General features: G+C 45.2%; 3 protein-coding genes, 2 long non-coding RNA genes, 1 other non-coding gene and 1 pseudogene across 12 annotated transcripts; 5 read left to right on the forward strand and 2 right to left on the reverse strand.

Annotated features, from left to right (window-relative positions):
* Positions 1-3,545: 3,545 nt before the first annotated feature.
* Positions 3,546-18,198, forward strand: LOC136320685 (uncharacterized). Its single transcript, XR_010728357.1, has 3 exons — positions 3,546-3,802; positions 13,678-13,842; positions 17,287-18,198. It is a non-coding gene; the product is annotated as an uncharacterized lncRNA (long non-coding RNA).
* Positions 18,199-49,820: 31,622 nt separating this feature from the next.
* Positions 49,821-90,253, reverse strand: LOC136319652 (uncharacterized). Its single transcript, XM_066252803.1, has 5 exons — positions 90,228-90,253; positions 88,961-89,151; positions 83,365-83,402; positions 81,776-81,966; positions 49,821-51,000 (listed from the first exon to the last, which is right to left on the reverse strand). The coding sequence occupies exons 1-5, from the start codon at positions 90,251-90,253 to the stop codon at positions 49,821-49,823; spliced, it is 1,626 nt and encodes a 541-aa protein (XP_066108900.1).
* MICAL2 (microtubule associated monooxygenase, calponin and LIM domain containing 2) lies at positions 81,982-303,632 on the forward strand. 6 transcript variants are annotated; one of them, XM_066250979.1, is made up of 37 exons: positions 81,982-82,176; positions 108,810-108,880; positions 130,932-131,263; positions 172,635-172,842; positions 176,369-176,485; positions 178,078-178,179; positions 180,961-181,116; positions 185,007-185,107; positions 189,443-189,700; positions 191,524-191,639; positions 192,426-192,552; positions 193,984-194,074; positions 195,107-195,254; positions 196,681-196,880; positions 197,263-197,369; positions 206,173-206,244; positions 210,202-210,351; positions 211,829-211,951; positions 213,119-213,337; positions 213,558-213,659; positions 214,864-214,986; positions 222,695-222,802; positions 223,891-224,077; positions 225,388-225,476; positions 226,714-226,822; positions 237,599-237,779; positions 239,294-239,475; positions 239,540-239,542; positions 245,565-245,639; positions 250,497-250,651; positions 251,877-253,176; positions 268,097-268,203; positions 273,330-273,422; positions 276,539-276,632; positions 293,183-293,282; positions 296,200-296,273; positions 299,295-303,632. In XM_066250979.1, exons 3-37 carry the CDS (start codon positions 131,000-131,002, stop codon positions 299,477-299,479), a joined length of 5,826 nt encoding a protein of 1,941 aa, XP_066107076.1. In that variant the 5' UTR covers positions 81,982-82,176; positions 108,810-108,880; positions 130,932-130,999; the 3' UTR covers positions 299,480-303,632. The 6 variants fall into 6 exon arrangements, with proteins under 6 accessions (XP_066107076.1, XP_066107071.1, XP_066107072.1 ...); XM_066250974.1 differs by lacking the exons at positions 211,829-211,951; positions 213,119-213,337; positions 213,558-213,659; positions 214,864-214,986; positions 239,540-239,542 and having other exon boundaries at positions 237,596-237,779; positions 293,180-293,282; XM_066250975.1 differs by lacking the exons at positions 211,829-211,951; positions 213,119-213,337; positions 213,558-213,659; ... (1 more) ...; positions 222,695-222,802; positions 239,540-239,542 and having other exon boundaries at positions 237,596-237,779; positions 293,180-293,282.
* Positions 289,019-316,827, reverse strand: LOC136318529 (uncharacterized). The gene is made up of 4 exons (XR_010728081.1): positions 316,782-316,827; positions 316,492-316,637; positions 293,589-293,804; positions 289,019-289,675 (listed from the first exon to the last, which is right to left on the reverse strand). It is a non-coding gene; the product is annotated as an uncharacterized lncRNA (long non-coding RNA).
* Positions 316,828-319,910: 3,083 nt separating this feature from the next.
* PARVA (parvin alpha) lies at positions 319,911-505,396 on the forward strand. 2 transcript variants are annotated; one of them, XM_066250992.1, is made up of 13 exons: positions 319,911-320,210; positions 440,889-440,978; positions 441,060-441,130; positions 442,541-442,643; positions 469,901-470,041; positions 474,495-474,610; positions 478,445-478,503; positions 481,254-481,273; positions 482,813-482,874; positions 483,612-483,680; positions 487,111-487,212; positions 487,965-488,037; positions 501,150-505,396. In XM_066250992.1, exons 1-13 carry the CDS (start codon positions 319,964-319,966, stop codon positions 501,224-501,226), a joined length of 1,230 nt encoding a protein of 409 aa, XP_066107089.1. In that variant the 5' UTR covers positions 319,911-319,963; the 3' UTR covers positions 501,227-505,396. The 2 variants fall into 2 exon arrangements, with proteins under 2 accessions (XP_066107089.1, XP_066107090.1); XM_066250993.1 differs by lacking the exon at positions 319,911-320,210 and adding an exon at positions 415,513-415,666.
* A 22,260-nt stretch (positions 505,397-527,656) lies between these two features.
* On the forward strand, positions 527,657-527,776 carry LOC136321450 (U2 spliceosomal RNA; annotated as a pseudogene).
* Positions 527,777-541,694: 13,918 nt separating this feature from the next.
* On the forward strand, positions 541,695-541,798 carry LOC136321662 (U6 spliceosomal RNA). Its single transcript, XR_010728805.1, has one exon. It is a non-coding gene; the product is annotated as a U6 spliceosomal RNA (small nuclear RNA).
* Positions 541,799-576,716: the final 34,918 nt, after the last annotated feature.

A 576,716-nucleotide genomic window follows, 5' to 3' on the forward strand; every position in this document is an offset into this window, starting at 1 on the left:
GACGAAATCCCAGCCCCTCAGTCTGGCGTCAAGGCCCGTCAAAAGCTGACCTTTATCTGTCTGCCATGGTTGACAGCGTACTCCAGCCAAGAAAACCCACTAGTAGCTCCCGGAATAGGGCAGGAGAATGTCAGCCAGCCTGTCGAGGGCGGCATAGCCGGGCTGCCTGGGTGAGTCCTAGCTCTGCTCTTTAGGACCTCATCTGTTCCTCCAAGTTACCAGATCTGTCTGAGCTCCAGGGAGCCCAAATGTAAAATGGAGGCTAGAGTGGTAAGGGGACCTCATAGTTAACAAGCAGAACGTGTGTGGGAAGTGTGCGGCACGCGTGGGTTATAAGTGTTAACTTCATAATGGGAACAGAACTGTCTTAATCACAGCAGTCTCTCCATCACCTAGAATAGGTGGCTCTATTTTATTTTTTGAAAAAACGATTTTAAAACTATGTGAGTATCTGGAACAGGGATTACTCATATATATTTTATTGAATAAATATGTGTTTTATATGCCAAACCTCCTTCTATTTCTTTCTATTACCCTTTTGGTCAGGACAGTGCCCCAGCACCTTGTGCTTCCCCATTGCGGCCCTGATTTACATGGTCTATCTGGTGGCCCATTTCCCCCAGAGACCAGGAGCTCCTGGGAGGCAGGGACTGACTTGCTCACTTTTGTGTTGCCAGGGCTGGAGCCATAATACACACTTGGTCCCTGAGAAACAGATGGACTGGTCATTATAACAATAGCTATTGCTATATCAATATAGCAACACCATTACTGAGCACTCACCATGTGCCAGAAACAGGTATAACTCATTTAGTTCTTAACCTCTGAGGCTGGTACTACTACTTCTATTCCCGTTTTGCAAATAAGGACGCTTTCCGAAGTCACAGCTAGTAAGTGGTTGAACTGGCATTCGAACCTAGGACTCTGGCTCCAGAGTCTTCACCCTTCACAAACTCCTCTGCTATAAGCCTAGCTGGGAGGAACTGCATATAAAGATGTTGACTGCAACTCTGTGCATAAATAGCAAAAATGTGAAAACCACTTATTAGTGTTTTTCAGGAGGAAAATGGGTAAACTGGGATTCCTACAAACAATGGAATACAGCAATTACAGTAATGAACAATATTTCTAGGCAGCAACATGGGAAAATCTCAAAGAACCATAATGTGGGATGGAAAAGGAAATTTGCATAATGATATGTACAGAAATTACTTGTGCATATTTTTAAAACACAGAACAGCAGCACATATTGTTTATGGATGCTACAAATGTAGTGAAGATTACAGAAACGGGCAGGCTGCTCTGAAGTGGAAAGCAAAGAAAGAGATGAGGACCATCTTCAGTTGTATTCATAACATTTTATTTCTCTTTAAGAGAAAGTGTGGAGCTCTGACGCAAAAGTGTCCAAATATTCACATCTATTTAATCATCATAGTTGATTAATTGCATGTGGGTTTATGGGTGTGTCTGTTGTATTATTTCTGGTGTATTTAAAACAGTCTGTAAATACACTGAAACAAACAACAAAAAGCGAAAGGCAAGTTTCCCTCTCCCCACTCATAAAACAAGACAAAACCTCTTATGGCCAAACAGATTTTTTTTTTTTATGTCTGTTCTCGACAGACAGAAATACTCACCTCCCAGAGGCCCAGCAGTGGCCCCATTACTGTGAGGTGAGAGGCAGGAGTGGAAGGGTCCACACAAGGCCCAGGTGGAGGGGCATTTCTTTTCATAAAAGGCCCTCTGTCTGTTTGAATGGTGGATGGGAGTACCAGGCAGCTAGAGACGATTAATGGCTCAGGGCAGCAGATAAGGCTTATCTGTTCCCTCCCCAGGGAAGGGAGCAGTACACAAACAAGAAAACCTCAGCTACCCACAACTTACAGGCACTTAGTCAGCATAGGTGACTACTGTGCATGGATTTTTTAAACATTTTAATCATTCACAATAATTAATTGGATCAGTGGAGGGTTGATTACACATTTCTCTCTTTTTCTTTCCCTTCCATCTTCAATAGATTGGACTAAACATAACATGGGAAAAAATGTTGATTTGGGAAAAGTCAACTCAGAGATAACTCTGCTGCATGCCTATTTATTTAGTATCTGTTTTTCCTGCCAGAATGCAAGCCATGTGAGATTGCACGGGGAGGGGGGTGGGGGGGTGGGGGGTGGGTGCTTGCTGCCGCAGCCACAGCCAGTCCAACCAGGGCCTGCAGAAAGGAAGCATTCAATAAGGAGATGCCAAATGAATGAGAGGCCTGCTAGGGGCAGGGATCCTGGCCCGCAGGAATCTACGGTATATGAAAAAAGTAGACAAGTAAGCAGAAGATGCCAGGGACAGTAAGATGAAGGAAAAGACAGAGAGAAACTGGTGCTAAAGGAAAGAAGGGTGAAGAAGTACAAATTGCCAGTTATAAAAATAGTTACAAGAATATCAAGTACAGCATAGGGAATAGAGTAAATAATATTGTAAAAGTTATGTATGGTGTCAGGCGAGTACTAGACTTACTGGGGTGATTATTTCATAAGGTATACGGATGTCTAATCACTACGTTGTACACCTGAAACTAATATAATATTATATGTCAACTGTACATGAAAAAATAAATTTAGTGCCCTGGCCAGTGGCACAGTGGATAGAGTGTCATGTCAGAGCACCAAGGTAGCTGGTTCAATCCTGAGAGAGCTGATTCAAGCCCTGGTCCAATGAACTCTGCTGGGAGTGTGGGATCATGTAGGATCCGCAGGGATGACCTACCTCTCAATCTACATCTACTTTGATTGGACTAGATATTGGATTCTTTCTTGACCCATCAGATTCTTTTTGGACTTTGAGACTAGTGACACCAAAAGTGAATGTGGAGAGATAAGTCAGAGAGGGAGGGAATGAGGGGGAGTGACATTTAAGGACTGAAACTCCATGTGCCTGAGGGAGAGTGATAGGGAGGAAGAGAGTAGCTGCTTCGTTGCATGATGTCATTCTGGTTCTTGTGAATCTGAGACCCAGCTGCACCATCTGTCCAGACTCTGGGAGATGTTTTTGGATTCTTCCCTTTGTGTTTGAGCTAGGTTTAGTAACTTTGTTCCTGGCTACCCAACTGTCTGGGGTGGGGCTGCCCAGAGCTTACCCAGGCAGTCCTTGCCAGGAAGGTTTGCATTACAGAAGATTACTACCTCCCTCTGAGACCCATGGATTAGAAACAGAGGGCTGCCAGGTCTTGTGGACAGGAGAAATGCCAGGCAAGGCCCTCCTTCCCTTGGTTAGGGGACCCCTGACCCACAGTGCCAGCCACTAATTTCACTGAGCCTGCCTAGGTCTTGCCTGGAACTTGTAATTGTTCTGATGAAACTGGTGCCAAGATTTTTCTGAATGGAAACTCCATCTGGCTTTGGAAAGAGTGTTCACGTGGATTCAGGGTTTCCATGAGTAACAGCCACTGAATATCCAAAACATACATTTCCTTTGCCAAGTTTCCGTGGGTGAGTGGATAAAAGCGACCCAGAGGACCATATTCCTGACCATCCCCCTTGGAATGCAGCACAGGAGGGATGAGCCCTGATCCTGGCTGTCTTGGGGGTTTTGTTGTTGTTGTTTTTAGCAGGTGGATTCATGCTCTGTACTGTATATTCCTGCATGCATGTCTGAAGTGGAGAAGGATGACTAAGGAGCAAGAGAATTTTGGTGGAATCAGTGCCCAAAGAAGAAAAGCAAAGAATTGATATTGTTAGGCAAACTATGGAGGAAGAATGTCTAGAAATTGTTTCTACCCAATTCTCTCCATTGCTTGGGGGACAGACAGGTATGTTTTTCTCCTCCCTGGAGCAATTTTCAATGGTGAGTACATAACAGAATCATCTGTGAAGCTTGCTAAACAATGCAGATGCCTGGGTATTTTGGGGACATGCTGACTCACTAAGTATGAGGTGGGGCCCCTCAAGCTATATGTTGGAATGGTCCCTGATAAACATTTTGTTATCATCAGGCCTCAACAAAAAGCTCCCCTCGCCTGACCTGTGGTGACGCAGTGGATAAAGCGTCGACCTGGAAAGGCTGGGGTCGCTGGTTCAAAATCCTGGGCTTGCCTGGTCAAGGCACATATGGGAGTTGATGCTTCCAGCTCCTCCCCCTTCTCTCTCTCTCTGTCTCTCTCTCCTCTCTCTCTCTCTCTTCTCTAAAAAAAAAAACAAAACCCCAATAAATAAATAAATAAATAAATAAATCTCCCCTCCCTCCATCAGCCTTTCCTTCCACCTGTGGAGCAGTGTGGTCAGGCCAGCAGGGCTTGTTTTCCCACAGATGTGGTTGGAAGCTGCTGGAGCAGTGGAAAGGGGGCTGGGCTTGGAGCTAGATAGTCCTGAGTTCAGGTGGCTCTGATCCTAACTACCATAACCTGAATATCCCAGGGTTCTCTAGATCAGTGGTCCCCAAACTTTTTTGGGCTACGAACCGGTTTAATGTCAGAAAATATTTTCACGGACCAGCCTTTAGGGTGGGACGGATAAATGTATCACGTGACCAAGACAAGTCTCAAGAGTGAGTCTTAGACGGATGTAACAGAGGGAATCTGGTCATTTTTTCAAAATAAAACATCGCTGGGCTTGCCTGGTCAAGGCACATATGGGAGTTGATGTTTCCAGCTCCTCCCCCCTTCTCTCTCTGTCTCTCTCTTTCCTCTCTCTCCCTCTCTGTCTCTCTCTCCCTCTCTCTCTCCTCTCTAAAAATGAATAAATATAATTTTAAAATAATTAAAAAAATAAAACATCGTTCAGACTTAAATATAAATAAAATGGAAATAACGTAAGTTATTTATTCTTTCTCTGCAGTAAGAAAGAATGAGCTACTTATTCAAATGACAGCAGAGATGCATCTCAAATGCACTATTCTAAATAAAGGAAGCCAGACTAAGAAGACTATATACTGATTCCATTTATAGGAAATTCTAGAAAAGGCAAAACTGTAGGGACTGCAAACAGATCATTGGTTGCTAGAGGCTGGGATTGGGGGAAGGGGGTTGACTGTAAAGGTGTACAGGAACATTTGGGAGATTCTATACCTTAACTGCAGTGGTAGGTAGAAGAGGTAATATACATTTGTTAAAACTTGCAGAAATGGGCCCTGGCCGGTTGGCTCAGTGTTGGAGCGTCGGCCTGGCGTGCAGGAGTCCCGGGTTCGATTCCTGGCCAGGGCACACAGGAGAGGCGCCCATCTGCTTCTCCACCCCTCCCCCTCTCCTTCCTCTCTGTCTCTCTTTTCCCCTCCCTCAGCTGAGGCTCCATTGGAGCAAAGTTGGCCCGGGCGCTGGGGATGGCTCCATGGCCTCTGCCTCAGGCGCTAAAGTGGCTCTGGTCACAACAGAGCAACACCCCAGATGGGCAGAGCATTGCCCCCTGGTAGGTGTGCCGGGTGGATCCCGGTTGGGCGCATGCAGGAGTCTGTCTGACTGCCTCCCCATTTCCAGCTTCAGAAAAATACAAAAAACCAAAACAAACAAACAAAAAAACTTGCAGAAATGTACACTAAAAAACTAAATTTAATGTACATAAGTAATTTACACCCAAATCCAAAGACAATGGGATAAAAAAAGAGGCAACATAGTTTGCCCAAGGTCAGAGCCAGGGATTCCTGTAGGTGTGTTGAACTTCTCGATCCAGACTTTGAATTGTTCTGCAATATGGCTGCTCACCACCTCACAAAGCCCCACAGGTGAAGGGGGCATTTCTCAGGTAGCAGGTTGCTGTCTGTGGTCAGGGATGTCAGACAAAGAAGCCAGTGCTAAGGACACCATGGTGTGGAGAAAAGAACTGTATTGTAGTCATGGTTTTGCTACCTTCCAGATGTCTTGGATAAGCTAATTTATATCTTTAAACCCTAGTTTATCATTTGAAAAATTTTTTTTTTTTGTATTTTTCTGAAGTTGGAAACGGGGAGGCAGTCAGACAGACTCCTGCATGCGCCCGACCAGATCCACCTGGCATGCCCACCAGGGGGCGATGCTCTGCCCATCTGGGGCATCGCTCTGCCACAATCAGAGCCATTCTAGCGCCTGAGGCAGAGGCCATGGAGCCAGCCTCAGCACCCGGGCCAACTTTGCTCCAATGGAGCCTTGGCTGCAGGAGGGGAAAAGAGAGACAGAGAGGAAGGAGAGGGGGAGGGGTGGAGAAGCAGATGGGCGCTTCTCTTGTGTGCCCTGGCCTGGAATCAAACCCGGGACTCCTGCACTCCAGGCCGACACTCTACCACTGAGCTAACTGGCCAGGGCCGAAAAATAATTTCTCCTTTATTAAAAGAGAGAAATAAAAGCCAATTTTAAGAAACAAAGTCTTCAGCCTGACTTGTGATAGCATAGTAGATGGAGCATCGACCTGGAATGCTGGGGCTGCTGGAACAAAATCCTGGGCTTGCTGGGTCCAGGCACAGATGAGAAGCAGCTACTAGAGGTTGATGCTTCCCGCTGATCTTTCCCTCACTTTCTCTCTCTCTCTCTCAAATCAATAAATAAAATAGCCTGGCCTGTGGGGCCCAGTGGATAAAGCGCTGACCTGGAATACTAAGGTCGCTGGTTCGAAACCCTGGGTGTGCCTGGTCAAGGCACATATGGGAGTTGATGCTTCCTGATTCCCCCTCTCTCTTTCTCTCTCTCCTCTCTCTCTAAAAATAATACATAAAATATAAAAAAAAACCACATTAAAGAAAAGAAAAAAACAAATTTTTATTGTCACGTACCATTGTCATTGTCAAGGTCGGGGCCCTGGAGCAGCCCCAGCCCTGCTTTACTCTCCAGCCAGGTGACTGGGACAAGTCTCTCCACTTCTCTGAGCCCCACTTCCTTCATGTATAAAAGAAGGACAAGAACTGCCTCTTCCTCATGGGACTTTTGTGAGTGTTACAAGAAAGATTTCATTAAGCCCCTCAGTAAGGTGCCTGGCCTGTGAGTGTTAGCTAATAAGAGATTATCATCCTCAGCATCATTACCAGGCCTGGCCGACAAAGCTCTTGCAAAGTGAGCAGAAAACAGAGCTCCCTTTGTATCCGTGTGCTCAGCTGGAGCTCCAGGGAAAGCGTAGTGAGAACAGTGTCCCCGGTAATTCGGCTCAGACCACGGAGCGTTATGGAGGAAGGGTTACAGAGCGTCTTGGAGCAGACAGCTCTTTTCTGCTTACGCAGGCAAACCTTTTATCTGTTTTGGCGCGCAGCGTCGCCAAGATGGCTGGGTCAGAAGAAGTTCACATAATAAACACGCTCCTGTCCAACGCACTTGGGTTCCATTGCTGAGGCTCTCACATTTTAGGCTTCTTTCCTTTTATCTCTCAGGGCCTGCACATTCCTTTCTGCAACATGATTTCCATCCAGCCCTCTGATGAACTGTGGGCGAGATTCAAAAGAAAGCCTTGCTCAAAGCCCCACTGATAACGCGGGAAAGACTTCTAGGATTGAAGTGATTTGGATAGGAACTGCTAAAACTGTGTCTTATCTTTATTCCTCTGGCGGTGCCTTCTTGATCTGAAGCAGCCACTTGGTGTGGGTCTGCTTAGTATCTTTGTAAGACGATAGTCCTTTGCTAGTTTGATTATGCTGCTTTGAAAAATTCACCCTGAGGCTGGTCCTGAGGCTGGCCAACACTGACAGACAGCGTGACCAGTGCCCATTGTCTTTTCAACCAGGGGCTCTCAAACATTAGCCAGTATTAGAATCGCCTCAGGACAGGGGGTGCAGGTGTTAAACACAGGCTCCTAGGCTTTGCATCTCTGACAATTTCCTAGAGGAAAAAAATTTCCTAGGTGATGCCAATACTATCTGTTCAGAAACCAAATCTTTAAAACTTCTCTTCTTTTCTTTTTCATTTAGAAATTAAATTTAATGAGGTGACATTGGCCCCCAGAGCACATAGGTTTCAGGTAAACATCTCTATAGCATTTGAATTGTTCATTGCATTGTGTGCCCACCACCCAAATTCAAATCATTGTTTGTCCACTGTATATTTGGCCCTCTTTACTTTCCTTCTCCCCCTCCATCTGATAACCACTTCACTTTTTTCTATGTCCAGTTTTATATTCCACCTATGTGTAAAATCATATACTTCTTAGCTTTTTCTGACTTACTTATTTCACTTAGCATAATATTCTCAAGGCCCATTTATGTTGTCATAAATGGCAATATATCATCATTTCTTATGGCTAAGGGGTATTCCATTATATATATATATATATATATATATATATATATATATATATATATATATATATATATCTCACATCTTCTTTATCCAATCTTCTACCGAGGGACACTTTGGTTATTTTTATGTTTTGGCCACCATAAATAATGCTGTGGTGGACATAGGGTGCATATGTCTCTGCATACAAATGTTTTTGAGTTTTTTGGGTAGATACCTTGTAGAGGGATTGCTGGGTCATAAAGTAGCTCTATTCTTAGTTTTTTGAGGAACTGCCATATTGACGTCCATAGTGATTGTACTAGTTTATATTCCCACCAGCAGTGAATGAGGGTTCCTTTTTCTCCACAGCCTCTCCAACACTTGTTATTACCTGTCTTGTTGATAACAGCCAATCTAACAGGTGTGAAGTAGTATCTCATTGTAGTTTTGATTTACATTTCCCTAATAGCTAGTGAAGGTGAGTTTTTTCCTATATCTACTTGTTGTTTGTATGCCGTCATGTGAGAAGTGTCTATTCAGGTTCTCTCTCCATCCTTTAATTGGATTGTTTGCTTGTTAGTTGTTGAGCTTTGTGAGTTCTTCACATATTTTGGATATTAACCTCTTGTTGGAGCTGTTGTTTGTGAATATCAACTCCCATTTGGGTGGCTTCCTTTTTGTTTTGTTGTCAGTTTGTTTTGCTCTGCAGAAGCTTTTTAGATTGATATAGTCCCATTCATTTATTTTTGTCTTTACTTAACTTGCCTTTGGGATCAAATTTATAAAATGTTCTCTATGACCAAGGTCCATGAGTTTAGTACCTATGTTTTCTTCTATGTTATTTGTTTTTCAAATCTTATATTTAGGTCTTTGATCCATTTTGAATTAATTTTTGTGCGTGGGGACAAACTGTAGTCAAGTTTCATTCTTTTGCATGTGGCTTTACAATTTTCCCAGCACCATTTATTGAAGAAGCTTTCTTTCCTCCATTGTGTGTTTTTGGCTCCTTTGTCAAAGATTATTTGCCCATGTGTGGTTTTATTTCTGGGTTCTCAATTCTGTTTCATTGGTATATATTGATATATATCTGTTTTTCTGCCAATACCATGCTGTTTTGATTATCATGGCTCTGTAATATAATTTGAAGTCAGTCAGTGTGATACCTCCATCTTCAAAGAACCTCTATTATTGATAATTGAGGAAGACACCAAACTTCACCAGTGATCAGAAGGTGCTGATGGAGTTGCTGATAGCATCCCAGCCCAAGTGAAAGAGATTAAGACTATGGATAAAATTGAGAGGAAAATTGAAATGTTTTCCAAATTTTATGCTAGCAGTTACCATCAAACATTTCCAATTGGGTTTAAATGATAGAACCAAGAGTCTTTTGTCTTATGAGTGCTTATGCACTTCATACTCCATTGCTACTTCAGCCCAAGGTTGCTGGCTTGAGTCCAAGGTTGCTGGCTTAAGCAAGGGATCACTGGCTTGGCTGAAACCCCATGGTCAAGGCACATATGAGAAAGCAATTAATGAACAACTATGGTGCCACAATGAAGAATTGGTGCTTCTCATCTCTCTCCCTTCCTGTCTGTCTGTCCCTATCTGTCCCTCTCACTAAAAAAAAGGAAGAAAGAAAAGAAAAGGAGAAATAAAAAAAACAAAATAAATTTTAAAATAAAATAAAAATAAAAGAGAAAACCGCAAAAGAAGAACAAAAACAATAATAAGCAAAACAACAACAAAAAAGAACCAAAAAAAGAATGCAAATGAAAAAAAAAGAGGCTTTGCTATCATTTTCCAGTAGGTGTCGCTGTCTTACAAGTTTTAGCTCTGTGAAATCCCCAGGCTGACCTCCACTGAGAAGCCACTGACTGATGATGGAGGCAGGCTACAGTCACAATGATGGTGGGGCATGCTGTGAGATTTACAGCTTTAGCAATGGCAATATCAGGCCTGGCCTTTGGGTACTCCTCCCTGTGCCTCAACAGACCAGAGGACTAGACACAGAGCAACTCCATTCTTCAGGGCAAGAGCGGTCCTGTAGAGCTAGCTGTGGGGTCTGTCTCTGCCATTCTTTGTACCCATGAGGGGAGGGAGACGGGATCTAGAAGGCTGGGATCTGCACTTTGTATTTTTGTGTCTCTGTCTGAGTGCCAGCTGGCAGACCATGGGAACACTAGCTGTGACCCCATGTTTTGCCACTTTGCTTCAGTATCTCTCCAAATTCCCTCAAACCTTTCTGCTCCTCCCAGCAGAAGACCCAGTCACTCCAAGTTTCTCTCTTCTCCAAAGCTGACCACCACAAGTGAGTCTTATCTTCCATCCCTCCTCCCACCCGCTTTTTTTTACCCTTCCCACCTTTAGTTGATTTGGTGCACAGCTCTTTTCAGGCAAGACTGCGAGCCCAACTGGGTTTCTTCATTGAGTTATAGCTGTTCGACTTGTTGAAATTTCAAGAGGAGAGATCAAGGGTGTCTCTCATGCCACCATTACTCTAATCCAAATATAATTTTTCTAATAGTGAAATTTAAATTTAAAAACACAGGTAAGCCTGACCAGGTGGTGGCGCAGTGGATAGAGCGTCAGACTGGGATGCGGAAGGACCCAGGTTCGAGACCCCGAGGTCACCAGCTTGAGCGCAGGCTCATCTGGCTTGAGCAAAGAGCTCACCAGCTTGGACCCAAGGTCGCTGGCTCCAGCAGGGGGTTACTCGGTCTGCTGAAGGTCCGCGGTCAAGGCACATGTGAGAAAGCAATTAATGAACAACTAAGAAGTCGCAACGCGCAACGAGAAACTGATGATTGATGCTTCTCATCTCTCTCTGTTCCTGTCTGTCTGTCCCTGTCTATCTCTGCCTCTGTAAAAAAAAAAAACAAAAAAAAAAAACACAAAAAAACAACACAGGTAAATAAAATTTAATAATGTTGGCCCTGGCTGGTTGGCTCAGCGGTAGAGCATTGGCCCTCCGTGTGGAGGTTCCAGGTTCTATTCCCAGTCAGGGCACATAGGAGAGGTGACCCTCTGCTTCACCATCCCCCCCCCCCTCTTCTTCCCTCTCCTGTAGCTATGGCTTGAATTGTTTGAGCAAGTTGGCCTGGGGCACTGAGGATGACACCATGGCCCCTCCTCAGGAGCTAAAATGACTCAGTTGCTGAGCAATGGAGCAGCAGCCCCAGATGGGCAGAGCATCACCAGGTAGGGGGCTTGCTGGGTGGATCCCAGTTGAAGCACATGCAGGAGTCCATCTCTCTGCCTCCTTGCCTGTCACTTAATATTTTTTTTGTGTGTGTGGCAGAGACAAAGAGAGTCAGAGAGAGGGACAGATAGGGACAGACAGACAGGAAGGGAGAAAAATGAGAAACATCAATTCTTTGTTGTGGTTCCTTAGTTGTTCATTGATTGATTTCTCATATGTGCCTTGACTGGGGGGCTACAGCAGACCGAGTAACCCCTTGCTCAAGCCAATGACCTTGGGCTCAAGCTGGTGAGCTTTGCTCAAACCAGATGAACCCGTGCTCAAGCTGGCGACCTCGGGGTTTTGAACCTGGTCCTCTGCATCCCAGTCCGACACTTTATCCACTGTACCACTGCCTGGTCAGGCAAAATATTTTTTTAAAATAATGTAGCTTATTTAACCTAATGAACCCAAAATACTATTATTGTAATATACAATCAATATGGGATAGACAAAAGTAGGTTTACGGTTGTTCATATGGAAGACAATACAATAATTAATAAATATATAATAACACAAGAAAAACTATTTCTCATACAACTATAAACCTACTTTTGTCTACACCTGTATAAAACTCATTAATGTGATATTTAATATTCTTTTTTTCATACTATGTCTTCAAAATCTGATGTGTGTTTTGTGCTTTCAGCACATCTCAGTTTGAACTGATATTTCTAGAGCCCTATAGCCACATGCAGCTGGTGGCTGCTGTATTGGGTAACAGAGTCATATACAGCCACAAAAATGATCTGTCAGCAATTGTCTTAAGGCTTACTTCTGTATGACATAAAAACATCTGTATATCTTTTGGCACAGTAATTCCAATTTCCAAGATTTATTCTTCAGAAAAAAGGTGTATGAATAAATATGTAAGTATGTTCACTGTAGATGTGTTTCTACTGATGGAAGATTCAGGGTTCTGAGGTCAAAATGCCTGAGTTTAAATTCTGGCTCTCCCACTTTATAGCTGCAAGAGTAAATTATTAAACCCTTATCCTCCATTTCCTCATCTACAATAGATCCTACAACACTGGGCTGTTTACAAAGATGAAATGAAAGTATCCACATGTAGTGCTTCTTCTAGTTACTGGCCCATTCATAGGTGGTGCTCAATGAATCTTAGCTATCATTACCAACAAAGAAAAAATGTGACAATAGAAATCTCCAGCAATAGGAAAATGATTTACTGAATTATGGTACCTTCATATGGTTTCAGCTACCTGAGAGCAGGGACCATGTCTTACTCTGTCTTCCACAACACCCAGAATGGTGCCTGGTACATGATCAGCACCCAGGAAGTATTTGAAGGATGAGTGGCATGGGAACTCTTTAGAATGAATGAAGCTGCACACCATGTGTTAGTATGGAATGATTGTAGGAAAACATGTACAACAGGATCCCACTTTTGTATGGGGGAAAAGATGCCTTATGTGTATAAAGAGGATGTGTTCAATTATACAACCATGAGGAAAAGATGGACAGCACGTCAGACAGTGAGTGGTTCTGAGTGGGGAGTTTGATAATAGTTATTTTTGTTGTAGATCACTTTGTATTGTGTTTATGTGCTGGTCTTGTTCCATCTATCTGGTGAGCTCCATGGCTTGTCTTACTCATCCCCATCTCCCTACTGACCTAGCACTTGTTCTTGGGTGGGTTAGGGTTTAGCAAATTGTTGCTGGACTGAATTGCAAATAATTGCTTCCCCTGTCTCCACCTACACAATGAATCAGTAGTTGTTGAAGATCACACAGCTCCTTTTAAATGTTCTCATTTTAGATCTAAGTCCTGAAATATCATTAAATATGCTCTCTGACTTGTCTAATCTATACCCCTCTGTACCTAATGCACAGTGAGCCTTAGTAGGTAGGTAGAATATATTAACTAAATGATTTGAACAATAAAAATGTGGCAGGAGCCCTGGCCGGTTGGCTCAGCGGTAGAGCGTCGGCCTAGCGTGCGGAGGACCCGGGGTTCAATTCCGGGCCAGGGCACACGGGAGAGGCGCCCATTTGCTTCTCCACCCCTCCGCCGCGCTTTCCTCTCTGTCTCTCTCTTCCCCTCCCGCAGCCAAGGCTCCATTGGAGCAAAGATGGCCCGGGCGCTGGGGATGGCTCTGTGGCCTCTGCCTCAGGCGCTAGAATGGCTCTGGTCGCAACATGGCAACACCCAGGATGGGCAGAGCATCGCCCCCTGGTGGGCAGAGCATCGCCCCTGGTGGGCGTGCCGGGTGGATCCCGGTCGGGCGCATGCGGGAGTCTGTCTGACTGTCTCTCCCTGTTTCCAGCTTCAGAAAAATGAAAAAAAAAAAAAAATGCGGCAGGAGCCCAGCTCTGTATGAAGCTGCCTTCTCCCAGAGGGTCCTGTTCAGAGTGACAGGAGTGAACAACCAACAAATCCCTGTGCTGGGAGCTTTCCTCCTCCCAAGACCTCTCTCACGGCTTTCTGTCAGGTGGGTTATGGAAATGGTATTAACGTGCAGAATATTAATTTCTTGTCTCGGGAACTACATATATCTATTGACGTGTCTAAGTCATGTTTATTTAACCATTCAATGAACACGTGGAGGCATACAATGTGCCAGCTAATATGCCGTGCCCTGGAAATAGGAAAATGAGGAAGGCAGGGTCCTGTTCTTAAGGAGCAGAATCTCTTGTTCTTGCTTTTGTTTTCTGTCAGCTTGAGAACCAAGACCCAACAGCCTCCTCATTGAAAAAAAAATTTTTTTCCCCTGTCACTTCTCAGTCTTTTGGCTGATCAAGTGTAGGAAAGAAGAAAGAAAGAAAAAGAAAGAAAGAAAGAAAGAAAGAAAGAAAGAAAGAAAGAAAGAAAGAAAGAAAGAAAGAAAGAAAGAAACCCTGACCAGGCGGTGGCGCAGTGGATAGAGCATCAGACTGGGATGCCAAGGACCCAGGTTCGAATCCCTGAGGTCACCAGCTTGAACGTGGGCTCATCTGGTTTGAGCAAAAGCTCACCAGCTTGGACCCAAGGTCGCTGGCTCGAGCAAGGGGTTACTCGGTCTGCTGAAGGCCCACGGTCAAGGCACATATGAGAAAGCAATCAACGAACAACTAAGGTGTCACAATGCGCAATGAAAAACTAATGATTGATGCTTCTCATCTCTCCATTCCTGTCTGTCTGTCCCTGTCTATCCCTTTCTCTGACTCTCTCTCTATCTCTGTTAAAAGAAAAATAAGTTTTGTCTTTTTTAAATTTAAAAAAAATTTTTTATCGTCAAGCCTGGAATAAATCAACTCCAGACTGCTGTGTAGAGTTGTCACAGGAGTCCTGGGTGCTAGTCTTTTACTTTATTTTTTAGTTGACATTCACTATGGTCAAGAGCAAGTCCAGTCACCTCTTTGTGCCTTGGTTTTCTCCTCAGAGCCCTGGGTTATCTACTCACCCTTCCTAACTCTCAGGGGCTTTGTGAGGGTCATGCAGGACAAGGGAGGCTAAATGAGCTGGAAATAAAAGGAGCTGGGTGGCTGTGTCATGCATTACTGTCCTTCTGCCCTGGGTTGTCACTATAATCTGCTGAGAGGCTGGATGTAAGTCAGAGAAAATAGATATTGTTTTCATATTTTCAGTGGAAACACCTGCCTTTGGATATTAGATTGAAAATGAAAGCATTTAGAAGTATCTGTGTGATTTGGAATAGCTCGTTGCTCCTGTCTGAGTCTCAGTTTCCCCTTCTATGAAATAAGGCAGAGGGACTAGACTGATGAATTTCAAGATACATTCCAGAAAATTATCCACTGGGAAGAGAGTTCTATCCTCACATCTGCAACTGAAGTATCCATAATAAAAATATTTTTTTGTTTTAAATATTTGGCTTCAGTGTAAGTTTTTCTTTTCTTTTGGATAAGAATTAGTGGAGCTAAAACCAAAAAGGGAAATAAAACTCCATGCTAAATAATCTGCAATGTCTTTCTGGCTCGAATAGTCATAATCACACACACGTGGACCCGTGTGCTATTTGCTTAACATGTGTACATTCCTTTTGTATGTGTGTATTAGGTGTGCATGAGGGCTTCTGGAGACAGGATTCCTTTGTAGAGGTGACTTGGCCATGAGTTTGTAGCCTGCTTGACTTATTTTAATGTGTGCATTCAGAGGTGACCTATTTACATAGCACTTGTTGAATTACTTGCAGAATTCCTGAGTCTGAATAGCCTTTAGCTACTGAACAGTTGGTCCAGGGCAGGGGTCCCCAAACTTTTTACACAGGGGGCCAGTTCACTGTCCCTCAGACCGTTGGAGGGCCGGACTATAAAAAAAAAGCTATGAACAAATCCCTATGCACACTGCACATATCTTATTTTAATGTAAAAAAACCCAAAATGGGAACAAATACAGTATTTAAAATAAAGAACAAGTAAATTTAAATCAACAAACTGACCAGTATTTCTCTGGGAACTATGCTCCTCTCACTGACCACCAATGAAAGAGGTGCCCCTTCTGGAAGTGCGGCGGGGTCCGGATAAATGGCCTCGGGGCCGCATGCGGCCCGCCGGCCATAGTTTGGGGACCCCTGGTCCAGGGGAAACTTCTTCCAAATGCTGGAATTATGTACTTGAGATGCAGGTGTGACGACAGGAGGTTGCTGGAGAGTGGAGGGTTGTGGAAACAGCACCACCTTGTGGTGTCCGTGGTCACTTACCTGAGCAGGGCCTGGTTGGTCCCGAAGTTAAGGGGTGGTTCTTAAAGGGTTACACTCCTGGGACTAGGGATTCTGAGTTTGCTGGAAAGGCGCTTTATGAGGCCATCACTGGGGTTTGAGGTCAGGTCCCTGCTTGGCATCAGGTCCCGCTGCCTGACTTGGGAGTCCTTCTCTGACAGCTGCCACGCCGCTGAAGGCTGTGAAGGCTGCCAGGGCAGGTGCGTGCTTGCGGGGAAGGGCGCTGTCCCTGGTGTCAGGGCCCAGCCTCAAAGGAGATGGGACAGGTTTCACAACCACAGTGGCTGAGGCCAAGTGGAAAGACTGTTGATCAGGAAATACATAGAGAGAGTGTGAGAGGAGGCATCTTCTTGTCCAGAAACTCAGAATTGTGCAAGACTGGTCCGCCCACCTCAACCTCACCCTGACCCCAGTCAGGGCCTGGAATGAACCCCCCTGCTGGGCCCCTCTCTCTCCGCCCTCCCACCCCCAGCACAGAGTCGCTGGGAGGATAACCAAGGTGTAAGGGTAAACTTAGCTCAGGAAAAGAGACTTGGCACAGGGAAGTCCTCAAAGGCTCCCATGTCCACTCCAACCCTGTTCCAGTCTGTGGACCTGACATCGGGTGACAACAGTGAAGCTGGCCCAGCCGGTGTGGGAACTCACAGCCGGCGCAGCGCGGCCGGGTTCAAATACAACACGAGCCACTGGCACGAACCGCTCATGTAGTGTAAACTGTTCTAGTAGCCACTCTACAAGAAGTAAAAGAAACAAGTGAAATTAATTTTAGTATCTTTTATTAAACCCCATCTATCCAATATCTTGTCATTTCAACATGTAATTAAAGTAGAAATCAGTAGTAAGATGTTTTATATTCTTTCTTTCTGTACTAAGACTGTGGAATTGTGTATCTGGCACTGCAGCACGCCCCCTCCAAGGAGACCTGGGGAGACTTGTCTGTCACGGCGTCACCAATATTCCCCATGGCTCAGGGCCCTTTGTTACCAAATGTGGGTCTTGTCGTCCCTTTCTATAAAACCTGGGGCTGGACTGCTGACCTCTGGCATTTCTTCCTGGAGCGTGTTACTGCCATGAAATGCGGCCCTCCCCTGCCCGGCCCTGCCTTCCTCAGGGGCTGGTAAGAGGCTCAGCTGAGGGTAGCCTGTAGGAGCTCACTGACACCCAGGGAGTGCTTTTGAATCGATGTCTGTTGACTAGTGACCTACCTTTCCATCCCAGCTTCCTGAGGATTGCCAGGAGCCATCCTGACTGACTTACCAGAAGATTCCAGCCCCGACGATGCCTGCCAGTGTCTGCCGGTGCCCCTGACGTGGCAGCTCCCAGAAAAGAACTTCTCAACTCATTCAGGGGGCTCTTCCCTCTTTCCTGGGCCTGGGAATCCCCTGGGAAGAAACCCGAGGTGAGCCCCTCTGACTTCCAGAGCTGGACAGGGCTCCAGGCTCCCCTCCTCCGCCCCAGCGGCCGACAGAGGCTTCCCTGGGTGCTGTGGAGAAATCGTGTGCTGCTGAAGTCTGGACAAGAGACTCAGACCCCATAGGCCTCTGTGGTTCAGCGAGGCTTCTAACCCTCCATGAAGGCCCCTCACCCCCTGCTCCCCCACGGAGGGAACTGGGGACTCAGCCGGGGGCCCATTCTCCCTCTGCAGGCACCTGGAGCCTGGCTGGACAGCCGCTGGCCCACACACCTCCTGGGCAGGGGCCATTTCCCAGAGCACAGGCCCCTCCATACCTCGCACTCTCCCTGCACTTCCAGACCCAGACTGGTGAGGCGGGGGTTGATGGAGACTATCAGTCAACCCTGCACGTACCGACTAGGAAACAGAGGCCCAGAGAGGAGTGTCGTCAGGACAGGGAGCTAGTCAGTGGCAGAGTCTCTCGCCTCCATTCTGGGGTTCCCCCCTCACCTCTGTGCACCCCACTCAGTATCAAACCGTACAGCGCTGAGGCTCTGCACCCGTCCACTGCATTTGCTGGTCAGTTAGATCCATCATGGGTAGTCCTGGCAAAACCACTCAACTCAGAAGCCCCCAGGGGTCTGACCCTGGGGGTCTGCTGGATGGGGTGGGGATTGCAGAAAACAAGGCCCTGGGTGAGCTGGACTTTGCTGCCCCTTCCGCACCATAGTGGCTTCACCTCCCCCCCCCCCCCCCCCCCCGCGGGTCTATCCTCTGCTCCCTGGCACCCTGAGCCACTTCACTTCCCCAGTGGACTACCCTCTTTCTCTTTCTCACCTCCAGGGCTTAACCCTCAGGCTGCTCCCTCCTCTGACAACTCTCTGTCCTCTCCCGATGTGTGCCCAACTCCTCCCACCCTTGGAGACCAGCCAGACATCACCCCTCTTCCTATAGTCACCCCATTACAGCCACCACCAAGCATGTTTCCGGTTTCTCCCCGTATATCCAGAGCCTGGCAGTTTAATGATGGAGGTATGACTGAACTCCTGGATTCTGGAATGTTCTTATTCCAGACTCACCCAGTGCTTGAGCTGCCTCCCTTTGGACTTCCCCAGTGCTGTTGTCCTCACTCATTTCCCTCCCATCACAGAGTGCCTGTTTCCTGCAGGAAGGGAGCTGACTGTTGTACCCCAGTTGGGCCTCGGCAGCCAGCTAGGCATTCTTTTTCTGCCCAGCCAGGTGGGGCCTGGGAGGTCTGAGAGCCCTATGGGTCAGCAGCGTCCAGTCCTTACTTCTTCCTGGCAATTTTGTACGCACTGGCATTCTGCAAGGCTCCCAGCAGGTGGCGCCAAAGCGCTGCCAGGAAGAATGGCCTGGTGGGAGCCTAAATCCCTCCATCTCTGGCTGCCTGGGCTCCCTTCTCACCGGGCCAGAGACCGCCTTGGGTTCTATTGCTGTGACGGGAGAACTGCTTTCTAACAAGTATAGGGCTGAAGACTCCTTGACAGTGAAGGTCAGGAAGGCTCTGTTCATGACTGCTGCCCTGTGCTCAGTGAGGCTGAGTCACTCTTCGGTCCCCTGCTCTGTTCGGGGTCTGGCACTGTGTGTGCAATGGAGGGATAGGCTGCCACGTAAGGACTGACAGGCCCTGCACACTTCCCGTGCTGGGATTTCAGTGTCCGGGGCTTAGGGGCTAGAGCTGGCAGGGAACTTGGCTCTCATTAAGCACTGGTGTGCCTGGCATAATGGATTACCGTTTATTATAACATTGACCCCCCAGGGTGGCAGAATGAGGCCAGGAGGGCAGGACGCCTTGAGCCGGTTGCCCCACTAACAAGCAGCCTCATTCATTGTGTAATTATTATTTTTCATATTTTCTTAGCATGAACATGATTGGGAGACAGTTATCCAGGGCTATACTGTCTGATGTGGTAGCCACTAGCCACAGGTGACTATTTAAATTCAAATTATTAAAATAAAAAGAACATTTAAAGCACAGGTCATTAGTTACACTAGCCTCATTTCAGGTGGCTTCCACACTCAGAGGTCGCACGTGGCTAGGGGCTGCCAGATTGGATAGCACAGAAATGGACATTTCCATCACTGCAGGAAAGGTAGTAGCACAGCACTGACCTAGTGCTGAGTTCACCTTCTGGATACAGTATGCTTTAGAATTTCAGAAGTCTCTTGACTCTCTAGCACACTACCTTCTGCTGATATGGTTTTTGCAACATAATAAAGAAGTACACTAGGCCCTGGCCAGTTAGCTTAGTGGTAGAGCGTCGGCCTGGCGTGCAGAAGTCCCGGGTTCGATTCCCGGCCAGGGCACACAGGAGAAGCGCCCATCTGCTTCTCCACCCCTCTCCCTCTCCTTCCTCTCTGTCTCTCTCTTCCTCTCCTGCAGCCAAGGCTCCATTGGAGCAAAGATGGCCCGGGCGCTGGGGATGGCTCCTCGGCCTCTGCCCCAGGCACTAGAGTGGCTCTGGTTGCAACAGAGCGACGCCCCAGAGGGGCAGAGCATCGCCCCCTGGTGGGCAGAGCATCGCCCCCTGGTGGGCGTGCCGGATGGATCCCAGTCGGGCGCATGTGGGAGTTTGTCTGACTGTCTCTCTCCGTTTCCAGCTTCAGAAAAATACAAAAATAAATAAAAATAAAGAGGTACACTAGACCTGGGATTAAACCCTGACCTTGCCATTTACTAGTGTAGCAGCCTGGGGGGAAGTCACTTCACCTCTCTCTGCCTCCATTTTCTCATCTATGAAATGGGGACAGTATTGCCCAGCTCCCACAGTCGCCGGGAGGATTAAATGAGGTAGGGCAGAGAGTCACCGAACACAGTGCTTGGCACGCAGTCTCATGGCCCGACCGCCTCCACCCTGATTTTGTCTTCTTGCATCCACTCATCCATAAGCCCTTATCACTGGTTTACGCTGTGTCCAACCTGTGTCGGGTTCCACAGCTTATTCAAAGAGAGCGCAGGGCTTGACTCTTACCTAGAAGGAGATTGCAATCTAGGTGGGAGGGTGAGATAAGAGCTATGAAGCAACCTGAAAACAACTCTTAGGTAATACCCAGGGCAGTGTGTCATCAGGTGATACAGGGCCCCACGGATAAGGCATTTGGTGGGGTGGGAGGTTTATCTGAGAATGCCTGGTGGGGGGAGGGGTGGGAATAGACCTGGTCTGCAAGGCAGCAGAGGGCGTGGGCAGGCAGACTCCGAGGGGGAGTGGGGAATGGTATGGCGGGGGAGTACAGGAGCAAAGCCAGACTCGGAGGTTGGTAAGGAAGGGAGGGGCCGCAGCCAATGCACAGTGAGGGGCAGCCCCGCTATGTTCTCCTGGAGAAACCAGAGGGCTTGCTAAGAAAGTCTCTCAGCTCTCAGGAGGCAGGCAGACTTGCATGAGTTTGATGAAGCAGGTGGTACCCAGACATGTGGGGCCTCGAGCTGAGGTCCTGAAGTCACAGTGGCCTCAGCAAGATGTGAGCTCAAGTTGCTGAAGCCCAGCCTGGTAACCAGAACTGATCCTCAATTGGTCTGTAAACAAGTCCACGTCTAGTGGTCTGGGCAGTGGCGGGCAGCGGCAGGAAACAGGATGGAGGAGATGCAGTTGCCGCATGTCTGAACCCAGCACCTGACTCATGTGAGAAGAAGAATGGGATGAAGGCTGAGGCAGAGGGCAGTGAGGAGCGGAGGAAAGTGTCTACAGAGAGGACTGGATGTGCAGAATCATCAGGCAGAAACACCCGCAAGGGCACGTGCCTGTACACACACATATACACGCAAGTACACATGTATAACCCTCCCAGTTTACATATGCATGCTAATCATAGCCAGGGACCCTTAAGGAAATATGCACATGAACAGGCACGCACACATGCAGGCACATATCAACACACATGTATATTACACACGTTCTTCCCCCGCCCAGCCCATCCTTCTAGGGCCGGAGCTGGGGCTGCTGTTGGGTTTATAGCAAAGCAGCCAGGAAGCATCTGTCCTGCCTGGGCCCCCGGTGCGTTTCTGCTGGAAGCTTCTTCAGGCTTTACTTGTAAAGATTATTTATTTTGGAAAGCAACTTCTCTGTTTTCAAATAAAAAGTTGGGACATGTGGTATTGGATTTCCCTGACCTGACACTGACCTAGAAAAATGTGCTGCAGGGACAGAAAGTGCGATGGCCCACTGTGCTGGCAGACACCGGCGTTTCCCTCTTCTTGGCTTTGATCCCAACAGTGAAGATACAACTGAGAGGGGACAGTGTGGCCTCCCTGCCGGAGCAGCACTTTCCCTGTAGAGCTGGGGGAAGCTGAGGCCCGTTCGTGGGAGCCTCCTGAGGGCCTTGAAGAGCAGGCTGGCAGGGGAAGTCCAGCAGCTGGGCAGGGGGCTCTGGAGGACGGCCTGTCACAGGGAACAGTGACAGGGACCAGCATGCAGAGAGCAAGCAGACGCAGCACTTGCAAAGCATGGCTGGGGCCCAGCTACCAGGGTTCCCAGAGCTGTCATCAAGGAAATGGGCAATGCAACTTCAGCTCTGGATGAGGTCTGAGGCAGGGTCCTGTCCCCTGCAGGAAGACAGGCTTTCAGAAGGCGCAGCTGCCCGGCCCAGCTGTAGGTGAAGGTCGTGGTCTGCTGCAGGCCTGCCGGGGGCCTGGGCACTAGCTGATGGAGAAGGAGCAGGCCCAGAAAGCAGGGTCTGAGATGAGAGCCTGCCTCACTATGGGAACTTGAGCACCTGTGGTCTCCCTGGGGGCACTGGCTCTCAGTCTGATTGGTATCGTTGGAGACTCAAGAAGCAACATGCAATCCATTGCCTCAACCCTGAGCCACAGAGTGCCTCAGCTAAATGTATGACCTAATTCAGTGCCTAAGATCAGGGTTCACATCCTGACCACCTTCCCCTCGGCCTCTCACGAGGATGGAATGGGATCAGAATTCTGACATGCTGGCAAGAGCAGGTGACACGGTGCTCACTCAATCTGAGACAGAGCCCAGAGTCACCAGTCGCCAGCTGTGCAGCCTGGACAGGCTGCTCCTCCATGCCTTCATTTCTTCGTCTGTACAACGTATATAATTACAAAATTAAACTCACTCACAAAACTGATGGAGATTCAATGAGTTAATAATATGTGTAAAGCACTTTAAACAGTTCCTGGCACTTAATGAGCACTATCACTGTTTACTATAACATTAAATATCCTCCTTAATGATGTATTCATTCATTCAGTAAGTATATATTGAAGGCCTACTATGTGCCAGACACTGGGAATACAGCAGCAAACAAGATACAATGGACAGAATAATGGACCCCTACCACCACCACCACCAAAGGCGTCTAATCTGCAGAATCAGCGGATGTGCTGTGCTCCACGGCCAGGGGGAATTAAGATTGCTCATCGGCTGACCAGAAGATAGGGAGATTATCTTGGATTACCTGGTGGCTCAAGGAAATCAGGAGGGCCCTGCTTAGCAGAAGAGAGAGGCAGGAGAGGCAGAGTCAGAGAGGACACGTGGTGATGAAGTAGAGGGCCGGTGAGGCAGGGGCTGGTTTGGGAGGAAAGGATCCAGGAGCCCAGGAATAACTAAGGTCAGCCTGTGGGAGCTGGAGAAGGCAAGGCCACGACATCTCCCCCGAGCTTACAGGAGGAATGCTGCCCTGCCCTTGACTTCCGCCCAGTAAACTTCTGACCGGCAGAACTGTAGGATAACACATCTGTGTTGTTTTAAGCCACTAAATTTGCAGGAATTTGTTGTAGCAGCAAGAAAATTCTAATGTAAGCCCTTCCTCCTGGGGCTCACATTCATATCGGGGGAGATAGAAAGGAAGGAAATAAGTGATATAATGGAGTGTGGGGTGGGTATCACCTTTCTTTCCCGTGGGTGGGGAGCGGGGCTGCTGAGCACAGGTGAGCAGCGTGGAGCAAGGGGCAGGACAGTGTGGCTGGAGCGTGTCGGCTGCTGGCCCCCCAGCCATGGCACCGCCACTTCTCACGGCCCTCTGGGTGCACGTGGCAGAAAGGCAGGGCTGCTCTGTCCCAGTGCTCCCAGGCTCTGGTCTGAGGCACAGCTAAGGCTCATGGGCTGGGGAGTGGGCGGTACGCAGGGTCTGGCCAGGAGTGGGTGGGGCCTGCTGCCAGGAGACTGGGGCGATTAGCATGTTCCCCGAAGCCTGCTGGTGGGGAGCAGAGGAGAACATGTCATCTGTCAGAGACAGTCAGGAGTGAAAGCCAAGGCCAGGTGGCTGCCACGGTGAGAATCTTTCTGGGTTGCTGTAGTTACCAGCTCTTGATTGAGCATAATAAGGAGCACCAAGATCCTCCCGTCAGGAGGCCATAAAACACTACGGGGACTTGGCTTTCATCTTCCTTGGCTGCTTACAAAGCCTCCCTCTTTCATCTTTAGGGCCTTTAATTGGCAGGTCTGAGCCAAGAGAGCTACCTGATGGCTGAGGCCTGGGTTGGACTCGGCCTCCCAGCCCCTCCCTGCTCAAGTCACCGAAGTCTCTGCTCCGTCCTTGGGCTTACACTGAGCAGCTCCAGAGGTCTGAGGAGCTGCGCATCACCAGGTGGGCTCCACCCTGGGGACGCAGCTCATGTGCTGGAGTGAATGATGCCTTGCCGCTCCGCTCTCGTTCAGGAATTCAGGCTGTGCACTGCTCAAAGGTACACCACAGGAGCACCATCCGTGTGGGAGACAGACACTAATTTATACTAACTTATGTGAGAGCGCCCTGGATGGCACAGAGACTGCGTTTCCAGATAAGTAGCAGAGAGCCGTTGTGACCTCAGTTCACACTGGCACTCTGGCCTGGGCACAAACTCTCTGCACACACGTGTGCGTCCTGCCCCGCCTGTACTCCAGCTGCCCACTTTGATCTTGCCTCCCGACGTCCTTTATGCCTGGTTCCCAGCCCCCTGAGACTGAACCTGCCGCGGCTGCCTCACCGGGGTGTGTGTGTGTGTGTGTGTGTGTGTGTGTGTGTGTAGGACGGAGAGTGGCACTCAGAGTGTGTGCTACTGGCTACGAGTGTGCCCCTGTGGTGTGCATTCCTGTGCCTCACCTTTCCAACACAATCTTTAATAATATGTGTCTTAGTCTGAGTTTCCCCAAAATTAACAAAAACGTTGAATCAAGTAGTTCGTTTGCAGGGTGATCCCAGGAAATGCTGATGGAGAAAGAAGGAAATGAGAAAGGGAAGGGGAGAAAGCTTATCCAGCAAGTTACCTCTGCAGGTAACTGGAGCTTAACTTCACCAGGGGTTCTGGGAAAGAGTGTACCAAGGGGCAAGAGAGCTGGGGTATTTACCCACCGCCCCATCTGTCATTGGCTGCGGCTGCTCCTAGGGCGTGGGCTTCCCAACACTTCCTGTCTGTCTTGCACGTGCAGGCGGAACAGGCTCCGGTGGCCCGAGGAAGCCCCGAGCGAGCGAGTCCCAGAGGAAGCCCCGAGCGAGCGAGTCCCAGAGGAAGCCCCGAGCGAGCGAGTCCCGGAGGCTGGCACTGAAGCTGGGCTGGAGTGCGCAGAAATGGTAAATGTTGCGGGATGCAGTAGGGCACCGATAGAATCTGTTACAGACGCTATTGTCCTTTAACAATTGTCTCAATCTTGTCCTTTTCTTTAACAATTGAACCTACAGGGGACAAACTGATCCAGAAGTTGTTCATTTCAGAATGACTTCCTACGTGATTGCCCATCTTGGTCACAGTTTAACGATCTCTCCATTAACATAGCTACATTTCTATTTTCAATCTTCCTTCCTTCCTTCCTTCCTTCCTTCCTTCCTTCCTTCCTTCCTTCCTTCCTTCCTCCCTCCCTCCCTCCCTCCCTCCCTCCCTCCCTTCCTTCCTTCCTTCCCTTTACTTTCTTTCCATTCTTTCCTTTCTTTCTTTCTTTGTATTTTTCTGAAGCTGGAAACGGGGAGAGACAGTCAGACTCCCGCATGCGCCCGACCGGGATCCACCCGGCACGCCTACCAGGGGTGATGCTCTGCCCACCAGGGGGCGATGCTCTGCCCCTCTGGGGCGTCGCTCTGCCGCAACCAGAGCCACTCTAGCGCCTGGGGCAGAGGCCAAGGAGCCATCCCCAGCGCCCGGGCCATCTTTGCTCCAATGGAGCCTTGGCTGCGGGAGGGGAAGAGAGAGACAGAGGAAGGAGAGGGGGAGGGGTGGAGAAGCAGATGGGCGCTTCTCCTGTGTGCCCTGGCCGGGAATCGAACCCAGGACTTCTGCACGCCAGGCCGACGATCTACCACTTCTTTTTTTCTTTTTATAAAATAGTAAGGAACAAATACAAATCCAAGTAAGTGCACAAAGAATGACCACAATGGTCAACACTTAAAAACACACACTAGGGACCCAGTTTACTTCTTCCCCACAGCAATGGCATGTGGTAGATATCGTTGCTGTTATTGCTACTTTACAGTTGAGAAATGGAGGCCGGGAGAGGTGAGGTAATTTGCTTGAGGACGCACAGCGAAGCAGTCTTGCTGCAGAGTGCATGCTCCTCATCAGTCTGGCTGCCGTGCCCACCTGACTTCTAGAAATGGCCCCTCAGCTGCCTGGTGAGAGCTTGAACAAGGCATATGTCAGGGAGCTGAGGGGGACTCAGTATTCATGTGCAAAAATGTAGATTTTTCACATTTAAATATATCAACACCGGTGTGGTACAAAATAATTTATGGCTGGGCAGGTTGAAATTTTGATCTAGTAACTGAGTTGGGCTAGAAACGCACATTGCACAATTCCCACTGTTTGAAATGAGTATTATTTTAAGACCCATCTCACTGAATGAGAGAAATTAATCCCGGTCAGTGCAGGGGCTGCCCTGAGCCTTTCTCTGGTGTTTAGTGCCAGACATCTGGGGACAGGGGTTGAGGCGGTAGGAGGGTGTCTACACTGAGAAGGCCTCCTTGCCATTCGTCACTGGGTAACTTGTATACACGGTCGATGAAGGAGACACCAATGGCCCTGGCCAGATAGCTTGGTTAGTGTTGCCCTGAATTATAGAGGCGGCCAGTTTGATCCCCTCCCAGGGCACATAAAGGAACAGATCACTGTTTCTGTCTTTTTTGCTCTCTCTCTCTCTAAAACCAATAAAATAATAATAATAATAATAATAATAATAATAATAAAAGAAACATCCAAACCCGAAGAGAAGTTTTATAAGGGTTTATCTGAGTCCAATTGATGGCATTTATCTGAGGCATTATCTCTCTAAAACCAATAAAATAATAATAATAATAATAATAATAATAAAAGAAACATCCAAACCTGAAGAGAAGTTTTATAAGGGTTTATCTGAGTCCAATTGATGGCATTTATCTGAGGCATTATCTCTTTAAAACCAATAAAATAATAATAATAATAATAATAATAAAAGAAACATCCAAACCTGAAGAGAAGTTTTATAAGGGTTTATCTGAGTCCAATTGATGGCATTTATCTGAGGCATTATCTCTCTAAAACCAATAAAATAATAATAATAATAATAATAAAAGAAACATCCAAACCTGAAAAGAAGTTTTATAAGGGTTTATCTGAGTCCAACCTTGCTGGGGAGCAAGGTTTCAAATGATTTGGAGAATAATAGTTTTTAGTGTCTTTTATGCATTAAAAATTAATAAGGGGATGTAAGGAAATTTACCCAAAGGTATGAGAAAGCAAGGCGGGGCTTGGATTATAGGAAAGTTAAGATGATGTGCTCTCTGGAGGGTGGGTACATCTTAGAAAGAGGGGTCTGAAAGGGGTCATTTCAAAGATGAACACAAATGATGGCTAGGGCTTGTTAAGGCAAAGGTAAGTCTTTTACTGAAGAAGTCATAGGCCTGGGACTGACTACCCACCATGACCTGCCCAGGTAGCAATTTCTGATCATTAGCCTTTGGGTCTGTTGGCAGTAATGCCATGTCCTTTCAGGGGCAGGAGCATCACCTTAATGCCCCTTGCCATGCTGACTGCAAAGGCCCAGTTTCCTTCTGCTTTCTGAGCTCAATCCCTAGCTACTTGTGACCAATGTCATGCTTCGCACCCAGTCTCCCCCCCACCCCACCCCAGGGACTCTGTCTGGGAGGGGGTGGGGAGGCGAGAAAGTAGTGCAGTAGCCCCTGCTCAAGACACCAACTCAGCTCTTATCCTAGCCCCTCTATTTCTCCTCCTCTTCCACCAAAGAAGTCTTATTTTTTGCTTTCAAGGATGAGAAAAATAGCTCTGCCTAACAACTGCATACCTTCTAAGCTGATGTGTAATCCATCCCAGATTCCTTTCTCTCCCACCGTCCTGACTGTGTCCTGGTGCATGACCACCACCCTGAGACTCAGTGGTGTAAAGCACACATTGTATTCTGGTCTAGGGTTGCCAGATAAAGTGCGATGGCTATTTTACCTGTAAATTATGTAGATATATTATCGTTAAATGTTAGAAAATTTGAAAATTTATCTTTAAGTACTGTACAGATAACATTAATTTCAGTGAAATATGAATTTTACATTAATCAGTGGAGAATATTTTAGTTTAAGTCTATCCCATGCAATATTTAGGACCTACTTATACTAAAGAATTATTTTTTATTTATTTATTTTTATTTTTTATTTTTTTTCATTTTTCTGAAGCTGGAAACGGGGAGAGACAGTCAGACAGACTCCCACATGCGCCCTACCGGGATCCACCCGGCACGCCCACCAGGGGCGACGCTCTGCCCACCAGGGGGCGATGCTCTGCCCATCCTGGGCGTCGCCATGTTGCGACCAGAGCCACTCTAGCGCCTGAGGTAGAGGCCACAGAGCCATCCCCAGCGCCCGGGCCATCTTTGCTCCAATGGAGCCTTGGCTGCGGGAGGGGAAGAGAGAGACAGAGAGGAAAGCGCGGCAGAGGGGTGGAGAAGCAAATGGGCGCTTCTCCTGTGTGCCCTGGCCGGGAATCGAACCCGGGTCCTCCGCACGCTAGGCCGACGCTCTACCGCTGAGCCAACCGGCCAGGTACTAAAGAATTATTCATCATCAATCTGAAATTCAAATTTAACAGGACGTCCTGTAATTTTATTTGCTTAAATCTAGCTACCCTACTTTGGGCACTGTTTTGAGGGTTGGGCATTGGGTGGAAGGGCACCCTCCCACATGGCTCTTCATGCACGTGTCTGGTGCCTGGGTGCTCGTGGCCTCACTCTCTTCATATGAAGTTGAGTCCTCCAGGCTTTTCTGCGCAGTTAAGGAGTCTCACAGAATGACAGCCTTAGGTAGTCAAGCTCCTTACACGGAGGCTCTGGGACCTGGGTCTGAGAACAGGGATTGGAAGTTGCCAGTCTCTTAAGTTTTGGGCCTGGCGACTGGTACAACATCCTTTACATCTTACTTTTCTGGTTAAGCAATCACAAAATCCACCTGTTTTCAACAGGTGGGGACATAGACCCCATGTCTTAATAGGAGCAGTGACAAAGAATTAATTTGTAGTCATCTTTTATGTATCACACACCCTGAGAAGGAGTAGATGTGCTGTCATCCCAAAGCCTGAAATCATCTGTGTTTCTCTTACGTCATTCCTGGCTTGAGGCAATGATAACAGCTCAGTTCAGCTGCTGTCTGATTGGGGGACGAGTCCTAGACAAAGAGGACAAGCTTAGAGAAACCTCGGTTAATATTTTACAATGTTATTCTGCTCTGCAAACAAAAATTGGTAGGGTTGAATAATATATAATGAATCAGACAGATACAGTAGTCCTCCCTTACCCTGATTTTGCTTTCTTCAGTTGCAGTCACTGGCGGTCAACCAAAGTCTAAAAGTATTAAATGGAAAATTCCAGAAATAAACAATTCATAAGTTAAAAATATTTTTTTTTACTTACTGATTTTAGAGAGAAACACATATTTGTTGTTCCACTTATTTATGCATTTATTGATTGATTCTTTTTTTAAAAAATTATTGATTTTAGAAAGCAAGGGAGAGAGAAAGAGAGACATCCATCTGTTTCTGTATGTGACCTGACCAGGAATCAAACCCCACTGGCGAATGGGGACCATGCTCTGACCGACTAAGCTACCCCAGGGCCAGCAATTCATACATTTTATATTTTCTGCTGTTCTGAAGGCCGTGATAAAATCTCGTGAGTCCTGCTCCCTCTGGCCCAGGTTGTAAAAAATATGCTCCTCCTGGCACTTAGTAGCCATCTTGATTATCAGGTCAAGTGTTGCAGTACCGCCCTGCTTGTGTTCAAGTAATTTTTTTATTTACTAATTGATCTCAAGGCACAAGAGTAGTGATGCTGGCAACTCAGATATGCCAAAGAGAAGGTCAAGTACTTGTTATGTATTGTCAGAGGTTAATAGCAGCCTAAGGCTACGTCCCAGTGCCTCCACCATTCAGTCACCTCACTTCATCTCACCATGTAACATGGTGTCATCATATCACCTCATCACAAGAAGGAGAAGTACAGCCCTGGCTGGTTTGCACAGTGGTAGAGCGTCGGCCTGGCGTGCAGGAGTCCTGGGTTTGATTCCCGGCCAGGGCACACAGGAGAAGTGCCCATCTGCTTCTCCACCCCTCCCCCTCTCCCTCCTCTCTGTCTCTCTCTTCCCCTCCCGCAGCCAAGGCTCCATTGGAGCAAAGATGGCCCAAGCGCTGAGGATGGCTCTATGGCCTCTGCCTCAGGCGCTAGAATGGTTCTGGTTGCAACAGAGTGATGCCCCAGAGGGGCAGAGCATCGCCCCCTGGTGGGCATGCCGGGTGGATCCCGGTCGGGTGCATGCGGGAGTCTGTCTGACTGCCTCCCCGTTTCCAACTTCAGAAAAATACAAAAAAAAGGAGAAGTACAGTACAATAAAGTATTTTGAGAGAGAGGCCATATTCACATAATTTTTATTACAATATATTGTTCTAATTACTTTATTTTATTACTAGTTATTGTTCATCTCTTACCTTGCCTAATTTATTAAACTTTATCACAGGTATGTACATATAGGAAAAGATATAACATATAGGGTTTGATACTAGCTGTGGCTTCAGACATCCACTGAGGGTCTTGGGGCAGATCCTCTGAAGATAAGGGGGGATTGCTGTATTCATAAAATGATGAGTGTAAAAATTAGTTTAAAAAATATGTTTACAGTATGATGTTTTAAAAACATTATACATATTGGGTAGCTATATGAAAAAATATTAGTGGTGTTTTATCTCTAAAAGGTGTGAATCTGATAATTTTGATCTTTCCGCTTGTGTGTGTTTTTGATATTTTATAAAATGCATGTGCCACTTTTTTTAAAGAAAAAAAGAGATTGTCCTAAAACAAAACAAGAATCCACTCTCCTCTGAATTATTAACCAGTTTGCTCTTTGTACAAATTCTGCTGAGCATCTAGCATGTATCAGTACTGTTCTAGTCACTGGAGAGTCTGCTACAAGTAAGACAGATAAGGTCTTCCCTAGAGCCTTTGCAGAGGGCATGTCCCTGCCAACACTTTGAGACTTCTTGCCTCCAGAACTTGAGAGAATACATTTCTGTTGTTTTCAGTGACTCAGGTTGTGATAACTTGTCACAGCAACCCTGGGAAGCTAGCTAATACAACTCCTTTATTCCTTGAATTTTGTTAACCAACGTGACAGATTTCCACTTTGGAAATGAGCAACCTAATTGTCCCTATGTTACAGATAAGAAACTGAGATTCTAGAAAGATCAGTAACTTGCCCTAGACTCCACAGAGCATGGCTAATGAGGAAGGAAGTGCCTTGCATTAGGTCACACCCTATCCCTGCATCTCTGACAGGCTGATGAGTCCAAGCTGGGATGAATGGGGCTCAGGCAGCTGTTTGCAGATGTACTCACTGCTGTTTATATCTGCAGCTGCCACCAGGCCCTCTGTATCAGTGCTGAGGCCACAACGTGATCCTCACTGAGAAACCTCAGCGCCCCCCCCCCCACTGGGGCAGGAGGGACTGTCACTGCTTTTCTTTCCTAAAACAATTTCCCCCCAGATTTTAAAATGAATTACTTGCTTTTTGGGAAATAAATCAGAAAAGATAATTAAGAACAAAGAAGAAAACAGAAATTACTTTTATAATCACCAATAGTTTACTATTTGTAAATGTCCAAAAGAAAAAAAAAAGCCCTATATTTATTTTAAAAATTAAAAAAAAAATTTAATGAGGTGACATTGATCAATAAGAGTACATAGGTTTCAGGTAAACATCTCTATAGCATTCAAACTGTTGATTATGTTGTATATCCATCACCCAAAGTCAAACTGTTTCCTGTCACTGTATATTTGTCTCTCTTTAAGCCCCTCTCTCCCCAACCCCCTCTCCCTGGTAACCACTTCACTTTTATCTATGTCCACAAGTCTCAGTTTTATATCCCATCTATATGTGAAATCATATAGTTCTGCATCTGGTTATGCTATATACAAAAATTAGGGGATCAGGGAATGTGCAGATACTCCAGTACTTTCAGCCTTTATAATAGCGCATTTTCACCAATGAAATAAAAGTTGGCTTTGCATCTCATTTGCATAATCAAACAATTTTCTTTGACTTGTTTGCTTTTCTGATGTTCTTGTTTAATAAAAAAATCAAATGCTTTTTTTATTGCTTCATATTTATTTTGAAATATCCCCTAATTTTTGTAAGCAGTATATATAGACATACATTCACAGAACAAATGTAACTAGGTTTAGAAATGAACACTAATATATAAACTCTTTTTACTTTTGGGGAAAGCTGGCCATAGGAACAACTTTGTACTCTATCCTCAGCACTTACCCAGGTCATTAAAAAATTCTTTGTCAATACCATTTTTATGGCTGCATACTATTTTATCAAGTGGATCACCACTTAATAATCATTTGTTATCTATTACTAAGCATTCTAGTTGTTTCTACTTATTCATTAACTTTAAAAAAAACTCTGTTTCAAACATACTTGCCACAAGTCTGCGTACATTTCTGATTATGCCCTTGGCATGAAATTATTGGGTCCAAGGTTATGAACATAAATTTTTTATAGCTTTCTTGAGCTATAATTTATATAGCATAAAGTTTACCCATTGTAAGTATATAATTTTGTGATTTTAATAAGTTTATATCATTATGCAACCATCCCCACACCCAGTTTTAGGACATTTTTGTCACTCCAACACACATCCTCGTGTTTATTTGTTGCCAGACTCACTCTCACTCTAGCCCCAGACCACTACTGATCTGCTTTCTGTCTCTGTAAAATGTCCTTTCCTGGACATTTAAGCAGAATCAGATACTCTGTGTTCTTTTCTGTGTGGCTTCTTTCAACTGTCATACTGTTTTGTGGTCCAGTGCTGTTGTAGCATGGATCAGACTTCGTTCTTTTTCATGGCTGAGGAGTATCTCATTATGTGGATACGCCATATTTTGTTTATCCATCCATCTGTCCATGGAAATTTGGATTGTTTCCAGTTGTTGCCTATTGAGAACAATTCTGCTATGAATATTTGCCTACAAATCTTTGTGTGGACATGTTTTCATTTCTGGAGTGGGTCATCTGGTACATTTATATTTAAGTTTTTAAGAAGCCACCAAACTGTCTTCCAAGGTGGCCGCACCATTTTACATTCACACCAGCAGTGTATAAAAGATTCCCTTATTTTTTTTTACATCCTCACCAACACCTGACCTTTTGATTATAGCCATTCCAATAGGTATGTATTGGTATCTCTTTGTGGTTTGAATTCACCTTTTCCTAATAACTAATGATGTTGATTATCTTTTCATGTGCTCATTAGCTATTTGGGTATTTTTAGAGAAATGTCTATTCAAATCTTTTGCTTATTTTTTAATTGGGTTGTTTATCTTACTGTTCTTTTTTTTTTAATCTTCCTGTTCTTTGCAGATTCTGAAAACAAGTCCTTTATCAGGTATGATTTGCAAATCTTGTCTGCCTGGAAAAATATATGTTTTTTTCATTTTTAAAAAATGATGTTTGTTAAAAGGCAAAGGTTTTTTTTTTTAACTTTGATAACATCCAAACTATCTCTTTTGGATCACCTTTTTTTTTGTGAGTTATCTAAGAAATCTCTGCCTAACATAGGGTTATAAATGTTTGCTCCTTTGTTTTCCTTTAGGAGTTGTTTTGAACATAATTTTGAAATGATGTTTATTTGGTATTACTAAGGTGACCAATCGTCCTCCTTTAGGGAGGACAGTCTTTCTTTTGTAAGTTCCGTCCTCCCTCAAGAAGTGTCCTCCTACGAGTCCTCCTTTTTGATATTGGAAGACCAATCTGTAAATGTCCGTATTCGATCGATGCAGAGTCGATCCATTGAGTGTGATGTGACATATTTGTATCTAAATGAGTACTTTTTTCTTACAATTATTATTAAAAATTAATAGGCATGTAAGCCTAATTATAATACAAAATATTACAAATGTTTTTATTATGCATTTATTATATTATAGTGTATTATTGTTGCAATGAATAAAATGTTTATCTTATTTACAATATTGTTTTCTTCAATTTATTTTTGTCCTCCTTTTCATTGTAAAAAAGTTGGTTACCTTAGTATTATTCATTTTGAATATAATTCATGGTGATATACTACAATTAGGAAATATAAATGAGCAAAAAGAAGAAAACCCTGGGCCCTGGCCGGTTGGCTCAGCGGTAGAGTGTCGGCCTGGCGTGCAGGGGACCCGGATTCGATTCCCGGCCAGGGCACATAGGAGAAGCGCCCATTTGCTTCTCCACCCCCCCCTCCTTCCTCTCTGTCTCTCTCTTCCCCTCCCGCAGCCAAGGCTCCATTGGAGCAAAGATGGCCCGGGCGCTGGGGATGGCTCCTTGGCCTCTGCCCCAGGCGCTAGAGTGGCTCTGGTCGCGGCAGAGCAACACCCCGGAGGGGCAGAGCGTCGCCCCCTGGTGGGCAGAGCGTCGCCCCTGGTGGGCGTGCCGGGTGGATCCCGGTCGGGCACATGCGGGAGTCTGTCTGACTGTCTCTCCCCGTTTCCAGCTTCAGAAAAATACAAAAAAAAAAAAAAAAAAAAAGAAGAAGAAGAAAACCCTGATTACTCATATAATCCTGCTACCCCGAGATAAACCTCAGTTAATGTTTGGTTACATAGGTCTGTGTAGATTGTCTATTGCTGCCTTATGCATCATTCTTAAAACAAACAGCTTAAAACAACACACACTTATTATCTCAGAGTCTCTGTGGATCAGGAATCTGGGAGCGTTTCTGTAGCACTCCAGTCCACTGGGAACTACTAGTGTCGCGTGGAAAAAATCTACTCAAGACACAAACTGATGTCAAGAGGAAGAGGGGGAGACCTGCCAAGGGAGACAAAGAAGACCTCCTGAATCTCCTTCTCCCTTAGCTTTTATTGATCAGAAGCAACACAGAGGTAACAGGATTTCAAGGGAGGTAGGCCAGGTGATAAGAGGAAAGAATGACTAATGGCCATTTTGCTGACATGGAGAAAGGGCTAAGTTGGTCAGTACATTCCTTTTCTTTTGCTAATTAGCAAGCACAAAGGAAGGGGCAATCTAGAACCTCTAGGCTAATTTTCTAAAGCCCGTTCACATGCATTCCTTTGTGTTGGCACAAAGGTCACTCACTGACACAACTTTTTTTTTTTTTTTTTTTTTTTTTCCTGAAGCTGGAAACAGGGAGAGACAGTCAGACAGACTCCCGCATGCGCCCGACTGGGATCCACCCAGTACGCCCACCAGGGGCGATGCTCTGCTCACCAGGGGGCGATGCTCTGCCCCTCTGGGGCGTCGCTCTGTCGTGACCAGAGCCACTCAGCGCCTGGGGTGGAGGCCAAGGAGCCATCCCCAGCGCCCGGGCCATCTTTGCTCCAATGGAGCCTTGGCTGCAGGAGGGGAAGAGAGAGACAGAGAGGAAGGAGGGGGTGGGGGTGGAGAAGCAAATGGGCGCTTCTCCTATGTGCCCTGGCCAGGAATCGAACCTGGATCCCCCACACGCCAGGCCGACGCTCTACCGCTGAGCCAACCGGCCAGGGCCTCACACAGCTTTTTGGTGTTTGCATCCAAGAGACATTCACTCAGGGCTTTTAACTAAAGTTCCCCAATCTAAGTCATAGAGGGTTCAAGGTTAGATGGGTGATTAACTACACATTTCTCTGGGTGCCTTGTCTCAGGATCACTCGCAAGACTGGGATCAAGGTGTTCGTGGGGCACCAGTGACCTCAGGGCTCGACTGAGAGAGAATGCATTTCTAAGTTCACTCCTGTGACTACTGGCAGACCTCAGGTCCTTACTGGCTGTTGATAAGTGTTGGGCAGATAAAGTTATTTTTTCTCACTCTTATTGTTAAAGATGGCACTGCCCCTCGCTCAGGTGATAATATTAATGCCCTTCTTGCTTGGGAAGGGGCATGGTTGTGCTAATATGTGTTGGGGGAGGGCTTTTGCACCAAAATGTTTTAAAAATAGGAGCTAGGAGGCCATTTTGGAGAGAGTGGCCACACTCTTGTCGGGAGGAGCATCCCAGACTGGAGCAGGGCAGGGAAGCCACGTGGAGGAGGCAGCCAAAATGGTGGAATGGGGGCCCTGGCCGGTTGGCTCAGCAGTAGAGCGTTGGCTTGGCGTGCAGGGGACCCAGGTTCGATTCCCAGCCAGGGCACATAGGAGAAGCGCCCATTTGCTTCTCCACCCCCCCCTTCCTCTCTGTCTCTCTCTTCCCCTCCCGCAGCCAAGGCTCCATTGGAGCAAGGATGGCCCGGGCGCTGGGGATGGCTCCTTGGCCTCTGCCCCAGGCGCTAGAGTGGCTCTGGTCGAGGCAGAGCGACGCCCCGGAGGGGCAGAGCATCGCCCCCTGGTGGGCAGAGCATTGCCCCTGGTGGGCGTGCCGGGTGGATCCCAGTCGGGCGCATGCGGGAGTCTGTCTGACTGTCTCTCCCCGTTTCCAGCTTCAGAAAAATACAAAAAAACAAAACAAAATGGTGGAATGGGAAGGAAAAGCCAGTTTGTGGAGGAGAAGGAGATGGGGAACTGTAAAGACAGTAGCCACAGCCACCATCACAGCCGCCTGGCCAGTGCAGGTTCGCATTTGATTCAGAAGAACCGTAATGAAACAACGGAGCCAAGAACTGGTGGGCCATTACCTTTTAATCCTAGCTTGCATCCAGTGAGCAAGAAATACACACAGTGAGAAAACACTTCCCTTTCCATTCAGGGCTGCCAAAGCCACTGACTTATCTGAGTTTCCTAGAATCAAAGGTTTCTACCTCAGCAGCCTTATTCACCTCTGTTCCCCATCTCCTTCTCTCTGCACAAACTCTGCACAAACTGGCTTCTCCTTCAGCATTCCACCATCTTGGCTGCTTCTCCTCTCCTCCATGTGGCCTTTCTCTGCTCTCTTCTCTAATGCTAATCTCAGGAACCGAGAGAGCAAGCACCTGGTCTGCCCCACTTTATAGTGTAGAAATCAAAACCTTTAATCCAATATACAAACAAGGAAGTCTCTGATACAAAGTCACTTATCTGAGGCATAATGGGATCCTTCATGAGAGTGCACCACCCCATATCATGCAATCAGTCAAGAGTTTGGGGAAAAGCTTAGTCTTAAACTAAGCCTTAGGCCAGCGGTTCTCAACCTGTGGGTCGTGACCCCGGCGGGGGTCGAATGACCAAAACACAGGGGTCGCCTAAAGCCATAGGAAAATACATATTAGGCTATAACCACCCTGCCTGCTTACAGCCTGTCTCCCACACCCAATGCAAACTATAAGCGAGCAAACATATATTGTTGGGCAGATAAAATATATTATGTTCACTTTGTTAAAGATTGCGCTGCCCATGTGGAAGCCCGTCACCCAGGGGATGATATTAGTTGCCCTTCTTGCTTGGGATGGGCATGATTGTATTGTGTGTTGGAGGAGGGCATTTGTGCCAAAAGGTTTTAGGAGGAGAAGAGGGATTATGTTCTAGGAGGAAAGAAGAGAGGAGAGCAGATAAAGGCCACGTGGAGGAGAGGAGAGGCAGCCAAGATGGCAGAATGCTGAAGGAGAAGCCAGTTTGTGCAGAGAGAAAGAGATGGGGAACAGAGGTGAATGAGACTGGTGAGGTTAGAAACTTTTGATTCTAGGAAACTCGGATAAGTCAGTGGCTTTGGCAGCCCTGAATGGAAAGGGAAGTGTTTTCTCACTGTGTGTATTTCTTGCTCACCAGGTGCAAGCTAGGATTAGAAGGTAATGGCCCACCAGTTCTTGGCTCCATTGTTTCATTTCTGTCTGTCTGAATCTAATGCAAACCTGAATGGGCCAGGCTCCTGTGATGGTGGCCGTGGCTATTGGCTTTACATATATCATATTTAAAAACTTATTTGACCAACAGGAACAGAGGTGAATAAGGCTGGTGAAGTAGAAGCCTTTGATTCTAGGAAACTCAGATGAGTCAGTGGCTTTGTGAGCGCTGAATGAGTGGGTTTTGGAGCCCTGTATGTACTTTTACTTGGTTGCTGAGTACGAGTCTAGAATGAAGGAAAGTGGACCACCAGTTTTCGCTCTGTTGATTCCTTACTGTCTGTCTGAATCAAACCTGAACCTGCATTGGCCAGGCAGCTTTGATGGCAGCCGCGAATATTGGCTATACAGTAGGGGACATCAGTTTCTTGCCACCGGGGTCTCTCTTTGGGGAAGTTTGCAACATGGCTGCTTGTTTTCCTGAGAGCGAGAAGCGAGAGGGTACCCACACAGAAGCCAATCTTTTTGTAACCTAGTCTTGGAAGTGACAGCCTATCATTTTGTGCCCTGTTCTAGTCATAGAGGTGAGTCACTAGGTCCAGCTCACCCTCAAGGGGAGGGCATTACACAGGGTATGAATTCTAGGAGGCGGGGACCCTTGGGGACCAGCTTAGAAGGCTGCCACAATGTCCTTATTTATTTTCTGTTTTTCTTAATGAATTAGGTGATGAACCTTGACCTGTGGAATATAGAGGTACAGGGGCCCCTTTCTAGATTCTAGATCTTACTGGGTCAGAATCTCCATGGGTGGCAACGACATCTCTCTGCAAGTATAGCTTTTACACACTCCACAGGTCATTCTAACAGGAGCCAGAGTTGAGAGTCAAGGGCAAGTATAAACATAAGTGGATATTTCCTCACATGGATTACAACTGTGCTTAAAAGTATATTTTCCCCTCAAATAGTCTCAAACTCAAACATGACCTCAGTTCCCAGTGTGGGGCTGCCATTTCTGTCCCTCTGCTCCAACGGGAGACGTGTTTGAGAGTCACCTTGCAGGCAGAGCCCCAGCACCTGGGTCTGGAAATCACTGCCTTCATTTCTGGGGGCTTTGGAGGAGCCAAGCAGGTGCTGGCAGCTGCTGGCCCTCGGGCTTGGCTCCGGAGCAGCAGCTCTGACATCAATCCATCAGTCAGAGGACACTTTTAGCTGCAAGCCTGCTGGCGTGGAGACTTTATGAGACCAGGAATCCCTGGCTGTGAAATTGCTGGCATTTCATGATGTGAGAGAAGATTTACAAGCTCCACACGGTGTTAGGCTCTAAACCCAGGTCCAGCAGTTGCACAATCAAGCATGTGAGGCAGGCAGAATGCAAGGAGGTGGCAGGTAGGAGACAAGGGAAGCTACTGTCTCACTGTGCCTGGGACCCCTGGCCCCAGCCATGCACCCACAGGGGGCTTGGTTCAAGGTGTCTTCAGCTAATGTCCACCATCTAGGAAGAAGTCACCCCACAGTCATCAGTGAATGAATTGGTGAGTAGTAGTATGTGAGATTGTAGACTTAGAGTGGAAGGGCCTTCAGAGGCCCCTACCTGATGTTCCCTTAACACCTTCCTTGCTAAGAGGCCATTCTGCTTCTGCTTGATATTTGCCCCTACTTCCCAATCCAAAGGAGACACCTGGCATTCACTCTCCCATAACCTTATTTAATTTATTTTTTGCATAACCCTATCTCTACTGAATATATATTTTATGCATTATTTTTTCTTTTTCAATTTTTGTGGTTTTACCTTTCTCACTAAAATAAAGGCTCCCCGACCGCAGGAACCTTGCCTGTTTGGCATTCAAATCATTGCTGGACCTCAATTCATTATGTTGGCAGAATAAATGAATGAATAAATGGATGTTCGGATACTTCCAGAGGTGGGGGACTCACCACCTGACAGGCCAGCCCATCCTTTGTCTGGGTGGCTCTTGACTATTGGCTCATTTTCAGGTGGCTGCCATCTGCCTCCATGTGGCCTTCTTCCATGTCCTCACTTACAGGGACCCTCTGACACAAGCCCATGCCTCTTCCCCAGTGCAGCCATCCAGAGATTTGATAACAGCAACCACCCACACGCTTTCCAGGTGAATGTCACCATTTCTCTCGGCTGTCTCTCATATATTAGTGCCATCCTAATCCTCCTCCTCCAAAGGACTGGCGTGGGCCACTGTCCCTCAATAAGTCAGGTGAACTCTTTTGACACCCTTAGCAAATCTTGGCAGTTTTCAGATTTTGAGACCCTCTTCCCTCAGCAGACATGTAGCTCGTTTCTTCATGCTCAGAGCTTTTAGGCAGAAAAAGAGTCAGTGGATTTCACTGAGAATTGATATTTTTAACTAGTTTTCACTCTATTCCTTTGCCCCAAATTTCCAGTGAACAGCAGCCAGAGGTAGAGGCTCCTGGATTTGGGGGACCGAATATCTACTGACCCTACCCCACCCCTCCATAATTCTTAGGGCCCGGGTGATGGGTGTGGGGCTGAAGGCAGAGTGCCTTGTGTGGTCCCACCTAGCAGAGGAGATGGGGACCATCCCTCTCCCCTTCGAGGGCAGTGCTCGCCTGAGGGAGGGCTGGGGAAACGGAGTCTCATCCCAGGGGATGCTACCAGGGTCTGAGATGAAGGGGATGCAGCATCTGAAAAAAGAGGTACAGTGTTCTTATTATTCTCATAATTTAATCTCTAGATCAAAGTTCAACACTCTTTTCCTGCCTGGTGGGGAGAGAAAGTGAAGTGTGCAGGTACTGTGGGGAGGAGGTTCACAAAGGCTGGGAAGCTGGCTGGGGCTCTGCACCTGCTCCGCTCCCCCAAGCTTGGGGTGCCCTCACCACACTGATGCACCCCTGGGCACATCGGCCCTGACTGCCCCTCTGCCCGCTGGCAGCAATGGCCCTTTTGGCCCCGGGTGTAGGACCTCAAGTGTCCAACAGGAATGATCCCTGCTCTGCCTCCTTGTCGGGGTGCTCTGTGGAGCACCCGGGGAACCAACAGTGCCCAGGTGCGGAGGGCTGGTGGCTGCCTTGGGGCACCTGGATCACATCAGCCACTGCTCTGGCCCGAGTCCCAGGTAACCCCTATTCCCAAAGATGGGCCTGAGGCCTGAACAGGTAGGTTTGGAGGTGAAGTATATGAACTTTATGGATTCTATTTTGCAGATGAAAAGGAGGGATGGAATGGATAAAGATCAATGAAATCCACTGGTGGATAATAATTTCATGCATTCCTTTATCCATTTACTCAGTTAAAACATTTCTGGGTTCGCGGTCACCAGACCCTGTGCTGGCTCCTCCCTCATCCTTCCCAGTTCCGTCAGCTCCACCTTCTCTCTAGGAAATTCTAAATAAAATAGTCAACAATAAAAATTAAATGCCTAGGAGAAGGCGATAGTGTATAAATGCTATTTAATTAAAAAAAATTTTAAACAATTATAAAGTCCCCAAATCAGTGTTTTGTAGAAAAGCCCACATTCTTACCGATGTCTAGTCTACTAGGATGCTTCCAAGCCCTTTCTCACTCAAGTCTGTGCATTCAGTATTATTCTGAAGATGATCATGGCTTGACATATTTTATAGGGAAGAGTTGAGAGAAAAAGGGTTTGGGTAACAACTTGACTAAAGAGAAAAACAATTTTTTTTTCATTGGTGAAACCCTGCTTGGGCTGCTGAGACTCAGGTAACTAACTACCTATGTCACTTAGAAAGAAAAGGTGGCCCTGACTGGTAGCTCAGTGGATAGAGCGTTGTCCCAGTGTGCGGAGGTACTGGGTTCAATTCCCAGTCAGGGCACACATGAAAAGTGAACATTTGCTTGCTTCTCTTTCCCTCCCTCTCCTCTTCTCTCTCTCTTTGCTCCTCTTGCAGCCAGTGGCTGGATTGATTTGAACATCGGCCCAGGCGCTGAGGATAGTTCAGCTGACTAGAACATAGGGCCCCAAATGGGGGTTGCTGGGTGGATCCCAGTCAAAGTGCATGCAGGATTCTGTCTCTCTATCTCCCCTCCTCTCACTTAAAAAAAAAAAGAAAGAAAGAAAAGGTGACATACAATCACATAGTGTCACAAACACACAACAACCAAAAACTTACAAAACTGGTTGTTTGGGGTCTTCTGGTCACCAGCGTCTGCTGTCCCAGGGAGGAGGAGCCCCATTCTGTGTGGGTGACCAGGTGAGTCTGTGAGATGTGTGCTTTGGCAGGTGGACCACTAAGTTTGGGGAGTGGATGAGAGCGCTTTCTACCACCAGTCAACCCCCTGAAATCCAGAACTCTGAGCACTGCTGCCCAGGGGTTTGGGAAATGTTCACTACCACTGCTACTATTAAAACCACAGAACCATCACTTTATCAGCCCTCACTAGCTTCTGAGTGCTGGTTTAGACACACGCCTCTAGGTGCCTCAGTCTCCCCACTTCCCACGGGCAGTTACACAGAGATTAATCCTGGGAAGCTTATAGCAGCCACTGTTGTGGAAACAGTAGTGGTTCAGAGTGTTCTGTGGGACCTCAAGCTGTTCCAAGATGGTCCGTGTCACCTGTGAAATCTGAGGCCCCGAAGTCAACAGGGATGGGAGCACACTGTGCCCGCCACCCCGGTGCCTGCGGTGAGTGCCATCGGTGCACGTCCTGTACCCTGGCTTTGCAGCTCCTGGGAACATTTATAGCTTTAATGTGGTGCTGGGGGCAACAGTACCTCCCTCCTCTGGTCTATTTCAGTCAGCGAGTCAGGAGGAGGAAGATGGGCAGCGAGGTGCGAACAGGCTGAAGCACAGCTGGCGTGCTCTCGGCAGGTGTCTGAGCACATGGACTGTGGCTCTGGCAGCGCGCACTGGAATGCCAGCTCTGCACAAATGGCCAGTGCTCCTGGGGCTGGCTTCCAATGTTGCTAAGTCTCCATCCCCCCATCTCTGGGCTGGAGAGTAAATGTACCTCCACAGTTCAGCTAGGTTCAGCTGAACTGTATGTAAAGGGCAGAGCACAGTGCTTGCCTGCTTGCTGACTACACTTTCAGGACCTTCTACCTCTTTTAATGCCAGAGGGAACAGGGACTCCTCAGGGCTCACCTTCCACCCAATCCTGATGAGGCAGCAGTCCGATCTCCCATAATGCACCACAGGTGAGATGCTGATTACTACCTAAAAGGAACGGGTCTGGGTTCCAGGTTCTCCTCAGCTCTCTCTCCATGTTTGGATGGGACTCTCAGCTCTTGCTGTAGCCAGGCATCCTATCATCTACATGTGGGATCCTTCAGTCATTTGACCAGAAAGAACCATTTTGGAAAAGAGGTTACATGTTTTCTTCCTTTTTTATTTATTTATTTATTTATTTATTTATTTATTTATTTATTTATTTACAGAGACAGAGAGAGAGTCAGAGAGAGGAACAGACAGACAGGAAAGGAGAGAGTTGAGAAGCATCAATCATTAGTTTTTTGTTGGGACACCTTAGTTGTTCATTGATGGCTTTCTCATATGTGCCTTGACCGTGGGCGACAGAGTAACCCCTTGCTCGAGCCAGCGACCTAGGGTCCAAGCTGGTGAGCTTTGCTCAAACCAGATGAGCCTGCGCTCAAGCTGGCGACCTTAGGTTCTCGAACCGGGGTCCTCCGCATCCCAGTCCGATGCTCTATCCACTGTATCACCATCTGGTCAGGTGAGGTTACATGTTTTCAAGGGTGCAGGATCTTTCTGATCACCCTTCCTCTGGCCCCTCACTGTGCACACACACACACACACACACACACACACACACACACACGCCCTAGCCCACACACATGCACACATTCCCTTGTTTCTTGGCCCATGAAACTCCTAACTCCAGTCATTGACCACTGAGCTCATATTCTGTTGTTCTTGTTTGCCTGGTTTTCATTTTGTCTTGCAAGTTTCTGGGTAAATTGTCTTTGATCCTTTTGAAAGTAAATAATGTGTAAATACGTACATCTGTTTGTGTAGAAGCTCTTGAAAACATTAACTTGTGTTGCCCAGTTAACTAGATTTTAACAAGATTTTTCTGGGCATTTCTGTTTATTGAGTTTCTGGAAATTACAGTGGGTTAAAATATACTTGTTACCATTTGCAGTTATTTATCCGTGTTAACCAGCAATATTGTGCAAACAGTCAAAACAAAACACAAAAACAAGTTGGAGAAAGTGGGCTGCCTGCGGCTGAGGATCACAATCCCTGATTTCGATTGTGTGTGTGTTTATCAAGTAACCTCCTCAGCCACATAACGCCTACGTCACAGATTAACTCATTATTATAAGTAAACTTTATATGGACTTGTAAAGCCATTAGCCACGGCCACCATCACAGCCGCCTGGTCAGTGCAGGTTCCCATTGGATTCGGACAGACAGTAATGAAACAATGGAGCCAAAAACTGGTGAGCCATCACCTTTAATCCTAGCTTGCACCCGGCAGGCAAGAAATACACACAGTGGGAAAACACTTCCCTTTCCATTCAGGGCTCCCAGAGCCACTGACTTATCCAAGTTTCCTAGAATCAAAGGTATCTACTCACCAGCCTTATACACCTCTGTTTCTCATCTCCTTCTCTCTGCACAAATTCTACACAAACTGGCTTCTCCTTCAGCACTCCGCCATCTTGGCTATTTCTCCTTTATTCCACGTGGCCTTTCTCTGCTCTCCTCTAGCATGGGCTTCGCCTAGAACATAATCACTCTTCTCCTGGAACAATGTGATCTTTCTTCCTTTTAAAACCTTTTGGTCTGAAAGCCCTCTCCCAACACATATTAACAATATCATGCCCATCCCAAGCAAGAAGAGCAACTAATATTATCATGTGGGTGACTGGCTTCCACGTGGGCAGTGCCATCTTTAACAAAGTGAGCATAATATATTTTATCTGCCCAACAGGACTTATATAATTGTATGGCCAGTAGTCATGGCCATTGCAGCCATTCACATGCAGGTTCCCATTGGATTCAGACAGATGGTAAAGAAACAGCAGAGCCAAAAAATAGTGGGCCATTCCTTTATTCTAGCCTCGCATTGGCCGGTGAGTAAACACACACAGGGCTCTAAAACCCTGACACATTCTCCGGTTCCACAACCAGGAGAATCTTCTCCGGTTTTTCTTTCTTTTTTTTTTTTTTTTTTTGTATTTTTCTGAAGCTGGAAACGGGGAGAGACAGTCAGACAGACTCCCGCATGCACCCGACCAGAATCCACCCGGCACGCCCACCAGGGGCGAAGCTCTGCCTACCAGGGGGTGATGCTCTGCCCCTCCAGGGCGTCGCTCTGCCGCGACCAGAGCCACTCTAGCACCTGGGGCAGAGGCCAAGGAGCCATCCCCAGCGCCCGGGCCATCTTTGCTCCACCAATGGAGCCTCAGCTGCTGGAGGGGAAGAGAGAGACAGAGAGGAAGGAGGGGGGAGGGTGTGGTGAAGCAAATGGGCGCTTCTCCTATGTGCCCTGGCCGGGAATCGAACCCGGGTCCCCCACACGCCAGGCCGACGCTCTACTGCTGAGCCAACTGGCCAGGGCCTCTTCTCTGGTTTTTCCTAGAACCAAAGGCCCCCATCAGTTTCAGTCACCTCTGGTTCCCCATCTGCACACCTTCTTCCTTCTCCTCTCTGCACAAACTGGCCTCTCCTTCAGCACCCTGCCATCTTGGCTGCTTCTCCTCAGCACACTTTATTTCCTCTGCTCACTCTCCAAAAATGGCTTTCTTCTTCTTTCTCCTTCTTCTTCTCTTTTTAAAACTTTTTGGAGTGAAAACCCCTCCTCCAGTAAACATTAGCATAACAATGGCCCTTCCCAAGCAGAAAGGTAATTAGCAATTTCAGACTAGTGCCGTTTTTAATAATACAAGTGAGCAAACTGAAAAAACACAAATTTTATAAACTCATTTGCCCAACAATAATTGAATACCATATACAATTTATGAAATACATTTTTACAAATTTTTTAAAAGTACATTTCCATGTGTATTATCAGTGTAGGCTAACTGTTCTAACAAACAACCCTCAGATATCAATGTCTTAATTTATGTCAAAACACAATGTGAATTTGCAGGGAGCCCATCTCCACTGTCATTCAGGGGCCCGGACTTGTTCACCCCTGTTGCTCCACCTTCTTCTGGGTCCTGGAGTTCTTTTCACTCATCACATGGACGGGGACAGTGTGTGTGTGTGTGTGTGTGTGTGTGTGTGTGTGTGTGTGTGTGTGTGTGTGTGTGTAGTGAGAGAAGATGAATACTGGCAAGAAGCAGCCATTTCTGCTGCAAGTATATAACCTCACCCTCGTGTGAGCTTGATCAAAGAGCTCCTAGCAGGCAGAATGATGGCCTCCCAAAGATGTACATCTTGATCCTCAGAACCTGTGATTATGTCCCTTACAGGCATAAAGGACTTTGAAGATGTGATTTAAAATCTTGAGTTGGAGACATGCTCTCGGATAATCTGGGTGGATGCTGTGTGATCACAAGAGTCCTTATAAGTAGAAGAAGGAGGCAGGCGGGTTGGAGAGAGAGGTTTGTTGGTGCTACTCTGGTGGCTTTGAAGATAGAGGAAGGGACTGTGAGACAAGGGATGCTGGCAGCTTCTAGAAGCTGGAGAAGTAAGGGGCGGGGTTCTCTCCCAGGGCCTCCAGAAGGGAGGCAGCCCTGTGGATACCTCAATTTTATCCCTGTGAAATGTTTCAGGTTTCCAAGCTCCAGGACTATAAGATAATTTATGGTGATTTAAGATGCTAGGTCTGTAGCAATTTGTTACAGAGCCATAGGAAACAAAAGAAGAACTCATTTTACTTTGTGTCCCTACTGTTTGCCTGACCCATAGTAGGTTCACATAGTAGGTGCATTTTCACATGGAGTTTGAAGCAAAACAAACCTGTGAAGCAGGAACTAAAGTCATCAAGGAAGGTGGGGCTGCTTCCTAAAGGTTGGGATAGTATTGTCATGGAGCCAAGGTTAGAAGGGGACTGAACTTCCAAGAGGAAGGAGCCTTGGGAGGGGGTGGCCTGGAAGCATTCCTGTTCCTCTCCTTGTCTCTCTTTGAGTCCAGTATGTGGGGAATGAAGTGGTTCCTCATGAAGATGTGCTGGTGTAGCAGGAGCCCAGCATCCATTCTGGGGAGGAAGCTGAGGACCACAGGAGTAGAAGGCTTACTAAGGAAGTGGGTGGAAAGGCTAGTGGTTAAGAGTTTGAGCTGGCAGTTGGACGGCTGGGGTTCAAAGGCTGATCTCACTCCCCTTCCTGTTATCTAGCTGTGTAACCTTGGGTGTGGTATTACTATTGCTGCATAATAAACCATCCCAAAACTTAGTGTTGTAGAACAACCATTGTATTATGCTCATGCATTTTGTTGATAGGACAAGGCACAGCAGAGAACAATTTATCTCTGATCTGTGATTTCTGGGCCTTTGGGTTGGGAGGGGGATATTCAAAGGCTGGAATGACTCAACAGCTAGGGACTAGAATCATCTTGCGTTTGATGTGGGCTGGCTGTCAGCTGGGCCTTCAGCTGGAGTTGTCAGCTTTTATATCCACATATAGGTAGCATGGCAACCTTTTGTGAACACTTAGGGCTTCAAAGGCAAGTGCCCCAGCTCATAAAGTTGAGCTGGTCACTTGTTTTATGACCTGGCCTCAGGAGTCATGTACTGTCTCTTCTATTGCATTCTATTCATTTACATTCAAATCATAAACCTACCAGATCCAGGAGGGGAACTAGATTCTATCTCTTGGTGGGGAGTGGCAAGGTTCTAATAGATACACCAGATACTGTTGTAGCCACCTTTGAAAAATATAATTGGCAATTTCATTGCTTTCTCTGAGATGTGGTTTCTTTGGCAGGAAGGCAGTGGTGATAACTATAGTGTTCTCATCTGGGTTAATGTATCTAAAAAAAGCCTTTGGCACAATGCCTGGCATGTGATATCGTGAGTACTCCTAAGAGAGCAGAGACCAGGTCTGTTCTTTCTCATGATTGTATCAGTGCCTTGCACAGTGCCTGGCACATGAATGAGCCTGAGAGGGTTGTGCCAGAATGGGGGTTGCCAATCAGTATAGCAGGTAGTTATTGCCGTGTAACAAACCACCCCCAATTAGGAGCTTAAAACAATAGCCACTTTATTTGCTTGTGGTTCTGTGGGTCAGTAATTCAGGCTGTGCTCAGCTCAGTGGATCTTCTGCTGGTCTCACTTGGGATCATTCATGTGGCTGCAGTTATAGGCAGTTGACTAAGATTGAATGTTCCAAGATGGCTTTACTCACACACCGTCAGTTAATGCTGACTGTCAGCTGGAGTGCCTCTGTTCTCCTCCATGTGGCCTTTGTAGCAGCCTAGCTCAGACCCATTTCCATCAAGGTCTTAGGGTTCCAACTGCAGCCGAAAGAGCAAACCCGAATCAAAAGTGCTTCTGAAGCTTCTGGAGTCAGAAGGCTAGGGTTTGCTAATTCCCATTGTCCAGCACAGGTCACATGGCCAAGCCTGAAGGGATGACGAAATGAATTTCCACCTCTTGATGGGAGGAGTAGCATAGTCACATTGCAAAGTACACAGGTTAGAAGGAATTATGGCAGGCATCCTGGCAAACCATCTCTAACAGTCAATGCTGAGATGCAGGAAAGAGGTTGGGAGGAGGCTGAAGGCCCGACTAACATGAGGGAGGTGGTGGGGAGAAGTGCTGGGCATAGGTGACAGTCGATCCAGACATGGAGGACCCTGGTGTTAGCGAGGAGGCTTGACTTCACTGTCAGCCTTAAGCCGCAGGGAAGTACATCATCTCAGATGACAGAGCATGCCAGGACTGGGCACGCTCCAGCATGGCTGAAATGGCCACTCGATGGGGTCACCTGTCTCGGGCCTTTTCTACCCAATCTCTACCCTCCTCAGTGAGGGCTTTCCCCTTTAGGCTCAGCACGGTGACCATAGTAATCTCCAAAGTCACATCCCGGCGTGTGTAGAGGGAAAAGTGGAAGCCTTTCTCAGAGTCCAGCTTAGCAGTCTTCCTGTTACAGCTCCTTCACCAGGATTGGGCCGAGAGGGTGGGACCCCATGGTTGGCTGTATTAGTTTCCTGGGATTGCCATTCAAATGACCACACATGAAGTAGCTTAAAGCAACAGAGGTTGCTTGTCTCACAAGAGGCTGGAAGTTCGAAATCAAGGTGTAGGCAGGGCCATGGTGCCTTTAAAACCTGTAGGGGAGTCCTTCCTTGTCTCTTCCTAGCTTCTGATGTTTTGCCCCAAATCATTGCTGTTCCTTGGCCTGAAGCTGCATCCTGCTCATCCTCTGTCTTCACATCCTTGTCCCTCTGTGCATGTCTGTTAATCCAAATTTCTTTTTTTTTTTTATAAAGTGCATCACTCATATTGGATTAGGCCTACTTTAATAGCCTCATTTTAGCTTGATTTTTCTGTAAAGATCTTATCTTCAAATAAACTCACATTCTGAGGCTTTAGGGGTTAGGACCTCAGCATAGCTTTTTGGGGGGACTATACCCATGATGTTGCCTAGAAGACTATCTGAAGTGGAACTGAGGTTGGAGGTAAACCACAGTGGGCCCTACAGCCCTTGAAAAAATGGATGAGAGAATGAATGACAGTGGTATGCGGGGCTTCACGTGAAGTCAAGTGATAGCATCGTGGTGAGGTTGGCGCTTAATCTGATCCTCACTGAGGATTGGTGGGCACTTCTGCCTTGTGCTCATCACAGATTGTTGATCACAGCTATGATTTATCTCTTGCTGTATCTGTAGTCAGGAACACAACCCCTCAAGGAGAATAAGTGTTATTTCTCTGGGAAATTTTGACAAACCACATTATGACTTGGTTTCCAAGAATGCATCATGGTGAAAAAGTCTAGCCTGTTATATAGACAAACAGCAAGTACCCACAAGCACCTCCCTTGTACACACAAACCATCATCACCAGGGCAACCTCGGAACAGCAGCCAGCTGCCTAGCAACCTCGTCTCTCTGTGGGTGAGACAATTGGGTTTCCCTGGAGGAGCAAAGGGCACTCCTGCAGACTCTGCTCGCAAAGCTCCCTAAAGTTGCCTTGTTTCAGAATAGGTCTGGTTTTCCCCTATCCCCAAACATATCACACACTTCTTAGGAGCCAAACTTGAAGTTTATACCCACCACTGAAAGTTCTGAGTAACATCAGATGCCCGGTTAGGGGCTGCTGGCCTTGTAGAGTAGGCACTAGTCTGGTTACCTTGCTCTTTTGAGAGGTGGGGGACTGGATGGAGGTGGGGGACTGGATGGAGGTGGAGGACTGGATGGAGATGGGGGACTGGATGGAGATGGGGGACTGGATGGAGGTGGGGGACTGGATGGAGGTGGGGGACTGGATGGAGGTGGGGGACTGGATGGAGGTGGAGGACTGGATGGAGGTGGGGGACTGGATGGAGATGGGGGACTGGATGGAGGTGGGGGACTGGATGGAGATGGGGGACTGGATGGAGATGGGGGACTGGATGGAGGTGGGGGACTGGATGGAGATGGGGGACTGGATGGAGGTGGAGGACTGGATGGAGATGGGGGACTGGATGGAGATGGGGGACTGGATGGAGGTGGGGGACTGGATGGAGATGGGGGACTGGATGGAGGTGGGGGACTGGATGGAGGTGGGGGACTGGATGGAGGTGGGGGACTGGATGGAGGTGGGGGACTGGATGGAGGTGGGGGACTGGATGGAGGTGGAGGACTGGATGGAGGTGGGGGACTGGATGGAGGTGGGGGACTGGATGGAGGTGGGGGACTGGATGGAGGTGGGGGACTGGATGGAGGTGGGGGACTGGATGGAGGTGGGGGACTGGATGGAGGTGGGGGACTGGATGGAGATGGGGGACTGGATGGAGATGGGGGACTGGATGGAGGTGGGGGACTGGATGGAGGTGGGGGACTGGATGGAGATGGGGGACTGGATGGAGGTGGAGGACTGGATGGAGGTGGGGGACTGGATGGAGGTGGGGGACTGGATGGAGGTGGAGGACTGGATGGAGATGGGGGACTGGATGGAGATGGGGGACTGGATGGAGGTGGGGGACTGGATGGAGGTGGGGGACTGGATGGAGATGGGGGACTGGATGGAGGTGGGGGACTGGATGGAGATGGGGGACTGGATGGAGATGGAGGACTGGATGGAGGTGGGGGACTGGATGGAGGTGGGGGACTGGATGGAGGTGGAGGACTGGATGGAGGTGGGGGACTGGATGGAGGTGGGGGACTGGATGGAGGTGGAGGACTGGATGGAGGTGGGGGACTGGATGGAGGTGGGGGACTGGATGGAGATGGGGGACTGGATGGAGATGGAGGACTGGATGGAGGTGGGGGACTGGATGGAGGTGGGGGACTGGATGGAGGTGGAGGACTGGATGGAGGTGGGGGACTGGATGGAGGTGGGGGACTGGATGATATTAAGCCTTCAGAGTGCCCCTGAGTGAGTCTAAAACTAAAACTAAAAACTCCCCTCACAGTCTATTAATTAGAAATTCATGCCAGTTTATATATTTAAAATATGCATCTATGTCCACAGAGAGCTACCTGTAGCAATAAATCACTTTTTATTGTAATTTTTTCCCCTTATTAAGAAAGGCTAGTCTTTTGAATAACAGAAAGGGGAGATGATGGAGACAGAAATTAATTTGTAGCCTGGACACTTTGAAGAGGTCAGACTTCTATGAAAATGGGTGTTTGAGGGCTGCTAAGTGCAGAGAGAGGGGCACAGGAATGCAAGAAGGTGCCAGAGCCATTTTCATCCTGCCCAAAATGGGACACCGGAGGCCATTGTCTTTCTGCCCCGGGTTGGTTGCCTTTCCCTTTGGAAAAGAGCAATGTCTCTTTCCCTGGGAGCACTGCTTGCCCTTGGCTTCGAGCCCTCTCCTCGGTGAAGGTTGTCACCATCCACCCAGGCCCCCCTAGACACCTCTCATGTCTTTAGTCCCTGTCAATAAATAGGTCATGACTATTCTAATTCCTCAATATTGCTTGAATTTTCCCCTTTCTCCCAATCTCTGTGACCCATGTAAGTTCAGACTTCGCACTCCTTCCTGTCCCCATCCCTCTGCCCCTAATGCACCCTCCACCCTGCCCAAGATGGTCTTGTTGACCTGCTCATCTGATCACACTATTCCTGTGAGGACACCTGTTTGCTCCTACAAATCTATTTCTATCCTGCTCTTGGCCCTGGGGGTGACCATGCCAATGGCCTCCCTTGGATTCTGGTCTCTGGTTGGTTTTAGCCAATGAAAGGCATTGGCAGAAGGTCAGAAGGGGAGGAGAGTGAGGTTGGGGGTCTTCACACCCTGGCTCTCTCACTGTGGAGTCATCCCAGCCAAAGGCCACAGCTCCTTGCAAGATGACCTTTGCATGACTCACAGCAACTGCTCCTCTCCCTCTCCCTCCCCCCTTCCTGCCTAACAGCCCTGGTGTTGCAGTCCCAGGTGTAGCACTATACCTTGCAGTTTTACTACATGCTGCTCAGACCTTACTCAGGAGCTATTTCATTTAACACTCCTTCAATTATCCTCTTCTGAGTGTGCCATCTCTTCCTGCTGGGTCCCTGAATGGTTCAGTTCTCCTACTCAAAACCCTTAGACTTTCACAGCCTTTAAAATAAAGTCCAAATTGATGATCTTGGTATTCAAGGGCTTTCGTTATTTAGCCACATTTACCTCCCCAGCCTGTTTTTTGACACTGGCCTTCACTTACTCTAGAATCAAATGATAAGGAGCCATTTACCCTTAGAGCCCATTATTTCTTATGCCTGAGTTGCCTCTCTCTCTTTCTCAGCCTCAGAAGAACTTGGCTATCTTTTAAGGCCCAATACTAGGTAGGGTACTAAAGGTCTGCCACAGTGCCTAGTATGTGACAAACTTTCCGTAATTGTATAAGGAATAAATAGTGAGAATTTTTGAGAACCTTGCCCCTTTCTTCCAGGTCCAATATTAGGCAAAAGCATGTTATGGACACACGTGACTTAATGGTTATGGAAATGGATTTCATATTCACGTAAACCACAGGCACTATTCAGTCTTCTTCCCTAAGTTTTGGGGACAGATGGCAAGGGGAAAGTGAGGAGGCTTTTGAACACAAATTAAGAACAGGGTTGTATTACCCTGATCAAAGCTTGGGAAGAATGAGGGCATCCTCCTCAGCAGGCTGTCTCTGATGATCCCTGGATGAATCACCATGGAAAAATAGAGAGACGATGTTCTAGGCACCAGACATGTACTCAGTAGAAAACTCTGTCCTTTTAGGGCATTCTCATTCAGTAAATATTCTCCTGCTGCGAGCCTCCTGGGAACGGTGAGGGCGGGGTTGAAGGAGCAGGGCAGGGTCAGCATCGGAGCCTACTGGGGAGGCAGCCCGCAGCCAGGTAGCTGCGTTCATGTCATCTGGAGCCCAGGCAGGGAGGCCTGCTAGGGAGGAGGCCAGAGAGCCGGCAATGCTCTGGGTCTCCCCCCATTTAGGTGGGGCAGCTAACAGAGCCACTCTCCAATTCTCCTTTAGTCTGGGCCTGGCTGCTGAAGAAAAAATTTTGTATAATGTGTATAAGAAAGTCTGACTAGTGGGTCCCTGTGGGAAGGAAGTGTGTGTGTGTGTGGGGGGGGGGTGAGGCTAAGGCAGAGCATTTAGCTTTGTCACTTTATAGCTTTCTGTAATGAATAACAGGCGGAGGTGTTATTTTTTAAAAATGCCAAAGAAGTTATCTCATCAGTGGGATTTTAGGCCAATTGGATTTTACATTTTTTTGTTTGTTAAAAAAATAAGTAAATTTCATTAAATATCAGTGTAGCTACTGTTCCTCTAAGGTTTCCAAGACAGTTCTGAGTTAAAACACAGCGTATCCTGTCCCTTTGCCCTTGTACACTATAGAAATGCCCCAGAAATCCTGACTGGGTTGGAACCCGGATTTCCTTATCTGCCTGGAGATGGTGCCAGATCACAAGTCAGACCTCAGTTTCCAGTTTCTAGTAAAGAAAATATACTCAACATTTTTAGATCCAGTAAGAATGTTCATCTTTTTCCTTTCCTCTCTGAGAGTACCCTCCCAAATGGATTATTTTTTCCAGGACTCTGAGAATACAAAAATGCCCTTACCGTGTTGTGCCAGCCTGCCAATCCGCACACTTAGGAGAGTGGTGTACAAGGCCCTGGGAACATCTCGGGTGCCCACTGTACCAGACACGGGGGATCACTTCCTGTTGGTCCTCACTGAGAGATCCTCACTGATTCCCATTCCTGTTCCAGAATTTGATCTTTTCTATGGCCCTTCATCTTACCACTTCTTAGCAACTACCAACTCTCCTAAAGAGGCAAGATGGTCCGTGGATGACATTGTTCCAGCTTCTGGATCAAGCTTCTCCTGAAGGCAGGTTTATCCTTATATTTTGTTACAAGCCAGTAAATTCCGCTTTTTGTTTAAGAGAAGTCAAGCTCCCCTCCCCAACCCCCGTGCAATATATAGATTAATAAGTGATATGTGACAGGCTGTGCTGAAGGCAGACATAGGCCTGTCCCAGTCCCTGGGCTTAGTGGGGATCTTATTATCTCCTCTTCCCTGTTGGTTCCAGGAGTCATCACGCCCCAGACCCCAGCCATGACAGTTCCATTCTGCCACCCGCCCTGCTCAAGCCTCTGACCTGTATCATCTCCTCTGACTCCCTGTATTACGGGTGGGGTCCCACTCTCCCTTAGATGTCAACTAACCTTTAGATAAGAATTGCTCATCGTGTCCTTGACTAGGTTATTCTGGGAGCCACAGTGAAGTGAGCCTGAGCTTGCGGAGTCATGGGCTCACTATGGGGAGTGAGGCAGTGGCTGACGGGGCCCATCAGTGAGACCGAGAAAGACACAAAAGTGCACATGGATTGATTTCTCAACAGGAGTGCTTCCTCCTGAGCTATTTGTGTGGGACCAGCCGCTCTGAACCTGCGGTCTCCTTTCCCACAACTGTGCACCAGGAAGAAAGAGCAGGAGGCAGTGCAACCACGTGGAAGCCATTTGTTTTTATTTAGTAAGGCGAAGACAGGCGTATCCTATGGCCCAGCAATTCCAGGTCCAGGAATACACCTTGGAGCAATGCGTGCATATTTGCACAGGGATATACATACAAGAACGCTCATTGCAGTATCTCTCATAATACTCAAAAGCTGGAAACAACCCAGGTGTATCCGTTGAAGTGTGGATAAGTAAACATGGCATATCCACACAGTGGAATACTATACAGCTATGAAAAAGAATACACTGTAGCCACACGTGACAACTGGAGGATCTCATACACATAACTGAGCAAAAGAAGCCAGACGTGCAAAACCCCAAAACACTTTATTCCTATAAGAACTCAAAACAAGCAAAATAAAACTATTTTCTTTAGGGATACAAACTTAGGTGGTAAAAGTAAAAGCAAAGGGAGTAGATACAATAAAAGTCTAAAGGAGAGTGAGAGTATGATTAGGTGGGGACATGCTGGGTGTTTCAGTGTTGACAGTATTTCATTTCTTTTTTTTTTTTTAATTTTTTTAATTTTTATTTTATTTATTCATTTTAGAGAGGAGAGAGAGAGAGGAGAGAGAGACGGGGGAGGAGCTGGAAGCATCAACTCCCATATGTGCCTTGACCGGGCAAGCTCAGGGTTTCGAACCGGCGACCTCAGCATTTCCAGGTCGATGCTTTATCCACTGCGCCACCACAGGTCAGGAACAGTATTTCATTTCTTGATACGAGTGGTGAGGACACAGGCATTTGTTTTGTGCTTATTTATTAAAACATATACTGTTCTATGGACTTTTCTGTCTCTGTGTTAATTTTCTTTATTCACAAAATGGAAGAGAGAGGGGGCATCATTTTAATAGGAACTTGGATGAGGGTCTCACTCTCTGATGCTCTCTGCTTCAGAATGTAGCACACGGTCCCAGGGGAGAGATGTCCCTACTTGGTCCTCGTGTCCCTGTCCTGCTCCCGATCACCCATCCCTTGGGAATCGGGGTCAAGGTCCAGTGCTGGCAGAAGCACCCTTATCCTTGACTAAGCCTGACTCAGCTGTCACCAATGGCGTCTTCTGGGCTCCTGTACTCCCAAAGATGTAATCGAGCAGGCTCTGTGGGGAGACAGCCTGTAATAAATTTCCTAGGATGGAAACAGAATGCAAATAAAAATAGTCGTGCCAGATTGCGGGTGTGCATCACAGCTCAGGGTGTGCTCCGACATGCCTGGGCCTGGGCCAGAGCCTGGCATGAGCATCCCATGTCCAGCCCCATCCTCATCCTCCTCTGCTGCTCAGGGCACAGGGTACATGCTATGCTCTCAGCTAGACAGGAGGGCTGTGTGCAGGTCAGACACCCTCTCACCAAAACTACTTCTGAGCATTTGGAGTGTTTGTTTCCACAGCACTTGGCGGGCAGGCAGCCTGGCATAAATCAGATGCCCAGTGACCCAGTGGTACCACGTGGTCCTTTGCACTGTGATGCTGGGACTGAGAAGGCTAGTTTCCCCGAGGAGAACCCAGAGTGAGCTGTCTCTGCAGCCCTCGGGAACTTTGTTTAGAGCACACAAATCTCTGCATTTGGGGCTTGGGGAGTGATGAGGATACTGTTGGAAAGATCTTGGTCCCTGGGATGCTGGCCCCCTGACAACTTGCTATGCAAACAGAAGCCTGGACTTCCCTCTGCCTTTCCCTCCTTTGTCCCCAGCAAGGTGGAGTCAGAAACCTTGCACTCAGGGCTTCACCAGGGATTCGTGGAAGTTGATCAAAGCAGTCAGGGTGGCCAGGGGCTGCCAGGAGATTTTGGTGGACTGCTAAAGATGTCCAGCAATAGATCCCTTGATACATTTATCCCAATCCTGGGTGTGCGTTTTAGGCAAGGGAACCACAGGTAAAAAGGCACAGAAGGTAAAAGAAATGAAGGACTTGGTTACGCCCCCTTTGCCCATTCACCTGCTTGAAGTCTCTTTTTTCTCCCCTTGGCCTCAGGGGTCACTGCTTCCTGGGCCCATGGATACAAAAGCTCAGCTCAGATCAGGGGCCCTCAGTTCAGATGAAGCTCGTAAGTTCCTGGGGTCAAATAGTCTTGGTGAGACATGAGCTTGGAAAAGGCTCAGAGCAGCCTGGGTGGACTGCAGAGAAAGGGAGGTATATAGAGACTGGCAGGAGGAAGAGTCAGAAGGAGCACCTATCACTGACTTCAAACAGAAGCCTGTTTGTGGTGCAATGAAATCACCGTATATGGTTCGGGAGGAAATTCTCTGTAAGGAGCTGCATGCAAATAGGTCACCAAGTAATGGCAAAAATATGCGGGCAAACGGAGGTGCCTGTGCAGTTTCTGTGTCTCCAGGGGCTAAGTAAACTCCAGGAAGCCATAAGGTCTCAGGAGGACAGAGGACAAGGGATGTTCCCTCCACCTCTCTGCCCAGCCTCCTGCCTCCTGCTTGTCCCCTGCGTACCAGGACCCCCCCACCCCCGAGTCTGACCAGCATCCCTGTTCCCTGTTGCTAAGATCAGGCAGAAATTCGGAGATTGCTTGAGACACTTTCTGGTGACTAACACAGTACTTGAACAGGAAATAGACTGGAAAAAGCTTAGGAGGAGCTATAAATAGCCCATGTCCTGAAAAACGAACTTGGAAAGAAATGGAATTAACACACTGCAAGGAGAACAAGAAGATCACAGGCTCCAAGCAAGAGCATCCATTCCTCCTCAGAAGTGAGCTGTTCTTCCAGATGCGGCGGCTCCATCTGCCCTTGTAGGAGTCAACTCTACCATGTGTGCCCTGCTCCACCCAGGGGTTGACCAGCCAGCTCAGCTACCTGCCAGTATTATAGTATCATGCCCTGAATTGTCTGTGGTTCTGGGGATCAGGTCTTGTAGAGATTGTGTGAGGGTGTGTGTGTGTGTGTGTGTGTGTGTGTCTCACTGAGGCTCAAGGATCAAGGACTATGAATGGTCTTATTGGGACAAGTAGAGAACTGAAAAGGCCTTAAAATATCCCTTTGCTTGCCTCAGTTTCTCCCTACCCATCAGGTGAACAGCAATCTCCCATGTTGAACCCAGTGAAGGGAAAGTAAGACAGGAGAGCTAGCCTTGGATTGAAAGGTGGGTCAGCAGACTGGGTTCTAACACCAGCCAAGAACTCCTATGCTGAGAAACTTGGAGTAGACACTCGTTGGACTAAGACTGCTTCATTTCTATAAGATGGAGAGGTTGAGATAGTTCAGCGGAGTTTAACTCGTTTTCTTTTCTTTTTTCAAAGCTGCATAACATTTCTCGAAAGGAAATCACAAGAGAGAGCAGATCCGCCCTGGGTTAAGATGGGCATCTCACACACTGTCCCCTCTCCTCCTGGTGGCCGTTGAGAAGCCAGCGCAGACGTGCAGGGCCTCGCAGAGCACCCTTTGAAAACCACTAGACTAGAGTGGGCTGGCCGTTCAAAAGCCCTTCCTTGTGGTCCCTTTACTCCTTACCTCCATGTACAGGCTGGAAAGTTAAAATAATGACGAGTAACATTGAACAATGAAATCGAACTGAAGACATCGGTCGGAACAGAAGAAGGATTTAAAGCTCAGGAGCCCCAGCTGACTTCTTAATATCCTCATTAGAGACTGGAATAGACTAATTGCAAAAACAGCCACACTTCTCCACCCCTCCCAGCATCCACACCCTCTGTGAGGTGACTTTGTAGCTCCTCCCGTCAAGAGAAGGAATACATGGCCCCACCCTTTGAATAAACACTGGCCTTGAGATTGGCTTTGAACAATACATAGTGGAAGCGATAGTGTGCCATTTCCCAGCTTAGGACTTGAGAAGCCTGTGTCTTCTACTCTGTCTCTTAACTGCTTGCTGCTGCTTGGCGAATAGCCTGGGTCAGCCTACTGGGGAATGAGAGATCACACAGAGAGGTCTGAGCTGTGCCAGAAAAGGCCACCCCAGACCAGCCAGGTCCTAGCCAACTGACTGCAGACACATAAGCAACTACACTCATGGGAAATAGTTTATGGGTAATAGTTTGCATTTTGGGGTAGTCTATTTCTGTTCCTGCTATCTGTTGCTGAGTAACAACCACCCCAAAGTTAGTGGCTTAAAACAATTTATTAGGTATATACAAATTTATTATGGTCTCCCATGGTTCTGTGCATTGATTCGTCTCAGCTGGGCAATTCTCACTTGGAGTCTTTTATATGATTATAGTCAGATGTCAGCTGGGGCTGCAGTCATCTGAAGTTTCAACTAGACTAGGTGTCTGGGATTGTTCATTCAGATGGCTGTTGCTTAATGCTGACTGTCCTCGTGGGGCCCACTGGAGCCACTGACTGCACATGACCTTTCCGTGTGGCTTAGCTTCTCATAATGACCTCTGGGTTCCACAGAGGTCAGAAGAGGAACAACAGGGACAAGTAAGGGCTATGCTAGCTCTGGTATGACATCACCTCCTCCATATTTTATTGGTTGGAATAGTCAGAGCATCCTCCCAGATCCAAGAGGGTAAAGAAACAGATACTACCTCTTGGTGGAGAAATGGCAAAATCACATTTCAAAAGAGAATGTAGGATAGGAGATACTGTTGGGACCATCTTCGGGAAATAATCTACCCCAGTAGCACAGCATTGTGGTGGCAAAGGGCAACAGACAAACATTTTTGTTTCCCACAATCCCTCCTTTCCTGCAGCCCCGCTTTCTGTTTGTCCTCTCTGGTTCCTCATGGAATCGCACTGGGATTGGCAACGGAGCAAGCGGAGAGGAAGGCCTGCAGGGCCCTGCTGGGGGCCGCTCACTCCTCGGGCTCGGTGGGAAACATGGCTGCGACTGAGCAGTGACCGCAGCCTGCTGAGGGCCTGGAGGGAGGGAGTGGCCCGCTGGTGCGTGCCACCCTCTGGGCCTCGGTTTCCTTTTCTTCATTCTTCTCAGGGCTCTTCAGTGTGGGAAGGAGGAAAGGCAATTGTTTACTTTCAGACGGGAAAGGATAGAGTCAACTCCAGTCAAGTGCTTTGTCAATATCAGCTGCTGTGGGGGGTAAAATCGGATGATTAAGAGGTTCAAGTTGAGATTCTCACTTCATTATTCACAGAGTGACTGGAAGGTGTCAGTCTCTGCTCATCCCAGCCAGGCCTACCTGCAGCTCAGATCTTGAACTGTCCTGTTTAGCTCTGCCCGGGCCCATGACCCTGTAGAGGGGAACCAGGCCTGACTGACCCACAGTGGGCTGGCCCACAGGCCTGACTGCACAGACGAGATCTGTGCAGCGGGAGAGGGAGGACTTAGTGCTGTGCTCACGACCCGAGTGCTCCTGAGGAAGCCCTCTCTTTGGGCTCCTGCCCACCCTCCCACTCCAGCCTCTGCCCAGCCCGCTCAGAGTGACTGTGTTTCCGCTGCAGTTCTCACAGGTTTCCCAGTGGACAGGGAGTCCTCTGGACCCCATCTGGCTGGAATTCTAAGGTATTGCTAACTTCTCCCGTCTTTCCTCCTGTGAGCTAGATCCTGTTCCTTAATCTAACATGACTTCCTCTTTCAAGTGGGAAGTTTCAAACAGGAAGTCTCTCCAGAAGCAAGATGTTGCTGCCCACCTGAGGACAAGGCTCCTTGGCAAGTGCCAGAGACTCTTCCTGTCAGAGCCCTGCCTGCCTGCCCAGGAGCCCTTGCCAGACCTACAGCCGGTCAGCACCGCTGAGAGCCCTGGTCCCAGCTGCTCCTGTCCCAGCAGGCCTGGTAGCTGAGCCCAGCGGGTCATGACAGGAAGCGTGTGGATACCTCCCACGCTGACTTGGGTTTTGGCTTGCTTTTGCACCAACAACCTGTCTGCCCTATTTCCTATTAAGGGGGGAACTGGACTGGTTTTTAATTAAGCCCATATCCCAGAGAGCCTCGAGGGAGAGATGGTTTTGGAGAACTCCTTCAGCAGCCATCAGAGAAGGGAGGAGTTCGGGAGAGCTGGGAGCAGGAAAGAGGGAGGTGAAAGTGAGGTCAGAAGTCCAGAGCGGTTCCTTCCTGGCTGAGGTAATGCCCTAGCAATGTGACCTATGTAATGGGTAGCTCACCTGCACATCTGCACTCACAGGAGTGCCAGCCCCTCCTGTGGCCTCCCCAGGCCCACAGCTAAGCCCTCTGCACATACACACCCATCCCATCCTTCTACCGAGAGTTGGGGATGATCTTTGAACATCATGCAAATCAAGCAAAAGGAAATTATATCCACTGTAATACCCGCATACAATAAAATATTTGAACAGAGAAAAGAAAATTTCCAGAGTTCCACTCCTAGAGATAAATAGTTTTTATATTCTGGAGTTATTATTATTTTTAATGTTTAGCCAAATTATACTCTTCTGATCATCTCTCTGGTGCCCCGTTTGGTCCTTAGCTGAGCCCCTTCTCCCAGGCTACAGAGGTCATGAGGTTGCTATGGCTTTTCTGTTCCCATCATAAGGAGTAGGGCTATCTCAGTCATTAGGCTCAGGATTCTTCCCTACACCCACGAGACCTCAAGGAACTGGGCCTCCCCCTTCAGAGAGGATCCTCATCTGGAAAAGCTCAACCTCCTTCTCTCCTTCTTCCAAGGGACAGATGATAGCATTGCAAGACTGCTGTAATGGCATTTCTAGACTAACAGGGCCCTAGGATGTGACCCTGGGAAGGGAAGGAGGAAGCCTGGAGCCTTCAACTCCACTGGTCCTCTCTCCACTCTCAAACTCCCCCTTCCCATCTCTTTCTGCCATTGCCTCTCCCTGCCCCTCTGTCTCCTCTCTCCCTTTTCTTCCCTTCCTCCCTACTCTCCTTCCTCCATAACGAGCAGAAGTGGGTATTAGCACTAGACCTGAATTCCACAGTCACAGGTAGATAGACCTTTGCTCACAATTTGATCATTGACTGACTGTGTGACCTTGATTGGACAACTCACTTTAGATCCCTGAACTTTTATTTCTCATCTCAAAATGGAGACAATAATGCCACTGTTATGAGGACAAAATGGGTTCATACCTTTTAAGCACTTAACCCAGTGCCCAGCACATGATAGATACTTAATGAATGTTAGCTGATTCTTTCTTTTTTTTTTGTATTTTTCTGAAGCTGGAAACGGGGAGACAGTCAGACAGACTCCCACATGCGCCCAACTGGGATCCACCTGGCACGCCCACCAGGGGGCGATGCTCTGCCCATCCGGGGCGTCGCTCTGTTGCGACCAGAGCCACTCTAGAGCCTGGGGCAGAGGCCAAGTAGCCATCCCCAGCACCCGGGCCATCTTTTGCTCCAATGGAGCCGTGGCTACGGGAGGGGAAGAGAGAGACAGAGAGGAAAGAGAGGGGGAGGGGTGGAGAAGCAGATGGGTGCTTCTCCTGTGTGCCCTGGCTGGAAATCGAACCTGGGACTTCCACACGCCAGGCCGATGCTCTACCACTGAGCCAACTGGCCAGGGCCGATGTTAGCTGATTCTAATCTGCACCAGGTAAGCATCTACTGTGTGCCCAATGCAAAGGTCCAGAAGGGAGTAAGGCAGAGATCCTTAAGCCTCTCTTGTAATCTTTTCATAGTGTATGGTAATGATTTGTTTCCATAAAAGGTGTAGGAATCATAAAGAACTCCCATTGCCAGGCACCCGAGGACCAGATTTCAAGGGCTTCTGTACACTTAGAAACAGTAGCTTGGTGGCTGGAACGAAACCAAATTCAAGTCCTGCAGCAAAGAGTGTCTCCAGTCTACCCAACTTACTGGTTTGCCTATAATCCGCCATTCCTCCAGGGGGAAGCAACCTCTAAGATAGGAGGTTACATGGCTGACATGCCTGCACTTTTGTTTATGGAAGACAGCAAGCTCAGAGCCCTGCTCAGGCCTCTGAAGTCCCTCAGAGACACCAATGTAGAGTCCCAGCAAATGCCAGTCTGCTCGGAGAGTTTTGGTTTGGTTTTACTCTGCACGCCATGGTTGGGAAGGCAGCTGAGAGCCCTGGCTGGGAGGACCTGTTTCAGTGGACTTGCAGTACCTGCCTCAGTGGGGTTAGGGGGCGGGAGCTTGTTTGCCATCCTCAGATTAGCCAAACTTTGGGATTCAGTTTAAATAGCCTGCTTTCATTTCCTGCTGGCTTGGCTCTGCTCACATCTGGTTAGCTTTCTCAGAGGCTCCTTACTCTTCCATTGGGGGTTGATTCCCTTAGGAATGATGTTCCGGGGTTCATTGTCATGTCCGATACAAAAGGCAGCCTGAATAGATGAAGAGCTTTACCTGGCTTATGGACTGGGAGATTCAGTACCGTAAAGATGAGAATTGCTCTCAAATAAAAATATAATTTAAAAAATGCCTACCAAAATCTCAATAAGGATTTTCCTAGACCTTTGCAAGCTGATTCTAAAATGTATAGGGAAGAGAGAAGGCCAAAGAATGGCTTAAATGATTTTAAAGGACAAGGATGGGAGACTGACCTTGGCAGCTATTAGGACCTACTGTGGAGCCATTGATATGAAGGAGTTAGTGCAGGAATAGGCAAATAGACCAATGGGAAAGAACAGAGGGCCTAGAAATAGAGCAACATGTATCTGAATACCTGATAAAGGACAGAATGACATTAATAAAGATAGACCATTTAGTAAACAGTGTTGGGTTTTAATCATCCATGTGGAGGAGTTAAAATTCAAGGTGGAACACACACAAAAACAGAATGTGAAGACATTTTGAAGAGAATGTAAGTGTAAGAGACTATATTTGTGATAGTGGGTTAGGAAAATACTTTTTAAAGAGAGAATAACAATAACAGCAAAGTTACAAACATTTGCCTAAGTTACAATGAAAACTTTTGTTCAAAACAAGACACAATAAGCCAAATAAGATGACTATCACAGTCTATACAGAGAATATTTAAAGAAATCCTATCATCAGTAAAAAAAAAAAAAGGTTAACCAGAAGAATATAGAACAAAGAGTATGAGTTGAAATTCACAAACACATGACACCCAAACATCCAATAACTATAAGAAGCTTTTCCTCCATCATAATTAGGAAAATGCAAATTAAAATCACAATGGGAGATCACTTTATCCCAATCTGATTGGCAAGACATTTAAAGTCTGACAATACCAACTTTGGATGGCAGCGCTACATGCTGGGTAAACAGCACTGAGGAGAGTAAGTTGGTAGAATTGCTTTGGAGAGCAATGTGCTATTAGCTAGTGAAGTTGAAAATGAATATTCCCTAAGATTCAGAAATACCAACTATAAATATATAAGAAAAGCTCTCTTACATGTATAAAGGGGAAATATACAAGTATGTTTTTGTCAAATCAATTATAATAGCAAAAAAAAAAAAAAAAAGAAAGGAAGAAATGTCTGTCAACAGGGGAATGAGCAAATAAAATGTGGCATATTCACTTAATGGAATGCTATTCAACAGTCAAAACAAATTAACATAGTCTCATGATTAAATCTCAAACATCAACATGGGTAAATCTCAAAAACATGTTATGGGGAAAACAAAATTGTGACTCATGCATATGAATCTATATCAAGATAATATGTTTTAAAAGATGAAAAATAGTACAAAACATTGTTTAGTAATGTATGCCTATGCAGTAAAAGTGTAAAAACATACACCAATCTGATAAATATTAAATTCATAAGGAAAGAGAATGAATGCCTTTGGGGTACAAAGCATGCATTACCTGTAATATGTCTTCTAAAAAGAAAAAGAAAAATGTATGAAGCAAGTATGGCAGAATGACAAGATTCATTACACTGTATGGTGGTTACATGAGTGTTTGGTGTTGAATACGTTGTTTCCTTTTGTTTAATATTAAAAGAAATACCAAAACCTAGGTCCCTGGTCCCTGGGATTCCTCCAAATGCATGAGCACGTCTTGGGAAAGCAAAGAGCAGATATGTTTTTGTCCTTATATTTATATCCAGCAGTTTTCCCAGAGATTGTGCCTTTCAACACACTTCTCACCCATGACATTAAATGACTTCTCAATCATCGATTCAGCATCAGCTAAGTACCATGCACTGAAGAAACCAAATAATTAAGGTCTGTCCTTCCCTAGTACAGGTGCTTGTACTGTATGAGCAGAGACAGACAAGTAAATGATCTTATTCTGATTAACGCTACAACTAAAGTGTGTTTCAAGATACTGTCTGTGCGATAACAGAGTGGGAGCGAGCAATTCATTCCGCCAAGGCTGGGGACAGACAGAGCAAGGGGTGGGGCCTTGAAGGCTGAATAGGAGTTTGGAAGACATTGAGGGGAGTATAGCAGGAGTACAGAAAACAAGGCACGGGGGTGCCTGTTGTGTTAGGGATGAATATGAAGAGTAGCATCAGGTTGGACTCATGCTTCAGAAAGATCCTCTTGAAAGTGGTAGGAAAAAATGAACAGTCAGGGAAACCGATTGGGAAGCCATTGAAAATGTTTCAATGAGAGGTGATGAAATCTGAACTAAAACACAGTGATTTGGGTTATTGTTTCCCTGCAAAGCTACAAATTAACTGAGGGTAGGGGGCATGATTTAACCGGGTTTTGTCGATCTCTGTGGACTCATAGCACCTACAGCTGTACCCTGCATCTGCTAGGAGCTCAGTGCATGCAGGGCAAGGGGAGGAAGGGATGAAGGGAGCAGGCAGGTCCTGGGCTCGCTCCCTCCTTCCACAGATAAGAACTGATAGCAGGAGTGGGAGAGTGATATCTTTAAGAAAGTCCTTAGTTGGATGCTTATTGTCTCTCAAACAGCAAGGAGCTTTGTAAATCCCTCTGCTAACAAGTTTATAAGCACATAGGTGTTTAAAGACAAAGCCTGGACAGGTAAATTTCATGACAATGAGTCCTATTATAAAACTGCAGTCTGCGTAAGGAACTGCCTTCTCTTCCCCTTAGGCAGAAAGAGTTCCTTTAAAACAGACCAAATTCTCTGAGATGAATAATACAAAACAATAGCCCTTCACCTGGTCTCAGTCCAAATAACAGACTATTCAGATGGCTCTGAAAACACCTGCTTGTATGCTGTTGGCATTGTGGGCAGGGCCAGCCCAGCATGACTGAGAACTTTACAAGTCTTTTTTGTTCTGCCACTGTGAAGTAATTGGCTCTCCACCCCAACATAGTAAACTTCCAGCCACCTGAATAAAATTCACCTAAATTAACAGATCTCATAAAAAGTAAAACAATCTTCAAAGTGCCTGTCCAGGTGGTGGCGCAGTGGATAGAGCGTCGGACTGGGATGCGGAGGACACAGGTTCAAGACCCTGAGGTCTCAAGTTTGAATGTGGCCTCATCTGGCTTGAGTAAAAGCTCACCAGCTTGGACCCAAGGTTGTTGGCTCGAGCAAGGGGTTACTCGGTCTGCTGAAGGCCCATGATCAAGGCACATATGAGAAAGCAATCAATGACCAACTAAGGTGTCAAAACGAAAAACTGATGATTGATGCTTCTCATCTCTCTCCGTTCCTGTCTGTCCCTATCTATCCCTCTCTCTGACTCTCTGTCCCTGTATATAAAAAACAACAACAATAAAAATAAACAAACAAAAAACCCAAAGTGCAGACAGGTGTGAATACTTCTGTACCCACCCTCCCTGTGATTCCTCTAGGTCTCGAGAGGGACTGGTCCCCCTCTGGTCCATGGCTCCATCTACCACATCTGGCTCTGTCGGGTGTTGAATTGGTCCCTCTTGACACTTGAGTGGCTCTCTCCCACCTGGCTCTCTTCCTGGCTCTCTGCACAAGGCTTTCAGCCTAAAAATGACAACACCAGAAACCACCCTCTATTCTGCCTCTTCCCACTGTGTGTCCCCTTCCAGTCATATGAGACTTCGCAAGGAGTCATCTATACTCATTGTCTGCCCCACCTCACCTCCTGTTCATCTCTTAGCCAACCCCAGGGTTCTATGCTTAATATTCACCTGGGAAAGAGGAAGGAAGGAAGGAAGGAAGGAAGGAAGGAAGGAAGGAAGGAAGGAAGGAAGGAGCTGATTTTTTTTGCTTATTATATACCAAGCTTATTATATACCAATGTTTCAAAAAATGTGCACGTGGTAACTTGTGAAATCCAGACATAAATGTGATGTAAGTGCTATTGTTATTTACATTTTATAGATGAGTAAAAGAGGCACTGAGCAGTTGAATTCTGCCTGGGTCACACTGAACCAAGATTTGGGCAAAGGCACTGTGGAAAAGCAGCTATTTTGGGCTTGCTCGCTGGTTTACCAGCTGCAAGCACTTTGCCTTATTCGTGTGTGAGCATGTAGCAGTGCCACATGTGTATGTCCTATGTGAGACTATGAACACTTGTGCTCAGGGAGATTGCAAATGGCAGCTGCATGCCCGCCACTGTGAGGGGCCATTTTTACTGTTCCTTTGCCTGAGAAGCAGTTTTCCCCTGCCTGTGTGCTTATCCGCGTTGTGAGACCCTATTAAACGGAATGGCCCAGCACTTTCCGGATCTGCAGTTTCTCTACCATCTGCCCAAATCCAATGTGAAACTGCCGGGCCTCGGCCACCAGCATTACAGGCACTGTCTCTAGAGCCTGGACATTCTTATACTTCGTACTCAGTACAAGGTGCCTTGAAAGAAAAAAAAATGCAAGAAGATGGCATAGCCTTGTCCCATTCATTCAATCATTCATTCACTTGTTCATTATTTAACACTTACTGATGGCTTATCATAAGCAAGGCAGAGGGCTAAAGACATGAATCTGCCATTAAGATGCTCAGAGTTCCAAGAGGGAGGCAGGACAGCAATATGGTATGAGAAGAGCTCTTGGAAGTTAGTGGGCGGGGAGCTGGGGCAGCACAGAGCTTGGTTGGCTTCACGTAGTGATTCTCTATGCATTGGACTCACCTGAAGTCTTTAGATACTACTGATGCCTGTGCCCCACCCCCAGCTGTTATGATTTAATTGGCACTGGGAGTTTTTTAAAATTCATTTTAGAGAGAGGGGAGAAAGAGAGAGAGAGAGAGAGAGAGAGAGAGAGAGAGAGGTGGGGGAGAGAAGCAGGAAGCATCAACTCGTAGTTGCTTTCCGTATGTGCCTTGAATGGGCAAGCCCAGGGTTTTGAACCGGCGACCTCAGCATTCCAGGTCGATGCTTTATCCACTGTGCCACCACAGGTCAGGCAGCACTGGGAGTTTTTTTTTTTTTTTAATTTTTATTTATTTATTCGTTTTAGAGAGGAGAGAGAGTTAGAATGAGAGAGAGGGGTGGGGGGAGGAGCAGGAAGCATCAACTTCCATATATGCCTTGACCAGGCAAGCCCAGGGTTTTGAACCAGTGACCTCAGTGTTCCAGGTCAACGCTTTATCCACTGCGCCACCACAGGTCAGGCAGCACTGGGAGTTTTAAAAGCTCCTCAGGTGATTCTAATGTTTGGCTAAATTTGGGGAACACTGGCTTACTTAGTAGGGAGTTTAGTTTGCAAGTAACACAAAACCTAACTGACACTTTTTTTTTAAAATAAATTTTTATTAATGGTAATGGGATGACATTAATAAATCAGGGTACATATATTCAAAGAAAACATGTCTAGGTTATTTTGTCATTAAATTATGTTGCGTACCCCTCGCCCAAAGTCAGATTGTCCTCCGCCACCCTCTATCTAGTTCTCTGTGTCCCTCCCCCTCCCCCTAACTCTCTCCCTCCCTCCCTCCCATGTCCTCCCTCCCCTCACCCCTGGTAACCACCACACTCTTGTCCATGTCTCTTAGTCTCATTTTTATGTTCCACCAATGTATGGAATCATGTAGTTCTTGTTTTTTTCTGATTTACTTATTTCACTCCTTATAATGTTATCAAGATCCCACCATTTTGCTGTAAATGATCTGATGTCATCATTTCTTATGGCTGAGTAGTATTCCATAGTGTATATGTGCCACATCTTCTTTATCCAGTCTTCTATTGAAGGGCTTTTTGGTTGTTTCCATGTCTTGGCTACTGTGAACAGTGCTGCAATGAACATGGGGCTACATGTGTCTTCACGTATCAATGTTTCTGAGGTTTTGGGGTATATACCCAGTAGAGGGATTGCTGGGTCATAAGGTCTAACTGACACTTTTAAGCAAAAAAAAAAAAAAGTATCCAGGAAGAAATGTATTTTTGGGTAGGGTTTGACCTAGGTCTCAAAAGATGCCACCAGGGTGAGGTTTTCTTCATTTCCAGGGGAAACCCCAAATAAAAGCCCAGCGTTGTGTTTCACTGGCTCTGACTTTGGCCTGAACCAACTACAGAGGCCAGAAAGGTGGAGGCTGGCCCAACTGTCCTATGTCCCACCTCTAGGGCCAGGAATTGGAGGCCTCTTTGCCTAAAGCCCATGGTGGAGAGTGGAGGCTTCGTGACAAGGCCTTGTGTGCCTGTGCGCTGAGGGTGAGGGCTTAGCCAGGGCCCCGGGGGTAAAAATGAGGAGTTTATCTATTTTCTAGGAGATGGAGAATGACATGACTACTTTGGTATTTTAAGAACATAACTCTGACAGTTACAGAAAGGACAGATGTGACTAAAAAGTTAACGTCATTATATTGTTGAGAGAAGAGATGTTGGGACCCTGAAATAAGAAAGTGCCAACGAGGATGGATAAGATGGAGAGAATGCAAGTGACGTTTCTGAATTTGATTGACAGGATTTGTTACCCAGTTGGGAAAGAAAGTTTAGAAATGCAGAGGAACCATAGATGGCTAGGAAATTCCTGATTTGGGAAATTTGGTTGTTGGTATACCCTCAGTGAGATTAGGAGTATAGACCGTTAAATGGGTTTTATTGTTATTAAATTTTTTTTAACTTATTGATTTTAGAGAAAGGAAGGGAGAGAGAGGGACGAAGAGAGGACAGGAACACCGGTCTGTTCCCGTAGGTGCCCTGACTGGGGATCAAACCGGCAAGCTCTGCGTTTTGGGATGACGCTTGAACCAACCGAGTTATCGAGCCAGGGATAAATGGGTTTCAGACAGTTCAGTTTGGACATGTTGAAGTTGAGGTGTCTTGAGGACCTCCAGGAGTCCCATGGGCAGATGCACATTTGAATCTGGAATTCAGGAAAGAGCTGGAAGTCACCAATGTCTGTCTAGGAGCTGAAGCAGGGGAAGGGATGTGACCACCCAAGGAGAGATGTGGAGGGAGAAGGACATGAGGAGCACTTACCAGCACCAGAGACTGAAGTGGAGCACCCACAGAGATAGGACAAGTGGCTTTGGAATCAAAGGAAAGAGGATTTTAAGAAGGGGGATTGGTCACGCATCATGTGGTACAAAGTAGTTAAGGAGGATGAAGACTGGCAATGGAACATGGGTTTGACAACTGGGAGGCCCCTGCTACCCTAACAAGAACCAGGTATAGGGTTTAGGGTGAGTGAACATACAGGATACAAACAGATCAAGCATGGATCCATCACTCTTCAACAAGTTTGATGAGGCAATCAATGGCCAGAAGCTCAGTTGGTTAGAGTGTCCTCCCGACATGCCAAGGCTGCAGGTGTAACCCTTGGTCAGGACACAAAGAATCAAACAGTTATGGGCATGAATCGATAGAAAAACAATTGATGTTTTCCTCTCTCTCTCTCTCTCTCTCTCTCCACACACACACACACACACACACACACACACACACACACACACACAGTGTGTCTGTAAAGTCATGATGCACTTTTGACCGGTCACAGGAAAGCAACAAAAGATGATAGAAATGTGAAATCTGCACCAAATAAAAGGAAAACCCTCCCAGTTTCTGTAGGCATGTGAGCATGTGCAGATGATGACATAACACCATGTATACAGCGGAGCAGCCCACGGCCATGCCAGTCGAGATGTGCATGGTACAGAGGAGAGTTCAGTACGTTCTGTGGCTCGCTAAATTCGAATCCATGACCAAAGTGCAACGTGAATATCGGCGCATTTATAACAAAGCACCACCACATAGGAATAACATTACTCGGTGGGATAAGCAGTTGAAGGAAACCGGCAGTTTGGTGGAGAAACCCGTTCTGGTAGGCCATCAGTCAGTGATGAGTCTGTAGAGGCTATACGGGATAGCTACCTAAGGAGCCCTAAAAAATCTGTGCGTGAGCCCACATTGAACTGCACTGAATAGATATGAAACTGGGAGAGTTTTCCTTTTATTTGGTGCAGATTTCACATTTCTATCGTGCTTTCCTGTGACCGGTCAAAAATGCACCATGACTTTACGGACACACTGTACAAATATATCTATATCATCTATATCTATATCTATATCTATATCTATATCTATATAGATAGATATAGATATAGATATATATATATCTTTCCTTCCCTTCCTTTCTCTCTAAAAATTGATTTTAGAGAGAGAGGAAGGGAGAGAAAGAGAGGGACTCATGAACTTGCTGTTCCGTCCACCCATCCATTCATTGCCTGACTCCTGCTTGTGCCCTGACTGGGACTGACCCTGCAACCCTGGTGCCTCAGGACACACTCAACCCAACTGAGGTAACTGGGCAGGAAGTAGTTTCTTTTGTTTTTATTTGTTTCCTTTTTAAAGTTTGATTTGGTTTGTTTGATGAGAGACATTTGACCAAACTGTCAGGGGAAAACTAAAAGAAGAAAGACTGAAGGGGAAGTGATTTTCCAAGGAAGTCGAAAGCAGATTAGTGGTTGCCAGCTGGGTGGGGGTGGGGGGTGGAGGGCGACCTGATGTGATGGGAGTGGGGTTTCCTTCTGGGAGAATAAAAAATGTCCTGGAAACAGTGGTGTCAGCTGCACAACATTGTGAATTTACTAAATGCTACCAAGTTTTATACTTTGAAATGGTTGAAATGATGAAACTTTTATGTTTATTTCACCACACAGACACACAAGCACAGGATTTTATCTACAATGCTTATAGGGTTTTATGTGGATCATATCATTTTATCCTCAAAACAAACTTATAATAACTTTATAATTTTATTAGTGACAGTTACACAAGCGAAAGCAGGTTCAGAGAGACTAATTTATCTCACACAGCTAGATTTGAGATTCCAACCCAAGCTGATTTAACTGCAAAGCCCAAGCTCTTAAGCCCTCTCTCACATTGCTTCTATAGCCTCTTGACCTCGTAGGCGCATATATTGATAATGTGAAAAGATCCATATTCACCAAGGTACTGATCCTCCAAATCTCAGGGTGATGAAATTATATTTCTTATATTCTTCTTTTTGATTGGGTGTAGCTTTAATTAAAACAGGATAAAGCCTATTTTCAACATGCAGAAGAAGAAAAATTTTAGAGGTATAGCCCTTTCCGAAGGAGACGTTCTGGTGTGTCAGAAACCAGTAGAGAGGATGTGAACCTTCACAGGTGAGTGCGGAATGGGGAAGGAGCATGAACTTAGAACCTAATCTGAAAGGGAGTTCCAGTCTTCATTTCATGGAAAAGAGGAGAGAGGGTCCTTTGGCAGGAAGAGCAGGCATGATGTCCTGAAGCCAGGAGGGATGGGGGAGAAACAAGGAGGGACAGGCTGGACCCAGTGGGGTGATGCCTCATGGCACCTCTTTCCTGGGTCTCCCTCGGCCCCTCTCCTGGCTTCCTCTCCTCCTCCTCTGCCCTGAGTGAATCATGCACCATAAATTTACTTTGCTGCATGCTGTCCACAGGGAAGCCACAGCCTTGTTCCAAGATGCTTCCCTTGGTCCTCAGGGAAATAGAAAACCTCGAGGGCTGACCTCTCAGGCATTCTTAGAAGGCCACTGTGGCCATGCTTTCCTGCTTTGTCCTGGGATCCTGTGACTATTGGGCACAAACCCAGAGCTGCCCTCACTCAATCGCTTCTTTGATTTTCTCCCAGTTGGACTGACAGGGATTGTTGGCCAGTGGGAGGGTACTGAGCACTGAACTGTGCAGAGAAACAACTATTGCATTTCTTTCTGCCAGAAGTCCGATTTCTTTCAGACATGCCTGTACTGAGAGGGGTCGGTCCTGTGCAGTTAGGACATGGCCTCTACTATTGAATAGTTTGCCTAATGTGTGACTTGCCCCATGACTGTAGGTCTACAATTTATCCCCTCGACAGTGTTTTTACATCTTTGAGATATCTCTGATATCTCTTTTTTGCCACGTCCTTGGCATCTTACACATCAAACTGATTTGTCTCAGAGTCTTTCCTATTTCTAATAAGTATATATCACATTTTCAGTACTTTTATATTAATGAGTTATGTGCTTCTGATAAGTATCAGAGTGACTAAGTGACAAGAGCTTAAGCACAAGAGGGAGACAGAGGAGGCTTTGAATCCTAATTCTGCCAGTTCCTAGGACATGGTATTTAACCTCCCTGATCTTTGGTTTCTTCAAGTGTGGTGGTTAATTATATGTGTCAACTTGACCAGGCCACAGGGTGGCCAGATATTTGGTTCAACATTATTTCCACGGGTGCCTATGATGGTGTTTCTTGATGGGATTACCCATTTGAAGCTGTAGACTGGGCAAAGCAGATGGCCCTCCCCAGGGTAAAGCAGTTGGCTCTCCCCTGGTGGGTGGGAATCACCCAATCCTTTGAGTGGTTGAATAGGACAAAAAGGCAGAAGGGAGAATTCACATTCTCAGCCTGACTGCTATAGTGAACATTGGTCTTCCCCTTCCCTTGGAGTAGGGCTCATAGCATTGGCTCCCCCAGTTCTTAGGCCTTCAGACTTGGACTAGAACTACATCACCAGCTTTCCTGGGTCTCAAGCTTACAGATGGCAGATTGTAGAATTTCTCAGCCTCTATAATTACATGAGTTAATTTCTCATAATAAATATCTATGTATCAGCGTTGGCCAGTTGGCTCAGTGGTAGAGCGTTGGCCCAGCCTTTGGAAGTACTGGGTTTGATTCCCAGTCAGGGCACACAGAAGATGCAACCACATGCTTCTCAACCCCTCCCCCTCCTCTCCCTCTCTCTCCTCCTCCTGCAGCCATGGCTCGAATGATTCAAGCAAGTTAGCACCAGGTGCTGAGGATGGCTCTATGGCCTTGCCTTAGGTGCTAAAATAGCTTGGTTGCTGAGCAACAGAGCAGTGGCCTCACATGGGCAGAGCATCAGCCCCAGATGAGGGTTGCCGGGTGGATCCTGGTCAAGGCGTATAAGGGAGTCTGACTCTCTCTGCCTCCCTGCCTTCCACTTTAAAAAAAGAAATATATGTATGTATATATGTATGTATGTATGTATATAAATGTGTATGAATTATCTATCATCTATCTATCTATCTATCTATCTATCTATCTATCTATCTATCTATCTATCTGTTATATCTATCTTGTATTGGTTCTGCTTCTCCATAGAAGCCTAACTAATACACCAAGTATAAAAGGGGATTAATGATTTTAATCAGTAATCCTCAGAAGTAGTCCAGTGTGGGTGTTGTGAATATTTGTAAGGTAATATATGGGCTTATTACAGGCACATGGGAAGTAGCCATTTTATTTACCTACTGTATCAGTTAAGGTTTGATCAGGAAAGCAGGACCATTCGGGGGTATGGAGTAAGAGATTATTATAGGAATTAGATTCACACAATTGTGGGAGCTGGTGAAGAGGTCTGCAGAAAACTGTTGCCTGAACTTGGGTTGGTCAGCAGGGTTGGTAGGCAAGAAAACTATTTGAATGTGAAGTGGGAGAAATGAAGAGCAAAGTGGAACTTAGACTACCTGTATCCCCTTAGGAGAAGCTGGAATTGGTGTCTATTTCTTACTACCTCCACCCCTGTCAACCAGTGACTCTTAGAAGCAACTTGTACCTTTCCCAAATTGGTGCACACACACTGGCCCTGGACTCATAGGAGCGGAAGGAGGACTACCTGCATTTGCTGCAGGAGGCTGTGTCTATGCCTGGCTATTGCTCCACGCCAACAACACACAGGCATAACAGCAGTACCCGGGGCCTGCAATGACCTTCCAAGTGCACAGCCTGCTGTCACTTCTACCTTCCTAATCTCATGCAAATGTCCCTTGTGACCAGTCCTAACTTGGAAGCATCCAGGAAAGGCAGTTCTGGGAAACCCAGTTCTAGCTTAGTAAATTGCTACAATACATTATACTCACAGATGTGGGAGGAAAGCAACTAATCTTTAATCCTGGCCAATAATAAGCCTTCTTGTATGTTATCTCATACTCTCGTGTCACAAAATAAGGGCTATTATCTCCCTCACTGGCTTTCTCAGAGTCACCCCATTATGGAGAGCAGAAGTTGAACCCAGGTTGTTGGAGTCTGGATGCTTTCCACAAGAACTCAACCTGTGAAGGTGATGTGGGCTCTTCTACACGGGGGCTCCAGCTCCCTCATGGGAATGGTCTGAGTGCTCCTGCAAACCCCTCAGTTGACAACGGGAAAATGACCCCTTCTGAATGGGTTAGAGGCTGGGCTGCCCTGGGTCATCTCTTGCCATCTAAGCTGCATCCAAGGGAAAGATTTGAAGAGAAAGGCAGTTGGGCAGGAATTTAACCTTAGTTGAAAGGTATTTACCCCCTACAAAATGCACAGAACTTAAGAGAAAAGCTTAACAGGGGGTGGCATGTTGGTGGGGTGAAAGTGGGAAGTTGACAACAGGAGATGAGGTCATTATAACATAACTTCTGAGAGGGAAAAATCATAAATTCTTTCTTTGATTTTATGTGGGACCAAACCTAAAGCTATGGTCTAGGCTCATGTGAGAAACAGTGGGTGGTGGTACAAACACCTTGCTAAGTAGATTGTTTTTTAAGTAGATTTCTCTCTTTTTCTTCCAGCAAACATTTACTGACACCCCGCACGTGCTGGGTGCTATTGAATCAACATACATCAAATACCACCTGTTGCTCATTTTGAGGTCAAGGAGCTCAGGTGAGCTAACCTCACTGTTTTAGGATGGGTCCCCCAAGAAACAGACTCGGAGATAAAAATTTGGTTGCAAGCAGCTTATTTGGGACGTAATCTCAGGAAATGCCAGTATGGGACTGGGGAATTGTGACAGGGAGTGACTGGAGGGACACCAAGAGTTATGGTAATGAGCAGGTTAGTGCCATGGGTACCAGGGGCTCAGTCCTGCTGGGGAGCTCTGGGACAGAGAGAGAGAGATTGCACACACCTCCACGATACCCCACCAGCGTGGCAAGACATTTAGGGTATGTATTCACCAACTCTTGCCCACCCTATTTGAATGTTGCTCCAGTGGTGTTACACCCCCAATATTCTGGCCCTGTGCATGTCCACCCTTGCTGCTGAAGCTAGAGAAACCCTCACACAGAGAGGCGCAAGTGCCTGCAACAGAAAGCCAGCGGCACATATGGAAACCAGCAGCACCTGCTATTCCCACCCTACATATAGCGTGTCTCTCTCCTCCTCCCTTCTTAACCATACGCAGCTTTCATTCAGGCATCCAACTTTCTGCCATGCAGAGAAGGTGGGGAAGCTGAGCCCAGCCCCAGTGCTTGGTGGAGGCCCTGACGGGCATGGCCAACCTGCACATTCCAGTCCTTTGGCTGTGGCAGGGGTTCCAGTGGGCATTGGACCCAATCCATTCAGAGTGGATCTCAGGACTCCTGCTTGGAATGCTGGGTCCAAAATGTTCTCTTTTGGATAAGGTAGCTGGTGGCAACAAGAGCTCTTAGCACTGACTATGATGAGGAAAACCTGCCTGACGACAAAGCCAACACAGAGGAAGGCAGAGCCAAGGGGACTGCGAAGAAAGGCAAATGGACTTTACTTCTAGACACTTTTGTCATAGGAGTCTCTTTCTCTTCTATTAGAGTCAAGTTTCCTCCACTGCACGTGGGACACATTTATTGGAAGCCCTGACTTCAGTGGAAAGAGAGAGCTTCTCTCAAAAGCATACCTATGTGCTGAGCCTGAAGAAGACATCTGCTTGGACCGTATGAATGTCTGTTGGACCAACCACCCCTGGGGCTACATGGTTGGCCAGCCCTGGGGGTGATGCCCAGTCTTGTAGCGAGGAGGGTGTAAAGATCACAGGTTCAGGAGTCAGCCAGATTCCCCCTGCTGTATGCTGGTTCCTAGGAGACCCTGGGCAAGTGACTTCACTTCTCCAAGACCCCATTTTCTTATTACTAAGGTTTGGGTGGTAAAAGTATTCACCCCCAAACATGGCCGAGATATATACTCACAAGTTTAGTGGTGGGAGTGGTCATGGCCGTGACCAGGAGTTGCTCAAACGATGCCTCTTATGGACTCTAGTTCTCTGTACCCTTATTAATATCAGCCCCCCAATTTTATTTTTTTCAAAACCCTTATATACCATTCACTATGTACCAGGCACTGTTCTATGCGCATATGTCCCTCTTACTATTTCCCTATCACAGGTGAGGAACCTGCTGTCCAGAGAAGTTAAGTCATTTACCTAAAGTTACCCAGTAAGTGGCAGAGTTGGGATTCAAATTCAGGCATCTTGACTTCAGAATCTGTGCTACTAATTACTCAGTTATGATGTCTCTTAGAACAGTGGTCCCCAACCTTTTTTGGGCCATGGACCGGTTTAATGTCAGAAAATATTTTCACGGACCGGCCTTTAGGGTGACCGAGACAAGCGTCAAGACTGAGTCTTAGACAGATGTAACAGAGGGAATCTGGTCATTTTTTAAAAATAAAACATCGTTCAGACTTAAATATAAATAAAATTGAAATAATGTAAGTTATTTATTCTTCCTCTGTGGACCGGGTACCAAATGGCCCACGAACTGGTACCGGTCCGTGGCCTGGGGGTTGGGGACCACTGTCTTAGAATAACTGCACTGTACATATTTGTGGGGTGGATATGTAATGAGTGGACAGACAGATGAGCTTGAGTGAGTTCCCTCCACAGGCAAAGAATAGTATCCTTGTCCTTGCCCCTAGCCAGCTGCTCTGTGGAGGGCTCAGGAGCTTCCTCCCTAGCTCCATTTAATTACAGCTGTGTGTTCTAGACTGGGCTTCAGGTTTGCATGAACAAAAGTCTGCCTGCACTGCAGGCATGGCCTAGCTTGCCATTAGGGTGCAGGGGTTTTTGTGGCATTGTTTAGTCTCTTATTCTCTAGAACTATTCCCCGTGATTTCATAGTTGGCTTTGAGTGTGTGTGTGCGTCTCACCAGGCTATTTGGGGCTGGGGCTAGAGTACTTTCATGCTCCTGTGTCTCTTCCTCTCTCTTGCATACACACTCTGTCTTTGTTCTGGTTGGCACACCGCCTCCTGCCGGTAACCTCAGCCCTTCAGTACTAACTTTCCCATCATTGCTGCCAACGTGCACACATTCCTCAAAGTGCAGTGGTGCTTCTGAGGGTATTACTGATTTTGACAAGTGCTGTTTCTTTCTCAAACTGCCTCTGAAAAATCCACTATAAATGTGGTAGTCCTAATAAGTTCCTAGTGACCCTGAACACTTTTCTGTCTTAATCATTGAAAAGCGGTGCATTCTGAGGCCTATCGGGATGATATCGGGCTGGAATGAGGCCCCAGGGATCTTGCTTCTCATATATTCCGGAGGCTGTTTTCAGGAGGTACAAATGTTTCTACTTTCTGGCTTAGGAAGTCCTTCTTCAAAAATAGTTTTCACAGTGGCCTGAGGCCAATCAGCCTTTTCTCATCATTTAACAAAGTCACTGGACTCCATAGAAGCAGCTGGTGAGAACCACACTCACCATTTTACCCCTTCCTAGAACATTTGCCCATAAGGAAGAGGTCCAAGGGCGTGGACCCTTTTCTATTTGGAGGGGTTGAGGCACAGGTGGAACTCTTTCCCCTGCCATTCAAACGCTAGGAGAAGGACCCTGGCTTCTCTACAGAACATCCTACACATCGAGGATCCACTTTGTTCAACTTTTACCTTTCTTCAAGCAAAACTTTTGGACTAGAAAAAAAAAAAAAAAAGCCAGACCCGAGCCCAGGCCAGTTGGCTCAGTGGTAGAGCGTCAGCCTGGCGTGTAGGAGTCACGGGTTCAATTCCAGGCCAGGGCACACAGGAGAAGCACCCATCTGCTTCTCTACCCCTTCCCCTCTCCTTCCTTTCTGTATCTCTCTTCCCCTCCCGCAGCCAGGGCTCCATTGGAGCAAAGTTGGCCTGGGCACTGAGGATGGCTCCATGGCCTCTGCCTCAGGTGCTAGAGTGGCTCTGGTTGCAACAGAGCAGCACACCAGATGGGCAGAGCATCACCCCCTGGTGGGCATGCTGGGTGGATCCCAGTAGGGCGCATGTGGGAGTCTGTCTGACTGCCTCCCTGTTTCCAGCTTCGGAAAAATACAAAAAAAAAAAAAAAAAAAAAAAAAAAGCCAGACCTAACATCGCCGCAACCCACTCAGAACACCATCAGGGGATAAGCAGTGATGGTGGAGACCGCCACCCAGAGTTCTTTCATGGGGAGGAACGTGTTGTGTTGTTTATACCCAGTGCTTCCAGTCTGAGATGGAGATATTTTTAGGAATGAATCTGGGCCTTCCCTCTGATGCTAATGCGGCATCTGCATCTCCCAGACAACCTTCACAAGCACACATTCCCCATCCGAGAGGAGTGGGCTGGGGAAGAGATTGTTATTAAATATAGAATACTGAGTCGCTGAGTTTGCCCGGCACGCTAAAAGTGGGGCAGGGGCACTGGAAACCTGGAGCCCATTCCTGTACTCTCTGGTGCTCAGAAGTGCCTTCCTGTCGCTGGGGCTCCATTTATTTCTTTATTTCTTTAATCTATTAAGTAAGGAACTTAGATATTTTCTCTAAGGTCTGCTCTAACATTGCATAATTTTTTCTCTGAAGATCTTAGTCGTATAAACTCCCAGACACAGTCAGAGTCTAGCAGAATATCCCATGGCCACTACTTTGTCCAGAGAAAAGGGAGCTGTGACCTCCTGTCCCCATTCCTTTCCACCACTCCCCCCACCCCCAGGGGGATGGCCAGTGTGGCTTGTGTGTGGTGGCGAGGGGCTGGGACCATTGGCTCAAGCGGTCCCAAGGCTTATCTCTCTCCATGCAGGTAGCCCCCATTACATCCCAGTTTGCCCTACATCTAAGGAAAAGCTCACCCCTCAGCCCTGAGATCCACCTACCAAGGCCTTTCTTACCTGAGCCCCTGAGTTAAAAATGTTGGGAGTGGCATAGGGGGAGGAGGCAGTAGTCCTAGGAACCCAATGATAAATTTTAGTTTTTGAGCTATTAGGACTTCTGTGCTGAGCAATGCTATCTCTATAAAACTTGGTTAGCCCAGAGTGTCCTTGAAGGAGTCTTAGATTTGTTTAATTTGGATAACATTGTGCTATAGATAAGGTGATGGAGATGATAAAAAAATGAAAGTAATAAAAAATACAGCTCCCATAGCATCATGTACTCCTGATAATTTATCAGCTGCACTATAAATTTCACAAACATAGGAACCACAGCTAGCTCACAGTAGCATTTGTGCAATGAATGAATGACCTGTATTCATCTCCATCACCAGTATGGGTATCTCAGGCCCAAGCCAGAAGCAAAAGGCTTTGAATGTATTGAGGCCTTGTGCTGGGGGCAGAGGTAACACTTTTCTGATGCTTCTCTGTCTGGACTTTCCTATACTACTCTGTAAAAAAGGCAGGGCCACGTTGGTCTCATCTCCTGACTCTGACAGGGCCCAGGCCTGAACTCAGAAAAATTTTGAGGCAGGTTAGGCCCAGAGAGGGTCCTTCACAAATAGACCTGGTCTATCCAGCACTCTAGCAGTATGGGCTGGGCTGTAGAGGCCCCCTTGCACAGTGGTTAGACATGCAGATTCTGGAATCAGATAGTTCTGGGCTCAAATTCAGACGCTGATACGTAGTAACCACGTGACCTTGACAAGTTACTTTACCTCACTGGGTCTCAGTTTCCACATCTGTAAAAGGGGATGATAATGAGAATGCATGCTCTACAGAGCCATTGTCAGGATTAAATGAGATAATGATCAGAGACAGTCCATCAGTCCAACAGTCCATCAACTGGCATCACTGGCAAGATCCCACAGAATTGAAAGCTGCCCCCTGCGAGTAACTGCTGGCACAGTCTTGTCAACTAAGCAGGGGCGGTTTTTACTGAAAGCTCACCTGCAGGAAGTTCACTGAACCCTGAAGATGCTAAGAGAGCTTCCAGGTAGGACAATCCCTCTGAAAACCCAAAAGTTCTGGAATAGAATCCCTTGGTAAAGAATAGAGAAAAAACATAAGCCCAAGGTTTGATAGGGGCAAACTGCTCTGTTTGTACTTACCTGGCAAGGGAACATAGTCTTTCCAGAGGATGGTCTGGTGCTGTGGAAATCACAGCAGCCTGGAGTCACAATACTGTTTTCTCATTGCCCAAGTCTGCCTGTTCTCTCCACTGTATCAACTCGGAACATTTATTGATGCCTATGTTGGACCAAGCCTGTGATGGGCCCTGGGTTTTAGAGGTAAGACATGACACCCACCTATGGGATCCTTGTTTTATGATCACTGCAAGGTGTTGGCAGTGTCTATAGTTTGCAAAGCTGCTTCACACCCTCACTAGGTCCCGCATGATTTACACTGTATTTTCTGTGAATGGAGCTCCTGAAGCTGTGGGAGTATGGGCAAACCTGGAAGGGGCAGAGCAGAGATTAAGGTAGCCATTTGACAACCAGGAGAAGAGGGTTCTTCGGTAGGTAATATAGGTGGTCTGCACCAGTGGTCCCCAAGCCCCGGGCCGCGGACCGGTACCGGTCTGTGGGCCATTTGGTACCGGTCCGCAGAGAAATAAAGAACTTACATTATTTCTGTTTTATTTATATTTAGGTCTGAACGATGTTTTATTTTTAAAAAATGACCAGATTCCCTCTGTTACATCTGTCTAAGACTCACTCTTGACGCTTGTCTCGGTCACGTGATACATTTATCCGTCCCACCCTAAAGGCCAGTCTGTGAAAATATTTTCTGACATTAAACCGGTCCGTGGCCCAAAAAAGGTTGGGGACCACTGGTCTGCACCACTCCCTCTTGTCACACCATCTTCATCCTAAGCAAAGGCTGTCCAGGTGAGGGGAATTGCCTGTCGGATGGCAAGGCGTGTTCGCTGAAGCCCAGAGTGGGTCAAGAAGAACAAGGAAGGAAGGAGGCCCACAGCCGTTATTGGGAGTGCTATGCTGCTTCCCCAAGTCCAAAGCGGGTGGATGGGGCTTGCTTTCCAGCTGCCTCGGAGCATGCGGCCCAGCCCTGGCCCCTCCCTTGACAGAATACCAACACCTGGGTTTTCATCTCGCAGCACCACTACGGCCCGCCCACATCGGCCCTCCCCACTGGTCTCAAACCTGCTCAGGTCAGGGTGAGAGCGCCGGCGGCTCCCAGGGCTCGGCCCAGCAGCAGCCCACGTGCGCCCGCTGCAGCCGCGGTGACAGCTGGCCCCAGTGGGGCGGAGCCCGCGGGGAACAGGGGTGGGCTCCGCGCCGTGCTGCCATTGGTCGGGGCCCTCGGGCCGCGGGCGGGGCTGCTCCTGGCTGCCCTGTCATTGGCCGCACCGTCAATTGGGGAGTCTCCGGGGCCCCGTTGGCCTCGCGGCGCAGAACTGCGGGCGCTTGCCGGGCTAAGCCTGTGCGGAGCCGTCTCGCTCCCTCCTAGCTCCGCAGGCGGCCTGCGAGCTCTGACCGCTGCTCCCACGGCCCGAGGCGAAGTCAGGAGCTGGCCCGAGGCTCAGTGGCCAGCGCGGCTCTCGGTAAGGCGGGACGGCGCAGGGCTCCCTGGTGGGCGGGCGGACAGGCGCGGCTGGAGACCGTGCCAGCGCAGCCTGGACTCTGAGCCCTAGCCGGCGCCCGGAGAGTCAGGTGCGGGCGCAGCATCTCCTGCCTCAAACCCACCGGGAGCCCGGCGAGCAGGTGGCGCTGCCCGGGAGGCGGAGGCTTCCCCGTTCTGTCTCTGAACGATTTAGAACGAAATAAAAGCTGCCCATCCGTGAACCGAACTATCTCTTAATCTTGCCCGCCAACACCCAACCTGGCAATTCTAAGCCTAGGAAATCCCCAGACGTCAACGCGGAGTGGGCGCAATGCGCCAGCGGCACCCCCTGCCGCCGGCGCGGAAGATTATCCCCAAACTTTGCTTCCCATGGTTTGGGCTCCGCGCCTTTCACGTTCTCTCCTAGCTATTAATGCCCCTACTTCCCCTCCCTCCTTAACAACAGGAAGTTGAGTTGGGCCAAATGTTAGTGGCCTGGCCGTCTGCGGGCTAGGACCGGGTCTGTGTCTGTGTCTGGGGCCGGGGCCGTGGCGCTGGCTGAAGGGGCCGCGACACTTGTCCACTTGGCGCCGCGCGCCCCCCTCAGCCCGCGTTCACCGCAGGCCCGGGAGCACTCCTGCCGGGGCGACCGCGGCGCCCACCTTGCCGTTGCCCGATCGGCCCTAGGGAGAAGTAGAGTCTTGCCTGCAGCCTCTGCCGCCGCCGCTGACCTGGCTTTCAGGCTGGAGCAGGTGGGGTTAACTTTATCCTAGGCTACCCTCGCGGCAGAGCTGGGAACGGCTTTTGCTGGATGGGGAAGAGGCGTGTTGAAACCAGAGTTAACGTGCGCCTCCTTCCACATTGTTTATTCCGAAGCCTGGGTTCTTGAAGCCAAAAAGCTTTTATTTGGAAGTGTGTTGCGTCAGGCTCTGCGGGAAGGGACTTCAGCAGCGCGGGGACCCTCTTGCTGTCTTGACTGTTCACTACACTCTTCAGCGGGCTAGGTGAAGGGTGAGGTCACTAACCGGCCCCCTTCTGGGTAGGTCCTGCGGGAATAAAGCCAGTGGTGGGTTGGCCCTCCGATATTTGCATGCCCGGGTGTCCTGGCACCTTCACCAGCTCTGTTCCTGTTCCCTTCCTAGGGGAAGTGGACCCAACAGGTGGGCCTCAATTCCCCAGAGCAGCTCACCTGGTGCTCTGGAGACTGCACTTGCACTAAGAACTCCCCTGCAGGCAGAGAGAAGACAGATTTATTAAGTGCCTGCTGGGGAATAAGGCCTGCCTTGTGGTACTTTTGCAGTCGACTTCATCGTTACTCTCCCAAAACTCAGAGTTGTGCCTCGGGAAACAGACTCGAGTAGGGCTCGTGCCTATGGTCGGTCACACAGTAAGTGGCTGAACCAGGATGTAAACGCCGCTTAGGTTTGCCAGAGCCAAGACCAATGCTCTTCTCTAACCTGACCAGGCGGTGGCGCAGTGGATGGAGCGTCAGACTGGGATACGGAGGGCCCAGGTTCGAGACCCCAAGGTCGCCAGCTTGAGCGCAGGCTCATCTGGTTTGAGCAAAAGCTCGCCAGCTTGGCCCCAAAGTCGCTGGCTTGAGCAAGGGGGTTACTTGGTCTGCTGTGGCCCCGCGGTCACGGCACATGTGAGAGAGCAGTCAATGAACAACGAAGGTGTCGCAAGAAAAAAAACTAATGATTGATGCTTCTCATCTCTCTCCATTCTTGTCTGTTCTATCCCTCTCTCTGACTCTCACTCTGTCTCTGTAAAAGGAAAAGGAAAAAGAAAAGAAAAGAAAAAAAAAAAGACCAATGCTCTTCTCGTTGCCCCGTGGCTGTGGAAAATGGTGTGCCCTGCCGCATGATCAGAGCCTCTGAAAAGATTCTGTCCAAAGATTCCGGAGATGCTTCTTTGGTACAGTACTCAAACTGACCCAGGTTATCCAGATTGCTCAACTTGCAGACCCCTTACCCACGCTGCCCTCCAGTCAAGGGTGATGGCTGGTATTTGTCAAGCTGTGATGGGAAGGGTTTGATTGGCTGCTGGTGTTTGGGTGCTGTTTGGGGGCGAAGCTTGCCTATGCCATGGACTTGGTCTCACTTCACACTTCTGGTCTAAGAGAACTGTGTTAGCTGTTGCCTCTACCTTAGGACTGATTCTAATTTTGTTTTTACTTTTTTTGGGGGTGGGGCAGGTGTTGGAGTACACCAATTATGGTTATAAGGTGATTGAGTTACAGTTTGGGCATATCGTCATAAAAAGTGACATCACTTTTATTCCTAAGTCCTGTCTTTGGGGCCAGGGCTCTGGCTTTCTGCTTATCCTCCTCTTCTAAAAGAAAGTCATGATTAGCTTACTACCAACCAGTTACACTTTATTTATTTATTTACATCTCCAGGGAGGGACCTGAGACTAAGAATATATATGTGTCTGTGTGTGTGTCTCTGCGGATATGTGTGTTAGGGGTGGCAACTTTGTGAAAGGCTTTTTTAAAATTTATTTTTAAATTACAGTTGACATACAGTATTATATTAGTTTCAGGTGAACAACATAGTGATTAGACATTTATATACAGTATGAAGGGATCACCCTCATAAGTCTAGTACCCACCTGACATCATACATAACTATTACAATATCATCAATTATATTTCTTTTGTTGTACTTTACATCCCTGTGACTATTTTAATAACCCAACCGCTTATACTTTGGCACAAATCAGTGCAAAGATTAAGGCTGGTTGTAGCTGTGGTTACTGGAAGCCCATTCCCTGCAGCTGCAAGGAGCAGAGGAACAGGTACTGGTAATCCTTCTCTGCCTAGGATTGGGGTGTGTCTCTATTCTTTCTGCCATGTCTACACCCCCATCTGGGTGTGCCTCCCAGTAATGACCCTGCCCCTTCTACTCCCTACTACTGAAGGGTAAAGGTCCTGCCATCTTGGTGGAGAGCCTTGACTCTGCAGGGAGTGGTAGGGAATGGGTGTAAGAAAATTTGGTCTTAATATTGCTAATCTTTGAACTCTCCCTGGACCAAGGGTTTCCAGTGTTTAAAGAGCCAAGAAATCGCCTGACTTGTGGTGGCGCAGTGGATAAAGCATCGACCTGGTACACTGAGGTCGCTGGTCCGAAATCCTGGGCTTGCCTGGTCAAGGCACATATGGGAGTTGATGCTTCCTGCTCCTCCTCCTCCCCTTTTCTCCCTCTCTCCCCCTTTCTCTCCTTCTCTCTACCTGTTTCCCTCACCTCTCTAAAATGAATAAGTAAAATTTTAAAAAATTTTAAAAATAAAGAACCAAGAAATGGAATACAGTTCATCATGCTGGGAAACAGGAAAACTTTGTGGCCGTCCTCTGAACTCTAGAGATTAGGGTGTGCGGCTCCCCTGCTGTGCTGACTATTCCCCATCATGTATTGAATAGTCAGTCCTCACTTAATGATGCTGACAGGTTCTGTGACTTTAAGTGAAGTAATATATAATGAAACCAATTTACCATAGGCTAATTGATATAAGCAACAGTTAAGTTCCTAAGTCATCTCATCAGTGTTACAACGAAAAGGCTTTGAATGAAACAACATTATTCAAGGACCTGCTGTAATTATTTGTGAATGTCTTCCCATCCCACTAGGAAATGTCATTTAAAATATTCATAAACTTGGTGGGTTTATTTTCTGGTTCTCACAGATTCTCTTTGTTCTGTATTCCCTCAGCTTTTATGCCTGTCTTTATTAAGATATCTACCACGATGTATTATAATCCTCTATTTAAAAATGTCATGATATTTTCAAACAGAAAAATAGAGAGAATAGTATAATGAGCCCCATATACTTATTATTCAGCTTCAGCAGTCATCAAGATTTCAGGATTATGCCAAGCTGGCTGACTGGTGCTCTCTCTGTCCCTCCCCCTCCTTCTCCCTCCCTTTCCTCCTCTCCCCTCTCCATCCCTCCCTTCTCCCCCTCACCCCCTCTCCTTTTTTCTTCCCTCTGTTCTTTCTTCCTGAGGTATTTCACAGCAAATCTGATATGTCATTTTGCCTCTAAATAATCTAGTATATATCAGTTTAAGAAAAAAAAAGACCTCTTTTATGCCACATTGCCATTACTGCATATAACAGAATCAACAGTAATTCTTTGGTCTCATCTGCCCATATTCAAATGTCCTTGATTGTTTGAATCAGAATCCAGACAAAGTCTGTATGTTGCATTTGGTTGCTAGTCTCCTTATGCCTATTTTAATCTGGGCCTGCACCCGCCCTCTTCACCCACCTCTTAGCCAGCTATTACTGTCTGTTTTGAGTGCCCCTCTCCCCTACTGGGCAGCAAACCCCTGGAAAGTGGAGTTGGCTTAGGCGGGCTGGATCACCAGCGCCATGTCTGGGGTTGGGCGGAGGCTCCCAGAGCATCTGTCCAGTTGTGTCCTAGCCATTCAGGAAATGCATTTTGAATGAATGAACCCTTCGTGGCTTTGTGTAACTGCCTGTGCCTGTGTTTAGATAAGAGATTTTTTAAAAAAAGATGACATGCTTGTGTGTGGACTTTCCTCAGCAAACGTCAGTCTGTAAACATCCTGAAATAATAGAAGTATTTGCTGTGCTCACCCGAGCTGCTCTGGTTTGTGGTGGCGAGCCCAGACGCCACATTTATGGCCTGATCAGCACTGGCCTCCCCAGATCACGTGTGGGGCTGATGGGGACCGAGGTCATTTCTTTTTTTTTGTATTTTTCTGAAGCTGGAAACGGGGGAGATACAGTCAGACAGACTCCCGCATGCGCCCGACCGGGATCCACCCGGCAGGCCCACCAGGGGTGATGCTCTGCCCACCAGGGGGCGATGCTCTGCCCCTCTGGGGCGTCACTCTGCCGCAACCAGAGCCACTCTAGCGCCTGGGGCAGAGGCCAAGGAGCCATCCCCAGTGCCCGGGCCATCTTTGCTCCAATGGAGCCTTGGCTGCGGGAGAGGAAGGGAGAGACAGAGAGGAAGGAGGGGGAGGAATGGAGAAGCAAATGGGCGCTTCTCCTATGTGCCCTGACCGGGAATCGAACCCGGGTCCCCCGCACACCAGGCCGACGCTCTACCACTGAGCCAATCGGCCAGGGCCAAACTGAGGTCATTTCTGCCCAAGCTTTGAATCCTGACTTACTCAGCCTCAGGAATGACCACGTTATGATCCTGACACCTGGCATTTAGTCTGCGAGGAGAACGCTGTGCGCCTCTCTGTTTGTCCTCTCTCTGGACAGAGCTTCTTCCCTTGTGCCTTCAGAAGGAGCCTTCTGTAACCTGCCCCACACCTAGGCGAGTTGTGAAGCCTTTCTCAAACCATCATGCATCTGCCAATGAACACTTGACCTTTCAGTGTCTTGGCTGATTTTGTGGTGAAGAGAGAGTATCCCCGCTGGCACTTTTGTGGGAGTCCTGATGAAGGAGACCAGAGGCTCAAGAGGGGTGGAGAAGGCGCTTCCTCCCGTTGACAGTGAGCTCCATACCTGAGTCTCTGCTCAATCTCCTTGTGGTACGGGGCACTGATAGACCTCTTCTGACCCACCCAGCAAGGACCCTGCTCTGAAAACAGCCCTCAAATGAGGAGGTTCTTTTTCCTCTCTTCCTCCTCCTCTTCATTATTTTCCTTAACCGTAGACAGTCTTTTCTACTGGGCAAAAATATAACATCCCTTTCTCTCTGGATGACAGGGCTAGATAGAGTTGATGCTTTTCCTTTATCTTTTACTTCTCAGTATTCTCCCAAATTTTTTATAGTAAAAATGTTTATCTAACAGAAAATCAGCATACATTTTTTTCTCTTAAAGAGAACTTCCTTCAACCGATTTGGAGCGGTAGACGAAATTATACACGCACTCGGTACAGCTGATACGTGTGGGTAAGGTCACAGAGACGTTGGAGTTTTTATATTTATTTATTTTCGGATAGTACTTTAAAGAACATACCCAGACTTCCTACAAGTTAGAAAAGAAAGCAAGCTGGGGTTAAGAGATGGGAAGCTATGATACTGTATAGCCTCACCCTCTCTCCCATTTTAATGCCTCCCCTTCCTTCCTAGGACTTGCATTTTATTTTTCCAACATGCATTGTTCTAACATTGGGCCCCTGATTTTGACTTTTATTATTACTATTATTATTGTTCAGGGAGGCTGACCTATCAGGGGAAGACAGTATGACAGACTGTGTTAAGACAAGGCGTCAGGGCAAGGCTGCAGGCTCTGACGCCCTGTCTTCTCGGGAATGCGCCTGATAGCCAGGCACTCTGGTCAGCTCGCTTTGGGGGGCCCTGAGCCCTCCCTCCACCGTTCTCTGTTTTCTACCCTGCACCCCTCCAGAGGTAGAAAACATAGCTGGTCTGCGCTGATAAGGCTCTTCCTTTCTGAAACACCGTTCAGTCTCAGAAACTCGGAGCTGGTGGGGGTGATAGGAGAGGTGGGCCTCTGGTTACAAACAAACCTTCGTTGCAGGATTGCGCCACCACGGAGTCTGGTTTTTGAAATGCTTTCTTTCTCTGTCAGCTATTGAGGAAGCGTCTAGCCCTGTGCCCCAAATGAAGACCTTTATGTAACTGTCAGGTATGGTTTCATTTCTTAAATGCAATTGCTCTGCACCCATCCATGCATCTTAATATTATTACAGTTCATCATAGAAAAACCTGCCCGTCTCCATGGCAGCGGCAGGGAGTGCTGTGTGTGGATGCTACGGATGTTCTAAGGGTTGGGATTTTTAGTGTGTTCTTTATTCGCCCTTGCGTTTCCCTCCCCTGAGAGTTGGGGTAATTTCCCACCCTCAATCCGCTTCTCCCTGGGGCTGTCCAGCACTTGCATTTCTTCCAAGGCTTGGTCATATTTCTCTGTGAGAAACCCAAAGCTAAAGGCGGGCCCAGAAACAGGGCTTCGCTTCCTGCTGGTTTGGGGCTCAGGTTTTCCTCCCTCCTGGGCAGTGGGGGCCGTCCAGGGCACCTGCCCTTTCTGTTGGCTGCAAGACGAGGGCGGCAAGGAGCTGGACGGCAGCCCCCAGGCCCTGAGCTGCCAGAGCGGCCACAACAGCAGGTTTATGGGACATTTTCAGGCCTGAGCTCCTGATATACCTAGTCCAGAGCCCAGCCATTTTGGAGTAGGAATCTAGGGACATCCCATTCTGGCCTTGCCACTGCGGTGTCAGTGTACTAAGATATGAAAACAACTTCTTTGCTCTCATGACTCTAAATGTCTGGCCCTGGCTACTGAGTACTGACTGTATCTGGTGAAGATGTGCAGGATTTGAGAGCTTAGCCTCTGCTGGGGGCCAGGAGATGAGATGTAGGGGAAGATAAAGAAGTGCCTGGAAAAAAGTTAGCTGGACTTTTGGTCACTAAGGAGAGTTGCTCCCTGGAGAGGAGTGGAGCCAGGGTCTGCTGACCCCTGCGCTGGACAGCTGTTTATCCCAGGGAAGCTAATGAGTGTGAGCTGCAGTGTGTAGAGTTCATGGCTGCTTAAGGGCAGGATGCTGGCACTCCAGCATCAGGACAGCTGGGCTTTTGCACAGGTTGGTGCAAAAGTGATGAGTTAGGAGCTCCCTGCTTGGAGGAGGGAGGAATCTGATAGCCAGATGAAAGGGGAAACAGAGGCACAAGCAGGGGTCTGGAAGGCCTCTTTCCAGACCCTCAGGGAGAGGATTCAGTCATTCTCTTTTCTCTGGGAATGTCCTGTGAGGCTCCTGCTATCAGATGGGGCCTCAGGGGTGATGGGGTCCATGCTGGAAGAGCTCTCGGCCGTCAGCCTGGAGGTGTAGCACAGTCCTGTTGTGAAGGAAGGAAGAGGCTCTGGATGAAGTCTCAGGCTTCCTTTTAATTCCAGGCTTGCGACGCAGGACCCACAAGTTTCTGCTTGGTCCGGGTTTTCATCTCCAGCCTGGGTGGATCTGTTACCTTGTATCTGACATTTTGGACTCTCTTAAAAATGACTCACCCACCCACACACCTACATAAATGCATGGTATGTGCCCCTCCACATACACACAGATGCATGTACTGTGCTCACCCCCATACACATGCATAGAAGCATGGTACTCACCCCCGACACAGTAGCGTGGTCCTCATCCCCGTACACAACACATGGATGCATGTAAAATAAGCACAAAGGGAATTCAGTGAAAAGTAAATCTTCTTCTTCCTCCGTTCTCCAGTCTTCAGCTCTCTTCCCCAGTGGTTTCTGCTGTCCCCGAGCCCCTGTGGATCCTTCCAGAGTCTAGGCGTATCTTTGTGCCTGCGTCCCCCTTTGCTCCTCTTCATGCCTCTTAGGAAGCAATCAGGATGTGACACCACAGCGCCCAGAGGGTGGCTGAGAATCAGAATCAGTAGTTACTTGAATTAGCCGAAGCTCAACTATTACCCTACTTTGTCACCCTTCTCTTAAATATCTTTGTGTTAGATTTGTGGGTATATTGAGTAACAGGCAATGTGCTGAGAGAGACCTGGATTCAAATCCTGGCCATGTTGCTTTGGGCAAGACAATGAACCTAGTATTTCAGGCTGTGAAGAGGCAGTATTTACTACACCTACCTCAAGGGCTGGAGATGAAATTAACGTACTTGTGAAGTACCCTGTATAGGCAGGCACTCCACAATGTCAGGTGTTTTTTTTTTTCTACTTCTGAAGAGTGACCCATTTTCAGAATGAATGACATTGGCATGGAGTCCTCTGGATGGCTTCCTGGAAACCTTCTCAGTGGGTCCTGCGCTTTTATTCCTTTGCAGAAGGCAGCCTGTTCTCCAATTCCTGCCAAGTCGAACTCTCCCCCATTACCTCCTTCAGAGTGTGGGGAGCCCCCATCCTTCCCTTCTCCTCCGTCCCTCGGCCCTCTCCCCTCCCATCCCCATTGGTGAGCAGGAGGCTGCTGGCCGCCTGCAGAGGACTTGGGGCTGTTTAGGCTGTCTCTGGGTGTTTATGTTGTAACAGTTTCAGACGCTCCTAGCAGATGTCTGTTTAATGCTGAAACTTCATCTTTATCTTCAGCCTGAAAGAAGAGAAGCTGTTTTTTAAAAATCTTTCATTGGCATGACCACACAATACAGCCTAGATTGCCTCCAAGTGTCATTCTTTATCCCTCTTGCTCTCTACCCATTTTGAAAGCCTTCGGATCCAAACGGAGAGACCTTATATGTCCTGCTTTTAGGGCAGCACTTAAATTTGGCAGGCAGCTGTGATCTCTTAAAAAGGTAGGTCAGAGAAGCAAAGGCAACCAGCTGACTAGTTTTTTTTTTTGTTTTTTTTTTTATGGGCTGGGACAGATGGTGTGAATGAGAGTAGCATTTCTGTGTCCATAGAAACCAGTACCTTCCCCCACTTCTGCCCCTGCCTTCTACCTGTGGTGGGAGAGACCACCGTCTGCATGCTGCCTGCTGATTGGCTGGGAGATCTTTGGTGGTTCCTTTCCCTTTGGACTCAGGGAGGCTTAAGGTAAGGAGGGAGGGGAACTAGAGTACTTTCAAATGATACTGACCTCCTGGGAGGCAGGAAGAGGTGGCAGCCATGATTCACACTCTTGAGATGTCAGCTAGGAAGGACCCATTGGGATCATCTAGATCTCACTCTTGCCACCTTGCTTTACCTTTGGGGAAACTGAGGCTTGATACTGAGCAGAGGACTGGGAGGTGCAGTTTCTTGGTTTCTTGCTCAAGGTCCTCCAGCCAGGTCTGAGTCAAGTCTGTGTTCCGTCCACCATTTCTGCCAGGCTGTGGAGCTGCGATCTGCTTCCAGCTGCTCTGCTAGCAGTTGGCCTTCCCTTTTGAAGGACAGAGTCCCTCACCCCCCATCTGCTCTCCCATTCTTTGAATTTAGGATGTGCTCACTTGTAGCACTGATTTGTACAATCACTTGGTGCAAAATCTTTACTTATCAAAAATACTTCCCCAGAGCCTTGGGGTCTAAAATTCCTACCTTTGTTTTCAGCCCTTGTCTCCAGAAGGCGTGTGTGTGTGTGTGTGTGTGTGTGTCTATAATTCAACTGGGAAGGATGGCAGTGTATCTCTGATTAGCTGTCAGCTGAGAGCTGCACCTTGAGAGAATGGGGGATGATCATCTGGGAAGAGGTGGAGGAGGGCATCTGAAAGATTGTAAATGGGGTGCTATCAGGGCAGGCATGGAGCACTGGCCAAGGCTCCGTAGCTAACAATGCACAGCAGTTTTGATGCTGGGGACACTGCCATGGATGACAGCAATGGAGATCACCTAACTCACTGAGGGAGGTACATTAGATAAGCTCACTAATGCCTGCACATCAAGACAGAGAATGGAATGTGCTTTGGAGAGTTGTACACTGTGGGGAACCAAGGGGGACTTTCTGGAGGAGGTGGCACTTGGTCATTGAGAAGGAACATAGAAAATAGGCAGGATTTCCAGAGGCTGAGATGTAGGAAAGAGAAGGTATGTCTGGGGGTGCCACATGGTGGAAATGTGAGGGCTGCTTAGGGAACCTAGAGAAGCCGAGGCTGGAATCAGGCCGGCCCTGAGTGCTAGGGATGGGGACACGACCCTCACCCAACAGGTAGTGGGAAGCCATTGGAGAGGGATGGTCAGAGCTATCCTTCAGGCAGATCGGCCTGTGGAGGAGTCAGCGGTGAGGGATCTGTCAGGAGGTCTGCACGGCCCTCCATGCTTTGGATGTGTACACTGACCAGGCGGAAGCTGTTTGTCAGGACCAAGAGTGTGAGTGGAGTGGGGAATGGGGGAGGGGAGCGGTTGAGGCTGGGCCACATAAGGCCTGGTCTGTGTCCTGGTTTTGCCCCACAGCCTTCTGTGAAGGGTGTCAGCCTGGGCAGTCCTGTCTTTCCGTTTAGGAGAACAGACCATTTTGGAACTCCTCAGTTAGGGTCTTAGAATATGAGACATCTGTCACTTTCTGTACCACCAAGTGTGCCTGCTCTGAGCTTTGGCAGCCCTGTCCTCTGTGGTTGTTTACTGCCCCACTTTCCATCCTCGGGCTGCAGGCTGAGCCCTGTGTGCTGATCATTCCCCCTCAAGGTCAATTTCGGAGGAATGAATAGGGAGTCAGGTGCTGAGCCCTTGTGGGGGTGGTTACCCCTGGATCAAGAGCAGATGTTACCTCGCCCCCCCCAAAAGCCTGACCAGGCAGTGGTGCAGTGGATAGAGCGTTGGCCTGGAACACAGAGGACCCAGGTTCGAAGCCCCGAGATCTCCAGCTTGAGTGCAGGCTCATCTGGCTTGAGTGCAGGCTCACCAGCTTTAGTGTGGGTTGCTATCTTGAGCATGGGATTATAGACATGACTCCATGGTCGCTGGCTTGAACAAGGGGTCCCTGGGTTGGCTGGACCCTCCCCCCCAGTCAAGGAACATATGAGAAAGCAATCAACGAATAACTAAGGTGCCTTAACTATGAGTTAATGCTTCTCACTTTTCCCGCTTTGTCTGTCTATCCCTGTCTGTCCTGTCCTTCCATCTCTCTCTCTTTAAATAAATAAATAAATAGCTAGCTAGCAAGCAGGTGTTACCTGCCTGCATGTGGATGAGACCCTCACCAAAGCTGCAACGGAGCAGAAACAGAGGTGACCCCTCCTTCTTTGTTATAATTGGTGATGCCCCAAGCACTGTGGGCCACGACCTGGAATGACTGATTCTCCCTTCTGTGGACTCATAAGCACCTGAACATCTCCGAAGGTGGGTCCTGCGCTGGGTCTCTGGTGTACGCTTTGAGTTTGCTTCCCCAGTAGAAGGAGGCTTGAGCATGCTGGTGGACCAGGGCTGGACTCGATGTCACCAGGCAGCTGGAACACTTTGAGTTTGCTTCCCCAGTAGAAGGAGGCTTGAGCATGCTGGTGGACCAGGGCTGGACTCGATGCCACCAGGCAGCTGGCACACTTTGGGGGAGGGGGAGTTGACTGTATCCCAGCCTTTTCCCTAGGCCTGTGGACATTCTGGCCATGGAAAGGGGACAAAAGCTGAGCTCAGCTTTCGTGTGCACCCATGTTAACCTGGCAGGTGGGAGGCATGGCAACCTAGTATGCCTGTGGCTTTGACATTTGAGCAGGGCTGCTGGCACCTGTTTTCTGCTATAGATGTCTCGGAAACACCCTTGCTTTCTCTGATGGAATAAATTGCTCCTGCAAATGTCATGAGTGTAGTGCCTGTGGGAGCTACTGATGGAGTCTGGGCAGGGTACTGAACAGCTTTCCTTTTTCTTTGTTCTCTTAGAATCAGTCCTAGCAAAATGAGACGAAGTTGGTTTATTGATTGATTTATCAATCGATCACACCATTCATTCTGCCAGTCAAGACTTCTGGAGTTTTTTTTATTTGAAGCATGTTGATATAGACTGATTAGGGCTTTCAAAGTGACTATAAAAGCTCGGGCAAGACATCTACTTTCTGTAAGCCTCAAGTTCCTCTTCTGTGAGATGGGAGTGATCCTCTTTATCTCTCAGGGTGGCTGTGAGGATTAAATGGGGGCAATTTGCATAGCATTCTGGACTCAGTGCTTGGCACATAGGTAGCCTCTCCCCCTCTAGCCTTTCCCTGAATTGACCCCCAGGAGGCTTAGAGCACAGATGTGGGCAGGGTACCCATTGGCCTCAAGCCTCCCATTCGGCACTGTTTCCTAAATGGGTTTTAACCTTAACTAGTGACTTTTAAGAGAATGGCTCAGTCAAAGCCCCTCTATGTGCAACAAAGAAAACAGGGTGCCTTTCTCTTCATGAGAGGTCTTTTCAGTCAGACCTTGGAACACAGAGCAGTTCCAGCTGGGTCTGCCCATTGGAGGCGACCCATTCCGTCTCTGGATGGCTCCTTCTGTCACCTCCCTGTTGGCTCCCATGGCTTCTGGTATTTGTTTCCAGTTCTGCCACCTTGAAGTCATAGAGGATGAGTCTAATCTCTTTTATCTCTTTTCCACATGACAGCTCTTCAGATACTGTTTTTAAAAATTGAATCTGATGCCATCAATTAGAAGATGTATCATTATTTTATTTGTAAGAAAGAAAAACACTTCCATCCAATTCAACTGTGGAACCATACCTTGCTTAAAATTTTTATTTTATATTTACTGAAAAAATTCTTCTAGGGTTTAGACATATGTTTTCTTTCCATATCACTTCTGCACATCCATAACAAGGAAAATAAATTGGTTATGGTATTTTAAAACCTTTTTCACTTTCAGAATCCAAGTCTTTTTTTTTTTGAGAGAGAGACAGAGACAGAGACAGGAAGAGAGAGATAAACATCAACTCATAGTTGCGTCACTTTAGTTGTTCATTGATTGCTTCTCATACGTGCCTTGATGGGGGGAGTGGGGGGATCAAGGCAAGCCAGTGACTCCTTTCTCAAGCCAGTGACTTTGGTCTCAAGTCAGCGGCCTTGGGATTATGTCAATGATCCCACACTCAAGCTGGTGAGCCTGTGCTCAAGCCAGCAACCTCAGGGATTTGAACCTGGGACCTCAGCGCTCTATCTACTGTGCCACCACTGATCAGGCCAGAATCCAAGTCTTCCAATCACTGTTTAACTCAGAGTCACCAATGTGATTTTATTTTTATATATATTATTTTATTCTGGTAATATAATCATATCTTTCTTAATCTCTATTGTCTCTGGATTTATTTTTTCTAACTTCTGATCTCATTCTGTAAGTTTTGATGATGCTGTTTTCTTGACTTCTATCAGAAGATTTCAAGGGAGGTTTTTAGGTCAACAACTTGGACTCACATTCCTTCTTTAAATGGTCCTTAAATATTTTAGCTCCTGAAAGGGTAGCAGTTGTCTAGATATGTCAACAGTCAGATTTCCGTATGACAATGAAAATGAGGCAGTGGCAGCTGTGCCAGGGCTGCATCCTGGCCGGGAGAGACGGAGAGATTCCAGGGGGTTAGGAGGTCTATTCTGCCTTCAGACATTTTACAGTCGAAAAACGTTGTATCTTCTAGTGAGTGAAATATGTTATTCAAAGACAGTCCTTTTTTTCTCTGCTGCATCTTCTTCCAGATTAACAGTTTATCATGCAGGCTCAGGTCTTTCTGCCTTCCCTGAGTTCCTTTCTGAACAGACTCCAGTTTGTCCAGAGTCTGATGGAGTGAGGACAATGACTGAGTCATATATGGCATTTGTGGTGTGACCACAGCAAGGAAAGGAGCTATCACCTCCCTAGTTCAGGTCATTCTACTCCTCTTAATGCAGCTGAAGATTACACCAGCTTTTCTGGCAGCTATAACACACCATTTTTGCTGACATTCTTGCTGACGAGGTCTTTTTAACATATGGTGTTAATAATCTGCCTCTCCCCTGGCCTAGAAATGTGTGTGGTTTTAGAATTTAAATGCAGGTTCTGGCAGTAGAGCGTCGGCCCGGCGTGTGGAAGTCCCGTGTTCGATTCCCGTCAGGGCACACAGGAGAAGTGACCATTTGCTTCTTCACTCCTCCCCCTCCTCCCTCTCTTTCTCTTTTTCTCTCTCTCTCTCCCCTTCCCTCTCCTGCAGCCATGGCTTGTTTTGAGCATGTTGGCCCTAGGCGCTGGTGGGATCTCAGACGTTAAAAATAACCTAATTGCCAGCAGCCCCAGATGGGCAGAGCATTGGCCACAGACGGGGGTTGCGGGTAGATCCCTGTCGGGCACATACAGGAGTCTGTGTCTGTATCCTCCATACTCTCACTTGAAAAAAAAAAAAAAAAAGAATGTAAATGCAGAGCCACTCTTTTGTTCCCATCTGATTCAGAACAATCATTTCTGTTAAATTTCAACTTGTTAATTTCAGTGCAATATTCCCATTCTGTTGAGCTCTCTCAGGATGCTGTTGAAATGTGCCTTCCATAGCATCATCCAAATCACTGATAAAATGCTTATCAGGAGAGAGGCCTCCCCTTCGGTGACATGATCTTTAATCGGCTCACTCTGGGAAAGCACTCCGACTGCTTTCAGGGGTCCCGGGCTGCCCACAGAGATGCAGTGGGCAGTTCAGTGGTCTCATCAGCAAGAGTTTCCACTCCTCTGACACAGGGGACTTGAAGTTGTTGAAAGGATCTCAATATTCTGTTTTAAGAATCAAGCTCCTCCCCCATCTCAGCTTCTAGTCTCATCTCAGTGTTGGACCTTTACTTGTCAGTCTAAAAATAGCTCTTTTTGACAGTGGCCAGGATGCGCAGTGTGGGAGCTGAGGCTCAATTTCCCAGGACCCTTTATGCCTCTGGACCACTTGACTCAAGACAACCTCCCACCTCCAAACCTTCCTGTCCCCTGGGGCATGTTGTGCAGCCTCAGCTGGTCCCTGGCCTGCTTCCTCGGGCTGACGCTCTGGGATGAGCCTGTGTCACTGTCTCAGGGGCTTCTTTGGTTAGACATCCTTCTCTTGGGGATGAGGCAGGCTATATATATATATATATAGAGAGAGAGAGAGAGAGAGAGAGAGAGAGAAAGGGAGGGAGAGAGAGAAAGGAAGAGAGATGAGAAGCATCAACTAATAGTTGCTTTATTTTAATTGTTCATTGACTGCTTCTCATAATGTGCTTGACTGGGGGGCTCAAGTCAAGCCAGTGACCCCTTGCTCAAGCCAGTGACTTTTGGGCTGAAGCCAGCAACCTTGGTATCATGTTGATGATCTTGCACTCAAGCCAGAAACCCTGCACTCAAGTGGGTGAGCCTGAGCTCAAGCTGACAAGCTCAGGGTTTCAAACCTGGGACCTCAGCATTTCAGGTTGATGCCCTATCCACTGTGCTACCCCCGGTCAGGGAGGCTAGGTTTTTAAACGGGGCTTTCCTGTGCAACCACACGTCTATTCTGTACCACTGATAGAACAGTTGCAGTGAGCCAAGGCTGGGATAAGGGCTTTGTAAATATAACTTATTTAATTATTGTGTCACCCCATGAGGTATATATTGTCATTATTCCCACTTATTGATAAGGGAATTAAAGCTCAGAGGGTTTAACTGACTTGCTCAAAATTTCATGTCTGGAAGAGGGAAAGGCTGAGTTAGAATCTACTCAGCTCATCCTTGAGTTCAGTTTTCAACCATTATGGTGAGTTGCCCACTTCCTAAAAGACCCTCCTCCTCCTCCTCTTGCCTTCCCTTCCATCTCCCTGCTGCTCACACCTCCCATTCCCCTCCCAACTGCATAGCTAGAGTTGCATTTCAGAGAGTCTGAATCATTTACTTCCTTAATCTCACATCCCAGAGCCCTTCTATTCTCCCAGCCTGGGCACCAACTTCCCCTTCTTGGTCTCACAAATTTCAGAGGAAATGATTGCTTTTCCTCTGCAGTTCCTGTGTCCTCCTGGCCATTCGGCCATTGCTGTGGGAATTCGGTGAGTTGTTCTGTTTCTAGAGGTGCTTCTTCTCTCTTCTGAAAGATGAAGTGCTCAGGGAGGCCAGGCAGAGCTTGTATAGCCAGTGGGGCTTCTGCAGCTGTCAGGGTGGTCCATTCCCCCCCCCCCCCCTCCCAACCACCAGAGCTCCTCTCCGATCGGCCCGGGATCGGGTCAGCAGCAGACCAGTGGTATTCACACTGACTTTTTACCTTTATGCCTCAGTTCTCTCTTCACACGTGTTCTCTGGAATTATTCCCCTCCCTTTGTTTCATGGGCCTGCCACACAGACACACCTCTTTTCTTGTCATGTAGACACTCCATCTCCCTCTCCGTTCCAAGTCCATTTCTTTAGAAGACAAAAGCAGGCCTCAGAGAAAGGTGCATATGTAAAGGAAAGCATGCATATTTGTATCTGTGTGTATGTACATAAACAGCATCAAGGACGAGACACAAGCAACTGATACCAGTGGTAACCTGGTTCAGAGTGGGGACAGATTGGGTAGCCAGGGCCAAGACAGGAGGGGCATATTTCCTGTGCACTTCTGTGCTTTATAATTTTTGAACCCAGCGAATGTATTTCCTATTCAAAATTTTAAAAAGCGTAGATAATCTGGGAGTCCTGATTGGCGCACGGTGGAAAGAGTATGACTCACCTAGTTGCGTCACCGCTCTGCCTCCTGCTGCCACGTGGACCTCAGTTCTCAGTTGTGAACAGGGCCAGTCCCAGCCACTGACCTGGCGGTGGGGACACAGGAGACCTCCGCTAGCCTCCGTGGGACTGCACACGTGGGGGGTCTGCCGTGAACAGGGTTTCCTCTCTCTTCCCTGACTCATCTCTCTGGAGCTCAGAAGTAACTTGAGATTTTACTACCTTTGGTGGTAATCTCACTTTACTTAGAGCTGGTATACCTAAAACTTACACCATGGGTTTTTTTTACTCTCTGTTGAACTCCAGCATTTAAGGAAATTAAAACACTGGATGTCTGGGTCTGCCCAGAACAACTTTGTACTGTACTTTCTTTTCCAGACCTGTGGGACCTGACAGGTTATTCAATTCCCAGTCTACCCAGCACAGGGCAGTGCCGCTAGAATGGCTCTAACAGCCTTTGAAAACACAAGCTCATGACTGGGTTTGTGGTTAACCAAGATCAGAGCAGGCCCCAAAGAAAAAATTCAGGGCATTGGGAAAAGCCAGTCCAGGTATCTACAATTGAGGAAGTGACCTGATTTAGAAGGTGGCTTGTTTACTTTGGGCAGTTAATTGAGAAGCATACATTGAGCACCTCCTGTGTGCTCTAGGCCCGGTGCTATGGAGATGACAATATGGCTAAGACCCAGTCTTTCCCCCCAAAGTGTTCACACTATACTTGGGTAAATAAGACACATGTATTAAAAAAAAAAAAAAGTAACAGATTTTAGTAACAGTTCAGCTCAGTCATAGAAAGCGTCACAAGTTAGTTCATGACTAATTCCCATATTACTCGTGGGGCTGAAGAGGACCTGGAAATCTTCCTGGTGAATGAAGAGGGGGGGGGGAGGAGGAGTAGAAGGGTGCATTTGATCTGAATCTGGAAGGGTAGTTGAAGGGCAGATGGATATGTAGGAGGAAGCAGGGATCATCTCTAGGTTGAAAGTGGATAGAAGGAGCTGAGGCTGGGCAGATGACTTTCAGACTTGTCTGCCCAGCCTTCATTATGACATTGAAGGACAGCCTTCAATATGACGAAGCAAGTGAGAAAGAGAGAAAGAGAGAGAGAAAGTTCAGGACAGATTTGGGAGGATAAGGGCCCAGGGTCTCATGGGGAACTCTTGTTGAAACCCCTAGCGTGGACGGGCAGGAGAGGTTTGGCCTCCAGACAGTTTAATCTGGGCATCTCCAGCCTGTCCTCTAGATATGTCCTCAGGGGCAGAGAGGGAGGCCAGAGGCATGCCAGCCCTTCCCCCATGGTTGTTCTGTTTGGACATTTCCTTCTCAGGCATTTTAAATGCCTACTCATTCATTCATTCATTCGGCAGGTATTTATGGTTCTTACTGTGTGCCAGAACCTGTTCTAGGTGCTGTGGTTACAGCAGGGCAAAAGAAAACCAGAATTAAGTAATTTGCCCACAGACTGGCCAGTGGAAGGTAACGAAACAGGTACCCCCGTGTCCACCCAGGAAGCAGGGGTATGGGGGCTCAGATCGACCATCTTGCCAAAGTCTTCTCTTCATTTCCTCTTTGTCCTCCTTCTGCAGAAGGTTGGGAGGAGCCCATGTGACCCACAGACCTTTATACAGTTCTGCTTTTATCCTCCTCCCTCCTCCAGGTCCTACTACTTCCAAAAAAGGCACATGATGGTGGGCTTGAACTGAGCCAGTGATCAGAGTTGCTTAAATCATCTCCACTCACATTTTCCCTTCTCTGTGGGTCTGAGGCCTAGACTGGGACTCTGTGCTCTGAGCTGGGTGGGCAGTGGAGACAGAACATACAGCTTTATGCATTTGGAGCAGTGCCTGAACACAGTGGTACGCCGGGGAAACCTGCAGTTGGAGCTGGAGGAGGCTAGCATCCACACCTCCCCCAGCAGGACGGGCAGGTGCTAGGGGTGGGGCCCAGAACCATGTCCAGGGTGCAGGGAGCTGCTGGAGGCCAAAGCAGAGATGCGGGTTGAGGGTGCAGAGACTGCAGGGTGCAGGGACAGACACTTCCTCTCCAGGAGGCAAACGGGCAAATGATCCTTCCGCTAAGGCTGCAGAACCAGCATTGATCCCCACTTATCCAACTCCAGAGTAGTTCCTTAAATAGAAGGATCTTCTGTGTGGTTCAGCCCAACAGGAGGTCACTGAGGAAGTACCTGTAGTGTCCCAGCAGGTGGGAGGATATGGAGTCCTGTGAGACAGGGACCTGGCTATGAGGAGCTTATGTTCTAAGGCCTCATTTTTAACCCCCGCCCCCCCCCACCGAACCTTGAATGCCAGGGCGATGGTGGTGATACTATGTGCACAGGACAGCATGGAGATCCCTGGCATCCCAGAGCTTGGGCTAGAATGTGGGCCTGGCATGTCAGCACAGCAGTGCACACTAGAAGCTGGCAGAAACCTCTGCTCATCCAGTTGGGTTCTTGGACCTTTACAGTCATGGTTCTCGGTTTCCTCCATGGTTACTGTATAACCACATGAGCAGACACAGTAGTGTCTCTGGGTGTGGGCAAGAAAGCTCCCACGACAGTGGCTCACTCAGGCCAGTGCCCCTTCTCTCCTCCTCCAGCCTGGCCTGGCTCTGCTGCCATTCTTTGCCCACTTGCCTGGGCCATCCACTTCTTTCTTTGTTTTGTTTTGTTTTTTCAGTGTGCAGTGCTTTCCTTTTCTTTAGCCTTTATCCAGCGTTACCCTGTCAGACTGAGAGTCAGCCCTTCCTGCTTCCTAAACTCTCAGCCCCAGCCCCCCTCTTCTCTCCATATGCCTCCAGGTGGAGAGCCAGCAGCCCCTGGCTCAGCATTTACCTGTTATGTAACATGTTTTGAGCACCTACCAGGCAACAGGCCGTAGAGCAGAGACCAGCACCGTGGAGTCTGACGGGCTGGGGTGTCCTTTCTAGCTCTGACTTTGGCTAGGCGCTTTGATTTCTCTGAGTCTCAGTTGCCTCCCTTGACCTGGAGGGCTGCCTCCCTCCTCTACCTCTCAGGGAGGTCGTAAGAACCTGCTGAAATCATCCACGCAGTGCACTCAGCACGCAGTTCCTAGCTCAGAGTAAACTGCTAAATGCCAGTCGTGATTATTCTTTGACGTGTATTGTCTTATTTAATCCACAGCCTGGCTTTATAAGGTAGACATCATCCCCCAAAGGGGAGCGGATGAGCCTCAGTGCTGCTGACACGACTCATCCAAGGTGTCTGGGCGGTGGAGGCAGTGAGGCTGGTCGTCCCGCCCAGGTGCTGGCCGGCCGGCCCGAGGCCACACGCTCCTCGCTGCCTCTGCTGCCGGGACCAGGCCTCTGTTCCCCAGGCCTCTTGGTGTTCTCCCCAGTCCTAGTCAGGGCACTCAGCAGATGCTTAGTGAATGATCCTTCCTGGCTGGTTTAAGGGTAAATGGGTCAGCAGGGGGGCAGGAAATGGGACCCCTTGAGCGTCCTGTCCCCTTTCAGATTTCAAGCTGAGCCAGCTTGCGCAGGGTCCCCGCCAGCGCACGCATACTGCTCCAACGCCGGGCAGTGCCCGACGGCAGGGCTCCCGCCGTCGCTTCGCACTCAGCCAGGGAGCGTGACAGCAAATCCTGCCCTGCGGGGAAACCAGCCAGTTCCTTTTTATTTCTTTATTTATTTTTAAACAGCAGAGCATAAAGTTATAAAAAAGAAAAGAGAGGGAAATACCTGTCTGGATAATCCCGGGTGACGGGGCAGCCTTGGCCTGAACCCAGTTGCTGGGAAACAAAGAGAAAAGCCGCTAGCTGGCAGGCAGGCTCCGGGCAGTGTGTGGCATTGTTGTGCCCCCGAGGGCGGAATGGGGGGCGGTGTCAATGGGAGAGGCCTCTTTGGAATGGCTGACTGAACTCCCTGTGCCTTGCACAGGTGCAGCCCACAGGTGCAGCCCGCAGGTGCAGCCCACAGGTGCAGCCCACAGGTGCAGCCCGCAGGTGCGTGCCAAGGGTGGCTGCTCTCCACATGATTGCTGTCAGGGTGGCTTGCACATCATTTCAGATCATGGTTTCCAATTTTCCTCCAGCAAATGCTGGAAGCTGTCACTTTCTCCTCTGGCTGACCCTCCTTTTGTACCAGCTGAGGGTTGTGTCTGCAGTGTCCTGCAGACCTTGGTGTGGCCCCCGGGGACGTGTGGAAGAAGATGGCTGTGTACATGCATTCCTGTGTCCCCATGGCTAATGTTGCAGGAGAAGGCAAGGCAATCAGTGTGGCTGGTTGTTTTGTTACCAGGTCAGAGGTTCGTTTCTGTTTGTTTCTCTCAAACCCTTTAAAACACATCTGAAGGGAGAGCTCCTTCTCTTGGAGGAAATTAAGAGGGTGCTGTTAGAAGGCCTTGAGGTACAGGAATAGACTATCTTTGGGGTGGCCCAAAAGGTGGGGAGAAAATGAGGCAAAGCAAAGCAAAGATAATAGTGTTTGGCACAATGCTATGTGTCAGGCATTGTAGTTGTACCTGTTAAGTCAGAATCTTTTGGTAAAGCTGCCAAGAAAAACAAAACAAACAAATAAGAAGAAACACCCACCACCCCAAGAAAAATCTCTCCATGGGATTCTGATGGGCCTAACCAGTTAAGGCCCGTGGATAAATGCCATTGCATCACACTGAGCCTCTTGAAGATTAAAATAACCAATGTGCAGAGAAAGAAACATGCCCAAGGAGGGACTGTGGGTGTCCACAGTGCTGCCAGTCCCGTCCGCCCCTGAAGGCAGCCGCTCTCCTCTGCAACCTGTCCCAGGTGGTGGGAAGGCCTGCCGTGAATGAGGGGGCAGCAGCATGTCCCTGTCTCCCCTGAGCACAGTGAGTGGCAGCAGGCATGCCTGTGTGAGGAGGAGGCCTCAAGCTCAGGGACCAGAGTATGCTGAGAAGGCAGCATGACAAGCAGACCAGGTATTGGGCTCTGAGCCTCAGTTTCTCAACTGGAAAATGAGCTGGATGAGCATCTAGCTCCCAGGGCTGTGCTGAAGGTGAGATGAGACAGTATCAGTGAAAGAGTCTGACACACGTTTAAGGGCTCAGACAAGGTAATTTCTCTTCCCTTCCCTACGCTCCTTCCATGGGATTTCCCCCTGTGCCACCGTGAACTCAATGAATATCAGCTCTGGTCTCCTCTCTCCCCTCCCCCTTTCCTAATCCTCCGGGCAGGGGCACCCACACCTGAGGCTGGCTTCGAGCCAGGGATCGTGGGACTGGGGTGCTCACCTTCACTTCAGTCTGTAGAGGTGCCTGCTGCACGCGTGTGCTTGTCCCTGGCTGCCTGGGTCGCACAGAGTGTGCGGCTGGCATTTTCCTAGGTGGGGTTTATGATGAGAGAGCAGCCAGTCATCGAGTGCTGTTGTTGGTCAGGACTCTCTTGATTTCAAGTGACAGGAACCCAACTTGAATAAGCTTAAGCAAAAATGGAATGCCATGGAATGTTCTAAAGGAGGCTCACAGACTCAAAGGAGGCGCTGCAGAATTTAGCCCCAGGAAGAGGACAGGGGACCTCGGCATCCCCGCAGCAGTGTCCTCTGCTCCGTGGCCCTTTGTAGCAGGCGGCTCCACCGCCCTTCCCCTACCCCACAAGGACTAGGGCTTTCCTGTGGTTTATCACATTGGAACTTTCCCCAGCTTGGAGCACATGCACACCCTCTGTACCCACGAATGTGGCCCAGAAGGAAAGAGGCTATGATGAACCTCTCTTGAGTCCCATGCCCGCCTCTTTGGGGAGTAGAAGATGGCATGAAATCTGTTATCAGAACAAAGGGAGAAGGATAGTAACACTATTAATAAGTGAAAATACTACTAACTTTTATTGAGGGCTTACTTTGTGCCAGACAGTATTCTAAGCTCTTTACCTGTAAATAATTAATCTCATTTTTACAATCAACCCTATTTTACATACCAGGAAGATGAAGCACAGAGCAGTTAAGTAATTTGTCCAAGGCCACATAACAGCTTGTAGGAGGCCTGGGATTGAACCCAGTCAGAGGACTCCAGATGTACTCTTAACCACCCACTCTGATGCAGACAATAAGAACAGATGTCAGCTCCAAGCACATACCCTGAATGACACACTGGGCTGTGTCCTTTGGAGCATTATGCCATTTCATCTTCAGAACAGCCCTATGGAGTAGGCACTAACCTTATCCCTACTACTAGATAAGAAACTGAGGCCTGACCTGCGGGGGCGCAGTGGATAAAGCTTTGTCCTGGAACGCTGAGGTTGCTTGTTTGAAACCCTGGGCTTGCCCGGTCAAGGAACGTAAGAGAAGGAACTACTACGAGTTGCTGCTTCCCTCTTCTCTTCCTCTTTCTCTCTCTCATCTCTTTAAAATAAATAAAATCTTAAAAAAAAAAAAGTTGAGGCTCATGTAGATTATGTAACTTGCCCAGGGGTCACCTGACTTATTTAAAGTGACAAAGCTGGGATAGGAAACCAGGTTTGCCTGATTCCAGGGCCTGAGCTCAGGACCACTCCAGTGGTAGCTTTTGCACTCAGACCCCCGGTGCCTGGGATGAAGAGCAGACCTGGTGCAGCATCTGCACCTTCATCCTCTGTCTGGGCTTGTGGTGTGGAGATGCCTGCCTGGTGCATGCTGCTGAGGGGCCGGCATGGTGGTTATGAGCTGGCATTGTTAACTTGCACCAAAAAGTCCTGCATAAGCCTTCAGTGTCCCTAAACTCTGAATTTCTTTCTTTTTTTTTTTTTTTTTGACAGTGACAGAGGGAGAGTCAGAGACAGATAGGGACAAACAGACAGGAAGGGAGAGAGATGAGAAGAATCAATTCTTTGTTGCGGCACCTTAGTTGTTCATTGATTGCTTTCTCATATGTGCCTTGATAGGGAGGCTCCAGCAGAGCAAGTGACACCTTGCTCAAGCCAGTGACCTTGAGCTCAAGTTAGTGACCTTGGGCTTCAAGCCAATGACCTTTGGGCTCAAGCCAGCGACCATTGGGTAATGTCTATGATCCCACACTCAAGCCAGCAACTCCAGGCTCAAGCTGGTTGAGCCCGTGCTCTAGCTGGCAACCTCTGGGTTTTGAATCTGGGTCCTCTGCTTCCCAGTCTGACGCTCTATACACTGTGCCACTGCCTGGTCAGGCTAAGCTCTAAATTTCTTCATTCCCTCATTCACCAAATATTGATGGAGTGCCTAGTAGGTGCCAGACTCTGTTCCAAGCTCTTGAGGTCCTTTAGAGAAGACCTCAGCTGTATAGAGCTAGGCTTGGAAAACAGCAGAGAGGAAGGTCCCTGAATTGCTCTTACAGTCCTCGACATTCGTGAGGCCACTCAAGCTCCCAGGAAACCTTTCCTGCACCACCTAAGTCAGGCCTACAGGGGCCTGGAGACCTCTTGCTCCTTTGTTTGGGACTGTCTTGATGGCATGCCCAAGAGGAGGCTTGTTTATTCTGATTGATGACAAAATAAAACATTGTGTCCGGGAGTGAGCACAGACATTGACTCAGGCCAACTCCACTGTGAATCGCAGGCCTTTGACAAATTACTTAACTGCTCTGTGCTTCATCTTCCTGGTAGGTAAAATAGGGTTGATTGTAAAGATGAGATTAATTATTTACAGGTAAAGAGCTTAGAATACTGTCTGGCACAAAGTAAGCCCTCAATAAAAGTTAGTAGTATTCTCACTTATTAATAGTGTTAGTATCCTTCTCCCTCTGTGCTGATGACAGGTTTCATGGCTGTGGTCAGTGCTGACTGAGTCTCTAGGTAAGGAGGCACCTGACGGTACTGTGCCTCAGTTCCCCCTCTGTGACTGCCTGACTCAGTGGTTGCTGGGCCATAAATAGCACATGCTAACCACCTATCATGTGGATTAATTCCCCTCCTTTCTTCAAAGGACTTACTTGCTTTGTAGATGTCTCTAAAAGCCAGGGTCCATGGAGAGGGGCAGCTAGAAGGGGTTCTTGGTGAGGAAATTACCAATTAGGTCAAGCTTCTCATTTTATAGATGAGGAAACAGAGGCTCCTCCAGGGGAGGGATGGTACTGGGCTCGAGGACCTTCTGGGTTAGTGGAATTAAAGGAAGCTCAAAGCACTTGGCTGTTGGTCAGAGAGAGGGTACAAGTTGGTACTTGGAGTGGCTAGATCAGTGTGCACAGGCCTGAGTGGGAACCTGACTGGGGACAGCCTTTGCAGGCCGGTCCAGCAGTGCCCACCTGCACCCAGCATGCAGACAACCCAAGTAGGACCTCAGAGGGCCCGCACTGCCCTGCTGCCAGTCTCAGCAACGTGCCTGGGTGGGCAGGGGCTTCTGTTCCGGAGATCTAGGGAGCTTGGGGAGGTCCCCAGTTCTCAAGCCTCCTGAGACCAGTGGTAGAAACCCTTGCCAGGATGCCCATCTTCCCCACCCACTGTACTCAGAAGCTTCCCTTGAGAAGCAGGGGGCAGATAAGTAGAGCTCTCAGCCTCTCTGACTTCTGGCTTCAGACGACTGCACAGAGCCTGCAGCTCAGGCTGATGGAATGTGGCCAAGGCGGGCCAGCCTGTTTGTTAACTGCCATCGGCTGGGGAGGTGTGGCTTGATAATGATGATGATGACAGAGAGGATGGCAGCATCTGCCCACGTGGCTGCCCTTGAAGCCTGCCCGCCACTCACTGGGTGTGCAGGCCCATCACAACAGCACAGGTGCACCTATCACCTGGTGGTGGGAGAGACGAGGAGCATGGGTCAGCCAGACCCGGGCTTCAGTACTGCCATGCTATGGGACTTTCTGCTCTCCAAGCCTGTCCCTGTCCCTGTCCCTGAGGAGCCACTGAGACAAAGCAGGCCTAGTCTCTAACAGTGCTCGTTCCGTGCACGGCCAGTGCTCAGTAAGTAGTAGCTTCTCTCCCATGAGTAGGCTGAGAGTTCTGCACAGTGAGATCCAGCCTCCAGGCTCTACATGCAGATCTTTGTCTTGGAATACTTGTGCGCTTCTGTGACCTCGTGGGCCTTCTGCCCTGCGGAACAAGAGTGTGTGCATCCACACAGTGTTGCAGATCTCAGATTGCACATCTGTCTTGGCGTTTGTCTTCTCAAGGCTACCTCTTTTCTGACAAATTTAGAAGTGTGAAAGTCATTCCTTAGAAATGCCCAGTAACTCTGGGCTCCATTTTCCACTCAGGGGCAGAGGCGTTTTCTGCAGAAGCAGTAGAGGTAACCAAATCATTTGGGTGGTCGGCGGAAGCTGGCGTAATAGTTTAGGCAACTCAGGCACGGATCAGATGGCCCACTTTTATAACTTCCAGTTTAGCCCTGTGGCTTTCCACCTTCGGGACTGGGACACATTTCACATTGGTGACTTGTTATGAGGTATTTACATCAGCTTGATTCACTTGAATCATGTCCGAAGCTTAGAAATTCTGGCGTTTCCTGTTTCTTCTAAAGTGCCTAATAAAGCATGTGTTTTCCAGACCCATCCGACCTTCTGGGCAAGCCTTTGTGTAGAGGTGTGGTAAGGCTTTCGGGTGCCCAGACAGTGGCAGGCGGTAGGATTTGTTTGACCATCTCACAATTCCTTTCTTCACATGGAGCGCTGAGAGCACAGAGAAATTCTCTGTCCCTTTCCTCCTGCTGGGTAAAGTGTTACTAAGGGGCAAAGTGCACAAGCCTGTGGTCCCTCTTGTCAGGGAGAAGATAGGAGGCTGTGGTGTGAGATAAAGTAACATTCATTGTCGGACTCTTGTTTTTAAAGGAACATGGCAATCGGGGCGCGGCTGGTCCTGGAAGGAAGCTACGTTAGTCACCACGATGCCTAAGAATCAGGTAAGTCACAGTGGTGGATCCCTTTTATTGAGTCTTTGGGTAGCCCTTGGGGAGCTGGCTTCAGGCTTTGGTAAGTGTCGGGGCACTTGCACTCATTCCACAAGCCCCGTAGAATGTTTTATTATACAATACATTTTTAAATAAAATATGTATTTCTGATGGCTTTAGGCGACCCCTGTGGTTTGGTCATTCAACAGCCCCCGGGGTCGCGACCCACAGGTTGAGAACCGCTGGAGCCTAGTGAAAGTTCTCTGTCTTTGCTTCCACCTGTGCCCAGCACCCTCACGTTGCAGGGGAGGGGGAGACAGGGATAGGGACTGAGATGTGTTTGGCGACAGGAAAGGCCTGTCTAACTCAGTGGTCTTTGGGAGGGTGGGAGCTCTGCCCCCTCTTTCCCTCAGTAAGACCAGCAGCCCAGCTGTCCTGACTCTGGTCCCAGCTCTGGTGATGCTTCAGTCTCCTGCTGGCCCCGAGTGCAGCCGAGGCAAGAATCTGGCTGGGCAGCTTCTGTAGGGAGTGCCTGCAGAACACTGTGGACCATTTGTCCAAGATCTGGAAATGTGATTGCAGCATCTTCCTCTGCTTGGGTTTCATTCTGAGGAGAACAAGCCTGGTTACATCTTTATGTGGGTTCAGCAGGTCCGTGGGGTCTTAGGGTCTAGAGAGCTAAGGTATAGGCACAGAAATCAATAATGACGTATTTTTTGCATAGTCACCCACTGTTCTCTCGGGCTCCATTCGGTCCCTGTTCTGTCCTCTACAATGCGGCCAGAGACCTTTCTCGAAGACCTGTCTGCCCAGCACTCCGCTGCTGGCCTCCAAGGACTCCTCCAGTCAGACCTCAGCCTCAGGTTCCAGGCTTATTTTCTGCCTCCCCTCTTTATCTGCTTTGGCTCCAGTCCACCAGCTCCTGGAACAGATAGATCTGTGCATCTGGGACATGCTGTTCCCTCTGAGAAGCTTCCCTCCCTCCCTCAGGCAACGCTGGTGTCTGTTCTCCTCTATACTCCCATAGCGATTGGCTTAGACCTTAGGTACCAAACACGTGTCCTCCAACCTTCCTGCCTGAGCTGAGCAGCCCCAGCCAGGTGGTACGGTTCTGGGCGTGTGTGGCAGGGGTCAACAGATGTTTGCTGACTCCAGGAGTTCAAAGCCTGAGGTGTCTTCAGGGCTACAGCTGACAAAGTTCTATCCTAGTGTATCGTGGGAGCCTCACACCCTGGGGTGGTCACATCATTCTCGTTTACTTTGTAGGCATGGGGACTGAGGTCTGGGCAGCCAGCAAACTGGCTCCAGGCTGTAGCCTAATAAGGACCAGGACCCACATCTCCTGTGGTCCAAGCTAGTCTGGTTTCTGTAATACCAAATTTCATAATTAGAGAGAACCCAAGAGATAATTTAGAGCAAGCCTCTTATTACTGGATAGGGAAACTGAGGACTGGCCTGAAGATACTTTCTCAAGATTACATAACTAACTGGTGCCAAACGGAGAATTGGAATGTAGGCGCTGGACTTCTAGGCTAGCATCCTTTCCACTTCTCCTCCTCCTCTGCCTCCCTTCCAAATGCAGCCATCAGAGAGCGTTTTGGGACCATCATTCTGCATTGACAGAAAGGTGGAGGACTGAATGAGCACCCTGCATAGTGCTGGCCGTGTGCTCCAGGAGTCTGCCTGGAGATGTGAGACCAGGGCAGCCTCTTGGTGGAAGGAGGAAGGAGAGAACAGGGTGAGGATGAGGGGTACCTGCCCAGAGTATGTAGTTGCTTAAGGGCTGAGATGGGACACAGCTCAGGGCTCCTCTTTATAATTTCAGTGTTCTTTCAACTCAGGGTCCAACCCAAGAGGTTGGAGCCTGTGGTGACCTCAGGGGAGGGACAGCAGTGAGCATGTCTGGGCATTTAGAGGCTGGCCTGGTGGGCACCGAGGAGCCATGGGGAGAGGAGTCCATGTTGGGAATCCTGACCAGCAGAATAAGAAGGGGTTGACTGGACCAAGGGGAGGACTGCTCTAATAATTCTGATTCTTAGTGTCTGAGCAAAGAGATACTGCTTAGCTAGTCTGCGGTGGCCTGAGCATCCTCCTGTCCCCTGGAGAAACACCGAGTGCAGACACGTCCACAGAGGAGGGTCGGGCAACGGCCAGTGAACCCCATCATGGTCTGAAGTGTGTGTGGGGGGTGAAGTGTGTGCATTTCTGGATGACTTGTCCCTGTAGGGCTCAAGCGACCACACTTCTGCTTGGTCTCCCCCCTGCCACAGGGCTCAAGCGACTAGACCTCCACTTGACCTCTCTCCCCCTTTGAATTTGGGGGTTCTCCTGGGCCATTTGCTCAGCCCAGGTTTGATCCAGGTCAGGCAGGTGCTGGCTGCTCTTTCCGCTTTTATTCTGCCTCTTCTCGGGCTTGCAGACTGCAGGGCCGATCGCAGGTTCCCTCCCAACTGGCAGGTCCAAACATACAATTTGCCCAAATTATAGAGAATGGGATGTTTCCCTAATAGGTACCTTGGGTTATTTTTCAAAACATGACCAGGCTCTAAACTTCTAGGGCAGGGAAAGTGTGTAGTGTTATATTATTATTTGTTTACACTTTAGGTTTATGTTGCAATTTACATTTGTAAAGATCATTTCAACTCCTAATAAGGCAGGTAGATTGACTCCCATTTCACAGGAGGGAGACTTGACTTAAGCTGCCAGGGTGAGGTAGATGCCTCAGGGCTGAAGATGGGACCCAGCTCAGGTCTCCTGTTTATAAATTCAGTTCTCTTCCTACTTTGCTGTGCTCCAACCCTGTGGAAATCCCTGGAGGGTGTAGGACATAAGAGCAGCTCAATAAATATTTGTTAAATGAGTGAACTTTGGCTTTTCTTTTTCTTTACTTTTTTTTTCTTTTGGCCACACTTAACCATAAATGGATCTGCTTTGGCAGCAAGGGAACACTACACCGTGAAGTATTTGAATTTCTTGCCACGATAAGGAACTGGTGAGTTCTCTTCTCACCCAGCCTCACCTCCCGGAACTGGGTCATGCACACTAAATAATTAATTCCTTGAACCTTTTACTCAGAGCTTTCTGCTCCTGATGCTGAGATGATCCGTCCAGCGCTGATCTTTGAAAGGTCCCTGGCAGTGGCAGATCCTATTGCTTGTTGTCATAAACCTTCAGATGACCCATCTAGCTGCCCACAGTGGATACTCCTGGCGCAGTCAGGTCAGACTCCCACTGGGTTAATTCAATGCACTCCGCTGCTCTTCCCCACCAGCCTCTTCCAGATGGAGGGAGCAGATCATGAAGGTCATCTTAGATATTTAGGGGTTTGTAGGAATAGGAAGACCTACATCTCCCTTCTCACTGACCTCTGAACTCCCCAAGGTTTTGTGGCGAGGGCTGGAGAAAGAACAAGTGGACCATGCCAGGTGGGGCAGGAATACATGGAGTAGGGGAGGAGGCAGTTATCAAAATATCTGCTGGGCCTGCTCTTTCCCTAAGTGACACTTGGGTCATGTTGCTTAGAATCTGCAGGGGATCCAGCTGGCCTCATTAGAGCAGCCTAATTAGATTCTTGAGGTCAGGAGGAAAGTGGAAAAAGGAGTCGGCAGAGACACATGGTCTAGTGCCGGCTGTTCACAGACTAGCCACACGGCCTTGGGACAGTCACAGAATTTTACCTGCCCTCAGATTTGTTATTAAGAACATAATGGGGTAAGGAGGATTGTGGCATCTTAAAGGAGCCTCTTAGACATCTGTGGTCTGTCCTCATGATCAGCTCGGTCTTCTTCAGGTCGCCTCTTCTTCACGTGGCTGGAGCTTGCTTCTGGAAGCACTTTTCTCCTGGCCTCGGTAGCTTGGCCACCTCTGCCCTGCTCCACCCCCAGATAGACCAGCACACAGACTAGAGCTGCCTTTGCAGCCTTAGTCTCCCACCGAGCAGCACAGGGAAAAGCCTAATGTTTTGATAGAGTGTTGGGGACCTACAAGGTATGGGTTGGTATAGGAAGGGAGTGGGAAAAACCTCTGAGTGGAAGGAAGGCAGCCCAGTGATTAGGGGTTGTTGGTATTGATGTGTGAATGTTCAAACCTGTAGAGAATCATTATAAAAATGTATTCAAGCCTGACCAGGTGGTGGCTCAGTGGATAGAGCATCAGACTGGGATGTGGAGGATCCAAGTTCGAGACCCCGAGGTCGCCAGCTTGAGTGCAGGCTCATCTGGTTTGAGCAAAGCTCACCAGCTTGGACCCAAGGTCGCTGGCTTGAGCAAGGGGTTACTCGGTCTGCTGAAGGCCTGCGGTCAAGGCACATATGAGAAAGCAATCAATGAACAACTAAGGTGTTTCAACGGAAAACTGATGATTGATGCTTCCCGTCTCTCTCCGTTCCTGTCTGTCTGTCCCTGTCTATCCCTCTCTCTGACTTTCTCTGTCTCTGTAAAAAAAAAAAAAAAAAAAAAATGTATTTGAGCCAAATACGAGATATGCCTGGAAGCAAGACCTCAACAGACTGAGATAAATGCTTCCAGGAAATGACAGTTTGCAAAAACTTTTATGCATTTGGAACTGAGGAGGGAACATAAGCAGATTACATAGAGGTGGGAGAAAGGTGCGGGGGTGTTGGGTTACTAAAGAGTTAAGAAAGATTATGTGCTCTCTTGAGGGTGATTATGTTTTAGGAGGGGTCTGAAAAGAGGCATTTCACGAGTGTTGTAACTCTGATGCACAGAAACAATGGATAGGGCTTGCTCAAGACAAAGAGAAGCCTTTTGCTAAAGAAGTTATATGCCTGGGGCTGGCTACCCATCATGACCTGCTCAGTTAGGAATTTGTAATTGGTCACCCTGTGAGGTTACTTCAGGGAGGGCCCCTTTTTCATCCACATTGGGATATGCATGCTCTTCATGCCCCAAGGTCCCTGGACTCTGCCGAGTGGCTTGACCAGAGGGTACTAGATAAGTTCTTAGGAATATGGCCCCAAGTTTATCCTCTTCTTCCCTGGCCAGGCTTTGTACGCGGGGTGACCAGACACTCCGGAACAATAAATATCAGAGTGTTGGTAGAAGGCTGCTCTGTGGGAGCTAAAAGATGTCCCACATAGACAGCTAACCCAGAAAGGGAAGGAGTTGAGGAAGGTAGGTCTGTCTCCAAGACTTATGACCTTGAGCATGCAAGCTGGGAAGAACTTACAGATCATCTCATCCAACTCTCCATTTAATGGGCGGAGACACTGAGGTCAGGGCATGACTTAACCAAGCCATAAAGGAAGCTCGTGGTGGAACTGGGATGGCAGGGAAGTCTCCTGATTCCCAGGTGGGAAGAATTATAAACATACGAAGTGGTTCTTTCCCTTGCTTCACGTTGCCTCCTGACGTGAGTTCAGCTACCACACCTTCCACTCCTCTCTTTGACCCTGAGCTTGATTGTCTTAGGTGCGAGTCGGGCCCCAATGGCTCCCACCTCCTTGTTTATGGAGACCTAATAAAAGTTGGGTGCAACCTCAGAGAGAGGTGAGGCTTCTCCTGGGCAGGCTGTTTGGTTTGTACTTAGTGACCTAACACTGCTGAGTCAGCATTATTCTGTTTTATGATATGGTTTAGGGTTAAAGAGTAATTCAAGACCAAAAATGCAGGATCTGATGGCCCAGCCTCAGCGGCAGTGGCCTCTTGTGGGTTTGTCATTCAGATAAAAACCACCTTGGTTGCTAAGCAGGTCTCGTTCTGAGACTCCCAAGCTAAGGGCATACATTGTGTGCAGCTGCTGGCCCTGTCCCTTGCTCTGAGAGGGTTAGAGGCTGGCCATCCCATCACGGCTTTGGTGGCAGGCGAACCAGACAGAAGCCACTCACTTTTTCCAATAGGACTCCATTTGGCTCAGCATTTCCTGCTGAGCTCAAAGAAATGGATCTTGAGCTCTTTCCACTGGGTAGCCACTGGGGTTGCATATTTTACCTTGTTTGTTCCTCACTGTAGCCCTGTGAGAGGTAGGCATGGCTCTTTATTATATTGAAGAGAAAACTGGGGCAGATACAGGTTAAATAACTTGTCCGTGGCCCAGAAGATACAGGGTGCCTGACTCCAAAACCTTTTCTCATTCCACAGAGAAGAGAGGGCTGGGGTCTAGTGGCCCGGGCACTGATTGAGTCAGGAAGCATTTGTTACTGGACTTTCATGTGCCAGGCCCTGGGCTTGGCTGCAGGGATGCAAAGGTGAATAAGATCTAGTCCTTTTATTCCCAGGAACTTGTGGCCCTGGTGGCAGGATAGATGTGTACAAGGTCATAGTCACTCCTCTAAGCATTGTCATGAAGAGACACATCCAATGTTCTGGAAGCACTGGGAAGAGTGCCTCGCACAGGGAACATGGCACACGCAGGTGCTGCACGTGCTGCAGGACGTGGGTATTGGAGGACGAATAGCAGGTTGCTAAGCAGAGAAGGCTGCCGAGGGTTTTCCAAGTAAAAGGTGTGGAGGTCTGAAAGGGCTTGATTTGGTATTTGGAAGTAGTGAGTTATGTGCTTGTTTTCCTTGCAGCATTCGGTTGAGAGATAAGCTGGCGTGGGAGGAAGGGGTTTGGAATCTGACAAAGTCCTTCTAAAATGCTAATTATGTGCGAGTCTTTGGAAGAAGCATCAGTTGAGACCAGCCAAGATTCTCCAGAGAGAATTCTCCAGACACCTAATGTACCTTTCCCCATAAGAAGGTGGGTGGGCCTCATTTTCAGACAGGTTGTGTTCATTTTCGACTTTGTGTGATTCATGAACCAGTGGAAGTGTTTATTGATGGGGCGAAGGCATCAGAGCGGGACAGACCATGTTGCCAGTTCATATTTAAAATGTCTCAGATTCCTCTTGCCAAATAAGCTGATAGCAAACACCCTGGTGAGTTCATGCGCAGACTGTCTCTCCAGGGAGGGCTTTGCGTTCCAGACAGGGTCACAATAATTCTGTAGAAGCTGGAGCTGTGGGGTGGGAAGGCTACTTAAAAATAAAGACCCATGAAAAGATATAGCTGTTTTATTTATTTATTTATTTATTTATTTATTTATTTATTCATTTTAGAGGAGAGAGAGAGAGAGAGAGAGAGAGAGAGAGAGAAGGGAGGGAGCAGGAAGCATCAATTCCCATACATACCTTGACCGGGCAAGCCCAGGGTTTCGAACCGGCGACCTCCACTGTGCCACCACACGTCAGGCGATATAGCTGTTTTTAAAGATGATATTTGCCAGGCAGAAGTATCTAGGAACTAGATTATTTGCTGTAAGGGTGAACCAGGATCTTTAAAAATATCAGCTCTTCCAAGTGTGAAGAGAGCCCTCCAGAAACTCTTGTCTCTCTCCTGCTTAATGAGTTCCTTGCTGGGGGCTGTCCTAGGAAATCAGTTTTGGAAGCTGCGCTTTGATCCTGACTGGCCCTTCCCGGAGAGGAGGGGAACTGAGGACTGGAGAGTGACTTAAAGTCGAAGGCTTCTTGGTCTCATACCACAGTCCATCTCTTGTAGCCCTTGGTTTCCTTTCCTTACGAGGAAAGGGAGAATCCTTTTTGGGACAGCTGCTGCTTATTTTATGAATGCGTTTTTCAGAACATAAACCCAAACACCAAGAGGGGAGTCCAGCATCTTCATTTAGCCGACACAAATGTATTGCATGGAGATGGCGGGAGATTGCCTCCCTAACCGTTACAGAAAACTCACCAGCTTGGCCACAGCAGTCCTCTCCCCTGGGGCTGCTTGTTTTGGAGGTTCAGGTCAGTGAGGGGCATTTTGACCCACTGAATGGGGCAATGGTCAAGGCATCACTGGTCCTGGAGTGCTTGTCCAAGCATCTCCAAGCTCACAGGAACATGGCCTTTGAATGCGGCCTGGAGAGCTGGGCATCCTTCTCCTTAGACCTCTGCTGCCCTCCCTCCCCCAACAGGCCCGCAGTGCCTGCAGGGCCAGCCTCACGGCCATTTCCAACGGTCTAGTGTTCCAGGACTGTCAGACCCCCAGCTTGTATGCCTAGTCCTGGAATGTGAAGTGCAACCTGTCAAGCCAACAATCTCCTCAGAAGTGTGTTCAGCAGTTGAGTGTATTTTAGGGACTGGTTCTCCCATGTCTTATCAGTGAGGCCTTTCTGTATTTACTGTCTGGAATCTTAATTGGTGTCATAGAGCTTTTTGGAAAATAGTTCCAGGCGACTTCAGTTCTTCTGTGCAGTGAGAAAGTGGCTCAAACTGTCCTTCTCTTTCTCTTCTGCTCAGACCTCTGAACTACCCCCAGATGCCAGCATATTTGACATGGGCAGAGATCTCCTGGGTGGGCCCCAGTGCCGTGAAGGCAGCTTTCTCAGAGCTATCTTACCCTGTTGGTCTCCGGCCAACTCACTCCTGAGTTGAATCTGAGACCATGAAGCTGTGTTCATTTAGGACATTGCCTGGCACGTGGTGATCAGTATCTATAGGATGAATAAATGAACAAATAAATAACCAGCAAGCAAATCCTCCTGTTTTCCAGCAGAAGCAAAACAGATGTGAACAGGTGTCAGGGTGGGCTGCCAGCGTGCAGTGCAGGATCCGGCACGTACTCCAGGAAAGACCCCTGTGGGCCTTGGTGCACAGGAAGTCACAGGTCTCCTATCTGCTAAGCTGGGCCTGCAGGGAGGGCCAGACTTTGATCCATATCCAGAAATTCTCCTCCCCAAGACCGAGTCCTGTTTGGGGGGCTTAAAACAAACAACAATACCATCAGCAAACTGATGGCAATGTGGCCCCAGTTCTGCTGCTTACCCTGGCTTGCCCTGCCTGCCCACACTTGGCTGAATGTTCCATGCTCGGACATGCCTCCTAAGACCTTCCTGATGCATGTTCTTGCTTTGCCATGCTGCTTCTCTGCAGAATTGGGGATTTTATATTGAAATCATAGATACTGGCTTCCCAGGTATGTTGACACACCGATGGGCTTTGAACATGAGGCTTTCCTGACTCAGGCAGGGATCACCTGCCCATGCAGGTGCACATACCTGCTTATAAAGGCTGAATGCAGTTTATAGGCCCTTGTGAGGAGGCTGGGATGAGGGGCGTGGCTGGCTGGACTGCTGGCTGGGTGGGTGGATGGCTCAATGGAAAGAATGGATAAGCATCTTCCCTTCTGCCGGGAGCACCCCCCACACAGAGGCCCACTGATGGCTGAGATCCAGGGAGCCATTATTGACATAGCTAATAACATTAATGACAATATAAACAACAAAGCCTATATAATTGTATATTAGGAAATTAAAGGTCTGTAAGTCAAAGGATAAATTTGCAAGTCTTATAAATGAACTCTAAACATGGTGCAATGTAAGCTGTTTCGTTCCTCCTGAAATAGATTTTTACCAATAAATAGTCATTTATTCAACCAACTGGTACTACCTACTAGGAGCACACTCTACACTAGCCCTGAAACTGTCAAGATAAAAACCAATAGATAGCTTGTTAATGGATGAATTAGTCAAAAAGAAATGTAGTACAAAAAGTTGAATTATTTGTATCTTAAACATTGATTGAACACCACTGCTCACCCAGAACTGAGCTGAGTACTCTGGGAAATAGAAAAGACACTGGGCTTTTTCTTAAGTTTACATATTAGTTGTCCAGATGAGACTGATGCAGAAAAAATGATTGGGTTCAACGACGTGCCAGATAGTGTGATCTATGCCCTGTCCCCATGTAATAAATCTCTGCCCCCTCCCCCAGATGACAGACAATCCCTCAGAAGCTGAGGAGACAGTTTATTCACTTGGTGTCTATACTGCATTGCAAGATCCTGGGTCCAGTATAGATCCTCAGTAAAAGCAATGAATGGAATTGAATGTGATTAGTAATTTCCAACTGTAGCTGGGCCACAGAATTCCCTGGGAAATTAAAAACAAAACAACAAAAAACATTTCCCCCTTGGCCCTCAGGCTGCAGAAATCCTGCTGGGAGTGGGCCCAGGAAACTGTTATTTTGGACACTTCCTGGTGACTCTTCTATAAAGACAAATTTGGTTACCTCTGGCATAGATTACAGGAGTTAGACGAATGTATGGGGAAAGAAGGTCAGTAAGGGATAAAGAAGCTTTGTGCCTGGAAGCTACACTCATTCCTTGAGAGCTAGGTCTGGTGCCACTTCTCTGATTGGCTCTTTAGGTTGTCAGTCATACCATCTTCCGCCTCTGTGCCCACACATCTGGGTACCCACCCTTCATGCAGTGCTTATCAAAAATTGTTAGTTTGAATTTGATTCCTTGAATAGATTGTGATGCTCACAAGAGAGACTGCACATAGTAGGTCTTCAATTATGAGGCCTGACTGCTTCAGGGGATGAGTAAGATTTGAGTGTGGTGGGAGGAGGAAGGCAGAGACTGGATGTGGAACAGGGAATAAGTAGCCCTAGGGGGATCGCGAATACCTTGGGGAATCAGAGGAAGTGGGGGCTGCATGGGGAGGGCTGAAGAGCCCAGTAAGGGCGTCTGGACTTCCGTTGTGGGGTGTGAGGAGCGCCGAGGGCTTTGTGAGCGGGTGGAGGTGGTGCCTGAGAGTTGGGGAGGGGAAGACAGGAAGTGGAGACTGGTTAGGAGGCTCCTGCGGAAATTCTGCTGGTGGTTAGAGACGAAGGGCAGCCACAATTCAAGCCACCACCTAACCTGAATTTTGTGCTGTTCCTGATTACATTTTACCCACAAGCACAGTTACGGAGCATCCACCATGGCTAGAGGCACAAGTGCCAGGCTCTGGGACATGCACCTCTGACATGAGAGAGCTCACAGTCTGGTGAGGCAGATAGACCCATAAACGGATCAATGCAATAGTATGTGTGAAACCATCATTGGTAGAGCACGGGGTGGGAAAGTGAGGGCAAAGTGGGGCTTCAAAGAAGAACAGCGCAGCCAAGAGTACTGCCTGGCCAGGCGTCCTCGTACTTCATCCTCACATAGCCCATTAGGGTCAGAACAGCCCATTATTATCCCCATTTTATGGATGAGGAAACTGAGGTTCAAAGAGGTTAGGTAACTTGTCCAGGCCCACATGCCTAGTAAGTGGCAGGTCAGGTTTGCAGCCAGTCTGCCTGACTCCAGAAGCCAAACGGGGACCCCTGAAACTGCTGCCTCTGATGTTTCATGTCTAAAGCTGACTGGGATTTCACCCTGTGCACAGACTCTGGCTGGACATTCTAGACAGAGGGACCAGCATAAGCAAAGGCACAGGGAGGGAGGCGTGGAAGAGTTGGGTTTACCAGGGAACTGTGGCTGGCTCGGTAAGTCTAGAGTGGGCAGGGTCGGCGGAGTGGGCAGAGGGTAGGCTGGAGAGGAGGGAAGGGGGACTCATGGTGGCTTTTGCTTGCTTTACTGAGATGTTGGGCTCCACCCTGAAGGCTGTCAGGGAGCCGTTGAAGGATTTGAAACAGGAATGGAACCTGGCTAAGTGTGCATGTTTGTTATCAAGATCTCTCTGGCTGCCACATGAGGAATGGGCGGTGGGCTGGAGGGAGGTGATCTGGAAGCAGGAAGGGCATTTAGGAAAGTTGGAGAGTTCCAGGTAGAGCAAGAAGGAAGGACGGGGTGGGGGGCAGTGGAAGGGGTAACTGAGGAGGCAGGACTTGGTGACGGGCAGGCTCTGTGAGATGGGGAAGGGGCCAGAGAAAGTGACTCCAAGGTTTGGCTTGAAAGTCAGGATGCAGGTGGTGCTGTTCCCTGAGAGTGTGGGTGTGGGAGCGGGACAGGTGGGAGAAAGGTGAATCTGACTGTGTATGAGGTGTATAAGCGAGTCCATGGACTATGTAACTGGCAGTTGATGTAAGAGCCTGGAATGCTGCGGGGAGATTGACATTAGGGATAGCTTGTGGGTCGTCAGGACTTAGATTCTGGTTGAACAGTAGGAGTGTTCGGGTTCTGCAGAGTGAGAGGAGGGTGAAGATCAGGACCTTGGGATACAGCAAAAGTTCAGGGGCAGGTAGCGAGAGACAAGTTTGTGAAGGCTGACAATGGGCAGAGACCAGCACAAGATAAGGTCCTGTAAGTGATGACTGGATTTAGAAAGAGTTGGTGGTGACCTTGGGCACGATGCCTGGGATGGGCTGTGTGTGTGAGTGGAAATGAGATTGTGGTGGAGTGAAGGGGTGAGTGGACGTGAGGCTGGGCGTTGGCAGACCAGACTCCTCTGTTGGGAACCCAGGCTGTGAGGAAGAGGAGGGAGACTGCCATTTTGTTTCTCCAGTAAAAGCGAATGTGGCTCTCACTGTCATTGAACTTGTGCACTGTTTTAAAGAATGACTTCACATTGGTAAATTTACAAATCGGAAAAGGAAAAAAAAAATCTTCTCAAGCAATGAATCCCTTTTATTTTAATTGAAAAAATGTGGTCACTTGATACAATTCTTTAAGATGGGGGTGTGTGTGGGGGTTTTGGAAGACAGGTTCCATGAGACATGGCTGGGCTGGGTGGGAGCTCCGTCCCCAGGTTCATTGCTCTTGGGCCATCCCTGGCTCCTGGGTGCGGTGCTGTGTGCAGAGAACACGGGCGCCATTGAGAAATCCTTTTCAAATTCACTTTGCCATGACGCCTGTCCCTGCTTCCCAGAATCCCACTCCATCCTCCAGAAAGATTACTAGGGTTCAAGTCCCTGAGGCCTAATTTCACTAAGTCAGGAGATGTAGCGCCAGGCTGATACAAAGGCTTACCTGGGGAGTGACTTTAAGGGCGTGCTGGGCGGAGACTTGGAGGAAATAAGCTTTTCAGCTGTCCGACGTCCGCATAAGGTAGACCAAGGAGAGGGTGAGCCACTCTTGCCATCTATGTGATAACGCACCAATTTCTTCCCTGGCTTAGCTTGGGAAATCTCAGGACGGTGGGAATTGTCCTCCAGGCAGTGTGCCGGAACGACACTTAATGACACATCTGGGAGCCTGGCAGGAGAGGTGCCTTCTTTTAATTCTCACAGGACTCTATTGTTTATGACTTGCTCAGGGAGTGCTCGGTGACTCAGAAATGCATGTTCTTTCCATCACATGGGCTTCCAGGGACTCAACTGAGGATGCAGGGAGTTACTGAAACCCAGGAAATGCCCTGGCCTACCCCATTCGTCTCTTTCTCCTGTCTCATTCCATTTTCCAATAGGGAAGGAATGTGCTTTTCCAACATAGGCTATGTATGTGTAATATGAGGTGCTGAAGTACAGAGATGGGCAAGTTTATTTCTGGGAGGGTCAAGAGACTTTTCCTGGATATCGAGGTCCTAATAGAAGGGAAGATATAACATGACGAAACTGGTTGGTTGGGGTGTTAATTCCTGTGTGATCAACCTTCTTCTTGGAGGGAGTGCTTTCTGACACAGGCCAAATTTGACATGCCCACTGTGCTATCGTTTACCTACTCTACTAGTTAATAGGAGGCTTCCTGCCTACCAGATAAACCCTTGATTCTCAGTGACTCCACATACATTTAAGTTTATTTCTTACATGTGTGAAGTTCAAATGTTCCTGGTCATAAGGAGCTTTCCTCCAAGTGGGCATCCAGGGGTCTTGGCTCCTTTCTCCTCGTGGCTTTGCCATCTTCAGTGTGTGGTTTCAAGGCAGAAGTGGGAGGAGCATAGAGAGTCACCAGAGGAGGTTCTTACGGGTTGGTCCTAGAAGTCGTGTAAGCCGCTTCTGCTTAGATCGCATTACCTAGAACCTGGTCATGCGGGATCACACAGCTGCACAGAAGTACCCAGGAGGAAAGGGCAATGCGTTAGGTGATTAGCTGTCCATCCCACCAAAGCTCAAAAGTCACCTCTCAACTGAGCGTTATTGGCATATTTAATATCCACTGTCCTCATCTGATATTGTGTTGAGATCTCATTAGCCCAGATCCTAGCATTTTGAGTTTGCTGAAAGAAAGATAGGGGAGTGTCATGAATTAAAGGGTCTAGGCCACAGACCAAGTCCCAGATGTTGGCGTGTGAGGGAGTCCTTGTATACCTCCATCCACTTGACGGGAGAGCAGGAGGATGGGTCTGATAGTTTAAGATGTGGCCTCTACACTCTAGCTATAGGCCCTCAACACACAGGTTCTCCACTTCTGGCCATGTGACCTTGGGCAAGTTGCTAACTTTTCTAATGCTTTGAAAAATGAGGATAATAATGATATATAACAATGCCTTGGTTTGCTACAATGATTAACTTATTTAATACAGATATAGCTTTTAAACATTGCTTGAGACTTCACAGATGCTCATTAAATGTCGGTGGTGATTATGCTCCCCAGGATGGAACATTCATTCATTTATTTAGCACGTACTATATATACAGAGTGCCTTGTGATAGGAACCAGGAGTCAGGAAGTAAAAAAATTAATTTCAACACAGAACTCATAATAGAGCTAAGTACAGAATACTTTCTGTGTCCATGAATTTACTTATTCTGGGTACCTCCCACCACTAGCTTTGAGATAGGCTGGCCTCTGGAAATGTGAATTCAGAGTTTATAGTCTTCCTAGGTATCCAGCGTGTAATCAAGGTGATTTGGGGAACATGCAGATTGGGTTGTATGCAGGTTTCTTTCTTGTGGGTTCACTGCCACAGGGTCTTGGCATACAACTGAGATTGGGCCACCAGCATGGCTCCCTGGATAGGGGTCTGCCATGCTGAACTTGAGGGCCTGTAGTCCAGAGAGCAGAGCAGCTGCGGAGGCCTCCTCTCTGACCTGCTAGAATGTAAGTCAGTCATTAAGTTAGTCCTTGGCAGGGCTCTTGCAGAATGGCCTTTTCTTCTCTGCAGAAAAGTAGCACTGCTGGTGGGTGGGGCTACATGGCCAAGCGCTCATCAGGCCTGAGGAAAAGACAGGTGCCCACCTCCTGTTGCCGAGGCCCTCAGCTTAGTCAGGAAGAGAAGACCTGTGGACTTGGACTGTGTCTGTAGGAGAGGGTATAAAAGTTACACATGCTTTTGGTAAAAGATTAGGGAAATGCAGAAAGGCATAAAGCTAAAAATAAAAATCATCTGAAATACCATTTCCTACACATAACCACTGCTCATGTTTGGCTTGTTTCGTTCTCCTATAGATGTTAATTTATGGAGTTGCAGCATATTGAGAACCTGAAATTGTATCCTGCTTTTCACTCTGCATTAGGGCTGAAGCATTTCCCCACAGATCAAATGTCTTTACAAATATTATTTTTATAGAATGCTTAGTACTTGGTTGTTTGGTTGCACTGTAACTCAGGTAACCACGCTCTGATCCTGACTTATATAGACTCCAGGAGCCTGAGAGAACTTCAGAGACTGCAGAGCTGAGCCCATTTTTAAGTTGACCCAGCGCCTGCAGGGCAAGCAGGCGTATTATTTTTATCGACATGGTTCATATAGATCAGCGATTAAGAGTGTGGATTTTGAAGTGAGATGGAACTGGGTTCGTGTCACAGCATCCCCACTCGCTACCCGTGGGATATCGAGGAGGTTACTAACCTCTGTCAGTGTCTTTCCTTCTGTCACGCAAGGATGGTTACATGAGATCATGGATGTAAGTGGTCCGGGACGGGGTCCGGCCCACCGAGCAGCTGAGCAGTGCCGCTGTTGGTGTCCTCATGAGGGCGGTGAGAGGGGCAAGCTCAGTCTTCCATGCCCAGGCCAGAGTTCTGCCACCTCAGAGGCTTTGGTTCGCCTAAAAGTTTCTTGAGAGGCTTAGAGGTGCATGTGGAAATGTGGAGCACTGGCTAGAAATCCTTACGGAAAACTTTAAAATGTGTGTGCACACAGGCATACACATATACACATGCGCACATGCACATATATATGCATGCATATATGTGCAAACATACACATGTGTACACACACATACCTTTATAAGTGCATTCATATATATGCACACAGGCACATGTATATAATGCATGCATGTACACACTGCATACAGACATGCATATATACACATGCATATTCACATATACCTATATACACACACGTGTGTACCCACACACATAATAGGAACCACAGATGGCAAACTTATGCTTGCATTAAAGAGAGGCGAGATGGACAAGTTCTGGAATAACTTTTTTTTAAATTCTCAATGCCTTTCTTATAGACTAGAAGCAGAAAGGGGGGAGAGGGGAGACAGAGAACTACCCCATGAATTTGTTGGGAGGACGCCTTAAGATAATGCGGGTGAAAGAGCCTGGCCTGCTGTGGGCCTCTGACGGTGCTGGCCTCCTTCCGGGCCTGTGACTGGTCAGCATAAAGGTCTCTGCCTCATTGCAGGGGTGTGGGGGGTCATCTTGAGATCTGTTGCTGGGAGTGATTCCACAAGGAGGTGGGTGGAGCTGAGGGAATGAGAAAGTAGGAGGTCACTTTAAGCCAGACCAGTAGAGTCAACTCTACTGAGAGTGTGAGGAGAGGGCTGGGCTGCAAGCGCAAGGGCCAGATGACCTTGGGCTCTCAGCGGAAAAGCAGCATAGAAGGCCAGCGGACCTGGAGCCTCTTTCCTGAGTTCCCTACCCTGGGGCAGTGTAGACAGGACAGTGGGCCAGCCCTTGCTGCAGCCTGGGAACTGGTCAGGGCTTTCCTCAGCCTTTCCTAGCAGGGTCCCGAACGGCATTTGTTAGATGATTCAGCACGTCTGCGTTCAGTGCACATGGAAGGGCTTTGACTTCCTCTGGGTGATCTCGGGCTAAAAGCAGGAACAGAGAACTGTGGGGAGACAGGATTGATCTTCCTGAGGCTCTCTGCTGGTCGGAGGAGGCCGGGGGAGGGGGCAGGCTGCCCTGGGAGGCCGTGTGCTCTCCATCTGCTAGGTGACCAAGGGAAGGAGGGTGTGCCTGACTGCAGGGAGATTACAGGGCGGACAGGGAGCTCTTTCATTCCCTTCCCAACCCTGGAGTTACCCCTTTCGGTTCAGGTTGGTTGCCACATGCGCTCGTAGATGGAAAGCTGGCCTTCCTGGGCAGGCTGAGAAGATGGCATCTTCAGGCATCACCTGTAAACCGGGCAGGTGTTCTGCCCATGTTGGGATCTGTGATGCAGCCTGTGTGGCAGGCGTTTCCCGCTGCCAAAGCTCTGACTAGCTCCTGCTTTATCTTGGGCATTGGCTCGAGGTAGCCACAACTGGAGGTCTTCTGTGTGCAAGGCGCAGAGCCGGAGTTGTTAGTCCTTCCAGCCACTCTGTGAGTGCATGGGGGTGAACACCCCGATTTCATTGCTAAGGAAGCTGGCCCTGGCTAGTGGGCTCTTGGTGAGGTGAACCTGGGAGATGGTAAGTTGGAATGGGGAGCTTGGTAGTGTCAGTAGCAAGAGGGTTAGGTTTCCAGATTGCATTTACCTTGAAACGTATCTTATCTGTGAGCCTTGAGGGTGGGGTTGGGGCTGAATTTTTCTCCTGAGACAAATTGCTGCTTTGTGCCAGGGTTCTGCCCAGTGTCCCTCCAGCTCTGCTTAGTTTTGATAGGACTTTGCCATTTTCCCACCACCTGATCACACTGTTGATGCCCTGTGACAGGTGGGGAGGCTCAGGGAAGGCAGAAGGTGTGACAGTTCTAAATGTTTGAGTGCACTGGAAATTCTTGGGCCACAGCCTCGTTCTCTAATGTGAGGGGTGCTCAGGGATTCTACATAAACCTGGAACTTGTCTCCCGGATGCCATGGGCCGAGCCCATTCCCAGTGTTGCTGCTGGCAATTTGAGGTCTCGAGTTTTCATTGCAGCAGCCAGAGGCAAGGAAGGGGAATTGCTTTGTGACTCATGAAGTCACATAGGCAGAACCACAAATAAGGGACTTCAGTTGGCAAGGGCAAATTGCTTCAAGGCTATTCTTGGAAACTGAAGCATTACATCTTGTTTATTCCCAGAAAATGCAGGAACCTTTCATATTTTTGGGTAGCCGGTTTTATTTATATTTTATATCGAACTCCAAAAGGGCAGCAGCTGGGTGGTGGTTGACAAGAAAGACTTTAACAAGAGCTATTACTCAAGACCCTGATTTAGCTAATCCCTGACCTTCTGCTTTTGGGGATGGAGAGAGGGTAGCCACCAAAAGTATTACAACTGCAGTTTCTGGAAGAAAGAGCTTGAAGCTCAGACTCAGATTTACAGTCGTTCTAAATCAGCCTTTGTATCTCATTAATAAAATCACCTTATACCATGTATGTTTTTAGTTCATTACTGAAATTGCCTTGTTTGAGGCTCCCCCCTGTACATATGGAGAACTTAAAACTCAGAAGTTAAGTGAGGTGTCCAAGGAGACAGAGATAGGAAGTATATTTGAACCCACATCTTCTGAATTGAAAGCCCACGGTCTCTAGTTGTTTTTTTGTGTTTGTTTAAAAAATTTTTTTTAATGTTTATTTTACTGATTTTAGAGAGAGAGGAAAGGAGAGAGACAGACAGACAGAGACGACAGGAACATTGATCTGTTCCTGCATGGGCCAAGTACCTAATTCCTTGACCTGGGAAACTAGTCCCTGTGGTTGTCAATTATGTTCCTTTTTCTCTTCCTTTTTTGTTTGATAAAGTTTGGACCGTTTAAAGAATAGTAATGAGTGCTGATTATCATGTAGCCAACGGAATATACCACCTCCGTGGTCTAATTTAATCCTTACAAACCTATGAAGGGAGTATTATTATCCCCATTTTACAGATGAGAAAATAGGCTGAGAGAGATTAGATAAGACAGCTAGTGAGTGCCTGTGACCAAGTTCACACCTAAGCTTGGCAGACTGAATATTCTGATGTTCTTCTGCAAGCAACATTCCCTGCATGGGTATTAGAGTCATTTTTAAGGTCTTTGACTTAAATTGGGAATTTGATTTTAAAGGTTAAGATGAAAACAAACAATAAACAAAACAAAACAAAAACAAGAAACAAAAAGAAAACCGAATCCTGGTCTGTGGGGGTGCAGTAGATAGAGTGTCGACCTGGAATGCTGAGGTTGCCAGTTCGAAACCCAGGCTTGCCCAGTCAAGGCACATATGACAAGCAAGCAATGAACAACTAAGGTGAAGCAACTATAAGTTGATACTTCTCATTTCCACCCCCTACCCCATAAAAATCAATCAATAAAATCTTAAAAAGTGAAAAAGGAAAAGAAAAAGAAAGGTTAGACTAGACAAGTCTGAGCCTGGTGGCACGGGCTGTGGGGTCCAGTTCAAGGCAGCCCCGTCTTCCCCAGTCTGGCCCTCTCCCTCCACCTCCCTTATCTCTCTCTGGATAAGAGCTAGTTCCTGGAGCTCCCACACCCACCCAGAACCCTCAGCAACACCTTTGGCTCTTTCCACTGGAGGCCCAAGATTGAGTTGTGCATTATTGTTTTGGGGGGAGGAGAGGAGGCAGCTGGGGTTGGGAGGAGACAGGTTCTTCCAGTTTGTAAATGATTCTCTGGCAGTCAGGTCTGGCTTGATACCTCGGAACAAGTCACCATTTTAGATGAGGAGGAGTTGGCAGCTTGGAGAGTTGCTTTACAAAATGATTTTTCGAGCTGGTGCATTCCTCAGATGCCCTGTGTGATGGGTGCCGAATACATTTTCACATCTGCTCAGTGCCCCCCAGAGCCAGGCTCTGCTGTCACACGTGTACCTCACCCTTCACGGCAACCCCGCAAGGTGCAGATGGTTACCTTCTCTTACAAAAGGATTAACTGAGGCTCAGTAGTTCTGTGGCTTGTGTGAGGCCATATGGACAGCGAGGGGCCAAGCTGAGCTTTGGATTCGGGCTTTCATGCCCCAAAGCCTGTGGTTTTCTCTGTACCACCTGCCCATCCTCAGAAAAGACTGCGGGATACCAGTCAAATTGTCAATTAGTCACTGCATCCTGTGCTCAGTGCTGGGCAGAGAAGTGGTTCCAAAGATAAAGACTGAGGGTTATTAATACTCTCTGAACAGCAAACGAGTCTGCTCTGTTTATGCGCTCTGGGTGGCAAGTGTTGGATGGGGGGAAAGTTGAAGCACAGTAGGAGGCGGTGTTTATATGAACGATGCCAGAGTGAGCATTGTGGACCTTCCACAAGCCGGGGGAGCGTCTGTGAAGGGCTCCACGTCTCACCGGTGCCGGGCAGGCTTAGAGCCAGCTCTCTCAGTTGGTTGGATTTGTTGAGTTGCAGGGGCCAGCGCAGGCAGGTGAGTTCTCATGGAGGACGGAGGCTCTGCCTGGATCAGGGAATGTGCTGTTCTCCTTTCAGCCAAACGTGCTACAGGCACGTTGGGAGCTCTTGGGGGAAGGAGAGAACAGAGGGTGGGGTCCTCTTCTGTTGCTGGTATACCCTCACCTGTCAGTATGTGGGTGTCCAGTGTCTGGACAGTGTGTCTGTCCCCAGCAGGCTGCTCCTTACAGGTAGTGCTCAGCACGGCTACCGTGCAAGATTCACAGGTGCTTGCACGGGGATTTCTCCCCACTGCTTTCCTCACTGTCACCTGGGCAGCCCCTTAGCTGCCTGCTTCCCCAGGCCACCCTCTCCTGCTCATCTTCCCAGAGACTTATCTTAGCTGCTGTTTCGTCCCCTGCACCCCATGGCCCACTGGGGAAGCCAGTCCCCTCCACGATCTGCTGTGGGCACCCCTACCACATCGTGTCATGAGTCCTGAACTCCCATAGTGTTGAACTTGCTGTCATTCTGCAGCTGTACGGGCTCTTCCCAGACTCACACCTTTGTATGGTCTCTCCTTAGACTGATGACGCCCACTCCCCAGTTTCCTAGTGAAATCTACTTTGTTCCTGAAATTGTCACATTTTGGCATTTTCCTCTGCTGGCTCCTCCTGCTCTGGCCTTGCATAGCCACCTGCTCTGTTGGCCACCTCCTGCTCTGGGCTTCACCTTCTATAAGCGCTTGCCCATTGTCTTGTAACCAACTCTTCATGTGCCTGTTTCCCTTGCTACGCCCCATTTCTGTACCCCCAGCACCTAGGTTGATGCCTGGCTCTCACTAAGACACTAGTAATTGTTGTTGAATGAATGAGTAAAGGTTTCAGGAAGAAGATAGACACTGGTCTCTCTCTCTGCTTTTAGTATTGTAAAGCCAGCCCACAAACCAAATGCACCCATAATGGTGCTCCCATCTGGAGAGTGGGAAGCTGCCCAGCCTGAGGGACTCGTCACTGTGTTCGCTGTCCTCCTCCTGCCAGGCCTGTGTCTGCGGGATGTCAGTGTGCTGTATCCTCTCAGTTACAGACCCTCCCATCCCCAATCTCTCCTGAGAGCTGGGCCAGCCCCAGCTCCATGCTTGTCTTGTTGTACTAGCTTTGGATTCTGGGAAAACAGCTAGTGCTTTGGAAAATCAGCTCGAATTTATTTTTGTTCCTTTGAAACTTAAATGGCTTTCCCCCCAAAAATGCCCGAGGTTAGAGTGGTGCAGAGAGAAAGGACCATGGCCAAAACCCAGGCAAGCTATTTCTGTGATGTGAATGAACGCCCATCACGTTTTTCCTTCCATCAGCCTAAGCACTTGTTCCAAAGAGCTCACGGCTCGGTCTTACGAAGCACAGGCTCCTCTTGTCCCACCTGTCTCTGTCTTTCTCTGATGGAGGTGGAGGCTGTGGAATAAGGGGAAGTTTTGAAAAGTTGCTATTTGTTCTCTGTAGAGGGGCAAGACTTGCCCTCTGGTTGCCAACAAAAAAACACGTAAAGATTGACATCTAATGATAGGTGAGATGCTCATATAACCTGGGAGGAATGTGCTTGGAGGTTTGTTGTGGTTTTTTGGGGGGTTTTTTTTGTCTGTGTGCTAATGTCATGTGGCTAGGTTACAGTATATTAGTTAACCCATTTGCAGCAAGAATTTTAGGTTTTTAATGGTGTTAAATCTAGAGTGCTTTTCTGCTTTTTTCCCTTTTACTAGTTACTATTTCTAGAACCATCTGGCTCACAGAAAAATTGAGAAGGGAATGTTGACCTCAGCTAGGGTGTCGCTTTGAGCTGTCTGTGCTTCCGGTCTGCAGTGAGAGGCGTGGAGAGGAAGGGATCGCAGAGCAAGGTAGCACTACCGGGTTAGATGGCACGATCGGTCATTTCCTATAGATTATTTATGTTTAGTACTTAATATTTAGTATCGTAAAGGGATTTTATTTGCTCTCTCACTGCCCACCCTTGGAGCTGACCTCTGCCTTCACCTGTCATTGCAGGTGTGACGTTTCTTCATGGTGTCTCCTTCCCTTGTCTCCACACCACTGCTCCACGTGGCTCCTAAAACATGGGGGAAAATGAGGATGAGAAGCAGACCCAGGCCGGCCAGGTGTTTGAGAACTTCATCCAGGCCTCCACATGCAAAGGCACCCTCCAGGCCTTCAACATCCTCACCCGACAACTGGACCTAGACCCTCTGGACCACCGAAACTTTTATTGCAAGCTCAAATCCAAAGTGACGAGCTGGAAGGCCAAAGCCCTGTGGTACAAATTGGACAAGCGTGGCTCCCACAAAGAATATAAGCGAGGGAAGTCATGTATGAGCACCAAGGTAAGGGAGCCTGCGTGTGACCTTTCTTACCCTTGCGAGACATGTGGGTTGACTTGTTGAGAGGGTAGGAAGCTGTTGCCATTTTGACCTTCTAAGGTTCTTAATGTGTGTGTGTGTGTGTGTGTTTTATTGCCTTGCTCAGTTGACGGTTTTCTTTGTCTGTATATACATGCACAGCTTATCTTGATTGGGAGTTTCCATCTTATTGTGGTGGCTTTAGCAACTCTTCTTGTGCCCTTTCCAAGGCAGAGAAATTAAAGGCATGCTTGGCATTATCTTGCTTCAATTTCTACTGCCACGACTATTAATAGTAGCTAGTACTTATTGAGCAACTTCCGGGTGCCAGGCACTTGATGTTCATGGTTTCTTTGAACGCCCACCATAGTCCATTGGGCCATTTTAGAGATATGGAAACTGAAAAATCAATGATCTTGCCCCAAGGTCACACAGTTAGAAGGCAACCTTGGTCTAATTCTGAGGGAGGGGGGGGCCCTACATTCCATGGAGAGGCACAATTAGGGTTGTGTTCCCTTGGGAGCAAACAGTTTAGAAAGATGCCCTGACTTTAACTGGCTAAGAAATAGATCTTTGGTCCTTACTGCCTTTTCTTCCCTCTGTCTCTTCTTTCTCAACCTCTGCATTCCCTGCCTCCTTACCTCCTTTCCCAGGATGCGTTTCCGTGCTCAGGATCATGCTGTGGTTAACCCTTCACAGGCTGAATACTCCCCCCACTGTTTGGCCATATGGAGCATCTGTGAATGTGGGGCTGAACAGCATGTCCCATCTCAGATGGGTGGGCTATGCAAGGCCCACCACTGAATAGATAGCTGGGAGTCAAGATTTCCTGGATGGGCTTTGGGGGCTGCCCACCCTAGCCTACTGGTCCAGACTGGATGTTTAGGTTAAAAGTGAGCACGCTGTGTTTAGATCTCATAGGAGATAGCTCAGCCAGAGCCCTTGGAATTCTAGTCGGTGCCAATCCCAAACAAGAGGATTGAACTCTCCATGGCGATCAGGGCTGTTGTGTGTTTGTTTTGCTGTTGAGTCTACCGTGGGATATAGCTGTCTTCCCTTACCCCAGGAAGACAGCTGCCAAGCTCTCTGAGGCAGGGACGCACAACTGTACAAGGCTCGGGAAGAGCATTGCATCCGGGTGAAACAGACCAATGGCTTCAGCTCAGGGTGACCTAGCCACAAGCTTCAGCCTCACACAGAGGAGATGGACGTGTTAAACAAAAGGAAGGGGGGAAAGGAGTGGGGCCAGCATCCTAGGTGCCATCTCCGCCCAGCACCTCCTAGCTGTTGCAATTTCATGGTTCAAGTTCACTGGGAAGTTCTTAGAAGTGCGGGAAGCTTTTAGCTTTAAAAGCATTAACCTTCTCAGTAATTACATATGGTAGTTTTCTTTTAAAAAGGTGCCACAGAAGTCAGGTGGCTGGACTGCAAGGTGTTTTCCAGGCAAGGTTCTTAGAGGTCTTATTTTATTAGGAAATGCAGGAGGGGGAAGTCTCTTGGCAATCTGAAGACAGACCTGCAGAGGGAGTCAGCCAGCAGAGGGATCAGTGGAGGCCTGACTACCATGTAAATGGCCTTCTTTTAAAAATCACTAGCCAGTGGCCCTAGCCGGTTGGCTCAGTGGTAGAGCGTCGGCCTGGTGTGCAGAAGTCCCGGGTTCGATTCCCGGCCAGGGCACACAGGAGAAGCACCCATATGCTTCTCCAACCCCCTCCTCCTTCCTCTCTGTCTCTCTCTTCCCCTCCCGCAGCCGAGGCTCCATTGGAGCAAAGATGGCCCGGACACTGGGGATGGCTCCTTGGCCTCTGCCCCAGGCGCTAGAGTGGCTCTGGTCCTGACAGAGCGACACCCCGGAGGGGCAGAGCATCGCCCCCTGGTGGGCGTGCCAGGTGGATCCCGGTCGGGTACATGTGGGAGTCTGTCTGACTGTCTCTCCCCGTTTCCAGCTTCAGAAAAAAAAAAAAAAAAATCACTAGCCAGTTGCTTTGCCTGTCTGGCCAGCCCCTATTTTATAAGCTTTGATGGCTTGAAATAGGAGAGTCCTCACGCCCTGTGGTTGGCAGGTCACCACTGGTGCCTGAGAGGCAAAGGGGAGAACTAACATCTTTAGTGAGTGATGCTGAGTAAGAGTGATCCTTGCCCAGGAATTTTTATGTTTTTCTTAGGAGGAGGAATAAAGACATTTCATTTCTTTTTTTTTCTTTTACTTAGAGGAGGTAGAGAGACAGACTCATGCATGCGCCCTGACTGGGATCTACCCAGCAACACCCCTACAGGGTGATGCTCTGCCCATCTGGGGCCGCTGCTCCATTGCTTAGCACTTGAGGCAAACTATTTCAGCACTTGAGGCAAGGCCATGGAGCCGTCCTCGGTGTCCAAGGCCAACTTGCTCAAATCGAGCCATGGCTGCAGGAGGAGAAGAGAGAATGAGAGAGAGAGGGAGGGAGGGAGGGAGGGAGGGAGGGAGAGAGAGAGAGAGAGAGAGAGAGAGAGAGAGAGAGAAATGAGAGGGGGAGGGGTGAAGAAGCAGATGGTCATTTCTCCTGTGTTCCCTGACCAGTAATCAAACCCAGGACTTCCACATGCCGGGCCAATGCTCTACCGTTGAGCCAACTGGCTAGGCCTACAAAGACATTTCAAATGTGTGGTAGACCATCTCATAAAAACTACCTGGAAAGTAAAAATGCATTTGAATATGGATTCTAAGGACAGTTGTGACTGTGTGAGGCCACTTGAGCTGCATATTTCAGAAACCCAACTCAGGCTACCCTAAAGAAAACAGGGAAATCAGTCGTTTGTATAAACAGGAAGGTCCAGACACTCAAAGCCTTTCCATCCTCTCTCTTTCCATCTATCTCTTAGATGTTTTGCTTTGTTTTGGCTCCATTCCTCCATCCTGCAAACAGATTTTTTTTTTTCTATGTTGGTAGCCTCTAGCTCGTATCTTTTAGCTCTGTGACACAAAAGGCTGAAAAAATATCTCAGGGAAGGATCCCTATAGGCTCACCTCTGGGCCATTTATTTTGGCTAAAGCCAGGGGAGCTGCTACTGTCTTTGGCAGCCCTTTCAAGCATCACATGATTGACATGAAGGAGGAGCAGGTCCCCAAGGACATGAGGTGAGAGATGGATAAACAACAGGTGTCCTCTACAGTGACGGGTTATTAGCAGTCCGGTTATGGTAGAGGCCCTTTCCATATTGGGTTCACGTGGATGTTAGCGCTCAGCTCTGAGAGCTGGGCACTTACACTCCTTGTGAGTCAAGCAAACCACAGAACACAGTCCTCTTGCTCTTCCAACATGAACAGATTTGGACTTGCTTACACCCCTCATTTAGATATACTTTGGTGTAGTCAATTATGCTGAGCATTAGCCAAACAAGAAATGCCGGATATTAGCATGCATGTGGCTGGTCATTAATGCTAAGCCATGGGACACAGGTGTGTCAGGTCCCAGGCATATAGCCAAGCTCCTGGTAAGCCACGGGTAGGATGAGAATGAACGAAATTCAGCAAGAACTCCCACCTTTCACTGGTGTGCACACATGTCAGTACCATCTGGAGTGGATCTAGGCTTCAGGATTTCATTAGCATTTACCAACCCCTGCTAATGCCAGGAACTATGCTGCTCCCTTCATGCCAGCAGAGAGAGAGAGAGAGAGAGAGAGAGAGAGTGTGTGTGTGTGTGTGTGTTGCTGGTGATGGTGATGGTGAAGGCAGATTTGTGACCAGGATCTGTTTGGAGAAGAAGGCTCTGGTACAGGTGTCAAAGACAGGGAGAAGGACCTGCAAGGCCACTAGAGCAGTGGCTTAGATGCCTGCTGCATAATCTAACTTGGGATCATTGTTTATTATTGATTATTATTTATGAGGGTTTTGTCAGTCACTTGATAATTCTTTCCTTGGGTGTGATCTGTTTGGATATGAACCAAGGGTATGAACCTTGGAATGAACCAAGGATCAGGGCAAATTAACTTCTTTCAGGACTGCTCTTGGCTCTGTATTAGATTAGTGCCTGAATCAAATGCCGCCTCCAGTTGTGTAATGTTCCTGGGGAAAACAACCCAGGAGAAAATGCAACTTAGCATGGAAATTACCATAACCGTAAAACCATGGCATCTGGTTGTTTATTTCACATGCACCTGTGATGCTAGAAGGAAAAGAGAATGTTGTGTAGAGTCCCTGGTATTTGACAGGTGACATACAGGACCCAGCAAGCTAAAGTTATTTGTCTGAAGCTTGTGGGTGACATTGACAGGACTTGGGCTCTACTTATGGGCTTGCTCATTTATTCTTTTTTTCATATATTTATTATGTATTTCCCTTGCCCTGCACATTAGTAGGTATTTGACAGGGGAGATGGTTTAGAAGGTTAACAAGAAGTGGTTCTTACTTGAACCTTCTATAGAGGAGACAGAAATATCATTATTTCTGTATTTATTCACTTAAACATTTGTGAGGTGAATAGTTACTGAGCAGTTACTATGTGCTAGCTCCTTATCTAGGAATCCACCAGCCACTTAATATCTATGTGGCCTTGGGCATCTTACTTTAATCTCTCCTAGTTTTTCAAATGCTATGAGCCAAAAAGACCTAAGTCTGATGATCTGTTGAGTGGTCAAACTAGGAACACTGATTTTGGTGCTAAACAAGATTTAATTGCAAACAGATTAGAATTGATTTTCTTTTTTGCTTAAAAATTGATTTCTGATAGCAATTCCAAAAAATAAAAATTTGAACATGTTTTTAGCAGTAGCAGCATTTGAACTCACTTAGATCTCTGATCTTCAGTAGGATTCTCTATAAAATGAGGTACTTTCTTCACAGAGTGACTGTGAAGATGAAATGCAGTTATTTTTGTCAAGTGTTTAGAATGCGGCCTAGTACACATGTTTTGCTATTATTATCATGAGTATCCTAAGTGCTGTGAGAGGGGTATGTATACTGTTCTGCAGGAGTGTGTGACTGAGGGAGTCTGAAAATGCTTCCTGGAAGAGGAGGTGTGATCTGGGGCTTGACAGATGAGTAGGAGTTTGCTAAGGGAAGAGCTAGAAGGAACACAAGGCAGAGAGATACAATCTAGGCAGAGTGTGTTGCTCACATACTGGGAATGAAGGTGTATGTGGGGAGAGGTGAGCTGGTGAGAGCCAGAGAGAGCAGAGTGGGTGGACGGCAGGAGACCAGAGACAAAGGCCTCCTGGGGTCAGGCTGCGAAGACAGGGTCCTGCAGTCAAACAGAGGACATGGAGGACCATTGAGGACGAGCCCTGATTCCCAATCCAGGGTTTTTTCCACAGCCTCCCTGTGGTGGCTCATTCATCAGAGGTAACCAGTTCAGGAGAAGGCATTTGAGCATCACTACCATACAAACGGGAGTACAGGAAGTGAGTCATGGACTCTTGTCACCAGCAGAAGTGGGGCTAGCCTATAGAATGAAGACTCTTTGGTCAACTTGTGGAAAGTAAATGTCTATATTTTGTGAGCATCCAGCAGGGTCACCCCACACATTTTGTTCCTGAACGTGACCTTTGTCCTTTTTTGCCTCTGCAGTGGCTCCTCGGTGGGGGATAATGCATGCAGCCCACCTCCTGCATGGTTCCTGAGCTACAGGGGGAGGCAGGCAGGGAGGGTGGGAGATTGGGAGCGGTGAAGCTGGGAGCAAAAGGCTGCTACCTCTTGGCCCTGATAAGCCTATCTGACATTCCAGAACTCTGAAATCACCCACCACAGCCCCCGAAGGCAGGCTCTGCAGCACTGATGGGGCCCTATCTAGTACCACTTTGCCTAATATGGACACTTGCAAATAGAGCAGAAGATGGTCTCCAGGGTGTGACATTCTGTTCCCATTGAACAACAAGCTTAGATGAACTCTGCATTTGTCCACTTACCTGATAATGGACTCCTGGCACTGCTACGTTAGAATGGTCAAGCCTAGATGACCAGTTGGGTTGTGTGAATTACTACAATGGTCATCACAACTCCGCAGGGAGTGTGTGGGTTTGCATGAATGCGTGCACTGGGTACTATATTTGAACTTGAGTAAATTGAATACTTCACAATATTAAACTCAGTTGAAAAAACTCTTTTTTGGCTGTCTTCATGAGAAATGGTTAATCTGGGTTCACTGTGGTTCATTTTATAAATAGATTTGTAAATAAAGGCCCCTTTGTCTTTTTAAGAAAAAAATAATTTATTTTCTTTAGTTAAAAAAGAAATGCTTGCTCATAGAAAAATAATTTAAGCAGGACAAGAAAATATACTGTGAAAAGAAATGTCTTGTCTCCAGGTCCCCTCCCTAGGGGAAACCACTGTCCCATATCCTGTGTGCCTTTCTTGAAAGTCTCTGCTTGTGTGTGTGTGTGTGTGTGTGTGTGTCTGTGTCCATTTGTGCATGCATGTGGACGTGTGCATCCCCCTTTCTTTTTGATAATTTTTACACATATTTATTGTATATCTTGCTTTTTGTCATTCAAAAATATATGTTAGCCTGACCTGTGGTGGTGCAGTGAATAGAGTGTTGACCTGGAATGCTGAGGTTGCTGGTTTGAAACCCCGGGCTTGCCCGGTCAAGGCACATAGGGGAGTTGATGCTTCCTGCTCCTCGCCCCTTTCTCTCTCTTTCTCTTCCCTCTCTGAAATAAATAAAATTTATAAAATGGCTAAAAAATATGTTAGAGATTGTCATATCAGTACATGGGACACCAATCCTTTGATTACTTACACGGATTTTTAGGGCTTCCTGTTTCATGGCTAGATTACAATTTATTTAACTGCTTAGGTTTTGCCAGTCTATTGCTGTTTTAAACAGAGCTGTGCATACTTCCTCATACGTGCTTTGTATAGATGTGAAACCATCGCTATGAGATAAATACTGAGAATTTCAACATCATAGGTATGTGCATTGCATTTACAATATCACAGGCATGGTCAAATTCGGCCCCCAGAAATGCTTCCTGTGGACACTCCCACCAAGAGTTGTGGAGAATGCTAAGAAGAGTCCTTTAAAGGGGAGCTACCATGCCGGATATTGGCTACTTGGCTTTTCCTTGGCCTTGCTGAGGAGGCAATGGGATGGACACCCTCTGAGTCCTAGAGTCTGGGCTGGTGGTCCTTGAACAGAGCCACTGAGTGATCGCAGTCACCAGAATTTCATTGCTGTTACCACCCAACATTTGCATAGTACTTTATAGTCGAAAAAGATAGTTGCGTATACATGGTTTCATTCAGAAGTCTGCTTTATCAGTGAAGGTGAATGGTCTTTAAAATAAGAACAAATACAGATGTATACTTTCCTCTTCACAATTGTATCAAAGAATGGGAGATTTTAAAGCCCTAGCCCAGGGAGGACCTATACTGTTTGGGCTGAACAGGGACCCCTTTCTGGCTTAGCTAACTTGTTCTCTTGATGATTGAGTGTAGTAAATATCACACCTCCTCCAGGGAGTCTTTCCTGACCTCTCCTCTACTTCCCCCTTCTTTATCCCATCCCTCGTCTGGGTTTGGTGCCCTGTGTGGGCTTCCAGGCTCTGGTCCTTCCAGATGTCCTCAAAATCATTGATTGCTTTTTTTTTTTTTTTTTTGTCTCTTTTACACTCACATCCTAAGGATAGAGACAATGTCTGGCTCATTCATGGATCTCAAGCACCCAGCACAGGGGTTGGCACAGGGAAACTACTCAGGGACTGGGTTAGTGAACTCTGTAGCAGCTCAAGATGCTTTTTCTGGAGCTGTACAAATAGTGTACTATATGACATCGGTAGTTCTTCTTTCTGGAGCTCTGCTGGGTAAGTCCTGTCTTTCCAAGCTTTGATAGTGGGTTTGCAGAAGGCAGCAGCACTAGCCAATTCCTTTATTTCCTTGTTTAAGCATCTGTCCAAATTTGCATCAGCCCATTGCTTCCTGAGCCTCCTTTCCCTGTGGTGTGGGGATGATGACCACAGCCTTGTCTGGGCCTGGACGAGCATCTGGCTACTTGTGGTGTTTACAAGGGGAAAGGGGAATCAGCCAATAGGCCTGGAGGCTGAAGGGCTGGGTCTTCTTTTTCTTGGAGAAAAAACGAAAACTCTCTTGTAGTTTCTGGCCCACCCAGGGTTGCACAAAGCCTTAGGGAATCTCTGGCTAAAATTATCCAAATAAATGTGTACCACGGGGCAGGGCAAAAGGAAACCATGAAGCCGGTCCATGCTTTGCTTCCCAGACTGGGAGGAACCCCTGGCTGCCCTCTTTCCTGCTCATCAGAGATTATTGCTTTGCTTTGCTTTTTTTTTTTTAAATAATAAAAAAAAATATTTTAGAGATCAGTGTATTCCATGGGCAGGGAATTTTCCACTTAGTGTGAATAGATCTGTCTACCTCCTACTCAGCTGGGTGGGGCATCAAGCTGAGTTCAGCCTCCAGCCGAGAGGGCAGGTCCAGGGAGGGTCCCTGGGCGGCCTAGCCCTTAGTGTGTTCTCTCTGAGTCAGTACGGACGGCACTCGGCTGCAAGTAACTGACCCTGACTGCAGGGACTTCAGGAAATAGGGGCTTATTTTTAAGCCAGACACCAGGAGACAGGTGGTGGCCAAAGCACTTCAGTGGCTATCTTCTTTGTGACTCTCTAGGTCAGCGTCGTCCAATAGGAATGTAGTGCAAGCCACATATATGTAACTTAAGATCTTCTAGCAAAGTCACATTTGAAAAGTACAAAGAAATGGTGAAATATATTTTAATAATATATTTTATTTAACCTAATATACCCACAATACTATCATTTTAACATATAGTCAACATAAAAATGATTGAGATAGTTTGTGTTTTTATTTTTATTTTTTTGTACTAAGTCTCTGAAATTCTGGGTGTGTTTTACAGCTCATCTCACTTTAGACGAGCCACACTTCAAATGCTCAGTCACACGGGACTAGTGGCTTTCGAACTGCATAGTGCAGCTCTAGGCTTTCCCTTCTACTTGTCACTTTGTTGTCACAAGATGATAGTCTTCTTCTTTTATTTTATTTTTTAAATTAAAGGTATTGGGGTGACACTGGTTAATAGGATCATATAGGTTCCAAGTGTATATTTCTATGATACACAGTCTGTACGTTGCATTATGTGCCCACCACCCGAAGTCAAACCACTTCCCATCATCAGATATTTGACCCCTTTTGCCCCCCATTCTCCTGCCCCCTTTTCGTCTTTTAAAACAGCTATCACATCTGCTTTAGAGGCAGGAAGAAGATAGGAGGGGCTGCTCCAGCTGACACATCGCCTTACCACGTGGGCAAGAGTGTCCCCAGGAACTTCACTGAAATACAAGTCCGTGGGGGCAGGACTTTTTGCCTATATAGTTTTTGCTGATTCCCCAGTCCCTAGGATAATGTCTGATGCATATTTGTCAAAGGTTGAGTTGTTAAAAGCAAATGCTTAGAAGGTGTTTGTGGTGTAAGGTATTCATTAACAATCAACACCTGTGAGAGGAGTGATTATGGGGGGGCAGGGAAGCAGGACTGGACAGAAGCAGTGAAACTGTACAAGAGAGCAGATGACTGCAGGCTCAAGTAACTGGGTACTTTGTACTTAGCCTTTCTTTGTAAGAGACAATGGTGGGAGGCCTAACAAACTTCAGGTAACAAAGGATGGTTAGCTCTGAGCTGTCTATAGAACATATTTAACATATATCCCAATAAATCTATTGTATTACATAACATATAGTTATAGAAGTATATGCTTTAAGGGGAGTAATTGTAAATATAGTATTTCCACGTACTATTGGATGTATTGCATATAAAATTATATTACAACAAAAACTTTTCCCCTTAAACTTCTGTGCAGCTTCTTGGAAAGAAAATCCAAGTATGTTCTAACTTCAGAGCCCGCTCCGAACTTCACCTGTTTGTGTGTGTGCTGCTGCCAGCTGGCACACCCCCCCCCCCCCTGTGTCTGGAGAGCTTTAATTAGAGAGATAAATACAGGGGAGCAAGCCATCACCAAAGGTTTGTCCACGGGGGTTCCGCAGTGGATGATTTTATTCTTGGGTACTTTCCCCAGGGAGAGCTGTCTGACTCTGAGGACCACACCTGGGTAGTTCCTTTAGGTTCAAGTCTGAAGAACAGGCCAGGGAAGTCTTTTCCCCTTCCCCCAAGGACCCACCTGCTGACCTTTATGACAGCAGTTTATTGCTCTCTCTAGCTTTAAGAAAGTGAGCTCTTCTTTTATTTTTTTCATTTCTGATATCATTTATTTTCTATTGTTGTAAAGTATATATAATATAAAATTTGCCATTTAAATTTTTTTTTACTTTTTAGTAAATCTATTGTGATGACATTGGTTAATAAAATGATAGAGGTTTCAAGTGTTCTATAAGACATCATCTGTATATTGCATTGTGTGCTCACCACCCCAAATCAAGTCTCTGCCATCAGAATTCCTCCTCCCTTTACTCTCTTCTACCCCTCCTTCCCTCTGGTAGTCACCACACTGTTGTCATATCTGTGAGGTTTACTTTCACTTTTTTTGCTTTATCCCTTCACCTTTTTCACTCAGTCCCAACAGCTGTCGGTCTGTTCTCTGTATCAATGAATGTTTCTATTTTGTTTGTTAGTTTATTTTGTTTATTAGATTCCACATATGAGTGAAATCACATGGCACTAGTTTTTCTCTGCCTGGCTTATTTCACTTAGCATAATACTCTCCAGGTCCACCCATGCTGTCTCAAAAGGTAAGATTTCCTTCTTTTTATGGCTGAGTAGTATTCTATTGTGTGAATGTACCACAGCAGGTAAGTGGATAAGAGAGCAGCCCAAGTGCCCATCTTTTTCTTTCTTTAAATTTGTATTGAAGTGACATTGGTTAATAAAATTACTAATAGGTTTCAAGTGTACAATTCTACATCATCTGTATATTTTCTTGTGTTCACCACCCGAAGTCGCCATTTACCCCTGTTTCTCCGCTTCTAGCTGCCCCCAGCCTCCTTTCCCTCCGGTAATCATCATACCACTCACTGTCTGTGTCTATGAGTTTGGTTTTTGTTTTTGCTTAATCTTTTCTCCTTTTTCACCCTGTTCCCCCAATGCCCCTCCTTCTGACAGGTATTAGTTTGCTCTCTGCATTCATGAGTCTGTTTCTGTTTTGTTAGTTTATTTTGTTAATTATATTCCACATATGAGTGAAATCATATGGTATTTGTCTTTTCTGACTGGCTTATTTCAGTTAGCAGACTCCTCGCCAGGTCCATCCATGCTGTCGCAAAGGTTTCCTTATATTTTTTACAGCCGATTAGTATTCCATTGTGTAGATACACTGCGGCTTCTTTATCCACTCATCTACTGATGAGTACTTGGGCTGCTTCCAAATCTTGGCTATTGTAAATAATGCTGCAGTGAAGATAGTGGTGCATATATTCTTTCTAATTAGTGTTTTGGAATTTTTTTGTGTATATTTCCAGAAGTGGAATCACTGGGTCCACTTACTCTCATTTTTTTTTTTTTTTTTTTAGTGAGAGAGACAGAGACAGGGACACACAAAGGGACAGACAGGGACAGACAGGCAGGAAGGGAAAAAGATGAGAAGCATCAATTCTTCATTGTGGCACCTTATTTGTTCATTGATTGCTTTCTCATATGTGCCTTGATGGGGGGCTCCAGCTGAGCCAGTGACCCCTTGTTCAAGCCAGCAACCTTGGACTCAAGCTATTGACCTTGGGCTTCAAGCCAATGACCTTTGGGCTCAAGCCAGCGACCATGGGGTCATGTCTATGATTCCACGATCAAGGCAGTGACCCCACGCTTGAGCAGGTGAGCGCACGCTCAAGCTGGAGACCTCAGGGATTTGAACCTGGTTCCTCTGCATCCCAGGCCAATGCCCTATCCACTGTGTCACCACCTGGTCAGGCAACTTATGCTCATATTTTAAATTGCCATCACTAAATTAAATTTTTCACAATTATTAATTCATTAGAAAATCGTTTTAAGTGTCTATTACATGCTGGACACCAGAGATATAACAGTGAAAAAAACATCCACAAAATTCCTGCCCTCTTGGAGTTTATGTACTTCGCAGTGAGAGACAGACAATAAACATGTGTGGTCTGAGTGGGCACACGTGTGTGTCGTGGAAAGTGCTAGGGAGAAAATAGAGCAAGGCGAGGGAGTCGTGGGCACCCGGGGCAGAGGGGGGTTGCTGTTATACTGCACGTGCTGGAAGGGTTTCTGTGAGACGGTGATGTTGGGGCAGCGACCTGAAGGAAGCGAGGACGCAAGTGTGTGGCTCTAGTGGGAGGATGAGCCTGAACCGAGGAGACAGCAGCAGGCTCCGAGACGCTGACAGGCACGTGGGCTCAGTGTGTTCTCGGAACACAAGGAACCGCTGGCTGGGGGGGAAGGGGGTGGAGGGGAGCCAGGCTGTGGTGGGAAGAGATGGGTCCAGGAAGGGAGTTTGAGGGGCCCAGGGCTCCGGGGCTGTGGGCCTGGAAGCCGTGGGAGGGACTTGTACTCTGAAAGAGATACGAAGTGCAGCAGGCTTTGAAGCCAGGAGTCACATGCTCTGACTCCCTCATGGGAGGAATTGTGAAATCTCAGAGGTGGAAAAAGTCAAGGTAGACTGGAGTCTCTCCCCTCTGTAAACAACAACCATCTCAGGCCTAAGGAATTTACTGCACCCTGTGCCTGCCCTGTCTCAGGGGACCTGCCGGCTCTTCCCTCACAGACCAGCAGACTGGCAACAGGCGGGAACCGGCTTCGCTGCCTGGCTGAGGGCAGAGCTAAACGTGCTGAGTTGGTCTTCTTGGAAGGAAGAATTCTCCAGAACACCCATAGCCCTCAATGCTATCCAAGAAGGAGTATTTTGTATTCCCTCATTCACTCACTCATTTAGTGACTGCTGCCTGCCAGTTCTCTGTGGGCACCAGAGAGAAGGGTGAACAGCAGAGAAGGTCTCTATACTCACGGAGCTTTCTTCCCATAGAGTCGGCAGAGAACAGAAGCACACAGAAATAACTGTCATGACATCCCAAGAGGACACTGTTGTAGATGTTGTGACAGAGAGAACTGGGGGAGGGGAGTTGATTCTAGAAAGGGTGTCAGGAGGTGATGTTTACACTGAGACCTATAGATAAGAGACAACCAGCCAGCAAACAGCTGGTTGTTGAAAAAGGACCTCAAGTGCAAAGGCCCTGAGGTGACAAAGCAGCCAGGCAGCCTAGGGAGCTGGAGTGAAGTGAGCTAAGGGAAAAGTGTTATAAGATAAGGTGGGGCCTGACTGGACGGTAGTGCAGTGGATAGAGCATCAGACTAGGATGCGGAGGACCCAGGTTCGAAACCCCGAGGTTGCTGGCTTGAGCACGGGCTCATCATCTTGAGTGCGGGCTCACCAGCTTGAGTACAAGGTCTCTGGCTTGAGCATGGGATCATAGATGTGACCTCATGGTAGCTGGCTTGAGCCCAAAGGTTGCTAGCTTGAGCAAGGGGTCACTCACTTTGCTGGAGCCCCCCTAGTTAAGGCACATATGAGAAAGCAATCAATGAACAACTGAGGTGCCCCAATGAAGAATTGATGCTTCTTATCTCCCTTCCTGCCTGTGTGTTCCTATTTGTCCCTCTCTCTGACTCTCTCTTTATCTCTGTCAAAAAAAACCACACAAAACAATGAGGTGGGGTGAGGGGCTGACAGAAGGCAGATTACTGAAGGGCCTCACATGCGTCTGTTGTATCAAGTTCATGCTTTATTTTAACAACTCTTTGAATCGCAGCTCCACTACTAAGTAGTGTGGCCTTGCCTCTTGGAGCCTCTGTTTCCTTATCTATGAAATGGGAGTAGTAATAATAATAAGAAGTTATTACCTCAAAGGGCTGGGGTGAAGTTTATACATGAAATGCCCATCAAGCTTGTAAAGTCCCAGTAGCTGTTCATTACCTCGTTCTCCTTCCTGAAACTATCCTATTAGCTTTGTGACACAACATTTTGGACCCATGAAGATAACCCTCTGCGTGTGTATCTCAGGCTCTTACCTCCCTCTTGTGCCCCATGAGCCCACCCTTAGGTACCTTGTGGACATCTTCAGGACGTCCCTTGGGCACCTTTAAACCATAGTCACCATCTCCTTTCTGAAATCTGATTCTCTTCCTCTGTTTTTCCAAGTCCTGAAGCCTCAAAGCTCTGCAGGCATCCTGGTCTCCCCCTGCTCTCCAGCCCACATCTAATCAGCAGTCAGGTCCTGCTGCAGCTTACTTTGCAATTCTATTCGTATCCATCCCCTCTTCTCCATCCCCACTGCCCCCATTTGGGTGGAAGCAGTGCTCTCTGACCCACACGACCAGTTGCCAGTCTGTGAGCTCTTCTTTTGCCTTTCCTGCCCTCCAGCCCAGCTGCCAACCCCAGCAGAGTGACCCTTCCAAGCACAGATCCAAATGTGGCTCTTGGTCCAAATTCCTGGCTCCCAGCACCTGGGCCAAGTTACACCTCCACGTTCAGCCTGGCCCAGTGCACTGCCTGAACTGCCTTCTCCCGTCTCACCAGCCCTGTGTTCCAGGGTGCCCTTCCCACATGCCCTACACTAGCCACAGTCCCTCCCTGATTGACCTCAGCCTCTTCTCCTCCCTCCCTGCCTTGCTCTGCTCAGAGGCCCCCCACTCCTGTGGCTCCAGCAGCTCCCACCTCCTACCTTCACCCCATAGTCCCTCCCTGATTGACCTCAGCCTCTTCTCCTCCCTCCCTGCCTTGCTCTGCTTGGAGGCCCTCCACTCCTGTGGCTCCAGCAGCTCCCGCCTCCTACCTTCACCCCCACAGTCCTTCCAAGGGCCACACCTGGGAGTTTGCCCCTCCCCCCAGAACTGCTCTTCCTAAATTCTCATTTGGAAGGCTCCTCTCTAACCACAACCCTAAGCTGCTGCTTCTGTTACTGTGTCACTCTCTCAAAACCTGCTGCCAACCGAGACTTTCCTCCCCAGCCAGCTCCTCCCTTACCCCACCCGAAGCCTGTGTTCTGTGTGGGCCTGGGCGGTGGTCTCAGTGGCTTGTCAGGGTCCCGCCTTCCTGAGGAGGTCTGACTCGAACCCTTGTGCTGACCTCAAAGGCTGCCTGCCCCTGTTGGAGAAAGTCGCAGAATTCAATAGGGCGGCTTCAGAACCAAGTTCTGATGGCTGAATGCTGGACATCTTGGTGCTGCCAGGACAGCCCTTCTGTTTGCCTCTTGCTGCCATCCTTTGCCCTCTGCCCTTCTGCCCTCCCGCCCCTCCTTGGAAGTAGCCACCCTACTTCTCATGAGAACCAATATCGTCAGCACAGTTTCTTCTTTCCTTCTCGACCAGATTCCTGGGGAAGATCATCTCTGTGCTGCTTGCTCCCATGGCTTCATCCCCCCCTCCCAGCCCATGGTAACCTGGCTTTATTCTCACCACACCAGCCGAGACGCTCTCGGTGGTCTCTGGGGGCCTTGGAGTGAGCCCAGACCATGACTTCCTTTGCATCCTCATCTACTTGGTCGCTTTCAGACACTGGACTGGAAAGTCACCATCTCCTTGAAATCATTCTCCTTAGAGAGGCGCAGAGGGGTAGGCAGGAGCCCTGGCTCTGGCGGGGAGGGGAGAAGGTGGGTATGCTCCTTTACGAGGAGGAACGAGGACCGAGGACCAGCAAACCTGAGGATTAATGAACACCTGTGACCTCCCCCAGTGTTTTCACAGTTTCTTGGCAGGAAGGTTTTCCATAAAGAGCAGGTCATCAGCCTCTCTGCTGAGGCAGCTGAGCTTGGCGACAGGTGTGGGTGGCATGGATTTATGATCCCTTCTGGTATGGCAGGAGCCTCGTATTTTTTCCCTTCAGATTTACTCCGGGGCTCCAGATCACATTGAACGACTTGACCATTGATTAGAAGTTGCTTCACATGCTATAAAGCTTTTTTGCTTACAGAGCAGTTTTGCATTCAGTACCTCGTTTGCCCCTCACCATGACTCTGTGAGGTGAAAGGCTGGCGTTATCATCCCCACTGTACAGATGAGGAGACTGAGGACTCGCCTGGAATTTCAGGCAGTAAAATTCAGGAATTTCAGGGGATAGAGGGGAAGAATGTAAGAATGTTTAAAATCAGGGGTCTGAAATTTTAGTGCTCAGGTGACTGACCTTTGTTTGAGGACTTCAGTGTAGACAGTGACTCTCAGAGCTGAAATGCATTGTACCTCCACCCACATGATGTTTTCAACACTTGGTATTGGGGGTTAAGGATATGGGGTCAGTGGCAGGGGCTCAGACATTATTTTTACCTTTGTTTTTAAAAGAAATACTGCCTGAAATATTAAGGTGGATAACAGCATTACTTCATATTTATGATTTTAGAACTTCATGTTTGAGTATTTGCCTATTGGAGGTTCTTAGTTAAGGTCTTGGCACTGTGAAGCTCCCTTTGCTGGATGCAGGAGTTTGACACTTTGCGTCAGGTGTGGCATTTGCAGACCTATATAAGCTTCAGCATCTCATTTATTTTGTTTTGTTTACACAGATTTAAAATAGGAAGTTTCAAGTAAAATAGTTAACAGCTTATTTTGCAATCTTTCCAATTACAATAATTGAGAAACTCACACATGTGCTAGGTAGATGTGTCTAACTTACTTTAAAATTCAATTTCAGCCTGACCTGTGGTGGCGCAGTGGATCAAGTGTCAACCTGGAAACTCTGAGGTTGCCGGTTCAAAATCCTGGGCTTGCCTGGTCAAGGCACATATGGGAGTTGATGCTTTCTGCTCCTCCCCCCTTCTCTCTCTCTCTCTCTCTCTCTCTCTCTCCCCTCTCTATAATGAATAAATAAAATCTTTATAAAATTCAATTTCAAAACCAAAATTTTCAGAGCTGTAAATGGTGAAGACCAACTTCCAAGAATTGTAAATGAGCTTAATGGGGAGCCTCTGAGATTGTAAGTGTTCAGTCCACTGTAACTGTTGTTATTTCACCCTGAAGGTTTAAAGAACGGGTTGGCAACTGTTTCTCCTTGTTGCGGATTCATGACAATGTTGGTCTGGTACGTTTGGTGATTGCATCATTTTTTTTCATCTTTTTTTTTTTTAAGAGTTTTAGATTCACAGTGAAATTGAGGGGAAAGTACAGAGCTTTTCCATATGCTACTGCCCCCACCCATATATAGCCTCCCCATTATCAACATCTCATACTATAGTAGTACATTTATTACAATTGATGAGCCTACTTTGGCACATCATAATCCTCCACGGTCCATAGTTTACCTTAGGATTCACTCTTGATGTACTTTCTATGGGTTTGGGCAAATGTATAATGGCATGTATCCATCATTATAATATCATACGGAGTATTTTCACCACCCTAAAAATCCTCTGTGCTTTGTCTAGTCATCCCTCTTCTCTTCCCAACCCTGGCAACCACTGATCTTTTTATTCTCCCCTTTTTTACATCCTTTTCTAGAATGTCATATTGAAATCATATAGTAAATAGCCTTTTCAGACTGGCTTCTTTCGCTTAATAATACACATTTAACATTCCTCCATATCTTTTCATGGCTTGGTAGCTCATTTCTTTTTAGGGCTGAATAATATTCCATTGTCTGGATGTACCACAATCTTTCCATTTACCTACTGAGGTACATCTTGGTTGCTTCCAAGTTTTGGCAATTATGAATAAAGTTTCTGATAACATCCTTGTACAGGTTTTCCATGTGGACATAACTTTTTAGGGCAACTAAAGAGTCCGATTGCTGGGTTGTATGGTAAGAGTATGTGTAGTTTTGTAAAAAACCACCAAATTGTCTTCCAGAGTGTTTGTACCAAGGTGCATTTCTTCCACCAATGAATGAGCAGTCCTGTTGCTCCGTGTCCCTGTCAACATTCAGTGTGATCAGTGTTCTGGATATTGGCCATTCTATGAGGCATATAGTGGTGTCTCGTTTTAATTTGTATTTCCTCGATGACATATGATAGGAAGCTTACTTGCTATCTGTAGGGCTAGGGACTTTTTTTAAATTTAATTTTCAGGAGTCTCTGAACTTGGGTGGTGGGGGGATCTTTATACTCACTAGCCTCTAAATGACATGTGACATGTAGCACTTCCCTCAATCATTAATGTAAGCAGCAAACCTACATTAGGAGTGCCTGTGACTTGTCACCCATAGAAATCACAGGTATTTTCGTTTATCCTTACAGTTTTTAGACATATACCTCTGGTGGTTTACACTTATTATTATTTAGAAATTATATAAGGTATTAGACCTGCAACTAGACCTTATTATTTGGTGTTATTCGATATGCTAATTGGTTTACAATTTTGTTTTATGCATTTAAAGATATTTTTCTGAGAAGATGTCCATAGGCTTCATGTGGTTTCCAAAGTGACCATGGCCTAGAAATGGTCCAGGAACCCCCGGTCTGATGCAATGGCTGGGAACTAGGGGTCAGGCGCCGTGAGGGCTGCCTGTGTGCGGCAGAGGGCACCCGGGTAGAGCCTCAGCAGGACCTGGGTTAAATCTCTGCTCCTCCACTTAGCAGTTTGTAACTCTGAGCCAATCACTGTAGTGGCTTGAGTCCCAATTTTCTCATCTGTAAAGCAGCAATATGAAAGTATACCTTATTGGCTTTAACATACAAAGAATCATTTCTATCTCATAGGAAGTCCTCAAAAGCACAAACTCCACTTTCCCTTCCTACTCTGGTATGATAGGAGAGGTTTTAGTAGATGGCCATTCTAAGGTTTCTCTTGTGGACTGTATCCTGTGTCTCTCTTTTAATTCAGGCCAAATCAGACAGCTCATGGTTATTCCAGGTCGAGCCGGTGTCCAAACACCCATGGGATTTGCCAGTCTCCCTTCCTGGAGCAGCAGTGAGAACAGGGCCTCTGAGCCTCCTGGCCCTTCGCTGTCCACCTCGGCTTCCCCGGGCTCACCTCCAGGCTGAGCTCACGGCTTGGGAATGCGCAGGCCGATCTCCCGCTCTGTGGAGTGCCCACAAGAGGGTCTGTGGTGGAACAGGTTCTAAGAACAGTCCCTACACTTAGTGTCTGGAACTGCTGATAGCAGACCTGGGAAACCCATTAATCATTGTTCTCAGTGGCCCTCCATCCACTCTCGCTGTTTCTCCAACTGTCGTTTCAAGCCCACTGTTCAGAGATGGAAAAATGGAGCCTATTATTGTCTTGTTGAGAAGGTGCTGCCGTGACAGCACACTTCTCTATACAGGAAGTTAGGAGCGGTGGCGCGGGGGTGGGGTGTGGCTCAATGCCGTGATGAAACCGTACCCAGCTCCTCTTTTGTTTTTCTTAAGCTGTGAGTCAAAAAAGGCTTTGTGGTCATTCGCTTGTTTAACTGTCCTGGTCTTTGGAGTCATGTTTTATTCCAACTCACTTCTCAGAGTAGGTGAAAATATACGATATGCCCAGCTGAGCACGGAATGATTTGTTAAAATGATGGCTAGAGCCTCAGCCCGATGGAATCTGCTTGGAGTATATAGCAAGGGTATAGTATACCATATCCTCCTCCCTGTCCCAGCCCAGAAATATCCTCTCTACTCCAGCTCTGAGCCCAGAACTGACTACCTCTGCTCTGTGTAGGCCTGTGAGAAAATCTTGTGGGAGAAAGCAAAGGTTTCTTAGACTGAGATGAGCTCAGAGGGTTGCTGGTGTGTCTTGAGTCTCCATACCCCTGGTAGGATGCTGGCTGGGGACTGTTAAGTGAGAGGGAATTTCTTGCTCCAGGACATAGGAGAGTCAGATGTTCCAAGGGTTCCGCTGAGATAAACTGCCCTGCAGGCTCTCACTTCTTCACACCAAGAGGTGGGATGGTGGTGCAGGCATGGGCTATGCCTGAGAGCACGGTCTCTGAGGTCAGAGCCACCTGGGTTTGCATCTCATTTACCTTCAGCATGCTACCTGACCTTTCTGTGCTTCAGTTTCCTGAACTGTAAACTGGGGACGCTAATGATACCCAACCAGCCGGGCAATTGTGAAACCTGAACAAATTAATATTGTAAAGCACTTAAAACAGTGCCTGACTCAAGCTGGTCATCGTTCCCTCTTGTCAGGGGGAAAGGGAACCTGAAGGGTGTGGCTCTTGATCTCTTGCCTGTTTCCTGCCCTGTGGGCTGCCCCGTGTTGGCCTCCTCCCTAGTGGTTAAGTACAGTGTCGGCATCCCAGAGGTGGGCTCCCCTGCAGGCCCGAACCAGCGGGCATGCCTGCCCACAGGGCTGCAGTGGTACTCAGCTGCTTCTCTGAAACCCCAGCCCAGGTAGGCGGGGGGGAGGGCCTGTCTCCAGTCTGTCTTTGGGACACCTAGCTCCTGCTGTCCTGCCCTGACATCTGTCCCAGAGAATGTCTGACATTGGGATTCTGTGATGAAATTGTCTGGGCTCTCTGAGAGGACAAATACATTCCAGACATGGTATGAAACCAAGCCCACTCCTGGGCCTTCCGTGCTTGTTCAGACACAAGAATGAGTTTGGTGGGGGAATGACTTTAAAAATCCCTCACTCCAGCCTGCCTGGAGAGGGCCTTGGGTGGAATTTAATTTGAGGTTTAATGACAACATTGGTAACTAGCCCACACTGAGCCCTGTAGTCTCAAATTCCCCATCAAGCCTCGGGGGTTGGGGTGACTATTCCCATCACTGGGCCTCCCAGTTAGGTGGTCCTTCTGAATCTCTCTGCCTTAGGGGTTTACACAGCAGAAGAGGCCTAGAACGTTACAGAACAGACTGATGGCCAAAGGAAAGCTTCTTACCAGCCTCCCTCAAGATTCCTTCTGCTTATATCATGTGGTCTTTGTAAAGGGCTTAGAGCATTGATTAGCTTTCATTCAGCGTGAGCAGGTGCGTGCGCTCACATACACACACACACACACACACACACACTCAGGGTCATGATGGCGGTGCTCTAGATACTAGAGAGAAAGCAGGAGCACTCAGAAACTGGTGGCTGCTGTTCTTTAGTGCTAGAGGGAATAGTGGAGAGATATTCACACTTTACCCACACGGGTCCAAACACTTCCTCACACAGAAGGCTTCCTTGCCCGCATCCCTTCCTTTTGTTCTAAGCCTCTAGTGTTTCCTTCCAGTCCAGATGACAGAGTCTGGCTGTCTGGGAGTGATCTGCTGCTCTGTTGCCTGGGGCTGGAATCTGAGCCTTCTAGCAACAATCTGATGTGTGTAGCTATTACTGGTGCCATTCTATGGATGAGCAAACTGAGGCTGGAGGAGGCCAGGGCCTGACAGTGCTGCTCAGTTCTCCCAGGTGAGGCAGCAAGGATGTCCAACTTGTATACAGGGTGCAGAAAAGGAGAAGCTCTGGGACCTCTGAGGCCTGGAGGAAACTGGGTGACACCCCTAGCCCACGCTATGCTTCCTCTAAACTGCTTCCTCTAAACTGCTTCAAGTTGAACCCCACACACTGCAATCATATTTCCAAGATCCTGCCAGACACTCTTCAGCATATACCATACACCTCCCAGGCACAGAGAATATAGTATAGAGGAGTCCTGGAACTGGAAGTGGGTCCGTGCTCTGCCGGGGGCCCACTTCCTAGTACCGGCTGGGGTTTTCTGTTCTCTGCTTCACATGGGAGGTGGGGGCTCTCTAGCCAGCTGCCAGGGAGGCTTTCTTTACGGGAGTAACTGGGGCCTGTACTTTCACTGGAAACTGCAAAGAGGCGGGGAGCTCTCCAGTGCTTTGAAAGTGGGTTTTGAAAAACAAATAAGACCTTGCCTACGCAGGGATAGAGCAGAGGTTAGACATGGCTCTTGGGGAGTGGGAGGGAACTTAGTTGAACAACAGACTAGGAGGAACTCTGTAAGTGAATCTTAGTCCCTGTGAAAGTAGGCCCATGAGCTTGTCTAAAGGACAGCATGCCTTCTGTAGTGAGTGAATTTAATACTGGCAGCTATCATTTGTTAAAAAAAAAAAAGCTTTATAATTCACAAAGCCCTTTCACAGGCATTGTGTGTCTGTGTATAAATACTGTAGGTAACCTTCCTCTTAGGGTGATTATATTATATTAAAGACACCACACACACACACACACACACACACACACACACACACACACACCTCTTTATTTTGCCTGTTACGGAGTGGAAAGAACACAGGGTGGCTTTTAGCGTCTGGGCCTCAGTTTACCCATCTGCAAAAATAGGGGTGACATCTTCTATTAGGGAAATGCTGCAAGAGAATGTGGCTCCCTTCTGCTCAGGTGCCAGTGGGAGTGTGGAGAGTGGAAGGTGACTGCCTCTGAGAGTGTTGGGCAGTTCCAGGCTGCCCAGCACAGGGGATGGCAACCCTTAGCTGATGCTAAGGGGATGTTCCCTCCAGAGCCGCTGGCTCAGAGGGTGGGATATGCCTCTTCCTGGACCAGGCAGGAGACTGGGACCCCAAGGACCATGGGCATTTGGACTGTGCACCCAAGCTGCCCTCTAAACCTGGTTCTCAGGGTGGTCTGGGGGGGCCTGGTTCCCACTGTGCTCATTCTCATCAGGTGGGTCTTCTGAGTAGTGAGTAGTGCTTCATCTCAGAGAGTGGGAGAGAGCAGTGAGCCAGGCCTGAGGAGCAGAGGTGGACAGTACGTTGCTGCACCCCACCCCAGGCCAGAGCCTGCTCCTTCTGTCCCCATCACCTCATCCTGCCCTGTTGCCTTCTCTGTATCTTCTTTCTCTCCATCCCATGAAGCTGTTTGCTTTTTCATTGTAGAGTTTTCTGTTCCTTGTTCCTTATAGAAGCATTGATTAGTTAAATGATTGCATATTCAAGGCAAGGCATCTCTAAGTTTTATTTTTGCATTATGTGCTTTAGTTATGATTTTTTTGTTTTTGTTTTTTCTCTATTAGTAATGCATCTGGCCCTAACCCTGTCTAGCAATGTGGTCCTGTGTCTCCATCTGAGGACAGTAAAGCTCCTCTCAGACTAGCAGTGGTCTAAGTGATTAATTGAAGACCAGACAGGGCAAGACCCCAGCCCTTCCATCAAACTACCCAAAGATGTGTTGGTTGTTGCTGAGTGGTCCCAGGCAGGGACCTTGATTTTTCTGGATCTGACTTGAGATTGACTCATACACTGTGGTTTTGAGGGCTTTGTTTCCGTTGTCGCTGCTGCGTCAGCAGCGGCTGGTGGAGGTGACTGGGTGTTTCCTGATTGTCTGCCCTGCTCCTCACCTCCCTGCCGCCCTTGCTGGAGTCTGGTGGCTGCTTTCCCGAAAACCTCTGACTTCCCAGTGTCCGTGTGGGTGGGCTTCCCAGGGCCCCTGCCCTGCTCTCTCTCTCTCTCTCTCTGGTTTCCCCTCCACCTCTCCTAACCAGATACCTTTCTCTACTCCCCATGTGCCCCACCCCTCCACCGCATGTGCTAGGTGGGTTGTTGGTGGGGAGGGGCAGTTCTCAGAGAGAAAGAAAAAGCTTGAACTGTCAGCATCTCCAGAAGTCTATTACACCTTGTGACCATTGCTTAGCATTGCCTTTTGCTCCTCCCTCTCCACCGTTCGTCAATGTGGTGAACCCTCTCCCTTCCTCTACTTCTGTGCTGTGTTCAACATGGGAGCCACTGGCCACACGGCTCGGGCACTTGACCTGTCCAAATCGATGTGTTCTAATTATAAAATACATGCTTGATTTTTCAGGCTCAGTATGAAAAAAGAATTGCACAATAGCTCATTCACACTTTTTTATATTGAATATATGTTGAAATAATAATATTTTGGATATATTGAATTAAAAATAAAATATGTTATTAAAATTAATCTTACCTGTATTTTTTTTCTATGATACCTGACACTCAACAAATTGAAACTAAATTTATAATTTCACTCTTCGTCTCCCCTCCCACTCCGTAAATGTATTCTTCTTTCTGACTTTCAGACTTAGTACACAGTGGTAACACCCTCCCACTCTGAGAATCTGAGTCAGTTTCACTGCCTATCTACCCCCTCACTCAAATCTGTAATCCCTTCACATTTGTGGAGCATGTCTCATCCAACCTTCCTTTCCGTCCTCACTTGGGGGATGTCTTCATCCAGCCTTAGAGTGGCTGCCTTCCAGGTCCCTGCCGCCCTCTCCTCTTTCCTGACTCCTCTAGGGGTATGGTGGATGAGCACCAGCTTGCTCGGGAGCCTTCAGGGTCTTTTTAAATTTTTATTTTTTATTTTTACTAAACTGGGAGTATCTGTAGGCAGGAAACACGACATGTCCTCTATTTCCCTAATGTTGTACTAATCCAACATGATTTTAAAAAGGATATTTATTGAGTGCTTTATGAATAAATGAGTGAATAGATGATATTCTTTTCCCCTTGGCTCATGGGTAGGATCAGGTATGACAGGGAACTAGGGTATTGGTTTTCAAGTGCTTTATTTTTCTTTTCATAGTTCAGCAGAGCTTAAACCATCTCCTCATCTACTTCTTCTGCCGCCCCCCTTACCATCACTACTACCCAATGTCTGAGCGGGGGAGGCAGTTGGTCCTGCCTGGAGGTTTGCAGCCATGATGCAATACACCTGGATCCCGGAAATCCCACCTTCCATATATGGGCTTCCTCAACCGGCCTGAAGGTGATGCCACAGCTCGGCGCTGGCCCAGGCCTGCCTCCAGAGAGCAGGTCCCCGCAATGCCCAGGCACGTCTTTCTCTTGGTGGCAGAAAGAATTCCCAAGCAGCTCCCAGCAGGTCGTGAGGAGAGGCTTTCCAGAAACTGGCCCTTAAAGATGCTCTGATAAAGAAAACATAACATATTTTTTGGCAGGTTGTAATCATGGTTGGGCAGGATGGTGTAGGATTGGAGTCTCCCAATGTCTAGACACTGTGATCTAAGCACAGTTTTGAAATATTTTAATTACAAGCCACTTTATAGTGTAAGGTAACCCACTTGGAAGTTATCACAGGCTTATGGAAAAGTTTGCTCACTTCTCTTGCGGCAGCTGCCAGTGGAGTCAGAACTACCTTGCACTGGTGAGAACGGGTTCCCTGTCTTGGAAGGCACATGTGAGGTGCAGAAGGAACTCACCTTTCTCCTGTTACTTGTGAGGCTTAAGGCTCCTTTGCTCAGGAGTGTCTATATGCAGATACTCTGGGGCCTGTCTCCTGGAGCTGGTGATCCACATCTGGATCTGAGACTACCCTATCCAGCTGCTTCAGTGGGCTGGGCACCAGATGTGTATCCCCAGGAGGTGGACCCAGGTGCTATGATTAAATGATGTATTTTTCCTTAGGAAACTTTAGGATTGCCGTCCCCTCTAACTAGCTTTGTGATATCTGCTGTTGTTTCCTCTATCTGAGCCTAGCTGTTCCATGGGTAAAGGATGAGAAAACCCCTTCTTAATGCAACTTTGACTCCTTTCCTTCTACCCAAAACCTGTGCTTCAAAACAAATTGTTTAACACACAAGCTTGAATACAAGGTTGGACAAAAGTAGGTTTATTGTTGTGAGACACAAAACACAGAGTTTATTCTTATATTATTCCCTATTGATTAATTACTGTGTTATTTATCTGTATTATTTGTCTTCTTCTTCTTATTGTCGTTACTTTGTGTCCTTACTTATTATTTACCTTTTAGGTAATGATGGCTGGTAATTTAACCTACTTTTGCCCATTCCTGTATATTAGACAGTATCTTCCCTCCACTTTTAACAAGTCCAGAGGTAGGTACTTCATTGCTCATCGGCGTTGGTAATCAGCCACAGATAACCTGTGCTCACACTAAGTTGATGTAATGCCAGGTAAAGTGAAGTAAGAGTGGTGGTTAATAGCTTGAGGCCCAGAGTTGGACAGATCTGGGTGTGAAATTTAGCTCTGGCTCTTACCAGAATAAGAACCTTTGGACAGTGGGACCCCCCCCCCCCAACTTCAGTGTCCTCATCAGAAACAGGGAGATAAAAGAATCCCTGCCTCATCAGTTAGTTTCTGCCTCATTTAACAAGATGATATAAGTAAAACCCCAAGAGAGTGTGTCTCAGTAAATACAGGCAGTGATACTTCAATTGGCCTCTGTGTGCATCCTGATTCGGGGTAAAGGTATGATTTGATTTAACTCATTTATTCATTGGGAACATACCTCCTATGGGTCAGGGACTATTCTGGCCCCTGGGGATACAGCATTAATAAGGCAGGCAAGGTCCCTGACTTGCTGGAACTCACATTCTAGACGGAGAGACACACAGTGAACTTGTTAACAACTAAAACAGAGATTTAGGGTTGTGATAAGCATGGTGTAGAAAATGAACAGGGAGATATGATAAACGGGGTGGGGCTGGGAAGGCATCTCTTGAGTCACGTGACGTTTGAGCGGAACCTGAATGGTGAGTGCAGAGAACTGAGGGAAGGGTGTCTCAGGCAGCAGGAACAGCTAGGGAGGTCACTACACTTCGGGAGGTATTGAAAACCTGGTCTCTGGGCTCCCATGAAAACCTTCCTGGAATCCCTCAGGATAAGAGGTTATAAGGAAGCAAATGTCAGCCAGGAGGATCTAAGCCAGTAGTTGGCAAAATGTCTAAAATATTTACTATCCAAACATTTACAGAAAAAGCATGCCACCCCTGATCAAAAGTCCCTTCCAGGTCGGGCAGCTCATGTACCTGTGATTTCAGGAACACAGGACTGGTGCAGGGAACAGCAGCCCAGTGGCCTCCTCGGGCCCAGGCTCCAGTTGGGGCTCCTCCACCATGATCATGATGCCCTGATAAAAGCAGTACATCTGCCCCAAAGGGTGCAAATCAGCCTTTGAACGGGTGGGATCGCAGCATCCACATCTGTAGATGGACTGGACCAGGAGCTCTTAGATGTCAAAATGCTGATTTCACTTCTAGGACTCCTCAGAAAGAAGGGAGGGAGCAGAGGAGGCACTGACGATTGCTACCATTTACTGAATGCTCACCACGGGCTATTCTAGGCTCTTTTATGAACAGTTCTACAGTTTATTGATGCCATCTCCACAGCAACCCTAGTTGGTAAGAACTACCCTTATTCCCCTTTTATGGTTGAAGAAGGGAGGTCAAGTAAGTTGAGTGTACTGAGCTGCTGCGCCCAAAATCCCACAGCTGGTGAGTGGCCGGCCTGCTTCAGAGCCTGCCCCTCACGTCCCCACCAGACGTACTGTTTCTCAGCGGTGTTCCACCGAGGGCTGCTTGTCTTTGCCTGTTTGCATGCCTAAATTAAGTTGTGCTTAGACCCTCAGCCATTATTTCTTCAGCACCTCCCCATGGGGCTAGAAACCCTATAAGAGTAGAAGATGAAGGAGGCTGGCATATTCTTATAGTGAATTCTTTTTTTTTATTTTTATTTTTTGTATTTCTCTGAAGCTGGAAAAGGGGAGAGACAGTCAGACAGACTCCCGCATGTGCCCGACCGGGATCCACCCAGCACACCCACCAGGGGACGATGCTCTGCCCACCAGGGGGTGATGCTCTGCCCCTCCGGGGCATCGCTTTGTTGCCACCAGAGCCACTCTAGCGCCTGGGGCAGAGGCCAAGGAGCCATCCCCAGCGCCCGGGCCAACTTTGCTCCAATGGAGCCTTGGCTGCGGGAGGGGAAGAGAGAGACAGAGAGGAAGGAGAGGGGGAGGGGTGGAGAAGCAGATGGGCGCTTCTCCTGTGTGCCCTGGCCGGGAATCCAACCCCGGACTTCCGCACGCCAGGCCGACGCTCTACCACTGAGCCAACCGGCCAGGGCCCTTATAGTGAATTCTTACCTGCCACCTCCTCCTTTGGGAATACTCCAGGCCCCTTGGCAGGGTGGCCCAGATATGGCTGTGGAGTGTCAGGGTATCCTCGTGCTCCTTGGGCCCTCAGCCCAGCTCTGGGCTGGCTGCAGAAAGAGCTGCTGGGCTCAGGTAAACAGTGCCTTCTTTGCTGACCTCAGAGCAGCAGGAGTCAGTGAGCATGGAAGAAATGCCTGGCCTCTTCTTACACAGATCTGTTACTAGGCCCACGGTGGCCTTGCTACGGAGGCCAGGCCACGATGAGGCTGCTGTCCACTGATGGGGCAGCCTTGCCTGTGGCTCTGAGTGCCTATGGGTGAGGTGGTGCCAGGGGGCACCACCCGTGGTCCCAGTACCCATGTACCCATGGGGGACAGAAAAGGGGTCAGAAAGGCCCTAGTCGTTGGGAGAAAGGTGGCACAGAAGGCAATCTAGAAGAAAGAACTAGATGCCAGAGTCACAAGGCCCTGGTAGTGACTCCTGACTCTGCCCTTCATCAGCCGTGTGCTCTTAGGCAAGCGTAGTGTGACAGCTCTGATTTTATGCTTTGGTGCTAGTCGCCTGGGTCCAAATGCCATTTCCTTCCTCCTCACTGCAGCGTGAGCCTGGCACCCTCTTTAACCTTTCTGTGCCCTGGCTTCCGGATCGTGGGATGTTGTGAGGTTTGAATGAATGGATACAGGTGAAACACTCAGATCCGTGCGTGACACTGAGTGAGAGCTCCACACACGCCAGCTCTGTTAAATCATGTCACCTCCGAGTCTCAATTTCTCAACTGTAAAGGGAGAGGCAACGCCGCTTTCACAGTGACCGTGAGTGAGTGCACTTAGAGCAGGGGTCCCCAAACTACGGCCCGTGGGCCGCATGAGGCCCCCTGAGGCCATTTATCCGGCCCCCGCCACACTTCCGGAAAGGGCACCCCTTTCATTGGTGGTCAGTGAGAGGAGCACATTGACCATCTCATAGCCAAAAGCAGGCCCATAGTTCCCATTGAAATACTGGTCAGTTTGTTGATTTAAGTGTACTTGTTCTTTATTTTAAATATTGTATTTGTACCTTTTTTTACTTTAAAATAAGATATGTGCAGTGTGCACAGGGATTTGTTCATAGTTTTTTTTATTAGTCCGGCCCTCCAACAGTCTGAGGGACAGTGAACTGGCCCCCTGTGTAAAAAGTTTGGGGACCCCTGACTTAGAGCATCCGCTGCGGGGCTGGCATTCGTAAGAAAGTAGGTGCTTCTCCCGACCTCAGCCATGACACCTGTTTAGTGGAAATGTTTGTCACTGGGTAGATTAGCGGCTGCTGGCAACAGCCCTGGCTGGTTCCTCTGGGTTGGGAAAGTGTCGGTGTGAGGATGCTCAGCCTGAATTCTGCCTTTATCCTTGGATTAAGTTACCCACGATGTTGGCCCCTTCTGGAAGTCAAGTCACTAAGTCCTGGCCAGGAAGGGACATCTTGCCATTGCTGTAGTTTTCCTACTGGATCCTGTCAATATGCAGCCACTATACCAGGTTGGCCCCAAAGGTGCTGGTCCAACCAGGGTCTGCCAAGCACTCTTGCCTCTTTTTTTCTAATTATCCCTGAGCACTAACCTGTGCCAGGCTAGTTTTAGGGGTGCACAAGAGAGCCATGCATGCCTTTACTTTTGAGGAGGTCATAGGAAGTCAGATAGACAGACTTGAGAAATAATTGAAATTCATTGATGAATGGGAAAATGGTGGGGCAGCTGTGTGAGTTCCCAGTCTACTGTCTCTCTCTCAGTGACTACCTGCCACGGTCTCCATGGCACAGTGGTTAAAGGCATGGTCTCTGGAGTCAGGCGCCTGGGTTTGAATCCTGGCTCCATCTCTTATAGGGACAGCTGTGAAAATGGCGCAATGTATATGGGTTGCTGTGGATAAAGGACTGCGAGTGACTGGCACTGTAAGGTGGGGCGCCAACATGACTGAACTCACAGTTTATAAAAGCAAAACCTTGCTAAGTAACCAAAAGGAAAAAAGGAAGGTGAGAAAAATGAACTGGTTTATCTATTGCTGGATGCTAGATTGATTCCCCCGCCCCATCCCCCACACATATGGATTATAACTGGCCCAGAGTTTTTAGCTTTAAATATATCTGGGCTCAGCCCATCTCAGGAGGTTCTTTCCCTTGTTTTTCCTAAAGGAACGTGACTCTAGACCCTTTTTGGGATCTTGGAGAAGCATGTGACTTCTGCTCTCCCAAAGGGAGGGAAGGGAGGCCAGGCAGTTGGCTGGCTGGCTCCAGTCCCTCTCCTGTCCCCAAAGCTCCTTATGAGAACAGTCCTCCAAGATGCCAGCACTGAGCGCAGAGAACAAGAACTCACAGGGGCGACCAGAAGGAAGAGCATTGATAGGGAGAAAAACTAAGGCTTTAAGAAGCAAAACATATTGTAAGTCATTACATCAAGTGGTATGTTTAAGAAATGTGCATTCATTGTATATAGATTTCATTTTTTAAAAAATGACTTGAACAAATATTGAACTCTAGTTAATGATATGCATCCTAAAGTATTTAGAAAGAAATGTGCTGATTCTTCAATTTAGTTGAAATGCACCAAAAATTTTTTTAAAAAGGATAAATTGATGAATGAGTAGAGGGATGGATGGATGAACAGATATGTGATAAAACAAGAAGAGGAAATTCTAGTTATAGAATCCAGGTGGCGGGTATTTGGGTGTTTGCTAAAATTCTGTGAACTTTTCCTGCATACTATTTGAAAAGTTTTATAATAAAATATGGGAGGGGGGGAGTATTATAAAGCTACTAGACTGAAAGCAGGGAAGAAAAAACCCACAATAAAAAAATATACAAGTAGATGCTTGAAATACTTATAAATATTTAAAATGTTGTTGTAGCTAAATATTAATATGAAGAAATATAAAACTAAGCCTATATATTGTTTGCAACAGATTTTCTTTTTCTTTTTGGACTTGATCATACATACATTTGGGGAAAGAATGTTTCAGGCAGAGGGCAAAGCAAGTGACAGGCCCTGCTTGTGCTTAGGACATTCACTGGAGTGCGGAGAAGGGAGAGCAGTAAGAGCTGAAGACAGAAGGGACATTGGAGGGCAAGGTCATGTAGAGTCTCAAGGCCACGATAAGGTCTGATTTTGAGTTTCACGTGCCTCGGGGTGACATGATCTGACTTTAGAAGGACCACTCTGGTTGCTGTAGGGGATGGACTGTGAGGGGACAAGGGTCAAGCAGAGAGACCAGGCAGGAGCCCTCATACCAGGGCGAGGGGTGGGATGACAAGTCTTAGGTCAGGGTGGCAGCACGGAAGAGGTGAAACTGATTGGGTTCTGGATCTCTACCGAAGGTGGACTCAACCGATTTATTGGTGGGCTGGTCATAAGGTGAGAGGAAAGGAATCGAGGTTGATTCCAGATTCTAGGTTCAAGGGACTGGAAAAGTGGAAGGTAGATATACATTTCCCAAGATGCAATAACTGGGAAGGGACAGGATTTTGGGGGGCGGTAGTGGGGGTAGGATGATCAAAGTTTGGTGCGGATGTTTTACATGTGAGGTGCTTATTAGAGCCGCTGGGAATGTCAGTGGTTATTAGCCTGGGAGTTTTGGGACAGGAATAATCAGCATGCAGATGACCTTTAAAGTCATGGAAGTAAATAATGTAAAATATAGGTCACAGAGGGAACAAGGCCAAGAGTGAGCCCCAGGCACTCCCAAGTGTAGAGGCCAAGAAGACGGGTAGGGGTGGGGGACCAGCAAAGGCACCTGAGTATCTGTGGTCAGTGGGATTCGAGAGAGTGATGGACTGTTTCAAATTCTGGTTCACCTCTAGCGTCTCTTCTCTCTTCTTACCATCTTTGTTACTGCTCTAGAACCAACTGTCCTAACGTGGCAGTTTCATTCTACTCCGAAACCATAATAGCCCCAGTGTGGGGAGGTGTTCCAACACTTCAATCTGACATCCTGGATCGTCCACAGTCTGGCTCCCTGTCCCTCTCCTCCCGGGTTGCGCCCTCCCCGCCCTTCCTCAGCACCATGTTCGCCTCAGCACAGCCAGGCTCCCCACGCCCTCCAGACTCCCTCCCTCTTTCTCAGTCTGGACCTCAGCATGCCATTTCTTCTGTCTCTCCAAATTCCCAGCTTTCATTCTCCGCTCATGGCCCATCTTCTAGAGCCCTGGTTGGCAAACTGTGGCTCGCAAGCCACATGCGGCTCTTTGGCCCCTTGAGTGTGGCTCTTCCACAAAATACCATGTGAGGGCGCTACCTCGATAAGGAATGTACCTACCTATATAGTTTAAGTTAAAAAAAAATTGGCTCCCAAAAGAAATTTCAATCGTTGTACTGTTGATATTTGGCTCAGTTGACTAATGAGTTTGCTGACCACTGTTCTAGAAGATCACTTTTTTGACCAACGTCACCAACCTGTTCCTCCAACAAATTCCTACAGTACTGACAGGTAGTGCCAAACAATGTAGCATTCACTGCCTCTGTTTTTCTTCCCTAGTCCCCAAAGGGACAGTTTCCCAAGCTTTGGAAACATGAGCCTTTCCTGCCTCCTCTACAACCCCTCAATGTGGTCTCACTGATCTTTAACATCTTAATTGAGGAGGGAGCCTATTAATACTCTAGCATATTAATATATATTTATAATATCCCTGGGGAACCTGAGAGAATTAATATATGGTTATGATCTTAAGCATGGACTCTGGGATTAGAGGTTAGGATCTCACTCTTATTCTGTGACCCAGGTCAAGTCATTTAACCTTCCCAAGCTCCAGTTTTCGAATCTGCCAAATGGTGACAAACACGCCTAAGTCAAGGTTGTTTTAGGAATGAAACAAGATGCATTTCTTATAAAGGGCTTAGCACAGTTTTGGCACATTATAAGCAGTCAGTGGTGACTGACTTTTATTATGAATACTGTTCCTACAATTGCTCTTCCCAACAGGGGAGGTGCAGGCACCACAGAGGTGGGCTGGAGTTGGCGCTGCTGATTATGCACTTGGACACGGAAGTGAAAGGACTCGTGGGCTCCCAAGCTGCTTCTTGTTGGCCTCTCCCAATGGTGTGGGCTGTTCTGGGGGCAGCGCCCACACCTCCACTCCAGGGGACCTATGTCTTAGGTGGGGAGATGTCGTGAAGTATGGGCAGCACGCAGAGGCAGGCAGCAGAGCTTTGAGGATTGTACTTATAAGTTTCAAACCAGGGCTCTAATATAAGTGTAACTAAGGCCAAGGGGCAGAATGCTTGCAAATGTAACTATCCTTGAGAATCCTGACCCTGTGGTCACTGCTTACAGTTGCTCACAAGAGGAGGGCACCGGCTCAGCTGGAAGAGGACAGAGAGAAATGGAATGTTTCTCAGAGGAATTTGTATTATTTGAGGCAGAGAGAACAGGTTATCTTTTTTCATTTCCTTTCTATAAATGCCTGAGGTTGTTGAGTGGTATGTAATTGTTACTCAGGAATACCTGGGTGTGACCGAGATACAGGAGAGTCAGACTGGGGCAGAGCCATGTCAAAGCAGATGAGATCTAGCTTTCTGCCCAGAACGGCCCTTGAAGTTGTCACAGAGAGTCCCTGCCTGGCCACGCCCCTGGCAGTGACTCCTCTGGGGCTAGAACCTTAGGTGACTGCATCTCTCTCAAGCCCCCCTTAGCACCATCCCGTGAGCAGGGCTGTGAGACCTGGCCCCCAGTGCAAGCCCCCCAAAATAGAAGGTGAGTGGCTCCTTGAGTTTGAAAACACTCAGTCCTGTGATTCTAAAGTGAATTGTTTCTACTTGTGGTAACCTAGCAACAGCCAGGGCTTTCCTGCCTGGGTTTAGATAACAGCTTGTCTTGAAAGCCCGTAAGGCTGGAAGCCACACCAGGAAGTGTGGTGGCATGTCCCTGGAACCAGAGTGATACCCGGGGAGGTGGCCCATGGGTCAGCATGCTACCAGGGAGACAGCACCATGAATGACCTTCTGTTACTTGGCTCATCTTGCCTCCCAGGCACTGGAGAAGGCTCGCACCGTCCGTGCCCAAACCCACTGCTGTCGTGGCACCTGCCAGATTGCCTTTCCAGGACTTACATGGACTCGAGCTCCATCCGGCCTGTTAACCTCCCCCCAGGGAAGCACAAAGGCTCAGCCCGGATGTGGAGCAAGCTTAGACCTTCCGTGCAGAGGCCCCTGCACTCAGCCTGAACCCCAGCTCCATTTAGGAGGCTGCTCTGTGCTCAGGGCAGAGAAGGAATAAAAAATGACCATGTGCCCCCAGGTCAGGCTCTACTATCAGACAAGCAGTTTTGTGCACAGGTCTTGGGCCCACCTTGCCTGGGTTGGAATCCAAACTTGATCCCTCACTGGTTATATGGTCTTGGAGAAGTTTCTGACCCTTTTTTGTCTCCATTTCTTAGCTCAAAAATGGGGTTGCAAAGGGTGCCTGGAGCAAGTTCCTTGAACTTTCTTATCCAGTTTCCTCATTTACGAAGTGGAGATGACTGTGACATTTCATAGGCAGTTGGGAAGGTGAACCACGTAAAGCAGGGGTCTCAAACTCGCGGCCCACCGAACAATTTTGAGCAGCCTGCAGACTAATCCACGAAGTTCAAAATATTTTGGATAAAATTAAGTAAGCCTAGGGGCCTACTTGTATTTTTCATTTCTCTAGCATCCTAGCTAGATATTAGCTTAGTTAACAGCAGTTGTGATGCGAACTACAGTTTCTGATCGTTTTGTGACACTGAAAAGTGTTGCATAACAGTTGCCTTTTGTAGACCTAGTAGTGCGGCCCTCCGAACGGCTGTGATCTTGCTCTGCGGCCCACATGCTGAGTTGAGTTTGAGACCCCTGACGTAAAGGGATCAGGACTGTGCCTGGCAAGTAGAAAGCGTTGGGCAGGCGCCGGACAGCTCAGACACTGGAATCATCCTCTTCAATGAGGGCAGAGCCCAGGGAAGCAAACTTGTGACTACCGACCTCATCTGCCTGCTGCCTCCAAGTGCTGGCTTTCTGTACCCTGCCTCGCTGGAGTGTCTGTACACAGAGCCTGCAAGGAAATTAGAGGCAGAATTCAGAAACGGAAATCAAGCCTCCAGACAGCTAGACAGCTAAGCCTGGGCTTAGCCCCCGGTCCCCCGGGCGGCTCCCTCTGGGGACTGAATCCTGTCAGCAGTCGGGTGCAGCTCCAGCGCACCCACCCACTTGTGGGTAGAGAGATGCACGTGTCCAGACGTGGGGAGTGCTTGCGGGGTTCCTCTGGAATGGCACGAGTGTCTTGTGAGCTAGGGCTGCCCTAGCCCTGGGCCTTGACTGTGGGTCAGTCCCTCTGTTCCCTCTTCCGACCCCATGATAATAGAAAGCTGACTTTTTTTTCCATGTGGTGGTTGTCGCTCTCTGTGAATGTGGAGACCTAAGCACTGCAAAGCTTATCTATACAATGGACTTCCTGCTGATGTTGGATCTGCCCTGTTCCCTGTTGGGTAATAAATTTATGTCACCTGAGCACGCAGATCTGCTGACGTCCATGATGCTGGTGGCCTTGGCAGACTCCAGCTCCCCCCGCCTGGGTGGGAATCTGCAGACATAAACCCTGGATGACATGAACTGAGCATCCTGGTTAGGGACAGAGAGCCAGAACTGTGTGGGCGGTGAGAGTGTAGAGAGGTCATTCATCTGTCAGCTGTGTGCCAGGCCCTGTGCTGGGCTCCAGCATACAGAAGACACGTGTGCTGACCTGGGAATCGGGTGCAGATAATTATAACGTGAAGAGCTTACTTCTGGGTAGCACTAAGGACAGAGCCGATGGGAAGAACATACAATGTAATTTAGGGCTCAAGGAGAAAGACCTTGGAGTTGAGTTTTAATGAGAAGTTTTCTTTCCTGGAGGTATTCCTCAGCGGTGATAGCCCAGCTGAGCCTGGGAAAGGGGGGCAGCTCCTTGAGGTTCAGTTATCAGAACCTTTGCATCCATGGTGTTCACACCATACCAAACATCTAGAGCAGGGGTAGTCAACCTTTTTATACCTACCGCCCACTTTTGTATCTCCGTTAGTAATAAATTTTCTAACTGCCCACCGGTTCCACAGTAATGGTGATTTATAAAGTAGGGAAGTAACTTTATTTTATCAAATTTATAAAGCAGAGTTACATACAACAAGTTAAAGCATATAATAATAATTACTTATCAAGTACTTTATGTTGGCTTTTTGCTAAGTTTAGCAGAATAAATCTTTATAAAACAACTTACTATAGTTAAATCTATCTTTTTATTTATACTTGGGTAGCTCCGCTACCGCCCACCATGAAAGCTGGAACGCCCACTAGTGGGCGGTAGGGACCAGGTTGACTATCCCTGATAGAGGGTCTATTGTGGGCACACTAGGGATGCCCTCTCTGTCCTGTTCCTCTGCCAGGCGTGTAGCAGCCATGGTATTTGGCCTCTTGTCAGAACTCCGAGTTCCCATGTTAATCATAACAAGCGTGTTCCAAGAGGAACTGGTCAGGCCCCTGCCAACACGCCTTCTCTCCTGTCTTGATAACATCTGCACCAAATTTTCTCTCTTTATATAATTAGGCCCACTGGTATTTACTTTGACTTTAGATTATGGTATGAGTGGCGTCTCTGAAATTTCAGGCCTGAAGTATATGCTGGGGCCGGGGATGGTGGGAAAGTGAGCTTTCAGCCATGGGATTTCAGATCTAGTGGGGAGGGTGGGGTCAGAAACAGTGTGCCGGCTACTGTTTGCCCAGAAAACACACAGCCGCCCCCCAGCGGGTGGGAGGGGGTGTCCTGCCTTGTCCTGGGAGCAGTACTGGGTCAGGCCTTCTGGACAGAGGATGCAGGAGGGCTCTCCTCCTTCTCTTCCTGCCCCTCGTCACCCCACATCCTCCCACTCTCTCCCCATCTCTGGCCCTGGAGTGACAGAACTCAGCAAATGGGAAAAGATGCACTAACTGCAATGAAATGCAGTGAATTCAAAGTTAACCCCAAAGCCAACCTCACAAGCATTGGGGTTTGGAGTCTTGCTTTGAAATGCCTGTCATGGTCTGGCTATGTGTGGGCTGGCGGAGCTGTTTGGGGTGTGAGATAAGAAGTGGAGCTGGGCCTGGGGGAGTTGGTTCTGTCCAGTCAGCTCCCACCAGGAGGGAAGCCAAGGGATTTGCATAGGAGTGAGCTGTATCTCAGCAGTGACTTCATTTCCCCCGATGGGTTTCCACAAACTCTGTGGAAGGTTCCAACGTGTAAGCCGCACTGATTGTGGTGTGGGAGCTTTGATATGCTTGTTTGTGCTTTTTCCTTTGGGACTCTGGAGGCCCCAGATGAGTGATAACTGGATGATGGAATATTTGCTAGAGGAAGGGGAATGCATTTTTGTGAGATAAGGCTTAAGCCCAGGCAGGAGGGAAGTTTCCAGATGCCTCTGCTGTGCTGCGCAGCGAGGAGTGGGTGCAGCTCTCCTCTGTCTTGCCTTGCTGGGGTATCCTTAGTTACTCGGACACCTTCTCCCCCTCCCATGAACTCTTACTTGCAAAGCTGCCTTAGGGGCTGCCTGGGAGCAGGGCAGCTGTGTAGGGGTGTCTCTGTTCCCTCTGCCAGAAAACTCCCTTCTCTACTGTTTTGTTTTATTTTTAAACAGTAATGGTGTTCCTGATAAGATTTGCTTTGAATAAAGGACTTTTGCTGCATATAACTAGCTAGGTCATCATGAGTCTTCCTTTCTCTCCAAAATGACTGTAGCTTCTTGGGGAAGTCTTGTTCAACATCACAGTTTCCATTAAGACCCAGCATGGGACTTGCACAGAATCCTATTTGTCACCTCTGCCCACCATGGCCCCAGTGCCTTCAGGACCAAGGCCATTCTCTTAGGCCTGTTATTTAAGACCTTTAGCACCTGCTCCAGTGAAACTCTCATCTCTTTTTCTCCTTTTCCTTCCTCCCCCCAAAGTATCCTTCCCTCCATCCACCTGAAATGTTCTTTCTTCTTTTTATTCCTGGCAAACCAGAACCAGTACAGCATGGTGGGCCCTGGAGTGAGACCACCTGGGTTTGAATCCTGGCTCTGCCCATTTAAATCTGTGATACCTTAGGCCAAATACTTAGCTGCCTTGGCACTCAGTTCTTCTGTCTGTGAAATGGGGGTAATAATAGCTCCTCTTTGATTTGTTGTGAGAACTGAGCAAAAACACGTAAAGCGTTTAAACCAGTGTCTGGCACATAGTAAGTGCACAACAAATAAGTAAGGCTGTGGTGGTGGTGGTGGTGGTGGTGGTGGTGGTGAGATGATGATGGAGGAGGAGGAAGAGGAGACGGAGGAGATGATGATAGTAGTGGTGATAATTATTTTTAAAGCCTTTGTGAAGTCTTTTGCAATTTACCAAGCAGGATTAGCGTTTCCCTTTCTGAGCTCCAAATAGAACTAACTAATGGGGTCCTAGTTATTTATTTCACAAGTCTGAATTTACCTACTGTATTTCCCCAGGTATGATGTACCCTTTCTCGAAAAATGTGGGGTCTGAGAACTGGGTGCGTCTTATACAGTGGTTGGAGAGTTTTTACTTGCATCTCCTGCTTTTTTTTTGAACGGATGAGGAGTTGTATGAATTTTATAATGAATAAAACTTGAGTTCAATAACTTGATGTAATACATTTTTTTTTTTTAATTTCAGGCCCCCAAATTAAAGTGTGTCTTATACATGGGAAAATACGGTAGACTAAGAGTTCCTATGACTAGGTCTCAGCAATAAGTATAACAACATCTATACTAGTGCCTGTCAAACTAAATTCCATATACTTTTTTCTCATATATTTATTTTACTAAGGTATAATTCACTCTTTTAAAGCATGCATTCAATGGTTTGAGTATAGTCACAAATATGTGCAGCTACCACCACTATCTGATTCTAGAACATTTTATCACATTAAAAAGAAACCTTGTAGCCTGACCAGGTGGTGGTGCAGTGGATAGAGCGTCGGACTGGGACACGGAGGACCCAGCTTCGGAACTCTGAGGTTGCCGGCTTGAGCACGAGTTCAATAGCTTGAGCATGGGATGATAGACATGACCCATGGTCACTGGCTTGAGCCCAAAGGTCGCTGGCTTGAGCAAGGTCACTCGCTTTGCTAGAGCCCCAGGTCAAGGCACATATGAAAAAGCAATCAATGAACAACTAAGATGCTGCAATGAAGAATTGATGCTTCTCATCTCTCTTCCTTCCTGTGTGTCTGTTCCTATCTCTCTCTCTCTCTCTGTCTCTGTCATAAAAAAAAGAAAAGAAAGAAAGAAAGAAAGAAGAAAGAGAGAAAGAGAGAAAGAAAGAGAGAAAGGAAGGAAGGAAGGAAGGAAGGGAAGGAAGGAAGGAAGGAAGGAAGGAAGGAAGGAAGGAAAGAAGGAAGGAAAGAAAGAAGGAAAGAAGGAAAGAAAGAAAGAAGAAAGAAAGAAAGAAAGGAAAGAAAGGAAAGAAAGGAAAGAAAGGAAAGAAAGGAAAGAAAGGAAAGAAAGAAAGAAAGAAAGAAGAAAGAAAGAAACCCTGTACTCATCAGCAGCCGCTTCCCAATCTCCCCCGGTCCCATTCCCTTGCAACATTTCTGTCTCTATTGCTTTGCCTGTTTTGGACATTTCATTTAGATGAAATCATATGGTATGTGTCCTTTAGTGTCTGTTTTTTTTCACTTAACATAATATTTTCAAGGTTCAACATATATCAGCACTTCATTCCTTTTTATAGCTGAACAGTATTCTATTGTGAGGATATACCACATTTTGTTTTTTCATCAATTTATGAACACTTAAGTTGTTTTGGCTATGAACATTCATGTACAAGTTTTTGTGCAGATATGTTTTTATTTCTCTTCAGTATATACCTAGAAGTAGAGTTGTTGGGTCAATAGCTACTCTATGTTGAACATTTTGAGGAATAGCCAACTGTTTCAGAGCACCTGCACCCTTTTATGTTCCCACCAGCAGTGTATGAGGGTTCTACTTTCTCCACATCCTCATCAACACTTGTTTTTGTCTGTTTAGTGCAATGGTAGTCAACCTGGTCCCTACCGCCCACTAGTGGGCATTCCAGCTTTCATGGTGGGTGGTAGCAGAGCAACCAAAGTATAAATAAAAAGATAGATTTAACTATAGTAAGTTGTTTTATAAATATTTATTCTGCAAAACCTAGTGAAAATCCGACATAAAGTACTTGGTAAGTAATTATTATATGCTTTAACTTGCTGTAACTTTGCTTTATAAATTTGATAAAGTTACTTCCCTACTTTATAAATCACCATTACTGTGGAACCGGTGGGCAGTTAGAAAATTTTACTACTAACAGAGATACAAAAGTGGGCTGTAGGTATAAAAAGGTTGACTACCCCTGGTCTAGTGAGTATAAAGGGATATCTCATTGTGACTTTGATTTGCATTTCCTTGATGACTAATGGTGTTGAGCATCTTTTCTTGTACTTTTTGGCCATTTATATATCTTCCTTAAAAGAAAGAAATGTCTATTCAGCCCTGGCTAGATAGCTCGGTTGGTTTGAGCGTCATTCTAATACACAGAGCTTGTGGGTTCAATCCCCAGTCCGGGCACATACAGGAACAGATCAATGTTTCTGTCTCTCTCCCTCTCTCCCTTTCTCTTTGTCTAAAGTCAATCAATAAATAAAATTTTTAAAAAAGAAATGTCTTTTCTGATCATCTTCCCATTCTTTTTTTTTTTTTTTTTTTTCCTTTTTCATTTTTCTGAAGCTGGAAACAGGGAGAGACAGTCAGACAGACTCCCGCATGCGCCCGACCGGGATCCACCCGGCACGCCCACCATGGGGCGACGCTCTGCCCATCCTGGGCATCGCCATGTTGCGACCAGAGCCACTCTAGCGCCTGAGGCAGAGGCCACAGAGCCATCCCCAGCGCCCGGGCCATCTTTGCTCCAATGGAGCCTTGGCTGCGGAAGGGGAAGAGAGAGACAGAGAGGAAAGCACGGCGGAGGGGTGGAGAAGCAAATGGGTGCTTCTCCTGTGTGCCCTGGCCGGGAATCGAACCCGGGTCCTTCGCACGCTAGGCCGACGCTCTACTGCTGAGCCAACCGGCCAAGGCATCTTCCCATTCTTTAATTGGGTTATTTGTCTTTTTATTATTGAGTTGTAGAATTTTATAATATATAATTACTTCTCAGATGTATGATTTGCAGATATTTTTTCCCACCAGTGGGTTGTCTTTTCACTTTCTAGGTAGTAACCTTTAAAGCACAAAAGTTTTTAATTTGATGAAGTGCAATTCACCTCTTTCTTCTTTTGTTGCCTGTACTTTTGGTATCATAGCTAAGAAATCATTGCCTAATCAAAGTCACAAAGATGCACCATAAGCTTTTTAAAAGGAATCTTATTTTTAATAACCCTACAAGAAAAGAGTAGCAGACCCATTTCACAGATGAGGAAACTAAGAGGTCAAATGCCAGAGCTGGGATGTAAACCCAGTTCAGTCTGACTCTGAACCTCATGAATATCTAACTGTGCCTCCCCCAAGCCCCTTTGCCTCTACAGCCCTCATAGGACGTGTCACTGTGCCTGGTGCATAGTAGGCCCACAAGTAATGGACATTGGATGGATGAATGGCAGGTCCTAACAGATGCTTGGTTTGCACTTGCTGGTTGATTTGGGTGGACGGGGGTTTGCTGCTGACTAGGGGTTTGTGTCTACAGTGCTAGAGGTCACTGAGTGTCTCTCTCCTCTCTCACCTCTGCAGTGTCTCATCGTGGGGGGAGGACCATGTGGTTTGCGCACTGCCATTGAACTTGCCTACCTGGGGGCCAAAGTGGTTGTGGTGGAGAAGAGGGACACCTTCTCCCGGAACAACGTCCTACACCTCTGGCCTTTCACCATCCATGACCTGCGGGGCCTGGGAGCCAAGAAGTTCTATGGGAAGTTTTGTGCTGGCTCTATCGATCACATCAGTGAGTGGAGCCAATGGTGGCACCCGTGGTGGGAGGGGGGGAATGACCTTGGGAAACATCTCTCCACATTGAGGAGTCCCCAGAATGTTCCACTGTGAAAGTCCCTGGGGGCTCCACATATCCAACTGGCAGCTATGTAGTGAAGGGTCTGCTCGGTGCCCTGTGCCAGACCCTGCACTATGCCTCACTAGACTGTAAGCACCATGAAGTCAAGGACTGCGGCATGTCCTGTTTACCAAGTATCTCCAGAGCATAAAGGAGTGCTTGACACAATAGCTGCTCAATAAACTTCTGCTGAGTGAATGAATAAAATATGAGAAACTGAAGCAGAGGTAAATAACAGCCTGTACTCTTAGCGATCTCACTGAAGATTGGTCAATATAAAATGTGCTTTCATGGAGGAGACAGGCCCTGGCCAGATGGCTCAGTTGGTTGGAGCATTGTCTTGAAGTGCAGAGTTTATCGGTTCAATTCCTGGTCAGGGTACATACAGGAACAGATGTTCCTCTCTCTCTCTCCTCCTTCCTCTCTCACTAAAATCAATCCATATATATATATATATATATATATATATATATATATATATATATATTAAAAAAAATAGAGTAGTTAGACCTGCTCGAAGAGTTCAGAAGAGGGAGCTATGTGAAACCACTCAATGGGCCCGGTTGTCAAGGGCTTCTTGGGCAAAAGAGTATTGGTGGTTCTGGGGAAGCAAGGGCAGCTTTCAGAACAGAGGAATGACACAACTCACAGGTCCCATACCGAGTTTCCTTGAGCTTTAAAAAGAGAGAAGGCGTCATGATGAAGGTTCTTTCAGAAAAGGAAGGGAAGTAGAGGCCATGGGCTTCAGGGCCTAGGCCATCCCTGAATGCTTGGGTAGGGCACGGTGAGAACCGGGGTTCTTCTGCGCAGATGTTACTACAGCCCGGGGCTCGTGAGGCAATATGTGTGCAGACGGGCTCTGGGAGGGTAGCCTGCCTCCTCCCATAAAGGAAGGAGGTCTTTAGCCATTTTATATTTAGCAACTGTGACTCATGGAAGTTAGGGAGGTTAACTCTATGGAGAGAGTTCAAGGGTTTGAACAGATTTGGGTCCAAAATCTGTCTGGTCCATTTTTCTGTGTGACTTGGGTCAAATTCCTTCCCTTCTTCAAGCCCCAGTGTGGTCTCCCATAAATATGCTAATGCCAGCCTACCGGGATTGCTGAGAGGATTGAATAAGGTCAGGTTTGTGCTGTGCTATCACTGTATCTGGTGCTTAGTAGGTGCTCAGAAAATGCTTACCATCTAATGATGTACAGTGAGCAGGAAGTAGCCAGGTTCCCCGAGCTTCAGAATTCAGAATTCGGAACGCAGGTGGGAAGAGAATCCTGAGAACTCTGTTTTAATGACGACAAGAACTGATGAATATGAGATTCAAGTGGGAAAGACAAACAGAATTATCAGCTACATAGCATGTAATTTAGCCTGACACAGGAGAATTTATTCCCACTCTGAGGTGAGACAATTCCATGAGTCCATCGGAAAGTGATTTGGATTTGCCCAATTTAGAACAACAACAATGAGCACCACTTTCTCAGCAGATCCTCTTGAGAGGCAGAGCTGGGCACCGGGAGGCCCCGGGAGGGCCCCGGGGCTGTTGGGCTGCCTTCTAGGCCAGGAGCCTCTCTCCTCCCAACCATTGACGGGGCTCCCAGTGAACTCCTAGGTCGTGGAAACAGCCCAGCGTGCAGAAACACTGGCAGGATTGTGGAGCCGAGATTCAAACACTGAGAGTGATCACGGTCAAGGGTAGCCCTAGTACCTGTGAGAAGGGAGGCAGGGAGAAGTTACTGATCACCTACTATGTGCTGGAAACATACAGACTAGGAACCCTGACACCACGAGGAGAGGCCAAGCTGCCTCCAGTGCCTGCTTCCAGGCAGGAGATGGATTGGATTGTGTAAGTCCCAGCTGATTGGCTTTTTACCAGACTGATCGTGGTCTCCTGCCCTAGCTGCGTCCTGGACCTCAGTGTTGCTCAGCAGTTCTCAACTTGTCCTGTGTCAGCATCTTCCTCCAGTTCCCACTGTGGCTGTTCCAAACCTCCACCACAGCCTCCTCATTCTTAGCAGATGTCTTCCCGCCTATGCTCTGGGGGAGAGAAGCCACTGGCAGGCACTCCCGTTCCAGCCCCCTTTCCCGCCTCCCCATCCAAGTCCCCATTGCTTCCTTTCCACCCCATGTCAGAGGCAGAGCTGACCACCTCCTCCACAACTCTAGTCCCTCCTGGATTCCTGCTCTCCTTTCTACCTGCCCCATCACTTAGTCTTCCTGTTTCTTACTTCTCACTGGCCCTTCAGTTCTGTTATAGCCCATTACTTTTCTCCAAATTATTTATTCTAGAAGGAAGAGATGTGGACCTTGTCTATGCTTTCCGTTCACGCCTCCTTCCACTGCAGTCTGATTTATCTCCTACCAGTGAGCTCAAAGGATTTACACCAAGGTCTCTACAAACTCCCCAACTCCCAAGTGCCCTGGCCTCCTTCACATTCCTTAATTTCTTCGTGGGATGTGGCACGATTGATCCTTCTTCTCTTGGCTTTCAGGACGGAAGCTCAGGCCTGTTCTGCTACTCCTCTGCTCCCCCACCACTGTGCCCTGCCCTATGCTGGTCACCCGTGTTTCCTTCCTTGGAGGGGGTGCTCTATATCTCCTGGACCTAGCATGGTGCCTGGCACATTGTAGACATCCAGTAAATGTTAAATGAACAAAGCCCATGAAATACAGAGGGACTCACAGAAAGTTTGAAACTGCATTCCACAGAAATATACTTGGAGGCAACCCTACTTGTGCTGAATGGTAGGGAAGGAAAAAGAGAAATGAGGTGCCACATATTTGGGGAGTTTTAGAGACTGGGTAGGAGGTCAGGAACTATGATCCCAGCTTTGTGGAGAGAATTTATCCTCAGCCCCGTACAGTGAATAGCTGTGAGCTTAGGCATAGGTCGCCACAGAATGAGCCAGTTAATGGCTGACTTTACTGTGGTCTTTTACTCTCCCCACCCCTCTTTCTCTCTGTCTCTCTGTTTACTCTTCTTTTCATCTTTATCTCATCAAACCCACAGCCCAACCCAGGAAAGAGGCAGGAAAGAGAGAGCCTCCATCATTATAACATTATCTAATAGCTAGAGCACAGGCCTAGAATCAGAGCTGGGTCTACATTCTAGTTTTGCTACTATGTGACCTTGAGCAAGTCACTTAGCCCAATTAGTCCTCAATTTCTTATTTATTTTTCAATTTCTCATATATAAAATGAGTATAATTATCTCAAAGGACCACTGTAAGGGATAAATGAGAAAACCCTGTAAGTTTAAATGAGAAGACACAGAGCCCCTGCCACATACTTCGTGCCCACTAACAATCATTTTTCATATAGTGCGTGCTTAGACCGCATTGAGCAGTGATTATATGGTATGCTGCGTACAGGAGGCACCCAGGCATTGTTACTCACAGCTCGCCTTTCTTCCCCTTCCTTTCTCACAGGTATTCGTCAGTTACAGCTCATCCTATTCAAGGTGGCCCTGATACTGGGAGTTGAAATCCATGTGAATGTGGAGTTTGTGAAGGTTCTGGAGCCTCCTGAAGATCAAGAAAATCAGAGTACAGTATAACTTTCCTCTCCTGGCTAGAAATCAGATGCTGAAAAATGGAAAATACCTCTGCAGCTCTCAGAGGATGTTTCTGTGACAGTTTTTCTTATTGGGAGCTGTTTGGTATAATTTCATCAATGGAAATTTTACCTTTTTTGACCATTGCTGTCACTATAGGTTTGTTCTTCAGCTCCCAGGGGAGCTGAAGATTTTATTAAGCCATTAAACCTGTGATTTGATTACCCTGCCACTAGGAGGTGGTGCTTTGACCCATGAAGTCAAATCAGGAAGTAAGAAGACAGATTTGATTGTCTGATAAAGTTCCTTCATTTGTTCTTCAAGCTGTTTGTGTGCACACACAGATATGTGGCTATACTTATTGTACCTGTATGATATTTTTAAAAATCTAGTAAAGTGAAGTTTCTAGGGCAAATGTAAAATAAATGTTCAAAATATATATTATTTGGTATATAATATTTTTAAGCTTTATTGGAATATAATTTAAAAGCATAGAATTCACCCATTATAGTAATATCTTACTTAGTCATTTGTCTCCCTCCCTTCCTTATTAATATGTTTATGTAAGTTCTGATTTTGTCTATATACTGTGGTCAGAGAGTTTCTTCATGATGCCTCTGCATCTTATTATCAAAATCTACTGCCTGGGCAAGGCTTTCAGTGTCGAGCCAAACAGTGTCAGAGATCTTATAGTTTTACACACAGGCCATGACTCTGATTTCTCCTGTCTGAGCCAAGGATATTGAGAACTTAGGGGAGGTATTAGTTGGCTTTTGTAGCTGGGTGTCCGTTAAACTTTCAGAGACCATGGGCTCTTATTCCCAGACCTCCAGTGGATGTGAGATTCTAATTATGAGTAACCATCAAGGTTTCATCTGAAAGTGGTTTCTTAAGAGACTGTGCTGCACAGTGGAACATTTTGAGCATAAAGAATAGGAGTTCATGCCTGACCTGTGGTGGCGCAGTGGATAAAGCGTCGACCTGGAAATGCTGAGGTCGCCGGTTCAAAACCCTGGGCTTGCCTGGTCAAGGCACATATGGGAGTTGATGCTTCCAGCTCCTCCTCTTTCCTCTCTGTCTCTCTCTCTCCCCCTCTCTCTCCTCTCTAAAAATGAATAAATAAAAAAGTAAACTTTAAAAAAAAAAAAAAGAATAGGAGTTCAAACTGCTTTCATTACACCCTGCACATCCCTTTGGGTCTGTTAAGCAATGGGATGGCGCTGAGGAATGTGGGGAAAATGAAGAGAACATGGTAGAATCTGTTGAGAAGAATAAGGTGCAAATATGAGACAAGTTTGAGAATCACTTGAGGGTCGACTCCCAGCCTTATAGAAACCAATAAAACCAGGCATGGTGTTAGCGCACTGGTTTACTTTGTCTAGGACTAAACTAAAGCTAAAGCCAGAGGACTCCAGATTCCGGTGTGAACCTGTACGGCTCTGGGTCTTTCCTCTGGAGGGTCTGTGTGGGCTACCTATACCTGATGGCATTGTCCATTTCTCACAGCTAACACAGAGGAGGTGTAATCACCTCTCTTTCCACTCTTCTCTGTGCCAACTCACCTTATTTTTTCTGTCCTGGTAGAAATCGGCTGGCGGGCAGGATTTCTCCCTGCAGACCACTCTCTGTCGGAGTTTGAGTTTGATGTCATCATCGGTGCCGATGGCCGCAGGAACACGCTGGAGGGTGAAGACTCTGCTTCTTGGGGCTGAAGATGGGGAGGCAGGAGTGGGAGGGGATGTATCTGGATGGGGGTAGAGAAAGGGGGCAATCTGACAGGTGCCAAAGCTGGAGGGACTCTTGATAGGAGGGCAGACCACATTGTCATGCTTGAGGCGAGCGTTTAGAAAGCAGCCATTTAATTGTCTCCAAACCTTGGTGTTTCCAACTGTACCATGTGGAAGAGAGAGCCCTGTTAGAGCACGGTTATGAGGACTGGGAAAGGATTCCAATGGAAAAATGTTTTATGAAGGTAACGTGCCATGGAAATTTAGAGGAAAAATATCAATATATATTTATTGAACGCCTGCCAACGTTCAAGCCATGGTGCTAAGCACTTTCATACTTCCTCTTAGATCAGCATTTTTATACTACTAATGGTATCAGTTTACTGTCAAGTATAATAATCCAGAAGGAGGCACCCATCTCTTTCATAACTTACGCACATTCCCTGCTGGGCAGTAAGATGAGTTTTGCCCAGACTGTCAAGGTGTGGAACTGCTTCTCTGAGTTCTCAGTGTGGAAGCACAGCACGTTTTCTTTGGCTATGTCATAATCTAATAAAGTTGAGAGAGGAGTCGCATTGCCAGGAAGTGCCTTCAGTCACCTGCAGCCCAGTCCCAAGGCGAATCGGTGCACAAAGTGCACTAACTTGCACTAAGCACACTAACTTGAGACCATGGGTTGGGGTTAAAGTAGTTCCATGTGGCATCCCTTTGACCAGGAGCAGGCCTGCTTTTCCAGCTCGCCCTGCTCAAAGGCTGCAGACTGCAGACGTCTGACTGACAAGGCACCTTCTCTGAGGTTGAACACACTCCCTGAAATAGGGCTGATTTGGGGGAATTCAGGGGGTGAGGTTGGCTGGCTGAGGCCTCTCCCACCTGCTGTGCAAACAGTGCTTTCTCTCTCTTCCCCTCCGCACTTACCCTCCCCACACCCCTTGTGAACAATAACCAACATCCAACAAATTTTTAAGCTGAAATGTGGATGTTGTGCTGTTTAGAGTTTATGGGGCATTTTGAAGGTTTGAGGAAACTGTAGGTCTGAATATTTGAAAATTCAGGACCCATGCTCAGCTTGAGACTAGTTTGGCATTTCATGGACACGAAGGGCAGGGTGGGAAGGAGGAGAGCCATTGGAGCAACTTGGGACCAAGAAAGTAACTACAGTGGGGTTTCTCAGTGGGCACTATCGACATTTCGGGGCAGCTACTGCTGTGTTGTGGGTGCTGTCCCCAAGGCATTGTGGAATGCTTAGCAATATCGCTGGCCTCTACCCAGCTGACACCATTAGTACCCCCAGTTGTGGCAAACAGAAATGTCTCAACACTTTGCCAAATGCCCCATGGGGGGCAAAAACACTCCCAGTTAAGAAACGCTGGACTAGATAATGCCATTGCTGACCATTTTGACAAATGAAGAACAACTTGAAGGAGTATGTATAAGGAGGAAACCCAAAGGGATTTTTGACAAAAAAAAGTCTAGGAATCAACCCGAGACTTGATTACATGGTGAGGGAATGAGAGGAATTCCCAGGGGGGCTGAAGACAGAGGTTACGTCCAGTGAGGCTGCTAGCCTAGGGAGTCCCTGAGTTAAAGTAAACAGCAGTGCCCAAGGCAGAGGGCAGTTTGGGACTATAGGCATAGGCAGATGCTAAAAGGAAGGGAATTAGAAAGTGGTCTGTGGAGATGTGACCACCTGCTGTGACTTCCTGTATAACCACCTGTGAGAATGTGGTTTCTAAAAAGGAATATATACAGGGGGTCCTCGGGTTATGACACAGTTCTGTTCCTATGACAGTGACATAACCCGAATTTTGGTGTAAGTCAAAACATACCCTAGCTTACCAATTCTAACACAGTTGTAAAATCATAATCTAGAACATAAAAACAGAACTAAGCTACAAAAAAGAAGGAAAAGGACATAAATATATTGTACTGTACACTGTACTGTAGTAACAAAAAAAAATGACTCACGTCTCAATTTTTTAAAGTTTTTATGGGAGTGAGTGTAGTAAACTCAGAATGTCCTATGTCAAAATGTCGAATGTTGAGGAGCCCCTGTATTTGGTCTTCATCTCTTCCTTGCCCAGAGCTCCCAAAACCCTCGGGATTTCCTGAGTGATAACAGTGGGAGCATCTTCTGTTATAATATTTGGTTTCTTGTCCTCAATTCCTGAAATACCTTCAGAGCCAGAAAGGTGAAATAGGCACCTCTTTATTCATAACAGGCCCGTTTCAATTATACCTGAGTTTATGTTAATGAGGTGACTTTTGGAAATCGCCTAAAGATGGGGAGGAGGCTGGTTGCCAGGGGAGCCAGCCACACGGTTCGGTTCCAGGGTTGGAACTTTCAGTCCCACCCCCTGACCTGCTGGGAGGGGTAAGGGGATGGGGATTGAGTCAGTCGTAGTGGCCAGTGATTTATTTACTCAAGCACACCTAAGTGATGCAGCCTTCAACTCCCATCTTTAACAGGCTGAGCCTGCGATTACCTGTTGGAGATCACTTGAGCCTTTCGTTTATCAAACACTAACCAGGATAACGGGTCTTGTAGATTCTTAGAAAGGGCCCCGGCGATGCCTGGCTTCCTCGGGTGCAGCCCTGGGCCCTGCTGCCTGCCCCTCTTCTTCTGGAATTCTGTTTTTACTGACTTATGGGCATCTGAGAGCAGCTTTCTCAGTAATCTTTTTCAGTTTTCACACCAAATCCAGAAGAAAGACCCATTTCTCCCCGTTTCCTCGTGCAGGGTTCAGGAGGAAAGAATTCCGTGGGAAGTTGGCTATTGCAATCACCGCCAACTTCATAAACAGAAACAGCACAGCGGAGGCCAAGGTGGAGGAGATCAGTGGCGTGGCTTTCATCTTCAACCAGAAATTCTTCCAGGACCTGAAAGAAGACACGGGTAAGGCTGCCACCTTTCTCCAAACCGGGCCGTTGTCCCTTCCAAAAGTGCCCCGAGGAGCCGCTGACTTTCCCTGCTCTGGGGACAGGGATATTCACTCGGATCAAGTGGAAGCAGGGACTTCTCCTTAAAATTATAATGGGCAGGATTCCTTCCAGGACAAGAGGAATTCTTGAGGGAAAGTTCTAGATGTCGTACGTAAATATAGATGCACATTTCTTTACTCAGGAAACATTTACTGACTGCCCATTATGTGCTGGTACTGAGTATCATGAGATTTAAAGTCGAGGCTGACATGGCACCCACTCGAAGTGGCTCCCTGTCCAGGAAGGAACGCCCACATTAACTGCCCTAGTGCAGGCTGGTCAGGCTGGGCCGGAGATCAGGGTGGGACTCAGGGGGCACTCTGAGTGGGGAGCCAGGAACCGATGGGTGCCCCCTGAAGAAGCCGGCATGCTTTTGTCCACTGTGCCATATGCTCTTCTTCCTTAGGATGTCCAGGGAGGCCCCGGGAGCCTGACACTCACTCAGGGGCATCAGTTGTCCTCAAGGCATGGGCCTTGAGGAAAGTATTCATTTATCTACTTGATACATATATATTGAATGCTCACTCGGTGCCAGATGCTGTTCAAGGGTGTGAGGCAGGGCAGTGAGCCAAGCCAACAAAACCCCACTGTCAGAGCTTATATTCTATAGAGGGAGGCTGGCCGTCAATCAATAACTAGCATGTCAGGTTGTGTGTAAGGATGGTGGGGAAAATAATGCAGGGTGAGGGGAAAGTGAGGGATGAAACACCTGCTCCCAAATAAGTAAAATTCCAGATTTTTTCCTTTCTTTATTTTTATTTTTTATTTTTTATTTTTATTTTTCCGAAGCAGGGAGGCAGTCAGACTCCCGCATGCACCCGACCGGGATCCACCCGGCATGCCCACCAGGGGACGATGCTCTGTTGCAACCAGAGCCATTCTAGCGCCTGAGGCAGAGGCCATGGAGCCATCCTCAGCATCCCGGCCCACTTTGCTCCAATGGAGCCTTGGCTGCGGGAGGGGAAGAGAGAGACAGAGAGGAAGGAGAGGGGGAGGGGTGGAGAAGCAGATGGGTGCTTCTCCTGTGTACCCTGGCTGGGAATCGAACCCAGGACTTCTGCATGCCAGGCCGATGCTCTACCACTGAGCCAACCGGCCAGGGCCCAGATTTTTTCTTTTTTAACTGAATTTGAAAATATATAAACTTCTTGAAAAGACAGTGTCACAACAATGTTAAATCTTTATACTAGAAATAAATCATCCACACCCAGCACCACCGAGCCCAGGGCAATCCTCATTTTCATGTTCTTCTTTTCAGTAATGTTCCACCTGCATCCCTACCTTTTACATGGATCTAGCTCTCATCATCATGCCCCTATTTTCCATTATTCTGCTTTTCTCATTCAGCATCACATTTTGAATATTGTCCCCATGGTCAGTTTTAGCAGAACAGCTCTTTAAGTGGGTGTATTGTCACTGCTTAAGCATTTAAACCATGGGGTGGCAAGCTGGTTGGCCACATGCTTTTGTAGTGCCCTGGAGCAGAGAAACATTATAATATCTTTTAAATGGCTTAAAGAAGAATCAAAACAATATTTTGTGACAAATTGAAAGTTATACAAAATTTAGGTTTCTTATTTTATTTTTTTAAGTGAGAGGTGGGGAGGCAGAGAGACAGATTCCACATGGCCCCGACCCGATCCACTTAAGAAGCCCCTGACCAGGGGATGCTCTGACCACTGGGGCCGCTGCTCTGTTGCTCAGCTATTTTAGTGCCTGAGGTGAGGCCATGGAGCCATGCTTAGTGTCTGGGGCCAACCTCTCAAACCATATGAGCCATGGATGCGGGAGGAGAAGAGAGAGAGAGAGAGAGAGAGACAGAGAGAGAGAGAGAAGGGGGGAGAGGTGGAGAAGCAGATGGTTGCTTTTCTTGTGAGCTCTGACTGGGAATTGAACTTGGGACTTCCACACACTGGGCCGACGCTCTACCGCTGGGCCAATTGGCCAGGGCGAAATTCCAGTTTTAATGTCTAAAAATGAAGGTCTGTGGGAAGGCAGCTATGCCAATCTGTTTATGTTGTTGCTTGTGGCTGCTCCACTGTGAGTGGCCGCAGCTGAGATCCAAGGGCTCATGGAACCCAAAATATTTACTGTCTGGCCTTTTACAGTGAAAGTGTATGGACTTCTGATTTACTTTCCAGTTATTGACTGTTACAGCTCAAACTGCTTCTGTTGGATTATTGCATTAAGATGATTTTCTAGAAATGGGGTTTGTTATTGCACCAGACTCTGCCTCTTACTGACCAGTGATGTGTGCCCATTGCGTAACCCTCTGACATCCAGCACGACTGTCTTATTTTATTTTATTTTTTTAAAAATATTTCCTTCCAGCATATTATGTCCCTTTGAATGATTTAAGAATTCTCCAACCCTCCCTTCCCCTCAAAAACCAAGAAAATAAGTACTTAAATAAACCACCGAATATAAATTATGACAGGATCCTGAGTGTGTTTTCCCAAATGTTTAAATGAGCTTCCTTTCCACTCTGCTGTGGTTGTCACCTTTGGCCATTGTTTCACAACACTGCCCCTCATACGGTGATGGTGACGAGGATGAGTTTCCTCTGATTCTCTGGGGGGCCGTTTGCACTGAAGGCTGCTTCCTATCTACTAGTAATAAAGCAGTTCCTATGGTAACCCAGCACGCCTCTGTGCTGGCTGCTGCTAAGTTGCCCTGCATCTATCTGTTCCATTCTCTCCCTTGGAAGAATCAAAGCTGGTGCCAATCAAACTTCAGCCTGAATCAGAATCGCCTGCAGGGTTTGTGAAAGTAGGGGCTGCTGGCCCTGCCCCCAGAGCCTCTAGTTCAGCAGGCCTGGTTTGCTCCCTGATCGTTTACATTTCTAACAAGTTCTCAGATCATGCTGATGCTTCTGACTGGGGTCCACACTTTGAGCTCAAATGCAGAAACCTAGTCCTTTTTTAAATTTTATTGATTTTGGGAGGGGAGGAAAGAGAGAGAGAGAGAGAGAGAGAGAGAGAGAGGAGAAGCAGGAAGCATCAACTTGTAGTAATTGCTTTCTGTATGTACCTTGACCGGGCAAGCCTAGGGATTTGAACCAGTGACCTCAGTGTTCTAGGTTGATGCTCTATCCAGTGCGCCACCACAGGTCATGCAGAAACCTATAGTCTTTTTTCAGACAGACTCTCGCATACGCCCGACCGGGATCCACCCGGCACGCCCACCAGGGGCGAGGTTCTGCCCACCAGGGGGCGATGCTCTGCCCCTCTAGGGCATCTCTCTGCCGTGACCAGAGCCACTCTAGCGCCTGGGGCAGAGGCCAAGGAGCCATCCCCAGCACCCGGGCCATCTCTGCTCCAATGGAGCCTTGGCTGCGGGAGGGGAAGAGAGAGACAGAGAGGAAGGGGTGGGGGGTGGAGAAGCAAATGGGCGCCTCTCCCATGTGCCCTGGCCGGGAATCGAACCCGGGTCCCCCGCACGCCAGGCCGACGCTCCACCACTGAGCCAACCGGCCAGGGCCCAGAAACCTAGTCTTTTAAAGTGTTTTTTTTTTCCAATTGTTGGAGAGTGGAAAAGATACAATACAACCCAACTCTTTGACCTGAGTTGTTCCTCCCAGGGTTTTCACACACAACCAGCAGGGGCTGCTGGCTGTGTAGAAACACCACTTAGCTGTGTTCACTTGGACCAGTTCTGGCACTTGACGTTATCTTATCCAGCCCGGCCTGTCTCAGAAACATATCGAACATGAATACCCTGCAGGTGAATAAAGCAGCAGGGCAGAGCTCCTGGCACTGGGCAGTGGGGAAGCAGTACTGAGTGCACGAATGCTTCTCTTTTCAGGGATTGATCTCGAGAACATTGTTTACTACAAGGACTGCACCCACTATTTTGTCATGACCGCCAAGAAGCAGAGCCTGCTTGACAAAGGCGTCATCATTAATGTACGTATCTCTTGGCTGTTATGTCCCGTCTTTCCCTTTGTGACCTGGGCTGGCAGCATCAACAAGTGCAGGAACAGACATCCTGCCAGAAACTGAGCAAGGGGGGAAAGAGGAAGGGACCTCCACCCACCACCGTCCTGCTTGGTGTTGCATGAACATTTGATGAACGAGCCCACACCAATGTGTGTGCAGAGGCGTTTCTGCAGAGAACTTGGGTGGGGGTGGGCGGCTGAGTCCCTCGCCCTGGTGTTAGTCCCTCGCCCCTTGTTCCTGAGAGATCACTTGAGTCTGTCTTCCCCATATTTCATTCAGCCCTGCTTTCTTTCCTGAGAGGTCACAGTCATTCGGAAGCCGATGGGGGCTTCTTGTCTTAATGGGACACAGATGCTTTAACTTGTCAGTTTCATCCTGTATTCCCATTGTCATGGTATGGGGGAAAGCTCTGGGAGTCAGAGACTTGAGTTGAATCTTCACTCTGCCACCTATTAACTGAGGTCTTGTCTAAGCTGCTTAACCTTTCTGAAACTCACTCTTCTCATCTGCAGAGTAGGAATAATAGTTTCTGTCTGAACGGGTTGCTTGGAAGAGTGCCTTTAAAAATGTATACGGAGCACCTAGCACCGTGCCTAGCAAGTAGTGGATGGTAGAGTCCCTCCATAACTCCTCTGCCTGTGTTGAACACCTGTCTTTTGTCCAGCTGGTTTTGTGGCCTCTGCTTCCTGCCTCTGCGTTTTCCTGCTGAAACAGAGAGCAGGGTTGGTGGAAAGTGTCTGTGGTCAGGTGTCCAACCTTTCCAGAGCCCCTGTTCCCTCCGCCGCTGCTGTAGCCTCCAGATAAGGATCATGCAGTCTGGGGTCAGCCTGCTCCCTGGGGTCAGCCTAGAGCTCAAGCCGCGTGGTGACCATTCATCGCTGCTTGTCAGAGAAGAATGCGCCTATGTTCTCGCCAGCCCGTGCTGGCAGCGGCCAGATGGCGTTAGTAACCCAGCCCTCCCCTGGGTCTCCTCCGTACCGAGAGCCTGAGTTGCTGGGTGGGAAGTGTGAATGAGGGAGGAGGTTTGGAAGAGGCTGACTGAACACCACCCGCAGCTGCATGAGCAGTGGGCTCCACAGCTGGTGCTCCACTGCTGACCTGGCCTCAGGAAGGCAAGTCCACGTCTCCTTCCTCCCTCTGCTCTGCAGGCGTTTCTCCAAAAGTTGTGACCTCTGTCGGGATGCCTGTGTCAGATAGTGGAGGAGTGTTATTTCAGGACCAGGGGTGCAGGTGCGGTGGGCACCTTTGCAGGCTGGGGAGGCTTTGGTCAGCCACCCCTGGGACATGAGGCAAAGTGTGACTTGGCTTTCCTCTTTCGCGGGCTAAGCACTCCAGCCATGCTAAGTTTCAGGTCATCCCAGGGCAATTGTCCAGGCCACACGTGTTGATTATGGAGACTCAATTCCTTGGCACTTGTCAAAGCCCCTCCATCTCCCATCTCAGGCTCTCCACTGTGACACAGGTGGGCAAGAACGACCACTCTGAGCCCACATTTTGTAACTATGGAAGAGCTGGGAGCAGATCCCAAAGGGATCTGTCCTCATTGGGGCTCTTTCTTCTCCCCCAGGGACTCTGGGAGCATCTTCTGAGCTGGTGCTAAGGGGCCTGTTGGTATAAGACCAAATTATTATCTAGAAATTGGAGGCCATAGGCTAGACATGGGGGAATTGAACAACCATTTGTTCAGGAGTTCTGGCCCAAGTCTCCAAGTGCCCAGCTAAGCTTTATAGTATTTGCATAAGCCAGGAGCCAAACCATCTATCCTGAGCCACTTGAATTAACATTCATCTCCTCCTCCTGAAGGAATGGCAAGCCCTCTCGGCTTTCCTCTCCCTATCTGGGTCAGCATCTTCCTAGAGATACAAGGTACTGAGAACATGTTTATGGAATGACTGATTGACCTGCTTCCCCATCTAGTCCTTCTGATCTCTGGGCTTCTTTCTATGGCTACTGAAGGGAGAGCAAAGTTTCTCCTCAAGAAACCGTACCTCTAGGTTGCCAGCTGTGTCCACCTTGCTTTCCCTACAAGGAGGGTGGCCCACCCCCTGGGACCCTGCCTCTGCTGGTTCACACACATGCAGGCTCGGATCCCGGGAGGAGCTCCCATCATGGCTTACTCCTGCCGTAATGGGAGCTCGGTTGCCGTGTGTGTGAGGTGGATGCACATCACAGCTGGTCTCCGAGGCTGAGTCCACCCTCACAAGAAGCGGCGAACAGGCACTGCCTGACCTTCGCTTCTGGCCTACAGCCTCTTTCCAGCTCTGCACTTGGGGTGACCATTCTTCCTGTTGTATTACCTACCTTTGCTTGTTTTGGCTGCTTTGCTCACCACCCTACCTGTCTGTCTAGCACCCAGACTCTCTTTAGTACCCCAGGCCTGTGGAAAATGAGGCCCAGATTCATTCCCCTGCCTTTACCTGAATTTGGAGCTACTTGGCCAGGCCTGCCCACTTTACTGAGAGCCTCATTCCCACCTTCCTCTTTCTCATTTTTGTTTTCAACCCTTCCCTATGGTTCTGCTCTGCCATCCACCCACTCGCCTGGGACCTCCTGCCCTGCAAGGCCCTGTGGCTCCTCCCAGCAGCCCCAGGCCAGGTGGACTGTCATCCCAGTGCAGCCTGGGGGCTGTCCCTTTGCCAGGTCCCCGCACTCCCACTTGGGCATCAGCACCAGACATTGTGTTGTGTCCACATTCACCTATCACCCAGTTCACCGCGGGTACTTGCAGCATGTGTGAAGAGGGGGCTTTTTGAGACTCGTGTGTTCATTTTTCCCTATCTCATCTCCACACCTCCGAGGGAAGGGCGTGATCATGTTAGTGTAGGAATAGTTTGAAAAAGGAAATCAAATAACAGGAGCTCCAGCCTGAATGCCATGATCTGACAAAGGGCTCTTAGGCCAGTGCTGATGCAATGTGGGTTACATGGTTTGGGTGTGGAAATATTAGAATTCCCGGAACAAAGTATTTGAACTCGTGGCTATGGGGAAAATTGACCCAGTAGGTCACTTTGTAGATGAAGCTATGCCTTTACCTGAATTTGGAGCTACTTGGCCAGGCTTGCCCACTTTACTGAGAGCCTCAGTAAATTTACCTTTGTAAATGCTCTTGCTGGTGCCTAGGGTGGGTCCAGGCTGCACTTTGCGGTATGCTGTGTTTTGTGTCATCATTATTGAGGACAGGAATTCCTATTCATTGAGTACTTCCCAAGTGCCAGGTGTCAGGCTGGGGATTTTGTATAGTCTCATTTGGTCCTCACACGGTTCTGTGAACTAAATTTTGTTTTTCTCATTTACCATGTAAGCCAATGGAAAGTCAGAAGGTTTTAACAACTTGCCCAAATTTATGCAGTCAGTCAATAGCAGAGGTGGGATTTGACCTGTTGCTCTTAATAACCCCAAGGCCTGTGTTAGTCTTATACATACTAATCCCTGTCACCTCCACCCCAACCACAGATGTGCACCTTCTGTGTCATCTTTTAGGAAACATGGCCTTTTAGTTTCTTTAGCTACACAATGAGCAGATCTGACTCTCAGAGACAGGCGTCCTGCAGTCCCTGCCCGTGTCCCTCCGAGATGGGTGTCCTGGTCCTCTAGGCTCAGGTGTTTGAGGCCCTGGTGGGAAGCATAGCAGCGAATACTGTGAGAGCCCAGCAGGGCCCCGAGGAGCCTCAGCCTGTCGAGAAAAGGGGTAACTGAGTTTGGAGAGAAAGTCTGAGTTATGTTAAACATCCATTTCTTTTCAGTTCTTGTTTGACCACTAAACACAGCATATCTGGACCATATTAGCTTAGCTTAGTTTAGTTCATTATAAAATCACTCTTTCACTCACTCTTTTCCCTTTTAATTTTACTGGTTGTATAAATCAGCCATAGCAAACAGGCTTCTGTATTTGCTGCCAGACCATTATTAGGTACACTGTTCATTACAACACAGTGTTCTCTGTTGAAATCCCTACATGAGACAACTCTTTTAGAGCTTTGTGCCAGGAAAAAAAGACTGCCTTCCCTAAGGAATTCTATGCTTCCTTCTCTCTGATAAGGAGAGCCCTGTGACATATCACATTTCCCTTTCGCCTTGGATGCCAGGAAGCTCAGAGCCAGCTTTGATGCTTAATCACAATGATTAATCCCCACAGCTGGCTGATTTGGTTCCTCTTGCTTCCCCTTGGCCCTGGTTTTCTTCTGCGCCTGGATAAGCGTCACTGTACAGACCCTGTTCCCACTCCTTGTGTGAGGAGGTGGGTGTGAGTCCTGCCCTCTGGTGGGGCAGGTGGCTGCACTGTGCTCCTGCGCTTCCCCCCAGGACTACATCGACACCGAGATGCTGCTGTGTGCGGAGAACGTGAACCAGGACAACCTGCTCTCCTACGCCCGTGAAGCTGCAGACTTCGCCACTAATTACCAGCTGCCGTCTTTAGACTTTGCCATGAACCATTACGGGCAGCCCGACGTGGCCATGTTTGACTTCACCTCCATGTACGCCTCAGAGAACGCGGCCCTGGTGCGCGAGCGTCAGTCACACCAGCTGCTCGTGGCCCTGGTGGGCGACAGCTTGCTAGAGGTACTGCCTACTTTTGGAGCCCCTCAGTCAGTGGTGGGTTTCAGCCGGTTTGCACTGGTTCAGCAGAACCGATACCTAATTTTTTGTTGAGTTTGGTGAACCAGTTGTTAAAATGGCGCTTGTAATCAGAATTCTCTCTAAGGTAGGCGCCTGGGTAGCCGCCCATGTGAAAATCACAAATTACATTCCTTAATCTTTTTTAACATTCATCTCTGCACAACAGTGTATTCTAAGTGCTGTAGTAATGTTAATTCTGTCTGTAGGTGAAAAAAATAATTAACAACTATGTTTGTAATATTTATTCATTTCATAAACCTCATTATACCTTTGATGAAATACTACATTTTAATTCCCTCACGTTTCTTACTTCAGTAAACAAACATGACATAAAGAGAAAAAGTGCCAAACAACCAGGGGGTGACAAGCTGTCATTGGCAGTATCTTAAATAACAGTTTTATTGGTTTTTGTCAGGTATTGTTTAATATTTTTCATTAATATTTTAAAACCCTTTCTTATAACGTTATCTAGTTTTGTATACCTCTTTTATTGTCCTTATTAAGTATTAAATGCATGAAATAATAAACTGCCTTTCGGTATATCACTTTTTATACTTAAAACGGTGATTAGGGCACAGAATTGGTCGTTAAATTATTTGAATCCCACCACGGCCCTCAGTCCTGCCTAAAGACAGGCCCCTGCAGGTATGTTGGGCTGGAGGCACCTGCTGTTGCACAGCCAGGGAAGGGCAGGCCCCAGCCCACCAGCGGGACCCTGCCAAGCCCACCCCGGCTTCAAAGCCGACCCCTCCCCTAAACTCAGAGGAGCCAGTTTGTCTGTGTCAGCCAGAGAGCGCTTTCTTCCACCTGGAGTTCTCCTGGGCTGATCTCTTAGCTGAAGTACAAACTTAGGGCCCTGGTCTGGACTTCACAGCCATCCTTCTCAGAGCACGTGGACCGCTGGGCGTGGCCAGGATTCCTTTCTCGTGTGGGTGGAGCTTTGTGGCCTTTCAACATTGAGGTAATGGAGGATGCAGGAAAGGCACGTGGACCCCAAGTCCAGTTTCTGTCCCTGGCTTGCCTGCTCAAAATTCTTCCCCCACATGGGCAAATGCTAGGATCCTTAGGTTAAATAAAGGCTTCCAGAAGGGATACATTTTCATCTTTAATATAAGCATGGACCAAACTGTGTTTATGTATTTATCCCAAGTTAAGCATCAAATTCCAAACGATGCTTTGGGTGGGCATGGGACAGTTTAGTTAGAAGCGAGCTTGGTGAATCAGCCCTTGCTCACCGTGGTGTGTGGACTGTAAGCTCAGGTCCTTGGTGAAGCACTCAGCCCCTCAGCCCCACAGCCCACACCCCACTTCTCCACTTTGTCTCTTGGAGTCCATGATCTCTGCTGCACCCAAACCACACAGACTTCTCCCATCAGGCCCCGCCACTGTCCAGCCACCAAGACGTTGCCCACTATCTTACTCCCGCTACTCCTGAATAAATTACAATCAGAATTCTATCCATTCTTTAAAATCAGCATAAATGTAACTCTTTTATGAAACGTTCCCTCTTTTCCTCCCCCAGGGTGGGAGTTTTTCTCTGCCTTTTTTGAGCCCCCAAGCAGTTTTGCTGCTGCTGTGCCATGGGCCCCTCTACATACGGCTGGTGCTGCAGATGTTTGTGTTTGTGGTGAATCTTAGCAGCTGCCCCACACCTCTCTGTCCCCCCGTGCTTTGCATGGGCCTGGAGCCAGAGCGTGCAGGATAGAATGCAATAGCAGGCTGGAGTCATTAGAATCCCCTCGAGTTTTGCATGTTTTCTTTTACAGCCCTTTTGGCCCATGGGCACAGGCTGTGCCCGCGGCTTCCTGGCCGCCTTCGACACGGCCTGGATGGTGAAGAGCTGGGACCAGGGCACGCCTCCCTTGGAGCTGCTGGCTGAAAGGTGAGTGCAGGCAGCCGAGCTCCCAGCTGAGGCAGGAAAGGCAGCGTGGAGGCTGTTAGGTGGCACCCGGATGATGCCTCTGTCCCCTCTCATCTGCCTTCCCACACGTGGCTTGCTTTGATCATCAGGGTCCCCAGTGAAACTTTCTCCATCATGACTTTCTTTGGGGGCCAGGACCTTAGGTCCTGGATGCCAGGGAGAACTTTTCATGCAAGTGGCCCTGTAATTGGGGTTCCAGCCCTGCTCACTCGCCCAGGAGCCGGAGGAGGTTCAGGGGAAGCTTCCATTAGAATGCTGAGTGCCTCACCCTTTTGGGGGCTGGATTCTCTGACCTCCCCTCCCCCGGACCTCTTCTGCTGCTGAGATCCTGGGCTTCCTCCCAGACCCCTGCTGTTGTCTACGTGGCTGTGACAGCTGGTGGACTGAAAGGAGTCAAGACTAGTGGGTGGGGACAGCCCTTTGCTGGTCTTGGGTACGGAGGGACAGGCCACAGGAGACCGCGTGGCTAAGTGGTGGTTATAACAAAACCATAGGTCACTGTGCTGCCAGCTCTGCCTGGTGGAGGTGGCTAGCACCCCCTCCTGGACTCCTTTCTGCCTGCTCTCCACCCCTTTGAAGCTCCCCCACTCTGCAGATCTTAAGAACCAGGAGGGCCAAGCATTGCAGGGAAGATTTATACAAACACAGCTAAGAAGCCCTTGAGGGCAGGAGCAGGGGCATGGGGGTGGGGACAAAGGCCTCAGGCTTCAAAAGCAATCCTTGACCCCATGCTCTGCCTCCCTCTAGAGAAAGTCTTTATCGGCTGTTACCTCAAACGACCCCAGAGAACATCAACAAGAACTTTGAGCAGTACACGTTGGATCCAGGGACACGGTATCCGAACCTCAACTCCCACTGTGTCCGGCCCAATCAAGTAAGTCCTTCCCGGGGCTTCACCTGGGTGACCCTGCACTATGCGGTGGGAAGGAGAGGTCACCTCAAATCTTGGCACATCCCTGGGGCTAAGGCCACCAGTACCTCCTGGCCCAAAAGTGGGATCAGTTCATCTCTCTAGGAAAGTCACAAGAGTAACTTCGAATCAGCATCTCTCTACCCTACAGGCAAGATGTAAGTAGATGTCTATTCATACACATGTACATATATAAGTTCTGTCCGTTTTTGGAATAAAACAAAATACAAATTTTTCTTACCGTCAATAAACTTTATTAAATAATATAATTGCCATTATTATTAATGATTTCTTGCCAGCGTGAGGGCAATTTATATATCCCATTTTTGAAAAATGTTTTATCTTTTGATGCGAAAAATTGAACCAGTGCTTGTTTGAGATTTTCTTCATTTTTGAATTTTTTGCCCTTCAAAAAATTTTGTAAGGACAAAAACAAGTGATAGTCGGAGGGTGCTAAGTCCAGGGAATATGGTGGATGCGACAGACATGCTTCTGTAGCATTTCTTCCTTGTTGAAATTCGTAAAAATTACAGTGGCATAAATGAACTTGATCAGTAGCCATGGGTACACTATCGCTTCACACATAAGACTAACGTGAATCAACTTTGTTTTAGTTAATTTGCTACGTCAGTATGTATACATTAAGTGATAAAAATAGAGAGGCACACATGCGCCAAATAAACATGTGCTTACGTGTCGAAACTTGTGATAGAAACGGACAGAACTTTCCGGTAGACCTTATATTTACATATGTGTACTTGCCAGCATGCATTTGCTGCTAAATATACCTCTCTCAAATAATCTACTTGACCAAATACTGAGTTCCTTTTATCACCATCCTGGAGTCTATTTTTTCTCCCCTTGATTCAGAGCCATACAATGTCTTCAGCCAATGGCACAAAGAGTGGTGTGAATTTCAAAAATCAGCCAATGATAATATACACTGCTCACAAAAATGAGGGGATCAGGGAATGTGCAGACACTCCAGTACTTTCAGCCTTTTGTATAGCGCATTTTCACCAATGAAATAAAAGTTGGTTTTGCATCTCATTTGCATAATTGAACAGCCTCTTTGACTTGTCGTTTGACTTTCTGATGTTCTTGTTTAGTAAAAAAAAATCAAATGCTTCCCTTTTTTTTAATCGCTTCATATTCATTTTGAAATATCCCCTAATCTTCGTGAGCAGTATATTTACACGTGAGTGCTTCCACATCCGGGTGGATGACTGAGCTCCGTTGCTCTGTGTCTCTGTGGCCTGGGTTCTCTCGCTGAGGGTCCAGTGGCAGAGGAAAAGGATGCTGACACTAAGTAGAGAGTAGGTCAGGCCCAGAGGCCCTGAGACTAGAATTTGAAGGAAGACTGGTGGGCAGCCGTGTGGTCTCTCTGGCTCGTAGGTGAAGCATCTGTACATCACGAAGGAGCTGCACCACTTCCCTCTCCAGAGGCTGGGCTCAGTGAGGAGATCCGTCGGCCTCTCCAGGCAGGGTAAGCAACCACCCTGGGACCTCAGGGAGGCCACTGTGCACACAGGTCCTGCAGCCAGCCTGGCTCTGCTCCAGTGACCCGTGTGACTTTGGCCAGGCTCTCTCCTCAATACTTCAGAGTCAGGACAATGACATCCCTACATCATAATCATCATAAAGCAGTTAATACGTGTTGAGTTGAGCACTCAGTACATTACAGTGAACTGTGGAATTACTTCACTGGGACTTGCTTTTCTTTTCCTTTCATTTCCAGTATGGGGGTCTTGTCTCCCCAGCTGGGTAGCACACTCTGTGTGCTCCCCTCTTTCCCTGGTCATCCAGGGCCTGGCACAGTGCTGGGCACAGGTGCTCAGGAGTGGGGGGAAGAGATGATTAAATGAGTAATCCATCAGGTTTTGCTCAGGTCACCATCCTGCTTTAAACCTCTCGGTCATCTGCCCAGATCTTGTGTTCTCCCTGCCTTTGGGCCAGCTCGGCCTTACCAGCCAGCCCTCCCTTTCCTCCAACACCACATGCCCCAGTGCCACCGCCCCCTGTAATCAACCATCCTACACAAACATGGCAGCTTTTCCTCGAGTCTTTGCCATGGCATAGCCCTGTCTTCCTGCAATGCCTTCTTCTGTCTGATAAATTACTAGACACTTTTCAAGAAGCAGCTCAAATGTGCCTCCTTTGTGACTCTCTTTGGCAAGTTCCCCGGCCCTGGTAGACTCAGAACAAACTCACTCACATGCTCCCCCAGCACCTTGCTTCTCTGACATTGCAGCTCTGTGTCACCGTCACCCGCTTCTGTGTCTGTCTGCCACACTGGATGAGATGTTGGCAGAGTCCTGTCATTTTCACCTATGTGTTTGGAGAGCATGCTTCCTGTCTCAGCATCCTGCTCTCCTGCCATGCTCATGACAGGGCCCCTGGCCTTGGTACTTGCTTTTCCTCCTGGTCCCCAGCCATGGTGGCAGTCAGAGAGACTGCCACCCCAGGAGACCCTGAGATTTCCCCAGAGCACTTCACTGTCTGTTTCCCCTTCCTGCAGAGTCAGACATTCGGCCCAGCAAGCTCTTAACCTGGTGCCAGCAGCAGACTGAGGGCTACCAGCATGTCAACGTCACCGACCTGACCACATCCTGGAGGAGTGGCCTGGCCCTGTGTGCCATCATCCACCACTTCCGGCCTGAGCTGATGTGAGTCCAGGGCCCAGGCTGGACCTGCTGAGCTCCTCACAGCCCAGGGGGACCCGCCAAGCTCCTCACAGCCCAGGGGGACCCGCCAAGCTCCTCACAGCCCAGGGGGACCCGCCAAGCTCCTTACAGCCCAGGGGGACCCGCCAAGCTCCTCACAGCCCAGGGGGACCCGCCAAGCTCCTCACAGCCCAGGGGGACCCGCCAAGCTCCTCACAGCCCAGGGGGACCCGCCAAGGGGGACCCGCCAAGCTCCTCACAGCCCAGGGGGACCCGCCAAGGGGGACCCGCCAAGCTCCTCACAGCCCAGGGGGACCCGCCAAGCTCCTCACAGCCCAGGGGGACCCGCCAAGCTCCTCACAGCCCAGGGGGACCCGCCAAGCTCCTCACAGCCCAGGGGGACCCTGGAGACGAGGGAAACCAGGGCTGTTCTGTTAGGCGCAGAACCTTCAGAACTTGGTTCAAAATTCCTCTTTGCATGTCTTTAGTTTGAGCTTTTTCTTACATTTTACCCCTTTTGCACTGATTCGTCTGCCCACAACTTGTTTGATCTGTGTTCTTAATATATGAGGAGCAAAGTGACTCAGGCTCAGTGATTATACTTGTCTGTCTCCCCCCCACACACACACACACACACAACTACCCATCACCACACTTGAAAAATGTGAGCATTTGCACCATGGAGCTCCCCCCTTAAGACAGGAATTGCAGGCAAGACCTGATGGGGGTGGGGGTGGGGAAGGTTTACAGCCAAAATGTTAGATTTGAGACCCAGATCGATTTGCTGTGTACCATTGGGCAACCGACGAGTTTGTTTCTTCATTTTATAAATTGGGAATAATGTCAGGTTCGTTAGGAAGATTGAATTATATTTGTGGAAATACCTTGTGGTGTTGAAAACACAATACACCTATTGTGGTATCAAACTCGATGTGTGCAGTGTCTCGTATCTGGAAGCAGATTCATCCGAAGGGCGGAAAGGGAGCCTACGAAAGGGTTATCAGTTGGTACCTTTAGAAAGTGAGGTTGTATTGAAAAGGGGGTGGGACTCTCACTTATTACTTTACATGTTATCAATAATTTGATTCCTTTGTTTTTTACAAGAAGCCCATGTTAGTTTTGTTAAGTGAAAGGAAAAGAACACAAGGGAACTGCTGAAAAGTCAAGTAGCTCATCCCTTTCCCAAAGTGGTATAAATCATTTCCTGATTGTTTTCAGCCCAGGCAGCAATGACATCATCGTGGCCCCAATCCGACTTGGCCCCACCCTGAGCGAGAGGGACAGTGCTGGCTCTGACAGCCTCCTGGGGAGCAGGGTCAGGATGTGATTTGGGACAAGGGCTGGGGTCACTGTTACTTCACCCCCACCCCCACCCTCACCCGGTGCTTCTGCCTCCTCTCCCTAAATGTCACCTTGTTTGATTCTCTAGCAACTTTGACTCTTTGAATGAAGACGACGCTGTGGAGAACAACCAGCTGGCATTTGATGTGGCTGAGCGTGAGTTCGGCATCCCCCCAGTGACCACGGGCAAAGAGATGGCGTCGGCCCAGGAGCCCGACAAGCTCAGCATGGTCATGTACCTCTCCAAGTTCTACGAGCTCTTCCGGGGCACCCCGCTGAGGCCTGTGGGTAAGGACCTGCTTCTGGAGCAGGCTTTGCTCTGCCCTTGAGCCATCTCTGCCCGTGTCTGGCTGCTCTTTACACTGTGGTCTTCTGCTCTAGGGCTGACCCCTGCCTTCCCTTCCACTGTGAGGACAAATAGGGTAGGCCCCACCCACCCAGACCCGTGTGTGTAAGCGGGTCCGTGTGCAGCTGCCACGTGACGCTGGGGTCTGCCCCTGACGTTGGGAGGTCTCCGATAGAGCTGCAGCAGCTCCCTGGCCAGGCCATTTCCATTTTTCATTGGAGGGGACAGAACTATTTTGGAGGGGCCCTGTAGTAATGACACCCCTGAGCCCTAGGGTAGCTGCGGAAGGATCCAAATCTCTGTCACACTTTTACTTCCTAACAGACTCTCGGGGCAAAAACTATGGAGAAAATGCTGACTTCAGTGTGGCCAAATCATCCCTCTGTCATAACTATCTCAACCTCACGTTTCCGAGGAAGAGGACGCCGCGCGTAAGTCTAGGCTTGGTTTGTTTAGTTTCTTCCTGCACGTGGACGGGGCACGGGGGTTGGAGAATGCCCTGCTCTTGGTCCGTCTCTGCTGATGAATTACACAGATAAAGCACTCCCAGAAGGCAAATAAAACGCAGTCTAGTAATGGAGTGTTTCTGGAAGTTCCCCCCACCTCCATGACTTACAAGTGGCTCCAGGAAGGTCCTGGTAGATCAGCTCTGCCTCCTGAGGGGGGGAGGAGGGGACTGTTTCTCCCTTTGTTAAGGAGATGGTTTAGATCAGCAGCACAGTGGCCGTTCAGTGTCAAGGGTGCCTGGGGATGCTGCACATACACATTCTGTTCTGTTAATTTCTTGTATTCACTCACCAAACGTTTAGAGGGCCATACTGTATGCCAACATTAAGGCTGAACTTTTGTTTTTGACGAGGAGAGAAAATATACAGAGGTGAATAGTGTATGTTCCTTGCCTTCGAAGAGCTCGAAGCCTAAGAGGTTTCCAAGGTTTCCAAACTTTCCTGACCTATGGCACCCTTAGTGTCTTTTTTTTTTTTTTTTTTTTTTTCATTTTTCTGAAGCTGGAAACAGGGAGAGACAGTCAGACAGACTCCCGCATGCGCCCCACCGGGATCCACCCGGCACGCCCACCAGGGGCGACGCTCCGCCCACCAGGGGGCGATGCTCTGCCCATCCTGGGCGTCGCCATGTTGCGACCAGAGCCACTCTAGCGCCTGAGGCAGAGGCCACAGAGCCATCCCCAGCGCCCGGGCCATCTTTGCTCCAATGGAGCCTTGGCTGCAGGAGAGGAAGAGAGAGACAGAGAGGAAGGAGAGGGGGAGGGGTGGAGAAGCAAATGGGCGCTTCTCCTGTGTGCCCTGGCCGGGAATCGAACCCGGGTCCTCCGCACGCTAGGCCGACGCTCTACCGCTGAGCCAACCGGCCAGGGCCACCCTTAGTGTCTTAATAACTTGTTTTTCACAGTATCCTTAGATTAAAAGAAATACTTAGAAGTTCCATTTCTTAAGTAGTTAAGTTCAAATAACATAGTAAAAGTATTTTGCAAGGTCTGTGACAGACTGCACTGCGGATCCCTAGAAAATCAAAAATGTCCTGCCCCTCCTCCGTGGGTTTACCGAGGTGCCACACGTGGGCGGTGGCCGTGGTGCACAGGGTGGGAGCCCTGGGCCTCCTGAGAGACTCTCTCTGACTTGCCGCGGTGTCTCTGTAGAAGGAGCAGTGCAAGTTGTCTTGCTTGTGCTCACTGTAAAAATTTTAGAAAGGAGGCCCAGGGGGCAGGCCTGGCACAAAGCCGCCTTTCCTGTCCGGCACGGGCAGCCCTGCCCTTGCTGGGCCGAAGGCTGCAGGCCTCTGCTTGTCTCAGTCTCATCAAGAGGCTGGCAGTCTCTTAAACCCTGGCCAGTCATGCCATGTCCTGCCAGTCCCTCCACCCAGGGTGGGGCTGTGGCCGTGTGGCCTCCTCTGTCTCTCTCAGCTGTGTGAGCATGGTCACTTTTTCCACTGAGGGATGTGCTCCCTGGAATGTTGCAAGCAGTTGTCGCGCTGGCTGCAGGCGCAGGAGAGGATCCTTCGCACCCCACCACGCCCTGTCTGTAGGAAGGCCTGGGAGCCACGCTGGGGCTGGGAAGGAAGGGGTGCGGGTCTGCTGGCACACTGTGCTGCTCCCAGCTGTTCTGCCCTGCTCTGTGCCCCAGGTGGCACCATGCAGAGGCTCTGTGTGAGGGCTGCGTCACCACCACGTGTCCCACAAATGAAAGCTATTTCTTGAAGACCACTAACAGTCTTGTTCCATCCCAGTCTGGCCATGTTTCCCGTGAAGCCCAAGGACCCACTCAGGGCTGTCCCGTCCCAGGCAGACCAGTGCAGCCTTCCTGGAAGCTCTCGGGCCAAGCGTTGACCGCCTTTCTCCATTCACCTGTTTCCTCCCACAGAGCCCACAGCTGGGAACAGAAGGGGGAATGGGAGAGGACTGTTTAAACCTTGCACTCACCACACCTCTGTTTACAGAGGGACCCAGTTGAAATCGCCCAGCCAGCTCTAGCTCAGATGGTGGGAACGGCCAAAAGTCAGACAGGCCAGCCAGGCCCCCGATGTCTGCTGGGGCCTCGCTGCACTCTCCGCTGGCTCTGCTGGGAAGTGCAGGCAGCCCCTGTCCTCTCCCCGGCCAGCCCTGACCGACTCTGAGCCATTTCCAGTCTCTGCTGGGGTGTGCATGTGGGCTGTTCATCTTGAAACAAGTGCAGAGCCACAGATCTGATCCCACAGCCCCATTTATTGCCCCAAATATTCCCTGCTCTTGAGATGGGTAGAGACATTACTAGGTCTTATTTGTCCCTCTTAAAACTGATTGAATGCTTCCTCTGGGTGTGATGGCAAGTTAGCAAGGCCAGTGGGTCCTGAGGTCCTGTGGTCCTCACTGAGATACCCCAGCAGATAGTCCACTGCTCAGTGCCAGTGCAGTGATTGGACCGCACGGAACACACCCCTCCCCATTCGGCCACAGCTCTTCTTGTTGCACTTGGATGCTTTGTTGGTTTGGGGAACCTATTTACTGTGCTCTTTAGTCTTTTTTAATTTTATTTTTATTTTTTTGCATTTTTCCGAAGCTGGAAACGGGGAGAGACAGTCAGACAGACTCCCACATGCGCCCGACCGGGATCCACCCAGCATGCCCACCAGGGGTGTCGCTCTGCCACGACCAGAGCCACTCCAGCACCTGGGGCAGAGGCCAAGGAGCCATCTCCAGCTCCCGGGCCATCTTTGCTCCAGTGGAGCCTCGGCTGTGGGAGGGGAAGAGAGAGAGAGAGAGGAAAGGGTGGGGGGGGGGTGGAGAAGCAAATGGGCGCTTCTCCTATGTGCCCTGGCCGGGAATCGAACCTGGGTCCCCCACATGCCAGGCCGATGCTCTACCGCTGAGCCAACCGGCCAGGGCCCTGTGCTCTTTAGTCTTAACATTTCTCACAAGCAAAGAGTACTAAGTGAGACTCAGAAGAGTACACAAACATAGAGGCTCCAGGACAGTTACGCCCGGAAGATATCCATGCGATTTGTTACACAACCCTCGATGCGCAGCTCACGTGCCCCTGTGGACTAGATGCAGGCCTGCAGCGCTGCGCTGCAAGCTCACACAGTGTCTGCACATGGGTGCATCTGTATTCAACCCTTCTCCCACTCCTCCCTGCCCCTCCCTGCCCCTCCCCCACTGCCAGAGGAGCACTGGGACATGGGGACTGAACAACCCACGTCTGTCTGTTCACAATGTGGCATCTTCATCTGAAGGGGGCTCATTGTTTCCCTGCTGAGTCAGTCACACAGATCTCTCTCCCTCCTAGTTTTCACTGTTGCTATTAAATTCTTCTCTCATCCCTAGTCCTGATAACGTTAAAATCCCAGCAAGACTGACCAACACGAGGCAAAATATGACTCTTCCTCCTCCAAGGACGTCATTTACATTTAGAGAGAATCACTTTCCCATCCATCTGCCAAGAGGGTTGTCCCTCTGGTAAGTGGTGGCTATGGGGCTGACTGATTTGCTCTGAAGACTGGATAGTCCCAGCCTGTGGAAAGATGAGTTTGAGATGATCTTTTCCCCTTAATAAGCCCTGGTTCTGTTTCTGCAGAACTGCCTGGTCAGCATCTAAAAGCCTCAGAGCAAGAATTAGTTCCTGGGGACTCTTGTCACCATGTACCACAGGTGACATCCCAACTTATGTGGTCTCAGTTCTCACTCTCCTAGACCTGCCATATGTGGGTAATACCTGCATTTATGATCATTTTCAGCCATTACACACATTATATTACGTATGTACTCAGGGGACCCGATCTTTTCTCCATTCTGAGCCCACTCCTTGGAGGACAACACAGCATAGAAGTTGTCACGAAGGTTGAAGGGAGTCAAGAGGAGCAGGTCGTGGTGCTGCCAGGCTTCGCCATTGCAGGGCCCATGAGTAGCCCCTCCAGTACCCGGTCTGCGGCTGGTCTCCCCTGTCCTCTGTACAACAGCTGGAGATTCTGAGCTGACTTACGGAATGGCAACGCCCTCTGAAGCCAGGCAGACACATATGTGTTAGATCTGCTGGAGATTCACATGTTTAAACCTCCCAGGAAGGCCTGACCTGTGGTGGCGCAGTGGATAAAGCATCGACCTGGAAATGCTGAGGTCACCAGTTCGAAACCCTGGGCTTGCCTGGTCAAGGCACATATAGGAGTTGATGCTTCCAGCTCCTCCCCCACTTATCTCTTTCTGTCTCTCCTCTCTGTCTCTCCCTCTCCTCTCTAAAAAAAAAAATGAATAAATATACCTCCCAGGAAGTCCCTTTGCTTGTCTGCAGAATGATTATAGTAACCAGCATTGCACTACGGTGAAGACACCTAAAACAAGTGCACACTGCAGGCCTGAGCACATCCTTCGGCACCTGGTAGGGGCTCTATAAATGATAGCTTGTGCCTTTTTAAAGTGCCAATTAAATAAAGATGCATATCTTCTGAAAAGATAAGTGAAACTAGTTGGATTGGACACTAGGTCTGGCACTGTGACCGTGATCAATGTAGCACTTGACAGCGTACAAAACCGTGTTCTGTGCATCTCATTTGCCCTCATGTCACCTTCTGAGGAAGGCAGGGAGTATTATCTTGTCCCAGTTTTAGAAATGGAAAACATGAATGTAGAGAGATTAAATTTCAACGTCATGTAGGTGGTGAATGTCAAAGTCAGAACAAGAACTCAGATTTTCTAATTTCTGCTAACTAGAATGAACCTGCATGATGGTGCCTAACACTTATATAGCACCTTTTAAGAAGTCTTTAACATACATGATTTTATTAATCTTTACAATAAGTTGGCCCTGGCCAGTTGGCTCAGTGGTAGAGTGTTGGCCCAGTGTGTGAATGTCCTGGGTTCTATTCCCTGTCAGGGCTCACAGGAGAAGCACCTATCTGCTTCTACACCCCTCCCCCTCTCGCTTCTCTCCCATGCCTGCTCTCTCTTTCTCTTCCCTTCCTGTAGCCAAGGCTAGATTGGAGACAGTTGGCCCCAGGTGCTGAGGATGGCTCTATGGCCTCTGCCTCAGGCACTAAGAAGAATTCGGTTGCTGAGCAACAGAGCATTGCCCCCTAGTGGACTTGCCAGGGGCACATGCGGGAGTCTGTCTCTCTCTGCCTCCCCTCCTTTCATTGAATAAAAAAAGGAAAAAAATCTTTACAACAGTTTATGAGCTTAGTAGTATACTATCTCATAGGTGGGGACACTGAAGTTAGGGAAATTAAGTCACACAGCCAGGAAGCAATTAGCATCTGAACTTGAACCCATGACTTCTTACTATTCTGCCATTGAAGGGGAATACTGTACAGCTCTTTTGCTAGTGTCACTGGCCATCTTTTTAAATCTCATGGCAGCCATCCTACTCAACCAGGTCATTGCCTGCAATAACCAGTCTTTCCTCCTATGACCCAGATCTAAACTTCTCTAGGATTAGGGTATACCAGCTAACTAAATATATATAGTTTGTTTGCTTTGGTATAAATCATATTAAGTCAGCTAGTATGGGAACATGGTTATTTTGTGTTGATCAAATAAATGACCAGATTGGAGGATATATATCTGATATTTTTTAATGGTGATATCAATTAATTTAATAAATTACTTTTGGTATGTAGAATCTTAAAAATCATTGGAAAATCATGATAAATAGTTTGGGTGAAAGAGATGGAAAAAAATAGGAAAAGAAAGTGAGTTACTGGTTTATGCTCTGTCTGACTGGGCACAATAAGTATTTTCTTTCTCTTTGCACTTCAATTCTTTTTTTTTTTTTTTTTTTTTTTACAGAGACAGAGAGAGACACACAGAGAGGGATAGAAGGGACAGACAGACAGGAACAGAGAGAGATGAGAAACATCAATCATCAGTTTTTTGTTGCGACACCTTAGTTGTTCATTGATTGCTTTCTCATATGTGCCTTGACCGTGGGCCTTCAGCAGACCGAGTAACCCTTGCTCGAGCCAATGATCTTTTGCTCAAACCAGATGAGCCCATGCTCAAGCTGGTGACCTCGGGGTCTCAAACCTGGGTCCTCTGCATCCCAGTCCGATGCTCTATCCATTGCGCCACCTCCCGGTCAGGGTGCACCCCAATTCTTTATAGAACAAAATAGAGCCCAAGGAAATGGGGGTGCTGGGGTGACTTTAGTTCCCACATAGAAATATACAGATAAGAAACAAATAGATAAATTTCTAAGTTTGCATTTTCTCCACCTTTTTGTTTTAACCTAGCTCTTAACTGCGAATGAGTGCATCCGTTGTAAACCCATAGGGAGAGTAGGGACTGGTTCGGTATGCTTGTTGCTGACTGCTCCACACAGAGCACACTTTATTCTCCATGGGTCAGGCTGACGCAAAGGCGCTTCCTTTATCCCCCCTGAAGGATTTGGGGTCTTCTCAGGTGCTGCTTCTGGACACACTTCCCGCAGCAGTGCTTTCTGTGCCCCTGTGTGGCTAACATGCTGGGTTTGGATCTAAACAGGCTCTGATTGTTGAAACGGCCACACCCAGGGCTGCTGATTGCAAAGGAGAATAAGACATGTTGCTCTTTGAGGGAAAAGCCAAGTCCTCATTTAAGGTAGAAACAAAAAATCAACAGAAAGCCCTGAGGTTAGGCACTGAGTGTTCTTGCTGGGTAGGACATCCTGTCCTTTCCCAGGCTCCAGGCTCCAGGCTCCAGGCTCCAGGCTCCGTGCTCCGGGCTCCGGGCTCCGGGCTTCAGGCTCCAGGCTCCGGGCTCCGGGCTCCGGGCTCCGGGCTCCGGGCTCCGGGCTTCGGGCTTCGGGCTCCGGGCTCCGGGCTCCAGACTCCAGACTCCAGACCCCAGTTTCCAGGACAGGGATGCATTCACAGGCTGTGGAGCTGGGGGCCCAGACAGCCTGTGCCTCTAAGACCCAGCATTGTTGCAAATAAGGTCTTCTGTTTCTCTTGGTGTTTACCCAAGCGTTGGGGTTGAAATAATTTCCATTCACATAATAATGATTTATTGGAAACAGAAGAAAATGTGGAAGGGAAGGCAGGACTCTTTGATCTGTTTCTCTCTCTCTCTCTCTTTTTGTTATCTGAGCAAGAGAAGGGTTGAATTTTTAAGCAAATATTAATGACTAAACACTGATTGATCTTGTCTTAAAATATTAAAGATCCTGATCAATATAGGGAACATGCGGAGGGATCAGGGTTGCGGGGGGTGGAAGGACTGGGGAAGCAGGTGCTTTCTGTTGGAAGCCAGTGAGTCCATAGCAGCTGGTACTAGGGATTCCACAGTGTTATTGTTGTTACTATTATATAGTATATTATCGTGCATTATAATAGTATCCAAAATTATTATTCTTGTTCCAGGACAAATGGGAGGTCAAAGAATCCTCCTGTGATTGGGCAAATTTAAGATGTATGGGGCTGATGGAGCTCTATGCCCGGGTTTGAGGGGAGAGAATGGCCAGCAGCCCTTGCCACCGCATCCAGAGTGGAACAAAGGCCGGGATTTATTCTGGGCCTGCTATGGAGGGCCCTCTGAGGGTGAGAAAGCTCCTAGCAAGAGGGATACATAGTCGGTGGGGATGACATGGTCCTCAGGGGGCTAGCCATTTGGAGCAGGCCCCAGCAGGAGACTGGTGATAGAGGGGTCTAACCTCAGTGTCAAAAACACACTTACCCTGCAGTGTACAGAGAAGGTGGCAAATCCAGCCCTCCAACCCACCCCAGCCCACAGCATCAGCACAGCCTGGACAGTTTCACTCATTGCTTTGAGAATCAAGCCTGACAATGGGTGGCCTTTGGTGATCTATGCAGAGGTAATGTCGTAGGCTTGGGGAGTGTGAGTTTTTCTTTTTCTGGATTTAAATGTCCAGATTCAGGCAGCAGAAAGTAGACTGTAAAAGGGTATTGGTAGCTGCCCTGGCTGGGTATCAGTTGGTTAGAGCATCATTCCAACATGCCAAGGATGCAGGTTTGATCAGGTCAGGGCACATAAAAGAGTCAACCAATGAATGCATAAACAGGTGTAACAACAAATTGACGTTTTTCTCTTATTCCCTTTCTCACTCAAAAAATCAATTTAAAAAATATTAAGGGTATTGGTAGGGCAACCATGTCATTTATTTTCTAAACCGGGATGCTTTTGAGAGTGAAAAGAGGCACTATAACTAATTATGCCAGGAGAAAAGGGCAATAAATCAAAACCATTCTGGACAAAGTGGGCTCTGTACTCACCATAATGTTCAGACAAAATGTGATGGTTCTTTGAAGTTAAAATATCATATACAGGAAGCTGGGACGGTGGCTGAATGGCAAGTGTAATTTGCCATCAAATCCTCAGGCAGCTGCTGCGAGTCCCAAGAATCCCGCCTGCGAGGTGAGCCACTCACTTCCTTGTAGGAGGTGTCTCCATAAGGCAGCACCCTGAGGGGCTTCAGCACGTTGTCACTGTGCTGAGCCTAAGGGCGCATTCACGTGGGGACGATCCCAGCCCTGCCACAGGAAGTTTAGTTTGTGCTTCGGGCCGCTTCCGCACAATTTGGGGATGATTCCCCCCCACACACACCTTCTCACAGAAACCAGCTCCCCGGGTGGAGTGAGGCTCCTTCTACCGCGCCCAAATAGAAGCCTGTGTAGCATTAGTCATGGTGCAGGGTACTTTATGTCCGTCTGTCTCCTGGGTGGGCGGGGCTGCGTGCCCAGTGCTGGCTCAGGGCTGTTAGCAGAACTGCAACCCTTGATGGCCCCGAGTTCATCATGCTTTCTTGGCCATTGCAGGTGGACGGCCGGACCGAAGAGAATAATGACATGAACAAACGGAGGCGGAAAGGCTTCAACAATCTGGATGAGGTCCGTGTGCACAGTGTCAGTTTAAACAGAGGCCCCGTGGCCTGACAGCCAGGGCCACAGCCCCACCCGATTGTCGCCACAGCCCCGGCCCTCCTTGCTTTCTTCTCTTGGGAACCTCTCAGTTCCGAGCTTGACTTGGTAGAAAAACAGTTGGGTCTGGTCCTCACTCCACTACTTACTACTTATGGAACTTGAGAAACAGAACCTCCCAGGGTGGGGTTCATGTCTGTAAAATACAAATGATACATTTGAAATGTAGGAAACTTGGCAGGATTTTTAAAGCTTAAATAAGATGTTCTAGAACATTCTGGGCACGCTATATGGCACCTCTGTTAATATATAATCACTGTTAATAGTGAGTAGTAAAGGGGCACCAGTGCCCCCTTTCCTCCCAGTCGTTGTTTCTACCTTTTGTGTTTTCTGCACCTGTAGTCTTTAAGGCCCAAGTCCCGGTGCCCACAAGTGCCACCTTCTGGTGGCAGGAGAAAATTACAGACTACTTTGTCAAAACCAAGCGTGAATCTCTATCCTGCTACTAAAAAATTGATCAACAGAAAAAGAGAGTATCAGTTCCACTCCCCCAGGCAGCTCTTTAAAGAGACCTGAGTTATACCCTGCATTTGAAAAGGCCATTTTAGTCCCACAAAAGCAAGCCCAGATATTGTCAGTGACTGTAGGAGACCAGCTTTATGGCTGATGTCATAATTATGATATAGAGGCACTGATACCTGAGTTATAGGTCTTAGAAAAGACATCTTATATGATTGAAGAAGTTTTATTGCTATATATTTTTATGACATTATTGCTCATGTCTGTGACTTGCTTCATGTGGAAGCCTTGCCTGGGGTCAGGACCCTGGTTTTCCCAGCTGAACTTTACACCATACAGAGCCACAGAGCCTGCCGGGGCGGGGGGGGCTGCCCACTGCTCAGCCTGTCTTGTGGGACATTGAGAGGGCAGTGCTGATAAAGAAGACCCGGAGTTCGATTCATGTCTTAAAAGGTGCAGGAACTCACTTTATCCAGTGATTTCAAATCACTCTTGTCCGAACCTTTTCTAGAACTTCTTTGATGAGCCCTTCAGGAACTGTTGCTTCCCAGTGTCTTGGCGCTGGTGGAGAAAGGAGCCGATAGGGAGATAATTGAGAGAAGGAAGCAGAGGCTGATGAAGGGGGCAGGAGATGTCCCATTTCCCGTCATAGTGTTGGCTCTGGCCTTAGGTGCTTGTCACTTGATCTGACCTCCGTCTCAGAAGCTTGGCTGGCATGCACTGTCTCAGGTAGAAGTCTCCTGTCCTCATCGGGGGCTCCATTGAGGGAGTGTCCGCGCTGCTTCCATTGTTGGCAGCACAGGATGCAGTGTGGGAAGACATCTGGTTGTGCCTGCCCCTCCTGAGGAGCCTCTGGGCTGTTTTCTGGCCCAGCTTTTTGCTTCTAAGTTAAGCAAATAATAATTTTTTCTCAATTCTTGTTCCTCAGAATGTAGGCCATGAACCGGCAGCATCAGCATTACCTGGTAGCTGGTTAACAACACAGTCTCAGGGCCCAACCCAGACCAATAGAACCCAAATCTGCTTTATTTTTCTTTCTTTAAAATTTATTTTATTAAAATTTTAAATTTCTTGTGTTAACATGGATTCAAGTGTCCCACTCAATATAACACCCTCACCGCCAGCAACATGCCCCCCATTACACCCCCTTGGCCCCCCTCCCCCTAACTCCCTCCCCTCTTCCCTCTGGGACTTGCTGTCCTGTCGTCAGTATCTCTGTGTTCTGTATATATAATTTCACTACTCCCTTCACCCTCTTTGGTCCCGCCCCCTCATCCCCCTTCCCTCTGCTCCCCGTGACCCCACCTCTGCCTCTATCCCGTTCCTCAGTCCCAAATCTGCTTTTGAAGGATTTGGTGACTCGGGTCTGGAAGTACTGTCTGCATGACCCACTGTCCTAGCCAACTCTGGCCTTGTACAAGCAGTGACCGCCCTGGTGAACCGTCCTATTGCAGTGCAGTTACATTCCCCACTTTGATGTGGGGAGTGAGCCTGTGTGTGTTTGCCCAGCACTTCAGAGCGGCTATGCATACAAGGTTTCCCACGGGGCTGCTACTTGTAGGGATCTTTAAAAAAAAAACACACATACACAAAAAAAACATTGACTGTAGCTTGCCGCTTCCCATGAGTTTTTTCTAAGTGAACACATCTTTGTTGTCCTGGGAACGTGTTTCTCTGTGGGGGACTCACTGTCTCCTCAGGACAGCGGACCGCCTGCTGACATGACGGTGTCATTCACACTTCAAGGCCTGTGGGAGCAGACCCTATGGGAAGGGGGAGCAGACATTCCCTGGACACTGGTCATTTTCCAAGTTTTATTTTTAGCAGATGAGTTGAAGAAACCTGGCCCGGTCTCCATTTTATAAAGCAGCGTAATCAAGTGAGCACAGCCAACACCTTACCAGCCATTAGTCACGTTGGTAGCATGTGCCCTGATATGAGGCAATGAGAAGAGCACTTTGCCTCCATGGCACCCTCCTCCAAGATCCGTAACCCAGGTCTAACCATGAGGAAACATCGGGGCAACCCAGATGAAGGGACTTTGTATACAGTAGTCGGCCAGTTCCCTTCAAAACTGTCTAAGTTAGAATCTATGTAAACGCAATCAATAAAAAGAATAAATAAAATAAAAAACTGACTAAGTCATAGAAGACAAAGAAAGATAGAGGAACTGTTACAGATGGGAAGGTCTGTTACAGATGTTACAATGTAGGATCCTGGATTGCACCCTGGAACCAAGAAGAGGACAAGTTGTGGGAAAACGGGTGTAATCCAAAGCAAGCCTGTAGTTAATAGTATGGGGCCAGTGTTCATTTCTTAGCTAGGATAACAGTATCCTGGTTATTCCTAATGTTAACATTACATTCCACTGGGTGATGGGAATGTAGGAACTGTCTGTACGATCTTTGTAACTTTTCTGTACATCTAAAATTATTTCGGCCCTGGCCGGTTGGCTCAGCGGTAGAGCGTTGGCCTGGCGTATGGGGGACCCAGGTTCGATTCCCGACCAGGGCACATAGGAGAAGCGCCCATTTGCTTCTCCACCCCCTTCCCCTTCTTCCTCTCTGTCTCTCTCTTCCCCTCCCGCAGCCAAGGCTCCATTGGAGCAAAGATGGCCCGGGCGCTGGGGATGGCTCCTTGGCCTCTGCCCCAGGCGCTAGAGTGGCTCTGGTTGCAGCAGGGCGACCCCCCGGAGGGGCAGCGCATCACCCCCTGGTGGGCAGAGCTTCGCCCCTGGTGGGCGTGCCGGGTTGATCCTGGTCGGGCGCATGCGGGAGTCTGTCTGGCTGTCTCTCCCCATTTCCAGCTTCAGAAAAAGAAAAAAAAAAAAGTAAAAAATAAAAAAAATAAAATTATTTCAAAATTAAAGTTGTTTTTAAAAGACAGCAACATCAGCGCAGGGTAGGTTGAAGTTGGGAGTGGGGTACAGAGGAGAAAGAAGGCAGCCCACAGCCTGGGCCTGACTGACACCTCTCTTGCTCCCTTCATCCCCCCTACTATTCACCCCTTCGAAGTCACAGATGTATTTTGAAAATAATTTTGCTCACCACCTGCATTATTATTGTTATTAATTATTATTTTTGCAACAACTCTGTGAAGTGGCTTATACAGATGAGGAAACTTCAGGGAGGTACATTCCCAAGGTCACTGGGCTGAGACGTGAGAGTCAGGATTCACACCCTAACTCTCTGGCTCCTAAGCCTGGGTATGCCCATCTTTGGGAAGACACCCCCCCCCCTGAGTGCATTGTCTCCATTTGAGCATCACCTGCCGCTTGTGCCTCACTTCCTCAGAACGTGGAGGGTCTCCTTCTGCAGAAAGTTAGTCCCTGGCCTCAGCCCCCGTGCCCTGCCCCTGATATCTGGATTCCAGGACCCAACAACCAATGCACTCATTTGGCCTTTGCAGCCCTCAGCCTTCTCCAGCCGAAGTTTGGGCTCCAGTCAAGAGGGTAACAGCAGTAAAGAAGGTGGGAATCAGAACAAAGTCAAGTCCATGGCAAGTCAGCTGCTGGCCAAGTTTGAGGAGAACTCTCGGAACTCTTCTCTCCTGAAGCAGGTGAGTCCCATCAGGTGCTCACTGGGCCTCCTGCCTCCTTGGTGACCAGAACTAAGAGGCCAGCAGAAATGTTCAGGTTAGTGACAGATGGCAGGCATGCCAGCCAGGACTGGCTCAAGTGAGCCTTCTTCTAGACCAGGGGTCAGCAGTTTTCCAAAAGGGGCCAGAGAGCCAATACTTTAGGCTTTGGGGACCATCTGATCTCTCTTGCAACTAGTCAACTCTGCCATTGTAGCATGAAGGTAACCATAGACAATACCTAAACAAATGTGCATGGCTGTGTTCCAATAAAACTTTATTTACCAAAGAGGCAGCAGTCCCAATCTGACCGAAGACCATAGTTTGTCCTGCCTATTCTGCATTAGAGAAGAAATCCTTTCCCTGATTTGGTTTTACTTTGCCGCCATCACTTGGTTTGCAGCCATCTATGAGATGGTGCAGTTGGAAGAAGCTTTAGAGGTGCCGGCTGCCTGGGACAGCACTAAGGCCATGGTGAGAAGACCTGTCCAAACAAGAGGAAATTGAGTCACAGGTCTTAGTTCCATGTGGGCCTGCAAGAATGGGGACCAATCTCCCAAGTGTTGTGGTGTCTCCTCACCTTATTCCCTAGGGCAGGTTGGCAGGGCTGTGTGTCTGATCAGGGTCATGTGAGGCTGTCAAAGGCTGTCAAAGCTGTGGTCAAGCGGCAGACCGAGCTGACTTCTTGTGGACTGTGACTTGAGGTCGGTGCTGCGTGGTTCGTTTCGCTTCCCTGAATTTCTCTGGGATGTCACTGTCACATTACCAAAGCTCAGGACAAAGATTTTGGTTTTTCTTTGGAGAATACCTGTCACATGACAGAATTAGGCTCCTCCCAGGAGAAGGACAGACTCTAACAAGTCTAGGTTAATTGGGTTTTTAGAGATGATCATAGCTATCTTCCTGGTCTTGGAATGAACCGTGCCCCTTCTGGAAAAACTGCCCTTTCCCCAGGAAACCAGGTTTTATTATAAGGGGGTCATTTTCCTGAGACTTGTTACTCTGGATTTTTTTCTCAATAGCCCCTTCTGGGGGCTTCACCCATCTCAGCCCGCCAGTGGCTGAGGCTGTCAGCCATCGGGACTGTACACCCCATCCTCCAGTAGGCAGGAAGCGTTTCCATTTCCAGGAGGACTCCAGGGCCAGCCACCCTGTCTTGGCATGGGCTCCGGCAGTGCTTGTCCAGGGCCCCGGGTCTGAGCCAACAGCGAGGCCTCCCTGAATTTACACGTTGTTCCGAGGAGGTGACTCTGGGACTTGCTGTGTACATGGGCGGAGAGCCAGGAGTCAGGTTTCCTGGCAGGGCCTGGCCCGAGCTCAGCCCAGTGCTCTCTCTCTGTACCTGAAAACTCTCACTCCCTGCCTCTCTTCCTCTCCTCCCTCCAAGTGTTTGTCTGACTCAACCTTCTCCTTCATGTTTCCTGCGGCTTCTCTTTTGGACTCACTTTTCTCCTCCCAGGAACACTGTATCTCGGGGATAGGTAAGCCTGTCCTGTGCTCGTCCTCTGACCCTCCTGTTAACTCTCGCTGTCTCAAGCCGGAAGAGCCTACAACCAGCTCATCGCCTCCTCTGAAAAGGCAGGTAGGGCTCCTTCCAGTGGATGGGGTCTTGGTGAAGCCAGGGGGGACTTAGATTCAGAGGATGGGCTCATTTGGCCCTCTGCACACCCCAAGTAGGGCTAATTGTAAGTTCTCTGGGAAGGCAGACCCAACTTGAGGTCCTCACCCTTATAGGTAAGAATAACCAAACAAGCAGCATCTTCAAATACTTTCCATTGACCCTTCAGCCAGTCAGGGGTATCGACTGACCAACTGCTATCTGTGATCTTGGTGCTCTCTTTGGGGGGAAACTGACCACACCACGTAGTCTGTGGTCTACTTTGTCTGATGCCCCTGGAACACATAGCTTTCATTGCAGACCACTGAAATAGGCTGGTTTCTAAATGGATGCAAAAGTGGCAGTGATGCTGGAATGGGCTTAGGTGGCCAAGTGGTCGCACGTAGGGAAGGGTAAGGCTGGGGTGTGGTGCCCGAGCCCACGAGGACCTGCCTGGTGCACAGGGAGGCAGCCAGCAGCCATGCCTGGCTTTTCCCAGCTAGCACCCCTGGATTTGGAATTTGAACAGAATCACTGTCATTGACCACAGCATTCAAAGATGTCTGGTCAGCATGAGAAATTCTGTGTTGCTTCCGGGCAGCAGAGGTTGAATGAGGTCAGTGTGAGTATGAAGCAGAGATTTTTGTGTGAGTGTATAAGAATTACCTAAAAAGCATTTTTTTTCAATAAAAAGGGTTATTTTAAAAAAAATACCAATATTTGGTGCCCATCCCAAGAACAGCTAAATGCGAATCTCTGGGAGTGAGGCTCAGTCTTGGGTGGCTTTTCACAAGAGCCCTGAGAGATTTGAGAGTGCGTCCAGGACCGAGAGCCCAGGCTGCACAGGCTTTGATTCGCTGGGTTTGGAGGGGGCCCAAGACTGATGTTAAGGAGGATGTCAGATTTATATAATCTAATTAACCAATTTTACCTCGATAAATTGAATTTAAAAAAAGAAAATGTAAAAAAACATTATTAATAATTAAAGGTGATATCAGGTGATTCTGATGAAGGTGGTAGAATATCAATGCGTGAGGTTGGTTTGAAATCTTACCCAAGGGGGCCCCTGGTTCTCATGGGGACTCCCCGTGTTGGGGGGTGGCTGTGAAAGGGCCGCAGTAGGGAAGGGAGCTTGATTTTCCTCCTCTCCAGTTTCCCTCGGTGGTTGTCAGGGGGCATGTGCTCCGGGAGATAAACCAAGTGGCCGCTGGTGGAGAGTGCCCGAGCCGGCCCTGGAGAGCCAGGGCCAAGTCGGACCTGCAGCTCGGCGGGCCGGAGCACCGTGCGGCCTTGCCGCCTGCCTGCCAGGGAGCGCTGGCCCTGTCTGGGGTGCTGCGGCGGCTGCAGCTAGTGGAGGAGAAGATTCTCCAGGTGAAGCCTTGCCCTCTGCTCTGCCCTGTGCCTGTGTCCAGGTGCCTTCCACCTCCCCTGTTCCTCCGCCTGCCCAGGGTGGGTCCTTCCTCCCACTGTCCGTGCATGCCCTGTCCCCTTCGTGTGTGTGGTGAGTGAGTGAGACAAGCCTCTCACATCCCACCATCCCCGCCTCTGTCACTATCTCTCTTTTCTTTCTGCTTTCTTGCCTTGGCTGCAGAAGAGGGCTCAGAACTTGGCCAACAGGGAGTTTCACAAAAAGAACATTAAGGAGAAGGCGGCTCACCTGGCCTCCATGTTTGGACATGGGGATTTCCCACAGGTAAACGGGGCTCTCAGGGCCCCCAGGAGCCCAGGCGCCGGGCATCCAGTGAGGTGACCGTGAATCAGTTTCTGGAGCTCCATTTCCTCCTTCCTCCTGCTTTAAGGGCATGAGGCACGATTCATTTTTTTTAAGCCACGAAAGAATTCAATGTTGTATCTATAAAAAGATACAAATGAGAACATTCAAAATAAAAAGGTAAATCAAGACAAAGGGGCTATCCAAGGCAGAAAAGTGAGCTCGGATGAAAGGGAAATGTTACTGAACAGAAATACAGGCTGTTAGATCCTGGACAGCTTCTGAGTAGGCTCGGAGCTTCCTACGGGCCAACACAAAGGGGAAAGCTGGTCAGCTGCGAGAATTCTGCACAGTGCCTTTAAGGTGAAAGCAAACCGCTTGTCCATGATGATTTGGGGCACGATGGAGAGAACTCCCCACGGCCTGGATCAGAGCGATCCTGTTGCGTCCGTCAGCCACATGCTCTGCTTTCCCGAAAGGCAGCGTGGAGCCAAGAAGAATGGCTTTGTCTTAAAATACAAAGTGTAGCCCCCCTCCGAGCCAGACACTTCTTTAGAAATGTTCCGGAAAGAAGAGTGTGCGCAGGCAAGGAGGGGAAAGAATTGATACGAGGTCCCACAGTCCTTGTAGCGCAAGGCACCCTCCTGCGGCAAATCCTGCCTTAGAGAGTGCTTCCCCCGATGTTTTCTCTCAGGTTCTTTCAGACCTAGGTCCTCTGCTACTAACCAGAGTCATTGATATGGGAAGGAGGCATTTTTTTTTAGTTGCATTTATTTAATTCCTTTTTAGGTGCTGGGAGGCTGGCACAGGTGTCTGCACCTGTAGAGGCCCCAAAGTAGCCCAGGATTCTCCTCGCCTTAGCTTGCACCTACCACTTTGTACCAAGCTCCAGGGTGAGGGCTTCAGGACTTGGCACTGGTGTCTGCCGCAGACTCAGGCAGGAACCAGGATGGACCAGCTCCAGCTGTTACAATGTGACACAGGAGTTGGAATAGTCGCAACAGAAAATGTAACTGGGAGACAGACAGTCCTGTTGGGCCCTGAAGACAGAGGCTTCTGCTTTGTCCTGCAATGCGGGCCCCAATGTCTTTTCCTGTCCTTGAATGCATAGGCCTAGGGCTGCACTGAGGAGCCCTAGGGGTGCCTCTCCCGGGGATAACGTTTCCTCTGTTTCTGTTCTGCGCAGAATAAACTACTCTTTAAAGGCCTGTCTCACACTCCTCCGCCTTCTCCCTCCTGCCTTCCATCTCCTGATCTGGCTGCCACTGCCTCTCCATCAACTGTTGACTCTGTTTCTCCTGCCAGAAAGGTAGTTGTCCTGAGCAATTGGCTCCCCCCACTGCCTGCATGTTCCGAGATGTCCTCCTGCTCCTCAGCCTGCACAGACAAACATCTGGAGCTTGGTTTGGCTGAGATGACAGTTTGTAAGATATTTCACAACAGTCCTGGATTTGGTTTTGTTTTGGTGTTGGACCCAGCAACACAGCGGTACCGGCAGCACAGGAAAGCTCATCTGACACCACTCATTCATCGCTCATTCATCCAGCAAGCATTAGCTGGGCACTTACCGAATGCCAACCACTGTGCCAGATGCTAAGGAAATACTGAGGAGCATTCTGTTACTACAGTGTAGATGGCAAACAGCACAGCAGGATACAAATAAGTGACCTTTTGCCATCTGAAATTGCCAAAATTGTCTGTTTTTGACATAACAAAATGGCAATTTCACATGACGAACCCAGAACAATACTATGTTAATTCTATGAGAAGTGTAAACGGCAAGACTGTCGGGACCCAGAGGGGGAAGCCTGGAAGGATTCGCGGGGAGGGCATACGGGAGCCGTGTTGAAGGTTGTGTAGGAGGATTGGCTGGAGAAGAGTGCAGGGGAGGGTATTTTAGAAAGGGCCCAGCATGTGCAAAAGAAGGCCGGCAGCATTTGCCTGAGCGCAAGGTCAGAATTCTGGTGTGGTTTGAAGTTGGGGATAAGAGTATTCACGGGGGCACAGAGAATGAGTGTGAAAGTGAGTCCACTCTTTTTGTGTTAAGGAATTTTAATCCTCTTACAAAGAAGTACTGAAGGCTCTTCTCTGTGTTCTAGAAGGATGTGGCGTGGAGGGAGGGAAGGAGGAGGTGAGGAGCCAACTCTGCTTAATGATAATAAGATGCACCATGAGCAATTATTAAAGTTGGGTTCTGGGGCACTTTCCATAGTTTCCCTTGCCCTCCTATTACGTAATGTGCTGAGAACGCTACCAGGCTGGGAGGGAGAGGGGCAGCCCCTGAAGGATGAGCCTAAAAACGGCCGTGAAGTCTACCTCTTTAGCTGCTGCACATGGGAATAGGTGTGCAGTCTCTTCCCATAGACTGTGCTCCTCTGAACATATCCACTCTGTTTCGCCGCCACCTAGGCTCAGCTTGGTGGGGTGCTGAACGTCCCCCTAGCAGAGTTACTACTCATCTGCTTCCATCCTGTGAGGCTGATGTACAAACCAGCTCCCTGCGGTCACATTAGAGAAGTAGGCATTGTCTCCCTCTGTGTAGCTGGGGTTCCACTCCTTTTGACCTCCATAACTGCGGGAAGAAGGGTGCAAGGAATCGCATCAGCACCCCTTCTCCAAGGTGGTGTGACACATCCCTGGAAGGGTGGCAGGAGGTGGCACGAAGAAACACCAACACTTTCTGTCTTTGAGACCACCGAAGGTGGCTGTGGTGTCCATGTCTTGTTCCAGGTCAGCAGAGGCTGGCTCATCCATCCTGTCAAACCAGCCCCCTGTAGGGCATTAGCCTCCTATCATCCCTTAATTAGCTTCTTTATTTAAGAAGGGAGGTCACTGCTCATTCAGCTTTTGCTATGGCTGCTAGCCATTTGCCAAGGCTGCCGAGCTATTGTAAGAACAAGATGGTGGCTGAGTGTTTGTGCAGCTGAGCAAGAGGGATGGCCTCACTGAGCTGGGGGCTGTGACTTAGTCCTCCTGGGTCCGGAAAGCAAGGAGCATTGCAAAAGGAGCTTTCTCTACTCTTATGGGTATTTGTTTTAGAACTGGATATGCAGGGTTTACTCTAGAGATTTGCATATTAGAGGGAAGCTGGGCGGTTCTGGGTGGCAGTCTGCCTTTCTTTCATCTGATACAGGGCCTGACCAGGCAGTGGCGCCGTGGATAGCACATCGGATTCGGATGCAGAGGACCCAGGTTCAAAACCTCGGGGTCGTCGGTTTGAGCTCAGGCTCATCTGGTTTGAGCACAGTTCTCCAGCTTGAGCCCAAGGTCGCTGGCTTGAGCAAGGGGTTACTTGGTCAGCTGTAGCCCCCGGTTAAGGCACATATGAGAAAGCAATTAATGAAAACTAAGGTGACACAAAGAAGAATTGATGCTTCTCATCTGATACAGGATAGACCTCAAGCCTGCCTCCAACCTCACTGTGTTTCTCTCTTGTCCCAGGGAGAGAGCGAGGCAGCTCTTTGGACATGTCCTGTGTGTGTTCCAGCCTGAGGGATTTTAATATGCAGAGTGCTCGAGTGTCTCAGGGAGGCAGAGTGCTGAAGGGAAGAGAACAGGGGCTTGGAGTAAGAGTACCAATGCACTGAGACCTGGGACAGTTAGTGGACCTCTCAGCACCTGCGTGTCCTAACCTGTAGAGTGGATGTGATTGCAGCTACTCCTGAGGGTGACTAGACTAATGCAATGACCTAGCCTGTGTCAAAAATGCCCAAAGTATCTGGTAAACATGCTCCTTCCCCAGGGGAGGAGAATTTTAGAAGAAAGCTCACTTTCCTAAAATGCATGTTGATTCCTTTCTTTCTAAAGGCAAAGCAGTCACCTTCAGGTCTCCATTTCTACCCTAGACACGTAGGAACAGCGGGTGAGCGAGAGACTCCCTGAACCTCAGCTGCCCCCGGCTGGGAAGGGAGATTATAAGAGTGATGGACAGCAAGGTGCCTGACACCAGGGAACAAAAGCTCAGATGTGGGCTCCCCCTGGCGGCGTGGGGGTCATAGCCCCAAAGGCCAGTCTGTGTCTCAGCTCTGAGCATGTAATATCCAGACCCCTTCAAGCAAGAGGGTTTCTGTCCTTGCCCTCCCCTTTTGTTACCCTGGGCATATGGCTGAGGACTCAGGCCCACAGGCTATCCTCTGACGTTTCCCAGGCAGGGACTCTTCAGTGCAGCATGTCCTCTGGCCTTGCCTGTGGGAACTCCCCCTCTCGTGGGCCCCCAGTTCCAAGGCCTTGATGGCTTCATTCTCGCCCCTGCTTGACCTCTGTGGCTTTATGATATTCACAGCGGGCCAGGTGGCCCAGCTCTGTGGAGAAGAGCAGCCTGGGTGCCTATGATTCTTGGCTGAGTTCCAGGCCCAAGGAGGGACATTACCATTGTTTGGACACAAAAGGGCCCAGAGGCCTGCTTCCTCCTTCATTCAGAGCCTCTGCCCTGTGCCGGGGGTCTAGAGGTGAATAAGACAGGGTCATGACATCAGGGAATGCAAACCAGCAGGGAGATAGGCAGGCTCAGAGCAGGGTAAGAAAGGCTCCGACAGCCAGGCAGAGACCGTCATATTCCAAGCTGGGAGTATCAAGGTTGCCTTAGGAATGTGTCTTTGTGGAGGTCCAGCCGTCTTCTTCTGCAGCCTCTGGCCATGGTGCTTGTGACAGCAGTTACATCACCGTGTTAGAAAGTGGGTTGAGAAAAGCCAGCGCAAATCCTTGGTGGGTCCCATTGTTCTACTCGTGCAGAGGAGGAAACCCAAGCAGCCAAAGGTTCTCCCAGTGGAGCCACGTAAGGAGGAGACAAGTGCCAGAGCGTGGACATGTGAAGGGTATAGGTGCCTCCCCAGTTTGTAGCTGAGGAAGTGGGGGTTTGCGGAGGGAAATGGTGTATCTGAGTTTAGTCTAATGGGAGATGCAATGTGAGATGAGGGACCTCCTGAATTGTTTACCATTCCAGCATGCTCTAATTAGATGAAAAATAGTTAGAATTTACAATGGAAAAAAGGGAGTGAGAAGTAACCAATATTTTAATTTTACAAGAATATTGAAAGATAACTGAAGGGTTATGAAAAACAGTCCCCTGGTGCTCTCCAAAATTACCAGCTCTTTAGAAACTAGTGACTGGGCAAGATCACTTTTGGTCAGATCATCAGATCGCCCACCTTTGCATCTGACAAACGTTTCCCAGGCGGATTGTAAGCCCTCCCCAGGAAGCTAGGTGACTTGGCTTTCAGTGAGTGAATCTTCTTGTTGAGAACCTCCAGATCTTACTCTGAGGTCAATACCAGGCTGGGTTTTCTGGAAGTTTCTTCATCTGCTGAGCACTCCTTTCTTTCTCAGGATCTCAAGAGCCCAGTCATTTCCTGGTCAACTAGCGCAGTGCTACATAATGTGTGGGCCCCGGGCAGGTGCTAGTCTGTGACAATGGGCATGACAAGTGAGAGTAAGCATTAGACACGGGTAAAGCAATGTGACATTGCCACACATCAAAGTGTGTAATCTTATTTCTGCTTATTCATTTTTATTGTATTCAAAAATATCAGGCCACAAGAATTAGAGATTAAAGAGAAAAAGCGAAGTCTGGTCATTTACCACTGGAGGTCTGAGGAGCACGGAACAGGTGCCAGCTCAGCTGTGTGTGTCCGCACTCTCACGGAGCCCGCAGGGTGTCCTTGCTGCCAGGACATGTGATCCCTGTCGTAACGCGCACTCTCACACTGGTCTCTGGGGTGGGTTTCATGGGTCCCTTCTCACCCCACTAGGCAAGTTCTCCATTACCTGGTCTCCTTGTGACCTCTCCCCCTCTGTCTCTTCATACTGACCAGTGGGGACTCTGGGATGCTTTCTGTCAGGTTGGGGAGGGCCTATAGGAGACTCACTGCTGTTTTCCATTAGAATGCTTCCATTTTATCATTCTTAAGACAGCATCTATCACAGGGTGGGGCTATGGATGCCATTGGGGAAAAGTAGCCTTTTTGGCCTACAAGGAAAGGCCAGGTGTGGTCTTCAACCTGCATCCTCTGGCCAGGCGACCGGACAGTGCCCTGTGCTGGTAAAACAGCGAAGCAGGCCCGCGACTGTACAGACATGTTTGGGCAACACCCCCAGCAGCCCCACAGCCCTCTGCGTGCTTCCTTAATTGCTCCCCGAGTCACGAGTGTGCGGAAGCTCAGCGATACAAAGTGCTTATTAGCTAAGTGGTTAATAAGGTCTCGTTAGGGACTTGTATTTAAAGCCCCACAAAGTACAGTTTCAATCTCTGCTAACTCAGGGGAGGCAATGATTGCATGTGGGCTCACGGCATCACCACGGTGCCTTCCTGGAGAAGCACCGCAGAGCCAGTCCACACACTGGGCCGGCGGAGATGGCCACGCTAGGGCAGTGTGGACAGGGAAGTAAAGTGGACCTCCCCACTTTATTCTGATATAAACCCAGAAAGTACTTAGCATTCTACAGCCTCTATGTGAGGGGCCCATTTGGGGGGGCTTAGCGGAGACAGGAACATCAGACACATGGCGACATGTTGTCCTCAGCCAGTGCACCTGAACCTGAACAGTTCTGGAAAGCAGGAGCCAAGTTTCTCGGCATTTGTGGAAAGCCTGAAGCCTGCAGAGACTGTGCTTGTGAGCAGAGTCCTAATCTCTCCCAGGTTGGGCCGGGGACCGGGGGCGGGGGAGAGTGGGGGTCACAGGGTGGGCTGGGTAATGGCCTGGTAGCTGCTGCTCCTGAGGAGCTGGCTTTGTAAAGTCTGAGGAGGTCGCATCTGTCTGAGTTGTGGGATGAGGCACCCAGAGTCACATCCTCTGCAATCCCCCAGAACTACAACATGGTTCTGGAGTGACGAGTCCAAAGATGCTGTCAGGTTGGGGTTAACTTAATGAGAGGGGGCAGGTGTCACTCTCCCAGCCTGATTGGCAGCCCCTCCCAGTCATTCCCATGTGGTGCCTGTGCCTTTGCTGCACTCTGACGAGCTGGTCTCGGGGTCTGAGGGTGGGCGTCGCCATGAGGAGGTGGGGAGCTGAGGGAGCTGCTGCCATTTGTTTACTGTTCCCCACACTTCCTGGTATATATTTGGGACGTACAGTTCTGGAACTAGCTGTGGCCTCTCAAAAGCAGTCTTGGGTTTAGGTTGAAGGTGTCCCATCACCCACACATAAGTCACTGTTACTTGTTTTCACAATGACCATGGGCCTGTGCCCGAGGGCCTTCGGCCTAAATCACGGCTCTGCTGGCCGTGGCTCCCGGAAGCGGGGTTGGAGGCTGGGGAGGGCCTGGAGCCTCCCTCCTTCCAGGGTCATGGGATCAGGAACAGCGTTTACAGAATCTTGTACTGCGCATGTCTGCCTCCCTGCAGCGGAGACTGCGGCATTGCCAGGGTGCCTGTTCAGAGCTGGCGGGAAGAGGGATCAAGCTGCATTTGCTGGGGTGGGCGTTGCTTGTCTCCTGCCTGCTTGGGCTGTCAGCTCCCACCCTCCCCTGGCTCCCGACATGCCGGGGGTGACCCAGACACTCATAGGCAGGTGTGGGCCACTGTGCCCCCAGTAGCACCAGGCGGTGATCCCCGGGGCCCGTGGGGAATGGGCCTCCCCCACCCTAGGCCGGCCTTGCCCAGCACTAGGCCTGGGGCCCTCTGGGTACTGGTGCCTGGAGTCTGTAGTGATGCTCCCCATCCTGGGCCCCCCACTTGCCCACCAGCGACTGGCTTTACCGCCATCCCAATCTCTGCTTTTATTGGGAAGGTGGTCTGTGGTCCTGGCCTGGAGGGACTCTGGTCAGGCATAGCCGGCGCTCCCTGGGAACACGGAAGCTGCCCGGCTGGCTGTAGCCTGCCTAATTCAGAGAAAAAAAGGAGGGAGGAGTCAAGTTCATATTGGCCCAGCCCCTGCTAAGTGCCAGGCACTTTGACACACGTTCTCTCAGTTCTTACCTCACATCCATGAGAACGGCACAACCATCCCCATTTTATTAAACTTGAAAACTGAGCTCAGCAGTGGAGAGCTTCATGCCCTGCTTCAGAACCGGCTTGTGGAGATGTAGGGTCCTAACTTTCCTCCAGGTCTGTGAGGGCTCCAAGCTCATTAAGCAGCAGTTCACAGCCCTTCGAGGGGAGGACCTTGGGGAGGGTGGCTGTACTTCAGCTGTCTATGAGGTCTCAGTTCCTTAGATTTTTTTTTTTAGGTGAAAGGAGGGGAGTAGTGAGGCAGACTCCTGCATGCACCCCAACTGGGATCCATTCAGCAAACCCTGTTTGGGGCCAATGCTGAAGTACCGAGCTATTTTTAGTGCCTGAGGCTGATGTGCTCCAATAGAGCTATCCTCACTGCCTGAGGCTGGTGCTCAAACCAATTGAGCCACTGGCTATGAAAGGGGAAGAGGGAGAGAAGGGAGAGGGAGGGGGAGAAGAGAAGCAAATGATCATTTCTCCTCTGTGCCCTGACCAGGAATCAAACCCAGGATGTCTATATGCCAGGCCAATGCTCTATCCACTGAGCCACTAGCCAGGGCCTTGGTTCCTTAACTCTTTGTCTCCTTTGCTTGCTGCTATTCTTCACAGGTTTTTGGAAGCCCTGGTGACACAGGTACAAACATAGCTTTTGGTGGTGACCAGACCAAGTAGCCCACATTATCCTAGCCACCTATAAGATAGGTGTGCCCAAGTGGGTGTCAGGAGACCAGAGTAGAGTCCTGAATCTTGTGTTTATTTGCTAAGGGGCCTTGGATAGATCATTCTGTCTCTGGATTCATTTACTCCATCTATGCACTGAGAAACTCAGTGACTCCTGAAGGCCTGCACCCTAGTGGATGTAGTTAGATCAGTCACCTGGCTCACCGGGTATCACTGGGTTCCATTTCTGTCCTTTGCTACATCCTGAGTGCCTATGGCCCACTACTGGCTGGTTTTGGCTATTATAGGATGTCAAGTGCTATTTGCATGTGGATGTGCCCTCTCCCATATCCTGCCTGTCGTGTTTTTTTCTTGGTGCTAACTGGTCTTACCTTTGTCTGTTTCCTCTACCTCTGCTCTTGGGTAGCTGACGGTAGGGAAAGTGTCCAGCGGAATAGGGGCTGCAGCCGAAGTCCTGGTCAATCTGTACATGAATGATCACAGACCTAAGGCCCAGGCTCCCTCTCCAGACCTGGTAAGAATGCATCCCTCAGCTTTACCCGCAGATCCGGCTCTGACCTCCCAGGGAGGGTGCTCAGGATACAGACAGGATGGTCTGGCCCTCTGCAAGGTGCCCCTTCTCATACTCAGAGGGGCAGAGAATGGGCTGACTCAGAGCAGTTAGAGGGAGTTGCATTTCCTTAAAGGCACACCTTGCTTGGCAACCTTGGGGTTGTTTTGTGAGGCAGAGCATCTTGTCTGCTATCTGGGGCTCTGGAGGGCTCAGTGAAAGGCCTGGCTTAGCCATCCACATAGACAGACATCTTGTACCATCAATGTTCAGTGTCCAAACTCAGTAGCCCTTTTGCATTAAATTGAGAGTTCAGTTATGAAGAAACACCTCTATTTGAATTCTCCCTTTCTCCAGTCGAGGCCACTCGCTGCCATCATGAGCGATTTGAATCAACAGTGCCTTTGGTTTCCTTTCGGCACATGTGCCTAGAATCGCCTAGAATCGCCAGGGTGCACCCTGCCCTCCCTCTTCTTCTCCCCCCTTGCATTTAGGAGTTTGACTGGCAGCCTGGTGCACTGTTGGACACTACCCTTCCCTTTTCTGCAGTGCTCTTAAACAGTTTTGATGTCACAAACTTTCCTCGCCTGACGTAAGCCACTCAGGGCGACAAGGGTGTACAAAAACAGGCTTTCAGTGAGCTCACTCTACACCCAGACAACCCTTAACCTTTGGGATAGATTGCTAGAGAGGGTATTACTGGGCAGGCACATTTGTGAAAGATGCCCACTGCAGTAGACCAGGAAATATCACTTTGACCCCAAAACCAGAGCAGCCAGGCGAGGGGACAGCTTCTCCTGGACACACCCTGTGGGCAGCCTGCCTGATACAATTAATAGCAACTCTCCTGCAGTTTGTGGGTCTGTGTTGGGAGCATATCTTCCCACACTCACTGTCTGTTGCAGCACTTGCAGTGACATGAGCAGCAAGTGGGAGCCCATGATATCCCCATGATTCAGGTTGGAATTTCTAAGAGCCCAGCCCTCTCATTCAAAGACTCAGTGTAAGCCCCTAACGCACTGCTCTTCTCTCCTGATGTCCTGTGCCCCCAGGAAACTATACGAAAGGCATTTCCCTTGAACCTGGGTGGCAGCAACACCTGTTACTTCTGTAAAAGGCGCGTGTATGTGATGGAACGGCTGAGCGCGGAGGGCCACTTCTTCCACCGAGAGTGTTTCCGCTGCAGTGTCTGTGCCACCACCTTGCGCCTGGCCGCCTACGCCTTCGACAGCGACGAAGGTAACGACCTCCCCCAGGGACAGCTCTGGTCTCTGGCCTGGGCTCCCGTCCTTCTGGAGGCTCTGGGACACTCTGCCATTCCTAGGAAGTACAGTGTCATCAGAAAAGCTGGTCAGAGAGCCTGGAGCTCCTGTGGACAGAGAGGCCACCTGTGGTGGGCAGGGGATCCTGAGGGAGGAGGGAGCTGCGGCACCTGGTGTGTACTGGCGTGGTGTGGCGCAGAAGGGTTCCAACCGAGTTCCGCGTGCTTTGTGTACATTTTCTACATGCCTACATGGTCGAGAAGCACGTGTTCAGAACCACACCGCTCCTGCAGTAAGGGTTCAGTAAATGGCAGCATATGAATGTTCTATTTATAAAGTATATATTATCAAAATAACCGTAATAGTAACATCCATTCTGACAAGTGGCTGATCAGAGGTCATTGATGAAGGAGTTGCGCTCATTGGGACAAGGGATTATTTTCTCATTTTTAGCCCTTGGTATTTGTGCCATCAGATATAATGACAGGTGCAGTATAGCACAGATCGTCAGACTAAAGTGCCAGTTTCAAATTTAGACTGGAGCACATACTAGCCATATAACCTTAGACCTGTTCCCTAACCTCCTGGTCCTTCAGTTTCCCCATCTGTAAAATCAGGGTTCTAATAGTACTTAGCATATAAGGTTGTTGTGAGGGTTGCTGAGTCAATTCACGAGAAGCATTTAGAATAGTGCCTGGTATATTGTGAGTCCTACATAAGTTTTTCCTATTGTTATCATTATTTCCATCGCTGTTATTACTGATATAATGGTGAGCAAAGAAGGCTTTTCTGGAAAGTGTCCGAGGTCCTGGGCAGTGGCCAGTGTCCCAGTGTGCATCTTGCCTGGACTTTTCCTCATCACTGCTGCCACCTGTTCCCAGTATTTCCCACTGCTAGGGGTCCCAGAAAGGAAGAGGAGCTAGAAATGGTGCTGCTGTCCATTTTGCTGCCTGGTAACTGGTTTGGGGAAGATAATTGTACTTCATTTGTTTGAGGAATTATCTGAGGGCTTCAGCCCACCTCTGGGAGACCCCTGTGTCTGCAACCTGCCTCTGAGGCAGCATGGGTCCTGTGCCTCATCTTAGTGCCACTTTTAGACAGATGACAGAAACCCTTCCCCAAGTATGAGCTGTCCTGAATTTGTTTCCATTATTGGCACGTTCTGACCTAGACAGTGATGGGCACTTGGCTCAGGTCTACTGTGTTTCTGGTTTACAAGATTAAAACGTGTGTGTGTGTGTGTGTGTGTGTGTGTGTGTATGTGTGTGTGTGTGTTTCTTTTTATAGGCAAGTTTTTCTGCAAGCCTCATTTCATGCACTGTAAAACCAATAGTCAGCAACGAAAGAGACGGGCAGAGTTGGAACAACAAAGAGAGGTACGTTTTGCCTTGACAGGCCTGATGAGATGGGGAGGCCCCTGGATAGGAGAAGGTTTTCAAGGGTTCCTCTACATTAGGCCAGCATCCCTGGCCCTAGAAGGACTGAGACTCACAAATGGAGAAGAGGGCTCTGTTCCCTGGTGTGTGGGTCCCTTTGCCTCAGTCTGTTCAGCTGGCCTTTGGGGTGTGTCCCACCAGATGCCAGCTCCCAGGTGAGTGGCTGTGCTGGCCTCTCACGAGAGTCCAGAAGAGCTTTCTCATATGCCAGGGATGCGACTGTATGCTCAGCTGTGCAGAGGTTCCCGGTTATTTCCTCATGGTCCCCTGTGTCCTGTTTCCCCCCCTCCCCCAACATGACCACAGGACACTGTTTGTAGGGATGCCTGGTATGGGGCCAGCTTTGCTGAGATTTCTAAGTCCTTTCCCAGCCCCTTGAATGTCAGCACCGTGATGAGCGATGGGCTTGTTACAGTGCCCCCTCTGGCAGCGCTTAGCAAATAACTTCTATGGCCTGACTGATCACGGCCAGCAAAGATTTACAACTTAGGGCTTTTTTCTGATTACACATTAATATAGGCTCAATGTAGAAAAATGGGTAAATAAATTAAAGTATATAAAGAAGGAAAGTTAAATCACCCATCATCACTCTATCCTGAGAAAAACATAGTTCTGTAAAAAACATTTCCTTCTAGACTTCTTCCTATGTGAATGTATTTTAACCCAGTCAGAATCCTATTGCTACAGTTTTATCTTTCTTTTGTCACTAAAACCATATCGAGAACAGTTTCCCATAACATTAAAAATTATTTTGGAGCATAATTTTGGGTGCTTGTCAAAAATGGCCAGTAATTTATTTGAGTTCCATATGGCTGAACGTGTATGTTGTTCAATGTTTTTACCTTACAAATATTTTTACAGCAAACATCTTTGTGCATGCACATTTATCCATATTTCAAATCACTCACTTAGGCTAGATCATAAGAAGTGTGATTGGAGGCAAAGGATATGTGTTTTGAAGGATCATGATCCCCATGACCAATTTGCTCCCCACCCCCCCACCCCAGGAAAGACATGCCCATGCTCAGCCCTCTTCGGCAGTGCATGCATGCTGAGATTATTTGGGGGTGGGTGGGTGGGTCTGCCAAGCTCTATTTTATTGGCTCTCTTTGTCTGCTTTGTCAGAGGGGTCCTCTGAGATTCCTGGACTAACTACTTTCCTTTTGATCTTTCCAAGGAGGAGGGGATTTGGAAGGAGCAAGAGGCCCCTCGGCGAGACCCGCCCACGGAAAGCTCCTGCGCAGCCGCAGCCGCTGCCCTGGGCCCACCGGCAGGCAGCCCGCCAGGTATCACCACTTCCTCCCTTGGGATGGCGCTAAGCTGGCCTCTCAGGCTGCTATGGAGCCTGCCTGACTGCATTCGGGGACTCCTGCGCGCCGTCGGCCTGCATTTCAGGGACAATGCTTACAACTACTGCTACCTGTACGAGCTCCTGAGCGTCGGGCTGCCCCTCCTGTGGGTGTTGTCCGAGGTCCTGGCTTCCATGTACCGGGAGTCCGAGGAGTCCCTCGAGAGCATCCGCGACTGGGTGCTCGGGCACTTGCCAGTCAAGCTGCGCTGACGGGCGCCGCCCCCAGGGGCTTCACATTACCCGCGTGCGTGGCTGTGTGTTTGTCGTGGGCTGCGGCTGGGGCTCGCCGGGGAGCCTCGCGTTCTTGAACCCGTTAGCTCAGAGCCAAAGAGCTGGCCACCTGCACTAGCCTTGTCAGGGTGACCGTCTGGGTGTCACAGTGCTAGGGCCAGCACAACATGAAGGATGTTTTTTGTAGATTTACATTTCTTTTATACCAAAGCGAGCTGTATTTCTAGGTTTACATTTCAATTTTTAACTTTCAATAAGCCAAGAGAAAGCATATTTTACCACGTGTGTCCATTTTTCTAAACATAGGTTTGAAGTTTATACCTGGTATTACCAACCATCCCACACCCCAGCCAGTTGTCATAGTTATTGCCTGCAACGGTAATGATTTGGGCTTTTACATAAACAAAAGTGAGTGTGTGCCATCTCCTGGCCCATGCCTTTCAATTTATGTACCCAAAGCCACTTGTCAAGAGGGATTAATTTTTTTGCAACATGAAAGCATAATCATTTCAGAAGAAAAGAGTAGAAGGAAAAAGTAGAATTAAACATACAAAGCACATGGCAGTGTGTAGTTGGCTGTTATATGAAGACTGTTTTGCTCCCTTATTTTGATGTACAATAGTAGCTTAATGTTTCCCCTGCCCTCCATACCGAATCCTAGCCAAAGGGCACAGAACCATGGGGTTTCCAGCAGACTGCTACAAACATTTTTCCTTCCACAAATGAGCACTGTAGCAAAAGCCCATTGGCACCTGGCCATGCAGAGCTCCGTGATGCTGATGCAATACCTGCTGAAGAGGAGCTATGTCAGCGGGTGGCATGAACCAGGAGCTGTGACCATGGGGCTCCCCAGCAGGTCCCCAGCCCAGGCTGCCTTCTGAGCCAAGGCCACTCAGGGTCCATAACAGTCAGGCTAAGGGAAGAATCTGCCCTATTCTATCATGTCTTTTGGGACTGAGAGCATTTGTTAGCACCTCAGGGTATTATTTCTGGGAATCATGGCCTCCCTATTGAGCACTGCTTGCAGATATGCTGACTGCTTAGCCACTCAGCCGCTGTGCACATTTGGTCAAAACAGTCAGAAACCATTTATTTTCACACTGTCCTGGCAAAGGAATGTGTCTGACCTCCAGAGGGAAGGTCCCCTGTGTCCTGATTGGCAGGGGAGGTTGGGAGGGGATGCAAAGAAATATGTCCTATTAGGGGCAAAAATAAGCATTGGCCTACCTGCATTCTTCCCTCTGGGCATCTTGAGGAGGCCTAGGCTCCCCTCACTCCACTGTGCCTGGACATTTATAGCTGCTGGGTCTGGTTGGACAGTGGAGAGGCTGACAGAATAAGGCTGCCTACCATGCTCAGGGTAGCTAGAGTTGCTGGGCCAGGGATAGCTCATGCACTTGTTACCCTAGAGATCTCCTCTAGATCAAGTAAGGATGGAGCCTGGCATGTGTTTGGATCCAGAGCTCTTGAGTACTTTGAGATGACAAGTTTCTCTGGGGTGAGAAGAAAGGGGGAGGCATTTCTACAAACACTTCCCTGAACTCCTTGGGTAAAACGGCATGGCTGTGGCCAAGTCTGTGGGAACTGACACTTCTCTCCTCGTTGGACCTGTTTTCAATTCAATGACTTGCATTGTGTATTTCTAAATTTTTGCTGGGATTTTAATGTTCAGCATTGTGGGAGGAGCACTTGATTTATTTTATGTTTGATTCCAGAAAGTAAATTCTCCAGGTCATGAGATGTGGACACAAGCACAGTTGTGTCGTTATTGTCATTAGCTCAGGGTAGGCTGAGACACTCCAATGAAGCCACAGTTAAATCTATGAGATTGTCATTTATGGCCATAAAGAGACTGGTTTGAATTACTCTGGTGAGACAGGGTGTCACTGTTAGAAGCCTGAGATGTTTGTATATTCTGAGACTTTGAACCTTCCTGGTAGGCAGCACCAAACTCACAGTGGGCCCTGGGGGGTGGACGCCTCTAGGCCTCCACATTATATTCCAGACTGACTATGAGACACTAGAGTAAATTGGGGCAGAGAGGACATGGGGGCAGGGGGGTCCTGAAGGCACGCGGAGCTCTGAGTGGAGACCTGTGGAGTGTTGCAAATGCAGACCACCCACGTCCACTCTTGTAGCTGAGGAGCTGCTCACTGCCAGAAAGGTTCATCTGTCCTAAGCCAGCAGTGGCTTGTTGGGGAAGTTTCCCCCCTTTTAAATCATTGCCTTATATTAAACTCCCATGTTCTCTTATGGTCAGTCATTTTCCTTTTATTCCTCCCAAACTAAACTCTCTTTTCTGTCTCTCTCTTTCCAACCTTACACTGTGGCCGTCAGTGCATTTCCGCCTTCCAGTGCTACACCCACTTCTTGGCTGACACACTCCTGCTCTGAGGTGACTGGTTTTTTTGCCGATTTCCAAACAGTGGGACTAACCGCTAAGCTGCTTTCCGCACGCCGTCCTCCCCGCCGTGGTACTGGTTGTGCTAACTGCCAGTGTCTTGCATACTAATGGACTCATTCGGTGGCATGGTGGGTGAACAGCGTGGGGTGGTATTCGGATCAAAAGCTGTTTCCGATTCCACTGACCTCTGGGCTAGCAGCCCGCCCGCCAGGTGCATGCCCGGCCTGCCTCTGTTCCCTTGTGACCTGCGTGCGTGCCTGCCTGTGTGCTTTTCCAGTGCACTTACAAGGCTCTTACCTTCCTGGGAGGGTTCACCCTGACTGTGAGACAGTACTGAAGGGGGGCTCTGTCACCTTTGAAAAGAACTCCTTCATCTAGGAGCCTCTGAAGAAGCACAAACATACAAACGTCTTCTTAAATTGATTCTAATACAAAGATTATTAATGTCATCGATCAAAACCAGAGGTGACTCTTTTCAGAGGGATTAAAAAAAAATACTCCCAGGCTTCATCACCAGCTTGATCCATGCTCTCCATTTTGAACACATCATTATAATTTTCCTAGCAAATCCTATCTCTGATGCAGCCTATCCTATAGATCCAAGGGTTTCGCAGTGGCTCTCCTTGCCTCTCTCGGCTCATAAAGACTCACCTGAGGCATACGCTTCAACTAGAGCAATCCTCGCCACTGGCCAGGGGTGGCTGTGAGCAGTGACTCAGTCCAGCCCTGGGCCTGGAGCAGCCAGTTTCGATGCCCTCATGGCTCTGCTCAAACACACTTTCCCTGCTGACTCATTCCTGGAAGCAGCAGGACATTCAAAGTGCTTTTAAAGAGCAATGCCCCAGCAAGTGCAGTGGGGCTGTTGTAGGCCAGGCCTCATGCTCTCCTGCTGCAGGTGGTGCCCGTCCTGCATGCGGCCCAGAGCCACGCTGGCCTCTGGGCCTGTCTGTGCTGCCCTGCATGCTGCGTTACTCACTGCATCCGAGCGGATCCTAGCCAGTCCGAAGTCATTGCTCTTGTCTTATCTTCTCTTGCAGAGCCTCCCTCCCTTTATAGAATGTCAGCCAAAGAGTGCCCTCCTCCCCTCCCAGCCCCTTCCTGAGCTAGCCTCCCCATCTCATCGCAATGCATGTTTGTGACCTTAGCTGTCATTTACAGTGCCACATGGAACCCTGTATTTTGCACACAGCAAACAATGTTTAGCTTTATTTATGATATTTGATGCTGTAAATGAAAATAAATATGGTTCTTTATAAAGCTCATTGTTTCCTCTCTTCTTTGCCATGGAAGCTGCTCAAACCTGCAACACAGGGGTGAGTTTAGGGGTCAGTCTTCCCTAACCTGCTGGCGGGACTCGCACTTGTGGTGACGTGGGACTCTCTGGGGCTGCGCTGGGCACTCTGAAAGTAAATATTACCCAGGGGTAATATTTGGAAAAAGTCACCAATGCTCCTGGGCCAGGCTTTGGGATCTCTTTCTTGAAAACTCATGGCACTTTTCTGCTCTAGATGCTGGACATAGCTGGTGAGGGTCAGGGTCACCTCAGCTGTTAGGAACCAACTATCTTAACAGCTCTTTCCCCCATACATCCAAGCTACGGGCCTACACTCAGGATTCGGATACTAATCAAGGTTCCTATATTAAAAAGGTTGCTCTTGAAAGTTTCGTGCTGGTCCAGCTGAGTGGCGAGTGGAAGGTCAGGAGAAAGGACCAGCCATTGGTTTCAGGGTGGCAGTGAACGTGGCAGGTGCGCTTATTCAGATGAGAAGCCATTTGTGACCCCGAGAGACCTGTCCTGCCCGCAAAGGCTCCATGCCTCAGTGTCCTAGGCTGCAAATCTCCGCTCACAGGGCTCCTCTGGGGACGGCACCGTGGCAGGCTCTGGTCCAGCCCAGGCTGTCTGTAAAGGAAGGATTTGGAGTCCCACTTGCCTTCAGAAGTTTGGTCCTCGGCCTCCCTAGTGTGGATGCCTGCAACTGCCAGGCTGAATGTGACTGGGCTTCTGACACTGGTGTGAAAACCCATCTGTGAACTTCATGAGGGCCATTGTACCTCCAAAGGGACGTTCCTGGGGCCCCGGGTCTCTGATCCCGGCTGCAGGCATCTGAAGCTGCCTTCAGAGCTGCCTGAGGTCATGGCTAAGGGAGCTACTCTGACCCAGCTAAGATACTCATTTTTTTTTCCCCATGAAAGAAAGTGTGTTAGGGACTGAAGTCAGGAACTAGGTTGGACAAGTAACTCATTCCTTTATTCGTTTATCGGTTCAAATATTTGTTGAAAGCCTACCATGCTCGAGGCATATCCTAGGTCCTGGGAATGTAGCCGTGAACCACACAAAGCCCCTGCCTCTCCCTGCATCTTGGGACATATGTATCTCAGTATTGTGTACTAGACTTGTTTTGTTCACTTGTACATGTGCTCATATTTGCTCAACTAATACTGAACGTCTGTGTCATGCTGGGAATATGGCAGGGAATGAAACAGACAAAGGTCCTCGTTCTCATAGAGTCTATAGTTTGGCATTTATTTTTTTATTTGACTGGATTAAAGCGACATTTTCAAAAGGTGGCAATGGCACACTAGCTTTGTGAAGAAAGGGTTCCCTAGTCACAGTTTCAGAAATGTTTTATACCAACCATGCCAGTCCTCCAAAACCTTAGAGATCCACAAGATTTACTAGCGTGGTTAAGTCTCTGAGGAGTTCTCTAGTAAAGAAGCATAATTAAGTTTGTGAAAGTTGGCTTCCCCATACCAATTTTTTTTTTTTTTTTTTTTTTTTGTATTTTTCTGAAGCTGGAAACGGGGCGAGACAGACAGACTCCCGCATGCGCCCGACCGGGATCCACCCGGCACGCCCACCAGGGGCGACGCTCTGCCCACCAGGGGGCGATGCTCTGCCCCTCCCGGGCGTCACTCTGCCTCGACCAGAGCCACTCTAGCGCCTGGGGCAGAGGCCAAGGAGCCATCCCCAGCGCCTGGGCCATCTTTGCTCCAATGGAGCCTTGGCTGCGGGAGGGGAAGAGAGAGACAGAGAGGAAGGAGGGGGGGGATGGAGAAGCAAATGGGTGCTTCTCCTATGTGCCCTGGCCGGGAATCGAACTCGGGTCCCCCACACACCAGGCCGACGCTCTACCGCTGAGCCAACTGGCCAGGACCCCTATACCTATTTGAAGTAGTTCTTATTGTTTGTTTGTTTGGGGGGGAGTTTTTGTTTTGCATATTGCATTTTACCTAAATGTTTAGTAGAGTATTCTTTATTCCTGAAACTTTGGATTAAAGACTTAAAATCATAAAAGTAAAATAATAGAATTAAATAAAATTGAGCATTGATTAAATCTTGGGGTAGTAACTTTCTAAGCTTTAAAATAGGAAAAGCATGACACCAATCTGACTACAACCATTTTTTTAAAACTCAATATGTAACAATAAAAATGAAAATCTTTTATAGGTAATCAGAAAGAGAAAAAAATCTGAATTAGATGTGATAACAAAGAAATATATTGCAACGGCATTTAAAAAATTCATGCAAAGCTGGTGTTTCCAGGCACCTGGCCCATTCATTATTGATCGGTTAATATTTGCCGATTTTAAAACCCAATAAGAAATGGGCAAAATCTATGCACAGACACTTCACACTCAAGCAAATTAAAAAGAAAAAGCAAGCATTGACAAAAGGTATTGAGCAAAGTATGCTGTACCCACTGAATTAGTAAAGAAAAAACTAGATTGTAAAAGAAGGTATGAATTTAGTAATTAGTACTGAGTACAAGTAAATGGGGACAATCTTTTCTGAAAAGCAATATGGCAACAATTATTAAGATCCATAAAAGGGCTCTGACCTCTTGGCCCAGTAATCCTACCCCAGGGAACTGATCCCAAAGAAATAATCCCACCGAAGAAGCAAACCTCCACACAACCAGAATATTTAGGAGGGTAAGTGGGTCAGGCAGTGGGTGGGCCGTTCTCCTTTATTTCTGTGAACTCATTCACATTTACAGCTTTCTCTGTTATTCCTTAAATAAGTGGAAGAAGCAACTGCTTCTCGGCCTGCCCTGGAACTGGCTGTTACTGACTGGGCGATTCTTCCGTGCCAGGCATGGGGCCAAGCACTTCATGTGCAACATCTTATACGCGCTTCCTCTCCGCATGGCAACCTTGAGGCTGGCACCAATAGTAAAGGAGCTCCCTGATCCTGGGAGGTTGATCTAGACTCTAGCAGGGGTCCCCAAACTTTTTATACAGAGGGCCAGTTCACTGTCCCTCAGATCGTTGGAGGGCCGCTACATACAGTGCTCCTCTCACTGACCACCAATGAAAGAGGTGGCCCTTCCGGAAGTGCGGTGGGGGGCCGGATAAATGGCGTCAGGGGGCTGCATGTGGCCCGCAGGCCGTAGTTTGGGGACGCCTGCTAGAGAATATCTTCAACTGGGAGGGAACAGAAAGTGCCCTGGGCCTGAGCCAGGAGTCAGGTGCTGCTTGCAGGATAGCCTTGCCACTTGGGAAGAGCCTGGACTGTCACTTTGGCCCTTTGTGCTGACTCAGTGGCATGGGGTCCCGTGAAGGTGGGATCAGTGAGCATGCCTGTTAGGGCACTCAGGGCAGGAGCAACTCGCTTCTGAGTTCCAGATAGCATTTTCCAGGTTCTGTGCAACAGGGTGGGTCCTGAGGGAGACTTTCTTCAGACAGGCTAGATCATCAGGGACTCAGAGCCCCTGGGGGACATCTTCAGGTTGCGGACTAAACAGAGGTCTCCGTACACCCTGGGAGGCAAGATCTATTTTTCTCTAGTTTTCTGATCTCCTAACCGCCCTTCAGACACCCAGCCTCAGCTCCACAGTCCCCGTTCTTCCTGCCACCTGCCCGCAGGAGTTGCAGTTTTGCAATGGACTCAGACAGTTCAGTGGTCTGGCCCCTGTGACTCAGACCTGCTCTCCTCCTGCTCTCTGATCCCCTGGGTCCCAGCCACACTGGGCTCCTCAAACAGCAGGCACACAGCCTTAGAGCCTTCGCACTGTCTGTTCCCTGTGCCAGAAACGCCCTTCCCCAGCATCCTTGTGGCTCATCCTGCCCTTCATTCAAATCTTTGTTCCCGTCTGTCCCGCCCAGTGTGAGGGAGCACTCAGCCTTCCCCTCCAGCTCTCCTCCTCCCCCTTTCCCAACTAGATGGTTGTCCACAGCATTCGTCACCTCCAACCTAGGATGTAATTCACTTATTGATTTCATGTATTGTTTATTTTTCCTCTTGGCAAGAACATAAGCTCCTCAAAGACGAGTCTTTGTTTCTTTTGACTATTCATGACCCCAACAGGTAGCATGGTCTTGGCATATAATGAGTCCTCAATAAATGTCTGTAGAATGAATAAAGAATGGCAGGCCTTGCCTTCTGGCCTGGCCCTCAGACCAGGGTGCCTGTAGTCAACTGGGGCTGGGGACGATCTGGCATTGGCTCGTGGCTCAGGGAGAACCTAGAGAGAAGTGTGATGTCTGTCTGCCCCGCTGTCTCTGCAGGGGTGTTTGACTAGGAGAAGGGAGTTTTGATTTTGCTTCTAATTTGCCTTTCAAGGGGCATGATCTCCAGTTTCCTAGTATGTAAAATGGGGTTAATAATAATAACCAGAAGAACGTATTGTCTCCCTGGGCTCTGGGGGAGGGGGACAGGGTCTCCAGAGTTGGGTAGAAACAGGAACAATTTCGTAAGCAGAACCGGGACAAGGGTCTTCACCCTGACTCTGCAGCGGGGCCCAGCCAGGAAATGGCCTCGGAACTTGGCTGCTGGGAGTGGCGTGCGAGGACAGACATTTCCCCGGGCGTTGCCTGGCCCTGCCTCTGGAGTCTGGTCGTTCAGCAGGGAGCAGGTGTCTGGCCAGAGCGCTGAGAGGAGACTGGGCTGCTCCACTCTGAGCAGACCTGCTTCCCTCTGGGAGACCCGGGGCAGCTGACTGGAGAGGCGTTGGGTCGTTCTCAGCCCCCTCCCCCGTACCTCCTCCCTGGCCAGCCCCCAGCCCTACAGTAGTCCTGGGTCCTCCCTATGACCACTGAGAATTAAGCCAAAGTATGACAACAGCCGGGCCTGGGGGAGGCACCCTGGCCCCTCAGCTGGGGCCGCTCCGTGTCCCAGCAGCGACCCATCTAGCCGATTCACTGGGCGGCTCTGGCTAAGTTACTCTCTGGACTCCGTGTTCTTCCACTCATGTGGTGAGGATGATAATCCTGTCCATTCAGGTTGCCAGGATGTTGGTGGTGATGGACGGAGCGTGTTAAACAGGCATGTGGGCCCTGGGTGGTGGGCGGTGTTGCTCTGCCATTGCCTTTGGGTTGTTCCATCGCCAGCACGGGGACCCCTGGCACCAGGTCTGCTGGTTTGTGCGTATGGACAGGAGGCCTCGGGAATAAAGAGAGGCATCCGGGAGCACAAACTTGAGGAGTGGCACTAAACCCCGGAGACCCAGCGGCAGGCTGGGCCTTGTGGGCAGAAGGAGGGGAGGAGCGTGTCCTCCCCCTGGGCCAACCGGTGATCAGGGGCAACATCAGCTTCTTATCCACAGTCTCCGCCTCCCAGCACCCCTGTCTCCCCCACGCCAGCCCTCCACTGTGAGAGGTGCTGGCCCGACCCTGCGGTACTGGGGGACCATCTCCCCTCAGCCCCGCTGGCTGGCCGAGTCAAACTCTCGGGGAGTGTGAGGGAGAGGCCCCTGGGATGCTCTGTGCAGGTGTGGCTGGCTCCTGCTGTGCCTGTGCCCTGGGTCTGGTGCCGCTGCAGCCCGGCACGGGTCACCTCTGCCCGCAGCTGCCCTGTCCTGCCAGGCTGCTCTCCACTCCCCCACTCTCCTCTCCTCTGGCTGCACGTGCCCGGCCTCTCGTCTCCTCACTGGTCTGCCTCTCTCCTCCTCGTGGGTCCTGCACCCCAACTTCCACTCGGCAACCAGAACAGTCAGTCTTTCTGTGGTGCAACTCTGACCAGGTCAGTCCCCATCTCCCCATTCTTCAGCGGTTGCTCTTAGAGTCACTGTGCGCTTTGCCTCGCCATTCAAGGCCCTTTGGGGCTGGTGTCAGCGCCATTGTTTCCCACTGGTTCCCTCATCTCCTGCCCCGCAGCCATGTGGACTTGCTGTCCGTTCCCGTACAGATGGCAGCGCTTCCCCACGTCCCGTTGCTCACAGAAGGCCACCCCCCGAGGCACACCCCCCCCCCCCCCCGCTCTGTGTGTTCAAATTCATCCTCAAGTCCCATTAAAATGGGACCTTCAGCACAAAGCCTTCACTGCGTGGAAGTCAGATCTCCCTCCCCTTCCACCTTGTCCCAGCTTCACTCCTGGACTCTACCCTATAATGTCAGTATTGGTGAACGGGCCTCATCTCCCCTGTGAAACAGAAGGAGATCCTTGAAGGCAGAGACGTGGCTGGTTCACCCCCAATCCCCAGCCCGGGCCTGGAGCATTAGCAGCTGTTGACTCTATGAGTGTTTGCACATGCAGCCCACCAGCACACATGCCTGTGCTCGGATATGAGCCAGGTGTAGACTCAGCTCTCTGCTACAATGATTCTGTGTAATAAGCCTCCAAAATCTCAGTGGCTTTTAGCATTTCCTTTTCTTGCCCATGGGTCTGTGGGCTGGCTGGGTAGCATGGCTTCAGGCTGCAGGGTTAAGTGTGGCCGGGGCTCTCATGGAATTGGCCAGGCTACAGGCCATCAGTTGGATCCAGACCTGTTCCGTGTGCCCACAATTGGGGACCAAGGTGGTCCTCTGGGATAAGCCCTTCTTATGGCAAAATAGCAAGAGTATGAGTGGACAAGCCTAATAGCAAGGCCACTGAAATCCACCAGTCACATTGCATCCCCTAATTTCCACTGGTCGAAGCAAATCTGCTGGTCAAGCCTCGTGTCAATTGGGCAGGGAGACACAGTCCACCTACTCGAGTGTGATGGTCTTCCGGGTCACAGGACAAGGCACAGCTCTGATGCAGGGAGGGGCTGAAGAACCAGGGGCACACTCCAGCCCCTGCCAGCGGCTGCCCAGGAGGGTGCCCTGCAGGGCTGCTCCTGCCCACCCTCTCTCTAGACCCTCTTCTCTCAGCAGATGAGCCGACCTCTCCCAAGAAGTCCAAGAGTGTCCCCGAGCCAGAGCCTGGTGGTGTGGAAGGCGCAGCCACCTCCCCCCTGCCCTCAGAGTGGACCTCTGTGAGGATCAGCCCCGGGGAGGCCGTGGCTGGGCAGGACGTGCTGGCTGTGTGTGTCCTGGTCACCAGCGATGACAGCAGGTATACTCAGGTCGCTGCAGGATGGGGCAAGAATGGATTGGGAAGGGGGACAGTATTCAGAAGCTGGTCTTCTCTGCTTATTTGCAGTATGACCTCTCTCTGCTCCACTTTTTCATCTGTAAAATGGGGACAGTCACAGCACCTGACTCATAGGGAGTTGTAAAATCGAAGAATGAATTTTAAACTGTGTAGAACAACTCAAACTACCTAAAGTAACAAAGGCAAGTACACTGGTTCATCTCGGGGGAAGTGCACGGCGGCACTCAGTTCAGGCCAGGTTGGAGCCAGAGACCCAAACTGCTGCTCTCCCCTGGGGCTCCCTGCACACGGGATTCCAGCCGTCCACAGGGGGGCTGTCTCCCAGTGCAGCACTCCTGGATACTAAGGGCCTCAGCCGCATCCAGAAGCTCGTGTCCATGTCAGGATTTCAAGCTAGGCCTCCGCTGGGTACCACCTATGTCCCATGCACACTGGGGCTAACTGGCAAACAGGACCAGGATGCTGCGACAGTGGGTTTGGGCAGTCTGATGGATAGACAGACCACCAAAGCCCCAGATGGAAGAGGGATAGTGACCTAATAAGAAGAAGCACACTGCATGGATAGAGAGAAAGAGAGAAAGTAAATATATGTATTTATTAAAATGTCACTGCACTGCCCAGTAGGCTTTGCACTTTCCCTGGGACTGTGCTTGCGCTTGTGCTGTGCTGGCTGCTGTATTTGCCCTGCCAGTCATTCAAGACCCAGGGTGAATACTCCCCTCCCGCACTGGCAGTCTTTCCCGTCCTACCAACCATTCCCCAGGGAGGCAAGCAGTAGGGAAGTGTCTGAAGGTTCAGGACAGGGTTCCTCATGATGAGCTCAGTTTAGCCCAGTGAGCTTCCGAGTGCTGCTCAGGGCTGGCTGAGGGGAGAGGAGCGGCCTTCGTGCCAACACCTCACTGCACATTGCTGGGCTGCTTCCTCCTGCCCGAGCCACACCTGTATGTCTTTGCTGAGGCTGCCACAAAGTACCACAGACCGGGTGGCTTAAACAGCAGAAATGTATTCCTTCCATTCTGCAGGCTAGAAGTCTGAGATCAGTGTTGGAAGGGCTAGTTCCTTCTGAAGGTGGGAGGGAAGGATCTGTCCCGGGCTCCTGTTCTCAGTTTATATGTAGACGGTTGTCTTCATGTTCTCGTGACATTTTCCACCTGTCTGTGTCCCGATTTCTGCTTCTTGTAAGGACACCAGTCATATTGAATTAAGGCCCACCCTAATGACCTCATTTTTAAAGACCCTACCTCTGATGCAGTCACAGTCTGCGGTACTAGGGGTTAGGACTTCATATGAATTTGGGGGATACAGTCCAGCCCAGAACAGAGCACGAGGCTGTGCTGAGGACAGAGATAATTAAGCCGCCCCCGCTGCCCTGGAACCCCAGGATCTGCTGGAGGCAGCGGTGAGCAGGGCACTGTTGGTTTGGGGGTGAATGAATGGCGGCTCCTGGGTCACCCGCTCTCTCTTCCCTCTTCCAGCTCGGAAGCAGAGTTGGAGTGCGACAGCAGCGAGGCCTCCAGCGCAGAGCCCTGTGAGGAGAGGCTCCGGAGGCCGGGGCCCCCGCCCCTGCTGAAGCCCCTCTCCTGCCGCAGCCCCCTGAGGGAGGCCCTGACCAGGGCAGCCTCTGCACAGCATCTGGAGGAGCCCAGAGCTCTGCATGGTGAGCAGGGCGCCTGCCTGCTCGACGGCCCTGGGACATGGGGGCGGAGTGGAGGGCCCCCCAGCCGGTGTTTGCTCAGGGAGGACCAGGTTTATAGGAGATACAACCGCAGGCTCAGAGGCAGAGGGCTGGGGTGTACGTGGGGGTGACCCAGGCCTACTCCTCCTCCTCGGGAAGCTTTGGAGTCTCCAATAGGAAGGTGGCAGGGGGCCTGGCTGTCTTTGTGTGTCACAGGCAGGCGGAGATAATTATGGTGGCCCTCAGGCATTCCATAGCCCACCAGGGCAGGGAGGGGGGCTCAGCTGCTATTGGGCCACAGGCAGCCCCAGACTTGGGGTCATCATAGAGCCATTAACAGTGCTTGAGGCTTGTGGAGTACAGTACAACTACTTGCATAATAAATGCACATTCTCTGAATGGGCATTTCCTGGAATGGCCAGGGGTTTACTCCGTACATGGCCCATTTTATCTCCGGTGACCCTGTGAGGTAAGTACTATGAAGCCCAGTTTACAGGTGAGCTAATGGACTGATTGCTTTCCTGAGATCTCCCAGCCTGTAAACCATGTGGCCCAATGCTGATGCTTCTACACCCTCAGAAGTCGTTGTCCATCCGTAGGAGCCCAGTGTTTTATTAAAGGTGGCCTTGAATGAGTGTTTTGACTCAGCGGCAACGGGGAGTCCTCTGGGTGGGAAGAACAGGCTGATAGAAACTTGCCACCAGCAGGCCCAATGGCTTTGGCTGCTATGGAGGGAGGGAGCTCAAATTGTCCTGCACTGCCCTCTGGTGGCTGAGAGCAGAATTTCCACCTGAGCCTAGAAATGTTTGCAAGCCGGGTGGTTTCACAGGAATGGCCATGAATGTGGGAGACCAGGGAGACCAGGGCTGAGGCCAGAATCCTGGGAACTGAATTTTTTTTTAAGAACACATTGGCTTAGTGCCATATGTGGTGCAGTGAACTCACTGAGAGCTGAGTTGTGCCCAGCTGGGTGCAGGCTGCCTGATCTGGGTGCTGCTCAGCCCGGTCGGCCCCTCTGTCCCCCTGGGCTCCAGCCTCCTCAATAAATACAAAGCCTGCCTGCCATTCACTCTCTCCCTCCATTTCTTCTCTCTCCTCAGTTGCCAGGGAGTCTAGGTAACTTACACAAAAGACATCAAACAAAATTGTATGTCTAGAACATATGGAAGATAAAGCCTCAATCAAGACCGAGGTTAACAAAACTAGTTTACGAGGTATGGAGCCCAAAGAGGAAGATCCTCATCCTAAACAGTTGCTCTAGTGGAATCATCAATTTGATTCTGAATTTTATGGCAGCCAGAGTTAAAAAGGAAATAGACGATTTTTGTTTTTCTTTTTTTTTTCTTTTTTTAAGTGCAAGAAGGGGAGATTGTGAGGCAGACCCACATGCACCCCAACTGGGATCTGACAGGGCAACCCCCATCTGGGGCCAATGCTTGAATACTGAGCTATTTTTGGTGCCTGAGGCTGACACACTCGAACCAACCAAGCTATCCTCAGTGCCTGGAGCCATGCTCAAATAAATCAAGCCACTGGCTGCGGGAGAGGAAGAAGGAGAGAAGGGGAGGGAAAGGAGGGAGAAGCAGATGGTCGCTTTTCCTGCGTGCCTTGACCAGGAATCAAACCTGAGATGTCCACAGTCTGGGATCACACTCTATCCACTGAGCAACTGCCCAGGGCTAGAAATGGACAATTTTTATTCTCATTCTTCCTATATTGGCCTGCAGCAGCAAAGTCTCAGCACATACCACTGTTTCTGATGCTTCACTCTTTAGAAAGGTTCCAGGTTATGTCAAATAAACGATACCGAGAAAGATATTAGCTCATGTCTCTAACGATGGTTCTGTGGACTAGGCAGCCATGGTTTCCCTGAGGCTGCTTCCTTCAGCATCCCTTGCCGGCAGGTGAGGGCAGAACAACAAAACCTGACTCAACAAAAGCAGTTCTCCTGAGGGAGTGGGGTTGGGTTGAGAACAAAGCAGTGTGGCCAGAGCATTTTGTTTCTGACAGTCCTGTTTAATTCCAGGATAAAATATAGAGCAGATAGCAAAGTGGATAGACCTCATGACTTTCAAGCAATCTTCTGTTGATTTTGCTTCCATCCATCATGGTTTTGGTCGTTGCTAGGCAAACCACAGTATAAGGTTGAAGCCTCTGGCATGCTCTAAGTGCTATGTTTGTATTGCTGGTTGTGGTGAGTCTATCACTTTACTAGATAATGTGGAGTTGACGTCATGTTGTGGATGTTAGGGAGCTTTATTCATCACAATTTTCACCTCAATATATGGTGTGGAGATGAGCCAAGACAATGCTGGACAAGACCAGGATATGATTTAAAAAGAATCCTCCGTGCTCATAGCAGCATTATTCACAATCGCCAAAAGGGAGAAATGACCCAACCGTCAATCAGCAGGTGAATGGATAAACAAATTGTGCTATATCCACACAATGAAATGTTGTTCAACCTGAAAAAGAAAGGAAATTCTAATACATGCTACAACATGCATGAATCTCGAAGGCATTATGCTAAGTGAAATGAGCCAGACACAAAAAGACAAGTATTGAATGATTTCCACTTCTGTGAAGTGCCAGGAATAGTCAAATTCATAGAGACAGAAAGTAGAACGGTGCTTACCAGGGGCCGGGAAAGAGGGGGCACGGGGGCCATTATTTAGTGGGTACTGACTTTTCAGTTTGGATGAGGAAACTGTTCTGGAGATGGACGGTGAGGGCGATTGCACAGTACACGTGTCCTAATGCCGCTAAACTCTGCATTTAAAATTGACTAATGTGGTAAATTATATGTCGTAAACCAGGGGTCCCCAAATTACGGCCCGTGGGCCGCATGCGGCCCCCTGAGGCCATTTATCCGGCCCCCGCCGCACTTCTGGAAGGGGCACCTCTTTCATTGGTGGTCAGTGAGAGGAGCATAGTTCCCACTGAAATATTGGTCAGTTTGTTGATTTAAATTTACTTGTTCTTTATTTTAAATATTGTATTTGTTCCTGTTTTGTTTTTTTACTTTAAAATAAGATATGTGCAGTGTGCATAGGGATTTGTTCATAGTTTCATAGTTTTTTTTTATAGTCCGGCCCTCCAACGGTCTGAGGGACAGTGAACTGGTCCCCTGTGTAAAAAGTTTGGGGACCCCTGTCATAAACATTTTACCGCAATTTGGGACTGCCTCAGCTGATCAAGGAACCTATCACCTCCTCCGAGTCCTTTATCACAGAGCACACCCAAGATGATGGTTTGGAACAGAACTCAAGCCCATGTTATTGAGGCCACAGGAAACTCTTAGAAACACTCCCCTGAAACACCTAGTTTAGTGGTTCTTAAAAATCTTGTTTAGAAGGCACATATCTACCCTCCCACCTTCGGAGACTGAGATTCAGTGGCCCCAGAGTGGGGCCGAGTCAGCGCCCCAGATGCTCCCACACGAGAGGGCCGAGTCCTACACCCTGAGAATCCCCGGAGAGGCGCTTCCTAATTGTGTCTCCGCCTTTTGGCTCTGATCAAGTGTAGAGGAGGAGCTTCCTAGAGGCCTGCTGGATGAACTGGTTGTAAAAATGCAGGCTTAAGCAACTGAATGAGTTGATCTAGCGCACGGGGTTCTTGGACATAAACCCATTAGAGTTAGGAGGACAATCTGCACCCAAATTACTCTAGTTTAGAAAATTCAATGTTTATCCATTTTTTTTCCTGACAATCATTTGATAACAGGATGGTCCAATGGCCTGTGGAGGGCACTACTAGTCTGTAATATTAAAATAGTATCGTTGGAACCAGATGGCACAATCCTTACCCTCTAAGATCTCCAAAGCACTCCCTTGAGATAAATATGAATGAATGAATAAAAATTAAATATAAGGTAAAAAAAAAAAAAGGGGGGGGGGGAACAACCCTGCCTTCCTCTGCTCAAAATTACCAGGTCAGATCGTTACCCACCCTCTTGTTGCTGTTGTGAAAATGTATGCGTGTGTGCCCTGTCGACACCAGGATGGAGACCTCGCTGGCAAAGTTGAGCTGTTTCTCATAAGTTCCAGTCTACAAAGTTAAAAGCTAAGGCAGGGGTCCCCAAACTTTTTACACAGGGGGCCAGTTCACTGTCCCTCAGACCGTTGGAGGACCGCCACATACAGTGCTCCTCTCACTGACCACCAATGAAAGAGGTGCCCCTTCTGGAAGTGCGGGGGGGGGGGGCGGATAAATGGCCTCGCGGCCTGCAGGCCGTAGTTTGGGGACACCTGAGCTAAGGAGAAGCAGCAGAGCTTTAAGCACTCTGCTGTGTTTCTCGAGCCGTTTCTCCATGAGCTGATTAAGAGGCGAGCTCTGGTCGGCAGGGTGTAGCTGCGCTTCAGGCCTGCTTGCTCCTTGTGCAAACACCCTGCGTTTTTGTCTGTTACATATATGAGACACATGATGGGAGACTTCAGCTTTGACGAACTGCTCTCCTAAAAATAAATATAAGTGGATCAAAATTGTGAGCTGGCTGTTCATCCTGTATCGGGGAGATGGGGAGACTGCACCCTGTGCCTGTCCACACAGGCTCCCCTACACCCACAGCTGTGACTATGGAAACAGGCCTGTGGGCTGGGAACCCGCCAGCCAGAGCAGGATCAGAGCATCTCCCTAGGGAGTAAGGGGGGGGGGGTGCCGAAGAGCTAAGGAGCTGAAGGATCTTGTCCCAAGGAAAGGACCCTCAAGCCGTGGTCAGCACCTGTGTTGACACCCAGCTCTGAGCATAGCAGGTAATAGAGTGGAATCCAGAACTTTCCACAGAGAGGGAGAGGGCTCTGCCAGCTAAGCCTTGGATTCGGAGAGGCCCGCATCAAGCCTTCCCTACATGCATTCTTTCACCCCCACATCACTCCCATGGCTGGCTTTCTTTCATTCCTCCTGGTCCACCTATGTGAGCATCAGGCATACATCACCCCCATTCTTTCTCTCAAGGCTGTGATGGAACCACTACAGGGACCTGGAGCCTGAGGCCTAAGCTGAGGCCCCAGTGTGGGAGTTTTCTTCTGCATCAATGTTCATCCTGCTCAGCTGGGCAGAGGGTCTTCAGTGCACAGTCCACAGCCTCTTGCGAATGTTTCCATTGGAACCGAGGCCAAGAGGATGTTCCTGGCCATGGATTGTCCAGAGGTTTAGTTAAAACTGGTTCCCAGGCCCTGACCGGTTGGCTCAATGGTAGAGCATCGGCCTGGCGTGCAGGAGTCCCAGGTTCGATTCCCGGCCGGGGCACACAGGAGAAGCGCCCATCTGCTTCTCCACCCCTCCCCCTCTCCTTCCTCTCTGTCTCTCTCTTCCCCTCCCGCAGCCAAGGCTCCATTGGAGCAAAGATGGCCCGGGCGCTGAGGATGGCTCTGTGGCCTCTGCCTCAGGCGCTAGAATGGCTCTGGTTGCAACAGAGCGACGCCCCAGATGGGCAGAGCATCACCCCCTGGTGGGCGTGCCGGGTGGATCCCGATTGGGCGCATGCTGGAGTCTGTCTGACTGCCTCCCTGTTTCCAACTTCAGAAAAATAAAAAAATAAAAATAAATAAAATAAACTGGTTCCCAGAGGATTTCCAGGGCTCTGAGTGGAATGGGGAGAGAGAATAGAGCTTCTAGGTTTCGATGAGAGCAGCTCCGTTTTTGTCTGTTACATATATGGGACACATGATGGGAGACTTCAGCTTTGAAGAACTGCTTTCCTAAAAATAAATAAGTGTGAGTATATGGACATATATGTCTATACACACACACACATATATGCTTATTAATAATGGACAATTTAGAATGATGGCTCATAATTGGATGCATTTTCTGAAAGGTGGAAGTCCCTGTCTCATAGCAGGGTCTCAAGAACTAGAGCATTTGATGAGTGAATGAGTGAAAAATTGGAGGCGTGTGTTATAGGGACAGGAAGATGTAGTCTGAGGAAAGGGAGGGCTCAGTCAATTATGATGATTAGTCAATTAACTTTTGGTAAATGGACTTCAGGAGAAAACTCCCTATTTTTTCTATCCATTTAACAGACTCTTCCTTCTCCCCACCTTCCCTGCCCCCCTTTTTTTCCATGACAGCTGTGCAACGATCCGGCAGCTTCCAGTCCCCAATGCCCAGCAAACTCCAGAGCTGGAGAAGAAGATCCTATCCGAGTGAGTCCTGAGCTCTCTGGGGTGGAGGGTGGGGGTGGGGGTGGGCAAGAGTTCTCTGATTAACCCTCAGGGGCAGCTGTTCTCTTTCCTTACATGTCCTCCCTTACCTGGCTCCCTGGATGTGAGGGGCGAGGAAAGAAATACCAGGTTGACCCTATTTCCACTGCTGACTTGAGGAAGCACTGCTCAAGGGATTTGAGAATTTCCCTACCCCCTAGCTCCTCCCTCCAAAATCACAGTCCTGGAACTCAGTTACACTTGGAAAGGACCTTATTGAAGCAGCTCCAAGCTTTCTGAAACACCAGTGAGGAAGCTGATGCCTAGGTCACTGTGTGTTTTGATTCAGTACTCTGAAATCAGGCTGGGGGCATCAGCTTAACTTCGTGCAGTCATGGGTAAAACAATGAAGGAAGCCACACACGCGCGCGTGCACACACACACACACGCACATGCATGTGTGTACTTACAAGCAGTATGCACAAATGCACAATACACACTGCCCTGTTCCTTTTTCTGGGCAGACTGTGGTCCCTGCAGGCTGGGAACCAGCAGGTTGGGTGAGGACCAGCGTCTGCCATGGATGCCAAGGCAGCAGGCCCCCACTAGGGGCGCTGTGACCACACATACGCAGGGCAGAGCCTTGGTAAGTGCACAGTTTACCAAGGCTGCCCTCATTCCTGGTGCAGCTATTACAGAGCAGGGATTCCCTCTCTGAGCCTGAGAGAAGGGCAGGGACTCTTCTGATTCCAAGTCCATCTGTGCCTTCCATCTCTTCTGCCCCTACACACCTTCTCTGGGCCTTGCTCTAGAAGAGATGAGCCCAGAAAAGCCCTGGGTTGGACAGGGTTTCTAAAAAAATTGATGTTGTTGTAGTTGGAACAGAGAGTTGACTCCTTCCTTCTGAGTCAGCGCTGACTTCTGGCCAGTGAGTCATTCTCCCGGCACCCCCCAGACCTGCAGCCTCTCTCACTCGGGTCAGCCTGGGACACGGTGCCTCTGGAGCGGGACCAGAGCTGCACACCTGGGCAGGGCACTTCACCTGGGACAACCTGAAATAACTCTTGAATCATCTTACAGCACAGGCAGTGAGGATGAGGGGAAGGAGCAAGGGAATGTTTACTGAAGTCGTGGAGCAGGCCTTTTCCACAAGTCATCTCATTTACTGCCCTGCCGTTACCCCTCCCCCATCAGGGGACGTCTCCTATGGGTGGGTTCCACTGGGTGCAGATGCCATCCCAGTGCCTCCAGTCAGCTGTACCAAGTGCCACCAGTGTGAGGGGACTATCCTTGCCCGCAATAAATTCCCAGTCTGGCCTGAGAGCCAGGAGTCTGGTGGGAGACCCTCACAGCAGGCTCAGACTGCTGAGGGAGGCACCGGACAGAGGGGGGCACCGTCCATCCTCAGCACCTGGTGACCAGCAGCATGGTTTCTGGGATGGGCCCGAAGACCTCAGCCATGTCTTTAGTTATCAGAGGAGTGTCAGGTACTGGTAAAAGCTGCTTTGAGGGCAGGCACTGAATTTGAACCATTCTATGGGCCTAGTGCCTAGCATGGGCCTAGCCCAAAGGAGGAACCAAGTGTTTCCTTGCTGAGTGAATGAATGAATGAATGAACAGACCAGGAACAAGCAGGCTGGGCTGAGAGCAGGAAGAAATGGACACATGGGTTCGGGCCTGTTCAGGATGCCGCCCCTAGAGAACGCTCCAGGACTTTGGGAGGATTTGAGCTACTGACTGAGCTCCAAATTCTGGGAATGTCCCCTGCAGTCCCATTTTTTTGACAACCACTAGAGCCATTATTTTGGTCATTTTTATTTTGCCTAAGAGGAAACCCCACTGGGCAAGGCTGGTCCCATAGTAGAGAGCAGAACACGGGCGCCATCTCCCCTGTCCATTCTCTGCCCCAAAAAGGTTGGTTCTGTGTGATTGCCCTTGGCACCCTCTCCCGCTGACCATGTTCACCAGAGTGACCTCTAGGGTCAAGGGGAAAGGTCACCCTAACCACAGGGCCCAGAGGAGAGACACTTGATCCAGGTGGGAGGTGGGGCTGTAACCCAGGCTCAACAACACCCTTTGCCTAAAGGGACCTGAAGGACTAGCGCCAGCCAGGACCGAGGCCTCTGCACAGGGCAGGGCATCCCTGTCTGGGCCATGCCAGTTTGAATTAAAAGAAAGGGCCAGCGGAGACAGATCTGAGTTGATGAATAAGGAGTTACTGGGCCCACAAGTTAGGGAAATCCTGGCTAGGGTGGGTATTCAGCCCTCTGGAACGGGTCAGCGGTGCAGCAGTGTTTTTATTGGACACCACTGTGTGCATGGGAAGAGAAAAGGGGATGGAATTCATATTTAGCCAAGCATGCAGCATTTTTTGGGTCCTGCACTGAGCACCTCTTTTTATCTCATTTTCTTCCTTTAATGTCCCCTGAAGCAAAAGTGGACATCTTGTTTTCTGGTTGAGAAAAGGGGAGGAGGGGGAGGTTAAGAAACTTGCTCAGCCTGACCAGGCGGTGGTACAGTGGGTAGAGCATCGGACTAGGTTCAAAACCCTGAGGTCCCCAGCTTGAGTATGGGCTCATTCAACTTGAGTGTGGGGTCACTGGCTTAGGTGTGGGATCATAGACACGACCCCCCGTGGTTGCTGGCTTGAGCCCAAAGGGGGCTGGCTTGAGTCTAAGGTCACTGGCTTGAGTCTAAGGTCACTGGCTTGAGCAAGGGGTCACTCACTCTGCTGTAGCCCCCTGGTCAAGGCACATATGAGAAAGCAATCAATGAACAACTAAGGAGCTGCAACAAAGAATTGATGCTTCTCATCCCTCTTCCTTCCTGCCTGTCTGTCCCTATCTGTCTCTCTCTGTGTCTCTGTCAAAAAACTAAAAAAGAAACTTGCTCAGTGTCAGCAGTTGGTGTAAGGGAAGAGGGGTTCCAGGCTCCCTTTTCCGTTTTCTGAGGAAACCCAAAGACATCAGCCACTTTAGGCAGGTGAGAGTCCCTGTCACCTCTCAGCTCTGCCCTGGCCTCCCCTCCTCTCCTGGGCAGCATCCACTGCCCAAGCAGTGGCCTGAATGGCCCCATCTCCCCAAGCCCTCCCGAACCCTCCGGGAGACGGGACAGTGCGTGAGGCACTGCAGCGAGAGGCCCCACCGGCTGGGATGAGGAAGGGTTAGAGAAAGGAGAGAGGGCGCAGCTCCCAGGTCATGACCTTGTGAACCCGAGGCTTTCCTGTCAGACATGGTTGCCACGGTGTCCCTGGCTCTGTGTCAGAAGGTTCCCGGAGAGCTCCTCGGGAGAACAAAAGGGCAGTTTGTTGAGCCGAGGGGACTTTGAGAAAAGCTCGGGAGTTTGAGTCAGGAGGTGGCAGGGAGAGGAGAATGAGGGGGCGAGGAAGAGGAGGAGAAGGAATTTGGCAGGAATTTGGCAAGCTGAGCACAGGAAACAAGGCAACTGACTCACAACTTTTGCCTTTTTAGGTTCGACCATCTAACTGGGCTGAGAAGGGGGTTTGGGTGGCAGGCCAACTCCTGGCAGCCGGGGGCTCCTCCCCAGCAGCTCCTTCCTGCCCCCTCAGATCTGTGCCCCTGAGTTATTTTCTCTGGAGCAGCCCGGGGGGCTTCCCTGTGGGAGCTTGCTGGCCGCATGTGTGTGGTAGCCATCTTTTCAGAGCCCGGGACCACGATCCCTGCTCCGACAGGCTTGCATTTGTCCATGAGGAAAGCAGGACAGAATTCTGAAAATCCCCCTAGGTGGTCCTCCATCAGAGTGGGTCTTAAAGGAGTGTTTCTAGGGTCAGGGTTGGGCTTGGCCTGGCCCGGATGAATCCCAGAGGGGGAGCCCAAAGCTTTGGGGAAACTAAGGCCAGGGGGTTGTGCTGACTTAGGAAGCAAGCTAAAATCTGGAGGCTGGACACCTCAGAGGAACATTGGATGGGTCAGCAGGGAGTCCGACAGGAGTCGGTGGTTAGAGACAGAGGTCATGGGCAGCCGTTAGGGCTCGGAGGGTTCAGGGGAGAGCGGGCTCGGCTGCAGCTCAGACACGGAGTGGGCGGATCTGAAACAGACATGGCATTTTCTGAGTCCCTTTGAGGGCAGATGACTGATATGGCTCAAGATGGAAGCAAAATGCTTGCAATTTTAGATTTAAGGTTACTGGGGGGGTGTATGTGTGTGCATGTGTGTGCATGTGTGTGCCCTCACAAGAGACTGGGAGAGAGAGGGCAGGATTGAGCTCATAGGCCAGAACTGTCAGAAGTCTGCTCGCTAGACTAGTTGATTTCAGCTCCCATGGTTCAGAACTAGGCTGTTCCTCTCGGCCTCGTCCACACCCCTCTCTCCTGTTGCTCTGAGCACCTCTTCCACATCTCGTTTGTTCCTTGACCAACAGGAGCTTGGCACAAACCTCACTCCTAAATGGCTAAGGATATGCTTCAGATAATGTGATACTCATGATAACCTCTCTCTCTTGTGTTCCCTTAAAATCTCAAAGTAACCATCTCATCTGCGAGCCCCTTGGCACACAGGTGAGGGAGAAGGGATGTTTCCTTTGCAGGAACTGCCCCTCCTGTCTGTGCCTGCAGCTGATGGTCCAGCATCTGTGGGAAGAGGCCCTGGGTAGTTGATTGACTAAGTGATTTCATGCAGCCCCAGCCCTCCAGCCACATGGCCTTAGGGGAACTTAAGGGGTAGATGTTCATTTCTAAGAAACACCTGGGGGGGCTTCCTGTTTCATTTCTCGAATCCATCTCTGGCACCGTCCTCCCTCTCACTTACAGAGTTGGTGCTTTACTTAAAACCTCCTCTTCTCACGGTGAAATAGGTAGTGGAGAGTATGTCTGTGTGATGGAGAGTATGTTTCCCTTGGTAGGTTTGCTGCCAGTGAACAACAAAAGGACCGTGTCGCCTCCACAGGAAGCGTCTCCTTCTGCTTCTCCTTCCTCGTGGTCTTCTGCTTCGTCTTCCCTGCCGTCTTCTTCAGGCAGCACGCCAGGCAGTGCGCCGGACGGCCCCTCCCCAGCCCAGGTGACTGCCCCTTGGTGCCCCGCACGGGTGTTAGGAAAGCCAGCTGCCTCTGCTCCTCCCGCGTCGTCACTGAAATCCAGTATCTTAGCCCTGTATGGTCAGCCCGTGTGCCAAGCCAGGGCCTCGGAGACGCTCTGTCGAGAGTCTACCCAGTGCCTCACTCAAGAGTCCCTTTCAGAGAAGTTCCTCCCGCTCCTCCTCCACCACCCCGCAGGCACTGCACTCACTCACTCACTCAGCACACTCTGCAGTCTGGGCCGGCTGAGGGATGCAGTAGCGCTGGGGCCCGTGCTGTGCCCTGCAGGCCCGCCCCGGGGCTGTGAAGGAGCTGGCAGCTGCAGGAGGGCAGGCGCAGGCCCAAGGGCGCCCTTGGGAGGAGCTGAGAACCTTGGAAGCAGCATTTCCCTTGAATAGAAAACAGCATCTCTGAGAAGCACAGGGTTGGACTCTATCCTGCAGCATGAGTTTATCGGGCCTCTGTGACCTGCCAGGCCCTGCTCTTAGCTCTGGGAAGGACTGCACCAGGCAGAAGAGCATGTGCCCTTACGAAGCTCCTGCCCCGTGACCTACCCCCCAGTCACGGCTCTTGGCAGGGCACGACCACTCCTAGAGTCCACCCATGGTCTTCCTTGGCCAATGGCCAAGTTCCTGCATGTAGAAACGGCTACCTGCTCAGCGGTGCCAGGTGTGAGTCAGGTTTAGGAAAGTCATTAGAAGGCCCTGACAGCCATCCTGCCACCACTGCTCCAGCCCAGAGGGGTTAGCTCTCTCCTTACTCCAGCAGGCTCCACGGAGAAGCCTTGGTTTCCTGGTAATTGGAAGGACAAAGCTGTGGGTGGAACGTGCCTGTTAATAGGGCCAAGGCTGGCAGGCCATGGGGGATCTGTCTTCCCCTCTGTGCCTGGCACCCAAAGGGGCCAGGCCAGCCCTACCTCACTAGCCCAGGAGCTTGTTCAATGCCTTTGCCTTACCTTCTGGCCTCCTACCCACCTAATCCGAGACCCAGAAAAGCCTTTGCTAAACTGATGCAGGGGCCCCAGGCAGATAGATCCCAGCAGGCCCCAAAGCAGCCATCTGAATGAAGAGCTGCCTCTGAAATCATCGCGGGCAGACTCCTTCCAACTTTGAGTATCTGAAATCTGGAGGGAGGAGGGTGTACACGCTAAGATCTACCTTTCTCATATAAATGCTGGAAATTTCCCCATCACTGCTATGTTTTTCCCAGCAGATCTCAAGAGGTCATTTCAGCCCTTCTAACCCAATCTTTCTGAGGCGAGCCAGAGGCCGAGGAGTACCCAAAGAAATCCCTCTGTATATACCTCATGGCCAAGTGCTGGAGCGGGCAGAGTACTGCCTGGCGAGGCCTGGTGGAGACGGCCTTGCAAGCTGCAGGCCACCCAGCCCTGTGGAGACGGCTTCTGATGACTGTCAGGATACCAGGAGCATCCACAGGGGCCCACACCTCCTTGGCAGGAAGGACAGGTGCTTGGCAGACCAAGGGCTGTCTCCCCGGGCTGGAGAGGACTCAGGGAAAGGGAATATTGACTCCCCATGGGGAGAGGAGGCTGGGTCAGAGCTGGCAGAGGGGAAGAAGTTGGGCCTAAAGAAGCTGGCCCTCACTCAGGAGCAGAAGACCAGGTTGCTGGATTGGAATGACTTCAACCCCGAGAGCTTGTACCCAGAAGCTGGACCACAGCTTTCCCAGAAAAGGGCTGAGAACGGTGGAGGAGGCCCTGTGCTGAAGCCAGCCTGCCCCTCGCCCTTCCCTCGGGGAGTGGGAGAGAGCCTGCCGGCCCAGACGGAGACTCAGGAGAAGAGGGCGACCCCAGCTGAAAGGACGCCAGGGGAACAAGGCGTGGCTCCACCCAAGTCCCCCCTGAGGCTCATTGCTAATGCCATCCGGAGGTCACTGGAGCCCCTCCTCCCCAGTCCCGAAGGTGGGAGGAAGGCCTGGACCAGGCCGGAATCCATGGCCTGGCGCACCAACCAGCCGCAAGCGTGCACACGGTCATTCAGCCTTCGGAGAACCAGCTCCAGTAAAGACTGGGACCAGCAGTCCCCTGGGAGAGACGCGGCGAGCAGGGCCTCAGCCTTCTTCTCCCTGGGCGCTCTGCCCGCCAGGGCTGCCCAGCCCTCCGCCCCCGGCCTTCCTGACCCTGCCTTTCGCACCCGTAGTTTGCCCAACCGGCCATCCAAGATGTTTCCTGCATTCGCATCCCCACCCTGCAACAAGATGGAAGACGTCCCTACGCTCCTCGAGAAAGTGAGTTTGCAGGAGACCTGCTCAGATGCATCTAGGGTTCCGAAGAGAAAAATCTCACTCTTTTCCTCCCTCAGACTCAAAGACAAAACTTTTGAGAATTCCCTCCAAGAATCCAGACAAAGAAAGGACCTCCGTGACCTCTTTAACATCCCCAAGGGGAAGGTGCTGCCTGTGGACAGTGCCCTGGCCCTGGAGAAGCGGGGCCAGCCTTGCAGTTACCTGGGGCGGAGGGTCCGTCCTCCTTCTCCAAAGCAAGATGCAAGTAAGTGGCTTTCTCCTAACAAAAGTCTACAGTGCATGCTGGACAGTTAGTTATCATTATCGGATTAATAAACAGGCATATTTTTCTTTGTTTTGCTTCTCAAATTAAATTCTGATAAAAGTAGAAACACTTAAATTTGAAAAACTATGAAAAAATTATATTTGAAATTATGTCTGCCCTGGCTCAGTGGTAAAGCATCGGCCCAGCATGGGATGTCTTGGTTCGATTCCCGGCCAGGGCACACAGGTGAAGTGACCATCTGCTTCTCTACCCCTCCCCTCTCCCTTCTCTCTCTCTCTCTCTCTTCTCCTCCCGCAGCCATGGCTTGATTGGTTTGAGTGCATCAGCCCTGGGTGCTGAATGGCTAAGGATAGCTCAGTTGTGAGCAAGGCCCCCTGATGGGCAGAGCATTGGCCCCAGGTGGGGGTTACTAGGTGGATCCTGGTCAGGATGTATGTGGGGGTCTGTCTCTCTGTCTCCCCTCCTCTCACTTGGAAAAGAAGAAGAAGAAAAAAAGAAATTATGTCATAGAAAGTTTTGAAAGAGACAGTTAATAAAATTTTACTACTCTCCCACTTATTCTTCAAATGTGATTTTTTTTTTTTTAAACAGGGACAGAGAGAGAGTCAGAGAGAGGGATAGATAGGGACAGACAGACAGGAACGGAGAGAGATGAGAAGCATCAATCATCAGTTTTTCGTTGCGACACATTAGTTGTTCATTGATTGCTTTCTCATATGTGCCTTGACCGCGGGCCTTCAGCAGACCGAGTAACCCCTTGCTCGAACCAGCGACCTTGGGTCCAAGCTGGTGAGCTTTTTGCTCAAGCCAGATGAGCCTGCGCTCAAGCTGGCGACCTCGGGGTCTTGAACCTCGGTCCTCCGCATCCCAGTCCGATGCTCTGTCCACTGTGCCACCACCTGGTCAAGCCAAATGTGAATATTTTTAATAAAATTTTACTACTCTTCAACTTGTTCTTCAAATATGAATATTTTTTACTAAGTTATATACAAAATTTTGCATCCTTTAAATCAACTTTATATTCTAGGTATTAAACCAATTACCTCATAGTCCACATAAATGTAATTTAATGGCTATAGAATATTCTATCAAGTGGCTATGTTATTTAATAAACTGTCTTTTATGGTTTAACATATATGTATATATAAATTATATATATGAATATATATATTTCATATATGGTCTTGGGTGGACATTTTTATGCATATAGCTTTTCCTTTCCTTTGAATTATTTTTTTTTAAAGGATAGATTCCAAGAAATGGGGTTTCTGGATGAAAATGTAAATACTTTTAAGATTCTCAGCTAACACTGACAAATTGCTCTTTAGGAAAGAACACAATGGGTAAAGGATACATGGAATCTCTCTGTTATTTCTTACAACTGCATGTCATAAATTTTATTTAAAACATGGGAAAGGTACCAATTTATATTTCACCACTAATGTAATTTTTCACCACTCTGCATTGAGTATCATATTTAAAAAATATTGTTATCTTAATAGTCAAAAAATGATTTTTCAATATAATATATATATTAAATGTATATAACTGAAAAAAAATTTTCTTAATGGCGCCTCCTTTAAACTTGTATTTTTTTTTTTTTTTTTTTTTTAGAGAGAAATCGTTTTGTTGTTCCACTTATTGAGGCATTTATTGTTTCATTCTTTTTTTTTTTAATTTTATTTATTCATTTTAGAGAGGAGAGAGAGAGGAGAGACAGAGGGGGAGAGAGAGGAGAGAGAGACAGAGAGAAAGAAGGGGGGAGGAGCTAGAAGCATCAACTCCCATATGTGCCTTGACCAGGCAAGCCCAGGGTTTCGAACCGGCAACCTCAGCATTTCCAGGTCGACGTTTTATCCACTGCGCCACCACAGGTCAGGCTAAACTTGTATTTTTTTATTACTAGCTTGTACATGTTTATGTCTGTTTGGTTACCAGTTGAACCTTAGACTTTTTTTGTATTTAAATCTATAATTTTTTAAATTATAAAATTAATTAATGCATTAAAGAATCAGAATAATTCAGCAATATGGAAATATCTTTAAAAAAGTAACCTATATTCTCTCATCCCTACTATACTCACCAAAGTTTTGGTGTATCTCCTCAGAGATCATTTAAACACTCACATGATTTCTTTTTGTTGTTGATATTTGTCTGATTGCTTTAAACAAACCGGATTCTACTGTTACTACTGTTGAGCAACTTTCTTTTTCTTTTTTTTTTTTTTTTTTGACATGTTATTTCCTTATTTAACTATTATCTTGGAACTTAGGTTTTCAAGCAAAAACTTATTTCTCTCCTTTGGTGCTTTAGTTAAAAAGTTATATATATAGATTAATAAGAGGTCTTATTTTTAGCCAAGTTCGGGATAAGCATGGACAGGCTGAAATTTATACCTTTTATATCACGACATAAACTTTAATGTGTTGTGCGTTTTTTGATAGATAATACACTCACATGGTTCAAAATAAAAGGGTCCAAAAGACACAAAATGTGCTATCTCCCTTCCTTGTCCCTGAGCCATTCAGGTCGTATCCCTGATGACAGATACTATTATCTATCTGGTTCTTAGGCTTTCTTCCAGACAGAATTTATGAATACACGAGCAAATTTACATATTATATTCTTTTTTTTTTCTTTCACAAACAGTAGCATATTGTACATACTTTTTCTCTACTATTTTTTAAAAAAAGATTTTATTTATTGATTTTATGGGTGTGGGGAGAGGATACCCCCCACATCCTCTAGCTGTTTATTGGTTGCTTGTGGTATGTGCTCTGACTGGGCAAACCAGCGTTTTGAACGGGTGACCTCAGTGTTCCAGCTGGGCACTCAATCCACTGCGCTACCACAGGCCAGGCACCTTTTTGTGCTTTCAATTTTATTTTGGAGATCATCACATATTAGTATATAAAGAGCTTTCCCTTTGTTTTATAGTTACAAGGTATCGCATTGTGCGCATGTTACCATGATTTATGTAGCCAGTCCCCTATGATGGGAAGTTTAAGCCATTTCAAGTCTTTTGCTGTTACAAACAGTACACAGTAATTAAGAACTTAGACCATTTGGCATATATGTGAATTCATTTGTAGGATAAATTCCTAGAAATAGAAATGCTGGAACAAAGAACATGTGAATTAAGAATTTGATAAATATTGCCAAGTTGTCCTCCATCAAAGGGGTGCCAGTTCACACTCCCAGCAGCAAAGCATGGGAGTACTATTTCCACACTGGCACAGACTGGGTTGTTACACTACTTTTTGTTTAATCTTTACCAATCTGATAAGTGATTGAGCATCTTTCTATAGTCATTTATATTTCCTTTCCTGTGAACTATTGTTTCTGTTTTTCAGTTATCTTTGGGGTTGTTGCTATTTTTCTTCAGGATGTGTGGGGGACTCTATTGAAAGGGAAATTTAGCCCAGTTTTGTGATATGAGTTACAAATACTTTTCCCAGTTCCTTGTTAGTGTTTAACTTTCTTTATGGTTGTTCTTGTCATGTAAAATTTTTATTTTTATATAGTAGTTGTAAGCACTTTCTCATATGATGACTTTTGAGCTTTATATAATAGTTCAGACAGAGCTTCATCCAAGTTTATAGTTTTCTTACAGTTTCTTTTGTGTTTTTTAAAAAAATTTTTTACATTTAAATATTTTCATTTTTTTCTAGTATAATATATGAGTTATGGATCCAACCTTATTGTTTTTAATGTTTCCCTGATTATTTTAAAATAGTTTATTGAATAATTTATCTTTTACCTTTCTTATATGAGATGACATCTTTATCATATATCAAATTCTTGTACTTGGACTGATTTCTACATCATTTATTATATTCTATTGAGTTGTCTGTTATGTATCAGTACCACACTTTTAATTATTTTATTTTGTATAGTTATATGGTTTTTTAAATTTGTGTATTATACAATCAGGTAGAAAAAGTATTTTATTACGGATCTTCTATTTTAAAATTGTCCTGGCTTTTCTTGCTTGTTTGATATTCTGTATGAATTTAGCATCAGCTTGTCTGTTCCAAAAAACAAAAGAAAGAAAATCCTATGAGTACTTTTATGAGATTGAGTTAGGTTTACAAACTGACTTGAAAAAATTTATAACCTTATGATGTGAATTGACTTTTTATTTGTTTGTGTTTTTTATTGTGACCCTCAGGAATATTCTAAACTTTGTATCAAATAGCTTTTGCATGTATATTGTTAAGTTTATTATTAGATATGTTTAGTTTTTCTTGCTATTATAAATATTTCCATTTTATCTTGCTGCTATTGGTTGTATACATGAAAATTATTTATTTCTGTAGAGTATTTTGTACCCATCCATTTTTGCTGTATTCTCTTTGCTTGTAAAAATTTTTTAGTGAGTTTTCCTGGGTCCTCCCCAAAATATACATTCATAACGTGTGCAAATAATGATAATTTTTACCTCCTATTTTAAAGTTGTGTACCTCTAATTTATTTTGTTTCCAGAATCTCCAGGAACAATATTAAATAAAAATAGTGATAATGGTTTCCTTATTATAGTTCTAACTTTAATGAGAATGTACCTAATTAATAAAAATAATGTTTTCCCATTTAAGCATGTTGCTGACTTTTTTCTTAACCCAGATATATTTAATCATTTTAAGGAAATAGCCATCTAGTCATATTTTATTGAAAGTACAGTTGATCCCTGAATAATGTGGGTTTGAACTGTGCAGGTTCACTTATCTGCAGATTTTTCGTCAATTGACCCAAGCAGTTCAAACCTGTGTTTTTCAAGGGTCAACTGGTGAACAGATGTGAGTATTTGGAGGGCTGACTCAAGTTATACACCAAATTTCCACTGTGTAGGTAGGTGGTAGGTACCCCTAACAGGGTCAACTCCATTTTTTCATCACAAATGGATGTTGAATTTTATCAAATATCATTTTAGCCCCTTCTGAGATGGTTGAATAATTTATTTTCTTAGCTTGTTTTATATGAATTATATAATAAATTTACTGATATTGAACCATCCTTGAATTGCTAAAATAACTACCACTGGTCATGATGTTTTATTATTTTAATACAATCTTCTGTTCAATTTTCTAATATTTTAAGATTTTGCATCAAATTTTTAGGTAAGATTAGCCTTTAGTTTGTTTATATTATACATACATGATTTCTGTCTGTGCTGATTACAATAAGTTGGAGTAAATATGTTTTCCTGATTTAATTATGAACAGCTGCATTTTTTTTTTTTTTTTTTTCTGAAGCTGGAAACGGGGAGAGACAGTCAGACAGACTCCCGCATGCGCCCGACTGGGATCCACCCGGCACGCCCACCAGGGGCGAGGCTCTGCCCACCAGGGGGTGATGCTCTGCCCCTCCGGGGCGTCGCTCTGCCAAGACCAGAGCCACTCTAGCGCCTGGGGCAGAGGCCAAGGAGCCATCCCCAGCACCCGGGCCATCTTTGCTCCAATGGAGCCTCGGCTGCGGGAGGGGAAGAGAGAGACAGAGAGGAAGGGGGGGTGGAGAAGCAAATGGGCGCTTCTCCTATGTGCCCTGGCCGGGAATCGAACCCAGGTCCCCCGCACACCAGGCTGACGCTCTACCGGTGAGCCAACCAGCCAGGGCCTGCATTTGTTTTTATTCATTAGGAAATCATGTGACCTCTTTGGCTTACAACAGAATAGAAACATAGAGAATGGAATTAGGTTAAAGTTGACTAGCTCTGGATAGAGTGCCTGGGACCATCTCATAGAAAATCTCTGTGATGCTCTCAGATGATTTTAGGTCAGTTCATAACAATGTTAAGATTTTACCTACCCTATCAGATTAAACTCATTATTTCCCTTTATTTTCCTGCTGCTGACCAACCCAGTAAACACGGTTCTCTCCACATTTAATTTGTACATGTCCATGCAATAGAGATTAAAAATATATATATATTCAAATGGAAAGTGAGTTATTCAAAGTGAAGTACCTTGAATTTATGATCACCTGAAGAAGAGCCAGCTGGAATTTATTTATTTTTATTTTTTACAACACAGCTTTCTAGGTAAATTAATATCATACATAAACTCTGAGTGTTTCAATTGCTTAGGGATATAAACTGATTTGAAGTATTTACCAGTGCCTGTTTTTTGTTTTTTTATGTGTGTTTGTTTATTTTTGTTTTTTGTATTTTTCTGAAGTGAGCATCAGGAAGGCAGAGAGACAGACTCCTGCATGCGCCAGACTGGGATCCATCCAGCATGCCTACTAGGGGGCGATGCTCTGCCTATCTGGGCTCTGGCTGCAACCACAACCATTCTAGTGCCTGAGGCAGAGGCTATGGAGCCGTCCTCAGTGCCTGGGTCAACTTGGCTCCAATGGAGTCTTGGCTGCAGGAGGGGAAGAGAGAGAGAGAAAGGAGGGGGGAACGGTGAAGAGGCAGGTGGGCGCCTCTCCTATGTGCCCTGGCCAAGAATCAAATGTGGTACTTCCACACACCGGGCCAATGCTCTACCGCTGAGCCAACCAATCAAGGTTTTATACAATTTTAATGCTAATTATTATTAAGGTGAACAACTTTTTACAATGAAAAGGAAGACAAAAGTAAATTGAAGAAAATAATATAATTAAAAGAAACATTTTATTCATTGCAACAATAATATGCTATAACATGATAAATGCATAAAAAACATTTGTAATATTTTATATTATAATTATGCTTACATGCCTATTAATTTTTAATAATAATTTTAAGAAAAAAGTACTCATTTAGTAAAACTAAATATCAAACAAAACCACTAATTTGGAGTGATATTTGGGTGTATTTATCATTAGCTAATTAAAAAATATGTTTTATGCAACTATTTAATCAAAATGTGTTATTAATAGATATGATTTGAGGTTAGATTTCCACTTTAAAACTCGAATTTAGGGAAAATACTTGTAAATAAAATTATATGTATTTGGAAATTATTAAATAGATAATGAATTAATAAAATGTAAATTGTGCTTACCTGTCTATGATTGAATATTCACTGAGAAAGAAATAATCGTGAGTCTACACTGTCGTATGTGCTGTGTCGTGTTTCAGTAAGAAGTACACACAGCCATTTGTGCTATTGGTATATCGCATGCTCTCTCAAGGTCTCCCATGTGGAGCACATGTGTCTCATAATCACGTATCACTGCACTGTACTGATCCTTGACGAATTGTCGTGTCAAATACAAATACGTCACATCACACGCAATGGATCAACTCTGCATTGATCAAATATGGACATTTACAGCTTAGTCTTCCAATATCAAAAAGGAGGACATGTAGGACACTTTTCAAGGGAGGATGGAACTTACAAAAGAAGGACTGTCCTCCCTAAAGGAGGATGATTGGTCACCTTATTATTATTCTTGTGTATAATTAAAGAAAGTACCATGAGAACGTCTTTTTTATTTTTGCATAAACTTTATGTTTCAGGATAACATGATACCATAAAATACACAAATGATGAATTTTTACAAAGCACACATTTGTGTAACCACCTTGGAGATTAAGAGGAAGCACAGTGCCAGCACTCAGAACCCTCACTCATGCTTCTTCCCAAATACAGATGCCACCAAACAAAAGGACTTACCACCTAACTTTTAACATCATAGATTACTTTTTGCAGTTTTTTGACTTAAAAAAAATGATGCATTCTGTATTGGGGTAGGCAGAATTCCGAGAGGGCTGCATACAGTACTTTTATCCCTCCTCCCCAGCATACTTGCCCAGTATAATCTTGTCTTCTTGAATATGGTAGGAATGAAAATACGATGGATTTCACTCCCGGGATTGGGTTATGGGATTTTGCAAATGTAATTGAGTTTCAAACCAATTGAGTTTGAGTTAATCAAAAGGAAGAGATTATCCTGGGTAGGCCTAACATAATCTGGTGAGCTGTTAACAAGGACTGGACCATTCCTGAAGTCAGATATTCAAAGTATGAGAAAGACATGATCCTGCTGACCTCGAAGAAGTAAACTGTCATATTGTGAGAGGGCCTGGGAACAGGAGGCCTCTAGGAGCCAAGATGGACCTTCAGCTGACAGCCAGCAAGAAACCAGGGCCCTATGTCCTGCAACCACAAGAAACTGAACTCTGCCAACAACCCAAATGAGCTGGAAGACAACACTGCGCTGCAGATGAGAATCCAGCCTGGCAGACACCTTGATTGCAGCACTGTGAGACACTGAACAGAGGACCCAGTTGAGCTGCGCCTGCACTTGTGACCTTCACAACTATGCAATAATAAATGGGTGCTATTGTGAGCTGCTAAATTTGTGTTCATTGTTCCCACAACACTCGAAAACTAATGCAAGTATCTACTTTTTTATGCATGACTTCCTTCATTAATCATTACATGTATGGGGGCAGGAGTTGATTTATCTATGCAGTTATATGCAGCAATGGTTTATTCTTTTCCTTTGCTACATTTTTATTTTCTTGTATGAATATGCCACAGTTTATTTGTGCCTTCTGTTGGTAGGTACTTGGGCTCTTTTCCGCTGTTTTTATTCTGAGTAATGCAGCTTCAAGCATTCATTCATATCTTTTCTGTATTGTCAGAAAAAACTGTCTAAGATAAACAAAGCCAGATACTCTTTAAAATAGTAAAGACAGATTTTAATTAGTAATATCACTATTGCAATAGGGAAAAGAGTCTAGCATGAAATGAACTCAGCTTTGATTTTTATAGAGGAGGCATGGTATTTTACAGGGAGAATGAGGGATTAGGTTGAGGGGCCGAGTAGAGGGCTCAGCAGAGTCAGGGAAGTGGAAAAAGTTACAAAGCGTTGGTCTGTATAAATGCTGATTGTACCAGCTGAGTCTGTTAGCTGGTTGTTATTGAAGTCAGGATTCCATCCTCCCACAGAGACAGGAGAAAGAGGCCCTATGCTTCCTGGTGATTGCATTTTTAAAAAATGGCCTTTCAGGTTCTTGAGAAAGACACTCCTGAATGGCAGAAGACACATATATATCTCAAAGGGACAGAGGAGGGATTCTCAATTGTAAGCCCTTTTAGTAAACTCTAAGAAAAGGGTGGGTAGCCAGAGGCCTGTTCAAAGGCCTTGGTTAGAACAGTTGATTCTTCGGTCAGCCTTGAGTTCTCTCAAATACTTTAAGTAGAGTTGGCCTCATCCAAGGGTTGTGGCCTTAAGCTGTTAGAAACTGTGATAGTGTTTAAATCTTTTAATGTAGGAAGAAGTGAGTGGGCTAAATAATTTATATTGAGAGTGTAGTTTTGAGAAGCCAAGGTTAAGGCCAAGTCAAAAAAAAGGGCTCAGAGGAGCTTGGCTAAAGTTTGTTCAAAGAGAGAAGCTTTGGCAGTACAGGGTGGGGCAAAAGTAGGTTTACAGTTGTTTTCGTGGAAAATAATACAATAATTAATAAATAAAAATACAAGAATAAACTCACAACTGTAGACCTAATTTTTCCCACCCCATATATACCTGCAAGTAGAATTAATAGGTCATGGGGTAGGCATGTATAGTTTGCTTTAGAAAATATCATTCAGCCTGACCAGGCGGTGACACGGTAGATAGAGCGTCAGACAGGGACGTGGAGGACCCAGGTTTGAGACCCCGAGGTCGCCAGCTTTAGCGTGGGCTCATCTGATTTGAGAAAGGCTCACCAGCCTGGACCCATGGTCGCTGGCTCGAGCAAGGGGTTACTCGGTCTGCTGAAGGCCCATGGTCAAGGCACATATGAGAAAGCAATCAATGAACAACTAAGGTGTCTCAACAAAAAACTAATGATTGATGCTTCTCATCTCTCTCTGTTCCTGTCTGTCTGTCCCTATCTACCCCTCTCTCTGTCTCTCACTCTGTCTCTGTAAAAAAAAAAAAAAAGAAGATATTGTTCAAATGTTTTCCATAATGATTGTACCTATGTTTATATCCCCCATTAGGAAATCAGAGCTCCTTTTGACCCACATCTTTGTCAACACTTGATAGTCTCAGTTTTTTCAATGTAGCTCTCTTTACGGAGTTGTATCTCATCATTGGTTTTAATCTGCACTTACCTGATAATGATGTTGCACTACCTTTCACGTTTGTTAAATATTCTCTTGTATGAAGTCTTTATTCAAGTGTTTTGCCCATACTTTTATTGTGTAGACATCCCTTTCCTTATTATTGACTTGTAAATTTGTGTAGATTCTGGATATAAGTCACCTGTGTGTACACACACACACACACACACACACACACACACATATATATATATATACATATATATAGTAAATATCTTCTCCCACTCTTTGGCTCATTTTTTCCACTCTTTAAAAGTGTCTTTTGATAAAAAGAAGTGTTTATTTTAATGAAGCAAAATTCATCAATATTTTCCTTTATTATTGATTTTGTATCCTATTTATGAAATCATTTAATCATTTTCTTCTCTGAGGTCATGAAGATGTTATTCTATGTTACCTACTAGAACTGTGTTGTCCAGTATGGTAACCACTATTTTACAATTGAGATATGGCTAGTATGAGTAAGGAACTGAATTTTTAATTTTATTTAATGTTAATGAATTTAAATTTTAAAACTTATGCAGTGTAAAATATTTTTCTATTAAACACATTTTTCTTTTGATAGAATTACATTTTCCTTTAACCTAGCTTACTGTGAGTTTTTATTATGAATAATGATACATTTAATCAAATGCTTTTTCTACATCATTTGAAATATTCATATTATTTTACTTTATGCAATAATGTGCTGAATTATATTGATTGCATTTTTATATAGATTCAGAAATGTTAAGTCATAACTGAGTTCTTGGGGTAAACCCAACTTGGTCATAATATATAATCTTTTCATGTATCACTCTGAAATTTGCTCATTGTTTGTAGTAGTTTTGTACATATGTTCATGAGAGATATTGGTCTGAAATTTTTCCTTCTTGCAATATCCTTGTCCAGTTATATTATCACACTATGCTAGCTTCATAACACAAGTTGGGAGGTGTTCCATTTTTCTCTATTCTCTGGAAGAGTTTTAAACATTTGGACACAAATGAAGTCATCTAGCCTAGAATTTTTTTTTGTAGGGTGGTTTCCAATTATGGATCCAGTTTTTTTAATAGATATCATTATTCAGATTGTCTTTCCTATTATGTCAATTTTGATCAATCATGGTTTTCAATAAATACTTCTATTTTATCTAAATTTTCAAATTTATTGTCTTAAAATAGTTTATATAATAGCTTATTGTAGGACTTTTTTATTTCCAGTATGGAAATTGGTGTTTTCTGTCTTTTTTATCTTCTTAGGAGGCTATCGATTTTATTTATCTTTCTAAAGAACCAAATTTTTGCTTTGTTAATTTTCTATTTTATTTCTGCTTTGTCTTTATTGTCTTTTATAATCTCTTCTTGATTATTTTTTCCTTTTAGTTTCTGTAGATTCAATTGGTTGTTCTTTTTCTAGCTTCTTGAAATAGAAGTTAGAGCATAAATCTCAACTTTTTTTTTGCATACTGTGTAGATTTAAAGCTCTAAATTTCCCTCTAATTACTATGTTAGCTGCTTCCTAATCATTTTGTTATGCTCTTTTTAATCATCAGTTTACATTTATTTTTAGTTTTTCTTTGATCTATAGGTGGTTAGAAAAGTATTATCTCACCTTAGCTTTCCCACCTAGCAAACTCATTTTGAAATTTTCTAGTGTTATTTTTTATTACTGATTTCTAACTTAATATCACTGTTGTCATAATACATACTAGGTATGATTTTAGTCCTTTGAATTTTGTTGATACTGTATGGATTAGCATAACACCAAGTTAGTAAAACTCCATGTGCTCTAGAAAAGAAAAATGTATATTCTCTAGTTCTACATATTTTTATCAGTTAGGTCAAATGTATTAGTAATCTTCTGTATCCTTAATGGTTGTCATCTGTATTTCTGACCAAACAGCTACATAAATAGGGATTTCCTTATTCTTTCCTTTGGTTCAATAATTTGCTAAAATGGCACTAAAAAAACCACACCAGTTTATTATAAAGGATATAATAAAAGATACAGTCGAACAGCTTAATGAAGAGATGCAGAGGGTAAAGTCAGGAAGGGTCCCAAGTCCAGGAGCTTCTGTCCCTGTGGAGTTGGGGTGCAACACCCTCTGAGTTTGTAGATGGGTTAAGGTTAGGATTAGGATTAGGCTGCTAGATTTTGTGACTATTACATTACTTGAATGTCTATGTTTTGTTTCTTCATTTAAAGATTATTAAAGTAGGCAGTGAAGAACGTATGCAAAGGCAGTCAAGTACTTGCAGATCAGTTTATTTCTTCCAAGGCATATTTTTAGCTATATTCAGGTGAGTCAATAATAACCTTTACTCTAGGGCTTCTTTCTCCCTATTACTAAAGTGGGACTCTTCCGTGGTCTCTACTAAGGCCCCGCATATTTGTTCTACTCTGGCTGGGGGGAACTTGACTATTTCCCAGTCCTGCAAAAGCTTTAGATGTTATTTATTCTTTAACTCCCTAGCAGGTATTTGCCCAGCCTTATGTAGTTTCTTTCTGGGCATCAGTTGTTTACTATTAAGCAATAGACTTAAGGGAACATCTCTGCTTATTTCTGAAGTTCTTTCTCTGCATAGCTCACTCCTCTCCAGTACTCTCCCTCATACATTCCAGCTGCCCAGCCCTCTCAAACATAGATCCCTGTTTTTTCAACCCAGTGAATCAGCTGTGCTCCAATAAGGTTCTTCCTGCCAGCACTGTGCTATGGAGAAAAGTGCCTCCAGGCAGAGGAAGCTATTGTGATTATAGGGCTCACCTCCTTTGCTTCTGTTCTCACCTTTTTCACAGCTCTGCGCCTCCTATTATCCAATGCCTGGAAAGAGCTGCTGCTTCTACTATATTTTGTCCTGACTTCCAGAGCTTGTGGTGGGGGATCAATCCCAGAGTCAGACACTCCATTGTAACCAGAGTGAAACAATGCTGCCAAGTTTTTCCTTTTTTGTTTTTTGACTCTGAAAATGAAAAGTGAATGCCTAGAACGGATGGTTCTTTGATGGAAGAGGGTAGAGGGGAAAAGATTTAGAGACACCTATATAACTTTATATAACTTTGCCAGAAGTTTCCGAAATGTCTTATATCTGGAACCATTTTCCCCTCAATTTCAAATGAAAAACAAGGGGAATATTAAATTTGTTTCTGAGGTTTAGAAAACGTGTTATCCTGAAGTTATTATACTTTTTTCCATTAAATAAAGGAGAATCAGGCAGTTGTTCTCTAATGCTGTAGTCTTGTTCGTTTCCATCAGTGATCATTGTGAAGCAGGGGCTGTTGCTGATGCCGGTAACAACATGTATTTGAGCACCTCCAGTGAACCAGGCACTGGGTTAGACTCCTTACACTGATCATTTTTAATCTTGCGATGCAAAATCTGTGTGTTAGAAAATCATGATCCCCAGAAACACGGGGAGGTAGAAGTTGGTTCCTCAAGCTCACACACTCAGACTAAATTACCCAGTGGTAATTTATGGCTGCAATGGGGAAACAATCTCCGCTCACCACTAACAAGCTCCCTTCCAGTATTATGCTATATACTGCTCCCTGATTCTACCTTCACCTGAGCTTCCTCATCTGGCAAAGTGAAGGGGAAAACAGTTAAACCTCCCAGGAGAGGCGGTGTTATTATGTATGTAGATGTTTTGCATTATTTTGCTTTGAATAACCGCATATGTAAATGTACTCCTGGAGGTTAAAATTATTATTATTATTTTTAAACTTGGCCTCCCCCCCTGGGGTAAATGGTTGAAAATTATGGAGAAGAAAAGGCAGACTGGAGGGAATGTTAGTGTGGACTGGCTTCTCCACCTTCCTCCCCACTCAACACATCCTGCCATTCAAATATCAGCTGGCCACCGCACAGTCAAAATGAGTAAATTTCCTGGAGTCCTCGCTGGTTCTGATGTTCAGTGTCCAGAGTGCATTAATCCAGATATTTAATCATTAACTCAGTATCAGGTTGATGTGTAGGGGTAGATGTTCTTGCTGAGAAGAATAAAAGCCTCCTGTGGCACCTGGAAGACTTGATCGCCCTGGGTCGCCAGCCGGATCACAACGAGCTTCTAGCGGCCACGTGCACTTTGCTGCCTCTCACCATCCACCTCTTGTTCGGAGGCTGGCTGGCACATCCCCTCGTCTTTGGCTCTCCCGTGGGCCCTGCATTGTTGAGCCCTCCCTATCTTAAACTGCCTTTCCTGGCATTTGAATCATCACTTCGATGATGTGATAATATCTGCAAGTTGGGAAAATAAAAGTGGCATTTGTTTAGCCATTATTAATGAAATATTTATGTTGCATGAGACTATGTGATAAAACCTTAGGCTTAGAGTCCTTTTGCTTCTGATTACATTTGGGATTTTTTTTCTATGACCAGACATTCTGACGCCAGCTCTTTTACACTGAGCAGATGTCATGTAGTAAAAATGGGTACCAGATGCTGTGAGCCGCAGAAAGGCGATTTGTTTAAGAGCTGGCTCTGACTTTTTTTTGCATTCAATTACTCTGCAGAACAAACCTTACACAAGCATTTAGGTAACTCAGCTAACTTCAGACAAGCATTTTAATAATAGATTTCATCTCTGAATGCATTCAAGCAACACACCATATAAATGGTGTTTAAGGAATTAATTGATTTCTGCATAATCCCTTTATTTTTAACGTGAAGAGAGCTGCAAAGCTCTTGGCAGGGACCCAGAAGTGTAATTAACGTGAAGGGCCAAATTTTCAGTTGCCCTTAGGTATTGCCCCTTCATGCTTGTGGCAGGTGCAGTGGGGGGGGGGAGAGAATGGGGAAAAAGGGGAGGAGGGAGAGGCAGCTTTGGGTCACTAAGTAAGAAAAGAAGCTAGGAGTTAAGTGAGTTCTGTTCCTCTTTCAGGTCCCAAGCATGTGCCCATCAGGGAGCAGGTGACAGAGGCTGACTCTTCCACGACCTCCTCTTCTGCAGATGAAGAATTTGATCCCCAGCTTTCCTTGCAGTCGAAGGTAACAATACTTGGCAAACCAAAGGGGGCCGTGGCTTGCGGGCTGTTTACCCTCCAGGTTTGAGACCCAATGTGGGCTCCAGCTGCAGTGGTTTCATTAGAAGGATCACGTTTTATTGCACCTGACAGCAACTGCTCTTTTTACCTGGAATACCCCAAGAACTATCTCTCTTTCTGTTGTTGTTAGCTTTTATAAGCTTGCCTTTCTCAGAAATGTAAAATTGGGGAGGGATAAAAGAACCAGACGTATTTACTTGAAACCACTTGTGACTACAACTCTTAAAAGTGGGTTTAATTTGTGGTCCGACAAGAAAACTATTGAAAAAATTACAGCCAGCAGATGCCTATTTCCCTGGGGGAAGCACAGCTTCATTTAAGAATAACTGGAGACAGATTATAGAGAAAATGTTATGTTTATGCTAATTAGAAATATGAAATGAACCACCCGGTTGCATGCAGGTATGGATACTCCGAGGGCCCCTGCTGTGGAAGGGACTGGTTGTGTGTCACTAGGGAGATGGCAGTCCTCCTCCTGCCTTAGTGAACGTGAATATTTCTGGAGAGCACTTCATACAACTCCCATGGACATGGATTAAAAAGCATAAACATTAGTATTAGTACAATATATGTCTTTAAAGGAACCTGTAAGTCATACACAGAAACACATATCCTATGACCAAAACTCACAATTATTTTCTCACCCACGGGAGCTAGGGCAGTTTTACTGAGACCAGGGTGCTGAGTGGCTGGACTGACACGCTTCCTGAGTAGACGGAGACACAGGTCACTGTCTGGCAGTTTTTTGGAGCAGTGAGGGCCTGAGGAGAAAGGGAGAGGACCAGGTTTATTTACTTAGACTCAGCATTTCCAAATCTGGCACTAGGAGCTTTGGCATCATCTCAAGTCCCTCAGGGGTTCCAGCTCCCCAAGGCCCATCCTAGAGCAAGTCAGGAGGGGGCTGGGACATGGCGTGTGTGTGTGTGTGTGTGTGTGTGTGTGTGTGTGTGTAAGTGAGGGAGAGAAAGAATGAGAATGAGAGAATGTGTATGGACTCCTAATTTTGTAGCTGTGGGCATCTATGGTTAGTTTGTTGCTCAGTACAAGTGAATTGTATGTGTGTGTCGATTTCTGGGCTTTCCTTACTGCCCCTTTCATCTTTCGAGTGGCCTGAGTTACTTCTGTACTCAAATGAGGCAGAGGCCCCAGCACCAGCCATCCTGACACTTAGGGAGAATAAAAGAATGGAGCGGCCCCAATACATCAAAATATCGAGAACAGGATTCCCAGGGCAAGCCTTGCAAATAGCTCCTTGTCCTCCTGCTGCCTCAGAACAGACCCAGTCCTCACTTGAGCTTGCAGCGGGTAAAGCCTGCCTGCTTCCCCTGGCTTCTGGTGGGGCCTGCTCTTACAGGGAGGAAAGCTGGCCAAAGATTTCCCAAGGACTCACAGTGAAGGCTTGAGGGGAGCTTCCCCCCCTCTGGGTTCCCTTATCTCTTCAGTCCCATACAGGTGTGTCCCCAGACGTGTGGCATAGAGCCCATGCCAGCTCAAATGAACCTTTGCCTGGGAAACTGGAGACAGGCTGCACACACGCCACCTCTTCCCTTTGCTTCGCCCCTCCCCACCGGCAGTCTCCCCTCCCCAGAGACTGGGGCTGGCAGCTTGTCCTCATCCTGCCAGAGTTCTCCTTTCTCTGTCCTTTATCTTCTTCTGTAGCCCTCAGTGTCTCTCTGCTCCTCTCTGTGTCGCCATCCCCATCACTGAGGATGCAGGAGCTGTGTCTGGCGCATTGTGAGGCTCTCTGAGCACTAATAAATCATCGTGCATTTCTAGGTCAACATCTTTTGATCAAAAACAATAAAGGGCCTTCTTTCCTCCTTCAGGTTCTGTTTCGCTGACTCTTGATAAAGCAGTTGGGGTTTGGCAGCTTGGCTGCTGGGAAGTGTTAAGACGGCGTGATGCTGTTAAAGCATCCTCCCTTGAAATTGGACTAAAGGGTCTTAATTTAGGAGGAAACTCTACCGCAGGGGTCCCCAAACTTTTTACACAGGGGGCCGGTTCACTGTCCCTCAGACCGTTGGAGGGCCGGACTATAAAAAAAACTATGAACAAATCCCTATGCACACTGCACATATCTTATTTTAAAGTAAAAAAACAAAACGGGAACAAATACAATATTTAAAAATAAAGAACAAGTAAATTTAAATCAACAAACTGACCAGTATTTCAATGGGAACTGTGCTCCTCTCACTGACCACCAATGAAAGAGGTGCCCCTTCTGAAAGTGCGGTGGAGGTCGGATAAATGGCCTCAGGGGGCCGCATGCGGCCCGCGGGCCATAGTTTGGGGACCCCTGCTCTACCGTTTCTATAAAGCAGAAGCTCTTGACGTGCCTACACAGTATTTGGCACAGGAAAGGTGGAAAAGACCAGGTGAAAAGGTGGATGCTGGATTCAGGTTTCCCGGGCCCTCCTCCTGGCTCTGCCAGTTACTGCTTGTGTGTCCTCTTGGACAAGTTATGCAACATCTCTGAGTTTTGATTTCCTTATCTATAAAATAACTAATGTGAGGGACATTTAAGATGATACATGTGAAATAATAAATACAGTGTCTGGCACATAATGCTCAATAAATGTTGGGATTTATTATGGAGGTTAATAGATTGTAAGCTCAAGAGATATTTGTTAAATAAATGAGCTGACTCTCCATAGATTGAGTTAGACAGTCTCTGGATAACAGTTACTAGTGATCTCTACCACCCTCCTTCCCAGGCTTCTCAGAAAGGTCCTAACAGCCTAATAGAGAGGTTCCCCCAACCCAATGGCCTGGAACCGCTATTCAGAGTGATGGACAGTCAATTTGGAAGTCATCCCCTAGAAATAGAGATGTTATAATATGGAAGAAGTTTGAGTTCTGAGAGCCAAAATTTCCTTCCAGGGATGAAGGAGAACATAAAGCCTTTAGGGTTCCAGATCCTAAAGGGAGTCTATAAAAACCAAGTTTTATCATTGAGATCAATGTTCTCACCGATGATGTATATAGACATACGGAAGCCTGAAAGCCGAGGCTTTTCCAAAGACAGTGGTGGTCTCTCCATGGAATGGGTGACAGAATGACAAGGGTCCATAGAACCCTGGAGAGGGTCGTGCTTTTGAGGCTCAATTTGTAACCTCTGTTATGGATCTGGATTCCTCTGGGCAGTGTCTGGGGTCAGACCTGTTAGGTTGGGCCCCCATGTGTGGATTTATCGTCCATTTAATGGACAAACATTCCATTCAGCCACTGTTATTGAATACTCAGGCACCAGCCTAGCTGTAATAATTTTTTAGTTCCATATTTGTTTCTGCCAGCATTAAAAAGGAATCTCTAGCATGCTCTAATTCTCATGTTAGTATAGAAAATTGAAGTGTTAAGGCAAACTCATAATAAAGCTAGCCCAATCTGAACATTTATTTTGTATGTACAGGATGTATACATATGTATAATATATACACTCCTGCATAGATACACACATATAACGATAACAAATAGATTTTTTTAAAAATTATAATCATGCCAATTTATAATATAACAATAGTGCTAAATAATAATAAAAATCATAGTTTGTACTGAATTTTATCCAAAAAATTTTCAAGTATTCTGCAAAGGGTTTGACCCACCTTATCTCATTTATTCCTTATTACTTCCCTACGAGGTAGGCGTTAAATCATTCTTATTACTCCAAAGAGGACACTGGAGCCTAGAAACTGTGACCTGCTGAAGCTACGCAGCTTGCGGGAACTGATGCCAGCTCTGCATGGCCCCCCAGCCCAGGGCTGAGCCATTATCCTCTGCTGCATCTCCAATCAGAAGTGCCTCTTGAACTTTCCAACATGCAGAGCTGGCCCCACTACTAATTCCCCTTTCTCTGGTGTCTAAAACCTGGAAATGGCACCATCAAGAGCCAGCCATCTATTTTAAATGCATCAATTTTGAATAGTCTGTAATTTCCAAGCCCAGGTACACAGAGATCCCAGGGGCATTAATGAGACATTGGTACAGCAAAGTGAAGTAGGGAAGAGGAATGATCTGGGCCTCTTTTCAGCCAAGAAAACTTTTCATTTGATTGAGATATGCTCCTCTATTCCCAGGTTTAATTAGGCAGTGTAGACCCTATCTAAAGGCTATTTAAAGTTATTAACTGGTTTTCAGGTAGTGTGTGTGTGTGTGTGTGTGTGTGTGTGTGTGTGTCCCAGGTTCATCATCACAGGGCACCTGTAGCACCTGTAGAGAGTATAATTCTGTTATTATTTCTTCCTTCGACTGAACCAAGTCAGTGCTCTATTTTTTTTTTTTATTTTTTTTTTGTATTTTTCTGAAGCTGGAAACGGGGAGAGACAGTCAGACAGACTCCCGCATGCGCCCGACCGGGATCCACCCAGCACGCCCACCAGGGGTGATGCTCTGCCCACCAGGGGCGATGCTCTGCCCCTCCGGGGCGTTGCTCTGCCGCGACCAGAGCCACTCTAGCGCCTGGGGCAGAGGCCAAGGAGCCATCCCCAGCACCTGGGCCATCTTTGCTCCAATGGAGCCTTGGCTGCGGGAGGGGAAGAGAGAGACAGAGAGGAAGGAGGGGCGGGTGGAGAAGCAGATGGGCGCCTCTCCTGTGTGCCCTGGCCGGGAATCGAACCCAGGTCCCCCGCACACCAGGCCAACGCTCTACCACTGAGCCAACCGGCCAGGGCCCCAAGTCAGTGCTCTATAAAGCTACACCCACCTACACACACAGGCACAGACACACACAGACACACACAGACACACACCAGTTCCCATCTAGCACCTACTAGCCGCATGTGGCTATTTAAATTTATATTTAAACTCATAAAAATGAGATAAAACTTAATATTCAGTTTCTTAATCACACCAGCCTCATTTCAAGTGTCCAGTAGTCCTGTGGGGCTGGTGGCTTTCCATATTTTAGACAGCACAGATATAACACCTTTTCATCCTGCGGAAGGTTCTGTTGGACACTCATCGTTCCAGAATAAGCAATGGTTTGGTTGCAGAGGGTAGAAACCTATGACGGTATTTTGTAAGTTTTACCTAAATTTTCTCACATATATTTTTCTTCTCTGTTGGTTTTTATAGGAGAAGAAGGCGCTTAGAAGAAAAAGGAAGCTGGAAAAAGCAACAAAACAATTGGTTAAACAAGAAGAACTAAAAAGACTTCATAAGGCTCAGGTCAGAAAATGAACTTGCTAAGAGTGAGTGGGTCTGGGATCTTTGAAACCTGGCTCTGAAAGCGCTCTGGAAGTCTCTGTTATACTGAGGAGGTGGGCTGGAGCAAGATCAGTTCCTCTTCTCTTAGTGACCAAGTCTGTGGCCATTCTAAAGGCTCTGACTTGATCCCTGCTGGGACTCTGGGGCCTGGAGAGGCCAGGTGTTGATCTAGCACACTCCCAGCCACCTTTCTATCTGCAGACATGTTCCCGGCAAAGTGAGCCTGAAATGACAGGCAACATATGGCCTTAGGAACCACCCAGGCCTTGACTGCCACAGAGCAGTGGCCTCAGCTTCCTGCCAGTGTCTGCTGAACTGACAACTATTAGGGGCTGTCTCTGTTTCCAGATTAGCCGACAACATAAGCATCCAGCATTCCGATATAGATTTCCTGGACTACTCTGAACATTTCTGCCCAAATCGATCTCTCCGCCTCTGTCACAGCCCAGCAAAATGACGCGGAAAGGCACGGCCTTCTCCCTGTCCCCGAGGACCCCAAGCCTAGCCTTGAAGAACAGCTAGGGTTTAGGACAAAGGGACCTGGAGTGACCACTCCTATTAACCCAGGGGACCTTTACTTTCCTTCCTCCAGTCATTCCCTTTATCCGGCCATGTATGTAGTCCCCTAAGTTGTTTCTGACAAGAAGGAGGTCACTTAATTCAGCCCCTTTGCCCTTCCCAGTGAATGACCTGGGAGCTGCCCCTTTCGCCTAGTGGACAGAAGAAATGCCCATCAACTTCCTCTGTCCATGCTCAACTTCTAGAACATGTTTCTTTGAAACATTTCAGCCTGCCCTTCTGAGAACAAGCTGAGTCTTGATGATATGGATCGGGGAAGCTCAGCAATTTCCCCTCCTATTTTCACTCCAGACAGTAGGTGGCAATAAGAAAAGAATTACACTGGCTTTTCCAGTCTTAATTTGCATTCCTTTTTAACCTTTGAGAGGATCATCCTTAGCTTCTGAAGGATGACCTCTATATTAGCCAGCTGGGGCTGCCCGTAAGTAACAACATCCCACAGAGTGGGTAGCTCAAACAGCAGAAATGTTTTCTCTCACAATTCTGGGGGCTGGAAGTCCAAGATCAAGGTGCCCTCAGGGTAGGTTTCTGGTGAGGACTCTCTTCCTGACTTTTTTTTTTTTTTTTTGTATTTTTCCGAAGCTGGAAATGGGGAAGCAGTCAGACAGACTCCTGCATGCGCCCGACCGAGATCCACCCGGCATACCCACCAGGGGGCGATGCTCTGCCCATCTGGGGCATTGTTCTGTTGCAACCAGAGCCATTCTAGTGCCTGAGGCAGAGGCCATGGAGCCATCCTCAGCGCCCGGGCCAATTTTGCTCCAATGGAGCCTTGGCTGCGGGAGGGGAAGAGAGAGACAGAGAGGAAGGAGAGGGGGAGGGGTGGAGAAGCAGCTGGGTGCTTCTCCTGTGTGCCCTGGCCGGGAATCGAGCCTGAGACTTCTGCATGCCAGGCCCACACTCTACCACTGAGCTAACCAGCCAGGGCTATTCCTGACTTTTAACAGCTGCCTTACCGTGCCCTTTCGTGGCCTTTTTTTCTGTGCACATGAAGAAAGAGATCAATCTCTGGGATCTCTTCCTCTTCTTATAAGGACACCATTCCTATCAGATTAGGGCCCCACTTTCATGACCTCATTTAACTTTATTTACCTCTTTTAAGGCCCTGTCTCTAAATGCACTCACTTTGGAAGTTAGGGGTTTAGCATATGAATGGGGTAGAGAGGGCACTCTACTTACTCATCGCAACCACATAGCCACAATTATGATGAACTAATCAGTAATAAAGTTATTTAAATATTTTCTTTCCTTTTGCAATTCTACACCATCCCAGCAAGAGACCGATTTATAAAGATATAATTATCTTTAAAAGAGAGACGCAGAGGAAGGGGGCATGAAATTACAAGTTGTTTTAGATATGATTCCCACCTATTTCCGATGTTCTGTGTGGGGCTTAAACACTCTTAGCTGGCACAGGGGAGCCAGGTGGCACAAGTCCCACCCCAGCTCGGGCCTCTTCATGGGGTTGCAGGTGCTTTAGCAATTGTACCCCTGTATCCAGGGAGACTTAGAAAGATGTGGAGTTAAGGAGGAAGGAGAGTGAGACAAAGCTCAAATGATGTAGAGGAGAAGGAACACACACATACTACCTGCCCCAACAGCTGCCAGTTCCTTAAGTAAGCCTGGTCTGCCGGGTGCAAAGCATGTTCTGCCAAGAGATGTGCATTTTAGCAGCATGGTGTCTGAAAAGAGTAAATTGATGGTGTGAATAAGATGTACATAGGAAAGGCTTTCCCCTAGTTATATACACAAGAAAGAAATGATCCCAAACCTTAATAGGTGCCAATGGTAGTCTAAGGAGGGTGTGAGGTTGTCCTTTAATAGGATAAACATCCCATGTCTTAATAACCTGCTAGTAACAAAGCTACCGTACTCTTCCACAGTTAAAGGCCCCCAGGCACTAGCCCCACAGTGCAGTGAAGGAACAGGTAAATCTGTAGCTGAAGACAAGAGCCAGACAGACCAAGAAAGGAACACCCAGCCCAGGAGTGGCCCAGGTCTCCTGCTCCAGACCAGCTTCTTGGGAGGAATCTGCTGGTGCTTCTTGGGAAAATGGGATGTGAGCGTGCTCTGTGTTGGTCCCCAGAGCCCCAGTCCCAATATGAGTAGTGGCTGTAGCTCCTGTGGCTCTGCCACGACCACAGTCTGAGGCTGAGGTTCCAAGGAGTCCAGGAACCATGAAGATTGTCCACCTAGCCCAGCAGCCTCTGCCTGAGAGCACGTCTGTGCCAGTGGCCTGGTCAAAGGGGACTATTTTAACAACTACTTGAGGACAAACTGAGCTGACACACAGACTCCTTGCTTTATGTATTCATGGTAAAGGAGGAAAATGTCAAGTTCTAGTTTGGGAACTCAAAGGCTCTGACCCAGTTAATCAAGGAGGTGACGTCATCTGGGAAAGGGCTTCTTTCCTCTTGGAAAGTAAGTGGCAGAATTGGCCCCTCTGGTGACGCTGCACACCGAGAGCGGCCATGTGACTCCAGACCCTGCCATTGCAGGCCATCCAGAGGCAGCTGGAGGAGGTGGAGGAGCGGCAGAGGGCTTCCGAGATCCAGGGCGTGAGGCTGGAGAAGGCGCTGAGGGGAGAAGCAGGTAGGCTTGGCCGGGATCCGATCCGCAGTGGCGGCCCCAGCCCTGGTGTGGTCTGAGAGCGGTGCTGGTCTAACCCTCTGGGCAAAACAGTGAGGCTTTGTCACCCTCTGTGGATCTGTCATTGTCTACATCCAGCATGAAATCTATAACTGCTTCACACTTACGCGATCAGCCTGCCCACCCCATTAGAAATTCCGAGGGCACTGGGAGGCCTGTGGGCCTTGTCCCTGTGTGTCTGTCTGCCTGGTTATCTGCCAGTGTGAATGTCCTCTGCAATTCAGGGGTCAGGATAAATTCAGGAGAAATATTTGGGGATTTAAGCAATGTTGGTAGTGATTCAAAGCCTGGACTTTAAGTAAAAATTCTGTTTTTTTCACTTTACTCACTCTATAAACTTGAGGAAGTCACGTTTTAAATCTTTATGAACTTTGTTTCTCCTCTAAAATGGAGATAATAGTGGTTTCTTACCTTATAGAGCTGATATAAGAATTAAAGAAGAAATTATACTTATGGATATGTTGTACATATATATGTATATATAGATATCTCCATATATGTATGTATATATAATTTATATATGTATATACATATACATACACAAATACATACAGACACACACATATATAAATTAGCACATTCCCTGGCATAGGTAAAGCACTAAATGGTAACTATTCTACTGACAGCTTCAGACACTCAGATCCAAACAGAATGCATCTGGTGGAGACCTACCTACCGTGTGTTGGGCATGAAGACAGTGGGTCTATAATGATGGTGATAACCCAGTTTCTGCCTTTGAGAACTTTGTAGCCCATTGAAGGACACAGACCTGTAGAGAAATAAACCTCGATACAGGAGGACAAGTGCTATGTTAGGAGCAAGCATTAGGGTGCATGGAAACAGGACCCAGAGGTTCCCAACTGGCCCTGGGACAGGGGCGGTCTGGCCAGGCTTCCTGGCAGGGTGCCCTAGTAGGATGAGAAGCAGAGGAGGAGCTGGAAGTCATCGGGGAGGTGAGAAACTGTGCTGGCAGAGGGAGCAGCCCCAGCAAAGGCCGTCTGCGAAAAAACACGAGATGCCTTAACAAATGCGGAGCCAGTGAAGGGTTCCGAGGCGAGGGAGAACAAAGACGTCTACGTTGTTTTAGAAACTATCCAGCATCTGTGTGGCTAGAGAATTGGAGGGACCCTTAGAGTTTGTGGAAAGTATTGTCTCTTTGGCTTTGTGACACGATCTCCTTTAGCCTTTTATATTTAGGAAATAACGTGTAAAAAACCAAACACTGAAAACACATCTCTCTCTGTGCAATGAGGAATACGTGAAAGGTTAGGATTTTAATTCTCTTAAAAGTTCAGTTATTAGAGAGAGATGATTCTAGAAGGGACTGACCCAGATTCTGTGAGGGCTGAAGCTCATACAATGTCATGCCCGCAAAATCGAGAGGGCTGCTCCCAGGGCCTTGCAAGGGTCTATCCACGTGGAGGCCCCGTGGTTTCTTAGCTAGGGCTAATCTGTCTCTGGACAACAGGAAAATGTTGGAGTCTGACTCTACCCCTCTGTGCCTCAGTTTTCTTGTCTGTAAATTACGAGTGATAATTATATCTGTTTTGTGTATTTGTGGTGAGGATGGACTAAAACAGTTCATGTGGAGGCCCTCATGTGGTGTCTGACTATGGATGGATGGGATAGATGATTAATAAATATTTGTTCCTTTTCTTACTAAAACACACTGTGCATCTCCTTGCAAAGAAGACCTAAGTCCACTCATCAGAAATAGGCTTCATTACAAAGACGATAACTGTTTCTTGCTGTTTGGAGCTAGAGTCTAAGTCTCTCCTTATAGCTGCTATTGGGAGCTTTGGTACAATCCTCTGCCCCTATTTGAGGTTTGGTCATATTCCCAATCAAGAAAGCCCTGGTTTCGATGAGAACCTTAGCAATATAAAGGAGCAACTAGCAAAACTAGGACATGTTTCAGTTTTTGAGGGAGGCAGTGTGGCATCATGGGGAGGGTAGAATTATAGGCATCAAAAAGCACAGGGTTCAAATTCAGTTCCCTTGCGTTTAGGCTTTGTGATCCTAGGGAAATGACTTAACCTCTCTGTGTTCATATTATTTATCTAAAAAATGGAGCCAATAGTCTCCACATTACCAAGTCATTTTGAGAATTAAGGGTATTGGTGGGCAAAGAGCTTCCCAGAGTATAAGCAATAAATGGTACCCGATATTATTTTACACACTATTAATATCCACATATATACACCTTTAAAGACTTGACTCCCTAATCTTCACTGCTTGAGATTTAAATTCTAGAAACCAATTTTTTAACGCTTCTGAAAACCCCCTTTTCCCCATTGTAAAGCAAGGCTATTTTGAGTAATGTGATGAAGAAACCCAGACAGCGTGTGGCATTGTCAAAGGTGTGCTAACCTGGCCAGAAGATGGACCCCACGTATTTTCTTTACATCCTTGGTAATTTAATTCTCCTGCTAAAGCTATGGGCCATTTTCTCCTTGATTGTCCTGCATGGGTGACAGATGTATATCAACCAGGGGCTGCTAAAGACTAGAAGAGTCAAGTCAGGGAAGCATCCCCAAAGGAAACCATATGGAAGATTGGCAAACCAGGCATCAAAATTAATACATTCTAACTTGTAATAACATTTGTGCAATACTAATGTTCCTTTACAGTTTAATATTCTATTCAGCCCCTTTAAGAGATTGCCCTGGTGCTTAATGAATGACCAATGCTTATTAGGTTAAGCTGTATTTGAGCTGGCCTGTGCTGCTCTGGTTCAAGTAATTTAATGGGAATTATTTAATAGGTATTATTAGGATAATTAGAAAATGATCACAGTTAGGCAATAATATTGAGCTATAAAGGTTGTGAATAACCAGATTTAGAGACAGGCCTGAAAACATGAGTAGTCTGTGACAGTTAGGCAAGTCTCTTCTAATAATTATGTGTGCCAGCCTGAAAGGGTCTTTTGTCCCCAGGAGTTACTCATTAGGCAGGCATTGAATTAGAGGAGCATACGGGGGTGCAGGACGGAGGGCAATGATGGCTGATGAGCAAAATGAGGCTTTGATGAGCTCCTAATTGTCGTGACAACAGTTCCTGCTTTCTTTTTTTTTTTTTCAACAGTCAGATATAAGCTTCTCCATACCCTGGAGAGAGTTTTCCCCATTTTGTCAAAGAAGGTGAAACAAAAAAACCCCAAAATCCAAGAAGCTTCCCTAGAAGATGGGTCATTATGTTCTGTAGAATGTGTGTGTGTGTGTGTGTGTGTGTGTGTGTGTGTGTGTGTGTGTGTGTGTGTGTAAGAGAGAGAGAGAGAGAGAGAGATATGAATATCTTTGACAAAGGGAATGGATTCCCCTGGTGGCCCTGCTAGTCCTGTGGAAAGGACAAGGACATGCAGTGTCCTGACTGCCCTGGGCACCTCTTCCTGGAAGGAGGGCAACCCGAGCTTTGCCAGCCACTTAGATTCTTCTTAATCAAGGCCCTGTTACCTACTGGCTTGTCGGTTGTCAACACAGTGGTCAGTGTTAGGTGCTGGGGTCATAGAAAACCCTAATTTAGCAAGAGATCATCATTCACATTTATATGGGCTAGCTAGATAACAGAATTTGTTCTTTCTTTCAATACCTAGAGACAGGTGAAATCTGATAAAACAAAAAAACAAAAACAAAAAAACAACAACTGTGAGTGACTTTGAAAGAAAAATGATTTATCCCCAAAAGAGGTGTATGGCAATTATTCCCCCCTTATACACTTACCAGCTTCTGGGGAGGTTTACCAGCTGGTTGTCTGCATTGAGCTTCTTCCCCCCACCCCACCCCTTTTTTTTCCTTAAGAACCAGATGGCTCTCCTTCATAGAGGGGTTTACAAAGGAATATTAGTATGTGCAAGGCTGCCAGCAGATGGCAGCAGGAGCACACATTATGATGAAAAATTGCAATGAAAACCTAGACAGGAAGAGAGAAGCAGTTTGGCTTACACTCTGTGGTTGTTGTCTTGACTGCTGCTGAGAAACAGAAGGAATGACAATTTTCTGGATAATGTAATGGTGAGATATCCTAAAAGAACAGAAATATTAGAGTCAGACACCCCTGAGTTCAAATCCTGATATCATTCATAGAGAATGGCAAGGCAAGACTCCAAAATACATGGCTAATTAAGCAAGGAATTTAGGTTGGTTTGCCACAACTCTATGATTCAATTACAGAAGGAGACTCCTGAGTTTGAATCCCAAAGTGGTCATTATATAGTAATTACCTTTTTGCCAAATTTTCTTAGTTGTAATATGTACTAATGATACCAACCTTATAGGGCTGGTATGAAGAAAAGAAATTAAGTTGGTAAAGCACCTAAAAAACTGCCTGGGATATATTAGGTGTTCAGAAAGATTAATTCCTCCTCTTTTTTTTTTTTCTTAATCCCTTCACCTTTTTTCACCCAGTCTCCCAAAACTCCTTTCCTCTGACAGCTGTCAGTCTGTTCTCTGTTACCTATAAATCTATTTCTATTCTTTTTTTTTTTAAGTTAGAGGAGGGAAGATAATGAGACAGACTCCCCCATGCACCCCAACTAGGATCCACTCAGCAACCCACATCTGGAGCTGATGCTCAAATCAACGGAGCTATCCTCAGTGCCTGAGGCTGATGCTCTGACCAATGAGCTATCCTCAGTGCCTGGGGATGATGCTCAAACCAATCAGTCACTGGCTGCAGGAGGAGAAAATGAGAGAAGGGGGAAAGGGAAGGGGAGAGAAGCAGATGGTCGCTTCTCCTGTGTGCGCTAACCAGGAATCAAACCCAGGATGTCTGTATTCTGGGGCAGCACTCTACCCACTGAGCAAACTGGCCAGGGCCAAGTCTGTTTCTATTTTGTTAGTTTATTTTGTTCATTAGATTCCACATATAAGTGAAATAATATGATATTTGTCTTTCTCTGACTGGCTTATTTCACTTAGCATAATACTTTCAAGGTCCACCCATGCTGTTGTAGAGGGTAAGGTTTCCTTCTTTTTATGGCAGTGTGGTATTCCATTGTGTATATGTACCATAGCATTTTTATCTACTCATCTTCTGAGGAGCACTTGAGCTGCTTCCAAATCTTGGCTATTGTAAATAATGCTGCAATGAATATACGTCCTTGTTTCTCTCATATTCCTATAGAACACAGCCCGAGGGTCAACATTTTCTCAGACTGTAGTTTATTTATTTGCTCATTCATTCCCATTCATTTATAACTATATTCCCTAGAAGACATGAAACTTGTTTCTATAAATGTATATAGTACATGAATTTCACATGCCTGGTCAATATTAGGACCTTGATATAGACTCATGCTGTTACCCCCAAAAAACCAATTCAGTAAAAGCAGTTTAACAAAGAGAAGCATACACTGTGATTCTGAGTCATGCCTCCCTGACAGTGTGCCGTAATCTGGGGATCGATCTCAGGGAATGGACATCCTTTAGGCAGCCTCCCACAGTGATTTGTTCCATACCTATACTGAGAGGCGGTGAGTCCCAGGCTTGTCAGCCATCACAAGTGGCTAGTTGCTACGCTCTCCAAGTTCAGCAGAGCACGGGAAGAACTGTGGTCCTTCTTTGACCCTAGAGACTGGAAGCTCTGGTAACATTATTTCATCAGATAATACAATGGAATATCGTCAGGAAAGAACCACCAACCTCATAGAGAATAGCTGGGGCTAACAAGACTCCCAACATCGATGGTGAAGCAAGCCCGGAGTTTGGGTGGTTTACCACAGCTCTCTCCGTAGGTTCTGAAGTGAACACTGAGGTGCATCTCCGCAGGGAGCTGATTACTCACAGCCCCAGAAACAGCAGGAGTGGCCACAGGGTACAAGTTGCCCTGTACCCAAGCCCCATGTGTGACCCAATACCCTCAGCTGGTACCTGTGCACACAGTGGATTGTGCCACAACAGAGGAACTTGGTGCAAAGAAGTCAGCAGCTTTTAGAGCAAGCAGCAGACGAGCCAGCCCCCTTTCCCAGGAAGCAGAGTTTCCTGGTAGTCCTGCTGGGGGCATCCTGACTCACTTCTCGGAATCGCCAACCTGACTAGTTGTAGGAACGGCTCGGGGTCAGAGGACGGTTGTTGTGTCTACTCGTTGGCATACTCAGCAAAGACACAGATAGGGCTGCTTGACATCTATGGCAGACCTCCTCACTCAAATATTGATGATCTATTTATTATATATTCACCTCTGCTTCCAGGCTCAGCAGCCACCGGGTAGAAACTCAGTGGCCTTATAACAGAGACAAGTGAGATAGGCCCAGTGCAGGCAAGACTAAAATTCTCTACCTGAAGAAGAAAAGGGTTCTTTTTGCTGGAGTTCTTTTCAGTGCATGGATGAACATTGGGGTTTCTTTTTGTTTGTTGGTTAGTTTTTGAGAGAAAGAAAGGGAGAGAGAGAGAGGCACTGACTCGTTGTGCCATTGATTGCTTCTCATATGTGCCCTGACCAGGGCTCAAATTGGTGACCTCATGTCCAGTGGGTGCCCTTAGGATTGAGCTGGCGACCCCAGGCTCTAGCCAGTGACCTTGATGCTCCAGGGAGGCACTCTATCCACTGTGCCACCAGCACCTTATAGCATTGTTTTATACACAAAATATTGCCATCACAGCAGCATAAAAAGTACATTTTATCTTACAAGTTAGTCCCTATAAATGTATAACTGAATAAAATGTTTCAAGAAATACTTAATTTTGCTACATGTAAAAGACTGGAACTTTCTATTTTGTTTCATTTTTAGTGCTTGATATAACCCATAAAACTAATTTTGCAACCCTCAGGTTTGAAAAAAATGCTGTCATAATGATTTTACCTAAGAAAATATTCAAAACCAAGTAACAAGAAGGCTCTTGAGCCACAGATACAGAATGGGGTTCCTGAGAAGTATGGGACAGCGGACCGGTGGATGGGGTACTAAAGCCCATTCTGTACTAGCATACTTTTTTTAACTGAGAGGAAGGGAGATATATATACTCCCACCTGTGTCCCAGGATCCATTCAGCAACCCCATCTGGGGCCAATGTTCAAGTCAACTGAACTATTCTTAGCACCTGAGGCCAACACTGGGACCAGCTAAGCCACTGGCTGTGAGAAGGGAAGAGAGAGAGAAGGGGAAGAGGAAAAGGAAGAGAAACAGATGGTCGCTTCTCATGTGTGCCCTGAACTCAGGACATCCGCACACCAGGCCTATGCTGTATCCACTGAGCCAACAGGCCAGGGCCTAAACATACTTTTAAAAACATTGCTATGGTCCCAAGTATGATAAATTTCCCAGGCCAAGAAGAAGAGGGAAGATGGTATACTGAAACTTACACATGCTAGGAAAGAAGTGAGCACAAAAACAATTCCAGGCTTGCCTTGGGGTAAATATCAGTGGTTTTAGAGTCTAAGCCTGGGAACTAACAAAAAGTTAAGGAGCTGATCTGAGATTCCCACATTAAGTCAAGTCTCTAGCTTTCCCAAACCAATTATGGATCCCCTAAAAAACCCTTGCCTCAGTTTAGGTGCTCAGAGTCCCGACAGATTAAGTTTAATAAACTATGAGCTTATAATAAGAATAATTTTGAAAAACACTCAAAACACAGGGAAGTGAGTCACTAAGGATGAGAGTCAGCAAAAATAACACATTTAAATGGCCAAGAGCTTCAACTATTATTACATATGAAATATACCGAGACTGTGTGTGAAATATTTAAAGAAATAAATTGCATACAAATATGAACAAGCATAAAAACTGTAAAAGTGGACAGGCAACAACACTTCAATCTTAAGCAACCATAAAATAATCAAACAACATCATGAACTTCCTGCTAGGATGTACAAAGAAAGATAGAGTCTCATTAAACTAGAGGTAAGTTGGAAGTTGAATGATTAGAGGTCAACTGTTTTAGAGTCCTTATATTGTTTAAAATGAGACTAAGGCGTTAAGTTTAGACTTTGCTAAGATATTAAAAATGCCTAATTAAATTTTAAGTGTAATCCATAAAAGAATAGAAATAAAATTTGGTATAACTTCCAAATCAGTTGGGGAAAACAGAGGGAGAAGAAGTAAAAATAAAAATCAACCAAACAAAAATTCTAACTCAATTCTAAATAGCAATAAAAAAAGCATTAAAAAAGATTAAAAGATAGCATGAATAAACATGGAAGAAACAAACCCAGACATATCAGTAATAGCAATGACAGTTAATGAGCAGAATGCCCAATTACATGCTTTTTAGCAAACACATAAAACACAGAATGTTTTAAAGTAAAAGGATGGCAAAATATATGCTAACTTAATAAAGCTGGGGCAATTATATTAAAGCCACTATAACAGCCTTTAATGCCAAAATCATGATTAGGAATAAATAGAATCACTACATAATTTTAAAATGATCAACTCCCCAAAAAGATATGATAGTTTTATATGTCTATGTATTAATTATAATATGCTCAAAATATATAAAACCAAAAAGTGATGAAATCACAGGGAAATATTTTTCTTTTCATACCAGGAGAATTTAGTACATCACTCAAGTAATGATAGTCAAGCAGACAAAACAGTATAAATTTAAAAAATGCGACTAATAATCTTAATTTAACAGTCACTTATAAAACCCTGCACTTCCAAAATAAAGAATGTATCCTTTTCTCAGTTTCACATGATGATTTACAAATATTGACCATAGTTCACAGGTAAATCTCAGGAAGTCTATATTATACAGATTCCATTCTATATTACAAAGTAATTAACTTAGAAATCAATAGCCAAAGGGTATTTTTAAAACCATGTGCCCAGAAAGTAAAAATATACATTTATCATGAATCAAAACAAATGAATATTTACAGAATATTTGGGAATTTAAATATACTAAAGAAAAGAAAAACAGTAGATGAAACTCATGCAGTACAGTGAATGTGGTTCTTAGAGATACTGTCTTAAATACTTTTATTAGAAAAGAAGGAAGGTTAAAAATTAATGAGCTAAATGTCCAACTTAATTTAGAAAAAGGAAAACAAAATAAACCTATGGAAAGAAAATAACAAATATATAAGCAGAAGTAAGTGATATAGAGAATAAAGATCAATAGAGAGGATCAAGCAAGCCAAATATTGGTTCTTTAAAAAGACTAATAAAGCCTGACCAGGCAGTGGCGCAGTGGATAGAGCGTCGGACTAGGATGTGGAGGACCCAGGTTCGAGACCCCGAGGTAGGTCGCCAGCTTGAGCACGGGCTCATCTGGTTTGAGCAAGGCTCACCAGCTTGAGCCCAAGGTTGCCAGCTCGAGCAAGGGGTCACTCATTCTGCTATAGCCCCCTGGTCAAGACACATATGAAAAATCACTGAACAACTAAGGAACCGCAACAAAGAATTGATGTTTCTCATCTCTCTCCTTTCCTGTCTGTCTGTCCCTATCTGTCCCTCTCTCTGACTCTGTCTCTGCCAAAAGAAAGAATAAAAGGCTAATAAAAGGCTAGAGGCAATCCTTAAATTGATTTTAAAAAGTAAGATAGAAGACAGAAATACATTAGGATGAAAAAGACAGACATAACCACAGTATCAAAAAGATAAAAGAATATAATGAGCATGTAATCTAATTTCAAAATTTGGCAATCTCACGGTGATTTAAAAATCACCATATTAACAAATTTAAGAGGAAAACCATATGATAAATTTTAGTAGAAGAAGAAAATATCATTTGACAAAATCTGATACTCATTTGGGATAAAAACTTTTAGCATAAAAGGAATAGAACAGGATAAAATGTTCTTAATTTAAAGGATATATTTTAAAACCATGAAGCAAGCATCATGGTTGAATGGAAAAGTATTAGAAGTGTTTTTTAAAAAATCATTAATAAAAAACAGATGCCTACTATCACCTCTGTTACTCGACATTGTACAGGAGACCCTAGCCAATATTGTAAAACAAGAAAAAAATGGCATAAGGCTTAGAAAGGAATAAACAATATTTTGGTTTTTTCAGATGATAGAATTATTCACATGGAAAACCCAAAAGAATGTACAAATAAATTATTAAAAATAAGAAAGGTCAATATGATGGCAATTGGATATAAGATCAAAATTTTAAAAGTAGTTATATTTCTATATCTCAGCATCAAGTGGTTATAAAATGAAATAACAAAGAAAATATCACTAACATTAGCATAAAAACATATATAGGAGTAAATCTACCCAGAAATATGTACAGTTTTTATGAAGGAAATTTCAATCCTTTTCTGAAAGCAACCAAAGGCCCAAAGATAAACTCATATACAGTATATGGAAGCCCGATGTGACCCTGTGCATTGCAGGTCACAGGGAATGAGTGATCTGGGGACAACTGGCTCTTTATGCAGGAAATAAATGAAACTGAATCTTACCTTATCCTATACAAACAAATGTTTCCTAAATATTAAAGACTTTGATATGAAAAATTAAACTGAAAAGTTGACAAGAATCTTTTTGACCTTAAGTTGATAGTCTATAACACTGTAAAGGAAAAGATTATCCACTAATTTGGAAAATGTATTGGTAACAAATGTAACCCCCCCAAATTATTATTCTAGAATATGTAAAGAACTCTTATGAATCAGTAAGAAATAGGGCCTGACCTGTGGTGGCACAGTGGATAAAGCGTCAACCTGGAAATGCTGAGGTCGCCGGTTCGAAACCCTGGGCTTGCCTGGTCAAGGCACATATGGGAGTTGATGCTTCCAGCTCCTCCCCCGTCTCTCTCTCCTCTCTCTCTCTCTCTCTCTCTCTCTGTCTCTCTCTCTCCTCTCTAAAATGAATAAATAAAATAAAAATTAAAAAAAAAACCCAATGTTAAAAAAAAAAAGAAATAGACCAGCAGCTCAATATGAAAATAGGCAAAAGATATAAATATACATTCCACAGTAAAATATTCATGAGTCATTAAGAAAATGCAAATTAAGACTATGAGAAACTATTTTAAACAAATTAAATTATCAAACTGATAAAAATGTGATAATACTAAGTATTTGACGAGGATGAGAGATAAAGAGAGCTTTTATTCAATGTTAGTGGGGATGGAAAGAGTCACAACTCTTTGGAAAACAATTTGGCTTCATGCCATGAAACTGAACCTGGGCATAACTCACTGGCCCAGAGCTCCGTTCCTGAGTGGATGTTTCAGATGCACTGTTGCCCACATGGACCAGAAGACTTACACAAGAATGTTCGCAGCAGTGGCACTCATCACAGCAAAACACAAAGAACAACCTAGATGCCCAGTAACAGGAAGGTGGGTCAATTGTGATATAGGTAATTGTGGCATATTCAACTGAATATTAATTATATACATAGTAGTGACAATGAATGGCAACATGGATGCATTTAGAAGTATGAGTTTAAAACAAGTACATTTTAGAAGACTACATCTAATATAATATCATTTCAATATAATTCAAAAGCAAGAAAAACTTTATAATGAGTAGATATGTAGCTAAAAGCAAAAGCAAGTGTTTAAACAAGGAAGAACTAGATCTTTTTTCAACTGCAGCCTCTGGCTCCTGGAATAGCATCATGAACTTCCTTCCAGCATCCTGGCTATGTCAAGACTGAGTTAGGCCAGACCCACAGAGCAACTTTCTGGATTATCACCAACAAATGTAAGGTGCCTGTGGGAGGTCAGGGTACCCAGAGCTCTGGGTACAGAAGGCCTGGCTAGAGATTTAGGTGAAAGAGGCCTGTGAGTGCAAGAGCTAAGAGCTGACCAGGGCCAGAGAACAAGAAACAGAGGCTGAAGCATAGGCATTGTGGGGGAGGGGTCCTGCACGGTGCTTCCAAGGGGTTTTGACTGCAGTTTTCCTCATGCTCACTTATGCCCCAGATCATCAGTGAGGATTTTGAAGGCAGCAACAGAATTGCAGCAAACACCAAATTAGGACTTCTTACAGATTCTGTGTAGGCATGAATTCACATCTAAAGAATTATATAGTTGAGGCCTTGGCTGACTGGCTTAGTGGATAGAGTGTCAGCCTGGCACGTGGATGTCCCAGGTTCAATCGCTGGTCAGGGCACACATGAGAAGTGAACACTGGCTTCTCTTCCCCTCCCTCTCCCCCTTCTCTCTCTTGCCCTCTTGCAGCCAGTCACTTGTTTGATCCAAACATTGGCCCCAGCGCTGAGGATAGCTCCGTTAATTTGAGCATCAGCCTCAGATGAGGGTTGCTGAGTGGACCCCGGTCGGGGAGCATGAGGGAGTCTGTCCATCTATCTCCCCTCCTCTCACTTAAAAAAAAAAAAGGATTAGTTGAAAACCAGGCAGTGTTTCAACAAGGCCCAACTTGAAGAAACCACACACCAATACACAATTGGAGAGGTATTCAGCATTACTAACAAAAGAAAATGTTTAAAAAGCCATGACTTTAAAGACCACATTGTTCAAGTATTGTCATTATTTATTGGGAAGAAAAGTGATTGACCCTTAAGTGCCAGCCCCTGTGATGTAAGCAGGGACTGAACAGGCTAGGTGATTTGAACTTGACTGTGGAATGGAATTGGAGAATTTCAATTGGGAGTAACCAAATCCGTTTTGTATTTTTGAGAGTTCATTTGGGGAAAAGTGAGTCACTTTTAATAACTCCATTAATAATAAAAAAGTTGTTTCGTGTTGAGTTTTGATTACTTTGCTTCACCCGAGCAAGTAGAAACCTTGCATTTTGCTTTGGAAAAAGCATGGTGTGAGTAGGCGGGAGCTAATGAAGAAGCTGTCGACGAGGAACACAAGCAGGGGTGGAGGAAGGGGTTAGGCAGCTGAGCTCTTCTAGGCAGAGCCCGGCCTGCTTGCCTTCTGGCTGCATCATTCTGGCTGCATCATTCTGGCTGCATCCTGGTTCCCAGATGTACGAGTCACATCCCTGCCCTGGAAAGGCTTTCGGTTCAACAGCAGTCCCGGGACCAGATGGAGACATGGCTGAGCCAACAAGCAGTGTAGGCAGAGTATACGAGTCTTCCCCAGCAAGTGCTGGTGATCCAGCCAGCCATGTGACCTTTCCATGTACAGGGGGCCAAAACAAAAATTATTTCAGAGTGTTTATTAACCTCCAGGGAAGTTACAAGATAAAGGTTAGGCATGTATGATCAAGTCAGGGATTACGCTCTAGCTGAGTTTTAAAGGTGAACAGAAAATAATCCACATGGAATTATACAGAAGCAGACACTGGAGGAAACAACAGGCACTAATAGCAATGGTACAGTTTATTGAGTGTTTACTATATGCCAATCACTACGGGCAAGCATTTTACATGCATCATCTCATTTAGTCCCCCGTGACCAATTATGAGGCAGGTACTATCACCACCCGCATTTTTCACAGGAAGGGACTGAGGTGGAGAGATGTGAGGCTACTTGCCCGAAGTCACACATTGTGTAAGTGGCTGAGAGCCAGGTCTGCTTGATCTCAAAGCCCAAGCCCTCTGCCGCTTCGCTCCCCTGCATCGAAGAGCGGGGCCACGCTGGTCCAGGCTTCATCAGGACCTGCGTGTAAGGAAGCTGTCTGGTGGGTGGCAGTGAGCTGATGGAAACCATGGAGTAAAGCTTCAGGGTGCTGTTGGGGTGGAGAGCGAGGCAACCTGGGGCTAGGCCCAGTCACCCGTATCCAGCGCTTTGGAAAGGAACCTGCATTAGAAGTCCGTGTTCAAAGATCTCCGTAAGGGATTTTGACTACTGAGGAAAGGAAGACTAAAAAAATGAACTGTAGGCTACGCAATTACCAAATTATTCCGTTGAAAAAAAAGAAAATTAAATTAATTCAGTTCAACCTGTGTTTGCTGAGTACTGCCTCAGCAGCGACCAGTGTGGCTGGCTGCACGGGGAGCCTCTCGAGTGGGCCAGATTTTAGAAGGACACATAGGAAAGATGGAAAAAGGGATGCAGAATCCAGGAGAAAGGTCTGGCTAGAGCCTGTGGGCGGGCGTAATGGAGCAAAGAGGCTGATTCTGAAAAACAACAAGAAAAAATACTCTAAAGACAGCAAAACAGTGCTGTTTCTTTTGGATTGGGAACAAGGGAAGGCTAGGCCCCGTGCCCGAGCCAGATGGTATCACATTACACAACGGGAAAAGCAGCATTCTCAACTCTCAGCTTTTCTGTTTTCTTTATGGAGGCAAAGGATCCTCAATCTAGAAATGTTAAACAATATCTAGAAGAGGAGAGTGCCCCTGGGTAGGTGAGGAAAATGGGAGAGCAATGAATTCAGGCTTCTGCACCCCAGTGAAAGATGATCCACACAATGAGTTGAGTCTTGGATGGGGCATTATTCACTCAGAAATTGTTAAGTGAACTGAATTAACCCCCTGATATTGAAAAACCTTGCAGGTGTAACCTCAGTGTTTGAAAACCCATGGAGACTTCCAGAGCCAAAAGAGTAGAGATGGGCACGTTTTCTACTTTTCACATGAGAAGGACACATGAATACGCATCCTTGTCAAAGTTCTAGATAATATTATTATTTTTTTAATTGTGGATATTAAGAAAGACATTTAGAGATTACTGAGGAACCACTGCTGTTTACAGAGAAGCTGCGAAAAGCAAACGCCATGTCCTTTTCTGAGTGGACTTGCAAGGCGTGTGGTGCCCACGGACACGGCGCACATTGCGGAGCTCGGTCTCAGGAAATTATATTGTTACCAGAGTTTCCTATAACAGCCTAACAGACAAGATAGAGCAATGTGGGCTGGATGATACCAGTTGGATGCATTTAGAGACTATGGAACAGTTTCACCCAAAGGCTGAGAAAGGTCCTTCAATGGGACAGAAGCCCTGTTTTTGGTACAGTCCCATCTGACATTTTTGTTTTCAAGATCGCATAAAGGTACAGGATGGCCATTTATCAGCCCTTTTTGCTGCTTTGGTGTAGTGACAGTTTTCTGATGTTCTATTTTATCCTAGCTCATTAGGTCCATCTAATCCAGATTATTAACTATAAATATCCTTTTTAGCAGGTACTATGCCTTACTAACTCCAAATTTCTTGTGATATATAGCACTATCTATCACTGTATCCCAAGTCCCTAAGGCAGTACCCAACACCTGTATCATAAATAGGTGGTATAAAATGAGTGAGCAAATGAATGAATTCACCAGAAGTTAAGAGCTTCATTGTAGCACCAGTTTGCATATTAACTAAATATATAATATGGGGCATTGCCTATACATCTCTCCGGACCCCATTTTTCTTATCAATATAAAGGTGGTCAAGGAGACAGGGAGAAAAGGGAACTCGTTTTGCTGGATGACTTGCTATGCTACATGCAAGGCAATGTACTTAGAGACATTGTTTCCCTGACTGGCTGCACAAGCAGTGAGAAGCATGGGTTTAGGATAAGGCTCACATGAGTCCCAGTCCTGGTTCTGCCATCACTAGCTTTGAGGTTGGGCAAGTTAATCTCTTAAACCTCTATTTTTTCAGCTGTCAAGTGGTGATAATAAGGGAAACTACTGGTGAGTATGTTATGAGGATTAAATGAAATGCTCATTATAAGGCATATAGCCTATTGACTGGCATGTAATAGTTGCATAATAAACAGTAGCTCATTATTATTATTACATTACCTGTGTATCTTACTGTTCTGTTTAACCAGTGAAGAAGCAGAGGCTCTAAAGGTTAAACAACTTGCCTGAAGTCACACACACATTTTCTGTCTGCATTGTTTCCCCCACCTGCTTCCGGGACTCTCCGGCACATATCATACTTCTAGAATGGCCATGAGCTTTGCAATACAGCCTGTGTTCTCATTGCAGGGTAAAGTTCTAGAAAGCCATCTCCATGTGGCTGCTTCTCAAACATGCCCAGATTTAACATTTTTAGTATCCCGACATTTAGCATTTACTATTGAGTATCTAAAAGTTGTGTCTATTTTCTCATGGTTGTTTGTTTAATAAAGGCCATAATCTAAGTTTTAAGAACATATATGGATATAACTTATATAACTTTCTCCCCATGAGTCTCAAAGCTGATAACATCTCCGCCGGCATCATTTGCCTTTTCTTTTTGCAAAAAATTTAAATGCCACTCACCCCTCCTTTATGACCCACTGTGGTATGAGCTTTTCTGCCCCATGAAGGAAGCCACACTCCACCTGGCCGCTCAGTAGGCATTTGATTTGGGAGGAGGAAGATAGAAGGAAAAGTAATCATCAGGTGATTAGGATTTTCTTTGGTGAAGGATGTGAGGCACAAACTTAAAGAAGTTTTGCTGAGAATATACAAGTAGACAGGAGGAGGGCCATTTGTGGCAGGACATTATCAAGGGCATATGACCTTGAAACTGAAGTATTCATGCCCTAAATGTGGAAGAGGACCTCCCTTCGAGCATGCACAGGTGGGTTTTATTTGTCATGTCCCTGCTCCTGAGGCATCAACAGGCCATCAGGGGGCTGCCGCCTGCCGAGAGCCCTTTTTGCTACAAACATGGTCTTGCTCAGGGAGCCCCAAAGCAGTTTGATCAGGTGGAGAGAAACGCCAATCTAACCCATTTGTTGCTGATTTCTTAAGCAGATTCAGGCACACAGGATGAAGCACAGCTTTTGCAGGAATGGTTTATGCTGGTTCTGGAGAAGAATAAATTAATGCGATATGAGTCGGAGCTACTGATCATGTAAGTAAGGCAACACAGCTAACAGTGAGCCCTAAACGCAAAAGCGGGGCGGGTATGAGGTGGTTCACCCTCCTACGCTGCAGTCCTGGGATCTTTTCTTCTTGTGCATACAGAATTGTGATTGAGGCAAATTGATATTTGATGTCTTGCATATCATGCTGGCATTAGTACAGAGAACCTTCAGTTGTCTATTTTCTCTGTGTAGTCTCATAGCTAAAATAGGTTTCAGGTAATGGATCTGAAGCTGGAGGGCGTTTGGAAAAAGTATTTTCAATCCAGCCTGTTATCCAAACCAAGGGGACTCACCTGCAATGGGGAAGCATGTCTCTGGCTTCTGAGCGTGAACCACGGAGAAGGCTTGGTGAGAGCTACCTGGGCACTTCCTTGTGGCTTTAGCGGATTGAAAAACTGAGATCTGTCTGGATGTCCTCTTTGAATGAAGAGTAGCTGACTGGTTTGGAGGTTAGAGATAGGTCTCAGCATACTCTGACAACGTTGAAGGTCACTATACCTGTCACCATTCTGAAGAGACAGAACATAACATTTAATATAAAGCAGTCGAGTGCCACAGGGTGTACTGGGTGTATTTACTTCTGCTGTCTCATTCCATCTCATCTAATCCTGAGAGTTAATGGTGGTGGTGGTGGTGGTGGAGCTTTGAAGAGGTCTAATAAATTCTATTTCTCTCCCCTGCCTGGGTTCTGAACCAGGTGAGAAATAAGACTACCAAGTCAACAGGTGAAACATCAAAAGATCACCTTCATTACTGTTATTAGCTTGGCTAAATATGAGAGCCCAGTGAGCTTGTTATCTGTATGATTTTCCTTGGGCCAGAGTAATAAATTACCACAAACTGTGTGCCTTACAACAACAGACATCTATTCCCTTACTGTTCCGGAAAAGGGAACTCTGAATCCAGATGTTAGGAGGGCCATGCTCCCTCCATATCTCTAGCCTCTGGTGGTTCTAGGCATCCCTTGGCTTGTGGCTGCATCACTCCAGTCTCTGACTCTGTTTCCACATGGCCTCTCTGTGTGTCTATTTCTTCTTCTGTCTTTCATAAGGATACTTGTCATTGGACTTAGGGTTCACTGGGATAATCTGTAGTGTTCTCGTCTCAAGGCGCTCAGTGTAATTACATCTATTATATCTGCAAAGACCTTTTTTTCAAATAAGGTCATATTTACAGGTTCTAGAGATTAGGATGTGGACATATGTTTTGGGGTCACTATTCAACCCATGACACTAACCAAATTTCAGAATTAGACATGGTTATCTACCATATTTTTCATTCCATAAGACACACTTTTTCCTCCCAAAAGTGGAGGGGAAAATGCCGGTGCATCTTATGGAGCAAAAAATATGGTATTTTATTACATTTTTTTATTAAATATTTTAACACGCCATTTGGTTCAGAATATTTTTTTTCTTATTTTCCTCCTTAAAACCCTAGGAGTGTCTTATGGTCAGGTATGTCTTATGGAGCAAAAAATACAGTACATAGTCAGATAATGTAATAGACTCACTTTTTAAGGGCAAAGCTTTTACACCAGACCAGTAGGTCTTCACTGGGGATGATCTTGCCTTCCCAGGGAATATTTGGCAATGTCTGGAGACATTTTTGTCTGTCATATTAGGAGGTGCTACCAGTATTTAATGAGGCCAAGGATGCTAATAAACATTCTACAATGCACAGGACACCCCTGTCCCCCAGCAATTAAGAATTTTCCAGGCCCTGGCCATTTGGCTCAGTGGTAGAGCGTCGGCCTGGTATGCGGAAGTCCCAGGTTCAATTCCCGGCCAGGGCACACAGGAGAAGCGCCCATCTGCTTCTCCACCCTTCCCCCTCTCCTTCCTCTCTGTCTCTCTTCCCCTCCCGCAGCCAAGGCTCCATTGGAGCAAAGATGGCCCGGACGCTGGGGATGGCTCCATGGCCTCTGCCTCAGGCACTAGAGTGGCTCTGGTTGCAACAGAGCGACGCCCCGGATGGGCAGAGCATCGCCCCCTGGTGGGCGTGCCGGGTGGATCCTGGTTGGGCACATGCGGGAGTCTGTCTGACTGCCTCCCTGTTTCCAGCTTCGGAAAAATACACACACACACACACACACACACACACACACAGAATTTTCCAGCCTAAAATGGCAACAGTGTCAAGACTGAAAAATCTTATGTAGACCTATGGCAAGACTCAGTATAATCAAGAACACGTGTTTGCTTCAGGCAGGCTGATCCTAGCAGAGAAAGGGTATGGGCTGAGTTCTTCTAGTCTATTTTCCAAAATTTACCTCCCCTGGGGTGAGAGAGAGTCCAAGCGGGGCTTGGGGGAGGAGGCCGGCAGTTATGCTCATGGAGCTCCACTACCATGGAAGAAAATTCTGGGAATGGGAGAGAAGGAGTCATTTGTAGTCATTGTGTGTCCCATCACTGTTTTTTCACTGGTGCACATACTGAGACTCACACACTAAGTGATGTTTATGCACCTACCTGACTCCCAAGTCCTTTTCATACAACCATCCCACATGTCTTCCTTTGGATCAGCTGTGAATTATAAAGTTCGTTTAACAAAAATGTATCAAGCGTATTATTTTCGTGGTGCCAGTAACTGTGCTGGGTACTGAGGAAATAAAGATGAAAGAGGCCACAGGCTCCTCACGGTTTCAGGGGAGGCAGACATGCAAACACATAGCACAACAGCAATAAGAAAACGTGGCAGGAGCCCCACGGAGGTGTGTGGAGCTCAGCATATCTCAGCAATCCTTCTCAGCACCTTCGGTGGTCCCTACAGCAGCAAAGCTTTCAGTTCAGAGATATTCCAGTTTTAATAGGAAATAAAGAAGGCAGTAGCTACTGTCAGTGGGCTTATGTGTCTACACAAATCTCTAGTAGTTATAAAGTTTGAATGATTTCTCATCCCCAGGGCCCAAGAACTAGAATTAGAAGATCATCAAAGCAGACTGCAGCAGAAGTTAAGAGAGAAAATGCTCAAGGAGGGTGAGTATGGTGATACGTTTTGGGTCCTTGTAAGGACATTTTCCCCCAAAAAGACAGTTGAACAGAACACGCTGCAAATCACAGCAGAGCTCTGCCTGCCTGCGACTCAGAGGGGAGCACAGGGCCAGCCTCCCTGCTGGCCACCACCACCCGCACAGCACACCCCGTGTAGCTTCATTCACTTGGCTGCGAGAGCGGCACTTTGCTCCATCCCATGTGTGGATAGGAATGAAGTCATCGATTCACACATTCAGTGATTCATTCATTTGTTTAACAAATGTTTGTGGAGAATCTAGTGTGTGGCTGGCATACGGAGAAGATCCCCTGTGCCCTGTGGTCACTGGAGACCAACACCCAGTCCAGTAATTACGGTACAGTGAGATGAGGACCATGTCACCAGTGCTTTGAGACCACAGAGGAGATGGTAAAGGAAACATCCTGCCCAGCGTGGGCTGGGCCAGATGTATGTGAGAGAAAGATTTTCACCATGGAAAACAGAGAATTGGAATAAACTCAACTGACACAATATACTGATTTATGCATTCATTGGCTCCAGTCCAGGAGACACATTCACTCTGTTTTGCTCCTGTGTGTTTGTGGGGCCAGATCCATGCGTGGCTTTCTTACATTAAGACCTAGGTCTAAAAGAACCAGTCAAATAATTTCTTTATATATCATGGACAGAACATTGCACCTACCTATGGGTTGCCTGATACCCATCATCATGAATATTTTTATTTAGGTATTTTATCCCTGTTTTATAGATTAGAAAACTTAACAGACATGCTCAAGATAAATGATAGGGTTAAGATTAAAGAGCAGATTACCATAGACTCAGGGTCTCCTGTTAGTAAGGATTTGTAGACTTTCTTTATAGCAACAGAGTTCTATTTCTAACAAAACCCTTATAGAACTGTACTATACAGGACAGATAAAAGGGATTATCAGCTCTTACTTGTTGGAAAGGGCTCAAATGGGTCCATCAATGACAAGCTAAAGTTAAGAGAGGAATTTTAAATTTCCTTTGTCTTGATTATCAAATATGGAGATTAAAATTAGAATATACCTAAATTAACAAATCATAGTGTATAACTAATACTTGATTTATATATCTGATATAAATTTTAACTTGCTCTGTTTCAGGGTAGTAAAATAAACACCAGCAAAGACTCCATTAGACAACCTTCAATTCTTTTTTAAAAAAAAATTCTTACTAAGGAGTGATGGTCATATTTTCTCACTCCTCTCGGGTGTGTGAAAAAATATATAGCTTTACATTTTGTCTCTACCTGAGCTCATCTCCCACAAAAGCTTCATCCCACTAATTAGCAAGAAAAAAAGAACCTTATATATTCTTCTCTGGTAAACTTAGTCTGATGCAATATTTTAAACAGTCTCTGTAGGAAATGCTCGGTCTCTTTGGGATTAAAATGTTCAGTCTTGCAGATGGCTGCCCCTTCCTTCTGCTTTTCTCCCTAAGACGACTGCCAGGTAGGGCGAAGAGGCAGGTTTCCGTGCCATTTTGGCATTGGGGATCTGTGTGGGTTGCACTGAATCATTGAGTACCCTACAGCTGTCTCCTGTCACCTGGCTGCCTCTCTCTCCTGGCATTTGCAGCTAAGGTGTGTGGCTGGTGTAACCCACAGCCTGCCATTCTCTTAGCGTGCGTGGGGCCTCAGGGTGTTCCCTGGCTCATCAGCCCCTCTGCACATACTCCATTCAGTTTGGCTGGACAGTTACCATCCAGTGTCCCCTGTGGGGCCGCTTCACTCCTCAACATGGGCAAGCTACCTTTGGTAGCTCTGAGGCAAGTGAACACTTCTAGGCTTCGCTCGGCCACACACACACAGACCTGGGGAGTCACTCACACCCTACTTCTCTGCCCAACCATGAAGAATGACCTCTGTTTATACATAGGGTGCCTTTCCAGCTGTTTCTTCCCAGAGTTTCAAGCGAGACACAAAGCATGAGTCCTTGGGCCCCTTGTGCTCCTGTCAAATGATAGAATATTTTTTCACCCCCTGGAGGGCTTCTAAGGACCAGAATGGAGCGACTGGAACACGGACAGAGCTTTCACGGTCCTGTAAAACATGCGCTGCAAAGGGAATGGTGCTTCTTTATGTCTTCGTTGTCATATATGCCTTTGTCCTGACCTTGCCTCAGAGTTAAGCCTGATGTGAGAGACAGCAGCACCTTCTCTACTCTGGGCTGGGGCTTACCACCTGGTCCTGGAGTGTTACATGGAAGGGGCTAAAGGAATTTATGAAGTCCTCTCCCAAGGCTATAATCTGGCTGATGAGACTTAAATTTGGCTTTAAAATCCTGTTTTGAATGTCAGAAAGTCATTACTGGAGTACCTGTTTTTTACTGTTTCCCTTGCCTTATAACAATCTTTTCTCCCCTAGGCAATTGGCTGTCAGGCTAGTTAGGGAGAAAGTCACATAGTCCAAAAGGCTAAAGGGAAAAGCAGTCCCAGTCTGGAAACGCCCTCCTATTGGCCAGCTGTAGCCTCACTCTGCTTCCGCCTGCCCCCTACAGTTTGTCATTAACTACAAAGTGAGAAAGGATTTTTGTCATTGAAATCTAGCTACTGGTTGCAGACTGTTTAGTTAGAAACTTCTTACTGTAGCTCACAAACGTTTAGGGAAAACAGCCTTTTTGTTATTGGTGGATTTTTTTTCTTTCCTTCTTTTTTTTTTTTTTCCTTCACAGAAGAGGGGAGGTTGGAGGCCTGAGCCGGGCGTGGCTGGTATTAACTTTGTTTTCTCACAAAGGGGTTCACCCTTGTCCCTTTATATATATTCTCAAGGTGGAAACTGAGCTGACTGCAGCACAAAGCACCCACCATTCTGATCTGTGGCTATGAGGGCAGTTCCCTGGTGTCCGATTCACTTCCTTGTTTTCTCCATGGAAATTGAAGGGCAGAACAAACCCAGAACAATCAAGAATGCAGAGGCCGGGACTCTCCTGGGGCCAAATCTTACCTGAGGTCCAAAGTTTTTCTTTTCTTTTTTTCTGTAGAGAGCCAGAAAGATGAGAACGATCTAAATGAGGAGCGAGAAATATTCAGCGAGATGATGCAAGTGATCGAGCAGAGGGACAAACTCGTGGAGTCCTTAGAGGAACAGCGCATAAAGGAAAAGGCTGAGGACCAGCACTTCGAAAGCTTCATATTCTCCAGGGGCTGTCAGCTGAGCAGGACATGAGCAAGGGCCCTCTCCCTCAACGCCAGCCAGGGACCCATCTGGCTGTGCACACCCACACACTCCTCCTTCCTTTTGCAGGATTTGTTATACCTGTCCCTTCAGTTACACCATACTGCAATATGTTTTCAAAGATTAAAATTCTCTCGTATGTGCTACAGCTGCCCCAGATCCTTCCAGAGATTATACTGAAGAAAAGACAAAGACACTTTGGAAATTGGCAGTCAACTTCAGCAGGTCCCTCCAATTCGATGTGACCTTGGCAGACGACCAGCATTGTTGTCCCTGGAAAGTGACACAGAGATTGACATTCCTTTTGCTTTTTATCATATATCTGCTCAATTCATTGAGTTACACATCTTAAAATTTCTAAGAAGCTGCCTTTTCATTAATATGTCCATATTTACCTTTTTTTTTTTTTTTTTTTACATGGACGATTGGTTTCCAAATGTCAGAAGGAAGCAGCAGCAGTTTAAAGATTAGGTTAATATTTAAATTGTGTTTCCAGGGAAAGAGGAGAAACCTTGAGATTACTGATTACATAAAGCAAATAACTCACATAGCAGGTGTTAATTCAATCCAGGGCGAATTTAATTTACGAGGTGTATTTATAAGCCTTGATATAATATATATAAGCAATGAGAGTTTAATAGAACATTTGAGCCTTAATTTTATTAAAAAAAGAAAGAAAGAAATGAAACAAAACTTCAACTTGATACCAGCAGGATTCAAGATCATTAGTTTTCACCAAGTCCTGTTGGCTTAGAGCAGCTTTTTTATTGTCAGAGCACTGTCCTTATGGCCTCTGGGACATGCTGGAAAGCATTTTTAGAAAATGAATAATTTTTAAATAACTGTTGGCAATGGCAAACAGAGAAACTCTTCCATTTGTTGGTGAAATATGGGTGAAGTTGGTGCTGCTACTAAAAATGAACACACTAGTGGTCCAAGGCAAGGAATGTGCCCCAGTGGTGGTCTTCTTGGGTCCAAAACAGAAGTGACCCTGCGGCTCCGCAGGGATTGCCCAGGAACCCCACAGAACAAGAACACTGCTGACTTCACCGGATGCTGAGAACACTGACCCCATGTACCAAATCCCAAACTGGGTCATGGATCTTTGTTTTCATATGACACTGTCAATCTGCAAGGAAAGCTGGGAGGTGGATTTCGTGCACTGATTTGGAATCCCTGGGATGTTTTGATGGTTCAAACAGAACCAAAGAAAAGACTTCAAATGGTGGTCTGTTGTCATAAAATATTTTGTTTCCCCTCAAAGAGATTCTTTGAAGATTCAGTCTGTTATTGACAAGAGATGGACTGAAGACCCTTTGTTGTTGTATGTTTGGCCTCTGTCATCACTGCAAGTGTTTAAATGTGTCATTGGATGAAAGGTGCTTTGCAACAGTTGGCTTTGACCGAAGACCTAACTTTCCTCAACATAAATTGACCCATGAACCACTTCTGTCTGAGATGCTATCTGTGTACATCTGTCTGGTCGGGTGACAAACCAGAAATTAGAAGTGTAACTGGATTTACCAAGTCAGCCAATGTTTTGGGACATATTAAAAGACAACCTTTCCATGGCATATCAAGTTCCTAAGGTTGTAGGCGTTTTCTACTCTTTTCTCTTTCTTTCTTTCTTTTTCTTTCTTTCTTTCTTTCTTTCTTTCTTTCTTTCTTTCTTTCTTTCTTTCTTTCTTCTTTCTTTTTCTTTCTCTTTCTTTCTTTCCTTTTCTTTTTTCTTTTTCCTTCTTCTTTTTCTTTTTCTCTCTCTCCTCCTCCCTTTCTTTCTTCCTTTTTTAAAACAGCCAAATCTTTCAGTGCCTGAATTCTATTATTAGTAAATATATATAGGCATCTATCTGTCTATCTGTCTGTGAAAACTGTGTCACTTATGGCTATTTATCTATTTATTTGGTCGAAATTGCTAGTAAGATTTCCTCATAATTCTGGTTTTCCTGTGTTCTAATTTGGAGAAGACCTATTACCACTAAGATGTTGGTATACAAACTATTTAATATACAAATAACTCAGATGTTTGGGGCAGTAAGTTGTATAGTATTAAAGATTTATGGTGATAGTCAAACTAATATTTTTGACCACTAGGCATTTGGAGGTAAGATTATGGATGTGCAGGAATATTAACTTATTTTAAGAAGGGGAAATATAACTTCAGTTTTTGCTCTAGAATATGCAGAAATATTCAAGCCCTGTCTTTTCTGTCAATTATGTATATATAAAAGTGCATTATTGAATGCTTGCATACATTTAACAGATTATGCTCAAATATGTAGTGTCTGGGTTGTTACTGTGCAAAATAATTAAATGCCATTTATTTTAATTTGTTCTATTTGCATCTAAAAGAAAAATTATCCCAAGAAGGCCAAGAAGGAAGATGGTTCTTGGCCCTAGTATTCTGTTAATAGATGAGAGACACAACTTGTCCACTTTTTCTTCCAAAGACTTTGTTCTGTGGTTTAAGACTATGTCTTATCTGGCCAAGTTCAAACATAAATCTCATACTTAACAGCCTTCTACTTACACTGGCTTTCAGTTTTCACCAGGACATAAAACCTACTTCAATAGTCATTTCCAAAAAGACACAAACATTGTAGCTATTAAAGTATTTTAAATGATTCCATTTCTTATTCACAATGTTTTTAGACCCTCAAAATGTATAATATTGTACATTTGAAGACAGTTTCTTTGTATGCAATATGAGTAAGATTATGATGAAAACCGATACAGCCTTCACAGTCCCCTAAAGCAGTGGTCCCTAACCCCCGGGCCGTGGACCAGTAGCGGTCCGCAGAGAAAGAATAAATAACTTACATTATTTCTGTTCTATTTATATTTAAGTCAGAATGATGTTTTATTTTTAAAAAATTACCAGATTCCCTCTGTTACATCTGTCTAAGACTCACTCTTGATGCTTGTCTCAGTCATGTGATACATTTATCTGTCCCACCCCAAAGGCTGGTCCGTGAAAATATTTTCTGACATTACACTGGTCCGTGGCCCAAAAAAGATTGGGGACCACTGCCCTAAAGAACACTTGTGATCAAGACTGAGCAATTCAGGACTCTGAATGAGACAGGCAGCCCTAGCCTCAGGCCATATTGCATAGTCTCACACAGCTTCTAAGTCAACCAAATGGCTCATGATATTCTTAAGTTCAGAGTTTTACATAAATTGGACCAAGAGAACAGTTTTTTTAATTTAGTGTGTGGTTTCAAATGCCTCACTCAATAGAACACCCCCACGAGGACAGTTCTTAAGCCTGCTTTCCCGAACATCCATTTATTTATCTATCTGTTTAATAAACATTCTCCCAATATCCATGGGTTTCTGCAGCCTTGTTCTGGGTGCTGGGACACAGAAAGAATATTATTCTTCTACTCTGCCCATAAAAAAGAAAAAACTACAAACATAACCACTCCCAAATAAATACAAAGATAAAGAACCATTTTTATTATAAGCATCAAACTACTCATATTTATCTTAATCATAAAGATTTATAGCCCCAACTATTGTAGTGCTCCTTTGGCAATAAAAACACAAATAAGTTCATGTTTCTAAAACTGAAAAATACTATCAAGTTGTACTGTTCCATTTAAACCTTGATTTGGCCGAGTTAGGCTGTTTGGAATCAATCAAGGCTGAGAGGCAGCATGTTCATTGCAGCTGAGAAAGGAAGTGGCAGGTGTTTCCAGCTCTGATGAGCTGCAATGAAATTGATGTTTTCTGCATTCGAGAGGCCAATGACAATCCAGCAACGTCTGTCTTCCCAGGAAGCAGATTTACAGGCTTTTCCTTCCAAACTGAAAATGGCAGCACAACCCACCCAGGTGGTTGATCAGAGAACTCCCTCGACATGACAGACGTGGCAGGGGGCAGCTGGGGCTGCCACACGAACAGAGAGAGAGGCAGCCATTGGACGCGGTGAGCTCCAGTGTAGGAGTTTATTGTACTAAGAAGGTTCACGGACAGGGGAGCGTGTACTATTTCACCTACTGTTTATCTTCTAACCTCATTGCCGAGTAGCTTGTAAAAGATTAATTTGCTCCCACAATTGGGAACTATTCATGTGGATTGAAATGTGTTACATGTGCACTGCTATATAAATACTGAAAGGCACCAAAAATAAGTGGCTTTGTGTTTAAGGAATGTTAACGTTTTCATGCCGGCTTGGTCTGGCACCTCGGAGGGCAGGGTCCGTTTCATTTCTTTCTTTGCAGTGAAAGGGCCTGGGTGAAGCTTTGATTTCGTGTGGGAGTCTGTGAGTTCATGTCTGAGGCTTTATTCCTGCTGGGGCGCCTGGAAGGACTTACCTGACCTGCAAATTGGATTCACATAGAGGAGGGGTGAAGACGGCTCACCTCAGGTGTAGTCTCTCAACAAAGAAGGCTATTCTTAGAGCTGGGGAGGAGGAGAGATGAGGCCTAACCTAGTTTCACCTCCTGTTTCTCTTACCTTCTTACCTGGGGTAGCCCGGTTTTGTATTTCATCCACTCAACAGGAACGCTCCCTTTGCACAGAACGGGCTTCTTCCTTCAGCTCACTCTTTTAGGACAGAGTTCTCTGTTTGTTTGTTTTTGTTCTTAATCCCTATGTGCACAAATTCATGAAATGTGAGTGCATAATGCACCAGGATGACCCCATCAGGTTAATGAATTGGTCGGTCTGGTCTGCATCATTTCACACTGCGTTCCCCCATTGTTTGAAAGCTTTTGTTTACTGATGGAATATTTGAAATGATTCATTTTATTTTCCGCTGAACATCCACCAAAAGTAAACATAACTGCAGAGGCGCACTCCTGTCTTGCAAGCACTAACATGCTGACCCATTAACTGTATGTAACTCACCATCCCTCAGCCTCCAGGGCGCATTTGGTAAGCTCATGCTCACTCCCTCTCCAAGCTCATTTCTAGAAATAGAAAAAGGAAAGCCAAGGCTGTCTCGGCTCCCCTGAGGAGCCCTCTGACCCTGGCAAGGGCAACAGATCCTGTGCATTCAGCTCACCTCCCCTGCCAGGCGCCGTCCTCAGCTCTGTATGCACATTGTTTCTTTTCATCCTGAAAGCAACATGCCTACGCTCAACATTACCCCATTGTGTGCAAGACTGAGACACAGGGGCTCAGCTCACCTGGTGGTCCAGGTACACCGCAGTGGAACTGAGGCTGAACCAGGTGTTGGTTTCCAGAGCCTGGGCCCTTGACCACCAGGCTATATGGCCACGCTCTGTGTCCCCACCTGGCCTGTGCTTACCTGTTTCTTCTCTTCCTGTCCTAGGTAGGTTCCCATTGCCACCCCCCCCCAATACCCCGTGCAGAACCCTGCACAGGGGAAAGCTGGGAATAGGAGCCAAAGCTGCTGTTTCGCAGTATTTTGTGTAACTCTCTGTGCTGCCTCCTATATTCTCTAACGTGAAAATGATTGTTCAGAACAGGTAAACTACCTAACCTCCGCCACCCCTCACAAAACTCTTTCAATAAATACGATGCTTTAGGAAACAACGTCCTGTTTATCCAGAGTGACCAAGTACCCCCGACACCCTGCCATGGACCCCCTCAGGATTTTTTTGCTCCAAATTGAGCATGGCATTACCTAATCAAGTCCCCAGTCCCAAGGGGATGGAAGAGGAAGGACCGAGGGAGTGTGCTGGGAACCAGCTGGGAGTGAGGTAGCTCCTGCTGGCCATAGAGGTGAGGGAGAAGGAGCGGGGTGAGGGGCAGGACAGTAATCATGAGTGACACTCATGGCCCGTGTGGAACTAGAGCAAGTGCCCCGATACTGGGGTGAAGCTCCAGAATGAACCGGGCACATGAACTCCGCTTCCTTCCCATCCCCAGAATAATAGTGTTCCCATAGGAATCTGGGAAAGTGTGTATGAGTGTGTAGTGTAGTCCCAAACCTCTAAGTAAGTGATCTGAAAACAAATCAATAGCTCAAAAAAAAAAAAAAAAAAAAACCCCAAAAAACCCCACCATCAACTAGTTAATCATTCTAAACACAGTTAACTGGGCTATGAGTCACTAGCTCAGGGCTTTAAATCCAACTCTGCCTCCGTTCACTGGGCGATACTGAACAAATTAGTTGTGCCTCAGTGTCTTCGTCTGTGAAGTGGGCCGGTTCTCCGTCCTCTCTCCCTCTCTCACAGGTTCCTTGAAAGTGTCTGCTGTACACAGACTCCAATTTTAAAACGGAAACGGCTAGCTCATACCTTGCTACTATAATTGGAATGACAATGGTGAATCTCAAACTGTTCAAATTCCAGCAGCAGAAACAAGAAAAAGAAACACTTCAAATCTCAGCAGAATGGGTAAAATGGGGTTTCCAACGAGAGACGAAATAAGCAGTCAACAGGGCCAGGGAACACACTTTTCAGAACATTGTCATTCCCCTTTTCGGGTTCTCTCTCTGAACCGGGCTCTGCCGACCAACTGTCAGTCTCTTGCAGACCCGTTTGGCTATTGGTTCTTCAAGTCCACCCTGAAGATACTATCTGATGATTTGGTTGCATCTCATTAGATGTAATACTTCTGACCTTCCTCCCCAAAAGAAAACATCAAAAGTAGGAATCACTTTAATCACTTGCCCAGCAAAGTTGGAAGTGAGGCTCCTACCCCTCCAGGCCACACAATCTGGAGATGGGTGTGGGTGGGAGGTGAGAAGGGGGAAGGGAGACCTTGGAAGTGACCTCAGTGGCCTGTGACTTGGACCACACACCAACAGAATCACCAGGTACTCTTGACTGGCTGGGTCTGAAGTGGCTGGCAACTCCTTTTAATCCTTAAAAGCTTGCCTCAGGTAGGAAACACTGATCTAAGAGTTTCAGCGCTGTGTGTAGTTGGCACTCAGCTCTCACGCCCACATGAGGAGACCCTCCTGCTGATGACTAGGGTTCATTACTGGGTTTCTGAAGGCTAGGTAAGCAGGTCACCTGTCTCAAAGAACTTGAGACACATTCCCTCATGGCTGACTCAGAGGCCATTTGGATGGCATCATCTTGTGTGTCCTTCAAAAACATTCCCACCCTGAGTTCACCATGTCATAAGGCTCGGGTTGTTCAACTTCCCCCCGCCCTGATGCCTTCTCTGCCCACCAAGGGAAGGCCTAGTTCCACCACCCTGCCCCTGCCTTCTGGATGCCTTAGTCCAGGCAAGTAGGACTCCTGAAGGACATGCAGCCTGGTCTTCAAAGGCCACTGATAATATCCCAGAGTTCCTGTTGGGGGGCAGGGGGCTGTGCAGTGAGAAGTCTCGCTTCAGAGATATTTCATCTCCCACACATTCTTTTCATCCGAGAAGCATACCTTGCTTTCAGTGATCAAAGAGGTCCCCAAGAGGTTCTGGCTGGCTTCTCTCTACTCCATGATGCTTTGATGTGGTTAAACCTCTAATTATTGATTGGTCTCCAGACCCTTTGTAAGACCCTCTTCATGATCTGCAGGAGCTCCTGTTTTGTTCCTTAGATGGTACATTCATTTGCAGGTGGGCTGTCACAAAGTATTACAAACTAGGTGGCTTAAAACAACGGAAATTTATCTCACAGTTTTGAAGGCTACAAGTCCCAAACAAAGGTAGCGGCCACTGCTTCTTCCCCAGACTCCGGAAGGGCAGTTGCTTGCCTCTTCAGCTTCTGGTAGCCCTGAGCATTCCTGTCACACCAGTGGCTGCCATCTTTCCCTGTGAGTGTCTGTGTCCAAATTTTTCTCTTCTCCTAATGACACTGATCTAACTGGATTCGGTGCCCATCCTACTCCAGTATGACCAAATACACTATTTAATATAACTAATTATATCTGCAATGACCCCATTTCTAAATGTCACATCCTTAGGTTCTAGAGCAGGGGTCCCCAAACTTTTTACACAGGAGGCCAGTTCACTGTCCCTCAGACCATTGGAGGGCCGGACTATAAGAAAAACTATGAACAAATCCCTATGCACACTGCACATATTTTAAAGTAAGAAAACAAAACGGGAACAAATACAATATTGAAAATAAAGACAAGTAAATTTAAATCAACAAACTGACCAGTATTTCAGTGGGAACTATGGGCTTGCTTTTGGCTAATGAGATGGTCAATGTACTCCTCTCACTGACCACCAATGAAAGAGGTGCCCCTTCCGGAAGTGCAGCGGGGGCCAGATAAATGGCCTAGGGGCCACATGCGGCCCGCGGGCCGTAGTTTGGGGACCCCTGTTCTAGAGGGTTAGGCCATCAACATACCTTTTTTTAGGGCTCATAGTTCAACTCATAACAAGAGGGATTTTTTTTTTTTTGAAATATGACTTTGCCCAGTGAAAGCCTCTTCCAGTTTGAGTTTTACTTTAATTTGATTTGAAATGCTTGGTTTAGCTCTACCCTGGGTGAATGCTGGTGGTTGAGGCCAGGCAGGTTCTCACTGGATTCGAGCAGGAACTGTAGAGCCAGAAAGCATTGGGCCATTCCTATTTATTGGAGGCTCGCAAAGATGGGCAAGCAAATAAACAAAGGAAACACCTTTTTCACAGTGAAGGGCAAGGGAACGGGAAAACTGCACCTTGCAGTGGCGGGGGAGCGATCTGAGAGAATCACCCCCAAGGGCAAGCACTCACAGCTTTACATAAACTACACACATGTGGTGTTACCACCTGTTCACACTAGTTGGGCAAAGCACTTGTAGCCAGTAAACCAGCAAGCAAGTCCAACACAGCTGTTTCCACAACATTCTACCCCTTTAGGCTTGCTCACTTCACAACTGACAGGTATCTTTTGCGATGGTCCCTGTGCGAAGAGCGAGGCACATTACACAAGCATAGACTACAACAACAGCACAGTTATACAATAATTACAAAGGTGCCCTTCACAATGTCTCCCTGAGCACTCTGCCCAGGGCATTAACTGGAGGCCCAGCTCTAGCCCCCTACCCCATGGTAGGTGGGAGGGTCTGTATAGTCCCAAACTGTGTCCATGGTAACTGTAAATATCCTCGGTGCGTCTCTGCAACTGGATGGCTTTCTGGTGTAGGAGGACCTCCTCACGGTCCCCCATCAAGGTCTCTTATAGTATTGTCTACAACAGCATGCCCATCCAGTAAGGGAGCCGGTGCCCCCCTCCTGTTGCAGTCCCTGCTTTAAGAGTCCATTATACCGCTCAATGATACGAGCAGCCTGGGGGTGGCAGGGAACATGATACTTCCAGTCCAGTTCCAGGTCTTGAGTTCATTGCCTCATCATAGAACCAGTGAAATGGGTACCGTTGTCACTTTCAAGGACCAGCGGCGTTCCATACACAGCACTCAGGCAGTCCAGAGCCTGTATGACTGCCCTGTGGTCTGGGTTATAGGCGGGGTAAGCAGCAAGCAGACCAGTGGCAGTACCTACCCAGGTGATGGCCTACCGGTATTTGTTCAACTTTGGTAAGGGTCCAGTGATGTCTATCTGCTATCGTGTCAGTGGAACACGACCTCTCTGGATCTGTCCAGGTGATGCCATTTGTCTCTAAGGGTGCTCCTTGTAACATACTGCACATTGATTGCAAACTGCAAGTACCTCTGCATAGGACACAGGCAAATTCCATGTCTTAACTGTAGCCCACATAGTTTTCTGTCCCGCATGGAGCAGGCGCCGGTGGAGCCACTGCGCCACATCACCTGCAGGCGATCCCAACCATTGCACCCTCACCAAAATGACTGCCTCATCATTCCCAGGGTGGGCTAGAGGGGCATGCCCCATGACATGATATACTGTCATCTGCTTCTGGTGTCCTGTTTCCCATAAGTCCTGCCACATGGCCTGACCCCATAACAAATAGCGCATTACCATCCATTGGTTAATGTGCCAAGTAGCAATCCAAAGGGTCAGTCCATGATAGACAGTTCAGCTGTCGGTGCAAATCACCAGAGGCGAAGGTCCATTTCGGGCACTAGCCAAACAGCTCTTAATTCTGCCCATTGGCTGCTTTGGTCTGTACCCATGTCCATCCAAATAGTCTTAGTGGCCAGATGGACGGCTATGGCCCTCCACTTGGCAGGCTGGGCCCTGTTTGAACCATCAGTATACCAGGCAACCTCGGGGATGGGCATCTGCCCCTCCTGGTAGGGACTGACTTCAGGTTCTGCCTTCTGAGCCCCAGCTGACTCTAAGGTCGCATAGGTGACTGGACCCAAGACTTCCTGCAATTCTGCCCTCAATGGGCTGGTGCTAGGAGCACAGCATTGTTGCAAGTATGCACCCCACTTGGCCAGGGTGGGGGTTTGGGCCGTACCACTACATGGTTTGGTTGCCCAATCTCTCACCCATCCTGCAATAAGGTATGTGGTCTTGACCATAACTGGATTTGTGGTCGTAATGTTGTCAGTGGCTAGGAGGGCAGCATACACAGCTGCCACCTGTTTCTCCAACAATGAGTAACGGACTTCAGTGTCTTTCCACAATTGGGGCCAAAACCCAATAGGTTGCTTTAAGCACTCTGTCCATTGCCACAGCACTATCCAAACCCCTGAGAGGTTACATGGACATCAAGCTCACAGGGCCTGGCAGGATCAAACACATTCAGTGCCTGTGCCACCTTGACAGCTCTCTTAGCTGCTGCAAATGCACCTTGTGCCTGCTCAGTCCAATCCCAGCAAACCTCCTTACAAATAAGGTTATATAAGGGGCACAATAGCTGAGCCAAAATAGGGTATGAATGCTTGCCAATACTCCAATAGACCTAGGAATTCCTTTAACTGTGTCAGGGATAACCTTTGTCTTACCCAACCAGACAACCCCCAAGAACTTAATAGATAACCCAGGTCCTTGTAATTTGCCCTTGTTGACTGCCCAGGCACATACCTTCAAATGGGATAGCAGGGTAGGGACTGCTTGCTCCAGTTCTGGAATAGAGTCACTAGTTAGCATAATATCATTGATAAATGGTACATATGAACCACCTCTGGTTGTTTCCATTTAGCCATGACACAAGGTGAGACTATGCAAATAGCCCTGGGGTAACACTATAAAGGTCCATTACCACTCTTCCCAAGTGAAGGCAAATTGGTCTTGACTCTCTACAGCTGTATCAATAAGAAAAAGGTGTTAGCCAAATCTGGCACAAAGTGGTATGTCCCCATCTCATGGTTTAGCTGATCTACCAGTTTAGCTATCGAAGGAACAGCAGTGTGCAAAGGGGGAACAACTTTATTAAGTTCTCTGTAATCTAATGTCACTTGCCAGGTTCCGTCCGGTTTGTGCACAGGCCATATCAGGGAGTTGTAAGGGCTGTGCACCATCCAGATGATCCCCACCTTTTCCAGTGCGAGGATTGTCCCAGTGATTTCTTCATAGCCACCTGGCAGGCGGTACTGCTTCATGCTAGTCACACATCAGGGCATGGGTAATTGCAAGGGGGAATGTGCTGCATGTCCCAACAGCACTGCCTTCATGACCTGGACTCACAAGTGGAACTCCCCAGCTGTGGTTTCCAACCACAGTCCTTGTAAGACATCTACCCCCAAAATATATTCAGGAATAGGGGATACATAAACCTTACATGGCTTAGGAGGCAGTCTTCCTATCCCCAATGGAATAGTTATTGGCTTCACTTGAACAGTTTGGCCCCCATACCTGTCAATGGCCACTGGGGTCCCAGTGAACCACTCTGGGCTCCCATAGGGGAGGAAACATTCTGTACCTGTATCCACCAAAGCCAATACCGGTTGTACATTAGAAGGGGACCAATGGATTGCCAGTTACACATGGGGCCTCCAGTCCCCGCCCACTCCTGCTAGGTCCCTCGGCCTTCCCCCTATTCAAACTGGAATAGTGGGTCTTGAGGATTCTCCTCTTCCTCAGCTGTCTCCATAATATAATCTTGTAACCATGCCACCTGCACACCAACTGTTTCATTGGTATCTGCTAGGGCTGTTCGTCTCAGCAGCTGGAACCTCTGTTCTGGTTTAAGCTGCCACCAAAGCTCCAAAAGAACTTTGTTAGGCTTGCCATCTAATTTCTCCCTATCTGTCCCAGCTGCAATCAAATCTACCCACTTCTGTGTTCAGGTAACCTTTACAAGCCCATTTCTCTTATTAGCTTGGGGGGGGGGGCAGCCTGGGCAGCAGCCCTCATAGCCTTATGGTTCTGTGCTGCCTCCAGCTCCCCCAAATCCGCTACCGTCTGTGTAACTGCCCCACATAGGGGCTCAAGATAGCCGCTAGTGACCTAAAAAGGGTTGATGGGGCACTACAGGGAATAAGGTCCCTCCTCCCTGCCATAAACACTTCCTCATCTGGCCCATGGGACCTCAGGTTGAAAGCAGTATTCTTCATACCTAGTTCCTGAAGGACCTGTGGCAGCTTACTATAGGACTGCCACCGACTCACTGCCCCCAGCAAGTCCCCAGCATTCTGCCAGACTGTACGAATGGTGGCCACCACTCATTCTAATAGGGTATGGTTTCCTGGGTTGTCAAGGCGGTTCTGAAGATGTTGCCTCAAGGAGGAGTGCGTGGTAATGTCAGCTAATTTCTCCAACTTTGTTCCAGAAAGCATGATGCCATTCACCCCTATGTCCCACAACTGCAGCAACTACAGGTTGCCAGGGTCTCGGTGGGTTTCTGCCTGAATTTTGCCCCTAACTCTATCAGCTCTGTCTGGGTGTAGGGCCAGACCACGTAGGGCTCCACTACCTGCCCTGAGGCACTCTTGGCTGCTGGGTTTACCTTCTGGCCAGCCACTGGCCAGGCTCCGAGTCTGTGGATGGCAGTTTTCTCTCAAACCTTCTCCTCCTCAGAAGAGTCGGAAATGACTACCACCGTCGACTCAGAGTCACTCCACCTGCATGGATGCAGCTCCATCTTCAGCAACCGTTTGGGTTCCTGCAGCTGCCAGCTCTCAGCCTGGAGATGAAGCTCGAGGCCTTGAACCTGTAGGTTCTTCTCCAACAACTGCCGGTGCCAATGTTCCACTTCTAGGGAAAACTGCAGCTGATGAAACCGCAATTCCCTCCCAGAGTTCATTCCAGTTCCAGGTGCTGTTGGTGCCCAGCCTGCTGCATCTCACCCTGCAGCTCTTGAGAGCAGTTGGTCTCCTTTTCCAGCAACTGTTGCAGTTCCTGCCGCTGCGGGTGCCCGGTTTGCAGCTCATCCTGGAGGTCTCAAATTCGGGTGGCCTCTCACACAGAGCCTTCAGTGTCTGCTCATAGGGCTGTAAAAAATACCCAGCCCACGACCCCCAAAAGGACAGCCATGGGGAACCATATGCAAGAGAACAACAACCACTTCTCTATCCCACCCTTCAAGGGGGGTGGTGGCTCCATACCAATCTGTTCCAAATCCTGCCCACTACTCGGATGTAATGCCAGTGGCTGAGGCCAGGCAGGTCCACATTGGATTCAGGCAGATGGTAGAGGAACTATGGAGCTGGAAAGTGTTGGGCCATTCCTATTTATTGGAGGCTCGCAACGACGGATGAGTGAATAAACCCTGCTTTTTGCAGTGAAGGGCAAGGGAGCGGGAAAACCACACCTCACAGTGGCCAGAGAGCAATCTGGAAGAATCACCCCCGAGGGTAAACACCCATAGCCTTGCATAGACTATACACACGTGGCGCTGCCACATGCTCACGCACTAATCAGACAAAATGCTTACAGCTGGTAAACCAGCAAGCAAGCCCAACACAGCTGTTTTCCCCACACTGGGTTTTAAAGAAAAAAGTAACACAGAAATAAAAAGAACACAAAAGGATAAATATGACAGATATAAATTACAAATACAGTTTATGAAACCTGTCTGAATAGAGCACACAGACTTCAATTTTCCCTCCATTATCTTAGTAGTTAGAGTTACTCTTCCACTGTTGTTTTAATGATTACCCTAGAGGTTACACTATGATTCCTTGATTTATCAAAATCCGATAGAAACTGCTACTTCTTCCCAGACAATGCCATAGAAGCCTTAACCCTACGTACTTCCCAATTTAAACGCTTTTGCTTTTGTGTATTTTAATTTGCTTTAAATATTTTTAAACCTTATAAGGCATTATTATTATTATTATTATTATTTGTATTTTTCTGAAGCTGGAAATGGGAGAGACAGTCAGACAGACTCCCGCATGCGCCCAACCACGATCCACCCGGCACGCCCACCAGGGGCGACGCTCTGCCCACCAGGGGGCGATGCTCTGCCCCTCCCGGGCGTTGCTCCGTTGCGACCAGAGCCACTCCAGTGCCTGGGGTAGAGGCCAAGGAGCCATCCCCAGCGCCCGGGCCATCTTTGCTCCAATGGAGCCTCGGCTGCAGGAGGGGAAGAGAGAGACAGAGAGGAAGGAGAGGGGGAGGGGTGGAGAAGCAGATGGGCACTTCTCCTGTGTGCCCCGGCCGGAAATCGAACCCAGGACTTCTGCACGCCAGGCCGACACTCTACCACTGCGCCAACCGGCCAGGGCATTATAAGGCATTATTATTGTTATTTTATGCAGTTTACATTTGGGGGATGCACCTACATATCTGCCCTTTTATTTGTGTTGTATTTCGCCCTGTGTCCCCAAGTTTCCATCTGGAAGAATTTCCCTTCTGCCATACACTTTAGTATTTTCTTCAGTTTGGGTCTGCTATTAACAATTTTTATCAGTTGTATTTTTTTGTTTGTTTGTCTACTGAAAAGACCTTTATTTGCTTTTTATCTACAGAAAGTAGAGTCTTTTGGAGTCCCAAACCAAAGCTAGGGAGGCTTACCAAAACCCTCAGCTTGGAGGCACCTGATCTTTGGTCTACTTATCCTCGTGAGGTTGGCAGTGGCTCTGCTCACTGTCTCAGCTTCTCAGCTGCCTCTTCAGAAGTGGCAGATGCCCCATGGGGGATGTAGTTTCAAGTGACAGGCTCACCTCTCTGGGGTTCCTCCTTCTCCAAGATCTTGGCCTTACAAGTTTCATTAACTTTCTAGTGCTCTCAAGCAGATTTATTTTACATTGTGTCCAGCTTTCCACAATGTTTTCAGCAGGACGGTTGGTCTGTATTACATGGTTTGATGGTACCAGAAGCCAAATAGCCCTTTTCCATCTGTTTGTTAGGATGATTCCCAGAAGCATTCATGGTACACTTTGCTTGCATCCTATTGGTCAAAGCTTAATCATGTGACTTCACCTAGCTGAAAAATATTGCCTTTATTCTGAGGGAGCATAATCCTAGCTGAAAAGTGTGAGCTCTATGGATATTTGGGAGAACAGATTCTAGGGGTTATAGTATCAGCCTCTCAGTTATTGGCTATTCACATAATGTAAAGCAAGTTATTCAAACTCTTTTGAGTTTCAAGTTCCTCATCTGTGAAATGCAGATAACAATAATATTATTTATGAATCTTCAATGAGAAGCCAATAACAGACATTTATTGATTAAGGCATGCTATCTGCTGGGCACGGTGCTAAGCAGTTTATTTACACTAACTTTCTTGGTGGTCTCAACAATCCTATGAGGTAAGTACTCATTTGTTCTCATGATGGTGTGAAAACTGAGGCACAGAGAGGTTCACTTGCACAAGGTCATCCAGATGTCTGGCTGCAGAATGGCCATTTGAACCTCGCACTGTCCCCATTGCATGACCCTGATTTGTAAATCACAGAGCCCCATCTGTTGGAATTTCTGAGGGACAATGACAAGACCTGGATTGGAACAATGCTGGGTGGCTGAGGGCAAAGCATGTTTGAGAGAAAAATGGAAATAGAAAGAAAAATGGTCTCCTAAGGAACAGAACTGGTCCAGTTTGGGACCTATGAATTTTTGAGCAATTTGGGCCACCCAGAGACTTAGAGAAGGAGACCATGGAGATAAAAGGGACCCTATAGAGCATGTAGTCCAATGGCTTTATTTTTAAAAATTAATTTTTTGTAATGTAGTTACACATTTTATTGACGTACAATATGCATACAGATTATTGCTCAAATTATTAAGTGTACACATTATTAAATGGATTTTCCCAGTGAAACACCCATAGAACCAGTCCCCAGGTCAGGAAACAGAACAAGAGCAGCTCCAGGAGCCCCCCTTATGCTCCCAGCCCTCTGCCCCGTTCTCACTACCCCTCCCAAGGCTAATCATTATCCTGACCTCTAATATCAGACTAGCTTTGCCTGTCTTTGAACTTTCTATGAATAGAATGATAGAGTGCATGTTCTTTGTGTCTGAATTTTCTTCACTTAATATTATTTTGTGAGACATATACCTATTGCAGCTTGTAGTTGCACATTGTTCATTCTCATCACTGTGTAATATTCCATCTTGTGACTATTGCAATTTACTTATTGACTTAACTGCTCACAGGCGTTTGAATGGTGCTGCTACGTACTTTCTAGACTGTGTATTTGGGTGCACAAATGCACTAGTCTTTGGTGGGTGTAGCCTAGACTGTAATTATTCATCATATGGCACTGCCTTGGCTTCCCTTTATTGATGATGGAAGTGAAAGTACAGACAGGGCAGAGGCTTGTCCAAGGTCACCCAGCTCCTGAGCCAGGGCTGGAACCTGGGCTTGTTCTCTCCCGGTGCAGTTTGAGCCTAGATTTCAAAGACAGACTGACCTAGAGCTTCAGCCGAGTCTCACACCACACACATTTAACTTATGAGATGTTTTTATCATCTAAGCTTTAGGTAAGATGAGGCTGATGACCAAGCATGAGAGGGGCAGCTGACCATCAGGGCAATAACTGTAAACACCAATTTAGATTGGAGAAAGCTGGTGCAGATCCTTCCCTGCATCTTTTCAAAGAACAGTGTACGGTCTGTGTCCCTGATTAAACTAGATTTTTACTCAGTCTACATCAGGGCCAGGACCTGTGCAAGGCAGTTCCCCATATATTATTTCATTTAATCTTCTGGCTGCAAACCAGATCACTTATATCCGTAAGGACTCTAAAAGAGAATTTATAAGGTCTGAAGCAAGCTGGAGCAATTTAGAACAGTGTTCAAACAATCTAAGGTGAAGGAGCAACCCATCATAGACCAGTATTTTTGTAAAATATAATAAAAATAAATTATTAGAAAAATAAAATGAGCCTGACCTGTGGTGGCGAAGTGGATAGAGCATCGACCTGGAACGCTGAAGTCGCCAGTTTGAAACCCTGGGCTTGCCTGGTCAAGGCACATATGGGAGTTGATGCTTCCTGCTCCTCTCTTTTTCCATTCTCACTCTCTTCCTCTCTTCTCTCTAAAATGAATAAATAAAGTCTTAAAAAAATAAAATGAAATGCAAACTGTAATTTCCCATTTTTGTTATTAAATTAAACCAATATAAAATTTCATTGTTATATTGCTATAAAAGTTTCTAAACACCCTCAGTTTCTACACTTACATCATTGAGGACCAAAAACAGTTTGCAGATCAGTACTGGTTTTCAGACTACACTTTGAGCAACACTGGTTTGTCATTTACCACCCATTCCCACTTGGCTTTTGAAGAGAGATTAATAATTATTTTAGAAGCAGAAAGGTTTGAATAACAAGATACCCACACGACACTGAGACCTTGGAAACCATTCATTGTCTACATTAATGGGACTTTACCATTCCCCTGTCTTTATCAACATGACTTTAAATATTCCACAGAAAAGATAAAAGTTACAAATAACTCTATTGTTCTTTTCTAGAGCTTCCTTTGAAATTTCATTGAAATGAACCCTTAAACTTTTCAATAGTCAGCATTAAAAGAACTACTTAATCTCTAAGATTCTTTGAAAGGCTTGGCTTGTGTCAACTAATCCTAAACTATTTTATCATGATCCTTAGCCAATATGAACTAAGCACTACCTCTTGAAAGACCTGCCTTAAACCAGATTCTAAACCTTACAAATATCTCTACTTTGCCCTCGCTCTTCCCCAGTTCAAGATGCTACTAAGACTCTGAAGGCAAGGCTCTCCTTAACATGATGTACAATAAACTCAGCTTTGCCTTCTCCACAGCTTCTTTTGCTGGTATTTTCCTGGAGCCAGCGTTCAACAATCAGGACTTTCCTTTGTTTTTCCTTTTAGTCTTGCCCGGTTGCTTTCAAACTTTAGTGTGCATAAAAATGACCAAGGAGGGTCATGCATGAGCAATTTAAGAGATCTCCATGTATAATTCTAACCATGCCATATTTAGGCCCTAAGCCCTACAAACAGATATTAGCAATTGGCAAAGAATAGAGAACCATTGAATATTAGAGCTGCAAGTGATTTGGTGCCCAAACATCAGTGCATAGATTAAAATCACCTGATGTAATTCCTTTTTTTAGTGAGAGACAGATGGACAGGGACAGACAGACAGGAAGGGAGAGAGAGATGAGAAGCATCAACTTGTTGCAGCACTTTAGATGTTTATCGATTGCATTCTCATACATGCCTTTAGGGGTGGCAGGGAGGGGGACTCCAGCTGAGCCAGTGACCTTGGGATCAAGCTAGCAACTTTGGGCTTCAAGCCAACGACCTTTGGGCTCAAACCAGCAACCATGGGGTCATGTCTATGATCCCACACTCAAGCCAGCAACCCTGAGTTCAAGCCAGTGAGCCCGTGCGCAAGCCGGTGAAGTTGGGGTTTCGAACCTGGGTCCTCAGTGTCCCAGACCAATGCTCTATCCACTGCACCACCTCCTGGTCAGGCACCTGATGTAATTCCTGTAAAGAAAAATACCTATCTCTTGATTTTAGTCAGATGTATTTCATCAGAATTTCTAGAGATAGGACCTGTGAATGTTTGTAACAAACTCCCTAAGGAATTGTGATGCACAGTCAGGTTTGAGAACCACTATCCTCTTCTACCACTTCATTTTGTAGATGAAGAAATTGAGACTTAGAAGCAGGAGTAAACTAGATCACATAGCTGTTGAACTGTGTTTCTCATGATTCTTTGACAAAGCTCCCAGGGCTGGAGATCAGATTTATCAGGGTGGTGGTAGGAGGGGGAAGGGGGTTGTTGTAATTTCCCCCTGCTCCTGGCTAAAAGAGTTTAGCAGTCTTCTCTGCTTTCTGTTAGATAAGCGGCACCAGCTAAAGTATAATTTTCAAAAACTGTAAAATTAGGACTTTTCAGCAAAGATAAAATGAATGCATATTCCGCTGAATCTATTGACCATCTTGTTTATTACATTTTAGTTTTTAGAAGTTGCTGCTTGTTAGTGCTCTCATTAGCTCAAGTAAAGGTAAATGGGTTATTAAAAAGCTTTAGGAACATGTCCTTGGAGGGACACACAGCTGGCCCTTTGAGGGCAAGTAGGCTCTGGGAGGAGATTCAAGGTCCAGGAAGCTACTCCCACGGTTTTTCATTTTTCAGATCACATGGCTTCTTGGGACCACTACTTTGCTCCTTTCATATGATTCTCTACTCATCAGTCTACATATGGCTAAAAATGGACACTCTGTCTTAAGTCTGCCTTATCATCAGTAACCTCAGCTTCTAACAAGTATCTCTAGCTTACTTCAGATTCTTGATTGAGACTATCTTATTGGCTGTTCTCCAGTTGAGCATTTGCAGTCCTTTGAGTCAGGTCAATCAGCTGTAGCTACTTGGAGGAAACATACTTGCTAAGGCCCTGCCCCAGAGTGTGTGTGTGTGTGTGTGTGTGTGCGCGCGCACACACACACACACACACGCACACACACGCAAAAGGGAGAGAGAGAGCCAGAGAGAGCGAGAGCGAGAGAAGAGCCCAAGTGAGAATTTAAAGTCGTCAAGCACAATAAAACGTGCCTTTTAATCTCCAGCATGAGTACTTGAAACATTGTGTCGGGGCACCCTTTATCCTAAATGAGTCTGGTTGTCACTCTGTTGCTTTTACTTAGGCCGGATGAGGTTTTATTGGCGGGGATGGGGAGTGTATTGTCTCACAGGATCTCATGATTGTACATTCCCATTCATATTTCCACCAATATTTGGGGTCCTCCTTTGCATACGCCACTGAACTGCTAAAAACAGGGATGTCTCTAAGAATAAGAAGCCTTGGCCCTGTACTCATGAACTTCAAACTTCTCAGTTTTGACTATGTTGATGAAGAGGAGGTTGGATATACCCACTTATGGCACAACTATGGATAAGTGCAGGGACAGTCGGATGTGCCCAGCCAGTGGGGCCTGAACACATTTTGGTTTACTCTTTTTCTCTCCACACTCCCTCTTAGGCACAAGACACAGGTCTATTAACAGTACAGGTAGAGAAGCTAGGGAAATGCAAGCACCTCTTCAAGCACCTGGACCAAGTTAACAGGTGGGTTCCGTTCAGCAACTACGGAACCCCGGATTTGTGCAAGGATCTGTGCTGCGTGCAAAGCCAGGGGAATTGAAGCTTTTCTCGGCTCCCAGGCTGGAGGGTCACTCATACACATAAACAGATAAGGCTGCACGTCCTGCAAGGGGTAGATCTAGGGCATCCACCCTGCTTGGGACAGCCAAGGGGCGCAGGGAGCTGGACGGCCTGGACGAGGGCGAGCGTGCAGCTCCTTGCAGGGCGGAGGGCGGCGCGAGGGAGGGAGAGAGGGAAGGGAAAGGCGAGCGTGAGCTGCCTTAAATGCTTGGAATAATTCCGCTTCCGTTTGGAAAGCCGCAGCCTCAGTCCCGCCGCGCCCGCCCAGAGCCAGCTCCGCGTCCCCACCGGTCCGCGGCTGCCCGCTCCACCGCCATGGCCACTTCTCCGCAAAAGTCGCCCTCTGTCCCCAAATCCCCTACTCCCAAGTCGCCCCCGTCCCGGAAGAAAGATGACTCCTTCTTGGGGAAACTCGGAGGGACTCTGGCCCGGAGGAAGAAAGCCAAAGAGGGTGAGTGTGGCCCGGCCGCACGAACGGCAGGGGACGGGGTCGTGGGGCCGGGGCTCCGGCCGGGTGGGGGCGCGCCGCGGGTGCCCGGCCAAGAAGGGGGCGCGGCGACGCGTGCGCGCGCTTCCCGGGAACGTCGTGGCGGGGCCAGGCGCGCCTGGCCGGCCTTCGCCATCGCCCTGCTGGTGGTCGCACGCGCGCCGCTCTCCAGGGCCTGGCGGCGCCGGGGCGGAGCAGCCCGAGCTTGGGACCTGGCATCGGCCGCTCTGGGCCGGGGACCGAGGACGCGTGACCCGAGGGCCCAGGACAGCCGGCCTGCCAGCTAGGTGGAGGCGGCGTCCTCCTGTAGGCCCCAAGTCCCCGCCCTCTGCGCGTCCAAAAGCTGGCATTTTCCAAGTTTCTGCTGAAACTTTTCTGGGCGCCTTCACTCTCACTGTTTGCTTTTTGTTAGTCTTTGAAATCAGGTCGTTTCTAGAGCTGCTGAAGTCCAGAATGCAGCCTGGCCTCTTTGGAGCTTGTCCATCCTCACGGCCCAGTGGGGCTCTGTTAATGCGTAGCTCAACATCAGATGTTTGTTGAATGAATGAGTGAAAACCTGGTTTTCCTAACTGTCCCGCCCTGTAATGATAAACTCGAACACAAGCTTAAACCCAAGGATGAGCCGCACACACTTAGCATCATGGCTGTGACCCTTCTGTGAACTCAGGAGTTGAGAGCTTTTGCAAAAACCATTTCCTTTCCTCCCCCCACTCCCCACCGCGCTGAATTGAAGGGCTTATTTTTTTTCCCCCAGGACAACTTGCCTGTAAAATATTTTGTCTCATGGACATATTTCACAAACTGGTTTTGGGTTTGGAAAATGAGGTGACAGTTCTGAAGAAGCTAGTGATAGATGCGTAGATAGAAGTTGCTTGGTTAACATTTTTTTCCGTAGCCTGCTCAGTGGTTTGGGAATAACCCTTTTGAGGGCTGTGATACTGAGATGTAAAATAAGTTTCATGTTCCCAAGTTACCTTAAAGTGTAAAAAAGAACTTTATTGTTGAGAATTACATCGACACAAAGGACTAGACTTCCATTCTTCATCCTGAAGTGAGAAGCAGCAAAACACATCCCCAAACATGTTTTTCCCAATTTGATTATTTTGGTAAACCATTGAGTAGTGTGCAGTTGGTAGCAAATCATGAAACCCTGACTTGGAAAACCCTTTTCCAGACTACCCTTCATTTTCCTACAGCACTATTGGTGTGGGCTCTTTTGTTCAAGACTGGGCAAGCCAGAATTCCTGAGGCTCATAACCTACCAGAAGAACTCTCCTCAACCTTCACCAACTCTAGAAAAGTTTATTTCACTGGAAAAGTAAAAGCTTGGTCTCTCTGTATCTACTACTGTTCTATTCGTGGAGCCAGAAGAATGAGTTTGATGGTGGCCCTTTTTTTTTCAGGTGGACTAGCCTGTTTCCTGCAGTCTTTCTCAGCAAGCCATGCATTTTCTGTTCCTATAGGTGGTCCTCACAGACATGATTTTATAGCTCACTGCCATTCTTTCCCTTCAGCTTCACTCAGGGTCCCTGCAGGAAACAAAACAGAGGGTCGAATTAGTTGGGGTTTTTTCTTGCTTTTTTTTTCAACTTAGTTGGGATTTTGAAAATAATTTAGGGAAGGAACTGTTCACAGAGGTTTGGGCAGAGTTAATGGAACCCAGAGGGATAATCAGGAACCTAGAGGCTAGCAGAAGACAGGGGGAAGTTGTGACTATCCTTATACCCAACAGGACAAGGGAAGCAAACTAGAACCCACTGAGAGCTGGTGTTCTGAAAGGGGCTGCCTGACAGGAACCGCAGCTATAGAGGGACAGAACCACTGTCCAAAATGTGGAGACAGATGGAGCAGAAAGACACAGCACACGGGAGACTCTGCATGTTCTCTCTCTTTTTGCCCTGAATCTCTCTCTCTGGTACTTTCAGTTGGCTGGACCCAGTGGGAAGTCACCAGGGCAAGGGATTCTGGGTGATGTTGGGGTCAGCTCCCTCAGGGCACAGAGCAGTGCAGAGTATAGATCATAGTGGCGGGGGCAATGGAGAATAACCAGCAGACCCTCCCAAAGCGAGCTGCCCAGAGTCAACATAGTACATTAGCAGTCCAGTGCAGCCAGCCCTGGCTAGAACACGGCTGTCCCCCTCCTTGTTCTAGCATAGACACCATGTTCTATTAATGCAGCCAAAGCTGCTTTTCTTTATTGTACCGGCTACATCACAACTGTTATCTCACAGAGCTTATTATCAGCTGATTGTGTGTGTGTGTGTGTGTGTGTGTGTGTGTGTGTGTGACAGAGTCAGAGAGAGGAACAGAGACAGACAGGCAGCAGGAAGGGAGAGAGATGAGAAGCATCCATTCTTCCTTGCAGCACCTTAGTTGTTTATTGATTACTTTCTCATATGTGCCTTGGCCGGGAGGCTACAAAAGACCGAGTGACCCCTTGCTTGAGCTGGCGATCTTGGGCTCAAGCTGGTGAGCCTTGCTCAAACCAGATGAGCCCACGCTCAAGCTTGCAACCTTGGGGACTCGAACCTGAGTCTTCTGCATTCCAGTCTGATGCTATATCCACTGTGCCACCACCTGGTCAGGCCAGTTGTATGATTATTTTTATGTTTGTTGCTCCTAAATCATTCCCTTCCCTCTCTCAGATTTACTCAATTGTGTTTTTGAAATCAAGTGCAAGATCTTTTTTTAATCCTTGTTATACTTAACTGTTAAATCCTGATTCTGTTTCAGTCTATTAGATCATTCAGGGCATGTAAATGAGTAAGTTGAAGAGCATGTGCTTCTCTTAAAGGGGCCAGCCATCACCAGCTCCAGCTGCTCGCAGTTGCACTTCACCATGAGGCCCGTCAAAGAAGGCAGTGGGGTGGGTCTGAAATGACTGCTCTTGGTAAGCAAGTGCTGGGTCTCAGTGATCGGCGCTTTACCTTCCCAGGGGCCCACTAGCCATCATTTCAGTAACAATCAGGTTAGATCTTGCTCAGGATCATGCATAATCTCTCAGCTCTGTGCTTTGCAGAAATTGCCTTCTTCCACTTTACCTCTAGTGTTCGGGAACCTCCTATTCTTCATGATTCCTCAAGATTACTGATGTTGGTCTATCCACAAATTGTTTCAATGTTTTGACATAGAATTCTCCTGGCCCAAGAACTACCATTCATTCATTTGATACCTGTTATGTCCCACTGTAGGATACAAAGCTTGGAAGGACATAATTCATGTTCATTAGATATTTAGGTCAATAATTTTATATAAAAATATGTCTTCTAAGAATACTTACTAGCTACGTTATAGGATAACTAAAGTCTCATAGGAATACATTAAGCTGGTCATCATTCCAGTGTTTTCATAAGAAAAAGAAAAAAGCATTAGAGAGGTAGTAGATAATAGAGGTTAAAAGCATGGATTTTGGACCTGACCAGGTGGTGGCACAGTGGATAGAGCATCGGCCTGGTTTGCTGAGGACCCAAGTTTGAAACCCTGATGTTGCCAACTTGAGCGCGGGATCATAGACATGACCCCATGGTTGCTGGCTTGAGCAAGGGGTCTCTGGCTCAGCTAGAGCCCCCAGGTCAAGGTGCACATGAGAAAGCTATCAATGACAACTGAAGTGCTGCAATGAAGAATTGATGCTTCTCTCTCCCTTTCTCTCTCTTTTTCTCTTTCTTGCATGCACGTGCTAAAAATAAAAAGCATGGTCTTTGGGACTAGACACTTTTGGGTTTCATTTCTTATCTGGCTCCTTATTTATTGCTGTGATTTAGGACAAATTCCTTAATCCCTTGAAGCCTTTGTTTTGTTTATCTATAAAGTGTGAAAATTCCTTCCTTACATGGAGGTTGTGAGATTGCATGAGGTAATATGTATAAATGGCACAAATAATAGTAGCTATTAAAACTGACAGCTCAGTTTCACACAGCTGCTCACTATGTTTTCTGCACTGCCTGCTCTGTGCCTTAAGGGAGCTGACCCCTACATCACCAAGAATTCCTTGCTCTGCTGGCTTCCTACTGGGTTCAAGACTATTGAAATAGTCTTTTCATTATGGATGGCAGAAGATTCTACAGGTTCTGCAAATAGCCTAGTAGCCCATGATTATATGAAGCCCATGTAAGCACTTTGGAAATTAGGAATCTTTCCTTGCAAGTCAGAGCATTCAGTTTCTGAAATGTCACATTTCCTTTTATTTATTTTTTATTAAGTGAGAGGCAGGGAGGCAGAGACAGACTCTTATATGCACCCTGACTGGAATCTACCTGGCAAGCCCCCTACTGAGCAAAGCTCTACCCATCTGGGGCTGCTGTTCTATTGCTTGGCAACCGAGTTATTTTAGTACCTGAGGTGAGGCCATGGAGCCATCCTCAGCGCCCAGGGCCAACTTGCTCAAACCATTGGAACCATGGCCATGAGAGAAGAGAGGCGGGGGTGGAGAAACAGATGGTCCCTTCTCCTGTGTTCCCTGACCAGGACCAGGAATTGAACCTGGGACTTCCACATGCTGGGCCAATGCTCTACCACTAAGCCAACAGGCCAAAGCCTGAAATGTCACAATTTAGCATTTAAAAATATCTGGGCCTTGTCTAGTGAGTTATAGCTAAAAGGCTTTTGTTTTTTTCTGTAGATATTCTCTTTGGAGTTTCCCATCCCTCCTTATGCCATGTGTGTCCTCCTGTGTAGGTTCTTAGACTAGCCTTTCAGAGCCCACTTGCCAAAGGGCTACATTTCATTTTTCTTCCTCAAGACTTGCTCTTTCCAGGAACGCATCTTGAGAGGTGCCTGCCAGCTACAGGTGCCCTTAATTAGGTCAGCAGCAATGGTTATTCCTATCCTTTACCCATTTATTTATTATCCTTAGAGTTTTACATTGTCTGTTGTCTAAACTGTTTAATGAGTGCTTTACTTTACAATTCTTATAATAATCCTAGGGCTTATCACTCTGGTTCTAGTTGGTTGTCCAGTATAACGGGGAAATCCCAAAACTCTGCAATGTATTTATGGTTTCCAGAGTGAGCAGAACCCTCAGCATGGCTGAGCTGTTCTTTTCTTCTAATCAGCTTGCATTCTCATTTTCCAAAGGACCTTCTTAGACCCTCACCACTCAAGCTCTTCCCCAGACCTTGGGACAGAAAACTGAATACCAGGTATTAGCTTATTCAATTTACCTTTAGTTCACCCCTCCACACATACCCACACATACGCCCACACATCTTCTTTCTCGCTCCCTTCCTGCCCTAGTCCCTTCCATGGAAGTTCCTTCTCCACTTACTCATTGACCTTTCAGTTCCCCTTTCTCCCAGACTTGGCATAGCCAGATACCTTTTTCTCATATCCTCAGCCCTTTCATACTGCCTGTTCCCCTAACATTCTGTAAATATGCTTGAGTCTTTTCCATTTGAAAAAAATATCCTGCTATTCATCAGAGATCTTGAAAGAGTTGTATGTACTGACTTCCCCTTTTGTATCTCCTAGTCACTCCGTGACCCACTATACCCATTCTATCAGCAGTTATTTGAGTGCCTAGCATATGCCAGGTACTGTGCTAGATGCTGGGAAGTGGCAAGGAAAAAAACATACAAAGATCCCTGCCCTCATGGAGCTTACCTTCTAGTAGGGGAGACAGGTACTAAAGAGATGGATTTGTAAAATATGTGCATTTTATGTGAGTGGTGATAGTGCTATAAGAGTGAAATAATGAAGGAAAAAGGAAAGTGGAGTGGTGTGGGATGAGGGCTGGTAGGCAGTTTGAAATAGGATGGTTAGAGAAGACCTCACAAAGAAGGTTTTATGTGAGTAAAGACCTGAAGGAAGTGATAAGAGAGCCATAGGTATACCTTGGAGACAGAGGGACTTACAAATTCAAAGGCCCTGGGGCAGGAGTGGACCTGGTGTGTTGAGGACCAGCAAGGAGGTCCCTCTCACTAGAGGAGAGAGTGAACACAACTGTGGAAGGTGGTATGGTCTCAGGAACAATTAGGGTGGGGCAGGTTGTGTAGGACCCTGGAGGCCATTGTAAGACGAGGGCCTTTAGTCAGAGTGAAATGGGCATGTTTTGGAGGGTTTTGCATAAAGAAATAATATGATTGTCCTTCTGTTTTAACAGGGTCACTCTGATAATGTTAAGTGACTGAGGGGACCGGGGTTGAAGCAGGGAGGTGAGTTAGGAGGCTGCTGTGATGACACAGATGAGAAACAGCGGTGGCCTCGAGCTGAGTGGTAGCTGTTGAGGGGGTTAAGCATAGAATTCTGGATCTAGTTGGAAGATACAGCAGATAGGATTTACTGAAAGATTGGATGGAAGATGAGAGAGTAGAATCAAGATGAGTCCTAATTTTGCTTTGAACAGCAAGAAAGATGGAACTGATTTTACCTGTGATGGAGAATTCTGCAGAAGAGCTGGTCTGGGGCTAAAGAGCGGGAGCCCAGTTTTGGCACTGTTTAGTTAGACGTCCCCACTGGACTTCCTGGTGGCGGTGTGCTCGCAGTTGGTTCCAGGAGTCTAGTTCAGGGAAGAGGTCTGGGTTGGGATACAGCAGTGTGTAGATGTATTTAAACCCTTGAGACTCAATGGGATCATCAAGGATAGGAGTGTGGATGAAAAGTAGAACAGGTCCAACGGCTTTCACCACTTAGAAGCTGGGAGATGAGAAGGGACCAGCGAAAAGGAGGCTGGAAAGTATGTGAGAGGAGAAAAACAGGGAGTGTGGAGTCGTGGAAGCCACCTGGAGAGTCCAGTTTGTCCCCACTATTCACGCCTCACTGACCAAGGTCTCCAAAGCCACCCTCTCCTTTCCAATCCTGATTCCACTTGAGCTCTTGGTGGCATTTGACATGATTCAATTTTGTCTTTTTCTTAAAATTATCTTCTCCCTCGATCTTAATCCGCACTGAATTTGCTCCCTGTGTCTGCCATGACTCTTTTTTTAAAAAGTTTTTAAAAAAATGTATTGATTTGAGAGAAAGAGGGAGTGAGATCGTAGTTGCTTGACTTTCGTTGTTTACTGTTTGCTTCCTGTATGTGCCTTGACCAGGCAAGCCCAGGGTTTTGAACTGACAACCTCAGTGTTCCAGGTTGATGCTCCATCCACTGCGCCACCATAGGCTAGGCTCCCACAACTCTTTTTCAGATTTCTTCTCTGGATTTTTTTTTTCCTGAAGCTGGAAACGGGGAGAGACAGTCAGACAGACTCCCGCATGCGCCCGACCGGGATCCACCCGGCACACCCACCAGGGGGCGACGCTCTGCCGGGGCGTCGCTCTGTTGCAACCAGAGCCACTCTAGCGCCTGGGGCAGAGGCCAAGGAGCCATCCCCAGCACCTGGGCCATCCCTGCTCCAATGAAGCCTCGCTGCGGGAGGGGAAGAGAGAGACAGAGAGGAAGGAGAGGGGGAAGGGTGGAGAAGCAGATGGGTGCCTCTCCTGTGTGCCCTGGCCAGGAATCGAACCTGGGACTTCTACACGCCAGGCTGACGCTCTACCACTGAGCCAACTGGCCAGGGCCTTCTCTGGCTTTTCTTACCTGTTTGCCCCTCTGTAGCATTCCCTGGGGTTCTGACTTCACCTGTTTTGCTGTTTCCTTTTCCCCTGTGTATCTATCTCCTCTGCTGTCATAGCTTCAGTGACCATCTACCCATTGATAGTTCTCAAATCCAGATCTTCGCATATAGTCCCGCTCCATAACTTTCCGCCGTCTCCCGGGTGTGTCACAGGATCCTCAAGCTCAACATGCCCTGGATAGACTTATTTGCCCCACTTGCCCAAATCTGCCTCGACTCCTCCACTTTCACCAGCTGCCTAAGGTGGAAATGCTGTGGTCACCCTCTGCTTCAGAGGTCAGTGAGTTTTTCTTAAAGGGCAGATACTAAATGGGTATTTAAGACTTTACTTGAGCCTGACCAGGTGGTGGCACAGTGGATAGAGCGTCGGGCTGGAATGTGGAGGACCCAGGTTCGAGACCCCAAGGTCACCAGCTTGAGCGCGGGCTCATCTGGTTTGAGCAAAGCTCATCAGCTTGGACCCAAGGTCACTGGCTCGAGCAAGGGGTCACTCGGTCTGCTATAGCCCCCTGGTCAAGGCACATATGAGAAAGCAATCAATGAACAACTAAGGAACCACAACGAAGAATTGATGTTTCTCATCTCCCTCCCTCCCTGTCTGTCCCTCTCTCTGACTCTCTCTCTCTGTCTCTGCCACACACACACACACAAAAATGATAATAATAATAATAAATAAAAAGACTTTACTTGACTTGGGATGGTGAACACACAATACAGTGTATAGATGATGTGTTGTAGAATTATGCACCTGAAACCTGTATCATTTTGTTAACCAGTGTCACCCCAATAAATTCAATAAGAAGGAGGAAAAAAGACTTGGCTGACCCTCTAGCCTCTACTCAGCTCTGCTCACATTTTCATGGACAATAGGTAAATGAACAAGCATGGTTGCATTCCAATAAATGCAGTATGGACACTGAAATTTAAATTTCAGATCATTTTTACGTGTCCTAAAAGATTCTTGTTCTTTATTTTTTCCAGCTACTTAAAAAGGTAAAGCCCATGAAAAAAAAAAAAAAAAGGTAAAGCCCATGGCCAGTAGTTTGTCCACCCCTGCTCCCGTTCTTCCTCACACCCAGTCATCTCATAGAACTTGCTAATGCTGCCTTCTAAGCATCACCGCCTTAATTCAGGCCTCATCGGTGCTCTTTGTCCTCTTTGAGATTGTATGTTTTAAAAAAATTTACTGTCTTTATTTTCTACCTGAAATATCCACCTACTAGTCTCCCTATCTCTGGCCCTTTCTGGTTCAGTCCATCTTTCATTCTTTTGCCAATATGTTGGGGCAGGGGGTTGGTTTTTGTTTTAACACAAAGATAGTATCTCCCAGGGCAGACTTCTTAGCAAGGCTTTCAAGACCTTCACTCATTAGTCTAATCTCTTTTATTTCCCTTCCAACAAACCTCCATTTTAACCACATCAAACCACTTTTCATTCTCCAAATGCATCATGTTTTTCAAGGTATTAAACTTTACACCTGCTGTTCTATATTTCTGGAATGAATGGAATGTCTTTCCTTCTCTATACACCAAACTCCTATTTGGTCAATACGACCCAACTGAGATATCCCCTTCTGCTTGATGCCATCTATAGCTCTCCAAGGAGGACCAGGATGCTTCCTTCTCTGTGGCCCCACCTACCTTGTCCATGTATCTGTGGTAGCATTAGACACATTGTATTGCAGCCATTTGTGTGTGTGTGTCTCACACTGTGGTGAAGTCTCTCCCCCCATAGCCCTCCTGCCTCCTGTAATATTTAACACATAGCAATATTGGAAATTCTATGGAATGAGTTTCCCCATATTTACCTTAGTGAAAATAGCCCACCACTAACTGGTTGTATAACCTTAGACAAGTCTCTTCCCCTTTGACCATTTCTTTTAGAGAGAGGAGAGAGAGAAAGGCAGGGGGGAGGAGAGTGAAGCATCAACTCATTGCTCGTTGTGTGTGCCTTGACTGGGCAAGCCCGGAGTTTCCAACCTGCAACCTCAGCATTCCAGGTCCACTGCGCCACCACAGGACTGGCCCCTCGGCCCATTTCTGACCTCGTGGACTAGGCTGTATAACCTCTTAGGGCCCTTGCCACTCTGGTGTTCTATGATTCCTACACTCTCGTTTTGCCAGGCTTCTCTCAAATTCCGTTTTATTGTCTGTGTAGGGTGGTCTGGGAGTGACATCATCACAAAGACCTCTTTCTTTCCTCCACTAATGAAGGCACCTCCATGTCGGGAGCAGGAGATGGAAACCGGGATAAGTGGGCTGCGGCCCAAGGACACCTCCATATTAGGAGTCGGTCTCCTTGTCTCATGGAATATCTCTATTTGGTTAACAAGTGCAGTTTGTAATTATGTTTTAGCCATTAGTACAGGGGAAGGGTTGAGCTCCTCGTGTAAACATTTGTCAGCATCAAAAATCTCTCCTCACGGTCAGGGGGGGAAAAAAAGCACATTGCAGAAAGCTCTACAACAATTTCAAGACCAAGAGACTTTTCAAAATGAAATTAAGAAATTAGAAGACTTTAAAAAGTTGTAAACATCCTGTTAAATTTTCAATATGTTCTGTAGCCTGAAATCAGTAAGAAATCCAAATAGGGCTTGGCCTGACGCCCAGAGACCCGAGGACAAAGAAGCCCGTCTGGCTCCGTCCCCACCCGTCCCCACCCGCACCCTTCCCTTTCGTTTTCTGCAGGAGCCGGGGGGGGGGGGGGGGGGGGGGGGGGGGGCGGTGGGGGGGCGGTGTGTGCAGCTCACACACTGGTGTCCCGGGTGCCAGCTCAGCACCAGGGTTTTACCAGGTGCCCTCACAATGTTTTTGTTTTTTTTAAAATTATTTTATTTACCTATGGATATTTAGAGGAGAGAGGAAGAGAGTGAGAGAGAGAAACATCAATTTGTTGAGTCTACGCTTAAACCCTACTGAACTGCCAGCCAAGGCTAAAATGGTTCTAAACTAACTGCTTGATAATCATCAGTGGGCATTTTCTTACTACTGAGGGAGTGTCTAGATTATTTCAAATTGTGTTCTAACCTTAGATGATGTTTTTCGTCCCTTGATTCCATCAAGGCTCAACTGTTAGATGTGTGTATGTGTGTCTGTATGTGTTTCTTTTATACAACTGCCTCCTCCCTTGCCCAGAGATCACTTTACCCTCTGGGAGAAGACATTTTCACTGAGCCCTGTTGTTTGACAGACACACACAGGCCCTCGAGGCCAGAGGTTTGGGTCCTAGAATCTGACTGTGCTGGGGCGGCAGTGAGCCTCCATGGAGGGCTGCTGGTCAGGCCTGGTGAGGAGGTTGAGTGTCGAGGCCAGTGTTCTTTTCATCCAGAAATGCGTGCTTTGCAGAAATGGCATTGCACGTATTCATGTTAGAATGCTTAAATGAAGAAGGACTGAGATGAAATTGCAAGGTTCGGGGGAGATGAGAGAAATGTGCAGACTGAAACTCTCTCCAGCCCACGCCCCACTACCTACACAGTGAAGGAGATCTGAAAGTCAGATGGAGCAAGGTCACTATCATTGCTCCTCAGCGGAGAGCTCTCACTGCAACGCCCCTCACTTCCTGGGAAACGGCCTGTGCCACAGCTTCATCGAGCTTGCCTTGCTCTGTCATTGCAGCTGCTTCCTCAGTTCAGACCTGTGACAAAAGTTGGCATGGTGTGGGTCGCTATAGGGCTCACCTAAAACTTGGTTCTTGTAGCACTTACTAAGTGATAATTCTATTTGCTTGGAACGTATCAGCCTGCCAGTCTTAGAAAAGCCAAACTTGGTGATTAGTCACTGTCTTGCCTTAGAACCAGCACTGGGGAAACATTAGGCGGGGGGAGGGGGGGGGGGGGGAGCCGCGAGCTTAATCAGAAGTATTCTGAGCTGCTGCACCCTCTCCTGGGGAGAGAAGAATAAACCACCTTACTTAGCATCTCATTTTTTTTTTAATGAAAAATTTTTCCCCATTATAAAACTAGCTCTTGCTTATGAGATTTGTGGGAAAATTGAAAACAATTTTGCAAAGTACCGACTCCCAAAGGCAAAAAGAGAAAACAATCTTGCAAAGTACCGACTCCCAAAGATAATTACTATTAAAAATTTGATTTATTAATATAAATTTTTTCTTTATTATAACTTCTTTCTTTTTTATAATTGTGAGCTAAATATTCTGTATCATTATTTATTATTATAAGCTAAAAAGTTTTCAAGTTATTACAAACCTTATCAAATAGGCTTTTATAGGTGCATAATATTCCATTGAGTGAGTATCCAATTGTTTAAACATTTCTTTTGGGCCATTTTTTTTCTTCTAGAAATAAATTTACCTAAAGCTTTTATTTTTTTAAATTCAGAATAACTTCCTTTGCATGGAGCCCCAGAAATGCAATTGCAGGGTCAAAGGCTGATAGTTGCTTGCTTACTGTCAATAGTTTATAATTGATAATTGGGGGGAAATTAGTGCTTTGGATCTGGGTGGTCTTCCTGGTAGGTTGTTTGAAAATAAAACCAACATTGTTAGGCTGAAAGTATCTGTTTGCTCTTGGCTGGCAGGACCAGTTAGTTACCTAAGGGGTGGGTTTGGGTGGGGTGGGGTGGGGAGGGTGAGGCCTCAGAAGAATGCTGATTTCCATTCTGGCCAGTAATGTTTTCAAAGTAAGCTCTAGTACAGGCAGGTCTTTATTGCAGAGCATTATCTTATGGCCATCCTTCTATTCATATACAGTCTCATGTATCACACCCAGTGCCCGCTCTTCCTTATAACAGAATCTGAGGTGTGGCCACCTTGGAATAGTCATTCTTGAAGCTCCCCTGGGAGTCACAGTCACCACCCCTGTCTTGCTGGACCAGGACCTAGTGGAGGTTTGGTCAAGAAGCCCCTTCTTCCTTTCTTCCCACCTCCCAACTTCTGAATTCTTGGACTTGCCCCACAACTTGGTAACGACAGGCAAATGGGAGGGACCCGCAAGACAGTGGGCTAAGCGCTATGGTTGACAAACTTAGGTTCATAGTGTTGAGGGACGCAGAGGAGAAAAGGCTCTTGAAGCCAAAGGAAGAATCCCCAGGCTGACATGAGAAAGAGCAGGATTTGGGAGCCTTCTGTTTCAGTTGGATTTTAACTGAGTGGGCTGGGCTGATGCCTCAGAGGCTTAATTTTCTCAACCTGCATTAGGAGTCAGTAGTCAGGTGTCTTATTTCATCTCCTGAGAATGGATCTGAGCCCGTTTTTTGCAAGTAATTATCACACCCAGCACCCCAGGGAATATTTCTGGGGAGTCACCCATGGAGGCAGTCACTCTCCCTGGGAGAGATGTGTTGAAGGCATTTATTTCATCGCTGAATCACACACACTCCCTTCGCTCATTCCATTATCTCCTTTAGAATCTAGAGGCAACTCCCCTTGTCTCCTCTGTGACGAGCACAGCCTGACATAAATGATGTTCTTCATGAAATCCGCAGACCTCCTGGGTGAGAATGGTGATGGACTGCAGAGGGGCAAGGCTACCAGCCTGTTCTGCTCCCTTAGTGATACAAGTCCGGGTGGCAAGGTGCCCAGTGACACCAAGGGGCAGGCTTTGCACTTGTTGATTTCCAAGGTGCATTCATGGATTGACTAATTAATCTGCCATTCGCAGTGTTACATTGAGTTATTAATTCCAAACAATCGCTCCTAAAACAGCTTTTGTCCTAAAGCAGCTTTTGTTCCTAAAGCACTTTGTTTTGGCCCACGTGGCTGTGACTGTGGGGCAGCTGGGAACCCCTGTGGGGAGGCGCAGTGAGTCTGGAAGGTCTGACCAGTTTAGGGGCAGGGCCTCTGGGTCAGTTGAGGTGGACACTGAGGTGGCAGGGTGCAGAGATTCTTGGCATCTTGTCGTGTGCCTAGGCCCTGAATCAGGGAGGCTCATCTGAGCCCAGGGTGGGGTCTCAGATTTAGAACCCTGGGGACAAAAGCTGGCAAAACTTAGCAGGCATCTCAGGGTTCTAGCTGAGCAGGCGAGGGGCAGTGACAGGTTACAGTATTGGGGTGGACTCGGGCTTCGCGGGCCCCACAGAAGGGACGTAGGTGAGTAGGCTGCCAGAACTCACATGGGAACCTAGGTCTTGCCTCTCTCACCTCATCCCCTGACACTCCAGGCTTGGAAATAAACTTCCTTCTCAGTGGGGAGGGGTTTTCCTGTTTACCTTGAGGCTAAGCTCTCCCTGGCTCCCAGCCTGGTGGGACAGACCTGCGGAGGGCAGGTACTTAATCATGACAGCTGAGAGAAGCAGGGGCAGCAGAAAACTGTTAATGCTGTTTGCAGAACACAGAAGGAGACTAACATAATTCCATTTAAAGCAACTCAGCATACAATTCCCTTGCAAGGAAGAGCAACTGCCTCTTGGCTGAGGCCTCTCTTGGGGGGCTCAGTAGCCCCTCCAGCGTCTCAAGCGCCTGGGGAACGAACAATCCCTTCCCCTGCTTCTCCTCCATTCCTGTCATTATGGTAAATTACAAGGCTCCCATGATGACTATGGAGAGGCAGATTGATCTGTTCATTCTGATTGTCACTGTGCTGAACATGGCCGGGGTGATGGGCACCCAGATTTCACACCTTATAATGGCCCTGCCAGAGGTGGATATTAGCACAATTGGGACTTGACACTTCAATAAATGAGAGACATTCTGCCGTGGAGATCAAAGTTCAGAATTGCTTAAATTGGTGTTAGAGCAGGTGGGAAACCGGAGTCCAGGACCATGAATTAGTTAGATAGCAATTGTCATTCAGTTTGTAGGGCCTAAATGTCAGCTTTTCAAATGATATAAAATCAATTTCAGTAATTTGGGCTCCTAGTTATCTAGCCCTTTTAGTATTACCGATTCTGGGAAGTGTGATTCATGGTTTAGCTTCTGCTCCTTGTCTGGGGGGTGGGGGAGCACACAACCTCGCTTGTACCTCTGGTGTCAGACAGTGGTGTTCGTGCAGGATGGGTACCAGTGGGTTGCCAGATCCATTGGAGTGTGGATGACGGTTTCCCTTATTTGGATGTGCTGCTAACCCCAAGGTACACTTCCAGCCATGACCTCTCTCCTGAGCTTCAGACTCATTAGCGTGGGTGTGTCATGGCATTGTCACTGGCACACAGAGATGAACCTGAGTTTTAACACAGGGCACATTGTTCCCAAAGGCTTCTGATGAGGTGGGAACATGCTCTGGTTTCTGATGAAAGCTCAATTCCACAGGAAACGTCTGATTTGTATAGAGGAGTGTGCACTTTTTTTTTTTAATATTGTAACTTCATCGAGATACAGTTCATGCATTTCAACAATATAATTCAAAGATTTTTTTAAAGTATTGTATATTCTCAGTTGCACAACCACCGACACAGCCAGTTTTAGAACATTTTTATCACTCCAAAAGGAAACCCTATACCCATTAGCAGTCATTCTGCCTTCTGTCCCCATTCCTTGACCCCCAAGTAATCACTAATCTGTATTGTATCTCAATAGCTTTGCCTATTCTGGACATTTCATATAAAAGGAATTTTATAAAATGTGGTCTTGTGTAAGTGGCTTCTTGCACTTACTTAGCATGGTATTTTCAAGTTTCATCTATGCTGTAGCATGTATCACTACTTCATTCCTTTTGATGACTGAAAAATATTCCATTATATGAGTATGCCACATTTTGTTTATCCAATCAGTTGATCAGCATTTGGATTGTTTGTACTTTTTGGCTATTGAGACTAACAAGGCTCTGAATTTTCATGTACAAGTTTTTGTGTGGACATAGGTTTTCATTCTCTTGGGTAGATACCTAGGAATGGCATTGCTGGGCTATATGGTAACTGTAGGTTTAACATTTCAGAGAGCTGTCAGGCTGTTTTCTAAGGTGGCTGCCCCATTTCACATTCCCACCAGCAGTGTATGAGGGGTCCAATGTTTCCACTTTCTCATCGACACTTATTATCTGTCTTTTAGATTAAAGCCACCCCAGTGCGTGTGAAATGTGGTTTTCATTTGCGGTTCTCTGATGGCTGGTGATATTGAGCATCTTTCTGTGTGCTTTTTGGTCATTTGTAGATCATCTGGTCATTGGTTTTTTTAAATTTCATAGAGTTTAGTGAACATCTCCTAAGTCCTAGCATGATGAGAGCTCTGGCTGCTAACCCAGAAAGGTGCATGTGAAGAAGTCTCATTCTCTCATTTTTAAAAACATTGGCTGGAAGCACCGGAGACATGCTGCATCTTGTATGGGGTGCATTTTATTCTGAAGAATGACTGTATTCCTGAAATATTTCCAGTAGGCAAATTGTCATAACTTTATCATACCATTGGCTTTTGTTATTACATTGAAAATTGTTTGGCTGGAATACAGTTTTGGCCCCAAACTGTTAAAAAATAAATCATACCAGGACAATAACAGATTTAAAACTTATACATTTAAGTGAAATGTAGGAATTCTTAATGATATGGTATGACTTTTCAAATAATAATAGTTAACACAAACGATACTAATGACATCAGGGAAAGCACTTGTCCTATATGCTATTAGGAGCCAGGCACTGTGGCTTTATTTATATTAACTTATTTGATCTTCCTAACAAGCACGTGAAATAGGGATTGTTAGCATCTTTGCACCTTTACAGATGAGGAAAGTGGAGGACAAAGATGCCAGGTAAGTTGCCCAAGGTCAAGGGTAATGTTAATTAAGTAACACTAGCTGCTATAACAAATAGACCCCAAATTCTCAGAAGTGTAACCCAATGAAAAGTTTATTTCTTGCTTACAACAGTACCCGGTGGCATTGTTCTTGATTGAATTGCCTTCTACCAGGTCACTTAGCAATCTAGGCCCCTTTCATCTGAAGGCTGTGCCTTCATCCAATCTCTTGGAGTCCTTGCCAATCAGCCGGTGGATGAGATGGAGAACAAAACTGCAGTGGAAGGTTTTCATGGCCCATGCGTAGCCATGATGGATATCACCTCTGCCTGCTTACCGCTGGTCAGAACTTAGTTATGCGGCTACGCCTATGTGCAAGGGATGCCAAGGAACATAGTTTAGTTGTCTGCCCAGAGGGAAAGGAAATGAGTGCTCACAAATACATGCATCGTTCTGCCCTTACTAGCAAGTGTAAGACATGGGATTTGAACCTGGGCAATCTAGCTCCAGAGATTTGCTCTTAACTAACACATTCTTCTGCCTCACGGTGAACAGTGGCTTAAAGTCTAGAAAAATGTGGAGAGTTGCACAGGTTTTTACTCAATTTTCTTGTCACGTGTAACTGTATTTGGAGGCCTGGATGCAATATGCCTGTGAATTTTGTCAAAGGCTTTGTCTTTCAGAAAAGAATAGCCATGAGAACTGACATTCCTTGAGTGTTCACTCTGTGCTGGACACCGTGTAAGCTTTTTTACACGTTCTATTTCACTTCATTCTCACAATGACCCCAGGGGATAGGGAGTTTCTTGTCCCTTTTTCCAGGTGAGGAAGGTAGCAAAGAGCTTGGTTATATGTCCAGCGCCATGGAAGCCAGATGAGTCTCCGGGTCTTGAGGACCCTCACAAGAAACCAGTGTGCCAGGTGGGCACTGAAGGAAAGAGGAGACAAAAAAGCCACCAAAGGTACAGTTTACAACTGAGCCAGAACTTTGTCTGGATTCATACAAATCAATGTCTGAAAAGCATTTATGAGACAATCAGGGAAATGTAAACACGCACTAGAGGTTTGAGGATATTCAGGAATCACCGGTAAATTGCAGGCTGTGAGAATGGCAGTGTGGTTATGTTAAAAAAGAAAAAAGTCCTTACCTTTTTGAAATATGTCCTGAAATGTTTACGGAGGACATGATAAAATGTCTAGAATTGGCTTCAAATTTTGTGGTGCAGGGGTTGCGGTGTAGGTGGACAGAGTGGTCACAGGCTACTCGTTGTTGCAGAGTGATGGTGGGTACGTGGTGGAGGGTTGTGGTACTAGCCTCTCTTTTGGGGAGCATATTTGAAATTTTCTATAGTTTTAATAAAAGAGAAGAGGTTAGTGATTTGGGCTTTAATGAACCATCTTTCTGTAGCTGCCTAGCTGGTGGATGAAGTGATGTGGATGTGCGCAGAGCACAGACCGTGTTTGCTGAGAAGCAGCTGAGCTGCCTGGAATGTTTCGTGAAACGGGTCTTCAGGGACTCTGGGAGCCATTGGCCAGTTTTGAATTCTGATTCTGAGATATCCCTGGAGGTGGAATTTAGAAGAAATGAGCTCCTGAAGAGGAGCCCTGAGGCCTCCAAAAGGCAGGCTTCCTGAGTAAGGGAGAGGCCAAGCCAAGGTCTGGCTCTGCCCTGGCCAAATGGCCTCAGCACAGACGAGTTGTGCAACCCGTGATGAATATCTTTCTGAAAGGTACAGCTCAGCCTCAGGCCCCAGCTGCACTTTAATTAAACAGTGAAAATCCATCAAAGACTTGGCCTCCTCAGCCGGCCAGTTCTCCTGAGTCCCAGGTGAAGCCAGCTCTGGGCTGGCCATAGGCCAGGAGGAAGGTAGGCTGCAGGCCCTCCCAAGTCTCTGCCTAAAACCAACAGCCAATGCTCAGCAGCCCGGCTTCCGATCCAATGCAAATTAAGCATGGCATTTGGAGATGGTATTAAATGTCCTAAATCAATATTCTAGAGGCAAGATCAGAACAATTAAAAACCCTGATTTCCTCCTCAGATTTTTGGATTATATATGAATATCAGTTTTCAATTCACTTTTAAAACTCATCAGATTGAGAAAGATGGGGTCTGCTTGGGGATGCTCTGAGCATAGTTTATTCCAGCCTCAGCATCTTTTCCCAGTTTTACATGTATCCAACATATATCAAGCACTTAGTGCTTTCATATATGATGTCACATTTAATACCTACAGTAACTGCAAGAGGTCCTGTTATCTCCATTTTACAGATGAGGAAACCAAGGCTCAGAGAGGTGAAGTGACTTGTCCAAGTTCCCTCAGCTACTAAGTAGATCAGGGATTTGAATTATTTTCTTCATACTGAAGTCCAACGCTTTGCCCATTGTAACACAGCTGTCTTTTCTGAATAGTGTTTATTTTTCATTCATGCATAATAACAGATGATGAATAAACAGTACAATAGTAGCTATTTAATAATCTACTTTTTTCTCAAGTCTTAGAAGGTGTTGGCAGTTTTCTAATCTGTCCACTTGTTCAACAAACACTTATTGAGAGGCAGCCTGGTGGGGAGGTTCCTGGGTCCTGGTGCCCACCAGACTGCCTGGTCCCACCACACGCTGTCTGACCTAGGACAAGTTCATCAGTCTCTCTGAGCCCCTGCTTCCTTGTAGAGAAGGAAAGGATGTTACTAAGACTACCTCAGGGTGGTCATTCGGGAAGGTGAAAGGAATTGGTACTTGCAAAGTGATTAAAGGAGGATCTGGTCCTCAGTGGGCATTCCATGGGCATGAGAACCTGGCAGTTACTGCCGAGGTCCTGGCAGATAGAGCCGTGTCTTTGCTGTCATGGAACCTACTTTTTAACGTTTAGCCCATTGATATTATTGCTTCTATTTTAATTAAACTAGCTAAAACTGTTTATTTTAAAAAATTTGAAGAGGCCAGAAATATAAACTAAAAAGTATGGGCCCTTTTCTACTTTTCTTCTCTCAAGCTTTAGATATAGTGTAGCCTATTATAATAGCAATAATAAGAGTAATAATAGATTGTATAATAATATAATAATAGTATAGTAGCAGAAATATTCTGTTTTGCAAGCATATGCACTTGTGTTAGTACAACTGGAATGCCATTGTCAGGAGTGCTCAGCAGTTTAGATTTTTCCGCTTACCTATGTATCTTGAGTATCGTTCACATATGGATTTACCTCAAGTTTTTAAACTACTTTATGCCTGGCTTGGATGTGCCATCGTTAAATTCAACCAAGTCTCTATCAATGAATATTTAATTTTTTGGTAGTGTTTTGCTACCCCAAACAATGCTGCATTAAACATGCTTGTGAACAAATAAAAACATTCTATACCTGTTTATCGGTACGATAAATTTGTAGAGGTGGAATTTCTGTGTCGAAAGTTAGGTTTGAATTTTGTTGGTTATTACCTAACTGCTTCCCAAAAAGAAAATGCAGGGAACAAAATCACCTACCCAAACTTTAAAGCTCTCATTTCTTGTTAAGAATTCAGTCTTGAAGAAAGAGGGTGGGAACTAACAGTTATCCTGATCTCTCATTTTATTAGAAATGCTTTTCCCTAGCCACACATGTTTAGGCATCAAATTGTCAGGCTTCTGATACAGACAGGATGGTCTGGATCTCAAGGCACAATCCTGTGTGTTCTTAACTGTCTGCCCACTCCCAGGCACCCTGTGCTCGGAAGGACAGACTTCTGTTTTTTCCCTTCAACTTTCAGGATAAATATTTAGAGGTTCCACACTTTCTGGAATGGGTGCTCTTAGCTGCAGAGGGCCCAGCTTTCTCGCTGGTGGAGAAAATCACAGAAGAGCATCCCCAAGCAGAGTCTGAAGCCAGTGTTGCTATGTGTTCCACCAGCCGGCATAGGCCTCTCTGCTTCCTTGAAGTCCTCCAGGCCCGGAAACAGCTGGGTCTTGCCACTGTCCTTCCTTCTGCCTCCAATCCCTTTGGCACAGAGAGATGGGACTCATTAACATACTGACTTCCTTTTAGGGATGATGGCTCTACCAACCCCTAGACAATCAGGAGCAGAAAACCCAGTGATGAAGATAATAAATTGTGTCAAGGATCACAGCAAGTAGAGGAGTGGAATGACTCCTGAATCTCTGTATCTTCCTGTTACATTCCAGAAGCTGCCTTCCTTGGGGCTTAAATCACTCCCTAAGAGCGACACCGCTACCAGGCTGTGGTGGAAGGCCAGCTGATGCTTGCTGGCCCGGGTGAGGGGGACCCAGAGAGGGCCCTGACTGGAAACGAATCCTGGAATTTTCTTTTGGCCAAGTCTTTTGAGTAGGCTGGTGACCCTGGATTCCCCAGGTAACAAGACAGTACATTTCTGCTCTCAAAGGGCATGAGGTCTGGCCTCTAGGGACTCCTGTGCTCCTATGCCTAGCCCAGGCCCTGGAGAGAAACAGACCTAATAGCCTAGTGAACCTAGGCAAGTCATTTCATTTTTCTGCAGCTCAGTTTTCTCCTCCACAAAATGAGGGTGAAGATAACGTAGTACCAGTTTATTGCGTAGTTAGTAATTAGAGCTAATTCATGTCAAGTGTTTAGCACTTGGAACCTGGTACACAGAAAGCACTTAAAATTACTTGCTATTATTACTGTTATTTCTACCATTCCTCTTGGCCAATTCTGTAAATAAAAAATTGGGAAATAGGGTCTGGTTGCGGCTCTCACCCTTGCCCATGATTTGTAATAATGCTGGTGAACTTTTATATACAGTTTACTGTGTTCCAGGGTTTTATGTACAATATATTGACTCATTTAATCCTGCCAGACCAGTAGCTACACAGTAAAATCTACTATTAATCCCATTTTATGGTTGAATAAACTGAGGAACAGAGAGATTGAGCAACTAGCCCACAGTTAGTATATAAATGGTGGAGCCAGGATCCAAACCCAGATGGTCAGTTCTAAAATCTACTTTCCTAACCACTACATTATCCTGCCTCTCAGTATATGTTTGTATATTTCTTTTTCTTTTTTTTTTTTTTTCTGAAGCTGGAAACGGGGAGAGACAGTCAGACAGACTCCCGCATGCGCCCGACCGGGATCCACCCAGCACGCCCACCAGGGGGCGACGCTCTGCCCACCAGGGGGCGATGCTCTGCCCCTCTGGGGCATCGCTCTGTTGCGACCAGAGCCACTCTAGAGCCTGGGGCAGAGGCCAAGGAGCCATCCCCAGTGCCCGGGCCATCTTTGCTCCAATGGAGCCTCAGCTGCGGGAGGGGAAGAGGGGAAGAGAGAGACAGAGAGGAAGGTTAGGGGGAGGGGTGGAGAAGCAGATGGGCGCTTCTCCTGTGTGCCCTGGCCGGGAATCGAACCCGGGACTTCCGCACGCCAGGCTGACGCTCTACCGCTGAGCCAACCAGCAGGGCCTGTTTGTATATTTCTATAGGAAAGTTTTCCAAAGATACCATAGTGAAGTGGCATGTATTTCTCTTTTTGCTTGTGTTTTTTAAAAAATATATATAAGCTTTTCTTATAATAACAATACAGCATTATTAGAATAGAGATGAAGAAGATAAAAGTATTTATCTACTGTGCTACCATCTGGATCAGTGGTCTAGAAGAAGGGCCAGTTCTTTTTTTATTTCTAATCCTTTGTGGACTGTGATGTCTTACTGTGTGTGACTACTATGTAGCTCATGTAACTTATAACTCTTCATTCACATCTGATGGCACTCAGCTGGCGTATATGCTGTTCAACTATATAATTCTGTGGACATATACTTAGAGGTCACAGCAATATCAAATAGCTAAAAGTTTCTGAATGTATATATAAAATTATATTGTCATGGTAGACAGTAAACAGTTCGCAGACCGGAGCTGGTCCACAAGTATTACTCTGAGTAGCACTGACCTAGACAAACACTGTTTACATTTTAGCATATTTATTTCCAGTATTTTCCTGTGGCTTTTTTGTTTGTTTGTTTATTTTTAGTCTATATACACATCTCTTTTTTCTCACTACATTTCCCATTACAGTGTAACTATAAACACTTCTTGAGTCTAACCTTTAATGGCTATAATATAATAATATTCCATCTGGAAGATGTACATAGATTACCAATCTATTTTATGTTTTCACTTATTTGCTCTGATAAAAATACAATGGTAAACAGTTTTAGTATAATTATTTTTCCGTACTTAATTTTATTCCCATAGGCTAGATTTCCTAGAATGAAATTACTGAGTCAAACAATATGAAGAGCCTTTTACATTTCTTGATAGAAATTACCAAATTTCTAAAAGAAATGGGCCACTCTATGCTCCCAGCAGTAGTCTGAGAGTTCCTGTTTAACTACATCCTCTTCTGCATTCATTATTTTAATTTAATTAATGGAAACCATCTTAATTGTTTTTTAATTTGATTACTGATGAGGTTGAACATTTTTCATGCATGTAGCCATTTATTTTTCCTCTTCTGCTTTATACTCAGTTGGATACTAAAATTGCTTTGAACAGATTTCAAACTACTTTAGACTGAAAGCCAAGTAAATCTATACATAAGGTCTATATATTGATGTATGGTATCTCCATTGTCTCGCTCCTTCCCTTTTCTCTGCTGCCACATTGGGGAATGCTCTTATGTGACCTTGATGGTCCTCATCTTTAGAAAAACCCATCTGAATTCTTACCAAATACTGTGCACCAATAATGTAGCAAGTGTATGGGACTGTTCTGGTTCAAATGTTTGTGTCTTCTCAAAATTCATATGTTGAAATCTTAACATCTCCCCCCCCCCCCCCACCCAAGTGATGGTACTAAGACCTAGGAGGTAATTTGGGGGAAGATTAGTGACTTTCTGAAAGAGGATTCAGAGAAAGCCCTTGCCCCCTTCCACCATGTGAGGACTCAGTGACTGGCTGAACCAGGAAGAGGGCCCTCACCAGACACAAATATGCTGGTGCTTTGATGTTGGCCTTCCAGCCTCCAGAGCTGTTGGGAAATACATTTCTGTTCTCTAAGCCACCCAGGCTATGGGATTTTGTTATGGTAGATCAAATGTTTTAAGACAGGAATTTTTCTTGAGTGTTTATAATTATTTCTTCAGCTGTATATTTTCTTTTTCTTTTGCTCTTTCTCACTTTTTTATTTCCTATATGATTTGAGCCTATTTTGTAAGTATGACATGCCAGCTTGATTAATTCTGGAAACTACAGATCCATTGGAATTTCTGATATATTTTTGTGAATTATGGGGAAAGTAGGAAGCATTTTTGAAATCTGGATGTTTTTAGAAAATTCTAGATGCCTAAACACAAATATTCAACTGTATTCCTGCGTGCTGTATGCTATTTTAGCAGTGTAGGCAAAGTGAGGACTAAGGAATGATGAGGGAAGTTTGGGCTGAAGTCTGGCACTAACTGTTGACCTATATTTCCCATTAAACGGATTTTTGAGGGCTTGTTTGCTGTTTAATAACAGCAGGAGATATTTATTGATAAGACCATGATTTCTCAGTATGCCCCAAAGTGTGCCCTTTCAAAATGTATGCCAGTGGTTGAGTGTAGCGGCAGGGGCGGAGCAGTGACTCCCACCTTAACAAGCTTCAGGTCCCCTCCCTGGGGACCTATTTTTAAGCAATAGAAAAGATCATAATTTAAACAAATTGACTTTGTAGGCAAATAATTATAACTAGTTAATATATGTGGACATTAAGGGAATTTAGTATGAACGTTTATCTAATTTTATATTTAAGAAAGCTATTAATAGGTATACACACACACACACACACACACAAAAGTACACTATGTTCAAATTAGTTTGGAAAAATCTAGGTCAAAAGAGCTTCTTTTTCTTATAGTAAGGCTTAATACGTTCTTTGAATTTCCGAAGCAGTGGCATAGTGAGATGTAGTGTACACTTTTTCTAAAACGTTTTTTACCTATGGGGGTCATATTTTTCAAGAGGCTTCTACTAATCTCTTGCTAATAAGAGTTTTGCAGCAGCCTGACCAGGTGGTGGCGCAGTGGATAGAGTGTCGGACTGGGATGCAGAAGGACCCAGGTTCGAGACCCTGAGGTCGCCAGCTTGAGCGTGGGCTCATCTGGGTTGAGCAAAAAGCTCACCAGCTTGGACCCAAGGTCGCTGGCTCGAGCAAGGGGTCACTCAGTCTGCTGAAGGCCCATGGTCAAGGCACATATGAGAAAGCAATCAATGAACAACTAAGGTGTCGCAACAAAAAACGGATGATTGATGCTTCTCATCTCTCTTTATTCCTGTCTGTCCCTATCTATCCCTCTCTCTGACTCTCTCTCTCTGTCCCTGTAAAAAAATAAAATAAAAATAAATAAATAAATAAATAAATAAAGAGTTTTGCAGCATATAACAGACCATGCAAAATGCTGGAGACAGCCCAACTTCTGTGGCGTTGATATTCATGTTGGTCATGAATCTTCAAAAGCTAGAGACCATTGTGCTGGAATATAGACTCATTTGAGAAATGGGAATGATAGCCCAGAGTTTATAAAGGGTCTTTTTTTGTTTGTTTTTTAAAGATTTTATTTATTGAATTTGCAGAGAGAGGCGAGAGAGGAGGTGGAGGGAGCAGGAAGTATCAACTCCTAGTTGCTTCACTTTAGTTGTTCATTGATTGCTTGTTGTATGTGCCTTGACCAGACAAGCCCAGGGTTTTGAATTGGCAGCCTCAGCATTCTAGGTTAACACTTTATCCACTGAGCCACCACAGGTCAGTTGGTTTTCAAAATGCAATTATTTATCATTAGCTTTCCTTTCTGCCCTACGGTAGACCAGTAGGGGAGCAAAAGGATTGGGAAACCACCATCACAGGTTAATTCTTAAATGACACTAGAAATGTTTCTTCCTCCTTCTAAAATAGAGCAATCCAGAGAGCCCGGTTAGTGAAGATATTTTCCAACTTAGGTTAGAGGGACAATATCACACAGGAGTTCAGTAGATATAGACATGAGAGTCCACCTGCCTGTGTCCAATCCAGACTGTGCTATTTAATTAGCTGTGTGACTTTGGGCAGTTAGTCAACTCATCATCATTCTCAAGTTGCCCAAGCATAGAATCTGGATAATAATATCACCCCGTAGGGTTGGCGTAGGGATTAAAAATTCACGTAGAGTGCTCACAATTTCACACATTAGTTGAGGTCCTGGCAGGAACAGTTGGCACACTCCATGGAGTAACTGAAGAGAGTAGTGAAGGGACCTTTTCAAAGGTGCGGAGAGGTTGATGGAAACCAGGGACGGTGCAGCACCCCAGGGCTGGCAACAGCAGGGAACAGTTGCTACCCTTGGATCTGAAGGGGCAAGGGTGTGGGGAGAAAGCTGTCAGAGAAGATCCACTGCCAACTCATGGCCCGGCAGGGGGGGAGTCAGGGAGCACACGTCCTGACCTCATCCACTGGCTTTACCAGGGTAGAGCGTGGTTGTGGAGCAGCAGATGGATAGCTCAGATTGTAAGGGTTCAGTACATATTAACTAATTTTAATGGGTAGGATGCAGTTAATTTCCATTTTTTCCCTTGGTCACAAGAGATTCTACAGGATTGCTCTTTCTTATGATCTGTGTGACTTCTGAAAAATGGAAAGTTACTTAACCTCATTGTGCTGCAGTTTTTCAGTCTCTCTACAGAGCGAAGGATACTACTAATACACTTCTTATGATGTGAGATGATGAGTTTATACATGGCAGACACACAGACAAGTGCCTGGCACATAATAAGCTCTCAGAAATGGGAAGAGATGAGCTATATCCCTTCAGTGTAGTTTCAGAAATGTGGACGTGGACGTTCTACTTTGTTACAGATAATACATCTAAGAAAGAGCTTATTTCCCTCCTGGGTCTGGCCTTCTCTCTGAAGGTTTAATGCCTCTCTGAGTTTGTGATGCAGCTGTTGAATCTCAATTCTGGGCCTCAATTCAGTCCCAGAAAACTGAATACATTTTTCTGATATTTTATGGTAATTTTTCTGTAATATGCTTGGCACAGCTGAGGAGGTATTTTTTAATCCTCCTCTATCCCTTGGTTGCACTGCCCATTAAATCTATGCTTTATAAAACACGTCATCAACCCCACCAGCATATGTCTCTGCTGCCTCCCTCCTCCCCCCAGAGGCCGGTGCGGGCCAGCTCTACGGTCTTGTCTACTTTTCTCTGTTCCGTTTCCTTTTCTCTTCCAACGCTTCATTGTGAAATGTCTACTTCACTCTGCCTTCTTCTTTACCCCCTACCCCATCCTCTGCCATTTCTATTAATCTATTAATCATAATGGATGGAGGAGAGGGAAAAGGAATCCTCTTGCTTTTCCAATTTTTTAAAAAATATTTAAAATATTTTTATTGATTTGAGAGAGAAAAGAGAGAAACCGCAATTTTTTATTCTATTTATTTATGCATTCATTGATTGATTCTTGTATTGTGCTCTGACCAGGGATTGAACCCGCAGCCTTGACATATCGGGATGGTGCTTTAACCAACTGAGCTACCTGGCCAGGGCTTGCTTTTTCAATTTTGCCATATGCAGTCTGAACCCTTGGTTTTGAGGTCACCAGGATAGGGAACAGTGCCCTGACGAGTCCCCTAAGGGGTGAAGGAACACTGCATAACCCTCAGGGGGACTGGTTCCCCTAGAATTACACATGCTGATGATAGTGGCCCCGCCTCCTTCCCAGTGCCCAGCCAGGGCTCTAAGCATCTCAACTGTGCCTGAGGGATTCTGAGGCGGTGACACCCAGAAGGTGTCAGCCAAATACTTGAAGTATGTGATCCATGTTTATGTAGTGGGGCTGAGGAGAAACTGATATTAATATTATTAATATTAATAATTAGCTGTATTATAGGCCTGTTTCTTATATCCAGAATAAAGGATCATGGGTGTTTATTTCATGTGGGTTTTTGAACTAAGCAACATCTTGGAAAATATAGTAAAGGAGTTAAAATTTAGTTGCTCATATATATCACTTATTCCCACTAAATAGCTCTCATATCAAGAGTAAGTTTGGTTTTAGTGTTTCAGCTGACCTGGATCTGCTGACTTCAGGTTACTATTAGCTGACTAGTTTTGGGGTTGGTGTGGCCTCTCATTGCACCTTGCAATTTGCCCATTTCACAGTGCAAACATGTTCATCCAAACTACTTTTCAGAGAGGAAAGTGCCTTTTTTATTCCCTTCCACCAAATGCTCTATCATCTTTGATAAAAAGATGGACCAATATACACTTTACCAGGACCAGTTGTGAAAGAGGCAGTATGTGGAAACCCAAGTTAACTGGTACTATATACATTTCCAACTATTCCAGGACTGTTTTAGCATTTCTTATAAACTTGCACCTCAGGCAGCTGCGCAGATGGCTCACCATTTAATGTGGTTCTCTCTTTTTCTTAATTAGTGGGAAATGCTTAGATAGGAGATTTACCAGGACCTCAGTTGTGATCTATACATAGTTTATTCATTTGTCCAACAAGCACTGGGTATTATTCTGGCCTAGATTGCCATTAGGTCTTGGGATAGCAGGATATCCTTGGGCACCAGTGCTTGGGTTGAAGGGATCATGATTTGGGGAGATCAGCCTATTTGTGGCAGGGTCCATTTCCCTGGGGTTATCAAGTAAGGTGTCAGGGCCCCAGGAAAAGGGTCCAGTCCTACAGGGATTGGAGAGTACTCTCAGCCTGGGCTGGCTTGGAGGGAAGAAGAGGGAAAGCCCTTGGTGCTAGAGTCTGATCTAAGAATTTGAAGGTGCCGGCTGTGGAATTGCCTTTGTATCCTGATTCTTCTGTAGTGGGGCAGTCCCTTCATGGGTGTGGGCATGGGCATGGCAGCTGGCCAGGGCCTTGTGCCAATAATTAGGTGGGGACTGGAAAGGCTGCTGAGAGTGGAAAGGGCTGAATTTGGCCCCATTTCGAAGAGCATGGGTGGGCCTGCTGGCTTCCAGCTGTAGAGCCTGAGTCATCAGAGGCCCCTGGCTGGAGTGCTCTGGGTATGTGACAGAGCCTAGAGCCTTCTTGGTCCTGGGACCTGACCCCAGCCATCCTTACCATTTCTAGAGTTTTGTGAGCTGTTGTCTGAAGTCCCCGAGGAAGACTGTAGAAGGCCAGGCAGAAGACCCCATAATGTGATTGACATGGTTCTCACACGGTCCGTAAGAGAGCATTAATGAAAATCACTCCCATGCGCCTAGTTTTATGGTTTACAAAGGAAGGAATTTGGGCTGTGTCAAATACCAGCTGGGTATCTATGTACAAATCACTAAACCCTCTTAGCCTCAGTTTTCTCATTTATAAAACAGATCATAAAAGTCACTTCCTTGCCATGTAATAGATTTTTTATTGAAGAGAGTGAAGGAAGGAGGAGGCAGAATGGGACACAAAAAAGCAGGGCTGGAACAGGTCTGGAGGAAAAGCCAAGAATGTAGTTTTTGACTTAAGCAGCAGGCGAGACGGAAAGAATGGTGGCTGCTCTCCAGGTTGTCTAAAATTGCGCAGTGTACCTTTTAGTGGACGTTGGAATTGCTTTGCTGAATCCAAATCATATTGTGAGTATATTTTCCATGATTTCAAATTTAAGACATGCTGATAGGAAAAAAGTTAGAAAAAATATCAACTATACTGCTCACAAAAATTGGGATATTTTCAAATGAAATGAAACAATAAAAAAAGCATTTGATTTTTTTTTTATCAAACAAGAACATCAGGAAAGCAAACGACAAGTTAAAGTTGTTTGATTATGCAAATGAGATGCAAAACCAACTTTTATATCATGGGTGAAAATGTGCTATACAAAAGGCTGAAAGTACTGGAGTACCTGCATGTTCCCTGATCCCCTAATTTATGTGAGCAGTGTATAAAGAGAAACATGAAAAGAAACAATACTCTTTTCACTGTTAATATTTGGGTGTTTTCTTCTCATCATTCATATAGCCAATCTTTTAATAAGAAAATAAGAATCATAATATATATTCAGTTATGGGATCCAAGTTTTTTTCCATGTAGTTTGTGCATATACAGATGGTCTCTGACTTATAGTTTTTCAACTTTACACTAGTATGAAGGTGATACTCATTCAGTAGAAAACATACTTGAATTTTGAATGCTGATCTTTTCCCAGGCAGTGATCTGTGGTAAGACACTGTTGTGATACTGGGCATTTGCAGGGAGCCCCTGCTCCCAGTTAGCCTCACCATCACGCGGGTAAACAACTGACATTGTGTTAGGTTATTTTGCCCACTGTAGACTAATGTAAGTGTTCTGAGCACATTTAAGTTAGGCCAGGCTCAGCTATAATGTTTGGTAGGTTAGGGGTATTAAAAGCATTTTTTACTTAGGATAGTTTCAATTTATGATGAGTTTACCTGGATGTAACCCTTTTGTAAGTTGAGAAGCATCTATGTATGTTTTTAGCTTTGGTTTTACAAAATTTAAATCATATTATATATTAATCAGGGTCTTCCAGAGAAACAGATCATAAATATCCTCTATATGTATACACACACATACACCCCCCCACACACACGTATACCTATATACACATATACATATGTATATATGTATTAAACAATATATACATACACACATAGGAGTTGGTTCTCATGATTGTGGAGGCTGGCAAGTTTAAAATCTGTAGTGTAGGTCAGCATGCTGGACTCAGGAGGACTTAATGCTGCAGTTTCGAGCCAGAATTCCTTCTTCTTAGGGAAATCTTAGTTTTTGATCATCAGGCCTTCAACTGATTAGATGAGGTTCATCTACATTGCCGAAGGTAACCCCTTAAAGCCAACTGATTGTAAATGTTAACCACATCTAAAAATTAGCTTCACAGAAACATCTAGTTTTTGATTAAATAACTGGGTACTATAATCTAGCCAAGTTGAAACATGAAACATCATATATGATATGACCCAGTTTTATATTTTGATTTTTTTCACTTCTCATGTCACCAATATGTTTTCATAGCATCATTTTATAAGAACTTAATATTTAATGACTTTATTGTTTTTTCACCAGATGGTTACCATGATTTATTTAGAAATTTTCCTGTTGTCATATATTTAGGTTGTATCCAGCTTTATAACTGTAGATATAATATTGTGATAAACATCTTTGGGTGCATTTTCTTTTTATGTATTTCTTGTTGATCCCTAGAGTATATTATTATTTTTTTTATTTTATTTATTCATTTTTAGAGAGGGAGAGAGAGAGACAGAGAGAGAGAAGGGGGGAGGAGCTGGAAGCATCAACTCCCATATGTGCCTTGACCAGGCAAGCCCAGGGTTTCGAACCGGCGACCTCAGCATTTCCAGGTCAACGCTTTATCCACTGCGCCACCACAGGTCAGGCATCTAGAGTATATTATTAACAGGAAATTACTGGGCCAAAGGTTAGGAATATTTTAAGATTTTTGATATATATTGCTAATTTTTTTTATATATATTGCTTTTTAAGTTATAATCCTTGCCATTTTTTATGAGAAATGCGGATTCTTGGGCCTTACCCTGGACCTGCTGAATCTGAATTTTAATAGATCCCACATGTGACTTGTACATACACTACAGTTTAAGAGGCACTGCCTAAAAAATTTATACTAATTTACAATCCCACCATGCTGTATCCTGAATGTTAGTGTCCTCCCAAAATGCATCTGTTGAATTCCTAAGTCTGATGTGGTAGTATTTGTAGGTGGAACTGTTGGGAGGTGCTTAAGTAATGAAATGGAACCCTCAGGAATACGATTCCTGAGAGAGCGCCAACCCCTTTTACCTATGAGGACACAGTAAGAAGGGACCATCTGTGAATGGAAGAGGGCTTGACCATGCTGGTGCTTTGATCCTGGACTTCCAGTCTCCAAACCTGTGAGAAATAAATTTGTTATAAACCATCAAATCTGTGATATTTTGTTATAGCTGCCCAAAGGGACTAAGACATATCCAAAGTACAGAGCAATAATTGCTCCACTTCACTCTCATCAAAACTCGGCATTATTTTGTTTTTTATCTTTGTTAATTTGCTAGCCAAAAAAATGATATTCTGTTTTTATTTTGACTTTTATAACAAATTGATTGAATAGGCTCACTTCCATAGGAGTTCAATTAGGAAAAAACTTTTTTTTTTCCCATAAGCACCGCCTTAAAACATGTTCTGTGACATTTTAGGTGGATCATACAACTTTCTACTCTCTTCCAGCTATAATAAATACAGTCTTATTTAGGTAATTATGGCTCGATTTATAGGTATGAAAGTGAGTCCAATCTGAAATCAAGTCTTCAGTTTCCTGTCCAATTCCACGCTCTTTTCTCCTCCTAGATCAGCCCCTTGGCTCAGGCAGCTGCTGCGGGGCTGGGGGAGTGGGTGGGCCTGCGGTGGTCCTTCATTCTTTCTCTACATCCTGCTCCTGTTCTGTTAACTACAGCTGGGGCAGAAAGGGATGTGATGGTAAGGACAAAAGTCTTCCAATATTGGTGCCATCATTATAATACTCTCCAGACTGCTGCTGCCTTGCCGGCTCATTGCTGATGCCCCGTGTTTGGTTCCTCGGAGGCCCTGCAGGAACTGTTGACGACTTCTTCAGTGTGGTGAGCTTGGTTGGGGTTTCAGTGTCTGGCATCCACGATGCAATGGCCTCTCATTACACATTAAAATAATGCCATTCATAACTGCCATTGCTATCGCTCACAGAAAAACACATCTGTTTCAGTTCCCCACAAGTGACAGCAAAGTGGACTGAAATTCTATTATTCAAAATGTGTGTATCTGATATTAGATGATGGAAAGAGCAATTTTTTTTTTTGGAGGTTGAGACCATCTTCTTTCTTTTTTAAGGTTTATTTCTGAAGTCTCCATTCTACCTTGGATGTGTTCAGGAAAAGTATAAGTAGTTTTGTTTTTTTTTTTGTTTTCCTTTTAAAGATTTTATTTTTTGTTTTTTAGAGAGAGAGAGAGAGACAGAAAGGGGGACAAGGAGAAGGAAGGTAGTAGCTGCTTCACATACGTGCCTTGACTGGGCAAGCCTGGGGTCTCGAACAAGTGACCTCACCATTCCAGGTCAACGCTCTGTCCACTGCGCCACCACAGGTCAGGCTGTATAAGTAGTTTCTACTGCAGGCATTCTAGGTAGAGCTGGGGAAAGGGCATAGAAATATAGATTGTTATTCTTTGGAGTTGAATCATAGAGAGAAAAACTATGAAGGGATATTTTTAAATGTTTTATTTAAAACAGGCTTAATGAATCAAAAATACTTTCTAGCCAGCTTTTCAAGTTGTTTCCTAAAGTCAGGAAACAGTTAATACTTCCTTTTTCACTTTGGGGGCTGGAAGAAGAAGGGATTGCTTAGGCTCCAGGTACAGGTCACAATTCCCAGTTTTCCTCCTCTCGGTCACTTCTGATACCCTAAGAGGTGTTCCCAGCTGCCCCAGTGGTCACCACCAGACGAAAGAAGTTGGACATGCTCATGGCCTGGATATGTTGGGTTTTCTCTGCATCATCCCTCATTCCTCTTGAAGGCCCTTAGCGAAAGGGCAATGCTTCACCCACTCTGTGAACTTGGCCCTATCACTCCATCTCCTCATTTACATAATCCAGATTTGTTCATTTACTAAATGTACTGAGTGCCTACTATCTGCTAAGCCCTATTTTAGGAGTTGGGATACAGTACGAAATAGGATAGAGATCTGAATAATAAGGGAAGGCCAGCTGTGTAACGATATTCAGGACTAATAATGTTCCAGAAAGAGAGGTCAGCAAGTACAGCCGCAGAGGTTCAAGGAACGGAAAGGAGGCCCACAGGGTTGGAGCACTGAGGTCAAGGGGAGGCTTGCAGGAAATGGGGCTGGGAGTTGGGCCAAGGCTAAATCTCACAGACGTCACCGGGCCATCAAAAAAGGCTGTGAGTTTTTCCTAAGGACATATGAGAAGCCAGTAGGAGATTTTAGTCTGAGAGTGACATGGTCTGGTTTATTAACAGTGCCTGCCTCATTGAACATTAATTGCAATTAAATAAGATAATGTATATAAGATAACTCAATGGTATGCCTGGTATATAACAGGTACGTGATAAGTAGTAATTATTATTTTTATATTATACATATTTTGGAGAAAAATTATCTCCTACAGTTTGACCTTAAAAGATGAAATTTGTAATTAACTGAATAATGGCGCCTATGCCCTAGTCCTTAGGACCTGGCAGTATGTTCCCTTACATGGCAAGGGAGAATTAAGGGTGGAGATGCAGATAAGGTTGCTAATCATTTGACCTTAAAATTGGAAAAGTATCCAGAGGGTTCAATGTAATCACAAGGGTCCTAAAACTAGAAGAGGGAGGCAGAAGAGAGTCAGAGGGGGACATGACCATGGAAGAAAAAAGTACATCATCACTTTGACGATGCTGAAAGGAACATTGAACCAAGAAGTGCAGGTGGCCACTGACAGCTGGGAAAGGCAATGGGTTCAGTCCTGGAGACTCCAGAGGGATTACAGCCCTCCCGACATCTCGATTTTACCCCAACGAAGCCCATTTCGACTTCTGGCCACCAGAACTGTGAGATAATGAATTTGTGTTGTTTTAAGCCAATAAGGATGTAGTAGTTTGTTACAGCAGCCATAGGAAATGAATACAAGAGTTTTGCACCAAATATTCTAAACTCCAGTTTAATATGCTTCGATATGACTGATGACCTGTGAATTTTAAAATCTCTCTTTGGTTCACCATCTATGAGTCGGTGCCTACTACTACATGCCAAACTATATAAGATAACATCTGTGCTTTGGGGGAGCTGACCAGCTAGGAGACTTGCTGGTGTTTTTTGTAACCTCTAGGTGTACCAAATTGCTTATGTGCCTCTAGGGGGCATGGGGTAGCCTCTCAAGCACACTGGTGAAGTGAGTCATAGTTTACATTGATCTGGGAGGGCAGAAAAAGCCACAGAAGTATTGATAAGAGATTGGGCTCTCAGCCCCAGTACCCTCTGGCTGGCTGGCACAAGGGACTGCACAGGGTGGGGCTGGGGGTGGGGGGATTGCCTTGTTCTGGCCTTGGACCCTACTTAAAATGCCTCAATCTGCCCTTTCCCTGTCTTCAGGGCCCAGCCCATAGGAAGCACTCCCTCAAGACCGGCCCCACCCCTGGCAGAGGCTCCCAGCGAAGTTCCTGACTGCATGCTTGAGCTGAGCTTATTTTCCCTTTACTAAGCCTCGGTCCTGTCTGTGGAGATGGCATCCAGGGAGCTCCTGGAGGCAGGCCCAGGCCAGGCACACATTTAGGGGCTCAGCAATGCCCGTGATTTGGTTGGTTGGGGCTGGATATGAAGGGCTTCTAGGCACAGGCTTGTGCTTTATCCTTGTAGGGAAGTTGATTCTCTCTGGTCGCTCCTCCCCTTGGAGACCTTGCTGAGAAAGCTCAGCTGCAGGGCTCAGTGCCTGCACCAGCCCATCCCTCGCTCTGTGGCTGCCAGATGTGGGCTCCCACAGCCAGCTCCAGCCTAGTCCCTCCTACCCACTGCACATACAGCTGTGGTTTCAAATGTTCAAAAGAAAAAATTTCAGTACAGAACCTTCTTTTTCAATGAAATATCAGTATATAAAACTTAAAGTCAGGAGACAATAAAGTAGAATCGAGTCATTAAGCATCCGGACCCTGGCATCAGACAGACTTGTGATCAAATCCAGGCTCTGCCTTGTCTATAACCTCAGGTAAGGTATGTATCTGCTGTGTGCCTCCCTTCCCTCGTCTGTAAAATGGGGGCACTGACAAGTGCCTAGTTCATGGAGCTGTTGTGATGACCAAAGGTAATAAAGTATGTAGAGTGCTTAGAGGGCCTAGCCCAGCATAGATACTCAATAAATTTTGGTATTGTTATTAGAGTATAGATTGATTTTTCTAATTTCTCATTTATAATATTAATTATCATAAAGCCCCTCAGGGACAATAGTTTGACTGTTTGGATGAACATGGAATTTTTAAAACTAAATTTTATTTTTTTTGAACAGTTTTAAGTTTACAGGAAAGTTGTGAAGATGGTACAGAGAATTCCCATCTTACATGAGTGTGGCACATTTGTGACAGTTAATGAACCAATATCAATGCATAGTCATTAACTAAGGTTCGTACTTTTTTGGGTTTCCTTGGTTCTTACCTGACTGTGCCCTTTTTCTAGTTCAGGGTTCCGCTCAGTACAGCGTAGTACACTTAGCTGTTGCATCTCCTCAGGCTCCTCTTGGCTGTGACAAGTTCTCAGACATTCCTTGTTTCTTATGATCTTGTTGGTTTTCAGGAGGACTGGTATTTTGTAGAATGCCTTTCTACTGGAATTTATCTTATGTTTTTCTCCTGCTTAGACTGGAGCTGAAGGCAGAAATTAGAAGTCAGTGGCTCATGGGTGGCTGGCACCGTTTTTTCTTAGCCTCAGCATTCGTGAAATGAGAATCAAATGTCTGCGGGAAGCCTCAAGCACAGCTGGAAAATCACAGTGGAGAAGGTGAAGTCCATCCACACTTCTTGGTGCGGCCTGCCAGGTCCTTCTTTGTCCGTCCTGCCCACTTCACCAGCCTCCCTGCCTGGCTGTGACCACCCCAGCTTCTTCACAAACTCTGAATAAGTCTGGGCTTTGGTGCATATTGGTCTTTCTTCCTTCCTTTATTCCTCTGCCTGGCTAACTCTTGGTCTCTAAGAAGACTCTTAAGATCCTCTGCCTTGATGCCTTCCTACTTTCTCTAAGGAGGTTGGCACTGTCCCCAGTGTTCCCACAAAACTTGGCAAATATCTTTATATTGTCCTTTTTGGGTCACATCTCTGCTTCTTCACAGGCTGGGAAGATTCTTGAAAACAGGGACTGACCCATAATTCTCCCTGTATTCCTCATACCCAACATGGGGCCTGGCATGCAGTAGGTACTGAGAAATGCTTAGTGAATGACTCTGAGGTTAGAGCGATGTGCTGTTGCAATACCAGCCTTAACAAAAAGCACACTGCCTTTGTCCTAAGGACATAGGGTGCCCCAGTGGATGATGGATGACAGTGACAATCCTTGGTTGGATCTTTTAAAGCCTTTCTCCCTGCTCCAAAGGGGTGTGAGAATATGGCGAGCACATGCAAAGGGCCACCAGGGGGCTCCAGGAAGCAGTTTACCAGCCCAGCTAGCTCCACAGGAAGGCTCAAGGGTGGCCTTTGCAGCAAGCCTTGGGTCAGAGTCGACAAAGAAAGTGTGTCAAAAGAGAGGCCTGTTTTGCTGCTAATGTGCCAGGCTCTGTAGCAAGGACAGGATGTACCAGCCTGTTCTGAAAACATGTGTGGGCCCCCAGACGATCTCTTTCCCCCAGAGGTCTCTGCCTGCAGAAATCAGGACAAAAGATACTGATAGCCAAGAAATAATATTTGCAGGAGCAAACGATCTTATTATAGCCGCCAACAGACCTTCTCTTCGTTCAGCTTTCCCAATTTCTGCCTCCACTTCAGCATTAATAGTTCTCTTTGGATTGGAAACTCTTAATGGCTATTCCTAAAGCCAAAATTATCACTGAGAAGTTGGAGCCAAAATCTCAGGGCTTTATTTTTTTAATTCTATGAGGAGGGAAAAAGCTGAGTTAATTTGAGATAATGAAACTTCAATTAGAAATTGCTCCCTGGGGTCAATAACATTTATTATTTTGTTCTTGCAGCTGATACTATTAACAGTAATAATAACAATAGATCTCTTGTAGTTGGTGCCTACTCCATGCCAGTTATTGGGGTGGGGATGTCTGCCTGGGCCACACATTTGCCTTTGGGTATTCAAGGGGAATTAGAGCAGCATAATCCCTGCCATTGGACCACAGAGATATTAGCTCTATTTCATAGATGAGGAAACCGAGGCTCAGGCACATTAAGTGATTTCTGAAAATCAAATTCCATCTGGCTTCAAGACCTAAAATCTTGCCAATCAACCAAGCATATCCCAAAGGATCTAAAATAGATGACATTGGCCCTGGCAGGGTAGCTCAGTTAGTTAGAGTGTTGTCCTCATACTCCAAGTTTGTGAGTTTGACCCCCAGCCAGGGTACATACAGAAAACAACCAGTGAACACAAATAATTGGAACAGCATATCAGTGTTTTTATCTCTCTTGCTCTCTCTTTCCCTTTCTCCTTTCCTCTCTTTCTCTAAAATCAATCAATCAATCAATACTTTTTTAAAATATGAAAGTTGCCAATCATAAAACATGACTCTGCCCCAGGGGAAAGGAAGAGGTAATCACACAAGACAGAATCTTATAGGAATTAAAAATAAATTCATCATTAATGATAATGATAAAAAAGACTGATAATATCTTACTCTTCTGCAGTTATGAGCTTCCTAGCATTTGTGATAGACAAATGAAAGTACAGTGAAGATCTGCTAAAATTTAATACTGTTTGTATTCAAAAGACTCTTACAGTTTACTCTAAAAGCAAAGTTAACTTTCCTCCAAAGTTAACATGTTTTAAGTGGAGTATTTCTTCTAAGGGTTTTGACCCAGCCACACGTGATCCTCCTGCACCCTCCTGTTCTGACCTCTCCAGTGTGATGGTGGTCAGGAGAGGTGCCCATCAGGCCAGCCCCAGGAAGCTGCCGCTGGCAGTTCCCTGTCCCGAAGGCGCTCTCCCCACCATTTATAAGGATGAGAGTGCTAAACGGTAGAGCCCAGAACCAAACTTGGAGAACACGGGCCCCAAGCTGAAAGACATTAATTGTCCGTGGATAGCTTTCTTAGATTGGAGAGAGTCTGTAACTGTTAGAACAGAGCAATATCTGCACAAAACCGTGACTAAAGGAAGATGTGCAGAAACCCCTTGGACTCTTGTCCCACACAATAGCATGAGCCGCTGTGTGCACTGTGCTCTTGGCTGGGCCCTGGGGCTCTACAGGCACACGGGGGCCACGCCTGGCACATCCTTGGCAAATTTACTTCACGCTCCGGGACTCACCCGGTGCTAGCTCGAAGCTCTTAATTATTTTTCTTTGTCAAACCTTTGTCAGCAACTTCATCCCAAAAGATGTGGTTTATTTTCCCTTTGGCAGTGTTTGTGACTCTAGTAAATAAGAGATAATTACACTCCAGTTTTAAAATTAAAACAAGAAAAGCTCGAGATGCCAATGAGGAGTTATTTACATTATACCGCAGCCCGCGCGCGTTCCCGAAGACCCAGCAGACTCCGTTGGCGATGTTGCATGCAGACTCTGAGGCGTTTGAGCGGTTAAATGTTCATTGTATGGGGCCTGAAATTCCTTCTCTTACTTCAAGTTAATATTAAATAATGCTTCAGATTCTTTCATATTTTACCACCTCTGAAAAAACTTTAACGCTTTAAAAGCACAATTAAAATGCAGACATTAAAGAATTGCAAGATTAAATGGGAGAATGCACGAGAGCGTGAGGTGTTTTTATTGCATCATGTCCTCTGTGCCTTGTGCTCTGCTTTGGCAGAGGCGGGATGATCTTGACTTATGGCTGCCGCCGAGTTTTTTTTTCTTTTTTGTCCCCTAGTTTGTGTTTAGAAAGTGAAAACCTATTCAAATGAGTTCGTACAAACATTTGATCTTGTTTTTGTAAGAAATGAAAGGAGTTGTGAAAAGCAATTTTAAAAATGGAATTAGATTCTTAATATCTCTTGGCCCGCGAAGCCGTCTGCGTCTGCGGGGAGAGGAGTTCTGAGGGGCGTGGCAGCCCTTGCTTGGTAGGAACAAAGCTCTAATTAGGGGGCCTGGTGGAACCTGGCAGAGCTTTGCTGCATGAAGGCTTTGGGGAGGAGAAGACATCATCCCGCTGTGTCAGAGGAACTAGTACTGTAGATGAAAGCGTTCCGGAATGGAAGGCTGGACACAGGAACCTGGCTTTTCACCCACAACTCTCACCCCACACCCAACCCTTTGATGAACTGATGCACGGGAGTGCAGGAGGGCTGCTTTGAGGACTTCGGGACTTGGAAAGAGAGTTTACTTCTGATTAGTGAGCTGCTGGCTATAGTTGTACAGATGGCCTTTGGGTGCTGGAAATCTGTGAATATCCCCCAGAGACATTATAGGGCCACTGGTAGAATTTAAATAATTTAATGAGTTCTCTGCCCTAATGACCATTTTAAGGGTATAAAAAAAAGATATACCAAAAGATAGTTTATTATTTATGCATTTAATACTTAAATAAGAACAATAAAAGAGGTACACAAAACTAGATTATGTTAGAGTTTTAAAATATTAATAAAAATAAATAATACCTGACAAAAAAACAATAAAACTGTTATTTAAGGTATTTCCATAATTGCTTCTTGATTGGTGTCCTCACTTGCAAGTTTTTTCACCTATGGGCGAAATGAAAATTACTATGGGCACTTAGAATAAATGCTCTTGCTCAGATGAACCTTAAAAAAGAGTAAGGAATGTAATTTGTGATTTCTACATTGGGCAGCTGCCCAGGTGCCCACCTTAGAATTCTGATTACAAGTGCCATTTTAACAACTGGTACGCCTAACTCAAAAAATTAAGTGTTGGTTCTGCTGAACTGGTGCACACTGGCTGAATCCCACCACTGTAAAGGGCTCATGGGAGCAAAGATAGAAGGAGAAACTTGAAACTAGGATTCCAACATGGCAGAGTGGGAAGAGAGTGCAATAGGCTACGCTTTCTCCTAGGCCTTTTATTTCTGTCCATCATAGGAGAAAGCCATATTTGGACAATCTTGCATTTAGGACACACCAACCACTTTGATTATTAAGTGACATTGCTTTCCCCATCCCCAACCTCTCCCCCAGATGTGCTTTGATAACCCAGCTGCACGCCCTGATGTCATCAGTTCTTAAATTGATTTGGAAAGATGAGGAGAGTTTTAGTCAATGAGGAGCAACAGCCAAAGTTTACTCTTACGGGGAATCAGCCTTTACATCATCTGACCGTAAGACATTTCCTGGACTGCAATATATACTATCACAGATCTTAATTTGAGGCATAGATATATAATTATTTCATTTTGAAATATGGTGGTAGTAAGATTCAGCATTAACATGAGCAGTCAACAATTCAAACTTTTATTTGCTCTGATATCGAAGGGATATCTTTCTGTTCCCATCAGCCACAGGGGAAAAAAGAGAAAGATTTAATGTTTTACTGATAATAATACTTTTTCAGCCTGATTTAATTTTTTTCTTAAAGAAAAATCTTTGGAGGAGGAGAGAAGAAAAAAGCTTTGTAATTGATTTGTTTGGTCTTGAAAATCCACACAGCTCCCTGGATCACGGTGAGAAGACAATGGCCTTGCCCACTGAGCTGTAGTCACTCATCTAGGCATGTCTTATTAGGGTCCAAAAGTTTGAAAACTTAGAAGAGTTGTGTATAATCCTCATTTGTTTGCCCTTTCAATATCTTAATGCCATGATGAACTGGCAAAGAAGTCTAAAGCGAACTGATTGAGGGGGAATTTTCCCCCTTGGTGAAACTGATTGACCAGCCTGTGTGACTATCCTTTAAAAAAATATTTCATGTGTAGAATAATTTTGACCATTGTGAGCATAAATGGCTTTGTCACCAGTTAGCAGGCAGATGGAGCATGTGTTTCACATTATTAATTCGAGGCAGCATTAGGGCTGGTTGAAGCAACTTTTAGGAAAGCGGAGTCTACACTACCCCATCTTGCTTCCAGTTCCTCTGCAAGCAGCAGTGTTAAAATGGGCCAGGGTTGTAGAACAGCCCCTTGTGATGGGAGTGCTGTGAGACATGAGTCCTGCCAAAAACTAATGGATCATTTACAGGAAATAAGAAGTTAAAGAGGAGGATGAGTCAGTAGACTTCAAAGCTAACCCATTTCCACAGAACTTAAATAATGAATACCAAAAACTGAGGATTTCACAGACAGCTTATACAGCGCTCTGTGCAGCCAGAGCCTCTGCCCAGCTCTGGCGCTATCTACTTCCAGGAAGGAGAAAGAAAGAAAAGAAAGGGAGAAAAAGAAGGGAGGGAATGGAAAAGAAAGAAGGGAAACAATTTTAAAAAGGAGAGGAAGAAAGCTGGATGGAAGGGAGGGAGGGAGGGTGGAGGGAGGGAGGGAAAAGAAAGAAGTAGAAAGGGCTGAGACAGATGAAGAGGCAGATAATGAAGAGTGATCAGAAGGTGGGTTGTTAAGTCTAATTTTGCACAAATATATTTTGTGTGGCAAGTATCCTGGTACATCTGTCATGTGGGTCTCTGTTTAGCAGATTACTAAAGTCAAAATAAAATTGTGTATCTTTTAAATGCCACTGAGTCATTTATGAGCTCATAGACAAGGGGCTTAAGGAGTTTTTTTGGGGTTTTTTTTGTGTTTTTTTTTTTTTGGAACTACTTATGATGAAGAATTGCATTTGAGAAAATCGAGGGCTGGTTCAGATTATGACCACAGAGCAAAGAAAGGTCTGTCACTTGAAGGAAACTTGTATATCATTGAAATACAAGTAATCTCCTGGTTAGGGAGATTTATGCATATCACAAAACCATTTTGATCCAGCAATTCCACTTTTAGGAGTTTACTCTTAAGAAATAATTGGGCAAGGGTATAAACCCTGTGTAGATAACAGCATTGTTCATACTTAAATAAACCTTGAAATAAACTATGTATCTAATAAGAAGACACTGGTTAATGGTTAAAAAGTTATGCTATATTATACAGTAATATACTATAATGTTATTAAAAATACAATGTAGTTTTCTATATGATTGACATGGAATGATTTGTCAGTATATTAATGGAAACTTTTTCAAAGAGCATTTATACATAATTATATGTGTATATATGTAAAAAATACATATCATTATATCTGCATTGAACAAAGTCTGGAAATATATACCTAAATGTGTTAGTAGTGATTAAATCTGGGAGGTAGGATTTAGAGCAATTTTAATTTTTCTGTCTGTACTTTCTAATTTATTTTCTACCATGAATATGTATTAGCTTCCTAATATTAAAAAAAATACAATTGATAGGAGAAGAGGACTTTTCACTCTGAGAGAGGATTTATTTAAGCTTTTTCTCCACAGAGAAGGGCCCAAGTTAAGTTTGTGTTTACAGAGCCCCTCCCAATGTCAGGAGGGAAACTTTCCCAAATGTCAAAAACCTGTTTCTGGATCTTCTTTGCTTCAAGGGTCAAGCCTTCCCTCTTGCTTATAGCCTGACCTGAGTCTTCTGGGACAGCTGGAGCCAAGAGATGCATCTCTTGCTGGGCGACTCTGGGGTGGGAGTGAGGGGGATGGGCGGCTAGGCGCATCCTTCCTGGCAGCACCCTTGCCTCTGGATTGGAGACCATATCACTACCAGATTCTGATGGGAAGTAATTATAGGTTTCCCAAGGTCAGCTTGGGTGTTTTAAAAAGACATAGTGGGATGGGGAGGAGTAATTATTTATTTCAAAGAAAACAAGCCCCAAAGTGCAAGTCATTGGAAGGTTCCTGCAGCCACATCCCTCTGGACCCTGAAAAAAATCAGGAACTGAATTCCTGTGCCATTCTCAGAAATTCTCCAACAAAATTGGCATGGGCCCAATGAGCATCCAAGGTGGGAGTGTAGGCCACCTACCTGGATTTTTTGTGCTTCATGACAGATGCTCCCTGGTTTCTGTCTGGGTGGCATGGGCATTGTCCCCACAGTCAGGGTGTGGCGAGGTGCCCCAGCAGGCCCTCACCACATGCCTCCCCTCTGCATCTTGCTCTTCCATCTGCTTGGGAGCCCTGGTGACTCTTGGGACCAGCTTCCCACTTTTGTCTTGTGATCTCTTTGTTGGATCCAGCTGGTCTCATCCCTGGGGCAGGATGGGTGTGGGAGGAGGATGAAGACAGTTGGGATTCCTTAGCTGGTGGGTTGTTAGCCTGGAGCAGAGCTGAGCTTCTCAGCCATCCCTACCACAGCCTCCCCCGCCCCTGGTTCATAATTGGGACATAAGCTCCAATTTTGACTTGATCTTGAGCCAGCGTGATGATTGCTTACTTCTGTGTAAGGCAACTTTAATTTAATCTTTATCCTGCCACCCACTAGCTTTGTTACTCAGGCAGATCACTTAACCTCTCTGAGCCTCTGTTTCCTCATTTGTAAAATTTCAGCTTTGATTTTTTCCTGAGTATCTCCCATGTCTACAAGAGGTATACATTTTATTTGACATCTGTTTTTCTCCTGCTGTTTTGTGTTTTATTATAGGAGGGGGTTTTGGCCAATAACCCATAAGGGTAGATAAAATTATTTTCCTCCCCTACAGTGGGAAATAGTTACCCCCCAAAAAAAAAAAAAAAAAAAAGGATAGGCGGCAAGATGTCAGTGGAGTAGGCAGACGTACCAACTTCCACCTCCCAGAACCAAAGTGGATTACAACTTAATTTTAAGAACCATCATCTGGAAAAACCAACTTTGAACTAAACTAAGAGGACTCTTTAACCAAGGAACACTGAAGAAGCCACACTGAGACTGATAGGAAAAACGGAAACACAGAGAGGGCTGCCCAGCTCCCCAGAGCGAACAGCAGCCTGGAGAGACTTGTGTGGTGGAAAGTGAGTTTAGTGAAGAGGGGAGGGTCCTGGGCCCCAGGACCAAAGCCCCAGCCTGTAGCCTCAGAGACTAGAAGAGGCATAAAGACAATATTTAGCTGTGAAACAAGCCAGGATACTGTTTGCAAGAAAGAGAGATTTCTCAGACCCAGGATTCTTCTTAAAGGGACTGCATAGAAAACCTCTTTCCCAACCACTCACCTGAGACTATGGGGGACAGGGAGAGAGGAGAGGACCAGAGTAGCAGGAAGAGAGAGTAATCCAGGAGGCACAGGGAGAAACACTTTAAGGGACACCTACCCTAACCCCTGGGTTGAGTCACTCCTCAAATCTGAAGTGAATATTTCTTCTGGAACCAGCAATACCAGCAAAGGGAAGCAGGACACCAGCCAAACAAGCTCTCCCGTGGCACTCAGAGCAGAGCCGCTTAGAAGGAGGGAGCCATCAGGGATACAGTATTGAGTGCTAGGGTATCAGCTGCAGCGCCCCCACCCACATTGGTGAGGGCTTGCCAGAGGGCATGCAGTGGTGGGACATGGAAGTGTGGTCCCACTGGCATGGGTGGAAGCCTGGCCAGCCACGACTGACACCCCATGTGAACTCAGTCCTGTCCGGCGGGGGTGGAAGGGGTGCACGAAAGTGGTCCAACCTGGCTGTGGGCCAGGTGAGCAAGAGCTGTCCTGCCTGCAATCCCTCCCACAAGGGCAAAGTGAAAGCCAGAGAATCGGTGGAGAGCCGCAGCTGAGCAGAGGTGCGCAGCCCTGCCCGGGAGCCGGGGCTTGCGGCCCAGCATGTGAATGCAGCTTTGCTATCGGGGGCAGGGTGAAAGCCAGGAATGGGCGGAGACCCGTGGCTGAGCATAGGTGCGCAGCCCGCCTGCAGGGCCAAGGCTATGGCCCCAGTACGGAGCGCAGCCCAACCCGAGGGGGTGAGGTGAAGGCTGATACCCACCAGGGCTTATAGCCCAGGCGTGTGAACACAGCCCCCACCCATTGAGGAGAGGCAGAAACCGCAGTGACTGCCACAGTGGGCGGGCACCGGCAACGCCCATACCCGAATGCCTGAGGCAGCCGCAAAGGGGGTTTTGGGTCTGCAGACAGACCACACCTAGGGAACACAGAGGCCACACCCATTGGACTCCTGTGGCCACACCCTTCTTATACACAGACAGAATGGGAAGGCAGAGAAATGCAACCCAAATGAATCAAGAGAAATCCCCAGAAAAGGACTCGATCAGATATAAACAAATTACCAGATGCAGAGGTTAAAATAATGATTGTTAGGATGCTCAAAGATCTTAGAACAGCAATAGATGGACATAACAAGCACCTAAATAGAGAATTAGCAAATATAGAAAGGACATTGAAATAATAAAAAAGAATCAGTCAGAAATGACAAATACAATATCAGAAATCAAGAACACAATGGAAGGAATTAAAAGTAGGATGGATGAAGCTGAGGATTGAATCAGCAAGTTAGAGGACAAGATAAATGAAGGCATGGAAGTAGAGCAGCAAAAAGAAAAGGGACTCAAAAAGTCTGAGGAAATTCTAAGAGAGCTCTATGACAACATGAAGAGAAATAACATCCACATCATAGGGGTTCCTGAAGAAGAAGAAAAAGAACAAGGGATAGAAACTTTGTTCAATCAAATCTTGGCTGAAAACTTCTCTAAATTGATGCAGGAAAAAGTCACACAAGTTCAAGAAGCACAGAGAATTCCATTAAAGAGAAACCCAAAGAAATCCACACCAAGATACATCATAATTAAAATACCAAAGCTAAAAGATAAAGAGAAAATATTAAAAGCTGCTAGAGAGAAAAAGACTATCACCTACAAAGGAGCCCCCATAAGGATGACATCCAACTTCTCAAAAGAAACACTTGAGGCCAGAAGGGAATGACAAAAAATATTCAAAGTAATGCAGAACAAGAGCCTACAACCAAGACTACTTTATCCAGCAAGGGTATCATTTAAAATTGAAGGAGAAATAAAAAGCTTCCCAGGCAAAAAAAACTCAAGGAATTTATTACAACCAAACCAATGCTGCAAGAAATGTTAAGGGGCTTGTTGTAAACAGAACAAAGGTGGAAAAGAATATAGTAAAAGAGGAAAATAGCCCTAGCGTGCGGAGGACCCGGGTTCGATTCCCGGCCAGGGCACACAGGAGAAGCACCCATTTGCTTCTCCACCCCTCCGCCGCGCTTTCCTCTCTGTCTCTCTCTTCCCCTCCCGCAGCCAAGGCTCCATTGGAGCAAAGATGGCCCGGGCGCTGGGGATGGCTCTGTGGCCTCTGCCCCAGGCGCTAGAGTGGCTCTGGTCGCAACATGGCGACGCCCAGGATGGGCAGATTATCGCCCCCTGGTGGGCAGAGCGTCGCCCTGGTGGGCGTGCCGGGTGGATCCCAGTCGGGCGCATGCAGGAGTCTGTCTGACTGTCTCTCCCCATTTCCAGCTTCAGAAAAAATGAAAAAAAAAAATAAAAAAAGAAGAAAAAAAAAAAAAGAGGAAAATAGCTTTAAAGAATAAAATGGCAATAAACAACTACATATCAATAATAACCTTAAATGTAAATGGATTAAATGATCCAAGATCCAATCAAAAGACATAGGGTAGCTGTGTGGATAAAAAAACAGGACCCATACATATACTGTCTACAAGAGACACATCACAAAACAAAAGATACACATAGAATAAAGGTAAAAGAATGGAAAAAAACATTTCATGCAAATGGAAATGAAAAAAAAGCTGGGGTAGCAATAGTTATATCAGACAAAATGGACTTTAAAGCAAAGACTATAGTAAGAGATAAAGAAAGTCACTACATAGTGATAAAGGGAGTGATCCAACAGGAAGAGATAACCATTATAAATATCTATGCACCTAATATAGTAGCACCTAAATATATAAAGCAGACTTTGATGGATATAAAGGGCGAGATCAACAGCAATACTATAATTTCAATTCCCCACTAACATCACTGGATAGATCCTCAAGAAAGAAAATTAACAAAGAAACAGCAGAAAAGGACACACTAAATCAACTGGATTTAATATCTTCAGAACCTTTCACCCTAAAGCATCAGAATATACATTCTTTTCAAGTGCTCATGGTACATTTTCTAGGATAGACCACATGTTAGGGCACAAACGAGGTCTCAACAAATTTAAGAAGACTGAAATCATATGAAGCATTTTCTCTGATCACAATGGCATGAAACTAGAAATCAACCACAACAGAAAAAGTGAAAAAAACCTCAAACACATGGAAACTAAATAGCATGATATTAAATAACAAATAAGTTAACAATGAGATCAAAGAAGAAATTTAAAAATTCCTAGAAACGAATGATAACAAGCATACAACAACTCAAAATTTATGGGACACAGCAAAAGCAGTCCTGAGAGGAAAGTTCATAGCACTACAGGTATACCTTAAAAAGCTAGAAAAAGCTCAAATAAACAACCTAACCCTGCATCTAAAGGAACTAGAAAAAGAACAGCAAGTAAAGCCCAGATGTAGTAGATGGAAGGAAATAATAAAGATCAGAGTGGAAATAAAAGACATAGAGGCTAAAGAAACAATACACAGAGGATCAATGAAACCAAGAGCTGGTTCTTTGAAAAGGTAAACAAGATTGGTGAACCTTTAACCAGACTCACCAAGAAAAAAAGAGAGCAGACTCAAATAAATAAAATTAGAAATGAGAGTGGAGAAATAACTACTGACACACAGAAATACAAAATATTGTAAGAACATACTATGAAGAACTATATGCCAAAAAATTAAACAACTTAGGTGAAATGGGCAAATTCCTTGAAACGTATAATCTTTCAAAAATCAATCTGGAAGAATCAGAAAACCTAAACAGACCAATTACACCAAATGAGATCAAAACAGTTATCAAAAAACTCCCAACAAACAAAAGCCCTGGGCCAGATGGCTTCACTGGTGAAATCTACCAAAGATTCAGAGAAGAACTAATTCCTATCCTTCTCAAGCTATTTCAAAATATTCAAGAGGAAGGAAGACTTCCAAGCTCCTTTTATGAGGCAAGCATAATTCTGATTTTAAATCCAGGCAAAAACAACACAAAGAAAGAAAATTATAGGCCAATTTCCCTGATGAATTTAGATGCTAAAATCTTCAACAAAATATTAGCAAACCAGATGTAGCAATACATGAAAAAAATCATACATCATGATCAAGTGGGATTTATTCTGGGGAGGCAAGGATGGTACAATATTCATAAATCAATCAATGTGATTCATCACATAAACAAAAGGAAGGTGAAAAACCACATGATAATTTCAATAGATGCAGAAAAAGCATTTGATAAAATACAGCACCTATTTATGATAAAAAACTCAGCAAAGTGGGAATACAGGGAACATATCTCAACATGATAAAGGCCATCTATGAAAAACCCACAGCTGTCATCATAATTAATGGGCAAAATTAAAAGAAATCCCCCTAAGATCAGGAACAAGACAGGGGTGCCCCCTGTCACCACTCTTATTCAACATAGTCCTGGAAGTCCTAGCTACAGCAATCAGACAAGAAGAAGAAATAAAAGGCATCCAGATTGGAAAAGAAGAAGTAAAACTATCATTATTTGCAGATGATATGATACTGTATATAGAAAACCCTGAAGTCTCAGTCAAAAAACTACTGGACCTGATAAATGAATTCAGCAAGGTGGCAGGGTATGAAATTAATACGTAGAAATCAGAGGCATTTTTATACACCAACAATGAACTGTCAGAGAAATTAAGAAAACAATCCCCTTCACTATTGCAACAAAAAAAAATAAAGTACCTAGGAGTAAATTTAACCAAGGAGGTTACAGACTTGTACTCGGAAAATTACAAAACATTGATAAAAGAAATCAAGGAAGATACAAACAAGTGGAAGCATATACTGTGCTCACGGTTAGGAAGAATAAACATCATCAAAATGTCTATACATGCCTGACCTGTGGTGGCGCAGTGGATAAAAGCATCAACCTGGAATGCTGAGGTTGCTGGTTCAAAACCCTGGGCTTGCTGGTCAAGGCACATATGGGAGTTGATGCTTCCTGCTTGTCCCCCTTCTCTCTCTCCCTCTCTAAAATGAATAAATAAAGTCTTTAAAAAAATGTCTATACTACCCAAAGCAATTTATAAATTCAATGCAATGCCAATTAAAATACCAATGACAGACTTCGAAGATATAGAACACATATTCTAAAAATTTATATGGAACCAAAAAAGAACACGAATAGCCTCAGAAATCTTGAAAAAGATGAATAAAGTAGGAGGTATCACACTTCTAGATATCAAGTTATACTACAAGGCCATTGTACTCAAAACAGCTTGGTACTGGCATAAGAACAGGCATATAGATCAATGGAACAGAACAGAGAACCCAGAAATAAACCCACCCTTTTATGGACAATTGATATTTGACAAAGGAGGTAAGAGCATACAATGGAGTAAAGACAGTCTCTTTAACAAATGGTGTTGGGAAAATTGGACAGCTACCTGCAAAAAATGAAACTAGACCACCAACTTACACCATTCACAAAAATAAACTCAAAATGGATAAAAGACTTAAATGTAAGCCGTGAAACCATAAGCATCTTAGAAGAAAACATAGGCAGTAAGCTCTCCGACATCTATCGCAGCAATATATGTATTTGCTGATTTATCTCCATGGGCAAGTGAAATAAAAGACAGGATAAACAAATGGGACTATATCAAACTAGAAAACTTTTGCACAACTAAAGACAATATGAACAGAATAAAAAGATAAACCACACAATGGGAGAACATATTCGACAATATGTTCGATAAGGGGTGAATAACCAAAATTTATAAAGAACTTGTAAAACTCAACACCAGGAAAATAATCCAATCAAAAAATGGGCAAAAGAAGTGAATAGACATTTTTCCAAAGAGGACATACAGATGGCCAATAGACAAATGAAAAAATGTTCAACATTACTAATCATTAGAGAAATGCAAATTAAAACCACAATGAGATACCAGCTCACACCAGTCAGAATGGCGCTCATTAACAAAACAACACAGAATAAGTGCTGGCGAGGATGTGGAGAAAAGGGTGCCCTCCTGCACTGCTGGTGGGAATGCAGACTGGTCCAGCCACTGTGGGAAACAGTATGGAGATTCCTCAAAAAACTAAAAATCGAACTGCCTTTTGACCCAGCCATCCCACTTTTAGGAATATATCCTAAGAACACCATATCACTGATTCAAAAAAAGAAATGCACCCCCATGTTTATGGCAGCATTGTACACAATAGCGAAGATCTGGGAACAGCCCAAATGTCCGTCAGTGGATGAGTGGATTAAAAAGCAGTGGTACATATATACAATGGAATACTATGGGGTCATGAAAAAGAAGGAAATATTACCTTTTGCAACAATATGGATGGACCTGGAGACTATTATGTTAAGTGAAATAAGCCAGTCAGAGAAAGAAAAATAACATATGACATCACTCATTTGAGGAATCCAGGAACAATGTGAACTGAGAAACGGAATTAATCCTGAAGGGAAGGGAGGAGGGAGCAGTTGGAAGGGGGGGAAGGGATATGTTGAGGGGAATACGGGGGAGTGGGGATGCAATTGGGGTGACACTAGAATCTATGTAGAATCTATGTAAACATAATAAATTAAATAAAAAAGACTTAATTTATATAAGCAAACATAGGAATTATGAATATGATTTTATAAAAACATTTTTGTTGATTTTGATTTTATAATACATAATTACATTTCAATTTATATTTATTATACACTTGCTCCCCAAAGAGAAATCTAATGTATGCCATTTACATTTAGCAAATCATACTTTCTCACATAATTGATTAAAATTGAATAGCATTTCAAATAGGGAGAAGGCGTATATTTTATGAATATCTAAGATGTACAATAACATTTACTTAAAATAAAATTTATATTTAATAAAAAATAAAATAAAATTTTAGCTTTATTGAGGGGTGGAGAGGGTTATTGAAGAATAAATATCATAATGTAGAAAAGTGATTCAAATAGTGCCCCATACGTGATAATAACTATTATTACTGCTGTGATAACTGATATTTATTGAACAAGACTTTGTTCCAGGCACTCCTATAAACACTTTAGGTGTAATAATTTACTTAGTAATCACAGTGGCCTCTGAGGTAGGTACTAACCAATCCTATATACAGATAAGGAAATTGACCATGGAGAGATTGAATAACTAGTCCAGGTTAGTAAATGAATTAGTGAAGTAACCATTGTGACAAAGGAGTTCATTTTTGTTTTTTTAATTGTGGTAAAATACACATAACTTAAAATTTACCATCTTAACCATGTTTAAGTGTACAGTTCAGTAATTTTATGCACATTAATATTGTTCAACTAGTCTCCCGAAATCTTTCCTCTTATAAAACTGAAAATCTATACCCATTAAACAACTCCTCATCCCCCCTCCTCCAGATCACAAAAACCATCCTTGTACTTTCTGTCCTATGAATTTTACTATTCTAGGTACTTCATCTAAGTAGAGTAATGCAATATTGTCTTTTTGTGACCAGCTTGTTTCACTTAGCTTAATGTACTCAAGGTTTATCCATTCTGTAGCGTGGGGCAGAATTTAGTTTGTTTTTATGTCTGAGTAATATTCCATCACATGTATATGCCATGTTTTGCTTATCTATCTGTCTGTTAATGGACACTTGTGTTGCTTTTACCTTTTGGACTATTGTGAATAATACTATTGTGATCATAGGTGTACCAATTTAAGGTCATGTTTTTAGTTCTTTTGGGTATCTATCCGGAAGTGGAATTGCTAGATCATATGATAATTTTCTATTTTTAATTTTTTGAGGAACTATTATACTGTTCTATTATTTGTTTGTTTGTTTTTTTTTTTCTGAAGTGAGAAGTGGGGAAGCAGACAGTCTCCCTCATGCGCCTGACCAAGATCCACCTGGCATGCCCACCAGAGGGTGATGCTCTGCCCTTCAGGGCTGTTGCTCTGTTGCAACCAGAGCCATTCTAGCACTTGAGGTAGAGGCCATGGAGCCATCCTCAGTGCCTGGGCCAACTTTGCTCCAGAGGAGCCTTGGCTGCAGGAGAGAAAGAGAGAGATAGAAAGGAGAGGGGGAGAAGGGCAGAGAAGCAGATAGGCGCCCCTCCTATGTTTCTGGCTGGGAATCAAACCTGGGACTTCCACACGCCAGGTCAATGCTCTACTGCTGAGCCAACTGGCCAGGACATACTGTTTTCTATAGCTGCCGTACCATGTTACATTCCCACCAGCACTATACAAGGGTTCCAGTTTCTCCATTGGATTCTTGCTGATTGATGTTGTTTTCTGTTTTTCTTTCTTTCTTTCTTTTTTTTCTTGATAGTAGTCATCCCAATGGATGTGAGGGATCTCATTATGGTATTTATTTGCATTTCCCTAATGGTTAGTGACTTAAGCATCTTTTTATGTGCTTATTGGCCATTTATGTATCTTCTTTGGAGAAATGTCTATTTAAATGCTTATATTTTAGTCAGGCTGTGTGTGTTTTTGTTGTTGTTGAATTTTAGGTGTTCTTGATATATTCTAGATATTAACCCCTTATCAGATATATGATTTGCAAATATTTTCTCCCATACCATGGGTTGTCTTTTCATTCTGTTTATTGTGTCTTTTGATGCACAATCAACAGAGTAAAAATCTTAATTGTGACATAGTCCAGTTTATCTAATTTTGCTTTTGTTGCCATATCTGACTAAGGGGCTCTTTTAGAGTGATCTATAGTTGAGGAAAAATGAGGAAAGATTAGGTTTGACTCATTTGGTGTGGAAAGTAAAACATGAAGACAGAAGCAAACTCTCTGCATGGTGCTGAGAGCACAGGAACCGAACAAAAAAGAAGAGAACATCTAACTAAGGGGAGGCAATTTGGGATTGGATCACAGCCCAAAATCAAGGTGAAAAGCTAAAGAATACTGTATTACCAGACACTGGCAGAAAAAAGAAAGGGTCCTAAAGGACTGGGAACCATGAAGTCCAAATAAGAATAAACAATTAGGAGAAGATGGGGAAATGATGGGCTTTTGACGATCTAAGGAAGGAAAATGGTGTGCATTAGGGAAGGAATTATTGGTTTGAAATTTAAGAGAAGATAAATTCTCCTAGCTGGGGAAAAAGGGAGGTTCTACTGACAAGTAAAATGGATTTTGCAATGGTGTAGGAGAAAAAGCAGGATGGGGAGGAAGCTGAAGCTGCTAATTAAGAGAGAAAGAGAGAAAGAGGGGGCTTTTCAAAGACCCAAGGAAATGACCGCAGAACTAAATTCTTGGTCCTTTTCAGCCTTCCCTGTAAGGGGTTCCAGTGGCAATGAATGGACACAGCCAGAGTAGGCAGGGGAGCGGGAGGAGCGGGAGCGCTGAAGAGCATGCGAAGAACTATCTGAAGCCTGTTAATGTCCTTTGATGCCTGTTATTTATTTTTAAAAATAGACAGAACCACACCTTGGCAGAAAAAAACCCTGGCTACAATTGCTGCTACAAAGCCTTAAAGGGCAGGCAGGGGAAGTCTAAGTGTCTGAGGCAAGCAGGCTTCAAGCAGCAGCAGCATCACCTGAAGATGATTCTACAAGCCAGGAGGCCAGTGCTGCTAGAAAGAGCTCTGTGCTGGAAATCAGAGCCCTTGCGCGAAGTCAGAGCCATTCTAGTGACCTTACTCTGCTCAGTGATTTCTCACCTCTTCATCTAGAAAACAAACGCTGTGGCTAGTTGATACTAGTTTCAGAAGCAAAGAGTCTTATTCCCATGATCTCAGGTGATGAGGTGGGGGGTGTTTTTAGCAGGCACCTTGACAAGAACTATGAAAAAGTAAGCAAGTCAGACCACTGGCTGAGCTGCCTCCACTTGACATTTGGCCCTGAAGGAGGAGGGGACCCAAAGGGTATTCAGAACCTAAGGCAGCAGGAGCGGCGATGAAGGTAGAAGTTTCTGGATTTTCAGTTTGGCATGCTGCCACTAAAATGACTTTGTTTTGTTTTCTTGCTGTTGGATGGCTTCCAGGCCCTCTGCTCCAGTACTTTTCTCTCCATCCTTGCTTCTGCTTGCCCATCCTACCTGCCTAAAGTAGGGATTGCGCTGAGGCACAAGATTTGTTCTTAGTGGCTGATGTTGATGGAATGGTAGCTAACACTTACTGAGTGCCTATTGTGTGCCAGGCACTGCTTTAAGCACTTCACAGGTCGGTTTTTTTTTGTTTTTTTGTTTGTTTGTTTTTTACAGAGACAGAGAGAGAGTCAGAGAAACGAATAGATAGGGACAGACAGACAGGAACAGAGACAATGGGACTGAATCATCAGTTTTTCATTGTGACACTTTAGTTGCTCATTGATTGCTTTCTCATATGTGTCTTGACCATGGGCCTTCAGCAGACCGAGTAACCCCTTGCTCAAGCCAGCGACCTTGGGTCCAAGCTGGTGAGCTTTGCTCAAACCAGATGAGCCTGCACTTAAGCTGGTGACCTTGGGGTCTCGAACCTGGGTCCTACACATCCCAATCCAACGCTCTATCCACTGCGCCACCGCCTGGTCAAGCAGCACATCACAGGTCTTAAATCATTCAATTTTCTTACCAGCCTGGTGGAGCAAAGACCACTATTGTTCCCAGTTTATTGATGGGTAAAACAGGCCCAGTTAAGCAATTCACCCATGCTCACACAGCTAGTAAGAGACATAACCAGTGTTCGGGTCCAGACAGTGGGCACCAGAATCTGTGCCCTTCATCCTACCTTCTGTCTTCCAGCAAGGATGGAAGGAGTTAGCTGTCAGAGGTCTTAAATTCCCATTTCCTTCAGTGGTCACCAAAACAGTTGTCAACCATCTGTTCATCTCAACCTGTTTAGGACTTTTTAAAAAATATTCTATAATCTGTACCAGCTCTGAGAGGTGGTGCCATCCTAAGTTTACTATGTGTGATACCTTGATGGAGTCAAATGCTTGCCATTATGAATTGTTTGACATGGAACAGAGAAGGAGGTGGGCTGGCAACAGGGGCCACTTGGGACCTGACCTAGCTACAAAGAGGGGCACAGATGAGGACAACCAGTCATGGTAACTGAGGGACTTACAGACATCTTAACCCTAAATATAATAGAAGTTTATATTATATCCTTTTAGGAAATCTAGGCAAAGATGTGAGACTAGAGTTCAGGTTGGGTGGTGGTGGTGGTGGCGGTGGCCAGTAAGCCACAGAAATGAATGAACTTTCCCAGAGAGAATATACAGCATGGGGACTCCCAACTACATTTATCAGATTCTCTCTCTGTGAGTCTAAATACCAAATGAATTCCTCAAACAGATTTATCCCCCTGTAATCTCTTTTAAAATCTACTTTTGCAGTAATTGTAGAAGAAGATTTACTGAAATGGACTTCACGTGGTCTTAGGATATCCACTACCAGGGCATATGTATCTCAATTGCCCACTGGTGATATCAAACATCCTAGGCCATGCTTGACGGATAGGCTGGTGATGATCGCAAGGGCAGTGACAAATCAAGCTCTCATTGGCAATGCTTAAGTTGTAGTGCTTTTTAGTCATTGACGTATTCTGGTGGGAAACAATGGCTTAATTTCTTCAACCAGAATCATGCAAATATAGTTTGTACGCTCCATCCCTTAATCCACAAAATAAAAGGAAAAATCAAAAGGGTGCATTTGAAAAATATTGGAGCTGATCAAATCTTTTTCTGATTATATTCTTTTGAAGTCAAACTAAGCTCTAGAAATATTGGAACAGGTCAGGCCTGGAGTATTCTTGATTGAGTAGTTCAAAAATCTATTGATAGAATTCAAAGCCTTACCAGGTGGCTGTGCAAGCCAGATGCTGAGGCTTTAACCTGCCATCTCCCTGCATTTCAAGGGTTTTCCAGCCAGGGAAGGGCTTCGATTCACAATCATGTTCATGTATCATTTGAAGTGTTTGTAGTGCTCTCCCACTTAGCATTCTTACATGTTTTATTTTAACTTAAAATCATTCCATATTTACCTTTCTAGCCAGGGATCTACTCACATGATCACTTATAGTTCTTAATAATAACTTCAAAAGATCAGATCTCATATAATTGCTGTCCAGAATTTACTTAACCTATTCCCCTGAGTTTGGTCATTTAAAACCAATTCAGTTTTGGTTCTTATTGATACGTTGTTGGAAACGTTGACATTGCTTTACTGCTCTTTTTTTTTTATCCTCCTCTTTTTAACTTTTGAATATCTTCTTGGGAATATAGTTCCGAAGAGCAACTCAGGATCGAAAGGGTTTGTAGTTATTGTTCCATGTTGTTAGACAACCTGTAGGAACACTGCAGTGATTCACAGTGCCCCGGCAATGGTTGAGAATGCTCGATCCCCACAACTCCGCCAGTGTTGGTCTGTCATTGTCGCTTATATTTTTGCATAGGTGTACAGTTGTTTTGATTCCTATTTCTTTAATTATCAGTGAGACTGAACATCTTCCCTTGTGCTGGTTTATCGGGTGCATTTCCCATTGTGCATGATGCATGCACAGTATATGAAGTACTTGGCACAGGGTTGCCACTTATTCCTGTTCCTTCTTGCTCGCTCTTTTTCCTCTTTCCTCTTTAGCCATTTGTCAAATGTGGTTTCACCACTGATAATATGTTTACATCACAATAGAAGACCTCATACTTATTTTGGATTGTAAATATGTATCCATTATTTTTATCGTAATTTAAAACTTTCTGTTGCCCTCTTTATATTTGTTTATTACTTTTTATATAGGAGACTTTAAATAAACCTTTAAAATACTTGAATCTACCTTCCTCCAGCCTTATAGTAATACTATTTTGTTTTTCAATTTTCATGAATGTATTTCTCTGCTACACTTGGAATACATACACTATCTTTTTTTTTTTAATGTACTCTGTGTTTAATTAGTTTATTGACCAAGTTGGAAAGTATTACCCTATTTAATTAGCTATGGATATAACCTTTTTTTTTTTTTTCATATCGATACCAGCTTGGTCCGCCAGCATCTACTAAATGGTGATTCCTTCATTCATTATTGTGATTCTTAGTTTTTGTTTGTTTGCTGTACCCTAAGGATGTAGAAGTGCTTAAAACCATCTCTGGACTCACTATTTTATCAATCTTTGTCCTGACTTTGAGCCAGCAATATTTAGTTTTGATGATGATCACTTATAATTCAACCTTAAATTTGATTATTATATCCTCCTTCAATCTTCTTTGGTATTATTGTGTATTTGTTTTTCTTATTAATTATGCCTGTGACTTATTACATCCTAGGCCATTCTAGCAGGAATTTAATTATTCTTATGTTAATCTAATTTTTGTTTTCTGGACTAATGCTATTGATATTACTCCAAAAATTTTAAATCAGGAGCAATTGGTGTGACTTTGTTTATTTAGGTATTTATTAATTCTTCCCATTGTGCTTTTATAATTTCTACTTCACTAGATACCTTATTTATCTAGATATATAAATTCTCAAAGTTTTTTTTCCTCCAGAATTGGGAGCAGCACCACTTCTCATTACCTTCTCTAGCTTTTACATCATTGATATGTATTTGGTTGATCTTGCATTTTCTATTTATACTATTCTATCTTCTGCCCAAAAAGTGATATTTCTATTTCCTCCTTTCCTGTATTTATTCTCTATTTCTTGCTCATCTTGTCCTGCAGTATTTCCTATTATTCCTCCCACAGGAGTGCTACAGGAGAGGGGTATCTTTGCTTCTGCCTGTGTTTGCATAGGGAAGCTCCCAGGACTGTGTTCTTCACTGTCATAGCTATAATCTGCATATGGCTATTTTAATTAAAAATTAAGTAAAATGAAAAAATTTGGTTTTTTAGTCATATTAGTTACACTCAAGTGCTGAGCTACCCTAATAATTTCCCATGTAGTGCTAGTTTTGTCTCTGTAGGACATTTCCCTTTTTCATTTGTAGGATGTTATTTGTGATTTATTAAACTATATTCTTTTTTAAATCCTTTTTTATTTTATTTTATTTTATTTATTCATTTCTAGAGAGGAGAGAGAGAGGGAGAGAGAGAGACAGAGAGGGAGACAGAGAAGGGGGGAGGAGCTGGAAGCATCAACTCCCATATGTGCCTTGACCAGGCAAGCCCAGGGTTTCGAACTGGTGACCTTAGCATTTCCAGGTCGACGCTTTATCCACTGCACCACCACAGGTCAGGCCTAAACTATATTCTTGAATAAGATAGTCCCCTGATTCACCTCTGTGTGTGTGTTGTTAGGTGTTTTAAATCAAGATCTTATTTACTTCCTAATATTAGTTAGATTACACACAATCTTGTCTGTATTTTGAAACCTTTTATGCAACTAGTATTTGAAAATTTGAAGATTTTCCTTGAGAATCCATTAGGGGATTCTTTTAAAAATGTATGGAAAAGACAGAGCTTTCCCTAACAGTTCCTCTGACATGAGTCTATACATGCTTTTAATTTTTTCTTCAACATAATTAGTTCATAATAACACTGTTGAACATAAACTTCCTTTAAAACACGAGGCAGCCTGCTGGGTGACAAGATGAGCGTGTTATTGGCCATCAGAAAGAATTAGGATTTTTTTTTAAAAAGGAAGATTCTAAACATTTTTTAAAAATTTATTTATTTATTTATTTATTTTTTACAGAGACAGAGAGTGAGTCAGAGAGAGGGGATAGACAGGGACAGACAGACAGGAACGGAGAGAGATGAGAAGCATCAATCATTAGTTTTTCATTGCAACCCCTTGCTGGAGCCAGCGACCTTCGGTTCAAGCTGGTGGGCTTTTCCTCAAACCAGATGAGCTCACACTCAAACTGGCGACCTTGGGGTCTCAAACCCGGGTCCTTTGCATCCCAGTCCGACGCTCTATCCACTGCAGCACGCCTGGTCAGGCAAGAATGAGGATTTTTATATCCCTCCTCCCTGGATTCTTCAAGGCTCTCCTCCACCCTCAGGCTATGCTCCCCAGGTCAATCCCTGCCCCCTCCCCCCAATTCATCAACCTGATCTTCTTCCCAACTTCCAGTGTCTCTGGCAGGGAATGCCCCTTTCCTCTTCATCTCTCATTCATTCTGAGGACTTGCCCAAAGTTCCTATCTTTGTGATTTTCCCCGAGTGATTTCTCTCTGCTCTCATCTTAATGTATTCCTTGAGTGTGACATTTATTTATTTATTTATTCATTTTCACAGTCTTATATAGTCTTATATCTTCTGTATTGTTATGTACATCTCCTATGCCTAATATATATCCCTGTAGGGCTGGGAATGGAGAGAAAATTTAGTTTCTGTTTCTTTTGTTTAGTACTAAGAATGTGGCAGATGTTAGGAGATACTTACTGAATAAATGTGTTGACAAATGAATGATTCTTACTTCATTGCCAGGCAAAGTCAGTAAAACCTGGGGCCGAGGGCAGGTTTTGTTAGGTTTAGTAAACTAGTATAACCTATTTGGAGAAGAAGGCAAAACAATTTCCATAAATTGGAATTCATCTTCCAAGTTTGTTTAATTCAGCCATTCATTCCCACTTACTCAGCAGGTAATGATAGAGTAGCTCCCACGTACTAGCTGTGGGAGTTACAAGGTTAAACAAAATAAACATGGTCCCTGGCTCTATGGTGTTCACAGTCTATTAGGGGACATTGGTATTCAATCAGCAAATCAACACATAAATATGACAAATTGTGCTAAGTGCTATAAAGGAAAGAGAAGGATATGGACAATTAAAGTTATTCTGGGTTGTCAGGCAGGACCTCAGTCAGATTAGGAAGCGACACTTAAGCTGAGAGCTAAAGACAGGTCATTGGCAAAGCGAAGCCTGCCAGAGGGAAGGGCATGTGCGAAGGCCATGAGGTGTGAGAACTTAGTGAGTCTGAGAAACAACCAAAGGCTGGTATGCGACTAGAGCATGGTGAATAAGAGGGGAATTGACATAGACTGGAGCAGGTCCTGACCCGAAGAGCTCTGATGGTCCAGGGTTGGGTATTCGAGTTTTAAGCAATGTTCTGTATATTTTAAGGGATTTTTCTAAGCTAATATCTGTGTCTATTAATGCTCGAAATAATATACATATCTTATTTAATACCAAGAACATCCCCATTCTCCATTTAATATGCCCATTTTCCAGATGAGGAAACCAAAGCCCAGAGATGTTAAGCAACTAGTCTGGGGCCCCATAGTACATTTCGGAAGGAGCAATATACAATAAAATTGTCTTGAGCCTCCAGAGCCCAAGCTCTGACCACTGGGTGGCCTTGCCACTGTGTGGCGACGGGGTTGGCAGTGTAGGAGCAGGCAGGTAAATTAGGGGCCCCTTCCGCAGTCCAGGTTAGCAGTCAGAATGGCAAGGGGGTGCTATGTAACTGGGAAAGCCAATATTCTAGGGTCAGGGCAAGGAGAGAGACAAGGAAACATGATTTAAGGGAATAAATATATATGATTTATTTAGACTTTTAAAAAGGCTTTGAAGTCATGTTTTAAAGAATTCAGAAAAGAAACAAAGCAATCAGCGGAAGCACAGCATGAAAAGGAAATAAAAATTGGATCAAAAATGAAGTACAAATCACACTAATAAAACAAGGGTGTTTTTTTTTTTGCTTTTAATTAATACAGTAGAAAGAAAAAATAATGAAGGAAATATGACAATTATTATAAAAGAAATGTGATATTCGTATAGAATTTATAACTTCTTCCTGAATTAGCTGAAACAGAGAACTGCTTAGCTACAGTGATAATAATGAAATTGGTCAAACATGTGTTGTCCTGAAATCTGGCAGGCAATCTCCTGCCTTCCATGAGGGCTCCATTTTTCCTTTCTTCTCCTTTTCTTCCTTTGCCTGCTGATGTCTGACCAGTCTTCATGAACCTGTTCAAATCCTTTTCTAAAATAGAAAAACAAAACCATCAACATGAATACATGATTATTTTAGCCCAAATCAACAATTACCAGAAGTACAGACGGCCTCGTAGGAGTGGAAGTGAAGGTTACTTCATGCTCAGCCATTTTGTTGACAAGAGAGGGACTGGTTTAATCTGCTTTAGAAATGTTGTCTACCATAGTAGACAACATTTCTAAAAGGCAAGTTTTGGAGCCATAAAGGCATAAATATGATCTAGAAACTTTTATTAGGTGGATGACCAAGTGGGCTGAATAAAGTTAAAATGAAGCATCTGTGGGCAAATTGAGGTTGTAAGCTTTTAGGTAAAAGCTCCAAATACAGCGGCCATAGGTGGGCTCTGTGGCGCAATGGATAGCGCATTGGACTTCTAGTGACAAATACAGCGGCCATGTTACTAATTTTATTCTTTTGGGAAAAGGTAAAAGACAGTGGTTAGAAGTCACTTCCCATCAGGTTCTCCAACGGGGATGCAAGGAACCCTATGGCTGGTTTCCAATGAGCAGGACTATATCCTGACCAGGTGTGTGTGCCCCCAGAAGCTCAGACAGTGACAGGGGCAGGTGAGAGTATATCTTCAATGCAGCTGCCAGTTCCCACCTCATGTCCACCTTCTCCATGCCTCCCTCATCCTGGGACATGTCTCCCAATACTTGGGACAGGGCTCACTACCAACCCGTGGGGGCAGCCCTCTAAAATCGTACCAAGTACTTCCCATGAGGGGACTGGGAACTTTGCAAAGCAATGGCAGAAGGTGAGCAGAGAATTTGGGAAAAAGTGGTCGTAAACCTTTTGCACTGGCATTGCTTCATTACCACCAGTCTCAGGAAAGCAGTAACACTTTTACATAACAAGTTCAGGCCACTCTAGTTTCTTTTTCATGTAGCGTCTCACAAAAAAGGAAGGAGGGGAAAGGAAGGTAAGCAGAAGGAAGAAGAGAAGAAACAGAGTGGATAGATAGCTAGATGTTAATACTAGGCCATTTGTTCACACACACGTGTATGCATTCAGCATTACTAAGCCAGGACAGAGCAGGGTCCTGAGAACTGAAATGACCAAGGAAGAAACTCAAGATACCTTCTTTAGATAATCTGCTACATGTTTACAGATACTGGTATATCTAAATATGCAAAGTCCCTAGCATAGCGTCTGGCACATAGATGGTACTGAGCAAACCCTGGTTGTCATCATACCACCATCACCATCACCATCAAGATCCTTGAGGACATATGAGTTGTTCATGCATCTTGGAATCCCTGGATTAGCAAAGTGTCTAATGCAGAGGTCAAAGTCCATGAATATGCTTTGACCCATTACTGAATGAATACATTTTTGAACACTCACTCCATGCAGGCACCTTTAAAAAGCATGGAGAAAGCTGAGATTGAGGCTTTTGTCCTAAAATGAGATGAAGAATAAATAGAAAATGTTGTAAATTAAGTCAATATAAGGGTAGCATTTGCTAAGTGCCAAGTGATTAAAAACAGAAGGAGCTTCAGGAATTCTAGGGAAGAGGCAATTCTGTGGGTTGGTAGAGAGAGGGTGATGTATATTAATTCAGAATCTAATCAGGTTCAGAGGGTTAAAAGAAGTGCTAACCCTTTAGCCCTTTGGCAGTGGTAATGAGCAAACTAAATGCCTCCCCAAGACATGAGTTTGTAGACACCCTCCTACAGTTGTGTCCTGGTAAATATTTAACAACCGACGCTACAGAAAAAGAAAAAGTATGGGAATAAATGCATATATAAATTTAAATTTTACTGTCTAAGGATCAGTAGCACACAATTCACTAATAATAATAAAGTATCCAATACTCATTCCTGGACATTCCATGAGCCAACTGATTCTCACAGAATGTTTTTGTTGAGCTCATGTCTAGAGCTAACCTGTGGTTGCCGTCCCATGATGATTTGACTAGTGGAATTTCATCCCAGTTCGTTCTTTCTCAGTATACTTATTGTCATTAAATCTGGTATGTGATTCACTAAACTGTTTCACATCCATGTGCATGTTCATTAAACTGAAATCTCTTGCACCAACACTAAGTATGACAGAACTTATTCACCAATGACAGAAACACCTTTACTGAATCAGATAATAGTTTTCAAATATGGGAAGAGTGTTTTCCTTGTTTTTTAATGCTGTTTGTAATGGACTGACTACAGGCATGACTCACTTTAAAGCTTAATCTACATTATTGACAATCTTAACTCTAGATAATCAAAAACCAAAAAAGTCAAACCAGGGTTTGTAATGTTTGTGGATTTCCAAAGCGTAAATGCCACTCACCTGGCCAATTTTGTAATCTCCTTGTCTGTTGAATTGGGAAGAGAGATACCATTATGTAGTAGTTCTACCATATAGATATAAATGTAAATAACTTCAAGAGCATAGATAAAATAAGTGATGAGTTTTGAATACTTATTATCTTTGTTCCTAAGCACCATTCATTCAATTACGTTTATGTTTTAAATTTTAATAGTGGCTATTCTTAACAACTGGCTCAATGAAAATCCTGAAAATGTAATAATGGAGAGCTGTTAGGAGCTGGCTTCAAAATACCCATTGCCCCATTTCTAGTCAGTATAAAAGTCTCTTCATTTGGGTGAAGAGCTCTCGACTCAGCATCACCTTGCCCCTCCCAGATATACAGCTCTTAGCTGCTCACCGGCCTGTAGCTGAAAATCCACACAGACTCATTTCTTACCTGGTACTAAGCGTGCCATGGGGAGTGTGATGTGGATCGTGCCTAAACTGTGTTACCCTAATGTTTAGTGTAATCCATAATAACTTTACATTTCACACTTATTTCCATTATATTATTCTTTAAAGATAAGAACAAGAAAGCAGGATCTTAAATGGCTATGACAGAAGATTACTGTAAACAAAGCACTTAGTCTAGCTGTCAAATTAGTTTCCCTCCAGTGTTCTTCAAAAGCTCCCTTCTGGCTGCCTCCTGAAAGAACCCAAACCGGCCTAACGAGTTGGAGAAGTTGTCAACCTTCCTGTCTCTCAACCAGAACAAAGAGACACGATCCCTGATATCAAAAACACAAACTTTTATCAGCAAAGCAAACTTCTGTTGACAAAACAAGTTCCCCTGGCTCCATGTTGAGTCATTTTCCTTTCTTAAGCAATACCCCTTTCACACAGATGGGAAAAGTCTGCCAAGGGGGAGGCAAGAATAACCTGTCTGCCCCACTCCCCGGGCTGACCCTGGGCAGTTTTGCACTCGTTGGTAAACAGCTGACCCCTGTCCCCACCACTGCTCCCCACTGTTGCAGGCAACTCTGTCCCTCCCCAGTCCTGCTGGGCCTTCCCATAATCCTGTGACAATGGGAGCCTCCAGACCTGCTCTGACGTCTGACTGCACAGTGCCCAGATATTGACCATTGTTAAGTATTTTGATGATCATGCCTACCTACATCCTCCTAATTATAGGGTTTGAGCCACAAAATACCTCGTGAGCTCACCCCCACTTCCAGATCCAAGCCAGAAGGCTCAGGCCCACTGCCTGACTGTGGGATCCATCTTGTTATTCTTTTTAATAGACTTTTTTTTTAATTGAGTTTAGAGAGAGAAAGAAAGAGAGAGAGAGAAATGCATCAATTTGTTGTTCCACTTATTTATGCATTTGGTTGATTCTTGTATATGCCCTGACTGGGGATTGAACCTGCAACATTGGCATATTGGGACAACACTCTAACCAACTCAGCTACCTGGCCAGGACAGATCCATCTATTTTTAACAGAGAAAAACTCAGCAGCTTGGAATCAAACAAAGATCTTCAAAATCCAAGGCTCCTTCTCTATGTATCTGCCCTGCATTTCCAGTCCTTGGCTGGTTGCCATGAGGTTTCACTCATTTATCCCCACATCCCAGTTCCTTTAAAACTCTGTGTGCTCTCACCTGCTCTGACAGGCCCCCCTGTCCCATGCTAGGGCTTCACCATCTAGAATTAGACCTTTTGAATGCTGACTTTGGCCCAACTGGACCTTATCATACCTGTGTGCAGTTCCCGTAGGCTGATGCCACCGTGTGCCCCACCTCACTGTCTTCCAGGTTCCCTGACTCTCGCTCCTCTCTTTGTGCCATCAACGCTTAGTCACAGTGCCTCACTTGCCCATGGGGACTTTTTCTTATCTTCTGCTATGGATTCCAAACCTGAGCACTCATCCAAACCCAGCAGTTGTTGGTAATCCCCAACCTCCCCTGTCTGGTTATAGCCCTGGTCCTCACAGAGGTGAGGATACTTGTTTACACTGAGGCCTCCCATTCAGTTGCCCAAAACCATAAAAGAGATAGAACCTATTTCTCCAAAGGAAAAGGGCTTCACGAAGGAGCTGTAATGTGATCGATATCCAATCACTGAATCATTATAAAATCACTTTTTTCAGTTAACTTTTTCCTACTTTGCTTAGGGTTGTGTAATCACTACTATAATTGTGTAATGGTTAAATCATGATTCCCCACCCCCCTATTTCTCTTCTTGCTTGCTGCTTTAAAAATATTGCTCACAGAGTTTATTTATATTAAAGAATTTATATTAAAAGTGAATTCCAATAAAAGGCCTATTGATTAGCTTATTTGGCCTTGTTCAGGAGCCCGTTTTAAAAATAATGTGCATGTTTAGGACAGGAGGGTTTTCTAGTTGTCATTTCAAAAGATAAATGTGTTGGGAAATGAAGAAAGTATAAATAGACATCCATGTCATTTTATCTAATTAAAGATGAATGCTGAATTTGAGGAGCTGGAGTAGAATTGAGTTCTGGTTCTAAGTTGCTTTGACAGATTTGTGATCATGGGATATAAAGCTCTGTCTCTCAAGGTCTGTCCTGGTGACCATTAACTCCTTCAGCTTGGTACTCTGCATCCAGAAAGGCATCTTCCTACCTGGGTGGGGGGAGAAGGAAGGATGCCGCAGTGTCTGACAAGTCAACAGAACGAAACAAAAAACAACTGCTTTATCTGGACCTCTGGAATTTAAAGTGGTTTGACAAACTAAGAGCCACATACTGTCATGTGTGTATGGTGCCAACTTCCCTCCCTCGGGTTCTTATGTCTTTTTTCTGTTTGTGGCATTGCAATTTTCCAGAATGTTTTTTTAAAGGGGGAATTACAGTAGTAGTGGTTCTCACACAGTTGGTTTTAGACATTATTGTTGAAGCCTGACATGGCTTCATTATATTTGAGCTTGTTTTTGACCTTGACCTCTGGAAACCTAACTGGCAGCTTAGATCCATTCTATGACTACACACAAAGGACTTTGTGGCTAGAAATGAGAGCTCTGTTGTGGCTGTGATTCTGGAAGATGCTTCCCTAATGGAATACTGCAAGGCTGGTTTAATATTAAAAGGTATATTAAATTGAATTGTTTTGTTGGTTTTAGTACCCTTAGAGGTTGCTGGGGAAAGCAGAGTCCTTAATGACTGATTTAAAGAATAGAATGCACTTGAACTTCAAGGTCAAATGCTGAATTCCTTCTGCAAGTGGAAATGCTGCACCTTACAAGGAAGGCCAAGGCTCATTTCTGTGATGACCTTACCCTCTTGAAACTTTCCTGGAATCTCTTATCGTTAGCTCCCCACCTAAAGGATGAAAAACACTATCTGATTTCCAAATTTCCCATCTCTTATTTGAGTTTGCAACTTTCTTGAATAACAGATGGCCAGAAAATGTGTAAGCCCAAATAAAAGCAAAGCATGGGCTTTACTGTATCTTCACTGGTGTCAGTTGTATTTTAAAATTAAAATTATGTAAATTGTCCCCTGGCTTTACATAGTAGAAACAGAAATGAAGGAAACAACCCCCACATCGGAAGGTATTTTAGTTTGGGTCGTGTGTAGGGCTTTTCTTTTTCTTTCTCTCGTTCTCTTTCTTAATCTTTTCTCTTTCTTTTCTTTCTTTCTTTCTTTCTTTCTTTCTTTCTTTCTTTCTTTCTTTCTTTCTTTCTTTCTTTCTTTCTTTCTTTCTTTCTCTTTCTCTTTCTCTCTTTCTCTCCCTCCCTCCCTTCCTTCCTCACTCCCTCCCTTCCTTCCTTTCACTCTTTTCTTTCTTTCATAAAGCTTTTAAATGTTCGCTTTTTAGAGAAAGAAGAGAAAAGGCATTTGGTAGAAGCATTTTTGCAAGTTGCTCATTCACGAAGCTTGCAGTTTTGCCAGCATCCAGCCGAGAATATTAGGGCTGACAGAGACCTTTGAGGTCCTTGTTTTAATTGCCTTGAAAAGGGAGGACAAGATTCTGGAGGAAAACACTAAAGGAGGGCTTGGTCTCTCCCAGTTTGGCATCTTTCTTACCTCAAGGAGTTAAAAGTCAGGGGCTGAGCCCGATCAACCAGATGGTCTTTAACAGTAACATGGTTCATATTGTTTAAATTATACTGTTTCAAGTACCGTGCCTCGTTTACCTTTTATGGAATAAAGTGTGGAAAATTGACCACAGATGTAAGTAACCAAGAATGACGGGGAAGCTGTTGTTACCAGGCCTCCTCTTTTCTCTCTAACACGCCTGATCCCACAGATAAAAATAGAGAGAGAGATGGGAGGCAGACCGAGAAATAGCTTGCCTTACCTCAGTGACTCAGGTCCGAGTGCCACCGGCCCTCTGCTTTACATTTTCATAAACCCATGGCTGGCCTCAAGACTCATGTGCAGGCGACCCTCAAATTCTGATTTTCCAAGTGCCCTCAGATTGTACCACATAAGCAGTTTTTCCATCCTGTTTTGAAAGCCGGGGGAGGGGGGAGGCAGGGCAGACTGACATGGAGCGATGTTGCAGCCCTCCGTTCCCAGAAGGAGTGAGTGAGTGGCGCTTTGCAGCCTGAGGACCGCAGACACAGGCGGCCTTCTCGTAGCTTTGATTACGATCTCAGCTGCGGGCTGGGCCAGATTAATTAGAACTAGGCCCTCGTTATTAGCGCTCATTTCTGAGTTGACTACCCAGAATTAGCCCGGTATAGAAAGGAGCTGTTGAGACAGGCCTATGCTTTCCTTTACGGCATGCTTTTTAGGGTTATCAAATCATTTATGCCTTTTTAAACCTTCAGTGGAATACTCTGCAACCAAAGGAATAAACTAGGTTTTGTGAAGTCCCTTTTTTCTCCCTCCCTCCCTCCCTCTCTCTACTCCTCAGTTTTGCGCACCACTGCCAAGGCCACGCTGACTTTGGCCTCTCATCCTCCTATGAGGCACTTGCTGCCTTTGCCTGTGGCTATAACCACAATCAGGTGACCGGACTTCTGCTCGCAGGCCTGCTGGAGGCAGTGAGGGCCAAATTTACCCGTGGACTGTTCTGAGCCTCTGGGAATTGGACACCATTTCTCAGAGTGGTCGTCTGGGCTGCCTTCCCTTTATGTGGAGTTCCGCAGGAGGTGGGGCCAGCTTCTCTGGTCACATGGACTTTCTGTCTCTTTGTCCCCTCTAATTCAGCTGCACTTTCTCCTGCCTCCTCAACTCATCCCTTCTGCCTGGCTCCGTCTCTGGAATCCTGGCTCTACTGTCAAAAAAGTCCCCAACATCGGACCTCCTCTCCCATTCCTCACACATTTTCCTGGAAACCTGGGCCCGTTCTCCTAGACATCACTTTCTTCCAATGCTTCCTCAGTTTTAAGTTCACTGTCCTGCCTGACCCCTTTGAAACCTCTCCTTCTTTTAAGCTGAGGTGCCTGGCTAGCTCATGCCCACCTGTGATCAATGCCCGGAGGCCTCTCTGCACGCAGGGAGGAGGTTGGCACTTGGAGGTGGCACAATCCTGGCTGATGAACTCAGCAGCCTCCCTACTGACCAGTCCATCAGCCACGTGCTCTTTGTCTTCTGTGCTTCTGTGGCTCTTCATTCCACCGTGTGCCTTTCTCCCATGCTCATGTCTGGAATCATGAACACTTGGCCCCTGAACTTCCGTCCCTGCTCACAACCTTCCATTTTACCATCTCTACTACTCTGTAATTTCCACGAAGACGTGCCCATCAACCTCAACTCCTGACTCTTTGTTTTCCCAGATCCTTAGTCCCCTCCCACCCAGCCTGGTCAGTTGTAGGTTATTTCAGCACATTCTCCAGCATCCTCAGTCTCCTCCAACCCACCCCACACCTATAGTTCTTTCATTTCTCCACCTGAGCAACCCAGCCTGAATCAACTCTCAAGGCCTTCTTCCTGAGCCTGACAGGAGTCTGCTGATAGCTGCTGGAGATAATCACTTAATCCGCCTAAATCTGGGGAGACAAACCTCCATCTTCTAATATTACCCCAACCCTCAGTGCCACCCATCCCTTCTTAATCAGCCCCTCTCCTTCCCTATTCACCCAGCATCTTGACAACTCATCTCTAGCGTTGCTTTTCCGCTTCCACTCATGCATCAAACTGCAGTCTGGATTCTCCCATTGAAATCGTTCCAGCAGAGGTTACCTGTGACCTCTCAGTTTCCATCTCACATGATCCCTCTTGAGCTCTCTGCTTCTTGGAGTGCTCTTCCTCCTCAGCTGTAATGGTCGGCACTCAAGGTCCCCGTCTCTGAACAATAGTTCTGTTTTCCCCACTGATGCTTCCTTTTCTTTTTACTTAAAAATTATTACTCCCTGAGTTCCTGTCCTCTGCCCCCTCTCCTCTCACTCTAGCCAAGACCTTGCTCATGCAATGTGTGTGTGTGTGTGGGGGGGGGAACAGAGAGTTGACTGTACCAAAGGCCACTGTTAAAAACATCTTCCTCATTCAACACAGATGGGAAGCCACACACCCAGATGAGGGATGGTGCTTCACAGTCTGTTTCTGAGAGGATGGGCGTGAGTCCCAATACTGAACAGTGTTCATTTGGTGGTGATAGCAGGTGTCAGTGCCCATGGGCTCTGGATGAGCAAGCCTATGGCCTTAGCAGAGGGTTTGAGCTGCCATGTTTGGTGTTCAAGTTCTCCTAGGTATGATGGGTAGGCCGTTCCTAGAACCCAAAGGAGAGTTTCCATTTCAAAAGCTGGGTGTACAGTGGAAACAGTGCAAGTTTTAGAGTTATATGTTATATTTTGAATCCTGCTCTTCTCTTACCACTTACGTGACCCTGGACAATTGATTTCCCTTCCGGCCTGTTTTTTGATGTTTTCAAATGCAAAATAGATGACATGATCTTCCTCTTGGAGGATTAGGGATAATGTCCATGTTAGTAAGATGTTATTTGCTGGACTTAATTCAGTAGGATAATTGAGCTGAATAGTGATATTCTCTCAGGCTAACTATAAACCTGACAAACCTGGCAACTCGCCAAAATTACTTCATAATCTCTTTTATGGAAGTAGCATCAAGACAGGAGGAGGAGAATGAGCAGAACCAGGCCCTGCTTTGTTTGATTGTCACGCACAACACAATTAGAGCCCATTCAGGAACAGTCTCTCATCCAGGTGTCCATGATGTTGGGACCGGAAGTTCAGGAGACAGAGAAAGCAGTGTGGGCTGCAGTTGCTGGGACAAATGGCTTTGGAGAACCTTTGGCTGCCCGGAATAAAAATGTCATGTTAGTATAAAGTGAGTAATGAGGGATAGAGTCATGGGTTTCTGTTGAAGTTAGATGGGGGAATTAAAATTGACGCCAAAGGCCCCAGGGAGCCATTGACTATTTTAGAGTGAGGACATGGTGTAAGGCCTGTGGCCATGGGTTCACATTGAATTTAGGCAGATGGTTGAGAAACTGTGAAACTGGAGGGTGGTGGGCCATTCTGTTTATTAGAGTCTCGCAATGGTGAACGAGCAAGCAGGCAAGGGAAAATTGCTTCTCTCTGTTTCTCTCTCTCTCTCTCTCTCTGTCTCTCTCAGGACTCACAAGCAAAACAAGCCAGGGTAGGGGGAACCCTCTCTCCAGCAAACAATGGCCCCTCCCAATGGCAGCAGGCCAAAATCTACAGTCTGCTGGCCTGAGGGCAAGCACCCACAGCCTTACATAGGCTATACACATGAGGTGCTGCCCTGTGCTCATGCACCAATCAGGCAAAGTGCAAGCGAGCAAATCTAACACACCTGTTTGCCCAACACATGATAAAACAGTGTTTTAGGAAGGCTAGTTAGTGTAGCTTCCTCACATATAAGACATTCCTGACTGGGAGGATGAGGCCCTGGAAGACGCTGGACGGACTGTGGCAGGAACCAGACCTAAACATGTGCGGGGATATTGTGAGACTGAAAGAGAAACTTTTTGTGGCAAAGTATACATAACATAAATTTTACCATTTTAACCATTTCTACATGAACAGTTCAGTGGCAGTAAGTACATCTGAGCACATGCTTGGTCTACTTATATCATATTTTGTATGCTTTGTTATTTGCACATTTTCTTGTAATTTATTTTTTCGTATATTACAAAGTATCAGTTTTCAATGATTTGGAAATTAAAAAGAAGGAACTGGTCCTTTTCTTAAGATTGCTTGAGAAGCACCCTGCTGGAGGAGTGAGAAAGGTATAGGGAAGGAAGAGGTGGTCCGTGACGGATATCCTCTCCCCTCTTCTGCCAGGCAAGATCCTATTCGTTCTCACAGCACACAGTAGGTACTCGGTGAAGTAGTTCACATGAGTGAAACAATTTAGAGAGCCGATGTGGAGGGTGGACACAGATGATGCTGTGTGGAGGGGAAGGTGAAAGAGCATCAGGGCCGTGTCTGGGATCCATGCCTCCTCAGGGAAGGTGGGGGGGCATTTACCTGCTATGAGTAAGATACGTGAGGAAGATGTGGGAGTTGAAGCACAGAAATGGAGCGGGGCAGCCTGGGAGGGTCACGTGCCACGGAGGCCAAGGGAGTAAAGGGAAAAGACAGCAGATGCTCTCTGCGTCCCATTCACTCACAGACCTTGTACTTCTGCTGAAGTGTCCATCATGGTTTCTTCATCGATATCCAACTCTCAAATACACTTTAAACTTTGCCTCTCATTCAGTCAAGAAATTCCACTAAGGGCCTATTTTGTGCTCCGTTTCATGCTATAGACTTTGCTTACACTATTCCTAATCCCTGAACACCCTTTCAAGGAACCCATTGCTGTCTCCATTTTATAGAAGAGATTCAAGAGGTTGAGTTTTTTTCCCTAACTAAGGCAACTAGTCGGTGGCAGAATCAAAATTTGAACACAGAACTTGAATCCCTCCTGGCCCTGGCCGGTTGGCTCAGCGGTAGAGCGTCGGCCTGGCGTGCGGGGGACCCGGGTTCAATTACCGGCCAGGGCACATAGGAGAAGTGCCCATTTGCTTCTCCACCCCCCACCCCTTCCTCTCTGTCTCTCTCTTCCCCTCCCGCAGCCAAGGCTCCATTGGAGCAAAGATGGCCCGGGCGCTGGGGATGGCTCCTTGGCCTCTGCCCCAGGCGCTAGAGTGGCTCTGGTCGCAAAAGAGCGACGCCCCAGAGGGGCAGAGCATCGCCCCCTGGTGGGCGTGCCGGGTGGATCCTGGTCAGGCGCATGCGGGAGTCTGTCTGACTGTCTCTCCCCGTTTCCAGCTTCAGAAAAAATACAAAAGAAAAAAGAAAAGAACTTAAATCCCTCCTGCCTTGCACAGTGTCATAAGGCTGGTGCTTAATAAATGTTTGTCGGGTCAACTTTATAAAAATTTGGACCAAGATGAGATGAAAGAAGAGAGAAAAGGCAGTTCAGGGTTAGGGATAATTTCAGTCAGTTCAGAGGAAGAATGAGGAAGAACAGAGTTAGAGCAGACACAGGGCAGCCTGGAATTGTGTGTGTCTCTAGGAAAGAGAAGGCTGCATGGGTAACACTGTTTAGGATGGAGACTGGACAGGCTTGGGGATGGCAGAGGAGACCTCGCTAGTTCTGATCCCAGGCCACATTATAAACAGTGAGTGACTCTTTTGAAGTCTGTTGGTCCAATAAGTTTGTATATGTTTGCTCGCTTATAGTTTGCATTGGGTGTGGGGTACAGGTTGTAAGTAGGCAGGGTGGTTATAGCCTAAAGCTTAGTTTTAAGACTAAGCCTTTCCCACCCTAAGTGACTTTGTATCAGAGACTTCCTTGTTTGTATATTGAATTAAAGGTTTTGATTTCTACACTATAAAATGGGGCAGAGGAGCCCATGCTGGAGGAGAGCAGAGAAAGGCCACATGGAGGAGAGGAGAAGCAGCCAAGATGGCAGAGTGCTGAAGGAGAAGCCAGTTTGTGCAGAGTTTGTGCAGAGAGAAGGAGATGGGGAACAGAGGTGAATAAGGCTGGTGAGGTAGGAACCTTTGATTCTAGGAAACTCGGATAAGTCAGTGGCTTTGGGAGCCCTGAATGGAAAGGAAAGTGTTTTCCCACTGTGTGTATGTCTCACCCGCTGGGTGCGAGCTAAGATTAAAGCTAACAGCCCACCACTTCTTGGCTCCGTTGTTTTTTTTATTATTATTTTTAAATTTTTTTAAGACTTTATTTATTCATGTTAGAGAGGAGAGAAGGAAGAGAGAGAGAGAGAGTGAGAGAGAGAGAGAAGAGGGGAGGAGCAGGAAGCATCAACTCGATATGTGCCTTGACCAGGTAATCCCAGGGTTTTGAACTGGTGACCTCAGCATTCCAGGTCGATGCTTTATCCACTGCACCACCACAGGTCAGGCGGCTCCGTTGTTTCATTACTGTCTGTCCAAATCAAATGTGAACCTGCTCGGGCCAGGTGGCTCTGATGGTGGCTGTGGCTACTGGCCATACAGAGTCTCTATCTTAATTTCTGAGCTCAATGTGACCTCATGCATTTTGTCTCTTGGGACACAAGGATAATAAGGAATGGGCCCCCACATAGGCCCGTGGTTCTGTTGATTTTTATTTAAAACTACATAGGAGCGATGCAAGGAGGGCCCAGGTGTCTAGTGCTAAGGGCCTTTGGTACAGACATCCTCACTGTGTCTACAGTGACCCATTGCTACCTGTGGACTTCACTCCTTTCATTTAGTCCTCAAGTTTCCCCCTAAGCTGGTGGTTGAAACACGATTGGATTAACCAACACTGGTCTTGGCTATAATGGGGGCATGAAGTGTCTAGTCCGACTAGTTACACTGTAACTCACCTTTCACCACCTTCTCTGGGAATGGTGATACCCAGAGGCCCAGCTGAAGGGACAGGTCAGATCTTGTTCAGATCTCTGACCCAAGACCGGCTGATCCATGTCACTACCTTGTAGTCAGCTCTCTAATTGTTGTCCGTAGTCCTTACCGTGGCCGACAGGCCTGACTTGTGTTGGCTCCTGCTCCCTCCCCTACCTCATTTCCTGTCATTCTCCCCTGGCTTCCTTTCTTCTAGTTCCACTGGTTGTCTTGTTCCCTTCACTTCCCGAGTAAATTTCCATCCCAAAGCCTTTCACTTTCTGTTTCTTTTTACTGAATGTTCCTTCCTCCATGTATATGCATATCTGGCTCTTTCACTCAAATATCAGTTCAAAAGCTGCCCTTCCTTTCAGGCTGGTGATCAGCAATTTAAAAACAGCACTTCCAGTTTCTCTTTCTCCCTTTGCTCTGAGCTATTTTCCTTGATAACCTGTCATTGCTGGCATAACATGTGTTGGCTTGTCTTTTCATTCTCTCTCCCTTTCACTAGAATGTAAACTCCCTGTGAGCAGGAGTTTATCTTGTTCTTTCCTGTATCCCCACAGCACCCAGAACAATTCTTATCACATGTCTGTGCTCAATTAATATTCGCTGAATGAATGAATGACGAGTGAATAGTTTTTTTCTCAGGCATCCGAACTAAGGACACAGTGACTTTCTTGGTTGGTGACAGGCTCTGGCCTTTTGGGGTTAGTCACGTTGGTCACATGTGGAAGCACTGGAAGCTGGTCAAGAACTAAGATGAGGTCGGGAACCTATGGCTCATGAGCCAGATGTGTCTCTTTTTGATGGCTGCATCTGACTCGCAGACAACTCTTTAATAAAAATAATAATAAACGTTAAAAATATAAAACATTCTCATATATTACAATCCATTCATTTCCTACTGCTCATGCTCATGGTTGTGGGTGGCTGGAGCCAATCACAGCTGTCCTCCAGGACGACACCAAATTTTTATTGGATAATGCCTAACGTACACGGGTCGTTGTATGGCTCTCATGGAATTACATTTTAAAATATGTGGCGTTCATGGCTCTCTCAGCCAAAAAGATTCCCGAGCCCTGGTCTAAGAGAAGTTGAGGGGACAGAGAGTCCAGGAGTCCCTGAAGGGGGAAGAGAAGGTTTTGCTCCTTGGAGGCTTTATCTTTCCCTTTGTGGCCTGACCTTATTTGTATTTCTTTTGCCCATTGACTTGTCTGGATATCTGTATTAGTTTTCTCTTACTGCATGTTACAGTCATATAATGTTATAGTAATTAAATATATAGAAATAGAGAATATTATAGGAAATATATAGAAATAAGTTAGGATATAATATCAAAAGCCATTAAGGCAAGTGAATAAGGCTATATACCCCCTGGGTAAGAGGTAATCTAGTGTGTAGAGCAGGGGTCCCCAAACTACGGCCCATAGGCTGCATGCGGCCCCCTGAGGCCATCTATCCGGCCCCCGCCGCACTTCCGGAAGGGGTACCTCTTTCACTGGTAGTCAGGGAGAGGAGCACATTGACCATCTCATTAGCCAAAAGCAGGCCCATAGTTCCCATTGAAATACTGGTCAGTTTATTGATTTAAATTTACTTGTTCTTTATTTTAAATATTGTATTTGTTCCCGTTTTGTTTTTTTACTTTAAAATAAGATATGTTCAGTGTGCATAGGGATTTGTTCATAGTTTTTTTTATAGTCCGGCCCTCCAACGGTCTGAGGGACAGTGAACTGGCCCCTTGTGTAAAAAGTTTGGAGACCCCTGGTGTAGAGATATGATAGGCAAGACCATGCCCTCTGCGCAGGGCCCAGTTAGTGAGTGTGTGTGAAATTATATATAGATAAGAAGAGCTCTCTGTGAGGAGCCTGCCCAAAGTGGTTTTGTGATAATCCCATAGATTAACACCTATTAGAAGGCCTAGGCCAGAAAGGATACTTAAGTCGAGGGAGCCCCAGCTGCAGTCAGTCATCCAGACTCCAACATTGAATGTGGACTGTGTCCACACCGCTCTAACCAAAGACAGCCGAGAGGAACACGCCCGCCGGCAGGGCCGCGGTAAGCTGTACCCAGGCATGCCATAGGATCAGTGAGTAATAAACTGCCTGTGTGATTCTTGCAACTAACTTGTGTGTCAGTCAGGTCTTTCCTCTGGTGGCCATTGGTCTCAGTACCAATAAATAGAATCCTCATAGCTGCCTCAAGAGTAGTCTCGAAGAGGCCTCCAGCCCTGCTGTTAAGCAGGAATGTCCCAGGGCTCAGGGAAGTCGAATCGGGGATGCCTGATTGACGTAGAGTTTGGGCTTTACTGGGACAGTGCATGTTGGTCAAATAAGTTTGTAAATAATGATATATATGTTTGCTGGCTTATAGTTTGCATTGGATGTGGGGGATCAGGCTGTAAGCAGGAAGGATTCTTATAGCCTAAGGCTTAGTTTTAAGACTAAGCCTTTCCCACCCTTTTGGATGTAGGGTGGTACACTCTCATGAGGAATCTCATTATACCTCAGATAAGTGACTTTGTATCAGAGATTTCTTTGTTTGTATATTGGATTAAAGGTTTTGATTTCTATACTATAAAGTGGGGCAGACCGGGAGTTGCTCTCTCTTGGTTCCTGAGATTAGCATTAGAGGAGAAAGCAGAGAAAGGAGAGCAGAGAAAGGCCACATGGAGGAAAGGAGAGGCAGCCAAGATGGCAGAGTGCTGAAGGAGAAGCCAGTTTGTGTAGAGAGAAGGAGATGGGAAACAGAGGTAAATAAGGCTGGTGAGCTAGAAACCTTTGATTCTAGGAAACTTGGATAAGTCAGTAGCTTTGTGAGCACTGAATGAGTGGGTTTTGGAGCCCAGTGTGTGTGTTTACTTGCCCGCTGGGTGCAAGCTAGGATTAAAGCTGATGGCCCACCAGTTTTTGGCTCCGTTGTTTCATTACCTTCTGTCCAAATCCTATGCGAACCTGCATGGGCCAGGCAGCTGTGATGGTGGCCGTGGCTACTGGCTTTACAGTGCATAACAAATTATCACAAACTTAGCAGCTTTGTTATCTCACACTTTTGTGGATGAGAAGTCCCAATGAGCTGGCTTCTGTGCTCAGGGTCTCACAAGATTGAAAGCAATGTATTGGTGGTACTGGCTTCTTATCTGGAGGTCAGCAGGAAGCCTTCACTTCCAAGCTCATTTGGCTTGTTGGCAGTCTTCAGCTCCTTGCTGGTGAAGGACTGAGGTCCCTATTTCCTCGCTGGCTTTTGGCAGGGTCTGAGAGGCCACTCTCAGCTCCTTGCTGGTGAAGGACTGAGGTCCCTATTTCCTCGCTGGCTTTTGGCAGGGTCTGAGAGGCCACTCTCAGCTCCTTGCTGGTGAAGGACTGAGGTCCCTATTTCCTTGCTGGCTTTTGGCAGGGTCTGAGAGGCCACTCTCAGCTCCTTGCTGGTGAAGGACTGAGGTCCCTATTTCCTTGCTGGCTTTTGGCAGGGTCTGAGAGACCACTCTCAGCTCCTTGCTGTGTGGTTTGTCCATGTCAGCCTCAGAGAGCCTCCTTACATCCAGTCCTTTCCACAAGCTCTCTGACTTCCTTTCCTGCTACCCGTGGGGACCAAACTCTTCTTTTAAAGGGCTCATGTGGTTAGGTCAGGCTAACCCAGATAATCTTATATTAACTCAAAGTTAACTAGCAGTAACCTTCATGATGCCTATAGAATCTCTGTTGCCTTGTAACCTAACATTGTCAGGGCATAAGATCCAATCACACCCACAGTCCTAGCATGAGGATTGAAAACCTTGAGGGACCACTTTAGGATTCTGCCTACCACAGAATCTTTCTTTTTAAAAATCTCCTTCAATTAATTAGTTTGAGGAATGGGGCTTGCAGGTGGTGGGGATAGGGGGTATCTGTTGCCTCCAACCAAAGAGCAGTGGCCACAGAGGCCTCGCCCTGGGGAACAGGGGTGGGGGGCTGCAGTTACAAACTTTGCCTTTGTGACTTCTGTGAAATTGTGGTTCTTTATTTTTCCTCTGGAATAGAGTTCAGAATACTGAGATGCAAAAGATTAGACCATCTGCCGTACTTCAGATGCCAAAAATAATGAAAATAGCCCCCTGCCTCTAAACTCTCTGGTAGAAAACTTTCTTTTTTTAATGCTTTTCCTTACAGATCACTCTCCAAATGAGATCACTGGTGATCCTGAGCCTTTTCCCATGACTTAATTGATGAGGCAAGGACCGCCCAGCTGAATCTCACAGAATAGTTCTGGGGTAATTGGCTTACAGCCTCTGGGCTCTTGTTGAAATGAGTGATTTTGGTTAATCCACACCATGAAGCCGAAAAGCTATTATGTATGTATATTTTCACCCTGAGGTATTATCAAGAAATTCCATATAGAAGGGAATGAACTATGGTTTGGGACTAGAAAAACATATTTTTAAAGAAAAACTCAAGAAGAACTCTGTTTCCTACAGATGTAAATCAGAGCAAGTTTTAAAGCCTTCAGTGACTCACAGGTCACCGACCAAATCTGCTGACGGAGACAGGATGAAACAAAAACAGTTACACTCTCATGAGTTTTCCCCTTGCTGCTGTTAGCGCTTCCATTTGCCCGATGTAACACAATTTTCCAGGACGCTGTAGGAAATCAGAGATATGGAATTGCTATCCAGTTCACTGCCTCGCTTCAAATAATGTATAGTAGTAATTGGGTGTCAAAACGTAGCATGTGGTAAGTTGGGGGGAATTGAGATGGGAAGCTTACCATGTGGAAAATTGCCAGCAGGTGGAAAGATGGTGAGATTATAGATTCAGAGAGGACCAGAGTGGAAGGAGGCCTCACCCCTTAGAGCCTCGTCCAGCCCTTATTTGATGCATGAACCAGTTCGATAACGTGGGACAGGAGAGGTCATCCGTACTGCTTGATCCTCCTCTTTCGAGTGAGTGAGTAGAAACAAGAAAGCAGTAACCATGAACGAAGAGAAGGAGTCCTAGACTTTGGGTAGCGCCTGAGGCTGTTTCTGGAGGACTTGACACTTTGGAGTCTTATTGTCAATTGGAGATTGTGATAACTAGTTAGCAGGGTTGCTATAGAATTAAATAAGATCACGGGTAAAATTTGCAAATTACTCCGTAGTTGTAAGTTATTAGTGCTATTAATAGGAAAGCATTGAGACTCTGGCCTAGGATAGTGGATGGTCAGTGCATGAAGAAAAGGGACATGGAGCCAAAAGGCAGGTATAGAAATGCAGGGACAGACATTGTGTTTTCAAAGCTGCTTTAAGAATGGGAGGAAGGGCCAGCCTCAGACCTGAGACGAAAGCCCACACTGCTTGGGTGTGCACAGGTGTAACGGACACCCTCAGTCACACAGCCTGAGAGCAGAGCTCAGGAGCTCACCAGGTTCCCTGAGCAACGAGATGCCAAGCCTGAGTCTGAGGACCTGAAGAGACAGAGCCGGGCCTGAGGCTTCGTGAGGGTAGAAGGCAGAGGGCTGCCGCCACCCCCAAATGAAATGGAGGCAGTGTCTATAGGCTTTGGGAAGCTGTATCCAGGTGTTTTGTGATGCTTGTTGACTTAACTTCCTAAAAGCATCCATCACTGGCTGACCCTGCTTTCTCTTTTGGGTGACACTTTTGCCCCTGCAGATACAGTATTCAACGGTAGAAAGCTGAACTCAGCTTTTGGCAATAACAGGATTAAGTGTATTCATTCATTTCTGTATTCAACAAGCATTTCTTGATGCGTGTTCTTGCTCAGCCCTGAGCTATAGGTCCTCTAGAATTCTCCTGGGGATTCAGAGATACAGCTTAGTGGGTGTCAGACAGGAGCACACTGGTGCTGGGGTGGAAGCAGGTCCAGCATAATTTTCACTTTCCCTCCCCCATGCTCTCAGCCAGTAATGCTTTCACAGAGTCACTACTGCTTCTGATTCCTGTCCCTAAGAGTTTGCTTCTGGACTTGCTTTCTCTCCTCTACCTTCAAATTCTAGGTTGAGCCCTGCTTCCCTTCCAAAGTCTTAAGAGATCTCATGCGTGTGGGTCTCCACTTCCTTGTCTGTGCCCCAAGTTTACTATCGCATTATCTCTCTCCTGTTTGCTTTGTCCTTTTCAGCATGTGGCTGGTCCTCAACCTGGCTCAGTAGGTGCCTACTGAGTTGAACCTAGAGGTCCCCATTTCTGGGGCTGTGTGACAGCTTCAAGGAGGCAGGTGTAAACTGCCTGCTCCCTGGCTTCTCTTTGTTCATGGATTCCCCATGGAGTGGGCACATCAGTGTTGCCTTCAAGTGGTATATGGATTTGGCAGAAGTGAAATCTAGATCATTAATGAGAACATACAGTAGGGCATCAGGCAGTGCTGTGGATAAGAAGTGCCAATAGAAAGAGGAGGCGTTGCAAGGTACTCCAGATAACACCCTGAGCCAAAGTTCAAAAGCCAGAAAAAAATGAGACCCCATTAACAAAGGTGTGGAGGACCAGAATCAGGTAGCTCAGACAGTGATCACCTAGGCCCTAGGGCTTATGATGACTAAGTCATTTTTTTAATGTATAATGACACTCATCCCACTGTATCTTAAAGGCATTATATAGTCTCTGGCATTCTAGTTGTCCCTGAAGAAAGAAGCCACTGGCTGTTACCACATAGGTGAACCCCAAGGCATTCTGAGACTTTAGCCCTGGCCTGGGGCAGGAGAAAGCAGCTGAGATAGGGTAGAATCAGGGCAGGAAGTTCAAGATGTTATGAGCAGTTAGATTGTAGTACCTGGTGGTCTGTCAGGGTCTCGCTGTCCTGCAGTTAGTGGGTAGAGTTGAGAGATCCTGTCTTTCAAGGAAGGGGCCAGCGATGTTGTCAGGGAGGCTGTGGCCTAGGGGAGAGCTCTACTTCTAAAAGAAAGCTAGACTTTTAACCACTGGTGCACAGAGCCAACTTAGCGATGGGGTCTGGGAACACCACCTGTGCTTGCACGTGTTCTTGTTCAAGGAGGCAGCCTGAATGCTAGGTATCTATGGTCAAGGTCCCCACACACTCAAATTGTGTAACATGAATGCACTTTAATAAATGGTGTATTTAAAAAAAGTAAGCTAAGCATACTCCACCCTTGGGGGAGCTGTTACCACTTCTAGATCTGAATGATTATTGAATTCCAGACATGACAAAGTGCTGTGAGGAGGGCCATACAACTGCCAGAGCCTTTGGTCATGGTGAATCAGGAGATCCGTACCCCAAGCTCCTCTCTATCTCTAATCTTCTTGGGGGCACTTCCCACTGCCCTAACTTCAGCTGAAGGCAGGAGGCAAGTGTGTGCATTGGGGCAGGGAGCAGGGCGGAGAAGGCAGACATGGATATGGAGGGGTGAACACTGGGTTTTTGCAACAGAACTAATTCTGGACCCTTTCTTTTGGTGAGACTGACTCTACTGGTGTCCTTCTTGCCCTGGTGGGGTTGGGCTCAGGACTCTAGTAAGGTGAGCCTCAAACTAAAAAAATCTCTGTTCCTTAGAGCTGACAGGAGCTGGGAAAAGCAGGGCCTGGAACTGTACCTTTAAAATAACAGCTTGCTCCACACATACGGAGGCCATATGTCCTCAATTTTCCAGGGCAGTCTCAATTTCAAATATTCTGTCCCATTTTGTCCATAAGAATACTGGCACTTATAAGATCACATGTTCCAATTTTTGATTCAGAAAATATGGTCACTGTATCCCTATACCACAACAAATGCCAGATGGTTTAAAGAGCTAATTTTTTTTAATGGTATACTTATCCCAATTGTTGAGAAAAGACAATTTTCTAACTATTGAAGCAATTGAAGAAATTATCAGTGACAACTTTGATGGGCTCAATTACATTTAAAATAACGCACCTTAAAAAAGAAAATCAACAAAACTAAAAGGTAAAAAGAAAGCAACAGATTAGAGAAATAGTTGCCATAAACATAACAACTAAGAACTTAACATCCAGACACTTTGGGGTAGTTTTATATAAATCTTAAAAAGCCCAATCAAGGTTTCATTGAACAGATGGTCAAAGGATATGAGCAGATAATTCATACAAGAAAAACATTCACTGTAAACAAATCCCAGGGAGGTAATTGAATATATTCAAGTTAAAACAACTATGAGTTACCATATCACACCTATTACGTTATCAAAAATAAATAAAAGTATAAAGTATAACATGGGCAAGGCTTTGTGAAAACAGATATATTCATACATTGCAGAAGACATTATAAATTCTTTTTGTGATAAAATCATCAGTGTGATGATATGTAAAGTAGATCACAAAAGCAATCTTTTTTTTTTTTCTGAAGTTGGAAACGGGGAGGCAGTCAGACAGACTCCCACATGCCCCCGACCAGGATCCACCTGGCATGCCCACCAGGGGGCAATGCTCTGCCCATCTGGGGCGTTGCTCTGTTGCAACCAGAGCCATTCTAGAGCCTGAGGTAGAGGCCATGGAGCCATCCTCAGCGCCCAGGCCAACTTTGCTCCAATGGAGCCTTGGCTGCGGGAGGGGAAGAGAGAGACAGAGAAGAAGGAGAGGGGGAGGGGTGGAGAAGCAGATGGGCACCTCTCCTGTGTGCCCTGGCTGGGAACCAAACCCGGGACTCCTGCACACTAGACCGACACTCTACAACTGAGCAAACCAGCCAGGGCCACAAAAGCAATCTTTTACTTTGACCCAACAATTCCACTTTTAGAAATATTTCCCAAGGAAATAACATTAGGAAGAAAAAATATATATAAATATAGTTTTATCTATACTGAAACAACCCAAACAACCAACAACTGTGTGGTAACTTAAATATATTACAATAATCTAGAATAAATAAGTATTATCATTCAAATATCAAATATGTTTACTTTGTATGAGGGGAGATATATTTTAAAATGTTAAGTGACAAAACCACAATGAAACTCTATGGCAGTAATGATTGTGGTCATATGAAAACTAGTTTTGTCCGATTGTAAGAATCAGATAAGAGTTTAAATTGTACAGTTCATCAGTTTCCTATGGTAAAACAGTATTCTGTGGATTCTGGCTCAGTGTTTCATTACTGTTGATTTCTGACATTGTAAATGTAGCCACGGTTTTTATAAAAATGAGAAAAGTAAGAACATGGCTCTGTCTCCTATAGGTCTGCAGACTGTCTCAGGGATGAACGCTGATTGCTTTAAAGAGACTTCTAAACGTAATTAAATATCAAAATAACCTGGAGATGTTCTCTGAACATATGTACCCTGATTTATGAATGTCACCCCATTAAAATTAATAAAATAAATAAATAAAAAATAAAAATAGGGAAGGAAAAAAAACTACCTTCTATAAAGTAGTTGCTTCCTGTACAGCATTGTATTCACTGGCTGGGGAACTTTCTCTCCTCTGTCTCTTTTCTCTCTCCTAGGTGTGACCCGTGAATGCTCAGCCACCTGGTTCTTCAATGTGTTACTCAAAGTTTCAAATATAGCAGTTCATACTCAACTGTGAAATCGCTTCATTACCATCTACAAAAGGGTCACCTAGTTACACCCTGCCCACAACTGCAAGGCAAAGTCAATACAATCTCTAGTGCATATTTTTCTGGTATTTTTAAAGCCCTAAATGTTAAAAATAAAAGGGGGGAAAGGGAGAGAGTTCGTTGTGCAAATATGAAACTTGCAAATACCTTACCCCCATCAACCCTATAAACATGCAGCCATTGAGGGCTGGTGTGTAGCCATCTCTTGGGTCTCTGGCACACCTCAGGTAAACCCTGAGCCTTGCAGTGGCCCTGTCTGTTTGTGTGCACTGACTTCGTGTGGGAAATCCAAGTCCCACCAGTATCTTGCTCCCTGGGGCAGCGGCTCCCATAAAGGTATATAATAAGCACTTGTACACAGACCTTAAGAGTTTGTGGAATTCCACATTTCATTTTCAGTGTGACTTATTATTATTATTATTATTACTACTTTTTAATATATTGATTTTAGTGAGAGGAAAGGAGAGAGAGAGAGAGACAGGAACATCGATTCTGTTTCTGCTAGTGCCCTGACTGGGGATCAAATCTGCAACCTCTGCACTTCAGGATGATGCTTCAACCAGCTGAGCTATCCGGCCAGGGCTTCTGTGTGTCTTTGAGCAAAGCACTTGACACCTGAATTTTTCTTTTTTTAATTTTTTTTTTTTTAATTTTAGTGAAGGAGAGAGAGAGTGAAAGACAGGGACAGACAGGAAGGGAGAGAGATGAGAAGCATCAATTCTTCGTTGCAGCACCTTAGTTGTTCATTAATTGCTTCTCATATGTGACTTGACCAGGGGGCTCTAGCTGAGACATTGACCCCTTGCTCAAGCCAGCGACCTTGGGTTTCAAGCCAGTGACCTTTGGGCTCAAGCCAGTGACCATGGGGTCATGTCTATGATCTGATGCTCAAGCCGGCAACCTCAGGGTTTTGAACCTGGCTCCTCAGAGTCTCAGGACAGCGCTCTATCTACTATACCACCACCTAGTTAGGCAACACCTGAATTTTTCATAGAAGACAAAACCTGGGGGAGGAGCCTGAGGACAGTTTGTGTGAGTGCTCTGACTTCAGTCACTAGCTCTGGAAGTAAATACCATGCATATTATTAAGATTTATAAAAAGAAAACCAGGATCGAAACCCTGTAGGGTTCCAGCTACCCATCACAAAGCTCACTCCCAGTGTGGGGAATGAACACAAGTTGTTTGTTTTTTAGTCTGGATTTATTTTTTCTTAAAAATTACACATTTATTATCTTACAGTTCTGTAGGTTAGAAGTCTGACATGGGACTCAGTGGGCTTAAATTAGTATATTAATAGGGCTGTGTGTCTTTCTGGAGGCTCTTGTGGAGAATCTACTCTTGCCTTTTCCATCCTTCTCTAGAGGTTGCCTGCATTTCTCTTGGCCTGGGGTCCCTCTCCCATCTTCTAAACCAGTGGTCCCCAACCTTTTTTGGGCCATGGACCGGTTTAATGTCAGAAAATATTTTCACGGACTGGCCTTTAGGGTGGGACAGATAAATGTATCACATGACCGAGACAAGCGTCAAGAGTGAGTCTTAAATGGATGTAACAGAGGGAATCTGGTCATTTTTTAAAAATAAAACATCAATCAGACTTAAATATAAATAAAATGGAAATAATGTAAGTTATGTATTCTTTCTCTGCAGATCGGTACCAAATGGCCCATGGACCGGTACCAGTCTGCAGCCCGGGGGTTGGCGATCACTGTTCTAAATCACCAGCACATCTCTCCCTGACTTTGACCCAGCCTTCTTCACTTTCAGTACCCTTGTGATTACATCGATCCCTACTGGGTAATCCAGGATACTCTTCCCCATTTTACAATCTTTGCCTTAATCATATTTGCAGAGCCCATCGTGCTATATATAAAATTACATATTCACAGGTCCTGGAAATTAAGACATAGATATCTTTTTTTTTTTTAATGAATTTAGTTAAACTCAATTTGTTCTTCTCAATCTTTTTACCTCTTTCACCCAATCCCTTTCCCATCAGGCAACCATTAATTTGTTCTCCATATCTATGAGTTTGTTTCTGTTTTATTTATTCATTTATTTTGTTTTTTAGATTCCATGTATAAGTGAAATTATATGGCATTTGAGTTTCTCTGTCTGACTTATTTCACTTAGCATAACACCCTATATGTCTATCCATGTCATTGCAAATGGTAAGATTTCATTTTTTAAGGCTGAGTAATATTTTGTTGTATATATGTACCACTTCTTCTTTATCCATTCGTCCATCAGTGGACACTTGATTGCTTCCGTAACTTGACTATTGTAAATAATGCTGCAATGAACATAATTTGAAGCTTTATGTTCAAATTAGTGTTTTGGATTCCTTCAAATACTATAAATACCCAGGAGTGAAATTGCGGGGTCATATGATAGTTCTATTTTTGATTATTTTCAGGAACTGCCGTACTGTTTTCCATAGTGGCTGCATCAATTTACAATCCCACCAACAGTGCGTGAGGGTTCCCTTTTCTCCACTTGTTGTTAGTTGAGTTATTAATGGTAGCCATTCTGGCAGGTGTGAGATGATATCTCATGGTGGTTTTAATTTGCATTTCCCTGATGATTAATGATGTTGAGTATCTTTTCATATTTCTATCAGTCATCTTTGGAGAACTGTCCTCTGCCCATATTTTAATTATATTATTTGCTTTATTGCTGTTAAATTGTTGGAGTTCCTTGTTTATTGTGGCTGTCAACCCTTTATCAGATCTATCATTGGCAAATATCTTCTCCCATTCAGTAGGTTGTCTTTATGTTTTGTTTATTCTTTCCTTTGCTGTAAAGATACTTTTTAGTTTGATGTGATCCCCATTTGTTTATTTTTTGTTTCCCTTGCCCGAGGAGACATATCCAAAAAAATATTACTGAGAGTGATGTCAAAGAGTTTATTGGCTGTGTTTTCTTCTATGAGTTTTATGTCTGTCAATATTTGCTTTATATATTTGGGTGCTTCCTCAATATTTGCTTTATATTTAGATGCTCCTATGGTGGGTGTATAAATGTTTACAAGAGTTATATCCTCTTGTTGGATTGATCCCTTTATTATTATGAAATGCCCTTCTTTGTATCTTGTTATAGCCTTTGTTTTAAAGTCCATTTGGTCTGATGTAAGTATTGCTACCCCAGCTTTTTCTTTTTAATTTCTATTTGCATAAAGTATCTTTTTCTATCCCTTTGCTCTCTGTCTGTGCACTTTTCAATCTGAAGTGAGTCTTCATAGACAGCATATGTATGGGGCTTGTTACTTATTCATTCAACCACCTTATTTCTTTTGATTGGACAATATAGTCCATTTACAGTTAAAGTAATTACTGATAGGTATGTAGTTATTGCCATTTTATTGTTTTCTGATTATTTTTGTAGTATTTCTCTGTTCCTTTATTATTCTCTTACTCTCTTGTGTGCTAGTAACTTTCTGTGGTGTTGGGCTTAAATTCCTTTTTCTTTATTTCTTATATATCTCTTACAGATCTTTGGTTTGTAGTTACCATGTACTTCATATATAACCAGGCTATATGATATAGCAGCTTATTTTAAGATGATAGTTACTTAAGTTTGAACACATTCTAAAATCACTATCATTTTACTCAACCCTTCATGTTTGTTTTTGTCATTACTTTTTACTTCTTTTGTGTGTTGTGTGTAACCCTTCACTTATTGTTGTAATTATACATGGGCTTTCAATTTTTGCCTTTTAGCCCTTGTGGAGACAGTCCTCAGGTTATGAACAAAATACGTTCTGTAAATTTGTTATTTTTGTGTGTGAGTGTAATAGAGACAGAGAGACAGAGTGACAAACAGGGACAGACAGATAAGAAGGGAGAGCGATGAAAAGAATTAATTCTTCATTGCAGCACCTTAGTTGTTCATTGATTGCTTTCTCATATGTGCCTTGACTGAGGGCTACAGCAGAGCGAGTGACCTCTTGCTCTAGCCAGCGACCTTGGGCTCAAGCCAGCGACCATGGGGTCACATCTAGGATCTCATGCTCAAGCCAGCGACCCCGCACTCAAGCTGGTGAGCCCTCACTCAAGCTGATGACTTTGGGGATTCGAACCTGATAACTCTGCATCCAAATCCAATGCTCTATCCACTGTGCTACTGCCTGGTCAGGCTAGTTTTGTTCTTAAGTTGAATTTGTATATAAGCTGGAACAGGTACATTTATCTATTAAATGCAACTTAGACAAATGTTTGTCTTAACATATTTATTTTTACCTTTCTGTGCATATAAATACTTAAACATTTTCAAACATATAGAACTTATCCTGTTCATAACTGGTCACTGCCTGTACTAGCTTTGTAGGTGGTCAATCCACTGCTTTTATTATGTGTTTGCCTTTGTCAGTGAGTTTTGTTTTTGCTATATTTTCTTATTCATATATTTTTCTTTTTATTCTTAAAGAAGTCCCTTTAACATTTCTTGTAGTACTGATTTGGTGGTAATAAACTCCTTAGGCTTTGTCTTGTGTGAGCAGCTCTTTATCTCTCCCTTCGATTCTAAATGGTAGCCATGCTAGGTAGAGTAATCTTGGTTGTAGGTCCTTGCTTTTCATCATCACTTTGAATATTTCATGTAGATCCCTTCTGGCCTCAAAATCTCTGCTGGGAAATCAGCTGACAGTCTTTTCCTTTTTTTTTGGATAGAGACAGAGAGAGTCAGGGAGAGGGACAGATAGGGACAAACAGACAGGAAGGGAGAGAGATGAAAAGCATTAATTCTTTGTTGAGGCACCTTAGTTGTTCTTTGATTGCTTTCTCATATGTGCCTTGACTGGGGTGGGGGTGGGGGGGGCGGCTACAGCAGACTGAGTGATCTCTTGCTCGAGCCAGCGACCTTGAGGTCAAGCTGATGAGCTTTGCTCAAACCAGATGAGCCTGCGCTCAAGCTGGTGACCTTGGGATCTCGAACCCAGGTCCTCGGCATCTCAGTCTGATGCTCTATCCACTGCGCCACTGCCTGGTCAGGCACCAGCTGACAGTCTTATGGAAACTCCCTATATGTGATTAACTGCTTTATTTTGCTACTTTTAAGATTCTCTGTTCGTAACCTTTGGCGTTTTAGTCATGGCGTGTCTTGGTGTGGGCCTCTTTAGGTTCATCTTGTTTGGGACTCTGCACTGCCTGGACTTGTATGTCTATTTCCTTCACCAGGTTAGGGAAGTTTTCCTTCTTTATTTCTTCAAATAGGTTTTCAATTCCTTGCTCTCTTCTCCTTTTGGTGCCCTTATGATACAAAGATTGGTATGCTTGTTGTTGTCCCAGAGGTCCCTGAAACTATTCTTTTTTTCTTTTTCTAATTGAGAGGAGGGAGATAGACTGATTCCCACATGTGCCCTGACCAGGATCTACCTGGCAACCCCCATCTGGGGCAGATGCTCAAATCATCTGAGCTACCCTCAGCATCTAAGGCTGACACTCGAACCAGTCAAGCCACTGGCTGTGAGAGGGGAATAGAGAGAAAAGGGGGGAGAGGGAGGGAAAGAGAGCAGATGGTTGCTTCTCATGTGTGCCCTGACCAGGGAATGAACCTGGGACTTTTGAATGCTGTGTCGATGCTCTATCCATTGAGCTAACCGGCCAGGGCTAGTCCTCATTTTGTTAAAAAGATTTTATTTATTGATTTTAGAGAGAGAGAATGCAGAGATAGAAGCCAGAAGTATCAACTCATAGTAGTGCCTTGGCCAGGCAACCCCAGGGCTTTGAAGCCGCAACCTCAGCATTCCAGGTTGATACTTTATCCACTGCACTACCACAAATCCTCATTTTTTAATTCTTCTTTCTTTTTGCTGTTCTGATTGGGTGTTTTTTGCTCCCTGTCTTTCAGATCACTGATTTGGTCCTTAGCTTCATCTAATGTTTTCTTGATTCCCTGTAATTTATTCTTCATTTCAGTTACTGTATTTTTTATTTCTGACAGGTTCTTTTTTATGTTATCTAGCTCTTTGTTGAACTTCTTACTGAATTCTTATATTCTTCACCCCAGTTCATTAAGCATCCTTGTAACCAGTAATTATTTTGAACTGTGTGTCTGGTAAATTGATTGTCTCTATTTTGTTTAGTTCTTTTTCTGGAGTTTTGTTATGTTCTTTAATTTGGACATGCTTCTTTGTCTCCTCATTTCGGCTGCCTTCCTGTGTTTGTTTCTGTGTATTAGGTAGAGAGGATGTACTGTAGGGTCCAGTGGTGCAGTCTCCCTGGTCACCTGATTGGGGTGCTCTGTAGTGGATTGTGTGTGCCCTTCTGTTGTAGCTGAGCCTTGATTGTTTTTGGCACATCAGTTGGTGGGATTGTCCCTCAAGCTGACTGGCTGTGAATACTGTCCATAACTGGAGTGGACAGATTATTGTGCAGGTGTTGACCCTGTAGAGCAGAATTTTCCTTAATAGGATTTTGGTTGCTGCTGAGTCTGCCCTTTGGGCGTGTCATTTGTGGAGCTGGTTGGGTGGTCCTCTGGTGTTGTCTGAAGCTGTCCACAAGGTGTGTTGGTTCTGGGGCCTCTTGGGAGAAGCTCCAGTGCAGGCCCAGGTCAGCTGCTGCCTGTGTCTGACCCAGAGCCACCTATTAAAAACTACAAAATGATTTTCAGCTGTTAGCCACCTGTGCTGGGCTTAGAGGTACCTGGGGGAGGCTATGCTGTAAACCAAGGCCTTCTGCCACCAGTGCTGAGCTTGGGGTCACTTAGCAAAGGGTACAAAACACACTGAGGTCAGTTGCTGCTTTTAAGGGGTTTATGGACATTTGAGAGATTTAGGAAAGACTGCAGTATGAGCTGAGGCAGGCTGTGAACACAGGTTTTAAAGTTAGCAGGACTGTGGTTTGGTTCTCCACTTGATACCTTAATGGCTCTCTTCCTCTTACAGGAATGTTAAGGATGATATCTACCCCTTAGGGTGGTTGTGAGTTAAAATTATTGTGTAAATTACATGAATAAATGTGCAGTACAAAATAAACCTTTAGTAAGCAATAGTTCTCCTCCTCGTTCCTCACCTGACAGGGTATGGGAGTGCTCCATTTATCACGCATATACATTATAATTGAGTTATATGTGTGGGGCTGCCACCTGATTCACATGTAACACAATGCAGATAACCAAACTCAGTGTGATTTCGATTGGCCATATCGGAGCATGATCAGTTGACAACAACGAAAGGGGGAAGGCAAGGAGGGACAGGGACTTGGATACGACTCTTCCTCGGAGATAGGATTGCACTCAGACAGATGGTCCACATACCAACATTGAAGATGATGTAGTCTGGCTAGGATGAGGTACAACAATTTTCAACCACTATGCCAAAAAATCAACAATAGCAAAGAGGGGTCCAAGCTGAGATAGTAGGGTGTCCCAACGGGTAGACAGAGCAATAGGAACTCAGGGGATATTGCTCAGATGTGCAAAAAATCAAGTGGCAGCCTCAAGGCAGGCTGGTGTTTCAGTCCTGGATTCTGGGCAGGGTGCTTGGGCAGGGCTCTGGGATAGGGTGCCATCGCACCGGCCAAAACTACTCAGAGTCCAGACGAAATGCACTGAGAGATCGAGGAGAGGCAACAGTCCTGGTCAGCAGATCGAAGGACTGACGCCCCATCCCAGCCTTACTCAGATATTTATTACAAATAAATCAAGGAAGCAGAAAGAAGTTTTCAAGGGGGTGAAGTAAAGGACAAGGAATATGCTGGCTCCTAATTTCTGTTCTGAGAGCCTAAACATTTTCTGTTGCTGAATCTTATCCTGCTGTTTTGCTGTTTCCAGCACCCACTGTCTTCAGTATGAGTCAGAGAGGCCCCTGGATTCTCTCTCGCTCAGGGCTTTTGCCCCAGGGTGCCTCGCTGTCTCCAGTGGGTACCCTAACTCTGCATGTTTTCACAGCATGTTCCCACAGGGTGCCAAGTAGATTCTGAGATAGGGATTCATCAGCAAAGACCAAGGTTAAAGCTAAACAATAAGAATCCATGTGATGGACTGGGACTCTGTCAAATACTGGAATGAAGCATTACTGGGATCAAGTGATGATGCTATTGAGCCCAAGACAGCCTCAGGTCAAGTTGGATCCTGGAACCTGAGGCAGGACTGCATTACAAATTGGAGTCAGATGATCCCAATCATGGGGATGGCATGGGTGGGATGCAGCATCAGGAGGCCAGGGTGGGCGAGACAGTGTCCCTCTCGAAAGCAGACTTCTTTGCTGCCTCTTGGTTAAAATTGGGACTCGCCTGACCAGGTGGTGGCGCAGTGGATAGAGCATCGGACTGGGATGTGGAAGACCCGGGTTCGAAACCCCGAGGTCGCCAGCTTGAGCACGGGCTCATCTGGTTTGAGCAAAAAGCTCACCAGCTTGGACCCAAGGTCCCTGACTCGAGCAAGGGGTTACTCAGTCTGCTGAAGGCCCGCGGTCAAGGCACATATGAGAAAGCAATCAATGAACAACTAAGGTGTTGCAACAAAAGACTGATGATTGATGCTTCTCATCTCTCCGTTCCTGTCTGTTTGTCCCTGTCTATCCTTCTCTCTGACTCTCTCTCTCTCTCTCTCTCTCTCTCTGTAAAAAAATAAATAAATAAAAAATAAAATAAAATAAAACTGGGCCTCATCTCCACAGATGTCAGTGGACATTGCTCCAAAGCCCCTCAGGAGTAACCCAGAAGCTTCCTGTTCCTGCTCTCTTCTCTTTTCTCTCCCCATCTTATCTAAATCAATGTGGGCTGACATTCAGCCAAAAAGCTCTATCAGAATTTTGTTGAGAGGTGGGAACTATATGTAATGGAAAATTATATGCAATATATTATTATAATTGCTTTAATTTGGGTTTAGTTGTGATGTTTAACTTGTTTTCAAATGTCAAATCTCAAAATAATATTTATGTTTAGCAAAAGGGACACAGATTCAAAATCTTCATAAAGTACCATGTATGGCCTCTCTCCTGAGCAGCCTTCCCCAGCTTTCTGCTGAAGGACTCCCCTCACTGGCTTACTGTTGCTCCTTTCTTCCCCTCATGACCTCAGAATGTAGCTCTGCATTGCCTCTCTTCCAGTCAGTACATTATAATTCCCAGCTAAACCAAAGCTCTCAATGAAGGCACTTTTGCCCCCCAGAGAACATTACGCAATGTGTAGAGATGTTTTGTGTTATCATAACTGAGAGGCGGATGCTCTTGACATTCGTGAGTAGAGGCCAGGGATACTACTAAACGCCCTATGATGCGCAGGACTGCTCCCTACAACAAAGACTTACCCAGTCCAAAGCATCAATAGTGCCTCTGTTGAGAAATCCTGGGCTAGGTTGTAAGCATATTGTGAGCTGACGTGATGTCTTAAGATTCTGGCAAAATAATAATCACTACTAGCGACTAGCATTTACCAAACTCTTATTGTGTGCCAGGCAGTGTTCCAAACATATTAACTAATTCATTTAATCTTTTTCTTTAGGAATGATTGTCATCCCATTTTACAGGATGGGAAACCTGAAACATGAGAAAGTTAAGTAAAATTGCGCAAGGTCACACAGATAGTAATTGATATCCTTAAGTAGTAAGGATAGTAATCGTCATAGCAGTTGAATTTTTATTGATTTATATTAATCGAAAAGCTTTGTACATGTTGATTCATCTTTGCCACAACCTCATGGAATAAATATTCTTTACCTATATTAGATCTGTAGATGACTCAATAGAGCTTGTCTTGTATCTATTAATTCGTATATTTATAAAAACTAGTGTCTGTCTCCTCCATGGATTATACCCCTAAAGGTGCAAGAATTTTGCTGCTCTTTTGTTCCACATAGTGACCCCACTATTCAGCTCAAGGTCTGACAATGGTGTACACTCTGAAAGTGATTAAGGAACAAGGGAATGAAGTGACAGGGTGTCAGATGCCTGTGGATGGACCTGTAGCGGCCGTGGCTTAGCACTAGTGCCATGTTTTCCTGCCCTGCTGCTTTCTTGTGGTTCCTTCCTTCCACTGGACCTTGAAGCTGTCCCATTAAAGGATCTGGTCCTTATCAGCATAGAGAATTCAAAAAGTGATGCGGATGGATTGGGAGCATCCGCTGCCCGGCTTCTCCTGGGCTTTGTCAAAACAAGCAGGGCATGATTGTTTACAGCGGCTAAGAAATCGTGACTCGTTAAGCCCCTGATTTTCAGGCACCTTGAAAGTCTTTACCACCTGCTCTCAGAGGAGGGATGGGTTGGTTTTGTTGGGGTTGGATGCTCATGTTCCTACCTAATGTAATTTGATGACACACGAGGCTAGGTAGAGATTTTTTTTTCCTTCTGATATCTGGATATTTTCAGGACTTAGATAATTGTATCCTATTTACATCAAACATGCAGGTAACTCTAGACTTTTATATCTGTATTATTTCTGGGGAGGTTTAATATGATTATGAATGACAGTAATTGACATTACAAGCTTTAATTAAATTTCCTTTGCTGTGAATCAAAACCTTTTAGTCCAGTCCTGCAGTGCTATTTCTAGAATTCTCGTTTACATACCCTGATGGGTTAGGCAGCAGGTAAGATATACATTCACTTTTACAAATTCTGCATCCCATAGATTAAATGAGATAATGTGTGCAAGATCATCTTAATCCCATCCACATAATAATTATTCATCAAAAAATGTTAGCTGTATTTGCATATTTTGTGCCTTTTAGGTAGTGGCTATTTGAAGAACATGATGCTTTTTAGATGATAAGTATAAAGCTGATAATTATGAAAAGGACCATTTTCAAATGATCATGGGTAGTATAATAATTACATTCCAGCTTTCTCCTTCTGGAGTTTTTAAGTAGTCTCTTGGGCCTTAGAGAAGTACCTTTTTCCAAAAGGGAAAAGTACTCCAGATAGCCTCCTGCTAACACCTCCCCCCCCCCCATCCCAATAATAACAATAAAAACCTCATCTGTCATCTGGGGCTGCCAGCCTGCTAGAGGGGACTGAAAAGGAGGGTTTGGGTCAGTTCTTTGAGTCTAAGCCCCTTCCCTTTGTTTGGGTGCATAGAGCACCTCACCTGGGAGACGCACCTGTAGCCATTTCCAGGTGTCCGGTGTTCCTGGGCTCTTGAGCAGCCTTGAGCACCGCTGCAGCTCTGTCTCCCAGCATGACCCACGCTTCGGTCTTTGGGATCAGAGGGAGTAGGAAGTACGAACCCCCTGCTTGGTTGGCCATGGGGCCTCCTTACAGCCCAGAGACTTTTCCTAGGACTGACTCTCAGCCAGGCTATCTTTGTCCCCATCCCTGAGGCAGAGTAATTTTGGCACAGGGTCCTGGAGGACTGACCACAGTGGTGGGCATCCCTGCCAAGTTCTCCAAGATGTGGCACCTTGGGAACCAGTTCTAGTTCTCCATAAGGGTACTCCACCAGAGAGCGCAGATAAACTGGTCCCAGTGTCTGAGGAGTGTAGTCAACCCAGCACTGGTGCTGTTACCTCCCTGCTTTATCTGCAGGTGAAACAGGTGCATAGTACCAGGGCCCGCCTCCCCCTGGAAGGACTTTGCATTAAACTACCTCACCAACAAACCCAAAAGTCCAGTGACAAATATTTTAGTATCAGAAAAAATTTCTTGTTCTTAACACATGCTTAATATTCTAAGTTCCTACCTATAATGGACATGTAGACGCCCTCATGTCTTCATTATCTAACGAGTTCAGGTTCTCTCTCCTAAATGGACAGGTCCGTCCCCCCACAACCACGGAGAAAAGGCTGGAGGGCATGGCGTGGCTACTCTGTGTCCAGAGCTGCCTGGGGTCACACAGCCGATGACCTTGAGTGTGTGGGTAGACTAAGAAATTTCAGATCCCCCCAGATGATACTTCTCAGCAGCCCCCGGCTGTTGACCCCTTGACAGTGTCTAGCCCAGCCTCCACCCCGGCCCAGCTCTGACCTGTAACTTGAGGTGCATACCAGACTGAGCAGCAACACGCAGGCACTCCAGATTTCCAGTTGCCAAGAGGCGAGAGGCAGACTCCTGCTTGCTTTGCAGCAGGTCTATGAGTCTCATGTGGCATCATATTAAATTATATAGGCAGCCACTTGTTCTCAACCGATGCACTGAACTGACAGTTGTATCAGGCAGGCAGCATTCTCCTCAGCAAACAGTTGAGAGATTCTCTAGCTGGGCAGATCTCCAGACCTCTGAAAATTAGCCGGAGAGCAGAGGGGTGTGGGCCACCCCATGGAGAGGTCAGCTCTGGGCACAAGGTACCATGACCGTGGCTGAAATCCTAGACCATGGGCTGCGGGGCACTTTGCCCTAAAGGTAGGTCAGAGCCTGGACAAAGTGGGGGTGATTCTCTGTTGGGGGTGCCCTGTGCAGCTCCTGGCTGGCTCATCTCTGGTGTTTGGGCTTCTGAGATGGTAGGTGCCCCCCCCCCCCCCCCGCTTGCTTCTGAAGATTTGTTTGTTTTTTTAAAAACAACCTGACCTGCATTAGCCTAGCCTCTGTTGTTAGAGATAGCTGTGGGGGAGGGGGGCAGGGGGAGAAAGAGAGTGAGAGAGAGAGAGAAAGAGAGAGAGAGAGTAAGATGTTTAGGAAGAAAATAAGGATGAACAAAGAAATCAAGGGATGAAGGATTTATGAAAGAAAACCTCTACGTAATTTTACTGCTTGCTGTCCTCTGCTCCTACATGATGGTGAGTCTAAGCATGTATTCTGGAAGTGTAGAAAGAAGCTTTTGGCCTCTGTGGGCTATTAGCCTGCTAAATGCTTTTCCTAACACATAACAGCCAGCTCTACTCCATGCTGGAGCCCAGAGGGTGTTGTAATTCTCATCAGTGACAGCAATATGAACAGGACAAATATCTCACTTTAAGAGCTCATAGTCAGTAATGCCTAAATGGGCCTTTCCAATCCCTCCAATATTTCAGAACAAATAGATTGAGACAGAATCTGAAATGGGTTTGATTGATGCCCATGCAAGTTCTTGGCAAGAGTTTCCACTCAGTTTTCACACAGGTTAAACATGGTTTGAAAAGTCACGTTTGGATTTATGGCTAGGCTGCAAAGCCTCTCTTGGATTTTGACAGGTTAAGGGTCACATCAGTTTGGGCTTCTTCATCCAGGTTCTGAAAAGACCACAGTTATTAAAGGAGTAGAAAGGATGGCCACGAGCAACTTTCAGCCTCATAAGAGCCTGAGGGATGGCCATGATGAGTTTTGTCGGTTCCCCTGAAGATGCGCAGAAGAGACCTGGCCCCTCCCTGGGGTCTGCAGTGCTTTCATCATAGATTAAACAGCCCACTCCTGGTGGATGAATGAATAAACCCTAAATTCATTCATTTGAACCCTCTGGGAAGGCATTTGTATTGAAGGTCCCAGCCAGAGAGAATAGCAATTCTGGGGGGAAATCAGGAAACTTTGAGGGATCCAGGGGTTTTGACCCCTGGAAGGCTCCTAAGCAGACCTGGTGTTCCCCCTTTGACTGGTAGGGGTGTTGGGTGGAGCCCAGGCAGAGGGAAGGAGGGGGCTGAGAGGTTCCTGGCAGCTGCTGATAAGCATTTCATTGTTGTTTCATTTGCATCTCTGTGGGGACCAATGGAGAGCAATATTTCCCCCAATATTTACTAGTTACTTACATATCTTTTTCTTTATAGAAATTGCCACTTAATGTATTTTATTAACTTGCCTTTGGGGCTTTGATAGACTGTTGTTATGGATTTTTATAATGAAGTCATTATGTATTAAGAATATTTATCTATGCTTGCCATATCAATTGCTTTATTTTTATCAGATCAACCTCATTCTTAGTTTCATGACCTGATCTGTCTCCTTATTTTACAAAACAGGGTTGTGGTTCCCTTCTGCTCCCCACATCCAGACTTAGTTCTGAAGTACCCTGAAAGGAAGCAGCAAGAACTTCTTACAATAGAAAATGTCTAACATGCACAAAAGTAGAAAAATAGTGTAGCACACCCTCAAAGAAACCATCACCCACTTCATCAGTGATTTATCCATGGTCAGTCTTATTTTATTTAAATGTCCCATCTGACCCTCAGCCCCTGCCAGAAAATTTTTCTGCAGTGAATTCCAGACATATTATTTCAGTATACATATATATTAGTTATAGCTCTTAAAGATAAGGATTCTTTTTAAAAACATAATTGTATGACATGTAGACACAATTCAACAATTCCTTAACATCTGCAGCTATTCAGCCTCATAATTTTGATGGCACCATTTGTTATTTTTATAGTCTGTTGGAATCAAGATCAAACTGAGGCCTGGGCATTGAAATTGGTCGACATTCTCTCAGATCTCTTCTATTTTTTGAGATATATTTCTTGAAGAAGCCTAAAGAGTTTCCCACAGTCTAGATTTTGCTAGTTGTACATTGACGGTGTTAGTTAACATGATGTCCCTCTGACCCCTGCACAGTGAGTAGGTAGAGCCAGGAGTGATGGTGATGTTCCCCTTTAGGAGTTAAGGGGAGGCATTGCGTCTGGTTGTTTCTCATCTGTGAGGAGACATTGGTGATGGTTGTCTAGATACAGTAATTTATTAGGGGGTTCCAAATGGTTACATTCTAACTCATTTATTCCATTGTTATTTATTAGCTCAAATGCTTTATAAAGATAAACTTACCTCATTAAGTATTTGGTCAGCCACCCTTATGTTTGATTTAGAAAGGTAGGATAAATATTAGATTATTTCCCCTTTATTTACCGTTTTTCAAAAGAAGTGGTTTTCTTAGCATCCGCTAATGACTAGAGAGGTGTTGTTTTGTTTTTCTAGTATCATTATTAACTCATGGATTTAAATATAAACTATGTGTTTCAAGCCATTGTGGGTATTATCCTCACTGGTGCTCAAGTTTTTCCGTCTTGGGTCAATGGAAGCCTTTTTGATAAAACCCTACTTAGTAGAAAGTCATAACTTACTGGTTTCTGGCAATAAGATGTTATAGGCTTGCCTGACCAGTGGTGGCGCAGTGGATAAAGCATCGACCTGGAAATGCTGAGGTCGCTGGTTCGAAACCCTGGGCTTGCCTGGTCAAGGCACATATGGGAGTTGATGCTTCCTGCTCCTCCCCCCTCCTCTCTCTCTGTCTCTCTCTCCCTATCTGTCTCTCTTTCTCCCTCTCTCTCTCCTCTCTAAAAATGAATAAAAAAAAAAATTAAAAAAAAAAAAAACAGCAGTTAAAAAAAATTAAAAAAAAAAAGATGTTATAGGCTCATCTAGTGTATTTTCTACCTCGGATCTGGAATCAGCCATTTCTCCAAGAAGCCCCAATACCTTTTAGTGGAAAATGTCATTATTATTTAGAGTCCACAATCCAGGTGCTATGAGTATTGAACGTCACTTTTTTTCCATCTCTGAAAATATATCTGAACCACAGTCATTACCATCAACAGCACCACCTCCCTTCACCCCCACTACCATTTCCATACAGGACCCACCTTCTCCAGTGTCCACCTTCCAATCTCCATAATAGCCATAACGTGGTCCTTCTCCAACCTGCCTGGGTTCTTTCAAGCATGCCACTTGCTCCAAAATGTCTTGCTTTGTAAAGATTTCATGCACCTTTTTCTTTTCTCTCATTCACTATCCTGTCTCTTCTCATCTGTTTGAAACACAAGATAAGAGGATAGATCATAATTTCTTAAAGTCTCCTCCAACTTTGTTTTTGAGCTCTCTTGGCTTGCCAAAGGCATTCTTGTTTCATTAGATCATCTCTGAGCAGTCCCTCCCCCTCCTTCTCCTGGTGCTGATAAGCATGACTCAAGCACACATTGGTAGATGTGGGGAAGGGTAGACTGACAGATACTTAGGCATGTCCTACTAGGCTGGGCATTTGTGTGTGTATTATGTTCTCATTGCTTCATTACAAACATGTGAGCTAAGTATTATGATTCCCATTCTAGAGGAGAAGAAAAGTTAAGTAAGAGGCAGGGCTGAGATTAATCCAAAATCTTCCTTGGATTGGCCAGAGCCCAGGCTAGCTCAGACAGCCTTATTCTGGTATATGTCCCATCCCAGGAAGACATCACTATGGAACCTTTCCCCTACCATCCTGTAAACTTGCAGAACTCTGATTTTCTTATCCTTCAGTGGCTCTCCATTGCTTTCAGTATTAAATCCACACTTTGTATGTTTTGGCTCTTGGCTTAACTCTCTGACGTCCCACAGACACATTACTCTAAAGCAATCTTCCCTAAAACATGCCTGTTCTCACATCTCTAGCTCTTTTATATGTCTTGCTTCCTCTTCACCTGGTGAACTACTACTCTCGTAAGAGGCAAATTATCTCCTTTGAGAAGCTCTCCCTGATTTCTACTTTCAGATGAGTTAAGTGATATTGCTTTGGCTTCCATGGGCTACTATACTGTACACAGGTGCTGAGTCTCATTCATCCCTTTGACTCTAGGACCCAGGACAATGTTTGGCCCAATTAAGTTGCTTAGCAATGCCTCTGAATGCATATTTAAGCAAATGAGTTGAGTGTGTGCATGGTACCAGCTGCTCTACACCCACTCAGATGGGTAAAATGTTTTCTTTGAAATAGTGTGAACAGTTTCTGGTGGCCTCTGTCACTCTCTGCCTCTGTTGTGCCTGTTTATTTTTGTCCATAAGTTAAATTACACTCTTAGCCTGGAAAACGCAGCTAGAATGAAGCCCCAAGGCATTGCTTTGCACATAGTCAAGACTCAGTAATTATCCATGGAATGGAATCAAATGGAAGGTTGTGCAAAAGGAAGCTACAGTGGAAGTGTCAGGCTTGCAATCAGCAGGATGCCAGACAGTTAAAGCATCTCTGATTTACTACAATTTCTTTTAATAGGTTCTCTATACAGATTTGCTGTCAACAGGGATTGTTGTTTTAGGAAAGAAAAAAAAAGAAAACAGGGAGCTGCAATGGCTCTTGCAAGACACAACCGGCACATTTTGCCACTTCTAGTGTGACAGTTTACAGATTTCCATTTTGGGACAGGACTTAATCATTAATCCTGAGGAGGTCTAGATTATAAGCAAAAATGCTTCCAACTAAATGTGTCTAACCCCCACGACCAGAACCAACTCACATTTGTTCTCTGCTCTTTGTTGCCTCTGGTTCCTTATTCTTCTCTTCTTAAAGCCCAGACCTGCCCAAGTTTAGTGCTGACTCTGATCTAAAGGGCAGAGCTGTTTATTTGGCTGTGGGACTCTGCTGGACGGGAGGCTTGCTCAGGGGCCAGCATTGTCACCTATTTGTTGATTCAGTAAATATGCATTAAGCACTTGTGTGGCAAGTGCTGGCTGGTGTGCAGAGGTGGGCAAGGCCTCAGTCCTCTTGGAACACTCAAAATAATGGAGGAGACAGGTGTTCTTCAGATATGCACACAGATGTAAATTTACAAATGGTGATAGTGAAATGGAGAGAGAAGAACAGAGATCTGTTCACAAAAGGGTCTGGCACCACCTTCTCCATGAAGCCCTCCCTGGTCCCTCCTGGCAGTGCAAGGCTAGTCTGGGCTCCCTTGTCACCCGGAGCCATGCTTCTGTTGGCCCTCAGCCCACTGGGACTCTGGGTGTACGTGACTGAGCTCCTAGGTCAAAGATTAGTTCTTTCCTAGAGAATAGTGTGTGGCATACAGCAGGTGCCCAATCAGTGTTTAAGGGCTGGAGGAAGAAAATGAGCACATTTAAAAAATATATATCTATATATAGATATAGATATATATATTGATTTTAGAGAGAGAGGAAGGGATAGAGCAAGATAGGAACATGGATCTGTTCCTGTAAGTGCCCTGACAGGGGATCGAACCGGGCAACATTTGCGCGTCAGGATGATGCTCTATCCAATTGAGCTATCTGGCCAGGTTGGGAATGAGCACATTTTACAAGTCTCCATTCAATCAGATGAAGGTATCATAGACTTCTTAAGACACTGTGATCACGCCTGACCAGGCAGTGGTGCAGTGAATAAAGCCTCGGACTGGGATGCAGAGGACCCAGGTTTGAGACCCAAGGTCGCCAGCTTGAGCGCGGGCTCATCTGGTTTGAGAAAGGCTCACCAGCTTGGACCCACGGTCACTGGCTCAAGCAAGGGGTTACTCGGTCTGCTGAAGGCCCGTGGTCAAGGCACATATGAGAAAGCAATCAATGAACAACTAAGGCAATGAAAAACTGATGATTGATACTTCTCAGCTCTCTCCGTTCCTGTCTGTCCCTATCTGTCTCTCTCTCTCTGAAACTGTAAAAAATAATAATAATAATAATTTAAAAAAAAAAGACACTGTGATCATGATGGTGTGATGAAGAACTAATTCCAAAACTTTAGTTCTGTCCCCCAAGAAGAAGACGTCTCTTCTCCTGAAGGGTTATAGATGATGAATAATGAACAGAAACCTTTGTCCCAGGGCCTGGCCTGTGGCACGAGCTCAGCACAGGTTACCTCCCTTCCCCTATCTTCAGAAGTGTCCTCAGGATGGTATTGTCCTCTCATGGAAGCAACTTGCTCGTCCACCATTACCTGAGGTCATCGTAGACTAGACCCGAGCAAGGTCAGGGGCAGGACTCACGTCCTGCTCATCTCTGAGCCTCTAGCATGAGCGAGTCGGAGTCAGGACTAAGGAAATGTCTATTTTGAGTAGCACTGACCTAGGGTCATAGCATGAAGAATAGGATTCTGCAGCCCATCCATTCTTGTTTGCTTCCATCTTGGTGAAGAGTATGTTTCCCTCCTAGATTTGTTGCTAAACATATACTTTCACTCCCACCTGGTCTCCTGAGATTTCTCTCCTAGGGGGAGCAGAGGCAGGGTCCTGGCTCCCCTGAATCCCTGGGTGAACACAGCACAGAGGCAGGGTCCCGGCTCCCCTGATTCCCTGGGTGAACACGGCACAGAGGCAGGGTCCCGGCTCCCCTGAATCCCTGGGTGAACACAGCACAGAGGCAGGGTCCCGGCTCCCCTGAATCCCTGGGTGAACACGGCACAGAGGCAGGGTCCCGGCTCCCCTGAATCCCTGGGTGAACACGGCACAGAGGCAGGGTCCCGGCTCCCCTGAATCCCTGGGTGAACACGGCACAGAGGCAGGGTCCCGGCTCCCCTGAATCCCTGGGTGAACACGGCACAGAGGCAGGGTCCCGGCTCCCCTGAATCCCTGGGTGAACACGGCACAGAGGCAGGGTCCTGGCTCCCCTGAGTCCCTGGGTGAACACGGCACAGAGGCAGGGTCCCGGCTCCCCTGAATCCCTGGGTGAACACATACTTTTTTACTGCATCGCCACCCCCCTCAGCCACCTCTCATTTCAGCCTGGCTGTGGTGAACAGTTTGGTGCGCACAGCAGACTCCCACCTTAATCTGGCACCTCCACAGTCTGTCCCAGGGCTCTAGCTCTTGCAGCCCTCTCAGCTGGCACCCGGAGCAGCTTCCACGTACAAAGAGGTACCACCCTTGGGGTAACCTCAATTAACGGGAACATCTCCTGGGAAAACTGTCGGCACACTTCTTCAGAGCGCACGTGGGGATTGAGGCTCAGTTGCCCACAGGTGATCAACTCAGTAACATGCACCCCTTTTATTGCCTTTTCCTATGTCTCTGTCACTCTGTGTCATTGCCCCCTCCTTTTAATTTAGTAAGAGGAGGGGAGGCAAAGACAGATTCCTGCATGCGCCCTAACATGTCCTCTAGGGGGCGATGCTCGGCTCATCTGGGGCCTTGCTCCCTACCCCTTTTCCCTGAGATTTCTTCCTGCTTTCCATTGGCTCCAAACTAATACACCAGCTCCAAACTAAGACAAGGGGAAAGGAGATAGCTAAATATTAGAGTTAGTAGATAGGTCTTACCTAGGGAACTTTTCACGGAAGTCACTGAAACTTTCGGGACTATAGCTTCCTCATCCATGAAGGAGACAAGGTCCCAGGGCCTGACTCACACAGGGCTGTGCATCTAGTTCCCCGGAGGCCCACATTCTCTATTCGCTGGTCTGGCAGCCTGAGCACCCACTCACCCTCATAGCTGGTGGATGACTCAACCTCCCAGACCCAGCCACCTCCCCCCACGACTGGAAACCACCTAAATGTCCCCACAGTTATGGATGGAACAGTGAAGTAGTATATGTATGTCCCTTCAAGAGAGATTGAGGAAGCTATTTTAAGTGTTATTTGTGATGGCATAGGGAAAGATAATGAGATTATGTAATACTATAAAAGCAGGCCATGAATGCACCCAGTAGGTTAGTTTGTGTGCATGTATGTATAAAACAGAAAAAAGCTTATAAGAAAATATAACATGTTAACATTTTATCTCTAAACAATAGGATTATTTTCTCTCTCTCTCTCTCTCTCTCTCTCTCTCTCTCTCTCCTTTTTAGGTGAGAGGAGGGGAGATAATAAGGCAGACTCCTGCATGCTCCTCAACCGGGATCTACCAGGCAACCCCATCTGGGCCCATGCTGAAGTACCGAGCTATTTTTAGTACCTGAGGCTAATTAGCTCCAATGGAGCTATCCTCAGTGCCCGGGGCTGTACTCTAACCAATTGAGCCACTGGTTGTGGGAGGGGAAAAGAGAGAGAAGGGAGAAAAAGAAGTGGGGAGACGCAGATGGCTACTGCCTCTGTGTGCCCTGACCAGGAATCTAACCTGGGACGTCTATATGTTTGGCCGATGCTCTATCCACTGAGCCACCAGCCAGGGCCTTTCTTTATATTTTCAAAGTTCCCTTAAATGAACATGTTTTATTTTCTTTCTATCCAGAAATAACCCATTATTTAAAACAAGAATACTGCTCAAGTATCACTTTTTTAATCTGTCCTCACAGAAGCCGAGCCCTAATAGACTGACCAGACAACCCATAGGGCTTAGAACACACAAAATTATTCCCCATAAGACCTCTGGCTTTGGGTGGGAATGCAGAATGCATTAGACAATTTTATATTATATAAAAAAAGCCTGACCTGTGGTGGCACAGTGGATAAAGCGTCGACCTGGAAATGCTGAGGTCGCCGGTTCAAAACCCTGGGCTTGCCTGGTCAAGGCACATATGGGAGTTGATGCTTCCAGCTCCTCCCCCCTTCTCTCTCTCTGTCTGTCTCTCCTCTCTCTCTTTCTCCCTCTTTCTAAAAATGAATAAATAAATAAAAATAAAATAAAAAAGTATTAAAAAAAAAAGTTGTGACATAAAACTGAGATGGCATACAGTGTAGTGTTGAAGATGTGATCTCTGGAGGCAGCTGGCCCAGGATCAAATCTGGGTTCCACTCTATAGCTGAGTGACCTTGGTCAGCTTACATAACCTCTCTGGGCCTCAGTTTCCTCATCTGTCAAATGGGGATAATAATGGTACCTACTTATTGGATTGTTGGTGAAGATTAAATGAGTTAATTTTTTAATTAACTGTGGAATGATCCAAACAAAACACAGCAATGCGTGTTTACTCTCTGGCCACACCAGAGCCCTTCCTTCCACGGAGGCCACCATGCGGGAATACAATTGGACTAGTACTTGATGTGGCACTTTTTAAGCAGCACTGGTTCTCTGCAAAAATAAATGACAGGCTGTTCAGGATTAATAAATAAGGGTACAGACATGAAGGTCAAAGAGCCACAGAGAATGGGATGAAGAAACTTGACTCAGGTGATACCCAAAGATAAAAGCAAGCGATGTGCACAGGCTGCACCGGGTTCCTGGGGCCCTACCGGCCTCCTGGTGGCCTCTGCTTCGTCCACCCCTCCCGTTGCTCCCTCCACCTGGAAGGGCTCCCTGCTTTCAGGACGTGGTGGAGGCCCTTATATCACATTACAGTTTGTCATGTGTATTTTCCCTCCCCTCCTTGACTAAAGTAAAGCATCCTCTGAACTCGCATAGAGTGTTTACTGTGTTCCTGTTATTGTGTTGGGCTCTGAGGGCCACCACAAGTAGCTTCTATTCAGGAACCTACTGACCCCAGCAAGGAAATACTTATTTATTTTTGTATTCTTAGCTCCTGGCCCAGCCCCTGCCTCCCAAGATGTTCATACACGTTTATGAATGAAAGAGAGAAGTAGTACCAGTTGCACTCTTGCTGTCCTGGGTCACTCATTGTACCTGCACTCCATGTGTAATTAGCCAGCATACCAGATCAAGTTCTGTGGTCTGCCCAAGGCTGTTCCAAATGCTCAGGACGCATGCACGCACACACATGCACAACGGCGTGATGTTTTCTCTTACCAGGTCCCGGGATACATCCACATCTCCTTCTCTTTAAGGAGGAGCAGACCTTTAAAACCAAGGAAATGGTTCTGGTTCTCATTCTAAAGAAATAATGAGATATGGCATGACAAAAGACAAAGAACAGTGATGTATTTGTGGATGGACCCTCTGCACTGAGCAGTGTTTTAATTAAACTTTCATGGCTTACTTGAGACCTCCACCAATGTTTCAATTCAGGCTGGTTTGATTGCCCAAAGAGCCAATGGTAAACCCATCTCCCTCCATGCTTCCTTTCAATTGGCGAGCAGCTGAATTGCATGCTTGGCTGAACAATGAATAAATGTCTAAGGGCCATTTGCTTGGCAGCCTTCCAACTCTACAAAGACTCTAAAGCTGACCAAGACAAAGACACTCATGGAAATGTTAAGACTCAGGACTGTAGATCCCCCTGTCAGCTCCCATCACAACACCAGCCTCTAAGTTCCCTTTTTTGGCTGCACTCCAAGGGAGGATGTCAGACTCTGGTGATTAAACAGCTGTGTCAAGTAGAGGGAAGTATGGTGAGACCGACAGGCTGCCGAGGCCACCTTGAACTGGTTCCCATGTTTACCTGATGCTTTATATGAAGGCTGCTAAAACAAGTGCCCTTTTAGTTAAAAGTAAGAAAAGTCTCCTGGTTTAAAGGATGGGATGGAGAGGGTTGGGATTTTGCATATTCTTTTGGCAATCTCACACAGAGGAAGCGTGAACCCACATGTTGTAGGCAGGAGTGGGTATTGAGAACAGAACCTATCCCCTTACCGAGAAAAGCTGTTATAGGCAGAATAATGCTCCCCCCCCTAGATGTCCAGGCCCCAATCCCTGGAATCTGTGAATATGTTACTTACAGGGCAAAGGCAAATTAAGTTGCTGGTTAAATTTTAGTTGCTAATCAGCTTATTCTAAAATAGGGAGGAGTTTATCCTGAATTACTCAGGTAGTCTACTGTACTTAGAGGGTACCTAAAAGTAGAAGAGGAGATCAGAGTAATGCAATATGAGAAAGGATTGTACACCCTCCCCCCATCCCATTAGTGTCTTGAAGATGGAGAAAGGGGCCACAAGCCAAGGAATATAGGTGGCCTTTTGAGGCTAGAAAAGGCAAGAAAGGCCCTGGTCGGTTGGCTCAGTGGTAGAGGGTCGGCATGGCGTGCAGAAGTCCCGGGTTCGATTCCCGGCCAGGGCACACAGGAGAAGCGCCCATCTGCTTTTCCACCCCTCCCCCTCTCCTTCCTCTCTGTCTCTCTCTTCCCCTCCCGCAGCTGAGGCTCCATTGGAGCAAAGATGGCCCCGGGCGCTGGGGATGGCTCCTTGGCCTCTGCCCCAGGCGCTAGAGTGGCTCTGGTAGCAGCAGAGCAACGCCCAGGAGGGGCAGAGCATCACCCCCTGGTGGGCAAAGCGTCGCTCCCTGGTGGGCGTGCCCGGTGGATCCCGGTCGGGCGCATGCGGGAGTCTGTCTGACTGTCTCCCCCGTTTCCAACTTCAGAAAAATACAAAAAAAAAAAAAAGAGAGAGAAAGCAGAGAGGCTTTCCTTGAGGCCTCTGCCAGCTCCTTTTTAAAAAAAAAAAAAAAAAAAAAAAGGCAAGAAAATGGATCATCCCTTACAGCAGGCATGGCCAACAGTTTTTGCCCCTGGGCCAGATTAAAAAGAAAACTTTTTTCACAGACCAGATGAAATATTAAAATTAAAAAATGTTAAATACAAAAATGATTTGTTTAAGTAAACAAAATTTTATTATGTAATTTGTTTATGAATACATGTGAGCAAAAAAAAATTTTAATATACAATGTTATTTTAATAAAAATATAATTACATATCGTATATATATCCAAACTGTATCGCAATCAATCAAAACAATATTTAATTAATAGAATGAGCTCGAAAGGGTTATATCGCAAATAAAACAATTATTTTGTTTTACAAACACCCTGAACATGTTTTCAGTTATCAGCTGCAGCTATTGTCTATGCTACAATGCCACCTGATTCAGCACACTTGACCGCAAAAATAACAAATTGTTTGACCTTGGGTGCGCACTGACAAATTCCGCCTAAAAGAATGTGGGTTTCACATCACCACTAAACATCAAACAGTTCATATCGAGTATAGACAAGTACAAAAGTTGTAAATCTTTATAATGGAATTTTTTTTCTTTTTTAAAAATTTTTTTATAATGGAATTTTTTTAAAAAATAAAGAAGTATCGTGAATCCATTTGACCAATTATTGGAAGTTAACCCTAGATTAGTCACACCCAGAATTCTTTTCCATGTATCACTATCTTCTTAAATATCTCGATTTCCAATAACCAAAATGCTTCTGCTTCTGAGTAGCCGAGATTTTAAAGTAGCGGAGAATATTAAATATTTAATCACAGGCCGCATAAACTCATTACGTGGGCTGGATCTGGCCCACGGGCTGTATGTTGGCCATGCTTGACCTAGAGCCTCCAGAAAGGAACATGCCTTACCAACACCTTGCTTTAGCAAGACCAGTGTTGGACTTCTAACCTACAGAACAGGGGTCCCCAAACTTTTTACACAGGGGGCCAGTTCACTGTCCCTCAGACCGTTGGAGGGCCGGACTATAAAATAACTATGAACAAATCTGTATGCACACTGCACATATCCTATTTTAAAGTAAAAAGACAAAACGGTAACAAATACAATATTTAAAATAAAGAACAAGTAAATTTAAATCAACAAACTGACCAGTATTTCAATGGGAACTATGCTCCTCTCACTGACCATCAATGAAAGAGGTGCCCCTTCCAGAAGTGCAGCGCTGCCGAATAAATGGCCTTAGGGGGCCGCATGGGGCCCGCAGGCCATAGTTTGGGGACTCCTGCTATAGAACCATAAGGACAATAAGTTTGTATTGTTTCAAGGCACCAACTGTGTGGTAATTTGTTACTACTGCAATAGAAAACTAACACAAAAGCCTGTGGGGGACCATGAATAGACATTGTTTTCAGAGCACTTAGAGAAAACCTCTGTACCTTCAGTGATTCTGGTGCTAGTGCGACAAACTTCTTCTTGGGAAAGCAGAAATGACCTTGCCAGGCATCCTTAATTATAATAAAGCTCTTTCTTCTCATCTCAGCCCTGGAATCAAACAAAAAACATGTACTTCTTGGAAACCTGGCTTATTACTTGGAAACGAGTATAGCTTGCACTGTATAGGACCTTTAAATGGTCTTTGTACTTCACTTCTTATACAAAAGCTTCCAGAGGGCTCAGCTAATGTTGAATAAATGACCACTGTCTCCTTAGAGATGGGAAGAAATATGTATGTCCCATAAAATCATGGATTTCCCCCAATGAACACTGTATTTGGTTGGAAAAATAAAAAATTTTGGTTGATTTTTAAAAAATAGATTATTTTTGTAATAGTTCTAGATTTACAGGAAAATTGCAAAGAAAGTATAGAGAGTCATATGCTCTACAGCCAGTTTTTTCTCTTATTAGCATTTTCCCTTAGTATGATACATTTGTTACAATTCATGAACCAGTATTGATATATTATTAACTAAAGTCCATAGTTTATTCAGATTTCTCTAGTTTTTACCTAATGTCTTTTTTCTGTTCAAGCATCCAGTATTACACTTAGCCATCACATCTCCTTGGACTCCTTTTGGCTGTGATATTGTCTTAGTTTTTTTCGTTGGTTTGTTTTGTTTTTTTTTGATGACCTCGGGAAATACTGGTACTCATCAAGTATTTCTTTGGGTGTTCCTCGTGTGCCTCTACTGGAATTGGTCTGATACTTTTTTAATAATTAGGATTGGGGTGTGGATTTGGGTAGGAAGAGTGCAGAAGTCAGGGCTATTTTCAACATAATACATCAAATTCCATGATTTAGGACTGTGCTGCTGACCACGATCCACTGGCTGAGATGTTTGTCAGGTTTCTCCCCTCTAAACTTCCCCTTGCTCCCCCGTTCTGTATGGTACTCTCGGGAAGGAAGTCACTGTGCAGAGCCCACAGTTGAGGAGTGTGGGATTATGATCTTCTTTGAGGGCACAGGATCTAGATAAACTTTTTGGAATTCTAAAATGAGATTCCCCCCCACCCCATTTATTCCTTTATTTAATCATTTATATCAGTATGGAGTCATATTTATTTTGTTGTTTGGGTTATAATTCAATATTTTATTTTGTTGCTCAAATTGTTTCAGCTTCTTTTCTGTCTCCAGACTCATCTTATATATTTCCTGTATGTTTTCAGTCCTAGAATAAGCCATTTTTTCCCAAGGAGTACTGTTTTCATGTGTTGTAGAATGGAACTAGAAACCAAGATCTGGGTGCTAGGTGTATTTAGCATTACTGGAGTGTCATTTCTTTTAGGCCTTCTCAGCTAACGGAGCAAGGAGATATATGTGTGCACTAACCCATATCTATACACATACCTCTAAATATTTCTATACACCATCATCTGTATCTCTATTAAGATAAACATAGGTTCTTGCTGATGTCTGCAACTCTAATCCATTACTACATGGATCATCCTAACCTTTCCCCCTTGCTTCTCTGTAACCTCCCACTACCACAGTGAGAAACCTGATTTATACCGTCTACCAACCATTTAGTTAGTTGTTCAATTCCAGTATACACATAGAGCAGCATCAGAATTATTAACCCATAACCCCATGGGAAATATTTTTATTAACTAGAGTACAATGCTTATGTGTAGTTTCTATTGCCTTTGGTCACAGAGACTTCACTCATTTCCAGTGAATGAGTCAGTACTATTCCCCTAACCTCCTTCACTGAGGTTGTCTTATTTATAAAACAGTTAGATTCTATTGTCACATCTGCATTCCTTGGATCTCTAGCCTCCTAAATAGTGTTTTTAAGTTCACATACATTAAGGTTTATACCTCGCACTATAAAGTTCAATGGGTTTGACAGATGCATACAACACATATCTACCAGTGCAGTATTTATTATACAGAACACTCATCATCTTAAATTTTTTCTGTACTTTGTCTATTTAACCTTCCCCTAAACCCCTGGCAACAACTGACCTTTTTACTGTCTCTAGAGTTTCACCTTTATCAAATGTCAAATAACTGAATGATACATTATATAGCCTTTAAAGACTAGCCCATTTGACTTACGAATGATACATTTAAAGTTTCCCTTCATGGCTTTATTGCTCATTTCTTTTTATCACTAAATAAAAATTTTATAATGTGAATAGACCACAATTTTATTCATTAACCTATTAAAGGATATCTTGGTTGCTTCCAGTTTGGGGCAATTACTAATAAAGCTACTATAAACATGCATGTGCAGGGTATTATGTGAATATGTTTTTAAATCAATTGGATAAATATATTAGGAACATGACTGCTGGATTATATGGTAAGACTATAGCTTTATAACAAACTACCATGCTGTCTTCCAAATGGCTGTACCATTTTGCATTTCTCCCAGCAATGAATGAGAGCTTCTATTGCTTTACAGCCTTGTCAGCATTTGGTGTTATAAGGTTTTTGGATATTAGCCATTCCAATTAGGTGTGTAGTGGTATCTCATTGTGTTTTAATTTGTCATTCCCTAATGACAAATGATGTTGAACATCTTTTCGTATGCTTATTTGCCATCTGTACATCTTCAGCTTCTGTGGTGATGTGTCTGTTCAGATCTCTTGCCCATTTTGTAGTTGAACTGGTTTCTTACTGTTACATTTTTAGAGTTCTTTGTATATTTTGCATACAAGTCTTTTATCAGAACTATGTTTTGTAACTATTTTCTTTCAGTCTATAGCTAGTCTTTTCATTCTCCTAACAATATATTTTGCAGAGTGGAAATTTTAATAACGTCCAAGTTACCAATTTTTCTTTCAAGGATTGTCCTTTCGATGTTGTATATAAAACCCTAAATCACATAAGTTTCTTCTATTTTTTTTCCTAGAAAAAATGTTTTTCTAAAGATTTTATTTATTGATTTTACAGAGAGGGGGGAGAGAGAATGGGGGAAGAGCGAGAAATATCAACTCATAGTTGCTTTACTTTAGTTGTTCATTGATTGCTTGTCATATGTGCCTTGACCACGCAAGCCCAGGCTTTCAAACTGGTGACCTCAGAATTCCAGGCTGACGCTCTATCCAGTGTGCCACCACAGGCCAGGCAAAGTTTTATTTATTTATTTTTTATTTATTGATTTTAGAATGAGAGGAAGTGGGAGAAAGGGAGGGAGGGAGCGAGGGAGAGGGAGAGAGAGAGAAGAACATTGATTTATTTCTGTATGTGCCCTGACTGGGGGTCAAACTGACAACCTCTGCAGTTCAGGGCGATGCTCTAACCCAGGGACAACACCAAATTTTTATTGGATAATGCATAACGTATACGGCTCATTGTATGGCTCTCACAGAATTACATTTTAAAATATGTGGCATTCATAGCTCTCTCAGCCAAAAAGGCTCTACCCAACTGAGCTATCTGGCCAGGACCTAGACATTTTATAGTATTGTTTTATACTTAGGTCTGTGACCATTTTGAATTAAATTTTGTAATTTTTTTTTCATATGGACTTCCAATTGTTCTAGCACCATGTGTTGATAAGAATATCCTTTCTGCAACTGCCTTTGCTTCTTTGTCAAAGATCAGTTGTATGTATAAATATTTGTATGGGTTTGTTTCTGGGTTCTCTGTTATGTTGAATTGAGCTATGTGTCTATTCTTTCACCAATCCTGTCCCTTGATTATTGTAGCTTTATAGTAAGTCTTGAAGTGTGGTAGTATCAGTTTTCCAACTTAGTTACTCTTCCTCAATATTGTGTTGACTACTCTGGGTCTTTTGCCTTTTTGTGTAAACTATTGAGTCAGATTGTCAACATCCACAAAATATCTTGCAGTGATTTTGACTGGGGTTGCATTGAATCTATAGATGAAGTTGAGAAAACTTGACATCCTTATTTATTTGTTTGTTTATTAGAGAGAGAGAGGGAGAGAGAAACATTAATCTGTTTCTGCATGTGACCCACCCGGGGATCAAACCGACAACTTTTACATACTAGGACAACACTCTAACCAACCAAGCTATCGGTCAGGGCAAGATTTGACATCTTAATATTTTGCCTTCCAATGAACACTGAAACCATTTATCTAGATCATCTTTGATTTCTTTCATCAGTTTTATAATTTTCTGCATATCCTTGTTTACATTTTGTTAGATTTATATCTAAGCATTGCATTTTTTGGTGTTAAAATAAATGTTATTGTGTTTTTAATTTTTAATTCCAATTATTCAATTTCTGGTATATAGGAAACCAACTGATTTTTGTATACTAACCTTGTATCCTGCAACCTTGCTATAAATGCTTCTTAGTTCTAGTAGTTTGGGTTTTTTGTTCTGTTTTGTTTTGGCCAATTTTTTAGTATTTTTTACATAGTCATTTAATCTACAAGCCCAAATAGTTTTATTTCTTCCTTTCTAAAGTTTGTATTTTTTTATTTTCTTCTCTTGTATTATTGTACAAGCTAGAATTTTTTTTATTTTTTTTCTTTTCTTTTTTTTGTATTTTTCTGAAGCTGAAAACGGGGAGAGACAGTCAGACAGACTCCCGCATGCGCCGGACCAGGATCCACCCGGCACGCCCACCAGGGGCGATGCTCTGCCCACCAGGGGGCGATGCTCTGCCCCTCCGGGGCATCTCTCTGTCACAACCAGAGCCACTCTAGCGCCTGGGGCAGAGGCCAAGGAGCCATCCCAGCGCCCGGGCCATCGTTGCTCCAATGGAGCCTCCGCTGCGGGAGGGGAAGAGAGAGACAGAGAGGAAAGAAAGGGGGAGGGGTGGAGAAGCAGATGGACGCTTCTCCTGTGTGCCCTGGCCGGGAATCGAACCCGGGACTTCTGCACGCCAGGCCGACGCTCTACCACTGAGCCAACCAGCCAGGGCTACCGAGCTAGAATTTTTAGTGTGATATTAAATAGGCATGATGAGAGGAGATATCTTCACCTTGTTAGCAATTTTAGGTGGTAAGTATCCAGTTTCTCACATTAATTGTGATGTTAAGTAGTTTTCTTGGTTTGGTTTTTTGTAGATGTTCTTTTGGCTGATTTTTCACATAAAGAAAAATGGTTGTGATTTGCTTACTAGACAATGTAGTTGTCTCTCACTGCCAAGATCTTCTGTGGGGGCCCTGAGCCATTTAGAAATTAAGCGAGCTGTAGTAGCTTTCAAGAGGATCAGAAATAAATCATCTGAATCCTGATAAGGATCTAGAGCAGACTAAATATCTCACTGGGGCCCACTTGCCCTGAAGGAGAAAGAACATCCTAGCTATTCTCTTGCCGTCTCTCAATATGTTGTTTGTTTTGTCTGTAGGCACAGGGAGCCTGGTCCAGGAGTGGGGCGAACAGATGAATTCACAATCCTTGACACTCTGGACTCCACCGACTTGTTTGCCCCTCTGTTCCTCCCCTCCCCATTTCCTCCTGTTCTCCCTACGTTTCCAGTGTTCAGATACAATCATCACTCTCCTAACACTTGCCCTGTTTGTCCATACCTTGCTGATTTTTACACATGATGTGCCATTTGTGGGGCACTTGTGTAAAATGAATTTACACTTTTCCAAGTTCAGCTCAAATGTCTCCCTTTCTGGGAATCCTTCCTGGTTTTCTCCATCCAAAGCTAGCCTTGTTCTGCTGAGCTCCCACAGCCCTCCAGCTCCATGCCTCCCACCCCTGAGTGCAGTGTGCTGCAGGCTGTGTTTATGTGCCCACCTCTCCCACCTGTGAGCAGATTGAAGCAGACCCATGTGAAATCCGCACACCCTTTTTCCCCTTTCTGGCACAGGGTCTGCCTTAGAGGAGCGTGCCCAGTAATGTTTATTGTCTGGATGAATGAAATTACTAGCCTTGCATAAATAGACCCTTTCATAATCATAAAAACTTCTGTCCACCCTTCTCTCTGTACTTGTTTTCCACATGGTATTTTTTGAGTCCCTATACATATTTCTGGAGTATAAGTGATGCCTACAGCTATTCTGTTCTTCATGGGGAAAACAAGGAAAGAAAAATTATCAGTCACTGCAAACCTGCTGTATTCATACATCGGCTTTACAATGCTGGTGTCTCATATATCATTTAGGGAGTTTAGGATCCAAGCCCCAGAAAACGCCAGCCAACTCAGTTGGCTTAAACAATAAAAGAACTTACTCTATCTCATAACAAGACATAAAACTAAGGTGGCTTTAGGAATGGTGGCTTGACTGTATCAACAACAAAAAAAAAACCTTCTTTCTTTCTTCTCTGCCAACTATAACTTATAAACTTTTAGGGGTTGGGGGGCTGAATTACTTCATGGCAACAAAACGGCTGCAGCCATTCCAGGCATAACATCCTGATGCAATAATGTTTAGGAAGAGAAACATACCTTCTCTTCTTTGGGCCTCTCTTTAAAGTGGAGGGGGAAATTCTAGAAGCTTCTAGAAACTTCCTGCCATGGCTCATGTATCAGAATTGTAGCACATGGCAATCCTGTAGCTAATCATTGCTCAGGCAGTTGAGAGTCTCACGATTACTATAAACCAGTCAGGATCTCACCTAGAGACATGGGAGAGAGGGATGTATACTGGAACAAAATGAGGATTCTTTCAGCAAGGAAACAGAATAAAATAAATATTGGGGAGGAAACCAGCAGTGTCGGCTACATTCTCTTTCACAGAGAATGATTTATACTGAATTTCAGGGAGGTTAAGTCACTTATGTAAGGTCCCACAGCTGATAAAAATAGAAATAGGCTTCAAATCCAGCTCTTTTAGACTCCAAAGCCCATCCGTGTACTTTTTCTGCTGCACAGTTGGACCCAGAGTCAAACTTCATTTCCCAGAAAAGCCCAAGCCCCCTTTCTCATGGTGAGCGCCTCAGGAGCTGAAGCAATTGCCCTGCTTCCCCAAGCCGACCTTCAGCTGGGCATTTAATCTGTTTATTAAGTTATGAGTAATGGTGCCGCGAGACACCGAGAGCTACACATTCAGACCTAGTTTTAGCTTGTTAGAGGAGGTTCAGGGGATAAACATCATATTCATATTCTAGGCCGAGAAAATTCAATTGCAGTACTTTCTCTTTGAGAGCACAGGATTGGCTAGGGGCTTCTGCTGGGTCCCGCTTTGGTTTTAATAGAAATGAAAACTCCAAAGCAGGCGGGCTGTTTTGGGAAAGTGGCCACTAATGTGGCCCCATGGGGCGGGGGCGAGGTCTGAACCGGGCAGTTTGCATATTCACTTTTACAAACAGCTGGCTTGGAGTCAGCAGTTAATGGGATGAGAATGATGTTCCTGTACCAAATCATTTCCTGAAAAAAACATTTCCAATTGCAAACATATCTTAGCCTTTCTTCTTGGGTTTGTTTTGTCTCTGACTGAATTAAAGAGGCAGGGTGGAGGGGAGTGTTTCTGACTGGGGATCTTTTTCATCTGAAAATATTTTGAACAGTGATCTCCACAAAAAAAAAGAGATCCCATTCAGACCTACCTTTAAGAGGCCTGGCTGCGAATATTGTATGTCTAGTCACACTTTATAGGTGTAAATGTCTCTATATTCACAAATTGGTTCTGGCTGTACAACAGTCGTGGGTCACATGCGGTTTTTCTCTCCTTCCAAAATGTAAGCTGAAAATGCTGCCCCAGAAATGTGCACACGTTCACACACAGACATACACACGCACACAGACATAGGGTCAAGCCAAAATGTAATTATTCCCCCTGAGTACAAACTGGAATCCTTCTTTGTATCCTATATACTGCTTTGGCAAATTGTGCTTCAACTCATAACCTGTGCTGCTGAAGGGTAGCCTTAACAGTTTTGGTTATTCATTTATTCAACAAATAGTTCATGAGTGCTTACTGCCCCTGAGGTATTATTTTAAGTAATAAAAATAGCATATATTTACATAGCACTTACCAGGTACCAGGGACTCTTCTAAACATGTTACATATATTAACTCATTTAAATCTTCTCCATAACCCCAGGAGGAAGGCAGTATTATCATTCCCATTTTGCAGATAAGGAAACTGAGGTATAAGAGTTTGATGATCTTGACCAAGGTCACATAGCTGGTGAATGATTCTGGATTTGAATCTAGAAAGTCTGGCTCCTTTTTGGGTATCTAACAGTGAACAAAATAGAGAAAGTGCCAGTCTTCCCCTAGCTTACATTCTGGTGGGGGAGAGATAACCTGTAAGTAACAGTGGTTTCAGGTTATAATTAGTGCTCAAAGAAAATAAAACATGAGAGGGCTCATCAGAGGGTCTTTTAGGTCTTAGGAGTTGGGGTTTTAATTTAAGTATGTATTTGGAGGCCACAGGATGTTTTAAAGCAGAAGAATATATGATTCTAATTACATCTTTTTTTTTCTTTTTAAATGTATTTATTGACTTTAGTAAGAAAGTGAAGGAGGGAGAGAGACAGACAGACAGACAGACAGAAACATTGATCTCCTCCTGTATGTGCCCTGATGGGGGATGGAACTGGAAACCTCTGAGCTTCAGGATGAAGCTGAAACTAACTACAGCTAGTGCTCGACTTACGACCACGATCGGTTCTGACAGACCAGTCGTAACATGATTTGGTTGTAAGTTGAGTAGGCTATATGTATAGTACTGTGAAATGATGTTATAAAAATCTTTAAGTCATATCTTATCATAATTTTCTTTCATTATTGTTATATATCATAATTTTCTTTGTTCATTTTATTCCATTTGTATCATCTCTACACCATTTTGTTTCTTATTTTTACATTCGTCAGGTTTAAGTAAAACACTGCATAACCAGTACAACTGGTTTAATATTTGCAAAACATACAAAATTACAAAATACAGGTGCATACAAAAATACAAAATACAGGTGTAAAAAATACCATAGGAAAGAAACATTTCCCCAATTGCAAAACATATCAAAATATATAAACATGTACGAAACATTTTATTGGCCAGCACATGTCGTACACCCAGCTGGGCAACGCTTGCGCTGCCAGACGCGGAGCAGTCGTGGCTAGCGATTGTGGTTGTAAAGTCGAATGGTCATAAGTCGATCAATACCTCTACACCATCCTGCCAGTGCAACCCTATTTATATCTTTATCTGTCATTCTGACTGTGTTATTGGAAGTTAACCAAGGGCGGGGATATATGCATCAGAAAGCAGTAGACCAGTTAGAAGGTGGTTCTGGTTGTCCAGATAGAAGACAACGATGGCCTGAACCAGGATGATGGTGGTGGTAATGGTGAGAAGCAATTGGAATTGGGTCCTGGTTTGGAGGTGGAGCCCACAAAACTTACCAATGTATTGGAGGCAAAGGGTGAGGGGAAAAAGGAAGTGACAGACATTCCTTGGATTTTGGCTTAAACCATTGTATACATGATGGGGCCGTTCACTGAGGAGGGGAAGATTGGGGGGAAGAACAGTTTTGTATCAGTGTTGTTATGATGGGAGTGAGAATATTGATTTATATTTTGGATGTGCAAATTTGAGACGTCTGTTAATAGACATAAGAGAAAACATCAAGCCTGGAGCTCAGGGTCAGCTCTAGGCTGGAGATTTAAACGTGGACATCAGCATTTAGGTATAATGGGGTCACCCAGGGCAAGGCCATCCATCCCTGTGATGATGGAAATCTACATATGTGCAATCCAGTATGGTAGTCACTAGGGTGGACCACTGAGCACCTGAAATGTGATAGGTACAATTAAGAAACTGTTAATCCAAATTCGGAGGGACCCGAAATATGGAAGACAGGAGCAAGGTCCGTCGTTTACACATTAAAGCTTTATTGTCTAGCTTGGCCAAGCGGCGGGAACTCCGACAGAAATCTGACGGAGAGCGTGCTGGCCCTTTGTTCTACTTAGTTTTTATAGTTTTGTAAGTGGGAAGTACAGAAGCAAAAATTGCAATTGGGAGCCCCTTACCGCTATTGGTTATAGTCATATGTCCTTTAACATGATAGGACCACATTCAATTTGCAAACCATACATCATTTTGGAGAAAACAAAATTTACAAGTCAACACAATGGTAGAAAGATATCTCTTTACATATTAAAAGGCCTTCCTATATTTTCTAGTGTTCATCCCCCATCTCTCTGTCCAGAGTATTAACCACATGCATTTACATAAGAGAGGTAGTTTCCGTGGGGACAAATGCCCGCAAATGGCTCATAGTTATAAGAAAAGGTTTATTTTGGCTTTTCCCTTCCTGCACCTGGCTAGCCATTCACTCCTTTCCCCACAGGTGTGGTGGAATGTCAGGGAATCTATGCTTTCCTTCCCTTTTCATTTACAATACAATGGCAAGAGCCATCCTGGTTATGCTAATCACACAGTACAGAGACTATTCTCACAATTTCTCTGCATACCTTAACCCAAATTAATAAAATGTTCTCCAAGCCTCCTAAAATATTAATATTAATTCTGTAGCCTTTTGGTACTTTACAACATCTGCAGGTGAAATGGCTCAGTGGCTCCTCAGAAACTAAATTTTTTTTTTTGTATTTTTGTATTTTTCTGAAGCTAGAAACCGGGAGGCAGTCAGACAGACTCCCACATGCACCCGACAGGGATCCACCCAGCATGCTCACCAGGGGGCGATGCTCTGCCCATCTGGGGCGTTGCTCTGTTGCGACCAGAGCCATTCTAGCACCTGAGGCAGAGGCCACGGAGCCATCCTCAGCGCCCGGGCCAACTTTGCTCCAGGGGAGCCTTGGCTGTGAGAGGGGAAGAGAGACAGAGAGGAAGGAGAGGGGAAGGGGTGGAGAAGCAGATGGGCGCCTCTCCTGTGTGCCCTGGCCGGGAGTCGAACCCGGGACTCCTGCACGCCAGGCCAATGTTCTACCACTGAGCCAACCGGCCAGGGCCAAGAAACTAAATTTTTAATTCATTTAAACTTAAAAAGATGCATGTGGCTAACACCTACCATATTGGATAGCACAGAACAAGGGTGGGGAGGATGTAAGTAGAGAAGGTCCTGGCCAGGAGCTAGTTACTTCCCTCTCCAGGAAGTCCAGCCTCTCACCCACATTTAAGTATGACTTTATTTCTACTGCCATTGCTTGCACAGCAGTGCTTTTTAAATAATGGAAATCTTGTTTTTTTGTGTGTGTAAGAAACAGACTGGAGCCAGTCCTAGAAGGGATATAAAGAAATTACAGAAGTCCTAGGAAACAATTGTTCTTCTCTAGAGAGCAAGTACAACCCTATACCTGTAGAATCATTTAAATCTTGACAATATTGCTTATATTTTTTATTATGTTTTATGGGGAAGAATTATATAAAGTAGTGGGTGTCTGTGAATTTGGAGATTCAAGACAGTGATTGGCTGATATCCCATATGAATGTCAAGGGCCCACAGGCAAGGGACTAAATACCAGCTTTATAATGCAAGTTGTGTCTCTTTGGGGTAGAGTGTGTTTCACTCTTTGTTAGGCAATCTCTTTCTCCATCCAACTGCAACCATCAGTGAGTTTGTTAATATGAAAGAACTCTTTGTAAGTGGCTGTCTTGTGCTTAAGAGTTCTTGCAAGTATATACTGGCAATTGGTGAGGCCAGAGTCAATAAAAAAAATAGTAATATAAAATGGAAAGATGGGACATTGTTTCTATTAAGGTTGATTGCAGCTGCCATGTTAGTTCTTTAGAACCTTTTGCTGACCAAGGCTTTCAGAGAAAATGGAAGGGAGGAGATTGTGCTTAATTAGTAAAAAGTAGTTATCCAAACGGGAATTGAATAGAGGTGAGAGGATTTAAGTCACTGCTTTTAGGAGAGGTGAGGCCCAGGACCACGAATTGTTAGAGCTGAAGGGAAGGACCAAAGCTCTGGGAAGAGGCCAAAACGAGACATTCTCGAGCCACTGCTGGAGGGAAGCAGGACAATCAGAAAAATACTCAGAGAAGTCCACTCGGGAAAGATGTCCCACCAAGGTTGAGCCGAGGATGGAGATGGCTTACTTGGCAACCTCTTCCATACAGTCACAGTTATCAGGCACCCACTGTGCGCCAACTGCACATCCTTGGGAGGAAGGGCCACAGCAGATAAAAGAGAGACTGAAGGAAGACGTTAGTGCCCACGTCACTATCATTTATTCCAAGATTGTTTCTGGGGCGGGGAGGGGCAGAGACCTCTCTATTTCTCCAGGAAAGGAACCGAGGAGACAGTTGGAAGGGGTGAGATGAAAGGCACAATTTATTTCCTTTAGCAAGGAGAGCTGGGGAATTGATTGCAGCTGCTAACCAAGGTGGTTTTGCTCTCAATGTCAGTATCAAACAGGTTTGTTAGAGAGCCACTCCCGGTCCTCGGTGGGCTGTGATATGACTGCGCTTTCTTCTCCTCACAGTGTCAGAGCTTCAGGAGGAGGGCATGAATGCCATCAACCTGCCCCTCAGCCCAATCCCCTTCGAGCTGGACCCTGAGGACACGATGCTGGGTAACTGGGTCTCTTGTTCTCTGGGGTGGCCAGATGCCTTCCTTTGGAACCACCCCCACTGACTTCCTTTTCTTTTTAAAGAGGAGAATGAAGTGCGAACGATGGTGGATCCAAACTCACGCAGCGACCCCAAACTTCAAGAACTGATGAAGGTAAGAAATTAGGGGCCTCAAGTGCCTCCCAGTCTCAACAGGTGTCTGTATGCCACCCGCCTTGTGCAGGCAGCATGCCGGCCACTGTTGAGAAATAAAGGTCATGTCAGTCTCTGCCTGCAGGCAGCTCATGGTCCAGTAAGTGGACATCTAAAATTTAACAAAAGTGGGACATGACAAATGCCCAATGAATTATGTAGAAAATAAGGATCAGAGAAGTTAGTGCAAATAAGCTTACATTTGCCAGGATCTTATAGTCCACACAATCCTTTCACTGCTTTTGTTAAGGAGCCTCAAAAGCTCCCTGTGAAATAGGAATTAATATCAGCCCCATTTTTCAGATGAGGAAACTGGGTCTCAGAAAAGCCAAGTGGTTTGTTTATGGTCACAGCTGCAGGGAGGAGATAGAATTCAAACAGAAATAAATGGGCTTAAATGAAATATTGTGCATAATGCCCCTGGCATGGGGGGTGGCGTGGAGTCACCCCTTGAAAAATGTTCATTTGATTCCCTCTTCTAATTCCTGTCCTGTGTTTTTCTTCTTCAGTTTCTCCAAGCTTCACATAAAACAGGACAAATAGGCAGTGGTCAAAACCTGTGTGTAGTCTCCCAACTGCAGGTTGAAACCCACATTCCTGGAGGTGGTATTTGGGGTCTTCATATTCTCATTGCCTCTTCAACCTCAGACTGCCCCTGCCATGCATTTGCTTATGCAGTCCCCTTCACCAGATGCCTCGACCTTCTCTTCAGAGCAGGGTCAAGTGGGGTCATGTCCTCCTGGAAGCCTTCTATAAAACCCAGTGTTATTGCTCAGTCCCTCTGTGTACTGCTAGAGTCTCTACATCTGGTTCCATCATTGTGGTCACCTTATGATACTTCTCTGCCTCTTTCAGTAAGTGCTGAGTTTTGTTGGAGTTAGACTGTTTCTTTTTTTCATCATTGTACCCACAGGGCCCAACACACAGTAGGAGGTATTAATGAATACTGAGTGTATGGATGGAGGGAGGGTGGGAGGGAGGGAGGGAGGGAAGGAAGGTACATACAGAAGGCCACAGAGTTAGTGGGTAAAGCTAGGGTTTCAACTCCAAAGCCCATATGTTGCTCAGTACAAAGCCAGATAGCCAAACACTGTAACTGTTGCTTGAATTAGGGTAAGGAATTGGTAAGGAGCTGGGAGATATTAGTAGGGATACGGGTGTTGCCAGCACTAGAAGGGCTTACACCTGAAAATTAACAGAGCCACTGGGGCTCACACTTGCAGCTACTTGTCCACAAACTGGGTCATGTGGATAGCTCAGCTGTTTTCAAAATCTGAAGTTTATTTAGATTGTATTTGTCCAGGATGAAAAAGCTGGTCTATAAGAAAATACCTTGTGACTCTTCTCTCTTCTTCTCTCTCTCTCTCTCTAGGTATTAATTGACTGGATTAATGATGTGTTGGTTGGAGAAAGAATCATTGTGAAAGACCTGGCTGAAGATTTATATGATGGACAAGTCCTGCAGAAACTGTTTGGTAAGAGGAGAGTTGATTGTTGCAAGGGATCTTTAACAGCAGGTGGATGGACAGTTTACTCCTGGTTAGGACTTGTCCTCAGTTCCCAATGGTTCACCTGGAATGGAATAGAAATGTGTCCAGTGTGGAGCAACAGACCAGTGGAGCCTTTAGCTGTCCTCTCAGAATTGGTGTGATATGAATGAACTGCAAAGGGAGTCTCAAGAACCAGATGGGGCTGATGCACCCCAGGAGTCAGGTGTCAGCAGCTGGGTGGATGAAAAGACTTCACTATATACTGAAAAACATGCCTCATCCTCTCCAGAAAATTGTGCATTTGTGGCCTCTGTCGATATATTTATTTACATGTGTCTGTTTATATGCCTCTGTTCCTGATGGGTGCGTGTGTCTGTGAGGACGTGCGTATGGACCTCTGTATGTGCATGTGTGTGCATATGTGTGTGCCTTGTGTGGCCCTAAGTGTGTGGGAGTACGTACCTGTGTGTTTGTCACCTCTGTAAAGGTGTGTGTTCCTGTGTCAGTTCATAGCTATTCATGTGAAAATGTAAGGCCGTGGGGAGGAAAGGAGAATTTGGGGGTGATCTTAGTATGGAAAGACAAATTCAAGCGGAATGAATTTGGACTTCCCCCTCACTGTTCTCCATGCTATTTTCTCTTACACAAACCTCTGGCCCAAGTTCTAGACTTTCGTGCTTCACTGCCTGCTAGACACCTGCACACGTGGTTCCCTCCCACCTCACAGGTTTGGACAAGAGAAAATAATAATTAAAGCTGTGAGTATGGGGAAGAATACCAGTGAAGTGATTGCCTTCTCATTGTATCATATCAGGGAGGACAGGATCTTACTATTACATGTTGTTACTGTAATATTTTACTGTTAGTGGGGTTCACCTTGATCATTTGGTTCAAGTGGTGTCTGCCAGATTTCTTCCCTGGAAAGTTACTGTTTTTCTCTTTGTAATTAATTTATTTGGGAAGAGATAGGTTAAGACTTGCAAATATCTTATTTCTCCTTAAACTTCTTTCATTCATTGTAACTTGTGAAGCAGGTCTGCCTCAATTATCACTGTGGTGGTCTCATGGAAATTTTCTGTTTTTCTTATTCTTTCTGCATTTATTAATTGGAATTCTTCTGTAAGGAAACATTGTTCCCCATTCCCCATTTACTAATTTATATCAGTATGGACACAATGAGACTTATTTTATACTTTATGTTATAATCCAACACTATCATCATTCCTGTTTTGCTGATATACGTCCAGCTTTGACCCTTGGGAGTGCTCTCAGGTTGGCTCCCGCATACTTTTTTTTTTTTTTGTATTTTTCCGAAGCTGGAAACAGGGATAGACAGTCAGACAGACTCCCGCATGCGCCCGGCCGGGATCCGCCCGGCCGGGATCCACCCGGCACGCCCACCAGGGGCGAAGCTCTGCCCACCAGGGGACAATGCTCTGCCCCTCCAGGGTGTCGCTCTGTCGCGACCAGAGCCACTCTAGCGCCTGGGGCAGAGGCCATGGAGCCATCCCCAGCGCCCGGGCCAACTTTGCTCCAATGGAGCCTCGCTGCAGGAGGGGAAGAGAGAGACAGAAAGGAAGGAGAGGGGGAGGGGTGGAGAAGCAGATGGGCGCTTCTCCTGTGTGCCCTGGCCGGGAATTGAACCCGGGACTTCCGCACGCCAGGCCAACGCTCTACCACTTGAGCCAACCGGCCAGGGCTGGCTCCCGCATACTTTTGATGTGCTGCCCATTTTTGTTCTTAGCACTTTCTTACTTTCTGGCATCATAAGATATACCAGGCTCATCTTCTGTTTTACTTACTCTGGCCCTGGTATCAACCACTTCTTCAAGGACTCCTGATTCCTGTTACAGAAATGGTATTTAGAAATTAATATCTGGGCATATTAGTGAGTGGTGATTTTTTTTTCAAGTACAATTGACATACAATATTATTAATTTCAGGTGCCCAGTATACAAAGTGATTATCCCATCTGAAATCTAGTACCCACCTGATATAATAGTTGTTACAATATTATTGACTATATTCCCTATGTTGTACTTTATATTTCACTTTCCTTAATACTCTCTAGGTCCATCCATGTTGTCACAAATGGTAAGATTCCCTTCTTTTTATGGCCGAGTAGTATTCTACTGAATATACGTATTGCCTCTTCTTTATTCAATTGTCTATTGATGGACACTTTGGACACTTAGGTTGCTTGTATATCTTGGCTATTGTAAATAATGCTATTATGAACATAGGGGTGATTTATCTTTTCAAATTAGTGTTTTGTATTCTTTGGATAAATACCTAGGAGTGGACAGGCTAAACCATATAGTAGTTCTATTTTTAAGTTTTGAAGAACCTCCAAAGTATTTTTCAAAGTGGCTGCACCTGTTTACGGTCCAACCAACAGTGCACGAGGTTTCCCTTTTCTCCACATCCTTGACTCTTGTTGATTTGTTGATAAATATTCTAACCAGTTTCAGGTGATATCTCATGTGGCTTTAATTTGCATTTCCCTGGTGATTAGTAATGTTGAGCATCTTTGCATCTTTGCCATCTGTATGTCCTCTTTAAAAAAAAATGTTTGTTCAGCTCTCCTGCCCATTTTTTAATTGGATTCTTTCAAAGGGTGGTTGGTATTAAGTTGTGTGAGTTCCTCATATATTTTGAATATCAAGCCCTTATTGGATGTATTTCTCGTGAATATCTTCTCCCATTCAGGTTGATGGTTTCTTTCACTGTGCAGAAACTTTTTAGCTTCCTGTAGTTTTATCTGTTTTCTCTGTCTTTTGGTTCCCTTGCCATAGGAGACATATTCAAAACAAACATTGCTAAAAGCAATGTCACAGAGGTTACCGCCTACGTTTTCCTCTTGGAGTTTTGCCTTTAGCTTCTACATTTAAGTCTTTACTCCATTTTGAATTTATTCTTATATATGGTGTGGGAAGTGGTCTAGTTCCATTTTTTTCCATGTATCTGTTTAGTTTTCCCAATACCATTTATTGAAGAGACTGTCTTTATACCATTGTATATTCTTGCCTCTTTTGTTATGGATTAATTGATCATATAGTCATTGGTTTATTCCTGTGCTATCTTCCGTTGATCTATGTGTCCATTTTTATGCCAGTACCATGCCGTTTTGATTACTCTAACCTTGTAGTATAGTTTAACTTCAGATAGCATGATACCTCCAGCTTGGTCCTTTCTAAAAATTGTTTTGGCTTTGAGTGGTATTAGACATCTTAATGATGTTAATTCATCCTATCCATGCGCATGGTATATGCTTCCATTTACTTGTATCTTCAGTTTCTTTCTTCAGTGTCTTAAAATATTCAGCGTAGAGGTCTTTTGTCTCCTTGGTTAAATTTATTCTCAGCTCTTTTATTCTTTTGGATGCAATTGTAAATGGCACGATTTTATTAATTTTTCTTTTTTATAATTGGTTATTGGTATATAAAAATGCAACAAATTTCTGAATATTTTATTTCCTGCTACTTTACTGAATTTATCAGTTTTAACAGTTTTTTTGGTGGAATCTTTAGGGTTCTTTATATATACTATCATGTCATCTGCAAATAACAGTTTTACTTCTTCCTATCAATTGTGGTTGCCTTTTATTTCTTTTTCTTATCTGATTACTATTAATAGGACTTGGAATATTATGTTAAATAAAAGTGGAATCCTTAACTTGTTCCTGATTTTAAAGAAAGAGCTTTCAAGTTTTTATTGTTGAGTAAAATGTTAGCTGTAGGTTTGTCATATATGATCTTTATTATGTTGAGGTATGTTTCATTTATTCTCATTATGCTGAGAGTTTTTATCATGAATGAATGCTGGATTTTGTCAAGTACTTTTTCTGCATCTATTGAAATGATCATATGATTTTTATCCTTTATTTTGTTTATGGAGTATATCACATTAATTGATTTGCAATTATTGAACCAATATTGCATACTGGGAATAAATCTCTCTTGATCATGGTATATGATCTTTTTGATGTATTGCAGAATTTGGTTTACTAATATTGTTATGGATTTTTTTTTTTTGCATCTATGTTCATAAGAGCTATCAGCGTATAATTCATTCTTTTTCTTTCTTCTTTTTTGTAATGTCTTTATCTGGTTTTGATATCAGGGTAATACTGGCCTTGTAAAATGAGTTTGGGAGCCTTGCCTCCACTTTAACTTTTTGGAATAGTTTGAGAAAGATAGGGTATTAATTATTTAAATGCTTGGTAAAATTCACCTGTGAAGCCACCTGATCCAGGTCTTTGGTTTATTAGGAGTTTTTTTTATTACTGATTTGATTTTGTTAGTAGTTATCAGTCTGTTCAGATTGTTCCTTTCTGATTCAGTCATGGAAGCTTGTATGTTTCTAGGATGTATCAACTTCTTCCAGGTTACCCAATTTGTTGGCATATAATTGTTCTTTTTTTTTTTTTCTGAAGCTGGAAACGGGGAGAGACAGTCAGATAGACTCCCGCATGCGCCCGACCGGGATCCACCCGGCACGCCCACCAGGGGCGACGCTCTGCCCACCAGGGGCCGATGCTCTGCCCATCCTGGGCGTCGCCATGTTGCGACCAGAGCCACTCTAGCACCTGGGGCAGAGGCCAAGGAGCCATCCCCAGCGCCCGGGCCATCTTTGCTCCAATGGAGCCTTGGCTGTGGGAGGGGAAGAGAGAGACAGAGAGGAAGGAGGGGGGGTGGAGAAGCAAATGGGTGCTTCTCCTATGTGCCCTGGCTGGGAATCAAACCCGGGTCCCCCGCACGCCAGGCCGACGTTGTACCGCTGAGCCAACCGGCCAGGGCCCATAGTATTTTCTTATAAGTCTTAGTGGTATCAGTTGTCACACTATTTCTGATTTCATTGGGGTCATTTCTCCTTTTTTCTTGATGAGTCTGGCTAAAGGTTTATCAATTTGGTTTATCTCTTCAAACTCAGCTCTTGGTTTGATTTATCTTTTCTATTGTTCCTTAGACTACTTTGTTTCTGCTCTGATCTTTATTATTTCTTTACTTCTATTCACTTTGAGCTTTGTTCTTTTTCTAGTGCCTTTTGGTATAAGATCCAATTGAGATGTTTCTTGAGGTAGGTCTGTATTGCTATGAATTTCCTTCTAGAATTGCTTTCTCTGTGTTCCATAGATTTTTGGGTTGTATTTTTATTTTAGTTTGTCTCAAGATATCTTTTACCTTGATTTCATTGTTAACTTAGTCATTGTTTAGTATCATGTTATTTATACTCTACATTTGCGTTTTTCAATTTTCTTCTTATAATTGATTTTTATATAGTTCCATACTATTGTGATAGGAAAGGATGCTTGATATGATTTCAAATTTATTAAATTTACTAAGATTTATTTTGTAGCCTAACATGTGATCTATCCTAGAAAATGTACCATATGCACTTGAAAAGAATGTATAGTCTGCTGCTTTTGGTTGAAATGTTCAAAAAATACCATCCAAGTACAACTGGTCTAATGTGTCATTTAAGTTCACTGTTTCTGGTTGATTTTCTTTTTGGATTTCTATCCATCAATGTCAATGGAGTGTTGAAGTCACCACTATTACTGTATTACAGTGGATCTGTTCCTTTATATCTGTCAATATTGGCTTTATACATTTAGATCTTCCTACATTGGGTATATAAATGTTTATAAGAGTTATATCCTCTTGTTGAATTGATTCCTTTCTCATTATGAAATACCCTTTTTCTGTCTACTATTACAGTCTTTGTTTTAAAGTCCATTTTGTCTCATATAAGTATTGCTACCCCAACCTTTTTTTATTTCTGTTTGCATGAAATGTATTTTTGCATCCCTTTACTTTCAGTCTGTGTCTGGTTTCAATCTAAAGTGGGTCTCTTGTAGGCAGCATATGTACAGGTCTTGTTTTTCTATCCATTCAGCCATCCTATGTCTTTTGATTGAAGCATTTTAGGCCATTTACATTTAAAGTAATTATTGATAGGTACATTGTTATTGCTACTTTATTAAAGTGTTTTCTGTTTTTGTAGTTCTGTTTCTTATTCTCTTGAATGTTGATGACTTGCAATAGTGTTATGTTTAGATTCCTTTCTTTTTATTTCTTATATATTTCTTATAAATTTTTGGCTTGTGGTTTCCATGCGCTTCCCATATACCACACTATGTTTACAGCAGTCTATTTTAAGTTGATGGTTGATTTAGTACGAACACATTCTAAAATCACTACAATTTTTACTTGCCCCCTCCATGTTTGTTTTTAAGATTTTACTTATTCATTTTTAGAGAGGGAGAGAGAAAAAGAATAAGAGAGAGAAGGGGGAAGGAGCAAGAAGCATCAACTCCCATATGTGCCTTGGCCAGGCAACCCCACAGTTTTGCACTGGCGATCTCAGCATTCCAGATCAATGCTTTATCCACTTTATCCACCGCACCACCACAGGGCAGGCTTCTATGTTTGTTTTGTTGTTATTTCTTTTGTGTATCTCTTCATTTATTGTAATTACAAATGATCTTTCTACTTTTGTCTTTTAACCTTTGTACTACCTTTACAGTTGGTTTATCTGCTGCTTTTACTAAGTGTTTGCTTTTGTCAGTAAAAATGTTTTTCTTTCTCATATTTTCTTCTTAAAGAGGCCCCTTTGTTTAGTGGTAATAAACTCTTTTAGCTTTTTCTAATCTGATAAACTCTTTATCTTGCTTTTGATTCTAAGTGATAGCCTTGCTGAGCTTGGTTTTAGATATTTTTCTTTAATCCCTTTGAATATTTTGTGCCAGTCCCTTCTGACCTGAGTTTCTGTTGAGAAATAAGCTGACAGCCCTATGGGAGCTCTCTTGTATGTAACTAAGTGCTTTTCTCTTGATAGTTTTAATATGCAATATTTGTCTTTAACCTTTGGCATTTTAATTATGATGTGTCCTGGAGTGGGCTTCTGTGGGTTCATCTTGTTCAGGACTCTATGCTTCTTGGACTTTATGTCTATTTTCTTTGCCAGATTAGGGAATTTTCAGTCATTATTTCTTCAAATAGGTTTTCCATTACTTGCTTGCTCTCTCCTCCTTCTGGTACCCCTATGATGTTGTTCCAGAGGCCCTTAAACTATCCTCATTTTTAAAAAATTTTTTCTTTTGGTTGTTCCAACTGGGTATTTCTCGACTACATTTTCTTACAAATTGCTGATTTGATCCTCTGCTTTATCTAATTCAATCCAATCCACCTAATGTATTCTTCATTTCTGAGCACTACATTTTATGTTTTTTCTTTTTTGATGTTCTCACTGAGTTTATCTATTTTTCCCCTAAGTTCATTAACTACCCATATGACCAGTGATTTGATCTCTGTATATGATAGATTGCTTATCTCCATTTACTTATTTTTCTGCAGTTTTGTCCTGTTCTTTTATTTGAGACATGTTTTTGTATTGTTTTGTTTCTGTCTCCTCATTTTGGCCGACTCTTTGGACTTGTTTCTATGTATTAGGTAGAGCTACTACATCTTTTATCTTGACAGAGTGGCCTTATGTAGAAGGTTTCCTGAGGGGCCCAGTGTTGCAGACTTTCTGGTCACCTAATCCAGGTGCTCCAAGGTGACCCTTGTGTGGGTTGTGTGTGCCCTCCTGTTGCATTTGAGCCTTTATTGCTTTTGGCACCTCAGTGGGTGGGGTTGATCCTCAGGCTGACTGGCTGTGAGTTCTAGTGATGGCTACAGTGGATAAAGCTGATGGGTAGGGGACTGACCCCATAGAGCAAAAGTAACTTTGGCAACACTCTTGTGCCAACCTAATCGGCCCTGTGGGTGTGTCATTTGTGGAGCTGGCTGGGTGTTGCTAGTCTGGAGCCTCTTGGGAGGGGCTCAGGTGCAGGCCAAGGTCATCTATCACTTAAGTCCACCTGGTAGGAGCTACTGAATGATCTGCAATTTGTTCACATGTGTGCTGGGCTTACAGGTACTTTGGAGAGGTAGGTTGCAGATCCAGGCTGGTTGCCACTTATACCAGGCTAGGGACCTGTAAGGCTGGTGGCTGAGGCCATGCAGATTCGCATTTAATTAGGGCAGGCGGTAAAGGAACCATGGAGCCAGAAAATGGTGGGCCATTCCCATTTATTAGAATCTTGCAACAGCAGACAAGCAAGCAGGCAGGAAAACCACTTCTCTCTCTCAGGGCAGATGAGCAAACAGGCCAGGGTGGGGAAATCCCTTCTCCGGCAAACAATAGCAAAAAATGTCCCCTCCCAATGGCGGCAGGCAATCTGCAATAATCAGGCAAAGTACAAGTGAGCAAGTCGAACACACTTGTTTGTCCAACAGGACTGTCTGATGGGCACTCCCATGTGAGGTAAGGCCAACTGCCACTTATGCTGGGTTTGTGTCCACTTAGTCAAAACTACATTTCAAGCCAATACTGGCTGCCACTTATGCCAGATTTCAGGCCATCTGATAGGAGTTACAATGCAGGTTGAGATAGGATCACTGCTTGTGCTGAGCTTGAAATCACTTATCATGAGGTACAGGACATGCTGAGGCCCACCGCTACTTGTTGGGTATTTGTGGATCTTTGAGAGTATTTAGGAAAGTTCACAGCATAAGCTGAGTCAGGCTGCTTATGTGGAAGAGTTTTGGGTCCAGCGTGAGAATTAGGGGTTGGGGGACGGAGTCTCAGGGATTCACCTGGGCAGGGAACATCGTGTTAGCCAGGTCAATGGTGAACTCAGATTTGGCATCTGCCAGCACTTACCATCCCTGGAGGGAACCTCCCTGGCCTCTCTAGCCCTCACTCTAAATCCAGTCCATTTAGTACCTCCCTATGTTTTTGGCACTTTCTGAGCCGCTGCCTGTGCGCTGGAGCCCAGAGCACTTGAGAGCAAGTCCATGTGTGGGACTCATAAAAGGAGTGCCTCAGTGTCTAGCAGCCTTCTGTCTCACTCAGACACAATCCCTGCTGGTTTTCCCAGCCAGAGGTTGTGGGGCTGCGTGCCCTCACCCCTCACGGGAACCTCCGCAGTCAAGATATCCCTCATGATTCTTAGTCACTGTACTATGGTTGTAGGACCTGCCTGGTCCTCATCTCCACTCCTCCTACCAGCCTCAAGCAGCTGCTTCTTTATATCCTTAGTTATAGGGCTTCTGCGCAGCTAGTCTTCAGGTGGGTCTCATGATGGCTATCCTATAATTTAGTTGTAATTTTGATGTGCTGTGGGAAGAGGTGAACACGGTGTTTACCTACTCTACCACTGACTGAAAGTTTTTAGTTTCTAGTACATAGGCACAGTAGGATAACCTGGTCGTACTTAGATGAATCAGGTGTGATACTTTCCAGAAATTCAGCTTCAAATTTTACTGGAGCTGGGCACAGAGAGTAGAAAGGGGCTGAGTTTGGGATTAGTAAGCTAACAAGGCACCACTGGCACTTAGAAGAAGATGGAAGAGGTCTAGGTACCTCCAGGAGCCCAGATGTGTTGAGTCCCATCTAGGGAGCAGGATGTGTATCTGGAATCCAGGAAGCCTGGTTGATGATAACACGGAGCAAGGACTCAGAGCCTAGAGATGAGCAAGATGCTGAGTCAGGGATCTGTCAGCAAAAGGTTGTGTTTAGGTGAAAGCCTGGATAGGTTAGTGTCCCTGAGGGCAGAAAAGCACTAGCTGGGTGTTCTCTGTGAGGACTGTCATACCTGGTTCTCCCTGAGCGGTGAGATGCTCCTTGCTCAGCATCAGTGTCTGGTCCGCTTTCCCTGACAACAGAGCTGAGTTTAGATTTTCCTGATGACAGATGCTGAAATAAGGACTTGGGTAGGAGAAGTTTATATAGGAGATGACCTTAGAAAGTCCAAACAATCAAGTGGGGAATGAGAGAGATACCAGTTAATAATGCATTAATAAGGATGACAGGTCTGTTGTCCACTGGCCAACACACCTCAAAATCACTCTTCCCAGGAGGTGGAGGTGGGGCATTTTAGCCTATGGCTTTCATTACTCTGTGGTTAAGGATTGTCATTTTGTACTCCTGGCAGAAAAAGAGAGAGCTTCAAGGCCAGAGATGGTAAACATCAGTGTGCTGGGGGCTGTCTGCAGCTGCAGGTGAATGCAGGTGGGCCAGGGACTTCTGCGAAGGGGCAGTAACCCTCTGCTCTAGGAGTGACCTCTCCTGATCCTGTCTGTTCTTCGGCACTACTGGTGATGCCACTGGGAAAAACCCGATGCTGACAGTCTGGCCTGCCCCTGTCTGATACCCAGCCTGTCACGGTAATAGTGCCAGCCCTTTCCACACCTCAGAATCATAGCTTTCCACCCCCCTGATTGAAGAAGTTCTTACCCAGTGCCAAAAACTCCCCTCATTTCTTACCCCAGAATTTGCCACTTCTCAGGGTGTTGATAGAGGCGACATCCTCAGTTCCCTCTGCTTTACTCTCCCCCCCCCCCCGGCATCAATAGGGACAAGTCACAGAATTTCCCAATCTCTCAGTTATGCAGTTGTGTGCATGGCCACCTTGTTATATTGCTTCCCCAACACCTCAGTGGTAGACATAACCGAGTGAGAGAGGCAGGAGAGGGAGGATTCTAGAGAAATGCCTACACCAAACAATCATTTTTAAAAATTTGTTTGACTTAAAAAAAATTTTTTTTTGGCCCTGGCCCGTTGGCTCAGTGGTAGAGCGTCGGCCTGGCGTGTAGAGGTCTCGGGTTCGATTCCCGGCCGGGGCACACAGGAGAAGCGCCCATTTGCTTCTCCACCACCCCCCTCCTTCCTCTCTGTCTCTCTCTTCCCCTCCTGTAACCGAGGCTCCATTGGAGCAAAGATGGCCCGGGCGCTGGGGATGGCTCCTTGGCCTCTGCCCCGGCAGAGCGACGCCCCGGAGGGGCAGAGCATCGCCCCCTGGTGGGTGTGCCGGGTGGATCCCGGTCCGGCGCATGCAGGAGTCTGTCTGACTGTCTCTCCCGGTTTCTAGCTTGACCAGGAAAGCCCAGGGTTTTGAACTGGCTACCTCAGCATGCCAGGTCAATGCTTGATCCACTGTGCCACCAGAGGCCAGCACAGATAATGATTTTATTTGAATATAAGCTGCTACCTGCTTCTTACTAAGGTTTTCTGACTTAGGACAGCTATTTTAATTTCCTTATGATATGTTTTATTCAACAGGTTCTTACCTTTGAACATGTATGTGTGCTGGGAACAGAAAAAGCCTGTCGTGAGGGATGAAAGTCATAAGGCTCTTCCTTCTGGTTGTCACAATAGCAAATGACTGAAACAGGGTTATCATTTTCACACCTGAGATCAGAGGGTCCATTGAACTAAAGGTTCTACAGAAGGGTGTTTTGTTTTGTTGTGTGTTTGTGTGTATGTCTTTCTCCCTGACAGATCCTAAACGGTATAGCTTACACTGGCCTTAATCTAATCAATTGAAATTCATTAATCAGCAGCCACTTGATTTGCTACATGCTGAATTTGGAGGTATAAATGTAAACCTGTCACCGCGCTGCCTTTGGGTAACTCACAACCTGGTAGCACACAGGGCTGGGGAAGATTGCGCAGGAGTTGAGGAAAGGCACCAGGAGAGAGGGGGCATCTTCAGTGGGGTCTTATGGAAGGAGTGGAACTTCAACCAGATGAGGCAGGAGAAGAATATTCTAGTTAGTACAACACAAGGGTTGCTGGTAGGCCCCTGTTGACATCAGTGTGAGCGAAGGGAAAGCGTTGTAGAGACGAGGAGCGAGTGGGTGGGTGATCATCAGGATTGGTTGAGGGGGATGTGTTGCTAACAAAGACGATGATACCCAGCCCCCAGATCTTGGTGACACTATTATCCAGCAATAGAACCCAGGCCTTTGGAGAAGTGGCAGACACGAGGGCTAGAGCAGGACATATAGAAGATGAGTCTGGGCATCTCACAGTGCCAAAAAGAGGTGCCAAGGAAAAGAAAATAGCGATGGGCAGCCTGTTGAAAGTGTTCAGGACTAACCTGAAAGAGCTCCCGTTGGCTAAAGATGGAATAATTTGAGCAAAAAAAAAATAAAGAACAATAGTATTGGATTATAAACCCAAAGTCTAAAATAAATATCCTGAAGTCCATATTGATATAAATAAATGGCTGAATAAATTAATGAGAGAGAAGGAATAACTCTTCTTTACAGAATAATTCCAAATAATTTATTTGGTTACAACCCCTTCAAGGAGGTAGAAGTTAACTGCCTTGAATGGACTGCATTAAGTGACTGGTTGGTTTTAAATGATTCGGGTATGAATAAGGGGAGGCTTTACAGTGGAGAAACCGGGTTAAGATCATCAATGATATGTTGAGAGCAGGTGCCCTTGATATGATGCAATGAAAAAGACACTCAACTCTGAGATCTTCCTCCCCAAAACCCATAACACCAGTCTAACCATGAGAAAAACACAGGAAAAATCCAGTACTCTTCAAAACTGTCAAGGTCGTGAAAAACAAGAGACGTTTGAAAAACTATCATAGAACAGGAGAGGTGGGGCAATAATGAGTAGACGTGAGCAGAAAAATGACATTAGGGAAACAATAATGAAACCCAAATAAAGTATGGAGTCTAGGTGACAGTTATGTACAAACATCAGTTAATTCGTTGTGACAAATGTACCATGTTAATATAAGATGTTAACAATAGGTAGACTGGATTCAGGATATGCAGGAAGTGTCTGAACTAACCTTTTAGCTTTTCTATAAATCGTGAAACCATTCTAAAATAAAAAGGTTACATATTTACAGAAAGAAGGTGAGCCCACATCATAGAGGACCTCGAACTAAGAATGTTAGACTATAAATTCAGTGAGCAACGGTAACTATTGATGGCTTGTGAGCAAAGTGACAAGATCAGAGATGGGGCCTCAGGAAGATAACTAACTAGAGGGTTGCTTAGAAGCAGTGGAGGAAACTCCAGCAAAGTATCTCCTTAGGAGGTAATCATGGTGTCAAACTAGAAAAGTGGCAGTATGGATAGGAAAACCTTTAAGAGCACTAGTGATGTAGGGAGGTAAACTAGGCTGACTGCAAGAGGCAGATGTCAAATGGGAGGAACAGCATCTGAAAGGTTGTTGTTGTTTTTTTGATGATGATTTTGGTTTTGAGAGTTGCTTTCTTAACAGCCAAAAGGACTTGGGCTGAAGTAGCAGCTATGCTAAATCTGAAAGAGGAATGAGAAAGACAGAAGCTCCAAGTTCTCATCTTGGTTCTACCACTGAAACATTTCTCTGCAGCAAAGATCAAGAGATTACCTATACAAGCCTGACCTGTGGTGGCGCAGTGGATAAAGCATCAACCTGGAAACACTGAGGTTGCCGGTTCAAAACCCTGGGCTTGCCTGGTCAAGGCACATATGGGAGTTGATGCTTTCTGCTCCTCCCCCCTTCTCTCTCTCTCTCTCTCTCTCTCTCTCTCTCTCTCCCCTCTCTATAATGAATAAATAAAATCTTAAAAAAAAAAAAGCAGTGGTACATTTACACAGTGGAATACTATGTGGCCATAAAAAAGGAAATCTTGCCTGACCTGTGGTGGTGCAGTGGACAAAGCGTTGACCTGGAAATGCTGAGGTCGCTGGTTCGAAACCCTGGGCTTGCCTGGTCAAGGCACATACGGGAGTTGATGCTTCCAGCTCCTCCCCCCTCCTCTCTCCTCTCTCTCTGTCTCTGTCTCTCTCTCTCATCTCTAAAAAATGAATAATTAAAAAAATAAAAATAAATAAAAAGAGATTACCTATACAAACCGCATCTAAGCTGCTCAATACAGTACCCAGTCACACATAGCAATTAAAAATGCATTTAATTAGTCACACCAGCTACATTTCAAGAGCTCAGTAGCCCAATGTGTCTAGTGGCTACCATATTGGATAGTATAGCAATGAACATTTCCATCATCACAACAGTAAGTTCCTTTGGACAGCACTGTCCTAAGGTCTTTTTCTGCTATAACATTCATTGATTCTATTGTAGGATAGTTAAAAATGATGTATACTGTTATTCTTAAACTGGAGGAGGCATTTTTCTGGTCTCTGAAAACTCAAAAACATTCTATTTATAAATAGTAGAGAATATGTTTAAAATGTCTTACTAAGTTAAAAAAAAAAAAGCATGGTCCAAAACTGTGAGTATAATGAGTCACTGTGTGTATATTAAAGGACACATCTAATGCTTAAGTCTGTAGAGAATATCTCTAGTGAACAGACACCATAAACTGTCTCTATAGAATGGGACTAGGGAACTGGCAACTACAGTGTGAAGAGGAGACTGAATTATCACAGCTTCAAATTTTTCCATGTTTGTATGTTTGTATATTATTGATCTTATAAAAAATGGTCAATCTCAGTAACAAACTGAACTAATCTAATAGATGTCAAATAATATGTGATGCATTTCAGTAGCTATCCCAAGTAAAATAGGAAGAAAAAGTAACTACCTACATATGATAACAACCTGACAGTAAACATATAAAATGGTGAAATATCAAAGAAATGGTGTCAGGAACAAGTCAGATATGATGGCTATCACCACCATTGTTTTGGACAATGTACTAGTTAATATGTATAATAAGGCAGGAAAATTAATTTTCTGTTCAATATTATGGCTAACTAGATGTTCAGATGAATTATCTTGGTACTGTACACTTTAAAAATCTAGATAAGTTGCCTGACCTGTAGTAATACAGTGAACAAAGCATCAACCTGGAACACTGAGGTCACCAGTTCGAAACCCCGGACTTGCCTGGTCAAGGCACATATGGGAGTTGATGCTTTCTGCTCCTCCCACCCTTCTCTCTCTCTCTAAAAATAAATAAATAAAATCTAGGGAAAAAAATCTGGATAAGTCTTTAAAAACATATTTTTGTACTACATGGCTAAACTGGTGTGGAAGGGAAGGAAATTCTTCTGATGCCAAAAACAATAAAGTGCAAATCCAGTGAGATACGTGTTAATTCCTAACGGCTTATAGCCTGAGTTTTAATGGGTCACATGCAGGGTCAAGAGACAAAGTCTGCATAGAGTCTGAGCGGGAAAGGGGGGTGGATAAGAGTCCCATGAATAAAGCCAGGCTCTCTGAAGAGCAATACTTTCAGAGGGTAAACTAGAAAATCTGGCCCCACAGGGAGAGGCAGTAAGGATAACGTCTGTTTTAGACTTGGATGTGAGTGGAACAGAGGAAAAAAAAAAAACAACCAGTCTGAACTTGTTAATTACCTATCAAATCTCTGTATTCACACAGATTTAAGACTAGGATTCACACTAATTTACAATGAAAAGCCCCAAGCTAAAAGTGTATTTAAAATGTGGCCCAGTTTTAGTGTTCCCCAAGGCAGAAGCAAAAATATGCTTCCTTTTAGAGGAATAAATTTTAAAACAAGTTCACAAGGAACTCCGAGAAATAAAATTCCAGAGCAAATAAGCCCCGAATCAGAACCCACCAAACACAGGAGAGGCACGCTTCTAGGGGCAGCAGCAACAGATAAAACAAACTGTGGGTTCAGCCCACTATCGCTTCTGATAACAATAACCGATCAGTTATAGATTATAAAGTATGTTTAATATGTCAAAGTAAAAATTTTGAAAGCCTACTGAAAGGATGATAAAAGAACAAGTAACTATCAAAATTGGACAGGTGGATCTGAAAGAGAAATAAAACTTCTAGGGCTGAAAAAAAATGTATTAATGAAATTAGAAATCTTAGTGGATACCCAGCTGAAGAAGGAATTGGGTAAACTAGATACCCAGAATGTAGTATAAAAACAACAGTGTAGAAAATAGAATGAAAAGACAATTTTTAAAGAAAATTAGAATTCTAGCAATAGAAAAGAAAGATAATGGACTATAGGCAATATTTATTTTTTTAAAGATTTTATTTATTGATTTTAAAGAGAGAAGAGAGAGAACGGTGGAGGGGAAAGCATCAACTCATAGTTGCTTCTTTTACGTGCCTATAATCGGACGAGCCCCAGGTTTTGAACCAGCAATCTTAGCATTCCAGGCCGACACTTTACCCACTGCGCCACCACAGGTTAGACAGGCAATATTTAAAGATATAACAACTGAAAATTTTCTAGAATTGTTGGAAGATATGAATTCTCAGATTCAGGTAGTTCCAGGAATCCCAAACAAGATAAATAACAAGAAATCTAAACCTACTTCATAATCAAACCTAAAAACACTGAAGACAAAGAAATTATTACAAGCAGAGAAGAGATAAATTACCTATAAAAGAACAACATACTGAAAGCTATCTTTCATCAATAACAAACGCCAAAAAATATCAAAATGAAAATTGTCAAAGTGCAGAAAAAAAATTGTCGAGTTATAGGTTTATGCCTAGGGAAAAAAAAAACTGCTTTGAAAATGAAGAGAAAATGAGAGCATTTTAAACAAACTGAGAAAGTTTCTTGTCCATAGAGCCTCACTTAAAGGAATTTCTAACGGATGTACTCCAGGAAGAAGGGAAATGAACCGAAAAGAAAGATGGGAGATGCCACAAAACATGATGAACAAAGATTACTATGGTTGGTAGATTGAAGCAATCATTGAATGACTATAAAACAATCACAATAATGTCTAATATGTTAATTTAAAAAATTAAGATAGAATCAGAATCCTAAATAATTATAGCACTTAAATCAGAAAGAGTCATTGGAGTTAGGGTGCCAAGTCCTTGTATTATTTAGTATGTTGATAAAGATACTAATAAACTTAAAATTATATTACATTAAATACACATGATAAATTTTCTAAGGTAGCCACTAAAATAATAATGCATGTAACCTTTCTACTAGTAATGCGGAGAAAATTAAATGAGAAGGAATAGACACTTTAATTCAAAGAAGGCATGGATGCAAGGCTGAGGTGGCGGGGGGCGGTAATAAAGGATCAGAAAAGCAGAATAATAGAAATAAGTTAGGCCTGACCAGTGGTGGCACAGTACATAGAACTTTGACTGGGGACCCTGAGGACCCAGGTTCAAAACTCTAAGGTCACCAGCTTGAGCACAGGGTCGCCGACTTGAGCCTGGGATCATCAAAATGGTCCCAAGGTTGCTGGCTTGAGCTGCTCCTCCCCCCACCTTCATTCAAGGCACATATAAGATGCAATCAATGAACAACTAAAGTGACGCAACTATGAGTATGCTTCTCATCTCTTTCCCTTCCTGTTTCTCTCTCAAAAACAAAAAAAGAAGTGAATCCAAGTACAGTAGGAAACTGAATCAATGTAAATTGACTTTATCCATTTTAAAGATAAAGATTGTTAGACTTTATAACTAAACAAAATCTTGTTACTTGCTATTTACAAGAGTCTTAATATATGAATAAACAGGTTGAAAGAAAAACTGGAAATTATATATATACTAGATGATTACTAATTGAAAGAAAGCTGGGGTAACTATTTTAATCAGACAAAATAGACTTTAAGGCCAAAAACATTAATACAGATAGTCTCTACATATTGATTGAGACTAAAGTTATCAGGGAAATAAGACATTTTAAATCTAAATGAACTTTTGTGTATCAAATATGTAAAAATTAAAAGTGACAATCAGAATTACAAGTTGACAAATCTGCCATCACAATGGTAGACTTAACATTTTTCTCTTAGAAATACATTAACAAAAATGTTCATAAGGATAGAGACGATTTGGGCACTACAGTTAACCAGCTATACCTCAAAACTGGAGAATTCTCATTCTTTTCAACTGTATATGAAACAAAATTTGACTGTGTCCACAAAGTAAGTTTCAATAAATTATTGTCACACAGACTAAATTTTCTGACCATGATGCAATAAAAAAATTTTTTTAGCTAACCCTCCTCATATAATTGAAAATACAAATATAATAACTTAGGAATAGCTTATACTGGAAAGAGGATTTTATATATTCTACTTCTTTGAGAGGTGGTTACATAATATAGTATGATTTATATGGCAACTGTGTTTATTAGAACATCTCAGTTCTTCTACCATTCAGTGTAATTGAGTTTTTTTTTCCCTGTCTGGATACTTCAGAACTTTTGAATAATACTGTTTTATTTTTTCAAAAATAATCTTTTTTAAAAAAAAGATATTTATTTTAGAGAGAGTGGGGAGAGAGAGAAAAAAGAGAGGTGGAGAGAGAAAGAAAAGTGAGAGAGAAAGGGGGTGGGGAGCAGGAGCATCAACTCGTGGTTGCCAGGGAAGCCAGGGTTACGAACCGGTGACCTCAGCGCTCCAGGTCGACGCTTTATCCACTGTGCCACCACAGGTCAGGCAAAATAATCTCTCCAAAAGTATATTTAAATGATAACTTCAAAAACAACTGAAAGTCACATAATTCTGAGAAAATTTTCTAAAAAGCAAAATCATGCCTACTACTTTATAACACATTCAACTAATGATGAACAATTTTCGGAACTATGAAAACACAAGAAAAACAATTTCCTGGAAGACTAAAATTTCTGCAATAAAAAAATTTTCATAGCAGTAGCTAAAATTTGCCTAATAAAGAGGAAAAGTAGGAGTCTTGAAAAATAAATTACCTTTAAATCCTTAGCAACAGGCAGTGAAATTATTATTTAACTATAAGAATACTTGAATGAATCTCTTAAATTTTGAGGGATGAATACTTTAAAGATAAAGTAGGAGTTAAGAATAGCGAAGGAGTTCTCAAGTAAATTTTTTAAAGTGTCAGAAATTGAAATAAGTGATAAAAGCTTACAAAATAGAGATGACTATGTTTTTTATCTTATTTGCATACTCAAAATATGCTAAAAATTCAAATAATAAAACTACTAAAGGAATTCGCTAAATGACAGTATTCAAGAGGAAAATCTTTAAGGTAAGGCAATAATTTTTTATCAGCAATAATCACTTTGTCACATGCACACACGATGTTTATTGTTGTTGTTGTTTTTCTTTTTATTTTTTTACACAATGTTTATTGAAACTTTATTACCAATAGGGAAAAAGGGGGATATAACCTGACAGGGAATGGCTGAATAAGTTATAAGTTCTAAAAAAGAATGAGTATATTGATATCGATTGATGTAGGAAGTTACTCATGATATACATGGAAGTGAGACATACAAAGACAATAAAGATCAACAAAACTAAGAGCTGGTGTTTTGAAAAAGCAAACATTGACAGACCTTTAGCTAGATTCACAGAGGTGGGGGAAGGGGACCTAAAATAAGAAATGAAAGAGCAGACAGTACAGCTGACAGCACAGAAATAAGAGACTACTATGAACAATTATATGCCAACAAACTAACCTAGAAAAAAAATTGGAAACATACAACCTATCAGGACTGAACTGTGAAAAAATGGGAAATCTGAACAAATGATTAGTAAGGAGGTTGAATCAATAATCAAAACTGCCTAATTAATAAAAGCCCAGGGCCAGATGGCTCCACAGGTGAATTCTACCAAACATTTAAAAAAAAAAACCAATTCTTTTTAAACATTTTATTTATTCATTTTAAAGAGGAGAGAGAGAGAGAGAGAGAGAGAGAGAGAAGGGGGGAGGAGCAGGAAGCATCAACTCCCACATGTGCCCTGACCCGGCAAGCCCAGGGTTTTTGTTTTTTTTTTTCTATTTTTTTTTTTTTCTTTTTTCTGAAGCTGGAAACAGGGAGAGACAGTCAGACAGACTCCCGCTTGCGCCCGACCGGGATCCACCCGGCACGCCCACCAGGGGCGGTGCTCTGCCCCCCAGGGGGCGATGCTCTGCCCATCCTGGGCGTCGCCATATTGCCACCAGAGCCACTCTAGCGCCTGAGGCAGAGGCCACAGAGCCATGCCCAGCGCCCGGGCCATCTTTGCTCCAATGGAGCCTTGGCTGCGGGAGGGGAAGAGAGAGACAGAGAGGAAAGCGCGGCGGAGGGGTGGAGAAGCAAATGGGCGCTTCTCCTATGTGCCCTGGCCGAGAATTGAACCCGGGTCCTCCGCACGCTAGGCCGACGCTCTACCACTGAGCCAACCGGCCAGGGCCAAGCCCAGGGTTTTGAACTAGCGACCTCAGCATTCCAAGCCAATGCTTTATCTACTGCGCCACCACAAGTCAGGCCCCAATTCTTTTTAAATTCTTCCAAACTTATTTTATGAGACCCTGATAGCCCAACCAGACAAGGACACCACAGAAAAATAAATTACAGGCTATGTAATAACTATTTATGGTGTCAGGTGGGTACTAGACTTATCGGAAGATCACTTTGTAAGTTATATAAATTTCTAACCACTGTTCATACATCTGAAACTAATATAATATTTAATGTCAACTGTAATTATACATTTTTTTTAAAAATTATAAGCCAATGTTCTTGATGAACACAGATGCAGAAATTTTCAACAAAATATTAGCAAACTGAATTCAACAGTACATTATAAAGATCATGTACCATGATCAAGTAGAATTTATTCCAGGAATACAAGGATGTTTCAAAATTCACAAATTAATCAATGTGATAAACCACATTAACAAAATTAAAGATAAATGATTACCTTAGTAGGTTCAGAAAAAGCATTTGACAAAATTAAATACCCGTTTATGATAACATCAAATAAAATGAGTATACAAGGAATGTGACTCAAAATAATAAAGGCCATATACAATAATCCCACAGCTAAGATAATAGTGGTGAAAAATTGAAAGCTTTAGCCTAACCCGTGGTGGCGCAGTGGATAAAGCGTCAACCTGGAAATGCTGAAGTCGTTGGTTTGAAACCCTGGGCTTGCCTGATCAAGGCACATATGGGAGTTGATGCTTCCAGCTCCTCCCCACCTTCTCTCTCTGTCTCTCTCTCCTTTCTCTCTCTCTCTCCTTTTCTCTCTCTCTCTCCCTTTCTCTCTCTCCTCTCTAAAAAAATGAATAAATAAATTTTTTAAAAAAAGATTTAAAAAAAATTGAAAGCTTTACCTGCCTGACCTGTGGTGGTGCAGTGGATAAAGCACTGACCTAGAATGCAGAGGTTGCCAGTTTGAAACCCTGGGCTTGGCCGGTCAGAGCACATATGAGAAGAAGCAATTACTATGAGTTGATGCTTCCCACTCCTCCCTCCCCTTCGCTCTCTCTAAAAAAATAAAAAATTAAATTAAAAAAAAGCTTTTCCCCCTATTATGAGGAACAAGACATGGATGCTCACTCTAGTCACTTTTATTCAACATAAAGTCCTAGCCAGAGCAATTAAGTAAGAAAAAGAAAGAAAAACATTCAAACCAGAAAGAAAGAAGTAAAACTGTTAGTGTTTGCAAATGACATAATGGTAGCTATAAACTATAAACCCTATTTCTACTCCTCCCTAAAACTATTAGAACAAATAGATTCAGTAAAATTCCAGGATACAAAATCAATATTCAAAAATCTGTTGCATATCTATACACTAATAAACTGTCAGGAAGAGAAATTTTAAAAAACGATGCCATATATTGTACATTTGCATCAAAAGAATAGACCTGACCAGTGGTGGCACAGTGGATAGAGCATCGACCTGGAATGTTGAGGTCCCAGGTTCAAAACCCCGCCAACTTGAGCGCATGGGGTCATCAACATGACCCCATGGTAACTGACTTGAAAGTCACTGGCTTGTGCAAAGGGTCACTGGCTTGGCTGGAGTCCTCCCCCTCCCCATCAAGGCACATATGAGAAGCAATCAATGAACAATTAAAGTGGCACAACTATGAGTTGATGCTTTTCATCTCTCTCCCTTCTTGTCTTTCTTGCTATCTTTCACTCACCCCCTTCTCTTCCTTTCTCTCTCTCTCTCATAAATCAATACAATACAATACAATACAATACAATACAATACAATATCAAGGGAGTGAAAGACCCGTAAACTGAAAACTATAATACATTAATGAATGAAATGATGACACAAATAAATAGGAAGATATTTTGTGCTCATGGGTTAGAAGAATCAATATTGTTAAAATGTCCATTCTATCCAAAGCAATCTACACATTCAAATTTTCTATCAAAATTCCAATGGAGTTTTTCATGGCAATACAATGAAAATTCTAAAACTTGTATGGAACCAGTAAAGACCTCTGACAACAAAAGTAATCTTGTGAAAGAACAAAACTGAAAGCATCATATGCCCTGATTTTAAAGTATATTACAAAGCTATAGCAGTAAAAATAGTATGGTATTGGCATAGAAACAGACACACAGGTCACTGGAACAGAACAGAGAGCTTAGAAATAAAATTACACATATATAGTCAATTCTTTTATGACCAAAAAAAAGCTAAAGCTATGAATATTGAGTATATTCAATAAATGGTGTTGTAAAAACCTGACAGCCAGGTTTTTATTCTTTTTGCAAAAGAATTAAACTGGTCCACTATCTTACATTATATATAAGAACTATCTCAAAATGGATTAAAGACTTCCATATAATATCTGAAACCATAAAACTCTTAGAGGAAAACTTATGCAGTACTGTTCTTGATATTGGTCTTGACAATAAGTTTTTTGGATTTTATACCAAAAACAAACACAACAAAAGCAAATACAAATAACTGGGACATACAAAACTAAAAAGCTTCTGCACAGTCAAGGAGATCATCAACAAAATGAAAAGGCAACTTACTAAAAATGTTTTAAAGTGGTATATCTGATAAGGGGATAATATCCAAAATATATAAAGAACTCATGCAACTAAACAGCAAAAAAAAAAAAAAAAAGGTAGAGGGTTTGAATAGATTTTTTTCCAAAGGAGACATACAGATAGCCAACAGGTACCTGAGAAGGTAGTCAACTGTCATTAATCATCAAAAAAATGCAAATCAAAACCACAATGAGATATCACTTCACACCTGTTATAATGGCTTTATCAAAAGCAAGAAATGTGTTGGTGCAGATGTGGAGAAAAGGGAACCTTTGTCCTCTGTTGGTGGGAATGTAAATTGGTGTAGCTTCTGTGGAAAACTATATGAAGGTTCCTCAAAAAATTAAATACAGCAATTCCACTTCTAGGTACTTATTTATTTAAAGAAAACAAAACCACTAACTCAGAAAGATAGATGCACCCTCATATTTCTTGAAGCATTTATAATAGCCAAGATATGGAAACAACCTAAGTATCTATCAGTGGATGGACAGAAAAAAAAATGTGATGTATGTATATAATGAAATTTTATTTGGCCATAGAAAAGTATAAAATCCTGTGACTTGTAACAACATGGATGAACCTTGAGGGCATTGTGTTAAGTGAAATAATTCAGAAAGACAAATAATAGATTATCTCACTTATATGTCAAATAAACAACAAGAACAACAACAACAACATATGAGCTCATAGATACAGAGAACTGATTGGTGGTTGCCAGAGAAATGGACGGTGGCAGTGGTAATAAAAACACAGAAAAAAGAGTCACATTTATATATTTTGATATACCGTATTTCCCCATGTATAAGACACACCCTTTTTTGAAAATTTTGGGGTCTAAAAACGGGGTGCATCTGATATAGTGATTGTAGATTTTTTTACTTGCATTTCCCGCTTTTTCGTGCTTGTTTTGTGTAAGGTATTTTTCCCTGCCAAGAAGGAAGGAACAGGGCTCGGAGCCACGAAGTGTGGAATAACAAAAGGCTTTATTGAGTACAGAGCATGCATCCTGCCCGGTGAGGTTCCCTGGCCCGGAGGAAAGATGGAGGAGATGGAGGCCAAGGAAGTCACACAGATTAAGCCGAGTGGGAGATATTTAAAGGGTCCCTCTAGGGAAGTCAAGCTAATATGATGTGGTAAAATCTCACTGGCTGGCAGATGGTCGCTTTTTTCCAAAGGGTTCTGCGAAGCTTCTTTTGGCGTGCTTGGTTGTGGGCAGTCCTCACCAAAGTTCCCGGGCCTGACCTTTCCCCATTATCCACCGACCTTACATTCTGACCTTTTGTGTTAAATAGAAAAGGGGAAAGGAAGAGGGTCCCATCCATTCCCATAACAGACCTGTGAGGGAATTAGAGGTATTAGTGTCCTAAATCTCAAGGTCAGGCCATGGACAGAAAAGGTAAAGTGGATGTGCTTCGGACGTCTCCAAAAGCACACACTCACTAGGAACGGAAAAGACTTCCCTGACTTAGCTACGGTTTTAGACAAGGAGTCTCGGAGGAAAGAACTCAAAGGTGGTTGGAGGCAGGGGACTTACCACACCTTACATTTTGCACTCGTTGAAGACAGTGATTCATCATCAGACACATATGAGGACAAGCTAATAATGGATGGGAGTTTTGACAGTGATGAGGAGGTGTATGAATTCTATGATGAATAAAACTTGAGTTCAATGGCTTTATGTAATACATATTTTTTTTCAAATTTTGAGCCCCCAAATTAAGGTGCATCTTATACATGGGAGCGTCTTATATATAGGGCAATATGGTAGAAAGATAGTCATGTTCTTCAATGGTAGAACCTGTAGCTGAAAAATGTAATCTCACTTTTATTAATGAGAAAGAGAAATAGAGAGAACCCTGAGCTCTTTTGTGCATTATGAGCAGGAAACTGTTTAGGGTTCCCTCAAGATATTCTCTCAAGTCCATGTAATGCCAATGCCTAAAATAAAATATCTAACAATAAAAATTAAAAAAGAAAAAAACCCAAAACGTAATAAGTAAAGTGTTAAAAAAAAAAGTAAAGCAATTAGTAATGAAAAAGAAATAAAGCAAAACTAAAGGATTCTTTTTTAATTTTAGGAAGCATGCATTATAATTTTTAATTACTTTAAAATATTGGTGGAAACAACGAATGCTCTAGTAAGGCAATGTGTGAAATCCACTTTTCTTAAAAAATGAGAACCAACAGTGCAAAAACTAATAAGTTATTGACCTAGAAAACAAGACTGAGACCTAAGCTATTCACTCTATGAAATCCAATGCCAGCAGGTTATAAATATGAACATTCACAGGCAATAATATAATACAATGAGGCTAGCAAAAAAAAACCCAAAATGGCTCTCCTGCTACCGCTTCTTCCCTCCCTACCTCCCCAGCTCCATTCCCAAGACGTTGTCACCTTTCTATCCCCACAGTCTTTCCCTCTGAACCAAAATATGACTTCACAAGTTTCCTTAACCTAGCACTTTGGGCAGCCCCTACTAAACTACCCAAATTGTAGTCACAATGTAAGACGAAAACAACTTATCCTTTCTTATCTTGGAAGGGGATCCAAGATAAGCATTCACAGCCTAAAAGTGGAGAAGGCACACAGTGTCTCTTCAATGTTTAATATTCAAGAGAAAAACATTTAGATATATGCTTGTTAAAAAAATCTCTGAACTTTAGAAATAAAGAACGATGGCATCAGGCAACTAAAGAAAAAGATAATATTTCAAGCCACATATCAGAGATCAGAATAGCTTGAGATCCTTCTGTTAAAGTGCTGGAAAAAATTCGTAAGTCCATAGTACCTGCAAAAATTCTCCAGTGGGCAACTTCACCATCTCCAAAGAATTACCCAATGGGCATTTGACTCGGATCAGCTAGAGCTACTTAAAAATAAAATAAATAAGCAATAAGGGAATTGTTGGTGTGTGGTACAGTTTAATTACTTTGTGTGACAGCCCCTAAAAATGAGGAAAAAAGATATTTTACATACATTTCAGAGTGTCAGTTCTATTAATCCTGAATGAGTTGTGGAGGATGACTTAGATGAATCTAATAGCAGACAATGTATTCTCACTAGGGAGTCCAAAGTTGTTCTTTTCTAGTATGTGCCTGGACCCCGCAGGCCCGCAGTTTCGAATTGGCAACCTCAGCATTCCAGGTCTATACTTTATCCACTGTACCACCACAGGTCAGGCTCTTCTTTTTAATAGATAAACATAGGAATTTAGACAAATAAAGGCAAACACAGCCTGACTGGTGGTGGCTCAGTGGATAGAGCATCAACCTGAAACTCTGAGGTTCCTGTTTCGAAATCCCTAGGTCGCTGGCTTAAGCGCAGGCTTACTAGCTTGAGCAAGGGGTCACTGGCTCGGCTTGAGCCCCACCCCCCACCCCCGTCAAGGCACGTATGAGAAGCAATCCGTGAACGACTAAAGTGCCACAACTACGAGTTGATGCTTCTCACTCTCCTCTCTCTCTCTCTCAAAATCAGTTAAAAAAAATAATTTAAAAATAAATAAAAAAGGCAGAGCACAGTCTAATTATTTTAAGTATTAAGGGATTATATCATTGCATAATCACCATTGATTTCAAAACACGGCATGATATAAATACCACCCAAAGAAGTGAATATAAAACTATTTAGAAAAACTAATACACAAAGCTTTCTTCTTAGAATTTTTTATTGATTTTTAAATGTTTATTTACTAATTTTTAGAGAGAGAGAGAGAAATATCAATTTGTTGTTTCACTTATTTATACATTCACTGGTTGACTCTTTTATGTGCCCTCACTGGGGTTTGAACCCACAACTGTGGTGCATCAGGACAATGCTCTAATTAACTGAGCTACCCAGACAGGGCTTAATTTCTATTTTTTGAAACTGCCCTTGTAGGCTTATTGAGACACGAAGTGACCATGTTGCGGAGCTATGATCAAACGCACATGTGTGGAAGCTCTTATATCTTGCACCTGCCTGACCACCCTTGTAGGATGCCACCAGTTTTAAGACACAACATGATTTCAGGTTGTTAAAATGTAAAAAAAAAAAAAAAAAAAAAATGTGTGCCTTAGAATTGATGAAATAGGACACTCCACATAAGTTACTTATCAGGCACGTTTTAAAGCAAAGAAGGTACTTAAAACATAAATATGATTTGGCGTGACAATAGTATACTACAAGGAATGTATAAAATGCCTTGGATAAGAACTTGACCGCTACTCAGGGGAAGCACAGAAGGCTTTTCAGTTGGGGCCCAGATATGTCATTGGAGAGGCAGAAGGGAAAAGAAGAGGGAGAACCCCAGAATGATAAGAAAAAGGGGTTCACATACGCTGACTAGGTTAAATGCCCTACTTCTAAGGTCTTGGGATCTTATAATTTTGGGATTCAAGGCATGATTACAAGGTTTTCTCAAAACTGGCACCACCAAGGCCACCATCGGACAAGCAGGGAAGATCAGTGACCTTCATCTATAGGCATACCCCAGAGATACTGCAGATCTGGTTCCAGATCCCTGCAATAAAGTCAGTCAATCTTTGTAGAAAACACAACATCTGTGAAGAACAATAAAGCAAAGTGCACTAAAACGAGGTTATGCTTATAGATACATAAATGTTGAGTGAGTGAGTGAATGTGAGGGCATGCATACGAGTTAGGGTTGTGTGTGGCCCACGATCACAGCTGTTCTCTGTTCCTTCTCCCCCCAGAGAAACTGGAGAGCGAAAAGCTGAATGTTGCCGAGGTCACCCAGTCAGAGATTGCCCAGAAGCAAAAGCTGCAGACTGTCCTCGAGAAGATCAACGAAACCCTGAAACTTCCTCCCAGAAGCATCAAGTGGAACGTGGACTGTGAGTTTTACAAAGAAAATAAAATATGGGTCTGGTTAATGATGCCTGTGGTGTCTCTACCATGAGGTTTCCCCAAGAAGCCATCCGGTAAGCTGGCAGGCCCTGCTTGGGTGCAAACCCATTCATCTTACTAAGAAAGGATATGTCTCACACAAAGAGAACTTGTCCTCCATACCTCTGGGACAAATAACAAAAGGTCAAAATCCTGTGCGCCTTTTCTGTACAAGGCTTTCTGTAGAAGCTTACGTAAGGTTACGAGAGGAAAACTCACATTCATTGAGCTACTTCTGCATCCCAGCACAGCCTTCTGAGAATGCTCTTGTCCATAGCTTGTTGTGGCTTTGGGAAGCAGAGATCCCCTAAGTGCAAACAGCTGAGAAGCCAGGGAGTAAGGACATGGCTGTGGTACAAAGCTCACAGCCTTCCTTTCACTCATTTTTCAGAAAGAAAAACAACAACAAAGATATAGCTGAGATTGTAGGCACTGGAAAGGGATGTTTAAATTCAGGTTTTGCAGCTGGATCAGTGATCTCAAAAAGTATAATCCCTTCATTCTTTTGCTGCCTCATGGACCTGGATGTCCAATATGAACATAATGAGTCCATATCAGAATCAACATTAGATCAGCAAACGAGGTAAATAATATTCATAGTGGCATTATTGTCATAGGGAGTCCAGAGTTGTTTTGTTCTTTGCAATAAATAAAAGTGTGAATTTAGATTGATAAAATGATTTAGACTGTGTTCTTTGCCTTTAAGTATTAAAGGGTTCAATACTATATCTTATTGCATCCAATTTCTAGAACCTAAAATGGACACATCCCCCTCCACATAAAAACACCTTTCAAACTTGGCAAAAAAAAAAAAAAGAGAGAAAGAAAGAAAGAAAAGAAATCTTCACCTCTTAATTTAAGAGACCCAGTAGCTGCCAGTCATAATCTCTCCAGCAGGTTTCTAACATCTGACCTTGGACGTAAGACACCAAGTACCTCCTTCAGCATAATTATACCTTTGCTTGCACAGTGTGATAAGCTTTCTCTCACAGCACTTGTAATAGGGCATCCTCGGCCAAGGGAGACATATGGGAGGACGGGAGGTTGAGGCTCTGGTCCTAGATAATGTCTATCCTGTGTCCTAGGCATGCTAATAGCATTCAATGGGGAGAATAAATGGGGTTTGCTCATTAGTTTGAGAAATGTTTCTGCATTTTGGAAATCTACAACAGTCATAAGCATCAAAGTCTTCTTATCAAGACCCCTGCTTAGTTGGGTTTTTTTATCCTATTTCCCATTCCTTTGAATATAGACCATCTTCATGTACCCTTCCAAACAAAACACCCTTTAACTTTTAATTTAGGAAAGTCTGAGATAGAAGAATGGAATTTTTAAAAGCCACATGAGGACCATCATTGGCTTTGAATGACTTGTTTCGTGTTTACTTTCATTTCTCATAGGCAAATGTGCACGAGTGAAATAATCACTCATACAACCACTTATCTGGCTATTTTCATTTTTGCCCATTACTATCCATATCAATGCATATTTTTAACTTGATGAAATGTACCTACATCTTGTGTTTTGTTATTTTCACTTAATAGTAAGTTGTACATATTTTCTGTCTTCCCATGCGGTCTTCATAGTTAATCATTGTTGATAGCTGCTCTGTTTCATGGGGGTAGATAGACCATAGTTAACTTAAACCCGTTGACATGGATCCTTGCAGGGTGTTTAGCAGCCTATTGCGAACACCAGATAGTGCCAAGTTGAACGTCTTAAGTTGTGTCTCTTTGCTTTTCTTGAATTATTCCTGTCATAGATTTCCAGAACTGAGATAAATTACTAGGTCGGAGGGAATAATGATCTCGATAGCCAGCTGCCTGTGAGCCTTGGGGCTTCAAGAGCTGCTGAAACTGTTTACAAGGGGCAGTGGTTTCTGCCATGAGGAATGTGGCAGGCACAGCCCCTGGGGGCAGCTCCGTCCCTCCTCTCTGTTATCTTTCCTGGTAGTTTCTGAGGACATTGTGTCATCTTTTGTGGTGAGGAGAAGCAGCTGGGGGTGGGCTGCAGTTAGGACTGGGGACCAGAGCAGTTGGACTTTTTTCTTCCGTTTTGCCTAAGGACTTTTAGAACAAAGAGTTTCTCTGCTTAATAATAGTACTAATAATAAAATTGAAAAACCAGTGGTCTAAACTATCCTTTTGCTATATTAGACATAGTGTTTCCAAATTTTTTCAGTGATAATATATTACACAATAGTTAGCATCTTTGTATATGTTGTATGTGTGAGACAGAAAGAAAGAGAGAAACTAAATATTTCTCTTGAAAAGAATTCCCAGGAGGCCAGAGCACTCGTTGAAAGAGTCTGGCATCTGTATGGTGCTTGTGCTACCGCTCCATAGACTGCTCACCCAGATAGTCCAGGAGATGTACAGTGTCACCAGCGCATTAGAACCTTTTTGACCACAGCTTTCCCAGCATTATGCTTTGTCATTAAAAGGGGAAGAGGGAGCAGATGTCCTACAGCTCTCGGTGACTAGACTGATGGCGTGGCAGCTCCGATCATGTCAGTGAGCCCGCCATGTCAGTGGGTCAGTCCCACACCAGGAGCCTTTTCTGAGGCTGTAACTGTGGGTAGAACAGCTGGCAAGGCCCAGAAGCCCAGAACTGAACATTTCTGGAAGGCGGAGTTAGCAACAGATTATTTGCTGTTTGATGGTGGTGTTGAGCTGCTGTTCAGTCAGTAAAATATTTGCTTTAACGTAGCAGTGATAACGAGAAACTCTAATGAGTTCATAAGGAATGTCTGAAGCATTTCCTTCTCTTGGTGATTTCTCAGAGCTTCTTTGGAGCAGACTCATCAATCCTACTGAAGACAGAGCGACACCCTAATAATACTGGCCCTAGTTCACGCTAGGTACACAAATTGGACATCTTTCTGTTCTTTCCTTAAATGTCCCCTGTAATGAAGAACCATGAGGCTGGGAGGACTGTGAAGGCAGGTCAAGTGTCTGGTGAATCTTCCCTTTTATGAGAAACAAAGTGGAGAAAATTGACGTGGTTTAATTGCCTAAATGCCAGGCACTTCCTCAAATTATAATAAAAATATCAACCATTTCTAGGCACCTGCGACGGGCTAAGACTTTGGAAATTCCTACAACCTATATTTCTGCACACAGTTATTCCTATGTGGGAAGATGAGCTGATTGAGGCTCAGAGTCCTGGAGTGGCCCACCCACGGTCTGGTCGGCAGTAAATAAGTGGTAGGGTTGTCAAGTTAGAACTCAAGCTCCAGTCTGCCAAACCATGTGTGCATCCCATTTCATCACTGTTTTTTTCTGCTCACATCTACTGAGAAAAGTCCAACCCAGTAGTGGCCCAGCTTTTTCTTTTTTTGTTGTTGTTTTTTTTTGTTTGTTTTTTTGTATTTTTCTGAAGTTGGAAATGGGGAGGCAGTCAGACAGATTCTCGCATGTGCCCGACCGGTATCCACCCGGCATGCCCACCAGAGGGCGATGCTCTGCCCATCTGGGGCATTGCTCTGTTGCAACCAGGGCCATTATAGCACCTGAGGCAGAGGCCATGGAGCCATCCCCAGTGCCCAGGCCAACTTTGCTCCAATGGAGCCTTGGCTGCAGGAGGGGAAGAGAGAGACAGAGAGGAAGGAGAGGGGGAGAGGTGGAGAAGCAGATGGGTGCTTCTCCTGTGTGCCCTGGCCAGGAATCAAACCCAGGACTCCTGCACGCCAGGCCAACACTCTACCACTGAGCCAACCGGCCAGGGCCCCAGCCTTTTCTAGTATGGATGACGTACCACCCGACATATTGCTAAGTAGCTGTAGAAGCCAACTGGGTCATGAAAATTCCCCCTAGTTATTCCCCAAGGGGCATTGCCTATACTGGCCACACCTGACACTCAAGAAAGTACCAAAGCCCTTCAGATAGCTTTCATGCTGTCCTCCAGGGCACAGGAAGGGATCTACTGTTCCTGACACAGTGTCTGTTTTTTGAGTGTTGCTTTGTGTAAAGCCTTGGGACAGGGTAATGGTGATAACCCAAAGGGTTTGCAGTCATTTAGGAAGGTAGGGAGGGTGCAAAGTAGACATGTCCATGGTCATTCAAGTAGAGTGAACAAAAACATGGAGGTGGTAGAGAGCTGATCAGAACTCAGAATTCAGCCACTGTTAGGGTCTCTGTGGGAACCTCAGGCTAGAGTAGAAGCACTATGGTGGAAATCCAGCAATAACATGATCCAAGGAGCAGCTCCTTGGGACCCGGCCAAGTATAAGAGGGCTCAGAGTGAGACCTGTGATGACCCCTGACCCTTAGGGGTGGGATAAAAGGGGCAATGGATGTGCCCCTTTTATAAAGCAGCTACGTTGTGAATATCTGCTTGTATCTGCCTAGAACCTAGAAGAAGACTCTCTGATTATTTTTTTTAAATCCTCTTTTATTTCAGCTGTTCATGCCAAGAGCCTGGTAGCCATCCTTCATCTGCTGGTTGCCCTGTCCCAGTATTTCAGGGCACCAATCCGACTCCCAGACCATGTTTCTATCCAAGTGGTCGTGGTCCAGGTAAGACAGGAATCACCGCAAACACCTATGCTCTCACAGAGGCGTGGAGGTTAAGTTCCTGTGAGAGCTAAGGCACACAGGGGGACTGTTAGAAGGACCGCTGAATGAATGCTGAGTATCACTGGGTATGCTAGATGTTGGGAGGCAGGTGACTGCACGGGGGCTTATCTCTGACAAGTGTGCAAGGGTGGAAAGGAGTGTGCTTATGTATGGGAATGCCTTGTGTGGGGCATTTACCTGGGGTTTACATGAGTTTGTCAGGAGGGTGTCTATGTAACATATATTTGAAGGTATACGATATATATGTTTGTGAGGTGTCTCTAGTAGGATCAGGAAGAAAAATTGTGTGTGTGTGTACATGCAATAACCCTGCAAGCCATAGAGAATCATCATTTTTGGGTGGGGGGTGGGGTGGTAAACAGTGTTGCACAGGTATTGGAAGAGACAGATGTGAGGGCATGTATGCATTTGTGCGTGTGTTTGACAGACCCCTACTGTCCACGCCCATATTGAGGGCACCGCCACTTTTCACCTGCCCAGAGCAGCACAGGGGGATCTCAAGTCCTCTCTTCCATATTGGTGGATGGAACTTCCACTCACATGGCTGTGTAACTTCCACAATGAGGGTGTGCACTCTCCCTGTGACTATCTCACTCTGCCCCTAACCCCATTACATACTCCAATTCAACTTTAGTTTCCAACTTTCTGCCATTCAGCAAACGGTCATCCTTTTGCTTGCCTGTTTCTGTTCTTTTCCAAGTAAACACACTGCTGCAAGGGTGGACGCCCCTTAGAAGCAGCTCCCTCAGTAGCCAGGGTTCTGGAATAGAGAACAGAATGGCAGTTCTGCCGTCCCTTGCTGAGGAAGAGTGTTGGCGGCTGGTAAGCCTTGCGTCACCCGCACAGGCCAGCTTCCAGGACAGAAGGTCTTTGAGCTGAGCTTTCAGGGAGCAGAGGTTAATGGAAGAGGACTTGGAGGTACTGCTTGGTCAGTTGCTCAGTTATGGGCTCATGAAAAACTATTGCTTTTATACCTTCTGGGTACTGACTGTGCTAAAAACATCAAGGGGGTATAATAGGAAAATGACACCTTGGCCCTGCCTGCCAAAAGGTAAGCAGCAAAGAAGGCAGTCAGAGCCCACAGTCAATGCGGACATGTGTGGTTCAGGCACTAAGTGCAGCTGACTGAAAAGGACTAATTGGCTTCATTTATTGAGCACTCAGTTGTATCAGGCATAGTGCTCAGCATTTTCTGTCTGCTATGGCTATGCGGCCAGCCCAGAGCTTCCTGGGGCAAGCGTCTACCTCATGAATCCAGGCCATCTCTATTGTGTTATTTTTACCAATCAATAATGTGTGAATCCATTTCAGTGTATTTTTTAAAAACTATGATTCAGGATAGGAGCTGGAGAAGGGGGTCTCCTATTTTGAAATAGTGGTCACTGCAAGCCCATGCCTCATGCTTTATTTTGAGCTCAATTACGAGCCATCTGAAGGCTGCTGTTGGTTTAATTTCTCCTGCAGGCAGTTTTGCTAGCATGAGGGAGAAAACAGGACGCGTTCCATAAAATGGCATCAATGCATGTCAGCTTTTATGGGGTGTTTTGCTTTATCAAGTTAAACAGGCACAGAAGCAGGACTCAGAATTGGCGGTGAGTCACTGAACTTCAGAGCTCCTGAGGGAACTAATAATGGATCAAGGTGAATCAGGATGCCGTGTGAGGGGTTATTTAATCCAGATTTCTTTCCCATTGTGTATAAAAGCTTTTAATTCTGCATGATGTGGCAAATGAGGTCTTAGGTCTGTGATGGCCCCACAAGACAGGGACACAGATTTCATCCGCCCATGTGAAATTTTTACATATGTTAAAGCTGAATTTGGAAAAAAGTTCTGATTTATCCTCACTAGATCTCCTTTAAGTGATTTTTTTTCTTCCTTCCTTTTTTGGTTTAAGAGTCCATTCTTCTTCATCTAAGCCAAATCTACTCTTGGCCTTGACTCAGTTCTCTCTTTCCTCCGTCAAAGTATTTTGCAAGGACACTAGAGTCTGTGCCTATTGAGAATGTGAAGAGAAGGTTCTGGAAGTTTTAGCAGGAGAGTCAAGAAATCAAGTTTCAGCTGATACACCAGCACTTGGAGGGTCCTTCTGGACACTCCGCTCAGCTTCTGTGGAAGATCGATTTGTCCTGACAACTGCTTCCCAAGCCCAAACCATCCAACAAGGCAGGGGTCCCCAAACTACGGCCCGCGGGCCACATGCGGCCCCCTGAGGCCATTTATCCGGCCCCCACTGTACTTCCAGAAGGGGCACCTCTTTCATTGGTGGTCAGTGAGAGGAGCATAGTTCCTATTGAAATACTGGTCAGTTTGTTGATTTAAATTTACTTGTTCTTTATTTTAAATGTTATATTTGTTCCTGTTTTTTTTTTTTTACTTTAAAATATGTGCAGTGTGCATAGGGATTTGTTCATAGTTTTTTTTTATAGTCCGAACCTCCAATGGTCTGAGGGACAGTGAACTGGCCCCCTATGTAAAAAGTTTGGGGACCCCTGTTCCAAGGGGAACTAACTATGAAGGAGCCTGATAAAAATGAATCTCCCTCCTCCTGTCCATCTGAAGGTCTTCCTAAAACCTCACATTCCTTCATTAGCTCCCATGCCCACATAATGAGGGTGAATTCTAAACCAGCACTCAACTGACTCCCCGTTGACGCAAGGCACCCTCCCTTCCAACCGCCTCCTGAACACGCTGTGCTCTCCTGAGTCTGCCTTTCCGCTCCGGCCCCGCCTCCCACTGGAATGGCCTCTCCTGTGTCCAGCCAAATCCTATGTATTCTTTAAGTTTCAGCTCTGGGCCCCCTCCCCTTGGAAGGGTTCCCTGACCATCCCAGCTGAAAGTGCCTGCTCTCGCCGCTATGCACCCAGCCAAGCACTTTCTCTCTGCATAGGGTGACCACATAATTGATTATCCACAATACGTACTATGACAGCAAAAGAGGATCCTATGAATAACTGAGCTGGGTCAGCAGACAAAAACCCTGCTTTGGGGAAACCATTCTCACAGATCTGCTTCTGCCATTTTACCCTAAGTTCCTCAAGGCCAGAAACTATGTCATACATTCCATAGTATTTGCTCCAAGTCCAACATAGGGGCTTGTACATAGAAGGTGCTAATTAAGGGATTGTACATAAAAGGCACTGATCAGTGAAATAAAGAAAAGATGAATTAATGGGAGGGGGTGCAATAGATGTCAGATGGAGGGATAGGTGGATGGGTGGGCCACCAAACTGTTTAATTAATCTTTTCTCAGAGAGTAAGCTATACCTGAGGACTGTACTACTAATTTAAAAGCTTCCATAAATATTTATTTTAAAAAAACAAACAACTCTCCTCCATTTCAATTCTCCAAGTTGGCCTGAGTTCCTCCACCCCAGTCCCCCACTAAATCTGTTTCTCAGCTTCCCTCTGCGGCCACAGCTGGAGGGCAGACACACCCTGGCCTTCATTTCCATTGGGTTTACTGTGGATTACTCCTGGAGGCAAACAGTTTGCTTCCAGCAGAATGTCTTCCAATAAAGAAAGAAAAAGATTCACCATCCAAGAAGCGGCCTACTTGTTTGGACTAAACACGAACTGCACTTCAGTACTAATGGTATGGTCCAGGCCCGGGAAGTCAGGGACCTCCTTGCATTTCTGGAAGTCTCTCAACTCCAGACTCATTTCTTAAACTCCAGTAACTTTCTCAGTATCAGGAATGCTAATCAGTTTTTTGTATTTTTCTAAAGCATATTTTTCTCTCCTCCTCCCAACCCCTCTCTCCACCCCCGTTTCAGAAACGAGAAGGAATCCTCCAGTCTCGGCAAATCCAAGAGGAAATAACTGGTAACACAGAGTATGTCAACACCATTGTTGCCAGCGATTCTGTAATGGAACACAGATGTTTCTCCGAAATTCGTCCATTTGCTGATATTTAGTTTTCATTTATTGGGATTGCAAGAGGGATTAGGCTTCAGCCAATGATTATAGTTTAGTCTTTTCCATGCATTCAAAACATGCCTCTCAATGCTAAAGGTACAAACTTGGGTGGGGAAGTGGAGAGAGAGAATTAGATTGAAAAATTCTAATTTTGTGGCACTCCAGGAAAAAAGTGTACCCAAAGAAGCCAACCAGCATGCAACCATCATGCCATAAACATGGGTTTGCATTTAAATTGTTAACCTTCAAAAGGACATTTTTTCCTTCCTTTTCTGGATCTGATTTATTTGGTCAAGTGCCAGGACCCAGAAAGCTCCTCTCTACCTTAGAGTGGTGTGTTTTGTTGTTTTCACTTACATTAAGAAATTGAACTATCAGAACATGTAAGAGGGTTGCCACGGGGAAGACAGGTCTGGGTCTTAAACAGAAAGAGCAGGACCGGGCATGTGCGTGCACGATTCCCTGGGCAGGCCTGAGCCCTGGCCACATGCAAAGCCAGTTGAAGTTCTTTTTTTTTTTTTTTTTTTTGTATTTTTCTGAAGTTGGAAACGGGGAGGCAGTCAGACAGACTCCCGCATGCGCCCGACCGGGATCCACCGGGCATGCCCACCAGGGGGCAATGCTCCGCCCATCTGGGGCGTTGCTTTATTGCAACCAGGGCCATTCTAGCACCTGAGGCAGAGGCCACAAAGCCATCCTCAGCGCCCGGGTCAACTTTGCTCCAATGGAGCCTTGGCTGCGGGAGGGAAAGAGAGAGACAGAGAGGAAGGAGAGGAGGAGGGGTGGAGAAGCAGATGGGTGCTTCTCCTGTGTGTCCTGGCCGGGAATCGAACCTGGGACTCCTGCACGCCAGGCCGACGCTCTACCACTGAGCCAACTGGCCAGGGCCCGAAGTTCATTTTAAGCATCCTCTGCCCCAGCTTTCCTCTAACTTCCCCTGAACGAGAAAAACAAAATGAACAGGGTCCTCTAAGCTAGCCTGAGTTGGGTTCAAACCTAGACTCTGCCACTTTACTCGCCTGTGAGTTCCTTAACCTATGACCTCCGCTTCCTCACCTCTGAAGTAGGGAGCATTTTGCTAACCAGAGAGGCCATGAGGATTTCACAGGGTAGCCACCCTGCCCTTCTTCCCCTTGCCTTTCATTGTTTGTTTCTGGCTTTTTCCCATCACAGCAGACCTGCATCATCCAAGCTTTGCCCAGTCTCTAGGAAACACACTTCCCCTCCCTAGTAGTGGCTGACAGGGGTCCAGCGTGCTGCCTATCTGGACCACACTGTGCGTGTGCCTTAAAAGGGGCCCAGGAGTACGAGCATTTCAGGCCCAGGGTAGGACAGAGATGTGGGGGTGGTCCCTCCCCAGATGCCCAGTATGTGGCCTGTCCCCACATCACTCCAGGGTCCAGTCTTGGCCACCAAGGGGGCAGCTGGTGTACAAGGCACACCGATTCTTGGCCATGGCTCTGTGAAGGGTGGGCACAGAGCTGCCCTGGCGCAGGCCTGCTGGGAGAGGAGAACTCCTCCCTGTCCTGCCCCCACCTTCCCACCAAGTCTTTGCTGCGCTTGTCCACGCCTGCTGTTTCACCTCCCGGAAAAGAGGAAACCTATCTGAGAGGAGCCTGAGAGAAGCTCCCAAGTTGGGGAAACTGAAGTTGCAGTTTCTAGAGCAGTCTCGCAGCTGCCCTGCGCTTTCTGCGGTCTCTCTCTGCCATCTTGCCGCACAACATAAATATGAATGCAGACTCCTAACAATGACAGCACACTACAGTTTACGAAGTACTTTTGTATCTATTGATGTTCATAATACACACATGAAGCAATGATTGCACCTCCACCAGCCCAAAGGTGGAGAAGATTATCACTGGTTCATCCAGCAGTTAACGCCAAGTTCATTATCTTTCCCGTGCATCACCCACAAGTCATAATTTAATGGGTGATGATGCACAGTTGGAATACTTTAATGAGAACCAAAAACATATTGAGAAAAAAAAACATATTGAGCATTTACTATATACCATGAATTATGCTAAAATCTTTCTACATATGCTCACAACATGCTGTTGAGGTGTGTGACACATCTTCATTTTAGAGATGAGACCTGGTGCCCAGAGAGATTGGTTAGCTTGCTCAAGATCACACAGCAAGCAAATGGCTCTGTGGGATCTAAACCTAAGTGGTCTGTCTTAATGCTTATATTCTTAGTACTTTGCTGCTTCACTGCTATAAGTCCAGCTCCTGCCCTCTTTGAGAAAACCCTATCCTGGATCAAGGCGAGGTGCCGCCTGATGGGTATACAGGGTGTACAGGAGAGAGAACTTGACCTCCCCAAGCTAATGCCCACAGCATCCTGGGCAGTGAAACTCCACACTGGGGCGGTGCTCTGCTCCTAAAACATGGATGGGAATCCTGAACTTCTGGGTCCAATATTCTTTCTCAATTATAAGCAATAGTATGATTATATTTAAGATATTTTAAGCATCTCTTATATCAGGCTTTGTGCAATATACCAGTATATCTGCATAGCAGAGGGCAAAACAGGTGTTAAGGTGGTAAAGACCACCAATAATTGGATACTATGTGCAGAATAAAGTACCAAAGATAGCTTTGAGGCTTCTCAATCAAGGGCGAGGAGAGAAGATTTACACTGTTTTCTTTCTCCTTTTCCAACAGGGCTCTTTCCGGAAGGCATGGTGAGTTGCATAAGATTGTCCTATGGTGCTGTGGCTGCCACGGGGGTCTAGTTAATTCTGCAACAACTGGGAAGAACAGGCACACAGCTTGCTTCCTGCATGTGTGTCTGCCCCAGCCTGCCTGCCACTTGGTAGGAAGGCTCAGCTTACTAGTGGGAAGAGAAAAACTAACCACAGCTGCACAGTCCTTTTGCCAGTAGCCAGACCATTGACAGTGTTGGGCTTCCGGACAGGTCCCGGGCATCTGGGCGCATTGTGAGCATAAAGAAAGAGGTGTATTCACATGCTCAGACTGTCCCATCTCCTACTCTGCCCAGCCCCTTCTGGAAGCTGCATTCTTTCTCTTTCCTTATCATAACTTCTATCTCTCCCATTTCGCAGAACTTTGGATTTGCTCATAAAGTCTATGAATGTCAGAGATCACAATCGCCTTCCTGGAAGTCTCAGATTTGCCCATCGGTGCTAGAGTAGGCAAAGACATCCCCCAGGATGACACACATCCCCTGCCCCAGGTTCCTCCTGCAGACCCTTCTCCTGCCCTGCCTCAGATCCCCTCCATTATTTCACCCCTCAGTTCAGAGAACACGGGGCTGTAGCAAGGAAAGACCCTGCAGGGGACATGGCTGGCTATTTCCTATGGTCCTACATTTACTATGCATATTTTGAATGATTCTGATAATGCTAAAACGATTCATATTGGTAGACACTTCAGAGTCAATAGAGCACGTGCACATATATTCTCATCTTTCATCTCATGACACCAGGGGTTCATTTCTCAGATGGCGTTTTACAGAAGAGGAAACTGAGGCACAGAGCATTGAAGTGCCTAGTTTACTCAAGAGGTAGAGCTCACACTCTGTCCTGGGGGTCTGTGGTTCCCAATCTGCTTATTTACACACTCTATACCCAGGTGTCTGTCTGGGTATACTGGTTTTGGTAATTAGAGGGTGAAGTGATTTGATATTTGGGTAACACTACCTCCAAAAAGCTCCAGAAACACTTTAGAACCGTGACTAAATCATGATGTAACGAACACAAAGACTGAAGAAAAATGGCCAGTTCCAAGTCAAAGTGCCTGACAGAGCCCCTCAACCCCAGCCCCAAGGAGGGTTGACATAGAGGGTGGACATACACACACGTGTGCATGCACACACACACACACACCAAGGTAAGAATCAACCCCAAATCCCTGCCCTAAACTCAGCTTCCAGAGTTCCCAGCATAGCCTCTTACCCCAAAGAATTTCCATCTAGCCTGACCTGTGGTGATGCAGTGGATAAAGTGTCAACCTGGAAACACTGAGGTTGCCGGTTCAAAACCCTGGCTTGCCTGGTCAAGGCACATATGGGAGTTGATGCTTCCTTCTCTCTCTCTCTCTCTCTCTCTCTCTCTCTCTCTCTCCACCCCTCCTCTCTAAAATGAATAAATTAAAAAAAAAAAAAAGAATTTCCGTCTGTAGCTGACCATGTGCCTGGGGCCTGGGGCGGGCTTTCCACCAGGGATCAGCTCTGCTTTACTTGACATTTTCCTCTTTCTCAGAACGTGATGCCTTCGACACCTTGTTCGACCATGCACCAGATAAGCTCAATGTGGTGAAAAAGGTGGGAAAGAGGGGCCTGGGAGGGAAGGAGGTGGATGGGGAGGAGGGGGTGGGGGGTGAATGTAGCAAAACAATTTAGGAAACCCATCCCTGCGGCTTGCGAGCTTCCTGAAAGTGGTTCCCTCACCAGGTCTCTGCAGTCACAGGCTCTCCTGCTTGATGTCCTTTTTACCTGCTTTGTTTTCACTGGATACCTCATCCAGTGCCCTCCTTCTCGCATCTGGATAATAGCGTCTCTCAGGGGGTTCTGAGCATAACGGCACCCTGCCTCTCCACCCCTGCTGACCTCAGGCCATCCCCGCCTCCTCACACAGACCCCCTCTGTCTCGCTGGGCACAGGCGCCTGCACCTAGGGAGGGACTGGAAGGAGGGACCCAGGGGGGGTCACTTCTTCTCTGGCCCCCTTCCTAATTTTCCTTTGGCCCCCCAACCCTGGGATCAGACACTCCACTTCTCAAGCTATCCTCTCGGGACTCCCACTTCCTTTCACAGTTTGAACCACACTGTGTATGGGACCACAAATCCTCAGGGCATCCTTCCCTGTGCACGCCAGGGGCTTTGCTAAGAGCCTCGGCTTGCTCATCCTCACAGCGAACCCAGGCCCAGTGCTCTTGGCCGGGCCTCATCCTGTGTGATCACACCAGTCCTTGTCCTCCCAGTGGAGTCACAAGGTGGCCGCGAGGGTCTGGCACTGGTGAGAGTCTCCATCTTAATGCCAGGCCTGTGCTTCTTTTTCAGACTCTGATCACTTTTGTGAATAAGCACCTGAATAAACTGAACCTGGAGGTCACGGAACTGGAAACCCAGGTGAGTGATAGCTCCAAGTGGAAGGTGAGGGGCCAGGCCCTGCTTAACCGCCACCGTTCCAAGTGCCCCGTCCCTGCATAGCCAGGAGGGGTTTCCACACTGACCCCGAAGCTTTTCCAGGACGAAGGCAGTTCTCTTCTGCTCAGAGAGGTTAACTGCTTGGAAGTTATCTGAATTTATTTTGAAAAGTTGCAAGAATATTATCATGAATACCCATATTCTCTTCATCCATATATACCAATGGATAACTTTTGGCCACACTTGGGGTTTTTTTCTCTCTCCACCCTAAGCACGTCAGCATGCATCTCTAAATAACACATACATACTCTCAAATAACCACAATCCAATGATTAAATTCTGGTAATTTTAACATTGATATATTACATTATTTGGATAAAATCATTTGCAATGCTGATATTTGACCGTTTTTGACAATGTCACATGGTTCAAAGAAACTCTATATTCCAATTTTTCCAGTTGCCATAAAACTCTTTCATTCTGTATGTAGTTGTCATTCCTCTTTAGTATCTTTTTATTATAGCACAATTCCTCAGCCTTTTGTCAGCATATCATTTTTGAAGTGTGCAGGCCATTTGGTTCATAGAATGTTTCTCAATTCCCGACCCCTCAAAATTAAATTCAGTTTATGCATTTTCAGTAACAATACCACCTAAGTAATGCTGTGTTCTTCTTAAACACTTTTGTCCATTTGTCAGTTACTGGTAATAGTAATTTTGATCACTGGGCAAGTTAGTTCCACCATACCTCCCAAACGTAAAGCTCTTCTTTCTTCTTTATCATTAATAACTAATCTTAATTGGGAGATACTTTAAGTCTGTATAGTGTATCTTATTTCCCAACCTCCTTTCATTTGTGATTAATTTAAGTGTGGTTTTCTTTTGAGCACGTGGACATCTCCCGTTGTTTTTAAAAGCAATTCCCTGGTCTGTGCCTGAGTATTGTCTAATGTGTCTGGACTCAGAAAACTGGATTTATATACTCTACTGGGAGTTAGGGAATGCTCTGAAAAAGTGATATTTCCTCCGTTGAGCTAGAATGAACTCTGGAACTTTCGCTCCCGTTTCCACGGACGGGGAGGACTATGAAAGAGAGCCTCTGCCAAGCACGTTTGGTGTCTGCGGTTTCACCAGCGAGTCATCAGAAAAAGCACTCGGGGGTGGGAGCCATCTGTCAGTGGCGTTCAGAGCTGTGAATAATCCTGACCATGAACCTGACCCTAACCCAAGTTCCTCTCCTGAGTTGACAGATTGGATGTTTTTTTTATTCTCGGCCCTTTCCAACCATAGCCAGAATGAGGCCCAGTTAACTACACAGTTCCAGGAGAGGGCCTTGATTTTGACATCAATGTGGGAGCTACTGTCACATTGTCCACACTGGGGTGACCTGGGACACCTGGGAGGCTCAGGTCTTACCCAGCTGAGGGAGGGAAGCAGGGAGGAAACTGCTCCCAGGTCGGGTTCACGCTCAGCGTCATATGCCACAGGCCCACCAGCCAGTCGCCCAGCAGAGTTCAGACTCTGGGCCCTGCTCACATTCCAGGAAATTCAGTCTAGCTTTTTGTTTTGCTTTTTTTTTTTTCTTCTTAAGTTTCCTAAGACGATTCCAAGAACTGGGCCCTCTTACGAACTCTAGCAACTGTCCTTTATGCCCATAAACATGTTGTGGCCCCAACTCCTTTGAAAGGTTCTAGAATACGAGATATGCATCTGACCTCTCTTATCTTTGCTCAGGCCCTCCTGCATTCCAGGAACACCTACTCCTTCCAAATTTCCCTCATCCCACGGGCCTCCACACTCCCGCAGAGCCTGCCCAAGCGCCCAGCAGGCTCCCCATGCCCTTCCTTGAGCAGAACATCCAAATCCCTCCGCCCAGCCTGGGAAACTGTTGCTCCCCGGCCGGGTTCCCGGCCTCCACTATCCTTGATGGGAAGGACAGGGCTCTAAGCCTCTTGTTATGGCCCTCAGCACACAGGTGTACTTTGTCAACAAGAGCCAGCAAGTTGTGCCCTAATTGCTTTGTGGTTTTCCCAAACAATAGCAGCAATACAGTACATCCTCACTCACCACCACCAATAGGTCCTTGGAAACTGCAACTTGAAGCAAAATGATGTATAACAAAACCAGTTTTCCCATAGGCTGGTTGATATAACCAAGAGTTAAGTTTCTACAGCATATTTCTGATCACAAAAATATCACCAAACTTCTAAATAAACATCCCCAAACTCTTCTAATATTAAACATTGAAATAAATGAGCTATACATGCATTTAAGAAAGATTGATAAAAACAAGTAAGAGACTTCTTTCTCCACCTGTTTATTCTAGTTCAGTGTCACAGGTGGCCAGAGTCGATCCCTGCAGCTCAGAGCACAAAGCTGGGCCCAGCCCTGGACAGGACACCCTTCCATCACAGAGCCACCCACACCCACACCCACTCAGACTGGGACAATGTAGACACGCCAGTTCACCTGACATGAACATCTTTGGGATGTGGGAGAAAACCCAAGCACCTGGAAACAAAGCCGGCTCAGACATAGGGAGAGCACGCCAACTCCACAGGGACGGTGGCCACAGCTGAGAGTTGTTTTTCTCATCAACATTATAAGTGTAATGATGTTAATCAAGGACCTGCTATAGTTAATATTAAGTGTTGCCTACATGTCAAGCAGTGTTCCAGGCACTTTACACACAGTAACTGGTTTAGTCCTCATGATCACCCTGTTAAGGAGATACTATACGATGCTATTGTCATCCCCATTTTACCAGTGAGAAGAACGAGGCACAGAAAACTTGCTCAAATCACATAGCAAGTAGTAGAGCCCAAGTTTGTAACAGCTATAGTATACTACCTCTCAGGCAATGATAAAGAGACGTGAGAAAGAAGAATGCCTAGGCCTGTATGACACTGGAAGTCCTTGTTCATAAACTAAGTCATTCTAGAAGCCTCATGCCCATTGGCCTTGGATATTGCCTTGCCCTCCTCCTTCTGCTCCACCCAAGCTAATTCCTGCTCGTCCCTCCAGTCTCCATCAGACAGCACCCCCTCCAGAAGCCTTCCCCGTTGCCTTTAGTGGGAGAGAGGAACCTTTGTCATTCTCGCACAAGCCAGTCTGCTTCCCTCCATCAGAGCAGCTGCCGCCCTTTCTCCACATCAGTCTCTGCTCTGGACGATGAGAGCAGGGGCCACACCTGACCAGGTCTGTGGTCCACATGCCAGCTCAGGGCTTGGAACATGGTTGATGCGCAGTAAATGCTGGATCAGCCTCAGGACCATGGGCTTGTGGTGCCAGCGCTGGACCAGCCAGACATGGCACAAACCAAATATGTTGAAACAGAAGCTGACGAGCCCTCTGGATGAGGCTTGCCTGGGGGCATGCAGGGACCAGTGCCTCACCTGGCTCTCTTCCTCCAGTTTGCAGATGGGGTATACCTGGTGTTACTCATGGGGCTCCTAGAAGGCTACTTTGTGCCCCTGCACAGCTTCTTCCTGACCCCAGACAGCTTTGAACAGAAGGTAAGGGAGGGGATGTGAAAGGAGGCATTTGCCCACCCACATGCCCTGACTCATCTGCCTATACCTATACTGGGGTCATCTGGGAAAGGCAGCGGCTTCCTGTCTACACAGGGTCTTCAGGGAGTGGATGCGGGGCCCCTTCTGCTGAGCACTTTGTTGAAAAGGGGCTACCTGCAAACCACTAAGCATCCTGAACAGCTTTCTCCCCACCCCCACCCCCGCCACAGCCTGGCCTTCGTCCCCTAGTCATATGCTCCATCCGGGTGCCAGAGGCCAGTCTCCTCTCCCCCCAGAAATGACAGGGAAGGTGGCTGCAAGGCTTGTCAGACCTGAGGACCTACACACAGCCTAGTTCTGATGCCTCATCAGCTGCCACAGCCTCTGTGCTAGACAAGGGGAATTTTACCCAATGCAGAAACCCTTGAACACGTCTTGCTGTCTGGTCCTTTTAACTGTGAGCACTAATGTCTCCAAGTTGAAAATCCTGGCAGTGGACACAGGAACACAATATGATGGGAAGAAGATTTTGAACTTCTTTGGGAATGCTCACCAACAGCAGGCTGGGACTGGCTAACTCACACTCTGCATGGCCTGCCCATTTTGGTAGCCTCATTTCTCTTTCAAGTTAGGGCCCCATTTTAGCTCAGCCCTATGAGAATGCTGGCTTCCTCACTTCCGGGGGCAGGTGCCAGGATCCACAAGGGTCCAGGAATGAGTGTTCTACAACATAAGCCCCACATTTCTCTCTCCAGGTCTTAAACGTCTCCTTTGCCTTTGAGCTCATGCAAGACGGAGGGTTGGAAAAGCCAAAACCACGGCCAGAAGGTACTTTGCTCTTCCCCTGGGTTTGTGACAAGATGGTGAGACCCTCTTCCTGTACATGAGTGTCTGGGACACAAGGCAAGGCTCATATTTGATAGCAGAGGAAAGAGTTTCTGTTCTGAAGCCTTCTTTGCCATTTGCAGGGGAAGGTATGACAGGGCACTGCTGCCCAGATCTGGAAATCCTTTGCGAGTTTCAAATCACACGGCCATGGAAAGAAAAACATCTAAAATCTCATGCATGGGATCACAGGGACAAGGACCCAAGCAGACGTGGCACAGAGCAAAGTTGCTGCTGCAGGAACAGCCCTGTGCGCAGTTTCCCGGTTCTTCTGCCCCTGGGCAGAGTGCCGACTGGCCAAAGCATGGTATCCCAGGCCAGGCCGGGGGAAGTCGCAGGAGTCATTGCTGGCAGCTGTGCTCCGAGCATAATTGCCGTTCCTGGCCCATGCCCACTCCAGACTGCCCAAGGATGATTTATTGGGTTTGGTTGAAAATGTAAGACTTAAGGGGGAAAAAAAGGCCCAAGGAACAAAATGCTACACTAGCTCTCCTGTGCTGGCTCATAGAGCCGTGAGTACATTTGTGCGTGGAGGAGGCATGTATCTTTAGTAGCCTTCTTGGTGTGGATGTTTATTTTCTGAAACTTACTGACTGAAATATTCTATTTTACTAGCGCTATTGTGTCAACGCTTAGTTACAGATAGTTTTCTGTTTATGCCAATTTGGAACATTAAGAATGCCGTGTGTGGGCCCTTTTGCTTATACTTTCCTGGGTGTTTAAAAGCAAGTGGATAAGTAGGAATTATATGCTTTTACTCCCCACTGCTGCCTCTGCTCCGAGTTATTCCACCCAAACCTCCACATAGAGGGGCTCCTTTCCTGACCATCCAGTGAGGCTGAGACCCCAGACCAAGAGAGGTAGGCTGTCCCTGACCTTAAGGCACTTGTAGCCACCCAGGGGAGAGAAAAGATGCTTCCAGTTATGAGAACAGAAGGACAGGGGTGATAACTGCCAAGAAAGATTTCCAATTAAGAGATTGTGATTGAAGTGATACCTACCTCTGTCTGGGTTGGGGGTAGTTTGATAGAGATGGTGATAGTTGGGCTAAACCATAAGGGTCAGATAGGGCTTTTGGCAGGCTTGGCTGTATCAGAGCCCTGCTAAAGTGACTCCTGCTCCATAGTTTGGCCCTAGAACAACAGCCTGTCTACTATAGTCACAACTAGCTCTCAGAGCCAGTCAGTTTGAGAGTTAATCCCACCCACTGATGTGCCAACAACAATTATGGTTCAACAATAGGAGGGCACATACAAAACATACAAGAGACAGTACTGGAGCACTCAGCTCAGGTAACCAAGGAGACTACACCACTGGACACCTACTACCTAAGGTCACTTTGCCAAGAACCAGAGATGTGGCAAATCTACCTACTACATAGAAACAAATGTAGGGAGTCGGCCAAAATGAGGAGACAAAGAAACATGTTCCAAATGAAAGAACAGAATCCAAATATAACTAAACAAAACAGATAAGCAGTCTACCAGATGCAGACTTCACAACAGTGGTTATAAGGATTCTCAATGATCTTAAGGAAAAAAAAGAGTGAGAACTTCAGCAAAGAATTAGGAAATAAATAGGTAGAAAACAAAAAAGAACCAGTCAGAAATGAAGAACACAATAACCAAAATGAAGACTACAATAGGGGGAGTCAAGAACAGATTAGAAGAAGCAAAGGACTGAATAAGTGATCTGGAAGACAGGTAGCAGAAAATACCCACTGTAGTAGTAGTACCAAAAAGAAAGAATCTTTAAAACCGAGGGTAGTTTAAGGGAACTCAGGGACAACATCAAGCATACCAATAGTTGCATCACAGCGGTAACAGGAGGACAAGAGAGAGAACAAGGGATTGAGAATTTATTTGAATAAATAATGACTGAAAACTTCCCTAACCTGGTGAAGAAAATAGACATACAAATCAAGAAAATGCAGAGTCCCAAACAAGATGAATCCACAGAGGCCCAAACCAATATACATCATAATTAAAATGCCAAAGGTTAAGAACACAGAGTGATATCTTAAAAGCAGCAAGAGAAAAGCTGTTAATTACATAAACAGTAGCTCTCATAGACTATCAGATGATTTCTCAATGGAAACTTTGCAGACCAAAAGAAATGGCAAGAAATATTCAAAGTGACAAAAGGCAAAGACCTAAAGCTAAGATTACTCTACCCAGCAGGGCTATCATTTAGACCAGGGGTCCCCAAACTTTTTACACAGGGGGCCAGTTCATTGTCCCTCAGACCATTGGAGGGCCGATTATAAAAAAAACTATGAACAAATCCCTATGCACACTGCACATATCTTATTTTAAAGTAAAAAAACAAAACGGGAACAAATATAACATTTAAAATAAAGAACAAGTAAATTTAAATTAACAAACTGACCAGTATTTCAATGGAAACTATGCTTTTCTCACCACCAATGAAAGAGGTACCCCTTCCGGAAGTGCGGTGGGGGCCGGATAAATGGCCTCAGGGGGCCGCATGTGGCCCGCGGGCCATAGTTTGGGGACCCCTGATTTAGACAAAAGAAAGATAGAGTTTTTTCAGACAAAAAAAAGCTAAGAGTTTATCACCCTAAACTAATATTACAAGAAATGTTAAATGGACTTCTTTAAGAAGAAAAGATCAAAAATATATACCAGAAAATATAGGAAAGAAAAATATTCTCACTGACAAAGGCAAACATAATAAAAGAAATGAATCATCAACTATAAAACCAGTACAAAAGTTAAAAGGGAGAATAAAAAGATCATGTGTAATTACAATAAATTAAGGTGTACACACAAACACACCAACACAAAAGAAATAAAAAGGAATGACAAAAATCTAAACAAGGAGGTGGTAAGTAAAAATTGTAGTGGTTTTAGAATGTGTTCACACTTAAGTGACCATCAACTTAAAACAGACTACTATAAACATAGCTTAGTACAGGATGGAGCAAAAGTAGGTTTACAGTTATGACTATGTGAAATAAAGTTTATTCTTGTATTATTTATTATTGTATTATTTTCTATGCAAACAACTATAAAACTACATTTGCCCCACCCTGTATATATGAAATACATGGTAACCACAAACCCAAAATCTATATTATACAAGAAATAAAAATAAAGGAATCCAAACATATAGAAAGTCATCAACAGCCTGACCTGTGGTGGCACAGTGGGTAAAGTGTCGACCTGGAAATATTGAGGTCGCCGGTTCGAAACCCTGGGCTTGCCTGGTCAAGGCACATATGGGAGTTGATGCTTCCAGATCCTCCCCCCTTCTCTCTCTCTGTCCTGTCTCTCTCTCTCTCTCCCTCTCCCCCCCTCTCCTCTCTAAAAACAAATGAATAAATAAAAAAATTAAAAAAACAAAACAAAACAAAAAAAAAGAAAGTCATCAACATAGAAGAGAACAAGAGAATAAGGAAGGAACAAAGATGAACTACAAAAATAATCAGAAAACAATTTAATGGAATAGCAATAACTACATACCTACTAGTAATAACTTTAAAACTAAATGAATTAAATGCTCCAATTAAAAGACATAGAGTGGCTGACTGGATTTAAAGAAAAAGACAAGTATATATGCAACCTATAAGAGACCCACTACAGATTAAAAAGACAAAGACTGAAAGTAAAGAAATGGCAAAGTTATTTTATGCAAATACAAATGAAATAAAAAGAAGTTGTACTTACATCAGACAAAATAGACTTTAGACAAAATCTGTAATGACAGAAGTGCATTCCATAGTGATAAAGGGATCAATAAGAGAATATAACTCTTGTAAACAACTCTGTGCCCAATATAGGAGCACCTAAATCCTAAATCTATAAAGCAAATATTGATAGGCAGAAAAGGAGAGATCAACAGTAATACAGTAATGAATAGAACATCTAGATATAAAATCAACAAAGAAAGAGTGGCTTTGAATGACACATTAGATTAGATGGATTTAACTGAAATTTTTAAAAACATTTCACCTCAAAGCAGAATTTACATTCTTTTTGAGTATATATGGGGCATTTTCCAGGATATATCACATGAAGCCATAAATCACATTTCAATAAATATAAGAAAATTAAAATCATTCAAACATCTTCTCTGATCACAAGGGTATGAATCTAAAATCAATTATAAGAATAAAACTGAAGAACACAAACACATGGAGGCTAAATACTATTATACAAAACAATTAATGGGTTAACAATGAATCAAGGTAGAAATCAAAAGATACATTAATGAAATGAAAATACAACTCCCCTCAAAAAATATCTGTGGGACACAGCCAAAGCAGTGCTAAGAGGGAAATTCATAGCAATAGAGACCTCTGTCAAGAAACAAGAAAAATCTCAAATAAAGGCTCTATTCTTATACCTAAAGTAACTAGAAAAGAATAAACAATGCCCAAAGTGAGTAGAAGGAAGGAAATATTTAAGACTAGAGTGGAAATAAATGAAAGTAGTCTAAAAAAGAACAGTAGAAAAAATCATTGAAACCAGGAGCTGGTTCATTGAAAAGATTTTTAAAAATTGATAAACCTTTAGCAAGGCTCATCAAGAAAAAAGAAGAGAAGGCCAAATAAATAAAATTATAAATGGAAAAGGAGAAGTGAAAACACAACAGAACAACAAAAAGTTGTAAGAAAATAATATAAACAATTATATGCCAAGAAAATGGACAACCTGGAAGAAATGTATAAATACCTGGAAACATAATCTTCCAAGACTGAACAGGGAAAAAACATAAAATCTGAACAGACTGATATCTACTAGTAAAATCTAATCAGTGATCAAAATACTGCCAAAACACAAAAGACCTGGATCAGATGATTTCACAGGTAAATTTTACCACATTTTCAAAAAAGAACTAATACTTATTTATATCAAGGTATTCCAAAAATTTTAAGAGGAGGAAAGGCTACCAAACTCATTTTATAAGTTCAGCATTACCCTAATACCAAACTAGACAAAGACACTACAAAAAAGAAAATTATTGGCCAACATCCTATATAAATATAGATGCAAAAATCTTCAATAAAATATTAGCAAACTAAATTCAATAGTACATTTAAAAGGTCACACACACACACACAAGATCATACACCATGATCAAGTGGGATTTATACCCAGGATTCAAGAACAATTCAAATTCTGCAAATCAATTAATGTGATACACCCTATAAACAAAATAAAGGATAAAAATTATATATCAATAGATGCAGAAGAAGCACTTGACACAATTCAACACCATTTATGATTAACACTCAGCAAAGTAGTGATAAATGGAACATACCTCAATATAATAAAGGCCATATATGACAAAGCCACAGATAACATTGTATTTAATGGTGAAAAACTGAAAATCTTTTCTTTAAGATCAGGAACAAGACAAGGATGTCCACTTTCACCACTTTTATTCAACATAGTATTAGAATTCCCTGATCTAGTAATTAGTCGAAAGAAAGAAAGAAAAAGAAAGAAAGAAAGAAAGAAAGAAGGAAGGAAGGAGGGAGGGAGGGAGGAAAAAAAGAAAGAAAGAAAGAAGGAAAGAAAGAAAGAAAGAAAGAAAGAAAGAAAGAAAGAAAGAAAGAAAGAAAAAGAAGGAAGAAAGGAAAGGGCAACCAAATTGAAAAGGAAAACATAAAGCAGTCATTATTAACAGATGACATGAGACTCTATATAGAGATCCCTAAAGATATCTCTCTCTCTCTCTCTCTCTCTCTCACACACACACACACACACACACATACACACTATTAGAACTAAATGAATTAGGTAAAATAATGGAAAATTAATATTCAGAAATCAATTATATTTTACACATCAGTAATAAACTATCAGAAAGAGAAATTAATAAAACCATGCCATTTATAATTGTATCCAAAAGAATAAAATACCTAATAATAAACTTAACCAAGGAGGTAAAAAACCTGTACTCTAAAAATTATAAGACTGAAGAAAGTTAAGAAGGTACAAATAAATAGAAGGGTATACCATACTCATGGATAGGAAAAATTAATATTATTAAGATGTCCATACTACCCACAGCAATCTCCAAATTTAATGCAATCTCTATCAAAATAACAATGGCATTTTTCACAGAACTAGAATAAATGATTCTAAAATTTGTATGGAACCACAAAAGACCCAAAATAGTCAAAGCAATATTGGGAAAGAAGAACCATATTGGAAGTAACATGCTACTTGATTTCAAACTATATCACAAGGCTATAGTAATCAAAACAGCATGGTACTAGTATAAAAAACACATACATCAATGGAACAGAATAGAAAACCCAGAAATAAACCCACACCTATATGGTCAATTAATCTATGGCAATGGAGGCAAGAATATACAGTAGGGTAAAGACAGTCTCTTCAATAAGTGGTGCTGGAAAAACTGGACAGATACATGCAATGAATGAAACTAGACCACTTTTTTTTTTTTTACATATATACAAGAATAAACTTAAAATGGATTAAAGACTTAAATATGAGGCCTAAAACCATTTAAACTTCAAAAGAAAACTTACACAATACACTCTTAGCAATATTTTTTTGGATATGTCTCCTCAGGGAAGAGAAACAAACAAAAAATTAAAAATGGGGTTACTTCAAACTAAATATTTTTAAAGCGAAGGAAACCATCAACAGCCTGACCAGGCGGTGGCGCAGTAGATAGAGCGTTGGATTGAGATGCAGAGGACCCAGGTTCGAGACCCCGAGGTCGCCAGCTTGAGCGTTGGCTCATCTGGTTTGAGCAAAAGTTCACCAGCTTGGACCCAAGGTCACTGGCTTGAGCAAGGGGTCACTCGGTCTGCTGTAGGCCCATGGTCAAGGCACATATGAGAAAGCAATCAATGAACAACTAAGGTCTCGCAACGAAAAACTGATGATTGATGTTTCTCATCTCTCTCAGTTCCTGTCTGTCCCTGTCTATCCCTCTCTCTGACTCTCTCTCTGTCTCTGAAAAAAAAAGAAAAGAAAACCATCAACAAAAGAAAAAGACAACTTACTGAATGGTAGAAAGTATTTGTCAATAATATATCAAATAAGGGGCTAATATTCAAATAAATTCATACAACTCAATACCAAAAATCTTTTTTTTATTTAATAATGGGCAGAAGAGCCTGACCTGTGGTGGCGCAGTGGATAAAGTATCGACCTGGAACGCTGAGGTCGCCGGTTCGAAACCCTGGGCTTGCCCAGTCAAGGCACATATGGGAGTTGAAGCTTCCTGCTCCTCCCCCCCCTCCCTCCCCCTTCTCTAAAATAAATAAATAAAATCTTTAAAAAATAATAATAATAATGGGCAGAAGACCTAAACAGACATTTCTCCAAGGGGGACATATAGATGGCCAACAGACACATGAAAAGATGTTCAAAATCACTAGTCATCAGGAAATGCAAATTAAAACTGCGGTGAGATACACATCACACCAGTCAGAATTGCTATCATCAGTAAATCAGCAAACAACTAGTATGGCAAGGATGTGGAGAAAAGCAAACCCTCATTCACTACTAGTAGGATTGCAATTGGTACAGCCTTTATGGAAAATATTGTGAAGGTTCCTCAAAAAATTAAAAATAGAAATACCTCATTGCCTGGCCTGTGGTGGCGCAATAGATAAAGTGTTAACCTGGAACACTGAGGTCACCTGTTCAAAACCCTGGGCTTGCCCAGTCAAGGCACATATGAGAAGCAACTACTACGAGTTGATGCTTCCCAATCCCTCTCACCCTCTCTCCTTCTCTTTTCTCTAAAAACCAAGAAAGAAAGAAAGAAATACCTCATGACCCCACAATTCTACTTCTGGGTATTTATCCAATGTCCAAATCACTAATTCAGAAAGATACACACACCCTTACGTTTATTGTAGCATTATCTACAATAGTCAAGATACTGAAGGAACCTAAATGCCCACCATTAGATGATTGGATAAAGAAGATGTGAGATATATTACTGGGCCAGAAAAAAGAATGAACTCTTACTATTTGTAACAACATGGATGTAGAGTAAGTATTATGATTAAGTCAGACAGAGAAAGAAAATTACCATATGATTTTACTTATATGTGGAATCTAAAGAACAAAATAAACAAAATAGACTCATAGATACAGAGAACAAACCGATGATTGACAGATGGAAGGGGTTGTGGGGGCTGGGTGAAAAAGGTGAAAGGATTGAGAGTACACATTGGTAGTTACAGAATAGTCATGGGGATATAAAGTACAGTATAGAGGCGTCCCCAAACTACGGCCCGCGGGCCGCATACAGCCCCCTGAGGCCATTTATCCGGCCCCCCACTGCACTTCCAGAAGGGCTACCTCTTTCATTGGTGGTCAGTGAGAGGAGCACTGTATGTGGCGGCCCTCCAACGGTCTGAGGGACAGTGAACTGGCCCTCTGTGTAAAAAGTTTGGGGACCCCTGGTAGGTAATGATATTGTAATAACTATGTGGGTACTACATATTACTATGTAATAACTATGTATGGGTACTAGACTTATTGGACGGATTACTATGTAAATTATATAAATGTCTACTACTATGCTGTACACTTGAAACTAATATAATATTGTATGTCAACTAATTTTAATTTTTTTAATTATTTTTTTAAAAGATAGAGTGGGCATCTAAGACAGGATGATGATATGAGCAAAAGACCTTCCAGGGGAATGAAGGGTGGCTCAGTTATTGAGACAGCAGAGCGGGTGGCTGAGCCCTTGACAACCCTGGGTCTAGTCCTTACCCCTCCAGTTGTGTGACCTTGGGCAACTTACCCTTCTCTGAGCCTATTTTCCATGTCTATAAGAATAGAACTCCCAGAGACATGAACATTACAGGGTTTAATGTGATGGTACCTAATGCACAGCACCTAGAACCTAATTATGAATGTAAGCAGGTACCTATTTGGCTGGGATATTAAATATAAATTGAGCCCTGGCTGGTGGGCTCAGTGGTAGAGCGTCGGCCTAGTGTGTGGTATCCTGGGTTCAATTCCGGTCAGGGCACACAGGAGCTGCGACCATCTGCTTCTCCACCTCCACCTCCTCCTCTCCCGCAGCTGTGGCTCAATTGGCTCTAGTGAGTTGGCTCCAGGCGCTGAGGATAGCTCCATGGCCTCCACCTCAGGCACTAAAAAAGTGGCTCCCGTTGCAACGAAGCTAGGGCCCCAGATGGGCAGAGCATCTCCCCCTAGTGGGCTACCAGGTGGATCCCAGTCAGGGCACAGGCAGGAGTCTGTCTCTCTGCCTCCTCACTTCTCACTAAAAAAGAAAAAAAAGAGTATGAATTGAGTAATAGTTGATAAGAATGCAGTTAGCTGGTGTTAGGTCCTAGAGGGACTTAATGCCCAGGCAGAAAGTTTGGACTTTATTCTGTAAGCAATGGGAGTCTAGGAAGGTGCTGGAGCAGATAAGTGATATGATCAAAGCTCTGTTCCAGAGAGATCATTTGGAAGGCTGTGTGAAGAACAGAGGTTTAGATGCTGGGCACCCTCGAACAGCAGCACAAGGGAGCCCAGGAGAGAAAAGAAGCTTAGAGGGGCCATGAGGAAGTTATCTTTGGAAACCTCAAGATTGACACCTAGGCACTGACCAAGCAGAACTGGAGCTGGGGGAAAGGATGAGAGCTGTGATCACATATACAATGGGAAGTCTTCCACTTGTTGGAAGTCAACATGCCGAGAGTATAGAACAACAGGAAAGCATGTTGAGAAAAGAAGATGGTTAAGGACAATATCCTGTGAGCATTCCGTTACTTGTGAAGCTGAAGGAGAAAGCAGCAGCGAGAGTAGACTGTGAAGCTGTTGGTTGGGATCCTGTTTCATGCCTCACTCCAGACCTGGCTGCTATCAGCTCCAGCCAACAAAAGCCACCCTTTATTCTCCTTTTCCTTTTTTTTTTTTTACACAGAGACAGAGAGAGAGTCAGAGAGAGGGATAGACAGGGACAGACAGACAGGAACGGAGAGATAAGTATCAATCATTGGTTTTTCGTTGCACATTGCAATACCTTAGTTGTTCATTGATTGCTTTCTCGTATTTGCCTTGACTGCAGGCCTTCAGCAGACTGAGTAACCCCTTGCTTGAGCCAGCAACCTTGGGTCCAAGCTGGTGAGCTTTTGCTCAAACCAGATGAGCCCACGCTCAAGCTGGCGACCTCGGGGTCTCGAACCTGGGTCCTTGGCATCCCAGTCCGACGCTCAATCCACTGCGCCACTGCCTGGTCAGGCTGTCACATTCTTTTAAATGTCTGATCACTGCTAGAGGAGGACCTCTAGCAAGGCTGGTGTCCCTCTAGGGTTTCTCTTCCTGGCAAGGCCACTCAGCATCCTAATGCCATTAGGAATGGACCCAGAGTGTCCTGTAGGCCGATGACGAGCACCCTGCCTCTGGGTAGGAGAGGGCGTAAGAGAGCTCTGGTCAGCATTTCTCCTTCTGTTTTCTTGAGCAGCTTCATGGAAAAATTCCTCGTTACCATTGGAAGTACACCATCTGATATTTCTGCTCTCAGGCGTTTAAGTCCCTCAGGACAGATTCCCAGTGTCAATTAACCTATAGGAATATTGCAGCCTATAGATGATATTTCTCACACAATTATTGAACTGCTTAATGTGAAACTTCCTGACCAATGCGAATGGAAAAACACATCTGTTTTTATTTGTTCTTACACTGGGCAGCATGCCCATGCTGAAAATTTCCAGGGCACATAACACTGAAATGGCGCTTTGTGAAAGTGCACTTTGCGAGCCGTGTGCCCCAGCACCCCCTGGTCTCCGTGCTTCTCCTTGCAAAGGGAGATTCAGCAGTGTGCGACAGACTTTATTAAACATGCCAACATTGGTAACTCTTTGAGGGTGTTTCAGAATCAAATTGGCCACGGTAGAGGCATTTTTCATGGCAACATGGTTTTAAGGTCAGGAAAACACATTCTCTGCCATGCTGTTTGACACTCAAAGCTCTATTGTACCTTGAAACCCCCTGGAAACTTTGGGTTTACATCGCAGATGTCTTTTCCTACCCGGGCTTCCTAACCCTTAGTTCCCTGGAAACACAACAATACCCAGAGGCTGAACAGTCCAGTGGGTAGAATGGCTGGGAGAGGACTAGAGGCTTTGAGGAGACCCATTAGGAGACTGTTGCCATGGCTCCAGTACCACGTTACCTTCCCCATCACGCTCACTCCCGTGGTGAGCTCACTCTTTCTCCTCTATGCCTTCCCAGCAGTTTCCACCTAGGGTGACTTCCTAATCTTTGACTTGAGTGGAATTTAAGAAACAGTGGATCAAGCGTCAACCTGGAATGCTGAGGTTTTTGTTCAAAACCTTGGGCTTGCTGGGTCAAGGCACATACAAGAAGCAACTACTACAAGTTGATATTTCCTGCTCCTCCCCCAACTCCTTTCTCTAAAATCAATCAATAAATAAAATCTTTTTAAAAAAGAAGAAACACACCACCACCTGGCCTGTGGTGGCACAGTGGATAGAGCATCAACCAGGAGGTCGCCAGTTCGAGACCCTGGGCTTCCCTGGTCACGGCATGTACAACAAGCAATGAACAACTAAAGTGAAGCAACTGTGGGTTGATACTCCTTGCTTCCATCCCCATCTCTCTACTTTCTGAAAAATCAATGAATAAAATCTTTTAAAAAGGTCCCTGGCCGGTTGCCTCAGTGGTAGAGCATTGACCTGTCGTGTGGAAGTCCCGGGTTCAATTCCATGTCAGGACACACAGAAGTGATCATCTGCTTTTCCCCTTCCCCCTCACCCCCCCATCTTTTCTTCTCCTGCAGACATGGCTTGATTGATTTGAGCACATTGGCCCAGACGCTGAGAATGGCTCTGTGGAGCCTCCATTCGCCTCAGGTGCTGCTAAAAATAGCTCAGATTCAAGCATGCCCCAGATGGACAGAGCATCAGCCCCAGACAAGGGTCTCCAGATGGATCCCAGTCAGTGTGCATGCAAGAGTCTGTCTCTCTATATCTCCCCCTCTCACTTAAATAATATTTAAAATCTTAAAAAGAAAAAAAGAAACACCACCAAGCCATCAGGGGAGGACAAGAATCAGTCCCCATGGCATAGGAGTGACTCACATGACAGGGCTCAGCCACTGGGCAGGGCCCCAGGTGGAGGCTCAGGTATATGCATGAGCCACCGTGGGAGCGAAAAGGGAAGTTGAGTTCCAGGCCTCCCACGTAGTCCCTCGTCTGTCAACAGGAGAAGCTGGAGCGGAGTCCAAGCCTAGCTGGGGGGGGGGGGGGGGAGAAGGGTCAGTCTACAACTGGGATAAAGCCTGAGAGAGGCATACAGGAGGGGCCACAGGGTAGGGAGGTGCCCTGAGGCGATTCCCCAGCCCCAGACTCTTGACATTAACCCTGTGGGTGCCCATCATTGCAGGGCCTGTGTGCACCTGGCTGTGACAACCACATGGACAAGGGTCCCAAGGCTTAAGGCCTGGGAGCCGCAGCCCAGCCTGACGGAGCCACTGGCCTCTGTCAGCCTGGTCTCGAAGCATCCCTGACTCTAGACAAGAACGCTGCTAGATGCTGAAATCTTCCCCAGCCCCAGTGGCTCAGCCTGATGGTTTTGAATCCATGTCATTATTGTCTTCTCATTATCATTTACCTTCTGTAGAGTTAGATATCTTTTTAATCATTTTTACTGTGAAAAATATCACCTCTACAGAAAGGTACATAAAATATAAATGTTCAGGCTAGTGAAATATTACCAAGAGCCGCTGTGCAGCCACCACCCAGCTCAAAGCAAAGATTCATCCCAGCTTCCAGGAGTTCCCTCCAACTTGCCCTTTTGGAACATAATCCTCTCCTTCCTCCCTGAAGCTAACTACTCTGCTGACTTTTCTAGGTTTTCTTTCTTTTTCTTACAAGTTTTCTACCTAGGGAGCTCTTCTGGAGCACAGAGAGATGTCCTGTGGCTGAGGGGGGACACCCATCATGCAGGACCATGTTGGGCACATGAGGAGGGTGGTAGATGGAAGAGGTCAACAGATGCCAACTTTGGGCCACGTGGCCCCACTGAAGCATTATGTTTTCTATGCAGACATCGTCAACTGTGACCTGAAATCCACACTGCGAGTGTTGTACAACCTCTTCAGCAAGTACCGGAACGTGGAGTGAGGGGCGCACTGGACCGTCCTCCAAACCACCTTAACCTGCTTACTTCTGTCTCCTGCTCTGTGCTTTCCCACAAGTCCAGCTACAACCCAAAGAGAGTGGGAACTGAACTAGAAAGCAAATGATCAGTAACCTGGTGAGCTGACCAACAGCTCCCAGGCCTGGGGACTGACCCAGCAATGGCCTAGGAAGATTGTCCTCATCCTGGTGCTGGGTCCAGATTTCCCTGAGTGTGATTTGAGAACCAGCTTAGGCCCAATAGACCCCCACAGAAGATAAAAAGATAATAATTACCATTTAATGGGTGTAAACTATGTGCCAGATACCACACTAAGTGCTCCGATGTACTCAAACTCATTAGTCCTTTTGACTTCCCTTGAAGCAGGTGTTAAGAGTCCCCATTTACAGATGAGGAAACAGGCTCATAGAGGTAAAGTGACTTACCAGAAATTAGCATTTGTTTCTCCTCTATGAACAACATATTTGTTAATAACTAGCCAGTTATATCACAGTCTTTGCATGTCCTGTAGTTGTATGGGAGTATGTGCTCACGCACCCACAAAGAAGACAGGAGCCCACTGAGCTCACCACCAAGCAGACCAGGGCAGGGCGAGGCAATTCCACTAAAATTGTTGAAGCAAATTTAACCCAGTTAATAGTGTATGTGTGGCAGGAATCATGTTCCCCAACTCCTTTGTACAAATGAAAATTACTCTTAATTCCTTTGGATTTGTAATAACCCCATGCTCTGGTTTCAGGGTGACATTTGGGAAGGATTCTATTTAAAATTAATGGAGTGGCACATTTTGCAGCCTTTTTGCTTGATTGCACATAATGGAAGTGCCCTATATTTTCCTGCAAAATAAGTACTCAATTCATTATCATTAGGCAAATGTACAATATACTCCACCACCACAGAAAGCTGAGTACAGACCCATGTGAGCATGGCTTGGAAAGAAGGGCTCTTCACCAGGGACCCTTGAACTTTAAAGAAAGGAACTCCTTTTTGCTTTCTAATTGATCATTTAGACCATTTCTGGCTACATCTGCCCACATGTAATTAGCAGCTAATTCAGGCGAGGAAAAATGTAAGCCATTCAGACCCCCAGCCGAGCGGTTTCCTTGCGTGGGCTACTTGTGGGCTTGTGGCGACTTGTATCCCTTCTCTCTCTCTCTGTGAACCAACTTGGAAATACAAGGCTCTGTTTGTCCCAGGCTGTCAAGTCCTGTGTGAATAAGAAAGGTGCTAAAGTGGGGGTGACTAGGAGGACAAGAAGCAGGGGGAAAGTATTTGCACACTTAACAATAAGGAAATACCCTCAGACGAGGGACAGGGCTTGTGGGGTTACAGTCTTAATAAACTGACCAAGGCCTTGGGATAATTAATAATGCTTACTGATACATCTTCATTCTAGAACCTTCCCAAACATGCCAAACGGACACAGCCTGCATACCCGCTTCCAGGAGTCTGTGCCTAATTGGTCACTGCCTTAGGCCCCCTGCACCAAGCCTTCTTCTAGCCTGAGGAATTGACTTTGAGCTACACCACCCAGTGTTAGGCCTCCCATACTGTCCTAAACATTTCTCCCTCTATGGTCCATCTGCGGTAACTCAGAACCCCTAACATGTAGAGACACTGCATATTTCTGTGGATATTTTACTCTAAGAAAGACTTGTCACTCAGCATAACAGGCATTTAAGATATAAAGACAATGTGTGTCTTGTGTCAACTTATGGAAAAGGATACGATTATTTTTTTACATAAGTAATGAAATGTTACGTTTTTCATTAGGAAACACTAAATAGTGTAATATGTGTTTGCTCTCGTTTAAATTTCTGATAGCAAGGCAAGGTGAGTCCTTGCTTTGTCTCCTCCAGCAGTACTGAAGTGGGTGAAGGAAGAGCAGTGCGAACATTTCAATGTGCTTTGTAATATGAATCTGATCTCATTTTGTCTTTTGTTTCTTATATTCAAGCTGCAAATGTAAATGTAACAAGTGCCCTTGCTAAGAGCGCTTCTTTTTGTATTTTATATAGAGGGTGTGCCCCGGGTTATGAACAACTTATGTTCTGTTAGTTTGAAAATGTTTAAGTATTTATATGCATAGAAAAATAAAAATAAATACTATATATGTTCAGACAACCATCTGTCTAAGTTGCGGTTAATAGGTAAATGTACCTGTTCTGACTTACATGCAAATTCAACTTAAGAACAAACATACAGAACTCATCTTGTTCGTAACCCGGGGACTGCCTGTACATGGTGTAAAAACATCTCAGAACACTTGGGAAGTCAAATAATAAGTCTGACTTATCAGAACATTGTGTTTAAAGACTGAGGCCTTAGCCTCGGTCCAGAATTCTGGGGCCTCAGACTGCTTTTAGCACCCTGTCATCTCGTTTAGAAGTTTTCCTTTAGATTCTCCTGCTCAATATATAACCATGATTTTGAAGGGGGAAATGGCATCAGAACAGGAAATTAACCAAACCTGTCTCTTAAAAGCTTAAAAAAGACAACAGAGATAAAAATTTAGTTTATATAGGCTCACTTTTTTTCTCTAAATTTAAACTCATTGATATTTTTAATAGTTAATATATAAGTGGTGCACAATTATAAAAGCATGAGTGAGGAATTGGGAAAAACGAAATTTTCCTCCCTGCCTCCACAGCCAGCATGCCTCCCCAGGAACAGCTATTTTGATTCATTTCTTATGTTCACTTACACAGGTCATCCAGCCATTAAAAAACCTCAACAGACAGGCCCTGGCTGGTTGGCTCAGTGGTAGAGCGTCAGCCCAGCATGTGGAAGTCCTGGGTTTAATTCCTAGACAGGGCACACTGGAGAAGCACCCATCTGCTTCTCTACCCTTCCCCCTCTCCTTTCTCTCTGTCTCTCTCTTCCCCTCCCACAGCCAAGGCTCCATTGGAGCAAAGTTGGCCCGGGCACTGAGGACGGCTCTATGGCCTCCACCTCAGACACTAGAGTGACTGGTTGCAACGGAGCAATGCCCCAGATGGGCAGAGCATCACCCCCTAGTGGGCTTGCCGGGTGGATCCTAATCGGGTGCATGCAGGTGTCTGTCTCTCTGCCTCCCCACTTCTTACTTCAGAAGAATACAAAAAATAAATAAATAAACCCCTCAACATACATATAAAATTGAATTTTTTTAACATAAATAGCATATTATATATACTGTCAGGCACATTGCTTTTTTCACTTAATGTTATATCTTGGAGATTATTTTATGCTGAGTATTAAAACCTTTTGCATTTGAAAAATGAGAATCTGAGCACTTTGTAAATCCAAAGGCCTGTCTCTGGTCTGCTTGAGCTAGGGAATGAAAGCTTCACCCCGAGGAGGTAACACTGCCTAGACAGTGATTTCAAAAGTCAGAGGCCGAGCCTGACCTGTGGTGGCACAGTGGATAAAGTGTCAACCTGGAACACTGAGGTCACTGGTTCAAAACCCTGGGCTTGCCCAGTCAAGGCAGATAAGGGAGTTAATGCTTCTTGCTCCTCCCCCCTTCTCTCTCTCTCTCTCTCTCTCTCTCTCTTTCTCCTCTAAAATGAATAAATATAGTCTTAAAATTAAAAAAAAAAGTCAGAGGCTGAGACCTACTAGACTGGGGGGTAGGTGGGTCTCAGGGGACATATTACTAGAGATATTTCATGTGCCCTGAACTGATTTTTTTTTTTAGTCCTCTTGGATTATTATGGTGAGTAGGGTAGTGTTTGTGCAGTCTGATAAAGCTTTCAGTTGTACATTATTAGTAGGGCTACTAATTTATAATCAACTAAGTACCCTACAGTATTCTGCTACAAGCCCAGCAGCTACACACTGGTCTATTCAGTCCAAATGTTCTAATTTCGTGTGTATAGGCACAGACTTGACATTTCCAAAATCTGGGAGAAGGACTCTTTACCAGCACATCATCAGTGTTGCCTGAAGTTGGTTGCAATTTCCAATTGCTACTCTCAGTACTTTTTAATTATGAAATACTGCTGGCTTAGCTTTGTCATTATCAGTGTATTTTGTTGTGGCTTGCTTGGTTAACCCTACAGAGTATAGTGAAGTTTATTTGCATCCATAGTATCCTAGGGCTCTAATTTTCCAATAACTAGACTCTAAGACATGTATACATTGTGGTTCAAATATGAATTATCCATATTCCAGTGCTAGAGCAAAAGTATACATAATCCATTCCCCACAAATTATCACTAATTTATTTTTCCACTGGAAAATGAAACAAGACGGAGTTGGTAGGTCAGGCAGTTTTGCCCTAAGTAGGAGCTGACCAAAAGTAATTTGAGATCCACTGCCTTTAATACAGCCCCACCTCTGGAAACTTTCCTACATAAAACATCCTAGATATGCAAAAGGGATATGTCTTAGAATCTTCACTAATGTTCGTATCACAGGCACTCTCCCACATAAAATTCACAGAGGTCTATTGGAAGATTCAAAAGAGTTGCTGTAGATACAGAGACCTGCACTGAGACACAAATGCTGAGTAGTAGGTGGACTCCTCACCAGCTCAGGAACCTCCGTCGACACACTAGCTCTCCAACATTTGCAGAGTCAGGTCTCAGTAAATGACAAGTTAGTAGGTATGAATGGCTCATTGTCAGAACTACAAAGATTGTGTCTGCCAATACCAAATTTCTACATTTTTCTTTTCCATGAAAAATATAAACCCAGGCTAGCTGCAATTTTTTTTTCAAAATTTGCTCTCATGTCTGCTTTACTATGGTGGTGATTCATATTTACATATGAATATGTAAATACGTGTTCAAGATGACCATAAGGCAACTGTGCGGATGCTCAGTGCACCTGAAAATTTTGAGACTTTCAGGCTTCCCAGGTAGGAAGCCACCAGTGAGGCATCTCAAAGTCCATGCTGTAGGATGTTCATAGACATTCAGTAAAAAAAAAAAAAAGAAAAGAAAAAAAAAGCCACATTTAAATATGTTTGAGAAACAGGCTAAAGAAAATTAAACTCAATTTCTACAGTTTTGGTTTTTTTAGTTTTTGCTTTCTAATTGGAGCCTATCTCAGAGTTCCCTACACTAGTGTATATTGTGACTCTAAGGGGAGGCAGAATAAGGCACGTCCCAATAGTGTTTGACCATGGGACTTCCTTCCTCCTGAGAAATTTGTAGGATGGGTGCCCTGTGGAACCCAGCCCCTCAATCAGCCACATAGTCAACAAGTATGAGCTGAGTGTCTACACTGTGTTAGGTGGGCTGTGTCCAGTGGCAAGTGAGGCACACTCGTATCGCTCAGTCTAACAAGAAAGACATACAAAAAAATCACAAATCAATGGTACAGTCATTTCTCACTTAACATCTTTGATAGGTTCTTGGAAACTGCAACTTTAAGTGAAACAACATAACAAAACCAATTTTGCCACAGGCTAATTGATCTATACAAGAGTTAAGTTCCTACAGCATATTCCTGGCATAAAAACATCACCAAACTTCTAAAGACCCAAAACACTTAAAATATTAAACATCAAAATAAATCTGAGCTATACATACATACATTTAGGAAAGATTAATAAAAACAAGTAAGAGAATTCCAATCCACTTATTTCAGTTCAGGGTTGTGGGTGGCCAGCAGCTCAGAGCACAAGGCGAGAACCCACCCAGGACTGGACGCCCTTCCGTCACAGGGCCACTCAGACCCACACTCACACAGACTGGAACAATGTGGACCCGCCAGTTCATCTGAATGAACATCTTTGGGGTGTAGGAGGAAACCAGAGTCCCAAGAGAACCCACGCAAACTTGGAGAACATGCCAACTCCACACAGACAGTGGCTCCAGCCAGGAATCGACTTTTTTCTTTTTTAAATAAACGTTACAATGAAGCAAAGTTGAATGAAACAACATTATTCAAGGACCTGTTATACTTACCACTTGTGATAACCCCTGTGGAGAAGTACAGAAAACTATGAAAGAAATCAATCTCATTTAGATTTTGATGTTAAGAGAGGTCTTCTAGCAAAGTCTCTTCATTATTTACTTTAGAGAGAGAGGAAGAAAGAAAAAAATATCAATTTGTTGTTCCACTTATTTATGCATTCCGTGGTTGATTCTTATATGTGCCCTGACCAGGAATCGAACCCACAACTTGAATGTATTGAGATGACACTCTAATTAACTGAACTACCCAGCCAGGGCCTGGGAAGTCTCATCTTAAAGTGACACCTGAATTATGAGCTACTCAAGTAAAGAGCTTGCCTTTTAAGGAAACGTGTGAGGATCCCAAGTCAGGAGAAGACTTGGTTCCCTGGAGGAACTAGCAGAAAGCCAAGATGGCTAGAGTGTGTGTGTGGGGGGGGTGGTAATCAGAGGATTAGAGGACTGCAGATTTTATCACAAGAAAAATGGGAAGCAACATATGTTAAAAAGCCTTGCGAACCATATACACTCATATGTGGGATGTAAAACTGAAAGCAACAAATGAACAAACAAGATAAACAAAAACTCACAGTCAACAACAGCATGGTGGTTACCAGAGGGACAGGGCAGAGGGTGGAAAGGGGTTCAAAACTATGGTGACGGAGGACTTTGGGTGGTAGGCACACAAAGCAATATAACGAGTTGTACACTTGAAACTTAGATATACTGCTCACAAAAATTAGGAGATATTTTAAAATGAATATGAAGTAATAAATTATCCCCTAGTTTTTTTGTGAGAATTAGGGGATATTTCAAGATGAACATGAAGCGATAAAATATTCCCTAATTTTTGTGTAATTTTATTAACCAATGTCACCTAAATAAAATTGAATTAAAAAAAAAATACTTAAAACTGGCCACTGTGTAGGAAAACTTTGGAGTAAGCTATGTCAGCAACAGGGAGATCTGAGACTTCCATCTGCATACCATGGTAATAGCCAGAGAGCTAAGGAGACCAGGAAAGCCCGAGGCTCCGTCCATCCCCAATCTGGACTCAAGCGTGCGCTGGAAGCTCCCTGTGATTTGAAAGGTAATGCCTGATGACTGGCCTTAATCCTCCACCTCCCTGGGGCTTCTGGAAGTGCAGGAGCTCCTTCACCACCTCCAACCTCAATACATTTTGGCACTCTGAGAAGAGCTCAAGGAACCTGAAGACTGAATGAGACCGGTTATGTGAAGCAAAAGGAAAGAGGACTAGCAGTCAGAAAGCTGGTCCCTGGGGACCAGTGCCTCCAATTTTCTTACCACAAAGGACTTGTGCTGCTTTATCCCTATGTGGATTGGACTTGGTGGGAGTGGTGGGCAGAAATGCTGTCAGCCAATGTGGGGGCAGGGCAAGGTATAGGCTACCTGGAGGTCAAATAATTTCGTTTTCCCAATTCGCATAATCAGAATGAATTATTATTGCTAGAATGCCTACCACATTATAAAACCTATCAAAAGTGGATCACTTATGCTTTACCGTGTCCTGAGAAATAGCTTTCATAGGAAGGTATGTTATTTTCACTGGGAGTTTTGAAATACCAGAATCATCCTTGGAAAGCCCCACTTAGGCAATCCTTAGTTGGAAACCAGTCCAGTGAGCACCTGCCCCCAAATATGCTTCTCTTAGCAGGCTGTGTCCTGAGCTGTCTATATTCTTGCCTTGAGCCCCTAGGCCTTCTACACATAGGTGGACTCTAGCTTTGATGCTGGCATTTAAAAGGGCACTTAGGAAATTCTGAGAAGCCCCAATGATTAAGATAAATGATGTTTTATCAGAGAAATGGACTTTTCATTTCTTGTTATCGATTTTCATGTTTTCACATCTTCAGATACGATTTGTTAGCCTAAGAAGGCATTCCAAGACACACAAATGTCATTAAGGCAACTGCTTTAAAGAGTGCCATGTTTTATTGAGGTGGACAGGACAATAGATATTTAATTGCTACACATTTGCTCAGTATGGGAGAGAGGGTTGGTACTGCTCGATTCTCAGGCTATTATATGTCTTCCTGGAAACGCTAACAATGGCCTCACCACCTGCTTGTAGACATAGTACCTGCCCTTGGCAAACATTTGCCCATGTTTCTGAAAAGCAACTCCTGGAAGGAAGCCTTCTTCTACTCGAGTTTACCCCATCTTTCCTTATTCATCATGACATTGGAGAATATAAACTCTCATGGACGGGGGACATTTGGCTTAAAATAATTGACAACTGGGGTTAGAGCAGGTAAGAGAGGATAAAGGGTATAAATGGCAATGAAAGGAGATTTGACTTGGTATGACGAACACAATACAATATACAGATACTTGTATTATAGAATTGTATAGCTAAAGCATGTAGTTTTATTAATCAATGTCACCCCAATAAACTCAATTAAAAAGAAAAGGTGGTGACCAGTGAGCATGCACTAAGCTAGGTCACTGAGGCCATAGACCCTTCATCATCTCTTCCATGTTTGGAGTCTGATTGATGCAGTGCCTGTGGGAGGCTGAGAGGTAAATTCTCTGTGCAGCACCTAAGCCTGTTTCTCCTTCATCGTTGGTTCTCCCAGCTAATTCCCATAATACACCACTATCCTGCAGTGGAAATGTGTTGTCCAGGCCCATGACCAAGTCTGTCACTGCCTGTGAGAGATCAAGCTCGTCAGCAACCACTCTAATCAGGGGACCTGGCAGATTAGTTTATAAAATTCACCCATCCATACATCCTCATTTACAGATTAAATAACTTTCTGACCTGCACGCCTTCAGTAGGATTTGTCAGTAAGACACAGATTTTTCTCTCCTGTTCATTTCATGACAATTCCAATCCCTACATGACATGTTCTCACCCCTGGTGGCATGGGCCTGCCTAGTATTGATGGCTGGAATGCCGAACACCATGGGACAAGAAGAAGCCTCATCAACATCTTGGGCGGAGCCCCAAGCATGATCAGAATGCAGTCAAGTCAGGGAATGCTTGTGGAATGCCTGTTCTGGGTTCAGCTCCATTATATAATATGTACAAAATGTGATCAGAACATGCAGGGTCTCTTCTCAAATGGATTCTTCCATCCGAATGAGGGTAACAGATGCAGCTCACTTGAAATAATTGACATGAGATAGCACCAGATGCCTTTGAAGGTCCCAGTAGATTCTACCAGAAAACACTCCAGTCCCAGCTGCCTGTCCTCTTGAGGGGCATTTGCCTCCAGGATCAGCAACTTCGTGTTTCATACAGATGTGGTGCTGCGAAAACCACACCGCTCGCCCTAAAGCCAAATGGGGACTCAGGATCATTTTGCTAAAGTCTTACTTGTTGCTGGGAAATCACTGTCTTTGGTCCACAGATTCCAAAGAGTTAGCAAGCACTCCCAAGTCCAGTCTGGGCTCCACTGCCAGCCACTGGACTCTGTTATCACACTCAAGAGTTTTTTTGCTTCTCCAGATTACCCTTTGGTCAGTCCTATTAGTAGGTGTCCCTACTCGTTTCCCACCACAGAATTGCTGCAGAAAAATCACAGAATGGACACACACCAGCTAACTACTCAGTTATCCTTCAGTTGCCATCGGGTGCTCCCTAACTCCTGCAAATCCTTTCTCATCTCTCATGGACTGCATTCATCTGCACAAACACTTGTTTCCTACTTTCTCACCATGCCCCTCCTCCCTCTTTCTCCATCCTATGTCTTTACCTTGTCTTTCACCAAAAAAAAAAAAAAAGTCAAAGCTGTTTGCTTCATGTTCTTTCCATAGCATCTCAACATCTCTCCTCACTGCCTCTCCCTTCTTCCCACTTCAATTCCCAGACTGCCCCTCCCTCCACCTGCCTCCTCCAGGACCAGCTCCCTCCTCCTCCAGCAGCTTGACTTTCATTCCAAGCCATGCAAACTTCTAGGACAAAAAAAAAGACTCACCCTTCAACCAGTTTTTCCTACATTCTATCTTCTACCCTGGTTCACTTTTTCCTTAAGACCCTCTCCTGAAATTATACGGATCCATGCTGATTCCATTTTCTCCCATTCTCCTCTCTTTTCTGGACCCCCTAAAGCCCATCTCTACTTTTTCAGAAACTGAAATTGTTCTCTGAAGAGCCAGCATCTATTGGTCTGGCCTCCTTCTGGGAACTTGGCTGCCAAGTTTCAGTGACACTGCATTCTTCTAATTCTGTCCCAGCCTCTGGCTGCTGCTCTGACTGCTCCTAGGCGGCCTCTTTTCCTCCCTCCAGCCCTCAATGCTCCCTGGGGACATCCTCCGTACTCCCCTCCTTATATCTCCCTGGCTTCTACCACCACCTGCCCTCCTTCCAGCCCCAACACCTCACACATCCAGTTGAGCATGTCCAGCTTTACAACATCTCCTGAATGATCTACCCCAAGTCCAGGTTGGCATACCCCGAAAGGAATTTTTATCCTGTCTTTCTTTTTACAGCCTTTGTCCCATCCAGAGGTGCCATCACCTCCCAGGTACCTGTCCTTTCATATGCATAAGGGAGTTCTGAATTTTCCCCGTCTCTGACCACCCCCTCCAACGTGGCCAGTCACGTGTATTGATTGCTATTTTATGAACCACCTGTTTTGCATTCATCCCCCAGGTCTTCAGGCCCCCAATTACTTCTCTATTTAGGCTTCAACCTCTCCTGCCTGGACATTACAACGGCCTCTTTAACTAGTTTCCCTTTGGGTTAATCCATTCTGCACATGTTCCTTGCTTAAATTTCTTGACGCACAGCTCAGAGGATCTGACACCCCTCTCAAATAACACTAACAGCGGTGCTAATTGAGCACTTATACTGTGCACTTTATACAAATAAACTCATTTAATCCTCTCAACAGCCTAACACGGGTGGTACTGTTTTAATCTTCATTTTCCATGTGAAAAGGTGAAGGCACAGGGAGGTGTAGTGACTTGATACAGGTCACATGCCTCAGAAGTGAGAGAGCTAGGTGTTGCACTCGGGCAGCCTCGCTCCAGAGTTCAGCTTCTAACCTCTTGAACTCACTCTTTCTCACAACTGTTAGTGGCTTCCACCGTCCACAGCCCAGACTCCTTTTGTTTGCTCAAGGCCACTAGAATCCGGTTCTGTTCTGCCTGACCAATCACTGTTTGCCAGAGAACCTTTGCTTCCTGCCAGCAGCTGCTCTCCTTTGCCTTGTTTTAAATGGAATTCCTGAAACAATCAGGCTCTGACTGATAAGGTTGTCATTCATTCATTTATTCTTCTTTGGTTCAATAAATATTTAAACATTGCCTATGGTGCCAGACACTGTGCTAGGAACAGGAGAATGCTGCAGAGAACAAAACGAACAGGGCCTTGTCCCCGCATGCGAATGCTCCAGTGACTTCCGAGCCCGGCTGCCTTCCTCTGACCCCCAGTTCAGACACTACATGGAAATGGGCCGCATCTCTTCCCATGCTGCTCCTGCTTGCTCTTGACCCCTTTCAACATGATCCCGGCTAGGCTCCTGCTACGCCCCTTGTCTCTGGGATCAGACCCGCTTCGGTCATGTCATTGTGTTCCCATGCTTTGCAAGGGGATAAATGCTCCCTCTTGGGAAAGCTCAGTTCCATGCCCATTTCTACTCAAGAAGCCATGATTCAGTGATGAGCTCCTGTGATAAAGGAAAAATGTTAGGCAAATTTTCGTTGGAGCCCTGGCCAGTTGGCTCAGTGGTAGAGCGTCGGCCTGGCGTGCAGCAGTCCTGGGTTCGATTCCTGGCCAGGGCACACAGGAGAAGCGCCCATCTGCTTCTCCACCCCTCCCCCTCTCCTTCTTCTCTGTTTCTCTCTTCCCCTCCCACAGCGAGGCTCCATTGGAGCAAAGATGGCCCGGGCGCTGGGGATGGCTCCTTGGCCTCTGCCCCAGGCGCTAGAGTGGCTCTGGTCGCGACAGAGCGTCGCCCCCTGGTGGGCATGCCGGGTGGATCCCGGTCCGGCGCATGCGGGAGTCTGACTGTCTATCCCCGTTTCCAGCTTCAGGGAAAAAAAAAAAAAAAAAAATTCTTGTTGGATTCTAACCACGTACCAGAAACAGGCTGGGCTCCTACAGACACTTCAGCAACCCCTCAGGTCGGGGCTGTTACTGTCCCCGTTTTACAGAACAGAAAACAGAAGATGAAAGAAGCTACATCTGGGACTCAGAAGTCTTGATTCTCTCCCTGCTGCCTTTGTGATTCTGTGATCGTGGCTACCCCAGGCCACGAATCAAGAGCGTGCTAATGGTGTTTGACTGCAATGGTGGGTGGGCATTTTAATATCCACATACTGTGTTTTTTCCTGATTTCATTTCATAGATTGATCTACTTAGTTGGTTGGCAGAAGGGAAGTGGTGGGGCTGTCCTTAACTGGCTGCAAGAAACAAACAGAATAAAGAAACATTTAATAAAACTCCAAAGATGTTCTTCTGAGATTATGTTCTGTGTCTTTTCCTGCCAAGCCCTCGGTTATCTGGGGGCTCTGGGAAGAAGCACAGGTATGAACACCCGAGGAAGCCTCACTTCCCCTCTAGCAAAGAAATGGCCTGTCATTGTCCTGGGCTGGGGATTCGGGCAGGGGTGCTATCCAGGAGATAGGCTGAGCACAACCATGTGGCTGGAGGTAGAGAAAGGGCCTAGGTAGGCTGGGACAGCTGACCACCCCTGGGCCCAAGAAAAGCAGCCAGAACTGCTGAGATCTCCAAGGAGAGGAGAGGAGGACTCCAGCAGGTAGAGCTAAGCCCAGGCAGCAAGCAATGCTTGAGGTCGGGGAGGTGGCACCATTCAGAGGGCTGACTGGCCTGATAGGCCCAGACCAGCCTTTTGAGCCCACTGGGGAATCGCGATACAAAACAGGGGTTGAGGCAAGAGGCCTGTGAGAGCTGGTTAAGAGTCAGGGAAGAGGGTGCTACCATCTTAGTGCCCAGGTGCTCCAGCTAGACTCTGGGTCTTTAATTTTTATTTATTGATTTTAGAGAGGGGGGGGGAAGGACAGGAGAGAAAGAGGGAAGAAAAGAGAGAGAGAAAAAAAATCAGTTTGTTGTTTTACCCATTTATGCATTCACTGGTTGATTCTTGTATGTGCCCTGATCGGGGATTGAACCCAAAACGTTGGTGTATCAGGATGACATGCTAACCAACTGAGCTACTTGACCAGTCTTTAATAACCAAAACTTCCCAGGGCTTCTGAGCTGCTGCCTGCCTATGAATCCTACCACCACTTTCTCCAATCTTGCTTCCCTACCACCCCCTGCCCCTAGTCAGTGGTCGGCTCCTGTGCCTGTGGCTGTGGCTGGGAACAGCAGTGGACCCAAAGGTAGGGAACTAAAGAAATGGGATGACAGCATTCCTGATGCAGGGCCAGGCCCAGACTAGCTGACTGAGAGCATGTGGCCCCATTGGCATGGCCTTTGTCCATGTGGGAATGGCCTCCACTGAAAGTCTGATTCCTCCATTTGCAAGATTACTCACATTGGCCTCTGCACAAATGCTGTTTGAAAAGTTAAAGGTGCAGCATTGATGTATACTTCCAATAACTCAATGAGATCATATTTCAAAATGGCTTTCCTGGGGGGAAAAGAAAGCAACCCACCCACAGCAACAATCTTAGATTTTGTGTGTCAGAGAGTCAAGCTACACGCTCAGGATAGACCAAGGAAAGAAGGCATGAACACATTTTTTAGATATAGCCAGAACCCCTGAGAACTTCTATTTAGAGGGAAGGACCTGGGTTCAAACCCTGTCACTTGCTGTGGCTTTGGTTCTGCTTGCCCAACTCAGCCGGTGTCTCCCTTCCACCTCACCGTCTTCAGGCCTCCCTTCTGTAACTGTGCCCTCACCATGACAGTAACCATCCCAGACTGAGCGGAACCACTGTATAAGCCAGTGTTTGTCAGGAGGACTGAATGAGAGTGTGGCAGTGGACACTCGGTGAAACCAAAGGCTCCACGGCAGAGTTATTGCTATTATTATTCCTACAAGCATAAGACCAGGGTTGGCAGATAGCCCCATGCTTACTCTGCTCCTCACATACCTATAGCAGGCACTACAAATTAATCCAGCACCCTGCTCTCTTGCATTGACCAGTGATGTCCACAGTAGAGTAAGAGGGAGACAGGAATAGAGAAAGGAAGGTTACTTATTGTGTCACTGCACAGAATTTATAGCTTAGGATACCAATACAAGTCTCCAAATAAGTGCCTCATAATGAATGCTAATCATTGTGCCTGACTGGGTCAGAGGCCCACTCCTGGGCCAATTAGCTACAATGGGGTAGGAAAAGGAGGCAGGATCTATCAGAAGATAGCTACCGTTCAAACACCAGAGAAGGAAACACCTACTGTGAGAGCATGTTGTTATCTCAGGTGGAGCTGTCCTCCTCTGGAAAAGCCACTGCCCTGGGTGCTGAGGGCAGTGCCACGCCATGTGGGAGACGAGCAAACAAACCCAGGGAGACGAAGCGGGGTGGCCAGGACGACCCTCTGAACCCGGCGGGAACGCTCCGACCCCAGCCTCTGCGCTTTGCACCTTTGGGCCTGCAGCAAGGCTTCTGAACACCCACACAGGACCCAGCCGACCTTCCAGAGGCCCGCAGACCCTGCAGGGAGAGGTGGCTCTGACAAGTGAGACCCAGGCAGTCCATGGCCAGGTTCCAAGAAACAACCACAATGAAATCCAGAAGGCTCTTTAGAGAAAGCCTGCAGTTTTGGAACAATCCTGCTAAGTCATAAATGCTTCGAATTCCTCAGCTTTTGCCTCCAGCATTTCTGGCAGCCCCAGGCAGAGGGTGAGTATTCGTGGACAGACACATTCTCCTTGGCTGGGGAGGTCAGACCAGGCCAACCCAAGAAGCTGGCAGACCAAGTCCCTTCTCTAAAATAAAGTCCAGAGGTGGAAAGGACTTTTTCTGTGGTTGCTATGGCACCCAATCAGAACCCCTTAGAACCCAGACACTCATTCCTTCCCCTCCTTACCCTCCCACCCCCACAACTCTCTCCCCCCCACAACTCCCCCCACGGACATCACCCTCAGCCAAGGAAGCTGCCAGGTCTCAGACTACACGGCCTCTTCTGAAGAACCAATGACTAGTCTGTGTGGGCACAAAGGCCAGTACTTCGCTCCGGTCCAGCATGTTTCTGAAGGGCCGTCCCAGCCTCAGAGCTCCAGGCGAGGGTGTGGAGGCTGCTCTGGCAGCTGCCTCACAATTTGGCTTCTCTCCACGCCTACTCCTCCCCCATATGGACTGTCCCTCACAGCTGCTGGTCCGCTGACCCATGCTCATGACAGGTGTATTTGGTTCCCTCACAGGTGTTCCTGCAATGGCTCCCCGTGTGCCTCGTTCTGGAGAACAAACCTCCCTCACAGCCTGCTGCCCGGGAGCCTCACCTGCGGCCACTTGGAAAGGGAAGGCAGACTCACAGGGTGTAGTGCTCAGAGCACTGAGGATCATCTCATCCAGCACCCCCACCCCAGCTTCCAGGTGGACACAGGCTGCCTAAGGTCACAGAGCTGACTGGTGGCAAAGCTGGCCCTAGCGGCCTTGGGCCCCAATGCCCTCCACTTTCGTGGAACAATATTAAAATTGCTGAAATGTTTGAACATCTACTCTGTATACAAGCATTTCCCCTAATCTTCACAACAACCTCCTGAGGGAGCTGTAATTACTTCCACAGATGTGAGAAATGAGCTGCCCAGGTCGTACAGCTTGGAAGGGTTGGAGGCAAATTTCATCCCAGGCCAGCGAGATTCCTGAGCCTGTATTCCTTGCACCTGAGGTCCTCCTATTGTTTATGACACAAACAACACCCTTGAGGGTCCTATCATCTGCCACTCTGGGAAGGGTCACAAGAAGTCCTCCGGGGAAGAGGCATGTGCTCCCGGACCTCAGCCCCTGAGTGGAGTCGCTCCTTCTGCAGATCAAGTTCCTATTCATTCCTCAGGGCAGCCCAGGAATGCCAGCGGTCGTCCAGTCGGGAGCCACACTAAACGCCCTGATGCTCCCCAGGGATGTCCCCAGAGGTGACAGAAATGTGTCTCACTCACCTGACCTGTGGTGGTGCAGTAGATAAAGCATCAACTTGGAATGCTGAGGTCACTGGTTCAAAACCCTGGACTTGCCTGGTCAAGGCACATATGGGAGTTGATACTCCCTACTCCTCCCCCCTCTTACTCACTCTCATTTTCTCTCTCTCTCCCCCTCCAAAAATCAACAATTAAAATCTAAAGAGAAGAGAAAAGAAAGAAATGTGTTACACTCAGCACTGACAGCCCTAGAGATGGTGGGTGTTGGGAAAACAGCTGTTAGTCTTGCTCGCTGGTTTACCGGTTGCAAAAACTGCTTCATTAGTGTGTGAGCACGTGGTAGTGCCAAGTATGTATAGTCTATTGTTGGGCAAACCAATGTGTTTCAAGTGTGAATCAAGTGTGTTTACGTTTGCTTGCGTGTATTTTGGACTGGTGTGGGGCAGAGCCATGTGTGTGTAGTCTGTGGCAGGCTGTGGGTGCTTGCCCTCTGGGCGGCAGCTTGCAAATTGCAGACGGCATGGTGCTGTGGGGAGGGGCACTCAATCGTTTGCTATTGTTTGCTGGAGAGGGGGTATTTCTGCCCAATCTGTTTTGCTGGAGAGGGCTGAGGCTGGTGGGCCTGTGAGTTGGGGTGAATCTGGAGGGGCTCGGGGCTTGGGAGCCCTAAGAGAAAAGGAGGCGATCTTCCTTGCCTGTTTGCTAGTCCGCCGTTATGAGACTTTAATAAACAGAATGGCCCACCATTATCTGGCTCCACAGTTCTTTTACCATCTGCCTGAATTCAATGGGAACCTTCACGGCCATGGGTGCAGCCACTGGCCTTGTGTCTATGTAAGGGTATGGGTGCTTGTGCTGAGGGCGGATTGCCTACTCGCCACTGTGAGGGGCCATTTTGCCGTTCATTTGTCCGAGAAATGGTTTTCCCCTGCCAGTTTGCTCGTCTGCCGTTGTGAGACTCTATTTAATTGGAATGGACCAATACTTTCTGGCTCCACAGTTTCTCTACCATCTGCCTGAATCCAATGTAGACCTGCCTGGCCTCGGCCGCTGGTATTACACCTGGTATAGTGGACTGGATTCGGATCAGATTGGTATGAGGCCGCCAACACCATTGAAGGGTGGGATAGAGGAGTGCTTGTTGTTCTCCAACATATGGTTCCCCATAGCTGTCCTTTTCGGGACCATGAGCTGGGTGTTTTTTACAGCCCTATGAGCAGAAACCAAGAGCTCTGTCCCAAGAGGCTGCTCAAGTTTGAGCCCTCCAGGATGAGCTGCAGACCGAGCACTGACAGCAGCAGGAACTGTAACAGGAACAAGAGGTCGACCACTTTTGAGAGCTGCAGTATGAGATGCAGGCTGAACCCCAATAGCACCTGGAACTGGGAACTGGAACAGTGCTGGAGAAGGAATTGTGGTTTTGTGAGCTGCAGTTTGCCCTGGAACCTGAATGTTGGCAGCAACAATTGTTGGAGAAACAACTGCAGGTTTAAGAGCTCGAGTTCCAGCTTCAGACTGAGAGCCAGGAGCTGCAGGAGCCGAAGCTGGTGCTGAAGACAAAGCTGCATCCATGCTGGAAGAGTGGCTCTGAGTCGGCGGTTGTAGTCATTTCCAACTCTTCTAAGGAGAAGGAGGTTCGGGCTGAAACTGCCATCTGCAGACTCAGAGCCTGGCCAGTGGTCGTCCAGAAGGTAAACCCCCAGCAACCAAGAGTCCCTCGTGGGCAGGCACAACCCCCTCTGCAGGCAGTGGAGCACTCTGTGGTCTGGCCCTACACCCAGGCAGAGCTGATGGGGTTGGGGGTGCAGTTCAGACAGAAACCCACCACTGGCTGCCTGGCTGCTGAGATTGTGGGACATAGGGGGTAGATGGCATCATGCTCTCTGGATCAGAGATGGAGAAATTGGCCGCCATTACCACGCACTCCTCCTTGAGGCAGTGTCTTCAGAACTGCCATGACAACCCAGGAAACCATACCCTATTAGAGTGGGTGATGGCTGCCATTCGTACAGCCTGGCAGAATGCTGGGGACTTGCTGGGGGCAGTGAGTCAGTGGCAGACCTATATGGACCTGTCCCGGGTCCTTTGGGAACTAGGTATAAAAAATGCTGCTTTCAACCTGAAGCCCCGTGGGCCAAATGAGGAAGTGTTTATGGCAGGGATGAGGGACCTTATTCTCTGTAAAGCCCATCATCCCTTTGTGTGTCACTAGTGGCTATCCTGAGCCCCTATGTGGGGCAGCCCATCACTGTGGTTACATGGATAGTGGCAGATTTGAGGGAGCTGGAGGCAGCATGGAATTATAAAGCTGTTAGAGCTGCTGCCTACGCTGCCCCCCTGACTAAGAAGAGAAACAGGCTTATAAAGGTCACCCAGACACAGATGTGGGGAGATTTGATTGTGGCCAAGGCAGATAGAGAGAAATTAGATGGCAGGTCTAATAAAGTCTTGGTAGAGCTTTGGCAGCAGTTTAAACTGCAACAGAGGTTTCAGCTGCTGAAAAAGTGGGGAAAGCCTGACCAGGTGGTGGCGCAGTGGATAGAGTGTTGGACTGGGATGCAGAGGACCCAGGTTCAAGACCCCGAGGTCGCCAGCTTGAGCGCGGGCTCATCTGGTTCGAACAAAAGCTCGCCAGCTTGGACCCAAGGTCGCTGGCTCGAGCAAGGGGTTACTCGGTCTGCTGAAGGCCTGCAGTCAAGGCACAGAGGAGAAAGCAATCAATGAACAACTAAGATCTCGCAATGAGCTTCTCATCTCTCTTCGTTCCTGTGTGTCTGTCCCTGTCTATCCCTCTCTCTGACTCTCTCTCTCTCTCTGCCCCTGTAAAAAAAATAAAATTAAAAAAATTAAAAAAAAAAATTTTTTAAAGTGGGGAAAATGGGCGGCCCTGGCAGCTGCCAAAAAAATGGCTGGTGTTTAAGTTGCAGGGTTGCAGGATTACTTGATGGAGACAGCTGAGGGGAGAGGAAGATCCCCAAGCCCCATTATCCCAGTTTGAATAGGAGAAGGCTGAGGGACCCATCCAATGAGGATGAGCAGAGGTGCCGGAGGCCCCATGTAAAACTGGCATTCCATTGGTCCCCTTCTAATGTGCAGCAGGTGTTGGCATTAGAAGGTACTAAGTGCTGTCAAGGTGGCATAAGATTTGAGTGTGTTTGACTCCACCAGGCCCTGTGAGCTTGCTGAGAGGTTTGGATGGGGCTTGTAGCAATGGACAGGATGCTTATGGAAAGGTGCTGAGGTCTGTCATCAAAGAGCTGTGTGGGTAGTTGCCTGTAATGGACTTTCACCTTGGGTGATTTGCACTGACAGCTGGGCTGTCTGTCATGGACTGATCATTGAGTGGTGTAATCAATGGACTCTTGTACTGTGACCAGAGAGGGGCACTGGCTCCCTTACTGGATAGACATGCCACTTGCGGGCAGTACTATAAGAGACCTTGATGGGGGACCACAGCACCTGTGGAGGCCCTTCTGCATTGGGAATCTGCTCCCATCCAGTTGCAGAGATGCACCAAGGACATTTTCTCAATGGACACGGCCCTGAACTGTAGAGGCCTTCCCACCTACCGTGGGGTAGGGGGCTAGAAGTGGGCCTCCAGTTAACTCTCTGGGCAGAGTGCTCAGGGAGACATTGTGAAGGGCACCTTTGTAATTATTGTGTTTACTGTATAACTTGTGCTGTTGCTGTAATCTGTTTCTATAATGTACCTCACTTCTCACACAGAGACCATCGCATAAGATGCCTGTTGCATATATTGTGAAGCAAGCAACGCTAAAGAGGTGGAATGTTGGAGCCCTGGCCGGTTGGCTCAGCGGTGGAGCGTCGGCCTAGCGTGCGGAGGACCCGGGTTCGATTCCCGGCCAGGGCACACAGGAGAAGCGCCCATTTGCTTCTCCACCCCTCCGCTGCGCTTTCTTCTCTGTCTCTCTCTTCCCCTCCCGCAGCCAAGGCTCCATTGGAGCAAAGATGGCCCGGGCGCTGGGGATGGCTCTGTGGCCTCTTCCTCAGGCGCTAGAGTGGCTCTGGTCGCAACATGGCGACGCCCAGGATGGGCAGAGCGTCGCCCCTCGTGGGCGTGCCGGGTGGATCACGGTCGGGCGCATGCAGGAGTCTGTCTGACTGTCTCTCACTGTTTCCATCTTCAGAAAAGTGAAAAAAAAAAAAAAAGAGGTGGAATGTTGGGAAAACAGCTGTGTTAAGTGTGCTCACTGGTTTACTGGCTGCAAGAACTTTGCTTGATTAGTGCGTGAGCACGTGGCAGCGCCACATGTGTATAGTCTATGTAAGGCTACGGGTGCTTGCCCTCAGGGCCGATGGTGGATTGTAGATTGCCTGCCCACCATTGTGAGGGCACATTTTGCTGTTTGCTTGTCTGAGAAGTAGTTTTCTCCTACCAGTTTGCTTGTCTGTCCTTGCGAGACTGTATTAAACAGGAATGGCCCAACACTTTCTGGCTCCGCAGTTTCTCTACTGTCTGCTACAATCCACTGTGGTGCCTTGTCCACCAGCATCACAGGGGGGTCAGCCAGGACAAAAAGTGCAGGGTCTAGACCCAGGGATAGTTATACATTCAGTAATATTAGCCTCAGAAGAGCCAAGAAAAAGTCCCCCCAAAATGACCCAGGGTGGGCAATGGTATACTCAGGAATGTGTGCGAGAGATAAGCTATAAGGGTGCTCAGTCTTGGACAGATGCTTTTGGACCAAAAAGCAGGACAGCCTGTGGGGAAACAGCTGTGTTAGGCTTACGCATTGGTTTGCTGGCTGCAAGCACTTTGCACGATCAGTGTGTGAGCACATGGCAACAAGCCACATGCGTATCTCTAAGAAAAGCTATGGGTGCTTTCTCTCAGAGGTGAGTCCCCCAGATCACTCTCCAGCACCACGAGGTATGGTTCCCTGATTCCCTCAGCCAGCACCGCGAGGGGCGGTTTTCCCGATCCCTTGCCCTCCACTGTGAAAAGCGGTTTTCCTGTTTGTTTGCTCGTCTGTCTGTGTAAGCCTCCACTAAATGGGAATGGGCTGATGCTTTCTGGCTCTGCAGTTCCTCTACCATCTGCCCAAACTCAATGTGGACCTGCCTGGCCTCGGCCACCAGCATTACACATCCCAAGCATCATCATGAGGGACATCACCGGATAGGGAGCCCTGAGACTGGCGACCAAGAACCAGCTCCACCCAGCAACTGCCCAGAGACTTTGGGCAAAGTCACTTCGCCTCTGTCTCAGGTGAGTCTCTGCAGGAAATGGATTGACCATGGGACAGCTGTGTTAGGCTTGCTCACTGGTTTACCGGCTGCAAGCCCTTTGTCTGAGTGGTTCGTGAGCACATGGCTGTAGCACATGTGTATGGTCTATATAAGTCTATGGGTGTTTGCACTCGGGTATTGCAGATGCACAGGTTACTTGCCTGTCACTGTAAGGGGCTATTCTTGCTGTTTGTTTGCCTGAGAAGAGGTTTCCCCTGCCTATGTGCTTGTCCGCCATTGTGAGACTTTATTAAATGGAATGGCCCAAAGCTTTCTGGTTCCACAGTTTCTCTATCGTCTGCCCGAATCCAAGGTGAACCTGCCCAGCCTCAGCCACTGGCATTACATGGACCAGTCCAAAGAAATGAAAAAGATGAACCATGGGACTGCTAGTGAGATTTTAATGGAGGAACTGTTTCCAAGGTGGGGGCAGGGCTGAGGGAAGCAACATGTGGTGGTGAAGCACTGGTGACCAGCAGCACCAGACAATGGGTACCACATCAGGGACAAGAGCAGAGGGCTCTCACAGGGACCCAACAGGTCCTAGAGCTACAAGAAAGAGCCACCAAACAGGAGCCTGGGCTTTGGGCAGAGGAAGCTACTCAATACTGCCTAACAGAGACCAGGCAAGGAGGGAGCAGGGAGGTGAACACCCCCTCTCCTCCTCCGGCTCTCCCTGGAGTCTCCAGCCAGTGCCTCCCAGCAGGAAGCCAGAGGCTAAGGCAGCCCAGCTGCTGCTGCCTCCTAGAGCACCGAGGCTGGTGGAGAACATTTGAAAGCCGGCCTGGGTGAGTAAACAGAGTGTCCAGCACACTGTCTCTGAAAACATTTCCTCATCCGAAAAGGAAAGAAGCAATCTCTGTCCTGCTACCCTTCAAGGAGGCTGTGAGTCTCAGGCAGGAGGCTCCAGCTGACGGGGACTGGGTGACTTCTGAAGTCCCTTTCGGCTCTCAGAGCCTAGGATTCTCGGCTAATAAAATCATCAGGAAGAAGGTCTGAGCAGGGCACCTGAGGCAGAAGGGTAAAGTCTGGGGAAGCTCGGCTGAGCCTCCTGGAGACACAGCAGAGTTCCAGCTCGAGTTTAAGCGGCTGTCACTGTGGGAACTGACCTTCTTGGGAAATGATCGGGTATGGGGGAAAGGTGTGGGTAAAAGGCCCAGATTCACATTCTGGCTTTGCCATTTATTAGCCGTGTGAAGAAAGGTATTAAATCCTCCTGCCTTACCATCCTGAACCGTAACACTGGGAGTACACGCTCACAGGCTTGTTGTAAGGATTAAATTCAAGGCGGTGATGGGAGTGCCTGGTGTGCAATGTGTCCTCATTACACAGGGCTCCTTTCTTTCTTGGAGACCCAGGGCATGGGAAGAAATGACCCAGACTGAATGGAAAGTGAAAATAGAAGTGAAAAAGCAAGCGGGCTCAGGGTGTTTCATGAGATGGGTTGCCTAGGAAACAAAGTCCCCTAAATAAGGGCTGGGTAAGTTCCCCCAAAACCCTAGAAATGCTGTAAGACAAGTAACATGAGAACATAGAGTGACCCCCAAGTGACTGTCCAGAGGACTCGGCCTCAGAGCAGAACAGGACTGTCCATGGTCCAAAACACATATCAGCCAAAGCCCCCGGTGCCCTTGGCCTGGCTCATCAAGTCTCAGTGAGCGCATACTTCTTCCAAGAGCACTCGGTGGCTTCCAAGTGCCTGGTGGCTGGGACAGATATGGAGGGTAAACTCTTGAGCATGTGCTCTCCTCTGGGGGAAGAGCACGGACTGGATTCTGGAGCAGGAGCTCTGGCTGCAGAGCCAGCTTTTCTGGATTCAGCTCCAGCTCTGCCATTGGTTGCAGCTTCTCTGTGTGTCTCCTCTCATCCGCTGAGCAGGAGTGAAGATAATCTACACCTCACCGAGCTTCCACGAGGGCTCAGAGCCTGGCGAAGCACACGCACCCAAGGGTGCGGCGTGACCCAACAACAAACAGCCCATGCTCACAGCTCTCCCCAAGGCTACCGCTGCACAGCAGAGAAGCTGCAGTAGAGAAATGACTTCCCATCAAAGACAGAGGAAGAGCTAACTCCTACCAGCCCCAGACTAGAAGGGAGCATATGCTGACTGGGGTTGAGAACACAAACATCCAGGCCCCAAAACTCTGAGTGCTGAGGTCATGGGGGCCTTGGGATGACACTAGTGGGGCAGGCTGATTAGACAGAAGTGACCTCCATGGTAACTAATTCACCAAGACTGTCCTCACAGCAAACCCAGGCACTACAGATGCTGAATGCCCTGTAGCTCCATGGGAGGGCCGTCCCAGTTAGCTCCACAATGAGATCCATAGCTGAGAATGGCAGAAGCTGGAAGGAGAGAAATCTTGCCTCAGTCCTGCAGAGATCACTCCCCCTGCCCATGGTGCACTAGAAAACAGTACAAACTGGGTAAGGTTCGCACTGCCAAGTGTGGGATCAGTCATTTCCAGAAAATGTTTCTATAATCTGTTTAAGAGTTCCAGGTATTGATGATAAGGGTAGACAACTTATGTAGACTCTGTCTATAAGCATAATGTACGATTTTTCAGGATAGACCAACCAAAGAAGCTCCCTCCTTCCTATTCTTTGTTGGGAAAAGAAATGACAGGTGGATTGGTTCCTCTCTGGATATACTTCCTGGGACACCAGCTCCCAGCCTACTTCCCGGCCCCATGCCGGCACTCAGTAAGTGTTCAATGCTGTCATTCCTTCGTGGGATGCACTGCTATCCAGCCCTAGAAAGACTGACACAGTCTAATATTTGGATCTAACCCACTGAAGACCCCTGAAAGCAGCCTGGATCCAGGCCCCAGCACATCTGAAAGGAGAAAAGGCCAACCATCGCCAACCCAGGATCTCCAGAACTCAGCCCTCTAGTCAGACGGGACAGTCTGGGCCTTCCTCTGTCTGTGGACTTTTGGGCCCAAGTCCCATGCCCCATCCCTCCTCTTCCAGCTGTCCGGATCCAGTTGGCAAGGGTGACAGCTCTTCCTGAAGTCCCTGAGCATCGCAGCTGTTCCAGAAGCGAGGCCAGGCTCTGGGCATACAAAAAGACCTAAGACACGATCCTTGCTCTCAAAATGTCCATCCCAGGACCTGTAAATAGGCCTATGGGTAAGGTTAAAAGGGGGACAGGAGCTGGATTGTGAAGGACCTTGAATGTCCAGCCAAGGGACTGTCTTTGTCCTGCGTTCAGGAATCAAGAAGGGTCTCTAAGGTTCTCTAAGCGTGGAAGTGATAAAATCAGCTGTGACTAAGCAAAGAGGAAAAGAAGAGCCCGGCCTGCTTCCTGAGCCCACAGCGCCCTAGCCACCAGACCAGTGCCAAGGGTATGTCAGCTCCTCCTGGACCAGAGTCCAGGTGCCAGGCTGGCTTTGTCTTTGCTCTCTCTCCCTCATTTTACCCCAGGCTTCTTCCTCTTCTCGCCAGCATGATAAGGGATTCAGATGGTCTTGTTGAAGGCCAGGAGTCTCCCGGACTTCTGGACTTGGAGACAGGTAGGTTGGGTTCTAAAACCAAGTTTCTTTTCCCTGAAAGGTCATGACCCCTCTCTCTGCTGGGTCCTGTTTCTATAAAATAGCCTTGCTTAGTGCTGTAAGAGTGCAATGGCATCAAGAGTGTCAAGGCGGCTGGTATGTGGCCTGAGGACCCAGAAAGTGGTCAATGAATGCTCGCAGACTGTGAACCTGACTAGCAGTTCTGGCTGGAGTCTCTGTGGGAGGAAGCCCAGCCAAGCCCAGCTCAGCAGGAAAAATGTTCCCTGAGAGAACTGGGGGTTGGGCGAGGGGTCACCAGTATTCTCAGACCATGTCAGCCAGGGCTCTGACCCCTCTGCTATCCCCTGGGTGGAAAGCGCTAGGGCTCCAGGCAGGGGTTTACAGGCTATTAATAGCTCACTGCTGCAGGCCACTGTCCAAGGGGCTCCGCGCCCCCCACCCCCCTCTGCTGCATTACTCTTGATAACCGCTTGAAAAGAGTTGTGTTGTTTGGGAAAGCTGTGAGGAAACGGGCATGAAATCTTTCCTGGAGAAGATTACCACTTTCCCCAAATTGTTGGTTTCCCAGCCCAACAATATATTCCATCTCTCTGTTTCCAGTAAGGGAAATGAAAGCCCTCCTTTCTGTTCCTTGTGTTGGGTTTTTCTTTAGAGTAATTGTCTATAAGTAGGAGTTCACATTGTAAGGCACTTGGGTGTTTTCTCATTTAATCCTTATCCCGAGGCAGGGGATACTGCTATTTTTGTCCCCCTTTTACAGGGAAGAAAACTGAGGCTATAAGAGCTCATGTGGTTCAGCCAGGGCTGCAGGGCTGCCAATGGCATCGCCAGGAGCAAAGTCAGGGCTTCCCCCTCCAAGTCCTGCACTATCTCTTTCTAGTGCCCCATGCTGCCTCTTGTGTCCCTAAGGAACTCCTTCCAATGGCTTCTCAGAGTTCCTGTCTGAAGTACACAGGAACAGAGAACTTCAGAGTTTGGAAGGAACTACCAAATTTCCCACACAAGGCAAGAACCCCTACTACAATATTCCAGGCATTGTATTCTATTTTCCAGGAGGGGACGTGAGGAAAGCCAACTTCACAAGCCTGTAAAGAAGTCGATCATCTAGGTTGCTTTCACTTAACCACACAGCATTGAGATCTGGACTTGACCGGCCTAAACCATAAGGGAAAATTTATCTAGGAACAAGAATTCTAGGGCTGATGAATTCAGTGGCTCTGTGATGTCATCGGGACCTGGGTTCTTTCCAGCATTCAGCTCTGCCATCCTCAGGGATCAGCGTTTCTCCACATGGGCGCAGGATCGCTGCCTCTGTTCCAAGCTTCACAGGCAGCCTCAGCGATAGCCGGTGGAAAAGAAACAGGGTGTTTGTTGTTTTGTTTTCCTCTGTGTGTCTTCTCCATCTTTTTTTTTTTTTTTTTTTTTTTTTTAAGCAAGGAAACCTTTCCTGGCATCCTGTCGGAACATTCTCTCAAGTTTCCTTGGCCAGGACTGAGCCTCATGGCCAGCCCTTAAACCAATCACAGGCACAGGGAATGAGATCATCAGAACAACTGGCCTGAAATAATGAAGATTTATTACGTCTCCTTGAGTCACAGAGAGGCGGCAGAGAGCCCAAATACAGCTGGGGACCTATCTGTCAGCAAGGGAAAAAGGGAGAATGGTTTGGGGGAAGCTACCTACTATCTCTGATCCTGGTGGATGCTATTTTCTTTGACATACTGGTGAAAAACAACTGAGATTAAATTGCTGCTTGGCATTTTGGCTAAAACCAAGTGTAGTATCTGTTCTTGTCAGTTTAATATCTAATATGTCCTCTATCTAAGGAAAATATACCATATTTCCCCATGTATAAGACACTCCCATGTGTAAGATGCACTTTAATTTGGGGGCCCAAAATTTGAAAAAAAATGTATTACTAAAGTTATTGAACTCCAAGTTTTATTCATCATAAAATTCATACAACTCCTCATCACTGTCAAAACTACCATCCATTAGCTTGTATCATCTGTGTCTGTTGACAAATTACTGTCTTCAACAATGAGTGCAAAAACAAGTGCCAAAAAGTGGGAAATGCAAGTTTAAAAATCTACAACCACTATATAAGATGCACCCAGTTTTTAGACCCCAAATTTTTCGGAAAAGGGTGCGTCTTATACATGGGGAAATATGGTATTAAATGTATTTTTGGAGCAGGGACATGGAATAGGAGCTTGCTCTATCCACTCCAAGCATTGACCCAGTATTGCAGTACTTCCTTCCGGGAATCGTGCACCCCCTGCAGTGGTGGGGGAGAATTAAAAAACAAAACAAAACAAAAAACTGAGAATGAGAACTAAATGACTTGAATCTTGTCTGTTGGACTTTATCCAGCACTCACTCACTTCTGTAATCCCAAGAGGATCTAGAGCAGGGGTCAGAAAACTTTTTGGCTAAGAGAGCCATGAACGCCATATATTTTAAAATGTAATTCCGTGAGAGCCATACAATGACCCATGTACGTTATGCATTATCCAATAAAAATTTGGTGGTGTTCCAGAAGACAGCTGTGATTGGCTCCAGCCACCCGCAACCATGAACATGAGCGGTAGGAAATGGATTGTAATACATAAGAATGTTTTATATTTTTAATGTTATTATTTTTTTATTAAAGATTTGTCTGTGAGCCAGATGCAGCCATCAAAAGAGCCACGTCTGGCTCGTGAGCCATAGGTTACTGACCCCTGATCTAGAGCAATGTTGTTGACTGTTATTGCTAACCAAACCAACTCAGTTTAATGCAACAAATGTTTAGGGGTTACCTACTATGTGCCAAGCAGTATGTAGGGTGCTGGGGGTACAGAGAAGAGCAAGGAAGTCTCTACTCTTGAGCTCACAATCTGGTACCTTTGGTTTTTATCATATATTACTACTGTTAGTATTAACTAACATTTACTTAGCATACTTGATGTGCTAAGCATTTTGAGAATATAAAATGTTCATATCAAGATTCAGTATAATTTTTTTGTATCCCATTTGGCAGGCAAGAAAGTGACACTGAATCCTGGCTGGGTAGTTCAGTTGGTTAGAGCATCATCCTGATATGCCAAGGTTGTGGGTTCAATCCTCAGCACATACAGAAATAAACCAATAAATGTATAAATAAGTGGAACATATAGTCAATGCTTCTCTCTCTCCCTTCCTCTCTCTCTAAAATCAATAAATTTTTAAATATATATATGTATTTAAATATATATATATAAAGAGACACTGAGCACTGAGGGGCAAGAAGTAACTTGCCCAAAGGTTCATAGCTCATGGGTGTTAGACCCAAGAACAAACGCTGGTCCACCTAACTCAAAACCCACCCTTTCTGTTCATCTTGTTCTCTGTGCTTCTCACCTACTTGAAAGTGCCAGCTTACCAAGTATAAAACAAACAATACTTATAATTTCTGTTGTTTAAACAAACAAAACCATATAAAGTTAAGCCAGTATGTGGGTGCATAGGTCTCAAAAGTTATTATCATAAGACTAATATTTGTCTCTCGTTTTCTTTTTTTGCTCTATTTGGTGGGGGTTGCCCTTCTCCTACTAGAAGATGCAAAGGTGAGCAGCTCCATTACTTTTTTCTTCTGGCTTTTTATGCCTCACATGAAGTTTCCAACAAAATAATTCCAAGATTAACATGTCTCCCCTCCCTCAGCTAGAGACCTATGTGAGGGGGAGAATCCATAATTAGGGAAGTAGAACGCTTCTTTGCTCTTTATTTTTTAGATAATAAATTTTCCTCAGGTCATAATCGCTGGTGAGTCATTTCTGGAATCCAGCAATCTCTCCATTTTGAATGTCAGACTTTGTTACCACCGGCCTTCTGGAGCTGCCTCAGGATGATCCAAAAACATGCTGTAATTGGCCACAGGCGAAAATGAGGCATTTGTTGGCCAGCTTTACTCAGAAGTGTCCATCTCACTATGTCATGTGGTTCAGGATCCCAGAGCTCCACTAAGAATCCCAGCTCGTCATCTTCACCAGCACAAGCTGCTCAGTCGCTGAGGTGCACTCTGCTCAGAGGACATCTTCCTGTCTCCGTTGAGGATATTTTGTATCCTAAAACAGATCTGCTGCCATCCTCTTGGGAGCCTAGAAGCTCGAGGGATAAGTAGTGAGCCACCCTTTTGGTCTAGGAAGCCTGTTGTAAAGGAACTATAAGAAAACCAATAGGGGCCCTGGCCGGTTGGCTCAGTGGTAGAGCGTCGGCCTGGCGTGCGGGGGAACCGGGTTCAATTCTCGGCCAGGGCACATAGGAGAAGCGCCCATTTGCTTCTCCACCCCCCTCCCCTCCTTCCTCACTGTCTCTCTCTTCCCCTCCTGCAGCCAAGGCTCCATTGGAGCAAAGATGGCCCCGGGCGCTGGGGATGGCTCCTTGGCCTCTGCCCCAGGCGCTAGAGTGGCTCTGGTTGCGGCAGAGCGACGCCCGGAGGGGCAGAGTGTAGCCCCTGGTGGGCGTGCTGGGTGGATCCTGGTCGGGCGCATGCGGGAGTCTGTCTGACTGTCTCTCCCTGTTTCCAGCTTCAGAAAAATACAAAAAAAAAAAAAAAAAGAAAACCAATAGGCCCTGGTCAGTTAGCTCAGTCAATTACAGAGTTGTTCCAAAACACCAAGGTTGCAGATTTGACACCGGATCAGGGTATACACAGTAAGCAACCAGTGAATAACAACTAAGTGGAACAAATGAATGCTTCTCTCTCCCCTTATCCCCCCTTCCTCTCTTTGTCTCTCTAAAATCAATTTTAAAAAAATTCAATAAACATCCCTCCCTGAGCCCCAGTGAGTCAAGTCACACTGCAGTTCTCTCAGAGCTCTAGCCCCTGGTTGGCAAGCTGCGGCTCGGGAGCCACACGCGGCTCTTTGGCCCCTTGAGTGTGGCTCTTCCACAAAATACCATGTGCAGTGCTACCTCGATAAGGAAAGTACCTACCTATATAGTTTAAGTTTAAAAAATTTGGCTCTCGCCCTGGCTGGTTGGCTCAGTGGTAGAGCGTCGGCCTGGCATGAAGGAGTCCCGGGTTCGATTCCCAGCCAGGGCACACAGGAGAAGTGCCCATCTGCTTCTTCACCCCTCCCCCTCTCCTTCCTCTCTGTCTCTCTCTTCCTTTCCCACAGCCAGGGCTCCATTGGAGCAAAGTTGGCCCGGGCACTGGGGGTGGCTCTGTGGCCTTTGCCTCAGGTGCTAGAATGGCTCTGGTTGCAACAAAGCAACGCCCCAGATGGGCAGAGCATCGCCCCCTGGTGGGCATGCTGGGTGGACCCTGGTCGGGCGCATGCGGGAGTCTGTCAGACTGCCTCCCCGTTTTCAACTTCAGAAAAATACAAATAATAATAATAATAATAAATAATAATAAATTAAAAATTTGGCTCTCAAAAGAAACTTCAGTTGTTGTACTGTGGATATTTGGCTCTGCTGACTAGTGAGTTTGCCGACCTCTGCCCTAGGCCATCACATTTGGAACTGAACCCCTAGAACACATGCTACTTCTACACTGAAGGCTCTTCCCTGGGGGTAAAGAGCAATGGGCAACTTCTCAGAACACCTTAGTCTCTGTTGCTGGAAGTTCTGAAATCAGCACTTTCTGGTGAAATTTGGTCAAAAACCTTGTGGGAGTAAGAAGTGTCCAAACCTGCAGAGAATTTTATTTATTTGTTTGTTTGTTTTGAGAATTTTTATTTGAACCAAAACTGATGACAATTGCTAAGAAGCAAGATTTTAAATGCTTCAAAGAATAAACATTTGTGGGTTTATTTATGCATTTGGAATGAAGGAGGAAACTTAAGAAAGATGACATGAGGGTAGAAGAAAGCAAGGTGGGGTTGAGATACAGGATAGTTAAGAGATTATGAGGTTAAGTTCTCTTGAGGGTGGTCATGCCTTAGAAGAGCGGGCAATATGTTAACGTAGAAACAATGGACAGGGCTTGCATAAGACGAAGATAAGCCTTAACTGAAGAAGTTATATGGCTGGGGATGGGAATGAGGTGGGGTAGAGGGGTGACTGCCACCATGACCTGCCCACTTAGGAATTTATGATCAGGTCGCCCTGGGAAGTTACTTTCCATGAAAGCCCCTTTTCACCCGCCTCCTCCCATTGGGTTCCCAGGACCCACAAGTCTTCAAGGCTGGTCTCAGGGTGTGCATACACGTCTCTCATCTGGGCCTCAGTTTCCTCCCTTTGTTTGCCTTATTTTTTCTTATCACAGTCTCTTTTCCTGGACTGTAAATAAGGCCTTCTTGATTATGGCCAGTGCTGTAGTGTAATGAGGACAAGCAGAGGCCTGTGACTCAGGTGATGGCCAGGCTCTCAAATACCAGCTGTCAGTCCTGAGGTAAGGGACTCAATCTTCCTGAGACCCAACGTTAATGAGCCCATTCATTTCCCTTGTGGAAAATGGGAATTGAGTCAGAGTAATGGCGGGGTAGGAAGTGATACCGATAAATCTCCCCCAAAACTCAACAAGATCTTCAACCAGAAACAGAAAAACCTATACTTGGAGCTTCCAGATGCTTCGCAATACACCCAAAGGTATGATTGAGTGAAAAATTGGCTAAATATATAACCAAACCCCGAAGGAAATAGGGAGTAAGAAATGCTCCTCCTTCCTCACTAACCTAAACAGGGCGGCTTTCTCTGGTAACTGTGAATATAGAAACTGAGGCGGGCAAAGGGGGTGAATAGATCCAGGCCGCCGCGGCACAAACGGCCGAACCAGGCTGTGGCACACAGATCCAAGCCGAGGAAAATCTGATCCTGTGGCAACTCGGGCAATACAAGCTAACACTCGCGCCAAACCCAAACAAAGAAAGACAAGCGGAGCGGCCATTTTACCCGGTCTCCTGGTCGGTGCGCAGTTAGTGGGCGAGAATTTCTTCCTAGGCCCCGAGAGTGGGTGCCCGTGTTGCCCCACGGAGAGGCAGGGTCAGAGGCCTTTCTGTGGGCCGAGGACAGAGTCTCTGGGCAGCCCCAGCACCCTGGGAAAGCCACGCACGGGAGGGAGTGAGAACTACTACCAACGGTGGAGATTTTCCGTGCTGGTGAGGGTTTCACTCAGAGGGAACCGCGGCCGGCCTCATATCCTGGTGTGCGCGCGCAGATAAGGAGTGAGCAATTCCTCCGACTGCCTCCGCAGTGCACGCCCGTGTTATCGCAGAGAGGGGCAGAGTCAGGGGCCTTTGTGTGGGCCAAAGCGGAATCTCGAGCCGCCCCAGCGCCTTGCAAAAGCCGCGCACGGGGACGGAGCGAGACTCAATTCCAACGCTGCAACTTTTCCCTGCTGTTGGGGGTTTCACTCAGAGCGTGAGACTGCTGGCTGGATATCCTGGTCGCAGACAGTGAGTGAGAGTTTCCTCCAAGCGCCCCCCAGAAGTGGGCGCCCGCTTGTGTTACCGGACAGAGTGGCAGAGCCAGTGGTCTTTGAGTGGGCGGAAAGCCCGCCTGATTATGCTAGCAGCTCTGACTGACTGAGCCTTACCCAGAGCCCTGTGCTGAGTGGAAATAGAGTGGGGAGTTGCCAGCTCTTTGAGCCTCTTACTATCCAGGCAGAGGCAGCAGCAACCCCATAGCTGGATTATCAGGCTACTAATTGAGGAAGGAAAGACTAGGAGAAAGGCTCCAGGAACACGGACTCTCTCACTGTCGGAGCCTATAAATGCTAATGAGCCTCAACTCCCACGAGACTAAAGCACAATACATGACATTGCCATAGAGACTTATCAACTGCAAGCCTCTACCTGAGCGTGCCAAAGGGGCAGAACCCGGGGTACAGAGTCACCGACCAGGAAGAGGGAGAGAAAAGAAAAAGCAAGAAGATAACCTCTCAAAATCAAGAATAATCTGCAGACTTTATAACCTATCACATTTTATTATATTTGTTCGTTTGTTTCTCTTATCTTCATTCTTGATACTTTTTTTTCTTCCTCCAATTTGGCCGATTAACTCTCTACTGGTCTTACTCTCTCCTCTCCTTGAACTACACTACCCATAAGTGTTACATCTCCCATTATATTTTCTCTTCTCTTCCTTTCTCTCTATGAGGGTTGCACTCAAAAACCCTTAACTCTCTCTCTCTCTCCTTTCTTTTTTCTTCTTTTAGTGGTTCCCTCTTTTTTTTCTCTCTCTCTTTCTTTTCTCCCTCTATATTAGTTTCTTCCTTTCTCCTTTACATCTCCTCTCATTCAAACCTCAATAACAAACAAATTATCTTATCTGGGACTCAAACCTATGTTTGTGGCATTTTGGGGGGTTTTTACTTCACCTTTTTAGCTCACTAGCAGTGCTCCCATCCCTGGCTCTCCATATTATCTAGTTCTTGTTCCACTAAATACAATAGTAAGTTTTTAATTTGTCCCCCATTTTTCCGTTTTCCTCTTATTCCTCTCATCATAACTCTTAGACAACCAACACCTAAAAGCAAATCATTTTATTCTTGACCCAAATTTTTTCCTTATTTGCTTTTTGTGGGTCCATACGCTCTTTTTTTTTTTTTCTTTTTTTTTTCTTTTTTTTTTTTTTTTTTCTTTTTTTCTTTTTTGCCCCTTTATTACTTTTCCCCAATTCAGGCCCTCCATCACAGGCATTGTTTGTTATAACTCACAGTCCACCACAAGATTTTCTCAAGAAAGAGGGGAGAGGAGAGGAGAGGAAAAAAGGAGGGGGGGAATAATTTCCTTTTTTTAAAAATTTTTATTTTATTTTATTTTTCTTTATTTCATTATTAATTTTTTTTAAAAAAAACAACTCTTCGATTTTTTATTTATTTTTTATTTTTTTAACTTTTTATTCTTTATTAAATCTCATTAATACTATCAACAAAACCACCCTCAGATGCCATTAAGGAAGAGAAAATCGAATATCATGGATACAAAAGAAAGAGAGGTAACACAGCTAGATGAGGAAAAATCTATGGAGAAAAAAATTAATATATTGGAAACCTTGGAGCTAAATGACAGAGAATTCAAGATAGAAATCCTAAAAATCCTCCGAGATATACAAGAAAACACAGAAAGGCAATATAGGGAGCTCAAAAAACAACTCAATGAACACAAAGAATATATGTCCAAGGAAATTGAAACTATAAAAACAAATCAAACAGAGATGAAAAACTCAATTCACGAGCTGAAAAACAAAGTAACAAGCTTAGCTAATAGAACAGGTCAGATAGAAGAGAGGATTAGTGAAATAGAAGACAAGCAACTTGAGGCACAACAGAGAGAAGAAGAAAGAGACTCAAAAATTAAAAAAAATGAGATAGCCCTACAAGAATTATCTGACTCCATCAAAAAGAATAACATAAGAATAATAGGTATATCAGAGGGAGAAGAGAGAGAAAATGGAATGGAGAACATACTCAAACAAATAATAGATGAGAACTTCCCAAGCCTGTGGAAAGAACTAAAGCCTCAAGTTCAAGAAGCAAACAGAACTCCAAGTTTTCTTAACCCCAACAAACCTACTCCAAGGCATATCATAATGAAATTGACACAAACCAACAGCAAAGAAAAAATTCTCAAGGCAGCCAGGGAAAAGAAGAATACAACATATAAAGGAAGGCCCATTAGATTATCATCAGATTTCTCAGCAGAAACTCTACAAGCTAGAAGAGAGTGGACCCCAATATTTAAAGTCCTGAAAGAGAGGAACTTTCAGCCACGAATACTATACCCATCAAAGCTATCCTTCAAATACGAAGGAGAAATAAAAACATTCACAGATACAGAAAAGATGAGGGAATTTATCATCAGAAACCCCCCACTCCAGGAATTACTAAAGGGGGTTCTCCAATCAGATACAAAGAACAAAAAAAAACAGAGCCACAAGTAAAAGCTCCAAGAAGAACACAATAAAACCAAATTTAAACTGTGACAACAACAAAAAGAAAGAGGGGGAGAAGATGGAGATTAACAGTAGCAAAGGACGATGGAGTGCAAAAGTACTCACAAAATAGTTCGCTACAATGAACAGGGTAGGGACCCTTTTCATTACTCAAAGGTAACCACCATTGAAAAAACCACCACAGAAGCACATGAGATAAAAAAGATAGCAACAGAGGAAAGATGTATGGAATACAACCAAATAAAAACAAAAGATAGAAAAACGAAAGAGAAGGATCAAACAAGACACGAAACTAACAGAAAGCAAGATATAAAATGGCAATAGGGAACTCACAAGTATCAATAATTACACTAAATGTAAACGGATTAAACTCACCAATAAAAAGGCACAGAGTAGCAGAATGGATTAAAAAAGAAAATCCAACTGTATGCTGCCTACAGGAAACTCATCTAAGTAACAAGGATAAAAACAAATTCAAAGTGAAAGGCTGGAAAACAATACTCCAAGCAAATAACATCCAAAAAAAAAGCAGGTGTAGCAATACTCATATCGGATAATGCTGACTACAAGACAGGAAAAGTACTCAGAGACAAAAATGGCCATTTCATAATGGCTAAGGGGACACTGAATCAAGAAGACATAACAATTCTTAATATATATGCACCAAACCAAGGAGCACCAAAATATATAAGACAGCTACTTATTGATCTTAAAACAAAAACTGACAAAAATACAATCATACTTGGAGACCTCAATACACCGCTGACGGCTCTAGATCGGTCATCCAAACAGAGAATCAACAAAGACATAGTGGCCTTAAACAAAACACTAGAGCACCTGGATATGATAGACATCTACAGGACATTTCATCCCAAAGTGACTGAGTATACATTTTTCTCCAGTGTACATGGATCATTCTCAAGAATTGACCATATGTTGGGCCACAAAAACAACATCAGCAAATTCAGAAAAATTGAAGTTGTACCAAGCATATTTTCTGATCATAAAGCCTTGAAACTAGAATTCAACTGCAAAAAAGAGGAAAAATCCCACAAAAATGTGGAAACTAAACAACATACTTTTAAAAAATGAATGGGTCAAAGAAGAAATAAGTGCAGAGATCAAAAGATATATACAGACTAATGAAAATGACAATACGACATATCAGAATCTATGGGATGCAGCAAAAGCAGTGATAAGAGGGAAGTTCATATCGCTTCAGGCATATATGAACAAACAAGAGAGAGCCCAAGTGAACCACTTAACTTCCCACCTTAAGGAACTAGAAAAAGAAGAACAAAGACAACCCAAAACCAGCCGAAGAAAGGAAATAATAAAAATCAGAGCAGAAATAAATGAATTAGAGAACAGAAAAACTATAGAAAAAATTAATAGAACAAGGAGCTGGTTCTTTGAAAAGATCAACAAAATTGACAAACCCTTGGCAAGACTTACCAAGGAAAAAAGAGAAAGAACTCATATAAACAAAATCCAAAATGAAAGAGGAAAAATCACCACGGACACTGTAGATATACAAAGAATTATTGTAGAATACTATGAAAAACTTTATGCCACTAAATTAAACAACCTAGAAGAAATGGATAAATTCCTAGAAAAATACAACCTTCCTAGACTGAGTCAAGAAGAAGCAGAAAGCCTAAACAGACCTATCAGTAGAGAAGAAATAGAAAAAACCATTAAAAACCTCCCCAAAAATAAAAGTCCAGGCCCTGACGGCTATACCAGTGAATTTTATCAAACATTCAAAGAAGACTTGGTTCCTATTCTACTCAAAGTCTTCCAAAAAATTGAAGAAGAAGCAATACTTCCAAACACATTTTATGAGGCCAACATAACCCTCATCCCAAAACCAGGCAAGGATGGCACAAAAAAAGAAAACTACAGACCAATATCTCTAATGAATACAGATGCTAAAATACTAAACAAAATACTAGCAAATCGAATACAACAACATATTAAAAAAATAATACATCATGATCAAGTGGGATTCATCCCAGAATCTCAAGGATGGTTCAACATATGTAAAACGGTTAATGTAATACACCATATCAACAAAACAAAGAACAAAAACCACATGATCTTATCAATAGATGCAGAAAAGGCTTTCGATAAAATACAACACAATTTTATGTTTAAGACTCTCAACAAAATGGGTATAGAAGGAAAATATCTCAACATGATAAAGGCCATATATGATAAACCATCAGCTAACATCATATTAAATGGCACTAAACTGAAGCCTTTCCCCCTTAAATCAGGAACAAGACAGGGTTGTCCACTCTCTCCACTCTTATTTAATGTGGTACTAGAGGTTCTCGCCACAGCAATCAGACAAGACAAAGAAATAAAAGGCATCCATATCGGAAAAGAAGAAGTAAAGGTATCACTTTTTGCAGATGATATGATCCTATACATCGAAAACCCCAAAGAATCCACAAAAAGACTACTAGAAACAATAAGCCAATACAGTAAGGTCGCAGGATACAAAATTAACATACAGAAGTCAATAGCCTTTCTATATGCCAACAATGAAACAACTGAGAAGGAACTCAAAAGAATAATCCCCTTCACGATTGCAACAAAAAAAATAAAATACTTAGGAATAAACATAACAAAGAATGTAAAGGACTTATATAATGAAAACTATAAACCATTGTTAAGGGAAATCGAAAAAGATATAATGAGATGGAAGAATATACCTTGTTCTTGGCTAGGAAGAATAAATATAATCAAGATGGCTATATTACCCAAAGCAATATACAAATTTAATGCAATTCCCATCAAACTTCCAATGACATTTTTTAAAGAAATAGAGCAAAAAATCATCAGATTTATATGGAACTATAAAAAACCCCGAATAGCCAAAGCAATCCTAAAGAAAAAGAATGAAGCTGGGGGCATAACAATACCTGACTTCAAACTCTATTATAGGGCCACGACAATCAAAACAGCATGGTATTGGCAGAAAAATAGACACTCAGACCAATGGAACAGAATAGAAAGTCCAGAAATAAAACCACATATATATAGTCAAATAATTTTTGATAAAGGGGCCAACAACACACAATGGAGAAAAGAAAGCCTCTTCAATAAATGGTGCTGGGAAAACTGGAAAGCCACATGCAAAAGAATGAAACTGGACTACAGTCTCTCTCCCTGTACAAAAATTAACTCAAAATGGATCAAAGATCTAAACATAAGACCTGAAACAATTAAGTACATAGAAGAAGACATAGGTACTCAACTCATGCACCTGGGTTTTAAAGAGCATTTTATGAATTTGACTCCAATGGCAAGAGAAGTGAAGGCAAAAATTAATGAGTGGGACTACATCAGACTAAGAAGTTTTTGCTCAGCAAGAGAAACTGATAACAAAATAAACAGAAAGCCAACTAAATGGGAAATGATATTTTCAAACAACAGCTCAGATAAGGGCCTAATATCCAAAATATACAAAGAACTCATAAAACTCAACAACAAACAAACAAACAATCCAATAAAAAAACGGGAAGAGGATATGAATAGACACTTCTCCCAGGAAGAAATACAAATGGCCAACAGATATATGAAAAGATGCTCATCTTCTTTAGCTATTAGAGAAATGCAAATCAAAACGGCAATGAGATACCAGCTCACACCTGTTCGATTAGCTGTTATTAGCAAGTCAGGTAATAGCAAATGTTGGAGAGGCTGTGGAGAAAAAGGAACCCTCATACACTGTTGGTGGGAATGTAAAGTAGTACAACCATTATGGAAGAAAGTATGGTGGTTCCTCAAAAAACTGCAAATAGAACTACCTTATGACCCAGCAATCCCTCTACTGGGTATATATCCCCAAAACTCAGAAACATTGATACGTAAAGACACATGCAGCCCCATGTTTATTGCAGCATTGTTCACAGTGGCCAGGACATGGAAACAACCAAAAAGCCCACAATAGATGACTGGATAAAGAAGATGTGGCACATATACACTATGGAATACTACTCAGCCATAAGAAATGATGACATCGGAACATTTACAGCAAAATGGTGGGATCTTGATAACATGATACGAAGCGAAATAAGTAAATCAGAAAAAACCAGGAACTGTATTATTCCATACGTAGGTGGGACATAATACTGAAACTAAGAGACATTGACAAGAGTGTGGTGGTTACGGGGGGGAGGGGGGAATGGGAGAGGGATAGGGGGTGGGGAGAGGCACAAAGACAACAAGATAGAAGGTGACAGAGGACAATCTGACTTTGGGTGGTGGGTATGCAACATAATTGAACGACAAGATAACCTGGACTTGTTATCTTTGAATATATGTATCCTGATTTATTGATGTCACCCCATTAAAAAAATAAAATTATAAAAAAAAAAAAAGAAAAGAAAAAAAAAAAAAAAAAAGAAAATGGGAATTGAACAGTTCCTACTGCATAGTGCTAGTGGTGGATGAGATGATCTCTTGCATAGGGAGCCTGATACCTATCATGGCCTATTGCATACAGTCCATGTTAGACGGTGCCACACCATGTAGCCTACCTAAATAGACTCACTAGTGCTCCATATAGGTTTCCTGGATTCACCTGAAATAAACATTGTCCACATTTCTGGGCTGCACTGGAAAGGTTTCTTCCATCACCTCTATCTCAGTTTAAAAAAAAAAACAACAACCCAGAAGCGTGAAAGTTGAGGAAGGACTGGAGAGACGCAGTGAAGTAAGCCGGATGCTAGAAGCCCAGATTGCCTTTGGCTGCATCTAGATTTGAGGGAAACCTGGAATTATTGCGATTTCATCACAGCAGCTGGTCCAAGATAAACCTGCCAGAACTGCTCAGAGGCCAGATCTGGATTGTAGTGATAGCTGGGGCCTGCTGAGAAGCAAGAAGAAACTATTTATCTGACATTTTTTCAACCCCAACCAAGAATTTTCTTTGGCTCAAGATGTCATTGGGACCGGTTTTCATTTGCATGGAGCTCATTTAAGGATCTGCATGTGCCTCAGACCAGGGGGACTTCTTAGAAAGACTTCCATTCCCCTACCTCCTGTTCACGTGTGCCTGGCTCATGATTCAGAAATAATTATTCATCCAGGAAGGCTAATCCCCAGGTTTTATTTGTGCTTGGATTGTGCCAGAACCTCACGTATAGGTTCTCTCTGATTCAATTCCACACACAGCCGGTTCAGGCCTGGACATCCGCAAAGATGGCCACCAAGGAACACTTGTCCTTTTTCCAAATTGGCAGACTTCATCTAATTGAACCCATGTGAACCGATGTGGCACATTTTAATACATTTCACTGTTTCAAGCTGAGGCAGCAAATTGGAGTGTAAATCTTAACAGCTGCTTCTAGAGCGGCTGTCTGGAATCTACATCCCTGACTCTGGTGCCAACCACAGAACAACGTGTCCATTTATTATAGATCTTGGAGAGTTTTTAACACAGTCATGTCTGAGCTAGAATTCCACCATTTTTTATTTTATTGACGTGATTGGGGTGACATTTGGTGAATAAAATATAGGTTTCAGGTGAATGCCACCATTTTTGTAATATCATTTCACTTCACTTTTCCAATGGGTAGCATTTGAGGAGTAGTATGAATATTCCAGGAATAGAACAGTGAGATATATTTTGAGAAAACAATACTGAATGTATCTAATCAGGCCATCATTATCTGCTTCCAACCAGTCACCTTATTCCAATGATATTGTTTGCAGCTGCCTTAGGAGCCTATTGTATGTTTTTGGTTTTATCATTCTTAGTTAAAGCTAAATACAAGAAAGGCATTTGCTGTATTGTCATGGTCAAAGATTAGAAACAAATATTAATCAATGGCATACTGGCTAAATCAATTATAATATATCCAGTCAATACAATGCTATGTATGTAATCATTAAAAACACATTACAGTGCTCGCTTTAGCAGCACATGTGCTAAAATTGGAACAATATAGAGACTAGCATGACCCCTGCACAAGGACGACACGTAAATTCATGAGGTATTCCATAAAGTATATATATTGCTCACAAAATTAGGGGATATTTTATCACGTAATATTCACTTTGAAATATCCTCTAATTTTTGGCCCTGGCCGGTTGGCTCAGCGGTAGAGCGTCAGCCTGGTGTGCAGGGGACCTGGGTTCGATTCCGGCCAGGGCACATAGGAGAAGCGCCCATTTGCTTCTCCCCCCCCCCCTCCTTCCTCTCTGTCTCTCTCTTCTCCTCCCGCAGCCAAGGCTCCATTGGAGCAAAGATGGCCCGGGCGCTGGGGATGGCTCCTTGGCCTCTGCCCCAGGCGCTAGAGTGGCTCTGGTCGCAGCAGAGTGATGCCCCAGAGAGGCAGAGCATGGCTCCCTGGTGGGCAGAGCATCGCCCCTGGTGGGCGTGCCGGGTGGATCCCAGTCGGGCGCATGCGGGAGTCTGTCTGACTGTCTCTCCCCGTTTCCAGCTTCAGAAAAATACAAAAAAAAAAAAGAAATATCCTCTAATATTTGTGAGCAGTATATATAGCAGCAGGAATCAACAAGTGTTGTTATGAACCTATCTCCAAGAAATAGAGTTAAATCTGGAGACCCACAAGATCTGGCCACATTGGTTATCTCAGGGGAGAAAAGTGAGTGGCAGAGAGGGAAGGGAAGGAGGAAGTTTCCATTTCTATTGCCTAATGTTTGGACACTTTGAATATTGTACTTTATATGACCCAAATGTACAATAATAAACTGTCTGATTTTTCCAAAAGTGCTTTCAGAGTCTAGTCCAAAAAAGAAAAAATGGTTGAACTAACTGTGTAATTCAAATAATTATAATCACAAGAACTCTCATCTGCGGAGCAATTACTCTGTGTCAGCCTCTGCTGAGGCCAGTTACTACACATTTCACCTGATTTTCTTCTCAGAGCAATCCTGTGAAGTCCATTTTACCATCTTCATTTAGAAACAAGGACACCAGTGACTCAAAGAGTTTAGGAAAGTTGCCTGAGGTTACACAACCCCCACAGGCTAAACGGGGATTCAAACCTAGGCTGGGCTAACATTTTCCACAGGCCCTCGGGGGCCTCCCACATCAAACATTCGGTGAGATTGCATCTCCCTCATCATTCTGTTTCCTGGGCCTGGCAGTGCTTGGCACACAGGCGGTGTCTAATCCATGTTGAATGAATGATCAACAGCAAGCGAAACAGTGAGAGCAAGACCTGGCCAGTAATTCCTTAAAGGATTTATCGGTATATCATCCCACTGAGATTACTTGAAAGACAACAACCTTCATTTGGATGGCTGTATACTGCTGTGTTTGCTTTTTTTTAAAAAAAAAAATAGTCACATTGTTTTTAGTCACACCTCACAAAGCCTCGTTACTTCAAAATGCCTTTCTGGTGGATGATTTCACAACAAGGAGAACCAGAGAATGTGGTTTTCATTAGACTACCTTTAAAAATAGCTTTTTTTTTTTTTTCAGACTGGATCATATGAATAAGTAAGTACTTCTCTGTTGTTTTATCTTCTGTTTTTCTTCATGATTGCTAGAAAAGTCCCAACAAGCTTGACCATTCATTTCGGGGTGAATTTAGGGCCCAAACAGTTAAACAGCCAACCCATTTGGCTTCCTTGCTGCCTCCCAGCCAAGGAGATGAATGGAATGTTCATGAGCTTGCTTGGCAGGCGGCCACATTCCTATGGGAACGTTGCAGCAGAGAGAGCTCTGGGACACTAAGAGGCAAATGTGTGGGAGTTGTGGGGCAAATTGCAAATGATCCGAAGTCTCCGAGAAATGTGTGGAGCACTGTTGACTCAAGGATGCTTTACAGAGGACCGGCAAAGTCTCTGCCCTTGCTCAGGGACAGGAATTGGCACCGTCCAGGTCTCTCCTACAGCTGCCCAGGCCTTGCATTCGACAGACCGCTGCAGCATCATACAGATGTGAGTTCATTACAAGAATCCCATCAAGGAGTCCCACTTCTTCAGCTGATCTTTATACTCGTTCCTCTTCTCTGATCCTTGGGAAAATGACTTCCGAGGAATTGGCCCCATCCTCTCCTCCTCTCTCCTTCTGCACCTGCAGCTTTCTCTAGCCTTCCCCACGGAAGAGAATTCAAACGCAATGCATTTTCATTTTCCTCAAGCACTTCCTTACATTGTTTAAAATCTATTCTAAAGATCAAGTGTAATGTGGGATGCTAATGAATTCAACTCCCTCCAGTTTTTTTAGAAAAGGCTACATCTGATCAATGATGATGGTAAAAATTGGATTTTCCATTTAAAATTAGAAATTGGGATATTCATGGTATCCCCTAAAAAGAAGGTCATAAAAAATTTCTTGTCACCACACTGGAAAAAAAAGCTTGAGCCAAAAGCTGTCCAAGCACAGATGTCTGTGTGTACCCCAAACATCTCTTGCACCAGTAAATACAGAGAAATGCTCCCACATGCGGAGGGACCCCTACGTTCTGATTTTCTGTCACACTCAGTGCCATTGGTTCCAGGGAATGGTAAGCACTTCATAAAAGTTTTCTCTTTTTCTAAGGTTTTTTGAAAAATTGATTTTAGAGAGAGATGTAAGGATAGAAAGAAAGAAAAACATTGATTTGCTGTTCTACTTATTTATGCATTTGTTGTTGATTTTTCTTTTTCTTTTAAGTGAGAGGAGGGGGATAGAGAGACAGACTCCCACATGTGCCAGACCAGGAGCCACCTGGAAGCCCCCTTCTGGGGCTGATGCTCAAATCAACCAAGTTTCCCTCAGTGCCTGGGTGTGATGCGCAAACCAATTGAGCCACTGGCTGTGAGAGGGGAGGAGGGAGAGAAAGGGGGAGAAGGAAAGGGAAAGAAACAGATGGTTGTTTCTTCTGTGTGCCCTACTGAGGATCGAACCTGGGACTTCCGCATACTAGGCTGACACTCTAACCACTGAGCAAAACAGCCAGGACCTCATTGGTTGATTTTTGTATGTTCCCTGACTGGGGATCAAACCTATAGTTTTGGTGTATCAGAAAGATGTTCTAACCAACTGAGCTACCCAGCCAGGGCTGAAAAGAGTCATTTCAAAGTTACGTTGACCTAGATGCACAGAAACAAGAGACAGGGCTTGCTTAAGGCAAAGATAAGCCTTTTACTAAGAAGTCATATGTCTGGGGAGTGACTATCCACCATGATCTGCCCAGTTAGGAATTTATGATTTATTACAGCACCTCTTTTTCATTCACAGTAGGAACTCCAGAGGTTAAGACTGTTTCATCCTGGTGCCATTATGCTAGGATAGAGAAGGAATTGAGACACTGGGGGCTATGAAGTTGGATTTTCTTTTTGTTTAGTGTATCCCCACTGTTTGCAGAAAGACACCTTTCCATCATCCCCAAAGGTTAAGTAAGAGATGAGCCAGGAAGGCTTTGGCTTTGTTAGTGAGGCCCTATCTAACTAATGTTTCTGAAAGCAAAACCAGCAGTTTCTCCCAAGGCCAGCAAATCAGACTAGGAAACTTACAAGGTAGGGACGGGCCATTTGGGAGAGAAACAGTTATTTCTAGGGAGGGAAAAGGCATCCTGGCTTTGTTGGTACCACAGGACATCAAAACCTTAGAAGGACCAGAATGAGAAGAATAAAGGGAATAAGATGGCATGGAAATAATATTAATAAGGTACAGTGATGAAGTCATCTGCCCAGGCCTATAATATGCCCTTCAGAGAAGCTGCATTCCTTTGGCCACAAAAGTAGCATTATCTGAACATATGCCCTGCTCCCTGTTCTCCAGCTGAACAAATCAGTTTCTCCCAGGAGTTTAGATTTGGGATTCAAGGATGCTGTTGTCCCTTGACCTGGTTGGTCACTTGAATTGAAGAGATGTAATTTAACAGCAATGAGGTAGCCATCTTTTGTTCTGTATTTAGAGAAGCCTGAAACCATCTTTGTAGAGAGAAAAAGAGAGTAATTAACTAACTGTTGGGTAAATAATAAAATTTTTTTAGTTACAAGACTTTAATAAACAGAATGGCCCACCATTTTCTGGCTCCACTGTTCCTTTAACATCTGCTTGAATCCAATGGGAACCTGCATGGCCATGGCAGAGGCCACTGGCCCTACACTAACCAAGTGAACAGCAACAGAGAGAGACCACATGGAGCCAGACAGTCTCTAAAAGACCCTCACCCTGGCTCCAAAGGGCATCTTTGCTCAGGTCTAGCCACATCCTTTGATTCTATAACTCCCATCTATTCTTGTGTGGACAAAAAAAGAGATTAAATAAAAGTAACCTCACAGTGTGATCCAGTCATAAATTCCTAAGTGGGTAGGTAGGTCATGGTAGGTAGTCACTCCCTTTGTATGTAATTTTTTAGGTAAAGGCTTCTCTTTGTGTTAAGTAAGCCCTGTCCGTGGTTTCTGTGCCTCTAGGTGAACACACCTTTGAAATAAATCTCAACCACTAACAAGAGAGCACAATCTTCTTAAATATCCTGTTATCCGATCCCCATCTTGCTTTCTCCCACCTCTATGTAAAATTCCTTACGTTCCCTTCCTTAATTTCAAAGCTAATATACAAGTGGGATTCTGCTACTTATAACCAAAAGAATATTGGTTAAACAGTGATTTTCAAACACTGGTCTGTCAGAAATTTTGTGTCAGTCCACAAAAAAGTTAACCATCCTGATGATGTATGAAGATTATCAAGTCTATAATTATTCTTTCTCGTAGGACTGGCACTGGTCCACAGACTGGCAGTTGAAAACCACTGGGCTAAGACAGAAGCACAGGATGGGCCACAGGCCAGAGGAAGAACAAATGTTGTTCAGATAAGAATATAACTGTCCTCACCTGGTTTGGACTGCCCTCCTCCACAAACTCTGAAGGGTTTGTTGTTGTTTTCTCACACAAGTAAGTATATTTATATTCTCTTAGTAAAGTTTTAAACAATAATAAATTACCTAGACTAAATACAGAAGTCTGTCATACCTACCCAATCATAGATCCTACCTACCTCTACAATTATCCTTGTTTGTGGTATATTTTATGCAATCGGAAACACCATCATTATAAGACATATACCTATTTCAGAGGTGTTAAAAATGAAATGAGATACAGTAGTACGTTGGGCAGCTTTCTAAACATTTTTCTCAATATTCCACATATCTATAGGTTTTTGTAGGGTTATTCATTTTTATAGACTCATTCTAAGTACAATACATTGCTCTGCAGATGCCTTCTGAACAACATTCTATGGAGCCTTTTTCTTTTCAGTAATAAATTTTGTTCTATCGTGACTGTATCTCCAGGGATAAAACAGTACCTGGCACATAGTGAGAACTCAACAAAGTCTCAACTAATGAATGACCAGTCTCCTTTGTTCTTCTAATGCCTACATGGTCCTCAGTAGTATTTATTCAACCTTTCCCCATTAGAGTAACCAATTTGATTACACGTGTTTTGGGTTTTTGGGGTTTTTTTAACCTTTACAATCACACTGCAGTGAATATCCTGGCTCAACTGTGTTTATATATCAGAAATAGTTATCATCATTGAATTTTTAGTATGTTATAGAGTCTAATAAAAGTACTTTATATGCATTAACTTATTTAATATTCACAACAGAGATCTAAGGTTGGTGCCATTATTATCATTTTCAGTTTTCAGACAAAAGCAAGAAACAGAGGTTAAATGACTTGCCCCAAAAGTCATCAGGGAATAAATTAATAGGCAATGATTTAGATCAGAGGCGATCTTGCTCCAAGGGCCCAGCTCATATCACTGTGCCCTTTGTTTGGGTATTTGAATTATTAAAAGTCTGCGGGAAAGAACATTTCACTCCAAAAATACTACATCATTGAATCCCTCTATCATTGCTTGGTAGTCCTGCCTCCTAACACCTCTGCCAATAATAGATATTATCAGTTTATAAGGGATTTAAAAATATAAGTAAAAATAATATTTTGTTGTTTTTTTCATTTGTATCTCCTGGCTTACTGAGACTTACTGAGCTTCTTCCATTGGTAACTGGTCATTTGTATTTTTCCTGTGATGTGCCTGCTCATTTTCTTTGCCTTTTTTTCCCATTGGGTTTTGTCTTTTAGTTACTGAGTTTTAGGAACACTGAATATTTTTACAAATGTGGCAAAAAGTTTTACCTAGGCTGTTTATATATTTGTCACTCAAAATTTTTTAAAATTTGATATACTCTAATTCAGTGGTCCCCAACCTTTATTGGGCTACGAACTGGTTTAATGTCAGAAAATATATATTTCCACGGACTGGCCTTTAGGGTGGGACAGGTAAATGTATCACATGACCTAGACAAGGGTCAAGAGTGAGTCTTAGATGGATGTAACAGAGGGAATCTGGTCAATTTTTAAAAATAAAACATCGTTCAGACTTAAATATAAATAAAACGGAAATACTGTGTTATTTATTTTTTCTCTGTGGACCGGTACCAAATGGCCCACAGACCGGTACCAGTCCGTGGCCCAGGGGTTGGGGACCACTGCTCTAATTCATCAAATTTAACATCTTAAATAATCAAAATAGTAAAAGGTAAATGACAAATAAGGAAAATATTTGCAATTCATAGGAAAGCAGGTCATAAAATGTCCTAGACATAGACAGGAAAAAAAACCTAAACTCCAATTAAGTAATTTACAAAGATATGAAAAAAAATTTAAATATATATAAACAGCACATAAAACATGAAAATATACTCAACTTTATTTATAATAAAAGAAATGTAAACTAAAGCTATACAGTACTTAGATATTATTTCTTACCTACCAGACAATACAAAATACAAAAGATTTTAGAATGACATACGATGCTAATTTAAGGAAACATGTATTTTCATGCATTTCTTTTTTTTATATAATTTTATTTTTTTAATGGGATGACATCAATAAATCAGGATACATATATTCAAAGATAACAAGTCCAGGTTATCTTGTCGTTCAATTATGTTGCATACCCACCACCCAAAGTCAGATTATCCTCTGTCACCTTCTATCTTGTTTTCTTTGTGCCCCTCCCCACCCCCTATCCCTCTCCCATTCCCCCCTCCCCCCCCCGTAACCAGCACACTCTTATCAATGTCTCTTAGTTTCACTATTATGTCCCACCTACGTATGGAATAATACAGTTCCTGTTTTTTTCAGATTTACTTATTTCGCTTCGTATCATGTTATCAAGATCCCACCATTTTGCTGTAAATGTTCCGATGTCATCATTTCTTATGGCTGAGTAGTATTCCATAGTGTATATGTGCCACATCTTCTTTATCCAGTCATCTATTGATGGGCTTTTTGGTTGTTTCCATGTCCTGGCCACTGTGAACAATGCTGCAATAAACATGGGGCTGCATGTGTCTTTACGTATCAATGTTTCTGAGTTTTGGGGATATATACCCAGTAGAGGGATTGCTGGGTCATAAGGTAGTTCTATTTGCAGTTTTTTGAGGAACCACCATACTTTCTTCCATAATGGTTGTACTACTTTACATTCCCACCAACAGTGTATGAGGGTTCCTTTTTCTCCACAGCCTCTCCAACATTTGCTATTACCTGACTTGCTAATAACAGCTAATCGAACAGGTGTGAGGTGATATCTCATTGCCGTTTTGATTTGCATTTCTCTAATTGCTAAAGAAGATGAGCATCTTTTCATATATCTGTTGGCCATTTGTATTTCTTCCTGGGAGAAGTGTCTATTCATATCCTCTTCCCATTTTTTTATTGGATTGTTTGTTTGTTTGTTGTTGAGTTTTATGAGTTCTTTGTATATTTTGGATATTAGGCCCTTATCTGAGCTGTTGTTTGAAAATATCATTTCCCATTTAGTTGGCTTTCTGTTTATTTTGTTATCAGTTTCTCTTGCTGAGCAAAAACTTCTTAGTCTGATGTAGTCCCATTCATTAATTTTTGCCTTCACTTCTCTTGCCATTGGAGTCAAATTCATAAAATGCTCTTTAAAACCCAGGTGCATGAGTTGAGTACCTATGTCTTCTTCTATGTACTTAATTGTTTCAGGTCTTATGTTTAGATCTTTGATCCATTTTGAGTTAATTTTTGTACAGGGGGAGAGACTGTAGTCCAGTTTCATTCTTTTGCATGTGGCTTTCCAGTTTTCCCAGCACCATTTATTGAAGAGGCTTTCTTTTCTCCATTGTGTGTTGTTGGCCCCTTTATCAAAAATTATTTGACTATATATATGTGGTTTTATTTCTGGACTTTCTATTCTGTTCCATTGGTCTGAGTGTCTATTTTTCTGCCAATACCATGCTGTTTTGATTGTAGTGGCCCTATAATAGAGTTTGAAGTCAGGTATTGTTATGCCCCCAGCTTCATTCTTTTTCTTTAGGATTGCTTTGGCTATTCAGGGTTTTTTATAGTTCCATATAAATCTGATGATTTTTTGCTCTATTTCTTTAAAAAATGTCATTGGAAGTTTGATGGGAATTGCATTAAATTTGTATATTGCTTTGGGTAATATAGCCATCTTGATTATATTTATTCTTCGTAGCCAAGAACAAGGTATATTCTTCCATCTCATTATATCTTTTTCGATTTCCCTTAACAATGGTTTATAGTTTTCATTATATAAGTCCTTTACATTCTTTGTTATGTTTATTCCTAAGTATTTTATTTTTTTTGTTGCAATCGTGAAGGGAATTATTCTTTTGAGTTCCTTCTCATTTGTTTCATTGTTGGCATATAGAAAGGCTATTGACTTCTGTATGTTAATTTTGTATCCTGTGACCTTACTGTATTGGCTTATTGTTTCTAGTAGTCTTTTTGTGGATTCTTTGGGGTTTTCGATGTATAGGATCATATCATCTGCAAAAAGTGATACCTTTACTTCTCCTTTTCCGATATGGATGCCTTTTATTTCTTTGTCTTGTCTGATTGCTCTGGCTAGAACCTCTAGTACCACATTAAATAAGAGTGGAGAGAGTGGACAACCCTGTCTTGTTCCTGATTTAAGGGGGAAAGCCTTCAGTTTAGTGCCATTTAATATGATGTTAGCTGATGGTTTCTCATATATGGCCTTTATCATGTTGAGATATTTTCCTTCTATACCCATTTTGTTGAGAGTCTTAAACATAAAATTGTGTTGTATTTTATCGAAAGCCTTTTCTGCATCTATTGATAAGATCATGTGGTTTTTGTTCTTTGTTTTGTTGATATGGTGTATTACATTAACCGTTTTACGTATGTTGAACCATCCTTGAGATTCTGGGATGAATCCCACTTGATCATGATGTATTATTTTTTTAATATGTTGTTGTATTCGATTTGCTAGTATTTTGTTTAGTATTTTAGCATCTGTATTCATTAGAGATATTGGTCTGTAGTTTTCTTTTTTTGTGCCATCCTTGCCTGGTTTTGGTATGAGGGTTATGTTGGCCTCATAAAATGTGTTTGGAAGTATTGCTTCTTCTTCAATTTTTTGGAAGACTTTGAGTAGAATAGGAACCAAGTCTTCTTTGAATGTTTGATAAAATTCACTGGTATAGCCGTCAGGGCCTGGACTTTTATTTTTGGGGAGGTTTTTAATGGTTTTTTCTATTTCTTCTCTACTGATAGGTCTGTTTAGGCTTTCTGCTTCTTCTTGACTCAGTCTAGGAAGGTTGTATTTTTCTAGGAATTTATCCATTTCTTCTAGGTTGTTGAATTTAGTGGCATAAAGTTTTTCATAGTATTCTACAATAATTCTTTGTATATCTACGGTGTCCGTGGTGATTTTTCCTCTTTCATTTTGGATTTTGTTTATATGAGTTCTTTCTCTTTTTTCCTTGGTAAGTCTTGCCAAGGGTTTGTCAATTTTGTTGATCTTTTCAAAGAACCAGCTCCTTGTTCTATTAATTTTTTCTATAGTTTTTCTGTTCTCTAATTCATTTATTTCTGCTCTGATTTTTATTATCTCCTTTCTTCGGCTGCTTTTGGGTTGTCTTTGTTCTTCTTTTTCTAGTTCCTTAAGGTGGGAAGTTAAGTGGTTCACTTGGGCTCTCTCTTGTTTGTTCATATATGCCTGAAGCGATATGAACTTCCCTCTTATCACTGCTTTTGCTGCATCCCATAGATTCTGATATGTCGTATTGTCATTTTCATTAGTCTGTATATATCTTTTGATCTCTGCACTTATTTCTTCTTTGACCCATTCATTTTTTAAAAGTATGTTGTTTAGTTTCCACATTTTTGTGGGATTTTTCCTCTTTTTTGCAGTTGAATTCTAGTTTCAAGGCTTTATGATCAGAAAATATGCTTGGTACAACTTCAATTTTTCTGACTTTGCTGATGTTGTTTTTGTGGCCCAACATATGGTCAATTCTTGAGAATGATCCATGTACACTGGAGAAAAATGTATACTCAGTCACTTTGGGATGAAATGTCCTGTAGATGTCTATCATATCCAGGTGCTCTAGTGTTTTGTTTAAGGCCACTATGTCTTTGTTGATTCTCTGTTTGGATGACCGATCTAGAGCCGTCAGCAGTGTATTGAGGTCTCCAAGTATGATTGTATTTTTGTCAGTTTTTGTTTTAAGATCAATAAGTAGCTATCTTATATATTTTGGTGCTCCTTGATTTGGTGCATATATATTAAGAATTGTTATGTCTTCTTGATTCAGTGTCCCCTTAGCCATTATGAAATGGCCATTTTTGTCTCTGAGTACTTTTCCTGTCTTGTAGTCAGCATTATCCGATATGAGTATTGCTACACCTGCTTTTTTTTTGGATGTTATTTGCTTGGAGTATTGTTTTCCAGCCTTTCACTTTGAATTTGTTTTTATCCTTGTTACTTAGATGAGTTTCCTGTAGGCAGCATATAGTTGGATTTTCTTTTTTAATCCATTCTGCTACTCTGTGCCTTTTTATTGGTGAGTTTAATCCGTTTACATTTAGTGTAATTATTGATACTTGTGAGTTCCCTATTGCCATTTTATATCTTGCTTTCTGTTAGTTTTGTGTCTTGTTTGATCCTTCTCTTTCGTTTTTCTATCTTTTGTTTTTATTTGGTTGTATTCCATACATCTTTCCTCTGTTGCTATCTTTTTTATCTCATGTGCTTCTGTGGTGGTTTTTTCAATGGTGGTTACCTTTGAGTAATGAAAAGGGTCCCTACCCTGTTCATTGTAGCGAACTATTTTGTGAGTACTTTTGCACTCCATCGTCCTTTGCTACTGTTAATCTCCATCTTCTCCCCCTCTTTCTTTTTGTTGTTGTCACAGTTTAAATTTGGTTTTATTGTGTTCTTCTTGGAGCTTTTACTTGTGGCTCTGTTTTTTTTTGTTCTTTGTATCTGATTGGAGAACCCCCTTTAGTAATTCCTGGAGTGGGGGTTTTCTGATGATAAATTCCCTCATCTTTTCTGTATCTGTGAATGTTTTTATTTCTCCTTCGTATTTGAAGGATAGCTTTGATGGGTATAGTATTCGTGGCTGAAAGTTTCTCTCTTTCAGGACTTTAAATATTGGGGTCCACTCTCTTCTAGCTTGTAGAGTTTCTGCTGAGAAATCTGATGATAATCTAATGGGCCTTCCTTTATATGTTGTATTCTTCTTTTCCCTGGCTGCCTTGAGAATTTTTTCTTTGCTGTTGGTTTGTGTCAATTTCATTATGATATGCCTTGGAGTAGGTTTGTTGGGGTTAAGAAAACTTGGAGTTCTGTTTGCTTCTTGAACTTGAGGCTTTAGTTCTTTCCACAGGCTTGGGAAGTTCTCATCTATTATTTGTTTGAGTATGTTCTCCATTCCATTTTCTCTCTCTTCTCCCTCTGATATACCTATTATTCTTATGTTATTCTTTTTGATGGAGTCAGATAATTCTTGTAGGGCTATCTCATTTTTTTTAATTTTTGAGTCTCTTTCTTCTTCTCTCTGTTGTGCCTCAAATTGCTTGTCTTCTATTTCACTAATCCTCTCTTCTATCTGACCTGTTCTATTAGCTAAGCTTGTTACTTCATTTTTCAGCTCGTGAATTGAGTTTTTCATCTCTGTTTGATTTGTTTTTATAGTTTCAATTTCCTTGGACATATATTCTTTGTGTTCATTGAGTTGTTTTCTGAGCTCCCTAAATTGCCTTTCTGTGTTTTCTTGTATATCTCGGAGGATTTTTAGGATTTCTATCTTGAATTCTCTGTCATTTAGCTCCAAGGTTTCCAATATATTAATTTTTTCTCCATAGATTTTTCCTCATCTAGCTGTGTTACCTCTCTTTCTTTTGTATCCATGATATTTGATTTTCTCTTCCTTAATGGCATCTGAGGGTGGTTTTGTTGATAGTATTAATGAGATTTAATAAAGAATAAAAAGTTAAAAAAATAAAAAAAATAAAAAATCGAAAAGAGTTGTTTTTTTAAAAAAAAATTAATAATGAAATAAAGAAAAATAAAATAAAATAAAAATTAAAAAAAAAGGAAATTAGTCCCCCCCCTCCTTTTTTCCTCTCCTCTCCTCTCCCCTCTTTCTTGAGAAAATCTTGTGGTGGACTGTGAGTTATAACAAACAATGCCTGTGATGGAGGGCCTGAATTGGGGAAAAGTAATAAAGGGGCAAAAAAAAAAAAAAAGAAAAAAAAGAAAAAAAAAGAGCGTATGGACCCACAAAAAGCAAATAAGGAAAAAATTTGGGTCAAGAATAAAATGATTTGCTTTTAGGTGTTGGTTGTCTAAGAGTTATGATGAGAGGAATAAGAGGAAAACGGAAAAATGGGGGGACAAATTAAAAAATTACTATTGTATTTAGTGGAACAAGAACTAGATAATATGGAGAGCCAGGGATGGGAGCACTGCTAGTGAGTTAAAAAGGTGAAGTAAAAACCCCCCAAAATGCCACAAACATAGGTTTGAGTAACAGATAAGATAATTTGTTTGTTATTGAGGTTTGAATGAGAGGAGATGTAAAGGAGAAAGGAAGAAACTAATATAGAGGGAGAAAAGAAAGAGAGAGAGAGAAAAAAAGAGGGAACCACTAAAAGAAGAAAAAAGAAAGGAGAGAGAAAGAGAGAGAGTTAAGGGGTTTGGAGTGCAACCCTCATAGAGAGAAAGGAAGAGAAGAGAAAAGATAATGGGAGATGTAACACTTATGGGTAGTGTAGTTCAAGGAGAGGAGAGAGTAAGACCGGTAGAGAGTTAATCGGCCAAATTGGAGGAGGAAAAAAAAGTATCAAGAATGAAGATAAGAGAAACAAACGAACAAATATAATAAAATGGGATAGGTTATAAAGTCTGCAGATTATTCTTGATTTTGAGAGGTTATCTTCTTGCTTTTTCTTTTCTCTCCCTCTTCCTGGTCAGTGACTCTGTACCCCGGGTTCTGCCCCTTTGGCATGCTCAGGTAGAGGTTTGCAGTTGATAAGTCTCTATGGCAATGTCATGTATTGTGCTTTAGTCTCGTTGGCAGTCGAAGCTCATTAGCATTTATAGGCTCCGACAGTGAGAGAGTCCGTGTTCCTGGAGCCTTTCTCCTAGTCTTTCCTTCCTCAATTAGTAGCCTGATAATCCAGCTATGGTGTTGCTGCTGCCTCTGCCTGGATAGTAAGAGGCTCAAAGAGCTGGCAACTCCCCACTCTATTTCCACTCAGCACAGGGCTCTGGGTAAGGCTCAGTCAGTCAGAGCTGCTAGCATAATCAGGCAGGCTTTCCGCCCACTCAAAGACCTCTGGCTCTGCCACTCTGTCCGGTAACACAGGCGGGCGCCCACTTCTGGGGCGCTTGGAGGAAACTCTCACTCACTGTCTGCGACCAGGATATCAGGCCAGCAGTCTCACGCTCTGAGTGAAACCCCCAACCGCAGGGAAAAGTTGCAGCGTTGGAATTGAGTCTCGCTCCGTCCCCGTGCGTGGCTTTTGCAAGGCGCTGGGGCGGCTCGAGATTCCGCTTTGGCCCACACAAAGGCCCCTGACTCTGCCCCTCTGTGCGATAACACGGGCGCGCACTGCCGAGGCACTCAGAGGAATTGCTCACTCTTTATCTGCGCGCGCAAACCAGGATATGAGGCCGGCCGCATTTCCCTCTGACTGAAACACCCTCCAGCACGGAAAATCTCCACCGTTGGAATTAGTTCTCACTCCCTCCCGTGCGTGGCTTTCCCAGGGCGCTGGGGCTGCCCAGAGACTCTGCCCTCGGCCCACAGAAAGGCCTCTGACCCTGCCTCTCCGTGGGGCAACATGGGCACCCACTCTCGGGGCCTAGGAAGAAATTCTCGCCCACTAACTGCGCACCGACCAGGAGACCGGGTAAAATGGCCGCTCCGCTTGTCTTTCTTTGTTTGGGTTTGGCGCGAGTGTTAGCTTGTATTGCCCGAGTTGCCACAGGATCAGATTTTCCTCGGCTTAGATCTGTGTGCCACAGCCTGGTTCGGCCGTTTGTGTCGCGGCGGCCTGGATCTATTCACCCCCTTTGCCCGCCTCAGTTTCTATATTCACAGTTACCAGAGAAAGCCGCCCTGTTTAGGTTAGTGAGGAAGGCGGAGCATTTCTTACTCCCTATTTCCTTCGGGGTTTGGTTATATATTTAGCCAATTTTTCACTCAATCATACCTTTGGGTGTATTGCGAAGCATCTGGAAGCTCCAAGTATAGGTTTTTCTGTTTCTGGTTGAAGATCTTGTTGAGTTTTGGGGGAGATTTATCAGTATCGCTTCCTACCCCGCCATTACTCTGACGTCATCTTTCTCATACATTTCTTTAGGAGTTCTAACTTGTACAACCCATATAGAGAGCAAATTGGCAACAATGACCAGAATTCAAATAGCTCTAATTTTTGACCCAGGAATTTACTTTTAGGAATTATTCCTAGCTCCTTGGCCTTTTGGCTAAGATCAAGTATAGGAATTTATCCTATACTTACACACATGCAAAATGACTCCAGGACAGGATTATTCATTGCAATGTTGGCATTAGCCAAAGATAAGAATAAATAACATAAGGATTGAATATACCATGCTCATTAATGCAGCTATATTAATGAAAACTGTAGCTATAAAAACACACAAAAGAGTTCTTCATGTATTAACCAAGATATATTGTTAAGTGAAGAGCAAGATGCAGAAAAATATTTGTTACCCCAGTGTAAAAGAGAAGAAGAGTGTGCACTGGCTTGTGTTCGCATAACATTGTAATAAAAGAATTATTAAGAAATTAATAATACTGGTTACTTATTGTGGAAACTGAGCAAATATAGGAATAAAGTGAGAGGTAATTGTTTTTAGAATTCTTGATATTTAACCCTTAGGAATGTATTCCAAATTCAGAAAGTTAAATAGAAAGTTTTACCTGAGACTCATGGGCATAGACAAAAGTGAGTGGTTGCCAGAGAGGGTGGGAGAGAAGTAAAGAGGGCCAAATAGGCCCTGGCCGGTTGGCTCAATGGTAGAGTGTCGGCCTGGCATGCAGAAGTCCCGGGTTCAATTCCCGGCCAGGGCACACAGGAGAAGCGCCCATCTGCTTCTCCACCCCTCCCCCTCTCCTTCCTTTCTGTCTCTCTCTTCCCCTCCCGTAGCCAAGGCTCCATTGGAGCAAAGATGGCCCGGGCACTGGGGATGGCTCCTTGGCCTCTGCCCCAGGCGCTAGAGTGGCTCTGGTCGCGACAGAGCGACGCCCCAGAGGGGCAGAGCATCGCCCCCTGCTGGGCAGAGCGTCGCCCCCTGGTGGGCGTGCCAGGTGGATCTGGTCAGGCGCATGCGGAAGTCTGTCTGACTGTCTCTCCCCATTTCCAGCTTCAGAGAAATAAAAAAAAAAAAAAAAAAAAAGGGCCAAATACAGTGGTCCCTTGTCTATTGTGGGGGTTAGGTTCCAGAACCCCCCACGACAGGTGAAAATCCGTGGTGTAGCGACCTTATATTTATTTTATTATCTCTATATATTTTAAGGCTTTATATTTTTTATATTGTTTTCAATAATTTAGGCTAGAAAATACTTATTTTACCACAAAAATAGTTAAAATAGTAAATATATAAAAATACCTATATACTGCAAAATCCTGTGGTATAGCCAAAAATCCACGATCCAAAATTAGATAGATATATATATACAATTTTAAAATCCGTGATACAGTGAGACCGCAAAAAGTGAACCACGATATGGTGAGAGATGACTGTACACAGTGAAGGAAAATGATCTGACTTTGGGTGATGGGCACACAACCCAATAAATAGTTTGAATGTTATGGACATGTATACCTGAAACCTATGTGTTTCTATGAACCAATGCCACCCTATTAAATTTAATTTCCAAAAGGGGAAAAAGAAGAAAAAAAGAAAAATTTACTTTAAAAATGGAAGCCGAATAGATTAGATTATATGATGAAGGAACATTATCCTTTTATCAACATAAAAAAAAAGGCAATTATAAACACCAGGAAGAAAATAATCAAAAGCTATGCGTGGAAGCCCTGGTCCAAGCTGGAAGCAAACAAAGATCACCATGATTTCTGTAAATGGTGTGCTACAGCAAAGGAATGCATTTCATCTTAATGCTTAAGACATTATTATTCAAAACCCATCTATTCGCTGGGTCCCAGACTCTTGAGCAGTCAATTCAAGTCAGTGAGTGCTGATTTAAATTCAGCAAGCCTGTTACATACTTTTGATGAAAGCAAGACCACAGATAAAGGGAAGTTAACAATGACTGGAAAACCACTATTTGGCCCAGCCACCTTGTCCTTTTGTAAAATTACAAAACTATCAAAATGAAAACTAAATGTAACTTTGTAACTTAATTTTTTTTTCTTTAAAACTTCTCTATTTAACATAATAACCTAAAAACCCAACCTCACATGCTTATTCTACCAGCCCCACTAGGCTCTGGGAAGACGAGTGTCAATGTAATAATATAACTATCTGTATGAAAAGCTCCTTGGCCAACACCAACATTGTTTAGCTTCTCTTTGCATATCTGACTGTGATAAGAGAAGAGCTGTGTGCCAGAGCATTCCATCTTATTTTCTCTTGACTTTTCCTGGAGTTCCCAGAGTTGCCATCCAAATTCTCTCTACTCGACCCAGTCAGCTTCGGAGACTTCCTTGAGCACAGAGGAAGCCTCAGTCCTGTGACATTTCATCACAGAATAAACTCGAGAGCAGGGGTCAGCAAACTATAGCCCATGGGGTAAATATGGCCTACTACCTATTTTTATAAATAAAATTTACCTGACCTGTGGAGGCGTAGTGGATAAAGTGTCGACCTGGAATGCTGAGGTCACCAGTTCAAAACCCTGGTGCTTGCCTGGTCAAGGCACATATAAAGAAGCAACTACTATGAATTGATGCTCCCTCTTCCTCCTCCATTATTCTTTCTCTCCCCCCACCTCTCCTCTCATTAAAAATTAATAAATAAAATCTAAAAAAATAAAAATAAAATTTATATTTTAAAAAAAAGCCTAACTTGTGGTGGCGCATTGGATAAAGCTGGAACACTGAGGTCGCTGGTTTGAAACCCTGGGCTTGCCCGGTCAAGGCACATATGAGAGTTGATGCTTCCTGCTCCTCCCCCCTTCTCTCTTTCTCTTTCTCTCTCTCTCTCTCTCTTTCTTTCTTCCCCCCACCTCTCTACAATGAATATCTGCCTTGACCAGGCAAATCCAGGGTTTCAAAGCAGTGACCTCAGCATTCCAGGTCAACGCTTTATCCACCGCGCCACCACAGGACAGGCATAAAGTCTTAAAAATATATACAATAAATAAAATTTAATTGGAACATGACCACACCCATTTGTTTTTGTTTTGTTTCTAGCTGCTTTCATGCTGTTATAGCAGAGTTGAGTCATTGCACCAAGAAAACATATGACCCACAAAGCCAGAAATATTTACTATTTAGCCCTGTGCAGAAACATTCACTGAATCCCGCTCGAGAATGTCCAGGCCTGGCATCCAACTGATTCTCACTCCCACTAACGAAGTCAGACAGGCATGAGAGCAACTGCAGACTGAGTCACCACTAAAAATCCTGCTTTGGAGATACAGATATAGATAAAGTTACCAATATTATTATATATAAGTGTATTTGTGTATATATATGTATGTATACATGTAACACATATACATATTAAATATGTATGTATGTATGTATGTATAGTAGCACACTCTTACTACCAAATAACAGTAAGATAAGAAACAAGATATTCATTCAAAAAGACTATAAAAACCTTAGCCTTATTCTTCTTTCTCATAAGAATCCAAAGTATTCTATATACCTACAGAAGGCAGCATAGTTTAATAGAAAGAGTAGGTAGAGCCAATTAAAATCATCTCTCTCACACTCTGGTTCCTATGCTCAACTTTCCTTCTCTGGACCCTGGGGATACAATTTCCTTCCTTAAAGAGAAGATCACTGAGACACAACATGTAATGCACCAGGCACATAGTTAGCACACAATAAATGGTGATTATTAGTTGTACCCTACCTGTCCTCATCTGCCTGGATCCCATTCTTTTTGCTTTTTTCATTTCATAGTCCCATTACTCAATCACCATGTCCTTTAATTACTGACAATATCTGTATTGTTATCCTTTCTTTTATCTATATTTGGGTACTTATTTTCTTAACTTAATTATTAAAGGCTGGAAGCCTCACTTAGTTGCCACTAACAAGTAATCAAAAAGAAAACATTAAAACAGAAAGAAAACATATACTATACACACCTTTATAGTTAACATAATAATAAATATATCCTAGTAATAAAGAGGAAACTGAAAACCAGAACAATAAATATGGAGACTGACTTTGAAGGTCCTTGTGGGAAGGAAGAGATGCTGGTTTCAATAAGCTAGGAATTTGGGTTTCAACAGCCATGTGAGGACAGAGAAGCCCCATGTAATGCTACGAGTTATAAATGAGATATCTGCACAAAGCTTGGCACCTTTCAGGGAGAAAAAATTATCCATCAATATACAAAGATCAAAAGAAAGTTTGTCAGTCTTCTCTTCGGCTCTGGATTTAATTAAAAAAAAAAAGAAAAGAAAAGACTCCCTTGACAATACAGAAAGTAGACCCCTTACCATACATGGCTTTAGACTCTGAATTTCTACTCTCCATGTGATCTGAGGACACCAAAGATGTTCAATGTCTTAAAATAATTGTATTTTGTAAGGTCATCTCCAGTGGATTTTTATCTGTGGGAATACTGTGCAGTCAAGAAGTTAACATATCTGGTAGAAGGATACACAAAACTAACCTGGAAGAACATGCCTTCAACACAGGCTGCACTGAAGATGAGCTCATAATATAAAATTACAATGTTAAACATTTGAAAACATAATTTGCTAGGAGTGAACAACAGTGTGCATTACAAAAACACAATACAGCCTGACCAGGCGGTGGCGTAGTGGATAGAGCATCGGACTGGGATGTGGAAGACCCAAGTTCGAGACCTTGAGGTCGCCAGCTTGAGTGCGGGCTCATCTGGTTTGAGCAAAAGCTCACCAGCTTGAGCCCAAGGTCGCTGGCTCAAGCAAGGGGTTACTCAGTCTGCTGAAGGCCCACAGTCAAGGCACATATGAGAAAGCAATCAATGAATAACTAAGGTGTTGCAATGCGCAACAAAAAAACTAATGATTGATGCTTCTCATCTCTCCGTTCCTGTCTATCCCTCTCTCTGACTCTCTCTGTCTCTGTAAAAAAAAACCCAAAACACACACACACACACACACAAAAACAATATAATCATCAAAAATCTTAGGTACAGTTTGCATTCATAAAATACTTTAAATTTATATAAAACTCTTAATTATTATTATTATTTAAGAGAGAGAGAGAAAGGGAAAGAGAGAGGGGTAGAAAGAGTGAGAGAGATCTACTTGTTATTCCACTTATTTATGCATTCATTGGTTATTTCTGTATGTGCCCTGACTGGGAATTGAACCCATAACCTTGACGTATCGGGACTGCTCTCTAACCAACTGAGATACTCAGCCAGTGCTCTAAAATTATTAAAGATGAGAATTTCCACTTTAGGCCAATATGAAATAACAGAGATTGGATTTGCCCTCCCGTTTGAAACAACTAAGAAAATAAAAAAATAAAAAGAAGGACAAAATAAAATATATAAAGCGATGGTTTGCAAATATTAAATATGAGGCAGTGACACCTGAGATAGAGGGAGCATGTAAGTTGAGCACCAAAATTGCCTCAGCCTACTGTTTTCAGGAAATTTTCAGGCAGCCACATAGGGAGGGAGAATGACAGCAGAGGCTTGCAGGCTTTTTGAGTTGATTAGAGAGAGCAGGGACAGGGAGGCTGAGCTGTAGAGAGCTCACAGTACAGAGAACCAGAAAAGAGAAAATACCTCAAGAGAGAGTTCCAGAGATCATTAGAGCCCCTTGAATTTTCAGCTGAATACAAACTAGAACAAGTTTGTGAGAAAACAACCAAAAAGAACAATCCCCAAAGCTAACACAAAGCCAGGAATAGTTCCTCTTCCCACCAACCACCTGGAAATCCACATAATTCAAGGGCATTGAGTAGAATACTTACAAAGGTGTCGTCTCATCAATAATATCAAGATTTACAAGAAAGAATATTGTGATGGATAAAGAGAGAGATTTAATAAGGATAAAGGGGTCAATTTATCAAAATGAAATTATCCCTGACTTGAGGAGATGTAGCTGAGAGCCAGGGGAGACCAAGGCGGATAGTATTTGTAGGACAGAGCACGAGAGAAGATTGAGTATCACAGGAAGAGAACTCTAGGGATCTGCAGAGGATCCCCTTGAATATTCAGCTGAATATGATAAGCACATGTGTGAGGAAAAATAGCCAAGACAGGGGGAAAAACCATCCAAAAAATTTAGAAGTAATAGTGTCCAGTGCTTACACATAGCTAGGAATGGTGCCTGTTTCCACCAGCCAAGCTATGATTCTCAGAGTGTTAGGGAAAGTACACAGAAGACTCTTCTATTAGTTTGGGAAATAATTAGTCCTCTCCTGAGCACTGCTCCAGGTTTGCCTAATAAATCTTAAAAACAAAACCTGAAAACTGTTTCAAATAACTTTAACTGTGCCCAGAAAAAAAGGGCAAGAACAAAAATATCCAGCACCCATCAAGAAAAAATTCACAATGTCTGAGATCCAATAAAAATTCCTAAATACAAGAGAAGTAAAATAAGATTCATAATGAGAAAAATAAATAAGTTGAAGCCAAACAGGAACTGACATGGATATTAGAATGAGAAAAAACAGTAACTAAACCAATTACTCTAACTATATTTCACATGTTGAGAAAAGTTGAGTGGAGATACAGAAGACATAAAACAAAAGAAACAAAGACTTTGAGAGAAAAACACTACAAAGTGTAAGATGGAAAACACACTGTACAGGATAAATTTCAAATTAGATTTTGCAGAAGAAAAGGTTAATGAACCTGAAGACGAAACAACAGAAACACATCAAAACAAAACAAAACAAAACTGAAAGAGAAGAGAATTTTCTTTTTTCTTTTTTTTTTAAATTTATTCATTTTAGAGAGGAAAGAGAGTTAGAGTGAGAGAGAGAGAGAGAGAGAGAGAGAGAGAAAGGGGGGAAGAGTAGGAAGCATCAACTCCCATATGTGCCTTGACCAGGCAAGCCCAGGGTTTTGAACCGGTGACCTCAGCATTCCAAGTCAATGCTTTATCCACTGCTCCACCACAGAAGAGAATTTTCTTAAAAATACGCATGGCATCAGTGAGCTATAGAAAAACTTCAAGTGGCCTAATATATTTGGAACTATATATATAAAACTATATATAAAAACTATATATATATAAAATATAAATATATATATAAACAATATATATATAAAACTATATATATAAATATATGTATATGGAAAAAATATCCAAAGGAAAGAATATTTTCCTTTTTTTCTTTTGTATTTTTCTGAAGCTGGAAACGGGAAGGCAGTCAGACAGACTCCCGCATGTGCGCGACCGGGATCCACCCAGCATGCCCACCAGGGGGCGATGCTTTGCCCATCCGGGGCGTCGCTCTGTCACGACCAGAGCCACTCTAACGCCTGGGGCAGAGGCCAAGGAGCCATCCCCAGCGCCCGGGCCATCTTTTGCTCCAATGGAGCCTTGGCTGTGGGAGGGGAAGAGAGAGACAGAGAAGAAGGAGAGGGGGAGGGGTGGAGAAGCAGATGGGCGCTTTTCCTGTGTGCCCTGGCCGGGAATCGAACCGGGGACTTCCGCACGCCAGGCCGACGCTCTACCACTGAGCCAACTGGCCAGGGCCGGAAAGAATATTTTCTTATAAGGAGGAGGGGAAAGGGATGCTGGGCAGACACTAGATGCCCTGACATAGGCCAGAGATAGTTGCTAACCTCATTATTCCTAGATGATTTTAGACAGTAAGAAACTGAGGCTCAGCCTCAGATATTAATAGGTTTTTTAAGAAAAATATCTTAATCTTTCTAAATAATTATTCCAGATTTCAACCCTTTCACATAAGGCTCTTCCTCAAATCCAATCTAATCTAAACACACACCGAGCAGGCAGGGAGGAAGTATCAGGAGACATGGGACTGATACTGTTTGTGGCAGAACAGCTGCAATCGATAAAAGTTACAGCAGCTGTAAATAAGAAAGAAGAGGGCCCTGGCCTGTTAGCTCAGTCAGTTTGAGCATCGTGTGGAAACACCAGGTTGTGGGGTTCGATCCTGGGTCAGGACACATACAGGAAGTGATCAACAAATGCACAACTAAGTGGAACAACAAATGAATGCTTCCCTCTCACTCTCCCTTCCTCCCTCTATCTCTATAAAATCTGTCAATAAAAAAGATGGGCCTGACCAGGCGGTGGTGCAGTGGATAGAGCGTCGGACTGGGATGCGGAAGGACCCAGGTTCCAGACCCCGAGGTCGCCAGCTTGAGCGCGGGCTCATCTGGTTTGAGCAAAGCTCGCCAGTTTGGACCCAAGGTCGCTGGCTCAAGCAAGGGGTTACTCAGTCTGCTAAAGGCCCGCAGTCAAGGCACATATGAGAAAGCAATCAATGAACAACCAAGGTGTCGCAACGAAAAACTGATGATTGATGCTTCTCATCTCTCTCCATTCCTGTCTGTCTGACTCTCTCTGTCTCTGTAAAAAAAAATAATAAAATAAAAATAAATAAAAATAAAAAAGATTAAAAAAACCCATCCCCCACCAGAAAAATAAATAAATAAATAAAATATATTTTTTTCTTTAATTTGATGAAACCCATAATTCCAGAGATTCAAAAATTCCAGCAAACCCAAGCATAGGAAATACTAAGAAAACTAGATAAAGGCCTATCATAATCGAATTGTTTGGCATCAATGATAAAAAATAAAGAAAAATAAAGAAAGCAGCCATATCAGCCTGACCTGTGTTGGTACAGTGGATAAAGGGTTGACCTGGAGTGCTGAGGTTTCAGGTTCAAACTTCTGACTTGCCTGTTCAAGGCACATATAAGAAGCAATGAGTTGATGCTTCTTGCTCCTCTCCCTCATGTTTCTCTCTCTCTCCTCTCTCTAAAATCAATAAATAAAATCTTTAAAAAACAAAAACAAAACTTAAATGTAGCCATAGTAAGCCTGGCCAGTTAGCTCAGTCATAGTATTGTCTTGAAACACTAAGGTTGTGGGTTTGATCACTGGTCAGGGTACATACGGAACCAACCAATGAATGCACAAATAAGTAAAACAACAAATGAATGCTTCTCTCAATCTCTCTCTCTTTCTCCTTTCTATGTCTCTCTAAAATAAATTTTAAAAAGCAGCCATAATAAAAATAAAAAACAATCTAAAACAAAACAATATGTTGTATCTCACTTCCAGATTGAAAATTACATTAGAGAACTATAGTCATCAAAATAGTATTGTATTGGCACAAAAATAGACACATAAATCAATTAAACAAAATAGAGCCTAGCTATAAACCCACACGTATATGATGAATTTATTTCCGACAAAGGATCCAATAACATACAATGGTGAAAGGGCAGTCTTTTCAATAAATGGAGTTGGAAAAACTCGACAGCCCCATGTAAAAGAGTGAAACTGGACCACTAGCTTACACCATACACAAAAAAACAATTCAAAATGAAGTTAAAGCTTGAATGTAAGATCATAAGCCATAATACTCCTGGAAGAAGTAGAGAGATTAAGCTTGACATTTGTCTTGGCGATAACTTTTTGGATTTGACACCAAAAGCAAAGAGAACATAAACAACAATAAACAGATAAAATTGCATCAAACTAAAAAGCTCTGCATAGCAAAGGACACCATCAACAAAATAAAAAGGGAAATTATGGAATAGGAAAAGTATTTGCAAATCATATGTCTGATAAGTTGTTAATACCGAAAATATATGAAGAACCCATAAAAATAACAACAATAAACCCCAAACAGTTCAATTAAAAGATGAACAGAGAAACTGAATAGACATTTTTCCCAAAAAGACATGAAAATGACCACAGGTACACAAAAAGTTGCTCAACATCACTAATCATCAGGAAACTCAAATCAAAACCACAATAAGATATTATGTCACGTCTACGGCCATACCACCCTGAACGCGCCCGATCTCGTCTGATCTCGGAAGCTAAGCAGGGTTGGGCCTGGTTAGTACTTGGATGGGAGATATTATGTCACACCTATTCAGATAGTTATCATGAAAAAAGTTAAGAAATAGCAAGTGTGTTGGCAAGAATGTGGAGAAGGGTACCCTTGTGCTCTGTTGATGAGAATGTATATTAGTGTAGCTACTATGAAAAACAGTGTGGAAGAGTTTCCTCAAAAAATGAAAAATAGGCCTGACCAGGCAGTGGCGCAGTGGATAGAGCGTCAGACTGGGATGCAGAAGACCCAGGTTCGAGACCCCGAGGTCACCAGCTCAAGCACGAACTCATCTGGTTTGAGCAAAGGCTCACCAGCTTGAACCCAAGGTCGCTGGCTCGAGCAAGGGGTTACTTGGTTACTCGGTCTGCTGAAGACCCGCGGTCAAGGCACATATGAGAAAGCAATCAATGAACAACTAAGGTCTCGCAATGAAAAACTGATGATTGATGCTTCTCATCTCTCTCTGTTCCTGTCTGTCTGTCTCTGTCTATCCCTCTCTCTGACTCTCTCTCTCTCTGTCTCTGTTAAAAAAAAAAAAAAAAGTATATTGAAGCCAAAACATTGAGCAACTACTGTGTGTAAAACATGAAACCAAGGACTGAGGAGGGTTCAAAGATGAAAAAAAAGAAAAGAAAAATAGAACTACCATATGATCCCACTGTCCCACTTCTGGATATAACTACCAAAGAAAATGAAAACAGGAGATCAAAAAGAAAAAAATTTGAAAAGAAAAAAAAACTTAAAAAAAAAGCCCAACACAGGATACCAAATAAATATTTGCTCTGCCGTGTTTATTGCAGCATTACTCACAATGGTCTAGATATATAAACAACCTACGTAGCTATTATCAGATGAATGAGTAAAGAAGATGTGGTAACGTGACGTGGACATGCACACGCACACGCACACGCACACGCACACGCACACTGGAATATTACTCAGCTATAAGAAAGAAGGAAATCCTGCCATTTGCAACAACATGGATAGACTCTGAGGGCCGCATATAAAGCGAAACAAGCCAAACAGAGAAAGACAAATACTGCATAGTATTGCTTATAAATTAGCTTAAAAAGAAAAAGTAAAACTCATAGAAACAGTAGAAAAGTGGCTGTCAGGGACTGGGGTGGGGACAATAAGGAGAGTTTGGTGAGAGGTACAAACATTCAGCTATGAAATGAATCAAGTTTGAGGACCTGATGTAAAACACAGTTACCGTAGTTAACAACACTGCGTTCTATCACTGAACTCTGCTACGAGAGCAGAACTTCAATGTTCTCACCAAAAATATTTATAGACATGTGAGGAAATGAAACGTGTTAATTAACTAGATGATGGGAATACCTTCACAACGTATATACAATGTATCAAATCACCACAAAGCATACTGTAAATATCTTACCATTTTATTTATCAATTATTTCTCAATTAAGCTAAAAAAACCCAATATATAAAATGTAGGGAAATAAAGACAATTTGCCAGAAACACTGCAAGTGAGAAAGAAGATAACATCTTTAAAATGCTTAAAGAAAATAAGCTGTTAACATAGAATTCTATATGCAGCAAAAGTATCATTCAAAAAATGGTGAAATAGATTTCTTTTCAAATACTCAAAAGCTGAAAGAGTTCACCACCAGCAGACTCACATCAAAAGAAACATTAAAATAAGTCCTGCCCTGGCCGATAGCTCAGTTGGTTAGAGCACTGTCTCAATACACAAAGGTTGTGAGTTGAATCCCTGGTCAGGACACATACAGGAACAAATCTCAATCTCTCTCTCTCTCTCTCTCTTTCCCTTCCTCTCTCTAAAATCAATGAATAAATTTTTTTAAAAAATCAAAGAAAAAAGACTGTATAATTCAGTATCTATCACCTGTCAAGATGTTCAAGACTAAAATAATATTAAGAAACATAGCTGAGAAAACCCTCCTAATTTGTTAAGTTCCTGAATGCTAGATGTATTGATCAGCATTTCATTTGTCCTCCTTAATTGTATAAACCAATACATTTATCTTTTTTCCTTCAGCTAGTTTGAGTTGGAATGCTGTCACTTGCAATCCCTGTGTACTAATCCAAGCATCAACAGAAAAATTATTAAAATAAAAGATTATTCAATAAGATAGTCACATACAAAATAAACATTTTAGAATCAATAGGGAAACTTACATATTGCCGGTGGGAATGTAAAATGGTGTAGCCACTTTGGAAAACAGTTTGGCAGTTTCTCAAAAAGTTAAACATAAAATTACCATACAACCCAGCAATTCTACTCCTACCTATCCATCTAAAAGAAATAAAACCACATGTCCACACAAAGACTTCATGAGAATGTTCATAGTAGCAGTATTCATAACAGTCCAAAAGTGAAAACAACCTAAATTTCCATCTTTGTTAAATGGATAGATCGTAGATAAACCTTGAAAAATAATATGCTAAATGAAAGAAAGCCAGACACAAGATACAACTTAGTGTATTACTCATTTATATGAATTGTCCACAAAATGCACTGAGACAGAAGGCGGGTTAGTACTCATTTATGGCTGGGATGGGAACTGGATAACTAACTGTAAATAGGCATAAGGATTGGAGGAAGAAATAGATTCTAAAATTAATATATGGTGATAGTGGCACTACTTGGTTACATTACTAAAAATTATTGAAATGCACACTTGAATGGATGAGTTCTATGACACTGTAAAATTTACCTCAGTAAAGTTGTTAAAAAATTAAAAGTAAAGCTAGAAGGTTTTTGATATACAAACCATAATCAAGTAAAATATATGATATAGAAAACCTTCCATTCACTGCCATAGAAGATTATAAAATATCTAGCAATAATGACATAAATATTTGGAAGTTGCTGAAAGTTACAAATTTCTATTAAGAATGTTAAATATTAAATAAATAGATATATCTTGTTTTTTGAAAGTAAATTTCACCACTATAATTTTTTCTAATGTAAACCATAAATTCAATGTACTCATAATCAAAATCCCAGAAGAAATTTTTTTAGAAGGACCTTAAAAAAACTGATTCTTGATGTTATCAAAAATTGCTAACATGTGAAAATAGCCAGAAAAATCCTTTTTTTAAAAAAAAGAACAAGAAATGGAAACATGTCATACAATACATTATCAAAGCTACAATTCTTTAAAAAGTACAATAAAATTTATAGATATCAATGGAACAGAATAAAAGTTACTAAATTAGCAACTAAATATGCAAATTTAATTTATTATAAATCAAATTTCAAAGCAAAGGGAGAAAATATGGAATATTGAACGCATGGTGTTTGGACTGGTGTCAAATCATTTGGAAAAGCATAAAACGTGTTTCTGACCTCACTTTATATGCCAAAATAAAATCCAGATGGATGCTATTTTTATAATAGCTGAGTAGAGAAGACTTTTCTAAGCATTTCCAAAGATTAGTGTCTATAAAGGAAAAGATGATAAATTGGATTGCATTTTACCTAATGGTATTTGAGAGCTCCCTCTGTACCAGGCCCTTTTCTAAGCATTTTACAATTAGTAGCATATTTAATCCACACAACAACCCGATGATGTAGGTACTAGTAGTAGCAGCCCCACAAACTGATGTGTTTTATGCAAGTTATCAGAATCTTTCAGCTTCACCTGTCTTCTGGACTCTTAGCCATTTGCTCAGCTTCCCTCACCACCTCAGCTAAACGACTTCATACAGGACCTTGTAGTTCTGCTGCCTGAGGCTGGGCAGCCACTTACCAGGAGTCTATGGCTCCTCCCACAACCTCTAGGGATGAATTGCCCTTCCACAGGGTTTGGGATCTGGTTTCCCAGACCTGTTAAAAAGTCTGATTATACAACCCAGAAATGAGTTAAAGTTAACACCCCATGGGGGCAAATGTTAACCCTCAAGACAGGAAGCTAGAGGATAAAATCCCTCACTCTCCTCTTCCCCACTGACTCTTCTGGGACCCAGGTTATCATAGCTAATCTATAGGCATCTTACCTGGCTGAGTGGCTCATCTGCTGAGGCACTGGTTATGTCATGAGACAGTGGCAGGGGTAGTAAGACAGCTTTCATTGCTTCCCATACTTCCCTGCTTTGTTTCCATTTCATTCATTCTTGCTACTCTGGGATTATATACCTCTTGTATAAAGCATCAGTGCTGAATCTTGCTGTTAAGTCGGTAATCTAATGCAAGACCTCTCTTTTTTCTCATGAGAAAACACACCGAGATGTGAAACAACCAGCCAAAGGTCATCCAGCTAGCTGTTCAAGAAGTTTGGCTTTGAACTCAAGGTTATTCATTAATCTTATACAGTGTAACTACAAAACAGTAACAACAACAAAAACAGCAAGTGCCATCCTTACTGTTTAACTATGGAGAAGTATTTGGGCATAGGGAATAAGACAAGATTGCCCACCATTACCCCTTCTATTCAGTATCATACTGAAAACCTTAGACTATGCATTATAGCAAGCAAAATAAAAAAAAATAAAAGAAACAGAAATGATATACTCACACGTGTTATGCCTGTATATGTGGAAAATTTTAAATGTATATGCAAAAAATGTACAATTTATTAGGACTATTATGGAATACAAAGATAATATAAAAACCTCAATTATATTTATTTATACATATATGTTCTATGTATAAATATATAAATATAATATTTATATTTTATATAATATATATAAATTCATATATACCAACAAAACACAAATATTGCTTTAATAGCATAAAAAACATCCAGAAATAAATCTTACAGCAAATGTGCAAGACAATCTGAAAACCATAAAACATATCAAGAGAAATTAATAAGAACTACTCCAAAATGGTGATACATATCATACCAATGAATTGTAATATACACTATTATAATGATGTCATTTCTTTTCAAATTTATCTATAGATTCAATGTAATCTTAAAGTTCCAGCATTTTTTTGTCTGGGAGGGTTTGTTTGTTTGTTTTGGATGTGTGATAAGGGTCAAGAATAACCAGAATGCTCTGGTGAAAGAACAGATGAAGAGCTTGCTCTACCAGATGTTAAGCAACAGGAAATTCAATACAGTATTTTTTTAATAAAGTTTCCCCCTCCATTCACTTGAGAGAGAGAAAGAGGAAAGGTTGAGGGGAGGAGAGAGAGAGAAGCATCAACTTGTTGTTCCACTTAGTTGTGCACTCATTGGTATGTGGTATGTGTCCTGACCAGGGATTGAACCTGAGACCTCAGCACACTGGGATGACACTTTATCCACTGAGCCTCCTGGCCAAGGCTCTATACAATATCAACCCAAAGGTTGACAAATAATGGAAAAGAATAGAACCCAATTATCAAACTCACTCATAAAGAAATAGGCTATAAATAAAAAAAAATACAATATTGGACCCTTACTTCACTCTATACTTCAAATAAATCCTGGATAATTAAAGATGAAATGAGAAAGATAAAACTACAGAAAAAAAACTGTAGCCTGACCAGGCGGTTACGCAATACATAGAACATCGGACTGGGATGCAGAGGACCCAGGTTCGAGACCCCGAGGTCACCAGCTTGAACGCGGGCTCATCTGGTTTTAGCAAAGCTCACTAGCTTGAGCCCAAGGTTGCTGGCTCCAGCAAGGGGTTACTCGGTCTGCTGAAGGCCCACAGTCAAGGCACATACGAGAAAGCAATCAATAAACAACTATGGTCTCGCAATGAAAAATTGATGATTGATGCTTCTCATCTCTCTCTGTTCCTATCTGTCTGTCCCTATCTATCCTTCTCTCTGACTCTCTCTCTGTCTCTGTAAAAAAAAAAAAAAAAAAAAAAATCTTTAAAAAAAAAAAGAAAAAAACTGTTGAGATAAAAGTAGGTAAGTTTGACTTCATTAAAACTTCAGTTAATCAAAGGAACCATAGAGAGAGGGAAAAACAAAGCCACAAATCGGGAGAAGCTATTTGCAGCGTGTATAATATAATGGTCAAAATAGTCAGAACTAAAAAAAATACTATTTAGGGATACATAGATATGTGATGCAGATATGAATAAAAGCAGAACAATGATTGTCACAAAAATTAAGATCATGGTTTTATGATCATGAAGAGACACAGAGAGCTATAAGGTGCAAGGAATTTCTATTTCTTAACTTGAGTGGAGGTTGCACTGGTGTACATTTAATTATAATTCATTGAAATGTGCACCTTCATTTATATAATCACCCATATATATGAACCATATCCCATTTGAAAAAAAAAAACACAAAAAAATCAGATTGCAATGCAACATGACCTTATTTAATTTTCATATTTTTTATACTTATACAACATATGTTAAGTGCTAATGGATAGAACAACTCTGGAACACTAGATAAACTGCTTACTTTATAAGGTATCACTTGTACAGTTCGAATTGTGAATTTGTAAGATGCTCCTCCTTTGTCTTAGCTGAAGTTTTACAATTAAGCATGTATTACTTTGTAATTAATTACTTTGTAAGTAAGACTTTTAAATAACCAAAGAAATCATGCCAGGGAAAATGTATCAAGTTGTGAGGCTAGCCAACTTTCATCCAAATAATTCAATTTCAAATTCAAACATTTCAAATTCAAATAGATTTTCATATTCTTTACCATTAAGATTCAGACTTCAAAAGTCAATTTAAAGCCTTAATGGAAAACCTATTTTATAAGCATGGCCAAAATTCTGTTGCCGACAATAACTGTCTAACTGCAGTTCCACCATCACGATACCTCACGGTTACTTACCTGTTATAAATCATTCTCAGCTTCATTAGACACATCCCAGTGCCTTTTGAAAATATAACAAAAGCCAAAGAAATTCCAAGATTTACACAAACATCTTAAAGTTTTCTAGAGTCATCGAAAATAGAGTAGGAGCAGGAACAGTGGCAGGATGTGGCAAGTATGAAACTCATGGATATAGATTAAACTTCACCTATCACCTGCAAGTTTAATGATCTTTAAAATAAAAAAGAGGCCCTGTCCCAGTGGTCAAATGGATAGAGCATCCTCCTGGTGAGCTGAGGTAGTGAGTTTGATCCTCAGTCAGGGCACATATGAGAAGCAACCAATGAGAGAGAAGGGGAAGAAAGATTCATTGTTCCACTTATTTATGCATCCATTGGTTGATTCTTGTATGTGCGCCGACAGGGGATCAAACCTGCAACCTTGGCGTGTTGGGATGATGCACTAACCAACTGAGCCACCCAACCGGGGCAATCTTCGCTTCTAATATAACTTTAATGATAAATTTATAAAATTTAATTTTTAATAATGGTTGCATTGCAAAGTTCCTGAAAATTCAATCAGCTCTTGTGAATCGGCACACCCCTGGATTCAACCTACCAAACTTTCACATGGTTGCAATTTAACCTAACTTCCCATAAAGACCTCTCTTGGTTTTTTGCAGCTGGGAGATGTATATATATCCACCCTAGATTCCTTGGGGCCACCATGAATCTGCATAAACAGGTGTCTGCTTTACTCACCTTTCAACCACACAGGAGAGTCCCCTAAAGACTTCATGCTATTCACAGTTTAGGTCATTTCCCTCCCTTTCCTTGAGTTAGATAGAAAGAGAGGGAAAATGCCTAAATTAAACTTAACACTGCTTATTTAGAAGTTATAAACATTTGTTACATAAACAGTGGTTGATGAGGAAAGAAGACATGAGTCAATCCTCACTCTGCTACTTATGAACTGTAGGACATCATTCAACCACTCTGAGTTTCATTACCCTCATCAGAAAAAAATGAGAACAACAACCTCATGGGTGATTATGCAGATTAAATGCAATGTCTACAAAACAGCACACTGTCTGGCATTAACTATTCAACAAATGGTAACTATTGTTATTATTAGTTTTTAAAGGCCAGCTTTATGTGGGTACACATATAAAGCAAATTAGGAAAGTTTCAAATATATCAACTCCTGATTAACTAGCTCATGAGCAAAGCAAAATGCCTTCCAAAAATCACATTATTTTAATATCCACACTCAAATATTAAAATTGGAAATATGTTCTTTGGCCACCAAAACACCCAACCTGGTTTTTCATACTAATGTAAGAGGTACGTCTATTTATTAATCTATTAATAGTTTTCCAGGCATGTGAAATACAGCATTGAACAAAGTCAGCACAATTTTTGCCCTCACAGAACATACAGCCTAGTGGGGGACATAGAACATAATGACACAGAAATATAACTTCACATTGAAATTGAAGAGCAAGGAAAACATGTTATGAGAAATTATTTCAGGCAGATCTTACCTAGTCTAAATGTTAGGGGAGCTATTTGTTAACAAGAGTAGTTTAAGCTAAAATCTAAGTGATAACCAGCCAGAGTATGAGGGAAAACATTCAAAAGTAAGAGATTAGCCTTTGCTGAAGCCTTAAAGTGGGAGAGAGTTTGGTGTGCTCAAGGAACTGAAAGATAGAGTTACATGTGTAATAAGCAAAAAAGGGCCCGGCGAGGTAGCTCAGCTAGTTAGAGCATCATCTTAATATGCCAAGGTTGCAGGTTCTATCTCCGGTCAGGGCACATACAAGAGTCAACCAGTGAATGCATAAATAAGTGGAATAACAAATTGATGTGTGCATCTCTCTTCCCCCCTCCTTTCTCTCTAAAATAAATTTAAAAATATTTTTTGGCATAAAAGGAAAACTATGTTAATTATTAATATAAACTATACAGGGGTCCTCTGGTTACAACAGTCTCGACATACAATGCTTCAAGTTTATGACACTCACATAAAAACTTTTTAAAAAATTGAGGCATAAGTATTTTGGCTTGCATTGTTAGCATCATACTTATAGACTACGAGGGCAAACTGGTTTGGTTGTGTGCAATGGAAGAAAGTGCAGTAACGCAGCAGATGGATGAGGGAGTTGGCGTCCCCCAGCACGCTTACCTACGCCATTTTGGACTGTTAAACGCACAAGTGTTCCATTTGTGTTGCTTTGTTTGGTGACTTTTTGGCCCTTATCATGGCTCCTAAACTGTGTTGGGATAGGTAAGTGACTTAGGCTAGGGTGTGTTTCGACTTACACCAAAATTTGGGTTACGTCACTGTCATAGGAATAGAACTGTGTCTTAACCCAAGGACCCCGTATTTGTTATTTTCCCCTCATTCGATTCTTACCACATCCCTCCAGCTTTGTCTCGGCCAGGAGATCCTATACCTAGAGAGCCCTTTGGGATATGCTGGAGGTAGAAGTTACTTGGTGTTTTGTTTTTAATTTTTTTTATTGACTACTTCAGCATCTATGTGCACAGGATGAATGCATAAATAAGTGGAATAACAAATTGGTGTTTCTCTCTCTGTCTTTTCTCTTTCTCCCTTCCTCTCTCTAAAATTAATCAGTACATTAAAAAAATAAAGATCTAGACTTAGAAGAGGAATGGATATACTTGACACCTAGTCTTGGGCTGGGCAGGCAATCACTGTATTTGACTGAGCAGGACTGAGGTGAGCTCTCCTCTCCCTTTGACTTTTGGGTCAGATGTAGTCATTAAGCTTTTTGTTTGTTTTGTTTTATTTTTTTTTTGTTTGTTTGTTTGTTTAGAGCATAAAGACCACATCCTTTGCCCTGACTCTTCCTCCATCACTATCCCATCTCTACCTACTGCACTGTTCCCAGAACTCTATCATTTCTACTAGAATGTTTTCCTTTGGCCTGCCTAGAGAAAGAATGCATTTTGGGCTGCTTACTGAGTTTCACAGTAAGCTTAATGGAGCAGATATGTTCCAGGAGAGAGACCTGTAGTTTTCATTTCTGCCTGTGCCTAGTGAGTATGTTTACTATTGGGGGACAAAAGTAGGAAGCCATCATTTCTAAGCATCCAAGTTTTCTAATGCCATTTTATTAGTGGTAAAGTGACATTTTGATATCCATCTATCTAGTTTCTGTCCTTTCTTATATGAAGAAGTTGGGAAATTATTTGTCATCCTTCAAAATCCCCAAAGTAGGTATCTATAGTATCTCCAGTTTAATCTGAGTTAACACAAGTGCTGAGCCAACTAATTCAAGGTTCCCTAGCTCATCAATAACAGAGTTTGGATTCTCACTCAGTTCTGTCTTGTTCTAGAACAACAAAAACTTGACCATGATGCTAAGCTAATTCCTGTAACTCCACTGTTTCCACAAAAGATCATCACAAAATCTCATTATTCCTGTAAGACTCAGTGATCGTACCATCTTAGGAAAACCCAACCTATCCTTCAAGACTCTTCTGGGTAGCTTTCCCCAGTTCTCCCAAGCAGAGCTGGTAAGTTCACCCTCTGTACTCTTGTACAGCCTTCTGTTGGAGAGTGAATGAAGATTCACTGTTACTAACCTTAGTATCTAGCATGGGTAGATGCCAGTTAAATTTTTGTTAAATTATACTCATAGAAACAGATGAACAAGTATCAGATTCTACAAAGCAA

The sequence above is a fragment of the Saccopteryx bilineata genome, chromosome 1 (genome assembly GCF_036850765.1).
Source record: "Saccopteryx bilineata isolate mSacBil1 chromosome 1, mSacBil1_pri_phased_curated, whole genome shotgun sequence".
Lineage (NCBI taxonomy): Eukaryota > Metazoa > Chordata > Mammalia > Chiroptera > Emballonuridae > Saccopteryx > Saccopteryx bilineata.

What these genes read in the sequence shown, in the direction of transcription:
- LOC136319652 (XM_066252803.1), bottom strand. Translation starts at nt 90,253, where the DNA reads ATGAGGACCACGCTACTGTGTCGGGG. An exon ending in ACCACGCTACTGTGTCGGGG is followed by an intron (nt 89,152 to 90,227) that starts GTGAGTACCATG and finishes CTCGTCTTGCAG; the next exon opens with CCAACAGAAAGGGCAGGTGC. An exon ending in TGCAGTCTCCAGAGCACCAG is followed by an intron (nt 81,967 to 83,364) that starts GTGAGCTGCTCT and finishes GGCCAATGACAG; the next exon opens with GGCAGCCAGGAGCAGCCCCG.
- MICAL2 (XM_066250979.1), top strand. Translation starts at nt 131,000, where the DNA reads ATGGGGGAAAATGAGGATGAGAAGCAGACCCAGGCCGGCCAGGTGTTT. An exon ending in TGGAGGAGAAGATTCTCCAG is followed by an intron (nt 213,338 to 213,557) that starts GTGAAGCCTTGC and finishes CCTTGGCTGCAG; the next exon opens with AAGAGGGCTCAGAACTTGGC. An exon ending in GAGAAGAAGATCCTATCCGA is followed by an intron (nt 245,640 to 250,496) that starts GTGAGTCCTGAG and finishes TTCCCTTGGTAG; the next exon opens with GTTTGCTGCCAGTGAACAAC.
- PARVA (XM_066250992.1), top strand. Translation starts at nt 319,964, where the DNA reads ATGCTTGGAATAATTCCGCTTCCGTTTGGAAAGCCGCAGCCTCAGTCC. An exon ending in GAAATAACTGGTAACACAGA is followed by an intron (nt 478,504 to 481,253) that starts GTATGTCAACAC and finishes CTTTTCCAACAG; the next exon opens with GGCTCTTTCCGGAAGGCATG. An exon ending in CAGACAGCTTTGAACAGAAG is followed by an intron (nt 487,213 to 487,964) that starts GTAAGGGAGGGG and finishes TTCTCTCTCCAG; the next exon opens with GTCTTAAACGTCTCCTTTGC.